Raw genomic sequence first — 483,101 nt, forward strand, 5'->3', positions numbered from 1 at the left:
GGTCTCCATGTTAGATATTAGTAATTTATTTTGTACAGGCAGTTGGGGAACACACAGCTATTTCCTCGTTGGAAAAACATCCAGGGAAAGTTTTGTGAGTCATAAGGAGAGTCCAGGTCATGAGACAAGGATATTCTGAAGTCATAGGTTCACGGGAAATCTCTTGCTCATGATTGGACAGACAAGCCTCAACGAGCTTGGCCATAATGAGACGGAGTGGGGATGAGGAAGTCTACAGATTCTTCGGAAAGACGTGATCCTGGTTAATCTTTAACATTATTTACGATGGCTATGGCATTAACAACTGTACGATTGATTGTTGACGAATGGAGCAGTGATGTAATTTACTTGCTAATACTTATAGATAACATACAACTCTTGTGCTAGTGTACTGATCTACTACATGCACTTGGTCTTCTACATCTCATGACAACTCTCCGTATTTTATGGCCTGGTTTCAAGGCATAGACCTGTAGTGTGTGTGGAAGCGAAGGTGCCTCTAAAACAAAGTATCAGTGTTAGTGCTTTAAGAGGCACAATGTCATTGTGGTATACCATGTGATGATGGTGGGAGCCGGCAATTTGTGTTGACACATAAAAACACTGAAGGGCAATATAACTTATATATGCATTGTAATTGTCAGGCCCCGCGGTGTAGGGGGCAATGCGTCCGGCTGTCACCCGGCGGCCACGGGTTCTATTCCCGGCCGGGCCAGGGATTTTTAATTATAATGATTAATACTTCTTTTTGTTCTAGGATTGTTGAATGTACATAGGGAGTCTTCCAGTAGTTGTAAATATTTATTGAGTGTGTTGTTATTTTATATTTTTTGTGTATTGACGAAATAGTAATGTACAGATTATGGTAAGGTCAGAATATAGATTGTTGTTTTAAATTCGTGGAGAAGTTATTGAAGAACCTAGGAGCAGTTCCTACCTGATTTATCGTTTTCAGAGGGGTAGATAAGGCCCGAAGCAGATGTACCAGTACGTAGCTTTATCGGAGAGAGAATGAGCATGGTCTAACAAAATTCGAGAGATTCGTTTAGGTGAACCTGGCGCCCAAATTCCTGACATTTCAGTTAATTATTTAATTTATTTTATTTTACATTATTAATTTACGTTTATTTTGGATTACAAATGGCGCCCAGCGTGCGGCAATCGTTATTACTGGTTATTATTATACGAGGGCTGTAAATAAAGTAGCGACAACACAGTCCAGACACTCGCAGGAGTTCGAGCATGCACAAATAGGATATGGGAGTGATCAGCTGACGCTGTTGTCGATGTGTAGCATGCATTTGACGGCCATCCAGTTGGGAGTGTTGTTGCTGTGCGGCGTTGAAGTGAAAAGTGTCAATTTAACCGCTCTAAAGCTTGTTTTCGAAAGGTGATCGACGTTCGTCGATTAAAATCGAGGTTGCCCGTGGCAAAAATGCATCAGAATGTTATCGAGGATTATGTGAAATCTGTGACGAGAATGTATTACCGTATAGGACGGTTCGCGCAATGAGACTGCGGATTTGCCGTCCTTTCCTCAAGATCAGATTGATATCGTGAGGAGTCGCGTTTCCGTAGACCATCGATGAACTGTCCGGGAATATTCCGTAGAAGTTGGTCTCAGTCATCAAACGGTGTGGCACATACTGATGGAACCAGGTTTGTTCTCTGTACAAAATGGACCTTCGAGCTGTGTTTGCCTGCGTCCATCTCCATATTGGCAGTGTAATACATGCGTGCATCAGCCACTGACATTACTTCAAAGCCATATTTCGCTGGCTTCCTCTGCATGAACCGCCTGAAACTACAGCGCCGGCGGAAGCTCACCAATATTTCGTTCTACAATAGTCCAAGAAGAGCCTTCACTTCTTCTACATTCGTCTCTTTGACGTCCCTTAGGCGACTGTAAGTCGTCCCTATGTCCTATAGCTGCACATTTGTGAATTTTACGATACATTTTAATGTTTTATCAGGGAAGAACAACTTCCAGGGGCCCATAATAGTATTGGCAACTTTCCTTGCATTTTTTACCCCTTATGGATGTAGAACAATATTCCACTTTTTCCGCCCCCTGTCTCTTGCTGGAGCATGAATTTTACAAATAGTAGTCTTGTTGTCACGTCCTATATGCGGTGGCACCGGATTTAAATTAAAATCAGTGTCGTCTTTATCTGCCGAAACTTCACTCGCACTATCATGGCTGCTTTCTCGTGGAGCTTCGTTATATATAATTCGTCTCATGACTCATATTTACATGAGATAAATCATCATCAGTATTTGGAAAGGTAACATCACCATCTGATGAATCCTGAATCCACCTGTGTATAACACATGCTTGAACATTCATTTTTTTCCTATTTGCTTTACGTCGCACCGACATAGATAGGTCTTATGGTGACGATGGGATAGGAAAGGCCTAGGATTGGGAAGGAAGCGGCAGTGACCTTAATTGAAGTACAGCCCCAGCATTTGCCTGGTGTGAAAATAGGAAACCACGGAAAACGAACTTCAGGGCTGCCGACAGTGGGGTTCGAACCCACTATTTCTCGGACGCAAGCTCACAGCTGCGCGCCCCTAACCGCACGGCCAACTCGCCCGGTAAACAATCATAATATTGACAAGTAAATCAACTAAATTTTCAGTTTTAACCAACAGCAGAGCTCGCCGCAATGTAACGTGGTTGGTCGTGGGTGAGCGCTGCGCTCACGTCAGAGACGAATATTGCATATGACAGTCTGCAGGTAATTGATTCACACTAGGTATCTAACAATGTGGGTTTATTACTTCATAACACTGTACAGGGTAGTTAGGTTTATAGCCCAAGAACTGTTGATTCCAATGATATTTGAAAACGAAGGTGAGCGTGGCGTTCATCTCGCGACTAACCGCTCATTAAGTATTCCACAATGCTTCTACTTCTGCTAAGTAGTCCACGTTTATCATGACACTGCCTTTCCCTCTAAAAGTAAATAAGAATTGCATCATACCCAGTTAAGTAGTCCACATTGATCCCACGCTCATCACACCGCCTTTATCTCAAAAAATAAAGAAGAACATCATATCCAGCAAATTCACATTGATAACCACATGGTCCCTATCTTCTTCTTCTGGTTCTACCACTTTTTCCCTTACCTGTGGGGTCGCGGGTGCGAACTCTGTCGCACATGTGGATTTGGCCGTGCTTTACGGCCGGATGCCCTTCCTGACGCCAACCCTATATGGAGGGGTGTGATCACTATTGCGTGTTTCTGTGTGGTTGGTAGTGTAGCGTGTTGTGTGAATATGAATAGGAAAGCGTTGGGACAAACACAAACACCCAGTCCCCGGACCAGAAGAATTAATCCGAGGCGATTAAAATTCCCGATCCGACTGGGAATCGAACCCGGGACCCTGTGAACCGAAGGGCTCAACGCTGACCATTCAGCCAATGAGTCGGACACATGGCCCATACCTCTAAAAGAACATAGAAACTACATCAAATTTATTTAACCCATGTTCAAACCCACATTGTCTGTACTTCTAAAAGTACATAAGAATTACATCATACGCAGTTAGTTGATTAAATACATATAGTTACGTATTCCACGTTAATCACCACGGTGCCCCTGCCTCTAAAAGTACGTATGTTTTGTTACTAATGGTTTAACGTCGCATTATCACATCTAATGTTTTCGGTGACGCAATAATAGAGTGTGTTCTATCAACTTCACCTGCTCGCTTTTGCCGTTTGGGATTCGGCATCTCCTCACCGCGCCGAGCCACCAACCCAGCTTCTGGGCCTATTGTTCGGTATTACCAAGACTCTAAACCGCTCCAAGTACTTCATGCTCACTTAAAATAATTTCTGCACCAACCAAACACAAAATAATGTGTCTGCTTTCATCGTCAATTTGCTACAACCATGTCTACCTCACGTGACCTCTACGTCACCTGGCCTCTCATTGGGCAATTTTGGCGTAACGCGGGCAATTCTCCCATATTTTAGTACAACCCCTCTTCGAAATCCGTAGAAATACAGAGGCAGATGATTTCTCGCTGCATGGCTTAGTAACAGGCTAGTTCCACTCTAGCCGCAGCAGTGCCCAGGACTGATTCCCCCAATAACTGGACTGGATTGGAATGGGATTCTGACTTGTGCACGATACCTGTTCCTAACTACTGACCTGGACTTTTCCAGTCCACATCCTTGCATGTGCTATCTGAAATTTGTCGTGGTTTCCCATTTTCACACCAGGCAAATGCTGGGGCTGTACCTTAAGTAAGGCCACGGCCGCTTAATTCCCACTCCTAGCCCTTTCCTGTCCCATCGTCGCAATAAGACCTATCTATGTCGGTGCGAGGTAAAGCAACTTGCAAAAAAATTATATTTGTCAGGTTTTACATGTAGGCATTTTTATATTTCTGCCTATGTGGTTTTGTTCTGACATTTATTACCCGATTACACCGCTATGGTAACTCATCACCTCATCTTGCCTGGTGGCATGCTGAGCATGGAGACAGGAAGATATTTCCTTCGGCATCACTTACTCCAAACCCTGCCCGCTGTCTCTGTCTCTTCTTAGAATTAACAGCATGTCGGAAGCGATGTAGATTATGCTGATCGCCACGCGGGAGGAGCGGACTACGCGGACTTCGCGAAGAGAAACAACCTAAGTTGCCGTCCATTATCGTATTGTGATTAACGAGGAGAGAACCATGTCTCGGTCGTACTCAAGGTTAATATATAACAGATTGCCCAGAACAGGGATTTCTGCGTTCGCAGGGCTTCGGTTACGCTCGGTTATGATGTCAGCAAGTTATCCACCGCCAAGGTTAGTAACCTTGACCGCCAGTCTCGCTAAAAGTATGTGCAGTAACACTGTATGTGGGTAGTGTGTGAGTTTCCTTAATACATGCAAGTGAGTTGCAGTTGTTATTTTATACTTTCCTGGTGCTTTATATGACTAGCCCTTGTGGTGAATAGCCGCTTTCTTATGCCAGTGTTATTTTGTGTTTGACTTCAATTGATTTGTCTCGGGTTGCATATAAACATGCCTGGTACGAGGTGTACAGTTACAGTGTGCAACAACAGCTGGTTGAAAACCAGGAAAGATCCCTCCAAAAGTCGTATCAAATACTTCAATTTCCCGAAAGATGAGGAACTAAGGAAGAAGTGTATCCAAAGATGTAGGCGTGATGGAAAGTGGAACGCAGATTCATGCCGGGCGTGCTCCGAACATTTTTCTGATAGCAATTTTGAAAGGGATCTAAAGGGTGAATTGTTAGGGCTTCCCCCAAACGTGTGCTTAACAAAGACGCTGTTCCCTCTAGAAGTTTGGGTGTTTTGCGTAGCATAGGACAAGTGTCACATGATCGATTAAGAAGGAAGGAAAGGAGGAATGGGAAAATGGCTGACGAATTGTCTGTGGTAATACTATGGCCCTGATTGAAGAAACTGGAAGATTGAAAAAATAGATGATGAATAAAAAACTAACGATGTCCTTAAACTGAAATTACAGACAGTGGAAAGCAAATTACATCAAAGCCGCGTATCTATAAGTAATTTGCGTAAGGAGTTAATTAAATGTAGGAAGTTAAAAAAAATCTCTTCAGAGCATCCATACAAAACTGGCGAACGGTTTGAAAGGGATTTTTACTGAAAATCAAATAAAGATACTCACAAACCAGCAAAAACGCGTTAATTGATCTGATGAAGACATATCGGCGGCTTTAAGGTATCTAGAGAAGAAAACATACATTTATATGAAACAAAAACAGTATTACCTTCTGCCTGGACTTTCTACGCTGGAAAAATGGGCTTCAAAAATTGACATGCGAAACGGAAGTGGAATCCTGGAAGATATTTTACGTTCGATGGAGATTGCTTCTGTTTCGTATAAAGACCACGAGAAATTTGCAGTCCTCAAGTTTGACGAAATGCGCGTTAAAGGTGATTTCGAATATGGCCCCCTGAAGGATGAAATTATAGGCCCCAGTTCACAATTGCAAGCTGTGATGGTGAGAGGACTATTCAGAAATTGGAAGCAAGTAATTTACGCCGATTTCGATTAAAAGGTGACAACAGACATACTAGACAATTTAGTTTCTCGTCTTTCGGAAATAGGGTACAATGTAATAGCATGTGTCTGTGACATGGGCGCAGCAAATCAAGGTTTGAGGAAAGCATGGAATCAATGAAACAAAAACATGGTTTCTGAACTCACGGACGTCAGAAAAAGTGTACTTCTTTGCAGATAATCCTCACCTGTTGAAATTAATTAGGAACTGCTCTCTCGACACCGGCTTCGTATTTTCTGTTCCTAAAGTTGTCTCAAAGGAAACTGTGTAAGCTCTGGTTAATAATGACAGCCACGAAATTAAAGCATGCCAAAAAATCGATGTCAGTCACCTAAACTGTAGCGGCACAGAAAGGATTAGCACAAGAAAAGCTGCAGAATTAATGTCACACAGTGTAGCTACAGCGTTATATCATTTAAAATTAGGAGATGATGCAACTGCTCCTGAAAGCACGAGTGAATTCATTGAAACTGTAATAACTGGTACGATCTCATGAATTCCTACAGTCCAGCAAATTCTCAAGTCCCTAGTAAAAATGCGTATGGTCTTCAGTTAAAACAACAAGATGAAATTTTAGCTAAAATGTGTGGCCTTATCAACAGTATGACCTGCAAAGAGAAAAAAGTTAAGCAAGTGTTCTAAAAAGCTATCCTTGTGACTATCTCCTCCTTGAAATATCTGATCTCAGAAGTTCAGAATCTAGGAATGAAGTACATTTTAACCCACCGACTGAACCAAGATTCACTCGAAATTTGTTTTCCCAGATCCGTTCTCGAGGAGGATTATACGACCACCCACAGCGCTAAACGCTCTTTATCGTCTTCGGATGATTATTCTCAAAAATAATGCCGGTAAAATAGAGAAACACAAGAACACGCGAACAGAAACCTCTGATGAATATCACTCATCACAAATGCTGAAGAAGTGCGGAATAACGTGTCGTGAGGTAGAATATTCTCCTGCTGAAAGCTATTTTGCAAAAGGTAAATATGATACTGTTCCAAAATTTGCCGGTGAAACTGACACTGAAATTGAGGTCGACGGTTTGAATTACACTGCAGGTTGGATGGCTAAAAATCACGAAAAGATTCATCCACAGTTAGGTTCCCAAACAGACATAGGAGGAACATACGTCAGTACGTATCGTTCGGGGTCCTGGGTTCGAAATCTGCATTACGGTGGTCTTTCATAGCCGACAGCTGAGTGATCACAAACTGTACGAGATATGGAGAAACGTTTATGTCATTATCGCGGACTTACAGTCCGAAGAGGGTTGGAAGTAATACAGAACCTACGTGCTAGTGATCCTAATTTAAGTAGTGATTTGGTAGCCACATTTGTGAAAATGAGGACATATGCTCGTATAAAATGCTTAAACAAACGTGAGGAAAAAGTGGAAGCAAACACGTCAACGTTATGGAGATGAAAGTCAAGAAGGTAAAGATAGTGAAGAAACTTACTAGTTAAGGTAAGATTCACTTTATCATAATAGAACTGTTTGTTCGACCTTTTGTTCACTTGCTTGTTTATTGGTCATATCTAATGTTCAGTTTTGTTTAATTCAGAGTACTTTATTGGATTTCAGTAGCGTAGTGTGGCCATTAAAATCCTATTAGCGATAACCGCGGTCCTGTAACACGATTAGCTCTTGTATTGTACATTATTGTGTTCGTAATCTACTATTTACGCCGGCCCCGCGGTGTAGGGGTAGCATGCTTGCCTCTTACCCGGAGGCCCCGGGTTCGATTCCCGGCCAGGTCAGGGATTTTTACCTGGACCTGAGAGCTGGTTCGAGGTCCACTCAGCCTACGTGATTGCAATTGAGGAGCTATCTGACGATGAGATGGCGGCCCCGGTCAAGAAAGTCAAGAATAACGGACGAAATGATTCGTCGTGCTGACCACACGACACCTCATAATCTGCAGGCCTTCGAACAGAGCAGCGGTCGCTTGGTGGGCCAAGGCCCTTCGAGGCCGTTGCGCCATGGGGGGATCTACTATTTACAAAATCAGTTTGAGCAGGTATAGGGGGCACACGAGCTAATAATTGTTTGGTTAAAACATATCGCAGTCACTCAATTCCCTTGGAAAGCGCTCCCGCGATCAAAGAGCAGGTATCTGTGTGACGTCACGCAAGAATAGCCAATGACCGCAAGCCAGCTGTTGTGGATAATCTGTTATATACTAACCTTTGGTCGTGCTGTTCTTCACTATCCAAGTCAGGTGAGCAGGGGTCTCTATTATTAATGGCATAATCCATTTATAAAACTTTAGCTCTTGGAGTCACCATAAATGTTGGATCTAGCGGGTGTTCTCGATACCTAAAATTCTATGATAGACTTATCCTGTTATAGTATCTTAAGCATTTGTACGGTTGAACCAAGCAGCGCAAGAGTTTCGTGTAGGAAAACAGATCTGAAGAACATTGCCTCGCTTCTAGAAATATGTAGAAAAGAACGTCCTAAAAGTTTCCTTCTATGATGGTCTTAAGTGCTCAATGTATAGGAATTAGTGAGCAGACCTGTCAGTGGAAATAATCTTGCCCCTTTAAATTTAATTCACGGCTGGTTTGGAATCTGCCTTCTCCGGCTTCGTGTTTGTAAACAAGATCTACCACTGCTAATGTGTGGCTTTATTGACTCGCTCCTTATTTCAAACTAGGACCAACTAGCCCACTTCGGTTATGGGGTTTGTCATTATCTGAACTTTACATGCTCTTCAAACATAACAATGCTGTTCTAGAAAGGTTCACTCTCATCCATTTTCGAGGCCACTGCCAAATTCCTTGCCGTTGGATTAAATCCTAGTTTTCTTTAAATTCAAAGATTTGTTAGATTAAAATTTTAATTCTGGTGAGATGTATTTTAATCCTCCCTTCTTTGCATGTTGTGAGGGAGTTATACCGTTTTCCTTTCATACTCGGGCAGTAGAGATTGCTAAAAATTGTAAAATTCAATCTATACTCTAGTCATTGACCCATTTAATTCTATGACAATTTTGTCCCTAGGTGTTAAACAGCTGTGTGTTCATATCTTATATTTTGAATAGGGTAATTAGTTTATCTTTGATATGCTCAAACATAATTTCCTACTGCTATTAATCATTCAAGATAGTTGAAGATAGCAGCTATTCAACTACTCCTTCTCTTAAACGCCACTCCAGACTTCTTAAAAGCTTCTCCTTGAAATACCTATGGCCTAGAAATATTAAGCTTTACTTAGGTAAATTTAGGGTAAATGGAGGTATATTCCACAGTAGATACAGGTAAGTTCGTGATAAATCGTTGAATAAGTATCATGGGTCCGCTAGAGTGATGAAAATCAATGCAGGTAGCTAGGGTCATCTGTTCAGAACTCAGGGAACTAGTAGTAATGTTGATATGCTTACTCTGTGCTAAGGAATTCCATAATACTTCTTCAAAGATTTTTCACGGATTTACCTTTATCACGAATATACCTTCCTTTACCCTATCTGGTCTCTCTATAACTTAATTATTGTTTCGCTGAACTATTTATATTCTGTGTTGGCACAATGCGGTGCGCATCCTGCTTTCTTGGGTGAAGGTCTGGGATACCAAGAATAATTTCGTATATTCCTCCTTACCCTGAATATTCCAACTATACAGCCCTGACAAAATTTCATCCCACAAAAAATGCAAACAGACTACGTCATTGTATGTAGAAACGATTTTAATATGTACCTAATATAATTTAATTATTATTTGACAAATACGAATTCTTTGCACGCAAATACTGGTTATTATTTCAGTCTATTGTTTCGCACTCCACGTTCTGTGTTCTTTTCTTCAAGGAAAATAACACTTCATGGTATGTGGGACTTTAAGGCTGCAACATCTGAAGAACAAAAAAGAGAGAATTTCGCCGTTAGGCACTCGAATTCTTTATCGGATTAGAGGTAATAAGAAAAATGTGCACTTAAAATACATGACAGACTACACAGGCTTGCCTCACTCCGCGTTACAGTACATGGCTGTGACCATTCGTAGATTCTCACAGGAAAAAGAACGACGTTTGTCGACCAGCACGTTTTTGTACTTTGTAAAGCTCCTTTCAACGTTCACGGATGCTATTGGAGCATACTTGAAGTGCACTAAATCACTGGATGTATGTTCTTCTTCAATGCCAATAATGCTGAAATCTTCACCCGCCAAAATCCGAGAGATGGAGCACAAAACATTAACACCCGAATACTTGTGAAGATCACGTTTCAGTTTGTCCGACACTGCCACACCAGAATTGCCACGAATGCATCTTAATTCGTCTGTGGCTGTTCTGACTAAATTGACCATTTCTTGTACAGCCACGCCTCTCTCCTGAAGACGTGTAATAATTGACTGCAAGGAACTCAAATTTGCTTTGATGCACGCTAGTTTTCCCTCCATTTGCGTATCCGAAAACAATTCTTGAGCCACCTGAATGCCCTTGGCATCTTGTACATGCTTCACTGTCTGAAAGTGGTCACAATAGTAAATACATGCGTCGATCTACGTACCCCACCGTGTGATGCAAAGCTGCGGTGGTAATGAAATGTCGGGTGCTTGGGATCTGAAAAGTTCCCTGCGTGATGGAGCCTTAGTAAATACCTTCTTAGTTAGGGACACAAGCTTGTAAACTTCAGGGAAATTTGATATGACTTCTTCGGCCACTCTGTGAAAAGCGTGAGCTAGGCAGGTTACATGTACCATTTTTTAGTAAAATTCTTTGATTGCATTGGCAACTTTAACTACGTTAGGCGCTGCATCAGTCACAAAGAGCAGAAAATCATCATACCTTACACCCTCAGGTCATAGTAGTCCCATCGATTTATCAAAGAGGCGACAATATTGTAGAATGGTTCACAGATTGCAAAACTTCGGTCGTGAGCAAAAATATTTTTCCAGGCCTATCTACTTCTAACGTACCCATGCCAACATAGGCAAAGTAACAGCCCTCTAAATCACTTGTTTCATGGATTGAAACGAATGTTTTGTTTCCGCAGACTTCTTCTCTGACATTCCTTATTGTGTCATCATAGCATTGGGATACATAGGCTAGTTCTTTCTCAGAGTAGACTCATCCGGAATTACACGGCCCGTATACCTGCCTAAGAAATCTCTCAGTTTAATATTGTTCAATTTCCTGAGTGGAATGTGCGAAGAAACGAAAGCTTCACCCAATTCTTTACAAAACACAGGGGAAGTACCGCCATCGGAGGATGACTCTGAGAGTAACAGTTGAGAAACTTTTCGTTTACTACTATTTTGGACTCCACGCATGTGCTTCTCTTGACCGATATATTGCTTAACGGTAAATCTCCTATCTCCTGCCAATGTCACTTCACATATAATGCAGAAAAACATTTCACCATCGGAGGAAAAAGTATCCTCGCCGAATTCCGAAATTATTTGTTTGAAATGAATAGCCCTAGGTGGCTTTAACTTCGGCATTTCAAATCAATCAATCAATCAATACTGATCTGCATTTAGGGCAGTCTCCCAGGTGGCAGATTCCCTATCTGTTGCTTTCCTGGCCTTTTCCTAAATGATTTCAAAGAAATTGGAAATTTATTGAACGTCTCCCTTGGTAAGTTATTCCAATCCCTAACTCCCCTTCCTATAAATGAATATTTGCCCCAGTTTGTCCTCTTGAATTCCAACTTTATCTTCATATTGTGATCTTTCCTACTTTTATAAACGCCATTGAAACTTATTCGTCTACTAATGTCATTCCACGCCAACTCTCCGCTGACAGCTCGGAACATACCACTTAGTCGAGCAGCTCTTGTACACTCGAAAAGCAATCGCGGCCGATAATACAAATCCACTTAGCAAACGTATGATTGCACTGAGGTACTTAACCAGACTGGCATTACTGGGCCTACAGTTACCTGCTGTCTGTCTTCCTACCCCCTCGATTTCAACATCGCTTCCGGATTAGCTGCAAGCACAAGCGTGTCTCCTGGAATATGGATATTCCAAGAAATAAGGGTTAAACAAAGTTGTGAAGATTCTCATGTCTTCGTATTTATCAACACTATCAGTTCCTTTAATATCCAGTACCATACGCGAAAAATACATCATAAACATTAAGAATGTGAGAGAATGACTGAAAACGTATAAAATATTCTAACTAAATCCAAACCTAGGTTCAGCATGTGTCCTGTTGCCTAGTAGGCACTGGGCCCTCCATGGGCACCGATAACTTGTTCCATGCGTTATGGCATCGATGCGTATAAGGAGTGAATGGCGTCCTGGGGTACAGGCATTCATGCTGCATTCATCTCGTTCCACAGTTCATCTTTGGTGGTTGGCATTTGGGTTACAGTACCGCACCCGTCGTTTCACCATATCCCACACATTTTCGATTGGCGACAAGTCCGGTGATCGGGCGGGCCAGGGCAACAATTTGACATCCTGTGACAACAAGCAACATGTGGTCGCGCATTGTCCTGCTGAAATATGGCATCTGGGGTGCCGTGCAGAAAAGGTATGGCTACGGGTCGCAGGATGTCATTCACGTAGGTCAAACTGATCACAGTGCCCTGGACATGGGCCAACTGTGATTTGTGGTTGTACCCAATAGCACCCCACATCATAAGGCTTTGAGATGACGCTGTATGTCTTGTGCGAATGCAGTCAATGTGATGCCTCTCGCCCTCTCTGCGGCGAACCAAAATGCGGCCATCATTTTCAAACAAACAGAACCTGGAATCGTCCGAAAACACTATATGCTGCCATTCCTGTCCCCAGTGACACCGTTCCATACTCCATTGCAGTTTAGCATGTTTATGCACATTTGTCAAAGGTATGCAGAGAAGTGGATGACGCGCCGGTAACCCAGACCATAATAAACGGCAACGGACTGTAACTCCTGATAGTGTACGATGTGTTACACTGCTCCACTGTTGCGCCAGAACCGAGGAGGACGCAGATCTCTCCTGCAATAACATACGGATGAGGTGTCGATCTTCTCGGGGGGTGGTCTGGATGGTGCGACCAGACCCATCTCGTCGTGTTCTACGGCCTCCTGTGAGCCATTCTGTACACACCCGTTACAATGCCGACACACTTCGTCCCACACGAGCAGCAATTCCCGGATGGATGCATCACGTTCTCTCGTGTCAACAATGCGCCCTCTTTCAAACTCACTCATTTGACGGTACGGTTCTAGCATACGCCTGCGAGGCATCCCGCACGTCTGCTCAAGTAACACTTATCCATTACCTTCAGTTTATGGTAGTAACAAGGGCCACAGGCACATTTTACCAGTCGGAGGTGGTGCGTCGAGATATCGATGTGGACCTCGAACCTGAGGGCCGACATGGTCTAAATGCTAATCATTTCTCTAGAACGTACTAATAGACATGTCCTGTGAATATTAACTTCCTATGTCTAGTCCTCCAAGGTGTTCTGGTTTTTATGAACATGAGTGTACTTAGAAAAATGACGAAAAAATGACTTAATAAATATGCATTTCTGTAATACGGGGGGCATGAACAGGATTTTTATATAAGTTAGCAATGTCTGTGGTAAACCATTTAAAAGATGACATGCCATCAGAATTCGGGCCCTTTTAATAACTTGCTAAGATTACTTTCTTTGCTTATCATTGTGATGCTTCTATAACCATTCTCATCCTGACTTAACACATGTCGTTGATTACTATTCATAAATCCCCTCCTAGCCGCTAGGGTTTCTTTACAAGATCTAAGCTAGTGAAGTTCTTCCCTATTTTGACCTCAAAGAAGGCATTTTACCGTATCCTTTTCCTTAATCCACCCTTTATTTTTATAAATGCCTATCGCCCACAAGATGAAACCTCGTGTTTCTCCTTTATTTACATTCAGAATAGTTATGTTTACACCTTGACTTATCCTACTGAGTACTGAAAGGGTTGCTCTGGTGCTGCACTCGGACACCAACCACTATCTTTGAATATCCCTAAGTCGTATAATAATTTGTTTACTCAGCGATACCTCAACCCTCTCGATGTCCATCTCCCAATCATTTCCGAATCACAATATCGCTAGTATACTTTTCACTTTAGTTAACCAGCACTCTCCCTGAATATTGTCCCTCTGATGATTCGCCGTCTGCAGAGGCTGTCCAACCTCTCTTCTTTCAATCTTAACCAATATTTCAAAATTCTGTTAAGAATATTAACTTGAATACTTGAATTCTTTCTCCACAATTTGGTAATCCCATTATAATTTTACAGAACTTACTACCTAATTCAGCATCTCACACACTTTCTCAAACCCCCATAGTTCAGCTTCGTACAACATTAGACTACCTTCTCACCACAGCTTACAGAACATTTTTTGTATCTTATAGTCTATACTAGCTGATGTATGTGTGCTTCGCTATGGAATTCTATACTGTATACAGAATTCTAGGTTAAGTAGTGTACAAGTTGTGAGTAAGATTATATTAAATTGCACAGCTCTTAACGTTACCCCAGAAACGCAACGAGAAATTCACCATACGTCGTTTCCCGTGTGGAGACCGGGTTATGGAATTTTCATCCTAATGGCAGGCCCTCTTGCCTACTATCGGTTACAATCAATTTGGCGAGTTTTCATTATGATGGCAGGCCCACTTGCCTACTGCCAGTCATTCGAGTTGGGCGATGTTCATTATAATGGCAGACACTCACTCTCCACCTGCCTATTTACATCCTCAGCCTGTCTTTGTGGTTTTCCCAACCGAAATCAACATAGGTCATTACAATGAAGTCGGTAGGAATGTCGCGATTAAAAGCAAAGGTGTCATATGAAATACTCGATCAAGTGAAAAACCGCACCTTTTCTCACTTTTAACGAACAGTACTACGCTGCCGACCTAACAGTCCAAAGTTCCCGAACTGGAATGACCAGGCCGCAGACAGCCGTGAACACTCCCTTGCCATTATTCCTTTAAGTATGCACACTGCTCATTCCAGTCAGCGCCTCAGAATAGGGACCCAACAGCTGGAATACTGTGATGAACCAGTGTGTTACGTACCAGTAGAATCAGAAAATTTATGAAACAGAGGAATGACATGCTAAAAAAGAAAGTATGTCTAACTCCCCGGCAACTTCGCGCCAGTATTCAGGCAGGCTGTTACACTCCATACAGAGCAGTAATCCCATCTATCGGAGATGAGTAGCAACAGAAGAGACAAAGCATATAAAAAAAGCAATGGACAATGTAATGTTATTCTTGATCAGTTTCATGCGCTTTAGACATTGTAGGCCTCCACCGAGTTTTATTCCGACTCGGCGATGTTAGGGCACCTAATGTAAAGGGAGGCCTTTCTTTCATGACTCCCTCCTGTCTTATTCTTCAAGCGATCGTTCTTTTACGATCTCCCTTGGTCAACTCTTGTTCTTTTCTGACCATGACAATTTTACGAATGAAAGCCTCTGGAATCTTTCATTTCACGCCCTTCGTAGCCTTTGTCTCCCTTAGGCCGATACTTTCATTTGTCGAAGTGTCGGCCCCTTTCCATTTTTCTCTCTGATTAGTGATTGTAGTTGTACTTCCTCTTAAAACATTAATCATCCCAGACACCACTATTATCATAGACGGTACGGTAAAATTGAATAAGACATAACTGATCGGGAATTGAATTCTTTATAACTTTTGTTATATAGTACTTGTTGATAGGATAAATAACATAGGTATTTAAAAATTAAATTTCAGCTTCCTTCCCCTAAACTACCATTTCATCCAGAGTGAATGCAAATATTTACAGCCTTGACTGCAGTTCCTGATTCTCCAACTTTACACACCAATTTTAATTCAATTCTGTTTATCCATTTTCTCGTGGCTCTGCGTTGATATCGACTTAGCAACAAAAATTGAAATTCATGAATATCTCTGTTATCATAGCCGGTACGGTAAAAATGTGTAAGACATAAATGACTGAAAAAGTGATTCTGAATAACTTCACATACACTAAATATATATAACATACAGTAAAGTACCATTTCACTTAGCGTGAATAAAACTATTTATAGCCTAGATTGTAGTGGTTCATTCCCCGACTTTACATACATATTTTCATAAAATTCCCTTCACCCATTTCTCTCGTGATGCCCGTACATACATACATACATACATACATACATACATACATACATACATTCATACATACATACATACATACAGAGATGACGGAAAATTAAAAAGTGCATTTCCTTGTTATTGCAGACACGACCGATACAGAATTACCATTCTTTTTAATTCCTGAGCAATCTACAGAAAAAAACTCTTATTTTTTATATAGGTCTGGAGATTTGGACATTTATTTTCATGAATTGTAATTACTGATAATGCTGCAAGACCTTCCCATTTTGCTTATTTTATCTGGTGAATTGATTCCCATTATTTCCTATATATATTCCCAAGTATCTTAATCTATTAGTGTCCTCTTTTTTACACCCATTATTCGATATTCGCTCGTTTACTGCCCTTTTTCGTAAATCAAACTTTTGTCTTGGAAATGTTAATTTTTAATACCCATACTTTAGAAAATTCTTTCACAGTATTGATACTCTTTTGCATGCCTCCGGACGTTAACGTCATTAGCAGGATATCGTCTGCAAAAATTAGGCCTAGTGTTTACTAAAACTGGACTCCCCCACATATCTTCTCCATGCCGAATTCATATTTCAATGATGCCCCAATTTAGATTCCATTTGGCCACATACTGCCCTGTCACCCAGCCTAATACTACACTGCACCCGTCCATAGATGGCGTCAGTAGCTTTCATCATCTTGTTTTAGACACCCCTAACAGGCGTAATTTCCCGACCAATGTCCCCCTGATGACTGTGTCAAAGACCTTTACAAAATCCACAGCAGTTACACATAATTTTCCTCACTTTAGTTAACTAGTACTCTCCCAGAATATTGTCCCTCTGATGTTGATATGTCGTCTGCAGAAGCTGGCCAACCTCTCTTTTTTCAATCTTAACCAACATTTCAAAATTGTGTTACGAATATTAACTTGAATATATGAAAATACTCTCCAAAGTTAGGTTACCTAATTACAATATATTTATCTATATTCTTTTTACAATTGTGTTGCCAGCTACTGTTTTCCTGCCTTTCCAGAAACCACTTTGATATCTCGAGATGATGGAAAATTCTTCCGCCCATATCATTAGTATACTGGCCAAACTTCCTGTGTACAATTTTCAAGGGATTCCAGTAATTTTATGTCTCGGGAATTATTTGGATTATTTCTTTCACCACATTATTTGTAAATTAGACATAGTAGAACCATCTGCCATGTCTTAGGAAATTTCGAAGTCTCAAATAACTTACTGAATAATCTGACTAATATTTCCAGCGTTTGTTGACTTTGTAACTGTTTCTTTGCAAAACTCGTTTATTATTCCCATTAGTCCCCCCAGCTTTCCTACATTTCGCCTTTCCTACCATCTCTAAATCCTTATGTTCTAATGTTTCTTGATCTAAGCAGGGAATACGTATCACCAGACCCCTCGAGATATTCGTAAACGTTCCATTGTTTATCCAAGTATCCTGTCCCCGTAACAATTTGTGAAAATTTGTTGGTAACTTTAACATATTCTCTATCCTCCCTACTCATTAAATCTATTCCATATGTTATCATTATGCTCTTTTGAAATACATACATACTGAACCATACTGTTCATGATGAGTGTGGCGATATTTAACGCAATTATTATGTTGCGCAATAGGAAGTTATGGTAATTGGCGCGAAGCCAGGTTGGACGCAGGACGCAGGTGCGGTCCACTACTACGGGCGTGGCATTGTATGTGTGAGACAGAAGATGTGTCACAGCAGGACGGGTATTGTTGGGAGATCAGAAGAATGCACGTGTCCGGTGAGGAACGGGGCGAAGGGGTTTTCACCAGCAGCGCTAGTGACGCAATGGTTACTATAGCAACTCCGCTACTACCCAGACGACTTTATATTGTCTTCTACTGGCAGCTCTTCGCTCTTGTCAGTTGTAATCCAGCAAACTGCGAAGTGTGAGTCAATGTTTTTGTGTAGCAGATAAGAGCAGATAAGAGCCGATCTGTCTGGGCAGAACAGGAAGTTCGTGCTTGCAGTCCACATTCTTCACTCTTGCATTCTTCTCATCTCTACACAGTATATGTGGATCTTGTTTGGGGAAGAACCATGTCACCTTAACAAAACTTCAAGTGGCAAGAAACAGGCTTGTCACTTCGCAAGAATCGAGTGATATCTAATCTCCTTGAAGGCTCTTAGAGGAGAAAAAAGGATGAAAATGATCCTCAAAATGTTGGGAACATTATGATGTGTCTCATGCCAGTAATATGTAACGAATTCGATAATTCTGTATCAGCGCGCACCACCGTAGGAATCTGTCAAGCATCTGCATACCAATCTGAAGTGTGTATCCTGGTTAGTCCCCTAGCGTGGCTTGGCTAGATGCCCCCTATAAGTAATGGCTGATTTGGAAGGAGGTATCCCATTCTGCAGCAAAATTTACTCCTGTGCGTGTCGTGAGTACGTCCGTCGGTTTAATAATTGCCCCATAAATTTTGCTTAGGACAAAGACTGTGCTTACTTTAGTGCGGTTGCGCTAATACTTATTCAGCGGATTAGTGATTTACAAACTTTTCAGTAACTGTTCAATGATTGCATTCGCGAATGTCTAATTATCCGACCGGAGACGTACGCATAGACTTCATCACAGAAGCGGTACAGGCAACCACGTAAATAGAAAATAATGTGCGGAATAAGTGGAGGTATAAACTAAAGCAATTTGCGTTATTCCCACTAGACTTACGTCTGTGAATCAGTTAAGCATGAGATAATGACAATTTTGTTCGACCGATTAGGCTGCTGTGTTCAGATCATAGATAAAGATAGCCCACACACGCATTCGTGCGCGGTTAAGCAGTCGATGGAGAGCGATGATTTTTAACTTCGCAGATCGCCAGTAACTGATTTATGCCTGTGAAATTGAATAGAAGTGCCGGTAGTGACGTGCTGTTAAATAATTAGGCATTTAATTCCAGTGGACACCTGTACCGAGTTTCAAGAGCTGATACGCACGAGACCTTCCGACCGAAACCTCAAGAAGACGACCTCACGATGAAGCCATCCATGGAGACTGGACAAAGAGGATCGACCCAGGACGACAGCTTCATGATGATGGGCTAAGAAGGAATAGCCATGTCCCGAAGGCTGAAGCGGTGTGGTCATCTGCAATGACCTAAGTGAACAAGTGTTTGGCACGTGTTAGGGGTAGTAATGTTTTCGCAGATAGCTGTTTTTTTTTAATTTTGTAGGTAAGATTTAGTTAAAGCCCTTGTGACAAGTGTGTAATATAGTTAAGACGCTAGTTAAGCCCTTCAGGCTGCTGTTTAATATAGTCATGATGTTAAGTAAGCCCATCAGGCAACCAGTTGTTATAATCATGAGATAAAGGAAGCCCTTATGGCGAGTAAGTAATTTCCATAGGACAATTGCATGGGGAATTGTATAGTTAGTTATAATTTACGGGAAATGTGGGAGCTAGGTGTAACATAGGATTGTCTCCTGTGAAATATTCCAGTTTATTCTTTATGCATGTTAACATAATCTGTTGTAAGGTAAATGTCTTCAAAAGGAAAGTTCTGATACTCTAAGACGGTGTCCGGGAAGGTAGTGACATGTTAGTTAAATTTATGTCAGGATCTGCATGATTTACTTGCATTATTTTCAGTGATTTGGGTTAGGTTGTGTATAACCTGTTGCAACGTCGGAACAGTAAGGTTATCTAAATTTCCGACACAATTCATTATACCATCCCTTGCCCTTGACATTATTTTTATTCTGATTTCTTTTCACGTGAGCTATGATCATAAAATCTTTCTCTGCAAATTCTACTGCTAGGTCCACATTATTACTTATTAACGCTACCGCTATTCCATTCGTAATTATTTTAAATTGTTCGCCTCTTAAATATCTCTTTTTTATTTGTTCATTATTCTCTTTTTTCTTATAATATTTACCTCTGCCTGCTCCTCCCATACAGCCAAAACTTAATACAGTAAGTACCGGGGAATGACATGATTCGGCCCACTCTTTCATCACTATTTATTTACCATTTATAGAACAGCTGTTATACAAATAAAATAATTCTTTTAATTGAAATGTTTTATACTTTCACCATTCAGTACTTAGTTATACAGGGTTATTCACCTAAGATGTTACACGGAAGGAACTTCTAAACCATTAAATATATCGGCATTCTGTTTTCATATTCGAAAATGGTACCCAGGGGCTTGCAAAATAATGTGCTACATTTTCTCATGCGGTGATATTGATACTAACTCCATATTTTTAAATATAACGGCACAGATTTATACAGCTGGTCCCACCTTTTGTACCCGCAATCATTCTCGATACTTTCAGGTCTGTTACTTCTAACTTATGAATAAGATATCTTGAGTCCACCCATCTTTCCCTCCCGTAAAGCAAAGTTGGTTTGAAAACATACTGATATAAAGATAGTTTCGTCCGGGAGCTGACTTCCTTCTTATAGAATACTGTTGATTGCAATTGCGAGCTCCCTGCAATAGCTATACTGCACCTTGATTCAAACTCACTTACTACATTATCATCCACCGAGCTCGATAGCTGCAGTCGCTTAAGTGCGGCCAGTATCCAGTAACCGGGAGATAGTGGGTTCGAGCCCCACTGTCGGCAGCACTGAAGATGGTTTTCCGTGGTTTTCCATTTTCACACCAGGCAAATGTCGGGGCTGTACCTTAATTAAGGCCACGGCCGCTTCCTTCCAATTGCTAGGCCTTTCCTATCCCATCGTCGCCGAAAGACATATCTGTGTCGGTGCGACGTAAAGCAAATAGCAACATTATCATCCTGACATAACCAATCCAATCTTAGAAGTCTGCATGTGAATTATTTCCTTTCTTTTCTGACGTGTTATTGGATGTCTGAGTGTTGGCATCATTGTGTATGTTTATTTGTGTTGTTCATGCTTGTCAGATTGTCCTATGCTTGTCGTTTAGAAAGTGATGTAACGCGCAAGTTACTAGGGGTCGAGAGTTCATTACTCCTCTGTGTTTGTGGAAGCGCGTCCACAGTAGACTCTGTGTTTTGATGGGTGTAATTAGTCCTGTGTTTATGTACAGTTGTAGATACTGCCCGTATGTAAGGGAACTTTCTAGTGTTAATTATTGATCTCCGAAGCGTTACTAGTCCTAACACTACAATTCATTTATTTTATGCCAGGATGTTGTACACCCAGGGCTTGTTTACGTTTAGCTTAAATTTCAAATGATGAAGTAACATCTCAAAGAATCAGCATTTGTTAATCACGAAGAATTGATGTTTTATTTAAATATAACGATGCCTGAGTGTTTTGTTTATGTTATTGCCACTTCACGGCAATTATCGCACTTGTTTTTAGTGCAGTGTATTATGTTATACAGTGATTTTAACATCTTTTTACTGTGCTTTCGTTCATTAAATAGATTGATTTTAAGTTATTCCTCATTTACGCAAATACAACGCAAATTCCTGTCCGTTTAGATCTATAAGATCCTTTTAGTTATTTAATGGAGGCCACCGAAACATCCCCGCGTTCTCCCGCTGCTATGCGGTGCATTCTGGACAGGAATAATAGGTAAGTTATCGAACCCCCCATATTTATTCGACTCATACATTAACTTACGCCCTTATAGGGTATAATACGTATATACATCATTATAGATCGTTATGCCCTTCAGCGTTCAGTCTGCAAGCCTCTGTAAATTTACTAAACGTCGCAAAAATCCTCTACTTGCAACAAGTGTTGTGGCCTCATTTAGTTTTATACTATCTTTGAATCGTTAGAAACTGAGTCCAACCACCGTCGTCTTGGTCTCCCTCTACTTCTCTACCTCTCTCTCCATAACAGAGTCCGTTATTCTACTAAGTAACCTTTCTTCCTCCATTCGCTTCACATGACCCACCACCGAAGCCGGTTAATGCTTACAGCTTCATCCATCGAGTTCATTCCTAACTTAGCCTGTATTTTCTCATTCCGAGTACCCTCCTACCATTGGTTTAAAAGTTCAACTGCGTGCAAGTTCAAATATGTAAGTATTTTCAAAATCGGACAGTTACTTTTTGAGATACCAACAAGAACAGCATGCGCGGTTTTGCATACCGCATCAGACAGCGTGAAGTCGGGCAAGGACATACTGACGCGCAAGCAGGTTCTTGAGTGTGCTTCCAGCCACAGAATGGATACCAGGAATGTAAGCATATCGTACAAAGTGTGTATGACAGGCGAACTCATGAGAGGACAGAGAGGTGTGATGTTTTTAAAAGGAATAAAATAATTACTTTGACTTCGAAGGAACATAACGAAAGCTGTAATTGTCGCCGGTTTGATAGTACAGAATATACTACTGTATGAATTGAGAAACAAAGATAATACAGGACACCGGAAGAGCTCCTTCTAGAAAAGAAAATTAATAATTTCCTAATAATCTCCCTTCCCCGTTGTGTGTTCACTAGTCATACAATAACGTTACACACCCAGGGTATGTTACGGTACATCACACTATGTGTACGATAGTTTACAGTGCATGCCTGGTATCCGTTCTGTAGCTGGAATCAATGCCAGGAAACAGCTTGCGCGCCAATACGTCCTTGGCCGACCGTACGCTGTCTGATGCGGCAGGCAAAAGCCCAACTGCGTTCTTATTGATATCTTAAAAAGTAACTGTCCGATTTTGAAAATACTTAGATATTTAAAAGTGTACGCAGTTGAACTTTTAGGCCAGCTGTATGCATTCCTGCCGTTCCATTTAAGAATATGGAGTTAGTATCAATATATCGGTTATTAATCACCCCGTGAGGATAAGTAGCATGTTATTTTACAAAACCTTGGGTACCATTTACGAACATTAAAACGGAATGCCGATATATTTAATGGTTTAGAAGTTATTTCCGTGTAATATTTTTTTTTTTGCTAGTTGCTTTACGTCGCACCGACACAGATAGGTCTTATGGCGACGATGGGACAGGAAAGGGCTACGAGTGGGAAGGAAGCGGCCGTGGCCTTAATTAAGGTACAGCCCCAGCATTTGCCTGGTGTGAAAATGGGAAACCACGGAAAACCATTTTCAGGGCTGCCGACAGTGGGGTCCGAACCTACTATCTCCCGAATACTGGTGTAATATCTTAGGTGAATGACCCTGTATATAAATACATACCGGTATATTAGAACATGTTTCAGTCTGTGAGACCTTGTTCAGCTAATGAAATAATACGTTTATTTAATCTCTTGTGCATACAACCAAATCAATTGCACTAACCCTGTGCTTCGTAATATATGTCAGCTGTTTATCCTCATATACCTATTCCGTTCTTTATCCTGACTGCTTCTGCTTCCTCTCATTATCTCTATTCTCTCTTTGTGCTGGTATTGACACCCCGATTCGTGAATTCCAATCTCCCATCATAATAATTCCTTCTTCAATTAAGACCTCAAAACGAAATGATTGTATATCGTGACACTTATGGATGATTATATAGGAAGCCCATGCATATCATTGTCTGTCCTCTACCACTCAGCTTAAGTTTTATCCAAACTACATCCTCCATACCATGTGATAACTCTTCAGAGTGACTACTAATCTCCACCTTTATTGAAAGTAACTCCAGAGTTTCTGCCTCGTGACCTCTTTCTTTTCATTGCACTCATACCCCTTCCACGATAGCGTTCTACATTCGGGTAACAATGTTTATAAAAAGGAAAATAACTCACAATTATCAACAAGCTCGGCCACTTCATCATTCTTCAGATTACTTAATAAAGCTTCTATGTTTAAAAAGCCAACCCTCCATTCTAGTTATTTCGCTATCCTCCTACCTGTCACATTTCCAGTTTTACTCTCCGTTTGGACTATATTTCCTTGAGGAGAGCGATATAGCTCACCTACCATATTTCCTTCCCGTTAGTTTCCCTTTGCATCTACAGAATCTCCTTTCTTGGTCCAAATGTCCTTCACATCCATCCTTGTTTTTCTCTCGATTCTCTATTTTATTCCTGCTCCTTACCGCTGCCAGCCTGCTTGCGCATCTTGTCTTTCCGGCTTGTGCCGGTGTCACTGCACGGTCACCCCGAGCCAATGTCTCCAGCTATGCTGATAAGTAACTTTTTCGTTTTTTTAAACCATTGCGCGTGATGATCAACCCCATATCTCTTATGAAGGCTGGCTTCACTCCGGTGGAATCGAAGAAAATTATTTACTTTCCCTCTTCAGGCTCCATCTCTCTATTGATCCATACCTCCGTCCAATTTAAATTTTTTTTTTTTTTGCTAGTTGCTTTACGTCTCACCGACACAGATAGGTCTTATGGCGACGATGGGATAGGGAAGGGCTAGGAGTGGGAAGGAAGTGGCCGTGGCCTTAATTAAGGTACAGCCCCAGCATTTGCCTGGTGTGAAAATGGGAAACCACGGAAAACCATTTTCAGGGCTGCCGACAGTGGGGTTAGAACCTACTATCTCCCGAATACTGGATACTGGCCGCACTTAAGCGACTGCAGCTATCGAGCTCGGTAATTTAAATTCTTGGCATTAAGTAGAATCTGTTTAGCTTTCATATCAGATACCACTTGTAACTTTATAGGCCTATTTCCTTGATTTCTTTGTACTTTTTGTACATCATCCACATCAGATACACTACAGTTCACTCTCACACCTGCCGCTATCACATCTAACACAGATGTTAATAACATTAGTTTATTGTCGCCTCTCTTCTCCTTAATTCCATGTATGATGAGGCATAGGCCTGTACAATGTCCTGCTACTGTGGTTTTACGGGCCTGTCTTTCCACCTCTCGTGGGCGCTGTTCCAACACAAGTCCATCTCCTTTTGGTATTTTTATTTTGCTAGTTGCTTTACGTCGCACCGACGCAGATAGGTCTTATGGCGACGACGGGACAGGAAAGGCCTAGGAATGGGAAGGAAGCAGCCGTGGCCTTAGTTAAGGTACAGCCCCATCATTTGCCTGGTGTGAAAATGGGAAACCACGGTAAACCATCTTCAGGGCTGCCGACAGTGGAGTTCGAACTTGGTATTCTTTTAGGTCTTCTCTAATCCCTACCACTTCACCTTTCAGACTGTTTTTCAGATCCTGGATATTCTTATTTTGATCCATAATCAACTTCCTTGTCATTTCGGCTTAGTCTCCTCCTTTACCACATCCTCATCCTCATTTTTTCACTTTCTTCCCTACTCATGGACTCGGGATTAATCTCCACTCCTCCCCCACACGAATAGCACCGCGATCGCAAATTCTAACAACACCATTTCAAGAAAATGAATATTAATTTTCATCCCACTTGCCTGATATTTTAAGGGGTTATTCCATGGGCCGATCCGGTCTAGAAAGCCAAGAATAACGGCCGAGAGGATTCGTCGTGCTGACCACACGACACCTCATAATCTGCAGGCCTTCGGGCTGAGCAGCGGTCGCTTGGTAGGCCAAGGCCCTTCATGGGCTGTAGTGCCATGGGGTTTGGTTTGGTTTGGTTTGGTTTGGTTTGGTTTGGTTTGGTTTGGTTTGGTTTGGTTTGGTTTGGTTTGGTTTATTCCATGGGCCGATGATCGCCCTGTAGAGATCAAGCGTTATTCCTAATTTGCTTATACAGGGTTATTCACCTAACATGTTACACGCAAATAACTTCTAAACCATTAAAGATATCGGCATTCTGTTTTCATATTCGTAAATGGTACGCAGGGTCTTGTAAAATAACGTGCTACTTAGTCTCATGGGGTGATTAACAACCGAGATATTGATACTAACTCCATATTTTTAAATGGAACGGCACAAAATTATACAGCTGATTTAAAAGTTCATCTGCGTACAAGTTCAAATATGTATTTTCAAAATCGGACAATTACTTTTTGAGACATAAATAAGAACAGCATGCGCTGTTTTGCATGCCGCATCTGACGGCGTGAAGTCGGGCAAGGACATATTGAGGCGCAAGCTGCTTCCTGGCCTTGATTCCAGCCACAGAACGGATACCAGGCATGTACTGTAAACATAATGTGATGTACCGTAACATACCCTGGGTGTGCAACGTTATTGTATGACTGGCGAACACACAACGGGGAAGGGAGATTAAAGTTGTATTGTTTTGTTTTGACATGTAATAGGCTGCGCTTAGTTTAGCGTTTTTTCTGACGGATGGGAATGGGAAGGATTTGGAAAGGAAGTCGGCCGTGGCCTATCACAAAGGTACCTATCCGGTATTTGCCTGGTGTTGAACATGGAACACCATGAAAATCAATGTCAGGTTGGGTGAGGCAGGACTCGAATCTACGCTCTCCCGAATGCACACTACTACAGTCGCGCTGGAGCTCTGCGGAGATTAATGTGTGTAAAGTAAATCATAAATAATATTGTTGCTGCCATCTCACTACGATCAGTTCTGAACATTTACTTTCCTAGAAGGAGCTCTTCCGGTGTTTTGTGTTATGTTTATTTCTCAACTCATAGAGTAGTATGAACTATGTACTAAAACCAGTGACAATTGTAGCTTTCGTTATGTTCCTCTCAAGGCAAAGTACTTATTTTACTCGTTTTAAACACATCAACCCTTTCTGTCCTGTCATGTGTTCGCCTGTCATACACACTTTGCAAACCCGTCACATGTGTACGAGGTGCTTACATGTCTGGTACCCATTCTGTGGCTGAACTCACTCCCAGGAAACAGCTTGCGCCTCAATATGCCCTTGCCCGACTTCACGCCGTCTGATGCGGCATGCAAAACAGCGCATGCTGATCTTATTTATATTTCAAAAAGTAATTGTCCGATTTTGAAAAATACTTACATATTTGAACTTGTACGCAGATGAACTTTTAAATCAGCTGTATAAATTTGTGCCGTTCGATTTAAAAATATGGAGTTAGTATCAATATCTCGGTTGTTAATCACCCCATGAGACTAATTAGCACGTTATTTTACAAGACCCTGCGTACCATTTACGAATATGAAAACCGAATGCTGATATCTTTAATGGTTTAGAAGTTATTTGCGTGTAACATGTTAGGTGAATAACCCTGTATACACACACACACACACACACACACACACAAACAAACATGTACGCTTCGCTTGCAAGGTCCCAATCGACTGAATATAGGAAACCACGGAATACAATCTTCAGGGCTGCCGATAGTGGGGTTCGAACCCACTATCTGCAGAATAGCAACGTAACCCAAACCGCGCAGCTACTACTAGTACTACTACTACTGCTACTACTACTACTAATAGGCTTTACATACTGGAATTTTGCTCTGAAAATGTATTTTTTCACGTGCCAGTATTAGTATGTCCACCAACAAGCGTGGCATGTATTTTCTTCACTTCTTACTAGTAGCTTAACATTGCACTAATAATGGTGAGTTTCCGCCGACGCTATGGTAGAAAAAGTTATATCAGGGAATTTAAGGCCAGTGATATTTATTAATTTGCAAAGAAAAAGCCAAGCTATTTCCATTCAGGCCATGAAGGCCCTTGTAGTGACAAGAAAAAAGCGTTAATTATCCGCAACAACAGCACTGACGAGGGATGTGTCTAAACTGGTGAATCGCGGATCTTGCTGGAATTGCGCACATGCATTGGGCGAACTCAGTTGGGTGGAACCGTGAACAAAATTCGTTCCGAAATTAAGTTTCCCCCGCACTAAAAGGCGCGTGCTGGATTGGTTGCGCCAGAGGTCATTTCCCTAGAGTACAGTGCTACCCCGTACTCCGACGTTCCATCCCTAGATGAGAGGCGACAGACGCAGCAAACGCTATTATTCGTATACGGCAACAGTCCTGTGTTTCGAAAGATGAATGCCAAAATTGGAAAACTTATTTTTGTCTGGAGGAAGAATATGGAATATGTTTTGAAATACCTCTCATTATTCAAGAACAGTATGCTTATTGATATTTACAGGTAGCCTAACCAGCTGCGTGACAATGGCCATAATCCGATTGCCACTGATAACTCACGCAGGATTTTTTGTTTTGTTTTGCTAGTGGCTTTACGTCGCACCGACACATATAGGTCATATGGCGACGATGCGAGAGGAAAGGGATAGAAGTTGAAAGGAAGCGGCCGTGGTCTTAATTAAGGTACAGCCCCAGCATTTGCCTGGTGTGAAAATGGGAAACCACGGAAAACTATTTGTAGGGTTGCCGACAGTGGTATTCGAACCCACTATCTCCCGGATGCAAGCTCACAGCTGCGCGCCCCTAACCGCACGGTTAACTCGCCCGGTACGCAGGAACTTGGCAGATTAATATGTAGATATGGAATATAAACGAAAGGCTGTTGAGTATTGGAAAAGGCGCCCGATTTCCTTTTCCTTTTCAAATGTTAAATATAAGTTCTATAACACTAGCCTGCAAAATAAAACTTTTTTGTGCGGTAAAAACGAAACTAGGTGGGTTTTATGAATTTCTTAACGCAGAATTCGAGAAAAAAATTAGTTTTGGCGAATCACGTCTGGTTTGGTGGCAATTTTACAAAATATTATTTTGTTCTTACGTAAAATTGTTGATACTTAGTATTGATTAAATTTGATGTATTAATGTAAATTTCAGCTTGCAAAACGTAATCATACTTCTCATGCTTTGAATACACATAAATGCTGCTTTGTAAGCAAGTAGATAGTATGTATTATATTTTTAATGTATATTGAAATTCGTGAAACTGAAGCATAAAGCGCCTATTTAGTTTCGACTGTACAGTTGCTTTTAAATTAATATAACCGTACCTTGAATAAAAATTACATGGTTAAACATACATACTTTTGTTACTTACATTATGTGCAGGTTAGATAAACACATCCGTCTTTTCCCGTTTTCCGTGGAATTTACGGGTTTTTGAAGTTCTTGAATGATCTCTAGAAGGGTCGTCTCGTGCAATCGACCAACAGTAATCGGCCATCATATTCACATCCCAACGTCCCTGATAGCGTCGTTCTGCATCTTTGAGATCCTGGTGAAACATTTCACCTTGTTCTTCACTGACAGCTCCTAAATTTAGAGGGAAATAATCCAGATGCGAAGCTAAGAAATGAAGCTTAAGGCTCATATTACAACCGAGTTCCTTAAACTTTACCAACATTTTCCTTACAATTTCTTTGTATTGAGGGTTCTTAATGTTGCCAAGGAATTTAGTCACTACATCTTTAAATGCGTCCCATGCCTCTTTCTCAATTTTGGTCATCGTGTCTGTGAAAATGTTATCCTTCATCTGTTAACGAATCTGTGGTCCATGTGGTTGATTTTTGCATCTAATAATGAGGGACATTTAGTGGATAAATATTGGAAGCATAGGCTACTTTTATCTAATGCCTCGACATACAGTTTCATCAATCCAAATTTGATGTGCAAGGGTGGAAGTAAAATTTTTTCACGGTCACTAAGACTTACATTCAAGAAATTTTTGTATTCTGGTTGTAGTTGTTTCCTTTCTGTCCAATTCACTGTATCCAATGTTTATCCCGTGCCCTGCTATCCCATTCGCATAAGAAACAGGGAAATTTTGTATAGCCTTTTCGTTGTCCCAGCAACAATCCAATGATCTTCAAATCACCGCAAATTTGACATCCATGCTCATGATATTTAATTTTTCAAGCACCAACTTTAAGGTCTCGAATGTTTCAGACATTTTTGTGGAGTGTGCAAGTGGATGGATGCCAGAACATTTGTATTATGAAGCAAAACAGCCTTTAAACTTATTTTGGAAGAGTCAATAAAAACATGCCAGTTACTAGGATCACACTCTTTCTCTCCCAATCGACGTAGAAGATTTGACACATCCGTACAAAATACAAGTTCATCTTCTTGAGTATAATACTTTCGGACTGTTATCTTTGAAAGTAAACTGCTTTATCAGTCCATCATAAACATTGCATATGGGCTGGGACTTTTAACACGTCTGATTATTCAAGTGGTCTAAGATGAAAGACAAACTCTCAACTGTCTTCTCTTCAATCCTACATACCTCGCGGTCTATTGCGTATCTGGGGGAGTTTGTTATGAATTTACCAGGAAATTCCCAACTACAAAATGAAAATTTAGGCAGCAATAAACCTATAATAAAATGCAAACAATAACAAATCAAATCACATAATTGTATTCTAAAAAATGTTGCGCTAGAACATCTCTCAATATTACATCTTACGAATTCATGCAGATACAAAAAAACCGAATTGCGTCAAAATTAGACGTGATAGGAAAAAAAATAGCATCATTTTCGGAATCAGGGCAGCGATTTCCATAAGAATAACATATTTTCTACTTTACCGCAAAATCATGTTGGCTAGTGTAATTTAAAATGTAAGAAGGATTTGTATTTGTGGGCAGAGCAAGTGAAAAGTGGAGGCTCCCACCGTGACAAATTTTGGAAAATAACATGTGCCATAAAAACCCAATTTGACGTTACCATTCAAAATAATGAAGTAATGCATGACGTGACAATCAAAGAGTGGGCTATGCGCAGGACGAAAAACGAACAGCACTTTAATTATCGCTATAACAGCATTTCGCGGGAATTAACAAGTGTGACGACGTCAAAGAAAGCCCATTAAAAAATAGACATCATGTCAGCAGCAGAGATATTCGTAGGAGAAAGTTACAACTCTTTGGATCCTCTCGGCCCGGGAAATGTATGTAATAGCGACCAAGGCGGATTCAATTTGAAGATGTGTTCTGGTAGGGCACTAGCTATAAAGGGGGCAAAGTGCAATCGGTGGAGATCACAATGCAGAGTTATACAACAATGCCAAAAGTGACAGCAGCTGGCAACTGCTAGGACCTTTCATTCAAAACTTCAAAACTTTGAAAGAACCTAAAGGTATGTTTGGTAAAATGATGAAAGGAATGGTGTTTTCACATGAATATATATACGTTGTTCCGAAAAAATGGAATCCGCAGAATTGAAAGAATGGTTTCATAACGTATTCGTACAGCAAGTATCGTCCGGCAATGCTATGCCCATTCTGGATTGCTTTCCCGGACATAAATCCCTCGAATTTTTTTTACAATTAGCTTTACGTCGCACAGACACCGACAGGTCTTATGGCGACGATGGGGGAAGAAAGGGCCAGGAGTGGGACGGAAGCGGCCGTGGCTTTAATTAAGGTACAGCCCCAGCATTTGCCTGGTGTGAGAATGGAAAACCACGGAAAACCATCTTCAGGGCTGCCGACAGTGTGGTACGAACCCACTACCCGAATACAAGCTCAGAGCTGCGCGCTCCTAACCACACGGCCTACTCGCTCGGTCTCTCAAAAGTGAAGAGCCCATACAATTGATGATGATTCCTCCTGGGGCCACAGCCTATCCTCAACCATTGAATGTATACGGACTGTTTTTCTTGCACTCGGCCGTGTGGGTGGTGTAAAACCAGTCTGTGTTTTCAACACAGTATCACAAGCATCACTGTTTTAAAAGCTATGTGGAGTAGCTTGGTCACTTGTGCGACTATTGGTTCTGTTTAGTCTGTGTTGAAACGATATTTGTGCGTGATACCTTACATTACACGATTCAAAAATAAAATAATGCCTGAAATATACTATCTTAAAGATGCGAGATAAATGCCCCATGCCCCAGCCCAGCTTGTGAGCGTGAGTTCAGGAGGACAGTAATTTGGAACGTTTCTCAAACCTGAGAACGCCGGAGTTTTCAATTTTCGATTTTTTGCTAGTTGCATTTCGTCGCACCGACACAGATAGGTCTTATGGCGACGATGGGATAGGAAAGAGCAAGCAGTGGGAAGGAAGCGGCCGTGGCCTTAATTAATTTCCCTGGTGTGAAAATGGGAAACCACGGAAAGCCATTTTCAGGGCTGCCGACAGTCGGATTCGAACCCACCATCTCCCGGATGCAAGCTCACAGCTGTGCACCCCTAACCGCACGGCCAAGTCACCCAGATTTTAACATTTTTATTTAATATTCCCAGAATTTACACCTTAGAGAAGATTTAAAAATCATTTTTCTAAAAAATGGATGATTGATTTCTAAATGAGGGCCTTGTACCTTACGGTACCGCATGGCGCTTGACATAGCTTTTGAGTGAAATATAAAATTTATTACCTCGTAAAGATACCATGAAATTTAATGCGTAACACTGTTACAGAATATCACTTACATATTACTTAGCAATAAACAACAGAACAAACGCTGTTTATATGTTCATTTGTGACATACCTTTGGGAATTCCAAAAATTAACATTAGCTCAGGCGTCACATGTCTTTAGAAAATAGGAATAATACTACTAGGCTATTGACTTCAGTTTTTTTATTTAGTCACCTATGCCCACTTTTCACTAGTTTTGGAATGGCAAAAAGTAGTTTACACAGATGTCCACACCAAACTCGACGCATTCTGTGCGAACGGGGTTCCGCATCCGGCGGCCGCACAGCGCCGGCGTTGGAGCGATAGAGTAACGTAGGCCACTGAATCTCAAGGTTTCAGATACTCTAAAAAGAAAATAAGTGAGAACAACTGTATACATTTCTTTTCAAAACACCACCCAAATATGTGTATATCGTAATAAATACTTTGCACCTACCTTATTCGGATGGTGACACTTGCACATAGCCACTTAGAAGTAAAATGGCGACGAATATTTTAATTTCTTCTGAGTTACTTCAGGACTTTAATGGACTGTTGCGGGTCAGACGCCATCCAGGTAGCTGGTGGACGAGGTGATAATTTCGTTCTCTTCGCGGGCCGTGAATCATCATCGGACATGGCTTCTCTACTCCTGTGCGGAATTTGCTGCTTCAACACTACTTCAGCTGGTGCTCGGAGTTGACGTCCCGTAAGGTTATCTGCGGGACCCCTTCATTGTCCTGAGCCGAATCATCATCAGACAATACAATACATTCCGGCGGTTCAATGTATGTGGCAGCAGCATGAGTAGCCTCTTCTTCAATAACATGTAGAACCTCCTCAAGCATCAAGCCACTCAAATTAAGTTCACACATCATTAGACGCAATACACCGCGCTCTCCATGTGTGCTACGACGTGGATTTTTTTGTAAAATCTACAATTATACAATTTAATGACACATAAAATCATTATTGTTTCTTTAGAATCACCCTTAGAAGTAAGGAAGAGAAAAGGAGCAGGAAGGTATGGTAAGGGCCGTGCGGTACCATACTGTACCAATGAAATAATTACCGGGCGAGTTGGCCGTGCGCGTAGAGGCCTGTCCTGATTCAGGGTTGCGCCCTAACCTATACGTTTCTATTTGTACTTAGACCCTTCTGTAGGTTACTTCAGTTTATGCGCAACCATTTGTTATTTCAATTCGTGGACTGATACTTCAAGATAATAAAGCACGTGATACAAAATTGTATTGTGAAAATGTATATCTATATAAATAAAATTGTAAGGGGTCCGCTGTTTGTTTGTCTGTTTGTCTGTTTGTCTGTTCCACCATCACGTCGAAACGGCTAGATAGATCTCAACCAAACTTCATATTTAGAGTATACTCATCCCGGAGAAGGTTTCGATATGCATATCATTTTAAAATATTTGAATACACGGGGGGTTTATAGGAAAACCAGAATGGTTTTTCCACCATCACCACGAAACGGTTGGAGAGATCTCAACCAAACTTAATATTTAGAGTATACTCATCCCGGGGAAGGTATCGACATGCATATCATTTTAAAATATTTGAATACACGGAGGGTTTATAGGAAAACCAGAATGGTTCTTCCACCATCACTTCGAAACGGCTGGATAGATCTCAACCAAACTTCATATTTAGAGTATACGCATACTGGGGAAGGTTTCAATTTGCATATTATTTTAAAATCTTTGAATAGACGGGGGTTTATAGGAACTGGTTTTCCTCCATTTTCTCTTATACTATTGATTTTCTGTAAACTTCGTTTACCGTACGTGAAACGTCTCTTCATTATAAACAACTTTCGTTATGTTCATAATTTACCTTACTCTTCACATGACGGAGAAATTTACAGTTTTCCGCTGGCATCATGCTCTGCATTGAGTGACCGACAGACCGACAACGAACCTACAGGTTACCATGGCAACGTCTCTGACTGCATGCCAGCAGGGAAGTAACGTATTGACATTTTCCTCATTATCCTTTAACATTCGTGGTTGTTCCTTGGGTAGAAGGCAAGAGAGGCGTCAATCGGCCTATCCGAGGGATATTGGCGGAATATCGTTGGATGTTATAACCGCCCTCGAATAGATTAAGTAATAACACCATCTGTCATCTTATTATTTGTTTACCTAGGAATCAGTGGACCTAAATTTCTCCTCTGTTACCGCTTTATTACACTGACTGACAGAGCAAATGCAACACCAAGAAGGAGTGGTCAGAACTTTATGCCAATTGCAGGGTAAACTGACGTCACTGAGGTATGCTCATGATGTGAAATGCTCCGCTGTGCTGCGCACGTAGCGAACGATAAATGGGACACGGCGTTGGCGAATGGCCCACTTCGTACCGTGATTTCTCAGCCGACAGTCATTGTAGAACGTGTTGTCGTGTGCCACAGGACACGTGTATAGCTAAGAATGCCAGGCCGCCGTCAACGGAGGCATTTCCAGCAGACAGACGACTTTACGAGGGGTATGGTGATCGGGCTGAGAAGGGCAGGTCTGCTTCGTCAAATCGCAGCCGGTACCCATAGGGATGTGTCCACGGTGCAGCGCCTGTGGCGAAGATGGTTGGCGCAGGGACATGTGGCACGTGCGAGGGGTCCAGGCGCAGCCCGAGTGACGTCAGCACGCGAGGATCGGCGCATCCGCCGCCAAGCGGTGGCAGCCCCGCACGCCACGTCAATCGCCATTCTTCAGCATGTGCAAGACACCCTGGCTGTTCCAATATCGACCAGAACAATTTCCCGTCGAATGGTTGAAGGAGGCCTGCACTCCCGGCGTCCGCTCAGAAGACTACCATTGACTCCACAGCATAGACGTGCACGCCTGCCATGGTGCCGGGCTAGAGCGACTTGGATGAGGGAATGGCGGAACGTCGTGTTCTCCGATGAGTCACGCTTCTGTTCTGTCAGTGATAGTCACCGCAGACGAGTGTGGCGTCGGCGTGGAGAAAGGTCAAATCCAGCAGTAAGTGTGGAGCGCCCTACCGCTAGACAACGCGGCATCATGGTTTGGGGCGCTATTGCGTATGATTCCACGTCACCTCTAGTGCGTATTCAAGGCACGTTAAATGCCCACCGCTACGTGCAGCATGTGCTGCGGCCGGTGGCACTCCCGTACCTTCAGGGGCTGCCCAATGCTCTGTTTCAGCAGGATAATGCCCGCCCACACACTGCTCGTATCTCCCAACAGGCTCTACGAGGTGTACAGATGCTTCCGTGGCCAGCGTACTCTCCGGATCTCTCACCAATCGAACACGTGTGGGATCTCATTGGACGCCGTTTGCAAACTCTGCCCCAGCCTCGTACGGACGACCAACTGTGGCAAATGGTTGACAGAGAATGGAGAACCATCCCTCAGGACACCATCCGCACTCTTATTGACTCTGTACCTCGACGTGTTTCTGCGTGCATCGCCGCTCGCGGTGGTCCTACATCCTACTGAGTCGATGCCGTGCGCATTGTGTAACCTGCATATCGGTTTGAAATAAACATCAATTATTCGTCCGTGCCGTCTCTGTTTTTTCCCCAACTTTCATCCCTTTCGAACCACTCCTTCTTGGTGTTGCATTTGCTCTGTCAGTCAGTGTATATCCATAACTCACACTAGCATAATTTATTGAGGGGCATTTGATTTTCCTATACATTCACTTGGCATTTACATATTTGTCGTTATCCGGGTGTCCTCAGTTATAATCCATTTTCTATTACTTTCAACTTTCTTAACTGTATTATTTTCTTCCTTAATTACGCCGTATGTACGCGAGTGCTACAAACTACTGGATGTATTTCCACCAAGACTCATATTTAGAATATACACCTGTCCTTGATAGGTTTTAGGGCAAATATTGTTTCTAAATCCCTGAACTGTCTTGAGGTTTATACGAAACCGAAACAGTGATTTTGCACTTCCACAAAATATACACAACCAAAGTTAATTTAAATCTACCTGCCTTGGTAGAAATTAATTTCTAAACCTTTTTTCTCATGTGCATCATTTCGATACAAGGATTAATAACGGAGATATCATTAACGGACCGTTTTTCTGTACAAGTCCCATCGGACTTAACTCACGAGCGGGTGCGTGTAAAGCGTATTCCTTACAACTTGAAAACTACTGAAGACATTCAAACCAAAATTTATATTTAGCATCCACCTGTCCAAAGGTAGGTTTTAAACGTAAATAAGATTTCATGTTCCGGGATGGACTGGCGGTCTATAGGGAACCGAAATGGTGATTTTACTCTTCCACAATATATACAGAACAAGACCAACCTGACTGGAAATCGACCAAACGTGATGGAATTCCACCTCTAAACCTTTTTTCATCTGCATTTTTTCGTCAGGAGGATTAATAAGGGAGATATCATGAATGGTCAGTTTTGCAGGTTAAGTCCAGCGGACATAGCCCAAAAGGTGTTTTACATGGAGCAGATTCCTTATCAATATAAATCAAATCGTAACGACTGTGTGCCTCTACACTGACTATTTTGGCGAAATTTTCGTACAGCTTTCCGTTTAAGGGGTAATAATGACCATCTGCATAATTTTTGGTTTAGTTTCCTGAAAGTCCTAATTTTTACCCGCCTCGCCCAAAATCCACATTGCGGCATAATTTGCCAGAAAAAGAAGATAATTGAAATTATACGTTTTAGCCTGTAACGAACGGAAAACATCCAAGATCATTAAATTTTTCACTTTTTATCCCCGAAGAATATCGAAATATGCAGGCAATTTTTATGATGGTGCAGACCTTCGGAAATTCCTATCACATAACAGATTGCACAATCTCCGTTCAATTTGGAATGATCTACAACCTTGGGCTTATGAGTTTTTGCCGTATCTGTATATACAGTATTTTACGTTTGATTTTTCTCTATTAATCGATGTTAAGTCAATTTGGAATTTTCACAGCATAATTCATACTTTCGATTACTCATATGAAATACCGAATCATGAAACTCTTCACGAAAATTGGCCTACCCAGTAGCCATATGTGAGCCAAATGCTATGTATGTAGCTGTCACATAATTATCCGAAAAGTAATGTAATGTGAGATAATCTTACAAAAACGTTACCCTGTTCCACGTTTCTAACTCAATCTGACCCAGGAATAGATGACATATCATAGGACCAGCCATTTAGGCCACTAAATCCGGCGTGTCTTATGGTATAATCCTTTGTCGATATGACGTACGTTTAGTAGCAGTTAATCTGTAAATGAAAGTCTTCAATATTGTAAACACGCATATACTTTCGTATGTCGATCTATATATATTCACTGATGTCGATTTTTAGCGATCGAGAAAGGGTGGGTCTGCTATTGTAATCAGTACTCCCCACACGCACATTGACTGGCAGTATGAAAGGGTTCCTTCTCCAACTCCTGTGTAACTGTCATTAGTAAGGAAGGCCTACAATAGTAATGAATAGTTCCCTTCTCGATTTGACTTGCAAAAGGCAAGTGAGCATGCTGTTTTGTTTATAACTCCCCTACACGATTGTGTTTGGCAGTAGGCAAGGGTGCCCGCCATTATAAAGAAATGTCCTCATCAAAAATGTGACTGGCATTAGGCATAGTGGCCTGCTATTTTGATGGAAACTCACCAACTTGGTGTGACTGGCAGTAAGGTAGCTGGAAGTAGGAAAATGGACCTGGCATTATAATGATAACTGCACAATTCAACTTCGAGTGATAGTAGGGTAATTGCCTGCCATTATAATAAAAACTCCTCAACTGTAATCTGTCTGGAAGTAGGAAAGGGGGCTGCCATTTTAACGATACTCACCAAATCGATTCTGTCCGTGTAGTAGGCAATGGGGCCTGCAATTATAATGTAAACTTCCCAACTCGATTGTGAATGGCAGTAGACAAGTGAGCCTGCCGTTATATCACAAATACATAACAAACTTTTTACATTGGAAACAACGTACGGGGACCTCCCCATGCTCTTTCTCGGATAACGCTAAGAGACATGCAATTTTAAAAGAATCTTATATACTGCATGTACACTATTTACGTCGATATTCGAATACAATGTAGAATACCGTAGCGAAGCACGGGTACATTCGCTAGTACAGAATAAAGCAACTTACCTTAGACGGGCAGTCATTTCTATTCCTCTCAACACGATCTCAAATTCCAAGCAGTTATCGCCACAAACAGTCACATTAAACGCTCTGTTGATTTCAGGCATTGTAGGGAGTACCTCTTTGAAAATTTAAAGTGGAGTTGGCAGATTTATGGCGCGAGTGATGATCAGTATGAGAAAATCTGAAGTAAGGCACTCTGGTGCTATAAGGTACCGCACGCCGCCGTTTCCGGGTTAGCCGCCAACCAGGCGCGTGGCAGACTACCCGCTTGACCATCGCGCTCAGTCCGAAATATGATACTCCACTCTACAATTTTCAATCTTAAGAATACTATTCCGCCTCTGTGGTGTAATGGTTAGTATGATTAGCTGCCCCCCCCCCTAGCCCGGGTTCGATTCTCGGCTCTGCCACGAAATTTGAAAAGTGGTACGAAGGCTGGAACGGGGTCCACTCAGCCTCGGGAGGTCAACTGTGTAGAGGGGGGTTCATTTCCCACTTCAGCCATCCTCGAAGTGGTTTTGCGTGATTTCCCACTTCTCCTCCAGGCAAATGCCGGGATGGTACCTAACTTAAGCCACGGCCGCTTCCTTCCCCCTTCCTTGTCTATCCGTTCCGATCTTCCCATCCCCCACAAGGCCCTGTTCAGCATAGCAGATGAGGTCACCTTAGCGAGGTACTAGTCCTCTTCCCCAGTTGTATCACCCGACCCAAAGTCTCACGCTCCAGGACACTGCCCTTGATATGCTAGAGGTGGGAGCCCTCGCTCAGCCCGAGGGAAAAACAAACCCTGGAAAGTAAACGGATTAAGAATGAAAAAGAATGTAATATTATTTTGCATCTTGACAGGCGTTAATAATAATGGTGTATGGCCTATGGCCTGGTACCCGTCTATTTCTAAGATGATTTCTAATGTTGAAATCATAAATAAATATCCAGCCCCCGAGCCAAATGAATAAACGAATTAAGGTTAAAATCCCCGACGTGGCCAGGAATCAAACCCGGGACCCCTTGGACAGAAGGCCAGCATGCTAACCATTTAGCCATGGAGATGGGCTTGACAGGTGTTAATGTGATTAGAAATATATCGTCCGTGAGCATCAGATCCAGAATATCTATCTTTTTTAAATGGCTTCACGTCGCATCGACACAGATAGGCCTTATGGCGACGATGGGATAGGAAAGGGCTAGGAGTGGGAAGGAAGCGGCCGTGGCCTTGATTAAGGCACAACTCCAGCATTTGCCTGGTGTGAAAATGGGGAACTATGGACAACCATCTTCAGGGCTGCCGACAGTGAGGTACGAACCTATTATCTACCGAGTGGAAGCTCACAGTTGCGCGCCCCTAACCGCACTGCCAACTCACGCGGTACCCAGAATATCATGGTTCTCGAGGCATGAAGCAGCTCCTTTCTCAAAGCCTTCCGATTTGAAGATATAATTCATAAACCATAAAAATAATATTAGTGACAGTTCACAACCCTGCTTGAGACCCAGTTTTGAAAATATCTCCTCCACTACCACCCGGGCTTTAATTTTGATAGAACAATTGTATTGCGATTATATATTTTAAATTTTAATTGCTCTTATCACCTGCTTTGATATTCAGACGACAGTCCGCCTGCTTATCGAAACAAAAGCTTTCTCCAAATCGATTACGGTGATGTGTAGTTTGCCTCTTCTCTTCTTCGTGTATTTATCCGTTATTGTACTATCACCTGCCCTCATTCCATTTTTGAATCCTGATTAGAGTGTCGACAGGACCGAGCACCACTCAGCTCAGTTCATTAGTCCTTTTGCCAATATTGCTGTATATATTTTACTTAGTGAATCTGGCGACATTAGATAAGGATAATGGGATATTGTCAATAGCCATAGCTAAGGTATTCTGGAAAATTTATATTATTGCACTTTGACCCCCAGTTACAATGTTACTTGCTTGTTCATATCCCCTGAAGTTTGAGACTGGCTATAGGATGGCCAATTAGACTAACTGATTCAAATGGTTGCGCATAAACTGAAGTAACCTACAGAAGGGTCTAAGTACAAATAGAAACGTGTAGGTTAGGGCGCAACCCTGAATCAGGAGAGGCCTTGGACTGTCTGGAACAAAACAATGGACATTTGTATCCAAAATGGTCTACATTCCTAAACAATGTAGAACCGACGTGATAGCCGTGTTGCTCATAAAAACTGTTCGAGCTGTCACCCACCACATTTAAAGTAGGATGTAGCTATCGCATGGCGGTGCACTCTTCCAAACACACGACTTCACTGCGTACACAAACGTTTGTCACTTCTTTGATGGTCACTTCTGAACTGTTTAGGAATGAAGAGCATTTTCGGAAAATAAAATGTCCATTACATCGTTCCTGACATTCCCAGGCTTGCCCTGAAGCAGATTTCGTCCTAGACCATGCGTTCCTATCCGAAAGTTGTAATTCGATCCTTGTACGGGCCACCCCAGATTCTGGGCAGCCTTTCGAATCACTCTGTATAAATATCATATGTGTAACACACGTATTACATGGGAAGGGAAAAATTTCCGAGGATTATATCATTTTGTCTCACCAGTAAAACCTTTCTTTGAAGAGTGGTATCCATAACAACATTTTCTGAAAGGTGGCCAAGGTCTTTGCATTGTCTAGAACGTAGACGCCACGATCAAGGGCAAGACGTGGAACTATATTCAAAATTCTTCCTAATATCCTCATCACTATTTTTTGTCCCAGTCAAGAATAATAAAAAACCCTCATCTACATCAGTTCCCAAGGATATGCAAATGCAGTGAATAAAAAACAGCCATGTTAGCATCAGATAAAGATAGGACTCTAAATAAATCCGAACAAAAAATTCCTACCAGACCATTTCTTAAACCAAAAGCAATTTTATGTTTATAAAAACTTGTTAGTTTTTTGTGGCTCCCCTTATCTCGAAATTGAAATTAATCAAATCTCCGACTAACTCCCTTTCCTCTCGCTCACTTTCACTGCATTTTAATGACATGGCCCATCCATTCTCCCGTCCTAATGCGAGGTCATCTAATAGAGGGAAATTCCAGATTTGAATCAAGCTAATCAGGAACACGAGGGAATTAAAAGAGAACATTTTTCGAAGGAAACCATTTCCAGCCCCTTTCGTCGAGCACTTCACGAGCCTGCAGTATAGTTATGAAGGTACGATTTGCGTCTATTTGGGTGAAACTGTGCAGCATTTCGTTTAAGAATAGATCTATGTAGACTGTTTTGGAGCATATTGATAGATACAAATCCATCGTTTTCCTGAAGGTAACTTTAGCCGAAAAGGGGTGGATCCAGTAGTGACTTCTGAAAGAAATTAATAGGTCTACCTACAGTATTTTGACCGCCACATTCCTAGCAGTAAAACCTCATTGTACAAAGAATGGATTTTGTCATGAAGAGGAATAACAAAAATACTGTTCTAGCTCCTCGTTCAGTAATTAAAGTATTATTTAAATTTTAGCGATATAAATTTCTGAACGTTCACAGCTTACATAGCGTTGCAACACTATATATGCAGTGAACTCTACGCAGTACTGCCAAATTATAACTGAAACATCTTCAAGGACATATTTACACGTAAATTACGAATTAATTCCCTTGTTCCACTTTATAGTTTAGAAATACTGTATAATTCTTCACATAAAACGCAGCGTATGCCTTTAACCGCTTGTCGGAGTACGGCCACCTTGTTCAGAGCCCAACGGCGAGTATGGAGTTCGTTGTCCGGCAACGCGTCCGCCTGTCACCCGGTGGCCCCGGGTTCGATTCCCGGACGGGTCTGGGCTTTTTAATTGTAATGATTAATATCCCCGGTCTGGGGACTGGGTGTTTGTGACGTCCTCAATCTTCCTTTCCTCACACACAACATTCCACACTATCGTCATTCCAATTACACGCAGATTCATACAATATGGTGCCAGTAGGGGCAAAAGGTCCACATGTGTCGATGCCCCGAACAAATAACATTTTTAAAAGAATGGAGTTTGTCAATTGAAGAAGTAACTAGTGTAAATCAACCAACTGGAGAGTGGAAAAGCTACAGAGCTCAAATGTTCTGAATTACAATTAACAATGAGTAAATGCTCACATACAGATTAGCCAATATGTTCATGCTTAACAATAAAACCACCAACAATACAAAGTAAGTAAGTAAGTAAGTAAGTAATTCGTCTTTATTCGTGGCGATGTTAGGGCTCAAGGCCCTCTCTTACACTTAACCACAATATTTAAAACAATTAACATACATGTAATATTTAAATACAACCATTTTTTAAAATAATATAGTACTAATAGAAAATGTGGAGATTGTAATAAAAACGATTATAGAATGTACAACGTGGCAATCTAAATGTACACGATAATAAATATAAACTAACACTAGTGATAATAAGAGACGGAAACACAGTACAAACCTATAACTAGCAAATATATTTCTAATTTTTATGAAAATATGCTCATTCACGCACTCATTCACACTTCACACATCGAAAAGTCAGCTAGAAGTATTCAGAAAATGATTTCGGCAATCCATCTTAAATCTTCTACGAGAACGCAAATCCCTAATGGCACCAGGTAGGGTATTCCACAGCCTCGCGGCAGTGACTACAGAGGAGCGGTTGTAGGTCCTGGAGTGACTGAGAGATATTGTTAAACAGGAGCCACGTCGTGTATCGTGGTTATGATAGGAGGAGAGGTAATTAAATTTTAATGAGATAATCCGGTACACCTGTGTTTAGAACTCCATGCAGAAGGGACAACATGTGGAGACTGCGACGCTCATGAACACGAAGCCATGACAACTCCCTGTAATAAGGTGAAATGTGAGAACCATATCGCAGCTTAAATATGAATCGAATACAGGTGTTTAAACTCCGTTCAAGCATCTTGTTACTGTCTTGAGATATGTCCGTAAGTACAGTGTCGCAGTAGTCTAGAATCGGTAGGATTAGGGATTTTACCAGTTGTATTTTAAGATGTTTTGGAAATATAGTAGAGTAGCATTTGAGGGGAAAAAGGGATTTCTGCACTTTACGGCATGTATTTGTCACTTGTTCAGTCCAATTTACTGTCTCAGTCATTATAACGCCTAAGTTTCTTACTGACGTACGATTGGGCACGACAATATTATTTAAAATAATTGGGGGTTCATGTCTACTATTTAACAAGTTAAGGTTTCTTTTGGTACCAAATATAATAGCCTGAGTTTTGTTAGGATTTATTAAAAAGCTGTTATTTTTCGCATAGTCATTCAGTCGTCGTAAGTCAAAACTTATTATATTTCCTGGTATTTTCCCAATTATTTGAAGTCGGTATTTGAGTGTATTTGACTCGGTTTTACGACCGCGTACCCATCCTAACTCCAACGCTATGTGCAGGGATGTATTCATCATTGCGTGTTTCTGTGGTGGTTGGTAGTGTTGCGTAATGTATACAGATGAAAAGAAATGTATCAATACTGTAGTCAATACGAACACAAACACTTGGCCTCCGAAACAGAGGAATTAACCATACGAATTTACAATCGCCGGCCCGGCCGTAAATCGAGCCTAGGGCCCTCTAAACCGAAGTAAAGAAACCGAACACATATAAAACGAAACTATTTGGGAATATTCCAAGATTCCTGCAAAGTATCAGTAGAGTAAGCCACCGTTGCACAAGAAACCAAACCGAGCGAGTTGGCCGTGCGGTTAGGGGCGCGCAGCTAGGAGCTTGCATTCGGAAGATAGTGGGTTCGAACCCTACTGTCGGCAGTCCTGAAGATCGTTTTCCACGGTTCCCCTTTTTCACACCCGACAAGTACTGGGGCTGTTCCTAAATTAAGTGAGTGAGTGAGTGAGTCTTGATTGTGTCAGTTGCGAGTGAACGTAAGTAGCACGAAACGGTCGCGAGACCGTGGTGAATCATTCAACGGGAGTGAGTTCGTCAGACGGCCACACGGAGTTCAAAAGGGCTTACTACTGTGTACTTTTCCGGAACGACATTGCGCTGAGAAATGCCGCGTGGAGAAGAGGATATCGACGCGCTGGTGTTCGTGTGTGTGTGTGTCTTACGACCATGAGTAAAAACTATTTTTTTTCTAGTGGCTTTATGTCGCACTGACACAGATAGATCTTATGGTGAGAATGATGTCAGATTGTGCTTTTATGTCGCCTGTGGCATTGTCCGCCGTCGCATCAGGCTTCTTTTTAATCCCGCTTACGTAGCCACACGCATCATTCTTGATAACGACCGCTTGCATCTGAATTTCCCATGTATCGTAGTTTTCCTTGTTCAATACTTCGAATTTCACGCCGGCGGCACTCATTTCTCAGAGTGCGATGAAACTTCGATCAAAGAAACAATCTTAACCTCGAGACTTGCCTGATTTGCGTGCGCGACAACTTTACTTTCGGTGCGCCGTATTTTATAAATATCCTGTATATTTTATAAATATTCACTGTCCTCTCGTTAACTGTGGCAAGTTATTGCGCAATAAATAACACGATTCAGTTTATCTTTTATAAATGTATATTCAGCAACCAAGTAAGTTAGATACAGTTTATGGAATAATGCAAAGAACTGAATGTCAATATAAAACAAAAGGAAACTTAAAAACGAACATCATTGTGTACTGTCTGCCCTTTGGAGACGTCGTTCGGAAATCACCCACGGAATCACTGGCAGAGTTTAATCGATCTGTACATTTCCTACAGAACCATAAATACATATTTCGAAGAAATGTTTTACGTGTGGAGTTATCAAAATGGATAAAAATTGAACTGAAAAAAGTAGAACTTGCTTCAAAAATTCATTTTCTGAATAAATGTCCTATTGCCGGTACTGAATATTTTTCATTTCTTTACAACTTGCTTTACGTCGCAACGACACAGATAGGTCTTACGGCAACGATGGGTTAGGAAAGGGCTATGAATGGGAAGGAAGCGACCGTTGCTTAAATTAAGGCACAGCCCCAGCATTTTCCTGGTGTGAAAACGAGAAACCACGAACAACCATCTTCAGGGCTACCGACAGAGTGGTTCGAACCCAGTATCTCCCGAATGCAAGCTGATATTTATGTGACCCAAAACGCGCAGCCACTTAATCGGTTTAACAGTCTCCACTGGGAAATTTAGTTCTCTGTCGGAACGCCCGCATTCTAATCTTATTTCTTGATATAAAATCATCTGCCACCTTCTCCAGATTTAACACCGTAGCAGGCTCGTTATGTATAGCCCACATAGAAGACTCAATGAATGAATTTAATCTCTACTGTCCTGTTGCTGTACGGAAATGAGCATTTTAACGCCTGAGAAAGACCACTCAGCTGTTGACCTTATCATGGGAGTTGTCGCTATTAAAAAAATACGAACAGTTTTGAAAGCAAATCCGTAAGATGACTGTGAAGCAGAGGACGATCAGAGTCTATACTTATCTTCATTAGAATGTTGTAAAAGTTTGTCTTTGTTTTCATTACTTACAAGTAGGAATTTCTCGACTTCAATCAAGAATATATAAGATGCTGTGTCAAATCGGAAAGCCGAACAACGTTATCTATGATTGCAAAGAATAGACACCTGAACATTTGTTGAACTGAAACAAATTGCTCTGCTAAATTATCTTCAGAATCTTCATGCTTGTTTGGGGATCTTTTCATTCTACGCAGAGTGTGTGAATTAACTTCTGCAACTCTGACGGCCGTTCACAGACCTCGACACGTACAAATACCTTTCTTTTTACACTGCTCGAAATAAATTCTCGATAGATATTAAAACATGGTACTTAATTGTGAGACCCGCATAACAGAAAGTTACTACCATTCGTAAATAAATGGGCTGAACATGCATTTTTCGAATACCTCCACTACAGGCCGCGTTACATTAACTCGAACTTACGAAAATTATATTTTCCTATAACCACTTTTGACTGTACATGGATAACATGTTAACTGCACTAATTATTTTTACGGAAGCTGTAGGGTTTCCAGTTAGCCGTTAGTCAATCATTCCTTAACCAACGTTGCATAGGAGGTACTCCCACCCTCCTCATAAACCCATTAACGTGACCTAACTGGACCCTCTGAGTATAACCCCATCAGAGTAACTCAACCCATCCCGCAGCAGACCTCACAGAAGCAAATTTTCGACTCGGGGCTCCGAAAACTGTCGAACTCCACGTTGAAGAGTAAGGAGGAAAATTATTTTTCTGGAGGGGGGTGGCGACAGAAATTGCCTTGCCACCCTCCCCCCCCCCCGCACCCAAAGTAAGCGTCACTGTTCGATACACCATTAACGTAAAAGAGGAGTACATAAAGCACGACACGGTCAGATCTGCGATTCACCTAGCAATTACGACGGAGAACAGACGTAAGGTAAAGCATGGAAATACTGCATTTTATATGAAACAAAATAGGAACAATTACTGGCCATTTTGTGTCCGAACTACAAATTCAGACTTAATAATTATTGTACAGTGAAGTGAAATGTTACAAATAGAGGGATCATGCAATGAATTTTTGCACCCGCGTTTAGTCCGAAGTTAACTAAAACGTTAAGTAATAAAACTTAACAGGCGAACAGGGTTAGAGAGAGAACACGAAATACGACCCCTAGTCTAGTGATGGGCAACGCTCTCGCTCGAGACCGAATCTCCTGTACTGCGATCTGTGCAAAGTCCCAATAACTACGAGTGTAAACATGATAGTATACCATGAGGAGTTATTGCGTGAAATAACGTTTCACGCAGTTCCACCTAGATTATATGGACTTCCTAAGATCCATAAAAAAGATGTTCTCCTCAGACCTATTGTTAGTGCGATAGATTCTCCTACGTACGCTCTGGCTAAATACCTAAGCAAATTGCTTTAGCCACATATAAGGCGTACTGAATCATACGCCAGGGCTCTCGGTATTTCGTCAACAAGCTGTGAACCATAACCCTTCAACCTAATGCACTTTTGGTGAGTTTCGATGTGGAGTCCTTGTTCACTAAAGTGCCGATTGACTCGTTCATGTCTCTCATTGAACACCTGTTCCCTGAGGACATTACTAAGCTATTTTACCACTGCATGACTTCCAGCTATTTCTTGTGGAGTGGGAATATTTACGAACAGACGGACGGAGTGGCTAATTTCTTCATGGAGCATTTTGAGGAGGAGGCTATTGCTTCGGCGCCCGTCAAACCTATGATATGGTGCATGAATGTTGATGATACATTTGTGGTCTGGACAGAAGGCCCTGAGAAACTCCATATATTTCTAAACCACCTAAATCAGCAACATCCTTCAATTAAATTTACTATGGAGGTGGAGTCGGACGGATGCCTTCCTTTCTTGGATGTTCTAGTAAGAAAGAAACTGGACGGCTCCTTAGGACATACCATCTATCGTAAACCTACCCACACAAATCGCTATCTTCATGCAGATTCTCACCATAATCCAGCACAAAAACAAGGCATTCTCACGACACTCACCAAGAGGACGAGACGAATTTGAGAGCCATCAAATATGCAGGTGGAGATGGACACACTCAAAGTCACGTTCAAGGGCAATGGTTACAGCGATTTGCAGATTCATAGAGCCCTGCATCCCAGAGAAACAACCAAACAAAGCTCACAGAAGGAAGAAGTGAAGGAAACTGCCTACCTGCCTTACATTCACAACACCACAGATCGAATTGCCAAGGTCCTCCGCAAACACAACATAAAAACCGTGTTTGGCACCGCCACTAAAATTGCTCACAGTTCGGGTAAAACCAAGGACAAATTCTCCCGACTTTTACATCCTGGGGTATATGAAATTCCCTGTACTTGCGGTAAGGTATCCATTGGCCAAACATGCCGGTCCATTGGTACTCGTATCAAGGAACATGAACGTAATATTCGTCTCAACCAGCCAGAAATATCAGCGAAAGCTGAGCACGCTCTATCATCAGGTCAGGTCGTCATGTTCCAAGATGCTCGAGCTCTTACCCACACTAGACACTACAGGTCCAGCATTATACGGGAAGCTGTGGAAATACGTAGAAATCCAAACAATTTAAACAGGGACACTGGTTATCAATTAAGTAATACCTGGTTGCCAGCCATTAAGGATTTACGTTGGTAGTTCCCTTCCCTGTCCCTTCACTATTGTTATTTCGTTTCAGTGTTTTCCGAATTCGTACGTTCCTCATCACCAGATGTTTCATTCCAGGCTTGTGTCAGAGTCATACTTTCATATGTGCGTACACCTGTTATGTTATGTGACCCTCTCAGGCTGATTCTGATGGTTTCATCAGCTTCCGCTTCGAACGCTAGCGCTGTGCCAGGTCCGGGAAGCCATCTGGTGACGAATGAACGTACCAATTCCAACTTTATTATAACGTCTAAATTCAAACCTCATTGTTTGAGAATCCTATCTCGTGGACAGTCGGGGTTTTCTTCTGATGACGCAGAGCAAAGTTCTCTGCGAAAAGTAAAGAATATCACCTTATTTTCTTGACACGGCATAAGCCCAAAAGCTTATGCTATGTCTAATTGCTTTGTTACATATTGAACCACCATTACACATGAGTGGAACGTGTAATCTTACGTACCCCAGATTGCTCCAATTCTTTTGACATGGGTGATCGGCAAAGCTATCGAGATCGATTTTCCCGTGCTGCGAGCTGTGCGAAGTCCCAGTAACTACGAGTGTAAACTTGATAGTATATCATCACCAGTTCTCATATGGAAACGTGTGTGCGGATACATTTTGTCAAAAGCCTAGGAAAGCACTACATGTTGAACTGTAAGTAGTGATGGGCAATGCTCTCGCTCGATCGAGACTGACGTCACAGATCTTGAGAGAATCTCGAGACCGATTCTCCTGTGCCGCGATCTGTGCGACGTCTCAGTAACTACGAGCCTAAGCATGGCAGCATATCATAATCAGTTATTGCTTGAAATAAGGTTCTCATATGGAAACGTGTGTGCCAATAAATTTTGTCAAAAGCCTGCAAAATTACTGCATGTTCAATTATGAAAACCGTAATACCATTAACGAAAGTGAAAACAGAATTTCAGTATCTTAAACTTTTCATGACTTATTTGAGGTGGGCTTCTTAACTAACCAACCCTGCATAAATGAAATGGCGTATGGCTTTTAGTGCCGGGAGTGTCCGAGGACATGTTCAGCTCGCCAGGTGCAGGTCTTTTGATTTGACTCCCGTAGGCGACCTACGTGTCATGATGAGGATGAAATGATGATGAAGACGACACATACACCCATCCCCCGTGCCAGCGAAATTAACCAATGATGGTTAAAATTCCCAACCCTGCCGGGAATCGAACCCGGGACCCCTGTGACCAAAGGCCAGCATGCTAACCATTTAGCCATGGAGCCGAACAATCCTGCATAATTTGTGAATGATTGTAGATAAGGATTTACACCTACTTGGATACTAGAGGCGTGCATTATTCGAATGTGAGACGGGGCAAGATGCGCCTCTGCATATGCAACCACCATTACGCCATGAGTGGAACGTGTAATCTAAAATGCCCGAGTTTGCACCAATTCTTTCAACAGGGGTGATGGGCAATGCCCTGGAGACCGATTCTCCTGTGCTTCAATCTATGCGATGTCCCAGTAACTACGAGTGTAAGCTTGATAGTATACCATAAGCATACTTTGCGTGAAAGAACGTTTTCATATGGAAACGTGTGAGCCGATAAATTCTGTCAGAAGCCTGCAAAGGTAATGCACATTCAACTATGAACCCCTTAATACCATTAACGAAAGTGAAAACAGAATATCAGTATTTTAAACTGTTCACGGCTTATTTTAGGGGGAAATCTTGGCTGAATAACTCTCTATGATTTGTGAATAACTATAGATAGGATATAGCTGTACATCGTTATCAGACCCCACATTCAATATCATATGACCACTGCTTGAGTTTACATGTGACGTGTCGGGTCATCGTAATTTTAATATAAATACTCGCTCATTTCCCTCTCCAGAAACAATATCCCTTTGGCGCCAGCCTTCAAACTTATGGCTTGAAGACAATAATTAATAATAATAATAATAATAATAATAATAATAATAATAATAATAATAATGTTGATGGTTGTTGTTTAAAGGGGCCTAACATCGAGTTCATCGGCCCCTAAAATGAAATGAAAAAGGTCAAAATCATCCACTGACCAAAATAAAAGAATGTCATAAAGAATGAATGGATGGACATGAACAAACAAAATGAACCAAAAAAAAAAAGAAACAGTCGATCCGACTCAAAAAAGAACATAAATAATAGTGTTACTGACCAAGGGACCACTTGTAAAGCACAATCCTGAATCGAGGATGTTGGATGTCTAAAGGGGTCCAAAATCCAGGTCAAAGGCCCCTCAGAATGGTACTTATCGCTAGTAAAGTAGAACCATGGTATTTGTCATGTTGGGGTACTAATCAAAAGTAGCGAAGACTCACGGTGTTCCACACATGATGGTACTACTCACAAGTATTGTACGTCGTACAGGTAACGCAGACCTATGATGTTTCTCACAAACTGGCACCACTCATGGCCAACGCAAACCGATGAGGGTCCTCACCTACGTGTACTTGTCACGGGTGCCGGTATTCCTGTGGTGTTCCTCACATAGTGGGTTCTAATAACAGGCAACGCAGACCCACGGTGTCGCTCATATGGTGGTACAACTCACAGGCAACGCCCAGACCCGCGGTGTTGCTCACATGCGTACGACTCACGGGTACTGAAAGCCCACAGGGAAATACTCTCTGCTAATACTAATCACAAACCTATTTCGTACCTAATATAGTGGTACTACTCGCAAGCAAAGGAGACCCATGCTGTTCTCCGCGTCATGGTACTAATCAAAAGTAGTTCCATGGTTCTAAGACAATCATCCCTTGGTCGCCCCTTTTAGTCGCCTCTCACGACAGGCAGGGGATACCGTGGGTGTATTTTTCGTCTGCGAAGAAGAAAGAAGGGATCCGTCACTTCCAAACATGAAGTAACGGACGAAAAAAGGCAAGCGCCACGAAGGGCGTGAAAATGAAAGACTCCCTAGGCCTCGAATGCTCTAATACCGTCGGGGTCGGAAAAGAACAACAGTTGACCGAAGGAGGTAGGACAGGATAGACGAAAGTGAGGAGCCTGGCACAAGTAAGTGGAAGCAATGTTAAGACTCAGCTAAGGGCCCCGTGGTCGCCCATCCACACTTCCAACTTGAGCCCCCCTTGGGCCCCTTTTAGTCGCCTCTTACGACAGGCAGGGGATACCGCGGGTGTATTCTACATGTGCGTCCCCCACCCGCAGGGGGTAATAATAATAATAATAATAATAATAATAATAATAATAATAATAATAATAATAATAATAATAATAATAATAATAATCATAGGTAATGAGACTCTGAATACTCCCAGAGGTGTGGTGACAGAACACTAACCATTAAGTACACACTAACTAGGAAATTAAGGATTATTAATAAGAATGTATGAAAGTACCAATTGAAATAAATATTTATTAGGGTGATAAACGTGACGGTGTATTTACGAAAACTGAACTTACGGAAATAAAAGAAAAATTGAATGAAGTAAAGTTTAATAATAATAATGTTGTTTGCTTTACGTCCCACTAACTACTTTTACGGTTTTCGGAGACGCCGAGGTGCCCCTGGGAGCCGGAGGCGACGGCCGAATCCCCCACTTTATCTACTCAGGTGTACATCGTTATCACACCCCACAGTCAATATAATATGATCACTGCTTCTGGTTACATATATTTTGGTGACGAAGAAAATAATTCCTTACAATGTTATAGAGTATTCGCGTCATAACTAGGTACTTCGGTATATGACGGTGCAATGTGTAATAGCGTCTAATTGTACTCGACAACTTTAAGACGATATCCGAAACACAACGTAAGTCGTGGATATCGGTTATTTTGAAGACATGCCACATTGCATAGCCCGTTGTGTTGTTTGTTCAAAAGAAGTCAAATACTTCTGGGATAATCTGTCACTTAAAGACACATATTAATGAAGGGAAATCGTCACAGAACACCTCCGCCCCGTCTACATCACAGGAAGCTACCCTGTCGACAATAATAGCGAGGTATCCAGGTAGGTGTACATCCTACAGTTATTAACAAATTATATAGGGTTATTCAGCCAAGATGTCCACCTGTAATAACCCGTGAACCGTTTAAAATACTGACATTTTGTTTTCACTTTCGTTAATGGTATTAACGGGCTCATACTTCAACCTGCAGTACTTTCCTAGGCTTTTGACAAAACTTACCGGCACACACGTTTCCTTGAGAACTGATGACATTCTGTCAAGCCTACGCTCGTAGTTACCGGGACGTCCCACAGATCGCAGCACAGGAGAATCGGTCTCGAGAGCGTTGTCCATAACCCCTGCCGAAGGAATTGGAGCAAACCCGGGCATTTTAGATTAAACATTCCACTCATGATCGGCGATGGTGGTTGCACATGCAGCAAAGCACATCTTGCTCCGTCTCGAGTTCGAATAATGCACGCCTCTAATATCCAGGTCGGTGTACCAACAGTAGCCATCAGTTTCTGTACTTAGCCTACTCATTCGCGTGCTTCATCTCCTCTCCGATCTCCGTAGTGCGCAAATCACTCATCCCAATCTTTTTTCTCGGCCGGGTGGCCCACATCTCTAATCGCAGCCCCGCCGAGCTCAAAAAAGCACAAATAGGCAGACGCCTAGTTGGCAGTCGCCTCCCCAATACCATGCCCTATATACTCCTCCCCTGGGTAGATCTCTCTATCCCAGAGGTAGAAATACAGCAAGCACTAAAAACACAGTATGTCCAAGTGGTAAAATCCTATCGAGTAATAGATGGCCGAACGAAGAGACCTTCAGAGCACATCTTGCTACAAGTCATGACCGACCAAGAAGTGCAACGCCTAATACTGCAAGGAGTTAACATCAGGAACTACAACTACGTGGTAATAACACCGCCGCAGAACATCCTAGACCAACTTCAAGCCAAACCTGAATTAATCCCCATCCTCCATGAGCCTCCAATAAAGACAAAACCATTGCCACTCTCCCTCCCTATCACAACCACTACCACAACCATCATAACCACTACCAGCACCCACGCCACAACCATAACAACCACCAGCACACCCTGCCACTCCTTCCCGGTCATGACATCAACCCTCCCCCCACCTCCCATCTACTAACCCCCCAGTCCACAGCAAACAACGTCCGACATAACTCTGCAGGACTATACCGCTGACCAGGTTACACCATCCGAACAAGAGTACTACACCGACCGAGCAGCCACCATCCTCCATGTCCATCTACAGCTGTGTACTGCGAGGCATCAACCCGGACATCCCTACAAGAGCCATCATTCAGGAACTCCGCACTGCAGGCATCCCAGTGAAGAAGGCCATAAGGATCCGAAACATCCACGGCCCTACCTATATGGTCCGCCTGCAATTACCATCGGAACGAGATGTACAACAACTCATCAACAACGGAGCACAAATCTACGGAGAACATCACCGAGTGGAACCCTCCTTTTCACCACCCCCATCCACCCGCCAACCATCAGCCACTATGCATCCCCGCCCCCGGCCACCCCCTACACAAATTCCACCATATCATCAAGCTCTCCCACCTCTCCCCCACTCTAGCCCCTACCAGCCGCCCATACCCTCACTGGATCTCCTCCACTACCTCATCCTGTCTCTTCACAACTGTACCACCACTCTCCACCTCCTAACCTCACACCTGCTCCCTACCATGGTCATCCCACCTTACCCACAGTCAAACCTAATCCCAAATCACATATACTAAAATTGTAACGCCTAGTATAACACCAAAATTGTAAACCACATGAAAATCGCCATTGTATCTATGTATAACCATTGTATCTCTAAATGTAAATATGTAACACCATTGTATCTTACCTAATAAAAAGCACAAGAGCAGATGCTGCACACTTAGCCAAGAGGCCAAACTCCTTCACATCTCCAAATCCAAAAGCTACTTCCCTCTTAACTACAAACCCCATCAAATCCCCAAACCCCGCCAAATCTCCTGGCCAGAGAGAAGGCGTAACCTTCTAGGTGGCCCGCCCCTCCCCTTCGGGGAGGGGAATGAAAACATCCCCCTTGGTCCTTGGTACTTACCGCATCGCCTCTCCATCATCCGAGAAACGATCTACACCGTTTTTATTACGGCTAGGGGACTCCACAACTCTACTACCGTGCCCTAGCCGTCCCAATAAAACAGAATCAGGCCAGGCACCAAGCAGGAAGCCGGCCCCCCCATCATGCCAAACATCATCTTAACCGGTGTAGATCTCTCCTTCAGCGATGCAGCTCTACTGGCCTACCTCAAGAACGAAGGAGTTCCAGCAATTAATCTTTCAAGAATCCAAGTTGACTTCACCCCTACTGACAGAGTGCTAATCAAGCTAGCCACAGAACGGGCAGTACACGCAGCCATCAGATATGGCATATATATCTACGGCAAACCCCACCTTGCAGAGCCATGCCCACCGTACATGGCAAACGATCTCGGACCGGACCCGGGAACCCAGCCACCCCAGTCACCTCGAACTCCAACGAAGATACCTCCACCACCCTACACCCCCCCACCATACCTCCCACCACACCAACCGTCAACCCATCCTTTCACCACCCCAGTAACTACCATCACCACCACCCTTGCTACTACCCCCGCCCGAACCGCTCCCCTTACTCCTGTAACTACAACAACCATGGCCCATTCCACTCCCATCATGATGTCTCCCACCACATCAACCCTCCCCAGCCCTACCCGGCCACCAACAACAGAAGAAGAAGTCCACAACAGTGCAATGGAAACAGAACGACCACCACCACCAGCTCCCGAGTCCGAGTCCGGGCCTCACCGAACTACCCAGTCACCATCACCACCAACTCAAGAAAGCACCAGCAGCTGCGTCATCCGAGGCATCAATCCAGCCATCCCACCGGAGCTCATCCTGCAGGAAATCAGAAACACAGGACTCCAACCAAAGAAAGTCACCAGAATCCAGAATGCAGCCGGGCCGACCTACATGGTGCGACTACATCTCCAGCTTCCCGAAGAGACAGAGCGCCTCATCCAACACGGAATTCAGCTCTTCGGGAAGCAACACCGTGTGGAACCATCTCGCTCCCCACCCAAAACCCAAAACCGCCCAAACCCACCTCGCAACCAACCCCGTCCTCAACACCATCTCCCGAATCCACACCATAATACAAACCTCCTCCACCTTCTACTCACGTCCCTAGCAAATATCACCGCATTTTATCAACAAATCCTTCCCATCCTACTCACTAGTAAGTAAGAAAACTAATGTATAACCTTTGTATTCTATTGTAATCACATGTAACCATTGTAAGAAATTCTTAATAAAAAGCACAAGGGCACATGCTGCACACTTAGCCAAGAGGTCAAACTCCCCATTTCACTAAAACCTAACGCTCCCCCCTTCTAACTTCAAACCATTCCAAATCCCCGAACCCCGCCAAATCTCCTGGCCAGAGAGAAGGCGTTACCTTCTAGGTGGCCCGCCCCTCCCCTTCGGGGAGGGGAATGAAAACATCCCCCTTGGTCCTTGGTACTTACCGCTATGCCACTTTTTACTACGGCTAGGGAACACTCCAGTCTCCAATTCGTACCCTAGCCGTGACAACAAAGCATAATCAGGCCAAGACACCAAACTGGAAGTCGGCCTCCCTCCAACATGCCCAACTGCATAATTCCTGGCGTAGATCGCTCCTTCACCGACGCTACCTTATTCGGGTACCTCAAAAACAAAGGAGTACCAGTATTAAACCTAAGCCGAATACTGGTGGATTTTGCACCCACCGACCGAGTCCTGATCCAACTTGCCACAGAAGAAGCTGTCCAAAATGCCATAAGATGGGGCATCTACATTAATGGAAGACCGCACTACGCAGAACCATGCCCAGCCTACATGGAAAATGACTTCGCACCGAACCCGGGAGCCCAGCCACCCCAACAAATCCAACCTCCATCACCACGGCCACCACCTCCATACACCCCTCCACGTCATCCATTGACCTATCCACACACCACTACAACTACCACTATCACCACCACCATTGCTACCTCTCCCCTCCACCCCACCATTCATAACTTCCACAGTGATGACACACTCCTCACCCATAATGATGTCCCCTCAACCCACCAAGCAGCCTAATCCAGTAAACCTACAGCCCGAAGAAGAAGACGCCACCAGCGTCACCATGGAAACTAGAAGAGAAACACCACCACCAGCTCCCGAGTCCAACGAAGCAACTCTGCCGACACCACCACCAGCGTCTCAGTCCAACGCCAGTTGCGTTATTAGAGGAGTCAACCCAGCCACCCCCCAGGAAATCATCACACAGGAACTACAGCGATCGGGACTCAACCTAAAGAAAGCAGCCAGGATCCACAACACGGCCGGGCCCACCTATATGGTGCGGCTCCTTCTCCATCAACCCGAAGATGCACAAAGACTAATACAGCAAGGGATCTAGCTCTTTGGAAAACAACACCGGGTGGAACCCTCTCGCTCTAACCCTCAACCACCCACCCGCCCTAACCCTAACCCACCCCGGAACCAACCCCGCCTCCCCCACCATCTCAGCCCACCTACTAACTCTAACCTTCTCGTCCTACTACTCACTTCCCTCGTCAACATCACCTCCTTCTACCAACAAACCATTCACCTTCTCCTATCCAACAACACCACTCTTAATTAAAATCTGTGTAACTTGTAAATCTGTACTGTAATCATCCAAAATATGTAAACCATTGTAACTAATGTAATAAGAACCAATAAAAAGCACGAGAGCAGATGCTGCACCCTTAGCCAAGAGGCCAATCCCCCACATCACTAAATTAAAAGCACCCCCCCTCTCTCATCTAACCTATTAAATCCCCAAACCCCGCTGAATCTCCTGGCCAGAGAGAAGGCGTTACCTTCTAGGTGGCCCGCCCCTCCCCTTCGGGGAGGGGAATGAAAACACCCCCCTTGGTCCTTGGTCCTTGCATACAATGCCAGAATAATTATGTTATACTGCGTCAAAGTAGACCTCGTTAGAAATGAAAGAAGCGAACGCCCTAGTTGCTTGTTGTCACGTATTTATAGAACGGAGAAGGTCCATGGTCGGCTATTCGCATACTCGGCAAAAACAACATTCAGCTCCGTCTATCTGTAGGCCTACGACACGCTGCTCGCCACACATTGCGGAAACAACGCTCTTGAGATCTTTCGAAATTCCTCGCGAGAAATAGTGTCTGCGCTAGCCTCGAGAACTCGTCTCAAACTGCCCATTACTACCTTAATCCCTAAACTGGCTGCGAAGCGCAGCGGTAACGTTCTCGGAAGCAGTGACCAAGGTGGTGGGATCGGATCCAGGCGCAGTTAGTTGGCTATTGAGGGTGCTTAAATGCGAGAGACACGTGTCAGTAGATTTAATCATACGTTAAAGACACCCTTCAGAGCAAACTTCCAGCACCCCAACATCTCTAAAGCTGCAGTAGTTACACGGGACGTTTTACCCATAGGCCTACCTGTAACATTATCATCCTAGTCCCTAGTTCGTGATTTGTCTTTTACTTTACTTACTGAAAGCGAGACAATGGTATTAGCCGTATGAAAGTAATGTTTTAACAGGTCTATTTTGTTATGAATGTAAGTTTAGTATTTTGAGTCACCTGCTATATATATGTGTGTGTACAAATAGCTTACAGAGATCATTTACGGCTATTTGAAAGTTATTTATTGAGTTTATTTACCAATTCTTTCCTTCTTCTAACATCTTATTGTACGAAGTTAGCTGAAAATCAAGACGTTTCACAAATATGTATTAATGAGGTACATATTACAAGACCTTCAAACAGCAAACAAAACACGTGCAAACTGTCCGAAAGAGAGATCGATAGCTATTCTAATATGAGGTGTACTGGCAACATAGCTATGAAGGTTTGCATTAGGGCAGTGGAAACTTCCGTTATAAAGCCCATTACCCTCATAAAATCACCCCCTGCCAGGTGAGCAACACGTGAAATGGGCCGGGAGTTCGATCGTATGCTGCCGTCTTTAATGCAACGTTGTTTGTTTTTACATCCCAATATCTGCTTTTACTGTTTTTGGAGGTGATAAATTTCTTAGAAAGCTCTTTCTATCCCACAATTCATCTGCTACTTGCCAAATTAACTGACCTGCTCGTCCATCATGGGCCACAGAGAAATCACACAAGCAAACATTGCAGAACACATGGTACACACTAACACATGAAGCAAGTAGGCATGTCCATTCCTTGTGTAAACGTATTAATATTTTGTAACACTGGCACTGCTGTCTTCTTAGAGATAGGTGCAATTTGACAATTGCTCTGCTTCATTTGACAGAAACAATCGCTTCTTTTAGAATCAACAACTACTTAAAATAATTAGAATTGTAACTCAGTGAAGTACCACCCACTACTATGCAACCAATGATGCACACTAAAGAAGAGCGGAGTCGAGCTCCTTCATTCACAATGTACCGTATTTCATAACACTCACGGGTAGCAAAAGGAGGAAGTGACGACCAAACACACATAGATGCCAACGCACAAGCACTGAAATGAAGAGGGTTGAGCAGTAATGCTCGAAAGGATTGAATATTTATCTATTTATTTAATATTTGAAGACATTTATTTTCGTGATAATGCTGCTTTTATGTGATAATTTCCCCTTTGACCGTAATGCCATGATAGTGAGGTAAAATACATAATAGTTGGGACCTCTGAATCAAGGAATGAAGGTATTAACCACATAGATAGTAAAGGAGGAGGTAACAATTCATAAGGAATAATGTTATGTGGTGAAAAAAAACAGACTTTCGATGAATGTTGTTTATTTAGTACTATTACCATTCCCTAAATTTTAGCATTTTACTTTACTGTCTGCTTGGTGTGGGATCGGTTTCAAGTTCTGCCGAAATTCAAAACATAATATGAGGGTCTAAGACTGGTGCAATAAAACTAACAAACATAAAAGATATGGAGAGGAAGTGGGCCAAAAATTGTGAACAATTACCAAGGTATTCATTATAATGACAGAAAGATAAAAAATATAGTGTTTAAAATTTTACAAATTCTTTGAGTATTTTATTTCATTTTTGGTTCATTTTCACTACACTGTTATATCATCATCAACAACTCAAAACAACTACCACATCTGAGATAAAGATCTTGTTATGTAGTATTAGTAGTAGTGTACAGGATGGTATTTTCAAGATGCAGCAAACTGTAAAATAAAGTTACAAGCTAAAAGCAGTTAAAGCACATTTATTAAAAAGATTTGCTTCACACATATCAACAAGGCATTACTGAAATGTGGTTCAGAGTATACAGTGTGTTTTACAGTGAATTAAAAAAAATACATTTATACACTGTTTTTACCTGAGTTACAATTATCACAGCATAAAACTGTATGTATTTTATGAAAAGATGTCCAACTGATCCTGTCATTTTAATACATCAATTTTCTGAAATAATTATTTTTCCACCGACGATACTGTTCAGCTGGAATTGGACAATTTAAAAAAAGTAAATAATCAGGATCCTCTGAGTATCTCTCAAATGGTGTGAGCAAAACACTTATCTGCAATAAGCCATAACCAGATATCATACATAACAGTGATGAAAAAATAACTACAACAAAAACTAATTTCATTAAGAAATTCTGAACAAACTTAATACCAGTAATCTTTATCACTGGACATGAATGGCTAAAAGAAAGAAAATTTTGCTACTGTTATTTACAATTTTAGCAGCTGGATGGATGCCTTTACAACAGTTTTTATTATAGTCCTGAAAGGCTATGGGGAAGTACACTGATCATGTTCAAATTTTTAACAAAAGCAAGGGCAAGGGTTTTGGTGCAATAAAAATAGACACAACTTGTAGCTTGGAAAGGAGGCATATTATATTTTTGAATTCAATGGAAAAGAAACTGTACACCCTTAACACACATTGTAAGATCACACTATATATAAACATATAACAACGAACACCTTCATACACGATGTTTCATAGTGCGTTCTTCATTCACCATGATGCATTAAAGGAATAAACTGGCTGGGATGGCTGAATGCTTCTTCAAGATTTAAACTGTAACACTAACTCCAACAATCAATGGAATTACACGTGAGACAACATTTCAAGATACACTTCTCTGAGTATGATATACAATACAATATTTTCTAATCATAAATGCTGCTGCAAAATCATCACTAATTAATTAAAGCCCAGATCTTTTCAGTAATAATGGAAGTCATACTGAATCTTTCAATAAACAAATCTACCAATACATGTAAGAACTCTATCACCAAACCGGTACAATTATATCCATTGATTAATTTCATTGTTTTACATCTAGCATAAATGAGTACAGGTTTAAACACTTTTGTCATGAAACTTGCCATTGATGTAGTTTTTTATTTATTTTATATGTGCAGAACTGTTATACAGTATCTGATCTATTTAAACCTGCTTTTAATATACTGCCTTAGTCTGTCTGCTATCTATATTATATTACTTCCAATACATTTCAGATCTTTTGAAAACAACTTCATATACGGTAAACTAATACCATTAAGCTGGAATCCAAATTCCAAACTTTCCAACAGCAAATTAACTGAAAGCCTTAGTCAGAGAACAGCATTAATGCTAATGCAGACATTGGTAATTCCATGCAATGCAAGCCATCCCATACACAAAATATGTAATCAATTTCTAGCACCAACTGATGACTAGTTCTTCACACTCAGGTTAAATTCTGGAACTACTTTTGTGCTTATCATTCCATCACTTACGGTGTACAATCAAGCGCTGCTTGCCATACCATACAAGATCATTAAAAATGATGCAATCAATATTTAATATCCGCCAGTTAGTTCTTTGTATAAAGAACTCTTTTGTACTTTCCTTTCAATATATCATAAATTATCAGTGTTGCATGCTATGCCACAATAGAAAATTAAAATATAGTTATTTAATATACGTTCAGGAGTAGCCAACTAGCTCTTAACACTTAAAAGGCAAAGATTTAGGGCTAATTTGTAGATTTCTTAACCAGCTGTATAAAAAAATATCGAGCAACTGCAAGCATAGCATTTGCTAATTTAACTCTAAGATTCAATAGCAAAAATTAATCTGGAATGTTGCAAATCAGGATGTAAACTTCACTAATATTTCTAAGTTTCTTACTTCCCCAGTATTTCTAAACAGTTTCCTAGATTTTTCTCTGGTAACATTGCAATATCCTCCCTATGGTAAATTAATAAAAAACTGTTTTAGGTATTACAGGCTGAGAAGTAAGTTGTAACATAAATCAACTGTTCAAAGCTGACATTCATTACACAGTGACAATCAATGAACTGCTTAGGAAAACAAATTATTGCATAATTTCTTTAATTAAGTCAATCTAAGAAGCTCTGTAAGCATTATCAATATAAGATAATGCAAAACTTTCACAAATGAAATACCACCCAATTTGGTTCAAGAACTTGAGTCACAGAAAACCAAAGCAATCAATCTCACATTATTGTGTTAATTTTAAAGATAGTGAATAGGCTTGAATTTCAAATTCATAATTGGACAAGACACACAGTAAAATTCTTTAACATTTTTTCACAAGTCCTTTTAAATCGGTTGATCGAACTGATTAAATTTAACAGCAGGGTGAAGGAAACTTCACTAGTCTATGAATCATATTTTTCGCTCTCCAGCATGTAAGGATTTGGTTGCCCTTCAAGAATGATCACTTCAAAGCATGGACTCAATAGCACAGATGAGTTTTACCTGTACTTACGGAGATGTATATGGTGCAATATTTAACTGAAAGGAATTGTTCCGGTTTCTGCAACTGCAGACCCTTTTATACGTAATAAGGAAATATGAATTCCAAGGATGCATACAGGAGGAGACCAACTGAAATAACCTTTTCCCATCCCACTGCCCCTGAGTACTGTATGTTAACGTCTCCAATAGACAGTTTTGTCTTCAAAATTAAGCATTTTCTTCATCAGTATTTGTCTCCACTAAGTGGTTAGCAAGAGGCCTGGACACAGCACTTTCCAGGAAATCTCTCTATTTAAAATAACATGTCTTGACTGACTGATTCATCATCGTCGAGCAAAAACTACTGGACATAAAGAAATGAAATGTTGAGGATACATTTATATTACAATGTAGGTGCTCGCTAAGGGACGATTTTTTGATATCCCATCGCTAAGGGGGTGAAAAGGGTGGCTGAATTTTTAAAATTAGTGTATCTATATCTCAAAAACTTACCGGTTTAAAGACGTGAAAATTGCTGTTTGGAATCTTCTTTAAAAATAAGGAAACACGTATTTTTTTGTTTTTGGAAAATTCTCTTAAGAGGGGTGAAAAAGTGAAAAAGGGGTTGATACCTTTTATCAGGATACGTATATCTCAAAAACTGAATATGTTACAGACATGAAAATTGGAACTTGGAATCACCTTTAAAAATAAAGAAATGCATATTTTTTGTTTTTTGAAAATCTACTTAAGAGGGGTAAACAGGAGTGACAAATGAGGTGAATTAGATACAACATATCTAAAAAAAAGTAACATGTTGCAGACGTTAAAACTGGTATTTGGAATCTCCTGTAAAAGTAAAGGAACACCCATAATTTGTTTTCTAAAAATCCACTTAGGGGGAAATGTTAAAGGGGGTGAATTTTTAAAGTGAGCATATTTACAGTATATCTCAAAAACTTAACATATTGCAGACGTGAAAATTGGTATTTTTAATCTCTTTTAAAAATAAAGTAATACGTATTTTTTGCTTTTGGAAAAACACTTATGGGGTAAAAATGAATGGAAAAAGGGTTTGAATTATTTTTATTAGGATACTGGTATCTCCAAAACAACTGAAGATATTACAGATGTGATAACTGATATTTGGAATCTCCTGTAAAAAATAAAGAAAACAAATTTTTTGTTTTCGGAAAATTCACTTAAGGGTGTTGTAACAAGGACTCAAAAAGGCATTGAAATCTTTTTATGAGGATATTTATATCTCAAAACTGAAGATGTTACAGACATGAACATTTGTATTTGGAATCTTCTTTAAAAATAAAGAAACGTGTATTCTTTTGTTTTCAGAAAATCAAATTAAGGGGTGGGGGAAAAATTAATTGAAAAATTAGTTGAATTATTTGTTTGAGGATACTTATATCTCAAAAATGAAGGATGTTACGGACAAGAAATTTGGTATTTGGAATCTCCTTTGTTAAAAATAAAGACACACGTATTTTGTGGTGGAATCAACTTCAGGGGCTGTAAAAGGGGTTGAATTCTCTCTTTTTTTTTTTTTGCATATACAAATAAGAAGTGGACTTAAAACAATACACCTTTAAGGGGGTTTTGACGAGGGCGGGACGAGGAATGGTACAAAAATATGCATTTATATAAAACTGTTTTAATTATGAAGTTAAAATTTCAAATGATATCCTAGGTGTTAAATAACAGAAGGTTTGAAACAAATTCAACTGCTCAGAGAGTTAAATAGGGGTTACAATCCGAAAACAAATACAGTATATTCATTCCTTCCTCCAAAACAGTTTAACGTACGAAGACAAAATTCCAAATAGCGGAGTATATTTTAAATCCTCAGTGTGAAATAGGATATATTTTTTAACGTTCCACCCCTGAAGAGTTAATCATCCCTCCAAAACCGTTACACGTACTAAGTTGTAATTTTACGAAAGTCCTAGATATAAAATGTCGTATATTTCAAAATATTTCTCCTCTAAGGGGGTTAGATAATGGTTGAATCTCAAAAACTCAATATTATTCATTCTTCCGAACCCGTTTCAGACACACTTTTTTTTATGAAGAGTGGTCTTCTATATCCTAGATGTTGATAAATATTTAAATCATTCACCCCTTAAAGTATTCATTCCTCCATTAGGGCCTACTGTTCGATGTACAAAATCAAAATTTCACAGGTTGGTCACTTTTACATCGTAGATGTTAAATAAGATAGGGTTTAAAACATTCAAATTCTTCCGTATGGGGTTAAAATGAGGGTCAGATCAGAAAATAAATAAGCATTCCCCCAAAACGCTTTGCGTATGAACTAAGGGCATATTTTAGAGGTTGAGCTGATAGTGGGCTCTCCAAATTGTAAAACGTAAAATACGTAATAACTTACAGTTTAAAACCGTAGCGAAGCACGGGTATTTTCCTAGTTAGAACATGTAAGCTTGTCATAGAGGACGGGTCTGACCTGATTCTGTTTCTTGGAAAGGGGATATGGATGGGCAGGCGTGGATGGAACAAAGAAAGCTAGGCCTAAAACTTTCTCTGTTTACAATGTACAATTCACTGTGAACAAAGAAATTCAAAACTGACGTAGACCAGTTCACTTTCAAATATTGTGTGGAACTGTTGGTTGCTCAGGAGGGTTTTGAATAGTTGCATGAGAAACTTGGCAAGAGTTTTCAGTTTATATTAAATTAATATGGAATAGTGACCGATTGAAAAACAGTGTTTTGGGAGAGATGTGGTAATCATTCATTAATTTTCATTCAGAAGCACAGGCACCGAGCTTGACGGCTGCAGTCGCTTAAGTGCGGCCAGTATCCAGTATTTGGGAGATAGTTGGTTCGAACCCCACTGTCGGCAGCCCTGAAGATGGTTTTCCGTGGTTTCCCATTTTCACACCAATCAAATGCTGGGGTTGTACCTTAATTAAAGCCACGGCCGCTTCCTTCCCAGTCCTAGCCCTTTCCTGCCCCATCGTCGCCGTAAGACCCATCTGTGTTGGTGCGACGTAAAGCCAATAGAAAAAAAAAGCACAGGCAGTCACCAATATCATCTGAATCATGTTCATCCTTTCCACAGTGGATCTACATCTAATGATGTTGCTAATCCTAGTACATTTTGGTAAATGCTGGAACACCAATAGTGAAACCTGTATCCTCTATAAAAGAAACAGAATTAACTAATAAATTTGTGAAGTGGACTGCATAAGATAGTACGTCAATCAAAATAGTCTCAGATAGTGTTCACAAGATGGTTTTACGGGAAGCTTTTGGTTCGAACACTTACAATCTCCCTTGCAAAGATAGAATTACAATAAGTATTGTTATGTTGTATGATGTTGAAAAGTTGTCCGGGTCCATGGCTAAATGGTTAGGGTGCTGGCCTTTGGTCACAGGGGTCCCAGGTTCGATTCCTGGCAGGGTCAAGAATGTTAACCATCATTGGTTAATTCCTCTGGCACGGGGGCTGGGTCTATGTGTCATCTTCCTCATCATCATTTCATCCTCACCATGACGCACAGGTCGCCTAAGGGTGTCAAATCGAAAGACCTGCACCTGGCGAGCCGAACATGTCCTCGGACACTCCCAACACTAAAAGCCATACGCCATTTCTTTTTTTTTTCATGTTGAAAAGTTGAAATGATTACACGAACTGAAACACAGTGAATTTGTTAGCCTTACGGCCGATTTGTGGACTTCAATACTGAACATAGCTATGATGTACTTCATAAGTGGAAACTGGAAAATAATTTGTACTGACAATGCTAGAAACATTCTTGGAGTTGAGAAAACAAACTACAATAATTTTTGCTGCGCTGTCCACACTCTTTAAAACTATCACTAACTACAGCTATTTAGGATGCATCTGTGGACAGTTTACTTGCATTATGTAGGATAACAATGGGCCATTTTAGACACAGCCCTTATCTAGAGAACCAACTTGAAAGAAAATTAGAACTGGGCTTTGAGCCATGGAAATTGAAACAGGACATAGTAACTATTGGAATAGCATATATTCAATGAGTGTCTTAAAAGCTAGAAGAGTTATAGATGTATTATTGACCAACTCTTCCAAAATCAAACCATTAACTACAATTGAACCAGAAAATGTATACTCTTTTCTAAGCCATACGTAAAAATATAAGACCTTCTTGGAGGTAGTAAATATGTGACAGCAAATGTTGTATTGCCCCTCACGAAGGTGTCACCACCTGACAAAGGCAAATTACATTTTGCCAGGTGTTTTGGAGGCTTGCGTGTTCAAATGATCCTTAAGAGCTGTGCCGGCGGGAGCATATGCTCCTGGTAGGGCCACCCAAGCCAGACAGGTCTAAGACGATGATCCGGACTGACGTTAACACCCTCCTCCAGTAAAAAAAAAAAACTAAAAAAACAAAAACAAAACACACACTAAAGTTACGAAAATCCAAAGAGCAGAAGCCGGATGGATTAACAGACGACAATATGGCATGTATCCTGGACAACGAATGGTAAATACGAAATTGAAAACTTATCTCTGAATTGGTATCTGGAATGTTCAATCTCTATATAGCCCAGGATCCCTTAAGAAGTTATTAGACCAGCATGGGAACCTCAACAAGAGTATCATCGCCTTCCAAGAAATTCGATGGATAGGGAGTGGTGTACTGGAAAAGAAAGAGGGTACCATGATCTATAGTTGTGATGATAACAAACATGAGTTTGGTACAGGCTTTCTTGTTCATAAAGATCTGAAACACTTGGTGATTAACTTCAAGCCTATAATAAACCCAAGGCTGTCAGCAATTAGAATTAAAGGAAGCTTCTTTAATTACAGGATAATTAATGGACATGCACTAACAGAAGAATCTAGTGAAAACCTGAAAGATGAGTTCTATGATGCCCTTAAAAAAAAGGTTATGATAAATGCCCAAGGAATGATATCAAGATTGTACTGGGTGATTTTAACAAACAACTTGGAAGAGAAGCCATGTTCCAGCCCGTAATTGGAGCTCATAGTAAGCATGAATCTACTAAGGGCAATGGAAGTCACCTGATGGCAGAACTATCAATCAAATTGATCATGTACTGATAGACCAGAGGCATAAATCAAACTTGATAGATGTACAAACTCTTTGTGGACCTAATGTGGATTCAGATAATTTTTTTGTGATGGCTAAGATAAGAGCGAGGATATCAAATTCCCAAAAAGAAAGACAAATTAGGAGAGAAAGGTACAATACTGCAGCCTTAAAATCAACAGCAACTTGCGAATTGTACTGCCAGAAAGTTTCTCAAGCCTTAGAACAAGGACAAGGAACAATAAAAGACAGCAAGAACATACAACAGAGATGGTTAACTATGAAAACAGCTGTAGACAAATCAGCTAAGGATGTACTAGGGATGTAAAGACAATTTAAAAGACCTACAAGGTTTGATGAAGATTGTAAAAGAGTTACTGAAGATAATAGTGTTACTTGCTTTATGTCTCACCAACTACATTTTACGGTTTTCAGAGAAGCCGAGGTGACAGAAATTAGTCCCACAGGAGTTCATTTACGTGCCAGTGAATCTACCAACATGAGGCTGACGTATTTGAGCACCTTCAAATACCACTGGACTGGACCAGGATCAAACCTGCCAAGTTGGGGCCAGAACTCCAGCACCTCAACCATCTGAGCCACTCAGCCCGGCAGTTACTGAAGCGAAGAACATTGCGTACCTAAAACATTACAGATGTACTGCACAAGAAGTTTGCTGGAGGATTACCGAGAGAAAAGGAGGATTGAAAAGATGATACATCGCCGAAAGAAAAGGGAATGCACTAAGCTTGAAGTGGAACATATGGAACTGTATAAGAAGCAGAATGAAACCAGGAAGTTCCATACAAAAGTGACAATTTACTCTAATAACTAGCCTGTTCAGAGAAGGAGAAGGAAACATAATAAGCATAAGAGTAAACAGATACTGGAAAGTTGGTGAGGCACTTTAGTGATTTACTGAACCGAGAACTAGAACAAGCAGATGATGCTCCCGATGAGTGTGAACAATGATTGCACCATGGAAAGTCACTGGATAGGCCAGTGATAAGAGTATGTTAGAGAAGCATTAAGGAAGCTGAAGAATAATAAGGCCCCTGGCATCGATAGCATCCCAGCAGAATTGCTAAAATGCGGAGGAGCAACATTAGAGTAGTCCTTGTTTGATCTTATTACTCTCATGTGGGAAAAGGAGAGGATACCTGACAAGTGGAATGAGGGAATAATATGTCCCATACTAAAGAAAGGCAACTGAATGGAGTGCAGAAACTATCGTTCAATCACCCTTTTAAATCTGGGGTACAAGGTGCTATCATTTTTTATCGGTTACTCCCACAGGTGGATAGATATATTGGAGCATATCAAAGTGGATTCCAAAGGGGAAAGTCAACGAGAGATCAGATAATCAACTTACGTCAAATTTTGGAGAAGACTGTCGAATACAGAATTGGAACCTATAACCTCTTCATTAACTTCAAGGCTGCATATGATAGCATAAATAGAGACCAGCTGTACCATGCTCTACAGGAGATGGGGATAAATGGAAAGCTGTTGAGAATGGTAAAAATGATGTCAGATGTAAGAAGCTGCATTTGAGTTACAGGAAATTATTCGGACCCTCTGGAAATAAAAAATGGGTTACATCATGGAGATGCATTGGCATGCTTATTATTTAACACAGCACTTGAGAAGGGGATCAGGGATGCATGCGTACAGACCAGAGGCACCATCTTCTACAAGTCTGTGCAGATCTTGGCATATGCAGATGACTTATGACATTGTAGCATGAACAATACCAGTACTTTGAGAAGCCTTCACAGTTTTAAACCAAGCAAGCAGGAAGATGGGCCTAATGATAAATGAAGACAAAACAAAATATATGGCCTTTGGGAAAGCCTATCAACCCTATATGTCGACGACTTTCAGTGTGGATGGATATATATTTGAAAGAGAGTTTCAAGAATCTTTGTTCCACAGTAACTTGCTTTAATGATGTCTCAACTAAAATTAAGATCGGGCTGGTCTCAGCAAATCAGCCATATTTTGCCTTGAGCAACTTATTCCGTCAAGACTCCTTAGCCACCTTACAAAACTTGCTATTTAAACCCTTGTTAAACCAGTCCTCACTAATTCCTCAGAAACATGGCCTCTGATGGAAACCAATACCGCAAGGCTGCTTGATCTATTTGACAGAAATGTTCCAAGGAGGATAATCATTGATCTGTGTATGATAAAGAAAGATGGAGAACAAGGTACAATGCAGAATTGTACACTATATACACTGATGCTCCAGTAACAAAAACCATACTATTAGGAAGGATAAGATGGGCAAGGCCATGTGGCAAGAATGGAGGAGTCTGAGGTCACAAAGAAGATTCTCTTTGGAAACCCACGAGGACAAAGAGGATGAGGTAGACCTCGAACAAGATGGTTGGATGGAGTGGAAGAAGATCTACGGGAGCTGCGATGCAGAAATTGGAGGAGGGCAGCACGTGACCATGATGGATGGCAAAAGCTCGTTGGAAAGGCCAAGGTTCAACCTGGACTGTAGTGCCACAGAAAAAGAAATGTATTGCCAGCAGTAAAACAGTTAAGAATGTCTTTAAATTCTTCTGACATTGATCCTGAGTATGTAACCAGGTTTCAGAGGTCTCTTGTAGAAGATCTGATGGGGAGAGTAAATGAGGAGTAAATGAGGAGTAATTTAAAAATCTATAAGGAAGCTAAAGCCCTTGCTCTAGATTTAAATATCTGAGATGCATATTAAAACAATATATAGAATCTGTGTGGAAAATAATTTCTGACCATGTGTCAAGAAGAGGAATTTCACTTTTGATTGAGAGTGCGAGTGATGAAGATGGAACAGATCTGGCTCACTACACGACAGAACTTCAACACCGTCCAGCTTCCACATCTTGCAGTGACAGAAAAGAAGTTTCTTTGCACACCAGCTAGGCGAGTTTCCTGCAAATGAGTTTTTAGTGATTTTGGAAATAGTGTCAGTAAGAAGAGCAGCCCAGAGTTCCAAAAATCCAAATGTCCTAATGAGTTTGAAGTCATGGTCAACTGCCACTTGTGATTTAGTATGACATTCAAATATTATGATAAATAATAATAATAATAATAATAATAATAATAATAATAATAATAATAATAATAATAATAATAATAATAATAATAATAATAATATTTAAAAGTGTGGTTTTGTTAACAGTCTACCAAATTAAAAGCAAATATGGTTGGTTATTTTATTACCTTTACTACATAGGGCAGGTTCAATTAAACTTATATTTTGTTGTTTGTACATCAAAGCATAAACATTTTTAAAACCTTTAGATTTATGCTTTCATGGCCTGTATTAATAGACATGATCATCTTTTGGGATATTGCCATGTCAAAGAAAACAAAGAGAGATTGTTTTCTTTGACACAGCAATATCCCAAAAGATTATGGCATTATTCCAAGATTATCATGTCTATTTTAAGAATAGATTAAAATTCAATTAATCAACAGCCCTAAAAATAATACCAACTGCCATTTAAGTTCCCTCTTAAGAGAAAAGGAAAGTTCAGGTAGCAAGCCCATGATAAAAGGACAAGTGCGAATAACATATGACCTAGTTGGAATTTTACAATTGATTACATTGAACTAAAAGATGCAACCAACTTCACCCTTGACCTGAGACTACCTGATAAATGATGGCATCTGAGATTTTGGTCTTGAGGGAGAGGAAAATTTTCAATTTATTCAATTTGGAACATTCCTTTACAGCTCACTTGTGGGCCCTTCTTCCACTTAAATCATTTCCATACCCAACATACAGTATACATATATACTATTTAGAGAGTCCTACTAGAAACCATTCTATAAAGTTCCATCAAAACTACTTCAGTATGGTGTTACAAAACAAGCATGACACAAAATCAGCATTTACACAATGACTATCAAGATGAAAGCTGACTAAATGCTGCTCTTCCACAAAAATATTTGGACACACAAATAATACTACACTTCTACATCTACACAATTATGCAAATACAAGAATTCTAAAATTACAGTAAGTAAAAATATAAAAAGAGGACATAAACAATGCAATTTCTTATGTCTATCATAATTCATACTTGGAAGAGATAAAATAACTTCACTGGTTATAAAGCACCGAACATACAAAGTTTGAGTTACTTGAGCCAAATATTCTGATCTGAAATTGCTCCACCAGACTTAAGAAGGAAAATGTTTTCAAATGTGGTAACTCACATAGTTTACAGAACTCAGAGCCAACAATAATTCCTCTTATTACAAGATTACTGCAGCAAAACTCACGTAACCCAAAACAACACAATTTTGATGAAATTATTGCAATATGAAGTTTTTAAAGAAAATGGTTGGCTCACTATATCAAAATCACAGCCTTTATCAAAATAATAATAATATGACATATAAGTTTTTGAACTAATGCCAGTTGTAAAGAAACACAGGACTGCTGATTGTAAAGTGGTTCTGGAGCATGAAAGTGAACTATACTTATAGGAGCAAAGTAAAATTACTCATTTGGCTATTGTTCACAATCTAAGACTAGAAAGAAAAAAAAGGGAAAAAAACTACTAGAACTTCTGAGCAGACAATTCTCTGATTTTAACTTTCTCAAAATCATTTTACAAAAGATAAAAATGACAGAAAGAAAAAAAAATGCATCACATCCACAAAAATCAGAATCAGTTTCTTTCATACATATGGTAACACATAAAGGTGGACAAATCAGGTACCTTGGTGTTAATTTTATTTATAAAACTAGCTGATGTATCTGTGCTTCGCTACGGAATTCTACATTGTATACAGAATTCTAGGCTAGGTAGTGTACATGTTGTGAGCAAGATTGCATTAAATTGCATAGCTCTTTACGTTACCCTAGAAACGTGACAGGGTAGTCACCAAACGTCTTTTCTCACATGAAGACTGGGTTAGGGAATTTTCATTGTAATGGTAGGCCCGCTTGCCTACCATCAGTCACAATCAGGTTGGGGAGTTTCATTATGTCAGACACTTCACTCTCCACCTGCCTTTTTACATCCTCAGAAAGACCGTCTTAGTGCTTTTCCCACCTGAAATGAACACAGGTCATTACAATGACATCAGTAGGAATGATGCAATTAAAAGCAATGCTTTCATATAAAATACTCGATCAAATAAAAAACCACACATTTTCTCTATTTCAACAAACAGTACTATGCTGCCGATCTAACAGTCCAAAGTTCCAGAGCTGGAATGACCAAGCCGCAGACAGCCGTGATCCGTGAACACTCTTAGACTTTTTTGGCGGGGGGTTAATAGTGGAGAGTCCCAGGGCAAAAACTATACCCTTTTACTCATTTGTTTCCTAGGAGTATCCGATGAGTGGGAAAATCTCAATTCACTACACTGGCATTGGAAAAATCTATCTGACTTGGAGTCAAATTTTTCCTCTAAGCCGGAGGAGAAACCCCCTCTTCACTGCTAATCCATATATATAAAATAACATGTCCTGACTGACTGACTGACTGATTCATCATCACCAAGCCAAAACTACTGGACATAAAGGAATGAAATTTTGGAGATACATTTATATTAAGGTGTAGGTGCTCACTAAGGGAGGATTTTTGGATATTCCGTATCTAAGGGGGTGACAAGGGGGGGAGGGTGAACTTTTAAAATGAGTATATATCTCAAAAACTCAAAAAGTTTACAGACGTAAAAATTGGTATTTGGAATCTCCTTTAAAAATAAACACGTATTTAATGGTTTTCGGAAAATCTCATTAGGGGGGATGAAAAAAAGGCGGAAAAGGTGTTGAACACCTATTATGAAGAGACTTATATCTCAAAAACTGAAGATATTACAGACATGAAAATTGGTACTTGGAATCTCCTTCGAAAATAAAGAAACACCTATTTGTGTGTTTTTGGGATAATCCGATGAATAGGGGGTGAACAGGAGTGACAAATGAGGTGAAATTTTAAAAAGACTATGTCTGCAAATGTCGACTGAATATAAAAACTGGGCTAAGTGCCAAAATGTAAGTTCTGAGATAAACAGAAAAAACATTGTCATTTTCACAGTTTTATATTTTTTTTTCCAAAAAGGCGTAAAAAGATCATAAGCACTTACATTATAAACACTCATGAAAGCTTACTGTTACCTAAGGAATATTATTCTTGTAATTACCTCTTTTGTCTGAACATTTTATGAAATGAGGTATGTGCCAACCCCTGTTGCATTAAAACCAGGCTAAGTGCCGTTAAAGTATCACAATAATGAAAGCCAAAAATTTATAAGAGCAGAGTTAGCAAACAACGGGTATGGATAACATTTCGATAAAGAAAGGAGAAAATATCTTTTAAAGTGAATTTTATTCATAAAACAAAAAAAACTAACTACTAAAGTCATAATAATAGTTGGCCCTAAGTAAAAAGTAGTGTTCTTGAAAACTTTGTTGTAGAAAAAAATTAATAATTTGAAAACAATGTAGTGTACAGTACTTTTCTTTAGACTATAATAATTGTTATACAAATATTAAAAGTTTTAATAGCCGGGCGGAGTGGCTCAGATGGTTAAGGCGCTGGCCTTCTGACCCCAACTTGGCAGGTTCGATCCTGGCTCAGTCCGGTGGTATTTGAAGGTGCTCAAATACGTCAGCCTCGTGTCGGTAGATTTACTGGCACGTAAAAGAACTCCTGCGGGACTAAATTCCGGCACCTCGGCGTCTCCGAAAACCATGAAAGAGTAGTTAGTGGGACATAAAACAAATAACATTATTTTTAAAGTTTTAATACATAAGCAGTGTTCTTCAAACCATGGCTACTGTGTTAGTTCAGTGTAAAAAGGTTTGTTTTCTTCCTTTAGGTACGGAATCATCTTTTTCAGATTTTCCTTGTTCTCAGGCTTCAATCTTGATGTCATTCCCAACCGTGGCAGTTCAAAGCTTTTTATAGTTTCATTCATTACCCCTTTTTTAAACATGTTTGTTTTTTCCCTAAGTTCAAAATCACTGAACATTTTTTTTTTTTTTTTTTTTTTTTTTGTGTATATGGTTCCTGGATTTTTCTTGGTGACTTTGACCCAAACAACCTTAGAAATTTCTAAAGCTGTCGAAGTAAGGCAACTTTTACCTGCTGCACTGAAGTCATAAAAGTCTTCTTCATCCATCATAGTTGTTATAAATGGTATTTTTGTGCAAGCTGTACAGAGAAGTCTGACAACATCCACGGGAACCTCACATTTCTCAACTCTTTTTCTTTTTTCTACGAGGCCAAAGTCGCGGTCGCAGCTTAATTAGGAATGGCCTGGGACAACATACTTATGCTGAACATCTTCATCAACATAGTTGTTAGAAACCAAATATATCCAAAGAGAAAATAGCATCTTCTTCTTATTTTGGCCTCCACAGTTGTCACTCCATACGATCAGTTTTTTCTTGTTTGTTATGTTACTTTTAATGCTTCTGAATATGCCATTGGCGATTTCATTGCCTCCCCGGCCACTCAAACCCTCATGCCAAACAAACATAAATCCCTGATTGTTGTCAGCCATGTGCAAACCCAGATTAAAACAAGACAATTGTCGTAAGTAACACATTTGGCAGTGGATTAGTGTTGGTAAAGAAGACACTTGCTGCAAGTCAACTGAAATTGTACAGCTATCACTTACGGAAGCAGCTGATTCTTTGTGATCTAGTTTCATCATTTCTCTGGCTCGCTCTGCTTCCCTGTGGTGAATTTCCAGTGAGGTTCAGTGTACGAGTTCGTTGTTCCTCTGGTCATTTTGTATTTTGTTTTGCAACAAATCGCAAGTATTACAGGCGTCTTTTCTCGGTTTCCAAAATCTTAGGTTTGGAAAGTATTTTCTCACTGTTTCTAAGTAAAACCAGTACTGAACTGTATTATCATGATGAAGTTCTCTAAAAGCTGTATGCAGCTTATTATAGTTCAAATCTTCACTTAAAAACAAATTTGAACTCCTAGCCCTGGTATAGCGGCTTTCCTCTTTCGGTAAACTTTCAATATGATCAATTATTAGCTTTACATCGTGAGCAGTGAATTTCCTTTCTTTAGTTTTGTTACCCCTACGTTCAATATAGGTAACGTCACCCCGCTTTTTTGCTGCAACTAGGGTTTCGACTCTTCGCTTTGTGATAACATGAACTTCAAGGGATGTTCTTTTACACACCTGTGCATGTTTCCCTTTGCCATCAGGAAGTGAAAAGTAAACAGTGCCTGCCAGCAACTTTCTTCTGAAGCTGTGAACGAACCATGCTGCCTACGTTTAACATCACTAACACCTAAGAGTCCCATTAAATATGAATTTTGATTCACATGGTCAGCCAGGCTGTAAAACTGGTTAAATATATAGATCTTTTGTTCGTAACTAATGTTCTTACATTCATAATGGCATCAGCATACAACCTAAAAGTAAAAGTAAGCCAACAAGGCATTAGAGGCATTACTATTATTGCCAAAAATAACCTGTTTGCTATGTTACTGTGCATAGTACAACTGAAAAACTAAAGCCCTGAAATAATCTTAGGCCTATTCACACATTCTTGGAATAAAGACAGCCTATAAGGTTAACATTAGCATTCTAGGCCTACCTGTTCTTTTGCAGGAACAGTTGGTTTGTTATTTCCCTCATAACTTTTCCCCTCCAACCTCCGCTTCTTCTTCACTTTTACGGCATTTTTTAGGTGCATCCAATATTAAAACACCGCAACACACTTAAAACACTGAACTTGCGCCAAAAAGCAGCACACAATAACCTGCAAGACGTCCAAGTTACTACAAAACCAGTCACATGGCGCTTGGCACATAGCCCGGATTTTGATACATGGCAGGTGGCACTTAGACCCGGGCGAATTCTTGTGGCTAAAGTTTGAACTACTTGCAGACTGAATATCACATAGCCCGGTTTTTACTGCACAGGCATAGGCACATAGCCCGGTTTTTATATTCGGCTGACAAATTATCTCAGACACGTAACATATTGCAGATTTAAATACTGGTATTTGGAATTTCTTGTAAAATTAAAGGAACATAAATATTTTTTTTCTGAAAATCCACTCAAGGGGAACTGAAAAAGGGGAAAACTTAACATGTTGCAGACGTGAAAATTGGTATTTGGAATCTCCTTTAAAAATAAGGAAGCACGTATTCTTTGGTTTTCAGATAAAACCCTTAACAGGGGGAGGGGGTGAAGGAATTGAAAAATTAGTTGAATTATTTGTATGAGAATGTATGTATATATACCAAAAAATCTAAGGATGTTACAAACGTGAAAACTGGTATTTGGAATCTCCTTTAAAAACAAAGGAGCACACATTGGAGGGGGGGGGGGGGGGGGTTGAATCAACTTGGTATGGGGGGGATGAAAACGGATATGAATTCCATTTGCGAGGATACATATATCTCAAAAACTGAAGATGTTACAGTCATGATAATTGGTATTTGGAAGCTCTTTTAAAGAAACAAGTACTGTTTGTTTATAGACAATTCACTTCAGTGAGGAGTGTGAAAGGAAGTAAAAACAATAAATTCTTTTTCTGGAGAAACTTATGTCTTTAAAACTGAAGGTTATAGACATGGAAATTGGTATTTGGAATCTCCTTTAAAATTAAACACATGCATTTTTAGGTGGGGGGAAACCAACTTAAGGGGCAGAGGTGGAGTGAAAAAGGAGTTGAATTCTTTTCATGAGGATACTTATATCTCAAAAACTGAAGATGTTACAGGCATAAAAATTTGTATTTTGGAATTTCTTTCAAAGTAAAGAAACAAGTAATCTTTTGTCTTTGGAAAATCCACTTAAGGGGGGTGAATTAATTGAAAAATTAATTGAATTCTTTTAAAGATGATACTTATATCTCAAAAACCGAAGACATTACAGACGTGAAAATTAGTATATAATCCCCTTTTAAAATAAAGAAACACGCATTTTCTGGGGGAAATCAACTTGGGGCGAGGGCGGTGAAAAAAAAAAAGGAGTTTAATTCCTTGTTATGAGGATACATATACCGGTATCTCAAAACTGAAGATGTTACAGTCGTGAAAATTGGCATTTGGAAGCTCCTTTATAAATAAAAAACAAGTATTTTTGGTTTTTGGAAAATTCACTTAAGTGGGAAGGGTAAAAGGAAGAGAAAAATTTTAATTCTTTTTGTGGAGAAACTTATTTCTCAAAAACTTAAGGTTACACATGTAAAAATTTTTATTTGAAATCTCCTTTAAAAATAAACTCGCATTTTTGGAGGGGGGGGGGGGAATCGACTTAACAGGCTGGGGTGTAAAAAAAGTTGAATTATTTTTATGAGGATACTTATATCTCAAAAACTGAAGATTTAACAGAGGTGGAAATTAGTATTTGGAATCTCCTTTAAAAATGAAGAAACACGCATTTGTTTCTTTTCTTTTAAAAAAATCGACGTAAGGGATGTGGGGTTGAAAATAAGTAAATAAGGAGTTGAAATATGTTTTTGAGGTTACTTTACCTTCAAAATTGAAGCTGTTAGAGACGTGAAAGTTGGTATTTTGAATTCACTTTTAAAATAAAGAAACACGTATTTTTTGTTTTCGGAAAGTCCACTTAGGCGGGGGAGGGGTGGAAAGAAAAGAAGAAGCTGAATTATTCTTACGAGTATACATTTATCTCAAAAACTGAAGGTGTTACAGACGTACAGGCATAAAAACTGGTGTTTGGAATCTCCTTTAAAAATAATAAAACACAAAGTTTTTTTGTTTTCGGAAAATCCAGTTAAGTTTAAAATGACTACCTGTATAACTACATTATATGTAAAAAACTTCTCATGTTAGAGACAAGAAACTTGGTGTTTGGAAATTCCTTTAAAAATACAAGAACATGTCCCTTTTTGTTTTCGGGGGGGGGGGGTGAAAAGAAGCTAAAAATAGTTGTGAATTATTTTTTATGAAATACTTATATCTTAAAAACTGAAGATGTTACAGATGTGAAAATAAGTATTTGGAATCTCCTTTAAAAATAAAGAAACATGTATTTTTGTTTTTGGAAAATACACTTAAAGGGAGGTGGGAGTGGTGGAAGGACTGATCAAGGGGTTGAAATTTTTTATGGGGATACTTATGTATATCTAAAAAACTGAAGATGTCACATATGTGGGAATAAGTATTTGGAATCTCCTTTAAAAGTAAAGAAACATGTATTTATGTTTTCGACTTGAGAGAAGACTGTTTCTCACATATACAGTTCTATGTCACATGGTCGTCTTAGCCCCAAACGGTAATACCACAAACATGGTTTAAAAAGAATGTCTGGGGTAAATGAAACTCAATTTTTGGGCAAGTTTTTATACTTTAGGACTATTCAGATGAAATGTCGTGCCGGGATATCCCAGGACGGGTTCGGCTCGCCAGGTGCAGGTCTTTCTATTTGACGCCTGTAGGCGACGTGCACGTCATGATGAGGATGAAATGATGAAGACAACACATACACCCAGCCCCCGTGCCATTGAAATTAACCAATTAAGGTTAAAATCCCCGACCCGGCTGGGAATCGAACCCGGGAACCTCTGCACCGAAGGCCAGTACGCTGACCGTTCAGCCAATGAGTCGGACACTATTCAGATAATGTCTTAGTACAATGCCGAGGAACAATTACTTTGATCAAATTATGAAATCCATGCGAGCGAAGCCGCGGGTAATTGCTAGTTTGGAATAAAATGAATGTAGAATTTAAAAGGTGAAGAGGAAGCAGCTTTTCTTAAGAAACATCTCTTTTCAGGGTTGAATTTTGAGTTATTTAATGAATTGTGGAGCTATAATTTGGAATAGGCCTAAACTGTAATTCTAGACCAGGTCGTACTACTACTACTACTACTACTACTACTACTACTACTACTACTACTACTACTACTACTACTACTAAGTGAGCTTCTGCCTTCAGTGTGCACTCTGCTCATTCAAAACAGCACGTCAGAATAGGGATCACATAGCTGGAATACTATGATGAACCAGTGTGTCATGTACCAGCAGTATCAGAAAAGGTATGAACCAGAGGAATGGCATGCTAAAGAAGAAAGTTTTCTAACTCCCCAGCTATTTCCCGCCAATATTCAGTCAGGATGTTATACTCGGTACGCAGCAGTAATCCCATCTATCGGAGTTGAATGGCAGCATAAGAGACAAAGAACATCACAACAAACAATGGTCAATGTAATGTTATTGCTGATCAATGTCATGCACTTTCGATATTATAGGCCTTCACGTTTAGTTTCCTTCCGACTCTGAAATACCACTGTTATCATAGTCGGAACGGTAAAACTGAATAGAACATAAATGATCGGAAATCGTATTCTCTACGACGTTCGTTATGTAGTACATTTCGATAGGACGAATAACATAGGTATTTAAACATTAATAACTTTAGTTATGTAGTATTTATTGATAGAACCACTAATAATATAAATATTTGAGAAATAAATCTTAGGCCTTCTCCTAAACTACCATGTCGCTCATCGTGAATAAAATGATTTATAGCCTAGATTGTAGTGGCTCATCCCCTGATTTTACATACCGATTTTCATTAAATTCTCTTCAGCCGTTTTCTCACGGTGCGTGTACATGCGTACATACATACATACATACATACATACAAACAGAAATTACGGAAATGTAGAAAGTGCATTTCCTTGATACTGTGGACTTGACTGATACAGAAATACCATTCTTTTCAAATTCTGAGCAATGTACAGACAAAACTCTTATTATATATATACTGTAGATGTTTGATGAGGCAACTGTGATAAGCCAAAATGAAAATATTAAAACATTGTGCAGCTCTCCACTGCTGAAGCTCCATAAAGTGTTATTAATCACTACTACTAGGTATGGACTAGTTTCACAGTCTATACCACTGATGATAGAAATTGACCCCAAGAACAGTGGATGAGCCATTAAAGAGCAGCACAGAAGGAAGCAATCAGAATGTTTCACACTTAAAAAAAGTACAATATGTGTCTCTGCAAAGCTACTCGCCTTCCATTCAACATGATTGATTATTTTCACCGTGTTGGTCCGTATTGACTTATATTCAAATTTTTGTAAAATATTTTCACCACCTTGTCAATACTTATACATTTTATTTTATTTAATTACCGTACATGTACATGTTTCGAGAGCCACAGCTCTTTTCCTCAGCGGTGCCAAACATTAATTGATCCTTGGACTATGGTACAATGGTATAATATAACAAGTATATATGAATTTTGAAAATTGTTACAACAATTTCTCTTAGTTTCACCTTTCCTATTTACTATGTCATTTGTTGCAGATTTTACTAGAAATTTCCTAACCAATGTAATCTATTAAATTAATCTCTATATGTTAATTTATGTCCTTATTTACATCTGAAAGAATAATTATTTCTTCTTGTCTAAATTTAACATTTACTTGTCATTTAGTGGAAATCCTTAAATAAATCAATTTGTAAAATAATAGATAAAATCTATAAATAGCCTTTATCCTAAAATCGTAAAATCATAAATAATAAATATCAATTCGTAAAATAATAAATAACATCTATAAAATTAGTTATCCTTTAAAATGGTTCTGCTCTCTTCTTTCTTCTTAAAGTCTGCTATGATTTTCTAGACCTCTCATATCAGAATATCTTCTTTTAATCTTATCCAATTCTTCATTCCATCTAATTTATCCAAAAATTAAAATGATGTGATATTGGTCTGAACCCAAACAATATGTCCTTCTTCCTTCCTTGGATAAATTAGATGGAATGAAGAATTGGATGAGATTAAGAGAAGATATTCTGATATGAGAGGTCTAGAAAATCACAGCAGACTTTAAGAAGAAAGAAGAGAGCAGAAACATTTTAAAGGATAACTAATTTTGTAGATGTTATTTATTATTTTACGAATTGATATTTATTATTTATGATTTTACGATTTTAGGATAAAGGCTATTTATAGATGTTATCTATTATTTTACAAATTGATTTATTTAAGGATTTCCACTAAATGACAAGTAAATGTTAAATTTAGACAAGAAGAAATAATTATTCTTTCAGATGTAAATAAGGACATAAATTAACATATAGAGATTAATTTAATAGATTACATTAGTTAGGAAATTTCCAGTAAAATCTGCAACAAATGACATAGTAAATAGGAAAGGTGAAACTAAGAGAAATTGTAACAATTTTCAAAATTCATATATACTTCTTATATTATACCATTGTACCATAGTCCAAGGATCAATTAATGTTTGGCACCGCTGAAGAAGAGAGTGGTGGCTCTCGAAACATGTACATGTACGGTAATAAAATAAAATAAAATGTGTAAGTATTGACAAGGCGATGAAAATATTTTACAAAAATTTCCATTCAACATTTCAAAATCTATAACCATTTCTTGCATAAATGACATCTGCTTTCATTTAATAAGAGATCTTTGGAATAAGAAACAGGTAATTACAAAAAACTAACCATCTCTGAGAAAGACAACCACCCTCGAATAATGGGCAGGCAAGGAAAGAAACATCACTTAGAACAACCCTTTCACATTCCAACATCACACAGTTTAGGAAGAGAGACTATGAATTGTCTATCTTCCATTGGATTGTTCAGTAGAGCTAAAATCACTGTCCTTCAGACACATAAAACTGCAATGATAGATATAATTTTCCATTCCAAGAAGGATATGCAGCAAATTGATGAAGTCAACATTGATAGAGAAGCAGCTACGAACTGTGCATCCCATATCGAAATAAAGCACTGAACTATCCACCCAGAAAAGGGGTCACTTGTTCTGTAGACACAGGATGGAGAGCTAAGTAAGGAAATTCCAATAACAGCAAGCTTTTCATATCTAAACGTCCAGTAGGCAACATTCAATATTCTTGTTAGAAATTCACAAACTGTGAACCAGTATCATTCTTCTGAACTATATAATGTTTACACAAACAACATTAATAACTGGTAGGTCAATTTTCATAAATTTTATTTTTTTTCCTTTATGGAAAGCCATTCAATTTCAGAACTAGATGATTAATACAGATATTCATTGTAAATCATATGCCAAAAAATAGTCTTCATATCAAAAGTAGCACATGGAGCACATACAATTAACAGAGGTGTTTTGGTTAGTCTGGTTGGTTGGTGGTGAAATCTCATCATCTCATTAAGCAAGGAAGTATCTAAACATCACCTTCACCCGCTCTGATTAACAAATGACTAACGAACACAATAACAGGATGATTATATTGTCTTAATACTATCCCTATTTCAACTTTTTAAATATGATCCTGTTACATCCATTATCAGTTTGATGTATTTCTTGCAGTTAAAGGAAAGTACTCGTGACAACCTGTTAGACGAAAACTCAGAAAAGAGGCTCAAATGAACACCGGTATCCAAAATAATCATTGGTCCTTCTTACTCAGATACAGTCTGACTGAACGGTTCTATTTAATATTAAGAATTTCATTTTTTGTCTGTATTGACTTGAGATTTACAATGCTTATAAAGTTAAAGGTTTCCACCTATTCAATACATTAATATAATAATTCAATTAAAACATCACATGTTTATTTAAAATATCATGGTATACATTATGGGACCGGTTTTGGCATCCATCAATGCCATCATCAGCCATTGAGATATTGATTGCAAGGTATATTAGAAAAATTAAAATAAAAAATATTATACTATTAGTGCAGTGTAAAATGTATGCTTAGCTTACTATACTAACAACAAGTCTTAAGTCATTATATGTACATTAAAATGTGGCTAAGTGACAAAGACCAATTATTCTGTAAAAAATAATATGTCTTAAAAAACACAATATTATCTTGTGCGTCCAAAATTATTGGGGGTGATTAAAAATGTCTATAATTTGGCCTAGCAAAATACAAGGATGTCCATATAAAACTGATTGTTAGTTCTTCAAAACATCTGTCATGTTGATACACAATTTCTAGAATGTTGTTCTTTGGTTCCTCATAGTATATAACTGTAAAGTTGATATCATATACAAGTTTTTACTTTCCTTTTGAAAATTTTCCAAAACAGTCTGTGTTTGACTATTGTGAGAAGTATCTGGTTTTTGATATATTATATTTTATTTTAGCTTGAACACTGCTTTGTAATATTGTTCAAAGTAAGTTGGCTGAGGCCGAGGCTTATGGCTGAGATCTTGAATATTATTTCAATGCCAGGTGGAATTGGGCAGATTAAACCTGATCTCGAACCAGCACGGACCTCTAGCTCGATGTGAGTGCGTGTAGTTTCTCATTCACACTACACGCATTCACTTCGAGCTAGAGGTCCGTGCTGGTTCGAGATCAGGTTTAATCTGCCCAATTCCACCTGGCATTGAAATAATATTCAAGATATCAGCCATAAGCCTCGGCCTCAGCCAATCATTAACTTACTTTGAACAATATTACAAAGCAGTGTTCAAGCTAAAATAAAATATAATATATCAAAAACCAGATACTTCTCACAATAATCAAACACAGACTGTTTGGAAAATTTTCAAAAGGAAAGTAAAAACTTGTATATGATATCAACTTTACAGTTATATACTATGAGGAACCAAAGAACAACATTCTAGAAATTGTGTATCAACATGACAGATGTTTTGAAGAACTAACAATCAGTTTTATATGGACATCCTTGTATTTTGCTAGGCCAAATTATAGACATTTTTAATACCCCCCAATAATTTTGGACGCACAAGATAATATTGTGTTTTTTAAGACATATTATTTTTTACAGAATAATTGGTCTTTGTCACTTAGCCACATTTTAATGTACATATAATGACTTAAGACTTGTTGTTAGTATAATAAGCTAAGCATACATTATACAATGCACTAATAGTATTATATTTTTTATTTTTATTTTTCTAATATACCTTGTAATCAATATCTCAATGGCTGATGATGGCACGATGGATGCTGAAACCGGTCCCATAATGTATACCATGAAATTTTAAATAAACATGTGATGATTTAATTGAATTATTATATTAATGTATTGAATAGGTGGAAAACTTTAACTTTATAAGCATTGTAAATTAACAGTTCTAGTCATTTAAGTAATGTTGAAGCAAGCTCACAAAATGACATTTGTAATTATTTTTCCAATATATGTACCTAACCAATCATCAAAGCCCAAAGAGTATATTTTTCTAAGAAGGGAGAATGTCTATTGAAAATTTTAGCAAATTTTGCTACAATACTCCAATATTTTCTCACTAATATTTACCTTCAATTCCTTGACATGCCTGGACATGCACGTGAGGGTATACAACGTAATTAATTACATACACTAATTTACAAGCATAAACAGTATTCAGGACTTTGGTCCCGAGTATTGAAGAGGATCAAATTAGAAGCCAATTGAAAAACAATGCAACCATCCCATTATTATAAACAAAAGATAAATACACTAATTAAATACCCTCATTGTACTACTATACTTAATGTTAATTGGAATATTTCCTACAGGATGAAAGCAATCAACTCTATACTTCACAAAATGACATTTGCAATTATTTTTCCAATATATATGCTAAACCAATCATCAAAGCTCAAAAGGTATATTTTTCTAAGGAGGGAGAATTTCTGTTGAAAATGTTAGCAAATTTTGCTACAACACTCCAATATTTTCTCACTAACATTTTCCTTCAATTCCTTGACACACCTGGACATGCATGTGAGGGTATACAATGTAATTAATTACATACACTAATTTACAAGCATAAACAGTATTCAGGACTTTGGTCCCGAGTAGTGAAGAGGTTCAAATTAGAAGTCAATTGAAAAACAATGCAACCATCCCATTATTATAAACAAACAAGAAATACACTAATTAAATACCTTCATTGTACTACTACACTTAATGTTAAATGGAATACTCCCTACGGGATGAAAGCAATCAACTCGATTCTGATAATGCATTTAAGCTTGGCAATACAACTGCTACTAATGAAGTAATAGAAAAAATACAAAATCATAATGGATAATTTAGACGCCTCAGTTCAACAGTGCGATAACTTAAAAAATGTCATTTTTTAGGTATTTATATGGATGGATAGCATTTTATACAATCTTTTCAGATCTGTAATATGTTAAGTCAATTTCCTCAATTTGTGGACACCATAGCAGATGACATGTTGTAGAAATTAAATAAAACATGACAATGTACAGTTCAATAGTGCTACATCTTTGATATCGCTGTACTGAATTAAAACTTCCACACTGTCGTAAGCTTAACAAGACAATAACTCAAGATATCATGGTATTGAATTTAGGTTTGTTCCAATATTGTGATAACACTGGCTGATTGTCACTATTTTCCACTATATTTCAGTGTTTATTATCAGTCAAGTGCTTGTTCTGTGTTCACTGAAAACTCATTTACACAAAGTAATAAAATGGACAGCTACAGGAGAAGTTCTAAATTAATGCAGATGGCCTTAAAAAGTGCCAGAGATCTTCAGGCACACATTTCACTTTGGAAGGTGGTGACGTGTAACTAGTGTCTTGTTCCACCGTTTGGTAGCAGCACATGCACAGGGGCCAATGAATGCACTCGCCATAGCCATTTTATAACAACACTGTCAGCATAGGAGCAGACAACATGGAAAGCAACCATCAGGGACAACGCTATATGACTTTGTTCCTAGTGGCAGTCTGTGAAGAACATGCAGAGTCACGGAAAACAGTTTACAACTGGATGGAAAGTTGGAAAACAGGGCGCACGTAGGTGGACAAGGGAACCAGTTCTGGAAGGAATGTGACAGTGTCAACACCAGCCAACATTGCCTGGGTCGATCAGGCCATCCGAGCAAACAAATGCATCACATTTACGGAAATGGAGGCAGCCACAGGAATTAGCCGAAACACCCTCCAGCGGATCGTGCACGGCCACTTACAGCTGGGGAAGGTGTCATCCACGTGGGTTGGGTGCCTAGACTCTTGTCTGCAGACAAAAAGCAGAGGCGTGTGGACGTGTGCAGAGAACTTTTGCAACACCATGATCATCATCAGATTTTTCTCCGGGTACCCTGGTTTTCTCTGTCATCTTTCATTCCAGCAACACTCTCCAATATCATTTCATTTCATCTGTCAGTCACTAATCATTGCCCCAGAGTACCACAGGCTTCGGCAGCCGGCACAATTCCTATCCTCGCTGCTAGATGGGGGCTTCATTCATTCCATTCCTGACATGGTCAAATGACTGGAAACAGGTTGTGGATTTTCATTTCATTTAATCTAACATCACTTTATTTGCATTGTGTCTATGGCTTAAAATTAGTCAGTTCAATCGTCCACAAATACGTAATAGTTGCTCACACACAAAATGAAGGCAACAGTATGCATGACACTATTAAAAAAAAAAAAAAAAAAAGAATGCTTAAGAGTGACCCAATCACTATGCCTTCACAGTGCACTAGCATAATTCGTTCAGCTAAGAAAACTGTTCATTCCTCTATTGTAAAAGAAATGACATCTGATGACATTTTTTATTTTAAAAACTTGCACAGGAAACAGGAAAACATTTTGGCATTAATGTACACAATGAAAAAGTGACATGGTCAAATATGAAATGCATTAAAGTTACACAGGAAGATCCCAATTTTGTGCTATATAAAACTTCTTATGGCGATGAAGAATTCAAAATGTTCTGCGTAAGACATACGAGAGGTTGAAATGAAAAACGTCACTATAATATGCATTTACGAGACCACAAACAATTTCTGAGGCCAAGGAAATGGGCTGGATTGCCTTATGTGAAACTGGTGTTGTCCCTAAATCTCACTGGGCATTTTACCAAGGTCTCCTTGAAGCCGTATTGGAAAATGATCGCTGGCAAGATGATGTTACAGGCAAGGATAGCGAATGTTGAGCATTAAAGTAAATTCATGGACTCATTTCAGTTCAATACGATGCTAACTAATAAAATAAACAGACAACTCCAAATTGTTATTTAAGTGAACAACACTTTTTTTTGCTAGTGGCTTTACGTCGCACTGACACAGACAGGTCTGATGATGATGCTTGTTGTTTTAAGGGGCCTAACATCGAAGGTCATCGGCCCACAGACAGGTCTTATGGCGACGATGGGACAGGAAAGGCCTAGGAATGGGAAGGAAGCTGCTGTTGCCTTATTTAAGGTACAGCCCCAGCATTTGCCTGGTGTGAAACTGGGAAACCAAGGAAAACCATCTTCAGGGCTGTCGAGAGTGGGGTTCGAACCCACTATCTCCCGGATGCGAGCTCACAGCTGCGCGCTCCTAACCGCACGGCCAATTCGCCCGGTGAACAACACTTCAGTTCAATAAGATGATGATACAAAGAAAAAAATAGACAATTACAAGGTTATTGTGTTTTAAGTAAATTTTGAACACTTGTAATAATATTGTACACAAAATACCTTTCGTAAAATAAATCTACACCAAATTTCTTCCAAAATTGTATTTATTATGCTTTGTTTGAATTTTTAATCCCTTCTCCTATAAAACTTAATTTTCTTAGTTGTAGCACTATTGAACTGAGCAGTTGATTTGTTTTATTCTTAAAAAATTAAGAACCACAGATATTTATGAGCCGAAAGATTAAAGAATTAGCTGAACTGTGAACAGAAAATCTCATATTTAGCAGGTGTATGCCAGTTTGTACAAATCTTAAAATTACTATGAATTAATTCTTATTGATACTGGGGATTATCCTTGAGAAATTTCTTCAATTTTGAAGGGTAGTCTGTCATCACACCTGTTGCTCCGAGCTCAAAAGCTTTTTTAAATTCATCTTCATAATTCAATACCCACAGGTAAGTCTGTAAAGAAATACATGAAGAACATATGTATCAAGATTATTGATGAAGGACAGATCATATATTACAATTTTTGAACAGGTTAAAAAATCAAGAAGCATGATTATAAGAACATACGCATTTGTTACAGCAACAGTTAATAAATTTCTGCAACATTCACTGTTAACAAATAATAGTTTGAGAGTTCTATAATGTTTTGCAATTTTTACTTCACTAATGTAGACATCCTATTCACATGTATGATGATTTCTTATTAACCTGTAAGGACAAGCGTATGGGTAAAAATTACCCAAGCGATATAGAAATGTATATTTCAATTATTTCCAATGTGCTCTTCAGCCTAGTCCCTCAGTACCTATCGAGTGAACACATCCAAATGTTAAGACCTTGAATCAGCTGCACAGCTTTGATAGGTCTGCTCAGTGTGAGGGAAACATCAACTGAGTAAATTTCACCCGTGCGTGCGCTCGTAAGTTTCAGAATGTCATTCTTGTTTATTATTAACTACTTTGCTTTTATGAATGAACAGTGTAGTAATTATTATTATACAAGTGTACTTTATAGTATGTGTGCATTTCTTCAGCAAGTTTATGGAAAATTTTAGTGAATTTCAAGAAATGAAGATGTATCACTCTATGACGCAGAACAAAATTATAAACCTGTTGCTCCCAAGGAAGACAGCGGTATAGCGGCTAGTGATGACTGAGAATTTGACAATGTCGAAGAAAGTGATCAGGCACATTCGTAATATGTTTATTTCCTCTAGAGAAGTTAGTAATTGATAACTGTATCCTATTTCAAATATTCAAGTCATCTATGAAGTAAACAATCTCAACTCAACTCTGAACCTACATTCAATCAAAATTGCTTGAAAATGCTGTCCTTGGATCTTACAAAGGAACATTTGGCACCGGGAAGTAAAATACTGACTCCACCAACAAATCTCCGAAGTCTTGTTCAGTGGCTTTCTGGAAAATCTGAGGAAAGGAAAAGTACAGTCTTCAGAAAGCATCAAGCAGGAAGATGCAAAAACTGTGGAAGTAAAACGGACAGAAAAATCACAATGTGTTGCGTAATATGCGAAGTTTGCCAGCAACACGTGAAGCCAGTGTGTGGATAATAAGTGGAATAAGTGAATGAGCAACAGGAAGTAATGGACCAGTAGTGAAGTGTAATCAAGTTTGATCTCTGAACACCCTCTACAATCCCTACCCTCTCCTCTTCCCTCTATAACAAATGGGTGTTTATCTATCATATGTAACTTTTTTAATACAGAAAATGTGTGTTTAATATGAACAATGTAATATGAACAACTCAGTGATGCCAGTGTATGTGTAAGCGTTATGAGAATATTTCAATATCCATTCTTATTATCACAAGTTACATATTGCCATAATTACTCCAAAACTTTACAACTGATCTAATACATAAAAGTATCATCATTTACATGGTTTCCAATAATTATAATTTAGAATAAAGAAGGAAGTTTGCTTGTTGGTAATTTTAACCCATCGCGCATCCTTACATCTCGAAACAGAACGTGCGTCCTGCCGGGTTAAACAAAACTGAGTTTAAAGGGATTAATTTTTTCAAACAGAATTGTGCTGATAGAAATGACTCAGCCTTGATCTACCTAGACATTGGATTTCTATGCTCTGAGACAGGCTGAGTTGCTCAGACAGTACAGCGCATGCCTTCTGAGCCCAACTGAAGAGGTTTGATGCTGGCTTAGTCCGGAGGTATTTGAAGGTGCTCAAATACATCAGCCTCGTGTTTGCAGATTTACCAGCATGTTAAGGAACTGCTACTGGACAAAATTCTGGTACCTCGGCATCTCCGAAAACCGTAAAAGTAGTTAGTGGGATGTAAAATGAATAACACTAGTATATCTCTGTTCTGAAAACTACCTAAATATACAAGCAAATATGTGGTAAAAATTGTTAAATAGTACTTGTTAAATAGTACTTATTTCTATATAATTTAATGCATGTTATGGCATTCTAACATGAAATACATCTATTATATTTAAATAATTCACCCACAACCATATATTTACACACAAATCATGATCAAATAAAGAGAAAAAAGCAGCAAGCACATTCTGCTTACAGTTGTAGCTATGAAGTTAGCACGAGGTACCTAATGCTCAATTTACAAAATACTTTTATTTTTCAATGTTCACAGTTAAGACCTGCGTGTAATTTCACAGGCAAAAATAAGCCATACACTCTGTAGCTGGTTCAGAAATATGCATATATATATTCGCAGACAGCATCCATATTTAGCAGAAACAGACTTGTGTTCACACTGTTTTCACTCACGCCACATGACTAAGCCACTCCTATTCTTCCTGTCCGTAATTCACCTTGCAGTAAATTATGAGCACCTTTTCCAGGTTTTCTGGTGGGAATCTATGACGTTTGTCTGTTAGAATTAACTTGAACACAGAGAATGACCTCTCTATATCTACAAACGTGACAGGGCAGTATTTGTATTCAGGAGCAAATTTAGGCATTGCATATTCCAGCAGATTCTTCACTATCAACATCGATACCTGCTTATAGCTATCATAAATTTGTAGCGTGGATTTCTTTTCAGAATGTCAAACAGTGTTGTTCTAAAATGGTGTTCAATGTTTCTAGGAACACACTTGAATTAATGTTTCACTCTCTCCAATATTACAGAGAATCACTAAGCCACAAGCCACAGGTTTCTAGCTTCATTCCAGTATGATTTTGGAGTGTGCAGTAGGGTTCCCAGATTGTACCTTTTTTTTTGTATTCTTACCTTTTTTCAAAAAAAAAAAAAAAAAAAAAATGCATATTTTCAAATGTTTGGTATGGTTTTTCTCTGCGAAACAACATATTTTTTGAAAAATCACTCGTGTCTATAGTTGGAAGCACGACATATGTTTAGCCTGATTTTGTATTATTGGTATCTATCTAGTAGACTGTGGTATTGCCATGTCTCCTTTTCATTCTGCACGTTTACTGGTCTCGCTGCGGCTTGTGTTGTTGTGTTACCATAAAGTACTCTGACATAAGTGCTAATGATCCATCTACAGTGTCAAAAAAGAGAGAAGAAAATTCAGTATAACCAGATACATATTTAGAGAAATGGGAGCAGATTTTAGTCTGGGTTCTTCGTTATCACAAAGATAAAAAATGGGCGTATTGTAATCTATGCAACAGAGATTTTAGCCTAGCTCATGGCTGTCAAAACAACGTGAATCAACATGCTGTATCCAAAGGGCATAAGTTAAAAGACAAAGTAGCTTCCTCCACAGGCAACATAAAGTCTCATTTCCCTAAGAGTAATCTGTAATCGGAGATAATGTCACCGCATCAGAGTTGACAATAGTGTATCACAGCGTGAAACATCATCAAAGCTGTGCAAGTCTGGACTGGGGCAACAAATTGCTAGGTACTATTTCTTGTAACTCAAGAACTGTGAAGATAGTGGCATTTATAAGTAAAAAAGATGAATGTTTGGTTAAAAATGTGTTGGCTCCCACGAGTGTCGATGACTTCCTACAAGTACTGAAGGACCCAAAGTAAACCAGTTTTTTCTTCTGTGTTGCAATGGATGCTTCAAATATACTGAACTAGAAAATGCTCCCAGTTTGTGTTCAGTATTTTGATCGAAATAAAAGCATTGAGCATAAAGTATTAAATTTCATGGAACAAGCTGATGAATCAGCTAATTATATATTCCAGCTTCTTAATGAGAATTTGCTGCCTAATTCTCTTGATATGAAGCATCTGTTTTGATACTGCGCTGACAGCACAAATGTCAACTATGGAAGAATGCATTCTGTTTATGAGTTACTTAAAGCAGAGAATACCAACACAGAGAAAGCAAACTGTTCAAATCATGTTAGACAATTCCACGAAATATGTAATTGATAGGCTAGATATTGATATAGAAAATATTGTGCTAAAAGTTTACGGTCATTTTTCAGCTCAAGCAAAGAGAAGGGAGGAATTAAAGAATTTTTCTTAATTTGTTGATTTAGAGTGGCCAGAGATAATCAGACATGTACCAATGAAATGGCTCTCTCTAGGACCTGCTCTAGAAAGGCGGAATAACACCTGGAGTGCTGTATGTAGCTATTTTCAGAGCATTCCTAATTGGCCTAGAAACCTGCAGAATTCTTTTGGTGATGTGAATGAAGATTCAGATAAGACAATAGTAGCCCAGTGCTACCAGAAATGTTTAGTGAATTTGAGCATCATTTTGGACAACGCATCAAAATCTCTTGAAAAAAATAAAAGCAATATCAGTACAGACTCGTGGTCCTTAGTGAAACAAATACGGAACAATTCATTTTAGAGGAAAAGAAGAAGAAAAACACAACTGGAACAACGGCCGCGACAACTTTGACAACGAAAGGATGGAGAACAACGCTACCGAAGGAGCCGCCAAATGGAGCGAGGAATACAACCTAGATGAGGAAGCTCTTGCTGATCAGCGACAGTCACAGACGGGATTGTAATGGAATTCTTCGTTCCAAATTAGGCCCAGGTAATGAAGTGCAAAGTATTATTAAACTGAATGCACCTTTAGGGAAATTGTGAAAAACACTGAACGTAAGACTTAAGAAAGAAAGAAAGAAAGAAAGAAAGAAAGAAAGAAAGAAAGAAAGATGTGCTAGTGGTAATGGGGGAAACAAATGATGTAGGCCTGAATGAAAATGTAATTACTGAGGAATTGGACCATACCATAAGTCATTTGCTAAAATTCACACACACAACCAATGTAATTTTGCATGCTATACTACACAGACATGATATGCCTAACTTAAATCCTGTTGTTGAGAGAGCTAACAAACATATGCTAGGATTAGTTAATGCATCTAAAACTGTAAACAATGAAAGAACAGCAATTAATTTTTTAAAGTGAGAGGTTATCTATGCATCATCATGCATCATCTTACAAGGCATGGTCTTCACATGAACAGGCATGGGAAAAATCAGGTGTGTGACAGGTTACGAAAGTTGATCGAGAATTTGAATATGCCGCTTGAGAGAATAATAATCAGAAAGGAGGGAAACCAAAGCTGCTAGATCAATGGGTGATCAAATTTAGAGATAACCCCACAGGTAACTTTTTTGAAAAAAGTAAAAACATCCAAGGATGTAGGTAAATATTTATCAATTAGCAACTCAAGGAAATGCATCATACAGCCCCAGCCCATAAGTAAAATAACAGTAAAGGAACATAGTTTAAATTCTCCTGATGACCATTTGGATAATAAAGAAAATTCCAGTATGGCAGAAGTATGGGGTGAAGCTGATTCCTGCCTGTGGTGCCCCTGCTAAGGTAGTTGGAATTAAATTTCTATTACCGAACTGAACGTCAGCACTCCAGAAGCATTTGCGAGCTCAAGATTCGATGAAATAAATGGTTCTTCTCATAACCAACTTTGATAGTTATTTTGGTGAATATCGAAGGCATTTAAATGTCTAAAGAACAACTACTACACGAATTATGCCATGAACAGAAGTTTTATGTCCTTTGTACACAAGGAATCCAAAGAGATACTCAGCAGAGACGACCATGTATACCTGGTATGCAGTTAGCGGTAGAAATTCCACATGCTACATATGGAAGTGCTATTTTTGTCAAACCAGAAATCCAAGTCAAGAGTGCCCATTGTACCCACAACAACAACAACAACAACAACATTGAGACCATAATCTTGGAGCTTAGGAATTGTGTGATCACCTCAGTTTACAAACCGCCTTCAGAGAAAATCTCTTTTGTTCCTCCTAACAACTTTGATTGAAGGAAAACATATGTAGTAATAGGAGATTTAAACAGCCACAGTCATGCTCGGGAATACACACATGATGAAAATGGTGAAGCTGTTCTATCATGGGCCGAAACCAACTCCCCCCCCCCTCATTCATGATAGTAAACTACCTTCTTCCTTCAATAGTGGAAGGTTGCAACGAGCGTACAACCCTGATCTCCTCTTTGTAAGTGAAAACGTAGCAGAGCAATTCAACAAATTAGCGTGTTCTCCTATCTGCAGCACACAGCACAGACCGATAATGTGCCTACTTTTTCCCATCATAAGACCCCAAGAAACTGGTTTTAGAAGAAGGTATACCTTCAAGAAGGCAGACTGGCTGAAATTCTCTGAAATGTTGGATGGAAAAGTTCAAATAATCACGCCTGTACCTGATAGTTACGATCAATTTGTTGAGCTTGTGACAATCTGTTCTCGAGCATGCATTTCAAGAGGTTCCAGGGCGGCCTATCTTCATGGCATGACTTCAGAAACAGTTACACTGCTCGAGGAGTATTATTCACGATATGATGAAAATCCATTCAGTGAGGAAACATCCCACACAGCTAGATCCATTCTCTCCTCAATCCCTGAGGTAAAGAAGAAATAGTGGGGGAAAATTGATGGCAAAACGTGACATGAGCAGGAGCAGCCAAACGGCTTGGAGACTTCTAAGATGACTGAATAATGACTCTTCACAGGCAAATATATATGCGAATGTTCGAGCTGATCAACTTGCCTGTCAACTGCTAGAAAATGGGAAACCACCTTCTACAACCTAGTCCGGTAGGAAAAAATTTGAGAGACAACCCAACGAAGAAACTTTTACATTGCTACGCCTTTTTACTCAGGCTGAGTTAGATCTCGCCCTGAGTAAATGTCAAAATGGGAAGGCTGCACGCCTTGATGATATAAGAGTTGAGCAGATTAAGAACTTTGGGCCGATAACTAAGTGTTGATTGCTAGATCTGATGAACAACTGTGTTCAGTCTTGTTTTTTGCTATTTGCTTTACGTCGCACCGACACAGATAGGTCTTCAAAGAACCACCTTTCCAATACACAAAATCCTTATATTTAGGATGAAACCATTTCATCACAAATTGGACATGTTTCACTCAACTTTGTGAGCATCATCAGCAATAGTTAACAGTTAATAGTTAGACACTCATATTCCCCCCCCCCCCCCCCAATTTTTTCTTTTTCAGGATACATCCGATCAATTCCATATAATAGATCAGTAATTCTCCGTTAGAACAATTTCAACACATTACTGCACAAAATAACGGCTGAAATTATAACGCAAGGAGTCCCATAAAGGCTAATTTACGCCGATCTAGACAACATTTTATCACCAGTGAACTTCGTTTTTCAACCATCGTGTGCGATTTTAGCGTTTCTCATCATCTTTATTTTTAAAAAACAGCAATATAGTTTATAATAAGAACTCACCCTGATATGAAAAACTGAATTTATCAAACAGTTTAATGCAATCGAGCGTAGATATATCGGACAACTATTTTTAAGAACATCTAATTACCATATACTATTTTTAACTTCTAAGCCATCCATTCCGTTTACACTTTAAACAATTTTAATGAAAAAAAAATTTTGTTTTTGTTTTAATAGATATAAATAATCTTATTGATTATTTTAAAGTGTTAAATTTATATATTTTTATCAATGTATATTAGACATTCTTTTGTGATATACACCAGGATCAGGGCCCTGACCCACTAATAATTTATGTTAACTACTGCTGGTGATGCTCACAAAGTTGAGTGAAACATGTCCAATTTGTGATTAAATGGTTTCATCCTAAATATAAGGATTTTGTGTATTGGAAAGGTGGTTCTTTAATTAACTCCAATACGGTTGAAAAGAAAAATGAGATTTATAAATTGTAACAGATAGGTCTTACGGCGACGATGGGATAGGGAAGGCCTAGGAGTGGGAAGGAAGCGGCCGTGGCCTTAATTAAGGTACAGCCCCAGCATTTGTCTGGTGTAAAAATGGGAAACCAAGGAAAACCATCTTCAGGGATGTCGACAGTGGGACTCGAACCCACTACCTCCCGGATGCAAGCTCACAGCTGCGCGACTCTAACCGCATGGCCAACTCGCCCGGTATGTCCAGTCTTGTAAGATTGCTAAACTCTGGAGGAAAGCTAAAGTTATGGCTATTCGTAAACCAGGAAACGATAAGGATGAACCTAGAAGTTACTGTCCTAGCTCTCTCCTCTGTCAATTGTGTAAAGTTCTTGAAAGGTTCATTCTAAACAGAATAACGGAGAAGCAAGGGGCAGTCTAAGTACCACAACAGGCTGGATTCAGATCACGGAAGAGTTGCACGTCTCAGGTGTTGAAACTAACACAGCACATAGAATAAAATTAATTCATTGAAATGTCCATAGTATGGGCACAGAGTTCACCAGAATGGATCCCTCGAATTTTAATAGAGCACGAAAGGAAAGAGATTACAGGGGCTGTATTTATAGATCTAACAGCGGCTTATGATACAGTAAATCACAGTCTACTTCTTATGAGACTTTATAATGCTACCAATGATTATCAACTAACTTGCTTCATACGGAATATCCTTGAAAATAGAAGATTCTTTGTTGAATTTCAAGGACAAAGAAGCAGATGGACGTCACAGAGGAACGGATTACCCCAGGGTAGCGTGCTTGCTCCAGCACCGTTCAACGTTTATACTAACGATCAACCATTACCTGAGGGAATGCAGAGTTTCATCTGTGCAGATGATTGTGCCATACTTGCCCAAGCTCATTATTTTGGAAATGTTGAACAGACACTTACTAAGGCATTGACAGAACTGTCTGACTATTATAGGGAGAACCACTTGAGACTTGAGACTCAGACTTGCGCTTTCCACCTTAAAAACAGACAGGCAGCAAGAACCCTTAATATTAACCGTGAAAGAATTACACTAGAACACTGAACAACGCCAAAATATCTAGGAATCACCCTCGATCGTGCTCTTAACTTACAGGAGGCATTGCCTGAATACCAAACAAAAAGTGGCAGCCAGAAACAAAATTATAAGGAAATTAATAGGCACAACATGGGGAGCTAACCCTAACACTGTAAGAACACGTTCCCTTGCACTCTGTTACTCTGCCGGGGAATATGCAAGTCCAGTGTGGTCTTGATCTAATCATGCCAAATTAGTAGATGTTGCTCTTAACGATACTTGTCAGATCATCACCAGGTGCTTAAGGCCAACTCTGCTTGACAAGCTTTATTGCCTTGCTGGTATTGCACCTCCTGACATCCGTAGAGAGGTAGCGGCAAAACATGAAATGTACAAGTTGCAAACTTCTCAAGCACATCCTTTACATGGATATCAACCAGAAACGCCATGACTAAATTCAAGGAACAGCGTGAAACTATTTTTCTGAATACCAATAATAAAAAATCTGAATAAATAAAATTACACAAAAACTGAATAAAATAATAGAAACACTGTAAAATGAATTAATAAAATTAATTTATTGAAATGTCCATAGTATGGGGACAGAGTTCACCAGAATGGATCCCTCGAATTTTAATAGAGCATGATAATTCCTTTTCTCCCATGGCATGTACATAAAAGCTGTGTACTGGTACATCTGCTTTAGGCCTTACCTAACTTTCTGAAAATTACTAAATAGGTAGAAACTGCACCTAGGTTCATCAATAACTCCACTGATTCTAAAATAACTAACTATATTCTCAATAAAATCTTCCTTGCACCTCATCAACACACCAAAATATACATACAATACACACACAAAATTTTACTGGAAGACTTCATATTTACAACGAAAGCGAGGACTAAGCCACCATTTGCAGTTAGTCCGATGACCAATGCACATATATGTAGATGAGTACCCTTCACTGTCTCTGTACAAACACCACTTGCAGATTCTCATAATTGGCACTTATTATATCACACAGATACTGTACCTAATAATACTGTGTTCATTAACTCTAACACTTGTTTTAAAGATATATTCACTTGAGCAACACATGCTGGTTGTTCCTTAACATACACTATGGAAAGTTTGATATAGCTTTCACCAATATATAATACCCAGCTGCCACAAGTGATACAATATCAAGTGCCTAAGCACTCCACAGTTTGTAGGTCAGTCACGTTCCACAAACATAACAAGACTACGTTCCACAAATGTTTTGCTATTTTATTTTATTTTTTTTGCTATTTGCTTAACGTCGCACCGACACCGATATGTCTTATGGCGACGATGGGATAGGAAAGGCCTAGGAAGTGGTGGGAAGCGGCCGTGGCCTTAATTAAGGTACAGCCCCGGCATTTGCCTGGTGTGAAAATGGGAAACCACGGAAAACCATCTTCAGGGCTGCCGACAGTGGGGCTCGAACCCCCTATCTCCCGATTACTGGATATTGGCCGCACTTAAGCGACTGCAGCTATCGAGCTCGGTCCACAAATGTTTGAAGTCCAGTCCAGCCCAGTCCAGTATAGTGAAGCAGTGTAACTCCAGTACTGTATCAGAAGTTGTAAGTGTTCCAGTGTCCTTGTCATATCATCACATGCCTAAATAGATATAAGTTTTCTCCTTCCTCTTACATGATCCATCTAGATTCATCCTGGCCGGCCAATCATGAGTAGATCCTCTAGTCATGACCATGCCCTGAATCTCTTCCTAGCCCCAAGACAATAACACCATCAACGGACACTAGGGTGTTTCACATGATCCATCGGAACATTTCGACTACAATAACAAGTCCACCTCATCAGACTTTGGGATAAACACACGAGATACGAATTACCTGAGTTATGATAGCAATGATTTTCCCATCAGTTTGTACAAAACAAATTACTTATACCACATATGGAGACCTCCCAGCTTACAAATATTAATGACAAACTATACAACTGAAATAATAATACTAATACTAATAATAATAATAATAAATCTAATACTGACAATAATATCTCTCTCACTTCTAAATACAGTGCGAGGGTGTGATAGACAACGGCCAGGGTAGCCAGATGGAGAAGATGACGCCCGAAGAATGTGTGATGGAGTTCAGACGCATGGTCCGAAACCTCTGCAGCCGAGTGCCACCAGCGCTGGAGAGAAACGTGGAGACAGAGACGCCGGCACCTGAGCCGAAGCTGTACAGGGACGGGTGCGACTCCCCCTAACGGCTTTTTCTTCTCCGAGGGCTACACGGACCCGGAGTGCGAGGTGCTGCTAGTCTACTACAGGCTGGGGCGCCCTGTATCTTCTGAATGGAGCCTAGTTCTGGACAGAATACGGTGCCCTCGCCACGGAGGCAGGATCATCTCGACAACCATGTCCGTCATGAGCTTCCTATCATGAGGCCTTATCATAAGGCATCACGACCAAGAGCGGATGCGCGACGCAGAGAAGGAGCTCTCTACTATGTTCCAGGTCATCCGTCCACCAGGGAGCGACGGCGTGCCAGGGACAAACGCCGGCGCCCTCAGGAAGAGGGCCGAGACGGAGACCAGGGAGGCTATCACCTAGACGCCGAGGAGGCTACGGCATGGGGCGGTTAACACCGACCTAATCCAGGCCACCCAGCCAGAGACCAACGAAGTCACCACCCAGGTGGTGCGCGCAGTCCCACAGAGCCGCGAGTGTGCGACCCAGGCCGAGCGGTTCGGCTCTGCCAGAGGGATGCATACTGAGGTCCCGAGGGCGCCAGCAGTGATGTGGTCAAAGTGGACACAGACCAAGGCCTACCAGGAAGGGCCTATCACACAGGCGCAGTCCCGGAAGGCGCCGCGGACAGCGGACGGCAGCACAGCAGTGGAGAATGACGCTCCCTGGCGCTCGGAGGCTGCTATCCAGGCCCAGCCTGCCAGCATGTCTGTCGAGCTGCAGACATCGATGTGCGCCCCACAGGACAGGGAACGCAGTCGGATGTCAGCACAGACCGACGCCACTGCCGCCAGCCAGGAAGAGGAAGAAGACGGCGATGCAGCAGGGCCACCCACTACCCCGGGGTCACCAGGCCGGGAGGAGGGCCACCAGGACGAGGCCTCATCCCCTGCCGACAGGAAACCCCCGAAAAGAAGACGACGCTGCACCTGGACCAGGAGAAAGAAGACGACGTAGGCCCGCCAGGAACGGGCTACCCAGCCGCAACCCAGGACTGCAGTCGACCGAGGAGCCAATCAGGAGAGGACCGCAGTGGGTAGCGGCAATCAGGTGAGACCGAAATGTCCCCTTCAGCAGCTCTTGCAGTGTGTTCGCTATTTGAAGTGGGGCCACAGTCAGGAGAGGTGTGGGCTCTTAGTGAGGTGCAACCGTTGTGGGGGGGTGATCACCACTACACGGACTGCGCAGCACGTAAAGAGGCGCCAGTGTGGGCCAACTAGTGATGGGTCGTTCATGAACGAACTGACTCTTTTGAACGACTCATTGGAGAGAGCTAGCTCTTGAGAGTTGACTCTTGTAAGAGCTAGCTCCCTCCTTGCTCCTTGAGAGCTAGTCGTTTAATTACGAGTCGACTCTTGTATGAGCCAACTCCCTCCTTGCTCCCTGAGAGCTAGCACGAGCCGACTCTTATCAAATGCGACTCCAAGAAAGAGCTAGCTCGTCACATCGACTCTCGTTCATTTCTAGCCAATATCATGCTACAGATAATCATGTGACATACAGAAGCCGCTTTCATTTTTATAGCCTGCCCAGTCTACAGTCTAGCCTCTTCCCGCATTCAGTCAGTCAGTGCTCTGAGTGCAGTGGTTGAGGTCTGTCTGCTAGGTACGTTTTTGTGCCATAGTTCTGGCAACTTGCAACCTAACGAAACAATGAAATGAAATAAACATGTTATTGAGCAATACTTACCTGTTCACATCCTGTATGCACTCAATCTATGAAGGATGTAGGGCCTAGTATAGATCCAGTAGGTTGGGAGCAAATAAACGACACGATGTTCGGGTTAACTAACCTCAACTAAGAACGAACAGTCACTATCCAGAATACTGAATATACCACTCGGCAAGTAGAAACGGCGTAGTTTTATTGTCTGAAATAATTAAGAAATACTCTGGCCAATCCTCACCTGTTTCTTAAATGGGGTCGTAGTTATGAATTAACATACTGCCAAAATCTTTCAGTTTTACGGTACAGTGGATAAAATAATATACCGTAGTTTTAAATCGAATTAAGGCAAATATAAAATAACACTAGTTTTGGCTTTAAAATATAGGCTAAATAACTCATACCAAAGTGTATACCGCAGTACATTTTCAAATAATTAGTTATTAACGTGTAAGGAGTCCGACTCCTTAGCTGGATAGCCAGCATTGAGGCCTTCGCTGCAGAGGGTCCCGAATTCGATTCTCGGCCAAGTCGGGAATTTAATTCTTCTGGCTCGGGAACTGGGTGTTTGTGTTTGTCCCAACACTTTCCTCTTCATATTCAGACAGCACACCACAATACCAACCACCACAGAAACACGCAATATTAATTACATCCCTCCGCACAAGGTTAGCGTCAGGAAGGGCATCCGACCGTAAAACAGGGCCAGCCAGGCTGAGTGACTCAAACGGTTGAGGTGCTGGCCTACTGACACCAACTTGGCAGGTTCGATTCTGGCTGTCCCGTGGTATTTGAAGGTGCTCAAATACGTCAGCCTCGTGTCGGTAGATTTACTGTCACGTAAAAGAACCACTGCGCGGCTAAATTCCGGCACCTCGGAGTCTCCGAAAACCATAAATGTAGTTGGTGGAACGTAAAGCCAATGATATTTTTATTTATTATAAAACAGGGCCAAATCCACATTTGCGGAACAGTTCGCACCCGCGAACCCACAAGTGTGGGAAAAGTGGTCGAAGGAGAAGAAGTAGGTAGTGTAAGGAATGCCAATATATCGAACATATACGTCTCATACGGTTCAATCGTTCTTGAAAAAAAAAAATAGAAGAGAGTGTGACCATACTGTACACGAAAAAAAAAAAAAAAAACAGGCAAAATGCTATGCGTACTGTAGTATACTTGGTTATATGTACATTTGTGCTGATAGTAGTTTCCATTATTTTCGTTAAAGATCGCATTTTATCAGTTATGTTTCCTACGCTGCATTAATGCATGAAAGAATCTGTTGTTCCAACGCGGAGTGTCAAGTGAGAAACTTATTGTAGCTCCAGTCGAAAGAGGATATTTTGATGACATCTTTTGAGTGAAATGTAAACTACGTGAACAGGAATAGAGATTCTTCTTATGCTTATCTAGACTGCCGGGGTCGAACGGAAGTATTGCCAATATCTCGAACATACGTCCCATACGGTGCATTCAATCTTGAAAGATTAGATGTCATCAATCAACACTGTGTATTTGTGATACGTTTCTTCGTTACTGTGTATAAAACTTTATCATTGGATTAATTGCGAATGTTGCCAGCAGTGTACATTTGTTTTATTCCGAGAGTACCATGCCAAACTGGGCATTGTGTTGCCATCTGTTGTGTGAAAGGTGAACTATCTCGCACCATCTCACTCCTTCAAATAAAAACGGGAGTCATGATTAATCTAGAAAATGTAAAATCACACTATTTTGGGCTTTTATGAATAAATAACTCATGGCTTAGTATATACTATAGTAACTTATATTCCATTACATTTTTAAACAATTATTTATTAACGTGAAAGTGTTGCCAATATCATGAACATACGTCTCATCACGGTGCATTCAGTCTTGAAAAGCATCATTTTAAGAAGAAAGGAACATAGGCAAAGTAATATTAGATGTTATCCACTAATACTGCATATTTGTTAAACATTTCTTCGTTATTGTATATAAAGCTTTATCGTTAGATTAATTGCCAATGTTGCCAGGAGTGCATAAATTAGTTTTTAATTTTTTTTATTTCAAGAGTAGCAAATACAGTAGAGATTGTATTTGAGAGTAGCTTTCTAAACTGGACATTACCGTTAATACAGTATTAATTAATTAATTAATTGATTAGCCATCTGTTGTGGGAAATATAAACTATTTGCGCTGTATCGTTCGTTCCCGGAAGTCATACAGGGCCACCGGAAGTCATGAAGAGCGACCGGAAGTCATAAAGAGCCATCTGCCCTAAACCGGATGAACGAATGAATGAACGACCCTGGAGCGGAGAACGGCCTCTGACTTCCTCGGCTCGCTCCTACCTTCCCGCTCCCAAGAGTCGACTCTTTTGAACGACTCTCAGTTAGGAGCGGGAGCGAATGAGCTAGCTCCCTCAAAAGAGCTAGTTCGACCCATCACTAGGGAAAACTGCATGGGGGGGCCACCCAGCCTCTCATCGCAGTTGCCCTGTGTTCTGGGCCATGGTGGGGGCAGAGGAAGGAGGCCCGGAGTTATGACCCACCCTGGCAGGCTTGGCCTCATTCTCCGGGATCGGAAACTGGGTACGGGGGACCCCAAGGAGGTGGCGCTGTGCGGCGGACCCTAGTGGTACTTGACGCATGGCTCCGCAACCGGCAAGGCCCGCGCTAGTCACGGCAGTGCCTAGAGAGACTGATCCCCTAACAACTGGAATGGCGAGACTAAGGTTCATGGGTGGTGCATGATACCTCTTCTCAACTAACACATACACCTGGACCTATCCAGAAACCACATCCTTGCAAGTGCTATCAAAATTTGTCAGGTTTTATATGTAGGGCTCTTTCTCTTTCTGCCTATGTGGTTTTCCCCTGACCCTTCAATACCACGCCTCAACACCACCTTACCAACACAAACTCTTGCCGTGGTAGCAAGTCTAACTCAGAAACCGGCAGATACTCCTTGTATCACTTCCCACCTGTTATCTCTTTCTTCTTAGTATTAATAGCATGTCGGAGGCAATGTAGATTTAGTCGATTGCCACGCGGGGGGGGGGGGAGCGGGCTTCGGGGGCCCCCCGAAAAAAAAGGTAGTAAAGCAGTATCTTCGTGTCGTCCCAGCCGTCTAGTGCGCGGACCAGCTGTGGGACATTGATTCTACATTGTTACTCTGCCCGGCAAAACACCGATGTTCTACGCGTAAAGTATGAATACTCAGTAAATTTTCTAAGTCCAAGGTGTGAACCTCGAATTCTTAATTTCAAGTGTGAGGAGAGGTGTTTAAAATATTACAAATCATTTATAGTGATTGACTAACATTTAACTGTGACAGGAGTGTGATAGGTTTTATCTCGTAAAAGTAACACTCATTCTACGAACAAATATAAGCGAAGTGACTCGTGAGAACGCAATTCTTTTTTTGAAAGACTGTGCTTCATAAGAAAACTTAGTTGTTCTCTTAAAGACTGTGCATTTAAATTATTTCGTTTGAATAACGCTCCGAATGTGCACTTACAAAACTGTGCTTTATTTTCTGAACAACTGCGCCTCATCATATATGAATTGATAGTGTTTCAGTATTGGAACTTCGCCTCTTGTGTTAGACTTTGCCTTAACTTATCTTCATGACTGTGCTCAGCAAAAAACTTTGTTTATTTCTGTAGGAACTGTGCCCTTTCAGATTGTGTTTCCGTACGGGAACTTAATTTCTTTTCGTATTTCTAAAGACTGTGCTAAATGAAAGAAATGAGTTAATTTCGAATCACTTTTCTAAATAAAAGAACTGTGTTAATTTTGAATGACTATTCACAATGAAAGAACTATTAATTTTACGAGATTGTGCTTTGAAAGACTGTGTGCTTTAGGAAACTTCGAAAGACAGTGTATCGAAAAAGGAATTTACTTTCTTTCATTTGATCTTGTATTAGCGAACGTTCTCGTTTCGCCAACAGTGCTGTAGTGTGTTAATGGGACTGTACTTCATTACGACGCTTGTCATACTTTCAAGTGTTCTATAAAACTACGTCCCAATGACATTCTTGGATTTTCATTAGACTGTGCTTAAAAAAGAAAAAAAACAGTGTTAAATTGATTGCATTAACCTTAGTGATAGAGAAGGTTACGAACTGTGTTTTTTATATTACTCCATTAATTTCTATTTTCCGACGAATTAATCGGACAGCATTTCACTTTTGAACTATCTTTATTTACCTTTTGTCGTAGATTGTAAGACTGTTTTAATCTCTTCAATAAAAGCATCGTTTGAAACTTATTTATGTGTGCGAAAGTTTACGAACAGTGGAATTCGTAACTCGTATGAAGAGTGTTACGCAATTATCTCCAGTGCAGTACTGTAAGGAAGTATCGTTCAGATTTAATTGACAATCTGTTCGGTGTTACACACTTCTTTACTCCATGGGGACGGCGTCCTCCTTTTCTAACCTGGACCCTGTAAATTCAGCTGTTCCTCTATAACAAGGTGATATGATTTGCTCGTTTCTTTTGAATAAACAAGAGTTCTAAACTTTATGAACTTATTGTACTACCCTCTCTCTGACGTTTTCTAAACATGGACCGTACACGCCCTGGCGTCAAACCCACACTCTCCACTGAATTAAGTACAGGTGTCATCGATACGATTACAATATATTAGGAATCAAAAGGGAAAAGGAATCCAAATTCCCATAATAGTGGGAGAAGGGGGTGAATAGTTTTTAACAGATAATGAGAAAGCAAATCTATTTAGTAGGGAATTCATAGATTCAGTAGAAGATTGCCAGGAGTTGGAAACCAAAACAGAAGATACAGAAGGATGATGATGATATTTAAAGGGGCCTAACATCGAAGGTCATCGGCCCAGATAGAGACGGAGAGAGACATAAGGAAACAAGAAGCTTCTCATTCACAAATGAGGATATTTTCAGAGGAATCCAACTGCTTCAGCAAGGAAAAGCATCAGGGAGTGATCAAATTACTGGAGAGGTATTAAAGATAATGGGGAGGTAACTAGTGGCTTATTTAAAATTTCTCTTTGACTATATCATAAATAATAGTGTAATACCAAAGGGATAGAAGGAATCTATAATAATACCAATTTATATAGGAAACGGTGATAAAAGGAAATCTGGAAACTACAGACCAGTCAGCCTGACCAGTATAGTTTGTAAAATACTGGAGAGTTTAATACCAAAATATGTTAGAGGGGTATGTGAAGATAAAAATTGGTTCATGAGGAGCCAGTATGGATTTAGAAATAAATATTCTTGTGAGGCACAACTGGTGGGTTTTCAGCAGGACATATCAGATCAGTTGGATTCAGGAGGCCAGTTGGATTGCATAGCCATAGACCTTTCCAAGGCATTTGACAGAATGGAACATGGAATATTATTAAACAAACTGGAGGGAATAGGACTGGATATAAGGGTTATATGTTGGATAAGAACATTTCTAAATTCAAGAGTTCAAAAAGTCAAAGTAGGAAATCATGTATCACTGGAAGAGAAAGTTTGGAAGGGAATTACACAGGGTAGTAAAATCGGCCCTTTACTATTCTTAATATATGCAAATGTTTTAAGGAACAATATAACATCAGAAATAAGACTGTACGCAGATGATATAATTGTTTATAGGGAAATAAATAACAGAGGATTGTACAGAATTACAAAGGGACCTTGACAGTATCCAACAATGGGTTGAAGAGAATAATATGAAGATTAATGGAGGCAAATCAATTGTCACAACATTTACAAACAGGAGCTTAAAAACTGAATTTAAATATACTTTGGATGAGGTAATTTTCGCAAAAGATGGCAAGTGCAAATACTCAGGTGTGAGATTTGAAAGTAATTTGCACTGAAAGGGTCATGTTGATGACATTGTTGGGAAAGCATACAGATTGTTACATGTCATAATGAGGCTATTTAAAGGATGCAACAAAGAATTAAAAGAGAAAAGTTACTTAAGTATGGTTTGTCCATTATTGGAATATGAAAACAGTGTTTGGGATCCTCAACAGGAATACCTAATAAAAGAAATAGATGGCGTGCAGAGGAAAGCAGCAAGATTTGTAACAGAAGATTTCAAGAGAAACAGTAGTGTATCAGAAATGTTACAGAAACTTGGGTGGGAAGCTTTAAGTAAGAGAAGGGAGAAAACTAGACCTATAGGATTAGATAGAGCCTATACAAGAGATGAAGCATGGGGAGATATCTGTGAGAGGCTTCAGTTAGAAAAGAATTATATCGGCAGGGCTGACCACAAGTATAAAATTAGATGGGATTTTAGCAAATATGACTGGGGTAAATTTTCATTCAATGGGAAGGGCGTGAAGGAGTAGAACAGTTTACCTGGGGAAATGTTTTGTCCTTTTCAAAATCTGTTCAGATATTCAAGAAAAGAATAAATGGCAACAGAGAAAAGAAATGTTAGAGGGCATTCGACCTGTGTAGGTTATTGTAATAAAGAATTTTTGCGAATAAATTAATTCCATCCCCTTGTCTATGGAGACTGGACAGCTGAAGAAGGGGACTGCCTGTAGGGGTGAAGTACAGTAGGGACTTCGAGGGCCCTGGGACTGCTACAGTAGCTGTTAAGGCCCTTCAGGAACTCTGAAAAGCAGTGGCAAAATGGGTTTTGGTTAGGTACCAAAATGGGTTTAAAAAAAGCAATGTACCTTTAAATCTTATAAGCAATATTGTATAGTATTTTTTGACGTGATTCCACACACTGTATATGAGTAAATTATGTGTGTTAAGTACAGAAGATATAAGTAGAATTTTGTAAATAATATAAATTTATTAAGAATGAGCTGTGTGTTTAAAAAAAAAAATGTTGATGTAAATTGTATTAGTACTTTATTTTACGAAAAAAGTCTTCTTTTCTTTTTAACTTAAAATGTAGTTGTTGAGAATAATGTATTTTTATGTACCATTTGCCACCGAGTATTTTGATTTGATTTGAAGAAAATCGAGGAAGACTTTATGTTGTGCTATGAAAACATTCTGAAGTATTTAGACAAAACTTTTGATTTCAGTGATGCAAAGAAGTACAGCCAGCTAAGTACATTTTGCTTGGCCAAAAACATTCCAGTATATTGATTTTGAAGTTGCTGTGAGTCTCTTCTCTTTGTAAAACTGTTTTTTCACAGATGAACTCTATGAAGAATTGCTACATAGTTAGGTTCACAGTGAGAAAGAAATCAGTGTAGCTGAGAAGTGGATTGAGTTTTTCTCACAGGTAAATGTACCAAAATTCCAAAATATTGGAAAGGTACTTGGCTCTTTATTAAACATACTGGCTCGAATACCTATATTGAAAGATATAACCACATTTTTGTACACGATCTTTAATGAAGTTTAAGTGGTCAGATGTAAGAAACAAGTATTCTGTAGACTTGATAAAAGCTGAACCTCAAGCAATTCTCAACTCTAGTATGTCATGCAGAGAATTTTTCCTGGAAAGCCAAAACAACACTAAATTACTTGCAACTGTATTGTAACTTGGTGTCGATAACTTGATGAAATGAAAACAGAGTTGATTAATAATGGATACATACAACCGTAACACTTATATGTTCTGATAATTACTGACTATTCACAACTAAAGAATTCCAAGACTTGGTCGATCTCACAGAGATTCCCACAGATCAGAGTTATAATAGTTCTCCCACACTTATTACTGATTTACACACACTAAAAAACAATAGAAATGAACAATAATAGAATCTCTTTCTAATGTTTAAATACAACATAATCAAGAAAATACACTGGAGCAAGTCTTTCTCTAGTAGAATGTCAATGGGTCCATGCTGGCTCGTGGACTATTACATCTGCTGCATCTGGGGAAAGTAATCGAGTCTCCCAAGTTTGATATAGATGTTGATTCCCATAGGGAATCTGAAATATTTGTCCTGAATGAGCAAATTTATAATACCAATATAAATGGTCCGTTATTGGACATTATAAATTTTCCAGCTAGCTCATTCTTGGTTGCCAGCGTTTCGCCCTCGTGTGCTAGGGTGGGCTCGTCAGTTGGTACCTAGCACACCTACCAATACGCTGGCTAGTGCATACCGTGGAGGCCACTGCGTAGGCTAACTGGAGCCACCGGCAGTGCCAATGCACTAAGAGACTTTGTCTCATCACTAAAAATTGATGCCTGCATGGCCATCAGATGATATAGATGTTGATTCCCATAGGGAATCTGAAATATTTGTCCTGAATGAGCAAATTTATAATACCAATATAAATGGTCCATTATTGGACATTATAAATTTTCCAGCTAGCTCATTCTTGGTTGCCAGCGTTTCGCCCTCGTGTGCTAGGGTGGGCTCGTCAGTTGGTACCTAGCACACCTACCAATACGCTGGCTAGTGCATACCGTGGAGGCCACTGCGTAGGCTAACTGGAGCCACCGGCAGTGCCAATGCACTAAGAGACTTTGTCTCATCACTAAAAATTGATGCCTGCATGGCCATCAGATGATATAGATGTTGATTCCCATAGGGAATCTGAAATATTTGTCCTGAATGAGCAAATTTATAATACCAATATAAATGGTCCGTTATTGGACATTATAAATTTTCCAGCTAGCTCATTCTTGGTTGCCAGCGTTTCGCCCTCGTGTGCTAGGGTGGGCTCGTCAGTTGGTACCTAGCACACCTACCAATACGCTGGCTAGTGCATACCGTGGAGGCCACTGCGTAGGCTAACTGGAGCCACCGGCAGTGCCAATGCACTAAGAGACTTTGTCTCATCACTAAAAATTGATGCCTGCATGGCCATCAGATGATATAGATGTTGATTCCCATAGGGAATCTGAAATATTTGTCCTGAATGAGCAAATTTATAATACCAATATAAATGGTCCGTTATTGGACATTATAAATTTTCCAGCTAGCTCATTCTTGGTTGCCAGCGTTTCGCCCTCGTGTGCTAGGGTGGGCTCGTCAGTTGGTACCTAGCACACCTACCAATACGCTGGCTAGTGCATACCGTGGAGGCCACTGCGTAGGCTAACTGGAGCCACCGGCAGTGCCAATGCACTAAGAGACTTTGTCTCATCACTAAAAATTGATGCCTGCATGGCCATCAGATGATATAGATGTTGATTCCCATAGGGAATCTGAAATATTTGTCCTGAATGAGCAAATTTATAATACCAATATAAATGGTCCGTTATTGGACATTATAAATTTTCCAGCTAGCTCATTCTTGGTTGCCAGCGTTTCGCCCTCGTGTGCTAGGGTGGGCTCGTCAGTTGGTACATCTATATCATCTGATGGCCATGCAGGCATCAATTTTTAGTGATGAGACAAAGTCTCTTAGTGCATTGGCACTGCCGGTGGCTCCAGTTAGCCTACGCAGTGGCCTCCACGGTATGCACTAGCCAGCGTATTGGTAGGTGTGCTAGGTACCAACTGACGAGCCCACCCTAGCACACGAGGGCGAAACGCTGGCAACCAAGAATGAGCTAGCTGGAAAATTTATAATGTCCAATAACGGACCATTTATATTGGTATTATAAATTTGCTCATTCAGGACAAATATTTCAGATTCCCTATGGGAATCAACATCTATATCATCTGATGGCCATGCAGGCATCAATTTTTAGTGATGAGACAAAGTCTCTTAGTGCATTGGCACTGCCGGTGGCTCCAGTTAGCCTACGCAGTGGCCTCCACGGTATGCACTAGCCAGCGTATTGGTAGGTGTGCTAGGTACCAACTGACGAGCCCACCCTAGCACACGAGGGCGAAACGCTGGCAACCAAGAATGAGCTAGCTGGAAAATTTATAATGTCCAATAACGGACCATTTATATTGGTATTATAAATTTGCTCATTCAGGACAAATATTTCAGATTCCCTATGGGAATCAACATCTATATCATCTGATGGCCATGCAGGCATCAATTTTTAGTGATGAGACAAAGTCTCTTAGTGCATTGGCACTGCCGGTGGCTCCAGTTAGCCTACGCAGTGGCCTCCACGGTATGCACTAGCCAGCGTATTGGTAGGTGTGCTAGGTACCAACTGACGAGCCCACCCTAGCACACGAGGGCGAAACGCTGGCAACCAAGAATGAGCTAGCTGGAAAATTTATAATGTCCAATAACGGACCATTTATATTGGTATTATAAATTTGCTCATTCAGGACAAATATTTCAGATTCCCTATGGGAATCAACATCTATATCATCTGATGGCCATGCAGGCATCAATTTTTAGTGATGAGACAAAGTCTCTTAGTGCATTGGCACTGCCGGTGGCTCCAGTTAGCCTACGCAGTGGCCTCCACGGTATGCACTAGCCAGCGTATTGGTAGGTGTGCTAGGTACCAACTGACGAGCCCACCCTAGCACACGAGGGCGAAACGCTGGCAACCAAGAATGAGCTAGCTGGAAAATTTATAATGTCCAATAACGGACCATTTATATTGGTCTCCCAAGTTTACCGAATCGGGTTTTTGGTGGTCTACATGGTTCCTCGTTTCAGGTGCAACTGATACAGATTTCTTTGGTGGAATAGCAGTTAGTCTGAGTTGGTTGATGTGGCGTTTGAAAACATAACCATCGTTGAGTTCAATCAAATAACGAAGATGACAAAAATTTTTCATTATTGTTCCAAGTTTCCACTGTTCTTTATTGTTTGCATATTAATGGGCTTGCACACAATCTCCCACGTTTCACAGTTGTGCTGATTGATTGGGAACAGTGGTTGGTTTGAATTTCATTGGCATCTATGCATCCAGTTAAATACGAATTCTTCTATGCAGGTACAGTTCTGCTGGAGATTTCACACAATTTAACGGCGTAGCTCAATTTAATTTCCTAACCACCTAATCAATAAGATATTTTTTATTTTCTTTACTAGGACTAGTTTCGACTGATGTAAACGGACATCTTCAGCCATTCGAAGCAAAATAGTCTAATTAAAACTAAATGTCTTAATACAAACATCAAATAGAACTGACTTTTAAAAAGCTATGATCACAATCATGGTTGCAAAAAAATATACATAAGCGCACAATTAAAATATTCAGTATGGTCCATACACAAGGATTTTTTTAATCTTGAACACTTGTTAATTAAAAATGACATTAATCTATTGTTGTCCATTGATGCTCATAAAAAGAGTAAATTGTGAACATGCGTATAAAGAGGTGAGGACGTTACACTCCTCGTGAACACCAAAACTGTTATGTTAAAATTGATGATGATGATTATGATTGTTGTTTAAAGGGGCCTAACAGCTAGGTCATCGGCCCCTGTGTTAAAATTATCACAGTGTTGAGCTTGAATAATGAATTTCAAGTACAAAATCCACTGAAAACACAAATATGCTATGTGCTGCACGTGTGATGGAAGTACATGGATCAATCTTTTTATTATTATTATTATTTTTTTTGCAATTGGCTTTACGTCGCACCAACAAAGATAGGTCTTATGGTGACAAAGGGATAGAAAAGGCCTAGGATTGGGAAAGAAGCGGCCGTGGCCTTAATTAAGGTACGGCCCCAGCATTTACCTGGTGTGAAAATGGGGAAACCACGGAAAAAAATCTTCAGGGCTGCCGACAGTGGGGTTCGAACCCACTATCTCTCGGATGCAACTCACAGCTGCGCAGCCATAACTGGATGGCCACTTGCCCAGTCAATCTTTTTAAAAACACAATATTGCCACATTAAACCGAGGGATATCGTGATGTTTAAGAAATTAAGTCAAGTCCGTTCGTAAGGGTGATGTGAGGGATATCCCTCGAGGTTCCAGTAGTACACCTTGTGCAGATGATAGTGCTGTGTCAACACTAAGAAATGAAATTCATTGCTTACGTGTTGCTCAATATCGAAAGAGAATTTCTCAAACTTTCTTCTGATTTGGCATAGATTCTTTGGTCATTGCTGTCAATCTCTTCTTGAATGTTTGAATATTCCTTCCGGCCAACCCATTTGATGCTGGGTGTCCTTGAGCAATAACTTTCAGAAATATTCCGGCGTCCTTACAAAACTGTTGAAATTCGTCGCGAGTGAAACTGGTAGCATTGTCTGAAACCATTACTTCAGGAAACCTATGCCAAGAGAAAACATAATGAAGAAATTAAATTGTTGATGTTGAAGATGGAGATGATTTGGTCAATTCTATCTCAGCCCATTTTGATTTTGCATCCATGATGACTAGAAAGAAACAACCTTAAAAAAGTCCTGTATTATCTATGTGAATTTCCTGCCAGTTGTTCTCTGGTTCATCCCATGGGTGCAACAGAGGTTTTGGTGGATTATTCCTTATTTTAGCACATGCCAGACAGGAACAAATCAATGTCTCACTGTCCTTATCAATGTTTTCCCAATAGCCATATCGGCGAGCAATGTTACATTTTCGATATTCTGATGTGTGGAAAATTCTAAATTCCTATGGAGGGAATTAGATGTGTGTCGTGGAGTTCGCCTAGTATGGATGATTTCAGAATCGATGGAGCTGCAATCCTATCTCCACTGAACAAAATTCCGTTGTCAGTATTGCTGTTTTCTTGAAGATCTTTCAAAAAGGTTGAAAAGCTAGAATCCTTCCATGTCTCGTTCTGGACTGAATCGAATGTGATAACTTGATTACAGATTATATAAACTGATTCCTTGCATAAAAGATGAACTTCTTCTTTAATAAACCCATCAATGCATTGAGTCGTTTCATTGTCTAATGATGATGTTGATAAACAGTCGACATTTCAATTCTCAAAGCCTTTTTTGTAGATCACCTTGTAGTCGAGTCCTGATAGGAAAGCTGTATAGCGCTGTAATCTGGCTCAAGACATCTGCAGCATTTTCACATTTTGATGAAAAATCCTAAATAATGGTTGATTGTGAGTTACAAGTATAAATTGTCTTCCAAATAGATATTGATAAAAATGATCAAATCTGAACACAATTGGAATTCAAGAGGACTAATTGGGGCAAATATTCATTTATAGGAAGGGGAGTTAGGGATTGGAATAACTTACCAAGGGAGATGTTCAATAAATTTCCAATTTATTTGCAATCATTTAAGAAAAGGCTAGGAAGACAACAGATAGGGAATCTGCCACCTGGGCGACTACCCTAAATGCAGATCAGTAGTGCTTGATTGATTGATTGATGTATCAATTTTTAAGGCTTCCCAGTCGTGCTGTGAGTAATTCTGTTCAGGCTGTGTCAATGCTCGAGATGCAAACGCGATCGGATGTTCCTCGCCATTGATGATGTGCGACAATAGCACCAATACCGGTAAGACCCTCATAGTATGTCAATATAGGTTATATGCGATACTAGCAAGATACCCGTGCTTCGCTACAGTATTATACTGAAATTATATTATTGAATGCTTATTGTTTTAGATATATAATCAGCCGAAATTCGCGATCCGACTCGTTTCCTGCGAGAATCTGCCAAAATTCGCGATCCGACTCGTTTTCTAATAGATTACGGCAAGTTTCCTCCCAGTTTTTAATCTTTCTTTCCAGCAATTGCTTTCGTACCTCCCGGGCTAGGTCCAGGTATTCCACCCGGTCAATTGGGTCACTGAACCCGCCGCCGGACTGCATTCTTAGTCATTACCCGTCCAGGACCTGTTCCAGCGCGGTCCGCACATTTGACGACGGTCCAGAACATTATTATTGTTCTTATTATTATTATTATTATTATTATTATTATTATTATTATTATTATTATTATTATCATCATCATCATCAGATGTTCTGGACCCCACAGCAAGATGCAAGACCGCTACTTGGCGGTAAATTACATTTGCTGCCATTGTCCATGTCGACAATGCGACCAGCACCATTGTCGCGCGTAGGCAAGTGTGCGGGATTTCTGACGATACGAATGACATACTTCCGTGCATTATTGACCTTATTATAGAGGTGAACAATTTGACGGTCAATCTCATTCCTATAGTTTATTTCAAATGTGTTTAAATTTTTATTTATATGCCAGGAGAATCTACTGTAATCTAAGAACGTTCTCAGAAGGAAAAGATGGCTGTTGAAATCGAACCCAGGAAATATTAAAAATGATCGGTTTATGATCAGAATAAGTACATCGACAACACACAGCCTGTTTCCAGTCATTCGACAGGGTCAGGAATGGAATGAATAAAGCCCCATCTAGCGGCGACAACAGGAATTGTGCCGCCTACCGCCGAAGCACTCCTCTGGGGCAACGATCGATGAATGACAAATGAAATGAAATATTGGACAGTGTTGCTGGAATGAATGATGACAGGGAAAACTGGAGAATCTGGAGAAAAACCTGTCCCGCCTCCATTTTGTCCAGCACGAATGTCACATGGAGTGACCAGGATTTGAACCATGGAACCCAGCTGTGAGAGGCCGGTGCGCTGCTGCCTGAGCAACGGAGGGTACTTATAAGTACATTATGAACAGTGAAATCAATTGGTCTCGCCTCCTTTTACACCCCACCGCTGTTAAGTTTATTTACTTCCCCCCCCCACCAAAAAATTAAAAGAAGAAGTGTTTCTTTATGTTTAAAGGAGATTCCAAACACCAATGTTCACGTCTATTACCTTCAGTTTTGAGATATAAGTGTCCCCATAAAAATAATTCACTTTCTTTCATTTCCTTTCACCCCCCCCCCCCAAGTGAATTTTCCGGCAAAAAATACTTGTTTCTTTAATAGTAAAGGATCTTCTAAATACCAATTATCATGACTCTAACTTCTTCAGTTTTTTATTTATGTATCCTCATGAAAGGAATTCAACTCCTATTCACTCCTCCCCCCCCCCCAAGATGGTTTCCCCCGCCAAACGTGTTTTTCTTTGTTTTTAAAGGAGATCCAAATACCAATTTTCACGTCTGTAACAACTTAAGTTTCTATTAGATGTATGTCTTCTCATACAATTAAGTCAATTTTTCAATTCTTTCACCCCCCCCCCCCCCTCATTGGATTTTCCGAGAATACGTGTTTCTTTACTTTAAAAGCAAATTCCATATATCAAATTTCACGTCTGTAACATCTTCATTTTTGAGATATCAGAAGCCTAATTAAAATAATTAAACACCATTTTCAGTCACTTTTACCCCCCCCCCCTCCACCTAAGTGGTCTTTCCGAGAACTAAAAATACACGTTTTTTATTTTTAATAGAGATAAAAAATACCATTTTTCACTTCTGTAACATGTTGAGTTTTTTTTTGATATACTGTAGAAATTCTCATTTTAAAATTTCACCCCTCTTTACTTCCCCTTAAGTGGAGTTCCCAAAATCAAATCACCTATGTTTCTTTACATTTACAGGAGATTCCAAATACCCACTTTTTACGTCTGTAACATTTTATGTTTCTCAGATATTCTGTAGATATAGTCTTTCAAAAAATTCACCCCAATTTGTCACTCCTGTTTAACCGCCATTAATTGGATTTTCCAAAAACAAAAAAATACGTGTTTCTTTATTTTTAAAGGAGATGATGTATACAAATTTTCAGTTCTGTAATATCTTCAGTTTCTGAGATATATGTATCCTCATTAAAGGCATTCAACCCATTATTCACACTTTTACACCCCTCCTATTGGTATTTACAGGAAAAAAAAAAATGCACTCCTTTAATTTTAAAGGAGATTCTAAATACCAATTTTTACATCTGTAAACTTTTAAAGTTTTAAGATGTAGACACACTCATTTTAAAAATTCACCCCCCTTTTCACCCCCCATAATTTGGACTTTCCAAAAATGAAAAATACCTGTTTCTTTATTTTTAAAGGAGATTCTAAATACCAATTTTGACAACTATAAACTTTAAAAGTTTTGAGATATAGATACACTCATTTTAAAATTTCACCCCCCTTTTCACCCCCTTAGCGACGGAATATCCAAATATCCTCTCTTAGCGAGCACCTACATCTTAATATGAATATATCCCCAAAATTTCATTTCTTTATGTCCAGTAGTTTTGGCTTCGACGATGATGAATCGGTCAGTCAGGACAAGTTATTTTATATATATAGATGGACAGTTCGCAGTTCACACAGTTCATGCATTTTCAGCAAGAATTTTTGGAACAGTTATTAAAACTACAGTCCGAAGATAATCAAAATGATCCAGAACAAAATGTACCATTGGTTAACACAGCTCTTTTATCAAATTTTGAAACACTGAACCTGGCAAAAGAGTAATTTCATAACTGTTATATCTGTTTGAAAATTATATTGAAATGAAAAATATCAATGAAAACAAAGAATATTGTGCAAAGTTGCTTCCTACTTCAATTGGTGCTAAATATTTCCCACGATTTCAGCTTTGTCAACACCGAAATGACCTAAAGAGAACACATACAATGAAGTCGTATCACTTCTCGAAAGGCATTTGGCTCCAAAGAAGAACATACTTGTAGCCCAGCATAAATTTTTATCAAGATATCAAACTGATCAACAATTTATAGCCAAATTTACTGCTGCGCTCAGAACAGACATTGCAGATTGTGAATTCATTTCACCATGAGAATGTGAAAAATCTATTGCGGACATTTTCCTTCGAGTTCAACTTATTCATGGAATTAGAAACAATTCAATTAGAGAACAATTCCTGTAATTCAAAGAAAAAGACTTTAATAATCCTCTATCCAAGGCTATTGTTCTTGAAACTTCGAAGATAGACTCACATCATCTCAAAAATATCAGTGATACAATCTAACCAGGTTCATACTTTTGTAGGTAATAACGGCTAATGATGATGTACAGAAAAAATTTGCATAACTAATACATCCACATTTAACTGCATTTTTTAAAATCTTCCTTATTTTTTAAATCATCTTTCCCCCCCCAAAAAATCTGGCAACCCTAGCGTGCAGTGTCAACTGTCAAATCCCTTTGAACTGTTTCATCACAGAACGCATCTTTGGCCTGCTGAATAGCAGTAACATCACTGGTATCGAACCCTTCTATCATTCCATTTGCTCTATTGAAATGCTGACAGTGGAAGTGTGTGGTTTCAATCAAATTTCCCCACTGTGTAAAGACTGGTTCAGGAGGTAGAGGCATGTCTGGTATGCGCTCGTTGTAAGTCTCTACCCCAAGAGGTGCTTCCAGGAACAGTTTCTTACTGACAACAGGAGTGGTGGTGATTGTTTGCTTTTACGAAGAAATACAACTAGGTAATCATCCAACTATGTTTGTATTTATTTTTCCACACTAAGAAGGCCTTGCACAGCACATGATAAATTAATCAAATCAGGGTAAAATAACTTTAGCGATGCGGCAGTTTTCAGCATGTAGCCAGCAGCATCTGTTAGAACAGTGATGACCAGGTTTCAGATAATTATGCACTTAAAAATGCCACAGATTCATGCAAATACTGTATGCTCTAAAAAATGTTGAAATATGCATTGAAAACTACCAAATCTGATATAAATTAACTCTTCACACCAGACTGGCATGTAACTCTCCTCAGAATTCTTCAACCAGTGAATTCTGAATTATAGCACTTGTGTCCAAGTGCCCTTTCTTAAGGGTAGATTCTTGAGGGACAGTTCGATGGAAGTATTTTTCCAAAAGGCCATGAAAATGAGGGTTGTTCAATTTATTCCATGGAATGTTTGATACAAACATGGTGTGGCACAGATCAGCTGTAAACTCGTCCCATTCTTGTTACTGGTACCCACTCGCTTAGCATGTATGAAAGCTCTGGTATTAGAGTGCTGCGTGGGAGACACTTTTTGCCTTGCATGGGACCTGTTTTGACAAAAAAAAGACTTTATCCTCTGCATTAGCTTCAGTCCAGTATTTTAGAAGGGTACTTCTACTGCTCTTTTCCTTTGGCATTGTTTGTGCATAAAAATTACTTTGCTGGATTGAGTGGCTCATACGGTTGAGGCGCTGACCTTCTGACCCCAATCTGGCAAGTTCAATCCCGGCTCAGTCTGGTGGTATTTGAAGGAGCTCAAATACGTCAGCCACATGTTGGCGAATTTACTGACACATAAAAGAACTCCTGCAAGACTAAATTCTGGCAAATCTGCATCTCCAAAAACCGTAAAAGTAGTTAGTGGGACGTAAAGCCAATAACATTATTAATACAAAATTTAGTTTTGAGAAAGCACTAAGCTGTACTGTCGTTCAACAATCTTAAGTATACAAACTATTTGCACAGACTTGTTTAACGCATTACTACCAGTTTTCCTTGAATGCACTACTTACTAAATGAAGAGCAGCTGCTAAATGAAGAGAAGCTGAGAACTAGAATATATCTGCCAAACAGAAAACTAACAGCTAATTTAAAGCCTCTTCGTATCTCATAAGGCTTTCCTATGGCCCATTAGGACACGCTTCTTCAATGAAGCAATAAATATCTCCCTCTGGGGTATTAGTATGGAAACTTCAAAACTATTATCACAGCATTAGTGTTCAGCAAATAATTTCATTGTGTATGCACTGCCACCCTTCTAAGAAAGGTTCACATTCAGTTTCCTCTTCAAAATTCCATGATTAAGCAAAGTGTTTCTGTTTTGCACAATTTTGTTTCATATATAATAAATTTCATATTGATCTGTATTGACAGCTAATTCAAAATTAATGGGGTAGGAGTACATCCAACTATTCAACACATATAGAAATGATGCAACTATGTTTTTACCACTGAACATTCATTGGGATTAGTTTCGACCTTGATTGTGAGGTCATCTTCAGCCATAATTGGTAAAATATAAAGTACAATATACAGGGTGAACTTTAATAAAACCGACAAACTGCAGGGACTTATTCCTGACTGGAAAGGGACGGAAAAATGCCCTATGAACATGTGTCCGGAAATGCATCTTTGCGACGGTAGATGGCACTGACGAATGAAATTTTCTCTGCCTACTTGCAGTGTGTTTCTTCTGTTGCAGATAGTGTGATTGAAGCAGCATACTGTCGGAAGCAGAATGGTCTGGTATTCATGTTGGGAACAAGCCGAGATGTTTGTGTATGTCCAAGCCAATGGAAACGGTCGAGAGGCAGCACGGCTATACCAAAACAAGTACCCTCATAGACACCAACCACATCACACAATGTTTCAAGCCCTTTTTGGGTGTTTGTGTGATCATGGGTCCTTTCAGACAGACAAACGTGCAGAGAGGCGGTGGACTGTGCGTACACCAGATCTGGAGGAACAGGTTCTACAGAACATTGAGACGAACCCTAGTACAAGCTCCAGGCAAGTGGCCCGCCAACATGGTGCAAGCCAAACTACGATTATGTGTACCCTGCATGACAACCACTATTATCCCTATCACCTGCAACAAGTGCAAGGATTATTAGCAGCAGATTTCCCTCTACAGGAAGGATTTTGTTGATGGTTTTTGCACCAGGCCATCACAGTTATGGGATTTCTGCCGTCAGTCCTCTTTACCGATGAAGCAACCTTTACTAGAATTGGCATCGTCAATCTGCATAATCTTCATCTGTGGGCTACAGAAAATCCCCGGGGAATGGTTGAAGCGTCTCACCAGCATCGGTTCAGTATCAATGTTTGGGCAGGGATTCTTGACAACCACATACTTGGACCAGTTATTATTCCACAACACCTCAACAGAGGAACATACCTGGACTTCCTGCAGAATACTCTGCCTGGATTGCTTGAGAATGTGCTTTGGTAATAAGACAGGTTATGTGGTTTCTGCATGGTGGAGCACCACCCCACTTCCGCATTACAGTTCGCCAACACCTCAACAACATCCTCCCCAGGCGCTGGATAGGATGTGGATGGCCTGTTGCATGACCTCCTAGATCACCGGACCTAAACCCCTGGATTTTTACCTTCGGTGACATCTGAAAAGCGTTGTGTATGCTGAACCAGTTCCTGATGTGCAGACCCTTCAACAGTGTGTTCACGACGCCTGTGATGCTATTCAGCGAGAGGCCAGAACGTGCCAAAGAGTGAGGCAATCCATGATACGACGTCTGAACGCGTGCACTGCAGCCCATGGAGACCACTTTGAACATCTGCTGTGACGTGGATGTATTTCAGCTATGTTCTGTCTTCCGGGACTATTTGTTGTCGTTGCATGCACACCGTCCATTTTCGGACACATGTTCGTAGGACATTTTTTCCTCCATTTCCAGTCAGGAATCAGTCCTTGCAGTTTGTCAGTTTTCACCCATCATATTTTTAGATGTATTATGCTTTACTGCTTACATCATTTCTATATGTGTATCGAATAGGTGGACCTACTCATACCCCATTAATTGACTATTTTGTTTTATGTCGCACCAAAACAGAAAGGTCTTATGGCAACGATGGGATAGGAAAGGACTAGGAGTGGGAAGGAAGCGACCGTGGTCTTAGGGTACACACCAAGCGAGTTAGCCATGCATGACACAGATGTGAAAATATTTTGTGATATAGGATTATTTTATAGCTATGAATTTAACCCTACAAGTGGCAATGCATATTCTGTAGTGCCAAGCGTTAATGCTGAAATTCTAGTGATTTAGAAAATATTTTATAAAATGGGTAAATATTATCAGAAATCAACAATATATGCACCATTCTGATCACAAAAGAGTATTATTATTGGCGTCAAATCGAAATGTCTGCACACGGTAGCTGAGGCCATATGATTATTATTATTATTTTTATTATTGGCGTATGGCAACAAGTTAGATACATATATATAAGTACATAATATTAATTTACATATATACACAGACAAGAAACATGTTTTTTGGGGGCAACATTTAGTTATAGCAGAATGTCCAGTTGGGTGATCCACTGTATGGCTTCCTCTGTTGTTTCCAGAAAGTCATTTGGGCTACCTGTGTAGGAACGTCGTATACATTCAATTACACTATGGGGGATCGTCTGCCGAGAGGAACCACAGTTGTACTCTGATGATGAAATATATTTCCACTTATAAAGGGCATCCCTGCATCATCGATGATTTGTTCTCACTCGATTCAGAGTGGTCCAAAGATTACCCGGTAGATGATGTCCACCAGGAAGATGTTCACCAGAAAAGATGTTATGTAAGGAACTGTCTGTGGCAACATTCCAGCGACTTCTCCATTCTTCTAAAGGGTGACAATTCCCATCAGCCAATGTGACAGCATCACGCAAAGATGGATGACGTGACTTGAACCTTGCTATCTTGAGAGCAGGAATATCATCCAAAACAGGCAGTTAAGGGTTCACTTCTATCTTCTTGTACTCTCGAGGGCATTTGATCTTCTTAAATCAGGCGGCATTATACCTGACAGAATTGGGAGCCAATAAAGGGGTGTGGACTGGATAGTACCAGATATTACGCGCATGCTAGCATTCAGTTTAGTATCAATGAGTCGTGTACATGGGTTATTCAGCTAAACTGGTGCACAGTACTCAGCACAGGAGAAAACCAGTCCCAAAGCAGAAAATCATTAAGTCTTGCTGAGGAACCCCAACTTGAGCAACACAATTTCTGAAGGACATTATTAAGTGTTTTGAGCTTTTTTGGACAGATTCATAAGATGTTTGTAAGAGTGTGCGATCAAGTGTAATGCCCAAATATTTTGGATACCAGCTGTACCAGACAAAAATGTATGTGAAGTTTAATACCAGCTTGGTGATTTCTGTTTTGTTAGGGTTAGGATTCAGTCACCATTTCTTAAAGTACATTTCAAGTGAAATCAGGTCTCTTTGTAGCACTTCTTCTGTCACATTAAGGTCTCAATGATGAGTGGCTAGTGTTATATCATCAGCATAATGGAAGTTTTGTGATGATGTTTCTGGGAGATTGAAGATATACAAATTGAACAGTAGGGGAGACAGTACCGATCCTTGATGTCATCCAATTTTGAGCTTCCTTTCTCTACTCATACTGTTTCCCATACACACTCGAAATCTTCTGTCACTGAGCATATTATTTATAACCTGCATGATGGTCCTACAGGGTACAATTCAGAGAAGATTGTAAATTAATCCTTCCCTCCAGACTGTGTCAAATGCTGCTGTAAGATCAATGAATGCGGCTGAGGTCTTGAGTTGTTTCTGGAAACCTGCTTCAATGTGGGGTGTCAGTGAAAGCACTTGATCACAGTAGCTGCAATTTGGCCTGAATCCAGCTTGATCAACTGGAATATGCTGAAAAATAGTTGTGCTGATTATGTTGTAGATTCGCCACTCGAAAAGCTTATAACAGCATCTAAGAAGGGCAATTGGTCTATTACTGCTCAGGTCATTGGCAGGCTTACCTGGTTTCAAGACGGAATTCACTTTCATTTGTTTTTCATTCTGCTGGGAGTTGTCCATTCTGTAGAAGGTCAGTATAAAACCTTGCCAGCCAATTTCTTGCATTCTTCCCAAAATGAAAAAGAAATTCTTGATGAATGCCATTAAAATCTGGAGCTTTATTTGGTTTAACATCTTTGAGAGAAGCATTGATGTTTTGCACTGTAAATGGTTATGAATAGCTTGATGTGGGTGGTGTTCTTGATTTGAGTTTGGACCTGGCGTTGTATGTATTTGGTGTGTTTCTTATCTGATGGAGTTTGGGAAGTTGTGACGATGTGAGATGCTACTTCACGCAGAGTAACTCCAGACTGTTGCTTCACCAAAGGTGTGTTTCCTCCAAGTTTTCTGAGGAGCCCCCAAGCTCTTCTACTGGAACGAGTTAGGTCGATATTCTTTTACTGTTTCAATCCACCATTCTCACCGGGTAGTATCCATGCTGGAAAGAAGTTCATCACTTCATCACCACAATGCAGATATTCGTTATAGAGTGCATCAGTCTCAACATTCCAACCAGGGATGTTTTCTTTTCTATGGTATCTAGGCATCCTCTTATTAGCTGCCATCATAACTGCACCTACGAAACGCTTGTAATTGTTGTACTTGGGAGCAATCCACCGAATGCATTTATCCAATTCAGTGGTGAATGTTGACAAATTCGCTTTTCTGAAGACACACAAAAATGAAAATATTAGAACTAAGTATCCTTTATACAAAGCAAATATTTTGTTGGTTTGGATTTTTGTTATCTTGAAAACCGGGTGAGTTGGCCGTGCGGTTAGGACCGTGCAGCTGTGAGCTTGCATCCAGGAGATAGTGGGTTCGAATCCCACTGTCGGCAGCCCTGAAGATGGTTTTCTGTGGTTTCCCATCATCACACCAGGCAAATGCTGGGGCTGTACCTTAAATAGGGCCACGGCGGCTTCCTTCCCACTTCTGGGCCTTTCCTATCCCATCATCGCCATAAGATCTGTGTCAGTGCAACTTAAAGACAACTGCAAAAAAATGTTATTTTGAATACAGAAAACGAAATTGCACAAAAAATGTCATCATAACAAAAAAAAAAAGAATCAATGAAATATACAAAATGTTCTGTCATACAATGCTGAAATAACCCTGAAGGTTTCAAGAAAATCTGTACATAATTAACACTCCTAGAACACTTATGTCACAACAGGGGAAAAAGAAAACATTCCCTTTTTTCTTGCAGCTTATTCTGATTCTACTTCCTCTTCCTGGGCTTTCTTTCTTTTGTGTCCCCTTGCTCTGAAGAAGTGCTCTGATCCCAGCATGTATCATGGACTCCCACATTACATCCTGGACACCAATGTCTGGGATTGCTCTTGCTTTTCTGCTGTTGTCGCACATACAGCGCACTTCCTCACTGGTCTGCATTGTCATCTGACAAATTATCCAACTTCCTCCAGCCTCACCTGGATTTTCAATGTTCTCAGCATCAATTTCACTAAAGTCATATCAAGAGCTTGTAAAATATCCAAGTCCGTTAGCAATGTTTCTGATTTTGATACTGCCATGTTTGTTTACCACTACTAGATACGAGATTTGTATGGACATGAAACTTCAACAAATACTACAAAAAATGACAGTAGTGGTGATAAGTGTGAACTAGACACATTCAAGTTGTTGTTGTTGTTGTTGTACGAATATTTCACCAACAGACAGCATAACAGTCAAGAAAACACACATTTACTGAGGATCTCAAAAAACGATCATGGCACAACAGGAAGGTGCAGGAGCCTCTTTTAGCGATCCTTGGCACTTCTTAGGTTAATAACCTTAAGAAAAAAGTGCCCTATACGACATAAAAAAATGATGTAAGAAAGAGTAGCAGTAGCAGTAATACAGAAGCCCAAGTGGCATGAAAACTGAATACTAAGTTTAAGATATATAGGAATGAATGATGAATAGAGGTGTAGGATGTGTAATGGTGCAAAAAATCAGCGATATGGAACTTCACCAACAAGTTAGCGGATGTGCACTAAGAAAGTAAGACTCAGGTTCTTCAGTATCAGACTAAATAATACACAGGATTAAAACAGATGACAAGCTGCCCCATAATGTTTAAAAATAGTATTAGGATACCTCAGAAGAAATACAGAATGGGAGGTCCAACAGAAGGGATGAGTGTTAACTAGTACAGATGAATACAATGCCAGACTAAGATTGAGGTTCACCTTCACTAAGTATTCCTCCACAAGCATGGAATTGCTGAAATGTTACATGTTTTAATGTGTGAGAGATTGGACTCATTCCAGAAAGAAAAAAAAAAAAAAAAAAGAAAAAAAAAAAAAGAAAAAAAAAATACAAGCTGAAAGAGATTCAAAGAATAAAGTATACCAATTCTTAAATCATGTTCTGTAATGCAAGAGATAAGGATTATTAATCAGGACATGATATATACAGTACATTATCTGGTACTTGAGAGAAATGTATATTAACATGCTAGAGGGACAGATTTTTCCTGAAAATTCTTTACATTTGAACACAAGAAAAATTGAGTAGTCCCACATGCAAGAAAGGGAAAAAACAAAGAAAATCCAGAACATTCATCAACGTGTTACCATGCACGAGAAGAGATATGACAGAAGAAAAATGTCAGCAAACTTACATGAATGCCACGCTTAGTTAAATGTTCGAACAAACATTTCTTCATTAGCAATGCATCCATGGTGCGCACCAATACAGTGTGCAGAGGAAGGTATGCAGCACTAGGATTATTCCTCCTCCTGGAAAATTATTTCATAACTATGTATATAAGGAAAGCATCTTCTCCTCAATAACATTAACAAATGCATCACATGCATGAACTAGAGGACATTTTCATAATTTTGAGGGACTATGTACAGTAATGACATGGGCTGATACAAAAATTCAAGTGATACATACAAATTCAAATGAAAACACAGAGAAGTTCTGTATCTGAAGTTAAATTTTTATGCCAAATATATTACATGAACACGAGGAAAATCCCCCAAACAATTACAGAAGGAACATAAGCTAATATGTCAAAATTACGAGAAACAGCTCCAATAGTCCAGTGCAATATTGAACAAAATGGCGACAAGAAGCAATGTGAGCACCATGACACGGCAATGCTGGTAAGGTTCTCAATAGAATTATACAGTAGTGACTTCCATTTCTCTTGCAGAACAATTCAGAACTCTACAAGAACTGTTTGTTGAGCAACTTGCCAGTCTAGAGCAGGGACAGGCATTGGTAGCACATGCACAGTGCACAACCGGTAACTTGGTGTGGTGAATTATGCAGCAAAAATCTTGGCATGCTGCAAGGTTTACTCTTACTTTCTCTAAGGAATATTAAAACGTTCTTGGCATCCTGGGTACAGTAGAGCACCAAGACTCATAGGTGCTGCTAAATTTGAACTTATTATGAATATTCAAATGTGCTTTTGAAATATAATTTGGAGCTGACCTATATGTTAGGTCCCTTAAAACAATAATCATCCTTATTTTGAGTTTTGAAACATCAAACTACCACCACTCTCAAGACCATCTCATAGTGATAGAAATTTGCATTTTGACATTTAAATGCTTCACAATTCATTCAAATATAACGAGGGAGAACATTATGAATCCCTCATTATCTTGGAAGAGCAAGGTTCATATTTTATCCTAATTCAATGCTTAGTCAGAAAACACTCATGCAAAAAAAAATTTCTTTAAAAACAATGTGAAGTTATGGTAAAAATAACAGACTTTATTTGAAGCCAAGGCTTAAACCATGAACAGTTTGAATAGTTCCTTAAGACATAAAACAAATAGCAAAACACAAATTTTCTTAGAGACCTTCAGATAGAATATGTGAAGATTGTCTTTCTGGGAAGTCTGATGGATCAACCAAGGGTTGATGAAATGAATCTTCCAAGTTGTTACAGGAAATCAAACCTCACAAGTAAATGAAGACCAAATTTGTTCCTAACTTTAATAAATGAAGTGGCTTTCTCACTTGGCACTTTTAAGAGACCTGATGATGATGAACATCATTCATATCCATCCATTTCCCTCATCCAGTTCCCACCAGGTTGGGATGTTTGTGGCACCTTTTCTTCTTCCTCTTTTCAACCACTACTGTTGCTCCTTAACTGTGTTCCAATCCAGGTTTCTTCTAAACTACTCTTGGTCGTTTTCAACCAACTTAGTATGGGTCTCCCTCCTTTTAAATCTCTCTCCATCACCTGCTTCGACATCCTTCCCTCTTCCTTAGAGGATGGTTTCCTAGCTTTACTTCCTCTCTAAACAATAATTACCACCACCAGCACCATTTCCCTCTTCCATCCTCTTAACATGTCCAAACCATTAAGTTTTCCCCTCCATTCTGTCTTAAAGCTTTTCCACTGCGATTTCCTTCCCGACATTCTCGCTTCTTACTCTATCCTTCCTTGTCTTTCCTATCATATTTCTTAAATATTTCATTTCAGTGGCCTTGATTTTATTCTCCTGTCTTTTTGTCAGTGTCTAGGTCTTTACTGCATATGTCACCATTGGGCAGTAGTATATATTAAACACCTCTTTACACTTCATTGGAACTTCATTCCTCCACACCAGTTTCTCAGTTCTCAGTTCGCTTTGGAAGTACTTGAAACTCTCTGCAATTTCAAGGTTCTGCCCTTTAGTTTTACAATTTCCTTCCGTTTCTCCTCTAGTCAACACCACTGTCTTACTCTCTTCCACACTGATTTTCATTCAATAATTTTTAATCATCTCACTCAACATGTCAAGTTGCCTTTGTACTTCCCCTTTGTTTGCTCTCCACAACACATCATCTGCTAACAGCATAATCTTCAGCTCCCTGTCCCCATACTTTATCTTTGTCACCTTCACAATTTCATCCATGACCAATATAAATAGCAGTAGTGACAGCACATTTCCTTGTAGTCCAGTTTTATTCCAAAATCACACAGTCCTCCATACATGCATCTACAAATTAACCATATAGGTTTACAGTTGGCACATATTGACAAGCTCATATAATAACAGAAGGTGTTGTTGTTGGTCTGCCCAGTCAATATTTAATATCCTTCAGTAATTCAATATTTAATTTTCGTACATGTTTGAAAATGGCCATTCTCTTCCTCAGCGAATAAAAACATCACAAGTAAAATTTCTCATATTCTAGGACAATCAAACTTAATTACATGAATACTGACATTAAAACCTGAAACATTTCACGTATGACATTAAAAAGTTATCTTGTAAAGTAAAAGTTTATATAGCTGATGATGATGATGCTTGTCCTTTAAAGGGGCCTAAGTGAGAAAAAATGTAATGACAAATTAAAAGTCCAAAATCCTCCACTGACCAGAATTCAAACATGAGGACAAAGTAAATGAATGGATGGATATAAATTTAGAACAATCAGTGGATCCAACCCACAATGCCTCACATTCACAAAAACTGACGTAATAGAATAGTATTACTGACCAAGGGACTGCTTCTATAGCACAATACTGAATCGATGATGCTTGTAGTCTAAAAGAGTCCAAAATCCAAGTCATCGGCCCCTTATAATGGTACTGATCACTAAGAAAGTAGAACCATGATTTTTGTCATTTTGCAGTACTAATCAAAAGTAGCGTACATTCGCGGATTCCACACATTATGGTACTACCCACAGGTAATGAAATTTGCACATGTAATACAGACCTATAGGGTTTTGCACATTGTGGCGCCATTTACAGGCAATGCAAAACTATGGTGTTCATCACATACGTGTACTAATCACAGGGACTCGCACTATCCCGTGGTGTTCCTCATATAGTGGGTACGAATCATAGGCAGGCCAGAACCATGGTGTCGCTCACCCATGGTGTCACTCCTAAAGTGGTACTAATTACAGGTACTGTAAAAGCTGGCAACGCACTCTGTTGCTACTAATCACAAACCTATTTTGTACCTCAGATCAAAAATTAGATGGATGGCTTTTCCGGCGTTTGCTCTATTAACCAGCGTTTCGTCTTAGGTCTGACACTAGACTCTTCAGAGTGGGATGTGTCAGACCCTACCCACTGATGCTGGGGTGTATGCATAATGGTACTATGAGCAAGTAAAAGCACCCATGGTGTTCCCCACGTGGTGGTACTAATCACTAGTAGTTTCATGGTTCTAATACAATCATCCCTTGGTCACCCCCTTTAGTCACCTCTTACAACAGGCAGGGGATACCGTGAGTGTATTCTTCGTCTGTATCCCACACTCACAGGGGGTTGTGTGTTTGGTCCGCAAGAGGTATTTTATTTCCCTCAAGTCTGCCGACAAGCCGGTTAGGACACCCCATTCCGCCACCTGGGATGCACCATGTGGGAGTATCACCTCTCCCCCTGCTATGCCAGTAAAGTAGGTTCATGGAGTTTATATAGCTATACACTGAAAGTTCATATTAAAACACTGGGCGAGTTGGCCTTGCAGTTAGGAGCGCGCAGCTGTGAGCTCGCATCCGGGGGATAGCGGGTTCGAACCCCCTTGTCGGCAGCCCTGAAGATGGTTCTCCGTGGTTTCCCATCTTCACACCAGGCAAATGCTGGGGCTGTACCTTAATTAAAGCCACGGCCGCTTCCTTCCCATTCCTAGGCCTTTCCTCTCCCATCGTCGTCATGTGTTAGTCTCCCTGCATGTGTCTGGACACTGCTGCAACATGTTTTGTACATTGCTTGCACATATTCCATCATTTGTTTTCCAAATAATTTCTGTTGCATTACTTTCCATACCTCTGCTCAAGGTCAGAGGTGCTCGGTTGGGCACCCACTGAGGCTTGCCTAGTGCAGCCGGACTGGTCTGATGTAAGTGTGGGGATGTTACGTAGTAAGCATAAGTCACAGTAAAGTGAGAGAGTGAACACACTTGGCAGGGAAGAGAAGCAGTCATGTTCGACTGTGATGACGAAGCTCTCCTCCACTACTCAGTGAAATGTTGATTGGGTTACAGTATTTTAAAAAATCGCAAGTAAACCGACCTTTTCAAGATATTCCGATTTACACTTTGTTGGATATAAAGTCAGTTTTATTTTCCTATATTTATGCATTCAAATAAAACTGAATCATTCAAATCTTTGTTACAGTTTATGAAGATACGGGATTTAAGTGTACAAGCCACGATTTACAATTCCTTGGATGGGAATGACAGTATTTCCCTTAAGAAAAGTAAAAGTTCTGTTATTCATTCATCTAAACATAATATATTTACATAATTCAACAAGTTTACTGTTGCACAGTTCTGAAGTGTTATGTGATTTTCCCTGTTCACTGAATTTCTGAATATAGTATTTAAAATTTATCAGGCATCCGATGATAATAGCTAGCCTCTAAATGGCGAGTGAGTTTCATTACAACTGAGGACACAGATATTTACTATCTAAGATTACAATACAATGACAATGTAAATGCATCTACCAAATATATATTGTACCCGCTCAAAGCCTGAGTCACAACCAGCATTTATCTCAGGGGGTGTTACGGTCCGAATCTATCGCGATTAATAAACAATAAAAACGTTTATGAAGATATAAGATCTCCAATTAAATGTATGGGCGCCATCCAATTAGTACTACAGGGTTGAACAGGACACTCCAATCATTAACTTTAAGGCTCATCATAAAAACACCAAAAAAATATATTAAATCAGATCGAAGGGAAAAATATGAAGGCTCCGTCCTAGGAATGGGGACGGATATTTAATCGGTCACCAAGGGTTTACTATTCTACAAGAACAAGAACCTGGAACTGTTTCCTTGCAAATGCTAAAGGAGCATTTTATTTAAGTAAACAAAATAATTTTTTTACACACAACCAAAATCTGTTGATCCTTAATTTGCAGGGATTGGCAAATTATTCCTGAAATTTTTACACAATAATTGACACTTTTGACCACCCCTCCATTTGGATGGTGGAACCATTGATATCTGAAGGTATCAGATTTACCCTCGTTAACACAATGACCATTGATGGTCATGGACCAATTACCTGTTGGGCAAGTGGGCGCGATCACATGACCCCTGTCATCGCCTCCACTTTTATTGAGATGAGACCAACCCGGGACACTACAAACTCTTTCCGGGTTCCTAACCAAGATATGCTAATCGTTAACTGAAGGAACCAACAAAGGGACTCTAACCTAATGGTCCAGATGTAGGGATTTGCCTTCATATTACAAATATTAACTTAACTTATTATTTACAACAACTTGAGATTATTATGTTATTTCGCAGGCTGACTTCCCTAGTATCATTCATCATCATCATCATCATCATCATCCGAAATAATAAAACAATAAAAAATAAAACATTTTAAGTTATTATTATTACTATTATTATCATCATCAACATTATTATTAATAGTGGAGATCATGATTATCGTAACCCGTAATCATCCTCGCTCTAATATTTCAACTTCTCGCTCTTATTATTATCATCTGAAATAACAAAGGAGGTTCTTCTTCTTCTTCTGATTCTTCAAATATTATTATTATTATTATTATTATTATTATTATTATTATTATTATTATTATTATTATTAAAGTAGTTTTAAAATATCAATATTTTCATTTCAACTCCCACCATCATTGTTATGTTCATAAATAAAACAATAAATTCTTGTTCTTCTGATACATCACATTTTATTATTATTATTATTATATTATTATTATTATTATTATTTCGAAAATTTTATTTTTATTTCCCAGCTTTAGGATTTAGTCACATATGTTATCTTCCCAAAGGAATCACCCAGATCCGAATTCACATTGGTCGGGCTATAATAACTGTTTTCGAGCCCGCAACCTTATTTTCATACTGTCGTTAATTCATGGAGACCCTGTCCTCCTAAGACAAATCTCAAATCCCATAACACTTCGCAGTTGGGCAAATACCTCCAATCTCTGCAAGTGCTAAATTATTCCTTCCTTCTCATTTTGAAGTCCATTTATCCCACTGGACTCTTCAAACATTTAATTCATTCATTAATCTTCGGTGCGTGGACTCCTGCCACTCATGACACCGAATTGGCATATTACATCGACGTAGGCATCGAGATTTATCTATTTCATCATCAAACACAGTACGGCTCAATTCTCACCTCATGCCGGATTTTCGTCCCGCATGACTTCCGATCTCAAAAATGGGCTCAAACCACTCTGGGCTTTCAACATATCATGGCCATCCTATACACGTGCCTCTATCACTTCTAAACAAATATTTATGATTATTATGGAGTCCAAATCGTTAAATCAACAATTAAGGTTAAAATCAAATTTATTGCCCGAATCGAAATATTCACGCCACATGTTATCTCCACATTGAAATTACTTTAACTTGCAATCATTCCATTAACTTAGGCCCGTGCCATTATTCACAAAGCATTGCAATAAACACGCATTTACACATTACCCATGTTCATTTATCACTCCGATACTTCTACTGATTATTATGTTTCTGTCCACTGGCGAAACTTCGCTGCACGAATAATCATCGATATTTACAGACAAGTCAATGGACTTCATTCCGTCCCACAAGAACAAAAATCACTCGGCAACCCTCTACCTCTGGATAATCTTACATGCCTTAATATCTATAAAGTTTCCGATAACGGAAAACACATTTTGAGCACTTCTAAAATGAATATTAATCTTATCTTTACGTGAAACGTGCTCCGTATAATTTCAAACAGTTCAAGCACTTGAATAAACAAATCAACCCTACTCTACTCTATTATATAATCAAAATTATGATGAGTGCTTGATCTAATTATGTACATTTGAATTTGTCCCTTTGTCTATCTATCTCTGAATTTATACGAGCTGGAAACAGCTCGTTTCACAATCAAGTTACTATAATGAAGGAATATGATTTCCTCCCGCCAACGATAGCAATCTACAAATTTATATTAAGGGGTACTCATCTCAGCCTTGTAGTTTGCTAAACTGGACGAGGAGCACAGGCCTCGTCCAGCTTAGCCCTGCATCCTACTGGTTTTCATGCCAGCTTGAAGAGGTAATCCAATGCACTTTTCAGATTTACACATATTAATTTTCAAGTTTTAAAATTTTAACATTTTAACAAATTTACACACAATAATATTGAACTAAAACTTTACATGTCTGGCCCTTTTATCTAGCCCACTTAATATAAATATACATTCTTCGTTCCTTTCCCGGACACTAGGAACATGGGATACCTCGGGATCCCCTTTACAACGGCCCGGACGCGCACTCGATTTCCCGTCACGTGTCGCGCAGCCGACCAGGTATCAGTTGATGATTGACTGTTTACTGGGTGAAATACGTCAAACACCCGTGATCGTTCTCACGCCACGTACTTCCTAATTTCCTTTTGTAGAATCTCACACTCGTATCCATAGGTTTTAATTTAATGATTTCTGTAAATATTGGAATTCTTCTTGCTAATAGACTGTTCAAGACTGTAATATGAACTACTATACGTCACGAATCACTGTGCTACATAACATTCTAACACTTCGAACACTACCCCACGAGTAAATACACACATGCTCCCTGGCGTAGTAACGGCACGGACAATATTCACAAGTAAGTTACGCACCCCTGGCGTGGTAACAGCTCGAACACATTATCAGAAGTAAAAAGTCCGTCTCCACGACCCTATATTTATATTAGTTTCCCCTCTCTTCCGAGTTCACGAGAGGTCATCTAACGACGAGCAGCTTCGATATCCTCATACGACTATTTGCGCCTTTGCCAGTGGCTTAAATATGGGATCCAATGATGTAATTATGTTCTCAAAGGCTCTATGCCAATTCTCAACTAATATCGTTCGCTGGTAATTGATATAATTGCGAATTTAGCTCTTGTATCCCGGCCTGGGATTTCGCGCTCTTTTGCAGCGTCTCTTGCCTGCAGCCAATCAACGGATAGCGTCCATGAATTCTCAGAATTACGCCAATCAATCTCCCTCAGTTAATAACTTTTAATGACTTTTATTATATGGTTAGGCTTTTAAATTTCTCCTTATCCCGAATTTATAACTCACTTCCTTGTATAAATTTAATCCGTGGAGTTAAGGTTGCTAGTGCTTCTTACAATACGAAGTTGGCGTACCTGCTACCGGTCTATGAATTTTACGATTGGTCCAAGCTCTCGCGGGACAGAGAGGTTTCATATTTTTTTCTTCAAGTGCCAACGTTGCGTTCAGCTCCTGCTAGTAACTTGGAGCTCCTTTGACATCTTTTTTAGGAATTTTGCGCACGGCTCTTGCAGGGCTGTCACTGCAAATTTCGCTCGCGGCGATGAATCTTTCCACTGACTTGTCAACAAGTCTCGCCTCTCTCTTTCCCCTTCGTCACCATTTCTGAGAATTCTAATTCTGCTGGCCCTTGTATGTCTTAATCTTAGTGGAGACAACAGTCTGTGGCAGGTTGCACAATACCATCTCGGTCTGGCCTGCACTTACAAATATGTAAAGTTAGATATTCTTGCTTCTGAAACTGAAATATATATTCCTCAATAATTAATTACAATTGAATGACACCTATCACACCCCCACCAGGGCACAATATACAGGATGCCTTCAAATAAATAATCTAACTGATGTTATTCCTGGTAAGCATGATTGGATTGTTGGTGAGTTTATCAGATAATTTAAACCCAAGCAACCACAAGCCACAGCTTATCCACCTTAACCCCATATTATATTAGGAATATTTCTAAAGCACCTCTTAAATTAAATAATAATGGAAATTGTAATTAATTGGGTACAGTTCCAAATTATTTGAGGTTTTAACTCTTTATTGTATTTGGTCAAAATACGTAAACTGCAATGAACAGAAATAACCTATTTCTTAGAACGTAAATTGAAAATGTTGTGGATTATTTTATTTTCACCGGAAATAAAACAAAATAAAAATTAATACTTAAATGAACGTTGACAGTCCTTCACTTCTTCTGCACTTCCTGTCACATCCCGTCTCTCTTTCCAGGAAGGGTCAGAAAGCTCAGGAACAGGTTTTCCCTTTATATTCATGAATATCTTTCTCTCTTCAATCAGCGGCATGAATTGCCTAAGAATTCTTCACTTCAAAATTTAATTCATCATTTGTTTCTTCGTCATAAGACACCGATTATCAGGGATAATATTTTTAGAAGAATGCAACCGAATGAAACAGTTTAAGTGATCAACTGACAAAAGCGACCTGTGTCTGTTTTTACACATTTTCAGGGCAGAGAAAATATTGTGTTCGCACAACTACGTAGAATCGAGATGTTCATTATCCTAGCTGCTCGCCATTGTAGCCGTTGAAATCTGTTTTGCTGCACAAATGAATAGAAATCAAATATATTAAGGGCCATTCTTCACTTCTCGCAAAGAAAGCTATCACACTGGAGTTTGATTAACACCAATTGGATATCGGAGGGTGCTGTGTCAGTTGAAAATGGCGAAGCAAATATCTGGAAAAGCGATTGAAGGTGAACTATTTCATGAAATCTTTTATTAAATGCGTCAAATAATTTGATCAAAGACTGCATGAAAATCTGCCAGTGATTATCACCAATGTCAGTTGCAACAAAACTTAAATTGGGGAAATGAATGGCATTGTGATCTTGAAATTGTTTTCCCTACAATTCGAGTTTCAACTTGAAAGACTGCACTTTCACAAACATTGTAATAATTAGCTGATCTCTACCCTGTAATGATGTATTAACATCACCCAGATGGCTGGTAATACCTGTAAGAAAGGCTATGTCCACGATCCAGGCAGGATCAGAAAGTTCCGGAACATGAATATCGTATCCATGAATATCTTTATCTCTTCAATCAGCTGAATGAATCGTGTATGAGTCTTACCCCTACTTAGCCACCTAACATGACAAAAATAAGGAATATCCTGATATTTTGTTTCCAGTGAGTTCAGAAATTCACGGAACTGCCTATGAGCGAGACCAGCATGCCTTAAAATATTCACTACATTAACCACGACATTTATAATACGGTCAAATTTTAGTGTCTTGGCACAAAGTGCCTCTTTGTGAATAACCCAGTGTAAGACAGAAGTTCATATCCTGAAGGTAATTTTGACTTTAAATATGCCAAGAATCCAGTTTTATTGCTTACCACTGCAGGAGTGCTGTTGGTGGCTACCGACACCAATGTATTCCATGGTAATTCCATCTTTTGCATAGCTTCCTCAACACTACGGGAAATGTCCTCCCAATAAGTAGTACCCTTCATGGCACCTAGATTCAATAGCTCTTCCATAACTTGAAGAGCTTTGTCCACCCCTCGAATAAATATTGCAAGATGTGCTGTGTCAACAACGTCAGTACTTCTGTCAAGACATGTGGATTAAGCAATAAATTTCTTAGCTTTTAATGCATAGTTGCTATTCAATATATTCTCCAAGTTGTTCTATGCATTGAGCAATAGTTGTTCAAGGATATAAATTTCATTATTGGTTCCATATTGAATTAAGATTACATATAATTTACAAAGTTTATTCCACCTACTCAATGCTGTACAATAATTGCAATGTCTGTAAATACATTACAATATGTTATCAAGGGTCTAGTTTCAACCCTATGTGGGTCATCATCAGCCTAACTAAGAAACACTTATGGATTTGCCGATGTCCTAAAACAAAATGACATTGTGGAAATAAAAATTTAAAAGAGTGAATTGTGTATGTGATGCGATAATGTACATATAAAATGGTGGAGTGATGAAATGCTGATAGGTAAAATAATGTTATGCTGATCAATGACAAGTAAAATTTTCAGGTTTTACATCAATTACAATTAGACTGTAAGAATAATATCACACGATTTTTTTACAATGATTATTAAAATATGCCCTTGTTTAGCGAATACTCTAAAATTGCATTTTAAAAGTATAAAATGCCGGTTGAATGCTAAGTCCAGATACTTCTATTGAGTTCTATATTTCAAGTGCATCTTCAGGTAGAGGATTGAATGTTGAACATTGGCGCAGAGGGTGTCTGTCTTGCTTAAGGTCCAATATTTCTGATACAGAAATAAAATGTAGATAAAAACCATACAACATTCTTATAATATAATGGAATCTTGCTGTGGTATGAGGAAAATTCCCAATCCAAGTTGGAACCGATAGAACTTTGCACGCAATGTGAACGACCTGACCGGTAGAGTGCAAATCCATAAGTGTATCTTAGTTAGGCTGATGATGACCCACATAGGGTCGAAACTAGTCCCTTGATAACACATTGTAATGTATTTACAGACATTGCAATTATTGTACAGTATTGAGTGGGTGGAATAAACTTTTGTAAATTATAGGAGCAATATATGAGCAGAATCTGTGAAATTTTTATTTTGTACATACGTTTAAAACATAAATATTTTTTTTGGAAAATCCACTCAAGGGGAACTGAAAGAGGGGGGGAATATTTAAAACTACCATATCTACAGTGTGTTTCAAAAACTCTCCTGGATGCAAGCTCACAGCCTGCGTGCCCCTAACCGCATGGCCAACTCGCCCGATGGAGCATAATATTAAACGCTCGCTCAAACACAAGATTTATGATTTACAGGCCAAAGCCCTGCATTTATTAAAACTTGAATAATAGCAAAGGATACACATACAACCAATAAAATGTAAACACAGGTTCATTGTACTTTTGACTACATACGACTATGAAGTACAGTTTTTTTGTAGGGATCATGGAAAAGGAACTTACAACACTGTAAAACTGATAATTCGGGAACAAGTTGAAACCATCAACAATTTGGCTAAACATAACAAAAATTAAATATGTATAATTATAATCTTACAAACACTCCTAAACCAAACCACAACCCCAATGGGCCTTCGCCAACCAAGTGGCCGCTACTCAGCCCAAAGGCCAAGCCCAAGCCAAACAATTGACCCCAAGTAGTTTTTAATTCTCTAATCTAATAAAATAAAGTATATTAGATACAAAAGCGCCCACCATGATAACGAAATCCCTTCCTTTTTTCTAATCTTCCATTGTAATTTGGTCACCAGTATACTGTTCGTAGTCAGTTTCTGGATATCTTGTACGGTGTAAACTAGGCCTGCTTTTCAAAGGTTATGTTGAACTCAAGATATGGTTCGAATGCAAGTATCGATTCTCAAAAGTTCTCAAATGCATTATATTCACTTCTGCCCGTCACTAATCTCAATCAAATTTGAAAGAGAAAAAATATCATCAAAACTACAGAAATTATGGTTATTCGCGACCTTGAGCTCAGCTGGAAAGCGCGCTCGCTGCACAAGTCAGTAGGAGTGGAAAATAATACATACTTTTTAAATGTAACGTTGTGCAAATAAAACGACTGCGGTTTTTATGACATTGTAACACAAATGTAGGATGTTAAAAGGTTTGTTTTTTTCCACCTATTCAATACATATAAATTTTATAATTAGGAATTTATTGTAGATTCCACTTGAGACATGTTTCGCCCTTCATTGAGGGCATCATCAGTCAAAATATCACCTCAAGGTAAAAAATCAGGTAACTGGTTAGTAGTAGACATGTACAAATTAATACATATTATTAACAACATATAAAAATTAAGTATGGGAAGAAATTTGCACAAAAGTCATGGTTGAACATGTAGGTTTAGATGAAAAGTCAGCACCAATGCCTAAAAATAACAAAGTAGAGTTCTGCAGTGGTGCTCTGGAGAAACAGTTGACGCAATCATATGAAAATAAAAAGTTTAAAAAATATTTACAATAAAACAATTAAGGGAGAAAAGGTGTAGTGTTTGGCATCAATGTTAGTAACCAAAAATTGATGTCAAAGGTTGGTAACTATACAGTATTTACATAGTTCAATTGAACAGTTGAGATAAAGTTTTTTAAAAATATTTACATTTAACATTCAGCGTAAATGTTTGTAATAAAAACATGTTAATGATTGGTAACTATATAGTAATTACATTATCTAATTGAAAGTTGAGAATTTACAATTATATACATATTTACACAAGAGCAGCTGGTGCGCAAGGATAAAAAATTTTAGTACCAAGTGCGTCCTGATGTTTTAGAGGTTGGAAGAAAGAATTAGCATTGACATTTCAGAAATATGTAGAGCAGATTATTTTAGTTAAAAATCACCGGGGGTAGGGGAAATTTTTATAGCCAAATGAGGTTTTATAGGCATCAAGCTGAAAGTTTTCCAGTTGAAGCGCCGAGATCGGGACGGAGACTGGTCAGTGTGGCTGGAGATTCATGGGTAATTCGTGCGTTTGAACGACAACACTGGTGACAGTTAAAGTGGGTAATTGCTAATTAGGAAAAATGTTGTGGGTTGAAACTTCTGCTTATTCTTTTAGTTGACTTCTGTAGCATCGATTGTGATGTGGAGACATCGGTGTGAAATGCCGGTGAGACAAAATGATATTGTTCCGTGGAATAAAATAAGGCGGACTACGGGATGAAGTTGTTGGTCTTTACTGGTCTGGTGAGATAGAATAGAGTTGCTTGTGTTGTGGACTGCTGTGGAGAGATTATAAAGTATACGGCAACTGCAGAGTCAGAGCGTTAAAGCTGAGGTGAGGCATCTTCTTATTCTGACTGCGAAGAGGAGCCGTAGTGGCCCGCCATGTTTGTGCCGATGTGCACTGGGTTCCGGTGAGTTGTTGAAAGTTGTATTGTAAGAAGTGGAAGTTATCTGTAATTGAGACGTTAATAGTATTAGTTGGTGTGTAAGAAAGGTTTATGGTAAGTAATGAAGAGTGAATGTTATGTTACGTACCTGATGTGTCGCTGAGAGGTGATTGTTGATGAGTATTGGTGGACTAAGAAGGAGGCTCAGTCGGTAATACGCACATGCGGTTAGCAATGGCGGCGGGAGGAGTGGATAGCTTTGGGGGGGAGGGGCATGGGCGGAGTCATGCGCAAAGGTGAGCTGTCAGAATGGAGGAAGGTAGAGTGGAGGGGCGAGCTAGTTGTGTATTGGGAGTGCAGGTTGATGTAGTGTTGGTTTATAAAAAGAGGGGGGGGGGGGGGGGATAAGGAACCGAAAGTTACGCGGATAATATTGATGCCTTTAGTTAATGTGATGAATGTTATTTGCTTGTGTTGGGTGTTGTATTGTTTTTGAAGGTCGAGTGGTTCTTATTTCTCGTGTTGTATCGGTGGGGTCGTGGTGGAGGGGGGGGTGCTTGGGTGGGAGGACGTGTGGGCTTGCTGTCGTTGTGTGTGGGGGAATTGGTCGGAAAGGGGGAGGTGGGGGGTAGGGGGGTAATTGTCGACGTGCTGGGTGAGTTAGTTAATGTGGTATTGAAGATTTTAGACAAGTTGTTGCCTTGAAAATTTATTTTTTGTAGTAAGGTGGGAATTTGTTCATAAAGGGGGTTTTTTTAAATCTATTATCTCGTTGAGGTTTTTATCCTTGTTGAAGTGTTGGTCTAGATAGATGTATAGGTTCTCAAACTCAGTCATTAGTTTGCCCTTCTCGACTTTTTTTAGGATTGTTAAGTCTTGTTCTATTGTGGTGAAGTGGTGGCCAGTGTCCCTCATGTGGGTGCTCATTGCGGAAAATTTATTATGTTTTTGGGCATTGTAGTGTTCTAAATAACGGGTTTGGAAGCTTCGGCCAGTTTGTCCGATGTACGAGGAGTTGCATTGTGAACAGGTGAGTCTGTAAATACCTGAGCCCGCGTAGAGGTTTCTTCTTGGGTTGACAGAGTTCTGGTTGAAAAATATGTTCTGGTTCGTGTTCTGCGTTTTGAAAGCAATGTTGACTTCGTGCTTTTTTAGGGGGTTGGCTATCTGGTGGATAACTGGATTAGTGTATGTGAAAGTTGCGTATTTGTGTTTATTGGGTTTTATTGGGGAAAGATTTGTTGTTAATTTTAGTTTTACTTTGTTGATGATCTTGTTGATCATGTTGGTGTTGAAGCCATGGTTCAACAACAAGATTTACCATCAAAATGGCTTAGCTATGGGAGACCCTATTTCTGGCATTCTAGCGAACATCTTTATGGACAACTTAGAACACAATAAAATTATAAACTCCATCGATGGTATTAATCTTTGGCTCCGCTATGTCGACGACACACTAGTAATCATCGATAAACAGTGCAACAACAGCGACAACATCCTCACATTCCTAAACACTTTAGACAACAACATAAAATTCACAAAAGAAGATGAGGACAACGGCTCCATCAATTTTTTAGACATCAACATCACACGAATGGACAACGCTTTTGAGTTTCAAATACACAGAAAACCCTCCTTCACCCCACTAACAATAAACAATAATTCCTTACACCCAAACTCCCATAAACAAGCCCCTTACTACAGTTTAATATACAGAGCTTTAAAAATCCCCCTTTCACCTACCAATCTGAAAAAAGAACTTGATTACATAACAGATATTGCCAAGTTCAATGGCTTCAACACCAACATGATCAACAAGATCATCAACAAAGTAAAACTAAAATTAACAACAAATCTTTCCCCAATAAAACCCAATAAACACAAATACGCAACTTTCACATACACTAATCCAGTTATCCACCAGATAGCCAACCCCCTAAAAAAGCACGAAGTCAACATTGCTTTCAAAACGCAGAACACGAACCAGAACATATTTTTCAACCAGAACTCTGTCAACCCAAGAAGAAACCTCTACGCGGGCTCAGGTATTTACAGACTCACCTGTTCACAATGCAACTCCTCGTACATCGGACAAACTGGCCGAAGCTTCCAAACCCGTTATTTAGAACACTACAATGCCCAAAAACATAATAAATTTTCCGCAATGAGCACCCACATGAGGGACACTGGCCACCACTTCACCACAATAGAACAAGACTTAACAATCCTAAAAAAAGTCGAGAAGGGCAAACTAATGACTGAGTTTGAGAACCTATACATCTATCTAGACCAACACTTCAACAAGGATAAAAACCTCAATGAGATAATAGATTTAAAAAACCCCCTTTATGAACAAATTCCCACCTTACTACAAAAAATAAATTTTCAAGGCAACAACTTGTCTAAAATCTTCAATACCACATTAACTAACTCACCCAGCACGTCGACAATTACCCCCCTACCCCCCACCTCCCCCTTTCCGACCAATTCCCCCACACACAACGACAGCAAGCCCACACGTCCTCCCACCCAAGCACCCCCCCCTCCACCACGACCCCACCGATACAACACGAGAAATAAGAACCACTCGACCTTCAAAAACAATACAACACCCAACACAAGCAAATAACATTCATCACATTAACTAAAGGCATCAATATTATCCGCGTAACTTTCGGTTCCTTATCCCCCCCCCCCCCCTCTTTTTATAAACCAACACTACATCAACCTGCACTCCCAATACACAACTAGCTCGCCCCTCCACTCTACCTTCCTCCATTCTGACAGCTCACCTTTGCGCATGACTCCGCCCATGCCCCTCCCCCCCAAAGCTATCCACTCCTCCCGCCGCCATTGCTAACCGCATGTGCGTATTACCGACTGAGCCTCCTTCTTAGTCCACCAATACTCATCAACAATCACCTCTCAGCGACACATCAGGTACGTAACATAACATTCACTCTTCATTACTTACCATAAACCTTTCTTACACACCAACTAATACTATTAACGTCTCAATTACAGATAACTTCCACTTCTTACAATACAACTTTCAACAACTCACCGGAACCCAGTGCACATCGGCACAAACATGGCGGGCCACTACGGCTCCTCTTCGCAGTCAGAATAAGAAGATGCCTCACCTCAGCTTTAACGCTCTGACTCTGCAGTTGCCGTATACTTTATAATCTCTCCACAGCAGTCCACAACACAAGCAACTCTATTCTATCTCACCAGACCAGTAAAGACCAACAACTTCATCCCGTAGTCCGCCTTATTTTATTCCACGGAACAATATCATTTTGTCTCACCGGCATTTCACACCGATGTCTCCACATCACAATCGATGCTACAGAAGTCAACTAAAAGAATAAGCAGAAGTTTCAACCCACAACATTTTTCCTAATTAGCAATTACCCACTTTAACTGTCACCAGTGTTGTCGTTCAAACGCACGAATTACCCATGAATCTCCAGCCACACTGACCAGTCTCCGTCCCGATCTCGGCGCTTCAACTGGAAAACTTTCAGCTTGATGCCTATAAAACCTCATTTGGCTATAAAAATTTCCCCTACCCCCGGTGATTTTTAACTAAAATAATCTGCTCTACATATTTCTGAAATGTCAATGCTAATTCTTTCTTCCAACCTCTAAAACATCAGGACGCACTTGGTACTAAAATTTTTTATCCTTGCGCACCAGCTGCTCTTGTGTAAATATGTATATAATTGTAAATTCTCAACTTTCAATTAGATAATGTAATTACTATATAGTTACCAATCATTAACATGTTTTTATTACAAACATTTACGCTGAATGTTAAATGTAAATATTTTTAAAAAACTTTATCTCAACTGTTCAATTGAACTATGTAAATACTGTATAGTTACCAACCTTTGACATCAATTTTTGGTTACTAACATTGATGCCAAACACTACACCTTTTCTCCCTTAATTGTTTTATTGTAAATATTTTTTAAACTTTTTATTTTCATATGATTGCGTCAACTGTTTCTCCAGAGCACCACTGCAGAACTCTACTTTGTTATTTTTAGGCATTGGTGCTGACTTTTCATCTAAACCTACATGTTCAACCATGACTTTTGTGCAAATTTCTTCCCATACTTAATTTTTATATGTTGTTAATAATATGTATTAATTTGTACATGTCTACTACTAACCAGTTACCTGATTTTTTACCTTGAGGTGATATTTTGACTGATGATGCCCTCAATGAAGGGCGAAACATGTCTCAAGTGGAATCTACAATAAATTCCTAATTATAAAATTTATATGTATTGAATAGGTGGAAAAAAACAAACCTTTTAACATCCTACATTCAGTATCTTCAATACGGATAACAATGATTTTTATCACTTGTAACACAAAAACGTAAAATTCCCGGCCTTATATTAGGACCAAAACAGTAATAGGCAATTCCAAGACCTCCCATGCCTTTAAGTATGTAAGGTGCAACATCTGTTCTGGTCTCGATAATATAATCGTATACAATAATATTAAAATACTAGCATGACGAATAGAAATTTCCATTCGTCCTGATACTAGATTTGTGTTAAGAAGGAAAATTTTCGATTTCTGCCTGAATGCCTACTGCCCCGAGGGAAGTGCCGGAAACCTGTTCGGCGATAAAAAAAAACAACAACAACATTAACTCTGGACATTATGTAGACGTTTTACAAGTACGAACGTTTGATGAAACTCATTCCGCCTTCAAGTGGAGCTAAATGGTAATTCTAAATTCCCATGGAGGGAATTAGATATTTTTCCACCAATAGAGCATATCAAAAATCAGATCAAAAATTAGATGTATGGCTTTTCAGGCGTTTGCTCTATTAACCAGCATTTCGTCTTAGCTAAGCCATACATCTAATTTTTGATCTGATTTTTGATATGCTCTATTGGTGGAAAAATATCCAATTCCCTCCATGGGAATTTAGAATTACCATTTGAAATTGCTAGGCGGGCATTAATTCCATTGTGGAGTTTTATCTCCCGTATGCAGTTATCAGACTGTGCCACATAAGAGGCTTCTGATAAGTTCACCTGCATACACCCCAGCATAAGTGGGTAGGGTCTGACACATCCCACTCTGACGAGTCTAGTGTCAGGCCTAAGACGAAATGCTGGTTAATAGAGCAAACCCCTGAAAAGCCATACATCTAATTTTTGATCTGATTCAAGTGGAGCTGTCGAAATGCGCTCTATCTCCTTCCAATTGTTGTGACCACTCTCTGCTTTATGATTTCCGAAGATTCTCTAAACAATACCACCCGAATACGATGATTAGACGGTCCCTTATGTACATTCACCGCTGATTTCCAGTAGTACTTGCTCTAAGGTTGCAATAATGGGACGTTAATGCCAAGATGCAAAGGTATGCCGTAGTCATCCTTTCGTGAGATATAGTTTCTGGAGAGAAGAAAGTTTCGAGGATTTAGCGTTGATGGAACTGAAAATTCTGGACGGTTGATCTGGGAAATAGTTTCTTCGAGGAACGGATAATGCAGGAATTTCACAATGTGATTTAACTAGAATGCTCGCGGGACTACGTAATTTGACGGAATAATCCGGGAAAGCGTAGTTTCCAGGGACGGATAATCGAGGTTTGACTGTAATTCATTCTCAACTCTTCTATCAAGGGTTCTGCTGCTATAACAGGTAAGGGCGAACTGCGTTCAGCACGTCGACCATCCACTATCGGTAGTGAAAGTCTCTTGTTTGTGGATATATATCGATGGTCCTGTGCAGTAAAAAATACCATATTTCTCTAAATCCAAGATGACCCTGAATGCAAGACAAACCCCCACTTTCCTTCAAAAACTTAAATCAGGCTTAAAAAGTGCTTTGTGAAATCATATGAATGCCTTTCTTGTACAGTACACATTTTTGGACTATCTGTCTTCACTCCAATACCCAACACTGGCTTTTGTTATACCATATTTTCTTGTGGTTATTCTTTATTTCCGTTCTCATTCAGACCCAAGCCCACCAGAACATGTAATTGTTTCATAGTCAAAGTATAACTACCAGATGACAGATCCTATTTGCTTGTCTCCCTTCCAAACTTACTCATTCATAATTTTATCTTATGAAATGCTTGAGATATATTGGTTACTCGAATGACACACTCATGCTCCTTCCTGAAATAGCAAGACAGTAAAATACTCGAAAAAAAAAAACAGTAAGGATGTCTTTATTCACATGTTTGATGTGTAACTAAATCTACTGTATTTGAAACAATGAATACTACAAATTTTTTAAAAAAATCTGCATGTTGTGAGAATCTACAGGAGATTTTCGGATTATGATAGAGCACTTAGATACAAAGACAGACATCTAAGTTTGCACTACACAGAACAGTCTTGCGTTTACTTCCTGCTAATGCTATAGGTTATATTACACTATAATTTTAAATGAAATTTCTGCAATGGTACTTTCAGTACTACAGTTTTATTCTTTTTGTGGTTTCTGGATACCAATAAAAGAACACTGTGCCCTAAGAAACAGAACACTTTATGTGGTGTCCCCAGCATTTATAAGCTTATGCTTCAAGGCAAGCAATTAAAAACTGGTTCGTTTTAAATACTAGAATGCTTTATCTGGTGTACAATTTGTGTCTAATATATCCTTTCTGTGTAGTAAGTAGGTATTTGCTTGTAAAAAATTAATTTTAAAATGTTTGGCAATGACGCTTTACTGATTATTTTAGTAGCCAGTATATGCAACAGTATCTTGCAACAGGGAGTTACAGTGATCAGTGTATGGAGTTGTATTGCTCGAGTTGAATAACAAAATGAAACACTTTATTACACAAGATTAGTTCTATCATTCTTAAAGAGAACTAGTAAAATGAAGGTATATGGCAATCATCATATATTCTCGCTAAATGGAAATAATTATAGGCTTCTTCATAACAACTGTTAACTTATTTCTTAACACAAGGAAAGGTTATGAAAGTTAAATTTATTTTCCATTAGTAACATTCATATATTCTTGATAATAATTGTATTAATTCTACCCTCATTAAATATTATTCTTCCTGTTCTTGATGGTGAATGATTATAGGAATATAACTTTGTGATTAGTTATTGATCTAATGAATAAATGGCTTATACAACACGAATACACTATGAATACACCACAAAATATTAAAAGTGATGAAAGTATGAATAAAAGCTCACCTTAAATAAATGGATGGAAGGAAGATCTCTAAGTGTGTTTCTTTTAAAGGGAAGAATGGTAGCAACCCTGTGTATAGAAGTATTAAGAGATGAACCACTCTCTTCATTGAAAATAGAAGGTTCACTTGTGGGTTCTGTAAGACAAAGACATCATAAATTAATTTATACTACGAATCTCATCATCAAGACCAAAGTACAATAATACAGAATTTGCCTTCAAAGTGTGCTGTAACACAGATGGCCTGGATGGTATATACATGGTGTGTCAAATCTCAATGTTAAAACTTCAGTAACAGATCATTCACGTAAAGAAAAAAAAAAAAAGATAAGTATGATAAAATGGGTCGGGTCTGGAAATGCATAATTACAGAGCTATAAGGACTTTCAGTAATTTTAGTGCAAATCAACACTCTTAACACTGACACACTGTTAAGCTGAACACATCTGTAATGCTTGCTGGAACACACTGTTCACATACGAGATGAAATGTTCGATGTGACCTCCTCCTGCCTGAATACAGGTCTCCACTCATCTTCGCATTGAGCTCCAAACATGATAAAAAAAGGTCTGGTGTAATGCGTAGTCTGACAGGCAGCCACAATTTGTGCACGGGGAATTGGTTCACCATATTCTAAATGGTATATCACACACGTAAGTTAGCTAATGTGTATAGAACATCTGTGATGTCGTCTGGATTATGGAAATATTTAAATATCATCCCTGCCCAATGTTTTTAATTTTTAAGGTTTTGTGTCATTGTGTCATTTTGAGGTACATGTTTCACTGACAGATACTAACTTCTAGGTCATCTTTCCTCCATTTTGTCCTTTGCGCAGTAATTTTCACATTTCAATACAACTGCAGCTTTGTATAAAACTATGCAAATTGATTAAACATTTAGTTGGGACAATGAGAAAGTATCGACACCCCATATCACTTTCGTGGAAAACCCACATTCCTGAAGTGATGAGATACTAGAGCTAATCTGGGCAACTGAGGAAGTGAAAATCAAGAGGTAGGTCTTAGTGATGAACCAGGTGTATGGTACATATTAATAAAACTAGTATTTCAGTGGAGTTGTGGAAATATGTAAGGACAGATATACAGAAACATGTGCTTTATGGAGGAAGTGCATTGTAGTGCCCATTATTGAACTGCGTGCCGCGGGCCTTCGTCTGGAGTCAACGCGGTTGAGTGCAGTGCTGGATAGTGATGTTACGCCAACTTACAGTATAAATTGGCGTGCAGGATGAGCTGCAAGCATTGTCGTATGCTGACCTGTCTACACCATACTCCAGCCACATAGGGTACCTCTATTGAAAATGTGGTCCGGACCGGTGGACTAACGCAGGTCGAGAGGTTTCACCTCTGCACACGCAATCAGCTATTCCCTTCCTACCTCTCACTTGTCTTCCTTGCTTTCAGCATACTCATTATTCATTCTATTGTACAGAAGGACTTCATTACTTACTCTCAATTTAATGGGCTTTAAGATACGACTTCCCTTAATATTTGTGTTCTGGCAATGAGAATATTATTGTGACTTAAAGCACACACAGGAATGACAACAGCCATTCCCACTAATCAGCACTTTGTAAATAATATGTACATAGTTAATTTTCATGGTCACCAGCAAGAACGATCTTTATTCCAGTACAATTAAAGTGAATGAATATTTGTAAATTGGTGATTCAATAAAATTAAGTTCGTGTTTGTACAAGTGTTTGCTTTTGTACACAACAGAGAGAATGCATGTTATCTTTATTTGTGTCTTGTTGTGCTGAGAATGCCAAAGTAAAACCATCTACAGCTGCACAACAATGTGCAGGCAGACAACCAATGGTATTTTACCTTTGAAAACCTGCACATGGTGACTGTCACCTATTGCTATGCAGAATGAGGTAAGTACAGAGCACAACAGCTGCACAGTGCAAAGTGTTCTTATACAAGAGCCAATAATAATCTTTTATTCCAGACATTTTCTCCTATGGAATGCTCCTGTTACGAGTGTGCAGGTATTCAATGATTTTTACTAGAAGAAATATACAAAAAAACTAAAGAACTGGGAATATAATATCATTTTTTTCACAATTTTGCTTTATGTTGCACTGACACAAATAGGTCTTATGATGACAATGTGACAGAAAAGGGCTAGGAGTGGGTAGAAAACGGCCATGGCCTTGGTTAAGGTACACCTAGTGATGGGCAATGCTCTCACTCAAGACTCTTGAGACTGACGTCACAGATTTTGAGATTCGCGTGAGAATTACGTGAAATAACAGTCATGTGGAAACGTGTGTGCCGATAATTTTTGTCGAAAGCCTGAGAAAGTACTGCAAGTCCAATCTAAGAGCCCCTTAATACCATCAACAAAAGTGAAAACAGAATGTCATTATCTTGAACGGTTCACGGGGTATTTGAGGTGAATATCTTAGCTGAATAACCCTGTATAATTTGTTAACCACTTTTTTTTTTTTTTTTTTGCTAGGGGCTTTACGTCGCACCGACACAGATAGGTCTTATGGCGACGATGGGATAGGAAAGGCCTAGGAGTTGGAAGGAAGCGGCCGTGGCCTTAATTAAGGTACAGCCCCAGCATTTGCCTGGTGTGAAAATGGGAAACCACGGAAAACCATTTTCAGGGCTGCCGATAGTGGGATTCGAACCTACTATCTCCCGGATGCAAGCTCACAGCCGCGCGCCTCTACGCGCACGGCCAACTCGCCCGGTGTTAACCACTTTGGATAGGATGAACACCTATCTGGATACCTCGCAATTGTTGTCAACAGGGTAGCTTCTTGTGATACAGACCGGGCCGGAGATGTTCTCTGTGACGATTCCCCTTCAATGATAATGCGTTTTTAAGTGCCGGATCATCCCAGAAGTATTTCTGCTGATGAATTTTACTTCTTTTGAACAAACACAGCGAACTGTGCTATGTGGCATCTCTTCAAAATAATTCCACGTCCATGACTTGCGTTGCGGTTCGGACATATTCTTAAAGTTGTCGCGTACAATAAGACACAATTTTTTGTTTTTTTTGTTAGTTGCTTTATGTCGCTCCGACACAGATTGGTCTTATGGTGACTATGGGACAGGAAAGGGCTAGGAGTGGGAAGGAAGCGGCCGTGACCTTAATTGAGGTACAGCCCCAGCATTTGCCTGGTATGAAAATGGGAAACCACGGAAAACCATCTTCAGGGCTGCCGATAGTGGGGTTCGAACCTACTATCTCCCGAATACTGGATACTGGCCGCACTTAAGCGACTGCAGCTATCGAGCTCGGTAAGACACAATTACAGGTGACACCGTCATATACCGAAGTACCTAATTATGACGCAGATACTCTATAACATTGCAAGAGTTCCCCCCCCCGCCGTTTGTCAGCATAATGTCAGTAAACACAAGTACTGGTCAAATGGATATTAAATGTGGGGTCTGATAAATTATGAGTGATAATGCAGCCATCAGTTTCTGAGCTTAGCTACTCATTTGTGAACTTACGACTGCATACAATGCCAGAATGCGTATCCTTTGTAGTTGTTATACTGAATTAATAACAGACCTCGGTAGAAATGAACGGCCTAGTTGCTTGTTGATACATTTTTAAGGAATGGAGAAGGCCCATGGTTGGCTATTCGCATACTCGGTACAAGCATTCAGCTCCGCCTACCTGTATGTCTGCAACACGCCGCTCGCCACACAATGTGGGAACAATGCTCTCGAGGTCTCTCAACGTTTAATGTGAGAAACAGGTGCTTGCAATAGTCGCAAGAAATATCGAGACCCCGTCTCAGACTGCCCATCAGTAGGTACAGTCCCAGCATTTTCCTCTATAAAAATGGGACACCACGGAACGCCATCTTCAGGGCTGCTGAAAGTAGGATTCGAACCCACTATCTCCCGAGTGCAAAATCACAGGTTGCACGACCCTAACTGCATGGCCAACTCACCCAGTTGTTGTTTTTATTGTTATTCGGGTTCTTTTAGTATTGTATGAAAATTACAGTCCTCAGTATACGAATAATTTCCTTCAATTTTTGGCACTTGTTATGTCATAAAATTTGGCTTTACTCATCACCAAAAGCAGTCAAATACACAATGACAGACTATGTCCCCCAAAGGTAAAAGTCCACGGGCTTAAAAGTCAGAACATAATAGCTGAGAAAAGGCTGGATAACTCTGCAGTTATGCATATCTGGGCCCTTTTCTTTTTGCTACTCTCTACATGAGGAATCCATTCCTTAAGTTTCAGCACTGAATTGTCCGACTCGTTGGCTGAATGGTCAGCGTACTGGCCTTCGGTTCAGAGGGTCCCGGGTTCGATTCCTGGCCGGGTCGGGGATTTTAACCTTCATTGGTTAATTCCAATGGCCTGAGGGCTGGGTGTTTGTTCTTTCCCCAACATCCCTGCAACTCACACACCACACATAACACTATCCTCCACCACAATAACATGCAGTTACCTACACATGGCAGATGCCGCCCACCCTCATCGGAGGGTCTGTCTTACAAGGGCTGCTCTCAGCTAGAAATAGCCACACGAAATTATTATTACCACTAAATTTTGACAAATCCTGTACAAGGGTTGTTCAACTGAAACATACAATGGTGTCCAGAAACTAACACTACAGTATATGTACTTAACCACACATACTGTATCAAAATGACGACAGTTTGAGAGTCCACAGATAATCACCCCCGTGATTCAGGCACCTCAACGAACAAGTTTCTCTATACCTTTCACAATGAAGGACACTGGCTGCTGGTTGAAGCACTCTACTACAGCATTAGGAACCACTTGATTGGTGGTGAAACACAAAATCTCCAGGGCTATCTTCAGAAGACCAAAGACGTAACTATCGCAAGGGGAGAGGACTGCAAGGAAGTGATTCATAACACCCCAGTGAAAACAGCAACGACTGTCCATAATTGCATTTGGCGGCATGTTGATGTGCATTACTGTGGAGCATAAGCACACTTCATGATGGTTTTCTCAGTCAAAAGCGGCAGACCGTGCAGTTTATGAGTGCGCTTCGATGTGCTTTTGTTTGAATACAGATGTAAACCAAAGCACGTGAAGTTAACATTCATTCAAATTTTTTGTCTTGAGCGTGAAGTGAACTTTCTCTTGCTCTATAGACCAACAGGGGAAAAAAAAAAAAAAAAAAAAAAAAAACGAGAAGAAAACGCGTGGTTTAAATTTCTCTTATTTTGGAAATTATTTCCAAGTATATACCAAGTGTTCTCCCTAGGACCTTCTTAATAGGCACAGCGCCCTGCCATTTTTACAGACAGCCTGGCTAACATAACCTACATATGTGTTAGTTTCATAACATTAATACATATTTGAGTCAAAAGGTGTTCCAAATTAAAGGGTAACTACTGAAAACTGCTTATTTAAATGCTAAATCATTATCGACAGCATAATTGCATCAATTAGACCTAAATACAAGTTCACTATCACGTAGTATCATATGCGAGCAGTGTCCAGATTAGCATGCGAGCATTAGATTCCGCATAGCACTCTACAACAACCGCGGTAAGTCCCGGTGTTACACGATGAACGAGCAACAAAACATGGAAGTTCAAAATACTGTACTCGCATGTCTTGTTCGTGATAACACTAAACCAGTTCAATTTTGCAGTTAATGTTTATCTGTCTGATATTACTGTTAATGCTCCGAGGGGAATAAACTGAAATTTGATCATAATAACTTTTTACGTAGTATTTACCGCTTGGCTGCTCATTCCTGCCACCCGGCTGGTGAAAATTTCTGGGGAGAACACTGAATTACCTGTTATAAAAAGTAAGCAATCTAATGGATCCGTGCTCAAAGCTAAAGGTGACGCTTGGCAGAAAATTTGTAGTAAATTCAATCTACATACTGATGTTAGCAGTGACGTATGCTAGGATCACGACGTGGGCTACCACTCGTGTTAGGTTACACCCCCCACCCCCGCCTTTTCAACAATTGGTTTAGTGAATGTCTTAAGCTTTTTTAGCCACTAGAGTAGCCTGCTGTGTTGTCAAGGCAGTTTCACAAGCTACTGCCCAGGCTTCTTCCACTACTAATACTCAACGCCTGATCAGTGGAAATTGTAGCATAGTGTTTAGCAAATTAAAGCCTGGTTTTGTGGCTAAATGGATAGAATGCTTGCCTTTAGTCCGATGGCCCCGTTTCAATTCTTAGGATCAACCTCCTCGTACTCTTAATTCCCCTGATTTGGGGACTGGGTGTTTATGATGTCCTTGTCATTCATTTCATCCTCAATGGGTCACCACCAAGCCTTTCCAGACGCTATGCACTATTATTATTATTATTATTATTATTATTATTATTATTTTATTTTTTGCCATTTGCTTTACGTCGTACCGACACAGATATGTCTTATGGCGACAATGGGATGGGAAAGGCCACCATTTTCAGGGCTGACGACAGTGGGGTTCGAACCCACTATCTCCCGATTACTGGATACTGGCCCCACTTAAGCGACTGCAGTTATCGAGCTCAGTATTATTATTATTATTATTATTATTATTATTATTATTATTATTATTATCATCTTCATCATCATGAAATTAAATTGTAGAATTTTACAGCATTACCTGCGGTTGTACACGTCGTTCACTAGTTTATTAGCTTCCTCAAAAGATCGGTGGTGGTGTCCGACCCATGATCACGAATTTGATTCCAAACAACAAAAGAGAAAACGAACCCTAAAAGATTGCATTTCATTTTAGTAGGTGTACCTATAACAAGAAAATTATATTACTCCTATAACAGCAGCCCTTGTGTCTTCCTACAAGGATATAGAAGTAGACGGGAGTGAAATACCAGCACTCTGTTATCTACATAATTAAGTCAGCAGAAGTATGAGGTCAGGAAGTATATACAATGTGGAAGGCATAATTGTTTGGAATTGAACCCGTGATCATAGGTCAGACACCATCACTGATCTACCGAGGAAGGTAATAAACCAGTGAATGACGGGTACAACCGCTGGTTTACATTTTGATTTAATAATAATAATAATAATAATAATAATAATAATAATAATAATAATAATAATAATAATAATAATAATAATAATGTCTTCTGGAAAGGTTTGGTGGTGACTTAAGAAGGATGAGATGAACTGTGAAGACATCATAAACACCCAGTCCCCAAACCAGGGAAATTAAGAGTACGAGGAGGATGATTTTGGGGAAGATGTGGGGTAGGCTTACCATTTTAAACCATCAGCAATTTATCTGCTTACTTCAATTGCAAGAATGGTTTATCCAGTACCTGTTTTATACGGTTCAGCCTTTTTACAAAAGTAAACCCACATGATCAGTCACACTGTACTTCAAATAGGCTAAACTAAAATTGTTCTGAGAACAGTAATACCACTGAAAATCACAAATAATTTTCTCAACTATAAACAATCAGTAAGATGTCTTGTTCATGCAACAGCAAACACGTGACACTGCAGTACATGGGACAATCATCTCTGTTTGGAGTCTTCCGGAGAACTTCGACTCAATGAGCTCTCTCCCTCCTTTGCAGTGGCAGGGTGAGTGGTGAACTGACGGACCAAAGCCTTGCCCACCTATCCCTTCGGTCCCCGCACCTGTCGTTCATTCAACAGCGAGCCGCACGAGGTGAGGCAAGGGGAGAGGGATGCAGTGCCTGGACTGTGATATCCGTCTCCGATGCCTTGCACTCGGAAATACGAGCAACGTTTTTTCTCATTGCTTTCGGGTTTTGTAAATAGAACAATGTGTCAGATGCTTACGTCATAATGTGATTTAGATTTCCATCTTTCTCATTTGAAGTTTGGGCTTCAGCAATAGCCTTGGTAGCCCTCAGTATACGCTACTGGACGTTAGTCAACGTACGCCCAAGCAACTGAAACAACTGTATCAAAATCATCTCTTCCATTTGAAACTCGTTCTGGATCTAGTGCACCTGCCATATTTTGAGCTAACAGAGAATTTAACTGCTTGAACCTAACTGAGAGTTTAACAGATTGTTAGTCTTAACCAATGTTGATTAAATGCTAATTTGGTTAAGTTCACTGTTAAATTATTATAACAGACACTTAAATGTCAACTGAGGTTGAATAAACCGGGCCTAAGTGTCGTAAAGGTGAAACACCCACAATTGCTAGGATCTACACTCAGACAATATTTTCTGCCTCTAGCTGAGAAAATCTCATGGATCTAAACATGAATTGTCCGCCCCTGAGGAAGATCAACTAGCCGAAGTATCTTGTGACTCTTCTTTGAGGACCCTACAACTCAATGTCTCTGACTGATTTCTGGATCCGTGCATGTCCATTATACCCTGCAACTTCTAGAAAGGCAACACTGTGTTTAAAGCCTTTCATGACAACATACGAGGGCAAATAAAAAATTAGTTACACTAGCTCACCGCGAGAGCATGTTGTGTGTCGTGATCGTGGCCAATGCGGAGCAAGCTGCAGTAACTGCTGACATGTCCGATAGGAAGGTTGGTGTGGTATCCCATAATATTGTGTGTGCAGAGTGGGCTAGGCTCAATGGCACATCAACTGGATGTTCACTCTAAATTGGAAGTGCGTGCAGTGATCAGATTTCTATGGGCCGAATGGCTCAATTGCACGGACATTCATCATGAAATCACTGCTGGATATGGTGAGCGTGCAATTTCTCAACCAGATATTGTAAAGTGGTGTAAGCAATTTGAAGCTGAACGCACTGACCTCGCGGACGAATATTGTGAAGGCAGGCCCACAAAGTCCAGTACCACTGCAAATGTTGACCGTGTGGATGGGATCATTAGAGAGAATCGGTGCATTACACTGCAGGAAATTGCCATTTTGTATGGGAGTGTGTTCTCCATTGTTCACCAGCACCTTGGATTTTGCAAACTGTGTCAAAGATGGGTTCCACGTCTGTTCACAAATGTTCACAAGGGACGTTTCCAATCGTCACTGGCATTTTTGCAACGGTGTTCTGTGGAGGGCAACAAGTTTCTGCTGTGAATCCTCACAGGGGATGAAATGTGGGTCCACCACTTCACCCCTGGAGCAAAGAGAACATCGATGAAATGAGTGCACACCATATTACCACCACGAAAGAAGGCCAAGGTCCAAACTTCAGCAGGAAAGGTTATGGCGAGAGTGTTCTTTGACATGGATTGTGTGGTGCACATGGAATTTATGCCAAAAGGCATGAAAATCAACATGGCTTCTTATTGTCAAACATTGAACCAGTTGCGTAAGGCAATTAAAGAAAAGACGTGGGGAAAAGTGAGCACTGGTGTGATTTTGTTGCATGATAATGCAACCCCTCACACGGCCTGCCAAACGTCCGAACTGCTGCAGCGATTCAAGTGGGAGGTATGGCAACATCCTCCATACAGTCCAGATTTAGCGCTATGTGATTATCATATGTTCAGTAAGCTGAAAAAATATCTCGGTGGACAACAATTCCAAAACGATGAGGTGGTGAAAACAGCTCTCTCCGGGCAGTTACATACCACTGGAGGTGATTTTTACGCATCCAGAATCAAAAAGTTAGTTGACCGTTCCGATAAATGTTTACAATCACTCGGGAACTATGTGGAAAAGGAAACTTGCATTGTATGTTGTCAAAGCTGTGTTGCCTTATGTGTAGGTGGTTTCATAAATGGCCATAACTTGGAAGTATAACTTACTTTGTGATTCGCCCTCGTGCCTCTGTGAGTACTTTTTCTGTTTTCACACAAATGAAAACAAAGTACTGAAACACAGCTAATGTAGCTGATCTTCAGCTTCCATTGACTACGCTTGAACCAGACCTAACAATACTTGGTCTCCCATTGAACTAACAACTGTACCAGGTGAATTTTCTCAAGTAAGTTTCCAGATTGAAAATGTTGTAATTACTAGCAAAGTGTCACATTGTTGTATCACCAATCAACACTGATCTGCATTTAGGACAGTTGCCCAGGGGGCAGACTCCCTGTCTGTTGCTTATCTTGTGTCTCTTCTTAAACAATTGCAAAGAAATTGGAAATTTATTGATCATCTCCCTTGGTATATTATTCCAATCCCTAACTCCCCTTCCGATGATCAAATATTTGCCCCGATTTGTCCTTTTGAATTCCAATTTTATCTTCATATTGTGATCTTTCCTACATTTAAACACACCACTCACACTTATTCGTTTACAAAAGCCATTCCACGCCGTCTCTCCACTGACAGCTCAGAACATACCGCTTAGTCGAGCAGCTCTTCTGCTTTCTTTCAAGTCTTCCCAGCCCAAACTTTGCAACATTTTCATAATACTACTCTTTTGTCAGAAATTACACAGAAAAAACTGAGCTGCTTTTCTTTGGATTCTTTCCAGTTCTCGAATCAGATAATCCTGGTAAGATGCATATTTATATTGTATGTTTATGTAAATGAAGCTAAATATCTTTAAAATTTAAAGAGGTAAGTATTAGGCCTACAATGTTAGAATAAAATTAAACATGGTAACATTACAAAATTATGTTGTCTGTTTACTGAATTAAGTTTTATGTTCTGTGGCTGGGGGTCCTTGGACATGCATGCAATATGCTGAGGGTGCCTCAGGCACAAAGATTGGGAAACCCTGCAGTACACTTCCCTGCCAGAGACATGTTTCCATAACTTTTTTTTTAAACCATCTACCCTTACTCCAATCTTCTGTAACTTTTTTGTTCCATATCCCCAAAGTACTCCCACTGGGTCCACTGCCTTTATCATCTCCGTAGCCACTTGATCTACTCCACGTACTTTTGCTACACTTCACTTTCCGTACAGCTTCTTCTATTTCTAGCATGGATATGTCTTTTACTTCTTTTTAAAAAATATATTTCTTCATATTCACTTCTGTGAAGCGACTTACAGTATATCGTAAACCCAAAATATTGCATCAACTTGGGCCCTACAGTGCAGAATCTGAAATGGTTGGCTGTACAAAGCCACATTTCTCTCCAATTTTTTTTTTTTTTTTTTTTTTAGTGGGGCTACTTTTATAAGTTAAAATATTCAACAGACCACCTTACCTCTTGCCCAGTTTGAAAACAATTTTATCATACTTTTATCACTTTTTCAAATTAAGTGTTCATCAGTTAATATAACAACATTTTAAAAACTATTACACTTTCCTTCATTTTTTATTAGATTAATATGAGTTTATTTAAATAATTGAACGGTATCAATTTATTTCTAGAATAGAATTTGCATCATCTCTACCTTAACTGAAAAAATAATTATATAAACATGTTTGGTACTTACATTAATGAAATCGATGAGCCTGGCAATCCTTACGCAATTGTTAAATATATGGGTGCATGCTGGTGAGCTAAAGTCTGAGACCAGCACCTAGGTAGAGTTTATTTCTGTACTTCATTTTTATTTCAGTGGTGAAGAAAACCCTTTCTCATATAGATATGTAGAAGAAAACTGAATTATATATATTTTTTAATTCTTAGATGGTTCACTGTACCCCCTTTTCACTAGCAATGATGTCCAGAAATTAACTATTGCCTTCTGCTTCAAATTTTATTTTAAGTCCAGTGTCATTAAGAGTTCACTTAATTGTTCTCTTTCATTCAATGAAAGTTTGCTATTTTCAATATCACAGTGGAAAGAATTTCAAATCCATGGAGAGTAATCATATATACTAAATGGAAAATAATGTTCAGTTGGTGACTTCAGAGTTTCAAGATGAGTACATACCTCATTGCATAATTCTTTTTTTAACGCTAGTCATTTTCCACTAAAGAAGGCTCTAGAGTTGGAAATGGTGAACATTTTCTATGTTATACACAACTGACGCAAAAACTAAGTTTCCTTCCAAACCCTTTTATGAGCACTGAGGAAAGTCAATAAATTATCTTGAAAACAAATTCATTAACTTTAGTTTTGAGAAGATGTCTGAAAGATATGCCAATGTACTTAGCCACAACTCAGTAATAAGGAGTGGAACATACAAATAATAGGACTTCCTGTCTTAATTCAAAGAGTCTTGTGAGCATCTTACCTTGAGAGAGCCAGCGAAATTAAAAATGTAACAGAAGCTACGGTTATCACAAATTATTGAAAATGGTCTGCTATTCAGAGACCTTACCTTCATAACGTAAATACTGCTTTCTAACATGGTGTTCCATTTAGATGACATACCTCTGGCCTCCAAGGCTTCCCTGTGAATGAAACAGTGAGTCCAAGTAATATAGGGAACAACGTCTTTGACTTTAGCTATAATGCACTTTGCCTATCTGTGAGCGTAAGAACACCATCTGAACAAAATCCCACACATCTTTTCAAATTAATTTCACACTCCTGTATGTACTCATTAAGAATTTTGAAAGTATGTTCTCCAGTTGAACGAGTTGGCAAAGTCTTGGGAAATAACACATCCTTATTAACCGTTTGAAAGATCTGTAGTACGTCTCTCTGAAGTGAATAAAACAAGCTTACTTTCTACTAATAAGTTCAGATTTAAATTATTAACCAGGTCATTAATTCGATGAGTAACTGCACCATATAATAAGTTGTATTAAATCAATATTCTTTGATATTCTTTCAGAAAACATTGTTTTAACTATATCTTTCGCAGCTCAAATTATTAAGGTAGTGGTCTTTGCGATACAAAGACTATTAACATATGAAGTTTCTAAGGCCTTTTTAGTTATCAAACCTACATAAGATTTTTACTGCACATAGATGAAAATAATCTACAAATTTACTTTTCATGCTTGTTTCATTTCTAAGTGGTGTTTCATTTTGCAGGTTTTGTACAGTCATTTGAAAGTACTTTGTAACACACAACATATGAGGGTTTGGTTCACCATCATCACACCAGGTGAATCGAAATTCCAAGTAACAGTTGTAGTTTGGAAAATATATTTTTCTTTATCTTTGAACAGCCAACACTAGATATTTTTAAGCCGTGCTGAGTGGGTCAGACGGTTAAGGCGCTGGCCTTCTAACCACAACTTGGCAGGTTTGATCCTGGCTCAGTCTGGTGGTATTTGAAGGTGCTCAAATACGACAGCCTTGTGTTGGTAGATTTACTAGCACGTAAAAGAACTCCTGCGGGACTAAATTCTGGCACCTCGGCGTCTCAGAAGACTGTAAAAGTAGTTAGTGGGACGTAAAGCAAATAACATTATTATTAAGATATTTTTAACAGCATTAACTCTGCTTACAGCAATAGCAGATTCACTCACAACTTCTACACTATTAGCACTGCCTACATGCCTACATCTCTTTTCAGTTTTGACTCAGTTAATTTATAACAGTTAGGTTCTTCAGTCTGCCTAAACTAATTTTGAATAAATATACATAGAAATTACCTGAAAAAGAAAACATATGGTAAGAGAATTATACCTGAAAAAGAAATAACAGTTATAAATTACATGAAGTGTGTCACGATCACGGCCCTTTCTTTTTAACGTTCCGGTTCGTAGGTAGTTTTCCATTATGTATAATTTGCACTATTTAATACAGGTCACTGTCAAATACAGGCTAATGGCCATCACATAAGAATTTCTAACAACTGAAAGCTATTGAGCCGAGAAGAGAGAACAATAAAATTTAATTTTGAAACTGTGTACAACACGTTTCCACGCAATAAAAATATTTTCTACGGCAATCCCTTTTCTATGTCGGTGAGTCGAGAAGAGAGAGAACAACAAAAATTAAATTGTGCCCAACACATACTTGTAAGAAACTGTTGCAACAGTAATTCCCTTCCTTTGTAGGTGACAGTAAAGTAAGCAGTGTCATAAATTTCATAAAATGTAAATACTGAAAGAGTAAGAGACAGATGCAAGTTGCATGGAAATTTGTAACTATATAAAGCTATAAACAGTGTTGAACATAGTTTTTATTGAACACAACTTTTGCAATGGAAATTCCATTACTTTGTAGTTCTCAACTATGCAGTTATTTTTTCCCTTTTTTCTCAAACGAGTGCTCGGTTTTACCGAATACATGTTCAATCTCAGAGACCTCGAGGACCGCTTGTGGTCCACGGACCATTGTTTGAGAAACATTGTTGTAGGGAAAAGACAGGAGGGGAAACAGATCACAGGGGAGAAACCTTTTAATAATCCAGATACAAGAACTGGATACAAGAAAAATCTATGTCATCATTAGCAAGTAGACTCTTCCAGTACCCAATTCCATGAAAACCCCTAAACTAACAAAACCATTTGTACAACCTGGAGTATACACCAGATTCACTGAACTGGATGAAATTGAACGTATTTTCATTAGTCGTATTCAGGACCATCACAACTTACTTTATTTTGACAAACACACACCATTACATTTAATGAGCCATAACTTGTAATTGACTGTAATTCTTAACACCAGTTTACATACAATCTACATTACTGGTGCACCACACACAAATATTGTATGAGATAACTTCAAGAAGTGGGCTGCAATTTGGGGACACCCAATATATGTACTCATGATACTGACAATATACAGTATCATTAATTACCATTTTATAGTTGCAACACAGTAGGGGCAAATGTGGTTCATCTCTGTTTCATTCTATCATTCCACACCTCCCCCTCTAACATTATGCTCCAATCCAGGTTCCATTGTCTTATGCTGTCAAATAAGAATGCTGTTTCGGACTAAGTCCATCCGTCTCAGCCTCAGTCGTCCTTGGCCGCTTTTCCTTTTAATCTGCCTTTCCATAACTGGCATTCTTTCAACGCTCATCCTTTAAACGTGTCCAAAATAGCTAAGCCTATCTCTATATTATCACTAAAGTTTTCCACTTTCCTCATTCTTCACTTTGTCTCTTCTTGTTTTCTGCACCATACTTCTCAAGAAATTTGTTTCCGACAACCGTATTGAGCTCTCATCTCTCTTTGTCATCGACCAAGTCTCTGCTCTATATGTTATGCTTAGGGCCCAGATTCATATGCACTGAAAACTCAAAAAATATGCATGCACATATGCACTAAAAATGTTGATAATATGCACTAAAATTAAACAAAATACACTTACCAAACTCATTATTTAATTTTAACTCTGTGTTAAATTGATAAATATGTTTCATTCATTGAAAAATTAGGTATGGCAGTAGTTTATTGACAATTTTTCAATGTTTTCAGGGGTCAATGACTTACTGTTGTCGGACAGAATTAATTTATATGCTGAAAATTAAATTACCATTTTACGTCGATGGACATAACTGGGCAATACTTGTACACTGGCACTGACTGCTCGGAACATTCTCCTGGCAAAGACTGCCCGATTCCACTTATTTAGTAGCTTATCATTTCCAGTCCTGGGTTTGAGTCCAACAATGCACTGAGTTTCCATTTAACTTTTTCTCCAGTTTCACCAGAGACAATATTTAAAGAATCGATGGTATTTTGAAATAACTGAAGGGATTCGTGTAGGGGCGCAGAGCGAGTTTCTAGGCCCTTAATCGCCTTCGAAAGTGACAAATAATGCACATGGATAGAACTGATGTCTTTATACACAGTCTCAGATTCAAATGCACACTTTGCTTCACAGACATACGCAGTATGATCATCAATACTGAGCCATACCCTAGATGCTCCAATTATATATTTAATAATTTTTTCAACGTGGACAGCATTCTGATATTTCAAATGCAGAGAGCTGAAGGCGAGGCCGGAAGTCAGTTGGAGTGAAGAGAGGGGGCGAGACTCGCCAGTACTTTTCCACTTGCTGCGAGATGCTTGTTGTTTAAAGGGGCCTAACAACTACGTCATCGCCCCCCTAATGGTACGAAATGAGACAAAATGCAATGACAAAACCCCAAGGTAAATACATAAAACTACAATTTACACGTTTAGCGAAACAAGGAAAGGGGAATGCCTCGAAAGCAAACAGGCAAGCCCTGCTGAAAGCTAAGGCATCTGAAATAATTGAGTGGCGAGTCTGGGTGAGGTTAGGGCAAACTCCTAAATGAAAAGGCAAGCGAACATTAAAAGCAATTTAAAGTGGAACAGAAATCAAGAGTGCTTATCCCAAAATGGCCCATCCCGGTAGCGAGGCGTCGCTGACGACGTCAAAACTTCGGACAGTCAAGAGATAGAAGACCGACAGACAGACCACGAAATGCTGCCTCGCTCTCTTTAAAAGCGAACCCTGGCCTTGGAGTAGCCAATCAGAACGCAGAAGCCTGCCTATCGCCACCCAGATTCACCAATCACAACTCCTACTTCAGTCGCAATGTTGAAATAACTTTCTCAAAAACGCATGATCGCAAATCTTCCATTGCCAGAACAGTCAGAACATACTTTCTAGAATACCTAACTAATAAAGGCCAACACACCCTGTTACAAAATTCATGTCACCTTTCTGGACAGTTCCAGTAAATATAGAAATGAAATCTAATTTTTACAAATACCATATGTTACCAAAATATTTACACTGTACAGGTTAGTTCGTTACATGGGATACAAATAAAACATTCTATCACCACACTTCAGATCATACAGTAAGTACTACTTAACAAGGTTTACAAATAAAATATTCTATAAACATTTTCCACTTCCAATATATATTTATACCAGTGTCAAGTTTAAATGCAGAGCTGTTGATCTAGGCTAAGCTGCTGATTGGCTTTAGTTTCAAACAGTTGGGGATTCCCCGAAGCCAGCGTACTTGGTGTTGGTTACTTAAGCTCACTGCGAGGTGAAAGTTTCCCCATTCTTCCGTTGATCTTGGTGCGAGTTGTACGTGACGCGGTTCAGTTGCTACGCGGAATGATTTTTCCTTTGTGTGGACTTGTGTGTAAGAAACAGTGTAACTTTGTATAATTGATACCGTGATTTGCCTTAAACTAAATGCATTCCTTTGCCAAGTGTGGGATGGCATTAATTACACGCAGTAACTGTGTAATCTGATAAACACTCGCATGTGATAGTAACAAGCTTGACTAATGCTTATTATTATTATTATTATTACTATTATTATTATCATCTGTCGGTACGCGAATGCGGGAGATAAGCTGCACGAGTGCATTCCGTACGAATTTGTGCCAAGGACTAGTGTCGAACCCATAAGATGCTCTGTATCTTAAAATGTACGATTTGCTAATACATATTTTGTGCAAGGGCTAAGTTAAGTGTAGCCTGTGTTTGGTTCAATGCTGTGCAATCGAGCAGGCTAAGCGGTAAAGAGTGAACTCACATACTACATATCTTGCAGATATCTACAGGAAGGAGACCCAGAAGATGGCAATGCCAGAAGCTGAAGCTAGGACCTATCTGCATGTGATACCTGTGATAATGATGGCTTAAGGAGGCGTGATGCAGCGGAGATGCGACCCGCTGGTTGGTGCCATGTAAGCTGCTGAAAGTTAAGTGCAATGATGTCTTATTATGCATGATTCTTGGTATACATAAAATGCTAATGAGGAATATTATATTTCAATTAAATGTAAATTCAGCCAGATTGGCACTTGGTTATTTTGAATTTTGATGGAATGTAAATATGGACAGGGTTGGAATGCATGTTTAATTTTCTATATATAATTAGCTAGATGGGATACAAGGGAACTGTACGATTATGGTATATTTTTCTGTGTGTGTTGTGTTGTGTTGTGCAATGTAACTTATTCTTTGTGCTACAAGTGATAGGTTTTTCTATCTGTGATCATCAAATAACTTACAAGCAATACGCTTAATGAGTTGATATAAATTTATTTTCAAAATTAGATAGTTTCAGTAAGGATGTTATTTCTGCATGTGTATTTTCAGTGTTTACAAGATGTTCAGTGTTACATGCATGCCGCTGATTTAATTCAGGTTCACTGAAATGGATTGGAGGCTGGTTTGAGGAAAGGGCGAATAGCGAATCAAACCTATGGATGTGAATTAAAGAGCTCGTGCTGTTGCAAGTTTGATAAAGCTGTTTTATGTTTGAATGGAAGGGCTCGTGCCGTTGCACACTTGATAAAGCTGATTTATATATGAAAGGCCAGAGAGAGTCCTATATTTAAGGGGGATTGATATTTATTGGAAAGCGAATGAAGCCTAAGCCGTGAATGATAAGCTAGGCTAGTGAGAATATTGTGTATTAGAGAGAGATACTTGTCTCCTCGCTGTGTTTAAAGGAAGTCCTGTAGAGGCTGATGAATGATGAGCTCCCGAGCGAGCAATGCAGTCAGCTGAGATACCGTTAGCCCTGTGAAAGTGAAAGTATGTATCCACAGTAAGACCTGCCCCCAAACAGCAAACCAAGTCTAGTGGATTGATCCGCATATGTTGTTTACAGCTGATAGGCTAGCACGTGGCGTGAGAAGGAGACGATTTTTTTGCGACATGATCATATGCAGCTGAATGATACGGGAAAGTTTGCCATTGCCTACATTATTTTTATTTTTTGCGATTTCATGTTAATGTTTTATTTTCAGGAGTGTTATTTATGCTGTGTGTTGTTATATACTTTGTCTTCTTGTTTAATTTGGGGATACAGCCCTATGCTGTTTGATGATTGTGGTTTTCCAGTTCTGTCTGGATCCTTTGCTGTGAGCCGCAACTCACAAGTAGATTATGTGTCTTTTGGATGGGATAGTAGCCAACCTTGTACCAATGTGTATTATATGTTTTGTGAATGTAATAACAGATGTAAATATAGGGTACTCAGTATTTCACTAGTATTTTCGTATATCATGAATTCATATTTGAACATTTCTTAATCACGGTCATTAAGCCACTTGACATCCCACTTAACAGAAGCACTTACACAAACACCTTATGAATTCGCAAACTTAGTGTTGAGTCTCCATATATATCTATATGTTAATAATGTGTAATTTATATTGGGTCGATGCCCAAGTTTGTGTTCATTTGTGTAATTTTATTTCCATTTCATTTTCTTTTGAGATTGCGTGTCACATTACTGGAGCCGTATTCAGGCTAATTTAATTTGTTTTGTTGATATATGTTAGTAGGGTTCAGTTATTTTTCGGATAATAAATCCATCTTACCTTTTAACTGTATTTCTCATTCAACAAACCTCCATCATTCCTGTAATTATATTTAGTTGTATGTGTGGATCTCGACTTATATTTTACCCTGTGGCAGCCTAACCCACTCTCTACCCACTTGAGCTTAGTCAGAGTTTTAAGACAGGAAATGGAGCGATCGTCCTAGGTGATTTGACACCTACGGTACGGTGCAATACTTTTAACTACAACTTTCACTTGATTAAGGTTCTCCTGGTAGAACGATACTACGGGAAACCAAGTTCCTCATCTTGTGAGAACAAGTTCATGCATAAGAGAAACCTGAGGCAGATGAGTTTTGTACAACCCTACACGAGCCAGTGCTTTCAGAAATAGATTTTTCTCATTAGAAATTATTTTCTTGACAGATGGAAAGTGGATACGTATCTCTTCTGCTATTTGATGCTATCCATATGCTAAACATGTAACATGGATGAGATTTGGAAAAGAATACTGGAAGAGACTGACCAGTGTTCAACATATACAATGCTGCATCTGTGACTGAAGGGTACACGTTGTAGCAATCACCCTCCGATTCACTACACCACAGAAGCCGCAGGGAATCATTAACAAATCTTGCAACAATAGTGTGGTTGGTTTATTCTAGCACATTGCATGAAAGTAAATGAGGTTTGTCGTGTTCTTCTGGACATAATTTACCCTCTATGAAGTTTGTAATGTATTGACCATACGGATTGGCTGTTTCATCAAGACACAGTTTCCTCCTATGCCAGATCGTATCGAATCCATGAAAGAAACGTGCAGTGGAAGTAAATAGTTCTTCCAAAGTGTAAATTCATCTGGTTTCCTTTGATTATCACAATACCTTTCAAGAAAACAGCGTAGATGTGGATTATTAAATTTATGCAGTGGAATGTTGCTGCATACAAACATTTTACAAATATCAGCAGAAAATGTGTAAACTTCACACCACATTTTCACGTCGGTTAAAAGTAGCCGATACGTATTCTTACTCCGTTCTTTTGATCTGATGTGTGTTGTTTTCGAATGCTGTTCAATTTGAAATATTTTATCACATTTTACACTCTTGTCGCACACTTGACAGTACATTTCACCACGTCCACTTGTATAGTCGCTATTGCCTGATATCCATTGTTTAATTACAAAGGATCTAGAGCTCTTAACATTAGGCATTTTTACAGTTTAATCTGGTAAAACACTGCAACAGACGAAGAGTAAGTTAACAGAAGAACACACTTGTTTAAGCAAACCTTGGGAGGCTACTGTAAAGAAAAAGGAATGTCAGAAAGAAGGAAATAGCTGTTGTGAAAAGCGTCGTTATCCATCTACCGGTTTGTTTTGAGACACTGAAAGCACTTTCTTTGATCAGGAAAGGCTTCTTGTGTTGTCAAGGGATGTACAACATATCTTATAGAGTTAATTCGATTTTTCATTTTGTTCAGAAATCTTTGATAATCAATCAAACATAAGAGAAAAATATATCTGTATAGGCCTATGCACTTACATTTAAAACATGCACTAACCTTCAAAATATGTATTTGCATACGCATTTTTTAAAAATCTGGGCCCTAGTTACGGTATGCACAAGGGTACATGGTTTCTTTAAATTTCATTGGCACATCTCTTTTTCATAAAAGGTTACAAACACTGATAGAATGAACACTGTAAATGTGAATAGTGTAGTCCCAAAAGTATATAAAATTTAAATTACCCAAATATTTCCTCCAAGGATTCAAATTACACAATATTCACCAGTGATAAAAAGACATTTCAATGGAAATGGAGCCAAGTTCAATTTTTGAACTGACAACTTTCTAATTGGTCAAATCCAGTTGTATTAGGGTTCCGTTTCACCATATTGTCTATAATATGCAAATAAATCTGGGTAGACTAGTGGCATAATAAACTTGGAAACGTCACAACCTTACCATGGTTCCTATGGAACAAACTCTCTAATACTCTAAAATTTACCACCAGATTTACTGAAGGGACGAAGTGTTAACACTGTAATGAATGCAAATCTGATGGTAATTTGTCTGTACTAATGTAACTTATACACAGTAATAATTTTTAACCATTTTAGAAGTTATTTGCTTATCATTTTGTAATTATAACAACAATGTTATTCTATCCATTACTTGACAGGGGAAGAAAACCTTGAGAAGAAACATGAACATGCGCATCCAGCTTTCAGTAAACCAGCCACCAATTAACCAAGACATACTGAGACTCCTGGTGCAGCACATATACAGGGAGGTCGGAAACAACATGAACCGGGTATTTGAGCAATAGAGGGTTGGTCACTCTGATAAATAATTTGAAAAAAATGATATCACACACTGTTGTCACTTTATCAGCTGCTGAAGTAAGCCAACCAAATCACTTCATAGGCAAATTCAAATGGGCTTTGTGAGGTGGTGCTAAATCAGCACGTGGCTTAAGATCAGCTTGAGACCACCATTCGAAGGAGGCCTATGTTGCAATGTGAGTCCGAGTCCAGTGTGTGCATACCACATGGCTGCTGTTTAACGAACATTTCTACACATGTCCAATTGCCTAGCAGTTGCCGATGCCGAGAAATCAGTATCAAATACAAACACAGTGCGAGTTTCAGCCGGTGTCACTGTAGCATACTTGATATGACATGGTCCTGTCAGCTGGGAGGTTCAAGTTCAAATCCCTCCTTAGGCAAAGATTTTCTTGGATTGGTGCTCTCAAGTCAGTCTCAGATTTAGCAACACCGCCTCGCAAAGCCTATTTGAATTCGCCCGTGAAATAAACTGATTGGCTTCAGCAGCTGATTAAATAACAAAGGCTGAAGATATCAAATTTTTTTCCTAATTATTTATCAGTATGGCCAATCCTCTAACGTTCACATACCCGGTTCACATTGTTTCTGACTGACCTTTAAATATTACACAAGATTTCCCCACAAATAAACACGTACTACTAACAGAGCAACCAAAAGTTCATACTAATTACAAGATGCAAATAAGCTCACCACTTTGTAGCACTTCTTGGTTACAGAATCACTGAAATTGCCCCATACTGTATACTCTTCACGCCGGTACTGAACAATCAATTCACAAACTTTCTGGATGAGGATGTCACTATCAACTTTTATGTCTATGTTAATAGGAACTTGTGGGAAGTTATGGAACACTTCTTGGAGCAAAACAAATCTACGTTCTTCCTCTCGACCAGAACCAATGAATGTATAATCTGAAATGAATAAGAATGGAGGTCATAAATGGAGAAGAATGTTTTACAGAATTACACAGTACTCACTATTCATGGAAGATAATCCCTGAAAGAGACACTAGAAAAACCCTCAAATTTCATTTCAGAATCTTTTAAGAGACACTGACAACATAGCAGTAGGTGCTCAGTTTCCAACAATCAAAAAGCAGTATTTCCCCCATGAAATGCTAGATTAATTATAAGACAAACTCTACCAAATAACACAGTTTTTGATAAGCATCATCCCAATGATGTAGTGATGAATGAACATTTGGTGATCATGGTAATTCAAGCTAGGAAGGATTAGATGAGGAAGTAAAAGGGAAGTTTTAAAAGGCATCGAGTGATGTTGAATTGTGAGGTACTAATGGACAATGTTCATACAAGGAAAGGAAACAGAATGGAAGTGAATGGAAACGTACTCACAAAGTGTGGAGAACATGAATAGGAGTTGTTAACTGGATTTCTGTGAAAGTAAAGGAATAGCCAATTCAAACTAGTTCAACAACCTATACTCTATTCATTGCTACATCTGGGATGATATAAGTCAAAACTGACTGAATTTGGAAAATCTGAAAGGAATTCAGGGCATTTATCAAGGATGCTGATCAATATTTTAAGCTCAGTAGAACTCCCCAATGAACAAAAGATGAGAGACAGATCTTACAGGAGTTCAGAAAGCACTTTGATTCCTGCCTTAACCGTAATGATAGTGACAACCCACCGGGTTCCTCCAATTCCTGGAAGCAATAATATAGCAGAAATTGACCAGACTGGAAGTTGAAACAGCAATGAATAGAAAGAGTAACAAATCCATTCGGTGGATGAATACAGTGTCGACATGATCAGAGCTCTTGGAGAACCCAGCTCAATGGATATACAGAGTTCTGAACAAGATCTGGGAAGATAATGAAATACCCATTCCATTGTTCAAAAAAGGTGATCGCTGGTAGCGTTCCTTCTCCTTAATGGGTTAAATATGTAAGATTCCATCCTGGCAAACAAAAATCAGTAAATTTATTGAACCTAAACTTGAGGAAGAGCAACATGTGTACATTGACCAGGTATATTTACCATACATCTCATTTTTGCAACAAAGATGCTCTTTGAAAAGTGCTGTAAGAGAAATAGCACACTATTCTATTTTTACTGCTATTATTTCCTTCTCATTTTAACGTTGCACCAACATAGACAGATCTTATAAGGATGATGGTATAAGAAAGTTCTAGGACTGGAAAGGAAGCAATCGTGGACTTAAGGTACAGCCCCAGCATTTGTTTGGTGCGAGAATGGGAAAACAAGGTAAACTACCTTCGGGGCTACGGACAGTTAGATTCAAACCCACTCTCTCCTGAATGCAAGTAGACAGCTATGTGACCCACTTTGCGTAGACATTCGCTCGGTAATACAACAATAATAGCTGTATTCCTGGACAAAGAAAAGGTATACGACCACATACAATGTAGTTATATATGGATATGTTTAAGATGTCAGGAAGTGCTAGAAGAAAAACCTTGAACAAGACCTATATATTGAACTATATTGAAAAACCAAAAGCTGGGTGCAAATCTGGGAAGAGTGACCTGGTTGGTTTAAAACAAAAAGTGGAGTCCAGCAGGAAGTTGTCTGCTCCCAGTTCTCTTAGTTACTGTGTTATAAATGAAGTAATTAAAGCGGACATGATACGTGCTATTGGGCCTATGCTGTGTCAAGAAAACGAGGGGAAACTGTCTGGCTCCATGGCTAAATGGTTAGTGTGCAGGCCGTTGGTCACAGGGGTCCCGGGTTCGATTCTCGGCAGGGTCGGGAATTTTTACCATGATTGGTTAATTTTGCTGGCACAGGGGCTGGGTGTATGTGCCGTCTTCAACATTATTTTCATCCTCATCACGACGCGCAGATCGCCTACAGGGTCAAATCAAAAGACCTGCACCTGGCGAGCCAAACATGTCCTTGGACACTCCCAGCACTTTAGCCATGTGCCATTTCATTTCAAGGGGAAACTCTTTACGTTTCGCAGAGAACTTTGCTCCATCCCTTCAGAAAAAAATCTCGACTGTTCACGACGAAGTCCTCTACACTAATGAGGGCTTGAATTTAAGAATGCTCTACCATTGGAGAACTGTAGTGATATGCTTGATCATGCTGGCATAGCACTCCAAGTGGGAGCTGACGATAACATTAAGCTCCAATTGAGATGTTCTATCACACTGTGTGTGCTTGAGAAGTATCAGAGAGGACGTGAGACGAATCAGGGATGAATGTAGTAGAAGAAAATAGAAACTAATAAAATAAATGCACCGAGCTCGATAGCTGCAGTCGCTTAAGTGCGGCTAGTATCCAGTATTAGGGAGATAGTAGGTTCGAACCCCACTGTCGGCAGCCCTGAAAATGGTTTTCCGTGGTTTCCCATTTTCGCACCAGGCAAATGCTGGGGCTGTACCTTAATTAAGGCCACGGCCGCTTCCTTTCCACTCCTAGCCATTTCCTGTACCTATCTGTGTTGGTGTGACGTAAAGCAACTAAAGATAAAAATTTCATTGTTCTGTATTGAAAGTATTAACGTTAAAAATTAAATAATTGAAAAAGAGATTCAACCTATTCAATACATAAGAGAAAGAAATGTAGTGATTACATTCTTATTTAATAGTAATTAGAAATGGGACCGGTAATCATATTTAATAGTAATTAGAAATGGGACCGGTAATCACTACATTTCTTTCTCTTATGTATTGAATAGGTTGAACCTCTTTTTCAATTATTTAATTTTTAACGTAAAGCAACTAGCAAAAAAAAAAAAAAAAAAAAAAAAAAAAAAAAAAAAAAAAAATGCAATGAAGGACACCAGGATAAAATAGAACAGAACTGAAGAATGGGAAGAAAGTATGTGGAGAAAACTAGTGGATGATAATGATGCGAGACATTGTGGGAGGGGCAGGGGATCATAACCAGTGTACACAAATTATGGAAGTATGACACTATAACACGTAACAGAGCTTGGAATGAACCAACTGGTGATAACAAACGTACAAATTTGGAAGACATCGAAACGAAATAACAATATAGAAAGGACAGGGAAGAGAACTACCTATGTAAATCCTTAATGGCTGGCAACCACCTATGATTTGGTGGAGGTATGTGGACGACACATTTGTGGCATGGACAGAAGGTCCTGAGAAATGTAATGTATTTTTCACTTGAACCAGCAACATCCATCAATTAAATTCACTATGAAGATGGAGTCGGACGGATGCCTTCCTTTCTTGGATGTTCTAGTAAGAAAGAAACCGACAGCTCCTTACGACTTACCATCTATCGTAACCCGACTCATGCAAATCGCTACCTCCATGCGGATTCTCACCACGATCAGGCACAAAAAAAAAAAAAGAGGGCACTCTCACAACACTCACCACGAGAGTGTCACGAATTTGTGAGCCATCAAATATCCAGGAGGAGATGGACACAGTGAATGTCACGTTCAAGGGTAATGGTTACAACGATGTACGGATTCATAGAACCCTGCATCTCACAGGGACAACTAAGCAAAGCTCACAAAAAGAAGAAATTAAGGGAACTGCCTACCTGCCTTACATTCACAACACCACAGACAGAATTGGCAAGCATAATATAAAAACAGTGTGTAGGTAGTTCTCTTCCCTCTCCTTTCCATATTGTTATTTCATTTCGGTGTTTTCCAAATTTGTACGTTCATTATTACCAGTTGGTTCATTCCAAGTTGTGTTATGTCATACTTTCATAACGTGTGTACACCGGTTATGCCCCCATCCATCATCATCCTCCTCCTCTGGTTTTCTCCACATACTTTTATTTATTTTATTTATTTATTCTGAGTATTGTCCCAATGATCTATTAGCTTGAGGCAGAGGCCGCACTTTACAATTTTGGCTTTACTTTTCTTTTTTCAATTTGTTTTATGTTGCACGGACACAGATAGGTCCTATGGCGATGATGGGATAGGAAAGGCTTAGGAGTGGGAAGGAAGCGGCCATGGCCTTAAGGTACAGCCCCAGCATTTGCCTGGTGTCAAAACTGGAAACCACGGAAAACCATCTTCAGGGCTGCTGACAGTGGGACTCAAACCCACTATCTCCCAGATGCAAGCTCACAGCTGTGTGCCCCTAACCGTACGGCCAACTCGCCCGGTATTTTGGCTTTACTGTTCATGGAAACAAAAAAATTTAATATTATTAATATAATATATGTTGATCACAACACTGTTGGCAGTACACTGGAGAAAATTAATAATTATATTTAACTGTGGCAATAATAATGAATACTTTTCTACATATTTCTGTAAAAATTATCTAAAGACAGACTTCTTAAATAGTGAAATTTGTTTAATACTCCATAACCGAATTTGCAATCTGTTATAAGATGCTGCGGCAGAAAATGCTGTGCTTTTTATTCCATACCTTGAAGAGAATACATGGCCAGTGTATATCTGATCTATTGACTTAGTTTGATAGTTATGAATGTCTTTCCTGTACCTAATGTCAGTGTTTATGGAGATCATACTATTTTTTAATTTGTACATGAGTAGTGCTTCAGAGTATGTCTTATGCTTCCTGACAGGTAAGATGTTTGTGACCCTGTATATCTCAATGGAACATTTCATAAAGTTGTATTTATAAATTAATCCTATGGCCCTTTCTTGAAGTATTTCAAGTACTTTGAAGTATTTCTCTAATGCACGAATCCCTAATTACATTCATGTAAAGTAAATGCGAGTGAATAAGAAATAAATGTTTCTAAGATGCTGTGATGTTAATCGTATGTTCTGTAATCTTTTCAACACTCCTATAACAGCAGTGATCTTAGCTTCTACATGGGATACATGTTCTTTCCAGCATAAAGTTGTGTTCAGAATAAGAACTTACTATTTAAATTAACCAACTCTCTTTATAATTTCAGTGTTAAATTTTACTCTGTTTAAAGAGGTTGTTACGTAAGATGGTCTGAGAAAAAACGTACATTTGGTTTTGAAAGTGCTTAACCTAATCTCTTTGTACTTTATCCATTATTTGTTCTTCAGTGTCATCTTCATAAAAAAGGAAACTATCATCTGTAAATAACAGAAATTTACCATATAGTACCAGTTTTCCTGTATCATTTATAAATATCAGGAAGAGTACATATTGTTTTCTTGCTATTAAATAACTTTCGAACCATCTATGTGCAGTTCCTCATATTCCTGTTGCTGTTAACTTATTCAACGAGAGTGGATGATTAACTGTATCAATGAAAAAGTTACACGATTTTAGGTAATCCATTATTTTTACTTTTACTACTGATTGGAGTAATTTTGCAAAGGAAGAAGAGATACACACTGGTCTGTAATTTCCAATTTAAAAATTGGTATAGTTCTAGTGATTTTATATTTGTCTGGTACTACTCTATTTTCTAATGACAATTCTAGGGACAATTAATGATAATAATCAAAAAGACATTGTTGATTCTATTGTCTTTAACATTATCTTTGTACTTGAAGTATTTTATAATATCTACAATTTCAGTTTCTGTAGCCAGTTTAAGGAACATTGACTGACAAGGTGAATTCTCAAGAAATGGAATTTCTTTTGGGGGCAGGAGATTTTCCACTGCTTCTCTGCACCACTTTCATACAATACTGATTTATATTATCACATATATCCCTTTTAGAAGTATGAGTAATATTTCCCACTTTCAATTCAGAGATCTCTTGAATGTCAGTAGATTTTCCAAGAATGTCCCTAACCGTAGGCCACAATTGCCTATAACTGTTTCCCTTTCCAATTTTATGACATTAATATGTTGGTTTTTTTAAGTTCTCTCTTCATTTTGATTACTTATCTATTACATGCTTTATATTGTTCTATTATTTCAGCTAACGGATTTTTATATTTTGTTTTTGCATATAAATTATTTTTTCATTTATATGCTTAAGAAATGCAGAAGTTGCCCAAGATTTAAGGGAGACTTGTCTTGTTGGAGTTTGTGTGATGTTCAAGTTTGAATGTTTTATTGCACTGCTAACAAACTGGCACAGGCTGTCATAGGCTTCATTTATGTCAGTTGTTAAAATATGTTTAAGGGTTATACGTGAAGTAATGATTGATACTGGCATAATTTAATTTTCTACTTTTCTGTGAGTTTATCTCTCCCACTGAGTGTGATATTTTACTAGAATTATTAATCATATCTACTATTCGGATACTGTGATTGCTTAAATCATTAATAATATTGTAAACACCATAGCTATGAGAAGCGATATTTGTGAATATGTGATCAATTAATGTTGAAGATGAAGGTGTAATTCTTGTAGGCAAGATCTTATTAGATTTCAAAGTTGTAACATTTTAACATCTGAAGATAAGTTTTATAATGTCCACCTTCAAGACAATTGATGCTGTCATCACCTATAATAATAGTATCTCTCTTTATTTTCCCTTCTAGTACACAATCTAGGTCATTCATGAATTCTATTACGTTACTTTTTGTTGGGTTATAGTATCCAATTACAGTAAAATTTTGATCATGTTTCGTTAAGTCTAACTGAAGAATACTATGGTATTTGTTCACTGCTTTACTGTTTTTAACTGATAATGTTACAGCCATGTACATTAACACACACCCCTCCTCTTCCCTGTCTTGATACGTGTGATAACCTAAACCCCGAAATATTAAAAGAATCTACCTCAATACGTTCTAACCAAAACTCAGTGATGACTACTATATCTGGGAAGCATACCTGACCTATTACTAGTTTTACCTCATCAAACTCATTTCTAATAGTACGTACATTAATGTATAAGCACTTCAGTACCTCATTAGAATCATGTCCCCGAGATATTCGCTCTCTTTGGTAGTTTTGTATGTTGTCATAGCCTACTTCCTTCATGCTTAATTTATCAATAACAACTGTTTTTTTTTTTTTTTTTTTTTGCTAGTGGTTTTACGACACAGTTAGGTCTTATGGCGACGATGGGATAGGAAAGGGCTAGGAGTTAGACGGAAGCGGCCGTGGCCTTAATTAAGGTACAGCCCCAGCATTTGCCTGGTGTGAAAATGGGAAACCACGGAAAACCATCTTCAGGGCTGCTGACAGTGGGATTCGAACCCACTGTCTCCTGGATGCAAGCTCACAGCTGCACACTCCGAACACTGGTGTATTTAAACCATGTTAATTTTAGAAGCACTTCGCAAAATACATTAGCAGTATTTCCGTTTCAGTTCATTTAGTTTGCATTCATTCCCTATGTGCAAGGTTGGACCATCTCTCACCTCACAGATATATATTTTACAATGTTCTCCCCAGAAATTTTTGTCAGCCGGGTGGCAGGAATAAGTAGCTGGGTGGGGGAATACTACTTCAAAAATGAATGATAAAATTTCAATCTATTCCCCTTAGGCATCAACAATAATATCAGAGAGGCAAACATGAACTGCAAAATTCAACTATTTCACTGTTATCACGAATAAGACAAAATAAGATATTTCTTTTTCTATCATTACAAAATTGAAATTTACTTTTAGCATGGCACTCTATATATGTTGATTCTTCTTTTCTCATTTGAAGCCCACTTGTCTGCAGCTCTTCCATAATTGAATTCTGTTGAATCTGGTCTCTCTACTGAAATCAAACAGGTTTTAACTCTCTTCAAAGCCAAAAATCCCTTCCAAATTCAGCTGTGCTCACAGGTATGGACAGTACAATAGCAGCTAGTCTTGCTAAATTAGGAAAAGATTCCTTAACCTCACATGTTGTTGCTAACTTCATCATTATTGGTTTAGGTCTTAACCTGACGTAGGACTCTCCTTGGAACATTTTTATTGCAACAGACCATTTCAGTAAAGCACTATTGTAATTTATGACTGGAGGGCTTCCCATTTTAGAGTAGAAATCAAGAATCAACTCAGAAGCTTAATTCTGATCTTGACTTTTTGAATTAAACAATTTTGAAAAGCAGAAAATGATGAGCATATCTGGAAATCTGTGTTCTAGATGTTGGATAACAGTATCTATGTACTTGTCATAAATTGTTGTCTTGCAGGTCACAACATCGACATCTGAATAAGTGATGTGGAAGTCTGACCACCTGCAAGATGGTGATTGAGACTTTCAAAATGATTTCCTGGAGTGTCTTTGAATTGTAAGACGCTGAGTTTTTCTGCTTCTAAGATTGGCTCAATTCCTGTCAAGTCAATATCTTGCATTTGCCAAGCTCTAGCCAATGTGCACAGAAGAGGTAAGTGTATCTGAAAGAATCATAATTTCAGCTAAGAAATTGTATGTCTTCATGCACTTGTTTAAGCCTTCAGCTGCAATATCAATCCTTTCAGTGGACTCTCAAGTGCAGCAACAACACTCACCATAGATCTTCTTAGAGACGGTACAGCAAAGTCATGAGACAACCATCTAGTTTCACTGGCCTTTTTTAGTTTAATATGAGGGCTGTCCATGATATTCTGGATTTCAGTTAAACCAGCCATCCTGACTGAGGAATTTTGAAAAAAAGAAAAAGTGTTGTCTTATAATATCATTAAACTTTACCAAATAAGGCACTTCAGCTGCTGCCTGGGCACTAGTACGTGCCAATCTGTGATTTATGCAGTGACAGTTTACCATGAGTCCATTTGTTTTTTCTCTTAGCAGTGTTGCAACTCTCTTTTGCTTACCAATCATGACAGCTGCCCCATCAGATCCTAAACCTACCAAATTACAAGTTTTTAACCCTAAATTTTCAATAGTTTCAATTAATTTATTTGTATGGTGTCATCTTTACCATCAATGATATTGTAGGTTGACACAAAACTAACATTAACCTCTTTTTTTAAGTTGGTTAACATTTTATGTATACAATAAGTTGCTTCAGTATGGAAGTATCTGTAGTTTCATCACACAGAACACTGAAATAATCTGCTGAATGTATGTTCTTTAATACTTCACATCGAATTTCTGAAGCTATAACAACAAGTCACTCCTGCATTATTCTTTCTAAAGTGTAGTTAGCATTATCACAGATATTAAGGTTTCAAGTATGTACAACCCACAGTCTCGCAGTGTTTGAGCAATTTTCCGTATAATTTAGCGTGTGGTAGTTCATTTTTTGCCAACAAATACATTGCTTTTAGGGCTCCGAGAAAAGCATCCATCTGTAAATTGTTTAAAACAGAAACTGATTTTTCTATTTGCCCAAATCCAGGTTCTTCACATGCATGTCTTTCACTTAAGTTTGAACAAGAATCGGTATACAGCTTGCTTTGTTCATGGTCAACTAGTTTCCTTTCGAAGTCTTGCACACAGTATAGTCACCCAAGTCCCCAAGTCACTTCCTTCTTTGTCGGTTTCTTCAATGAACATTTTATACATGTGAAACGTAACATACCATTTTCTTTCACAACTAACCAGGTAAATCGTTTCATTGCTGATACCCGATAAGCGGTGTTTAGAACAATGTTTCACTTGTGATTTTTCATTTTGAATAATTTCCACTTCACCAGATGAGCCGGCCTCAGAAATGCCTTTTTCGGAAATCTCATCTGATGTTGAATTATTACTTTTACCAGGTTCTTTTTCTTAAAGAAACCTAGAAGAGTAGATGTTTGACTAGACTTCCTGCTCATTTTGAGAACACAAAATTTGGCGTCAAGAACACAAAGAAATGAAACAGGCAGTTAATTTAGATCATTCCCGCCTGAAACTGAAAGTAAAACCAATATTCGTGATGAATTAGAAAGTAAAGCACAAGTAGAAAACACTTACGTTAACAACAGTTAACATGTAATTAAATCAGAACTATAAATCAACTGAAGTTCAATCTTAGTAGTAGTAAATGTTAAAGAAACTAAAAGAACACCAAACAAACTGATTTGCAATACCAACATACAGTAGTTGGTCCGTTATTGGACATTATACATTTTCCAGCTTCAAAAACAACTATGTTGGTGACACTGAACACTAATACATACTCTATCAATTCCTGTGTTTCATATTCGATTGTAGATCGATATTTTACGTCAAAATGGCTGCCGTAGCAAATTAGTAATACCAAATATTCGGTAAAACATTGTAATGAGCTAGTGATCGAGTGGAGTTAAGAAAGTCTGTCTCAAGTTGAGTCCTATGCCTGGAAATGGACACTGCTCCGGTATAGAGTCCATGGGAATACGCGTCGGTATTTCTGACCATTCGTAAAATTACTTGTAACAACAAAACTAGCAGGAATGAAATCGTGATATAACGAAGGAAGTGTGTTTAAAATGGTGCTTAATGACTCCAAGACAATGATATGGTTCAATATCTCTGAAGTACAGTACATATATTTCAAATCAAGAACAAAATAATGAACACAACCCCAAACTCAGTTAACTCTTAATTTACGATAATCTCATTAAACATTAGTGTGGTATTCACCTTGCCACTTCATGAAAATAAGTACTGAAGAACTGAATGTCAGTAATTTCTCTGTAGCTGCTAGTGATGTTGTCTGACTGAGTGGCTTAGACGATTGAGGAGCTGGCCTTCTGACCCCAGCTTGGCAGGTTCGATCCTGACTCAGTCCGGTAGTATTTGAAGGTAGATTTACTGGCATGTAAAAGGACTCCTGCGGGACATAATTCCGAGACCTAGGCGTCTCCGAAAACCGTCCAAAGTAGTTAGTGGGACGTAAAGACAACATTATTACTAGTATAACATTCAATCAATCAATCAATACTGATCTGCATTTAGGGCAGTCGCCCAGATGGCAGATTCCCTATCTATTGTTTTCCTAGCATTTTCCTAAATGATTTCAAAGAAATTGGAAATTTATTGAACATCTCCCTTGGTAAGTTATTCCGATCCCTAACTCCCCTTCCTTGTTAATGACTTCACCAAGTTGACTGGGAGGATGCCGGTACCAAGCATCACACCGGGATGCATGCCTTAATAATGCTGCTGCAACAGACAGTTTTGTAAATGTATTTCTATATTGAGAGAATGTATTTAGAATTTTGTGTCTTAGGATGCTACTATATATCACAATCACTATCTCGTTCTTATAATGATCTCTAATGATCCTGGCCAATATTGTACGGTGTATTTCTTCCATTTGTATTGCATGGAATTTGTTATAATCATTATTAATTCTATTAACAGAGAATTTTGAACTCTTAGTGTTCTTCTGCTCGTTCATAATCGCGTATCATCGGGCTTGCCACTCTGTTGCTGTGGAGTGCTGTGAGGATTTGTGACATCATACGGAATTGAGCCGAGTGCTCGCATGCGATTTCACGCTGATCCAAAAGACGCTCACGCACACCACTACGTGACAGTTAAACAAAACACTTAAACTCCAATGTAATAATGCTGAGAATAATGAATATTTATAATTTAAATAAACTGTTGCACAGTATTTATATTTTAATATAAAACAACCGATGACTCAAATGTGTGTTCATATTACGTAACTAGCACATATGTAGGTAATGTTAGCTGGGCGGTCTGCAGAAACAGCCGGGTGGTGCACCCATTAAAAAGGTCCTAGGGAGAACACTGTTTTACAGTCTCTGGTCCACGTTGCAAAGATATTACCCTTCTGCCTTAGGTTCCTGCATTTCTTTGCAATTATGTAATTGTAGAGTTATAAATGATCATTGATATAGATTCTCTGTGGAGATCACTGATAACCAAGCTCTACGGTGTTCCGTGTTCTTTTCTGTATTCTAGCCTGCACTATTTCTTCTTTTTTCCACCTGTTTATAAATCCTACAATAATCTTTGTTTGGACCCCTTAGATGGTAGTCGGTGTGCAATATCAATATTGCTATCCTGCGAATTCACACCCAACACAGCAGCCATTTTGACTACTACATCATAGACATTTTCTTCTGTTGATTCAGGTGCTCCAGAAATTAATACATTATTTTTTTCTGGTATACTGCTTAATGTCTTCAGTATCATCTAGCACATCTCTAACTTTATTACTCACTCCTTTCAAAGCTCCTCAGATTTTACTTCAACTACTTTGGTTACATGCCAAAATTCTTCATACTGTTCATTCATAAATTCAGCTGCCTCTTTTACTCTCCGCATTTCTTCCACCTGCACTTGTTTCATCTCTTTGAAATGTATTTGTACATTTTCCATGACTTCTGACAGCAAGGTAGTGAGGTTAATAGCTGGCTGACAATCAACCCATCTACATTCCACTTTAGGTTCTCATCCTTCGAGTATTTTTGTTAATCACCATTCTACACTTTCATACACTCACAGTGAAACCACCATTTGCAATCACCATTGCAACGAAGACCTTTATCAGTTGTTCTCACCTTTTATCCACACACTGCACATGGAGACACATACATACAATCCATAATTTTTCTTTTCCCCGTTCTTCAGCTTAGTTCTATTCTGTCCTGGTGACTATCATTGCATTTATTTTATTTTATTAGTTTCTATTTTCTTCTACTGCATTCATCCCCAATTTGTCTGATGTCCTCTCTGATACTTCTAAAGCACACACGGTGTGATAGAACATCTTAATTGGAGCTTAATGTTGTGTTCAGCTCCTGCTTGGAGCTCTGTGCCACCACACAACAAGCCACCTGGTGACAAACGAGCGTACCACTACAGTTCTCCAATGGTAAACATTCTTAAATTCAAAACCTCATTATTGTAGAAGACTTCCTTGTGAACAGTTGAGATTTTCTTCTGAATACTGAGAAAAGTTCTCTGCGTAATGTAGAGAGTTCCCCCCTGTCTTCTTGACATGGCACAAACCCAAAAGCCCATATGTCTACAACTACGGGCCGTGAAAGCATCAATGTTAACGCAATTAAAGCAGTTAAAAGGAAGGACCAAGCAACAAATGCCTTAGTAATTGCCAAAGACAATGATATGGGGGAAACAAAAGCAGCGGCATAAGCCAAACTAGACCCTTGGTAAGAAGATTTTAAAGAATGGGACTGATCATCAGCAGAACTAAAACAGCTGGCTTGTGATTAGTAGGAATCATGAAACAGCCCATTTGAGAGTTGGAAGCAATGAAATAGATACTATCAATAACTTTAAATACTTAGGTAGCTTCATTTCCTCAGACAATACCATAAAACAAAAACTGGCAATAGAATGCACGCAGCTTCCTAATTCTACCACTCTGTTCATCAAATGCTTTGGGATGAAATATTTCCACTGCCTTCCACAATTACCCTGTACAAAACATACCTTGTACACTCGAGATCTTTTGTATCTCATGGCCAGAAATATTCATTTCAGGCAAGAAATCAGTACAGCCCTCGAAAAAACACACACACACACACACACACACACGTCACATCCACTAGATACTTAACACATGCAAACATCTGAAGAGTGAGGGGAGATAGAGGGAGCGAAGTAAGGGATATCTAGCATGAACAAAACACATGCATAGAGGAAGGTACTCTCTTCTCCGCCTGCCCGCACATCCCCCTGGCTTGACAATGAAGAGAGAGGGGAATGAGGGGAGGAACCACACAGCTCCTTGAAGGCAACAGACATACTGTGTATGTCAACTCAGTGAGGGTCAAATTCTCCAGTTTCTTCGTAATTCTAGTATATGAAGGCTGGCTGAAATGTTACTGGTCTCGACCGTGACTCCATTATCAAATTCATCATGCTCAACCATTTTAAGAAATAATGACCCTTATTTTCGTCAATATAGGCCCTATTTAATTAAACTACTTCAATACTTTTAAGGGACCATCAACAGAAGAATTAATATACTCTGCACTAAAATATGCATGGATATCAAATTTGAACCCAAGAAACAAAGATGGAAGTAGTTAACTGTTTCATTTAAAGACATAAGGCCTACTCTTTTACTGAAATATTATACCATTCTTTTTTAACATAATTATGGAAATGGGAGAAAAATTAAATAGCACAAATGACATAAAAATAAAAGACACAGACAATGCTTCCATTTAAAGACTTGTAAATGAATATTCTTTACAATCGAAAGAAATATAAGTGAGTTGTAATAAAGAAAAGTAAAATATTTTCATATGGCTGAATGGTTAGCGTGCTGGCCTTTGGTCACAGGGGTCCCGGGCTCGATTCCTGACAGGGTAGGGAATTTTAACCATCACTGGTTAATTTCTCTGGCACGAGGGCTAGGTGTTTGTGTCATCTTTATCATCATTTCATCCTCATCACGACGCGCAAGGTCACCTATGGGAGTCAAATCGAAAGACCTGCACTTGGCGAGCCGAACATGTCCTCGGACATTCCTGGCACTAAAAGCCATATGCCATTTCAGTATCATAATAACCTGTCATGAAACAAACAAAAGAAGTGCATTTTGTAAGAAAGTGGTCGTCGTCGTCACCACCACCACCACCACCACCACCACCACTGGCACGACAGCCCTTTGTGGGCCTTGGCCTTCTGAAGAAGTTTTCCCCAGTCTTTCCTGTTAAGTGCAGAGCCCCTCCAATTCTTGATTCCAATTATTTTTACATAGTCTCTCACCCCTTCTTCCCACCTTAACTTTGGTCTTCCAAATTTCCTGATTTCCTCTGGCACTGCGTTAAATATCTTCATCATTCTGTCATTATCACACAGAACATCCTGCCCACTCCAACCTACTGATCTTTACGGCCCGGTTTCATCAGCAGGGTTAAATATACTCTAACCCGAGGTTTGTTAACCTAGGGTTCATATTTTAACTTATTCTTACGAGTCAGGCATTTCACCAAGGTATTTCAGCAGAGGGTTAGCTAACACCGTATTAACACTCGCCGGAAACAACCGACTTATCAATGAAGGAGGCAGTGGCTAAAAATCGAAAATTAATGAACACACTTTTTGCATCATTCTTTTGTTTATTTTTTGCGTGATATTTCGTTTTCTTCCTAATTTCTATGGTAGATATTCTTCTGTGATCGTGAAAGAACTGATTGCGGTGATCGAAAAATGGAAGAAATTTGGAAGAGAAATAGGGGCACGAATTTTTCTGCTATTAATTTAATTAGCCACCCAGTACCAAAGCATTATAGAATGCAAGAAGACTGACGGTGTAAAATTAAAAAAAAAAAAAAAAAAAAAAAAAAAAAAAAAAAACAAGGAGGATACAGGGAAAACATAATGGTCAGGCCATCTTGCAACAATATCACGAATTTGGAGGTTAGAATCACTGATTATAATCAATTGACAGAAAAATAACCCTTGTTGTCTCCGACCATTATAGTGTATTCTAACCTCTCGCGAATTTCATCGACGACTTTACTGAAGACGGTTTATTACAGTCTATATCTCTTCAGAAATTGTTCCTCAGATAGATTTTGAAAGTCTTTCCTTTTTACCATAGCCCTATTTCTGTCAGGAACACCATTCAACAATTCTAAATAAAGCAACTCTGCATCAAACGCATGATTTACGACGACCATTTTGCTTTTAACCTCAAGTTTAACAGTTTAACCCAGGTGAAATTAGGGGTTAACTTAACTCCTGTTTTAACCTAGAGGTAAAATTAACCCTCCTTGATGAAACAGAATGAATAGTCAAATTCAGAGTTAAAAATTGTATAACTCAGGGTTAAGGCTTAACCCACATTGGTGAAACAGGCCTTATGCAGTTAACAATGTTTGGTTCATTATATGAATTATACAACTCATGATTATATCTTCTTCTCCAGAGACTGTTTTCTTCCACTGGTCCAAATATTTGCATCAAAATCCTTCTTTCGAATATACCGAGCTGCCTTCCATCATATTTTTAGAGTGTCCAGGTCTCAGCACCATATATTAATACAGGCTTTACTAAAACTTTATACAGTAAGACTTAAGTTTTCCTGAACAGCACCTTAGACTTCAGATGTTCTCTGAGGCCATGATAGCACTTGTTAGCAGACAGTATACGTTTTTGGATTTCAGAACTAACAATGTTCTTGGAATTAACTTCTGATCCAAGGCAGGTAAAGCTACGCACATCAAACTTATACGAGCCAATTTCTATTAATGTTAGATCCACTAGGGTAGTCTTTCTTGGTTATGGGTGTGTACTTAGTTTTTCCTTCATTAATCTATAAATTAATCTTTCTTGCTGCTTTTTTGAGGCTTGTGAAAGCTTTTCTCAATGCTCTTGGTGTTCTTGCGATTAAATCAATCATCTGCATATGCCAGAATTTAAACTGATTTATATAAGATGGTTCCCCTTGTGTTGACACTCGCATCTCTAACAACTTTCTCCAAAGCTATATTGAACAAAAGGCATGATAATGAATCTCTTTTCCTAACTCCGTTCCTGGTCGTTACAGCACTTGATAACATATTCTGGATCTTAATTTGATTCGGAGTGTTTTCCATAGTGACTTTCACAAGGGTGATCAATTTCCTACAGATCTCAAACTCTTCCATTGCTACACAGAGATTATTTCTATCAATGCTGTCATAGGCTGATCGGAAGTCAATGAAGAGATGGTGTGTATCAATTCCAAATTCTTTACATTTTTCAAGTATCTGCCAGATTGTGAAGATCCGATCAATAGTAGATCTTCCTTGGCAAAGTCCGCAATGTTAGTCACCAACCGCATTTTCCACGTAAGGCACCAATCTGCTAAAGAGAATATAGGAAAATATTTTATAAGCAATGGATAACAGGGAGATACTCTACAGTTAGAAGACATCATGATATCACCTTTCTTATGTATCAGACAGAAGATGCCTATGTTCCATTCATCAGGGATTATTTCAGCTACCCATATCTTGGCCACTAGTTTGTGAAAGTGTTTAACAAATTCTTTTCCAGCACTTTTCACAGACTCTGATTGTATTAAATCCATTCACAGGGCTTTGTTATTCTTTAAGTTCTTAATGGTAAGCTCAACTTCCTCAGTAGTAGGTATCGGTACTTCTATCTCTGATTTTCTTGTATTTACAGGAGGAAGGTTTCTTGGTCATCAGCTGGACTTTCATTCAACAGTTCATCAAAATATTGGGCCCATCTTTCTAGCATTGCTTCCTCCCCACCAAACCCCCTCCCCCAGCCCCCCAATGGTGCAACAGCCCCGAAGGGCCATTGCCTACCAAGCGACCGCTGCTCAGCCCAAAGGGCTGCAGATTATGAGGTGTCGTCTGGTCAGCACGACGGATCCTCTCAGCCGTTATTCTTTGCTTTTTAGACCGGGGCCGCTATCCCACTGTCAGATAGCTTCTCATTCTAATCACGTAGGCTGAGTGGACCTCGAACAAGCCCTCAGATGCAGGTAAAAATTCCTGACCTGGCCAGGAATCAAACCCGAGGCCTCCGGGTAAGAGGCAGGCATGCTACCCCTACACCGCAGGGCAGTATTGCTTCTTCACTGCCCAATATTATGGCAACTTTATCTCTAACAAATTTGTTCTAGGCTAGAAATCCTTACAACTTTTATTTAACTTCTAATAGAAAGCTCTCATATCATTCATCCCTTTCAACAGTTCCATTTCTTCCAATTATTTCCTCTCACACTGTCTCCTTTTCTTCTCTTGGAAGTTCTACACTCTTCCACTGCATTTCGAGTGTCGTTCCTCTGTTGCATCTTTTTTGTATGCTTCATTTTTTAAGGTTGTTGCTTGTGCACACTCTTCATCAAACCAATTGTTGTGCCAAACTTTCTCTTCCCTTCCTAAAACCTAATTTTCAGTTTTTAAGTGTGTCTTTCTTCCAAATTTCATCAATACTCTCACTATTAGGCAAATCGGTCAGGACCTCATTAAGCAAGTTAGCATATCTCAAAGCAGTTTTGGGCTCCTTCAGCTGAGCACTGTTGAACTTTCTTGCATTGGATCCATGTACCTTTCTTGCATTACATATTCAGCTTCTAATAGTTGCTACCACAAGGTAGTGGTCAGAGTCAATATTGGCCCCTCTATAACTTTTAACATCCATCAAGTTAGAGAAGTGTCTTGCATCTATTAGGAGGTGAATTTGGTTAAAAGTACTTCTATCTGGAGACAGATTCCATTATCATTATCATAAGAAATATCATGCAAGCTGCATTTTCCAATACAAGGTCTCTATTCATCTTCCTTTCCTATCTTCGCATTAAAATCCCCAAAGATTGTTTTACAATCTGTTCTAGGGCACTAATCATAAATTTCACCTAATTCGTCATAACATGAATTTTTATCTTTGTAGCTCTTTTCTTCAGTTGAAGTATATGCACAGGTAAGACTGTAATTGAAATAATCCCCCTAATTCTAAGTCTGCACAATCTATGTGAACTTGCCAGAAAATCCATGATAAGATGTTTTACCTGCTTATTGACAATAAAACCAGTACCAAACATGTGATCCTTTGTGAGGCATCTGTAGAATACCATGCGATTCTTTCTCTGTATCACTCCTTCACCAATCCATCTCACTTCTTGAAAAGCAGTAATATCTACTCGATACTCATCCAGCTGATCAAGCAACTTCATTAGGTTTCCAGCTTGGTAAGGAATTAAAACATTCCACGAACCAACTCTCAAGTCCTTTACAAGTTTACGAGATCATTGTAAAAAGGTCAGGCCGGCTATTTCCTCTTCAGATTTCATAACGAGAGTTTTTTTTACAGATTGGGTTGTCAGCCCAACGCCAACCCCCAGCAATTCTGGAGGGCCGATGTTTTCTTTCGAGGTTGTCTCCCTTACCTGGTGGGTCCCCATTTTAAAGTGTTGGGAACTCGCTTTTTTGCCCTTACATGGCTTAGCCGTGTACACGCAGTATACCAGTTGTCCAGGGGCCACGGCGTGGACATGCATGTATCGGACTTGGTAGGGATAAATGGCATTTCCCGTGTTTTATTAGTACACTTCTACCAGCCAGAAGTGAACCCACAGGATGACATACTACCCCTTCATAAGAAAGTAAATAAATAAAATGACCCCTTCCTGTGCTCAAAAATAATGGCATTTTTATAAAATGATAAGTAGAATATAATAATAAACAATGTACTAGTTTTCCATAAACCAAGCTTGATAGCTGCAGTCGCTTAAGTGCGGCCAGTATCCAGTATTCGGGAGATAGTAGGTTCGAAGCGCACTGTTGGCAGCCCTGAAAATGGTTTTCCGTGGTTTCTTATTTTCACACCAGGCAAATGCTGGGGCTGTACCTTAATTAAGGCCACAGCCGCTTCCTTCCCACTCCTAGCCCTTCCCTGTCCCATCGTCGCCATAAGACCTATCTGTGTCGGTGCAACATAAAGCAACTAGCAAAAAATTTCCACAAAACAATTTTATAGCCACTCAAATAATTGAATGAAACTATTCAGGGGAAAATGGAAACTGAATGGTTCTTCATTACTTGATTAATACGACGAGCACCAATTGTCAATGTCCAAAATTTCTTTGAGTCCATGAGGAATGGAGACCAGAGAACTACAGATGCGAGGGCGTCCCCTGATGCTCTCCCAGACTTCAAAGACATGATTCTTGAGAGCTTCAGTTGTGCGTTCTTGTTGCGACTCCCACTCTCTAGCCATCAATGCCCCTATATGTTCTAAGGATTGAGATTAGGTGACTTAGCGCGCCAGTTCAATGCAAACACTTCCGGGTGTCAAAGAACCACGTTCTGGTGATGTGTGATGTATGCACGCTACTGTTATCAAGGACTAGATGGATGGCAGGCACATCCTCCGTGGGGTAGAGAACTCCGATATTAGGAAGCATACACTCTTCTAGAATCTAAGTATATTCTTTGGAATCCATCCTAGATGAGACTTCCAATAACTCTCGTAATCCATTGTTGGTCATCCACCCCCCATCACCAGGACCCAAAAGCCAACGCTGACTCTTCCATTCTGTGCTTTAGTAACAAAATGTTGAGGAGAGTAGCGCGTCTTGTTGGGTCGCCACAGTGATAGCCTGCCATTGGCATCTAATGAGAAAACCTCATCGCACCATATAACGGACTTCCAGAAGTCTTATGGCGCTGGAAGATACTGGAGGCAGAAAGCCACGCGTGATCATCCTCAGGGATAAGATTTAAGGACCCCCTTTCTGGCAGGTCTTCGGTGATGGATGCCAGTAGCTTGAAGACGGTGGCGGACTGTTAATGCACTCAATGGCAGGCCTAAGTTTCTTTCTTTTTTTCTTTTTTTTTGCTAGTTGCTTCAAGTCGCACTGACACAGATACGTCTTATGGCGACGATGGGACAAGGAAGGGCTAGGAGTGGGAAGGAAGCGGCCGTGGCCTTAATTAAGGTACAACCCCAGCATTTGCCTGGCGTGAAAATGGGGAACCATGGAAAACCATTTTCAGGGCTGCCGATAGTGGGGTTCGAACCTACTATCACCCGAATACTGGATACTGCCCGCACTTATGTGACTGCAGCTATCGAGCTCGGTGCCTAAGTTTCTAGTGAGCACTGTAGTTGGAAGGAAAGGATTTTAGTTTCTGGCTTCTAATATAGCTCTCTTGCTCCCTAGTTGTCTTCTTAGGCTGCCACAATTTTTTGCAAGTTTTGATCCCCTCCGTGCCGTCTTCCTGGTACCTTCTTATCAAAAACTGAACTGTGTCTTCTGAGTGACCGATCGCTTCAGCAATATTTGACACTGGACGACCACATTAGCACATACCTACAATGCGGCCCCTCATCACCTCCGATGTGTAAGGCATGGTGGATGATGTGTAGGAAGTGGTAGGTGTAACGCATGTATAATCCAGTCACTTGAAGGAGAAGGGAGTGTTATTTCAAACTTCCATTCGTTGTGGAGTTATGACTTGTTCATGCACTTTTCATATGGTTGTCTGTGTCTGTGTTTTCCCATACTCCTTTTCCTTGGGCACAGACTGTGAAGAGAGAGATGGCAGTAAGACGGTAGAGTAAAAGCACTGAACATATATGTCACCAAATACTGAAACATTTTACCCTCTGCATGCAACTCTGTTATTTTAGCAGTTTGGAAACTCTGAATGACACGAGATATCCGTATTCATGAGACTGACCATGATCAGTAGTGGAATGGGTAGAGGTGATGTGTGCTATTCTATACTGTCAAAAATACATTACATGTTCAGAAGTGATTCACAGGGGAAAACATCAAATCAAATCAAAATCAAAATCTCTTTATTTGCAAATGAGGTGTCTACCTCGGTGGCAAATGGAACACCGAAATACATCATTGTCAAGCACTAAATATTAAATTAACAAGAGAAGAAAATTTTCCTATAATACAATATTATACAATTTACGCTAACAATTTTTTCTATTAAACACACAGCTCATCCTTAATAAATTTATATTGTTACAAAATTCTACTTATAATATCTCCTGTACTACTTACAAATACAGTCAACTGATATACAGTATGTGGAATTACTTCAAATGATACTATACAACTGGTATAAGATTAAACTTTACATTGCATTAATTTACTTTTTTTTTTTTTCTCTTTTTTTACCCATTCTGGAACCTAAGTAGCATAACGACCTGCTGTGTCTTAACCAGAGCCCCTTTTGCCACCACTTTTGAGAGTTCCTGAAGGGCCTTCACAGCTACCGTAGCGGTCCCAGGTCCCTCGAAGTCCCCACTGTACTTCACCCCTACAGGCAGTCCCCTACTTTGGCTATCCAAACTCCTTACACCAGGGGATGGAGTTAATTTATTCACACACATTTTTTTTTTAAATTTACAGTAACTTGCACTGGTCGAATGCCCTCTAACACTTCATTTATTTTCTCTGTTGCTGTTTATTCTCTTCTTGAATATCTGTACAGATTTTGGAAAAGGATCAAACACTACCCCTGGTAAACTGTTCCACTCCTTCACACCCTTACCAATGAATGAAAATTTTCCCCAATCGCTTCTGCTAAAATTCCTTCTAATTTTATATTTGTGGTCAGTCCTGCCAAAATTGTTTTCCAACTGAAGCCTCTCACGGATATCTCCCCTGCTTCTCTTGTATAGGCTCTATATAATCCTATAAGTCTAGTTTTCTCCCTTCTGTTACTTAAAGTTTTCCACCCAAGTTCCTTTAACAACTTAATATTATTATAAAATTATATTAAAATAAAATAACTTATAACATTATTCAACTGATGGCTGACATCCCAGGAGTTCATATATTAATAGTTGTGGTAATAAAATTAACGGCACCTAAAATTGAAGAGTAATAGTTATGTTCTTGAAATTCAAAGAATTTGGAGGTGTTTTAGTCTTTTAGTTTATTTTCACAAACTGCCATGTGGTTTAAAAATATTCTTTCTTATTATGACAATTTTTTCCACCCTTATAAAGCTGTTGAACTTTAAGTCTCGAGTTTATTTCTCATAATAATAATAAATTTTATCCTAAACAACCAAAGTAAAAATAACTTGGCAAATTATAATTATGAACATCAGAGACGCAAGGGTGTTTGACAAACCGTTCCTATGGAGTTATTGTCAGCGCTGATCAAACACTTAAATGCCATATGTATTGGGGCGGGATTACCTTGTGCACACTTCTTCACAATTAAATTACAGTTAATTGTTTTGCTTGATTAGGAAAAACTAGTACAGCCAGAATGTTTAACCATATAAACATCTTAACCAGTTCCCGAGAAAATGGAGCTGGGAGTGACCTCTGAATGCATAACATCGCAAGTCACACCACCTGGAAGAAGATCACGTGTGAGGTTGCCTTGCTTGCTACTTCATCTTCAGAGCTGGGAAAAATCTACGCCCAAATGTTACCCGTTTCCCTTTCCAACTGGAATTCTTGTGACCACAAGTATACCAATCTTGACTTCTGGACTGGAACCAACAACATTGACCAGACCAGCCAACAGTTATCTCAAAACTAAAATGACGTAGAGACTGTCACAGGCAAAAGACTTAGTTGAAGACCTTGCGATGTTTGGGAGAAAAAAATTTTCAAAGAAATTGAGAAAAGATGTGTGAATTGTCATGATATAATGAACCAACAACAGTGGATGGACAGAACAAACTGGAAGAGGCTTGTCTGAAATTACATCTAACTTGCTAGAGGAGAAAACTTCAGGAATAATAATAATAGTAGTAGTATTGGTTTAACATCCCACTGACTACTTTTGTGGTTTTCAGAGACACTGATGTACTGGACTTTTGTCCCACAGGATTTCTTTCATATGCCAGTAAATCTACTGACCTGAGGCTAGTGTATCTTCAAATACCACTGGACTGAGCCAGGACTGAACCCACCAACTTGAGCTCAGGAGGTCAGCAGTCTACTGCCTGAGCTACTCACCCTGACAGGACAAAGTAAAGTTTTACTAGAAATTATTTTCCACACCCACAAACACATTTCCAGGGATTTTTTAAATGAATAATTACATCCCTATCATTCAGATTCCACAATAAACTGAAGGTCCCATGGCTAAGATATCAACAGTCATATGAAACTCCAAGCAGGTTTTTATGGAATTTTATGCAAAGAGAGATTCTTAAATATCGTACTACTGTCTTTTCCATTGCTATCTGTGCTGAATTTCTACATAAATTATTGCTCTATACTTCTGTTCTGTGAAGGACGTATGGTATGTCATGGGAATTTCATGAAATCTCACTTTCAGGTCTTATCAAACTGCTAAATCCTGTTTGCTGCTTCAATGAAACTAATGGCTGGACATGGATGAGAGAATATTTATATCTTATAGATTTTTTTGAGAAATCCACCCCTTTTCAATACCAGGCTATGTATTCACTTATAAAAAACACAATTATGTCAAGTAGGACATGTTTTTTCTCTTAATCTGGAGACATCTTCAGCTACTTATAAAGTCAGCACAAATTCAAAAAACATAGAAAGAAGAATAAAATTAGACAACACAAGAAGATCCACTTACAGTCTTAAAAGCATAACATTGTAATGTTATGGGTTACCTCACCTAAAAAGTCTTTAAAAACATGATTCCTGATGTTGAACAATCAAGTATGCCTAATGGGACAGATTTGATATTATCATAAACTTTAAGTGCAACTAATTGTATATTTGGAAACTTTGTCTCCATAAAACATATGGGTAAAATATGTTTAAATGTAGCACCAGAAATGGTCTTGATCAAGTGAAGGGGTTAGATTTGTATGTGTAGCTGGTTGGACAAGGGGAACTCCTCTCAAAAATTTCAGTGAAGAAAGTTCCTAAAGAACCGAACTGGTAGAAAGAAGGTTTGAAGTACTTGTAAGAGATGTGGAATGTCGAATAACTTTTACTGCATAGAGGAGTACTGTACAGAAAAATTTCTGAATCTGTTTATATTGTTTATATTTGAAAAGTTTTAATGTGTAAAATATGGTTATATTTAGGTGTAATTAAGAGAATGAGATATACAAAAGGAGCACCATTTTATAGTAAATAATTCTATACGTTTGCTATAAAATAGTTTTTGTCAGTGAAAGTTAGTAAAGTAGTTTGTTAGCCAACGGGATCCCAAAAACTAGTAGCCATAATAAGGGTATCTACAGTCATATTAAAGGTATTTTACACATTCAAAAAATCAAAAATACTATACATCTATTCCAACAATATTCAGAAGCACATACACAACGCAGAACACTACTCAGGATGTAAACACATATCTCGCTACAGCTCCAAATTGAAAAAAATTATACAATAATTTATACAACAATTGTACACCACAACTTGTACTATTACTGTAAAATGGCCTCCTCAAGTAATTAATTAATAAATAAATCAATAAATAGATAAATAAAATAAATAAATAAATAAATAAATAAATAAATAAATAAATAAATAAATAAAACTCAGTCACTTGGGTTAAGCTTTTAACGACACAACTGTCAGACCTCCAGAAATATACTAGTTTATGATAACACCCCTGGTGAATTCCACCATTACAGCCTGGCCACCAGTATACAGGCTGCTTCCTTCTCCCAAGCAGACAACACACAAGTGATTGTTATTCTGTGGCAATTTTTCTACGGCATTCTATTCCGGTTCAGTGCTCAAATACGCCAGCCTCGTGTCGGCAGATTTACTGACTCATAAAAGAACTTCTATGAGACACAATTCTGGCACCTCAGTGTCTCCGAAAACCATTCAGAAAGCAGTTAGTGGGACATAAAGTGAATAATATTATTATATCTTGTATTGATGAAATATCAGTGTTCTTCATGTACAGGATGTATTCATCAAATAATATCATACGAGCTGCTTTTACACTTCAGCTTCTCATACATTCTCATTCTATTTTCTATTCCAAAAACTATTACACAAGTCTTACTTTCCATTTTCGACCCCATAACTGCATTCCTAAATTCACTGAACAATCTAAAGGAGAATAAGACATTCATCTCCCATGAAAGAGAGATATTTACAAATAATAATAATAATAATAATAATAATAATAATAATAATGGCTTTACATCTCGCTAACTACTTTTACGGTTTTGGAAATGCTGAGGTGCCAGAATTTAGTCCCACAGGAGTTCTTTTATGTGCCAGTAAATCTGCAGACACAAGGCTGACATATTTGAGCTCCTTCAAATATCACTGGACTGAGCGAGGGTCAAACCTACCAAGTTGAGGTTAGAAGGCCAATGCCTCAACCGTCTGAGCCACTCAGCCCGTCGAGGATAGCTACTTACTGACACTGAATATATGACATGATTTAGTCAAAGACCTCGTGTGAGGACATGAGATGTAACTCACATTTACATGAATGGTTAAGAAATGTTAGCCATATAATATGAGGTGCTGCGTAATGTGAAAAATCTACAAGTACCATCATAACTATATAGTACATTACGATTTTCATTTCTGTGTTGATGTATAACTCTATTATATCATAACTATATGTCGATACTCATTCACTGTTGTAATTCTGTGGAGTCGCGGGTGTGGTATATAATTGTATTTATAGTTTTATGTTTGTCATCCACACCCTCCATACAGATACTGTACTTGTAGAATAGTGGGTTTTTCAACACTTCATTTCTCTTTCGGCTCCTTATAACAATGTCCCCAGTGTCACACCCAGCTGTGAGGCAATAAACTGGCTATCGTGTTTTATTCTATTTATAAGTAACCAGCAGAATGTCATGTTGCCTAATTAAACAGCTTGCCTAGGTTTAAGTTTTGTACGTAAAACAATCTGAGACAACCCCTCTGACATTTTATTTACTGTTCCAGTGAGGTATGTATCTCTTTCAAGCAGTTTGCTAGCCTACAGGATCCCATAAAATTGTCAGCCATATTAAAGATATTTACACATTCACATACTCAAAACTATTACAAAAATACTTAGAGGCACAAAACACAACACGGAACACTACTCAAGACAATGTCAACAGAAACTTGCTAGCCACTGACACCAAATTCATCTCACCAGCCAGCAAATTCAGTCCACCAGAAGAACCAGGAAATGTTTGAATACTGCTCATACGAGTGCATATCAACACTTCAGGCTCATATCATAAGGCAAACTAGCAACTACCATTGTGGAAAAAAGTATAGACACCCAAGTTAATTTGTTAATAAAAAGTTTATCCTTTGTTGCACATAGAAAAAACCTACACCAACATTTACCTTATTTTATTCTATGTTTAATTATGTGCAGTAGAAAGTTTTATCATACCCAATTAAAATTTTCACACAGGTTGAACAAAATGCACTCACTTTGAAAATTTGTAACTTTGTACTGATGTAATTGTTACCAAACTTTAATACGTCTTAAAGTAAGTTATTGTTAATCTGTATACCAAGTTTTTATTTCATCCGATATTTGTGAAAAAGGTTGTACATTTTATGGAACAAAATCTTCTCCTTACTGGGTGATCATAGCTGTAAAAAATTCAGCTTGTTATGAAGCTCATGAGAATGTCAGGTTGAAATTAAAACTGCTTTTTGCCTGCATGCAATTGTTGATATTATATTGATTTATACTTAATTGGGTGGTTGTGTGGAAAGAAAGCAGCCTACCGGCTGGCGAGAACAATCCAATTGGCCCAGGAAACCCTAGCGACGTTACCGGGTTGAACATCAATTGGGTGTTCCCTGCAATAGAGTAAGTGGATGTTTGTTGTTTCGTCAGTTGTTTGAAGCCTTTATTGGACTAACGCTCAATACCGTACATCAATGACAGATTTACGTAGTTCCAGCTTATGAGAAGGACCTAGTTGTTTTGTTAGTAACTGATGCATCAGTGCACTTTGCAGAATTACTTGGAAACTTACTTTCCTTAGAAGTAGAAAAGAAGTCATGGTTTCTTCAAAATGTCCTGTTTCTACGTGAAGGAGAATCACAGGCAAAATGAAAGATACTGTGAGAATCTTCACTGCTTGTTTCTGAAAAGAATGTAAAGGTTGTGTGTTATACAGTACTTCATCGTTGGCATTTCCTGGGCAGGAAAAGTTTAAGCCCCTACAGTGTGTACCAAAAAATAGTTTACTCTTTGTCATTCTCTGTAGCTGAACGGTAAGTGTGTTGGTTTTCAGATTCAAGGGTCCCGGGTTTGATTATTGGCCAGGTTATTGAAATTTATCTTCACTCGGGGCTACGTGATAGGGCTTATTCGAAGCGTATCCTCTCTTCAAGATATCAATAGTAATGGCGAGATGCGTTCAACTTCTGAAAAGTTTTGTATTTAAAGTTCCAGGTGATAGGGGAAAATACCACTCTTCTTCATCTAGCATGTTATTCCCTTATTCCACATTTTCACCCCACAACACAACACATTCATTGCGAAGTAGCTCTACATGGCTCAGAGCTGATACAGAGCCAAGATACGTAGAATACAAGGTAGAGATCACGGGAGAGATTCGCAGTAGCAAAGCAAAGCTGTGACGTCACGCAGGACCCTCGTGATTAAGCTGCCCTGAATGAAGTAGAGATAGTTTCCTGTGCATGCAGAAACTACGAGTTAATAATACAAGATAGTAACTTATCTGTGGTGTATAAGAAACCGTGTGTATTTATTTTACGAGAAAATGTAAAAAGCCATAATAGTGTACACTTTTCAGAATGGTTTGTTGTGCCATTGCAGGCTGCACAAATCATAGCAGGCACACGAAGGAATGAAACACACACTTTCATGTACGGTATTCACTAAAGCCACTGACCTAAATAAATGGTGGCAGTAAGAAGTAATCAAGACATTAATGAAAGCTATCTTTCTCAGCTTCAAGGGTTCAGAAGATTTTATGACCATCATCTTCTGACAGCTGTGACGCAAAGGGTGAAATCATTGCTTCTCAGTCTCAATGCTTCCGAGGTGATAAGAAATTCCAACAGTTCTCCGGAAGATTATGAATCATTTTGTCCAAATATGTTATATGCTACTTATGAAGTCAATCAAAACTCTGATATCGTGTGCGAGTCTAAGGCCAGCGCTGAACCCACAACATCCTATTCTTTACCGGAGGATGAGCAAGGGTTTGTTAAAGCCCTTCAAGAGCTAGTGGAACAGCTCGAGGACAGTCGCAAAACCAAGGATCGTGATGAGCTGCTTGAAGACTTCACTGGCTATATGGCTTTTAGGGTAAAGAAGACGAACCTCGATATAGAAAGCGATTATGGAGAGAAAACGGGTCAACCTGCAAGGGGTGGAAATTAGATTTCAAAGATGTTTAGAGACAGTTCTATGCAGCCTACAGAGAGATGATACACCACGGTAGTGCAGATGGAAAAAGAGTTCAAATTTTACTAAGGGAAAGAACTGAAAGAGGGTTCTATCATCATCACAAACCTTACAGATATCCTGAAGAAGGAATTCCCCAAAATTTATGAGTTTGCAAGTTGCTTCATGATGAGCCGTTCTTTTATTCAGAAACGCTGCTTGATTCACACTGTATTTGATCTCTTATTATTATTATTATTATTATTATTATTATTATTATTATTATTATTATTACTCTAATGTAATAGTGAAGTGGAATGCCTTTTTTGAGGTGATGTTAAAATATCAATGAAATTCTCTTATCTCTAACTTGTGGCTAAAACAGAATAGCTTGTGTATTACCTCATACAGAAGACAAGGCACTGAGGGTTCTCGATGACGTCAATGATGGCCAAGCATGGTGGGGAGACCCGCACATGATCCCTACCTCTTACTCTAACTACCTTGATAGGGAGCAGTGAGAGTTCAGCTGGCGCAGCAAATAGGGCAAATGGGCAACACTGCTCGGCAGATATGCTGCTTTCTTCTCCCAAAAACCACTCAAATATAAATCAATATAAAATCAACAACTGCATGCAGGCAAAAAGCAGTTTTAATTTTAGCCTGACTTTCTCATGAGCTTCATAAGCCGATTTTTTTTACAGCTATGATCACCCAGTAATAACAAAATGTTTCACAAAATTTACAGCAACCTTTTTCACTAATATCAGATTAAATAAAAACTTGGTATACCGATCAACAATAAGTTACTTTAAGACGTATTACAGTTTGGTAAGTAATGATAGATCAATACTTTTAAAGTTATGAATTTTCAAAGTGACCAATCCATTGGAAATGGAAAAAAATACCGGCACTTTTTTGTTCAACCTGCGTTAAAATTTTAACTGGGTAAGATAAAAATTTCTACTTCACATAATTAAATGTAGAATAAAATAAGCTAAATTTTGGTGTAGCTTGTTTCTATATGGGACAAAGGACAGACTTTCTATTAAAGTATCAACTATGGTGTCTATACTTTTTTCCACAACAGTAAATCTAGCTGGCTCAGCTGAAGCATATGCATGGCCAGCCAGAGAGTACGTAGCGATTAGCACAAGAAAGCAGGATTATGAGGATATTTTGATAGAGGTTCTGTTAGTAAAAAATATTCCTCAATAATGGCTGAACATGTCCCTTTGGATTGTCAATTGATGATGATGATGTTGTTTAAAGGGGCCTAACATCTAGGTCATGGTACGAAATGAGACGGAATGTAATGACAATTTTAAAATCCAAAAATCATCCACTGACCAGAATTCAAAACATGATGATGAAGAATGAATGGATGAATATGAATTTAAAATAAACAGCAGATTCAACTTTCAATACTGAAAGTTTAAAATAATTCCAAAATCGGTCCACTGACTACAATTCAAAAAGCCTACAAACAATGATTATGAACTGAAAATAATCAGCGGATCCGACCTGCAATGCCCCAGCTTCCTAGAAACTATCTTAAAACAATAGTATTACTGGCCAAGGGACTGCTTCCAAAGCACAATCCTGAATTGATGATGCTTGTTGTCTAAAGGGATCCAAAATCTAGGTCAACGTCTTTCATAATGGTACTTATCACTAGTAAAGTAAAACCATGGTATTTTTCATGTTGCAGTACTAATCAAAAGTAGCGCAGACTCACGGTGTTCCACACATTATGGTACTACTTTCAAGTATTGTACGTTGCAAGATAATGCAGACTTATGGTGTTTCTCGCATAATGGCGCCACTCATAGGCAATGCAAACCCATGGTGTTCCTCACATACGTGTACTAATCACAGGAACTCGTACTATCCCGTGGTATTTCTCATAAAATAGTTAATCACAGGCAACGTAAGCCCGTAGTGTTCCGCATATGTGAACTACTCTGCTGCTACTAATCACGAACCTATTGTATACTTAACATATTGGTACTACTCGCAAGTAAAGGCGACCCATGATGTTTCCCGCATGATGGTACTAATCACAAGCAGTTTCATGGTTCTAATTCAATCATCCCTTGGCCGTCCCTTTTAGTCACCTCTTAGGAGAGGCAGGGGATACTGTGGGTGTATTCTTCATCTGCATCCCCAACCCACAGGGGGTAGAGAGAGAGAGAGAGAGAGAGAGAGAGAGAAAAAGAAAAAAAAAAAAAAAAAGGGATCAGTCACTTCGAAAAATGAAGTAACGGACGAAGAAAGGCAAGAGCCACAAAGAGCATGAAAATGAAAGACTCCCTAGGCCTCAAATGCTCTAATACCATAGGAGTTAGAAAAGATCAATAGTTGACCAAGGGAGGTCGGACAGCATAGATAAAAGTGAGGAGCCTGGCTCAAGTAATTTGAAGCAATGCCAGGACTCAGCTAAGGGCCCCGTAGTCACAACCCACACCCTCATGTTGAGAGCCCCTGGGGACCCTTTCAGTCGCCTCTTATGACAGGCAGGGGATACCGTGGTTGTATTCTTCAACTGTCCCCCCACCCACAGGGGATGACAAGTAATTAGCACCTTTCAATGAATATTACTTTGACTATTGTGATAAAATAATGAGCATGACAAACACCTGACTCAAGGCACGTGATAACAGGCATTTGCTAGTTCAAGGTTAACACATATATTTATTTATTAATTTATTTTTGACAATTTGCTTTACATCGTACCAACACAGATAGGTCATATGGTGATGATAGGATAGGAAATGGCTGGAAATAGGAAGGAAGCGACCATGGCCCTAATTAAGGTACAGCCCTGGCATTTGCCTGGTGTGAAAGTGGCAAATCACGAAAAACCATCTTCAGGGCTACCAACAGTGGGATTCGAACCCACTATCTCCTGAATGCAAGCTGACAGCTATGTGACCTAAACCACATAACCACTTGCTTGATCACACACACGTATTTCAGCATTCAGTCTGCAAATCTCCTGCGACTTAAATAGGCCCCTTCACAATCCTCTATTTGCACCTAGTTCTGTGGTTTCCTTTAGTTCCACACCTCTTCCATTTAAATTATTAAAAATTTAGTTTAACCATTGGTCTTCCTCTACTTCTCTTACCCTCTATGCATGAGCCCACTATTTTCCTATCCTCCTCCATCTCACATGACCCTACCGCTAAAGCCAGTTTATCCAAACAGCTCAATCCATCAAGTTTATTCGTAATATAGCTTTTATCTTATCAGTCTGAGTACCATCCTGCCATTGTCCCACCTTTTTCTACCAGCAATCAATCTCACTCCTTTCATGCTTGTTATTTGAAAAAGAAGACAGTGCCCCCAGCTTTCACTTCCATCCAGCAAAATCTGTCTGAACTCACTTCTTTCTAAAAGAATATAGTGCTGGTTGATAATGTGAGCACACAGCATTAGCTTCGCTGCACTTGATTAAATTTCACTTAATATAATATCAAACTGGGAGAATACACATCTTCACTACCTGAAATGATCCACCACTTTGTTACATATTCCCTATCTATGATTCAATCCTTTCAGGCTTCTTCCCCAATTACATCACTTCAGTCTTGGAAATGCTAATTTTCATAACACACTCGCTGCACCTCTTTTCATGCACCAAAATATTAGACTGCAGGCTTTCAGCAAAGGCTACCATTGACCAAATCATCACAGGCCAAATGCTTACTATATCTCCATCCAACTATATCCTTCACTGCCATTTTATACTGGATTTTCTGCATAAAACCAGACAGCTCGCACGCGGCTTCTCCCTCACCCACGGCACCATCTGGCTGTCTGGCTCGCTTCCCGTTATTCACTTCCCACATTGTAGTTAGAAGTCCACATTCATTTGTGAAGATGGGAAGACAGTTATCTTTAGAGAAACATATTTTTGTTTGTAAACGTTATTATAAATATGAACTGGGTCACCACATTTGTGCAGAGTTCATCAGGGGGTTCCCGGACAACTGCCTCCTTCCAGAACTTCAATTCATGATCTTGTGAATAAGTTGAGACTGCTGGTTCAGTGCTAAGCAAGAAACAACCACAAAAATGTACAGTGTTAACAGAAGGAAAATTAAGACGAAATTGGTGCAAAACTTTGTTTGCCACAAAAGATCACTACCAAAATTAGCAATACAAGTGACTTCTGCATATATAGCAACTAAACTATTAAAACTCAGACCTTTAAAATGCACATATGCTCATTATTTGAAACCAGCTGATCCTGTAGTACATGTGCTTTATTGCGAGTAGTTTGTCAGCAGTAATGGAAGGTTTAATCGACCCTCAACTTGTGTGCTTTATAGACGAGGCATGGTTCCATCTAAATGCGCCTATCAACACTCAGAACAAATAATATTGGTGTTCTGAAAATTCATATTGTAAAGAGGAAATTCCTCTTTGTCATAGGAAAATCGGAGTTTGATGTGCAATTAGAGCAACACGCATAAATAGTCAGCTTTTTACAAGGATACAGTGAATGGAGAGCGGTACCAAAAAGCCCTTATCACCCAATCTTTCAATCAGATAACAGAAGAAGAAAAATCAATTTCTTGGTTCTAACAAGATTCCGCAACTACTCAAATACCAGAGGAGTCCATGGGTACAAATATGGGATTGTTTGAAGATAAGAGAGATTATTGCTGGTTTATGGCTCTCCTGCTCCCCAGATGTAACAGCCTGTGATTTTTATTCGTGAGGTACCCTGAAGAATAAAGTGTATGAAACAAATCCATACCTATCGGAGGAAATTAAGGAATGCTTACAAATTGCAATAAGAAACATACCAGTGCCCAAGCGAAAGAGTGACAATCAAAATATGTGTACCCGGTATAATGCCTGTTTTACAACATTTCCAGCATTTGGTATGACATACGAGTTTAATTTAGTTTCTTACACTGTATATGCAGATTTACAGATTTAACCACCTTAAGTGAACATTCATTTTCCATTCGTTGATTTTTTTTAAACTTCAGATAATTTTTTGTAACGAAGAAAATGTTCAAATATTGTGAATGGTTCAGGATTATCCTTAAAGTTAGCCTGAATCCCACTATTGCTGGTAAAATTGAATTTGTTGCATGGCCCACAAAATGTAACCCAGTCAGTCTGAACGTTTTCAATTTCTTCACATTCGTTGGGTTTTTTTACGTCGTACCAACACAGATAGGTCTTATGGTAACAATTGGAGAGGAAAGGCCTAGGAATGGGAAGGAAGCGGCTGTGGCCTGAATTAAGGTACAGCCCCAGCATTTGCCTGGTGTGAAAATAGGAAACCACAGAAATCCATATTCAGGGCTGCCGACAGTGGAATTCGGACCCACTATCTCCTGGATGCAAGCTCACAGCTGCGCGCTCCTAACCGCACGGCCAACTCGGCCAATCACGTTCGTGCCTGTTGTCTTGGAATTCATCATTCGATTCGGAAGAATAATTGTCACTTTCGTCTTCACTTTCTTCGGAAAGCAAGAGACTTCGCTCAATATCACTGTTTGCTAAATTACTTTGTTTACACTTGGACGTTTTAGCACGGAAGCCATACTGCTTTGACTGCTGACCATAAGGAAAACGTTTGCACTGCTACAAGAATTCTACACGGAATACTACATTCCACGGAAATAAAAGGTAATACTTTGTTGCAAAATAAGGCCAATAAATGTCAAAAGTATCTATATACTTCCGACGCTTATAAGCGGTTGACACAATCTGCAATGAACACAAATGCAAAATAACACGCAACTTGCAAATAATTACCTTGATGCTTAAAAGCGGTTGATGCTGAGAAGGGGTTAAGAAACAAAGACGGACTAGAGGCAAGCTGTAGAAAAGTGGGCTGCAGGTGTTGGGAAGCCAGCCTGGTGGCCGGCCTTGGCTTAGTCATGTACAAACGATCAGGTTTTTATACAGGAAACCCAGTATCTTCTAGGAAGAGATCCATGTATATTATGCACAACAAAGGTGAAAGATAACAGTGCTGTCAAACCCTGGTAACACATTGAATCAAGACCTCATTCTACCATCTATCATCACTGTGGCATGATTGTCAATATAAATACCTTTGATTGCCTGTAATGGCTTAACCCTAACCTCACAGTGTGATTAACACCTTTTGCCTTGGTATTCTGTCATGTAACTTCTCTAGATTTGCAAAACAATCATAACTGTCCCTTCCTCTCATAGCATTTTTTTGTTTATTTGACACAAACTGAAAATCAGGTCCTGGTCTGAAACCATACTGGTTTTCATCCAAATTATTCTCCACCATCGAACACGCCCTCCTTGATATAGATGTTGATTCCCATAGGGAATCTGAAATATTTGTCCCAGCTGGAAGATTTATAATGTCCAATAATGGACCATTTATATTGGCGTTATAAATTTACTCATTCGGGACAAATATTTCAGATTCCCTATGGGAATCAACATCTATATCATCTGATGGCCAAGCAGGCATCAATTTTTGGTAGTGAGACAAAGTCTCTTAGTGCATTGGCACTGCCAGTGGCTCCAAGTAGCCTACGCAGTGGCCTCCACGGTGTGTGCTAGCCAGCGTATTGGTAGGTGTGCTAGGTACCAACTGACGAGCCCATCCTAGCACACGAGGGCGAAGCGCTGGCAACCGGGAATGAGTTGGCTGGAAGATTTATAATGTCAATAACGGACCATTTATATTGGTGTCACGCCCTCCTTCCCAAAATAACTGAATACATTGCCAGGTATACTGATCAATGAAACAGTGTAGTTTTAATCCTATCTGTTCCCTTGCCCATATATAGGAGCAATTATTGCTTTCATTAATCACAAGGTACTCTACACACCTCCCATGTTAATCCCATTACACTGTGAAGCCATTTCATCCCTGCCTTCCTACTATATTTTACCATTTCAGGTCTAATTTCACCTATTCCCACTGCTTTATGACAATGTAGTATATTTGCCATCCTTTTCACTTCATCGTGCATAATTCCACCGCCATTGTTATTCTCCTCCCAATGAACTCCACTGTTCAGAACTTCAGCAGAAAGATTTCCTTTTACATTGAGAATATATTCAAAATAATCCTCCCACCTTTTCAGTGATTCCCTAGAATCAACAATGAGTTCACCTGACGTACCCAAAACACTATTAATTTCCCTTCCCTTTCTAAGATTCTTCATTGTTTAACTTGGACCTCTTAAATTTATTCAAAGTTCTCTATATAAATTTGAGTTCAATAAAATTTTGCTTTTATGGTTTAGGTCCAAATGAATGAGTGTATGCAATAACTTATTTTATTTCTTACATCTCGGAAGAAATGGAAATAGTCCTTAATTAAACAATATCTTTTTGTAAATAATTATGTATAAACATAATTCATATTTTGCTTCATTTATCTGGTTTGTTAGTAAAAGTAAAATAGGCTAGAACAGCAAGCGAGATGGACATTTCAAAACTGTAAAGATAAATAAAAATAACGTGGCTTAGCTAGGAGTAACAATTAGGTTGCCTACATCCAGGTTTGGAGAAGACACCTGGCGTTGGTGTTGGGGTGTTGGTGTGTTTGTGATATTATTATTATTATTATTATTATTATTATTATTATTATTATTATTATTATTGGAGAATGATGGAGTCTGTTAAGGAAGTTAAAGGGAAGCAGAGGGAGATCAAGACGACGATGATTAGACTCAGTTTCTAACGATTTAAAGATAAGAGGTATAGAACTAAATGAAGCTACACCACTAGTTGCAAAGAGAGAATTGTGGCAACATTTAGTAAATTCACAGAGGCTTGCAGACTGAACGCTGAAAGGCATAACGGTCTATAATGATAATATATGTATTTATTATTATTATTATTATTATTAGTGACAGATGCTAAGGGTTTGTGTATGTAGTCTAATACCACATTTTTAGCATTAATAGTGACTCTTCTTAATGTAAAATCTCCACCTCCCAAGACATGTGCTGTCATCAAATTCTTTGAACACTCTTCCGGCATAAACCCTACAAAATGTAATAGATAATTGTATGATGATGATAATGGTAGTTTTAAGGGGCCTAACATCTAGGTAATCAGCCCCTGATGGTACAAAATGGGATAATGATTTAAAAATTTTTAAAAAAATTAGCACCTGCTAATGTATGTTCCTCACATTTAATATCCCATCAGACTTAACTTGAATTATTATCAAAATATAATGTGATTCCCATGCAGATAGTAACTCAGTGGATTCCCACAAGAAACATCATAATTATTTATCAGTTTAGTAGTTTCCAAACAAAAAGTGTACCTGCAAGAAACGTATGAAATATCATGCGCTCTTTTTTTTTTTTTTTTTTTTTAGTGACTGCACACAAGTTTAAAAGAACTAGAGGGTCTCACCCACAAATCCTTACCTTTCATTTTTAAAATATTAAAAATTTTGAATAAAATGTGATAAAACTCAATAAGGCAGTGAATTCAACTTTAACTCGCCAATTTCATAAATAATTAACAGGTAGAATCAATTTTAAAAATATCCCTAGTTGATAAAAACTAGTTATATAATGAAAGTATAACTCAAGTTAAAGGAGTTATTAAAAATAATTTACAGCAAAAGATAAAATAGTTAAAAATATCTATTTAAAACATGATGATGCTTGTTGTTTAAAGGGGCCTAAAATCTAAGGTCATTGGCCCCTAATGGTACGAGATGGACGACATGATTTGATCATTAAAATTTTAAAATGTAACCACTGACTAGAGTTTAAAATAAATGATGACGAAAAATGATTATAAGATTAAAACAATTACTGGATCTAATTCGCAACGCCTTATTTTCTAATAAAATTATAAAAAATACAGGTGACAATGGAACAAGGCATTACCTGGAAGTACATACAGTATATATAATTCAAGTCAGAAATTAAAATAACACATTAAAATACGCAAACACAAAGTAAAATAGAGTCAATGGGATAAAAGTGCAGTTAACACAAATGCACTAAGACAAAGGATATTATTACACACAATAAAAGACCACTATCCCTCATAAAACGGATGATGAGGTCTGCTGACTGCTCGTCATCTCGCAAGATGAGGGAGATGGCACTAGGGAATTTTAGCCTACGGCGCAAATCGACCAGGTCTACACACTCCGTAAGGATGTGTGCCACGGTAAAATGATCGCCGCAAGTACACACCGGAGGGGGTTCTTTTTTTGTAAATAGGAGTGCGTTACTACACCGTGGCCAATCCAAAGAGGACATAATACCACTGCTTCCCTCCGAGAAGCCCGAAGGGAAGTCCTCCATATCTTCGTTGTACCCTTTATCACTCTCAGCTTGTTTGGAAGTGAAGTCGCCTGCCACTCTATCTCCCAGTGGGACTTAAGCAAACGTCTCAGCTGAGATCGAGTATCACTTGCTGGAACCTTATAAGGCAACGGGGGCAGTTAACTGCCTCCTTAGCAGCCATGCAGCCTTATCTGCTAACTCGTTTCCCTCTACACTCGTGTGGCTTGGGAGCCACATAAACGTGATTCTGGTGTCAGCATCCGAATACCCGGCCAGCAGGTCCTGGATCCGCTGCACCAGAGGGTGCCAAGGTAAACAGAAATCAATAGATTGTAGCGAGCTCAAGGAGTCGGTACACAGAAGAATGCGTCGGTGCTAATCGGACAGTGCATACCGCAGAGCTTCACAGATAGCATTGAGCTCTGCTGTGTACACATTACAGGTTTCCGGGAGAGCAAAAAGAAACCTATCATTGTCGACAACGAACTCACAGCCCACCTTCGTATCTGTTCTCGAACCATCCATGTAAACAACGGCTGAACCTGGATACTGGCCAACAACGGACAGGAAGAGCCTCCGATAAATCGAAGCATCCGTGTTTTCATTCGGGACAGTGTGCAGATTCAGGATTATTTCAGGTCATCGTATTATCTACGGAGGTACCACACTTGGTTGTCTGACAAGCAAGAAACCAAAGGTACATCAAACAATCTGTGACTGCTATCCAAGCATATTCCAACCGGCCGTGTTGCTCGAGGTTAAGCAGCGTACAGCCGGCGGTTTAAATTGTGGAATACGCAAGGGTGAAGTGGCATCTGTCGCAAATTTGCAGCATAGGACAGAAGCATTTGCTGACGCCTCAGGTGTAGAGGCGGCACACCAGATTCAGCGAGCAGGCTAGCAATGTGGCTTGTACGAAAAGCTCCCGTCGCCAACCTAATCCCGCTGTGATGAATGCTATTCAGTTTCATACGGATCCTTTGCCTTACTGACCCATATGCTGCACTGCCGTAATCTAACCTGGATAAAATATGTGCCCTATAAAATCGTAAGAGCACCGTGCGATCAGCCCCCCAATTAGTGCCGCTAGAAACTTCAAGATATTTAACTTCTTGCTGCATTGCACTTTTAACTGCCGCACATGTGGCTCCCACGATAATTTGTTATCGAAAAGGAGCCCAAGAAATCTGTGTCAACTACCAGAAGAGCGACATTTCCTAAATAAAGCTCAGGATGCGAATGAAGAGTGCACTACTGGCAAAAGTGTACAACGGAGGTCTTGGCGGTTGAAAACTGGAAGCCACGTTCTAATGTCCATTATTCCACTCTCCTAATAGCTTGCTGTAATTGTCGCTCTGCGACTGCCATATTACGTGAGCTATAATGCAGAGCACAATCGTCCACATATAGCGACGGTATAACTGCTGAACCAGGAGCAGCGACAATACCGTTTATGGCAATCGCGAACAGAGTGACACTAATAACCAATCCCTGTGGAACTCCATTTTCCTGAATGTGGTATTGCGAATAAGCCCTCCCCTACTCGGACACGGAATAGACGGAGGGACAAAAGATTTGCAATAAATACCAGCAAGTTACCTCAGAATCTCCATTGATGCAGGGCTGAAAGGATACTATATCGCCATGTGGTGTCATAAGCCTTTCCTAAGCCAAAGAAAACAGCGTACCAGGCATACTAGGTGGTCAGTGGTCGAGCGAGCAGCTCGAAAATCACATTGGTACTAGGACAAAAGTCCTCATTTCTCCAGACACCACACAAGTCGGCGATTTACCATCCTCTCAAATAGCTTACACAAACAGTAAGATAAAAAGGTCTATAGCTTCCTGCATACTTGAGATTTTTGCCAGACTTGAGGATAGGAATGACTATGCCCTCTCGCCACTGAGACCAAAACTCACCCTCTATCCAGATTCGGTTGAACACATGAAGGAGACACTCCCCACTAAGGTGTTTCAACATCTGGTTATGGGCATTGTCTGGTCCAGGAGATGTGTCCTTGCAAAGCACCAAGGCGATGCTGAGTTCCCACTCTGTAAAGGGCATGTTATAGTCCTCTGAAGCCTGAGTGGCAAAACTAAGGTGATGACGTTCTGCCTCCCGCTTCAGATCAAGGAAATCACGATGGTAATTCCCGGAACGAGACACATCCACGAAATGACGGGCTAGATGGTTAGCTACTGAGAGTGGTTCAGTGACGATACTAACTGCAATGGAAATTCCCGGTACAGAGAATGATCCTTGGATACCCCAAATACATCAAAGTTTAGTCCACACTTCAGATGGTGGAGTATGTAACGTCATAGACGACACGTATCTCTCCCACAAAGCTTTCTTACTTTGGTGAATAAGAACTCACGCCTTAGCGCGGAGTCTTTTAAATGTTACCAAGTTGGCCCTTTCCTGCGAACCATATGACCTTACCATGGTGGGGAGGCTTGCGTATCCAAATGAAGCAGATAGCCCAGCCGCAGGTGCAAAGATATCGGATGGGTATCTGTTGAGAGACCAGACTAAGGAATGGTTAATCGAAATGGGGGTAGCAGCAAGTTGCAAGGGCAGCAGTCTAGATGATTGACTGATATGGCCTTGTCATAATACTCAACATGGCTTAGATGTGTTGATACTGCTACACGGCTGAAAGCAATGGGAAACTACAGCCATGACTATATCCCGAGGACATGCAGATCTATCTGTATGAATGATGTACTGATGATGGCTTCCTCCCGGGTAAAATATTCCGGAGGTAAACTAATCCCCCATTCGGATCTCCGGGTGGGGACTACACGCGATGGGGCGATTATCAGAAAGATGGATACTGACATTCTGTGAGTCGGAGCGTGGAATGTTAGAAGTTTGAATCGTTGTGGTAGAGTACAGAATCTGAAAAGGGAGATGGATAGACTAAATTTAGATGTAGTTGGTATAAGCGAAGTACGTTGGCAGGAAGAACAAGATTTTTGGTCAGGTGACTACCGAATTATCAACACAAAATCAAACAGAGGAAATGCAGGAGTTGGTTTAATAATGAATAAGAAAATAGGGCAGCGGGTAAGCTACTACGACCAGCATAGTGAAAGAATTATCGTCGTCAAGATAGACACCAAACCCATGCCCACCACAATAGTGCAGGTCTACATGCCTACTAGCTCAGCGGATAAGGAAGAAATCGAAAGAACATATGAAGAGACAGAAGATTTAATACAATATGTAAAAGGTGACGAGAATCTAATTGTGATGGGAGACTGGAATGCAGTGGTACGCCAAGGAAGAGAAGGTAATACAGTAGGAGAATTCGGATTGGGACAAAGGAACGAAAGAGGAAGTCGGCTGGTTGAATTCTGCTCTGATCATAATTTAGTCCTTGCCAATACATGGTTCAAACACCACAAAAGACGGCTTTATACGTAGACGAGACCTGGAGACACTGGAAGGTATCAAATAGACTTCATTATGATTAGGCAGAGATTCAGAATCCAGGTGTTGGATTGCAAAACTTTCCCAGGAGCAGACGTGGACTCCGACCACAACTTGTTGGTCATGAAATGCCATCTGAAGCTGAAAAAAATTGAAGAAAGGAAAGAATGCAAAAAGATGGGATATAGACAAGTTGAAAGAAAAGAGCGTGAGGGATTCTTTCAAGGAACATGTTGCAAAAGGACTAAATGAAAAGGCTTAAGGAAACACAATAGAGGAAGAGTGGATAGTCATGAAAAATGAAGTCAGCAGGGCGGCTGAAGAATTGTTAGGGAAAAAGAAACGATCAACTAAGAATCAGTGGATAACTCAGGAGATACCAGACCTGATTGATGAATGACGAAAATACAAGAATGCCAGAAATGAAGAGGGCAGAAAAAGAATACAGGCGATTAAAGAATGAAGTGCATAGAAAGTGCAAGGTAGCTAAGGAAGACTGGCTGAAGGAGAAGTGCAAGGATGTCTAAGGTTGTATGGTCCTAAGACAGGTAGATGCTGCATACAGGAAAATCAAGGAAACCTTTGGAGAAAGGAAATCTAGGTGTATGAATATTAAGAGCTCAGATGGAAAGCCACTTCTACGGAAAGAAGACAAAGCAGAAAGATGGCAGGAACATATCCAACAGTTGTATCAAGGTGAAGATGTAGATAATTTGGTTCTGGAACAAGAAGAGGGTGTTTATGCTGATGAAATGGGAGACCCAATTTTGAGGTCAGAGTTTGACAGAGCTGTGAGCAACGTAAATAGGAACAAGGCACCTGGAATTGATGAGATTCCCTCTGAATTACTGACTGCCTTAGGAGAAACCAGCATGGCAAGGCTATTTCATTTAGTGTGTAAGATGTATGAGACAGGAGAAGTCCCATCCGATTTTCGGCAGAATGTTGTTGTACCTATTGCCAAGAAAGCCGGTGCTGACAGGTGTGAAAACTATCGCACCATTAGTTTACTATCTCATGCCTGCAAAATTTTAACACGTATTATTTACAGAAGAATGGAAAAACAAGTTGAAGCTGAGTTGGGAGAAGATCAATTTGGCTTCAGAAGAAATGTAGGAACACGTGAAGCAATCCTGACTTTAACGTCTGTTCTTAGATGATCGAATCAAGAAGGACAAGCCCACGTACATGCCATTCGTAGATATAGAAAAGGCATTCGATAATGTTGATTGGACCAAGCTATTTCAGATTCTGAAGGCGATTGGGATCAGATACCGAGAACGAAGAATTATCTACAATCTGTATAAAAATCAGTCTGCTGTGATAAGAATTGAGGGCTTTGAAAAAGAAGCAGAAATCCAGAAAGGAGTGAGGCAAGGCTGCAGTTTGTCCCCCCTCCTTTTCAATGTTTACATAGAACAGGCCGTAAAGGAAATCAGAGAGGAATTTGGAAAGGGAATCACAGTCCAAGGAGAGGAAATCAAAACCTTGAGATTTGCCGATGATGATGTTATTTTATCTGAGACTGCAGAAGATCTTGAGAAGCTGCTCAATGGTATGGACAAAGTCTTGGGTAAGGAGTACAAGATGAAAATAAATGAGTCCAAAACAAAAGTAATGGAGTGCAGTCGAAATAAGGCAGGTGATGCAGGAAATATTAAATTAGGAAATGAAGTCTTAAGGGAAGTAGATGCATATTGTTACTTGGGTAGTAAAATAACTAACGAGGAGGACATAAAATGCAGATTAGCGATTAGCACAAGCAAGGAAGAGCTTTCTTAAGAAAAGAAATTTGCTCACTTCAAACACTGATATAGGAATTAGAAAGATGTTTTTGAAGACTTTCGTGTGGAGCGTGGCATTGTATGGAAGTGAAACATGGACAATAACTAGCTCAGAAAGAAAGAGAATAGAAGCTTTTGAAATGTGGTGTTACAGAAGAATGCTGAATGTGAGATGCATAGATCGAATCACAAATGAAGAGATACTGAGTCGAATTGGTGAGAGGAAATCGATTTGGCTAAATTTGACGAGAAGAAGAGATAGAATGATAGGACACATTTTAAGACATCCAGGACTTGTTCAGTTTTTTTTGAAGGAAGTGTAGGTGGTAAAAACAGTAGGGGTAGACCATGGTATGAATATGACAAGCAGATTAGAGCAGATGTAGGATGCAGTAGTTATGTAGAAATGAAAAGGTTAGCACAGGATAGTGTGGCACGGGAAGCTGCATCAAACCAGTCTATGGACTGATGACTCAAACAACACCAAGTTGGCCACAGTAGGCTGCCTACCACAGCATTTATGAGCGCGACTGCGTTCTTTGATAGCTGCTGCAATTTCTCCGTTCCACCAAGGAACGGGTTTTCAGCGAGGAGTCCCTGAAAAGAAGGGTATAAACTCCTCAGCAGTAGCAAGAATAAATTGTGTTATGCAAGTTATTTCCTCGCCAACGGTCCGCCTGGTATCGTCGTTAAAGATGGCTAGTGATGTGTACTTTGGCCAATCAGCATGTTTAAGAATCCATCGAGGAGGAGCCTCGACGGATTTTTGTTTCTACAAAGTAAGAATAAAGGGGAAAATGGTCACTGTCACAGAGATCATCGAGTGTATTCCACCGAAACAGCGGAACCAATGTTCGGCTGCATAGACTTAAGTCTATGCAAGAGAATGCGCCATAACGTACACTGAAATGTATTCGAAATACATAAATCCAGCTCTGTTACTAATGTTTCCAACTCCCTTTCCCTGCGGAAAGGCGCTTCAGAGCCCTATATGGGGTGATGGGTGCTAAAATCTCCCAATAAGAGGAAGGGAGGTGGAAGCCGATCTATAAGATCGGTGACATAATTTATGTTAAGAGGCTGGCCTGGTGGAAAATAAACATTACACACTGTTGCTATGAGAGGCAGCGGTACCCGCACCGCAACTGCTTCCAGAGGGGTTCTTAGAGGGACCCTTTCATTGTAAGTATCAGAAAAAACAAATACCCACGCCACTGGATGGCCGGTGACCATAATATCTTTCTGTCGAGTATAGTCTGAAATTTCTCAAGACTGTATGATGACCTGGTCTGAGGTTTTCTCCTGAATACAGACTATACATGCAGCGAACTCACTAATGAGCTGACGCAACTCAGCAAGATGACTGTCATAACTGTTACAATTCCACTGTAACAGTGACAGTGTGGACTAAAAGCGAGAGTGTTAGGTTACGAGCGACAAGATGCTCTCAATGTAACAGACAAGAAAAATGTTCCACCGATCAATACATTTATTGTGAATGAATTATTGCACTAGCACTGGTTTTGACCTATCTTGGCCATCATCAGCTAGCACACAAATTTACAGTCATATGACAAAATTACAAAGATGTTACGTAAGAGCATCCGGATGTCTAATGAAAAATGGAAGTAAAATATATTGCAGTATGTTGCGTTAAAATATCTCTGATTAAAAGTGGTGATGGTTAGAATAAACTAAAACCAATTGATTGAGCATGGACATGAGTACATAAACACATTAAAATATATATGCCACATCATAAGACACTAAAAAATAGCACATTAAAACATGGTATATTTTAAAAATGTCTATTAAAATTTGAGTTCATGTTGCATTGCATTCATTCTGCAATCCTCTTGTAGTTCTTGTGTTGATTAAGTTGTATAGGTGAATATCGAGAATGTTCTATGGTTGATATACTTTGTATTGGTATGTTATAAGAACTCTTGTCATTAAAATTTGAAAAATGAGTACTGTGCAATTCAACTGTTGATGTAGTCAGGTAAGATTTATGTATACAGCAAGATAGGGTTTAATTTTAGAGCAGTTGGTGGTGACACTTCTCTCGTCTATGCACGTTATATGGTTGTTATCTGTAAAGAAAAGCTAATAGGAGTATAGCGTATGTATGAAGAAATGCCTAGATGTATGTGTGAAATGAAAAAAGTACTTACTGTTGTTGCTGTGGAGGTTGTGTACCAATATGTTTGGAGATTTGTTGTGTTCTGCTACGAGTACGTCTGGGGCTCATGTAAGCTGTGTGGAGGGATGTTGGTGGAGGGGATGGAAGAGTGGCTATTGTGAAGGTAGGGGCGGGGTTAGGTTTGTGATTCGTCGGTTTGTTATGATGTGTGTTTACTAATTTGAGATAGTCATTTTTTATTGCAGGAATGACTTTGTCAAAGATGATACTGGTTTTCTCTGTAATGTCGTTAATGTTATGATTGGGGTTAGCGTATTGATCCAAAGAAATATAAAAATCTTCGGTTATGTTGAGCAGGGGGCCCTTAGAGTTTATGTTTAATATCATCATGTCATTATTGATGTCTGTGAAGTTGTGCTTAGATTCTTCTACATGTTGGCCTATTGATGAGAAATGGTTGTGCTTTACTGCATTTATATGTTCATTATAACGGACGGTGAAGTTTCTACCTGTACGTCCAATGTAGCTTGTGTCACAGTTGATACATTTGATACGGTAGGCACCTGAATGGTTGTATTTATTACTATTATTATTATTATTATTATTATTATTATTATTATTATTATTATTATTATTATTGTACCGGGTGGTACACCTCCACGCCGCTAATTCAAACCTTGTGCCAGTTGAAACTCCCCTACTTGGAAATTTTGAAGTTTCTGAACTGTGTTGTTTTTGACGTATTTTTGTTTTGCTTGTAGTAAGAAGTGTGAACATTCTCTTCTAGAGGACACTACTGAAGAACTACAACGGTGCACCCTAGTGCGAAGTGAAAGAACTGTTTTTTTGGAGAAAATTTAATTTCAAAAGTTTGTTCTTTGCTAAATTTCTTTCAGTCATTGTTTAAGTTGGCAATATTAACCCTTTCTTTCCCCTTGTTTTGAATTTAGCCAATCCCGAATTTCTTTAATTAATTTTCCACCAATAATGTGTTTCTTCTTCATCTTGTGTAGGGGTTTTCTTTATCCACCAATAAAATGTTTGTGGGCGGGTGTTTTCCTTCCTGAAACGCCTCGAACTTTCTGCGAGAGTATATAAACTGCTGATTTTAGGGTCTCTGCGCCACTTCAGTAACATCTTTCAGTGTGTAAAGTACATAGCAGGGGGCGGGAAGCGCCTCTTCCTTCGGGCAGCAGTTCAACAACAAGGTAATGGCCGATTAATAACCTTTTTTCTTGCTAGCTCAGCAGTTAAACTCTCGGGGCGGGTCCGAAGCTTTTCTACCATGTAACTTTCCCTAAAATGTAAAGAATCTTTGTATTTATTCTATCTTTTAAGCTTCATATTGGGATAGAGAGTGCTTAACCCTCTTGAGCTCCCTCTCATATTGCATTGAGGTGAACTTATTTTCACAACCGTTTCTTCCTTAACGTAATGTAAATTGTTTCCTTCTAAAGTCACCTCTTTAGTATGGGATTAGCCCTTGCATTAACGGCCTAGTGCCAAGTAGGTTTTAAACAAAGTGTATTAGGAGCGCAAGTTCGCCTCCTCTCAAATTGGTATTTTAGAGGCCATGTAATTAAATTTTCTCACTTAATAGGCCTCAGTAGGTTGGGTATCTTTACCCCTGTGTTTATGTCCTTATTGGACAACTTGAAGGTGGAGTTTGGTGTGGCCTTTGATAGGCTTAACCTTTGAGAGCAGATCGCTCTTTTGAAGTTTGTTTCTGCGCGCCTCGAGGAGGCATTATGATGTAATTGGGAGCAAGTCCTCCTGGGTTTGATGGGGGTCTTCGGCCCCTTTGTTGAATTCTGTATATCATAAAGTTGGGCTAATTGCTCAAGAATTGTGCGTCTGGCTCTCGGAGCCCCAAATCCTGTAATTGTACATTCTCGATTAGTGGTTTTGCTACTCTGTACCTGCCATTATTGTTATTTCTTGTTTTTTGCTAAGAAAATATAACCTTGTTAAATTTTAAATTCACTTTAATTTCGTAGCCTGAGACCTGTTCACCCCCCCCGCACCTTCTTTTACCTCTAACTACCACGGAAAACTCCGTAACAATTATTATTGACTGTTTTGGTGTTGTGTATAGTGTTGGTGCTGTTGTGTGTGGTTTTGAATGCTATTTTCAGGTGGTGCTTCTTAAAGATATTAGTTATAGTATATATATTGGTGTTGTTGAAGGTAAATAGGACATAATATTTTTTTCGGTTTGGCTGTTTTGATTAATTTAGTTTTAGGTTGGGATTTTATTTTGTGGATGATTTTGTTGACCATTTCTTTGCTGTATCCATTGTATTTGGCTATGTCGTGGATTAATTTTAATTCATTATTTCGATCTTCTATTGTCATTGGGATATTGAAAGCTCTATGTATCATACTATAATAGGCTGCTCTTTTATGTGTGTTAGGATGAACGGAGTCATTTTTTATGGTATTTAAAGTGTGTGTGGGTTTCCTATAGATCTTGTAAGATAAGTGAGTGTCATGCCTGGTTATTGTTAAGTCCAAGTAATTTAAGGTACGGTTATTTTCTGTTTCTTTAGTGAATTTAATTTGGGGGTCTAAATTGTTAAGTTTGTCTAGTATAGTATCTGCATCAGTGAATCTATTATCTATAATTACGAAGATATCGTTGACAAATCTACACCAAAAATATATATTATCTATTTTATTAATTGACGTGTGTTCTAGGTGGTCGATATATATTTCTGCTAATATTCCGGAAGCAGGATGTCCCATAGGTAATCCTTGTTGCTGATATATGGTATAATGAAATTTGAAGTAGTTATTGTTTAAGGCGAATTTAAGCAGAATCACGAATTCTTCTATTTCTAAGGTGCTCAAGTTACTATGGTTTTTTTAGGTTAGATTCAATTATTTTGACTGTTTGTTTAATAGGAATGTTAGGGTGCATGTTTGTTATATCAAATGAAATAAGGGTATGATGTTTTTCGATCTTTAGTTCTTTGGTTCTGTTGCAAAAATCTATTGAGTTTTGTATTGTTTTGTTTGCTAAAAATGAATAATGCTTTTTCAAAAATTTCTGAATGAATTGTGATAACTTATAGGTTGGACTGGCTTTGTCGTTCATCCTAACACACATAAAAGAGCAGCCTATTATAGTATGATACATAGAGCTTTCAATATCCCAATGACAAGATCGAAATAATGAATTAAAATTAATCCACGACATAGCCAAATACAATGGATACAGCAAAGAAATGGTCAACAAAATCATCCACAAAATAAAATCCCAACCTAAAACTAAATTAATCAAAACAGCCAAACCGAAAAAATATTATGTCCTATTTACCTTCAACAACACCAATATATATATACATACTATAACTAATATCTTTAAGAAGCACCACCTGAAAACAGCATTCAAAACCACACACAACAGCACCAACACTATACACAACACCAAAACAGTCAATAATAATAATAATAATAATAATAATAATAATAATAATAATAATAATAATAATAATAATAATAATAATAATAATAATAATACAACCATTCAGGTGCCTACCATATCAAATGTATCAACTGTGACACAAGCTACATTGGACGTACAGGTAGAAACTTCACCGTCCGTTATAATGAACATATAAATGCAGTAAAGCACAACCATTTCTCATCAATAGGCCAACATGTAGAAGAATCTAAACACAACTTCACAGACATCAATAATGACATGATGATATTAAACATAAACTCTAAGGGCCCCCTGCTCAACATAACCGAAGATTTCTATATTTCTTTGGATCAATACGCTAACCCCAATCATAACATTAACGACATTACAGAGAAAACCAGTATCATCTTTGAAAAAGTCATTCCTGCAATAAAAAATGACTATCCCTACCTTCACAATAGCCACTCTTCCATCCCCTCCACCAACATCCCTCCACACAGCTCACATGAGCCCCAGACATACTCGCAGCAAAACACAACAAATCTCCAAACATATTGGTACACAACCTCCACAGCAACAACAGTAAGTACTTTTTTCATTTCACACATACATCCAGGCATTCCTTCATACATACGCTATACTCATATTAGCTTTTCTTTACAGATAACAACCATATAACGTGCATAGACGAGAGAAGTGTCACCACCAACTGCTCTAAAATTAAACCCTATCTTGCTGTATATATAAATCTTACCTGACTACATCAACAGTTGAATTGCACAGTACTCAATTTTCAAATTTTAATGACAAGAGTTCTTATAACATACCAATACAAAGTATATCAGCCATAGAACATTCTCGATATTCACCTATACAACTTAATCAACACAAGAACTACAAGAGGATTGAAGAATGAATGCAACGCAACATGAACTCAAATTTTAATAGACATTTTAAAAATATACCATGTTTTAATGTGCTATTTTTGTAGTGTCTTATGATGTGGCATATATATTTTAATGTGTTTATGTACTCATGTCCATGCTCAATCAATAGGTTTTAGTTTATTCTAACCATCACCACTTTTAATCAGAGATATTTTAACGCAACATACTGCAATATATTTTACTTCCATTTTTCATTAGACATCCGGATGCTCTTACGTAATATCTTTGTAATTTTGTCCTATGACTGTAAATTTGTGTGCTAGCTGATGATGGCCAAGATAGGTCGAAACCGGTACTAGTGCAATAATTCATTCACAATAAATGTATTGATCGGTGGAACATTTTTCTTGTCTATTACATTGAATCCAATTAATACGGAATATGAAACTTATAAATAATAAGATGCTCTTAAACCTAAACACTGTCATCTACATCTACAGATGTAGATGAAAGCTCGACGTCTATCCCATCATCGACAGATGGTGGGACTGACCCCAGAACTTCGGCACTTTCCGGGGGCGGATGTCTCCCTAAGAGGGAAGTGCTCAGGTTTTGGAGCAGCTGTACCTGCTGGCGCAGACTCATAACCTCCAGTTGGAGGGCATGATTTCCCGTTCACCGGAGAAGTGCGGGAGCGCTCGGTAAGGGCATTCATCTTCTCCGCCTCCTTTTCATGTTTAGATGGACTGGGAGATAGTTTCCCAGCCTTGGTCGACGATGCCGCCTACGCCGGCTTGGGCACGGCTTTCGCCGACCTCTGACGGAGTGGGAGACTTCGACCTCCCCCCTGCTGCGCCTGCTTAGGAGTCCCAGCCAGCACAGACTTCTTTGTGGTCGAAGGTGGGGTAATGAAAATGAAATGGCGTATGGCTTTTAGTGCCGGGAGTGTCCAAGGACATGTTCGGCTCGCCAGGTGCAGGTCTTTTGATTTCACTCCCGTAGGCGACCTGCGCGTCATGATGAGGATGAAATGATGATGAAGACGACACATACACCCAGCCCCCGTGCCAGCGAAATTAACTAATCATGGTTAAAATTCCCGACCCTGCCGGGAATCGAACCCGGGATCCTTGTGGCCAAAGGCCAGCATGCTAACCCTTTAGCCATGGAGCCAGACGAAGGTGGGGTGGTCCCCCCCTGAGCTTTAACCCTTTGCGGCATTGCTCGCAGGAGCAACAGCCACCTTGGGCGCAGCGCTTGCAACAGGTTTAGACAATATGAACAATGAACCTGGAAGATTCCGTTCTATCTTCGTATAGTCTAACGTCTTGTCGGGTGCATTCAAAGCATTGAACTTACGGCGCGTTGCCTGGTAGGAGAGACCGAATAGACTTAACCAGCTTGAAGTCACTCCCATCAGTTCTGGTAGCAACCAGAAACCTAGAGAAGCTGGATCCCATTCCTTCAAACTGCTCTTGTTCCCAGGGGGTTGAACCCCTCAAGGAATTGCAAGTTAAAGACTTCGGTGTGGGACCACCTTGGGCAGGTCAAAGAAGTTTCTAAGCCATGCCCGAAATCATCCTCCCCGAATGCCATCCACTCCGATAAGGGGTCTTGGTAGCCGAACCAAGCAGCCAAGGCAATACTCACCTGGCCGTAGCCGGTATTGCCCGGAGTCCGATGTTGGATGATGCCTAATACGGGATGACTGAGGCAATGAGCACTAGGACTCCCTTCCTCCAGTCACCCGCAATAGCATGTACAGAGCACTAAATATAGAGAAAAATAAATAAACAATAATAATATGTCCTTCTGGCAATCGGCTGTGTGGGGACCTGTGTTGTCAGGTGGATACCACTGCAAGGGTACAACGACGCTTCCACCCGCCGATCCCTGGGTGGTCACAAGCGGGCATTCAGGCGTAATCGCACATGTAGAGGCCCATCTCCGAGCAGCATGCACAACAAGAATTTTGAATTGGTCCTGCAACTAGCCCTCAAAAAACAAAAAATAAAGAGGGGACCATGGCCACATGACCCTTTTAGTCGGCTTCTACGACAAGCAAGGATTACCTGTGAATATATTCAGCCCCTCCCATCCACAGGGGGTCCAACACATTACACCAAACTGCAATCCATCTCCGCGCCTAGGTCGCCCCTTTTAGTTGCCTCTTACGACAGGCAGGGGATACCGTGGGTGTATTCGTCAGCGTCCCCCACCCACAGGGGGTTATTATAAAACATTCAGTTAAAAATGATGAAACAAACCACTATCCTTCATAAAATGGATATCAAGGGCTACAGACGGCTTGTCATCTTGTAGAATAAGGGAGAAGATGCTACATAATTTTAGATTACAACCAAGATTGTCCAGATCAATGCACTCCATCAGAACCTGTACTACAATCAGATGTGCATCACAAGTATACATAGGGTGGTCTTCTCTCTTCAGTAAGCGAGAGTGCATATCTACACAATGTTTGATCCATAAATGGCATTATACTTCCAATTCTTTCCAGAAACCCTAAAAAGAAGCTATCCATACTTTAGTTGCCCCCTTTATTGTTGCTCTCAGCCTATTGGAGAGACGAATGGCCTACCGCTCTTCCTCCCAATGAGACATTAATACATGTCTCAGTAGAGACTGTGCATCATTTACTGGCTCCTTGTAGGGCAACGGGAGCATGTGACCGCCTCCCTTGCAGCCTTATCTGAAAGCTTGTTTCTCACAACACCCATATGGCTAGGAACCCTCATAACAGAAACTCTGGTGATAACATCACACAACGTAGCTAGCAGGTCATATATACGCTATGCCAGTGGCTGCTGTGAGAAACATTCATCAATCTACTGCAACGAGCTACGAGTCAGTACACAACAAGAAGTATTGGTGTTTGTCAGACTGCACATACAGCAGAGCTCCCATGTACAAACTGCATAGCTTTACATAATTCTCCCACCATGCACTCCATCTGGCATAGGCCAATTCATACTTCATGAATAATTACAGTATTATCCAACTGTTAGTTCCTATGTAAGTACTGTCTGAAGACTGAATTTTTGGACACACAATGCAACAAAAGGTCTAATTTGTTAATGACTGTCTTTAAGTGATACTAAGGAACAAGAACCAAATTCTGATGCAAGTGTAACAGACAAAGAATATTGTTTCCAAGTTATATTAAACACTTGGGTAAATAATGCAAATATTATTATTATTATTATTATTATTATTATTATTATTATTATTATGACTTGTAAGGTATGGCTATGAAGTGTTTGCATCAATTAATTATTTTTTTTAAACGTAGTTATGTCCGGACTTTATTTGGTATAAATCACGATCATATTATTTGTGAGGTTATCTCATGAAACATCTTCTGTATATTAATATGAGTTTATTTAATGTAAGACACGTATATTACCTGTATATATGATGTATAATCCAATGTAACATTATGCAACACACTGTAATAAGTCCAGAACATTGCTGTGTGCAACCAGACATATGTAGAATGTTCCTTATATTGTAATTAGGTTATTGGAAACTCTCGAATTTATGAGAAAATATGTTGGGTCATATTCTTCTAGAAGCCTGGCCAGGCAATATATATGAAGAGGCAGTCTTGATGGTAGAGTGGAGTTGTTTTAATGAGACTTGTGTGGAAGTCATGGTAGCTGAGTGAAGTCAAGTATGTGAATTGGTTTTGTTGGGTTGGTAGTTGACATGCAAAACTGCTGTAGTCTCTCCTATCTTTATTTGTCGTAGTAGTGTTTTGTTTTATGATGGCAGTTTATTAGTTTGCATGTGAATATGTGCAATTAATTTGTAAATAAACTAGTGTACACAACTGACAGCATTTTGTGTGCATCTCTGTGACTAAATCAATTCTTACTTTGCATTCCTATCAATTAGGAAGAATAATATTCAATTGTTTATTGGAAAGAATACAAAAATCAAGCAATCTTCAATTATTTCTTGGTGACCACAATCATGTTAAAAAGTAGCAAATCCAATCTTGATATGTCACAGCTTAGTGAAGATGGATCTACTGATTCTACAGTCATGGTAAGTGTACTGTATAAGAAGAATATTAATTTTATGAAATAAATAACTTGCATTCTAATGATCATCATAATAAAATAGACCTATAAAAATGAAGCAGCATAATTTAAGAAGTCAGATTGTTAAAAAAAAAAAAAACTATCTGTTTTAGGTCGCAGCGACACAGAAAGGTCTTATGGCGACAATGGGATAGGAAAGGCTTAGGAGTAGGAAGAAAGCGGTCATGGCCTTAAGGTACAGACCCAGCATTTGCCTGGTGTGAAAATGGGAAACCACGGAAAACCATCTTCAGGGCTGCCAACAGTGGGGCTCGAACCCATTTATCCCCCAGATATGCAAGCTCACAGCTGCGTGCCCCTAACTGCACGGTGAACTCGCCCAGTAAGTAAGTTAGAAAAGTAAGTAAATAAATAAAGTTAGTAGGCAAAGAAACATTTTCTGAAATATTGTTTATTTAATAATAATAATAATAATAATAATAATAATAATAATAATAATAATAATAATAATAATAATAATAATAATGATAACAATAATGTTATTGGCTTTATGCCCCACTAACTACCTTTACAGTTTTCAGACACGCAGAGGTGCTGGAAATTTGGGGGGTTCTTTTACATGCCAGTAAATCTACCGATGCGAGGCTGACGTATTTGAGCACCTTAAAATACCACCAGGCTGAGCCAGGATTGAACCTGTCAAGTTGCGGTCTCAACCATCTGAGCCACTCAGCCCAGCATACTGTTTATTTAAGGGAATTAAATCACTGATACCTATGATGCAAATGTTACAATGGTATGTGTTGCTCAATAAAATAACATTTCTGCCTTAAGTGCAGCAGTACTTGTGCTGCTCTGCTTCCACTGTGTCTCCATTCCCTCCATTGACGGACTATTTCTCCAGTCTCCATGCTGCACTCTTCCTTCATTTGAGTTTCCTTGATCTGTGCTCTTGAGAGGCATGCAAACTTCTATGTTTTCTTCCACAAAGAAGTTATGCAAAGCACAGGTGTCTTGAACAATAGTTTAAACTTTGTCCACTGAAGGGTTCATTTTACTCAAAGGAACTCTGAATACATTAGCCATAATTTCAAAGGCATTATCACAACACACCTTGCCCTGCTCAACCTTTAATTGAAAATTTTATGCTCCATTGTCAATCCACTGTTGGAAAAGGTTTTCATTATGTTTGTGGACAGTGGCAAAGCCTCATTAGCCAGGAAGGTAACTAGGTGGAGGTATGTTCAGCTTTCCATCATGCACTACTGAATATAAATCACTTTTCTGAACCCCCCACCAATCACTTACATGATCATTAGTTCCAATATCCACATAAATGAATTTTATAGCTTGCATCAACAACTGCTAGTAAAATAATGCTCTTTGTGCCTTTGTAATTGCAGTAGTGTGATCCACTTGATTGTGGAGCTGCAAATTGAATATGTTTCCCATCAATCCCTCCTACGCAGTTTGGGAAGTTCCACTTTTCTTCAAATTCTTGTGCAATATTTTTCCATTTCTCATTTGTGCCTGGTATCTGAAATGAAAATTCATTTCTGACAGGATTTTGAAGGAGGCTTCATGATGACTATGGATGATATAGCATCAGATGATGATGGGATACTGGTAGGCCTAGTTCAGGAGGCTGACAGACAACCTGCTTCTAGTACAAACAGTGTGATGAATCAGCCTCCACAGAAAGAAGGTAAAAAAAACATTACATACCAGTAAAATGGAGTTACTGAGTTTAACTTAAAATATTATTTTGTAAGCAGCAGGATTTCACTAATGATATTTTTATAATATGACAGGTTTTCCATTTTTTCAGATACATCAACCAGAAAAAGAAAAAGGGTTTCACCCAAGGACCAAGTGCTGGCAAGTGCTAGTCAGGTATTAGCATCTATGTCAGCTTCAGCTACAGATTCAGAGAAACCATTTGCAAATTATGTTGATAGTAAACTCCGTCAAATAAACAAACTCATAACAAAAGAAAAAATACAGAGCCTACTTATAAAGGCTCTAATTATTGAAGAAATGGAGTAAAAATATATGCCATGCAATAATCACTTCCCTGGTTATGCAGCAATATTTTAATTAATAAATATACAGTCCTACCTGCAAATAGTCTTCCTTTAATGCCCTGTATAATTACCCTACATGTTTCAGGAATTATATGAGCCACGGCCCCAAAAGGTATTCTTGTAGCATACAAGAGGTTTGGATACGATTCACCAGTGGCAAGAAATCACAGTCTCATTGTAGCTGGAATAGCTTGTCTCATATTTTTATCTTGTCTTTCTATACTTGGTCCAAGAAAATGCAGCAATTTTTCAAAGTTCCCTTCACGCTTAAATTCCTGTATGATTCAATGTCCTCTAACCTCACTTCATTCTGGACTAAAGATAACAATCCCTTTCTATTATCCCTTGTAGCTACACAAGGTCTGGTCCACCACCTTCTAGTTCTCCTCTTCCTACGTTTTTTTAAAATTTAATAAATGAACATGCAACTATTGTAACTAAAGCTGCAAATTCTTTACAGTGTACTGATGGCATTCATTTATTCACTGACAATAGAACCTACTATGTCTGACACCCAAAATGCAAAACTTTCCATTACTCAAGATCTGTTTCCACAGAGGTCACGCCAAACAAATTTAACTCTGAGATTTTGTCAACAGACGGCAGAACGGTCACTTGTTTGAGTTTGAAGCAATGTTTTACAGTATACAACACAACATATTTTATAGAAGAATTTAGGAAATTTTTTTCAAATATTTTGTCAAATAATTTGAACAAAAATGTTACCGCGAGCACAAGGCATAACCATCGTCACCTTCATCTCCCTCTACTTCTCTTACACTCCAGGGTCAGCCAATTACTCTCCTAAGTAACCTATCTTCCTCCATTCATGTCATATGAGCCTACAACTGAAGGCAGTTTTCACAAATTATGTTACAATAAAATATATTTTAACCATAACAGGTAATATGCACAGTTCTACCTGCTGTATGAAGACTGAAATCTTCTCGCTATATAAAAATGGGGTCAATATGTCATCAGCTTTATAACAACAGGTAGGGCTATATACATATATACACTGACTGACAGAGCAAATGCAACACCAAGGAGGAGTGGTCAGAACTTTATGCCAATTGCAGGGTAGACTGACGTCACTGAGGTATGCTCATGATGTGAAATGCGCCGCTGTGCTGCGCACGTAGCGAACGATAAATGGGACACGGCGTTGGCGAATGGCCCACTTCGTACCGTGATTTCTCAGCCGACAGTCATTGTAGAACGTGTTGTCGTGTGCCACAGGACACGTGTACAGCTAAGAATGCCAGGCCGCCGTCAACGGAGGCATTTCCAGCAGACAGACGACTTTACGAGGGGTATGGTGATCGGGCTGAGAAGGGCAGGTTGGTCGCTTCGTCAAATCGCAACCGATACCCATAGGGATGTGTCCACAGTGCAGCGCCTGTGGTGAAGATGGTTGGCGCAGGGACATGTGGCACGTGCGAGGGGTCCAGGCGCAGCCCGAGTGACGTCAGCACGCGAGGATCGGCGCATCCGCCGCCAAGCGGTGGCAGCCCCGCACGCCACGTCAACCGCCATTCTTCAGCATGTGCAAGACACCCTGGCTGTTCCAATATCGACCAGAACAATTTCCCGTCGATTGGTTGAAGGAGGCCTGCACTCCCGGCGTCCGCTCAGAAGACTACCATTGACTCCACAGCATAGACGTGCACGCCTGGCATGGTGCCGGGCTAGAGCGACTTGGATGAGGGAATGGCGGAACGTCGTGTTCTCCGATGAGTCACGCTTCCGTTCTGTCAGTGATAGTCACCGCAGACGAGTGTGGCGTCGGCGTGGAGAAAGGTCAAATCCGGCAGTAACTGTGGAGCGCCCTACCGCTAGACAACGTGGCATCATGGTTTGGGGCGCTATTGCGTATGATTCCACGTCACCTCTAGTGCGTATTCAAGGCACGTTAAATGCCCACCGCTACGTGCAGCATGTGCTGCGGCCGGTGGCACTCCCGTACCTTCAGGGGCTGTCCAATGCTCTGTTTCAGCAGGATAATGCCCGCCCACACACTGCTCGCATCTCCCAACAGGCTCTACGAGGTGTACAGATGCTTCCGTGGCCAGCGTACTCTCCGGATCTCTCACCAATCGAACACGTGTGGGATCTCATTGGACGCCGTTTGCAAACTCTGCCCCAGCCTCGTACGGATGACCAACTGTGGCAAATGGTTGACAGAGAACGGAGAACCATCCCCCAGGACACCATCCGCACTCTTATTGACTCTGTACCTCGACGTGTTTCTGCGTGCATCGCCGCTCGCGGTGGTCCTACATCCTACTGAGTCGATGCCGTGCGCATTGTGTAACCTGCATATCGGTTTGAAATAAACATCAATTCTTCGTCCGTGCCGTCTCTGTTTTCCCCCAACTTTCATCCCTTTCGAACCAATCCTTCTTGGTGTTGCATTTGCTCTGTCAGTCAGTGTATATTACAGTACATGATAAATTGAGACTTCAGGGCATGTCTTACATGGAATGCCTACTTTAATGTGTGCATGATAAAATTTTAAAATTTAGAATAATGATCAGGTTTAATCAGCATACTTCTCTTTTTGGAGGATATTCTTCTCACCGAACAAAAAATTAGTCACCCTAGTGCACAGGCACAGATTGAGAGATTGATGTTTCAAGCGGGCAGTGTACGTCAACATGGGTAAATGTAAGGACGTGACAGAGTGGAAAAAAGGGGCAATCATGTTTGGCCGTGCCCATGGCCATACAATGCCTGAAGTAGTTGGATTTGTTGGTGTTTCGCACCAACTGTTCAAAGTGTCTACAAGCAGTGGTGTACTACGTGTGGCCAAGAAACATTTCAGAATTGTGGTCGGAAAAAGATCCTGACTGAGAGGGACCGGAGACGCGTTTCACAGTTTGTGAATCAAAATTGCTTCCAAACCTGACAGGAATTGCTGCAGTCAGTGAATAAGGTTCATCCCAACCTGTTAGCGAGAGAACATTGCGACGGGAACTGCATGCAATGAACATTTGGAGTCTGTCATTTTGTAAGAGGCCATTGCTCACATAGGCACATAAAGCTGCGCGTCTTCGAAGGGGCTAGAAATCATCAAATGTGGACAGTAACTGACTGGCGGAGCGTAATGTGGTCTGACAAATCAAGTTTTTGGCTGCATTTCAATGATGCACGTCATCAAGTGCATGGAAGCCCAAGTAAAGAATTTCATCCTGGACGTGTGCGAGATCAGCTTCAAGCCGCAGGTGTGTTTGTGATGTTTTGGGGGTGTTTTTCATATCATGGATTGGGCCCCCTCACTAAGGTGACCACTAACAAGGACCAGCACGTTTATTTAAACATTCTGGATGATCAGGTGTTGCCTTTCAGTCATCTGCATGAGTATGCTATTGATATCCGGATTTTTCAAGATGACAACAGCAAAGTTAATCGGGCTGGATGCATATGTGACTGGTTTTATGAACACTGCCCAGCCCTATTTCATTTCGATTGGCCTGCAAAAATCACCTGGCTTGAACCCCACTGAAAATCTGTGGGACATGTTGGAACAGCGGGTAAAATGCCGACATCAACATCCCCGGTGGAATTGCGCGATCAAATCCTCAGCGAGTGGCTTAACCCTCTGGACTCACTTCCTAACCGACTCCAAGCGATTATATAGTCCAGAGGCGGAGTTACACGGTATTAATTGACTCTTGTAATGATTTCTCCAGGGGTGACTAATTTTTTGTCCAGTGAATTGGTATCTTACATATTTATGGCGATCGATGTAGTTATTGTAGAGGAATACACGACAGGGATGTAACCAACATGATTCTAAACTCACGAATACCCAAAATTTTTCTTTAAATGCCAAATATTATTAGTAATATTGTACATGCTACAAAAGAAAACTTTCGATAATCTGGTGTCCAGAAAGAAACGCAGCAGTCTAATATTTCCAAGTAATAAATCTGTACATATTTCAGTCTTCATGTCATTATCAACATTGGCAAAATGTATGAATTACAAATACCACAAGAAGCCAATATTAAACACTACAACAACAAAAAACTTGTATTTTACATCGTGAAGACAAAATTACTCTTACAGAAGACACACGTGGTGTTATTGATATGGTGCACTAACTCCTATCACCGGGAAAATACCATGCTTTCTTTTGCAATGAAGGTGCCCAACCTTGGATGATTATTAGTATTATTATTATTATTATTATTATTATTATTATTATTATTATTAGCTTTTATATATTTCCCCACAAGGGGTATGAAAATTCTTAATCATCTCATATTCATCCTCTAATGTTTGTGAATAGTAACATTTCAAAAAGTAATTAACATGTTATCTACACTTTACATAAATAGTGCTACCTTATTCAGAAAATGGTTCAACACTCTCCAACGCCAAATCCTGGGAAGCTTTATTTATTTTACAATTTGCTTTTATATCACACCGACACAGATACACCTTATGGCGAGAATGGGATAGGGAAGAGTTAGGAGTGGGAAGGAATTAACTGTAGCCTTAATTAAGGTGTGAAAATGGGAAACCACAGAAAATATTTCTTCAGGGCTGCCGACAGTGAGGTACGAACCCACGATCTCCTGAATACAAGCTGATAGCTACATGACCCAAGCCATGCGGCCACTTTCTCAGTCTTGGGAAGCCTGTTCACTGCTGTCATCAAAACTGTTGTTTAGCTTAATGATTAGAGGTTCAATGGCAGTCTGCTTTCCAGTGTCTACAGTAATTCCACCACTGCTCATAGGTGACATTCACATGCATTATTTATTTAATTTTCCATTTCCTTCAACTTAAAATTAACGTTATGATATCCAATATGCCATTTACCTGACTCTAAACCATTTCAACGAGGTTCAGTTCAAAATGGTATCGAGGCAACCAAACAACAAGTGCTCAATGTCATTTTGAACAGAGTCCACCGAACTGATGCTGAACTAATCTCGCACCAAATTTATGACACTCAGTAGCTCTCTTTTGAGTTAAAATCTGGAAAGGGGTATGTTTTGTAGTCAGTCATTCCTTAATAAAGTATCTTCCTTAGAAGTGGCCATGTTTCCATTTTCCTATGGTGATAGGATGCATTGTTGATAACAATATAACAATGATGGTTTCCTGGTTCAGTGTTGGCTAATACGTGATCACTGCACCGCTTTTCGAATCCAATTATATTTCATTGTGGTAATCAGCAAAACATTTTTTCTGCTAAGAAACAACCTTTCGATCTCTTAATAAAAGCATCTTACCACTGGTATGCAACAATATAAATCGTAGTGCCTGAGAAGCAGGCCACTGAAGACCAGTGGATAGTCCACCTTCATTCCCCAACTGAGCAGATATATCCAGCTTAACCATATGACCCATGGTCTCATATACGTGAGGAAAGTTACAGTACTCATGCTTAAGTGAGGACTGCCTACTGAAATGCCATTCTAGTTGAGTCAGTCTTGATGCGGCATGATTGAAGGAGTTTCCAAGAACCTCAGGTTTCTGCTTGAGGGTAAGCGAACTATAAATCTACCTGTAGCATCCCTAGTTGTATTCTCTCTAATGTGCCTTTCAGTGGCTCTTTCTTCTTTTTTCATGAATGGGGATGTCAGCTCTTGTATTTCCCAGAACTGCTAGAGCTGGGTGTCTAACCTGTCCTCTGACTTCAAGAAACATGTGGTTAGAGTAAGACATTTTTCTTCCCTATGATAAGACATTTCTCTTGTCCAGCAATATTCCATCCTACTTCAGTCTCTTGAAGAATAGGATAATCTGGTGATCGAGTTCTACGTCCAGGTTTCAGTAAAGAGAAGAAATGTTCTGCGACTATTAACAATTCAATGTTCCCTTGGCTGGAAGAACTTGGGGTCAGCAAGCTTGAAGTCAGTGGGCATGTTACCTGTGATACGTGAAAAGACAGAGCAAGGCATACTAACAGTGAAGTAACTTACAGTTTTCCATCAAAATGTGGAATGTTAGTAGCCAGCAAGTTTAAACTCATGATGCTGCTGACCTGGGTTCTACCCAAATCTACTGTGTGACATAATGCCTCTTCACGGTTCACTATTATTTTACTCATTTCACCCTTTCCTTTGTAGTATTTAGTTTCAAATTTGGCACGCGCCTGATCATGTGCTTGATCCTTTTCAACGTCTCCTAATTCTTATTAGACTGCGCGTCATCAAACTTCGATATTAATGTACTCAAGTCTTCCTACCATAGTTTAATTTAATTCAAATTCTGATGTTGTTGAGTGATGAAATTCTCAACTAAGGTTTCCGAGCAAGTAAGCTGCAATTTAAACCGCGACCTAGGCTTGAGAAGCTTTTGCCTCATTGAGGATCCCATGATGGAGGGATAACATTAAGACAAGGAGATAAGGAGAGCCTTAAAATGAATAGTACTGACCTGCCTTCTCAGCTTTTTTTTTTACCTCTAGCAATGGAACATCAAACCCGGCAATGGCCGATGATGTTATTAAAGTGGACTTCCAAGTATTTCCATGCGACTGTTGAAACTAGACGTCCTTATTTACACGCAACGCTGCTTTCACAATGTTTGATGGTAACTCATTAACTTGCTTAAATGAAACATTTATTGCACCTTACGACACTTATATAACACAAATTAATTACACAATATTGGCCACTGTGGGCAGATGCACAAGAGAGTAATAAGTCATGTCGTCCCTCATCTCATCTTGCTGAGAGCCACCCAAGCCTACAGTCTCTTCTCTCCTCCACCCAACTTCTGGGTGGATGACCTCCAAATGACTACACTGAAGGGTGCTGCCATCTCTGCCCTTCATGCAGTAGCGAACAACTAGGTAGGACTAGTGAAGGCTAGGCCAGAACATATAAATTGTTTTATTTTCCAGAAATATGAATGTTGCCACACTATATAACAATTTCTTTCAATCATTATACCTTCTAGTAATTTGTTCCTATGACAAAATATTTTAACAACATGAACTTTCTTAACTGTGTCCACATATGATAGACTGAGTCATTGTGACTTAAAACTTTAAAGATAAGTCATTATTTTTAGCGTTGCAAAGAATATCATGCATTTCTTATTATTTTTAGGCTGAAGATGTCTCACAAGCAAGAGACGAAACATGTCCCTTTTTTTAAATAAAATAAAAAGGAATAATACTGTACAGTATTGTAATGGTGGAGTTACTCAATTATTAAGATCTTCTATCTCATTACACCTTTATTTCCTCAGTTTTTGAATTAAAAACCCACTTCTTTCATCAAATGATGAATTTGGCAAATATTTATCATCGCTTATTTTCTTTATTACAGCCCAAATTTAGCAGGAACATTTTGAAACAGAAATACAAGAAATCTGTGCCATGTGACACTACATAAAAAAATCATTATATCACTTCCCAACTGATTTTGCACTTATGTCATTTGTCTTCTTTTTCACAGTGTGGTGATTAGCCTTTTATTACCTTCTTTTCATAATCTTAGCACTGATCCATGTACCAACTCACCATCACATTAAATCCCAGATGAACTGATGTATCCCTGGAGTATTGCATATGTATGTATCAATGGCAATAGAGGGCATTTTGACCATTTCATGTAAGAAAGAGTTTTGTGTGGTATGCTGGTACATTCTGTTTCTTTGTGTTTCCCATAACTAATATGTTACATAGAGTGCAAAATGAATTCTAATAGGAAATAAACTGCTTCTGGTTCTATGCCATACAACATTTTCTTTTTCCATGTGTGAGGATTGTGTCCTGAAAGTTTGGCCTTAGTTTATTGTCACATGCTGTATGGGCCTTATTGGGTTCTCTTGGTCTCCGAGTTCCTGTATGCTTAGAAAAGTTGTGAAGAGCCAATATCAATACTTCAATACTAATGCAAACTGTCAGGTAGAGTGCTAGTGTATTTATGATCACATCTGTACTATAATCAGATTCAAGTAATTACAGTTTATGATATACTGCTTAACACTTTCAAAACTATGCCTGTACGGGATACAGGCGCACTGCTTTCCTGGTTGTGGACAGCACCCATATACCATGCGACGTGATTTTTGCACATGTTTATAGGCAGCTGCACATATCCCATACGGTTCCCGTCCCTCCTTGGAAGTAGTATTATATCTAGTGTCCACTGGAATGCAGCAGTTATTGGGAAGTTCAAGCAGATCTGTCGCGCTGTCAGTTGTGTTACTATACAAACATGTCCTCACGCTGGCTCAAAGACAGTGATATCTTGGATATTTTATTGGGAGAAGCTGGTTAAGAAATAGATGACAGTGATGAATACTCTGCTTACGAACCAAATAACATATCATGTTATAATTCGGGCAAGATTTTTGTTTGTTACGTCACTTCCAAGCACAAGTTCTTTCAGCTGCATTATTTTAGTCCAAATACAACCAACAGAAATACTCCACCTCTCCAGAAATTTGGGCTTACTTTTTCGTTTAGATGAAGAGACGCAGGCTGATGATTCACGTGTATCGCGAAAAGAAAGTACACTAAGATCATAAAAACCAGAACACCTTGAAAGACTAGAGATAGAAAGTTCATATTCATAGGACATGTGCATTAGTATGTTCTGAAGAAATTATCATCATTTCAAGCATGTCGGGCCTCAGATTCAAGTTCCACATCGGTATCTTGGCGCACCACCACCGACTGGTAAAATGTGCCAGCGGCTCTCATTGTCGCTATATACCGAAGGTAATGGATCAGTGTGACTTGAGCAGATGTGCAGGCTGGCTTGCAGACGTATGCGAGAATCATACCATCAAATGAGTGAGTTTCAAAGAGGGCGCATTATTGGCATGAGAAAACATGATGCATCCATCCGGGAAATTGCTGCTTTTGTGGGACGAATGTGTTGGCAGTGCAACGGGTGAGTACAGAATGGTTCACAGAAGGCCACAGAACACGACGAGATGGGTCTGGTCGCACCACCCAGACCACCCCCCGAGAAGATAGACACCTCATCCGAATGGCATTACAGGACAAATCTGCGTCCTCCTCGGTTCTCATGCAACAGTGGAATAGTGCAACACATCATACACTATCAGCAGTGACAGTTCGTTACTGTTTATTACGGTCTGGGTTACTGGCACGTCTTCCACCTCTCCGCCAACCTTTCACTAATGTGCATAAATATGCTAGACTGCAATGGTGCATGGAACAACGTCACTGGGGACAGGAATGGCAGCAGATCATGTTTTTGGACGAATCCAGGTTCTGCTTGTTTGAAAATGATGGCCGCATTTTGGTTCGCTGCAGACAAGGGGAGAGGCATCACACTGACTGCATTTGCACAAGACATACAGCACCAACTCAAGGCCTTATGGTGTACGGTGCTATTGGGTACGACCACAAATCACAGTTGGTGTGTGTCCAGGGCACTGTGACCAGTTTGACCTATGTGAATGACATCCTGCGACCCGTAGCCATACCCTTTCTGCACGACATCCCAGGTGGCATATTTCAGCAGGACAATGAGCGACCACATCTTGCTGGGTGATCATGTACATTTTTGATGTCCCAGGATGTCAGACTGTTGCCCTGGCCTGCATTTATGGCACTTGTCCACCTTCCCCTCTCCTTCCACTATTCGTCTTCCACCATTCTGTCCCAGTCGAGGTTTCTTCTTACTGAGCTCCTCTTTACTGAACTGATCCACTATGTTCTAGTCTCCCTCTCACTCTACTTTCTTCATACTTCATCTCTATCGTCTGTTTTGGTATTCTCTTCTCCTCCATCCTTTTTATATGACCAAACCATTTTAGTTCACCCCTATCAATTCTCTTATTTAGGTTTTACATTCCGACCTCCTTTCTCACATCTCCGTTTCTGAATCTCTCTTTCCTATCAAACTTCTTAGGTATTTCATTTTGCTGGCTTGAATTCGGCTCTATTTTGCTTTATAAAGCAAAAACTGGCCAGCAAAATTTTCTATTTCACAAATAATAAAAAAAATTCCTTCACACTTGCTTGGAAATGCTTCTTTTAAATGAACACACTTAAATATACTTATAAACTCTAAGTACCAAAACTACCTATGACAAAGCATAACTAAAATTTCTTTCATGACAATTTCTTTAATATTCTGATATAATTTGGTTCTCAGAATGAAAAAGATGTTAAAAAATCCATTTCAAAGAGAACTTATAACTGATTATTTAACAAATGTATACAACAGTTACCTATTTTTTGAGGTAATCACCATGTTCTCCATAAAATTTCCTAAAAAGTGCATATTCTATTTTTGTTTTGCCAAATTTGAAAATTGATTTATTTGGCAATTTATTCTCTCAAGGAAAGCAGTGGCCATAAAACTTCTCATGCCTGTATAATGTGAAAACTCCAATAGAAGAATCCACTGATACTGGAGAGAACCTAGTACTCAGAAATACGTATATTTATGCTCATTATTTTACACCACAGTAACACCTTTCTTACCGTTCTTTAGAGACACACAGAGATGCAGGAGTTCTTTCACATGCTGGTCAATCTACCTACATAAGGATAGGATATTTGAGCACCTTTAAATACCACTGGACTAAGCCGAGATCAAAGCCACCAACTTGGGCTAAGAAAGCCAGCACTCTACTGTCTGAACTACTCAGCCCAGCACTCTGAAAAATATTTAAATAATGAATTAAGATAATAATATACAGTCTACAAACACCAGAGCTTTCATGTTGTAGAAGGTTCAGTCATGAGCATGCAGCATGAATTTCTAATTAACTGGATTAAAGGTTAAGAATCAAGAGATAACTAAGGTCTGTAAGTAAGCTGTCATGTCGGCATTTGCTTGAATGTGAAGTGGAAACTACTTATAGGATGTCCATGAGATGGATTCCAACCCACTCCTACTCACACTAGTACTGCATTTCAACTTTCATAGCAGGATTAAAGCCTCCAGAACAAAACTAGGGATCAAAAATCCAATGGGGACCGCAATGTAAATCTATATATATAAAAGTAACTTGTCCTGACTGACTGACTGATTCATCATTGCCAAGCCAAAACTAATGGACATAAAGAAATGAAAATTTGTGGATACATTTATATTACAATGTAGGTGCTCACTGAGAAAGGCATTTTGGATATTCCGACGCTAAGGGGGTGAAAAGGGGTGTGAATTTTTAAAATAAGTGTATCTTTATCTCAAAACTTTAAAAGTCTACAGATCTAAAAATTGGTATTTAGAATCTCTTCTAAAAATAAAGAAACACGTATTTTTTTGTTTTCAGAAAATCCCATTAGGAGGGGTGAAAAACACGTTGAATGCCTTTAATGAGGATACTTATATCTCAGAAACTGAAGACATTAAAAACCTGAAAATTTGTATTTGAGATCTCCTTTAAAAATAAAGAAACACGTACTTAATTGTTTTTGGAAAATCCAATTAATGGGGGGTGAAAAGGGGAGTGAATTTTTAAAATGAGTGCACCTATATCTCCAAACTTTGAATGTTTACAGATGTAAAAATTGGTATTTAGAATCTCCTTTAAAAATAAAGAAAATATATTTTTGTTTTCGGAAAACCCAACAGGAGGGGTGAAAAGGGTGAAAAAAGGGTTGAATGCCTCTAATGAAGATACTTATATCTCCGAAACTGAAGATATTACACACCTGAAAATTGGTATTTCGGATCTCATTTAAAAAAACAAAGAAACACGTATTTTTTTGTTTTCAGAAAATCCAATCAATGGGGGTTGAATGAGAACGACAAATTGGGGTTAATTTTTAGAAAGATTATAACTACAGTGTACCTCAGAAACGTAAAATGTTACAGACGTAAAAATTGCTATTTGGAATCTCCTGTAAAGCTAAAGAAATATAGGTGATTTGTTTTTGGAAACTTCACTTAAGGGGAAAAAAAGGGGCTGAAATTTTAAAATGATAATTTCTACAGTGTATCTCAAACACGTAATATATTACAGAAGTGAAAAATGGTATTTTTATCTCTATTACAAATAAAGAAACACGTATTTTATATTTTTGGAAAAACTCCTTGGGTGGGGGTGTAAGATTGAATGAAAAAGGCGTTGAATTCTTTTAATTAGGATACTGATATCTCAAAAACTGAAGATTTTACAGACGTGAAATTTGGTATTGGAAATCATCTTTAAAATAAAGAAATATGTAGTTTTTGTTTTCGGAAATCCACTTAAAAGGAGGAGGGGGAGGGAATTTGAAAAATTAGTTTAAATATTTGTATGAAGATACAATTATCTCAAAAACGGAAGATTTTTCAGACGTGAACATTGGTATTTGGAATCTGCTTTAAAAGTAAAGAAACAGGTATTCTCGGAAAATCCAATGAAGGGGGGCAGAGGAGAAAAATTTGAAAAATTAATTGAATTAATTGTATGTGGATACGTACATCTAATAAAAGCTAAAGATGTTACAGACATGAAAACTGGTCTCCTTTAAAAAACAAAGAAAAGCGCGTTTATGGGGGGAAATCATCTTGGGAGGCGGGGGTGCAAAGGAATCGAATTCCTTTTAAGAGGACACATATCTCAAAAACTGAAGATGTTAGAGTCGTGATAATTGGTATTTAGAAGATCCTTTACTATTAAAGAAACAAGTATTTTTTGCCGGAAAATTCACTTGGGGTGGAGGAGAGTGCGAAAGGAGGTGAAACAAGTGAATTATTTGTATGGGGATACTCATATCTCAAAACTGAAGGTAACAGGCGTGAACATTGGTATTTGGAATCTCCTTTAAACATAAAGAAAACCGGGCGAGTTGGCCGTGCGCGAAGAAGCGCGCGGCTGTGAGCTTGCATCCGGGAGATAGTAGGTTCGAATCCCACTATCGGCAGCCCTGAAAATGGTTTTCCGTGGTTTCCCATTTTCACACCAGGCAAATGCTGGGGCTGTACCTTAATTAAGGCCACGGCCGCTTCCTTCCAACTCCTAGGCCTTTCCTATCCCATCGTCGCCATAAGACCTACCTGTGTCGGTGCGACGTAAAGCCCCTAGCAAAAAAAAAAAACAAACATAAAGAAACACGCCTTCTTTATTCTTGGAGGGGGCGGGGGGGGTGAGGGGCAAATCAAATTTAGGTCGGTGGGGTGAAAAAGTACTTGAGACCAATTGATTTTACTGTTCATAATGTACTTATTCTGATCATAAACCGATCATTTTCAATCTTTCCTGGGTTCGTTTCCAAGAGCCATCTTTTCCTTTGGAGAACTTAAAGTTAGATTACAGTAGATTCTCCTAGCATATAAATAAAAATGTAAACACATTTGAAATAAATTATATAAGAATGATATTGTCCGTGCAATTGTTCACATCTATAGTAAGGTCAATAATGCACGGAAGTATATCATTCGTATCGCCAGAAATGCCGCGCACTTGCCTACGCGCTGCAATGGTGCTGGTCACATTGTCAGTAATGACGATGGCAGCAGATGTAATTTACGGCCAAGTAGCGGTCTTGCATCTTGCTGTGGAGTCCAGAACATCAATAATAATAATAATAATAATAATAATAATAATAATAATAATAATAATAATAACAACCCACTATCCCCAGAATACTGGCCGGGTAATGACTACGAATGCAGTCTGGCCGCGAGTTCGGTACTGCCAAGGCACCCAAGACGACACAACGCTGGATATCCCCAAGGATTTGATCCATATTAAAAATGCTTACAGGAAAGGATGGCAAACATTTAGGGACTCAACTGACCGTGTGGAATACCGGGATCAGGCGCGGGAAGTACGAAATCGATTGCTGGAAATAAAGATTGGAAAATGGGAGGAAGTTTGCCGTAATCTCTCAGAAAACTAGTCAGATAGCAAATTTTGGCGGATTATATATAAAACTTTAAGCAATTAATTATAAATTTCAGTATAATACCGTAGCGAAGCACGGGTATCTTGCTAGTATATATATAAAAGAACTTGTCCCGACTGATTGACTGATTGATCATCGCCGAGCCGAAACTACTGGACATAAAGAAATGAAATTTTTGGGGATAAATTCATATTAAGATGTAGGTGCTCACTAAGAGAGGATTTTTGGATATTCCATCGCTAAGGGGGTGAAATTTTAAAATGAGTGTATCTATATCTCAAAACTTTGAAAGTTTACAGATGTAAAAATTGGTATTTCGAATCTTCATTAAAAATAAAGAAACACGTATTTTTTTTTGTTTTCAGAAAATCCCAATAGGAAGGGTGAAAATGGGTGAAAAAGGGGTTGAATGTCTTTAATGAGGATACTTATATCTCAGAAACTGAAGATATTACAGACCTGAAAATTGGTATTTGGCATCTCCTGTAAAAATAAAGAAACACGTAATTTTTTTTTTTGAAAATCTAATTAATGGGGTTTAAACAGGAGTTGCAAATTGGGGTGAATTTTTAGAAAAACAATATCTACAGTATATCTCAGAAACGTAAAATGTTACACACATAAAAATTGGTATTTGGAATCTCCTGTAAAAGTAAAGAAACATAGGTGATTTGTTTTTGGAAACTCCACTTAAGTGGAACTAAAAAGGGGGTGAAATTTTAAAATGAGCATTTCTACAGTACTGTATATTTCAAAACCTTAGCATGTTACCGAAGTGAAAAATAGTATTTTTTTTATCTCTATTGAAAATAAAGACACACGTACTTTTTGTTTTGTGAAAAACCATTGGGGTGAAGGGGTAAAAGTGACAAAATTGGGTTGAATTCTTTTAATTAGGATAATGATATCTCAAAAGCTGGAGATGTTACAGACGTGAAATTTAGTATTTGGAATTGCCTTTAAAAAAAGGAATACATATTTTTTGTTTTTGGAAATCCACCTAAAGGGAGGAGAGAAATTGAAAATTTAGTTGAATTATTTGTATGTGGATACTATTATCTCAAAAACAAAAGATTTTGCAGACGTGAAAATTGCTATTTGGAATCTGCTTTAAAATTAAACAAACACTTATTCTCGGAAAATCTAATGAAAGAGGGGGGGGGGGGGGAATTGAAAAATTAATTGAATTAATTCTATGAGGATGACATAAAAATTGATATTTGGATCTCCTTTAAAAACAAAGCGTTTTTGGGCGAAATCATTTTTGGGGGACGGGGGTGAAAAGGAGTTGAATTCCTTTTATGTGGACACATATCTCAAAAACTGAAGATGTTAGAGTCATGATAATTGGTATTTAGAAGATCCTTTACTATTAAAGAAACAAGTATTTTTAATGGGAAATTAACTTGGGGGGGGGGGGGAGGGAGTGTGAAAGGAAGTGAAAAAAGTGAATTCTTTTTATGAGGATACTTTTATCTCAGAACTGAATGTAACAGACGTGAACATTGGTATTTGGAATCTCCTTTAAGCATAAGGAAACTTGCCTTCTTTTCTGGGGGGCAGGTAAATCAACTTAACGACAGTGGGGTGAAAAAAGAGTTGAGACCGATTGATTTTACTGTTCATAATGTACTTATTCTGATCATAAACTGATCATTTTTAATCTTTCCTGGGTTCGTTTTCAAGAACCATCTTTTCCTTTGGAGTACATAAAGTTAGATTACAGTAGATTCTCCCGGCATATAAATAAAAAAAACACATTTGAAATAAACGATATGAATGATATTGACCACGCAATTGTTCACCTCTATAATAAGGTCAATAATTCACGGAAGTATATCATTCGCGTCGCCAGAAATCTCGCGCACTTGCCTACGCGCAACGATGGCACTGGTTACATTGTCAGCAACGACAATGGCAGGGGATATAATTTACTGCCAAGTAGCGGTCTTGCATCTTGCTATGGGTTCCAGATGATCAATAATAATAATAATAATAATAATAATAATAATAATAATGTTCTGGACCGTCATCAAAATGTGCAGATCACGCTGGAAACGGGTCCTGGCTGAGTAATGACTATGACTGCAGTCCGGCTGCGAGTTCAGTACGCCAGGGCACCCAAGATGACACCACGCCGGGTCTCCTCAAGTATTTGATCCGTATTAAAATGCTTATAGGAAAAGATGGCAAAGATTTAGGGACCCAACTGGCCGGGTGGAATACCTGGACCTAGCCCGGGAAGTACGAAATCGATCGCTGGAAGGAAAGATTGAAAAATGGGAGGAACTTTGCCGTAATCTCTCAGAAAACGAGTCAGATCACGAATTTTGGCGGATTCTCTCAGAAAACGAGTTAGATCGCGAGATTCGGCGGATTATATATAAAACGTAAAGCATTCAATTATAAATTTCATTAGAATACTGTAACAAAGCACGTGTATCTCGCTAGTTATATATATACTGTATATGTGTATACTCGTTGGCTGAATGGTCAGCGTACTGACCTTCGGTTCAGAGGGTCCCGGGTTCGATTCCCGGCCGGGTCGGGGATTTTAATCGCTTCTGATTAATTCTTCTGGCTCGGGGACTGGGTGTTTGTGTCCGTCCCAACACTCTCCTCTTCATATTCACACAACACACTACACTACCAACCACCACAGAAACACGCAATAGTGATTACATCCCTCCATATAGGGTTGGCGTCAGGAAGGGCATCCGGCCGTAAAACAGGGCCAAATCCACATGTGCGACACAGATCGCACCCGCGACCCCACAGGTGTGGGAAAAGCGGTAGGAAAAAGAAAAGAAAGATATGTACAGTGTATAAAATTGCCTTTCTGTCTGTACGTCTTGAATATTAACCTGATACTTAGTTCTTATCATGGAATTTTGAGATCAGTCAAAATGAAAGAGGGCAGAGAAGAAGGCCTGAAGATGATAACTAAATGTGCTAATATCTCCATCTCAGAGTCATTCTAAAATAGATAACTGGCAATAACAGTAAATGACTCCATATACATAATAAATTTACCACATTTTCTAAAATTTAACACAATTTTTCACGAAAAAATTGAAGTAAAGAATGACAAAAAAAAATATTTAACAAATTAGGTAATGGCATTGTAATCTGAATCTTCTCCCCCACTCATTTTGTAACCATGGACGTCTATTTCTTCGTCTTCATCATCTTTCATAAGGTACAAAAAATTATCCTCGTTTCGATCAAGAGCATTACTGATGCCATACTTAAGAAATGATTTAATGACAATTTGTTCATTTGTAACTACGATGCCTTCATCCGCTCTCACACCTGTGTGGTAGGCCATTTCAGAGCCCCTTTCTGTGTCACCTGATGAACAATGGTATCCATCATCTACTTGTTCCATTCTTCTCTCATGTACACTTTATACTTTTGTTTAATGAAAAATCAAGTCCTTCTAGGATAACACTAGATTAAGCATTGCACTGCTGAATTTTTGCTTGATGTAGTCCAAGTGCGATTGAAACTAATCAAGCACAAGAAGACCTTTCTTCTTTAATAGCACACCTTTCCTATTTCTTCACACTTCATCAATCTGTACTTTCATGCCATTTTCACCCATCCATGCACATGCTCAAGCATACCTGTCAGTACCTTAAGCTGTGCCTTTCACTTGAAGATTATCATTGGCAGTGGCTCAGTACCATCAGCAAAACATGCATGTACTATGGTGTAGTATGTTTTTTCATGTCTACTCTTCTTCACTTTAATGCTTTTTTTCTTCCACCTTTCACAGCAACAGTGCTATCTGAGGGCATAATCAAATTACAATTTGCTTTACATCGCACCAACACAGATTTGATAGTGATGATGGGAAGTTAAAGGGCTAGGCGCAGGGAGGAAATGACCACAGCCTTAACCATTACACCGCTACGCCCGAGATATCTTGGACGCGGTAGTACGTCACCTCCTTGCTGTGCCCAAGATATCTCGTCGGTAACTATAGCTAAATTTATGAAAAGGAAATGGATACCTTTGGAGTTTCCTTTGTTTTTCAAACATGAGTGGCAACAAGCTACATCTTCTAGCAGCATAGTGGATGATCAGTCAAAACGGATACTGCATTTTAACGCTATCTGCGGTCAAATATCTGAAATAATGCACTCAGCTCAGTGCACAACCTAGGTTGGCAGTCCCGCAAAGCACCCGTGTCCAGGGTTTGTAAAAATGCCTCCGAGTAGCGGGTGGCGCGTTCTTTCCGAGTTCGAACTTATAGAAGCTGTGAATACTCTTGAATCTGAAGATGAGCACTCAGATATCAGTGATTTGAGTAGTGATTATAGTCTTAGTGACAGTGATGACAGTGATAGCGCTGAGCTGCAAGTACCAGCTCCACAAACCAGGAAAAGAATTCGTTCCAAACAGGATTGATTTCAATGGCGCACGGGTAACATGTTTCGTCCTGTAATAGACACAGTTTTGACGACATTTCATCGGGCATATCACTTGGTGTGATTCATGATGAACCAGCAGCTTTAGACGTATTTCAGTGCTGCTTTTCACGAGAAATTATGGAGCATGTAGCAGTTGAAACAAATATTTTGTATCTGTTAGGCATACAATGCCACCTAGTTCAAGGCTACAGAAATGGAGGGAAACCACACCTGAAGAACTGTACGTCTTTTTTTGCCGTGACAATGCTTATGGAAAGAATTAAGAAACTTACAATTCTTGAATATTGGTCAACTGATCCTCTAATAATGACCCTGCAGTTCTTGGATTTCATATCTAGAGACAGGTACCTCTTATTATTGAGGTTTTTACATTCAACCAGTGGTTAAGCGAGCTAGCATCCACTGTTACCACTGGTAACAGTTTGAAAATATACACTGAAGAAAATGGAAAATGCAACACCCAGAAGGGATGGTGCTACATTGCTGCAATTGCACATGCAGGACGAGTGTTCAGTTGTGATTCGATGATTACACTTTCAGGTCCCTCTGACCGCAAGTTTGGACAACAATCAATACAGGATATGCCCACCACGAGCTGCAATACATTGATGAATTCATCGAGGCATGGAGTCAATAAGGCCCTGGATCGCTTCCTGAGAAATTGTGGCCCATGCTTGCTGCACTGCATGGGTCTGTTGTTCCAGAGTTGTGGGTGGCTGAGGACGGTTGGCCAGTTGTCGACCCATCATGTCCCACAGATGCTCAATAGGACTGAGGTCCAGGGATCTGGTAGGCCATTCTAAGATTGTGATATCGTGGAGAGCTGCTTTGGAGATGCGTGCAGTGTGAACCCGGGCACTGTCCTGATAGGGACAAGCATTGGATTAAGTACCCAATTAACGTACTGTCGAGCAGTCATAGTGCCCTCAACAAGCATTAATTGTGATTTCACATTAAAGCCAATAGCTCCCCAGACCATAATGCTTGGTGTTGGCCCTGTGTGCCTCTCGACAATAAGATCCGGGCGGCCCCTCTCCCCGGTACATCGGCGCACACGATTCCGGCAATCACTGCAGGCAAGACAGAAGCGCGATTCATCACTAAAGATGACCCTATGCCATTCGTCGACCCATGTAGATCTTTCTTGACACTAGGCCCGCCTTACACGTCATTGTTGTGGGGTCAATGGAACACCTTCTGCAGGGACACGGGCTCTTAAGCCAGGTGCACGCAGGCGATTACCAACTGTTTGTTGTGTAACGTGGGGTGCCACAGCTGCTCGAATTTGCGCTGTTGTTGCATGGGGTTCCATCCGGGCCATCCGAATGATGTGGCGATCCTCTCTCACAGTTGTCTGTCACGCTGGGCCTGTGCCATGTCTACGAGTGTGGGTACCTTCATATCACCACTGCTGCCACACACGTTGTACCGTAGATGCCTGTCGGCCAACACGTGCAGCGACAGTCCTTAGTGATAATCCAGCCTCACACAGCCCAATTATCCGAGCCCTCTCAAACCGCGACAGTTGTTGATAGTGTGCTCTTCTCTGTCGAAGCATGTTTGACGGGGAACACTTCACTGCACAGACTGCAAGTCAACTACGCTACACCAGAGTCCCTGTACTGGAGTCGATTTCTCCGCGACCAATCACGCGAGGAGACCTGTAGCAACAATCTAATGGGTCTGAAACTTTGATCATTTACATACCTACATGGCATCATTCCATATCTTCATAATCAACACAAACGACCAATGTCTTCATGGTGTTGCAATTTCCATTTTCTTAAGTGTAAAATTTGAATATTTTTTAATATTAATATTTTTGTTTCTTTGCCTGGACGTGTCGCAAGAACTCTATCGCAGCAGTTTGCCATGGTCAAAGCTCAGCGAGAGGCTGTTACCACTCCATGCAGTGGTTATGCTTCGAATGTCTTCTAACAGCTAGGCGAGTATTACTGCGCCTGCACCAAGCAAGGCCTCTTTCCCCTCGACACTGAAACGTATCCTACTACGTTCTCCAGTTGTGTTACCCCAGTGGAAAGTGGAAACAAAAGCTTATAATGTCGGTGCTCACTGTTCCGTCCGTTCGTTCCGCCGTGCTCAACAGTACATTGTTATACTATTGTGTTATTCTTTTATATTATAATACGATGTGATTTCTCTTGTTAAAGTGTGAATTTATATTTAATTTATGTTAGGTAAGGATAGCCTATAGGACTGCACAACGTATTAAACATTAAAATGACTGCTGTCGCTTCCACCTCAAAGAAAAGTAAAACATAATTGAAAAAAATAGACCCACGCTTTCTCTTAAAAATGTATTCAAGGAATCGAAAAGAACAGTACGATATTTTCATGACTCATGGTACATAAATCCCAACTGGTTATGTGGTTGTGCAAAAATTAATAAACTGTACTGATAGCCATGTATTCTATTTTCTTAAATAACACTTGGAATAAAGACGGTGTGGACAATTTACAGAGTTGCAGAGTTTTAAAGAGACGCCATGAGGTGTCTCAAGCACACATCAATGCTGTTGTCGATATCATTCAGTTTGGAAGGTCCAGAATACAGTTCTGTTTGAGTACATCTTACAGGAAGAAAATTGACGAGCATAATAATCTAGTAAAAAATAACAGATATATTGTCAGCACTTTAATAGATACTGTGTGTTTTCTTTCAAACAAGGATTACCTTTAAGGGGTCATCGAAAAACTGAAGAATCCAATAACAGAGGTAATTACAGGGAGTTATTAGCATAAATTCCTAAGAAACATGACATATTTAGGCACCAATTAGAAACATCTACAGTTTTCTCACGACTTTCATCTGATATACGAAATGATATTATTGACGCCATAGCTACTTTTATGACCAGCGAAATTAAAGATGAGGTTAAGAAAGCAAACTTTATTTCAATTATTTTGGATGAAAGTACAGACGTACCTAACAGAGCACAACTCTCGACTGTATTTAGATGTGTTAATCCTGAAGGCAAAATTCAAAAGAGATTTTTGAGATTCAGTGATGTAAGCAGTGATCGTTCTGCTGTTTCTCTCTCTAATCGTCTCTTTGGAGTGTTACAAGAATTTCAGTGTGGTGAAAAGTTAGTAACAGAAACATTTGATAGCGCAGGAGTGATGACAGCACAATGGGTTGCAGAAGTTAGTCAGGGATAAATATGACCAGACTATATTTGTTCTCTGCTATGGTCATACGCTCAACTTAGTATTACTAACAGCTGCCTCTGTGGATCCGTGGTAGAGTGTCGGCCTCCGAATCCCCAGATAGCGGGTTCAAACCCGGCAGAGGTAGTCGGATTTTTGAAGGGCGGAAAAAAGTCCATTCGACACTCCATGTCGTACGATGTCGGCATGTAAAAGATCTCTGGTGATACATTTGGTATTTACCCGACAAAATTAATTAAATCTCAGCCATAGACGCCCAAGAGAGATCCGGTTTACTCTGTCTGCCATCTAGTAGACCTAGAGTAAAACGGAACGTCGAAATTGACGAGCAGGCAGCCAGATGGCGTCAAATTGAAATGTCTGCACACGGTAGCTGAGGCCATACGATTATTATTATTATTATTATTATTACTAACCACATCAAGGAATGCAAAGTATTCTTTCGGACCTTGTCCGGATTAGCAGGGCTTTTTCATCATCCCCTAAAAGGGCCGCTGCTCTTGACAAATAATAAATAATAATAAAAATTAAATAATATAAATAATAAAGTAATACAGAGACGATTACCAACAGTAGCGCCTACCCGATGGATATATGCTGTTTAGCTCGTTGAAGTTGTGTCCTCTCTCTATACAGATCTCCTTGAATTCTTCAGAGAAATGAAATATAATGCAGGCGAATGGGACAGTGGAATGAGAATTCAAGCTAAGGTTACTATATCAACCTGCAAGACTTTGATTTCTATTTTTGTTGCCATAAGACCAGTCTGTGTCGGTGCGACGTTAAGCAAATAGCTAGAAATAGCTAGATTTCTATTTCATATTAAATTTATTTTCTGAAGTGCTTCCTCAATCTGATGTTCTGTATCAGATCCTTCAGAAGAAAATACGTGATATTGCCTTCTTCTCCTAACAGATCCAACAATTTAAAGTGTTTTTGCAGACAACCAGAAATAATTTTGAAACTATGTGGTCAAAGTTGCAAGACAATGAAGGGAAGCAAGATTACCCTCAAAAGCACCAGAGAATTGATTTTATAGGAACTAGGAAAACATTGTATCTCCTATTGTATTTGGAAATAATTGACATCATATCCGTGCAACTATCAGACAGATTTTCTGATATTAACATGCTGGAGTTCCTTCAGTTAATTGATAGTGACCAGTTTAACAATTTTGCAAAGGAGTTCCCGAACAGTGCTTATCAGTCATTTGTGAAGACCTATGGACGAAATTTTGACTGCATGAAACTTAAAAGTGAACTGTCTGTCCTCTACACGCAGCCGGACCTTGTGAAAAATAATGCATATGACCTCCACCAATATTTGCACACCAAAGCACATCCAGGAGCAATGAAATTGATTGACCTCATTCTCACCATCCCGGCAACTAGCACTTCTGCTGAAAGAAGCTTCTCAGCCTTAAAGAGGATACACACCTTCCAAAGAAATTCACAAGTACAGGAGAGGCTCTCTGCACTTTCTTTGATTGCGATTGAGAAGAAATTTCTGAGCGACTTAATGAATAGGCCTAATTTCTACGATGCTGTGATAGATATTTTTGATGCCACAACATGCCGTGTATCGGCCTGAAAAACAAATAGGAAATACTGAGGTAAGCCTTGAAGCTCCGTTAGAAATTAATTTTAAACTTTATGTTTATGAGTGTATGAGTAGCCTGCCATACGTTTTTCATGATGTAAACTATTTTCAATAAGTGCATGATCGAGACTGCTAGTTTCTATACTGGGTGAGTTGGCCGTGCAGTTACGGGCGCGTGGCTGTGAGCTTGCACCCGGGAGATAGTGGGTTTGAGCCCCACTGTCAGCAGCTGTGAAGATGGTTTTCCGTAGTTTACCATTTTCACACTAGGCAAATGCTGGGGCTGTACCTTAATTAAGGCCATGGCCGCTTCCTTCCCGTTCCTAAGCCTTTCCTATCCCCTCACCGCCATAAGACCTATCTGTGTCGGTCCGACGTAAAACAAATTGTTGCTAGTTTCTATGATGTTGATGCTCACTAGTGTTCAATGTATTATGTGCCATTTCATCATTTTCAAATGATGTTATCTTATATATAATACATGATATAGATGGCCATCAGATGATATAGATGTTGATTCCCATGGGAATTCCCATGGCCAGGCAGGCATCAATTTTTGGTAATGAGACATAGTCTCTCAAAGTGCAATGGCACTGCCGATGGCTCCAAGTAGCCTATGCTGTGGCCTCCACGGTATGCACAAGCCATGCGTCCTGATGATGATGCTTGTTGTTTAAAGGGGCCTAACATCTAGGTCATCGACCCCTAATGGTACGAAATGAGACGAAATAGAATGACCAAATTCCAAAATCCTCCACTGACCAGAATTCAAAACGTGAGGACAAAAAGTGGATGGATATGAATTTAAAACAATCAGTGGATCCGACATGCAATGTCTTGCATTCACAGAAACTGACGTGAAATAATAGTATTACTGACCAAGGGTCTGCACCTATAGCATATTACTGAATCGATGATGCTTTTAGTCCAAAGAGGTCCAAAATCCAAGTCATCGGCTCCTCATAATGGTGCTTATCGCTAGGAAAGTAGAACCATGGTATTTGTCATACTGCGGTACTAATCAAAGTAGCGCAGACTCACGGTATTCCACACATTATGATACTACTCACAGGTAATTAAATTCGCACACGTAATACAGACCAATGGGGTTTCACACATTGCGGCACCATTTACAGGCAATGTAAACCTATGGTGTTCATCACGTAAGGGACTCGCACTATCCCTTGGTGTTCCTCATATAGTGGGTACTAATCATAGGCAAGCCAGAACCATGGTGTTGCTCATCCCATGGTATTGCTCATATAGTGCTACCAATCACAGGTACTATAAAAGCCGGCAATGTACTCTTTTGCTACTAATCACAAACCTATTTGGTACCGAACATAGTGGTACTACGCACAAGTAAAAGCGACCCATGTGTTCCCCGCATGGTGGTACTCATCACAAGTAGTTTCATGGTTCTAATACAATCATCCCTTGGTCGCCCCTTTTAGTTGCCTCTTGCGACAGGCAGGGGATACTGTGGGTGTATTCCTCGTCTGAGTCCCCCACCCATAGGGGGTTGTATGTTTGGTCCACGGGAAGTATTTTATTTCCCTCAAGTCCGTCGGCAAGCTGGTTAGAACCCCCCTTTCCACCACCTGGAACACGCCACGTGGCAGTATCACCTCTCCCCCTGCTACGCCAGCGTAGTAGGTTCGTGGCCATGTGTCTTGGTGGGTGAGCTATTTACCAACTGAAGAGCCCAACTTAGCACACTGGGGCGAAACTCTGGCAACCAGAAATGAGTTAGCTGGAAAATTTATAACGTCCAATAACGGACCATTTATATTGGTATTATAAGTCATGCGAAGGTCATGTGTGCTGTTATGTTATCTGGCTCAATAAAGTTCTTGGAATATCAAAAGGAGTACTCAAGACAAAAATCTTGGAAGAAAAAGACAGCGCACAAGGCTTTGGGGAAGAAAAAAGAAAAAGAAAGCACAGCATATCTGTACCTTCATTGGCACTCCATTTTTAGGCATATTTTAAGGGTAAAAAAAATGGGCAATCATATACATATATAGTACACTGGAAAATAGGGTCAATACTCCAATTGACAGAACATCAAGATTTGTTTGCAATGTTTCACAGATGTTCAATGTGACTCCCTCTCGTCACTCAACAGATATTTACCTGTACGAAAGTTCATCCCAGATGTGCATGAGCATTTCCACATCTACCCGAACAAACGTATTAATCCGTTGATGAAGCTTGTGAAGAGCTGCTGTGAGTGGACGGATGTACAAGTTATCTTTAATGTAACCTCACAGACAAAAGTGCAGCAATGTTAATTTTTTATTTTTTAAACAAAAGAGCTAGGAGTGGGAAGGAAGTGACTGTGGCCTTAATTAAGGTACAGCCTCAGCATTTGCCTGGTGTCAAAATGTGAAACCACAGAAAACAGTCTTCTGGGCTGCTAATAGTGGGATTCGAACTCACTATCTCCTGAATGCAAGCTGATAGTTACATGACCCAAACCACACTGGGGCGAAACACTAGTAATTTCACGATTGAAAAAGCCTAAAGACTTAAAGAGCCGAAGTGTTTTTAACATTTGCAATCGATGAAAGCCAGGAGATCGTGGTGGCCAAGCTATGTTCCCACCCTGTGCCAGTCAAAGAAGAATGGTGTAGGATAGGTTAACACTGACCTTGTGGTGGTATCGGGAAAAACGTTTTCTCCCCATATCCTCTTCCAGTAGCAGAGGTGCCAACCTCTGAAATGGATTATCAGTAATCCCCATCCGCCCTAGAGAAAAATTTCGAGTCAAGTCCAAAGCATGCTCCTCCCTTCTCAATAATGACCACTCTTTTGCCCTTCCCTTTAGCAATCTCTTTTAAATATATCATATTACACATTTGTACACAACCTATTAGTTCTGTGATAAAACATTCCATGCAGCTTGTTTCTCACGCTTTTCAGTGTAGTTCTTCTTGAAGCATCCTTCCCACAGTGATGGCATTTTCATCTTCTGAACCATAAGCGATTGCAGTGCAGATGTGCTTAATGTAGGCCTCACTTATTTCTCAATCTTTCTGTCAACTGTCAGATACACTTAACACAGCAAATACATTATTGAAGGACTTATAGTGGAGAACAGCAGCCCCTGAGATCCTTCATTCACAATGAATTTTACAGCGCTTATGGGTAGCAAAAGGAAGTCACGATCGAATAAGTATCGTTGCCAACTCATAAGCACTGAAACGAGGATGATTTAGGAGAAATGTTCACTCCTTTCGAGCCTTTTTCTTTCTTTTCTTTTTTTAGGTAAAAAATTATTTTTTTCTGAACATGTCAGCTTTTCCGTAATAATTTACCCTTTGACCGTAACTCCGTAATTATGAGGTGAAATCCGTAATAATTACGGACAATCCGCAATGGTTGGCACCTCTGTGGTAGGGGCATCAGAGTTTTGCAATATACCTAGATATGTGGTGCCATTTACAGTTGGAAAAAAATTGTCCACATACCTTCACAGAACTTAATGCACAAAAGATATTTAGTTCTGGTTAGTCCCATCCATGTTCCAGGCAGTCCCACTAGTTTCTGAATGCCCCACATCTTCACAATGTGGTGGTTAACCATACCATTAAGGTGGAAATTTGCCTCATCACTGAACACAATATAAAAACAATCATCTTCCATCCTGTTCATCATGTCCACATAGATATTGTATTGTTTCTGCTAATTATAATCTATCAGTTTCATGTCCGTATTGATACTTGGTGGAAAGTACCCATTCTTTGTGATTGTTTCTGCTTGTCATTAGCACTCAATGCCTTACCCAGTTACAATTTGTATCTGTTCCACTGCAGTCATCATAAAATTCTCCATACCATAGGCTGTGAAAAGGCCAGCTTCAAATTTCTTCTAGGTGTAGACTTCTTTGGATTTTATGCGTATATTGCTCACACAACTTCCACAACATAGTCCGTTACACAAGAGCGTCCAAGTTCTTTCTCTCGGCGTCCCACACAATGTTTTCCAGAAATTGATCATATCATGCTTTGATAGTTTTCACGAGTGGCAGAGCTTTCCAATACTGTGCACTTTGTGTGGTAATTTGTGATTTCGTTTCTTGATACCACACACAACATTGCACATGCTCTGCTTAATACCTCCATGAGGACTGCATCATATTTCCAGTCAGATGGACGAGGAGAGTACACGGAGTGAAGTCTGTCAGCTGGCTTAACACCTGATGATATGGTGTAAGGTTTGACAAACATCTGAAGAAATTTCAGTGAGTATTTTGAAATTACTCACCGATACTTTCAGCTGACTAATTTAGTATAACCCTGAGTTTTGTTGTCAAATGTCCAAAATTGGACAAGTACCCACTACTGAAAGACATTTAACACTTGCAGAGAATTTAATGTCAAGAAAAGTTGTGTGGTCATCAGATGGAAAACTTACTAGGCACTTGAAAGATATCATGAGCTAACTACTGCAGCCATCATGAATACTAGTAGATACAAACATATTATAATAGACTATTTCTGTTGCAATCTGACTTGAATGCTTCCAGTACAGAATGCTCAAAGAATGGTGGACAAAAATGTAATCACACGCATGTTATGTGATTGACCCATGAATGACACGAATTACAGCTAGTAGCCTAAAATGAAAATGAATACAAATAAGGTGTCTTGGCAAATGTCATCTAGGATGTTTCCTGCAGACCCCATACAGCTCTTTGGATGCTAGGGGATTCGTGAAGAGTGAGCAACCAGAATCAAACCTTGAACAGAGAACACCATCAAATTCAGAGTGGTTAATATCATGGCACTAAAGAGATCAAAGAAGTGGTGGAATTAATGAGTGAGAAAGATATAACAATAGTTTGGTTAAGCAAGACAAAGGGAAGAGGATAAACAAGGAAGAACACAGGTTAATTTACCACAGAGAATAGGAGGGCAGGAATGAGGTAGGCATGATTTAAAGAAAGGATAGGCAAGGAAAAGTGTAATTGATTCCGTATGTAAATGACAGCAGAGTACAATGAACAAAAGCAGACACCAGCTAATTGAATCCATTTGGCAAGGAAGGATACCAGCAGAGAGAAATATCCTGGTTAAAACATTGGTCATTAAAAACCACAGACCTATTCCAACCTACAGTCAGCAAGTAAGACACAGCTACAATGGTTACCAACATCAGAAATGGATAGGGAGGAGGAGGAGGAGGAGGAGGAGGAGGAGGAGGAGGAGGAGGAGGAGGAGGAGGAGAAACTGGAAATGACAGGATTATACTGACAATTCGGTCAGAGAAATACTGTATATTTTTTTTTTTGTATGTATGGTTTTATACCTCACTAACTACTTTTTGGAAGACAAGGTGCCGAATTTTGTCCCGCACAAGTTCATTTATGAGCCAATAAATTTATCAACACGAGCCTGGCATATGCAAGAACCTTCAAGTGCCATCGGATTGAAATGGAATTGACCCTGCTCACTTGGGCTCAGAAGGCCAACGCTCCACCAATCCACTCAGACTAGTACACACAGTCTAGGGAGAACCTTAAGCAATATCAGCACTAATGCAAGCAACTATAGCACCTCAACGTTACACAATAAACCCTGGTAATCATTTCCATGTACCTGGCTTATGAGCCAGTGTGTCTACAGCATGTGTTACACATCATCAATGTGGAAGTCTGGCTGGACAGTATGTTAACAGGGCACTCAATTCTGTGGTAGTATTTCTGATGAAGAATCTTGAAAAATGGAATGCTCACACTGAGCGCATTTCCAGGGAAATCACAACTTTATTATGAACTTACAGGTCCCTAGACTTGAGACCTATCGCACATGTGTGTGACATGACTGAACAACTTTCCCCAGCCAACTCAAATGTTGAACAATGGACACTTGCCTTGTAGCAAGCTTGGGCTGCAATTCCACAGCAAGTGTTCCAGGAACCCATTACTCCATGTTGAGTCTCAAAGAATTTAGAAATAAATTGCACCTCCAGGTGATCACATTCTTTACTAAGTTTAGTCCAAATGTGAAGAATGAGGAATCAGAAATTATCGCATACTGTCCAATTCCCATCCTGCATACTCAGTTGCAGCCCCACTCCTTTATGGTGTTGCGATTTCTACTTTGTGTAGTATATATACCTAGATACAATCTAGCAGGGAAACTAAGGGTTGAAACTTAGTTCCACTGATTGGCTAAAAGCTTACATGATACAACTTGATTTTCAACAACTTTCTTTACCCTCTCATTGTAAGTAAGAGCTATATTTTATATAAAAAGAGTTCACTATCAACCAGATTATTTGCCCAAAACTCCCATTTGCAATTAGCCTTACCAATATACATACAGAGCATAGTAAAATAAGCAATTAATAAAGAATTGATACAAGCACCATTAAGTGCGAGAGTCTGACTGCATTCATGTTTGAAGGATGCTCAAAACAATGAGGTTGCTGCTTTAATGCGCATGGAAGAGCACATGCAAGAATAGGTGATGTAGCAGTTAAGGATTTTCAACAATATTTTACATATATGGAACAGGAAGAGGTTAAATGATCCATCTAGTGGTTATAGTTTAATGCTACATATCTGGAAAATGACAAAGAAAATCTAATAATACAGGTCAATTTTTTCACTTGGCTGAAGTAAAACTGAGATTCCAAATGTTGTATGATCCTGCTGTCAACAGCCATGCCTACAAGTTACTCACGTGAAAGCAAACCACCTGTCCTTTATATTCCTGAGTATAATTCTGACATCCAACAGCGCTATGCTATGCGTTAGCACACTGAATGCACGCCATGTACTCCATGTGACAGCAGTCAGCTGCCCATCCCTGAAATAAATCCCTCCACACCATGAAATGTATAATCTAATGAACTATACAATAAAACAGAGCAAGTAATACATAATTTGAGTTGTATATGAACTCTTTGCAAAATATTAGATCACTATCGAGCACACTTTTGCTGAGAAACATTCGGTGATGTGGAAGGAGCCAACCATGACTGTAATGCATAAAAGCAATCAAGGTAACTTACTGCCACCCAAATACACCAAAATGAGTAACAAAAAATATATTATATTGGACATCAGACAACCCAGTACTGGTAACAAGATAATTCCCAACCTTGAATTTCACATTTGTAGAACTACCCCCAGGAACGTATAAAAAGGAATATTATTTACATTATACACAGCATAACTTGGGTGCATAAAGCAAATCTGTCCACATGATGTAAAGGGAATTCAAAAACATTTTAAAATAAACATAAGATGAGCCCTTGAACAACCTCTGGTTATCAGTATTATCATAAAAGCCAAGAGAAATTGGTGTAGATCATCTGAGAGACAACTGTAGGCTGTATGTATTTAAAATTCAAGAAATATCCATTGATTTAGGATATTAATTATGTTTAATGGAAGAAAGAAGTATCAAGTAGCTATCAGATTGCATTTGGGAGAGAGTGGGGTTTGAGCTCACTTTTGGCAGCCCTGAAATAGCTTTCCGTGGTTTCCCATTTTCACACCAGGAAAATCCTGAGGCTGTAGCTTAATTAAGGCCAAGGTCACTTCCTTCCCACTACTAGCCCCTTTCTACCCCTTGTCGCTTTAAGACCTATCCATGTCTGTGCAATGTAAAGCAAAATAAAAATATATAAATCATTTCAATTTTCCTACAAGTAATTTTTGTAGTCACTGAAAATTATAAGTAACATTACGTTCTTATTTTGAATGAACTTTTATAATTTATATTTTTACATACATACATACATACACCTACCAAGTGTACCAATGATATTTTCTAATTTTAGTTCAAGATGAATGTTAGACATGATGCAAGTAGGTACAGTAGACCATGAAGCCCAGGTAATACAACTTTGAGGGAAACAAATAAAAGCCAAAATAAGGAGACATGGTTATAACTTTTGTATATTTAGAGGAACATTTAAAAAAAAAAACCCACCTTGCCTAACTAATATTTTGAAGATTAACACTTTCCACCACACTGCCAGAGGTGCCAACCTTTGAAGTGGATTATCAATAATCGCCCTTCGTCCTCAAGAAAAATTTCGAGTCAAGTCCAAAGCATGCTCCTTCCTTCTTGATAATTACACCCCTTTTGCCCTTCCCTCTAGCAATCTGTCCGAAAGTATATCATATTACACAACAACATTTGCATGCAACTTGTTAGTTCTGTGATAAAGCATTCCTTGTAGTCTGTTTCTCACGCAGCAACTGTTTTTAAGTGTACCTTTTCTTGAAGCAACCTTCGACATTTTCTGAACCATAGGCGATTCCAGTGCAGATGTGCTTAATGTAGGCCTCACTTCTTTCTCAATCTTTCTGTCAACTGTCAGACACACTTAACACAGCAAATACAACATTACTGAAGGATTTGTAGTGGAGAAGAGCAGCACCTGAGCTCCTTCATTCACAATGAATTTCACAATGCTTATGGGTAGCAAAAGGAAGTCACGATCGAATAAGTATTGTTGCCAACTCACAGGCATTGACAAAGACAATTTAGGAGAAAGGCTCGAAAGGACTGAACATTTTTCCTTTCCTCTTTTTCGGTAGAAAATTATTTTTCGTGATAAGGTCAGCTTTTCCGTAATAATTTCCCCTTTGACCATAATTCCATAATTGCCAGGTGAAATCCGTAATAATTACGGACAATCTGTAATAACTGGCACCTATGCACAGCTCATTTTAGTTGTGTTTGGTATGAAGATACTGGAAGATGTTTTTTGGGCTATATTCAGGTTTTTCCTGAAGCATTTTGAAATGAATTACTACCATATGCTTCTATTTATGTTAATTTGTGGTGTGGGTTACTGTAGTCACATCCTAGTTCATGAACCATGGGCAACGTCCGAGTAGCCTGGTAAGTGGTCCCGAGAGTCGGAATACCAGTTACTATGGAATGGGACTGGGCATCTCAAAACACATTCTGAGTCATGCCCCTCCTTGTGCTCATGTGGCTATTACTATACAATCCACCAATGGTCCCCCTAACCCATTAGAGGAGAGATCCTCACTGGGACTGTGTGTAAGAAGGGTAGCATCCTGCTTCACAGAATTTTCACTGAGCATGCTCAGAATGTTGTAAGCAAGCCTTTCAACAGGCAAGGTATTCCTTGGAAACAACTTGGCAAATGAAAGAGAATTCAATGAAGAGCTATCAATATTAATGGGGCTTATGGAAGAAAGTGGAACTAGCTAAGTCAGCAAAGAGGATGTGTCTGAATGCGTTAGAAGTTAATGATACTTGGATAGGAGGAGATAACGATGAAAAGATAGGAGATTATAAAGTGTTCTTGATGGGTGTTAAAAAGAGAAGGGCAGTGTGGCATAGGACTGTTCATCAGGAATACTACTGCACACAGTGTGGTTTCTGCGAGGCATGTAAATGAACAAATGATGTGGGTAAATTTGGCTGTTGGAGGAATTAGGACGAGAATTGTCTCTGTCTATTCACCCTGTGAGGGTGCAGATAAGGAGGAAGTTGACTAGTTTTATGAAGCTATGAGTGACGTCATGGTCAGGATCAACAGCGAGGATAGGATAGTGTTAACCCGTTGGAACCTGAATAATTTTTCCACCTGCAGGAACAGAAAACTATTTATTTTTGAGAATTAAGCAGTAACTTGGTTTATTGAGAATTATTAAAAAACTTACACATTTTTAGAAAGCTGCTCTCATCACACATCCATGCCTAAATGTTCAGTAACTGTTTTCCCGTCTTCAATAGTGAATCACCGTGTGATACTTTTTGAAACAACTCCGGAGGGATAAATTTACTGTAAAATGGCCCCATACTTTATCCTGAATGCGAGTGAGTGGACTTGTCCTCGCTGTATTGGAAATGTTCGAACAACTTCGTGCTGAAGATCTACTCGTAAAGCATCCCCTTCAACAGTCCTCATTTATATAGTTCATACTGTTATCATCACTATAATCACTTTCACTAAAACTATCAATATCACTATTATGACCTTTGTAAGAATGATCGCTGTCTCCCGATGAAAAATAGACATTATTATCACTTTGCAGCCACTTCACGATATCGTCACCAACAGCCATATTTGTTTACTACAAGTGCACGCAGATGGCATTTTGTCATTTTATACAGATTTCTATGAACTCAGTAGGGTGAATTTTATTTAGAAGATTCCCTGAACATCAAGGAGTAACCTGCATGTGCTACAACATCCATCTCTTGAACTACTAGCGTTTATAAGTTGCTTCCGGATGTCGGCTTTCACTCCAAACTCGCGGTATATGGAACAGTTCCATAAGTTAAAAACTTTTTATTACCACCTATTCAATACAAAAATAATGCACTCAATTATTTATAAAATATTCATGAGGTACATTGGTTAATAGGACATGTTTCATTCGTCTTTGCGAACATCATCAGCTATAAATATACAAAGCTTAAGGTCAGGGCCCTGAGTTTATTTAAATGGTTAAAAATGTCGTTATGTTAAAAGAATGGTAAAGTTGTGATAAAAGTGGTTGTATACTATTAAAATTAGATTGTAACATATTATACAGATTAGCATTAAAAAAAAATTCATAAAGTACAATGAATATTAATAATCTGAAAAGTAAAAGCAATCATAAAGGTTGTTAAAATAGAAAAGATGTAATAGTAGACAATAAAAAGAACTTCGATGTTTGAAGCGTGGATTAATTGTAGAGTTGTTGGGTATAAACATGAAGTTTGAAATCTGAAAAGAAAGAAAAAAGGGAAGAGTGAAGTAATATTTTACGAAAATAAAAAGGGGATGGAAATTGTAAAAAGGAGAAAGCTTACCCGTTAGACCGGTGAAAATATTTACTAGCGATGACAGCATGAATAGGACAAGGCAGGCCACTTGTTATTGCCTCTAGTGAATTGTGTTGAATTGAAACAGATAGTATTGTAGGCACTAAAATACGTCCATATGTGACGCGTGGATAATGTTGAAAGCATGAACTTGATAATTATTTTTAAATCTGAAAAGAAGGCAAAAAAGGGGAATTGAGGCCATGTCATGACAAAAATTAAAATTGTGTAATGGATCAAATTATTCTGTATTTACTTAAACTAGATAAATGCAACGGTATATAATTACAGAGTTGTAATTCTGTATTTTTTTTGTGCGCTGGCTTATCTGCTCTCTTTGGCAGAGAACTTTCTCTTCTGCCTTTCTTGAAAATTTCACTTGTTTCGGAATATTGTTTCTGTATGTGGTTCTGTCTTTATAGTGCCCTGCGTATTGCCAGATGATGATGATAATAATAAATTTCATGTCCCACTAACTACTATTATGGTTTTCAGAATACTACAGTGTTGGAATTGTCATGCAGTTCTTTAACATGCTAGTGAATATACCAACAACAGGCTACGTCTGAGAACCTTCAAATACCAATGGACTGAGCCAGAAACTGAACCTGCCAACTTGGGCTCAAAAGACGTGTTCTTCCATCCAAACCACTCAGACTGGCAATAAGAAAACTACAGCTGACCTTGGTGTTTCAATCAGTTAGTAGTTAGCCTTCCGTTCTCTTAGTCCTAATTCCTGCAACCATCAAGCCTATTCACATGATTAGTTAGTTCATTTAATGCATGTCTAAGAGAGACTATGTCGCATGCTACAGTTTTCCCAATGATCAGTCCCAAACCACACCATACCCTTCCCCTTTTACCACCTATAGAGAGCACCTTACAATTTCCCACCATTTCCTTGTTCTCTCACCATACACGAATATTGTTAATAGAATCCCATCAACATTTATTTCACCAAGTAGTTTCAACCAAGTCCCTGACCTATTAAATGGAAGTAAGGTTCCATCAACCCCATGCATACAAGGCTTGCTGAAAACACTGTTAGTGTAAACGGTACATTTCTGTGAAGCAGTGTGCTCGCCTTACACATACCATAGTCCCAGGGAGATTCTTTCCTCTAACGGTTTAGGAACCCCTTGTGGATTAATTAGTACTAGCTGTCTGAGATAAAACAAACCACAAATCATGGTATGTCCAAGATGCCCACTCCTATTCCAATGTAATCGGTATCACAACTCACAGGACCACTTACTAGCCCTCTAAGATGGTTCCAAAAATGGGAGATGACTACAGGAATGCACATGACAAAATCCGGATATCCTATTCGTAAGCCAGAGGTAACATATGAAATTAGTGAGAATGACTGCAGATAAAAGATGTGAGAACACTTGCAAGAGTGCACTCATAATGAGGAGAAAAAGGCTACATTAGGAATGGACTCAATGGAAAAAGCTGGGAGTACAAACTGGCTTTGGTAATGGAGTCATGTGAGGCAAATGGAGGAGGATGGGTTACCTAAGAGAGTAATGGACTCGGCCATACAATGCACAAGAAGCTGAGGGAAACACAGGTGACAACAGTTAAATTCAGTTTTTAATGATTTCAAGGTAAACTTTCAAGGTACTGTAAACAGATGGTTGTGGAGACACTTCATTCATTCATTCATTCATTCATTCATTCATTCATTCATAGAGATTTGTAGACTTAACACAGAGACATATTCATACACTACCATCTCCAAAAATGGACTTCGGGTTTTTCATGTATTCCTAGTCATTTACCACCTATATTCATCTTCACTTTCTTGATCCCTCCCCTTTCCTTTCGTTCTCCTTATTCTACATATCCCACAGAGATTCATGACCTGTCGTCCCACAATTAATGTTTATGCCTACCTTCCTGATAAAGGTAGCTGGGAAGCAGGGATGAGTTTCTTGACGGCTGAGAAGAAATGGATGCAGAAGTGGGATTGATGAGGAGAGAACCTATCAAGAAGATGGGAAGACTGTCCTTGTCCTGTAGTGCAGTCAATATATATTTATCTAGTGTCTCCTCTTTATTTGCTGCTTTTTCCCCCACACTGATTTTTTTTTTTTTTTTTTTTGTTTGCTGTGGTTTAATGTCGCACTTACATAGGTTTTCATCAACGAGACAGGAATGGGCCAGGACCAGGAAAGTGACTGTAAACTTAACCCTCTAATGCCCAAATTATTTTGTTGTGTTTTAAAAAATTTTCTCTGCCATATACTAAGTAAATATGTTGTAAACTACACATAAATGCAGTTTTTATTGAATTTTCATTTTTGATTTTCAAAAATTAGGTTTGTGACTTCCAGGTCACACTGGGCAGTAATGTTCTGATATGTGAAAATTGACTAATTTATAAAATAACAGTCTCATAAAATATTCAAGATGCTTACCTTTGGTTTCTATATTTTTTATGCATATAATTTGTTAGTAATAACACAAAACATAATTGTAAAACTAGCTATCCGCCATGTGCCTGGGAAATGCTCCCAACCATACATTTGGCGCTTCCTGGTGGCTTATGCGTATAACTATTAAACTATAAACAGTTGAAAATCACACAGCCATACTGTAACTTGAAAGTTACACTGGGAAGTAGTGGCTCAATTGCATTCTAACAGTAGAAAATGTGTACAGAATGATGTGTGACTTCAAAGTCACATTGGGCAGTAGAGGGTTAATTAAGGTTCAGCACCAAACCATTTGCCTGCTGTGAAAATGGGAAACCAAGAAAATCATCTTTAGTGCTGCCACCAGTAGGGCTCAAAACCATCATCTCCCAAATGTAAAATACAGTTATATGGCCCATACCACATAACCAACTTCTTCAGTAGAATCTTTTCATTTCTAGAAGTTGTAAAATGAGAGGACAAAATGGTAGATGCTTTGAAGAACAAAGATTTTTTTTCTTTAAACCCACAAAATGTGTTGCATTTCCACTTTCTGGACATACTACTACCACCACCACCAGCACCCCCAGCATGTTTCATCGTTTCAACTGACGGCTCCTTGGCTGAATGATTTGTGTAGGGGCCTTCTGTTCAAAGGACCCTGGGTTCAATTTCTGGCCAGGTCAGGGATTTTAATCTTAAATTAATAATTCCCTTATCTCAGGGTGGTACTACTACTCCTAGGGCAGACTGAAAAGTAACACACAATTTTCTTCTCCCCTGGTACTGAAGCTGGAATGTTGAAATTTCACGATGATATTTTATTTTCACGTGCAGCTCTAGCGAGAGAAGCCTGAACTACAAAACAAACATTGTGTGCATGTTACTGTCGTCCTCATGTGAAGAGCAGCGAAGTGTAGTTCAATATTTGTGGGCTAAAGGGCATACCCTGAGTGAAATTCGCAGGGACATGCACGGCATGTATGGCGACGGCTATCTGGACCGTAGCAATGTCTCCAGGTAGTGTGCATTCTTCCAAGAGGGCCAAGTGAACATTAGTGATTCGCCACACTTCTGAGTGGCCTCTAACAGCTTCAACTCTGCAGAATGTCTGCACCATTGAGGCAGCAATTTTCAACGACCAGTATGTGCGCCTGTGAACCTTATCACAGATGTTGCAACATTTCCTATGGTGCGGTGTACAACATTGTTTATGACAAGCTGAAATTCTATAAAGTTAGTAGTCGCTGGGTGCCTAAGAAACCGACAGACAACCACAAGGGCCAGAGAATGATGACAAGCCTGGCTCACCTAGCGTGTTACGCCGCAGAAGGGCATGACTTTCTGAAAGGAAATCATCAGTTGTGATGAGTCGTGGGCATACCACTACACGCCCAAAACCAAGCAGGCCTCTATGGAGTGGAATCATGCTGGTTCCCCAGTACGAAAAAAATTCAAATTGACTCAATCTGCTAGGAAAGTGCTTGTGGTGACAGTGTTCTAGGACATGTTTGGTGTGTTATTGGTGCACTTTGCTGAACACTGGACCACTGTGAATGCTGTAACCTACATTAAAACTTTGGTTAAGTTGCATCGTGCCCTTTGTGACAAACGCAGCAATATTAAGGCTGACTGTGTCAAACATCTTCATGACAATGCCTGTCCCCATGTTGCTGCTCCTGTTCGTGAGACACTGCCAAATTTGGGTGGGAGGCGCTCCAGCGTCCACCATACAGTCCGGACCTGGTACCATCAGACTTTCATCTGTTTGGTCCCGTGAAGAAATTCCTGGCCGGCCAACACTTTGAGACAGATGCGGAAGTGAAATCAGCAGTCCGCAGATGGCTATACTCCAACAAAACAGACTTCTATGAACAAGGCATATTGAAACTGTACCATGATGGGAGAAATGTGTTGAGAAACTTGGCGACTATGTAGAAAAGTAGGTCAAAGATGTAAGTTCATTTGTGATTTATTTGATTTTGGTACTTATTAAACTTTCTAGGAAAAAATGTATGGCAAGTTACTTTCCGATCTGCCCTCGTACCACCACCACAACCACCATTACCACATTTGACCCTTTCAACTACTGATGGTAAGGAAACTAGTCCTGAAAGGAAGTATGCTTACATGTGAACCAATTGTGCCAAGATTCAATCCCATAATGCAGAGATAAGGAGGCTGAATGGCTGATCAAACAAACTACACAGTTGACTATCACACTGTTATAATTTTATTTATTTATTTATTCAAAATATAACACATTATTCCATCACAAAATTTATAAAAGTTAACACTCTATATCAAAGGGAGACATGATATTATCAACTGTTATTGCCACTTCCAGTTTCCTGGGTATGGTGTACAAGTGTTCGCCTTCTCCTCCTGTCTTCATATATCTTCTGTTCCAAGACATCTTCCCATCTGTGATCCCCCCCCTCCTCCTCCACATCTGATCTTGCCATCTCTATGCAGCGTTTCCTTGGACAGTAAGGTCCAAGTATTTTCTGGCAAGTCTTTTGCTGTTCATTCTCATAATATGCCCAAATCACTGAAGTCTGCATTTCTTGTCTCAAGTTCATCTCCCAACGAAACCAATGTACAATCATTCTAATATATTTACACTTTCCTACAATCTATTCATGGATGCAACTTCTTTTAATCCTTCCACTGGCACAGGGTGAAGCAAAATGCAGTTTTCACACATGCCACAGCCTCATTTATTGCTGTGATAGCATGGAAATTGCAGAGGTATGGTTAGTACTGAGTAATGACACTAAGGTGCTGTTAAAGGTGTTACCCACAGGATCAATCAATCACTACTGATCTGCATTTACGGCAGTCGCCCAGGTAGCAGGAGGTGCTTTCCTTTGGATTTTTTCCAGTTCTTTTTTTTCTTTTCTTTCTTTTTTCCAGTTATTTTTCCAGTAATCCTAGTGAGGGTCCTATACACTGGAACCATACTCTCTTTGGGATCTTACCAGAGACTTGTATGCCCTCTCCTTTACATTCTTACTACACCCCTAAACACTCTCATAACCATGTGCAGAGATCTGTACCCTTTATTTACAATACCATTTACGTGATTATCCCAATGAAGATCTTTCCTTATATTAACACCTAGGTACTTACAGTGATCCCCAGAAGGAACTTTCACTCCATCAACGCAGTAATTAAAACTGAGAGGACTTTTCCTATTTGTGAAACTCACAACCTGACTTTTAACCACGTTTATCATCATACCATTGCCTACTATTCATCTCACAACATTATCAAGGTTATTTTGCAGTTGCTCACAATCTTGTAACTTATTTATTACTCAATACAGAATAACATCATCCACAAAAAGGCTTATCTCTGATTCCACTTCTTTACTCATATTTATATATAAGAAAACAAAGGTCCAATAATACTGCCTTGAGGAATTCTGCTCTTAATATTATTACAGGGTCAGATAAAGCTTTGCCTACTCTAATTCTCTGACATCAATTTTCTAGAAATATAGCAAGCCATTCAGTCACTTTTGTCTAGTCGAATTGCACTCACTTTTGCCAGTAGTCTCCCACGATCCATCCAATCAAAAGCCTTAGACAGGTCAATCGCGATGCTGTTCATTTGACCTCCTGAATCCAAGATATCTTCTATATCCTGTTTGAGTCCTACAAGTTGAGCTTCAGTGGAACAACCTTTCCTAAGCCCAAACTGCCTTCTATTGAACCAGTTATTAATTTTGCCAAAATGTCTAACATAATCAGAAAGAATGCTTTCCCAAAGCTTACATAATGCATGCCAAACTGACTGGCCTGTAATTTTCAGCTTAATGTCTATCATCCATTCTTTTATACACAGGGGCTACTACAGCAACTCTCCATTCACCTGGTATAGCTCCTTCATGCAAACCTTAATCAAAACTACTTCAGAGATGGTACTATATCCCAACCCACTGTCTTTAGTGAAAATGAAAATCCACAGCCTGTTTCCAGTCATTCGACCGGGTCAGGACTGGAATGAACCTACTTTATAAACATCATCTTTCAGTTAGAGATTATTCTTGTTCAAGTTAACACCATATCGTCTAATCGTGGAGTTGTGTCATAAGGTATGAAAGAATGTGAAATTGAAGATATGTTAGTTCGTGGAGATAGTGAGCTTTCTAGTTTTGGTTCAGAATTGTATTCTGATGAATGTAGTAGTGATAATCATTCCGAAAATCATGAGCGTGAAAAAATATTGCGTAAAGATCGAGGGACAGGGCTACAAAGAAATGTTACTAGTGATATCTGGAGTCACAATATTTGTTCTGATGAACTGAAAATACAGGAAAACGATGCTGGTCCAAATCAAGATTTACTTTCCGGGAGTTAAGAAAAAGATTTATTTTAGAATTATTTTTGGGATCAAAATTTTATAAGCTAGTAGCAGAGCAGACGAATATTCATGCCGAATATTTACAAAGAAAAACTAGCACTGCTGATACTACCTGGCAACACTAACGCTGATGAAATAAGGGCAAATGTAGGAGTTCTAATTTATATGGGATTGGTTGTATAAACTGAAATAGACGATTACTTCCTGGGAGACTTTTGCGTGTGCCTGTTAGTAAGGCAGGCAATGACACTGAAACGGGTTAGGAAACTTGAGTAGCCATGTAAACAGGCCAACACCACAAGATGAACATTACGGCATTCTGTTCAAAGCATTCCAGCTCTGCAACTTACCGAAAAATTCGGAATTTTGTACGCACCTGGCTGGGAACTCACAGTAGATGAAGCTATAATAGGTTTCAAGGGAAGATTTATCTTGAAAGAGTACCTCCCAGGGAAACCCACGAAATGGGGTATCAAAGAATCTGGTATTGCTGACAGTGGGAATGGCTACCTTCTGAAATGTGAGATTTACAAGGAGAAGAAAGAAACACGGTACCAGAATTTATAATTAGGAGAGCAGGTAGTTTTACACCTGACAGTCATACTGGGGAAAGTGGCATCACGTTTACTTTGATAACTTTTTTTAGTTCTGCAAAACTGATGAAATTATTGCTAACCCATAACACCTATAGTTGTGCAATGAGGGTAAATAGAAAAGGTTGACCTGATCAGTTTAGGAAACCTGCACAGTTGAAACTCAAGCAGGGAGAATGTAGGAAAATGCAAAATGAGGGTGTAACAGCAACAGTCTGGAAAGATAAATGTACTGTTCTTACGCTGTCAACAATTCAGATTCTGTGAATAATGGTAAAGTGAAATGAAAAACTAGTAAAGGAAATGAGGAATTAGAAATTGCGTGTCCTCGTGCTGTCATAAATTACAGAAAACATATGGGTGGCGTGGACATCAGTGATCAGACAAGAGAATCCTACAGGTTTGAGCGATCGTCCAAAAATGGTAAAAATTTATTATTCATTTTGTGATCAATGTGTGCGTTGTGAACAGTTTCATTCTTTATAATATCAGTAACCGACCAACTCTCACAGTTCATGGAAACAGACAGCTCAACTTCCGGCGCAACTTGGAGCAACAACTGATCGAGAACTTCACGTCCCGCAAACGTACGGGCAGGAAAAGAAGTTTACGCATTGACTGTCCATCCCCTAAATTATTTCATTCTCTTGTGAAGATACCTGGTCGTGCCAAAGTGTGTGCTTTGTGTTTCATCATCATCATAAATGTCCAACTCCAGTCGCCCGGGTGCGGTTAACAAGCTTCCTCCACTCCTTTCTGTCCTTCCACTTTTCCTGCTCCATTGTTGTTGCATTGTCGGATGCGCTTGTGAATGGTCGGCTGTCGAGAGAGCTCATGCATTATTGTAGTGATAAAGCAGTTAAAATCTATTGAAATTGTTTAGTTTTGTGTGTGTGTGTGATCCATTTAGTGCTATTTATACAATGGTGTTTAGTGCTTGTTGGTAGAAATTGGGAGTAGTGATATTTATTTTATATGAAGTAATTCAGTTGGTGCTCAGTAGATTATGTTATCTAGGTTAAGTAGACTACCTAGGTGTACCTTGTTTCGAATTTAAGTTTAGGAAATACTTTAGGTTATAATATTAACTTTAAAAAAATATTTTAAAATATTTGTAGGTTCGCTGATAAAACACTTACAAAGGCAGATTATCATAAGGAGTTGTAACTTCCCCTGCAACTTTTCCGTATTTCGTATAGATATCCGTTCAAACTATCACGAAGGTAATAATGTATTAAATTACAGTAAATAACACCATACACCTGTAAACTTTGATTTAAAAAGAAGTTGAAGAGAATACACAACAATTTCACTGGATAATTATGCTACTTAACAGTTTTTGGATTGTTGACAATTGCTGCTCCATCCCGATGAGTTCAAAGAGTAGCCTTCATGCACCTGGTAGCTGTGTAAACAATTACAAAATAGCTCATTACTTTATTCCGATAATTTGTAGTCTAAGTTCCTGGCATATTTTGTACATGCACCTTCTGAGAGTAAAAGTTAATAATCAAATTCCTATATCCCAGTAATATTGCAGTCAAGCCCCACGGCTTAGTTTTGACAGAAATTATTGTAGACAACCTCTTATTTTTCAGCATTTAACCCATTCCAGTCTGGGTCTTAATATCCCTAACAAACGTTCTGGACTGGGAATTTTTAAGGATATTTAAAACATTATATCACTGTACCTGGAGATATTTACATGATCCTTTTTTCTTTGTGCTTGTTTGAGCGTCTAGTTTTGAAAAACGCTGTTTGTATTATGTCAACTATCACTTGAAATTTTTGAGTTGTTTATATATTATACCACGTTTTGCGAATGGAAAAAAGGTCTGACGAATAACTAAGCAAGTACAGTTTACTGAAATACTGTTGCATTTACCCTATTTTGCTAATATACAATGTGCATTGCAATTAAAAAACAACAACAATATTGGGTATGACATAAAAATAATAATTTATATACTGGGTACGATATAAAAATAATAATTTTTCAACAATAATAGTAATAATTACAACAATGAAAACGGGAGTTCTTATGAAATTTTATTTTAATTTAACAATTTTGTCAAAAGTTACTCAAATGTAAAAAAATTGTTCCATTTACCACAAAAGACTCCTGAGAAAGAGAAAATACAGTCTTCTATCAGACAACTTTACTAATATATAGACAATCTTACGTATTCACGCAAATTTGAAATACGCGGTGTACCATGACGCTATCCCTGAAATATTAGTCAGATCGCATTAAATACAATGGCCGGCGGTGGCATCAAACAGAGTAAATAAGCATATAAGGTCATAGAAATCCAGATTAGCAGAGTAGCATAATACATAAAAACATTGGTGATTGTTAAGACGGACAAAAAACTGAACAACTACTTTTTCGGCAATCCAAGTGTTCACACCTAACTCAGCACAGATAATAAAAATATCTTATAATAGCAGAAAGAAGAGGAAATACGGATCTGGAAACAAATTAAGAAGCAGAATTAGCCAAAATTTGCGATATCCAGTAGCAGAGAAGAAGTAAGAACACGCTTTCCGACGAAAGATACAACTGGGAGAAGAGTAGAACATTTTACGCCTACGCAATCGCCTCACGGAGAAGCGAAAAAGCAAAATTAAAGATCAACTATAAAATATCCTGTAGAAAGGAAATAAATCTATACTGTCGTTAGTTAATTACGAAGCTAGTTGAGAAGATAATCATATAAAAGAAATTATTCGCCAGATTAAATTATAAAGGGGTAATATTTATTATCAATTGAAAGATTGGTATAGAGAAGATTTATTTAAGATGTATTGTCTGAACCAAATCATCTATTGTATTTGCATGAACGAGCCAAGAGTCATGGAGAAGTTCTAACTGCACGGGGGAAATGGATTACTCGGAGCCGCCTGACCTAACCTAGGATGAGCCGAGAGCCCAGATGACACCAACAGCTGAGCCGCTGCCAGTCCCGAGATTCGCTGGCAGTAATGATGCAGTCTAGTCCATCCCAACGCCGCTGAGGAAATGAGATAAGTTCGTTGTTATTTTAAGATATTTATGTAGTTTAGTAGAGTTAATTATGTTTCTTTTGAAAGTGTGAAATAACAGCTTATAAATCTCATATTTATCCCGTATTGGCTCAACACAACTAATGTTAAGTTAGAAGTAGGTTCCCACCTTCAAATACTTATCAATTTCTATATAATGGTTTTATTAATTACATAATATAAACCAGCTTAATCTCTAGGACATGTTTCGTTCCGATTATGGAACATCTTCAGCTAAAAAGATTTGACAAAATGGCACGAAAATTAAAACACATATGATAGTTATGATGATAAAATAAAATGTTCATTCATGTTGGTTAAAAATTTCAACAAGGCAGTGTCCAAGTGACGAAGTAAAATCGGCGATAAGGTTGTTCTTTATGTTGGGGACGTGTATATTTGTTAATCTTAAAGATAAAATTAGAGATATACAAGATTTTCTTAACGTATAGTTATCGGGGGAGCTCTTGATAAAACAACCGTAATTGAAGTTGAGTTGTGGTTGGACTATCAAAATGAGTCGGAAACGAGAATAGAATGCGTAAAAAGGAGGCTAGTTTAAGGAGAAAACCTTGTGAAAATGTATATTCGTGAGAATAAAGGGTAATGGAGTTGATTACCTTATAGTCGATCGTGTCGTATTTGACGTCCTCCCTTACGCCGTATCGTTAACTGACTGAGTTCTGTATACGTATGTGAGGCACTTGCGGTGGGCGGGGAATATCGGAAGGAGGGGTTGGTGAAGTGAGGAAAGCGGGTGAAATGTTGTGTAGGGTGGAGCTAACTGAGGAGTGGCGCTGTGATAGGCTAGGGGAAACGGAAGGAAAAGTAGGGGGAATATTGTGTAGGGTGGAGCTAAACGGAAGGAGGTGTGTTGGTTGCTTTTTGGGATCCTTTTTGATCGTTTTTTCTAGATGAGTCTAATTTGGTAGCCTCTTCTAGTAATATATTGAAATTTTCCGTGATTTCGTTAATATTCTGGCTGGGATATCGTTTCTGCTCATTCTCAATATAGATATTTTCAAGAATATCCATTAATTTGCCTTTAACGTTCGTAGAATGGTCAAGTCCCTTTCTATCGATGTAACACTGTGTTTATATTCGGTCATATGAAGACTCATGACCGAGTATTCCTATGTTTTTCAGCAATAATATGTTCTGGATATCATACTAAGAAATTACGGCCTGTTTGTCCGATATAAGAATTGACACAATTTGAGCATTTAACCGTATACATACCCGAATTTAAATATTTGTTATTACTTGCAATGCATTGATGATTGAAAATTAACGTTGATTGTTGTTATTGGTGCGAAAAGCAATTTTAAAATCGAGTTTCTTAAAAATATTAGTAATCTGGTAAATAATCCCGTTATTATAAGTAAAAGTGGCGAAGTTTTTCTTTTTACGTTCTTTTACTAGCTGCGTTTGAGGTTTATTCTTCATTTTATTCATTAATCTATCTATGTAGTGTTTTGTGTATCCATTGCTTATCGCTATTTTGTAAATGAGATTAATTTCTTTTTGGAGATAGTTTTTGGACGAGGGAATGTTAAATGCTCTATTTAACATGCTTAAAAAGGAACTCCTTTTATGTGCCTCGGGATGGTACGAATCTTTTCGTATGGTACTTCTAGTTTGAGTTGGTTTTCTAAAGATTGTAAAAGACAACTTTTCTTCTTTCATTTCGACTGTTAAATCAAGGAAATTTCGTTTTTTATTGTTCTCGGTTTCTAACGTAAATTTTATGAAAGGGTCTAAACTGTTGATTTGGTCTAATAAATTAGTGCTACTATTGATTTGTTCATCTATAATTGCAAAGATGTCATCGACAAACCTTAGCCAGATAATGATACCTTCTTCGTCATTTAAAATTTGATGTTTTTTTGAGTGATCCATGTATATTTCAGCAAGGATACCTGACGCTGGAGATCCCATAGGGAGACCACTTTGTTGATATACTGTGTTACTGAAGGAAAAGTAATTATTGTTAAGTGTAAATTCTAGGAGTAACATAAAATCTTCTATTTCATGGTTACTAAGTTTCCTGTGTGTCCACAACTCAACTTCAACTACGGTTGTTTTATCAAGAGTTCCCCCCGATAACTATACGTTAAGAAAATCTTGTATATCTCTAATTTTATCTTCAAGATTAACAAATATACACGTCCCCAACATAAAGAAGAACCTTATCGTCGATTTTACTTCGTCACTTGGACACTGCCTTGAAATTTTTAACCAACATGAATGAACATTTTATTTTATCATCATAACTACCATACGTGTTTTAATTTTCGTGCCATTTTGTCAAATCTTTTGGCTATTGTATTATCATAACTAACAATGTGTTTTAATAGTCTTGCCATTTTGTCAAATCTTTTACCTGATGATGTTCCATAATCGGAACGAAACATGTCCTAGAGATTAAGCTGGTTTATATTATGTAATTAATAAAACCATTATATAGAAATTGATAAGTATTGGAAGGTGGGAACCTACTTATAACTTAACCTTAGTAGTGTGAAATAATCTACGTTCCTGTTGTGTTCAACGAAATCAACTCCTATGACATGCCTAGCTCCCACGATTAACATATGTGGTAGTCCATGTATAATGAATTAAAAAGTGACCGTAGTATAAGGAGTAATACAGCTCAAATAGGATCATACTTACCCAAGAATATATCAGAAAGGTTATTGTCTTACAGAATAGGGATCCCATCACAATTCCAACGTACTCAAGATGAAATATGAGTTAATATAGTGGATTGTAGTCACCCGGTAATCTCAATACTGTAAATAAGTGATGTTATACTAGCTTACAATGATGGTTAATTACCTTGTACGCAGCTGTAATATTCATGATGAACCAAATCAGAGTTGAGAGCTACGAAATGACTTAGGCTAGTGGCATACTAGAGAGAATATGAGATGTAATGTGAGATATCTTAGGTTATTGAAAGTTTTAATGCATCTTAACGGTACACAGGCAGTAAATGAGGTAGATGTGACAAACTTTCGTTTGTTAATGTTATGCATATATTGATAGTATGACATGGAGGTATAATATTGAAATTAAATATATCCGATTTTAGCAGCGTAATTTGGGCTGCACGTTACAAGGAACTTGTCCCATTTCCCGAAGCATAAATAATCAAGTCAATGACGATATCCCGATTCAGATTAGATTGATAATTAAGAATGAATGTTAGTTGAAATCCAGTTCAGGAAGATTGTATATTTGAAGTTATATAATGTATAAGGCACTTATGTTGGATCATGTATGACTAGAAGTCACTGAAAATATCATAAGAAATATTTCTATTTTCAAGTAAGAAATGTGTTTAAAAGGGTAGGCTATGCTCATACATTACTTATGAGATGTAAGAAAAGTTTAATTCTAATAACCATACGCTGAAGATGACAGTAAAAAAAAATTTCTTTCGTTCTTGGATTAATGTAGGATCAGCTGATCAGCAATACGTACTTGTAGGATAACCATTTGGAAATATCGTCATTATTTTCTCTTCTGGTTTTAATGTTTACGCATTTCTATACATATTTATTTGTTAATAAATAATATTAGTTTAAGAAAATCTCACGTGAGATTTTTCTTAAAGTAATAATAATCGCATGGCCTCAGCTACCGTGTGCAGACATTTCGATTCGACGCCATCTGGCTGTCTGCTCGTCAATTTCGACGTTTCGTTGTACTCTAGGCCCACTAGATGGCAGACAGAGTAAACCGGATCTCTCTTAGGCGTCTATGGCTGAGATTTAATGAATTTTGTCGGGTAAACACCAAATGTATCACCAGAGATCTTTTACATGCCGACATCGTACGGCATGGAGTGGCGAATGGACTTGTTTCCGCCCTTCAAAAATCCGACTACCTCTGCCGGGTTTGAACCCGCTATCTTGGGATCCGGAGGCCGACACACTACCACGGATCCACAGAGGCACCTTTTCTTAAAGTATCATAGTAGAATAAGGTATTGTAGCCAAGATTAAAATAGTAGAATAAGGTATTGTAGCCAAGATTTTCAATGACTAAATGCCATCACAGATGAATCGGATGGTGATACCCATCGAGGAGGTTAAAAAGAAAGGTAATAAACAAAGCGCGAGGTTGAAAATGAGTAGCCGTGTCAACGCATCGAAGTTCTCTTCGGATCCCACGATAAAAAATATTAAATTACATCGCAACTGCAAGAACCCCCGAGAAGCTGCTTGGGAAATTCTTTTACGTAGACCTACCTGGACGAAGGAAGGGCGTAGCGGGAACATGGGCTAGGCCGTAAAACGAACTCCAATCATAATGAAATGTAAGAAGTTTTTTCGAATTCGTATGTCAATAATATGTTCAATTGCGCATAAACTTATAACATATCATAAAATATCGATAATATCACTTTCGTCAAGCACATGTTTGCCGCGAGAAGCCAGTCTTAGAGCTCAATGAGTGATGGGTCGCGTGATACAAAGCTGCCGATGCATTCTGAGCAAGCGATGCAGTACGTGCCTCATGATGCTATCTCGATGCCGTATAGTGACGTCAGGCACATGAGTCCTTTGTCTCGAGGCAGTGCTGGGAAACGAATCGAGAGCTCTCGATGCATTTCGAGCAAGTGATGCAGTCCATGACTCGTAGCGGTAATCTTATTTCGAGGTTTGAATCGGGACATCATTCGCATGTTATCCCTCGACTATACTACGCCTGCTGATCAACTAATAACGTCTCCGAAAATCTTAATAAGTAGTTAGTGGGACGTAAAACAAATAACATCATTATAACAATTAATGACGATACGCCCACTTCTTTTTAATCTACTCGCGGTCAACTTACTACCTGTACTTCCTGTATTTTACCTATGCATTGTCCGCTTCCACGGCGAAATGGTTAGCGTGCTGGCGTTTGGTCTAAAGGCTTCCGGGTTCAATTCTCAGCTAGGTAAGTCATTTTATTCTTCATTGATTAGTTCCTATGGTTCGGGGGCTGGGTATGTGAAATAAATAGTAATGAATTGTGAGACATATTTTTAACATATTATTGAAACCATTTCTTTTACGACGCATCGAGTTGTAACAGAAAGTAAAATATACCGGTAATGGCATAAAGATACTGGTGTATGTGTGCATGTATCTGAAAAGGGACTCGTTCTCGGGTTAAGTCTCATTCTGGACTATCGATACTTTTATATAAGTATGGTAACAAATTGATCGTTTCCATGAAAAGGATCATTCAAGACCAGCCACAATATTATCCGATCTGAAGGCACATAGACAGGATGAAGCCGAACTCCGTCGACAAACTTTCGGAAACTGTTGAGGGAAACCTTCTGTGTATATTGGTAGAAGGTACCCGTGGTCTCCGGTGGCTCGTTATAGAGTAGAACCGGAAATTAAATTATGATTTATTCGGTTTTATTACCGCAAACCACATTATTTCTGTGGAAATATCTTCACAACAGAGAAAAAGCCTGCAATATTCAAGAACCAAAACGTACAACATAAAACCCAGAGTAGCAAAGCCTGTAATATGTAATAACCAAAACGTACAACACAAAACACAGTAATGCGATAACACTCTGTAGAAACACGTACACTTTTATCACAGTGTGTTCAATATTTTCTGACAGTATACTGTTTTAAAGATAACAATTCCATGTCGTTGACTTCCACCAGGTTAAAGAACTCCTCTCTTTCTTTCTTTCTTAATCTGTTACTCTCCAGGATTGGCTTTTCCCTCGGACTCAGCGAGGGATCCCACCTCTACCGCCTCAAGGGCAGAGTCCCGGAGCTTCAGACTCTGGGTCGGGGGATACAAGTGGGGAGGATGACCAGTGCCTCGCCCAGGCGGCCTCACCTGCTATGCTGAACAGGGGCCTTGCGGGGGATGGGAAGATTGGAAGGGATAGAGAAGGAAGAGGGAAGTAAGCGGCCGTGGCCTTAAGTTAGGCACCATCCACACATTTGCCTGGAGGAGAAGTGGGAAACCACGGAAAACCACTTCCAGGATGGCTGAGGTGGGAATCGAACCCACCTCTACTCAGTTGACCTCCCGAGGCTGAGTGGACCCGGTTCCAGCCCTCGTACCACTTTTCAAATTTCGTGGCAGAGCCGGGAATCGAACACGGGCCTCCGAGAGTGGCAGCTAATCACACTAACCACTACACCACAGAGGCGGACTAAAGAACTCCTGCGGGACAAAATTCCCACACCCCGGCGTCTGTCAAGAACTAGCATTTAGGACGGACGTAAAACAAATAACATTATTATGAGTACTATTTTCAGTGCAATACAGATACAAAGCTAACTGATCTGATAATATGGCCACGAGGTAATGGAGTTTGTTTACATTATGATTGGTGTATATTGCATGTGTTCAAGTGGAAGAGATTGGTTATTTTGTATGTTCAGTAACGTTACAATTACTTCTATTAGCGATTTGGTTGTTTCTGCACGAACAGGCGTGTATTTGGTAGCCGAAACTCCGATTGCAAAACAAAAACAAACAAAAATATTTGAAGAGAAGATTCGAACCACCACAAAACGTAGCGCAGGATAATTCCCAACGATGCTATTCAGCCAAGTGAGCCATACTAACAGCTAGAGTTCAATGTTTGCTAATCATTTCTGTTTCTATCATATTCGTCCTGGCTGCGGTCCAATTGGAGCGTGCCTCGAGATAATGACGTAAGGCTCGAGTATCTCAAACGAGAGTTATGCCCATCCAAGACCAACTACAATATCTCAGACCTTAACCGACCTATCGAAACTGTCCATAATGGCGGCAGCTGGAGTGCTAGCATGCGTTTGTTTTGATTTGTGTAAGCCGTGTTTTTACCAAGTATTTACGGAAATTTGAATATATTAATCGTACATTATATTTATTTATGGTCTTAAGGAGGTTATAGATCCTCTTTCAGTGCCGTAAGAAGCTGTTTGTTCTCAAAGAGCTTATTTATTCCAAAAATATCGGTGGTGATTAGGTTAAAGTTGATTCTTGTGTTCTTCCCTGAAATTATTTTCTTCATTTTTAGTTACCTATGCAATACGGTTATAGTTTATGTGCTGTGTGCCTGGATGTAGGTAAGAGCTTCAATGTTTCCGTTTCCAAAAGACCTAGTATTTAGGCAAAATTGGGTTAAGAGCATTCGTAAGGAAAACTTCGAACCGAAGCATGGGACTAATAATGCTGTGTGCATTAATCGTTTTATCATTTTTGAAATCAAATGTATTGTTAGGGGATATATTGTACACCTATAGAAGGTGGTGATCTAATTCGAGAGCCGCGCAAACTTCCGAATTTAAAACTAAAGATGCCTATCCTATCATTTGCCCTATCAGCCAACGTGCCTTACTACAAAGAAAATTAAATCAGTCCCAGGAAGATCCGGAAAATCATGACCAAGATTTATGATTTAAACTAAATTAATCTTAAACGGTGGTGCAAGGATGATGTAATTAATTTTCAACGTTTTACAATGAAGATGCGTAAACTAAACCTAACCCCATTTCACGTGAGTGAACATGAGGATTATGTTCTTTCTTATATAAAATACAATTATGCTGTCAATTCTGGTGAGTTTTAAGGCGACGAGTACTTTAGATTGTCAAGTGTATCATACAAATATCGCTTGTACCTACTGAACAATACAGGTGGATTTTGGAGGGTTGTAATTTTGTTGGAGACATTTGTTTGCGTGTCTTACATAATGGGCTGTGGTTAATGGGGGTGTTACATAGTATTTCATGTAAGGTTAATAATGTTCTTTGCTGACATCGTATTTGCTGACCGGAGATTCATATGTGAAATATTTTTATACTCTGTGTCTGTTTCAACCTGACGTTGATACAATAATTCTTCCTTCGTTATTTTCCCCTCTGAAATTTCATTTAGACTTACAAAATGCGATAACGCTACTTTTGCTGTTTAATTATTCACATTTTGAGCTAATGAGTTGCATTTCATGACGTTCGACTTGTGATATTTTCTTTAGCTGACTCGGAATAAACCTCTCATATCGCACACCGATGTCCGCCATGTTTTTTCTGGATCACGGTCTGATGTAATTATACTTGGTCTTGGCCCATCCCTACGTAGACCTCGAAGATGCATGGAGAGTGGTGACGTCAGTCTCGAGTATCTTGAACGAGAGTTTGCCCACCACTAGTGACAACATGTACTGATGCATCTTGATCGAGAATATCGTAAATTCTCTGACTTGGACATATAATACTGCCATCTGCTTAAATACTCTCGTAACTAATACACGAAGAAACACGATGTAACCGCCAGAGTGCGTGCATAGCTCGTTCTCGATTTTTAGTGAATTGTCAAATCTTACTACGGGCTATGCCCGCAGCGCGGCCTGAGCGTAATTTCGGTCGGCAGCTCGCAGTTAGACCGGAAAGAGTTAAGGACAGTATTATTATCCGTCCCACGTAGTAGGGGAGATAATAGTAACCCACCATCAGTAAAAATCATATAACCACATTTCAGTTGAGAATTGTAGCGTAGATACGGTACATTTAGATAGTACTATATCTTGCCTGCTATATTCGTGTGTATCTATTAGAGCATAGTACTAATAATAATCTGTCTAGGCATTTAGCTTTGTTGGTAATCTTTGAAGAGTTCTTGCAGATTTCAAACTTGCAATTTTCTGTTTGTGCTTAGTACTGACATACGGTACCGGTATTGTAATTAGAATACGTCTTGAACGTAGTTTAAAATTATTGTAGTGTACTGTACAGTAGTATACGAATAATATCATATTAGAAATTAGCGTGCTCATTTAATTATTGTAAAATATTTGTGTAGTATACTAGAGGTATTCGTACAAACTCTCTTACTAGAATTCTGTTGTTGTAATTAGGATAGGCTTAACTGCAGTTTAGAATTGTACAATTCTTGTGTACCGGTATTCCTTTCGGTATTCAGTAATTAACAGCAGTTTTTATCCTGCTAGGGTGTTGTAGGATAAAAATAAAGTATGACTAAGTAGTATTGTATTGTAGTAGTATATTAATTGCCTTATTCAGTGATCTTTGAGTACTATCCTAGAAAATATTTCTTTCCGTTAATTTTTTTTGCACATAAGTTATTTTATTTTTATTTTCATTTTTTCTGTAAAGAATGACTAAGGAGTGCAAGTGTAAGAACTGTGGGTGTGGCCAGGCATTGAGGGGTACGAGGGAGGAGTTGGTGAGTTTAAGGGAGATAATTAGGATTCTCACAGAAGACAGGAAGGAAGGTAGGCCTCCTTCAAACAATGTACAGGTTACAGTAGGTGTAAAAGGGGGATGGGAAGGAAAGAGGGGAATTGTAGAAGACAGGTGGTCTAATGTTCTAAGGGGAAGGAGACTGCAGACTAAGGGCTCTATTCAGGTTCAGAATTCAGGACAGGTGTTGGTGAGAAATCGGTACGAGTCACTCCAGGAAGAACAACAGGGGGAAGATGAGGAACAGGGAACTGTTGCTGAGAGGCAGATGTTGAGGAAAGCAGAAAAGGATACTGACTGCAGGGTGACTGGGGATTTAAATGAGACTATGGAGTGGGTATGTGGGAAACTGGGAGTGAGATTTCTAGGTCCTAATGGGTGGGTAGGAGATAAGGATTTGCGCTCAGATGGCCTTCACTTAAACCACATTGGTACGTACAAGTTAGGAAATTTGTTTGGAAGGGTAATAGGGAGGTACACTCAGGGAAACGGGGTGGTCTAGGGAGCAGTGATAAGGGTACAGAGATCTGGAAGTCAAGTAGGGATGACATAAAAATGTTAGTGTTGAACTGTAGAAGTATTGCATTTTGCAAGTTGCTTTACGCGTACCGACACAGATAGGTCTTATGGCGACGATGGGACTGGAAACGGCTAGGAATGGGAAGGAAGCGACCGTGGCCTTAATTAAGGTACAGCCCCAGCATTTGCCTGGTGTAAAAAAGGGAAACCACGGAAAACCATCTTCAGGGCTGCCGACAGTGGGGTTTGAACCCACTATCTCCCGAATACTGGATATTGGCCGCACTTAAGCGACAGAAGTATTGTAAAGAAAGAAATAGATTTAAGTAATTTAATAGATATATACTTACCAAATATTGTAATAGGAGTTGAATCATGGCTGAGAAATTATATAATGGATGCAGAAATTCTCTCATGGAACTGGAGTGTGTATCATAGAGATAGGATAGGAATGGTGGGAGGGGGAGTATTAATTCTGGTGAAAGAAGAATTTGTAAGCCACGAAAAAGTTAAAGATGACAAACAAGAAATTCTAGGTTAAGGCTGATGTCTTTGCAGTGTACTGAACAGACCAGGAAAGGGTAGCGCTGACACGGATTCAGAATTATTTGATAAGATGATCAGCTATGTGGGAAACAACATGGAAAGGATTGTGATTGTAGCAGGAGATCTGAATTTACCAAATGTCAATTGGGAAGGAAATGCGAACAACAGGAAGCATGACCAATAAATGGCAAATAAGCTAATATGGGCAGGACAGCTGATTCAAAAAATGATGGAACCAACTAGAGGGAAAAATATCCTGGACGTGGTGCTGGTAAAACCAGATGAGCTCTATAGAGAAACCGAAGTAATAGATGTTAATTGTCTTCATGAAACGGTTTTCGTCGTAGTTAAAAATAAATGTGATAGAAAGGAAGGTCTCAAAAGTAGGACTATTAGACAGTACCACATCGCTGATAAAGCAGGCATGAGGCAGTTTTATAAAAGTAATTATGATCAGAGGAAAACGGTAAATAAAAATGTAAACAGACTCTGGGATCGGTTTAAAGCAATTGTTGAGGAATGTGAAAACAGGTTTGTACCTTTAAAGGTGGTAAGGAATGGTAAAGATCCACCTTATTATAATAGAGAAATAAAGAGACTAAGAATGAGGTGCAGATTGGAAAGAAATAGATTTACAAATGGCTGTGGAAGTACAGTAAGGAGATATTGAAGGACCTTACTAGGAAGTTGAATCTAGCAAAGAAGGCAACTAAGAATAACATGATGGCTAACATACTTGGCAGTCATACAGATTTTAGTGAAAAATGGAAGGGTATGTATAGGTACTTTAAGGCAGAAACATGTTCCAAGAATAACACTGCAGGAATCATTAATTAACAAGGTGAGTGTGTATGCGAGGATCTTCAAAAGGCAGAAGTATTCAGTCAGAAGTATGTAAAGATTGTTGGTTACAAGGATAATGTCCAGATAGAGGAGGTGACTAATGCTATAGAAGTATTAAAATGTACATAAGTTACAAGATTGTGAGCAACTGCAACATGACCTCGATAATATTGTGAGATGGACAGTACACAACGGTATGATGATAAACGGGGTTAAAAGTCAGGTTGCGAGTTTCACAGATAGGAAAAGTCCTCTCGGTTATAATTACTGCGTTGATGGGGTGAAAGTTCCTTTTGGGGATCACTGTAAGTATCTAGGTGTTAATACACGGAACGATCTTCATTGGGGTAATCACATAAATAGGATTGTAAATAAAGGGTACAGATCTCTGCACATGGTTATGAGGGTGTTTAAGAGTTGTAGTAAGGATGTAAAAGAGAGGGCATATAAGTTTCTGGCAAGACCCCATCTAGAGTATGGTTCCAGTGTATGGGACCCTGACCAGGACTACTTGATTCAAGAACTGGAAAAAATCCAAATAAAAGCAGCCCGATTTGTTCTGGGTGATTTCCGACAAAAGAGTAGAGTTACAAAAATGTTGCAAAGTTTGGGCTGGGAAGAATTGGGAGAAAGAAGATGAGCTGCTCGACTAAGTGGTATGTCAATTTAAGATTATTAAAATTTTATTAGTCAACCTATTCAATACAAATGATATTTGCAAAGTTAGGACTTACATCCTATTAATCTAAGGTCTAAAGGGACATGTTTCGCCCTTTAAAAGGGCATCATCAGCCTTTTTACACTCATGCTAAAGGTAAAAGTCAGGATCCTGATTGTCGATATAAGAAAAAGTATATACAATGAGAATAAAAATTAGAACGAATATTATACAATATGTGCAATCATGAGTTCTTAAATGACAATTGACAATTAAAAATCATTTTAAATGTTTGCGAAGAAATAAGAGTTGGTATGGTAATTACATCAGCAATCTTAAAATGATCTTATAAAACTGTACAAACTAGGTCTTGACCAAATAAATAATAAGAAACTCTATGGCTAAAGTTGCCGTATCAAGGTTCGTGAAATTCGGCTGGAAGTTTGTAACATGTAAGTGGTATGTATCAATAAGTTTACACAAGGAGTAATTTAAATACCACCTATCCAATACAATTTATTCCACTATTGTGTGGTCAAATGCAATTGGAAATGACCAGAATTATAAATGTACATGTTTCGCCCACTTTTTATTGGGCATAATCAGCTACGTTCAATCTTGAAACACATATTGGTCTGAGATTGAATGTGGCTGATTATGCCCAATAAAAAGTGGGCGAAACATGTACATTTATAATTCTGGTAATTTTTAAGTGCATTTGACCACACAATAGTAGAATAAATTGTACTGAATAGGTGGTATTTAAATTATTCCTTGTGTAAACTTAGTGATATAGCTATTTTCAATATGGAATAATGACGAGAATAATGAATTGTAAGTGGTATATTCCGAGCTGTCAGTGGAGAGATGACGTGGAATGACATCAGTAGACGAATAAGTTTGAGTGGCGCCTTTAAAAGTAGGCAAGATCACAATATGAAGATGAAGCTGGAATTCAAGAGGACAAATTGGGGTAAATGTTCATTTATAGGAAGGGGAGTTAGGGATTGGAATAACCTACCAATGGAGATGTGCAATAAATTTCCCAATTTCTTTCAAATCATTTAAGAAATGGCTTAGAAAACAACAGATAGGGAATCTGCTACCTGGGTGACTCCCCTAAATGCAGATCATTATTGACTGATTGATCACATCCAATCCAGCTTCTCTAATGTCCTTCCAAATCTGATCCATCCACCTTCTTCTCGGTCTTCCAACTGGTCTCTTTCCCTTAACTTCTCTTTTCAATTCCCTCCTTGCTACCCATTCCTTTCCCATTCTTTTTACATGTCCGAACCATTTCAGTCTTGCTTTCTATATGTTCGTTGAAGGTTAGGTCAAATGTTCCACCTTTACAATACGAAGATTCTTTATTAAACTAAATATTTACATGATTTTTAATTATATCGGGACATGTTTCGTCTACCTTGTAGACATCATCAGCCATAAAAACTTTTGAGAAAAAGCTACAAGGACAAGGACAAAGTAACACATTAAAATAATTCGGATAACCGAATATCATTTAGAATGGTGAAGAATTCAGAACTGTTTTGAGCACAGCACTTAAGAATACCGTTGACATTAAAATTAAAATTGTCCACATGGGATGATTCAGTAAAAACTTTGCGTTAAAATTCTTCCTTTTTGTGTGATGTGTTAATATATAATATTCTGTTATGTCGTGAAGGCTTGATAATGAATTGCATAATGTTCATTCCAATAGGATAATAACGATGTATAAGAAATCCAGCGAGCAGATGTTAAAGCCGTCTTATTGGTATAGTGTTGACATTTCTTGTTGAGAAGTTAGGTGGAAAATTTGAACGTGATAACGTAATGTGGAATGTGCAGTAGAGGGCCCTAGAACAAGAATGATAGCTGTTGTTAGTGTTAAAATAGGCAAGTTTTTGTGTCTTGAGATGTAAAGTAATGAAATATGAAAAATAAGAAGTGCAGCACATCTGATTACTTACGTTCTCGCCTGTCTGACAGCGACTAGTTCAGTATGGAAGCCTGTGGTTGACTGAGAGCGAACTATGGAGGTCGTGTGTGAAGGGAGCCGGCATGAGGGGAAATTAGGGGAAGGTTAGGATCAGTAGGCGGGAAGCCGTCACATGGAAGCTTGTTAGTGGGTTTGTCAAAGTAAGAACTATTGAGCAATGCCTCAAAAATTCCGTTCGCAGTTTCGGAAATTTCATTCAAATTGTGAAAGGGATTGCATTTATGATCTATATTAATATAGATGTTTTCTAAAACATTGAGTAAAGTGCTTTTATTATGAAAATAAAGAATTTTTAAGTCCTGTTCTATGGAAGTGAAGGAATGATTGGACTCTGTCATGTGAGTGCTCATGGCGGAGTACCTTCTATGTTTAGCGGCGTTGATATGTTCCTTATATCTAACTGAAAAGCCTCTTCCGGTTTGCCCAATGTAGCTCGCGGAACATTGGTTACACTTTAACTTATAAACGCCTGATCTATTATATTTATTCATAGTGTTGTTAATTTTATGTTGGTTGTAAAAGAGATTAGTATTATTGTTGACTGTTTTAAAAGCAATGTTGATCTTATGTTTCTTGAGGGTGTTGGTGATATCATAAATCTTACTATTTGTATAAGTGAAAGTGGCGTATTTGTCTGTTTTTCTTTTTGTTTCTCTAAGCAAAGTTGAACTGGATTTGTTAGTAACTTTATTGATTATTCTGTCAATGAAATGCCTGCTAAAACCATTTTTACTCGCTATTAAGCGGATAAATTCAAGTTCTTTTTTACGATTAACATTTGATAAAGGGACGTGAAAAGCTCTGCGGATTGAACTATAAAATGTTGCTCTTTTTTGAGATTCCGGATGCGTAGAGTCTTGTCGAATAGTATTAATAGTTTGGGTGGGCTTCCTAAATATGGTATAAGAGAATTTGTTGGAGCTATTGTTAATAGTGACATCTAAGAAGTTTAATGAATTATTGACTTCCGCTTCGGAAGTAAACTTGATCCATGGATCGACTGCATTCAACTGTTCAAGAACGATATCGCCGTTGGAGACGTTGTGATCTATTAAAGTAAATGTATCATCAACAAAGCGTGTCCAGAATACGATTCCTTTGATTTTGTTAAGAATTTTGGAATTTTCCAAGTGGTCTAAATAAATTTCTGCCATTATTCCTGAAGCAGGGGAGCCCATAGGAAGACTATCTTGCTTATAAATTTTCCCATTAAAAGTGAAATAGTTGTTGGAAGTTACAAATTCTAAAATATTTAAAAATTCTTCTATTTCTTGTATGCTTAATTTTCTGTGTTTTAGAAAATTGTCTTTGATGATCTTTAAAGTTTTCTTGACCGGTATATTGGAATACATGTTTTTAATGTCAAATGAGTACATTTTTTGTTGCGGCTGTAATTCTAGGATTTTTGTCAAATTACAAAATTCTATAGAATTCTTGATGGAATTGGGATTTTCAAATTTGTAGTATTTCTTCAAGAAGTTATGAATAAATTTGGAAGTTTTGTAAGTTGGGCTGTTCCTGTAGTTAACTATGGGTTTTATGGGAATATCTATTTTGTGGACTTTAGGCAATGCTTTAGCTGTGGGGATCCTGGGATTCATATTAATGAGTTTTTGAGAATCATGTTCAGTAAGAATAAAGGACGTTTGTTTCAATAATTGTTTAAAGTTTTTTTGAATATTGTTAGTAGGATCTTTTTTATCAGTTTAAAAGAGTTATCAGAAAAGAAGGTTTCAGTTTTTTGCACGTAAGTTTCTTTGTTCATAATAACTGTGGCATTGCCTTTGTCCGCTTTCATGACTATTAGATCATTTTCGTTAATCTTCTTTTTTAAAGAGTCTATGGCTTTTTGGGAAATAAAGGAGCTGTAGATTTGCTGACTTTAATTAAATTAGAGATTTTTTTGCGAATATTCTCTTCAGAAATTCGCTCTTACGAAGATAGAGAATGTAATTGTCAAAAAACAGGCCACTTTAGACAACAAATTCAACACACTTTTGCGTAATAATAGTCACAATAAAAACTTCCTTCCATACAATAGGCACATCAACGAGTCCGACTCGGGAGACGTGAAGTTCCATGACCCGGTTATAAATCTTTCTGATACCCAACTTAGCGCTTCGGATATCGAAATTTTAGAGAAGGGCCCTAAATTCAATTGGCCTACTGCCTTTAAATTGAAAGATGCCATTACTATCACTGCTGAAACTGAAAACGCCATACAAAAACTACCAATTGACAGCCAAACAGAAATTAGACTTAATATTCGCAAAAAAATCTCTAATTTAATTAAAGTCAGCAAATCTACAGCTCCTTTATTTCCCAAAAAAAGCCATAGACTCTTTAAAAAAGAAGATTAACGAAAATGATCTAATAGTCACGAAAGCGGACAAAGGCAATGCCACAGTTATTATGAACAAAGAAACTTACGTGCAAAAAACTGAAACCTTCTTTTCTGATAACTCTTTCAAACTGATAAAAAAGATCCTACTAACAATATTCAAAAAACTTAAAACAATTATTGAAACAAACGTCCTTTATTCTTACTGAACATGATTCTCAAAAACTCATTAATATGAATCCCAGGATCCCCACAGCTAAAGCATTGCCTAAAGTCTACAAAATAGATATTCCCATAAGACCCATAGTTAACTACAGGAACAGCCCGACTTACAAAACTTCCAAATTTATTCATAACTTCTTGAAGAAATACTACAAATTTGAAAATCCCAATTCCATCAAGAATTCTATAGAATTTTGTAATTTGACAAAAAACCTAGAATTACAGCCGCAACAAAAAATGTACTCATTTGACATTAAAAACATGTATTCCAATATACCGGTCAAGAAAACTTTAAAGATCATCAAGGACAATTTTCTAAAACACAGAAAATTAAGCATACAAGAAATAGAAGAATTTTTAAATATTTTAGAATTTGTAACTTCCAACAACTATTTCACTTTTAATGGGAAAATTTATAAGCAAGATAGTCTTCCTATGGGCTCCCCGGCTTCAGGAATAATGGCAGAAATTTATTTAGACCAATTGGAAAATTCCAAAATTCTTAACAAAATCAAAGGAATCGTATTCTGGACACGCTTTGTTGATGATACATTTACTTTAATAGATCACAATGTCTCCAACGGCGATATCGTTCTTGAACAGTTGAATGCAGTCGATCCATGGATCAAGTTTACTTCCGAAGCGGAAGTCAATAATTCATTAAACTTCTTAGATGTCACTATTAACAATAGCTCCAACAAATTCTCTTATACCATATTTAGGAAGCCCACCCAAACTATTAATACTATTCGACAAGACTCAACGCATCCGGAATCTCAAAAAAGAGCAACATTTTATAGTTTAATCCACAGAGCTTTTCACGTCCCTTTATCAAATGTTAATCGTAAAAAAGAACTTGAATTTATCCGCTTAATAGCGAGTAAAAATGGTTTTAGCAGGCATTTCATTGACAGGATAATCAATAAAGTTACTAACAAATCCAGTTCAACTTTGCTTAGAGAAAGAAAAAGAAAAACAGACAAATACGCCACTTTCACTTATACAAATAGTAAGATTTATGATATCACCAACACCCTCAAGAAACATAAGATCAACATTGCTTTTAAAACAGTCAACAATAACACTAATCTCTTTTACAACCAACATAAAATTAACAACACTATGAATAAATATAATAGGTCAGGCGTTTATAAGTTAAAGTGTAACCAATGTTCCGCGAGCTACATTGGGCAAACCGGAAGAGGCTTTTCAGTTAGATATCAGGAACATATCAACGCCGCTAAACATAGAAGGTACTCCGCCATGAGCACTCACATGACAGAGTCCAATCATTCCTTCACTTCCATAGAACAGGACTTAAAAATTCTTTATTTTCATAATAAAAGCACTTTACTCAATGTTTTAGAAAACATCTATATTAATATAGATCATAAATGCAATCCCTTTCACAATTTGAATGAAATTTCCGAAACTGCGAACGGAATTTTTAAGGCATTGCTCAATAGTTCTTACTTTGACAAACCCACTAACAAGCTTCCATGTGACGGCTTCCCGCCTACTGATCCTAACCTTCCCCTAATTTCCCCTCATGCCGGCTCCCTTCACACACGACCTCCATAGTTCGCTCTCAGTCAACCACAGGCTTCCATACTGAACTAGTCGCTGTCAGACAGGCGAGAACGTAAGTAATCAGATGTGCTGCACTTCTTATTTTTCATATTTCATTACTTTACATCTCAAGACACAAAAACTTGCCTATTTTAACACTAACAACAGCTATCATTCTTGTTCTAGGGCCCTCTACTGCACATTCCACATTACGTTATCACGTTCAAATTTTCCACCTAACTTCTCAACAAGAAATGTCAACACTATACCAATAAGACGGCTTTAACATCTGCTCGCTGGATTTCTTATACATCGTTATTATCCTATTGGAATGAACATTATGCAATTCATTATCAAGCCTTCACGACATAACAGAATATTATATATTAACACATCACACAAAAAGGAAGAATTTTAACGCAAAGTTTTTACTGAATCATCCCATGTGGACAATTTTAATTTTAATGTCAACGGTATTCTTAAGTGCTGTGCTCAAAACAGTTCTGAATTCTTCACCATTCTAAATGATATTCGGTTATCCGAATTATTTTAATGTGTTACTTTGTCCTTGTCCTTGTAGCTTTTTCTCAAAAGTTTTTATGGCTGATGATGTCTACAAGGTAGACGAAACATGTACCGATATAATTAAAAATCATGTAAATATTTAGTTTAATAAAGAATCTTGGTATTGTAAAGGTGGAACATTTGACCTAACCTTCAACGTATATTCACGACAATACGGGCTTTATAATGAAGTTTATTTTATGTAATTCTATATGTTCTGTACTAACGGTTCTATATTTAGCTCTTCTCTGATTTTAATATTTTGGATTATATCTCTTCTTGTGTTTATAACCAATGTTGTTAAAATTTCATTTCTATTGCTTGGATAGAAATGTCTCATATTAGTTACCAGCATTTCTAATCTGTATGTTACAATTGGTATGAAATACTGTTTATAAAATGTTAATTTTTTTCTCTTGGGTACTTTGTCATCCCATTCTAGCTCTCTGACTTGACGATAAAATGTTGTACCTTTACTTTTTTCTATTTGCTTTACGTCGCACCGACGCAGGTAGGTCTTACGGTGATGATGGGATAGGAAATGCGGAGGAAGTGGAAGGAAGCTGCCGTGGCCTTAATTAAGGTACAGCCCCGGCATTTGCCTGGTGTGAAAATGGGAAACCATGGAAAACCATCTTCAGGGCTGCCGACAGTGGGGCTCGAACCCACTATCTCCCGATTACTGGATACTGGCCGCACTTAAGCGACTGCAGCTATCGAGCTCGGAGTATACCTTTACTTAGTCTGTTATTAATTTCAGGGTTGATTTCATTACTTCCATTTATAATGCTACCCAAATATGTAAACTGTTCTACATTCTCTAACCGTTCTCCGTCTATGTTCACTTGGCTTCTCTTTCTCTCTTTCTCACAGTGCATGACTACAGTTTTCATTTAGTAATTACCATTCAAAACTCCTTCAGATTTTCATTCTAAATGTCCAGTCTCCTTTGTACTTCTTTGCTCCCATTCCCCATATCACCACATCATCTGCAAATACCAAAGCATTCACTTCATCACTACTGACACTGTTTTACACATTTTATGATTTCATCCTTCAATATAATAAACAATAATGGCAAGAGTGCACTTTCTTGCTTGAGACCATTTTTGTATAAAATGTTTCAGAGTACAGTGCTTTTACTTTCATAATACAATATTTTTATCTTGTTAATTAATGATTTTTGTACATTTCTTTTCCATAGGCATTCCCATACATGTTTTCTCTTAACTGTATCATAAGCTTTTTCCAAATCCAATAATACGAAGATGATTTCCTTGTTCTTTTCCAGGTATTTTTCCATTATTGTTCGCACTGTAAATATAAGTCTATTGTTGATCTATTCGGTCTAAAGCCGAAATATGGATATTAAAGATTAGGGTGAGCACACAATTATATGCACAAATCATTTAGCAATGAAATGCAAAAGAAATTACATTTATATGTTTGTTTGACTTCTAGTTATTTTCTTTTAAAGGGTAGTATTTATGTTGCTGTGCCTATTGGGATTTAAAGGACTGTCAGAAAATACGGTAATTACGGCCAGGCATCCGCCTTTAAATGGGAAACAGCAAAGGGTTAATGATTTCTGGAAAGTCCTTCTTGGAACCTGTTTCGCCTTAAAGTACCTATACATACATTTCCGTTTTTCACTAAAATTTATATGACTGCCAATTATGCTTGCCGCCATGTTTTTTTTGCTAGTGGCTTTACGTCGCACTGACACAGATAGGTCTTATTGCGACGATGGGATGGGAAAGGACTAGGAGTTGGAAGGAAGCGGCCGTGGCCTTAATTAAGGTACAGCCCTAGCATTTGCCTGGTGTGAAAATGGGAAACCACGGAAAACCATCTTCAGGGCTGGTGACAGTAGGATTTGAACCCAATATCTCCCGGATGCAAGCTCACAGCCGCGCACCCCTAACCGCATGGCCAACTCGCCCGGTCATGTTATCCATAGCTGACTTCCTTGCTAGAATCAATTTCCTAGTAAGTTCCTTCAATTTCCCCTTACTCCCACAGCCATTTCTACCTATTTCTTTCGCCAGGCTGAGTGGCTCAGATGGTTGAGGCGCTAGCCTTCTGACCCCAACTTGGCAGGTTCGATCCTGGCTCAGTCCGGTGGTATTTGAAAGTGCTCAAATACGTCAGTCTCGTGTTGGTTGATTTACTGGCACGTAAAAGAACTCCTGCGGGACTAAATTCCGGCACCTCGGCATCTCCAAAAACCGTAGTTAGTGGGACGTAAAGCAAATAACATTATTAACTATTTCTTTCAAAGTCTGCACCTCCTCCTTAGTCTCCCTATTTCTCTGTTATAATAAAGAGTGTGTTTACCATTCCTTACCACATTTAAAGGTACAAACTTGTTTTCACATTCCTCAGCAATTGCTTTAAACCCATCCTGGAGTCTGTTTACATTTCTATTTACCGTTTTCTATCGATCACAGTTACTTTTTAAAAACTCCCTCGTGCCTGCTTTATCAGCCATATGGTACTGCCTAATAGTCCTACTTTTAAGACCTTCCTTTCTATCACATTTATTTTTAACTACGACAAATACAGCTTCGTGATCACTAATACCATGTATTACTTCAGTTTCTCTATAGAGCTCATCTGGTTTTACCAGCCCCACGTCAAGAAGATTCTTCCCTCTAGTTGGTTCCATCACTTTCTGAATCAGCTGTCCTCCTCATATTAACTTATTTTCCGTTTGTTGGTCATGCTTCCTGTTGTTCGCATTACCTTCCCAATTTACATGTGGTAAATTGAAATCCCCCGCTGCAAACACATTCCTTTCCACGTCGTTTCCCACATAGCTGATTATCTTATCAAATCATTCTGAATCAGCATCAGTGCTACCCTTTCCCGGTCTGTACACTCCAAAGACATCAAGTTGCCTATTATCTTTAGAAACGAGCCTTACACCTAGGTTCAACTCTACACCAAGTGTATGTACTGCTAAAGAATTGAAAGTAACTGCAATCTACCTCTTTTTCTTGCCCAGTTCTCCTCATAATACTGTTTTGGATTTCTTGGGTTTTCCCACTGCAGAAGACATATGGTAGTGCTGTTTGAAGATCTATCCAGTTTCCAGGTGGATGAGTTAACATGCATTTCTACTTGACAATACAGAACACTAGGAAAAAACAATTTATTTTTTATATCCTAGGGTGACAACACAGTAGCTGATTCCTTACACTTGGTGACGCAAACACACCAGACCCAAGTACGGAAGAATCAGAGTGGAGATTTGTATACTTCTTATACCTCATTCCATAATGCTGAGCTCTGAAGGCCAGTGCTCTACTGTCTGAGCTACTCAGCCTGGCACAATAAAATCAAATAAAATGAGATGTAAAGTCTAACTACTGTCGCGGCCACCAGATTAGGCGGGTCAGAGGAATTACGCTGTTGCCAAGGTTATGTAGCAACTGGCGAACAAATGTCTAACTGAACACATAATTTCGGAGCGTGAGGCAAGTTGTTCTCTCTCAAGCTCCTGATGTTACTTCATATAATGTTTCAAAACAAATTATACTACAAGCTTCAGAAAAGACTGCTGATTTCAATGGTGTAACTATTTTCCATATAAACCACTTCAAATAACCATTAAAAATAAAATCCTGAACGAGTAAATTTAAATCCGTAGAATCATGTATTGAAAATTTCAGTAAGTGGCCAAGTTTTTATTTCCTCAGCCAATAAAATTTTGTCTGCGGGAAAAAGGTAAAAAACTGACTGACTTTATTTTTTATCTGAAACATATTTCCATGAGTTGTGTAGTTTTCCTGGAAAATGGCCTGGAAAGCGATCATGTAAATGTCGCTGGCTGAGGCAGTTCGGGACGCGCGCACCAGCACAGGCTGCAGGACGCCTTAAATACTTTCGGATTACATATTAATCCGTACCAGTTTTATTACATTATAACTTTAAATATTTGAATACTGTATATTGTACCGAGCAATATGGAAAAAGAACTACTTTAAAGAATAGGTTAACATAAATTTACAATGAATTAAGAATCGGTTTCTAGCTTCAAGGCAGTCTAAGATTTCTTAGTCACAGTCATCACACATCTCACTATCTGTCGAGTCGTCATTTACACTGATGAGGAATGGCTCCATTCTTTCGTCCCTTACTATTTCCTTGGCCCAATCGTCTGTTTGAAGATTTTCTGCGCGATTGAAGTACATTTCCCGATCTGCAGCAGTCACACGGTCGATGGCTTCTGATGTGAATTTTTCTACGTCCTTTATTTTAAATGTCTTGGTCCTCTCTGCCACTTCTCTCTTGACTTGAGCCCAAATCAATTCACATTCACTATCCATTTTAACTGCACTTACGATGCGAGCTCAACAGCTCCACGATTCGGGTAAGGTGGCCTGGAGCGGATGGGCTTCAGCTAGACAGCACTGCACGATTAGCGTTGCCAATTCGTGCTCGGAGGTAAGCAACTCTCGACCATCTGTCGCTTTGCCGTTCCCATATCTGACGACAGTGCAGTTTTCCTCGCTCGCCTAATGTGGTGGCCGCGGCAAGAGAGTCATTTTTAACAGTAAAATAAACTGCATCTGTGGACCTGGCAATTCTGCAATAACAGAATATTCCTTCATTTACACAAACTAAAAGGAATATATAATATCATGTAACAAATACACAAGGACTAACCTACGCACAATAATTTTCAATTCACAAATGCCATCACGTATATACTTCGATATTATATTGGATAATGAAGCAGTGCACTTTTGTGTACAATATGTCACGTATCATGCTACTAGATAGGCACTGCCTGTAACCATAAGAAAAATGAAACAAACTGACACTTTTTTTTTGCTATTGCTTTATGTCGCACCGACACAGATAGGTCTTATGGCGACGATGAGATAGGAATGGCCTAGGAGTTGGAAGGAAGCGGCCGTGGCCTTAATTAAGGTACAGCCCCAGCATTTGCCTGGTGTGAACATGGGAAACCACGGAAAACCATCTTCAGAACTGACAAATTAAGAAGGATGCTCCAGAGAAGCTCATCTAGACACCAATGTCAGTACATGTGCAACCAATTTACATAACTCAAATGTCCCTGCAACCAAGATGGCTCCAACAGTCTTGGGGACCCCAGTCATCATACATTACACTAGCCTGCAAAGAATTTTTTTTTTTTTGTGCAGTACAAACTAAAGTAGGTGGGTTTTATTAAGTTTGTCACGTTTTAACCGAAGATGAATTTTGTTTTGCCACATCACGTCTGGTTTAATGGCAATTGCACAAAACATTTTGTTGTTAAGTAAAATTTTTGATACAGGTGGCGTGCACCAACCAAGAGTAAGTTCTACTTCCGTAGTAAAGTACTCTTGGGGTGGCGTGCACCAACCAAGAGTAAGTTCTAATTCCGTAGTAAAGTACTCTTGAAGTCATCATTCGGCGACTTCCATACGAGAGTAAATTACTTCCGAAGTATTTTAGTCCTCTCAGATACTCCTGGAGTAAATTACTACAAGAGTAAAATGTTGAAGAGCACCATCTTGTAGTATATTACTAAAGAAGTAAATAACGTACGAATATAGGTTAGAATTTACTCTCACATCGTGCATGGAGTAAGCTAAGTTTAGACTTGTTGACTAATGATAATATCGTGCCGTGTATGAGAGGAAACACGTTTCAAACGTGTTTATGGATTACTTAGATTATATTGACGATCTCGACGCAGTAAACGATGGGAAATGTAATAGTGCGTAGGCCTACAGTGCGTGAAAGGCGATAGCCGTGTAATGTGAACACGGCGAGTTTCAGGAACGTTTTTGGTCTTAGGAAGGAATCCTTTACTTTCCTTCTAAATCTACTTGGAGATCACTTACAGCTGAATTCTTGTCTTAATTTTGTTGTATCTGTAAAATTACAGTTGCTGTGTGCCCTACGAGTGTTTCGTACCGGAACATTTCAGTACCGGTACGGTACAGTTGCCGGTGATCTAATTAACGTTTACCGCACAACTGCTAGCCGTATCTTTCATCGCGTGGTTAAAGCACTAGTTGAGGCTAAGAGGGAGGTACGCCTGCAAATGATGATGATCGTTCGGAAAATAAAAGGATATTCTTCACGTTGGCAGGTTTCCACACGTCGTGGGTGCAATTGACTGTGACTGCGCGCATATTCCCATTTATTGCCCTCTCGGTGACAACGGTGAACTTTTCAGAAATCGGAAGAGGTTTTTTTTGTTGTTTTTTTTTCAATTTGCTTAACGTCGCACCGGCACAGATAGGTCTTATGGTAACGATAGGGTAGGAAAGGCCTAGGGATTGGGAAGCGACCGTGGCCTTAAGGTAGGGCCTACAGATCCAGCATTTGCCTGGTGCGAAAATGGGAAAATTTCGCTGTGGATGTAGGCCATCTGTATGAAGAAACCGCCATCAGTTTTAATTTTTCCCGCGTGTCCATGACTTTCTGCTTTGCTTTGAAGTCCTTCTACAGAATCTTAACTTGCTTTTCACTGCGTTTTCCGTCACTCGAAGCATTGAATTCTTTCGCCACGACTTTCCATGAATTTCCTTTCTTATCCAGCATCTTCATGTCGTGTTTCTTACACCTTATATCCTTTGCATAGATCGTCATTATCTCTATTAACAAGCATTTATCTTTTTCGCTTACGTTTTTCCCCCGTTTCCTATCGCACATAACCTTATCTATTTGGATTTCTTTAAAGAAGATGCACGAACACAGCACTACTCCGCGAGTAACGAACGCTACTTCTGTAGTAGTAACTAAAAGAGTAAATTGTACTTCAACTCTCCGACGTTACTTCCGGAGTAAATAACTCCCGTAGTAATTTACTTCTGTAGTATGGACTTCTTTAGTAAACGCTACTTCCGTAGTAATTTACTCCAAGATGGTGCACGCCACCCTTGAAGTCAGCATTCGGCGACTTCCATACGAGAGTAAATTACTTCCGAAGTATTTTAGTCCTTTCAGATACTCCTGGACTAAATTACTACAAGAGTAAAATGTTGAAGAGCACCATATTGTAGTATATTACTAAAGAAGTAAATAACGTACGAATGTAGGTTAGAATTTACTCTCACGTCGTGCATGGAGTAAGCTAAGTTTAGACTTGTTGACTAATGATAATATCGTGCCGTGTATGAGAGGAAACACGTTTCAAACGCGTTTATGGATTACTTAGATTATATTGACGATCTCGACGCAGTAAACGATGGGAAATGTAATAGTGAGTAGGCCTACAGTTCGTGAAAGGCGATAGCCGTGTAATGTGAACACGGCGAGTTTCAGGAACGTTTTTGGTTTTAGGAAGGAATCCTTTACTTCCCTTCTAAATCTACTTGGAGATCACTTACAGCTGAATTCTTGTCTTAATTTTGTTGTATCTGTAAAATTACAGTTGCTGTGTGCCCTACGAGTGTTTCGTACCGGAACATTTCAGTACCGGTACGGTACAGTTGCCGGTGATCTAATTAACGTTTACCGCACAACTGCTAGCCGTATCTTTCATCGCGTGGTTAAAGCACTAGTTGAGGCTAAGAGGGAGGTACGCCTGCAAATGATGATGATCGTTCGGAAAATAAAAGGATATTCTTCACGTTGGCAGGTTTCCACACGTCGTGGGTGCAATTGACTGTGACTGCGCGCATATTCCCATTTATTGCCCTCTCGGTGACAACGGTGAACTTTTCAGAAATCGGAAGAGGTTTTTTTTGTTGTTTTTTTTTCAATTTGCTTAACGTCGCACCGGCACAGATAGGTCTTATGGTAACGATAGGGTAGGAAAGGCCTAGGGATTGGGAAGCGACCGTGGCCTTAAGGTAGGGCCTACAGATCCAGCATTTGCCTGGTGCGAAAATGGGAAAATTTCGCTGTGGATGTAGGCCATCTGTATGAAGAAACCGCCATCAGTTTTAATTTTTCCCGCGTGTCCATGACTTTCTGCTTTGCTTTGAAGTCCTTCTACAGAATCTTAACTTGCTTTTCACTGCGTTTTCCGTCACTCGAAGCATTGAATTCTTTCGCCACGACTTTCCATGAATTTCCTTTCTTATCCAGCATCTTTATGTTGTGTTTCTTACACCTTATATCCTTTGCATAGATCGTCATTATCTCTATTAACAAGCATTTATCTTTTTCGCTTACGTTTTTCCCCCGTTTCCTATCGCACATAACCTTATCTATTTGGATTTCTTTAAAGAAGATACACGAACACAGCACTACTCCGCGAGTAACGAACGCTACTTCTGTAGTAGTACCGGTAACTAAAAGAGTAAATTGTACTTCAACTCTCCGACGTTACTTCCGGAGTAAATAACTCCCGTAGTAATTTACTTCTGTAGTATGGACTTCTTTAGTAAACGCTACTTCCGTAGTAATTTACTCCAAGATGGTGCACGCCACCCTTGAATGAACGCCGCATACAGAGTAGATAGATAAAACATACAAACTAAATAAGTTAGCAAGCAAAGTAAATGATATATAAATTGAAAGTTACTGTCATATTTTTCCGTTTTCCGTAGAATTTCTTACAAAATTTTGTTGATATCCTCTTAGTCAATACTATAATATTTTACGTCCAATTATGACGAAATTTTACACAGACATAGACATGTTTCGACCCAGCATTGGGTCATCCTCAGTAAGACATAGTAGGATGCAATGAATTTAAAAACATACGACACCCAAAATGAAATATCAGTGACAAGTTTTTTCCTTGAAAACAAGATGAAAATTAAAAACTGTGAGATGGTAATAATCGTTGAAACAGTCTTGAGCTGGAGGTCTTTTTGTTTCAAAGTTTTTGTTGTCCCTTGGTTTAGTTCAACTAGTATCCGTAAACTGTTGGCTTAGCTGTTATCTTCAGTCATGGGCTGATATACATAAGCATTATTGAAGTTGAACCGTCTGATTTTTAGTCTGTAAAATGGATAATAAAAAACAAATTGAAAAATGGTGACTAATAGGAAAACATTTAAGTTATGAAGAATGAAAATTAACTTAACGCTACGTGGCCTGCTTGTATCACCCGTGTTCTCTGACTATGGAGTCCAGATCTCGATTGACTTGCTCCCGTAGTCAAGAGGCAAGGCATTGCTAGGAGAAGGTGGAGTGGGGAAATGGGGCGGGGCTTGCAGGAGAGTGGGAGTATGCGGGATGATGGGGGCAGTGACAAACAATGTAATACCGTACTTTCTCCCGTAATTAATGCACTTCTTCTAAAGAAAACTTCGGATGAGTGAATTATTCGAGGAATTTGGAAATTAAAAAAATTATTTACAATTCATTTACATTTAAAAGATACATCGAATATAATTTACACACAATTGGTCCAACTCATTTTTGGTTATGGTCTTTTGGGCGTCAAATTGTGGCAAGAGATTTTTTCTTAAACGTCAATACCATTAATAGCTGTGTGTTTCAATATTTCCAATCTCGCGCTTGTAGAATACCTTTTCTAGAACGGTTTTATTCGAAGGATCTAATTTCAGAGATTGTAGGGTTGCCTTATATTAAGATATTAAGTTTTTTTAAATATGTTTTCTCTACATGCTCAACAGTGTGTTATTCATTGCGATTAGTGTACACGTGGGTTTGATGTACCAACACTGGAAAATATTCTACCCATTATGTACTGGCAATACAACCTGTGAACTAATAAAAGTACAATTAATTTAAGTCCATAATAATGACATACCGGCAAGAAAGAAAACTGTCCAACACGAGAAGGGCTGGGCATCGAAGGAGGGACCCTGCTAGATTTCCCCAAACCGTTCGTACCCAATATTGTACGAGTGATGTTTCCATCTCTTTTTCTTCGATTCGAATGTGTATTCCTTGCGGAAATTTTACTTTAGGCACTGTTTTCCATTTTAATGTTATTTGCTTTACGTCCCACTAACTACTTTTACGGTTTTCGGAGACGCCGAGGTGCCGGAATTTCGTTTTCCGTTTTAGAACTGAGTAAGGTGCAGGTTTTCTGCCATCCAGGGCCGAATTAAGTGGGGGGCTAAAGGGGCTGCAGCCCAGGGCCCCGCGTGCCAAGGGGCCCCGGCCCTTGGCCGAACCTAAAATTGTATAAAAAAGGGCTGCTTGTCCACCTCCGTGCATGTATATGAATATTTACGCTTGCAAAATATCGAACACGCACTCTTCCTTATCAGCTGTCCACGTTAGTATTTCATCACCGGGCGAGTTGGCCGTGCGGTCAGGGGCACGCGCCTGTGAGCTTGTATCAGGGAAATAGTAGGTTCGAATCCCACTGTCGGCAGCGGCAGCCCTGAACATGGTTTTCCATGGTTTCCCATTTTCACACCAGGCAAATGCTGGGGCTGTACCTTAATTAAGGCCACGGCCGCTTCCTTCCAACTCCTAGGCCATTCCTCTCCCATTGTCGACATAAGACCTACCTGTGTCGGTGCGACGCAAAGCAACTAGCAAAAAAAGAAAAGTATTTCATCACTACTAGAATCAGTTACGGTCCGGAGACACGAATCCCCGCTACTTACGCACTGTAATTATGGTAAAGGTTATTGTTGATGAAAATTTAAATCTGGCAGCTTGCGAGTACGGGCAGAGGGAGAAGAGTGGAAGAAGTCTAGGAAGTGCGCGGTAGGGGACAGGAGAAGCACGGTGGAATGCGCATTCTATACTATATCTTTGCATCAGGGAGAGAACTTCCAGTTCACCTCTGATTATTGAACCATTCATAAGTTACAACTGTAATGTTCTTGTAAAATGGATAGAAAATATCCTAGTGGTGCCAAAGAACGTAAATTAAAATATTTTAAAGATTTTAAATTCATGCAATGCCAATAAGATTATGGGAATGAGATCACAGTAAGTTATGTTTTGTATGTCGATTTGATAGTGATGATGAGACAACTGTAAAATATGTTTTGGCGTTATGAAATATTAACATGAAAAATAGAGAAAAATTGTAGTCTATTTCAAGACTTCCCTATTCATCAATTTAAGTGGAAGTAGTTCTATAAAGACTTCAGTATGCTAGTCTTACGTGATGTTACTAAGAAGGGGCCCCACATTTTTAAATAGCCCAGGGCCCCCAAACACCTTAATCCGGCACTGCTGCGATCACCTGTTACAGCAAGCATTGCAGTATATCGTTGATTTTGCTTCCGGGAGTGCATACGATAACACTATGTCCCTTTCTTATGGATTGTTCGATTTCGTTCCATATGGAAACTGATTGGCGTCTGTCCTGAGGTCATATTCGGGAGAGAAAATATTCCTTCACTTTACGCATCTCAACGACAAAGTGATGAAAATCAATTACTTTTTGGTTGAAATCATTCGGCATTTTTTGGCATACCGGTAATGTTGTTGTTCATCGAAGAGAAGGTCCATTTCTCTTCATAAAATTAATCATACAGCCTTGGCTAATCTTCAAATCTGAGACGCTGATTCCATGTGCAGCAGCTATTTCTTGTCCTTTAAAATACAGGATTTTGTGAGAAACGTCATACCCAACATTGCGTAACTAAATCATATATTTAAGCAGACCCTCCTCTACTTTCAGAAACTGGCCGCTTTTTGGTCTGCCAAATGCTCTGCGAGACTTGTTGGTCGCTTGAAGTGCACTTCTCTGTTGCCGCGGTTGCGCACGTTGCATTTGGATACTGAATACTTGCGGCCCGCTGCCCTATGCCCGTATGTTCCGGCGTAACTGGTCACCGCGAGTTTATATGATGCAGCATTACCTTACTCGAATTCTTGCTCTCTGTGGACTAAGTTTTTTGATCAAAGAAAACGCATGTCCCGTACCCAAAACACTCGTAAAATATGTTGCTGGAATAGAGTGTTAATAGTCAGTTCTGCGCTGATACTCTCACCAGGGGCGTATTCTCCTTGGATGCAAGGCATTCACTGCATGCGTTATGATAACACAAAGAACTGTCTGGTGTACGATTTTAGGTTGTTTTAAGTCAAATATTAACGATTTCATCTCTCAGAAGTTCAAAAGGTCCGCGCAACTGTACTAGTTCCGTTGCTTGACTACGTGTGGTGCTGGTGTAGTCTCGCCGTCTACTCCTCCCTAGGAAGAAAGAGACAGCATGGCGGAGTTAAGGATGCAAGGCATTCAATCTTAAAATTGCATTCGGTGGCAGACGTAGTTCTGAAACCCTCCGAACGATGTCGCTGCAATTGAAACTTGGTCAGAATTTGTCACCCCATACCCGTGCTACCCTCTGCCATCTGTTAGCAACTTGGAGAAAGTCGACATGTTTACAGCGAACGGGACCCACAGATTATCCCCCAGCGAGAACCCAACGTGACGAAACTGACCAATGCCACTGAGGTGACTTTCCTCCAGTGCTTCAGTTGTGGCTAACTAGTGAGTTAATTCATTGTGTGTTTTGCTGATTAGTGAGTTCATTCTGTGTGTGCTGTTCCTGTGCTATTCGTCGTTTTCGGTCTTTTATTATATTATGCGCTTATTGTGGTATTAACGATGGACGAGTCTAAAACGGATATAATTGTAAATCAGTTTACTGGCCGTTCGTTTGATGAAAAGATTCAAATAGTTCAAGCCGGGAGACCTCTACCTTCCCTCGTATATTTCTTCTTTACCGGGCGAGTTGGCCGTGCGTGTAGAGGCGCGCGGCTGTGAGCTTGCATCCGAGAGTTAGTAGGTTCGAATTCCACTATCGGCAGCCCTGAAGATGGTTTTCCGTGGTTTCCCTTAATTAAGGCCACGGCCGCTTCCTTCCAACTCCTAGGCCTTTCCTATCCCATCGTCGCCATAAGACCTATCTGTGATTCTTCTTCTTCTTCTTCTTCTTCTTAATCTGCTTACCCTCCAGGGTTGGCTTTTCGGACTCAGCGAGGGATCCCACCTGTACCGCCTCAAGGGCAGTGTCCTGGAGCTTCAGACTCTGCGTCGGGGACAAAACTGGGGGAGGATGACCATTACCTCGCCCAGGCGGCCTCACCTGCTATGCTGAACAGGGGCCTTGCGGGGGATGGGAATATTGGAAGGGATAGACAAGGAAGAGGGAAGGAAGCGGCCTGGAGAAGTGGGAAACCACGGAAAACCACTTCCAGAATGGCTGAGGTGGGAATCGAACCCACCTCTACTCAGTTGACCTCCCGAGGCTGAGTGAACCCCGTTCCAGCCCTCGTACCACTTTTCAAATTTCGTGGCAGAGCCGGGAATCGAACCCGGACCTCCGGGGGTGGCAGCTAATCACACTAACCACTACACCACAGAGGCGGACTCTCGTAAATTTAAAAATAGAAAACAAGAATTGTGTATGCACGTTCAATCCAGGAACTTACAGTAAAACTGTTTGGCTCGAGTTCACTTACATGTAATTAGGGTGAGTAGAATTGAAATTTACTTAATACATTGTGTTAACTGCATGGTTACTAGTTGCATGCCTCAGTGGAGATTCCAGGATACGCCACTGACTCTCACTGAATTAGTGCAGTGGTATTTCCTACCGGCTTTTAACAACACGCTCCCCTGTATTTTGAATGCCCGGTTTTTCAATAGGAAAGCTGCTAGCTGAGTAATTAATATATTTATTTCGTAACGCATCCGGAGCTGAGTGATGGATGCGTCAAATACGTGAACATTTCTTTTTCTCCACTTTGGGCCCAAAAATACTAGGATACGTAAATTATGCAAGGGCATTAATTATGTGAGAAAATACGGCATTTGTGAAATCTTCTGTTCCTGTTGTTTACTACAAATAATCGGAATGAAAGTTTCCCATATTACGTTTTTTTTTTTCTTTTTCATTTATCTCATTTAAGTTGAGGGCTGGGTTCTTCTATTGATCCATACTAACGTAAAAATTCTCTAAGATGTTGAGTATTGGACCTTTTTGTTCACATAGAATTTTTCAATTTTGATCTATTGTGGTATGATTATGGTCTTTGTGATGGTTACTCGTGGCAGAGAAACTATTACATTTTAAAGCACTGCGGCGTTCTGTATATCTTATGAGGAAGTTCCTACCAGTTTGTCCGACATGACTTGACCCAAATCCCTGGCATTCCAGTTCATATATCCCAGAATTTATTGCTACTATTTACTGTGCGAGAGTTAAATATTATTACTTCTTTCATTAGTGTTGCTGGTTTTGAAAGCAATTTTTAGGTTCTATTTTTTTTTTTTAGGACGCTAGTGATTATATGTATATTATTATTACTAAATGTGAGTGTGGCCTATTTTTCTTTAGTTTTTGACCCTTTCGTCAAAGTAGTCGTGGGCTTGTTTGTATGTTTACTGATTAGCTTATTTATAAACTTTGTGCTTAATCCGTTGTTGAAAGCTATTTCGCGGATGGTCCTGATTTATTTTTTTCAAATTTTTCTTTGAGAGCGGAATTTTTAAAGCTCTTTCTAACAAGCTATTGCAGGTAGCTTTTTATGAGCTTCAGGATGTACTGAACATTGATTAATGGTGTTAGCAGTGTAAGTTGGTTTCCGGTAAATATTATATGTCAGGTGATTATTCCTATGGCGTGATAATGTTATGTCTAAATAATTAAGCGAGTTATTGTTCTCCATTTCCGTAGCAAATTTTATGGCTTTGATCGTATCTATGATCTGTGTGTGTTCTAAGTGGTCCATATACACATATTCGCCAAATACTTGAGGACAGCGCTCCCATAGGTAAACCTGTCAGCTGGTAGATTTTATTCTCAAAAAACAAAATAATTATTACTTAAAGTGAATTTAGTAAGCCTATAAACTCATCTGTTTCACCAATGCTTAATTTACTGAATTTGGTTAAATTACTCCATATCAAATTTATAATGGTTTTAACGGGGATATTACCTTACATGTTGACGACATCAAATGAAAGGATTGTGTAATGGTACGGTACCAGAACACTACAGGAACGGCGCTACTGCATTTTTGAGATCCTGGTGAAATCCTCACCTTGCTCTTCACTACATGTGATGAACATCATCTTTTGGTACATACTGACTAGTAGTTCTAGTTAAAAATAGGATTTAATCCACCTTTTCAAGACACAATCTTAAACTTTAAAATGAATACATAGTTATCTGCAATGTTCGACCCTCTGGGCCATCATGAGTGCGTACAAATTTTTGGAACATTAAAATATACCAGACGAGTTAGCAGTGCGGTTAGAGGCACGCGGCTGTGAGCTTGCATCCACGAGATAGTGGGTTCGGATCCCACTGTCGGCAGTTCTGAAGATGGTTTTCCGTGGTTTCCCATTTTCACACCAGGCAAATGCTGGGGCTGTACCTTAATTAAGGCCATGGCCGCTTCCTTCCAACTCCTAGGCATTTCCTATCCCATCGTCGCCAGAAGACCTATCTGTGTCGGTGCGGCGTAAAGCCACTAGAAAAAAAACCAAAAAAACATTAAAATATAAAAACACATGTGTGAGAAAGTCTCCTTAGAAAATTATATTTCTCACACAAGTGTTTTTATATTTTAATGTTCCAAAAATGTGTATGTATTGATGATCGCCCAAGGAGTCTAAACATTTCTACATTTTAGATAATTATGTATTAATTTTAAAGTTTGTTAACATTGTGTATTGAAGAAGGTGGATTAAATCCTATTTTTAACTTGCTCTTCACTTATGGCTCCTAAATTTGGAGGGTAAGTCCAGATGTGACGCTAGGAATTTTTTTTTTTTTTTTTTTGTTTGTTTGCAAACTGCTTTACGTCGCACCGACAGATGGGTCTTATAGCAACAATGGCATAGGAAAGGGCTAGGAGTAGGAAGGAAGCATCCAGCATTTGCCTGGCGCAAAAAGCTAAAACATTAAGTTTTCGGCTCATACTAGAACAGAGTTGGTTAAATTTGTCCAACATGTTTCTTACAATATCTTTGTATGGAGGATCCTTGATGTTGCCAAGGAATTTTGTCACTACTTCCTTGAATGTGTTCGATGCATCCTCCTCGATTTTGGTCATCGTTTCTGTAAAAGTTTTGTCCATAATCAGTTTACGAAGCTGTGGTCCATCAAATATGCCTCCTTTGATTTTTGCATCTGATAATGTGGAAAATTTCGTGAATAAATATTTGAAGCATGAACTATTTTTGTTCAATGCCTTAACATACCGTTTCATGGTTCCCAATTTCATGTGCAATTGTGGAAGTTTTTTTTTTTTTTTTTTTTTTTTTTCCGGCCAACAAGACTTACATGCAAGACATTTTTGGATCCTTGTTAAAGCTGCTCCCTTTCAGGCCATTGTACAGTATTCCAATGTTTATTCCGTTCCCTGCTATCCCATTCCTATAAGAAAAAGGGACCGGGCGAATTGGCCGTGCGCGTAGAGGCGCGGCTGTGAGCTTGCATCCGGGAGATCGTGGGTTCGAGCCCCACGGTCGGCAGCCCTGAAGATGGTTTTCCGTGGTTTCTCCATTTTCACACCAGGCAAATGCTGGGGCTGTACCTTAATTAAGGCCACGGCCGCTTCCTTCCAACTCCTAGGCCTTTGCTGTCCCATCGTCGCCATAAGACCTATCTGTGTCGGTGCGACGTAAAGCAACTAGCAAAAAAAAAAAAAGAAACAGGGAATTTTTGTGCAGCCTTTTTGTTGTCCCAGCAGCAAACCAATGACCTTCGAATCACCACGAATTTACCATTCATGATCGTGATATTTAATTCTTTCAAGCACCAACTTTAATGTCTTGTATGTTTTGAACAGCTTTGTGGAGTGTGCAAGTGTTATGGAAGCCAGAACATTGCTGTTGTGAAGCATAACAGCCGTAAGACTTCCTTTGAAAGAGTCGATAAAAAGTCACCGGTGGCTAGGATCATATTCTCTCTCTCCCAATTGATGCAGAAGATTTTCAACATCCATACAAAATACAACCTGATCTTGTGTATAATATTTTTGAAATTCTTTCTCATATCGTACAGTATCAGAACCTGCGAATCTAGTAGTAACAGCAGTAGCTCCTATTGACTTGTTGGCTTTCGAAAGACAAGAAATTTGGCTCACACAAGGAGAGCTAGGAAGAAGACAGGCAAAGGCTTTGGCTCTTAGTTACAGAATGCAATGATGGCAAACGATGTACCAGGAAAATATAACTCCGGGTGCCAACATATTCTTTTCACGTAGTCTTGAGCCATGTAATTCACTCTTTTCTTTGGTTACCTCTAAATTGCTTATCAAATCATTCAAACTGGACTGTGTAAATTTGTTGGTGTGTCATATTGATGTGGGTCAAAATCCTTTTATTCTGTGTCTGATTGGAAGGAACTTTTTTCAGTTTCATAATTCAAGTTAACAGGTGGAATAGGTGCTGGTAAGTCAGGTCCACAAGTAACGGGCCAAATAGCTGACAAGAGGTTTGGATATTTAATTTTGTATTTGTTTTTCTTATTGTAACCGAAGATGTTGGTCATACAAAAATAACAGTGGTCATAATAATTGGTCTGCCCTCGCCACTGCATGGGTATGGCAAATGGTACTGCATTTTGTTTGCCCTCATATCAGTAATGAAGTCAGTCGACACAGGTATTGCATGCAATATAAGGTGCAATAGGTTTGTCTTGATCTCCAACTTTCAATTGGAAGTAAGAAAAATCCACCTTGGAATTGAACACAAAAATTCCACATATGTAGCAAAACTTTTGAAGACTGTTTACACTGCCTTCTTTGCATCCCTTATACACTAGCCATGATGGCCTTGAAATACTAATATAGAAGTTTCATGTTTAACGAACGACTGAAACACAGTTTCTATATTCACATTAACACACACACGCATGGGTACAAATTAATGTAAAGGACGCATTAAACGTGTACTTGTTGGGATGTGTCTCATCTACAACTGAAAAAGGAATGACAGAACAACAAACACTAAATAAGGACTGGGGTTTAAAATACTTCTGTTTATACAAGTGGTCTGATATAGCAACTCTATTCTGTCATATTGCAATTCAACTTCCCCTGCACTTTTAATATTGTATATCTCAATTTCTAGAAAACAGAACCCAGAACTTCAGCCCTCACGTCTCGATCGGCCATCTTCACACACGGGGATAATCATGTTTCTCTCCCTTCTTGTACAATATACTATTATTCCAAAGTGAGTTGCACGAGAACATCTCTCATCATTACATCTTATGAATGCAGATACTACAAAATAGAATTGCATCAAAACTAGACATAACAAAAAAAAAAATTGACATTTTCGGGCTCAAGGTATCGATTACCATAAATTTAAGAAATAGTTTCTATTTTACTGCAAAATTATGTTGGCTAGTGTTATATGCCACTGGATGGGGCTTCAGATCTGTCAGACCATGCAATTTTTGCAGTGTGCCAACATTCCCACGTTAGAAGATCTTGCATACAGGCAACTTCTCAAGGACAATTACAGCTGGTTCTGACAAAACAACAAGTCTTACAATGTGCCAACATTGTGGCAGAACTTGTTATACTTGAACTGGTCTCTTTAGCCATATAAGAACCCATAATTTCCAACATTGACTCATTTGGAAGATAATTATATTCACCAGCAAGTGAAAGTCTAGGATGATTCAGAAACAACTACACAACTAGTTCTGGATAAAATGCTGATCATAAAAGTTATGAGAGAGAATCCCTAGTCTGCATTTTTAGACAAGTAGTAAATGCAAGAATTTGAAACAAAAACCATTTTTCAAAGTGCTAAGGTGACTGCAAACAGTCCCCTTTCTATGCTGATGTTACTGTTTTTGACATAACTGAGTGGAAATATTTACTTAAGAAAGACTAGTAATTTTATTTTCCCCTTCCACTTGAACATAGTTCTTGTTGTTGTTGTAAGGAACTTATTACAGTGCTCTGTATTCCAAGCTTAGGACTTTATGGTAAACTATTGTTAAAAAAATATCATTGAATATGGATATAATTTAGGAAAAATGCATTGAACTGTTGCACAATAGACATCTGACACTACACCACAAGGCGTAGAGAAGTAATTTAACTTCTAAGTCAACAGCCCGTGACTAATCATATAAAACTAAGAGAATACATGAAATAATTACAACATCACTATATAGCTTAAGAGGAATTAGGACTATAGAAAATCTGCACAACTTTGTAATCTTCAGGACACACATATCTAGCAAGATGTTCGAAAACTGCAGTAGGTAATAACTCTCAATTTTCAGTTCCACAACTTACAAACAAGCATTTGCTTTACTAAAATTCTGCAGCCTTTGCCCAGGTTCCGTGAAGTTCGCCATCACTCTGATCAACATTCGGTGTTCAGTAGATAATGTGTATGGCACATTTTAGTATTTCTGATTAACTGAGCAGCTTTATTTCTTTGAATTGTATTTGCTTTGAATGATTTGTTAGTTTTATGTTTATTTGAAGTACCTGAAAGCAAAGCAATGTTCAACCACAAGGTCTTCGATTTCTGCACTTAGCCAATCAGCTCATTTACATTTTACTCGGACCACTTGCACTGGAGCATGTCTGTTACAATTCCTAGTCTGAGCAAATTTAGTGACTCGACTTTGTCTTCTACTGAATTTTTTATTCATAAATTATTTTTGTCTCAATAAATACCATAACAGGATGTAAATGGATGAGAGAAGAAAGAGAGGATCTGAAGGAAATAGGCCTTACAACAGAAGACACCACAAATAAGATAAAATTGAATACAAAACTGAAAAATACAAACCTCCGCTTTACCCTAACATGAAACAAACCAACAACACACACAATTTCAACCGAGGAAAGGGCACGAAGATCGGAGTGTCTGAAGAAGTACTGGGAGGACCGCAAAACCCGAACAATCCCTTCAAAGGGACCTGAACGATGGACTGACTGAAGTGATCCTATGGCTTAAAAAGGAGGAGAAGAAATACATTGCTACGAATCACTTATAGCGTCAAATTTAAATGCTTCAATATTGATGTTCCTTAGTTTACTAAAGGAAATTAATTTAGGTTTACACTTATGGCAACGTGGAAATTATGTCATGCCTTGCAACACCTGATACAAGGAGCTATCCAAGCTGTGCGACCTTACGGGAATGGTTTGTAATCATTAAATCCAACAAAGATTGTGAATTGCAAGGGTAGATTAAGTTTGAAGCATGTCACAAAGTTGTTTGCACTCCCTGATACCCTGAAGAAAATTGCAACTGAAATCCTCTCTTATATGTACATACTCGCTTATGTTCTTACGGAAAAAGTTTGCTAATTTAGTAAGAAAGGTACTTGAGGTGGACAGTACATTAAAGCAACCAAACACTATCAGACAGATTTTGATTTCTAGAAACATGCATTCAGAACCAGGTTCTTTACAGTCATCAGAAATTGCAAAAAAAATTCTACTTTGCAAATCATCTCCAACATAAGATGTTACACGCCACCAGTTCATGAAACACTGTACTTTCTAAACAATTAAGTCTACCAAACTATCTGAAAGTGTATGCTGTAACTAAGATTCACTAACAAGGAGAAGATAAACTTTTACTACAGACAGGATACTACTTACTTCCCTGTAATGACATATGAGAGACTGAAAATGAATGGGAAGAACACAAACAGTTGTTTTTTTTCGCTAGGGGCTTTACGTCGCACCGACACAGATAGGTCTTATGGCGACGATGGGATAGGAAAGGCCTAGGAGTTGGAAGGAAGCGGCCGTGGCCTTAATTAAGGTACAGCCCCAGCATTTGCCTGGTGTGAAAATGGGAAACCACGGAAAACCATCTTCAGGGCTGCCGATAGTGGGATTCGAACCTACTATCTCCCGGATGCAAGCTCACAGCCGTGCGCCTCTACGCGCACGGCCAACTCGCCCGGTACAAACAGTTGTAGGGTACATGGATAAAGCTTGTTGGAGTGAGGCAACTGTGGAAGTATTTAGGGGTTCATGAGATTTATAACAGATGTGGTAAGGTGAGAGGTAGTTTCGAACACATTGCAAAGGTCAGCACCCAATACTTCTAGTAATTCACGTGAGAAACTTGACGTCGGGCTCATCATTCGGCACAGAGTAACTTACTCATTCGCAAGTAGTAAAAAAATTATTATTATTATTTTGTAGAGAATGATTACAAATACACTGAAAACTATAATTAATGTACTGATTAATGGTCTATAGGCTAGTAAGTACTATACTAGAACTATGCTTAAAACAAATAGCTATACTCTGCACGGCTTTACTTCTAAATCGATGCTTCGTAAAACAAATGAGCATCACCTTACCTCTGTTGCCAGCGTGCTACTGCCATGAGAAAACCTGATGCAATACACCCGCAGTAAACAGCTCTCGTAAAATGTGATACTACGGGCCTACTCAGAAAAGTTAATGAATAGGGATTGGAAACAAATTCGCAAAAACTTCACTTACTAACAATATCCAACACTAAAAAGAGAATACATTATTAAGAATAAAGGAGAATGAGGAAATGACACATCACTCACCACTTATGGCTGAAAAAGGAAGGAGGTTATGGCCCACAAAGGGAACACTCCACTGATCTTAGAGTCACTATCTTTCCACTTGTCTTTCCCGAACTACACTGAGACATGCTAAACACGCACAAACTAAGGATACTAACCAATACACGGATGTAAATAAAACTACAGCAATTTTTATACACTGAACTATTAAACCTGTATTGTACTCACTTATATTATGCTAAACTGTAAACTATGCTATACTGTACTAGATAGATAATGACTAATATGAAAACAATTACTGAAGAAAAATGCAAAAGATCGCGAACCATACTAAATACCATACACGTTAACCACAAGGTGAAGGTAAATATTCGAGTTGGAAACTAGGTTTCGAGATCACACTCTGTCGATATAAATCAATATGAATGGCAGCTTGGGACTGGTTGGATGTCTATGTTTCAGTGCATAATCACCAGACAGCCAAATTCGGCCAAAATATCAATTTATAAGTAAAGCAGTGCAGAGTATAGCTACTACTAGCAAAGAAAATAGTTAAGTGAGAATTACCAAGGTTAATAAAAAATTAGCTTAAAAATACCTATAGCTAATATACAGGGTCTCTCTTATAAACCCAGACCGAGCGTACACTGTTTGTATTCTGCGCTTCAGCAGCTGCCTCAGCCCAACTTATATCGCGTGCGGCCGCCCTTATTTAAGTGTGTATACAATCTTATATGAAATCTTACCTTCTAAAAATGCTGGAAGTGTCATCGTTCAAAATGAGGGACTTCATAAACACCATTAGGATTTTCTGCACACCAATAGCCTCATCCGAAAAGAACACAAGCTGTGGATCGAATAAACGATCATTCAATGATGCAAGATACCACTTACAATATCTCACTCTTGTGGCTGGATCAGCAGGTTTTAAACTATCGGCCCATGTAAACCTGTACAGTTTGATTAGTAACAGCTTTGTAGTTCTGTGTGCAAAAGAAACCGAAAACCCTACTTGTGTGCTAATTTTGTGATTTATACGATGACTGCTCAAGATTCACACCAATGTCATCTAGCTTTTCCTCTGTTAAAACTGTTGTGTGCACACATATTTTTTATTAAGCACTGAGCCAGTAGTTTCAAATTTATTTACAATTACGTGAATCTGCGCTCATGAAGGTGGCACTTCAGCAGGAAATTTTTTAACAAATGCATCGCTCACCTGTCGAGCCGACTCGTACTTAAAAATAACTTTTACATATGAAAATATGGTGTTGCAATGATAACTGTATCACCATGTTAACAGCCGAGATTCAGACTGGCTAAAGATGCTAGGTCGAACACATACACACTCCTTGCAAGTTCAAGGACTGCATGCGCACCTCCCATACAGCTGCTTAGGTCTCAGAGAGTATAAATGCCGCTGGACGGTCTGGGATTATAAGAGAGACATTGCATATATAGTGAAATACGAACTAGAATTTAAAAAATAAACCAATGAAGAAAAATATGGAGAAACTTATCGAAGTGCAATTTCTAGGTTATAACTACATACTGAAAGAGATATTATACACCCAAATTTGTGATCACCTGCAGCCATGTCTCTTCTAAAACAGCGAGTACCCTAGTGCTTGTGTTAGATTGAAATTCAATTTACCAGCTGGTATTAATTTGCTGTATAATGTATTGCAAAGAATTAAGGTAATTGTACCAGTGGTACTCTGCTCCTATTTCCTCTCAGACCAGTCATTACTATTAGGACGGATGTAATAAAGAATGCTGCTCAGATGAGAAATGTACTGAGTAGCAGTGTTATGGTTTCAAAGAAAATTAGTTTAAGGCTACGGCCAGCCAACAGTTGAATTACACCTCTGCATGTTTTAGGAAGTGAGACATATTACTGTATTACAATAGAAAATAGTACATTGTAAAGTTTCTGGCACTGTACACTTGATAATACTTAATTCTATAGTTGTAAGGTAGAACTTAAGAGTTTACTATCTTTACAACTATGTCCTTGAACAATCCAAACATTCTTGATGATGATGATGCCTGTTGTTCGGCCCCTAATGGTACGAAATGAGATGAAATGTAACGACAAATTAAAAGTCCAAAATCCTCCACTGACCAGAATTCGAAACAAATAGTGGATCCGACCCGTAATGCCTCACATTCACAAAAACCGACATAAAACAGTAGAATTACTGACCCAGGGACTGCTTCTATAGCACAATACTGAATCGATGATGCTTGTAGTCTAAAGGAGTCCAAAATCCAAGTCATCGGCCCCTCATAATGGTACTCATCGCTAGGAAAGTAGAACCATGGTATTCGTCATGTTGCAGTACTAATCAACAGTAGCATAGACTCGCGATATTCTACATATTATGGTACTACTCACAGGTAATGAAATTTGCACAGGTAATACACACCTATGGTGTTTCGCACATTGTGGCGCCATTTACAGGCAACGCAAACCTATGGTGTTCATCACATACGTGTACTAACCACAGGGACTTGCACTGTCCCATTGTGTTCCTCATATAGTGGGTATTAATCAAAGGCAAGCCAGAACCATAGTGTCACTCCTAAAGTGGTACTAATCACAGGTACTGTAAAAGCCGGCAACGCACTCTGTTGCTACTAATCACAAACCTATTTTGTACCTAACATAGTGGTACTACGCGCAGGTAAAACCGACCCATGGTGTTCCCCGCGTGGTGGTACTAATCACAAGTAGTTTCATGGTTCTAATACAATCATCCCTTGGTCGCTTCTTACGACAGGCAGGGGACCGTGGGTGTATTCCTCGTCTGAATCCCCCACCCACAGGGCGATGTGTGCTTGGTCCGCGAGAGGTATTTTATTTTCATCAAGTCCACCGGCAAGCTGGTTAGGACTCCCCTATCTGCCACCTGGGATGCGCCACGTGGGAGTATCGCCTCTCCCCCTGGCAGTAGGTTCGTGGCCAAACATTCCTAATACCGAACCTGTTTATTATAGACTTCAGTATGTCAACTACTGCAGCAGTCAAATCTTCCCTGATACAGTATTAACACCACTACCCGTCAACCTCTATTTCATTCTAAACACTCCTTCATGCTTCCTGTAATCGACAAATTTCATGATCATGCAGCATTTCATTCCAGCTTCCCTGCTCCCTATATGGCGAGATCTGTCAAGGTCCTGCACAGAAACTTCCATGGCTAGTTTTTTTTTGTTGTTTAAAAGGGTGTAACATCTATGAAGCAGTATGGACAGGACGGTTGCGGTCGCCGTGACATCTTCCTGTGACCTTTGTCTTCTGCAGTGTAATGGCAGTAAGGGGCATCTTTGAAAAGTTGTTTTCTAGCTGTGTACTTATAAAAATCACTGTGATAAAGACGTGTAACCATATATTTCCTTACTTTATATAACAAAATTGGTCTAAATTATGTACGGTAATAAAATTTTATAACAGTCATGTTTGGAACACTTGACTGTACAAAATATACTGCTTATACCTTTGTTTTAATTAGGGCACATATTTTGTGTGAGGGACAAGATCAGGATAAATGGGATATAACTAATGTTACGTTCTCTGTACCAATAGAGTATTTAATAAAATTCATTTAAATTGGCAAACTGTACAGAAAAACATTAATGTAGGCTATATGTACAGTATTTAATAACATTCATTAAAATAAGAACACTATACAGAAACACGCCTATGTAAGCTAGATGTACAGTATTTTATATCATTCATTAAAATAAGAACTTTGTACAGAAACACGCCTATGTAAGCTAGATGTACAGTATTTTTATATCATTAATTGAAATAAATAAATAAATAAATAAATAAATAAATAAATAAATAAATAAATAAATAAATAAATAAATAAATAGTGTATGGCCTCAGGAGATGCCTGATGCAGGTCTTTTGATGCCTGATAAGCAGACCTGTGTGTCTGTGAGAATGGAGTCCCTACGTAACATGAATTCTAATGCTCAAATCATCGGAATTAACCTATGAAAGTTAAAATCCCAAACCCAATCGGGAATTGAACCCGGGACCCCTTGGACCAAAGGACCATTTAACCATGGAACTGGACATTCACTGAAATCAGCACACTGCACAGAAACACATCAATTTAAGCTGGATGTACAGTGTTTAATAACATTCATTGAAATAATCACACTGTGCAGAGAAATACCCCCTGTGGGTGGGGGCGGTAGAGTAACACTCACGGTATCTCCTGCCAGTCGTAAGAGGCCACAAAAAGGGGAGACAGTGGCTCTTAACTTGGGAGCCAGGGTTTGCGACCACGGATCCCTTAGCCGAATCCTGGCAATGCTTCCACTCACTTGTGCCAGGCTCCTCACTTTCATCTATCGTATCTGACCTCCCTCGGTCAAGTCTACGAACCCGGATTGTATTATGTACGCGAAGCCTAGTATGTCTTTCATTTTCACGCCTTTCTTGTCCCTTGTCACTCTTTGGTCAATACCTTCATTTTTTGAAGTATCTGTTACCCTTCCATTTTTCCCTCTGATTAGTGTTAATAGAGGATAATTGCCCAGTTTTACTCTCTCGTAAAACAATAATCACAACCACCACCTGTGCAGAGAAATGACAATGTAGGCTATACGTACAGTATTGAATAACACTAATTGAAATCAGTATAATGTACTGGAAAAGTCAATGTAGTCTATATGTACAGTACTTAACCCTTTGCAGTCCAATTTTCTTTCATGTTCTAACAGTCTGGTCCAAATTAATTTTGCACATTTTTACCTAGTCAGATTAAACTCAGAACTTTTATTAGTAACTATAATTATATTATTATTATGATGATTATAAATATGAGTCTAGTGAGTTATTTACAGCTTTACACAAAAGTCTAACATCTCTAGCACGTCATTTGCAGAGGTGGTGGGTCCACATTTGACATGGATATCACTACCGTGTTGGCAACGTGTATCTGAGTACTGTCCAGGAAATTGAACTGATGCAGGGACTAATGCCCACCGAAGCCCTGAGGATACGCCACTGTCATTTATACCTTGTAATCTTTGCGCGTATGGTATCTCTTGCAGCACTGGCCAACATGCAAACCCCGTTTCCTATCACATGTCTCACAGATGAAGGTAGTTTCTCTTTTTCTACCGGGGACATTTCGCTTTGAGCACACCATGCTTTCCTTCAGGATGTTTAATTAATATGTGGAATCTGATGATGATGCTAGTTGTTTAAAGGGGTCAAACATCTAAGGTCATCGGCCCCTATGTGGAATTTGCCATTCAGTCGTTCTTTGTCAGCTGTTGAAGGTTGCCCTCTGGAATTTCTGCTGCCTTCACGATGACTCACCAACCATTTCCATTACAAGATGTCGTTGGAACTTCATGTGACTCATGGACATCATGTTTCGCATCTTGGAACATTCCACATACAGTATGTAGGCATTGATAATGCAGATCTCCACGCCCAAGAAAAACAACCGTCTTCAGCATTTCAGAGAAAACAGTAGGTGGATGCTAAATGGTCAACAGTGTCCATACCACCCATGTGTTTTGTACAAAGGGCACTAGGAAAGTTTTGCAATATGCAAAAATGGTTGGCTGGACACTCCTGTTATGGTGAGGGATGAAGAGAGGGGTGGAAACCGGTCTAGAAGGCAGCAAGGCTCGACCTTCACATCAGTTGTTACCAAGCAGAGGGACTGAAAGCAAGTTAAGATGCCAGTGTGGTCTAAAGGTAAATATCGCACAATTATCCGCTACAATTATGCTCGTGGATTAACTGTTGTCCAGTGCCTGGAGGAAATGACTCCTGTGCTGGGGAAAGACTGTCCACATCGGACAACAATTTTCCGCTGGTACAAAGAGTTCCAGAGGGAAAAGTTTGGGGTTGAAGATGATCCTCATTCTGGGCGACTGTCTGAATCAGTAACTGAGGAAAACATTGAAGCTGTGAAGAAAATGTTGCAGCAAGAGTGGCGGTTGACATATCAGCAGGTAGAAGAGACCCTCCACACCCCTGCACCAGCTATTCATTCAATTCTACACGACCATCTCCATGTTAGAAAGGTTTGTTCCCTTTGGGTGCCCCATTCATTTTCAGAGGAGCAAAGGGCACATCGAGAAAAATGGTGCCAAAAATTGTTAAAACAGTTTGAAAAAGGGACTTCGCATAACGTCAATAGCATTGTTACAGGTGATGAAACTTGGCTTTATTATTACAATGTCCCAACAAAATCCCAGAACAAGGTGTGGCTGTTTGAAGACAAGGGTACTCCTGTGACTGTGCGAAAGTCAAGGTCAGCGAAAGAAAGGATGATTGCAGTATTTTTCACTAAATAGGGCATCCTGACTCGGGTTGTGCTAGAAACACAAGGGACAGTTGCTGCGAAGTGGTACAGTGAGATTTGTCTGCCTCAGGTCATCCAGGCTTTCAAGCAGCTCCGTGCAAGGTCATGGCTCAACACTTGGCTCTTGCATCACGACAATGCTCCAACACATTGTGTTAATGTAACAATGGATTTCCTTGCCAGATCAGGGTTGACTGTGCTCGATTACCTTACATACAGTCCTGATCTTGCCATGTAAGTAAGTAAGTAAGTAATTCGTATTTATTCGTGGCGAAGTTAGGGCTCAAGGCCCTCTCTTACACTTAACCACAATATTTAAAATGATTAACGTACATATAATATTTATATACAACAGATCTTTTAAAATAATATGGTACTAATAGAAAATTTGGAGATTGTAATAAAAAACTATTATAGAATGTACAACACTACAATCTAAGTGTACATGATAATAAATATAAAACTAACACTAGTGATAATAAGAGACATGTGACTTCGGTACTCTTCCCAGAAGTGAAGATGAAGCTGAAAGGGCGGTATATTGCATCCGATGAGGAGCTTCTGGCAGCGTGGGATCAAGAGTGTGAAAATGAAACCGAAGAAAAGTGGCAGAGTTGGTTCATTGACTGGTTTTGACGTATGGAGAAGTGTATTGAGTGTGGTGGAAATTATTTTGAAAAAGTCTAAAGCATTCACTCACATTGCAAAACTTTCCTAGTGCCCTTTGTATAGTAGACTATAACGCTGGGCTTTTCCAAAACTTCTTCCCTTTGGTTTTCCTTCATTTTCTTCCTGACAGTTTCTGATGATGTGCTCATGTGCTGAGCATAGTCACAATATGTTTCTCATGCCTGACCAAAATGATCGCATTCTCATTATTAAGGTATGCCACCTTCTCACCTCACTTCAGCTTTGACTTCATTTGTGAAGAAACATCTTTCCTGTTAGGCATTAGTGTTCCAGTGAGGTGACAGTTTATACTAAGAAGTTCGGTGGCCAATGTTGGGCTAGTGTAAAAGCGGTCTGTGAAAATGTGGTAACCAGTTACATTAGGCCACACTTCTCTCAGGTTCATGTAGAGATGAAGCACAATTCTAGAGATAAAGGGAAGGTCAGGTTTGATAAGGCTTTCAGTTGTCATTTTTCTGTGGTAAGACACAAAGGATACAATGTATCCACAAAGACAGTCCGCCAAAACATACACACGGAGCCCCCACAGTTGGTTTCTTGGGGTTGTAGTTTATAAAGGATATACTTCCCTTGTAACCAACAACAGATTCGTCAACTGACAAGTTTGGCCTGAAATATTCCCTACATTTACTGTCAAAAATTTTAGGAAATTACTGACTTTCTGAGTTCTGGTTCTAAGGCTGGTACCTTGATACTCACGAGAGAACATCGGAAATGGTTAAGTTGATATAGCTGTTGATTCCCATAGGGAACCTGAAATATTTGTCCCGAAGGAGTAAATTTATAATACAAATATAAATGGTCCATTATTGGACATTATAAATTTTCGAGCTAACTCCAAGGTATGGACTAGCCATGTATCTTGGTGGGTGTGCTACGTACCAACTGATGAGCCCAGCGTAGCACACGGGGGTGGAACGCTCGCAGCCAGGAATGAGTTAGCCGGAAAATTTATAATGTCCAATAAGGGACCATTTATATTGGTATTATAATGGTTAAGTCTCCAATCGCGATGAAACTTGGAAAACACATTGCAGTACACGTAAAAAGGACGTCAGCATCAATTTTGGGTGCCGACATTCATTAGGGTGTTAACTAAGGGGCCTAAAAGTTGCAACATTTCAAGTTCCGTGCGAACAGAGATGAATACCTGCTGGCCAAAGCTAAGCCTGCCTCCTGCCACACCTCTGCACCTCCTCTATTACCCCATCCTTCTGGTTCCCCGCCGCACGTTTCCCTTCACCCCACACCTGCCCGTCTGCTTAGCTCCTGAACGGGACCGGTGCTACACTTTGCGTACTCTATCAGCCTTCCTCATAGCTCTCCTTTGTAATTCTCACATTGTATTTGTCAGTTTACTTTTTCTGAAATGTTTATGAAAACATTTGCAACGATTCCTTAAGCGTAATGTCATTGAGCGTGTCTAAAATCATCCAGTGCTGAAAAATAAAACCTAAAATTCCACATGCAGTGCAAAAGACCACACTTCAATCTACATTATTACGGCCTATGTCTCACAGTGTGACATCACCTCGTGAATGTCAAAACCTATCTGAAAACAGTTGACTGCTTAACACTCAACCTCAATCATGTCAAAAAGCTGCAGCTCCTGAAAGTTCAGCAGACCTTCTTCACCGTGACTTCCGTGATTTGCTTGAAGATGAAAAATAAATTTGACATGCTCAAGGACATTATTCTTAAGGAATCATCACAAACGTTTTCATAAACATTTAAGAAAAAGTAAACTGACAAATACAATATGGGAATTACAAAGGAGAACTATGAGAAGTGTAGCACTGGTCCCCTTCTACAGCTAGGCAGACAGGCAAGCGACGGGAGAGGGGAAACGTGCTGTGGAACCAGAAGAAGGGGCGAGGGGAGGAGGTGCAGAGATGTATCAAGAGGCAGGCTTAGCATTGGCCCGCAGGTATTCATTTCTGTTCGCGCGGAACTTGAAATGTCACAACTTTTAGGCCCCTTAGTTAATGCCCTAATGAATGTCGGCATCCAAAATCGATGTTGACATCTTTATTACGTGTACCTCGATTTGTTTTCCAAGTTTTATCGCGATTGAAGACTTAACATTGCCGATGTTCCCTAGTCAGTGTTTTCTATATGAAGCATCCAAAATATTTGTAAAAAACGTTTCCTAGTTAAAAATACACTGAAGAAAGGCACAAGACAAACAAATTCTTCAGACCAGTATTCTTTCATATCTGGCAAATGAACAATTCCCATACTGATAATTAGGCCTAAGAATGTCCACATTTCTTGTTCAATTACATCCACCCAGTCATGCCAAATACAGTAATTAGACAAGTTTTCCTTACCAATTTCCTCTCTTGCATAAGAATTAGTTTCCATAATAATTTTCCTCATCAGTGCAGGAGTGAAAAATAACATAAAAACTAAAGTGGAGTAATGCAGCTAGGACGAACCTGCGGTCCTCTAGTTTTGTGACCTGATGATAACAGTCTAGGAGGCTCGTTATCATGAAATGTTACATTCCAGAAAACACTACTGTCGTTTGCATTCCTATCTGTATATGCAGAATTATGTTCAGCATCACTGTTACTCAAATTATCAACACTGACCTGAGAAGCATCATCATTGCCGTGTGCTGTATCCCCTCCTCCATCCCGGCCCATTACCTTCGCACGTCTTCTTGCTTTTGTAGCAGTCACTGAAACATCCGCTTCTGAATCTTCAGAAACGGCATATGATAGTCTGGGATCATTCCGTGCTTTTTTACGCACAGGTCCAGTCGCTAAAATTTCACTTGCAATGCCGGAGTTCACTACACCGTCATCTTCACTTGACACTTCTCTAAACTCTTCATCTAATTCAAATAAATAATCATCATCACTGCTGTCTAAATAAATGTGCATACGTATTTCTTCTTCATTCATATTTGCCGTTTTTATATCGCAAATTCAACAGAGACAATTCGCTTTCACAGATAAACACGCCTAGTACAACATGTGTGAAGCACTTCTCAATGATAACACAGCTGACAGGCCGCAGGTAACCATGATGATACACGGCTACGTATATCTCGTATTATTTCCATAGAGATAACAGAACGGCTTCCCTTGTGCACAAAAATTTGCTCTAGAAACTCCAGGGATATTAATCGACCTCAATCAGGTCAAAGAACTTCATTGAATAACTTCTCAAAAAGAACGAAACAATGTCGAGGTGACCTCGACGTTGGACCAGTAACAATAAACCATGATGTCGAGGTCACCTCGACGTTTGACCCGAAAAGGTTAATAACATTCACGGAAATCAACACATCAATTGAAAATCACCACACTGTACAGGAAAATGTCAATGTAGTCTATATGTACAGTAATAACAGTCCATACCAGGCAAATTTACAAAACCAAAAATCAGGTGGTTTTAATATGAAAAAAAGGAAAAATCAGGAGAAATCAGGAGATACAATGGGTCAAAACTGCTTATTCTACATGTCTTGCACAATACAGTACTATGATATATTTGTAACACTTATTGTCTCAAAGCCTGACTGTTGCTATACGAGGCTACAAGGCTAAAAATTACACATCTCTATTCCCTCACAGGAAGTATGTGAGTGAGATGATCAGTCTCTGACAAACCTTCCAAAAATAGTATGAAGTCATACTCCACTTGTGTGAATCAATCATGCACTTAAATGCCATTACTTAGCAAATGCATAGATTAATATACTGCATCAAGCGCCCGCGCGATTATACAAAGCGCAATGCTATTTTTATCAAATAACTAGCTGATGCACCTGTGCTTCGCTACGGAATTCTCAGAAAGACCGTCCTTATTGTTTCCCAACAGAAGTCAACATATGTCATTACAATGACATCAGTATGAATGTCATGATTAAAAGCAATGCTGCCATATGAAATATTCAATAAAATGAAAAACAGCAAATTTTCTCACTTAACGAAAAGTACTACGGTGTCAATCTAACAGTACAAAGTTCCAGAGCTAGAATGACCAGGCCACAGACAGCCGCAAACACTCCTGTGTAATTATTCCATTAAAGTGTGCACACTGCTCATTACAATCACTGCCTCAGAGTAGGGATCGAATAGCTGGAATACTATGATGATCCAGAGTGCTACGTTCCAGTAGTATCAGAAAATTTATGAACCAGAGGAATGGCATGCTAAAGAAGAGAGAGATCTAACTCCCCAGCTGCTTTCCGCCAATATTCAGGCAGGCTGTTATACTCTACATGCAGCAGTAATCTCATCTATCGGAGATAAATGGCAGCAGAATACACAAAGCACATCACAACAAACAATGTTACTGTTGATCAATTTTATGAGCTTTCTATATTGCAGGCCTTCACACTTAGTTTTCTTCCGACTCTGTGATATTAGAGCATCGAATGTAAAGTGAGTCGTCCTTTCTTTCACGACTCCCTCTTGTGTTGTTATTCAAGCGATCGTTCCTTCATGACCTTTTCTCATTCTTATAATAATGTTCACAATATAATCACCACCAATATTATTATAGTCAGTACGGTAACACTGAATAAGACATAAATAAACGGAACTTGTATTCTCTATAACTTTTGTTATATAATACTTTTTTATATGACCAATAAGATAGGTACTTAAAAATTAAATTTTTGACTCCTTCCCCTGGAATACCATTTTGAACAGGGTGAATAAAATTACTTATAGCGTAGAATGTAGTTCCTTATTCCCCGACTTTACATACCGATTTTCATTAAATTCTGTTAACCCATTTTCTCGTACCTCGGCGCTGATATGGACTCAGCAACAAAAATCCAAATTCATGAATATCTCTTATCATAGCCGGTACGGTAAAAATGTGTAAGACATAAACAATAGGAAATAAGTTATGTAGTATTTATTGATAGGGCCTATAATAACAAATATTTGAAAATTAAATTTTAGGCCTTCTCCTAAACTACCATTTCATTCAGCGTTAATAAAATTATTTATGGCCTAGATTGTAGCGACATATTCCCCGACCGATTTTCATTAAATTCTCTTCAGCCGTTTTCTCGTGATGAGCGTACATACATACATGACAGACAGAGACAGACAGACAGACAGACAGACAGACAGACAGACAGACAGACAGACAGACAGACAGACAGACAGACAGACAGACAGACAGACAGACAGACAGACAGAAATTACGGAAAATTAAAACTTGTATTTCGCCTTCTTACTGCGGTCACGACCGGTATGGAAATATCATTCTTTTAAAATTCCGAGCAATGTACAGACAAAACTCTTATTTCATTTATCATCATCATCATCATCATCATCATCATCATCATCATCATCAATGTCCCACTCCAGTCGCCCGGGTGTGGTTAACAAGCCTCCTCCACTCCTTTCTGTCCTTCTACTTTTCCTGCTCCATTACATCAGCCACATCCAATCCAGCTTTACTAAAGTCCTTCCAAGTCTGACCCATCCACCTTCTTCCCGGTCTTCCAACTGGTCTCTTTTCCTTAACTTCTCTTTCCAACTCCCTTCTTGCTACCCATTCCTTTCCCATTCTTTTTACATGTCCGAACCATCTTAGTCTTGCTTTCTGTATGTTCTGTACTAACGGTTGTATTTTTAGCTCTTCTTTGATTTTTATATTTTGAATTCTATCTCTTGTCTTTTTAATCGATGTTCTTAAATATTTCATCTCAACTACTTGGATCCTACTACCTTGTCTCTCATTAGTTACCATCGTTCCTAGTCCGTATGTTACAACTGGTATGAAATACTGTTTATATATATATAATTCGCTGGGGCCATCAAGGACCACATTAAGTCTTGTTGCATTTGACACTGAACTTGGCCTTCTTTAGAGCCCAAATTTCCTCATTCTTTGTGAGTGGGCCTGCTTACGCTCCTCTGTCCAAGGGGCACCGTGTCTTCTCTTCGGTTGCTCGTCTCGGTTTAGCCCGTTCGTCAATATTTTCTTGCGGAAGATATCTCTGTTAAAGGCGTCTTCAGCTGAGATATGTAGCATTTGCAGGTCTTCTTTGGTATTTCTAAACCAGGGAATTGTGGTTTTGGGGTTTGAATCAAAAAAGTGAAAGATTTCTTTAGTTAACTTTCTTCTGTCCATTCTTTTCAGATGACCGTAAAATCGTGCCCGTCTTTTTCTGACTGTGTCGGTAATTTTCTCTATTTTTCTGTAGACTTCCTTGTTGGATCCCTTTTGATGGATTCCATTTCTGTACTTTGATCCCAAGATTCCTCTCACAATTTTGCGTTCTCTTTTCTCCAGTTCTTCAAGGAGTCCTTTGTTGGCATTTAGAGACAGGGTTTCGGCTGCATATAGAACTACTGGCTTCAGAACTGTTTCATAGTGACGTATCTTGGTGTTTTGGGAAAGGCATTTTTTGGTGTAGATTGTGCGGGATGTTTGGTAGGCTATTTCCAGTTTGCGTACTCGCTCCTGAAGTGCTTCTTTGTCCAGTCCATTTTTCATGATGATCTCACCCAGGTATTTGAATTTGTCTACTTGGGTGATGTCCCCGTATTTTGTATGGAGTTTTGGTGGAGCCTCTTTGATGTTAGTCATTACTTCTGTTTTCTCAAATGATATCTGCAAACCAGTTTGTTCGGCAATTTCCTTTAAAATTTCAACTTGAGCTCTAGCGGTTTCTATGTCGGTTGAGAGAACAGCAATATCATCGGCAAATGCTAAGCAGTCTGTTGCGATCCCCTTGGATTTGGTTCCTATTCTCAATGGACTGTAGTTGGTTTCCTGTAATCTCACCCGCCAGGTTCTGATGATCTTTTCAAGAACACAGTTGAAGAGTATCGGGGATAGCCCATCACCTTGTCGGACTCCTGTTTTGATGCCAAAGGAATGCGAGAGACATCCGTGGAACTTCACCTTGGATTTTGTATCGGTCAGGGTGGCTCTAATTAATGCCAGCAGTTTCAAATCAACTCCAAATTCATTTAAGATGTTTAGCAGGACTTCCCGGTCAATGGAGTCGTACGCTTTCTTAAAGTCCACAAAGACAGACACATACTGCTTGGACCTTAGTGTACAATATCTGATGATCGTTTTGAGATTTTGGATCTGTTCAGCTGTTGAGCGACCTTTTCTGAATCCTCCTTGGTATTCACCTATTTGATGTTCGACTTGTGCTTCCAAACGCTCCAGGATGGCAAGTGATAGAATTTTGTAAGTCACGGGTAGCAAAGATATTCCCCTGTAGTTGTTGATGTTCTTCATGCTGCCTTTTTTGTGTAATGGATGGATCAAAGCTATTTTCCAATCTTCGGGTAGGGTCTCCTTGTTCCAAATTTCTTCTATTTGCTTTTGCAAGATATCAAGTGATTCTTCTGGGGCATATTTCCATAGTTCTGCTGCTACTGAGACTTCCCCCGGCGCTTTGTTATTTTTGAGACGGGCAATGTGGCGCTTGATTTCATCTCTGTCGGGTGGTCTGGAATCTGGGTATCTGAGTCAGGGTTCCTTGGTCTCAATGGCGCTTTGCGGTTTAGAGCAATTACGTAAATTCTTGAAGTAATCTGCCAGAATGCTGCAATTTTCTTCATTTGACGTCGCCAGTGTGCCGTCCGTTCGCTCAAAGCATAGAGATGGTGGTTTATAGCCAGTGAGTTTGCGTTTGAAGGCTCTGTAATACTCTCTGCTTTCATTCTTCCTAAAGTTTTGTTCTATCTTTTCAATGAGAGATTTTTCGTATTTACGTTTCTCAGTTCTGAACACCCTAGCTGCTTGGGCACGTTGGGTTTTGTAGGTTTCCCAATCATTTTCTGATTTCGTAGAGTTGTACTGTTTCCACGCATTGAGTCTTTCTTGGAGGACTGATTCGCAGGTACTATTCCACCAGGCATGCTTTTTGCTTCTCTTGATTTCTGCAACGTCTTTGGCGGCCTCAACAAGGAAACGTTTGGCGTTGTTAAAGTCACAGTCATTTGGTCTAGCCTTCTCCTGGAACTCCTCGACCCTTTGCCGAAGTTTATCACTGTTGAAGCGTGTGATCTGTTTGGTTGTCTTCCTTGTGTTTGCGGGAATTGGTTTGAATTTGATAAGAGACATATAATGATCTGGGGCCACAATGATGCCTTTCTTTACCTTGACATTCATAATCTCAGGGCTGTTTCTCCTGGAGATCGCAACATGATCAATTTGGAACTCTCCGAGAGCTTGGACGGGAGAACGCCAAGTCATTTGCTTTCTGGGTAGATGGCAAAAGTGGGTCGACATGACCTGCAGGTTGTGATATTCACAAATGGTCACCAGTCTTTTGCCATTGGGATTGGTTCTTTTGTGAGCAGGGTAATTTCCTATAATTTTCTTGTACTTCTGTTCACGACCTAGTTGGGCATTGAAGTCACCCAAAAGAAGCTTGACATGGTGTTTGGGGATTTTGTTCAATTTTTCATCCAGTAGGTCCAGAAATTATCAACTTCGTCTGATTCAGACTTGTTCTTATCGTTTGTAGGAGCATGTGCGTTAACTAGGGCGTAGGTTTTGTTCGCGCATTTAATTGTGAGTATAGACAATCTGTCATTCACAGGTTCGAAATTTGCAACCGATTTAAAGATCTTGGTTCTAACAGCAAACGCGGTTCCAAGCATCACAGCTCCATTGAGGATTCCTCTTTGCGCTTTGCTCTTGAAAAATTGGTAGCCTTCAGATTAAAAAATCTCTTCATCTGGGTACCGCATTTCCTGTAGGGCCACTATGGATATCTGATTTTCGTTAAGAGCTTTGGTGAGGGTTTTCAGCTTGCCAGTTTGTGTAAGTGAATTTATGTTGAAAGTTGCTAGAAAGGTTTTAGATTTTGGCCTGAGTTTTTGACTCTTCGGGGTACACCGAGACGCTCCGACTCGTCCCCCAGAATCCGAACGAGACTCGTGCACCGTGGCGTTCACGACAAGGGATTTATCCGAAGATTTACCCCCTGGGGTATGTTTCTTGAAATGTTGTGCCATCATGCTTTTTGACTTGACTTTGATTTGGACGGGTACCCATCCTTTTACAACTAGGGTTGTTAGCCCTAGAGGTTGCCTCAAGATGTTTTCTGGCTTCTGGTCATTTACCAGTCTTCGCCGTTACCCTGGCAAGGGACCAGTTTTTTTTTCACGGTGGTATTTTATTTCCCTACTACCCTCCGACTCTGCTGGCGGCAGAGCCAGCGAGCTTCCCCAATTCCAATGGGGCACGCCCGATAGAGGTAACCGGTAAATCCCCACACGGGAATACTGTTTATATAATGTTAATTTCGAACTCTTGGGTACTTAGTCATCCGATGAAAGCTCTCCGACTTGATGATAAAATGTTGTACCCTTACTTCGCCTATTATTAATTTCAGGGTTGATTTCATTACTTCCATTAATAATGCTACCCAGATATGTAAACTGTTCTACTTTCTCTAACCGTTCTCCGTCTATGTTCACTAGGCTTCTCTTTCCACAGTTTTCTTTTTACTAATTACAATTCCAAACACCTTCAGATTTTCATTCCAAATGTCCAGTCTCCTTTGTACTGTACTTCCTTTTCTCCCTTTCCCCAAATCACCACATCATCTGCAAATACCAAAGCATTCACTTCATCACTACTGATACTCTGTTTTTACACGTTTTATGATTTCATCCATCAATATAATCAACAATAATGGTGACAGTGCAATTCCTTGCTTGAGACCTCTTTTTTTTATAAAATGTTTGAGTCACCACTCCCCACTTGTACACTGCTTTTATTCTCATGATACAACATTTTTATCTTGTTAATTAAGGATTTTGGTAAATTTCTTTTCAGAAGGCATTCCCATACATGTTTTCTCTTAACTGTATCATAAGCTTTTACCAAATCCAAAAATATGAATATGATTTCCTTGTTCCTTTCTGGATGTTTTTCCATGATCATTTGCACTGTAAAAATCAAGTCTATTGTTGACCTATTTGGTCTAAAGTCACATTGATCTTCCTCTAACTGTGTTTCTATTATATCCCTCAGTCTTTTGCTGTGACGTTCTCCATTATTTTTAGCCCATGTGATAATAGGGTTATACCTCTATAACTTTCACATTTCTTTCTATTTCCTTTTTTTGAACAGTGGTAAAATGCTTCCTTGTTGCCAATCTTCAGGTATCCTTTCATCCTTCTATACGGTATAGAGGGCTCTGTATAGCCACTGTAGTCCAATGCTTCCTGCTGCCTTAATCATATCAGCATTGAATTTGTCTCTTCCACTCGCTTAACCATTGATCACTGCTTCACTGCCCTTTCAAGTTCCAACCATGTTATCGGGTTCTCTTCTTTTTCTCCATCTATTATTACCATTTCCTTTTCTCCTCCTACTTCCGAGCAGTCATCCTCATTATAAAGATTTTCAAATACTTTGCCATCACTTTCAGAAGACCCTTTTCATCATGTACTATGGATCCATCTTCCCTCTCTAATGCCTTGATTTTTTCTTGATTTATTCTTTTCAATTTTATTACTCTGTATAACAGTTTCTGATTTCCTTGACTATCTTGCTCAATTTTGTGGTAAACTCTCCCCAACATTTCTCCTTTTCTTACTTGATACTCCTCTTTATTTGTAGCTTACAATCTTTTGTATTCCACATGTAACCTTTCTACCTTATTCTCATCCCTCTGATTCGTTTTTGCTTTTCTTTATCCATTTCTTTCCTCACCTTGTTCCTTTAATTCATTTCTTTTTTTTATTTTGTCTGTCCACCACCGTGTCTTTTTTCCCTTAAACTTTGCTTTTGTTTTCTCACATACTTCAATTGTTGCTTCCACAAATGTCTGTCTTAAACTGTCCCACTCTTCTTCTCCACTTCGTGTTTCTGTGTTAGGCAACTTCCTTTTTATACTAACAGTGACTACTATTCTTTTATCCTCCTCCTCCAATTCCCAAATCCTGATCTTTGGTTTCTTCTTCAATACAATTTTAGGGATTTTCACTTGTTTTAAATACACAATCAATAATCTATGATCACCTTCCATACTTTCACTGGGAATTATTTTCGTATTCATGACGTATCTTTCCCATTCTCGGTCTGTTATTATAAAATTATTTTATTTATATTGAGATAAATTGAAATTAGACAGAATCGTCTCCAAATGGCTCCTAAAATCTCTAGAAAAGTCACTAGTCGTTATCATTGAAATTCTGTCACTTAATTACTAAAAAAGACTCCCATATCTAGCCACTAATCTCTAGAATCAACTAGACTGATTATTCTCACTTATGAAAATCGATATACGTGTCGCGATATACAGGTTTCAATAAACACCGCACATCCGCACACATTTCTCGCATTAATAAAGGTCGATATTTAGTTTGAAAGCGGCCAACGAGCAAAGAATTTCCGGCCAATGGTGTAAAAAATCGGAAATGGTGGGATTTGAAAACAAATGTTTGAAGTTCACCAAAAAGTACGTTAAGTCTGGAGAAATAATAGAATGATTGGAAGGCAGGAAAAATTATAGAAAATCAAGAGTCTCCCACCTAAATCGGGAAAGTTGGCAGGTACGTAACACTCTTCGAAATCACTCAACGTAGTCTATATGTACAGTATTTAATAGCATTAATTGAAATCACCAAACTGTACAGGAAGTTATCAATGTAGTCTATGACAAGTGAGTGGAAGCAATGCCAGGACTCTGCTCAAGGGTCCGTGGTCGCCAACCCAGGCTCCCAAGAGCCACTGGTTCCCCTTTCAGTGGCCCCTTACGACAGGCAGGAGATTCCGTGGGTGTTTTTCTACCACACCCACCCACAGGGGGTATTTTTCTGCACAGTGTGATTATTGCAATGAATGTTATCTAACACTGTACATCCTGGTTAAATTGACGCATTTCTGTGCAGTGTGCTGATTTCAATTAATGTCCGGCTCCACGGTTAAATGGTTACTGTGCTGGCCTTTGGTCCAGGGGTCCTGGGTTCAATTCCTGGTCGGGTTGGGGATTTTAACCTTCATTGGTTAATTCTGATGGTTCGGGGTCTGGGTGTGTGTGCCGTCTTTAGCATTACAATTCATGATAGGTAGAGGCTCCATTCTCACACACGCGCAGGTCGCCTATTAGACGTCAAATCGAAAGACCTGCACCAGACATCTCCCGAGGCCATACGCCATTTATTTTTTATTTCAATTTAACAGTATTATACACTGTACATCTAGTTTACATAGACGTGTTTCTGTACAGTGTTCTTATTTTAATGAATGTTATTATTTACAGTACATATAGCCCACATTGACGTTTTTGTGTACAGTTTGCCAATTTCAATTAAAGTTTATTAAATACTCTATTGGTACAGAGAAAGTAACATTAGTTATATCCTGTTTATCCTGATCTCCTCCCCTCGCACAAAATGTGTGCCCTAATTAAAACAAAGGTATAAACAATATATATTTGTACAATTAAGTGTTCTGAACACTATTTTTATTGATTACTGCCGGGCTGAGTGGCTCAGGCGGTTAAGGCGCTGGCCTTCTGACCCCAACTTGGCAGGTTCGATCCTGGCTCAGTCCGATGGTATTTGAAGATGCTCAAATACGTCAGCCTCGTGTCAGTAGATTTACTGGCACGTAAAAGAACTCCTGCAGGACTAAATTCCGGCAGCTCGGCGTCTCCGAAAACCGTAAAAGAGTAGTTAGTGGGACGTAAGACAAATATTATTATTATTATTATTATTATTATTATTACTGTACACGATTTAAACCAATTTTGTCGTATAAAGTAATGAAATGTGTGATTACACATCTTTATCATGGCGAGTTTATAAGTACATGGCTAGAAAACAGCTGTTCAAAGACACGCCCTTCACCGCCATTACACACCAGAAGACGTAAAAGTTCACTGCATGATGTCGCGGCGATCGCAGGTGTTCTGTCCACACAGCTTTGTTTTAACATCTAGGTCATCAGCCTTTTTCCTAAAGAGACTGATAGCTATTTCATCAGTGTTCTCTGCTAACAATTCAGGAATACCGAGCATACATACGAATACTCCCTCTCCCTTGATACTGTTCAAGAGTGTCAGTTTATCTGTATTTCATCACAAAGGGTTCTGCACCATGCAACATTTTATACACCACATATGTAGTAGCTTAACTTCGATGACAATCACTTAGATGTGCATTAATACACTCTTTTCCACCCTTCATACTTTTGTACATATTTTGAAGCACATTAGGCTACTGGGCATGCCTCTCTCCCTGTCCGTGGTTTGTCATGATGTAGTCTATTTCTTGCTCTCCGTGGCGCTTTGAACTTCCATTATTGCTGAGCTTGATTTGATCTCTTCCTTCCCATATAAATGAAAGCCAAGATGGTTAACATTCAAAGAATGGTACACAGATGTACAAAACCTTTAAAACTTTGCAGGAACAATCTCTGTAGCAAATCTCTTTACAGTATACAGAGAGTGTTAACAGCTCTTGGACTTAAAATTTCACTCGGTTGCCACTGATATTTCCCTTATATTTGGTTGTATCGGAAAAATGTATATAACAAAAATTGCCATGAGCTTTTTTTTTTTTTTTTGTAAAAAGCCACCGGTAAGAGACATACTTAGAGTTTTATGCTTTAGGCCCCTTCTGAAGCACCCCCACCCCCTGATGAAATTTTTCGAACAACTTATAGCTACGATTATATTCGACTATTTTCTAAACTGACATACCAAATTTCATTAATATCTACCCATCCATCTTCCCATAACAGGCACAGAAATATATTAAACCAAACTCAACATTGGCCATAACTATGACATAAGTATTACTGTCAGAATAAGATATAAAACTGATTGAAATGTTGCACTTAAAACCAATGCCATCACATCACTCAATCAAATGAACTTTCTCACTTTTCAAGGATAGCACTATGCTGGTATTGTAACAATGCCAATTTCCAGAGCTTGAATGACACAACCACAGACAGCAGTGCACATTGCTCTGCAATTTTCCATTAAGTGTGCACGCTCTCCATTTCTATCAATACCTCATAGCAGGGATAGTATGATGGACCAGTGTGACACGTTCAAGTAGGAACCAGAACATGCATGAACCAGAGGAATGGCATGATAAAAAAAGGAAGTTACCTAGCTTTCCGGCCACTTCATACCAATGTTCCATCAATCAATACTGATCTGCACTTAGGGCAGTCACCCAGGTGGCAGACACCCTATCTGTTGTTTTCCTAGCCTTTTCTTCAATGATTTCAAAGAAATTGGAAATTTATCGAACATCTCCCTTGGCAAGTTATTCCAATCCTTAACTCCCCTTCCTATAAACGAATATTTGTCTCAATTTGTCCTCTTGAATTCCAACTTTATCTTCATATTGTGATCTTTCCTAATTTTAAAGACACCACTCAAACTTACTTGTCTACTAATGTCATTCCACGCTATCCCTCCACTGACAGCTCGGAACGCACCACTTATTACATGTGATCAAATTCATTTTTGGGCCCGTATTGGAAGTATTTGTATTAAATGACACTAGTATGTTTTTATTGTTCACCCACCTATTCAATACAACCTTAAAAAATAGGACTTTGTCGTTATCAAAATTGTTAACATAAAATTAATACATTGGATGGTGCATGTTTCGCCTATCAATAGTAGGTATCATCAGCCATATTTTTTACCTTAGGAATAGATAAGGTACCTGATTGGAAATGACTTATGAATACTGTTAAAAACTATGTTTTGTAAAATGGATTAGAGATTGTTAAACAACTATTACAATATAAACTGTAGTATACTATTACTTAATAATATTTGTGTTAATATTTGAGTCTAAAAACATGACAATAATTTGAGGATAATGGCATAGGTGGTTGGTTCTTGATATTAAAAGATATTACAATAAAGATAAAAATCAGAAAGCACATTCCATTTAATTGCCAAATGGCATGTTGTTAAAAACTTGAGGAAAGTTGAGCATTGGTTCTTGAAGTTAATAAGTATTGATTTTCATTTATATGCTTATAAATTTTAAAGAATTTTCATATGGCACGATTCTTTTTGAGATAATATTAGTTGGAATTCTTAAGATTGTATTGTATTGAATAGGTGGGTGAACAATAAAAACAACTAGTGTTATTTGATATGCAACACTTGTCGAGCAGCTAGTCTTCCTTCTCCCAAGTCTTCCCAGCCCAAACTTTGCAACATTTCTGTAACACTACTCTTTTGGCAGAAATCACCCAGAACAAATTGAGCTGCTTTTCTTTGGATTTTTTTTTTTTTTTTTTTTCCAGTCCTTGAATCAAGTAATCCTGGTGAAGGTCCCATACACTGGAACCATACTCTAGTTGGGGTATTATCAGAGACTTATATGCCCTCTCCTTTACATCCTTACTACAACCCATAAAAAATTTCATAACCATGTGCAGAGATCTGTACCCTTTATTTACAATCCCATTTATTGATTACGCCTTTCCTTATATTAACACCTAGGTACTAGACAGGCTGTTATAGTGGGCACGCAGCAGAAAAGCCTTTGTTGGAGATGAGTGGCAGCAGAAGAGACAAAGCACATCACAGCAAACATGTGAACTTAGCTCAGTTACCCTATTATGGGTTCCTGGGCACACAGGTATCAGTGGAAATGAAGAAGCTGACAAACTAGCGAAACAAGGCTCAAAATGTCCTTTCATAGGACCAGAGCCCTTCCTGGGAGTGTCACTCCGAAGTGTAAAACTGGTAATGTCCCAATCAAGACCAACTACAATATCTCAGACCTTAACCGACCTATCGAAACTGTCCATAATGGCGGCAGCTGGAGTGCTAGCATGCGTTTGTTTTGATTTGTGTAAGCCGTGTTGTTACCAAATATTTATGGACATTTGAATATTATCAATTGTACATTATATTTATTTATAGTCTTAAGAAGGTTACAGATCATCTTTCAGTGCCGTAAAAAGCTATTTGTTCTCAAAGAGCTTATTTATTCCCACAATATCGATGGTGAAAAGGTTAATGTTGATTCTCGTGTTCTTCTCTGAAAGTTTTTTCTACATTTTTAGTTACCTATGCAATATGTTTATAGTTTAATGTGCTGTGTGCCTGGATGTAAGTAAGAGCTTCAGTGTTTTCATTTCCAAAAGACCTAGTATTAAGACAAAATTGGGTTAAGAGCATTCGTAAGGAAAACTTTGAACCGAATCATAGGACTAATAATGTTGTGTGGATTAATCATTTTATCATTTTTGAAATCAAATGTATTGTATACCCATAGAAGGTGGTGATCTAATTCGAGTTCCGCGCAAACTTCCGAAGTTTAAACTAATGATGCCTATCCTAGCATTTGCCCTATCAGCCAACGTACCCTACTACAAAGAACATTAAATCAGTCCCAGAAATAATGACTAAAATTTATGATTTAGAGACTAAGTTATTCTTAAACGGTGGTGCAAGAATGATGTAATTAATTTTCAACGTTTTACAATGAACATGCGTAAACTAAACCTAAACCCATTTCCCGTGGAGTGAACATCAGGATTATGATTTTTATATATAAAATACAATTATACCATCAATTTTGGTGAGTTTTAAGCTGACAAGTGCTTTAGATGGTCAAGTGTATCATACAAATATCGCTTGTACCTGATCAACAATACAGGTGGATTTTGGAAGGTTGAAATTTTGTTGGAGAAATTTGTTTGCATGTTTTACATAATGGGCTGTGGTTAATGGTGGTGTTACATAGTATTTTATGTAAGGTTATAAATGTTCTTTGTTGACATCTATATATCGTATTTGCTGACTGGAGATTCATATTTGAAATAATTTTATACTCTGTGTCTGTTTCAACCTGACGTTGATACAATAATTCTCCCTTCATTATTTTCCCCTCTGAAATTTCATTTACACTTACAATACGCTATATTGTTACTTTTGGTCTTTAATTATTCATATTTTGAGTTAGTGAGTTGCATTTCATGACGTTCAAATTGTGATATTTTCCTTAGGGGACTATAATAAACATGTATAACCTTTCCCTCAACCTCTCATATCGCATACCGATGTCCGCCATGTTTATTCTGGATTACGGTCTGATGTAATTGTACTTGGTCTTGTCCCAATGGACAAACCAGTCTCACTTAGACATTTGGAAGAGGTTAACCATAGCAAGGCAGGCACGTGAACATATCAAAGGGCCTAGCCAAAGTTATAAAAAGGCCCTGATAAATTTGAATAGGACCAGAATGCGAATGGTAGTTGGACTGTTGACAGGCCACAATACCTTACAGAGACACCTACACATCATGAAAATCAGTCAGGATCCGATGTGTAGAAGATGCAGTAGGGAGGGCTGACCATGCGGTTTATCACCTTTAGACAATCGCAACGAAACCTACCACCATCACCAGTTAACACAACTGAACAATATTTCCATGTCAGCGATGCTCGGCGCCGACATTCACTAAGCAATAAAAGACTGAATTTTGCGTATCTCTGTTATAGCAAGTACAGCAAAACTGAATAAGACAAATGATTGGAAAATGTATCCTATGTAACATTTGATTTAAAATGTAGATATTTGATAATTAAATGTTAGGCCTTCCCCTAAACTACCATTTCACCCAGCATGAATCATATTATTTACAGCCTAGACTGTAGTGCCTTATTCCCCAACTTTACATATATGTTTTCATTAAATTCTGTTTGGTTATTTTCTTGTGATGCACGTACAGATGACAGGAAATTAAAAATCATATTTCCTTTTTCCCATCGACACGACAGATACAGAAAAACCATTCTTTTCTAAGTCTCAGCAATGTACAAACAAAACTCATTTTATATACATTAAGTGGCAAAATTAATGGATTACTTGAAATTTCAAAGGAAAAAGCATGTTAAATTGTGAAACATTTGTTTTATTATTTACAGCGATTATTTTCATGAACAAAGTATCTAAGTGACTAAGGTAATAATAACAGACAGATAACATTACTTAGATAATTTTTTCATGAAAATAATAATTTTCCCTTTATTTTCACTCGTTGTTTTACGTTGCATGGACACAGATAGGTCTTATGGCGATGATGGGACAGGAATGGGGAAGGAGTGGGGAGGAATCAACCGTGGCCTTAATTAAGGTACAGCCCCAGCATTTGCCTGGTGTGAAAATGGCAAACCACGGAAAACTATCTTCAGGGCTGCCGACAGTGGGGTTCAAACCCACTATATCCCGAATACTGGATACTGGCTACACTTAAGCGACTGCAGCTATAGAGCTCGGTATGAAAATAATCAATGAAAATTATAAAACAAATGTTTCACAATTTAACATATTTTTTCCTTTGAAAATTAAGTGATCCATTAATTATGCTGGTCAGTGTATGTAGATGTAGTATTCAGATTTAATTTATTGAAAGTGAAAACTATTTCTCAGTTGACAGAAAAGAAAAAAAAAATTCTATTTTTCAGTCAGAATAATACACAAAATTATTAACATAGTAGTGGCTGTAAACAGATTTTTGCTTTAAAACACAACACTACATAAAAGGATCATAAAAGCCATTTCTTCTATTGAATGATAAAAGAGTAACTCAAGAAAAGAAGTTATAATTGTTAAATTAGAAAGAAAATAGGCCCACAGAATCTGTGTAAGAGAAATGAGACTGAGAAAGGTGAGAAATCCAATTCTCTTGGCAGAGGACAGGAATCTAAGAACCCATATCCTTGACAAAATACACTTGATAAATAACCTGTCTGTGGTTTGGACATTCACTGCATACAACAGATTTAACGCAACATACGAAATGTTATCTTCAGTTGTATATTCTTAGGATTTCGAAGTTTGGGGAAAAGAAAAGCCATGTACATAAGCAAAAAGAATATTTAATAATTACCAGGATCAAAATCCAGGGGCAACTCAGTTTTCAGCAATGGCAGATCTTTGAAGTTGATTTGGGATATATTACAATCCACTCCAGTACTACGTAGAAGATTGTGATCATGGGAAACGACAACATATCCATCCTTCGTCAGATGACAATCCAACTCCAGCATATCTGTTCCAGCCTCCACAGCCCTGCAAAAAAAAAATTAATGTAACTTCAAAGTAATTTTTAAAATCGTTGGAACATAACAGTTAGTCTCATATTTAGTGCATGTGAAGTTTGTCTTTTGACTTGTGTTGCTATAGTTTCTGTACTAGTAGCGTGTGCATTTATATTTGATTTGGGCTAGGATCAGCAAGAAGCCATGCCTTATAGTTATGAACTATCCCAGCATTCACCTGGAACTGCAGTGATAAAACACTTTAGGGCAAACAAGAATAGCATTTGAAGCCATTTCCCTCCCCAATTTTCTTGATGAGACAGTTCTTAAGAGCAGCCCCAATATAGCAAAAGTAAATTGAATGCTCATTTATCTACTATACTTACATGCCAAAATCTATACGGTCCTTTAGTGAGATATCAACAGATTTTTCACTAACTCCACATGGACTAAAAGGATGAAAACTAAGCATATGTAATTTTGCATAAACAGGACAAATGTGCCAAATGTTGACTGTAAATATTTCTTTTAACTTATCAAAACAAACCTACTTAATACCTATACATGGTTTTGTTTAGTCATTCATAATAAACTCATTCTCGTTAATAATAAGCCAGGCATAGAAAGATTGAAAGGCACAGATAATTGGGTAAAAACAATGACCAGTCAGTGTGGGAAGAGGGAGAAATAGAAGGAAAACACAAAAATACAAGGACAATCTTCACATCTTCAAATAGAATGGTTTTCTCCTCATCAATCTCAGTTCTTCCACATCCAATTCATCTCAGCCCCTCGTTTCTGCTTCCCAGCTTCATCAGGAGGTTAGGATTCAAGACTCAAACAGGCCATCCTGACAGATCTTCAGTCTTGCTATAGGAAGCATAGCGTACATGAAAGCCAGATACACACACCGAAAGGGAAGAGTGAACACAGGTGGTAAAATACTACGAATACAGGATAAGTACAAAAGGAAAAAAGGACCCATTAAGTCAATATAAGTAATGGAAAGGAACAAACAAGTGCAAATTAACAGATAAAAAGTATGAACAAGCTCATTGGGGGCTAAGAAGAAATGGACGTAGAAGACCTGGGACTGATGAAGAGCGAGCCAATCTGTCAGACGACAGTGTGTGAAAGTGTGGAGGTTGTCCTAGTTCTCTTGTATTTTCTTTCTATTTCTCTCTCTTCCCACACCGACATGTCAATGTATTCATCTTATTATTGTACCCGGATGAGATAGGCCCTAGATATCATGATTTCTTGATTATAATATAAATACAGATATATGGGAATGATAAATTACGTACAGTGTCAGTTTTGTGTGGACGGAAGAATTTCAACATAGTCAGACATATCGCGACAGTCCGTCGCCACAGTTAAGCTTGTCATTATGGGGAGAATGTTTCTTGGTCAGAAGCTAAGAGGATTAAATCTAGAGCTTACAACAACAGAAGTAATGACTACACGGAAGTGAAAGAATATTTATTTCTGAACAAGGGCGAGCAAGGTGCATCACCGATACCGAGAATATGACGTACCAGTATTTTCCAACGCCTCGAGGCATTTTGTGTTGTCAGGTTGCAACGAAGAGATTTTAAACTAACCGATGCGGTGTTGACCAATGGAAAAATTTATCAGAGGCTTGCAGATAAACCAACATAAGAGTAACTCAGAGTGAACTCCAGTTAGCTTCTCCGATAACAATAATTAAATTATTCCAACCACAGAATTGAATAGAGGGGATTTTTGTGATATCATTCCCGTGTTGATAAATAGTAATTGTAATAAATTAAAGTAATGAATTCTTGGAAATGACCCACGCTATCTCGCCATTGGTCAAGATGAGCACGCCATCAGGGACGCCGACTTCGCACGCGAAAGGTGGAGGACAGGAATTAAGTGATATTTCCATGATCACCGAACGATATGAGTTCAGAATACGACACATGAATGTGTATCGCAAGTTTAGTAAGTGGGATAAATCAAGAAATCCAAATCCACCTGCATATGCCAATTTAGGATAACCAACCCCCCTCCCCATGAGATGACCAGGGATGACCTCGACGGGAAACCATATCGTCCATAAATAACCAGTAGTGGGACCTCACATCACCCACCCAAGGACGAGCTGACAGCCGTGGTGAAAGGACGTACGTGCCTCTCGCTGCGCTCTCTCTCCCCTTGCCAGGCGCTCAGTACTTCTCAAGTGCTAACCAGGCAGCTGTACTTATTAGTACGACTTCGGAAAAGCATTTGTCTGAGCTGAGCACTTCTCAGTGCTCGCTCTTTCTCTTTCAGAGTTTATTACAGGAGGACCAGGATGGACAACCAGGCGGATTCGATGACGACCCAGGAACGGGCGGTGGCGATCGGGCTCCTACTCCGAGATCTCTTCACCGGCACGACACGACACCGGAGAGCAACACGGAGCCGCAGATGCTGGAACCAGTGCCGGAGCTGCCGCAGGAGGAGCCGGAGATCGAGGTGGAGACGGAGCCGTACAGGAACGGGTGTGAACCCCCTAATGGCTTCTTCTTCTCCGAAGGCTACAACGACCCGGCGCACGAAGCGCTGCTCGTGTACTACAGGCCGGGGCGCCCTGTAACTTCTGAACGGGGCCTCGTCCTGGACAGAATGCGGCGCCCTCACCGAGGAGGCAGGATCATCTCGACAACCATGGCCGTTGAGAGCTTCCTACCAAGATTCCTCATTATACGGCATCACGACCAGGAGCGGATGTGCGACACGGTGAGGGAGCTTTCTTCTCTGTTCCAGGTCATCCGTCTACCAGGGAGGGACGGAGTGCCAGGGATGAACACCGGCGCAGTCAGGGCCACGACGGAGACCATGGAGACGCCGAGGCGGTTAAGGAATAGGGCGGTTAACACCGACCTAGTCCTGGCCATCCAGCCAGCGACCAGCGACGCCACCACGGAGGTGGAGCATGACACCCCCTGGCGCTGCGACTGTGCGACCCAGGCTGAGCGGCTCGGTACTGCGAAGTGGACGCAGACCGCTCCTCCATGGACCACCTCCACGAAGTGGACGCAGACTCAGGCCTACCAGGAAAGATCTGTTACCCGGGCGCAATCCAGGAAAGTGCCCGAGACGACAGACTGCTGCACTTCAGTGGATGAGGACGCCCCCTGGCATTCTGAGGCTGCTGTACAGGCCCAGCCTGCCAGCATGTCTATCGAGCTGCAGACCTCGATGTGCGCCGTACAGGACAGGGAACGCAGTCAAGTGTCAGCACCGACCGACGACGCCGCCACCGCCAGCCAGGAGAAGGAAGAGGACGGCGACGCAGCAGAGCCACCAGCTACCCCGGGGTCACCAGGCCGGGAGGAGTGTCACCAGGACGAGGCCTCTTCCCCTGCCGAGAAGACACGTCCGGGAAGAAGAAGACGACGCCGGACAACGAAGCAGATGGCGGCGACGCCGGCCCACCAGGGAGGGCCGCCCAGCCGCAACGCAAGACTGCTCCCAGGACAGCAGTCAACCGAGGAGCCAATCAGGAGAGGACCTCAGCGTGTAGCGGTAGCGGCAGTCAGGTCAGAGTAAAACGTCCCCCTCAGCAGCTCTTGCAGTGTTTCCGCTGTCTGAGGTGGGGCCACCGTCAAGTAGCTGTGGACTCCAAGTGAAGTGCAACCGCTGTAGTGGTGATCACCACCACACGGCCTGCGCAACACTTAAGGAGGCGCCGGTGTGCGCCAATTGCGCGGGAGGACACCCGCCCTCCCACCGCAGTTGCCCAGTCTACAGGGCCATGGCGCGGGCAGAGAGAAGGGAGGCCCGGCGCCATGACACACCCCCTTCCAGGAGGCCCCCGCCTCGGCGGGCTTGGCCTCATTCTCCGGGATCGGAGACTGGGTACGAGGTACCCCAAGGAGGTGGAGTCGTGCGTCGGGCCCTAGTGGTACTCGACGCATGGCTCCGCAGCCGGCAAGGACCGCGCTAGTCACAGCAGTGCCCAGACGGACTGATCCCCAGGCGATGGAATGGCAAGGAAAAATAGCATGTCGGAGGCCATATAGATTGAGGCGTTGGTCACGCGGGGGGAGCGGGCTTCGCCCCCCCCCCCCCGAAAAAAACCTCACATCACCCAGTTGTTACCAGTCACCAGTTGTGACTAGTCGAGCTTCACATCAACCAGTCGTTTGAAATAATTTGTTACGCTGACACGGTGACTCCGTAATTCAGTACCAGAATACTCATTATAGATTTTGTTAGAGTGAAAGTACGTTAGTAGTCATGAAGGTGAAGACGAACAGTGATAATTATTCAGTATATCGAGTGTAAATTATCAGTATCACTCTATGTGAAATTAATACATTTCTCAACATTTCATGTGTTGGAATTTAAAGGATCGACAGGAACGCCGATAATACTTTTTGAAGGCAGTGTTCAGAGCCTGAAATAAATATTTCATGATAGACGGTGTAACAATTATTGTAGCAGGGAACTGTAGGAGCGAGGTGATCACAAGACGGCATCGTATACTTCAGGAAGTGCGGATTGAAGAACGCGATACGCGCCAGTTCAAATGAAACGACACTTCGTCGTAATGTGTCACGACGTGTGATTCGGTCTCAAGGAAGAATAATTGTGCATATGTAATGGGTCTAGAGGCACCTATAAGTGTTTTTTTCTTCTTGTATAAATTAATGTAAATTCTGTAAGTAAGGTATTAATCATGGATAGTCACCCAGAAGTGTTTTATTGTGTTAAATTTTTAAAGTGCGATATTATGGACGAGTAAATTACCATGGGGCCAGGAGGCTTCTCATCCGCTACGAGACAATGGAATTCTACATAGGAATGAGTACACAAATTTAATATTTGGGGATGTTATCGCGACTAAACGGGGTTCAATGTAGATTAATTATGGTTACTTAACATGGTCCGCCTCCCAAATCCATGATTTTAATTTTTTTGTTAGACGGACGAACTAATTTATATTAACGTAATAATGGGTTAGATTAATTAATTTGAGTATTTGTTTGTTGTATATAATGTAAATATGGGATATATTTCTTTCAACTAATGCATGCTGTTTGTAATACTTTGATTTAAGTTCATTGCAAGTGTTAAATTCCTTTTTGTGCTAACCCATTTATTTGATTTCAATCACTGCGGTGATTATTTGTATTTTAGTTAGGAATATTTTCTACCAGACAGCCAGATTATGAAAGTGCCAGGGTATGTAAAATTTGTGTTGCGTACGGAAGGTCATAAAATTAATAATAATAATAATAATAATAATAATAATAATAATAATAATAATGTTCTATGTGCTTTGGGCGTTCGTAAGTTCTATATAATAATAATGCTCGGTGTGTTTGCAAGAAATAATAATAATAATAATAATAATAATAATAATAATATTAATAATAATAATAATAATAATAATAATGTTTGTGAGTTGGCAAAGTAAACAATAATAATAATAATAATAATAATAATAATAATAATGACAGTGCTTCGTGAGTTAGCTAGTGCAAATAATAATCAATGTGGAGATGACATGTAGCGTTAAAGAATTTAATTCGCGTAGTCAGTTTGATTTTACGTAAATTGTTGATTTCACATTTGGACTTTATTTTAACCATTAAAATTTGTTTAAAAGCGATAAAGGCACGTGAATTAGAATGGTCACGATATGTGGAAATCCCAGAGTGGTTTGAGCCCATATTTAGAGTTGGAAGTCATGAGGGACGAATATCCGGCTTGAAATAAATTGAGCCGTACTGTTTGTAATGATGAAATAGATGAATCTCAAGGCCTAAGATGATATAAAATGCATATTCCGGTGTTATGAGTGGCAGAATCCACGCACCGAGGATTAATTTACGAACTGAATGTTTAAAGAGTTCCAATAAAAGGAAATGGACTTTAAATTGGAAGGAATAGTTTAGCAATCGCCGGCATTGGAGGTATTTGCCCAGTCGCGATGTGCCATAGGTTGTGAGATGTGTCTTGGGAGGACGTGTGTCCCCATATAAATTAACGGCAGTACGAAACTGAAGGTACGGTCCCGAATACAGTGTTGTCCCGACCGACATAAAGCAGATCTTGGTGGTTCATAACGGGATTTAACATATGTGACTAAATTCTAAAGAGTGGAAATTAAAATATCAACTTTCCATTTTAATAATAATAATCCAAGTGAATCTTGTCTTAAATCAATTGCTTAGTGCCAAAGTAGACTGAAATTGTAAAAGCTTAGGCATTAACCATAAATATCGCTAACGGTAGTGTAAAACGTGAAATTAAGATACTATAATAATAATAATAATAATAATAATATAAAGAGGAATAATAATGGGAAGAATTTATTTGATTAATTTGAGAATAATTATGGTGAGATCAATGTAAGATATTAATCCCATGATGAATAAGTGATGCGATAATGATAATCTCCACTGATGGAAATAATAATAATAATAATAATAATAATAATAATAATAATGATAATAATAATAATAATAATAATAATAATAATAATAATAATAATAATAATGAAAAGTTGAAGAAGCAGAAGATGAAGAACTTGCAATAGTATTTTGAGAATAATAATTATGACGGAAAATTAAGAGATTTTTGGACGATGATTCATTGTAACGAAAATAATAATAATAATAATAATAATTTATTAGGAAACTGGTAATAAATTTATGCGGATAAATTACGAGGAAGAACGACCCTTCGTTTGAAACGTCGGCAAGGGTTGGCATATAATCATCCCGGATGACAAATGATAATAATCAAATATAGGATTATAATTGAAATTAATGATAATAATAAATTAATTGATGGTAATCACAGAATATTATAATGATCAGATAAAGAATGATAATTATATCATTTAATAATCATAGGAGGATATGATAGGGACAGTCGTCATGTGTCGAACTGCTCAGAACCAGATGTTGGTTTTTCATGGGGGAGATTGTTAGCGGTAGATACGAAGATAACCCACGGACTGCACATGTCTTCATTGTCAGATCATAGTAATGAACCTTTCCTGTACGTCTTGTCGTATTGACAAGTGTAAATATTGAAAAAGGCTTTGAGTTAATGAACTCTACCTGGCGTGTTTGTGAATCTGTATATAATAGGCTAGAGTTTGTCCGTACTATAAATTCCCGTTTTTTCGAGACGATAACATTTCTACGGTGGGTGTCCGGCTCACCAGAATGTACATACCGGAAGTGTCTCATGTCCAAACGGAACGAGGAGATGACAGTAAATAGTTACTGTCATGCCTTCGTCTCCGAAAGAAGATCTCCAGCGATGAAACGTCCACTCATACGGATGTGAATTCGACCCCCAGTAACGAATTGGGGCGAATTCATCAAATGTTTTACACTACCAGAGTAGTGAGGTAAATCCAAGTAGTATGTCATTTATTTTTCAGGATGGAAGTGTCCCAATGTAATAATTGTCATCATGTGTAGTTTGCAAAATAAGTGAATCAATTGCTCCTCATTGCAATTTCAATAGGAAACAGTTTCCGTATCTTTTTTATTGTAGTTAGTCCAGTATGCCCATGGAATTTAAGTTGTCACTTCCCAGTCCTATTGTGGAGTCAAAAATTTGTATCCATGAATGAGTCGTCCCCCGTTACCTTAATTTGCATGCCCCGTTCATCCCTGTGTTCATTTGATGCGCCGATATATAATTAGATTTTCTTTATTAAATGTATTATTTATCTTTTTCGAACTGATCACCCCTGAGATTAATGCTAGTCTGGGACTCAGGAAGAGAGCGGGTGCATTATGCATATATCTATCTATATAAAATAATTGTCCTGACTGACTGACTGATTCATCATCGCCGAGCCAAAACTACTGGACATAAAGAAATGAAATTTTGGGAATATATTCATGATAGATGTAGGTGCTCGCTAAGAGAGGATTTTTGGATATTCCGTCGTTAAAGGGGTGAAAATGGGGATGAAATTTTAAAATGAGTGTATCTATATCTCAAAACTTTAATAGTTTACAGACGTAAAAATTGGTATTTACAGTAGGGCCCACGAGAGTTGAAGTCTGACGTTTAGCGCCTCCGGCGAGAAAAAGTTGACTAACGCTGCTCGAAAATGGCCTGTTGCTATGACAACGATAACAGAGTTGCAACATTTTAGGACGCTATCACCACGTGGGTTGGCTTGCTCTCAGTCGCTTTTGTGATATTATTCCGAATGTTACTGTGTTAGCTGTGCTAGTTGTTGCTGCTTAATGTGTTTGTTTTCAGAATATTAAGTTAGGTGTTAGTTTATTTCTTTAAGTTTATCAGTGGCTAGTTGTTCAGTTTTCCTAGTTTTGTTCGTCTGTAGATGTTAGCGGTCTTTTAGTGTGACTATAGTGTTAGTGTGAAGTACTCCATTATTCGTTAAGAATCCGTGTGGTTTTATTTGATCGGTTCTTTTGAGTGTTTAACAATGACTTCCAAGTCAAAAGAAACGCCAAAAAATACAACTGGCCGAGGTGTGACTGTTCGAAGCCAGGGAAGAGAGATGATTGTGTCAGTGCGGGATTTATTTGAAAGGGAAGCAGACAGTATTAAGGAAACAGGATCTCCTCTAATTCCTTTCAACAAAGTTCAGGAACGCACTGCCAGAGCCATGGGAATTAGCAAAAGTACTGTTTGGAGGGTCTCAAAGGAGAAATTCACTTCCCCAGAAGAGAAATTAACAACTCCAGGTAAAAATAGGCCTAGGTGCGCGAACATTACGAGCATTGATTCATTCCAGGAGGATGCTATTCGTCGCCATGTGTATGATTATTATATTAGGCGGGAGCATCCCACTGTTAAAAAATTACTGTCCTCTCTGAAACGGAGTAAGTTATTTCGTGGAGAAAGAACGTCTCTGCAGAGATTATTACACAAAATCGGTTTCGAGAACAGACGAATTAATGGAAGGATTCTTTTACTCGAAAGAGGTGACATTGTTTCCAAAAGATGTGAATTTTTAAAGAAAATTCGGGGGGGAAATTTTAGGGATATCGTATGGCTTGACGAAACTTGGGTGAATGCTGGGCACATGAAGTCAAAGGGATGGACTGATGGCACGTTGCAAGGGATTATGGCTGGTGCTACCGGGAAGGGAGGAAGATTTATAATCGTGCATGCCGGGACGTGTGACGGTTTTGTAACCAACGCTCTCCTACTATTTAAATCGAAAAGAACTGGAGATTACCATGAAGAGATGGACCACGATAGGTTTTTAAAGTGGTTCGAACAACAGTTACTGCCATACAAAGTCAAACAGTGTCATTATAATGGACAATGCCCCATATCACACTGCTCAGATAGACAAGGCACCTACAATGTCGTGCAGAAAGGATGAAATGATCGAGTGGCTCGTTAGGCATGGCATTGAAGTAGACCGCACTATGACGAAGGGACTTCTTTTGAGTGTCATTGATAACGTTAAGCCCAGGATTCCTCGGTATTATGTCGATGAACTTGCTAGGAAACATGGCCACGAAGTCATTAGGCTACCACCTTACCACTGCCACTTCAATCCCATAGAACTCATATGGGCTCAAGTAAAAGATTATGTTGCCAGCAACAACAAATCATTCACCATGCCAGAGGTCGCAAGACTTGTCGTTGAAGGCATTGGTCAGGTAACGCGGGCAAACTGGAAGGATGCCGTAGGACATGTAGAAAGGGAAATAGAAAAGGCGCAGAAACGGGAAGGATGTATTGACAGTGGAGTGGACGATTTAATTATTCATTTAGGCAGTTCTTCAAGCTCCAGTGAAAATGAAACGGAATGTGAAAGTGACAGTGACAACGAGCAGGATAGTACAGGAGAGGATATGGATGGGATAGAGCCCCTTCTAGATGACTGATTGCTGTCGGCAGAGCAGTGAGTACTTTTTTTAAAACAAATATTTCAGTTCAGTGTTTTGTATACATTACATGTCTGTACATTTTATTGCTATTTTCTGAGCAATTACGGGGGAAAGTCTAAATGTCTCCTTAATTCCATTATTGTCATTCATATTCCGACTGATTTCTTTTCTCGATGAAGTATCGTTTTCCTATTGTGTTCATTATACCGTAGTTTATTCCTGAATTGTACAGGTACCGTTAACAATCGGCGTTAAATAATAAAAAAAGCTATCAGTATGGGTAGTGTTGTTCTATACTGTAATTACCATGTGCATTTGTTGAGGTTATTGTCAGAAACTGATGTTTTTGTTAGTGATTATGAAATCTTTTATATATATCGATAATGTCGTGTTCTGTCTTAAATGCTGGAATTATTAACACGAGCTTAGGAACCGGTCAAGGATAAATGAATTGCATTAGGCCATGCCTACATGTTTTATTAAACACTCAGCCTGTCTGAAAGGGTGGTAGGCCGCAGATGGAAGTAACTATGACAACGCAGCGTACTTCATAGTTACAGCTTTCGCCGCTCACCTGTCAGACTTCAACTCTCGTGGGCCCTACTGTAGAATCTTCTTTAAAAATAAGGAAACACGTATTTTTTGTTTTCGGAAAATCCCAATTTGAGGGGTGAAAAAGGGTGAAAAAGCGGTTGAATGCCTTTAATCAGGATACCGGTACAAAACTGAAGATATTACAGACCTGAAAATTGGTACTTTTGATCACTTCTAAAAATAAGGATACACGTATTTTTTGTTTTTGGAAAATCCAATTAATGGGAGGGTGAAAAGGGGGTGAATTTTTAAAATGAGTGCTTCTATATCTCAAAACTTTGAAAGTTTACAGATATAAAAATTAGTATTTAGAATCTTCATTAAAATAAAGAAAAACCTATTTTTTGTTTTCGGAAAATCCCAATAGGAGGGGTGAAAAGGGGTGAAAAAAGGGTTGAATGCCTCTAATGAGGATACTTATATCTCAGAAACTGAAGATATTACAGATCTGAAAATTGGTGTTTGGGATCTTCTTTAAAAATAAAGATATACGTATTTTTTGTTTTTGGAAAATCCAATTAATGGGGGGGTGAAAAGGGGATGAATTTTTAAAATGAGAGTATCTATATCTCAAAACCTCCAAAGTTTATAGATGTAAAAATTGGTATTTAGAATCTCCTTTAAAAATAAAGAAACATGTATTTTTCGTTTTTGGAAAATCCCAATAGGAAGGGTGGAAAAGAGTGAAAAAAATGGTTGAATGCCTTTAATGTGGTGGGGTGATTTTTTTAAAGACTATATCTAAAGAATATCTGAGAAACGTAAAATGTTATAGACGTAAAAAGTGGGTATTTGGCATCTCCTGTAAGTGTAAAGAAACATAGGTGATTTGTTTTTGGAAACTCCACTTAAGGGGAACTAAAAAGGGGTGAAATTTTAAAATGAGAATTTCTGCAGTATATCTCAAAAAACGTCACATGTTACAGAAGTGAAAATGGCATTTTTTATCTCTATTAAAAATAAAGAAACGTGTATTTTTACTTTTCGGAAATACCACTTGGGTGGTTGGGGGGGGGGTGTAAAAGTGACTGATAATGGTGCTGAATTAATTAATTAGGCTACCGATATCTCAAAATGAAGATGTTACAGACGTGAAATATGATATTTGGAATCTGTTTTAAAAGTAAAGAAACACGTATTCTCGGAAAATCCAATGAAGGGGGGGGGGAGGTTAAAGAATTGAAAAATTAATTGACTTAATTGTATGAGAATACATACATCTAATAAAAACTAAAGTTGTTACAGACGTGAAAATTGGTATTTGGATCTCCTTTAAAACAAAGAAAAACGCGTTTTGGGGAGGAGCGTGAAATCATCTTGGGGGTGGGAGTGAAAAGGATTTGAATTCCTTTCATGAGGACACATAAATCAAAAACTGAAGAAGTTAGAGTCGTGATAATTGTATTTAGAAGATCCTTTACTATTAAAGAAACAAGTATTTTTTGCCGGAAAATTCACTTGGGGGGAGGGGAGTGTGATAGGAAGTGAAAATAAGTGAATTATTTTTATGGGGATACTTAGGCTATACCTCAAAACTGAAGGTAATAGACGTGAACATTGGTGTTTGGAATCTCTAAACGTAAAGAAACACGCCTTCTTTTAATTTTTTTTGGGGGGGGGGTTAATAAACTTAACGGCGGTGGGGTGTAAATGGAGGTGAGGCCAATTGATTTTACTGTTCATAATGTACTTATAAGGAGCCTCCATTGCTCAGGCGGCAGCGCGTCGGCCCTTCACAGCTGGGTTCCGTGGTTCAAATCCCGTCACTCCATGTGACATTCGTGCTGCACAAAACGGAAGCTGGACAGGTTTTTCTCCGGATACTCCGGTTTTCACTGTCATCATTCATTCCAGCAACACTGTCCAATATTTCATTTAATTTGTCATTCATCTATCATTGCCCCAGAGGAGTGCTTCGGCAGCCGACACAATTCCTATTGTCGCCGATAGATGGGGCTTTATGCATTCCATTCCTGGCCCTGTCTAATGACTGGAAACAGGCTGTAGATTTTCGATGTACTTATTCTGATCATAAACCGATCATTTTTAATCTTTCCTGGGTTCGTTTTCGACAGCCATATTTTCCTTCGGGGAACGTTCTTAGATTACAGTAGATTCTCCTGGCATATAAATAAACATTTAAACACATTTAAAATAAACTATAGGAATGAGATTGACCGTCCAATTGTGCACCTCTATAATAAGGTCAATAATGCATGGAAGTAAGTCAATCGCATCGCCAGTAATCCCGCACACTTGCCTCCGCGCGACAATGGTGCTGGTCACATTGTCAACAATGACAATGGCAGCAGATGTAATTTACTGCCAAGTAGCGGTCTTGCATCTTGCTGTGGGGTCCAGAACATCTATAATAATAATAACAATAATAATAATAATAATAATGTTCTGGACCGTCGTCAAGTCTGTGGCTTGGTTCTAAAAGGGCCAATGTCAAGAATCTTAGTTTTGAGTTATAAGCTTCTGAATATTTTCTGCCATTTTCTGACAAATATTAACAATTTATTTGTTGGCTATTCGTTGCTATCATTATTGTAAATTAACTTAACTAAGGCTTATTTTTAAATACTAAATTTCTAGAATTTTCAAATTCAAAATTAAAGGACTTAAGAGGACATTGGCCCTTTTTAATATCATGAACTCTCTTATTATTTGACATTGGCCCTTTGGACTTCTGGGTCAAATACACTAAATACCAAGAAACAGGTCATTTTAAGATAAATATTTCCGTATATTCATTAATTAAATAATTTTATTCATTCATCAATAATTTAATAACTGATAGCAAATGTTACATCTTCCAGAAATCACATTTTGTCACCATAAAATTTCATAATTTAATTATGAAAACACGGTTTAATCTCGAAATCAGGGGGAGAACTGTTTATTCACATTTCTTAATATAAAAAATATTGCACATACACTACGGCTGATACTGTAAAAGAAGAAACAAAAACATGTATCACTCGTTTCCATCATCATCACCATCCTGATCCTCCCCCTCATAAAATATCAGTTCATCTCTTTCATCTGACTCTGTATTGGCTCTCAGGTGACTGATGAACTGCATGTAGAATGGACGACTGCTTATGTTGATGTATGGAAGGAGATCCTTTAAGTCTTAATTTCTTTTCTGGAATGGGAATGATGGCATCAGAAACAGGTGCGAGTTCTGGCATCGACAAACGTCGAGTTTTCTTTCTGTTCAGATCTATCATCTTGAATGATTCTTCAGAGGAGTAACTATGTTTGTAGGAAACGATTCCTGGTATATCTGAGTGATACTTCATCCACTTTATCTTGTTCCAAACGACAGGATTCCCTTCTGTGTTAATTTTCTTGTACAGATAATGACTTCTCATCAAGTCTATTAAACCTGTAGAAATCCTTTTGCTCCAGCTCTATTGCAGTTATGGGTGGCTTTCGGGGAACCATGCGTATTAATTTGGCCCAGTCTCTTGGCAGTTCCACTTCAACAGTTGTTGTTTTCTTTGTCTTCTCAATGGCTGCGTGAATAGAATCAGCTTCCAAGTGAGTATGTCCAACTTCAAGAAACTTGTGGTTGATTTCCAAACGTCTTCCCTGAATCATAAATTCTTCCACTACTCTCAGAAACATGATTGCAACAAAAATATTTTTATTTTGTCCAGTACACGAATCATTATACAGGTGTACCTCCACAATTTCGTCAGGCAGTTTCAGCAAATAATCATATAGACAAGAAGCTATTTCCTGGCCACCTCTTCCTGCAACTCTTTCATTCCAAATGTAACACACTGGTGAACATTCTTTAAGTCCTTTTACATAGATCGTCAAGTTGAAGGTCCAAAGTTGTCTTTTGTAAAATGCCACACCACAACGTAGAAAAGGTGTGGGTAGACATTTCTGCAAATCAAAGGCCAGGGTTACAACTTTGGAATTCTGCTCAGCTTTCTTTTTATCACTTTCTTTCTGACCATAACCAGCCCAGGCTAAATCCAAATGTTGCTGTCGTTCCATTTCAACCTTACAACGTTGAGCATCATCAGTACAATTGTTGAGTAACACGACGTATTTGTCACATTTTGCACACGTGTCAGTCTTCCGTTTGTGAAAGCTAAGATTAAAACAGGTCACAAAAACTCTTCGATAACATGCTTCACTTCTTGGCTTCACACCTTTGGTTTGGCAGAATTCTGGATAGAGCCGGTACATTGCTGAAATACTCAAGTCTGGAGATAAATATTTCTTAGAAGAATGAGATCGTGAATAATGACTTTCGTAGGAAGGAAACATGTTAATATGTTCCTTTATTAAATCAATGTCATCGGAAGGAACTTTTGGATGATTTGAATGTTTACCACGTCCATCTTCAGAACACACTCCTCCTTCAGAGCTCCGTATTTTCTCCACAATTACTCTTACCTTCTTTTGTGTTAAACAAAATGTATTAAGGAACATATTCTGACATACTTCTAGCTTAGTTGGCAAGGAAGCCATGTAAAGAAAGTACTTTCTGGAATATTTTCGTCTGCTTGCAGTTCCTTCAGGTTTATTCCTTAAACGCTCCACATGTTTCTTTTCCTCATACACATGATTAGCTATGAACTGATTTTGAGCTTCTGGGGACAATTTGTAATATTCCATGAACATTTTTTCTCTCTCATTGTCACTTACTTTTTCTCCGCAATTTTTCCTGCACTTGCACGACGATTTCATAACCTTAGCAGGTATAACTTTTCCTTTCGATGTCACATATTGCTTTCCTTGAGTTTTCAGTTCTTTCCTCTGATTTTTCCCCATAATTTTTGGTTTTGCTTTCTTTTTCTGGACGAATCTTGTGGATCACATTTCTTCCTCCCCCTTCCACTGAACTTTGTTGTTTCATTGTCAGGCTGCTGTTGAATTTGATAAATTTTTTCAGTCAAAGATATTTTAGCTATCATTCGTACAGCTTTATTCCCTCCGTCACTGCTTTCGTCACTACTTTCCCCATCACTTGGAACATACTCATCAGAATCTTCAAATATTATATCTTCATCAGAACTTGAAATCACGTCTGTCAATAATGATGAACATGCATTTCCTTCTCTACTCGTACTGGGATAACCTTGAAGAAAATAACAATGAAATCAATTAATAGGCGTTTCACAATATTTTAGATCGGTATTAAGTAGAGATACCAGTCAATTTATGGGTTTGGGCTGGAAAAATGAGGTATAAAATAACAGTTTATTTTAGGAAACCTTCAAGGCAGAGTGACGAATTATGCGCTAATATTTCAGGTGGAGTTGGTTCCTCATGCTCTTCCTTGTCGCACATTGGGCCATTTGTCGAGTAGGATTCTGATAAACAATGTGTAATATGCCCAAGAAGTTATAAAGTAAATAATGTTATGATAATACGCTAAGAAAAATATCCCTCATGAAAACAGGACACTTTTATTCAATTATTATTAGCGTTATTAATGTATTCGTACCTTCAAAACAAGATGATGACTGAAGTCCTGATTTAACTGGTACATTTTGTTGTCCAGACTCCTCACAGACTACATTTATGACGTCTGACCGATCATGTTTTGGTATATCGTTTGTAGCTTGCTCTAAAGTAAAGAACAAATAATAGTAAGAAACCGGACTACAAATATGTAATCAAAATAAACCTAATTACTGTATCATACGAGAAAAACAAGCTATTTGTGGTTATTATAATGAACAGATTTACTTACCACTAATGTCAAAGCCTGTCTTCTGGCACAGATACCATTATCCGGCCTCTGTGAAACATGAAGTGTGTGCCTACCAAGACTCTACTGTAGATTCCTCATTGACAATGCACTAAAATGTTCCGGGAACTGTTAAAGGAACAACACTTATTATTGTGTATTCCCGCCAGATTTAAGACCAATGTCACAGCACTGTTTCAATTGTTGAAACAATCTGTCAGCAATAAAGGCCAATGTTGACATTGGCCCTTCATGAAACAAATGTAAAATAAGAGAGAGGGCCAATGTCAACATCGGCCCTTTATGCTAATAAGAATCTTGCTACAACACTTTGGGGCTTACATCTTTCAACACCAGTATCCTCTCATCCTATGTGACTCAGACATTGGCCGTTTTAACAATACGGAGAGCACGTGAAACTGTATGGCGTACGTACCCAATAAAACCTGTTTTGATAAATCTTGACATTGGCCCTTTTAGAACCAAGCCACAGAAATGTGCGCACCACGCTGGAAACGGGTCCTGGACAGGTAGTGTCTAAGAATGCAGTCCCACCGCGGGTTCAGTACCGCCAAGGCATCCAAGACGACACCACGCTGGATATCCTGAAGGATTTGATCCATATTTAAAATGCTTATAAGAAAAGATGGCAAAGATTTAGGGACCCAACTGACCGGGTGGAATACCTGGACCTAGCCCGGGAAGTACGAAATCGATTGCTGGAAAGAAAGATTGAAAAAATGGGAGGAAACTTGCCGTAATCTATTAGAAAACGAGTTAGGACGCGAATTTTGGCGGATTCTCGCGGAAAACGAATCAGATCGCGAATTTCGGCGTATTCTATATATAAAACAATAAGCATTCAATTACAAATTTCAGTATAATACCGTAGCGAAGCACGGGTATATTGCTAGTTTCTATATACGACTTGACTTGCACTTGTTCGTAACTTTCTTTTTCTCATTAATAATCAGCTTTCCTGATAGTATTGTGTGTGTGTGTGTGTGTATTGTACCCATCCAAACTGGTCCTTATTACAAGGAAAGTAACAATTTTATTAGGAAGTACAGGTATTCTGAATGACATTTAATATGGCCAGTGGAACAGCTGTGGTAGTGTCCTTGACTGTGAAAATGGGACGAGCAGCATGCACGCGCTGACAAGGTGAGGTTTATTTTTTCTATTAGTCATCAGCATGTGTCAGCCAAGGCTAAAAATCACGTGACATCACCGAGGAAAAAGGAAGATGTGCACAGTTTCATATATTAAATTAAACTTTCTGGAATTCTCCACCACTGTTATTCTGAACCAATGGCCACTCAGATGTAATTATAAACGAATAGGAAGTGAGGTGATATGTACAAAATCTCTATTACTTTAATATTATTCTGATACTCAACTATTATTTTGAGCATATATTCCACAAGAGAGCAAGAACATCAAGTCGACGAGAAGCAGCAAAGAGCGAGTTATGCTCAGCTTGCAGCCACACCGGGGACCGGTGACAGAGTCGAACATTTACGAGACTGAACTCAAGACTATCCAAGGATAAATGTTTACCTGTCGTACTTAAAGTAACCCCACAAGTCTGTGATACCAGAGAAATACTGTATCAACGAATTATAGTGCAGCTTTATCATCCGGTGAAGGGATATGTATAATTCACTACAAAAACTATTGGGTAAAATCTGGTGTACTAAATTTCTAAAATGGGGTGTTAGTTTTCAGCAGCTAATCGAAAACTGCTACATCATCATGCTACTAAATCAATGAGGGACAACTGCAGCTGAACAAATGAAGGAGCCACATCAGCATCGTTCAATGAGGGGAAACAACGGTCATCATGTGCCTAAACGGAAGTTGTGCAGCCACGGCAATGAAACTATGCATCCAGATAAAGGAAAAGGACATCCGACAACATCTAATGAGAGGAAACCAGCCTACATCATCTAGAGAGAGAGAGAGAGAGAGAGAGAGAGAGAGAGAGTTCCATTTTCTTTTTTAACTTTCTCTCATTTCAGTAGGTTACAGTATGATCCTCTTATCTTAGATAATCATCATTTTCATTTCCCCTTGTCCGGCTTCTGCCATATCGGGGTGTTGATGGCATATTTCCACCACTGCCTCTCCTTTCACCACTCCTCTTCAGTAATTGTATTCCAGTATTCTTTCTGGCTTTTGTTCTAACTTAGATTCAAACATTTGTTTTGGTAGCCTCCCCTCCTCCATCCTCATAATATGTCCAAACCACCTCAATTTATTCTTCTCCATCCTATCACTCAGTTTTTATATCCTTATTTCTTTTCTGACATCAACATTTCTTACTTGGTCTCTCCTTGTCCTCCCTACCATACTCCTCAGGAACTTTGTCTCCCTGGCCTGAATTTTACTCTTATTTCTTGCTGTCAAATTCAAGTATCTGATGCACACATTTCCATTTGATATATTTTTTGTGTACTTGTAAAGCCATACGATATATATAATACATCTTGCACATTATCTCTTAACATTTCATAGGAACTTCTCTGTTTCACACCAGGTTCCTTACATTCTGGTAGAACGTATTTCCCACTTGTACCTTTCTGCTGATCTCCTTATCTAACCTTGCATCTTGCATTATTACACTTCCCAAATAACTGAAGTACTCAACCACCTCACGGTTTTGTCCCTTGTTACTAACGATTCCTTTTTCTTCTCTTTCCCTCCTTTCTCCTTCTATTTGTAAGTAGATATTTATGTTAAATTAAACTTAGAATTGAAATCTCTTTCTCTTCTAACTTTACAGTGTTGGTTGAATAGAATATGTGTGCTGTACATCTATCTTAACATTGCAGTGCGAGTTACTGTCTTCAAACTTTACAAGAACATTTGTGGCATATAAAAATAATGATTTTATGATAATGATAGTGCCGGAAATTAATTCCAAACCAAACCCCAAGGCGTAACAGTCCCAAAGGGCCATGGCCTGCCAGACAATCACTGCTCAGCCCGAAGAATCCCCTCAGCCGTTATTCTTGGCTTCCTAGACCGGCCGGGAATTAATTAGTCAATTAAATAATTTTTGTAGTAATTCAATCCAACCACGTGTTGAGATGAGATTGATGGAATAATTTTATTCTTCTGAGATCAATTCAATGTGTTCAACAAGTTCTTCTGATTTCAATCAATCCACAGGAATTAATGATGATGTGTAAATTAAAGGATTGGGAATAGTTTAAGATGACATTTGTTGAGCAAATAAATTGATCGAGTTATGTGACATTTGCTGATAATGCAAAAATGTGCTCGATTCAACTATTGGAAAATACGGTATGGCTTTCGTCCACTTAATTGGTATTTGGAGGAAGCAATTTATGCAGCATTAGGAATGATATTAATGAGCATATGTAGCAATTAGAGCAACCGTTGGCTATAAAAATTAATAATCATTCAATAGAAGGCTCAGCAAGCAATAAAAATTAAATTAACTACAAATCCTGATTTATATGAGTGTAATAACAGCATTGATTTGAAGTAGATATTCTTCTTATTAATTTCTGAGGGAGTTTTGTTGATCTAGAATGTTAAATTCAAGCAAGTGATTTCCTACCCCATTTAGTCACGTATTTTCAAGTAAGAACTTGGGTAGGATGGACGTAATGTAGGGTCAGCTACAAGTTTTGTGGCAATTAAGAATTAAAAAAATCAATGAGATAATTATGCCAGCAGGTTACGTAAAAAAACACAGTTAATAAACAAGTATTTAAATGCATGTGTGTTGTAGTGTACAGATATGCTTGTGGAACGTGTCATATCATGCTATGTGTTATTCATAATGGTATTTCTGAACTTCACACGTTCTGTCTTGGAAGTCTCAGATTCTGCCAAACCTACGACAAATTTAGGAAGTGAATAGGGAATTCTGTGCACTATATTTTTCCAACATAATTTAATATCATTAAGAGAGGATTATCAGATAGTAAGACACAAAATAAAGATCGGATCACTAATTAAAGAATTAATGAATTATTGTGAGAGGATTAATGGAAGATTCCTAAATTAAATAGCAGATTATTGTACATAATAAATAATTGAAGGGACGAAAATGTGGAAATGTGAAGATTGATTCACAAGCTGTGTAAATATTGTACAAATTACTACACAGTTCAAAAAATTAGGGGAACACGTTTTTGAACGTATGCCATGCTCCACAAAACAATACCTCACACCCAGGTACATTACCAACTAAACCTTTATTCTTACCGTTTAAGTATACGAAAGAACATCGATGGATTCACGTTCATTTTCATGCATGCTCGTGGCATGCTCCGTTTAAGTCGACGGAGGTCACGCTGCGGTATCAGGTCCCATTCTTCAATGAGAGCCTGTTCGAGGTCTTGGAGAGTCTGTGGTGGAACAGGACACCCACGAACACTTCTGTCAAGCCTATCCCACACATGCTTGATGGGATCAAGGTCAGGACTCACTGCTGGCCATTCCATCTGTTGAATGTCCAGTTCTCGCAAGACAGCTCAGGTGATGTGCGCTACACGAGCCCTAGCATTTTCGTGCACGAGTACAAATTCAGGGCCAACACTCTATAGAGCAACCAACACATCCTGTAGCAGTATCTGCTCAATGTACCCCGCAGCGGTAAAATTACCACGAACGACTACAAGATCCGTACCGCTATCAATACTGATGCCATCCTACACCATCACAGAATCTTGTCCGAATCGGTCGCCTTCCTGGACAACATATGGCATGTACTGCTCACCACGGCGTCTCCATACATGTTGGCGTCCATCATACTGTGTCAGAAGAAATCTGGACTCATATGTGAACAACACAGGTCTCCATTGATGAAGTTGCCAGCTGATATAGGTAAGGGCAAACACAAGGCGAGCTGCGCGATGTCGCTGCGTTAAACAGGGCACTCGAACAAGACCTCTGGATCGTAAGGACACTTCTCTTAACCTGTTCCTTACTATCTGGTCAGACACCTTGACGCCAATGACCCTCCTGAGGTCTTGTTGCAGTTCTCTGGCAGTTGCTGAACGACGCTGCAACACACAGATGGTCAGATATTGGTCATCTTGTGGGGTTGTCATGCGTCCACGACCTTGTCCAACCCTCCTTGTGAACTGGCCTTTCTCATTGTACAGATTCCACAAGCGCTGAATAACTGATGGAGAGACATTGAGATCCACAGCAACACGACAAAAAGTCCATCCTTCCTGGATCAAAGTGATGGCCCTTGCAACTAGAACCTCGTTATGATGTCTCATGGGATGTGCTGGTTTACGTACAACATGCTCAAATGACCACAGTAGTCTGGGTACCTCACAATGACGCACTGCTATTCACTTTGTTTTAAGGGGTAACTTCACCAGTTTAATGCATGGCTACACCTACAGATGGAGTATAACTTCGATTTGACATACCCTGAGTAGCTAAGTTCTCGAGGTATGCTGTACGACCATTGGAACCCCATCTACCAAATTAACGTTCACATACCAGACATTACAAAACATGTTCCCCTAATTTTTTTGAACTGTGTAGATGGTAGTGATAGGAATATTTCTGACACACATGGTCAGTGAAATGTAATTCAGTCACTGAATTAAGTCAATTTTGAGGGAGATAAATAATTCTCTGAATATTAATACTCAACATGTTTTTGAGGATGTTGAGGATTTTAAAACCACATGATGGAGATTTAAACTAATCTGACTTTGTTAGTGGAATTTGAGTCACGATAGGACAGATGAAATTGTGTTGTGAAAATAATTCCAGTCTTTCCACTAATAGAATTTATTTCTGATTAACTTTCAGTTATACTTGAACGTCAACTCATATGTGAATAACACGTCTCCATTGGCGAAGTTGCCAGCTAATGTGGGTAAGGGCAAACAGAAGGCGAGCTGCGTGATATTGCTGCATTAAACGGGCACTTGAACAGGACGTCTGGATCGTAAGGACACTTCTCTTAACCTGTTCCTTACTATCTGGTCAGACACCTTGACTCCAATGATCCTCCTGAGGTCATGTTGCAGTTCTCTACCAGTTGCTGAACGATGCTGTGTTAGTATCCAGTGAAGAAGAAATCTATAGCTTATCCAAATAATTTAATAAGGTAATAACATCATAAAAGAGATTTCAGATTTGTAAGAACTGCAGTCAACAAATAACTGCAAGAAGGAGGTTTGATTTTTTTTTTGACTTTGTTTGTTTTGTAATTTTTAATTGATTTTGCCACGAGCCTACCGAGCCACAATCCCCTTTTACTTTTTTTAAAAATAAATGCCTCAGTAAAATGAAGTCGGCTTCTCGAACGTACCACACTGAGGTACCTCGTGTTTACTGGCTGAGCAACCCTGGCGAAGGCAGCATCATGCATAAAACTTCTGATATAGAAGAATCACATGTCAAATATATTTCCTAGACTCTTAACCTAATAGTTCCGACACCACAAAAATATTACTCTATTCTATATATTTAATATGGATGTTGAAGATATGCAATCCTAAGACCTGTAGTGTTCTTTTGAAAATATGAGGGTTGGGGAAAAAGGCATTGCAACTATTTTTTTCTTTCAGATAAGTGAGCGGATCACAAACTGCTATTTGTCGTGTGGAAGCTATGCAGATATAGTGTGTATTCACAACAGATGGCCCCGTCACTTGCTTGGAAAGATCTCTTCCTGACCGTTTTTAAAATTTTACTTTAAAAATTCATTTAATTTAATTGGATTCTGTTTAACAGAAGTAGATTGAGCAGTCCCATTACTAGCTATTATCTTAGCATTGTAAATACAGCACATTCATATACAAATTCACACTTCCCTTGGATAATGCAGATGCCTTAATACTGTAAATAACAGTCGGATGAGTGTTGTATTAAAATATGATACTATCACATAGAAATGTGTACACAATTTACAGAATGCTGGAGTTTATTCTAGAAGCATCTTACATTTTTGGGAAAACGCCCTACAACTGTTGAAGGTAATGCATTCCAATCATCAATTCCCCAATTTACAAACAAATATTTACCATATTTTTCTGCAATATACCTTTTACTTCATGCGGATGATCTGTCCTACTTATGCAACAGGGCTTTCCTAGTCGACTGTTCAACTCTCCCCAGGCTGGCTTATTCGTGCAGGCCATTATACATGGCTCATGAGAGTGTTAGTATCCTTATAGTCTCCAGTATCTCCCACTCAAGTTTTTCTATCATACTTGTCACACTACTTCTAGGATTGATATCATTAAGCACAAATCTTCAGCCTTTCGCTATACCATCTCAAGTTCCTTAATGAGTCCTCTTGGGTATGGATTCCATATGGCTGCTCTATATTCCAGGATTGGCCTAATGAGTGATATATAGCCTTGTGCCTTCGCCTGAGAACTGCTGCCCTTTAGCACCCTTATCATGAAGTGTAAGAACTTGTGCACTTTAGAAATGACACTTCCTACGCTGGTGTCCCATTTTAGATCTCTTTCTAAATAATAATAATAATGTTATTTGCTTTACGTCCCACTAACTACTTTTTAAGGTCTTCGGAGACGCCGAGGTGCCGGAATTTAGTCCCGCAGGAGTTCTTTTACGTGCCAGTAAATCTACCGACACGGGGCTGTCGTATTTGAGCACCTTCAAATACCACCGGACTGAGCCAGGATCGAACCTGCCAAGTTGGGGTTAGAAGGCCAGCGCCTTAACCGTCTGAGCCACTCAGCCCGGCAGATCTCTTTCTATGTGGATTCCTAGGTACTTGCAAGAGCGTCCAATCCAAGACAATATTGAAAGTCCCCTTTTCGAGAATTTATTTTCATTCTGTTATTGAGTGCCCACTCATGGAGTATATATAGATCGGCTTATTATCACTGGCATTCTGTATTTTTCTGTGTATTATGCAATAGTCCGCAAACAATCTGCATACACTTCGAATTTTGTTCGGCAGATCGTGGATAAACGCTATAAATAGGAGTGGCCCTATAACATTATCCTGTACTACTCTCAATGTTATAGAAACTTCAAAGTATTTACTTCCCACACTTACCCTCTTAGTGTGGTCTGTCAAAAAATTCTCAGATCCACAGAACCACCTTTCTATCAATGTTTATTTCCACCAATTTTAGGATCAGAATGTCATGTGGTACTACATCAAATGCTTTAGTGAAATCAATTACAATAGCATCAACTTGCAGACCTTTGTCTAATGACTCGCTAATATCTTGCAAGAGCAACATCTGGCTCTCGCAGGAGAAAACTTTACTAAAACCATGTTAACTGCCATTAATCCACAAACTTTTCTCCCATTGTTCCCTTAGATATTCTGAAATGAGTTGTTCCATCTGTTTGAATACAATGGATGTAAGGTTAATGGCATTGTCCATTAGCAGCCTGCTGCCCCCTTTAAAAATCAGGATTACAGTTGCTTTCTTCCAGTCATCTGGAATTTGCATATTTTTGAGACACACAGTAAATATTATTTCCAAATAGCATAGAATAGCTCTATCTCCCAGTTTCATAACCTCCCCGGCATTATTACCAGGCCCTGTTGACTTATTTTTCCATAAGTTCTTAATTCTTTTCTGAATTTTTCTATGGCTAATTTGGAAGAGAGAACAATCAGCATTATCGATAATGCATATCGCCAGGCTATTACGCTCATTAAATACATTCCCATACCAATGATTTAATTCATTAGCTATTACTAGATTGTCAGTAATTACCTCACCTTCTCTGGACATCATCATTGACACATCTTGGATGGCTCCTTTCCTTCTTCTAACAAATTTAGAGATTTTTCCACACATTTTCTCTGGAAGAAAGTATACTTTTAATATATTTATCATGAGCAGCTTTCTTTTCAGAAGCAAGTTTTTTGGACGGTTTGTGATAACTTTTCATATGCTCCGAACTAAATTGTCTTTTGTTGTATGCTTTTCTTACTTTCCTTTTAAGGCTCCTAATTTTCCTATTGTAGTATTCCAGATCTGGGTTTCGTTTTAGTAATTTAAGGGGTGCAAACTGCTCAACAGCCCTATTAATAACGCTAATAAAATTATCACACATTACGTTTATGTGTCTGCCTTTTGATGCCCAGCTGGGAAATATTTGCCATAGAAACTCTTGGAATTTAAAGGTGTCTGCTTTACTATACTGGTATACTTTCTTTTACCTCCTCATTATCTAGTTTAGTATTTAAGGGATACCTAAAATTTAATTCTGCAGCAGAGTAGTCGCTAATTCCTGGTACTGCCATAGAGCTAATATGTAAGTCATCAGGTCTTACAAGATAAACATCTAAAGCATTGTTTCCACTAGTAGGATAGTCTACTACTTGGGTAATTCCACCATCCCTAATTACCTTGTTTACTGTGACCTGACTAGCCACTTCCCATAGCCTCACCAGACCACTTAATGTCCGGGAGATTTAGGTCATCTGCAATTATAAAACTTTTCTGCATGTTGCTGCCTGTCCATGTAATATCGTACAGCCTATTGAGTACAGAGAAGTTGTTACCCCAGGTGCCCCATACATTCCTACTATTTGAATGGGGTTGGCATTACCTTCATCCACGATTTGCACACATAGCATTTCATGATCCTCACCAACCCATTTTAAACAACTACCTCTGCTCTTTCGCACACAGATAAATACTCCACTACCTCTATACTCCGTCCCTTCTATATATAATGAAATCACAATTATTTACTTTGCTACTATTTACGCTCCCTTTCAGCCATGACTCTGTACAGATGACAATATCCACATGGTATGATTCAGTAAGATTTCACCGAGCTTGATAGCTGCAGTCGCTTAAGTGCGGCCAGTATTCAGTATCTGGGAGATAGTGGGTTCGAACCCCACTGTCGGCAGCCCTGAACATGGTTGTCTGTGGTTTCCCATTTTCACACCAGGCAAATGCTGGGACTGTACCGTAATTACGGCCACAGCCGCTTCCTTCCGAGTCCTAGCCCTTTCCTGTCCCATCATTGCCATAAGACCTATCTGTGTTGGTGCGACAAAGCAAATAGCAAAAAAGTAAGATTTCAAAATTCAACGATTTCGTTTTGCACACCTTGCCAATTCACCTGCAGTAGTCTTAGGGTCTTACCTCCAGAGTATATAATCCGTGGCTGCTCATTGCCCGTCGTCAGTTCCAGTTCACAGCCCTCCCCCGACTCCAGTCTTTTTAATCTTTGCCAGCAAGACTTCATGACACTCCCGTGCAGATGTACTAACTTGTAGGAGCCTCGCCTTTCACGTGCAGTCCATCCTGTGAGAAGTCCCAATCTCCTATCCAGCTATCCGCCTCTACATACACCAAGTCCAGTTGCTGACACACCCAGTACATCTGGTCATTCATTCAAGGCCTTCACTCGCCGTAGAAGTACATCCCTCCTTCGCACAACGCCACTAAGTAAGATCTTAGCATTCTTAAACTTTTTCTTCACTCACCAGTTCATACACCTCTCCCATTAAATAGTCTACTGACACCTTTCTTCGAAGATCATTGGTCCCTACATGAAACACTAACACTTTCATATCGTCACTACCTTCTGCTCTTTCAACCAATTTTATAACCATTTCTATAACGTAAAATTAAAACAGATGGTTTGTAGTGTGGGTTCCAGCAGTCACTTCCTAGACTGTGAACAATGAGCAACAGCTAAGTGGTCTTGAGAGTCAGTATACACGGTTGGCAAAATAACAGCTTTTTCAAAAATTGTTTTTGTTCTGAACACTTTCTAAAATTGTTTTAAATTGTGCAACAAAATGCTGTACATCAATACTTTAAGGATCATTTTGACCAGAGATGTATGATAGGTAATAAACCAATGTTTACAATTGAATCAATATCAATCCATCAATCAATCACCACTGATTTTCATTTAGGGCTGTCACCCAGGTGGCAGATTCCCTATCTGTATTTTACCTAGTCTTTTCTTAAATAAATGCAAAGAATTTGGAAATTTATTGGAAATCTCCCTTGGTAAAATATTCCAATCCCTAACTCCTCTTCTTATAAACGAATATTTGCCCCAATTCGTCCTCTTGAATTCCAACCTTATCTTCATATTGTGATCATTCCTACTTTTAACACTCAGCCAGCAGGGATATTTGGTTACCAGGTACGATTTGTTTTCCTCTGCAACATGGGTGGCTGCTAAAGGAAACACAATGCTTGTGTTAGGTTATATTTGAATGTTAGTGTGTTCTATTTCTCTGTGTTCTGTTAATTCCTATGTAGAAAGTGGTTACAACTTAGCTGTATAATCAGCTTATTGCAGTTACAAGTTCAACTGACAGAAGGAAAGATCCAGTATGGTAACAGTTTATAGAACACAATACTTCTAATGGCAAAACAATTAGGGCAAAATGTATATTGTACACGGAGGACACGGTTGGGTTAGTTGCTAGAATTAAAAATATAGAGACAAAATGACCTTATAGGAGCAGAGTCATGCCTGCACAATCTGAGGATGACACTGACCGTGTAGTCATGGAAATGGAATATGAAAATGAAAAACAAATCGAAAGTTCAGTAATATCCACTCACCAGCAGCTTGCACGACAATCTCTTCAATCATATTCCGATTCTACAGGTAAGGAATATTTATACATAATTAAATTAATAAAATTCCAGTGAGACATTTTTTATAGGTAGTGTTCAATAATTTCTTTGTACCTACAAAGAAAAAAAATTCCTAGTACACTTTTGTTCAAATTGTTTGTTTTAAACAGAAATATATTATTTAAATTACAATTATATTATGTTCCTGAAAATATTATATACTGTATATAGGTTTATATCAAGGCCACACTAGATATACAGGCCGTGCTGCTCCCCCATCACCGGAGATGCCACGTCAACAGTGCAGATGGTGCAAGTGAGCGCCTTGCTTCATGCCCTTCAACTGCCTGTCAAGAATCTTTGCTCTTTGCGTGTTGTTCCTTTGATCAAATCGCCCTGTTCTTGATGTAGTTAATCATTTCTAGATCTAGTAATGTGATATATCATTAAATCTGAGTGTCAATTAAACGACAGTAAGTGATTATGCCGTCTACTTGTGTTCCAGGTTGTAAAAGTAACTACGATCCTAGAAATCCTGTCAGTATATTTTAGTTTCCTATAGATCCCACTACATCACAAATATGGCTTAGAGCTATCCACAGGAGTAATTACAAAGTTATTAATTCATCAAAGGTATGCATTAAACATTGGGAAGCAAGGTACATAGTGTGGGAAGATTCGATGACGCGGTCTGATGGTTCTGTGCTAACTGTAAAATGTGAGTGGTTAAAATTAACTCATGATGCCATACTCACAAATTTCAAAAATTTGCCAGCACATCTATCGAAAGTTTTGTCACAAGGCAGAAAAGATCGTGAACAAAGACAGAAGGAAGTAGAAGAACGCATTCAGAATTCCAAGAAATAAGAGAAACTACTCTACAACATTAATGGCTTCTAAGCAATAACAAGGAATTTCGCAGTAGGCATCTGAACTGGAAAATGTATATGCAAAAGTAAACAATAACCAGCTAAGTTTATTTACAATTAGTTTGACGCAAAAACAGCTTCCAAAAATCGGAATATCTCTGATAATTAACCATGATTTTCACTATTGTTAAAGACGATTTAGTGATAAATGATAACTCTTAAGTTTGTAAATGGTCTCAGCTCAAACCATTATGTAGCTTGATATTTCAATAGGGTTAAAGGTTCGGAAATGGGATAAATTAGCAACTTTGAGCAACTTGATAGATGATATTAAGGATGAGACTGATGACAAGAATGTTTGTGACAAATTCAATTTCTACAAGGAATAAATTAACTTATCCTTGTCAAAAAACTATCAGATACACTTCTACAAATTTGATTTGTTTTGCAACATACAAAAGTTAACTATGCCACATCCTCAATATTTGAAGGCATTTACTTCTAAGATAGGCTGTGGAAGCTCTGGAATAGATGTATCTAATGGAAATTATTTAAAGAATAAAGTGTCTGCACTGAACGAACACGAAAGACATTGTAATTTGTTTTGGGATTAAATTTATGTTAGGTCTGAAGTAACATACAAACAGGGCAAGCTTGAAGGTTTAGCTGTACAACCCTCCAATTAACATTCAATAAATGTAGTCACTTCTATATAGACCTTTATGGTATCCTCTTTACTGTCAAACAATAAGTAGGTTTACTTCCGTGCAAAGATTTAACAGGAGATCAGTTATGTGACCTTACTTTACAGGTCTTGAAGGTGTTGACCGAATTTGGCTATAAGGTATTTAGTATTATTTCAGATAACAACCGCATTAACAGGTCAATGTTTACGAACTTATGTGGCGGAACTTTATATTCTAAGTTCATTAATTCCTAAGACAATACTCAAAATATTTTTGTCCTGTTTGGCTTGGTACACATTTTTAAGTTTATTAGAAATAACTGGTTTAGTCAGACTGATAGGAAACAGACATTTTATATCCCAGATTTTACAAATCATAATGCCACTCTTATTGCCAGTGTGTCCAATTTAAAAATACTGCAACAAAGTGAACTACACAGAGCTACACCAATAAAGACAATTATCTATGTAATTAAATTAGCGCCTGCTCTTGATAAAAAAAAAGTATTGTTCCCGACTTCTTCGGAAAGGCAGAATGTGAACTTATGTGCCAGGGTTTTTGATGAAAAAAATGTGGCTGCTCTCAATGTCAGCTAGGCCATGAGTACAATATTGAGAATTCTATTTTTTTCTAAAAATAATTAAATTGTGGAAAATCATGAACAGTTACTGCTGCCCGGTGACATCTGTGGATCATGATAATTATTTATTTTTGAGAAATGTTTTGTTATGGCTAGAGAAATGGAATCACAATGTAGTTCGAAGAGAAGGTGAAAAGTCAAGGAAAAGAAACAGTGAATTCACATCAGATAGTTAGCTTTGACTCATACTGTCAGTACTGTACTAGAAATTGTTAAGTATTTATTAACTGCGTTAAATTTCAAATACGTGTTACTAGGTAAATTGCAGACAGATGATTTGGAGGCTAGGTTCGGACAGTATCGTCACATTAGTGGAGCTTGTTATAATATTTCAGCTACGTAAGTAATCGAATCAGAGAGAACGCTCAAAACAATTAGTATTAAGGTATTTTCTGCTAAACTTTCTGACATAGAAATAAAAGATTTTAGTGTAAATGAAGAAGATATCAACAGTGACGAAAATGTTGACACTTGTGATACGTTAAATTTTGAAGGAGTTATTCATCAACTCAATGTACATATAAGCGAAAATGATATTGTCAGCATTACGTACATAGGAGGCTATCTATGTGTGTCATAAATTAAGTACGTTAAGTGTGAAGGATGTATTTCATTTTTTGTATTGCTTGATAATTTGGTTCTTAGCTCAGATGCTCTTTCCTGTTATTTTAAGGTCAAAGACAGAGGGAGACAAATATCTATCAGATGTGATAGATACTTTAGTTACTGGTTTAAAGGTTTGCAAAGTTATGATTAGTGAAAGGTTTGAATATTTATTCTTAAATTGTAAATGTCAGAGACCAGTACTAGTATCTATGATGTTCAATGTCCTCGATAGTTTGTACTTTGATGTAGCAAGGATATAAGTATGTTTAAAGGAAAATGTACTGTATATTTATATTAGTTTTTGTAATGTTGTACTGAACAATTATGTAGCCTAATGGCAGAGTTAAGATTAATAATGGCATTACCCAATCAATCATACCGTACTCTTAGTTTATATCAATGCAGATAAATTGGGCTAAACTGATAATACTGGATTGGTTTTGTTGCAGATGGTGAAGCAGCTTCCAGTTCATGTTCGCCGATTTCAACACCATCAAGATAAAGAGAAAAATGTATACTGTCTACTTCTCCATCTTCATCTTTTATTCATGGCCCTGGCTCAGGAATACTGCAAGGAAGATGAGATAGCTTTGCAGTACACACATCAGCTAAGGAGAGAAAAATAACTGGATTTGCAGAGAGCTGGCTCGCTTTATTTTTGGCACGAACTCTGCTTTTCGGCATGCTGAACATCCTAAGTTTGTAAAAATGATTCTGCTTCTTCGGCCTCGCTATAAACCACCCAACCAAAAGCAAACTTCACGTGAACTTCGTGATGAAATTTATGCTGAAGAGTTGGCCAATGTAAAGAAAACTCTGGTAGGAAAATCTGTATGCATGGCTTTAGAAGGTTGGAGCACTGTGCTTAACGACTCAGTTCTTTCTGTGTCAATTAGTGATGTAACAGACCACTGTACTCACTTAACCAAAACCATTTACACCAAAAATTACAGCCTCACATCTGATTACCTCTTAATGGTAGTAGAAAAATCTATTAAAAACTGTGAAACATTTTATGGCTGCCACGTTCCAAAGTTTTGTAACTGACAATGCTGGCAATAAGAGGAGGGGGGGGGGGGGGCAAAGGGAGGCATTGGCAAAAAAAAATATATATATATATACTGTACCAGGAAAAGTTGATTTTCAAGAGCATGAGGTCTTTCTAAGGGGTGTCTAGTCCTTAGGAGATGGTACAGAGAGAGAGAGAGAGAGAGAGAGGAGCGCAAGGCGAAATAATAGATATTATATTTTTTCTTTCCTTTATTCAATCTCTGGAAGGTCACCCTATTATATCGCCGAATCATAGATATTTACTAGAAAATAAATCCCAATTTCAACAACAGAATGTTTAAAATAACCAAGTCGATCAAGTAAAATTCAACTGAATAATGTCTTTCTCAATCAGTCATGTCCATCGTAGCTTTCATGGCGTAAATTAATAATAAAGCATGTTGTAAGTAAATAAGAAATCCTGAAGTCTTTCTAATGGCACTTGCGATTTTAGTTTATGCTTTCTACATAAATTAAAGTAAAATCTGTAATTCCTTCTTATAAACACATAAAACTCAAATATGAAACACTTGAAATTAAATCTGATCTTCTGGTATAAAGGTCTCAGTATTGTCCTATATTTTTGGTAACGTATTATGCACGCGACATAAATATCGTAAATTAAGAGTTTATGATACACTTTCATTATGAATGAAACACTCAGTTGAAATCCTAAAGTTCCAATAAGGGAGAAAATACGACATTACAAGAGCACACTGTTATTTGAAAGTCTGACTTTACTTTTGAGTGTCGTAAAGCGTTAATTTCCCAAGTTTATGAAATATTAAATAAGTGAGCTTTTGATGTTCTTTGCCAGTAATGACACTGTTTGTAAAAGTTCTGTTCAAAGTCAGAATTATGTTTTTGAATGAAGAAAAAAACCCACACTGATTTCACCTGACGTACGCCTTCTCGTTGAGCTCGAACAGTTTAATATTGCTCTGCAAGCAGCAATTTGGAACTCGGCTAACAGCTATCACCACGATGTTCCATAGTACCATGTTTCTGGAACTGTCCCTCGTAGTACCAAGTCCACGTTGATCTGCATAAAATCTCCGTCGATCTACGTCGTTCACCGTCGATCTCAGTCTCGAGTCAGGATTTCTCATGTTAATAAAAGAGTGGCTTTAACACGAGAAAGTCCAACTGACCAAGTTGAAATGTGCACCATTTGATCTGCACTGTTAGAACTGATTATGATTGTCTCATAAATAATCACCATTCACTGGATGAGAAATACGTTGGAGCACTGTCTATTATCATAAATTACGATGATTGAAAATAAGAAAACACACTTCCACGCATAGTTTATCTTGACACTTACTGCACACTGCCCGTATTGTCAAGAATAAATTTCATTCGAAGCACAGTTTATCAAGGCTCACTTTCACCACAAAGAAATAAAAAAATAGCTCTCTTTCGTAATATCTCGTAATGTTCCTTCTCACTATCACAGTTCTACAAGTATTCGTGCATGAATTTTTTTAATTTCACAATATCACTGAATTATGAAGTTCATTATACAGTCTATCCACACAGGTTGTTTCAAATGGTACAGTCTGTTACGATGATACGCGAACAGTCTTTCGGCACGAATTGAAGTGTTCTAGGCTCTGATAATACTCAAAACAGTCAACATGTTGCAACCTGCACTCACGATATTCTAAGTAGAATGGTTTAAGATCATTACAATTTATAGTAGCCGTGCTAACTTCGAATTTGTTCAAATCATTCACATGAAAATTGAGATATTTGTCAAGTCCAAATATTGGCAAACTATTACAAGTCTTCTGACTTTGATGTTATACACACGTTAATTTCCTAAGTTTGAACGTCTGGCGAATTGTAAGTCCAACAGTTTATAAGTTACTCACCGGTATTCACAGAAACTAAGTGTCAACTTGCAGTCGAAATTGTATGACGATGTTGCGGCCGGATGAGTACTGATTTCGACTCGTCGCGTGCAGCATGACATGCGAGCCAGCTGTGAAGAATGCGAACTGAATTGCTAAGGTTTGGTCTGCTGCTTATATTCCGTACGACCCAAGGTTGCTTGCCACGTCACTGGGGGTAGTGCGATTTCTTTCTCGCTTATATCTGTTGAATGCCGTGATGGATTTTATTGAAATTAACATAGGTTTACGTTCAGAACATGAGGTACACGATGATGTATGTCTCATTTCTGTGTCTTTATTGGCTAAAAAGTTAGAAATTTTCTTCCAGTACATTCGAGAGAGAGGTGTATAACACGTGGCAGTGACGTCACCTGCAGGTTCATTGCTCGTGACGTGTCCAGCTCGCCACGAGGAACTTTGTACTGTGCTCGCTCAAGATGTCGGGCATACGAACATATATTTCTGCCGTCCCTTTTCCATATATTCCGGCAATTTTAAAATAATGTACCGAGCTGGAACAGTTCCTAGTACAATATATATCGAATAAGCGATAACATTATGGTTGTTCAGCTCACCTGCTTAATCTGTTAGTACACGACTTGGAGGTGGTTGGCATTACAGAACATATTAATCAAATTATTATACACTTTGCATCAGCCAAGTACAAACAAGCTAGTAGAACAGCTCTTGTTCTCGCTATGGATGTACTCTGGAATTATTTATAGTCCTATTTGGATATCTGGCATATTATTATCAAACTCTGCATTGAAAACTGAACTGAATGACTTAAACAAATTCATGAAAGGATTTAACACTGCTATAACTGATGGCCATCTCCTACCCAACCACATGGATCCACACTATCGAGGAAAGAGACTGAGTGAAGAACAATATTATTCTGCTATGGAGTATGTTGAAGCCTTACCACCCAGATGCAATGCCTGACCTAATTAAGTACAAAACAAAAAGTTCACCCTTCAAGGAATACCTGTTTGGTCCTACAATACTAGAAGAAATTAAACCCCTGACATGGTGTTGCACAGGAGTATACCATTCAACACACAACTTCAGGCCTAGCACATCAGCTGCATTATCCAGTTGCTTCATCAGCTGGAATAGAACGACTTTTCTCCACTTTTGGGTTTGTGCATCGCAAAGTCAGGAATACTGAGAAGTCTGCAAAACTAGTGGTTTGTTTTCTGTGAACTCAACTAGAAACACACTGCATAAAGACAAAGTGGCAGCGACATTTGGATTTATAATATTTTTAAAACATCCCTATAGTTTGCGATGAATGTTCTTTAGCAACAAAAACTTAAACAAGGACATCAAAACCATTAAAAAATATCACTCTGTAAACTTTATACTAACATGCAAAACCTTCAGTAGAAGGCAGAGAACACCGCAGTACTCTACCAGGGCCTCTCAAAAGTCCAAAATGTCACGTGTGAAAAATGAGGCGCAGAGGTTCTGTGCAACGTGCATCGGCCCTACTCGGCTTAGTTCGGACCAGCGTTCTGTCTCGGAGCAACTCGGCTAAGCTCGGCTCGGAGGATGAGCACTGCAGGGTAGGCGAGCAAGGGGGAAACGGGCAAAGTGAACGAGGCAAGCGTAGGGAAAGAGAGAGACAGCGCTATTGCTCAAACTCGAGGAGTGGGGGATCTGCACTCTGGTCGACCTAGCGAAGTAGTCTTATGCACCCTGGACCGCACAAAGCACTGGTGCATACACTCTGAGAGGCCCTGCTCTACTATATTAGAAAATGATTCATTAAAAATATGAAAAACGAAAAATTTTCCAAAACATATGAAGGGTGCAGGGAAAGAAAGAGCTAAGTCACATTTTTAAAATTTTGAGTAAATGGCATTTAAACATTGTAACTCTGCTTACCAACTATATTTTCTAAAGTGAATATCAGTTATTGTTATCTCCTACTAGCTATATCATTTTTAAACAATTTTAACTTACATCTGGTGTAAAAACAACATTCTATGTTCGGAAAAATGAACTTTGCTCTCCTAACTACACAACAGAAGGGGAAAGAACGGGGCTATTCATACAGAGGGTATGTGGTAAAAATGGTGCTCCATCCATTATTTGACAATTTTTCAGTTTTATTTAAAGTAATTTACATACTGTATCATAATTATAATAATAATGGAAATGATAGTGAATGTGAACGGACAATCACATCGGCAAGTAAACCAACACATTATTTCTATTTTAATTATTATTTTAAGGAGGAACTTAAAAAACTTTGCTTATTTTACCAACAATTTGTACAGTAGACATTTGTACATTAGTAGAAATTAAGAGTATTGATTCATAGTGAACCGTAGATGTCACTGTTTAACTTCACTCCACTCCTACTCTCTCGGGAGTGCTTGAAAGAATGCTTGGGCCTTTGGTCCACAGAATTTTGCCAGGTGTTGCAAGTCGTCGTACTTTGCCTTAGATATTGGGATGGAACCTGAAACAAAAAGTAATTCGACCATAACTCACTTTGCTCCTCATGTGTAACATTATTTTCCATTGGTGGATACGGGGTTACATAGTAATGTAAATTTAACTTACCAGTAGAGTAGCTATGTCCTGGCAAGAAGAATTGTCCTTTGGGAAGCTGCTTCTGGGTTCTGGAAATCATTTCCTGATCAGTCCACTCCCCCGTGTATGTGCAGTGGAACTTTATTCCTCTGTCATTGTTGTCCAGAACAATCTCGCGAATAGGTCGAGTGGGGAATTTCTTCTTGTAGAACTGAGAGAGGTGCACTGTCCACTTCGCAAAAATGAAATCACTTATGGCAGACGACGTGGCAAACGGTTCTTCCGATGAATGAAGGAGCCGAACTTGAAAAGGTGAGGGGTTTTCTCTGGCTGTGCTGAAGACGTATGCCCAGTCTTCAGGGGTTTCAATACGTGCCTTTTGGTTAACTAGGCCCATGTTGCGGTCACACTCCATGTAACTGTGACCTCGAATAGGGAATGTTACTTTGATTGAATCAAATCTTTTCTCAAAATGAACAAGATAGTGAAGAACTCGAAAGACAGTGTGATTCTTATTTTGTCCTGAGCAAGAGTCACAGAATATTTGAATGTCTCTAATTTTCATGGGCAGATGATTATAAAAATAATCATGCAATAACGAACAAACGTCATCACTGGCTTTCTTTCCTTCAACTTCTGTATAGAGATAAAACTGACTTTCAGCACAGGATAGTCTATGAATATTGAATACATAAAGAGACAGAGGCAGCTGTCTCTTGTAATAAGCATCATTAGCTGGTATGTTACGGATAGGCAGATTTCTACCGTAATCAATACAAATTGCTTCTGTTACGCTTGAACGTTTACAACGTATCCGTGCTTTCCGTTTTCTGGCATAGAACGTGTCAGCCCTTGTAAGATGGACCCTATTTCCAACTGAAAGTCTTCTTATTTCATCAGAAATTTGGGCAGCTCTAGCAAAGTCCCCACAGTTTGCTTTTTCTTTCTCTAAAGCGGCGACCTTTGCTTTGTATTCATCACAGGTAGAACAAGTGTCCGTTCGTGGGTATCCAAAACTAATATTGAATTCATTGTTGAATACTGAACGGTAAATTTCATACGAAAGCTGGATCGTAGGATACTTAGTTTTAAACATACCATACATTCTCTTAATATTGAGATCTTCAGCTAAGTATGCTTTTTTGGTGTCTCGTATACCATAGTGACTGTTTCTTGAGGGAAATGATTTTATATGTTCACGAACAGCATCTAAACGTTCTTCCGGAATCTTCCACGGCCGATTGGAATGCTTTCCTCTCATGTTTTTTGGACTTATACCGGTGATTTTAAGACCTCTTACCAGCCGCTCGACCCTCTTTTTACCAATGCCATGAATTGCAAGGAAAGCTTTACGGCATACATCGTAATCATTCATTACACCGGCACATCCCCTCACTCTGTACTTGTACGTGGCTTGTTTGGCAGTACTTGCTTGACCCTCCAAGTTTCTAGGCCGTCGACGAGCGACTGGTAAAACAGAAATGAGACCGCATAGGTATGAATCTTGGATGTCCCTGCTTAGCATGAGATTAAAATTCCTTAAAATGGTTTTCCTGTTTTCCTCACCTACCACATCAAAACATTTCATCTTACAATTGCAGTTCTGCCCCATTACATGACTACTTAGGTTAAGTTTGGTCCTGACCTCTGACATTCTTCCATGACGTCTCCTTTTCTTAGTTACCCTGTGCTGATCATCCTTATTAATTGAAGAATCTGATAGTTCACTTAAGTCACACATATTGAAGCATTAATGAACACTTTCTTGCTGAATAGTTCACAGAGCACTCCTAGAACAAACTCTTACACATTAACTAACCTCCAAACGGTACAATGGAGGGAAATAATAATTAATATGACAGGGCTGGTAACTTAAAGGTTCAAAACTACTGTTTAAGAGCCCGTTTATTCCCTGACTTACTGGACATGACCCCTTCTTTCCCAGTGCACTGTTTCTTGTTTTTGCTGTATTTGTGGACCTAGCTCCTTCTTTCCAAATCCACCTGAGGTATTGTTTAGGACCGGGAATAAACATCTCATTCACATTAAAAAATTAAAAAATGGACTTAGCCCTTTCTTTCCCTGCACCCTTCATATGTCCTAAAATAATGTTTTAAACCGTTTGGAACATTTGAGTTTAAGACTGATTTTAGTCAATGTGTATTGTCCTAAAAATTTTAAACACGCTGTTTAAAACATTTTGTTTTAAGCTTGCCAAGCCTGTCAGGACACCACTTGCTATGGAGAACAAGACTGGATATTGTACCCATCTGAATTGAGACTGAAATGTGCGGAGACGAGATCAATGTATGACATCACTTTTATTAGGTCAGTGTGAGAGCACATCAGCTGTTATAAAGGATAAATGTGTAACCTTGGACGAGCAGGCTGACAGGTAGACATTTATCAATGGCGCATGGACACTCCAAGTTTAAATCGGCTGTCTTCATTACCAGAACATTGAGGAAAGGAAGTTTTCCTTCATTTTCTGTCTCCATAGTGAACTAAATATTGGTGTTAATACTATTCAGACGCTGTAGAAACAGCTGTAGTTGTTCCTGTCCACGGCTCAAGATCACAAAACTTACAGGCGGCCGATTTCAATTTGGGACACGCAGTGTACCGAAAGCCGACCCACACAGACCGCTATCTTCAGAAGACATCCAACCACCACCCACGACAAAAATACAGAGTGATTATGGCGTTAGGCGAACTTGCTATGAGAATTTGTCAACCTCAGCACTTGAACGAGGAGCTCAGCCACCTCAATATGGCTCCACTCGCTAACGGGTACAGCCAGCACTCCATCCCAGATGTTCACTAACTGGGAAGAAAGAAGAGGAGCGGCCAGCAGCTAAAGACTTTCTGCTGTATACTGGGAACACAACTGACAGAATAGGGAGGCTACTGGAGTCCCATGGGGGTAAAAACCATATATAGGCCAACAATGAAAATTCAGGAACTAGTTAAGTGTGCAAAAGACAAGCGCCATCCTCTCTCCACAGCAGGTGTCTATAAGATCCCGTGCAGCTGTGACCAGGTGTATATGGACACTACAAAATGCAGCACCACTGCACGGCTGAAGGAGCATAACAGACATAGCCAGCTGAGACAAGCAGACAGATCAGTTTTTGAACATTCGATGCTAGTAGGCCATGACATACAGTACAGCGACACCAAACTACTGTCGACTACTCTATCTTATCACGTCTGGCTACAAAGGGAAGCCATTGAAATCCTGAAGCACACCAACAGTTTCAACCGTAAGGAGGAATCCGAACGGGTAAAAAAAACCTGGTTTCCAGTCCCAAACGCCCTAAATCATGAATTACACGATGGCCTGACAGGGCTAGAAAAAGCAACTTCCTATCTCCACCAAGGCAGGTCAATGTACATGGGGCTCCTCAATGCTTCAACCATTGGCCGAAGAACAGCCAATCAGCGACCGCCCCTCCAGCATGGCGGACTAATAGGCGAGCAGCGCACCGTAGCATGCACTATATAATGAGGTGGAATTACAACACCACTTCATTCCACTGTGAGCTTCGCTGCTATCGAAGTAAGTTGGAGTCCTCAATGCTGAACGCAGTCTTTGGGGAAGCGTCGGGACCATCACATGCTCCTGGACCACAGCCTACAAGCCCGGAAAACAGACAGGATTAGTTCAATTTATTCTTTAATTTCAGTATAAACTAACCATGAGTGTAATTGCATCGAAGGGAAGGTGAAGATGTAATCTACAAATTAAAATTTTAGTATTAAAAATTGTAAATTTGTGAGCTTTTAAAGATGAAAACAACTTTTGATAATTCGATGCTACATCAAGAAAAGCTTATTTTGTTTGTATTGTTGATTTAATTGCATCTATGTTAATAAATGTTGGTTTATTTTTGCCATGTGTGTCATTTGCCAGACACCTTCAAATCCCTGTTCTTTTCAATGCCTCTAAAATTATAATTTGCCACACGCGAACGGTTCACAATGGGATTACTCGTGTTTGCCGGCAGAGTCCAGAAAAAACTGGGGCAGTTTCCTGCACATATTCGGAGTAGTGGCTCTCCATATGCTCAGGCAGCTATGACTATGCAATCCACTGTGGTCCCTACACCGTTTCAGATGAAAATTCCCACCAGGACTGTGTATAAGTAAGGATACTGCCCTGATTTACGGATTTCTTTTTTCGGTTCACAATAAAAATGCCTTAAACAACTCTCAGACATCAAGGAGTGATAGAGTCTCATTTCCAGTAGTATTTCCTCTTAAAGCAAACATCATCAGCAGCAGCAGCCACACCACCAACCACCGTCTCTTTTCTATTTGATAGGCCAGAACTCCTTGGAAACAATTTGGCAAACAAAACGATTCCATGACAGGGTGCTATAGATAGAATAAAAATAGAATTGGCTGAGTTGGCGATGAGGATGCATCTGTATGTCTTAGGAATGAACAATATTCGGGTAAGGGGAGATAATGAGGAAGAAGTTTAAAATTATAATGTGTTCTTAGCAAGCGTTAAAAGATGCAATTTTTTTTTGCAAGTTGCTTTACGTCGCACCGACAAGGATAGATCTTATGGCGACGAAGGGACAGGAAAGATCTAGGAATGGGAAGGAAGCAGCCGTGGCCTTAATTAGGGTACAGCCCCAGCATTTTCCTGGTGTGAAAATGGGAAACCCTGGAAAACCATCTTCAGGGCTGCCGACAGTGGGGTTCGAACCCACTATCTCCCGGATGCGAGCTCACACCTGCGCGCTCCTAACCGCACGGCCAACTCGCCCGGTCGTTAAAAGATGAACGGTGGTGGTTGTTGCTGTTGAAAAAAGGAGTGTGGAGTGGGACTGTTCATTAACAAGACCACAGCATGTAACAGTTTCAGGTAAGACACATAACTGAAAGAATGTGGGTAGATTTGGTGGTTGTTGGAATTAGGATTATAGTCTATATCAAATGGGAAGCTGTTTGTTGTGGTAGTTTTTATTAAATAAAAAATTTATTTTAGCATGGTACAAGTCACATTCAATACAATTAAATTTTCCACCGAATACAGCACACTGAATGGGTGGGATAACGTGACAACACAGTGGCCACTTAATTTATTGGACAATTCTAAGAAGCATCTTGATGCCAAAATATTTCCCCATTTGATGCACCACTCCATATTCACATTATGAAGGAGCAGATGAGGATGAAGCAGATTTGTTTTAAGATGCACTATGTGATGTAGGCGCCAGAGTCAACAACCAGGATAGCATTGTTACTGGCTATTTCAATGCAGGAAATGGAAACAGAAGTCAAGGATTTCAGAAGGTACTGGGTAAACATGGGGAAGACACCTGTGGTAGTATGAGATCAGCAGCTGCTAATTTATTCTTAAGTACATATATCCACAGTTTCAAAAATGGAAAGGTAGGAATAAAGGAGAACAATAAAACTTTGATTTCCACCTATTCAATACTTTAAAAGCAATTATAAAATTAGGATCTCATCCTTATTTTATTGCTAAATTATTAAAAACATAGGACATGTTTCGTTCAATTTTTTAACATCTTCAGCTATACACATTTTTAACAAGGTTAAAACCGGTAACATTATTCTAATAACTTGGACTTATTGTTTACTGCTAACAGACTTAATCATAATAACAAAATTTTATGAAAGTAAGTTTGTTGACATCTCCTTTCTACTTCTGCCTGCATTTACATTAGTGCACTCAGCCAGGCCCCAATTTCCCCCTTGTGTGTGCTTCTACAATTGTAGGGGATTAACCTTGGTTACCCTCTTCAATTGAAGATCCTCTTCGTGGTGTGGGGGACTAGTAGCTCCTTTCTTGCGATGCCGAGTGGAGCCCTACTGGGTAACCATTCGGTATACAAGGAGGAGGAAGCTAAAGCACCACCCAACAATAAGGTGTAACGCAACCCGTGCCGATGGGGTGCATGGCACATGGGAGATGTGTCCTGAACGGAGCCTTCGAGATACTTGGCGCCCTCTCGAAGTAAGTAGCCTTACCCGGGTATGCGGGGCTCTGCCTGGGCGGACATATATTTCCCTAGCTCCTCGTGGGACCTAAATGAGTACTGTAGCTACCCATAAACCGGAGAGCTCTTCTGGGGCCTCCGAGAGAAACACCAGTTCAATAACTGATGGGGACTCTTCGCAGATACCCTCGGATAGTACGACCTCGACAGTAAGAGAGCTCACTCTAGAAGTGGGCAATCTACTAGTCCAGAAGAAGAGGAGGAAACAGCGCTCCGGCGCTGAGAAGAGGAGGTATAAAAAGGCTTTAAAGGCCCGGGAGCAGGCCAAAGAGGGCCTAACTCCTGGAGCTGAGAGGCCTTCTACTGCCATGACAGCGACGACCGTGGGCTCTGCTTCTAGGGCACAGAGGACTCCACCCACCAAGACGCCAGTGGGGAAACGACTTCTGTCGGGGGCAACCCCAGAAGAAGATCGGCCGACCCACAAAAATCCCAAGGTGGAGTATGCTAGAATAGCTAAAGCTGGGATCAGGATGGCCATAGTACCTGTAGGATATCCTGACCAGCAGCTAACCGAGAAACAGGTGGAATCTGTGGAGGAGGCTATCACCGATCTGATAGACGGGCTTCCGGAGCAGGGGCCCATTAAGCCTCAGTTCCTGGACTGCTATCTGTCGAGAGGTGCAGCCGTCATTATCGCAGAGAATGATGAGACTGTAGCATGGCTTTCTAGTCTTGTTACAGGTCTACAACCGAGGGAAGGAGCCAGGCTCACAATTGTGGGCATGGATAAACTCCTTTCCTATAAGAGAGTCATGGTCTGGATACCAGGACAACCAAAGGACAATAATGTTCTTTTGGGAAGAATGGCACGCCAGAACCATGGCTTAAATCCCAACAGCTGGAGGGTCTACGACAGCAAGGAGGAGAAGAGAGGTGTCCGACTTGTGGTCAGCATGGACTCCAGAGATGTGGAGAAAGTGGTGGGGAAGAAGATCTTCTGCGGGGTGCATGTTGCTACCTTCACCTTGGTGGAGGGCAAGCGCGACAAGCAGAGGACCAACCCCACCAGAGACAACACTGAGACTAGCAGGGACGAAGAGCGGGAGCCCGGACAGGAACCAAGGCCAGCCAAGCCTCAAGATTCATCGCAGGAGACGGAGCTGCACGTTCCGGAGACCGCATAAGGTTAAGTATTGCATGAAAGTAAGCAATGATTACTTTCATACAAGCAAACATACAATATTGTATAGCGGCCTCCAGGGTACTTATTAGAAGTATCCAGAAAGGCAGGTTTTCGGTCGCTCTGATACAAGAACCCTGGCTTAGACAGGGGCATATCATGGGACTAAGATGTGCAGGCTTCACTCTATTCAGTGGAATAGCAGAGGAAAAGCCTAGAGCATGTATACTAGTTAAGGATCATAACGCTTGGGCTATACCAGGCTTCATTACTAGAGACCTTGTAGCAGTTCTAGTGAGATATGAAGAGGGCGGACAGCCAAGAGATCTAGTTGTCTGTTCTGCATATTTCCCAGGAGACTCTGAATCTCCACCCCCGCCGGAGGAGTTCAAGAGACTGGTGATATATTGTAAGAAACAAGGACTAAACCTCATAGTAGGATGTGACGCCAATGCTCATCACAGCATTTGGAGAAGTAAACACACAAACCGAAGGGGAGAGCATTTCATAGAATTTTTATGTAAAACTGATCTTGAGATCATGAATATAGGTGATACCCCTACCTTCATCAATAACAGGAGTGAGGGGATCATAGACCTTACCCTGGGTTCCATGGGAATCATACAGGAATTTAAAGACTGGAAAGTTTCTTTGGAACCTTCCTTGTCAGACCATAGACACATTGTGTTTCATACAGAGGGCTCCTTAGAGATCCCACCTTATAGAAACCCTAGACGAACCAACTGGACGTCTTTCAGGGAAAACGTGAGGAGGGGACTGGAAGGAGGACCCTCAAATATAATTAAGAACAAAGAGGAGCTGGAGCTCAGTGTGAGCTTTCTCACACATACACTGGTTACCTCTTATGAATTAAACTGCCCAGTTGTTAAGGCAAAAAGAGCAACAGGAAGTTTCAAGTGGAACAGTTATCTTGAACACCTGAGAAGAAACACACGAAGGCTCTGGAATAAATACAGGGAACTTCAAGATCAAGAATGCATAGATTCCTATAAAGAATCACAAAGAAGGTATAAGTCAGAAGTCAAAAAAGCTTCTAGGAAATCTTGGAAACAGTTTTGTGACTCCATTGAAAGTCAACATGAAGTGGCAAGGCTTCACAAGATTCTAACTTTGGATGGAAGGGCAAGGCTGGGCTCACTGGAGTCACCTTTCGTGTGGATACACTTCCACAGAGAGGGAGACCCTGAACTTACTGCTTGATGCCCTCTTTCCAGGTTCAGCAGTCACTAATAGTGAAGTAGAATCAAGCGGATCCTTCAGACCCGATAGAAGTGGCTGGAAGGAAGCCGCAGAGATTGTTACCCCCAGAAGGGTGAAGTGGGCATTAGAATATTTTGCCCCTTACAAAAGTCCAGGAATGGATGGGATCTTCCCGGCGCTTCTTTAGGAAGCGGGTGGGGTCCTTATACCATACCTGGTCAGAATTTTTAGAGCCTGTCTCACTATGCGGTACGTGTACTCCTGGTGGCGTCAGGCGAAGGTAGTATATATACCTAAACCCGGAAGGTCTTCATATACTAGACCTAAGGATTATAGACCCATCAGCCTAACGTCTTTTCTTCTTAAGACCTTGGAAAGACTAGTGGATAGACATATCAGGGAGAAAGTTTTAAGAGACTGTCCCCTGCATCCTCATCAACATGCATATCAACCAGGGAAGTCGGTTGAGACGGCACTACACCAGCTAGTTTCCAGGCTGGAGAGTGCCTTGGATCAGCAACAACTTGCTATGGTTGTATTCCTATATATAGAAGGGGCCTTTAACTACACATCTTTGGGCTCCATAGAACTTAGTCTAGAGAGAAGAGGAATGAGCAGGATGCTCATAAAATGGGTTATGGCCTCGCTGCAGGGCCGTCAAGTTCTGTTTACCCTCAACGCAGTTATGTTGACAACTAATATAGACAGGGGGTGTCCACAGGGAGGAGTATTATCACCAACATTATGGTGTCTGGTAGTGGATGAACTACTTACCAGGTTAAATGTTGGAGGACTTTACGCCCAAGGCTATGCAGATGACATTAGCCTGATGGCGGTGGGAAATTTCCCCAGTACGGTTTCAGAGCTCGTACAGAGCTCCCTACGTAGGGTGGAAAGATGGTGCCACGACACGGACTTGTCAGTTAATCCCGACAAGACGGAGCTCGTGGTATTTACCAGGAGGAGGAGGCTAGACGGACTGTCAGAGCCTTTCCTATTTGGGAAAAAATTAGTTAAGACAACCTCAGTTAAGTACCTAGGGGTAATCCTTGAGGCAGGACTGAGTTGGAAGAAACACATAGACCATAAGGTGGATAAGGCTCGCAAGATTATGTGGGCCTGTCGCAGGGCCGTCGGAAAGACTTGGGGCCTAGGACCTAAGGTGGTCCAGTGGCTCTATATTTCTATTGTACGGCCCACGATCACCTATGCATCTTTAGTCTGGTGGCCAGGTTCGAAGAGTAAAACTGTGACCAAGTTAAACAGTGCCCAAAGACTTGCATGTCTAGGAATAACAGGGGCACTGGATGTGCAATGGAGGCCATCCTAGGTCTTCCCCCCTTACATTTATATGTTAAGGAAATAGCGGGAATGAGTGCCTACCGCCTCTGGTCACTCGGAGGATGGTCCTTCAAGAATCCGAATAGAGGTCATGCCTCTATTCTCACAAGGCTTCACCAGACCTGCCCTGTGACAATGATGATCAGGGACCTGATGAAGCCTAGTTTTAATTTGAACTATAAATTCACAGTGGTGATACCCACAAGGGAGGAGTGGGCCGCGGATGCTGGGGCCCGTCTTAGGTCTGGGGGCTGTACATGGTACACAGATGGCTCGCGGACAGAGACGGGCACAGGCGCCGGGGTCTGGGGGCCTAAGACAAGGCTCTCCCTACCTATGGGTAAATATGCTTCTGTTTTCCAGGCCAAAGTATACGCAATACTGGCCTGTGCTGTATATATATATATAAGGAACATGCCTGGACACAGAAGATGCATCACTATTTGCAGTGATAGCCAGGCAGCATTAAAAGCACTATGTGCAGTTAAAACAACATCAAAAATGGTATGGGAATGCCAAAGGATGTTAGATCAGCTGTGTGAACTTAGCTCAGTTATCCTATCATGGGTCCCTGGGCACACAGGTATCAGTGGAAATGAAGAAGCTGACAAACTAGCGAAACAAGGCTCAAAAGGTCCTTTCATAGGACCAGAGCCCTTCCTGGAAGTGTCACTCCAAAGCGTGAAACTGGCAATATCCCAGTGGACAAACCAGTCTCACTTAGACATTTGGAAGAGGTTAACTATAGCAAGGCAGGCACGTGAACTTATCAAAGGGCCTAGCCAAAGTTATAAAAAGGTCCTGATAAATTTGAATAGGACCAGAATGCGAATGGTAGTTGGACTATTGACAGGCCACAATACCTTACAGAGACACCTACACATCATGAAAATCAGTCAAGATCCGATGTGTAGAAGATGCGGTAGGGAGGAGGAGACCTCCGCGCATGTGTTATGTCAGTGTGAGGCTCTTGCAAGCACTAGACATCGATACCTTGGCTCACATTTCGTAAGCCTGGAAGATATCAGGAATGCCAACATCCGGACACCGGTATCCTTTATAGGAGCACTAGGTCTGGACTAGGCAAACCTGTTCAAGGGACACAAACGGTCTTCACAGACCTACGTGTGGAGCCCTGCGAAGGCAGGGTTCACCCATTCTTTATCTATCAGGCCCCGATTTACAAATGGGCGGACTGGGCATTTTCCCAGGGCGCCAGTTTTTGAGGGGTGGCAGTCGGCGGATCGAGTAGGCTAATTATGGCCTGGGTGAATTACGTCTTAATTACACTCAAATTACTTTTACATTTCACAAATTATTCCAACTGTTTTTTTAGCCTATATAAAACACTTTAAATTATTCTAACTTTAAAACCTGAATTTAATCTATATATTCAAATTTTATGAAAAAAATGTGCCTTATTTCTAAAATACATACAAACTATCAAACTGAACCATCGTCTTTTAAATAAAAATAAAAACGGCCCGATTCTTATTTGGCTGTTACCTTTATTTGGCTTGATAAGTTTAATTATGAGAATTAACCGTATTTGCATATTGTGCTGTTTTAAAACTCAATCTTGAAAACCGTAATATTTAATTAGTAAACAATTATTTTTAGAGGAACAGGAAAATGAGCAGGGGGGGGGGAGGGCTAAATATTGTTTGCCCAGGGCGCTAACTACTTGAAATCGGGGCCTGCACTCAGCTGTTTGACGACTACTTGTGAGCGCTTCGATGAAGTTTCCACTTTCTTATCATCAAAACTTGACTGTCACCATTTGACTGAGTTCTTGCTAACGTTTGTAGAACTGCTGTACACTGGTATCAAGTCCACAAGCAATTCGTGAATTTGAAAAATTGGACGTTAAATATTCAAAGTACGACAAATTTATAACCTATAATCAACAGTGTGCTTCATTTTGTTAATTTACAGATGAAAAGAATGTTAGTCACACCTAAACTCAGCTGTTCTGAGAGTGCACTAAGATTTTATATCCATAAGGTACGTGTGGTACAGCTCATGCCAATAGTAACAAAAAGATTTTAATGTGTATTCCAACAAATAATTTTAAGATATTCAACAACTTTAACAGATTGTAAATGTATTTATATATGTCCAACTTGTGACATTGTATTTCAAATATTAGAACAAGATTTTAAAGTTTCAAACACTATAGTAATATTGTTTTAATACGACGATGTAATATATAATGTTTTATATTCAAAAGAATTTTAATAGTTATGATTAAGTCTGATAGCAGTAAACAATAAGTGCAAGTTATTAGAATAATATTACCGGTTTTAACCTTGTTAAAAATGTGTATAGCTGAAGATATTCAAAAATTGAACGAAACATGTCCTATGTTTTTAATAATTTAGCAATAAAATAAGGATGAGATCCTAATTTTATAATTGCTTTTAAAGTACTGAATAGGTCGAAATCGAAGTTTTATTGTTCTCCTTTAACTGACTTTCAATACGGAAAAATGAGGATTAGTATCCTGCAAGGTAGGAATACCCGATCCATAACGGACTACGGTGTATATCATAACTAAGGCTCAGATAGTTATGTATCTACATGGTTTTCTTTTTCCCCCCTATTAGCAATTTGATATGATCCTTGTGAAATGTTGGTGTTTTATGCTTAACACTGCCTAAAAGCACGATTTTTAAAATACATATATTTAAATACTTTACTTTAAGTACATATTTTCTCATATACTTCATTTTATAAGTACATTTTTTACACGTTTGTGAACATTTAACATTTTTGGGTGTCTACTTCCTGACCATCAAATATATTTTAAATCATGAAAGTTATTTTTTATTTAGATGTGAAGCAATACAAACAAGCAGAGAATGTTCTTTTGAGAGGAGAGCCACAAAACGGTACAAAGATTGTTAAAGGCAATAAAATTACAAGGGAAAAATGTGAAAGCGGAAGCTCTCTTCAGAGGCAGCCTTAATCTCGAGCAAATCTAGAGAAGAGCTGAGACAAAATGTCACTGCTGAATTTAACATACACAGGTTAGCCATTAAGAGTATTGTTTAAATGATGTCCTGCGGAAATCTGAGAGATAGAATTGTGCGAGATCATCTTTACTTTCTATACTTTAGCGGGCCAGCCAAGGCATCCAGCAGTACAGCAGCAATGTTGAGGTACTCTCCCTCATCCCTACTAGAGTGGTTCATCTAGAATCAGATAGCGTTTGCTTTTGGCAATGACAATGTTCGTTGTTTAAAGGGGCCTAACAGCTAGGTCATCGGCCCCTAATGATAAGAGGTGCAACAAAATGAAACTATAATTAAAACTTTAAAATGTAACCACTGACTAGAATCTAAAACTAATGATGAAAAAATGACCATGAATCCAAAACAATCAGTGAGCCCGATTCACAATGCCTTATTTTCTGGGATGATGCTTGTTGTTAAAAAGGGTCCAATATCCAGGTCACCAGCCCCTCATAATAGTACTAATCACTGGTAAAACAGAACTGTGATGTTCCTCCTATAGTAGCACTAATCACGGGAATGGTATTAATCACAGAGTATGTCGCACATAATGGCACTACTCACAAGCAACACTGACCCATGGTGTTCCTCACATAAGGGTATTACTCACAAGCAACGTACACCCATAGAGTTCCTCACATAAGGAAATTACTCACAAGCAACGTAGACCCATGGCGTTCCTCATGTAGTGGTACTAATCACAGGCTGCATATACTCATGGTGCTGCTCGTATAGTGGTACTCATCACAGGCTACATATGCTCATGGTGTTGCTCACATAGTGGTACTGATCAAAGGCAATGTAGACCCACAGTGTATCACACATTATGGCACCACCCACAGGCAACACAGATCCAGGGTGTTCTTCACATAACGGTACTACTCCCATAGTAATCCTCCCCAATGATACTAATCACAGACCCAGCTAGAGGCAGTAGCAGTACGTGTTTCTCTGGTAGTAGTGATTATTGTTCTAAGAAGGAGCACAACCAGGCACATGTAGTAGTACTAACTGCAAGTAAAGTCGACCCATGGTGTTAATCGCTTTATGGTACTAATCACATATTGTCTCATGGTTCCAAAAACATCATTCCTTGGTCGCCGCTTTTATTCGCCTCTCACGACAAGCAGGGGTTACTGTGGGTTTGTGTGTCCCCTACCCACAGGTGGTAAAAAAAAAGATCAAACACTTCAAAAAATGAAGTACTGGACAATGAAAATGAAAGACTTCCTATGCCTCGAATGCTCTAATACCGTCGAGGTCAGAAAAGAACAAGAGTTGACCAAGGGAGATCAGACAGGATAGATGAAAGTGATGAGCCTGGTACAAGTAACTGGAAGCAATGCCGGGACTCAACTAAAGGCCCTGTGTGGTCGCCAACCCACGCTCCTAAGTTGAGAGCCCCTGGGGCCCCTTTTAGTCACCTCTTAAGGGCCCCATACACGCGCAGACTTATTCGGAGGTAAGTCTGCGCAAGCCAGTCTCTTCAGACATGTCTCTGTGTGTATGGCCGAAAAGTCTGCCGACAAAAAGTCTGTTACAAAAATTTAAAATATGCATGAAGTCCGACATTCTGGCGCTGCTTGAATTCAGCCGGAGACTTTGCGACGAAAGCGCTATCACAGAGTTGCGGCAGAAAATTTAAATGTGGTAACCTACTAATATGAGAACTGAATTTTTTGCGCATCTTCTTCGTGCAGAGCGCTAAATTGTGTCCAAAAAGCAACTCATCTTGTATACCGACTATCTAATTAATTTCAATCCGTATACATTCTTCAACCATCCGAAGCGCATAATGTTAAACAGAAAACAGCTGATCGTGGAGTATTCAACTTCCTCGGTAAATAGTCATTTAATCTGAGCGTGTGTGGCCAACTGCATACTTCTGACTTACCTCCCAGGGGCAAGTCTGTGCAGGTAAGTATTCCAGAAGTCTGCGCCTGTATGGGGCCCTTTACAACAGGCAGGGGATATCGTGGGTGTGTTCGTCTGTGCCGCCCCACCACCTACAAGGGGTGTGTTTGCTTTTATTGCACTTGAGACAAGATAGATGGAACAAATTTTAGTCAGTTATTCTGATTGGCGTGAAAACATTGTAATGTGACCTTAGCAATTTCAAGGTATTCTCTACCAAGAGATGACAAAGGCAAAACCTCATGATACATGAAGTTAGATCTATTCATATACTTCATCTCTGAGTTCCGTATTGACACCGGTATAAGCAAATTTATTCCTTAATAGAATATAAGCTTCAGGTTTCACTCTTTAACAATATTAATAGGAGACAAGAGCTTGATATAGCATCAAATAAAAGTGTATATAGTGTAAATAGTATCTTAAAGATAAGTTGATGTGAAGGGATTATACCGCCATCTTGACCCACGACGACTTGGCTATGAACATGGACATTCTCATGGTTTTCGATTTGGACAGTTATTAGTAGGATGTGTACCTGATCTTGTTATATTTTGTCATGTTTGTTATATTTTATTATGAAAGTTTACGTTTGTTAAATAGTCTGTTGACAGTGCAAGTGAAATTTCCTCAGTGTAGCTGTATCTTGTGCTTCGTGAATAAATAAATAAATATATCATTAGACCATCCATATGCAGTCATATAAACTTGGACATGTTTCAGCTCGTACTGGGTCATCTTCAGCTAAAAAAATGCAATGGTTCTTGAAAAGTTGAAAGAACAGAGATAGTTTAAAATTCCATTTTTCAACAAAGCTTCATTGTTGACTAGGCTTCCAGATTTTGGCCTTTAAATTGGCACATTATATTATAGTATTGAGAACATATTAAAATGTTACAAAAATTTAAAATATGCATAAAATGATTAAAAGTTTTTAAAATATTCTCTCATTATAAGATGAATGTTAGAGTGACACCACTACTTGTTGATGGATCACTGTGGATTCAAAAAAATTGAAAGTTTAATGGGTGCCAGAATATATTACATTGTAGAATGTTATTTTTGCTGATATTAGATCTGAGAATCTTATTGTCAATACGGAAGACTGTACATAAGTGTGAAAACTGTAAAACATGAGAACTAGCAAACCACAGCCTTACTGATAGCCACTGTGCTTAATAAAGATAAAAAATATTATTATTACTACACCTTTCAGCATAAAATTTACGACATCGAGCCTCCACACAGAGAGGAAGTGGTAGTTTGTTCAGATCAATGACTAACACACAGCTCTCCTCCCCACTGTTTGAGCATTGTGGTCCAACATGCTACAATGCTTCACTAGGGTACTGCTCATTCACTTCATTCAGCTGTTACCATGACAAGATATCCTTTACATGCCAAGAAATATTGACTGGGCAACATACAACCGTCACTCGCACATATGTACTGGATGGTTCGCATAAAACATGGAGGAAGAGGAGGAGGAAGATAATGATGATAACACGAGAGTCTAAGCCCAACATTTACTGCCAAATTCAGTATACATTTCAACTAAAACCAGTAACAGCTGTTGAATTATAATGCATTCAAGCAAGACAATTTTCACATAAGCAACAGCTCCACTGCTGGCTGGCTTGAGCAGAAATAAAAAATATAGCAAGAACAGGCTGTAGGAGAATCTTTAGTCTGAATCCCTGTTCTGCTTGAATACAGAAAACGAGCAGAATAAAAATGTTTAAAATTACCCTTTAAGTTGGTCCTATATGCTCTGTTGGAGTAAAGGTAAAGAAAATATATATACAGGCGAGTTGGTCATGCCGTTGGGGGCGCGCAGCTGTGAACTTTTATCCGGGAGATAGTGGGTTCAAACCCCACTATCGGCAGCTCTGAAGACGGGTTTTCCACTGTTCCCCCTTTTTCACACCACGCAAATGCTGGGGCTGTTCCTTAATTAAGGCCACAGTCACTTCCTTCCCACTCCTAAGCCTCTCCTATCCCATCGTCGACGTAAGACCTATCTGTGTCGGTGCGATGTAAAGGAAATTGTAAAAAATTTATATATATCCACAAACCCCCTTCCAAACTCAGTCTTCTACTCCTATTGTTGAAATATGACGAGCCTTTTTACCTACAGCAGCGATGGCGAACCTATGCCACGCGTGTCACTAGGTGACACGCGAACAAGATTTCAGTGGCACACCACCTGCATATTAACAATTGTATGTACGTCTTGTACTATAGATTATACATATCTCGTGCATCGTATAGTCATAGGGTTTCAGGTTTAAGAAATAAATACCAAAAATGTAAATTCTAGTTCCATTTTTATCGCTCTCAGCTTATTCGGGACAGGGGTGGCCTGCCACTCCATCTCCCAATGAGACATAACCGAATGTCTCTGCTGAGAGCGAATGTCACTAGCTGGAACCGTGTAAGGCAACAAGGGCAATGTAACAGCCTCCTTGGCAGCCTTATCTGCTAACTTGTTTCGCTCTATTCCCACGTGGCTTAGCCTCATAAACGTAATTCTGGTGCCCGCATCCAAACACCCGGCCAGCAGGTCCTGGATCCGCTGCACCAGAGGGTGTCGAGGGAAATGTGTATTTATAGATTGTAGCCCACTCAAGTTGTCTGTACACAGCAGAAATTGCCGGCGCTCATCAGTGTGTACTGCAGAGCTTCACAGATGGCATAGAGCTCTGTTGTGTACACACTACAAACTTTTGGTAGAGGAAAAAGAAACCTGATATTATTGACAACGAACGCACAGCCTACTCCCGCTTCCACCCTCGAACCATCTGTAAAAACAACGACCGAATCAGGTTACCGGCCAACAACGGACAGGAAAAGTCTCCAATAACATCCCGTTTTCATCCAACTAATTTCTGAAATATAAATTTCACCACAAAGGCTTCTATTTGCACCAAGTGAAGTTTTCAAAACACACTTCCCATTCATTGAGCACCTCCTTGGGAGACACTATCAGTTCTCCTGAAATACCCAACACACACCTCATTTCTCTTTTATTTCCATTTCTAATGTTACAATAATCTGCAAGATTTTCCTAGGAAACTACACTAATATTCCTCTCCTATGCATAATGCTCCTGATCTGGAGCTATTTTTTATATACAGTACTTCCATTTATTGTCCTGAACCTCCTTACCTTTGATGTTTAGGAACAGTTTACTGATTATGACAATACAGTTGCTGAATTTCCTTACCTTGAAGTTTTTCCAGCCTTATCTATCAATACAGTTCTCACTTCCTATACTTAAAATCTAGCAACATTCAGTATGCTGCAAATCATTAAATGGTCAAAATACCAAACCAAACTAAATCCCTAGATTCCTGATGAGCCATGGCCTACCATGCAGCCACTGCTCCAACCGAGGGTCAGCACATTACGAGGTGACACGTGGTCAGTGTGGTGAAGCATCTTAGCCATTATTCTTGGTTTTCTCTAGACCATGGCTACTATCTCACCATCAGACAGTCTCAATTGTTCTCACATACCCTGAGTAGACTCAAACCAGCCCTCGCACCCAGGTAAAGAATCCCTGACCTAGCCAGGAATCGAACTTGGGACCACCTGGTAAGAAGCAGGCACCACTTATAGTGAGATTAAAAAAAATATTCTTGTCATATTTTTCTGAATATAAGGTCTACTATCAATGAGATCCTCACCAATCCAAGTACTGCACAGCTGTCTGGAGCACACTGCACCCTGTTATGAACTGCAAGGCCCATCTGAATGATGCTAAACTCATCAATGTTCATATGACTCACATATTAAATTTGCTACTCCTACAGTGAGAGGGAGCAAGCGAGTGAGCAAGCAAGCAATGATATCACTTAACTACCACTCCCTCTCTACATTAACAGGACGAGTAAGAGTCACTATTTTTCAAAATGCTTACTCATTGACTTATGTTACAACTAGAGCAAGGAATTGTAGGGGCAGGGTCAAAAAGATGCAATAATTTGGTTTTAAAAGGTACAAATTTAAAATGTAAATATTCATTACAAACTGTACCAAAACTAATAATATTACATATTAGGACACAAATTTACTAACCCCAACCCCATGGCACTACAGCCCTGAAGGGACTTGGCCTACGAAGCGACCGCTGCCTGATAACTCCTCAATTCTAATCACGTAGGCTGAGTAGACCTCGAACCAGCCCTCAGATCCAGGTAAAAATCCCTGACCTGGCCAGGAACCGAACCAAGAGCCTCCAGGTAAGACGCAGGCATGCTACCCCCACATAACGCCTAAAAACTGTCCCAAAACACAATGTTGTTGAAGGCCAGAAACATTTCTTTGTTAATCAACAAAGCTGCACCTCCGCTCAGGAAAGGAACATTCCACCTCAGCAGACATAAGTGGTGCATATTTAGTTTGTAGTCTGTAATGTAGATCCGTATTTGCTGTAAAATCCTCAACATCAGTGTTTATGGCTAAGGTATGCTCCAGGTTCTGCTTTCCAGTTCCTCCAGTGCATCCTTCATATCCATCAAAACAGACCATTGTGTGTCTTTCTGAGGACACTGCTCCTTCAGTTTTGTAATGGCAGTTGTCAGGAGAGAGTGACCACGTGGTAAAAGTTCATCTTGCAATTCCTGTTTAGGTGCTAGTTCTTCGTCCTTTGTCACAGCTGAGGAATCATTCGGTTAAATGTCTAAGAAATCACATGTAGCCTTAAGATGGTTAAAGGTAAATGCTGCAGCCTTCAACCCAGTACTCCATCTAGTGAGAACTGAGGAAGGTGGTAGAGGAAGTCCTGGAATTTCAACAGAAATATTGTATCCTAGCAGGAGCATTTTCCAGAATTTTCTTAATGGAAGATACAAATTAATTTGCATATGAATGTATATGCTGGGGTGAGTAGTTCAGATGGTAGAGCACTGACCTGAATCCAACTTGGCAGGTTCAATCCTGGCTCAGTCTGTGGTATTTCAAGGCGCTCAGATACGTCAGCCTCAAGATAGTAAATTTATTGGCACGTAAAAGAACTCCTGCGGGACAAAGTTCTTACACCTCAGCGACTTCAAAACAAAAATGTAGTTAGGAGATTAAACCAATTACATTATTATTATTGCCTCAAAAACTCCATGCAATGTATGTGAAATGCATGTCACATTTTATATTAGAGTAGGCTACGGGTTGGTAATTAGCCAACATGTAAGACCCTTGGTCCGAATGCACTAGCCACACTCATTCACTTTCAATTACTTCAGGCTGCAATAGAACCCATGCACTGTTGAAAGTTTTCATCATACTGGCATTATCTGTTTTGTTCAGAAGGTAAGTAAAAAATATGGGATTTAACTTTCTGTCCTTTTTGCGGTGTTACTAAAATGTTCAAAATTATCTATTCTGCCTATCAGTTTTTTAGGAAAACACCGGATTATCGGCTAGTACTGCCTGATCTGTTTTCATTTTTCTTCATACAGAGGCTGAAGATATGATTTTCATAAAGTGCTCTCATCTGGAACAGACTTCCCGGTTTATTTCTGGAAATATGATTTCATAATAGGGTTGTTAGGCTTTGAAAGTTGAACACCACACGCCCCAAATGTCTTTACAGTATTAGTAATAAATTCACTCTTGTTTCTTGAATCTGAAGGGGTCAGTGCCTCATCAATAAACTAATGTCACAGTCCACCTTCACTAAATTATATTTTCTTATTCTTCACCTATATGCAGGTTGACATGATTACTTTGGTGTTTCTCATCAACTGTTACTTGCAATATCACATACATTCCACCTCAGAACAGACCTATCACTTTGAATATCATCTGCACTAAAATGTTTAACATTATCACGCATTTTCCCAGCGTTCATTTTCTGTTTCGACATACTGAATGCTGGCAACAAAGGAGAATGACAAAGACACTACACACTAGCCAAAGTGTACTCTGGACTGAAAAATTACAACAGTTTAAATTCGTTCCTCACTCCAGCAGTCAACGATCCTGATTGACAAGATTGCCGACTGGTCAATTTGACTTCACCTTCCTCGGTTTCTTCCTGTGGTAAGATGAAGCGCAAATTGATTTGCTGACCTTTTGTCTAATGGGAGTTCACTTAGCATAAACGAATTCAAAAGCTTTCGCCTAACATGACTGCGCTGAAGCAAAGGTAATATGATACAACTCTAAACACCGTAAATTCTAACAAAAGACATGCAGAAAATGGGAGACTTTTCCATTTATAAAAAAGGCAATGGGAGAAAAGTTTATTAAGCCACAGGCATTCGGTCTCCTTTGTTTAATTTGTATGGAATTAAAATGCAGCAAAGGAGCAAAAGCATCAGTTGGGGAGTGTGCTAAAAGCTGCTGACACTGAGGAAAGGTGCAACCAAAACACAGTTAAGATTGTTTATTTCATGTTTTCCATGTAAGATAAGACAATTTGAATATTTTAATGACAAAAAATTATTACGGTGAAGCACCTAAAATTCCTAGCTTTAGTTATAACAAAATATCTTAAACTGTCAGTTTTTACCCACCATGATTATGCTAGTTTAACAACAACAACAACAATAATAATAATAATAATAATAATAATAATAATAATAATAATAATAATAATAATGTTGCTCTGGGGCATGACAGCTGATTGGCATGATTACAGATTCTCACCAACGTTGCCACAGTTTGAAACCTGCCCAATGCATTTATTTATCTATCTATTCAGGATAAATAAAATTAGAAAATACCTGGGGAAAGAAATAAACATTTAGCAATAAATTATACTTGAAAACTCGTTTAATTAAAAACAGAATGACATACATCATTTTTGAAAGACCATCAGATTCTAAAAAAACCAATTAATCATTACCATATTTCATTTTTAAATTTATTATATTTTTCATGAATCGATGAATATTATGAACTAGTGTACAATATTTGTTAAATTCTTTGTACACCTTACTAATAAAATCAGTGGCAAATATACTGAGCATGCAAAGCATGCACTGCATGTTTTACGATAACCTAGGTATAATATACATTTTACGTCATAATTGTTCCCATAATTTTATAATTATATCCAGTGTGTTCAGGTTAGGCTGCAAGCAAGTATGCATAAGTCAGTTTGACTGGAAGTATGCAGCTGACCACGGAAGTAGCTCTGACAGCCCAGGGGCACCTTCCTAGTTATGACTCTCAGAAACCATCTATGATAAAAGTGATGAGAGGGGGTAGGGAAACACGCATTTTATTTTACTCTTAAAAGCTCCAACCCTGTCTGCATGCAGTGGACAGACTCACAAGCCAACATTATTCTTCATTTGAGAACCAATACTTATTCCTCTCTTATCACAATCTTACAGTACAGTCTTCAGTGTGTTCTTGTTGGTTGCTATGTGAAAAATTCAGTAGTTTTATGTAGCATTGAGACAAGTCCAACTGGTGGCCATGATTGTTAAGAATGTATGGTCTGACACCACGGTTAGCCAGTTCGAGTCCCACTGGTCGAAAAAATGTTCACCATCAGAATGTCGACCGGCAGGATAGGAGAGAAGGTGGTATACAATTTCTAATCACTAGATTTCATTCCAAAAACCTGGATTTAATCCGGTTGTAAAAAAACCACGCTACAAAGATTCATCTCACTTCATACCCGACCCGGTAAAGAAACTGGACAAGGGTTCAACATACATGTAGCATTGTGATAATAGATTACTGCAACAAAATGTGTAAGTGTGACATTGTCAATTAAATGGAAACCTTGAGGAAAATCAAATTATACTTATTCTTGGGATAGACCAGTGCCTAAATTAGCACATCTGATATGCAGAAATAAGAAGGGTTCAAATGTCATTTCAATACAGAGCAGTATGAAGAACATGTGCGGTTAACTGTGTATGATAATAATAATAATATAATGTTATTTGTTTTACGTCCCACTAACTACTATTTTAAAGTCTTCGGAGACGCCGAGGTGCTGGAATTTATTCCCGCAGGAGTTCTTTTACGTGCCAGTAAATCTACCGACACGGGGCTGTCGTATTTGAGCACCTTCAAATACCACCGGACTGAGCCAGGATCGAACCTGCCAAGTTGGGGTTAGAAGGCCAGCGCCTTAACCGTCTGAGCCACTCAGCCCGGCAACTGTGTATGAAAAACTATCATCTTCCACTCTGAAGTGTATCAAAACCTATGCACTAAACCATTTGAAACCATTTGCCTGACCTTTGTGTTATATACATTGAGAATGATATGTTAAAAGCCATGAGGAGAAACCTGCCTTCAGTCTTCTATAGTGCAATAGAACTGTGCATGCCTTCGATTTACCTCACGCTTCGTCCCAGTTAATAATTGTTGAAATGTTTGAATTTACCTTTTGATGGCCGGAATATGCATTTACTGGCGACTTTCTGCTATGTCATGCTCCACTGGCATCAGCTTTCCCGGAACTGCACTTTTCGATTTTTATGGCACTAGTAGTATCATTTTCATACTTGAAATAGTGTTAGAAATGATTTAAGGGGTGTTTAATGAGCATTAGTGAATTAATAAGTTATACCATTCAATGGAGTTTGAATTGTTGTTCTTTACAGATATGTAATTTCATTTAGTCGAGCAAACAGAGGGGAATTTTTAGGTGTGTCTGATCATTGAGGTTATTCATGTTGGATTTTTTTGTGATGTGTATATCTATTGCCTCCTTTATATTTAATGATTTTCTACTTTTTGGATGTGTATTATTTTAAAATCTATGTTGATGTCTGAAGTGGTGGGCATTGTCATGTGTGTGTTAACATAAGGCCAAGTGTCTTGTGTCTAACTGAGTTTTTGTGTTCATTGTATCTGGTGTGGAACATTTTGATACACAGAGCAATAACCATATCAATGAACAGAACAGTTTTAACAAAATCACAATGTTCTATCGATGAACAATATGGCCTCTAAGTCTGTAGCTCAGATAAGTGTTTAGTAGTCCTTTCCACACAGTGATCTTGAGCAGTTTTGCCAGTTTACTCCGGCGATCTTTTGAATGTTCTTATCCCAACGATCTGATGGCCTTTCTCTTGGTCTCTGTCTCGAGGGCTCCATTCAAGAACAACTTTGATACATCTGCCCTGCCCACTGCCATTTCAAGGTGGACACACTGTTGATGATCTCACTAACCTTTTGTAAACTGCTTTTATATCATCAGCCATCTTTCTCTCATTTCTTGAAAATCCAAGCAAAGACCTTTCCATGCCTCCTTAGGCTATTCTTATTTTCAGTTTGATAAATTAATTCACAGTCCAGGTCTCACAGCCATAGGTCATTACAGGGAGAATATACTAGTCATGAACTTGTTAATACAGATTTACTGACCGAGCTCGATAGCTGCAGTCGCTTAAGTGTGGCCAGTATCCAGTAATCGGGAGATAGTGGGTTTGAGCCCCACTGTCGGCAGCCCTGAAGATGGTTTTCCGTGGTTTCCCATTTTCACACCAGGCAAATGCTGGGGCTGTACCTTAATTAAGGCCACAGCCACTTCCTTCCAATTCCTAGGCCTTTCCTATCCCATCGTCGCTGTAAGACCTATCGATGTCGGTGCGACGTAAAGCAAATAGCAAAACAGATTTACTGGTATGTTGGACTTGGAAGATGGTGGAATCTCTCCCAAGTGCCTCCCATCCTAATTTAATTCTTCTGAAGATTTCGAGTCTTACATCTCCTGTCATATCAACCAACTGACCAAGGTAAATGTATTCACTGATATTTTCAAGAATTTTAACATCCTATGATCATGTTTCCTGTAGTAATCCATTTATTCTGCATGATTTTCTTCTTGGACAGGTTCATTTTTAAGCCTACTTGTTGACAGATTAGGACAAGAACACTTACTTTTTGATCTGAGTTTTCATCATTAGCCAGAAACACAATGTCATCTACAAACCTCAAATGGTTTTGCCTTTTTCCTTTAATTCTGATTCCTCAAGCCTTCCATTGAATTTTTAATGATGTTATTTGCTTTACGTCCCACTAACTACTTTTACGGTTTTCGGAGACGCCGAGGTGCCAGAATTTAGTCCTGCAGGAGTTCTTTAACATGCCAGTAAATCTACCGACACGAGGCTGGCGTATTTGAGCACCTTAAATACCACCACACTGAGCCAGGATCAAACCTTCCACTTTGGAGTCAGAAGGCCAGTGCCTCAACCATCTGAGCCACTCAGCCCAGCCATTGAATTTTTGATGATGCCATTTCTAAAACTGAACAGAAAAGCTTTGGTAAGATGGGATCACTTCATTTTAAACCTTGCTCAATGGGAAAATAATTTACTGTTTCACCAACACTAACAAAGGCTGAAGAGTTTCGTATATTCCCCTAAGTAAGTTGATGTAAGCTGATTCTGCTCCATGTACAGCTAATGCCTGTAGGAAGGATAGAATCAAATGCCTCTTTGAAGTCAACAAATGCTAAACAGAGGGGCATATGGTATTCATTCGTTCAACAAATTGCTTCTCGAAGAGCAAGTGTATGGTCAATGGTGCTAAAACTGCTGCAAAATCATGCCTGTTCAATAGGTTGAGCCGAGATGAGCAGATTCTATTCGTCAGGACCCTGGTAAAGACTTTGTACAGGAGTAGCTAATAGGCTGATAGGATGGTAATTCTATTATCATCGATCCTTGCTCTTTACGTAACAGAATGATTTTGTTTTGTTTCAAGATTTAGGATCGATGCTCGTTATAGAAAGAAAGTGAAGATTTTAGCAAACTAGTTTATAGTTACTTCACCCCCAATTTCAGAATACCAACTGATAGCGCATCGTTTCCAGCGGCTGCACCCTTAATTTGTACCAAGTACTTTTAGATCTCTCTCTCTCTCCATCCCTTCAGTCGAGTACAGCTCTCAGTCATACTATGCAGCGTTCACCCTAGAACATTTTTAATGCCATTTTTACAGACCATCCAGCTAACTTAACCTAGAGAAGTGCTAGTTACATAATATTAATACATATTTGAGTCACTGGGTGCTTCAAATTAAAATGAAAAGTACTGTAAAACTGTTTGTTTATAGGATAAATCTTCATTACTGACAGCATAATTGCATCAATTACATGGGAGTTTAAATGTTTGGCTTGACTATCACGTAGTATTGTAAGCGAACAGTGTCTGGGTTAGCATGGAATCGCCCGTGAGCATTCAATTCAGCACGACATCACAAACCTGTATGGCACTCCACAGCAACCGAGTGGTTAAGCCACAATGTTACGCGATTATGAACAAGCAGTTGAACCCTAGAAGTTCAAAATACTTACATCCCTTCCGTAATAACAATAAAATTGTTCAATTTTGCAGTTAATGTTTACATGTCTGATATTACTGTTAATGCCCTGAGGGGAATAAACTGAAATTTTATATTAATTTTTTACATAGTATTCCCCACCCGACTACTCATTCCTATCACCCAGTTGATGAAAATTTCTGGGGAGAACACTGCTATAGATCATGTGTCTCCATTTGGCTTTATTCTGGGCAGCTTCTTTAGAGCAAATTTTATTCATTAGGGGCTGCCAACTGGACAGTGGGTTCGAACCATGATGTCAGCAGCCCTGAAGATGATTTTCTGTAGTTCCCCATTCTTACACCAGAGAAACACTGGAGCTGTACCTTAATTAATGCCACGGTTGATTCCTTCTCAGTCGTAGTTCTGTCCAAACCCATCAACACCGTAAGACCTACCTGTTACTGCAAAGTAACACAAATAGTAAAAATCAATTTTATAATAATGAGCACAGCAGATCAAATACACAAAGCAATTTGAAAATTTAGTTCTATTAATTACTCGAGCTATTTTTAAATTTGATTTTTTTTTTTTTTTTTTTACATTCCAAACCTCTATTCAAATTACAAATAATAGTTGCAATGAATGCCTTTGCTGGCGAGACCTAGTGTTTACAGTGCACTATGTCTTCTGATATAGGCTGGAGCAATTTTGTTACTTTCATTGACCTGTCTCAGTCTTATCCTTGGCTTTGAAAATATGAAAGTGACCGAGATATGAGCGATGCTAATAATGCCATTCCTTATACAGCAAGTCCCTGCTATGAATGGTGTGAAAATGTTGCTCATAGGGTTGGTTGATGCATGAATTTCAGTGGGCTTGGCAGACTGATATGTAATAGCAACTTCTGGCTCAGTAAGAAAAGCAACGGGAAACTACCTCACTCCTCATTTCCCTAGTACGCCTCTTCAGTGATGCCTAGGCCATCTATGACAGCTGATGGCAGAGCTGCTGTGGATCCAACCAGCCTTAGGGCTGAGGACTCAACAAACAAACATACTATCTGCACACTTTTTAGCGATAGATTTGTGTACGGGTTTGAGGCGTAAGGAGGGAGCACTTCCAGTTCCGTTAGCACTGTCAACTGAATGGAAATGAAATCTGAATTGAATCTTATTCCTAGAGTGAATTCTATAGTTTGGCTTTGCTGTGTAAATAACAACAGTACTAGTACGTAAAATGTCCGCCAGATGTCGCACAGCGATTCATAGTTTGTGTTTAAAAGATTGCCAGTACGCATCTCGAAGATTGCCGAGGTCGACCGCTTCAGCACTAGGGTGTAAATCTATCGCTAGAAAGTGCGCAGATAGTACGTACATACATACATACATACATACATACACACGTCCAACTCGTTGGCTGAATCGTTAGCGTACTGATCTTCGGTTCAGAGGGTCCCGGGTTTGATTCCCGGCCAGGTCGGGGATTTTAACCTTCATTGGTTACTTCCAGTGGCCCGGGGGCTGGGTGTTTGTGCTGTCCCCAACATCCCTGCAACTCACACACCACACATAACACTATCCTCCACCACAATAACACGCAGTTACCTACACATGGCAGATGCCGCTCACCCTCATTGGAGGGTCTGCACTCGGCTAGAAATAGCCACACGAAATTATTATTACATACACACATACATACATACATACAGTTGCAGTGAATGTTATAACTGCAATGACAGTCCAAATAAAAATAATACGGAAAAATATAGGGAGAACAATTTGAAATTAGTGGCTGAAAAGTTGTTTCAGAATTGGTTAGTTCATTGGATTGAATATATGAGGAAATTTAATGGCATTTCCAGTTTCTTTCCCATGCTGAGGAGTCAAGGTTGGTAGAAAACCTGTGCAGACTGAGACAAAAACTTACTGCAATGGTGAATACAAACATTTTTGTCAACCTAACTACAAGAGTCTACTTTTACAAACAGGTCTCCTCCATATGTAAACAAACATCAGACCACCTGGACCTCTGGGGAGTAAACTGTTGCATATAAATGATTATTCAAGCAGCTGATTTGCATGCTGAATTAAAATAATTGAAATATATGAAGTTTTTTTTATTTTTACAATTTTTGTGACCTTGATTATGGTATTGCCCCAGCATTTGCCCGATACAAAAATGCGAAACTACGGAAAATCATCTTCAGGGCCGCCAACAGTGCGTTCCGAACATGAATACAAGGTCATCACATTCAAATTTATTAGGAAAAGCTCAGGCTCCTACCAACGGAACGTAAAATGGTGTTAAAATATACAGGAAGGAGAAGCAGAAAAGCCCCTGCAGCACGAATTGAATGGCAGGTATCTGAATAACTCTTAGGAACACCTTGAAAATAAACAGAGGCCTACTACATTTTACATAATTTCTCAAAGTACACTTTTAGGTAGTGTGAAGAACATATCTTATTAAGAGCTGACAAAAGATAATGTTTTACCTTCTTACATTACAGGTGGTTTTGATGAGAAAAATCTTCACTCTGATTTTGGTCCAACTTATTTCAGCAAATGTCTCCCACAAAAACTTAGGCCCTACCTTCAATCAGTTAATGCACATTCTAACCTAGGCCTACGTTACTTAATTTTTTTTTTTTTTTTTTTACAAATGATTCGGTTTATACAGTACAGCATCAACGTCATCAGTCCTGAATACATCCTATCATCATGTTTAGAAAAATCCCACATTACCATATGAAGCAACATTCACCAGTACAGGACCTTTCAAGATCCTTGTAAGCCTTGAATTCTTTTGAACAGCCTGGTATGTCATCATGAACAAAAAGACAGAAGGGGATTTATTAATTTCAATCCCACCCAAACTGCTACTACGCAATAAAAAAGGCCCATTACGATATAAATGCATTAGTTCACAAACATACAGCAGCAACGAAAACTGAAAACAAGATGATAGAAATGCTGGTTTGTACAATTGTACACTTTGCCCTGTACTTACCTTCTGAATGCAACAATCGTGTTCTCGTAATTTTCGCCTGCTCCTGCAAAATAAAGCAGAAAATTATTTCAAAAATCATTACGATCAGGTGAAATCTGATCCTCTGCTACGACAAATACGAATCAATCAGAAAAAAATAAAAATAAAACGGGACGAGCAGTAGCAGAAGGTACGCACAGGTGGGAAAAGTTAAGTATACACATAAACTTAACAAGAGGAAGGGGGTACGAATATTATTAATATTCCTACAGAAGTCATGTTTCCAGCCAAATGAAAGAAATTAATGATGGCATTTACTACAAATCGCCCCGAAAATGCAAGTAGGCCTATTCAAAATATCCTCACCTCCTCTATGACTTATATGCCGACATTTAAACTTGATACGCTTTCTGGCGTGAATTATATTAGGGAATTTAAAGAGTAATAACGACGCAATCACATATCCGCCCACCAACGTCCCAAACACAATCATCAAGGTAAATGTCATTATTTCACAACACTCAACAAAGCGCCGATCCAAACCCAACTAACAGCGCGAAAGCACTATCTGCGCACTTTTTAGCGATAGATTTACACCCTAGTGCTGAATCGGTCGACTTCAGTTATCTTCGAGATTCGTATTGGCAACCTTTGAAACACAAACCAAGAAACGCTTATGATCGCTGTGCGACATCTGGCGTACACCTTACGTACTCGTACTATTGTTGTTTACACAGCAAAGCCAAACTATAGAATTCATGCTAGGAACACGTTTCGCATCGAGAAGTGTTCTATAGTATTATATATTGTGTGTGTGACACAGTTGTTGGCGTAAGATAATAAGGGTTTAGAAAATTCATAACGATCGATCATATTATCGATTCAATTCAGATTTCATTTCCATTCCATTGGCAGTATTACCGAAACCGGCAGTGCTCCTTCCTTACTCCTCAATCCCGGTACAAAAATCTATCACTAAAAAGTGCGCGTACGAAGAATATCACAATCGGCGCATGAGCAGGATACGATGGGTCAAAGAATTATTACATATTCGTCCTCCTCATTTCTCACACATTATACCAATTAACCAATTTAATCATTGTCATGTGATAATTCTTCTTCTTGATAGTAATGGACTTTTTTACTGTCGTCCAGCCACTATACGTATAAAAAAGATCACACGCCAGATAGAGTCTAAAAATCATAGGATAAGTGCATTTTGCACATATTATAGAGGGTTGAAAAACTAATGTCGTTGAAAGCAGTCTAAGGGTTCACTGTTCACATACAACCAAAACTTGCACTGGATTCAAAGTTGGAAGCTAGAACAGAACGTCTAATGATAGGTATAAACTTGTGGAGAGAACAAAATATATTGAGCACCAGTAAATATGATCGAGCTGCGGAAATGTCATGTAAATTCTCGTATGGAACGTAATAATTTGATGTAGGTGAGAAGGGGGGAAATAAGGGAGTGTGACGCAGAAAAAAAGCACAGGGACTCAAAGGTACTAAATTTCACGCCGAAGTGGCCCGTCTTGGCGACTTTTCTACTACTCATAAACAACACCGGGCTTACAATTGGGATAGACAAACACTTAGGAAAAATGTAGTAGGGAGAAAGGAAAAAGTTAAAGCTAATAGGAGTATTAATTGAAGGAGTATGGAGGAGTTGAGGTATATACCAGAAATTTTAGTTCAGAGATGAGAGTACTAACCTAAAAACAGTAATGCGCAATGCTCTGATTTAGTTAGTGAAAGACGAATGTACCGGAATTACGTATAATAATATATGAAGCACGAGGAACGGGAGTAACAAAAGACTGTAGCTGTGAATAGTAGCGAGACAAACAGTCGCAACTAAAGTGAAGTATAACGGGAGCCAAAAGAAAACTAAGATCAAATGAAAATAAGTGAATAAATGTATATACCAGTGAAATATGTAATTAAATGACCATAAGCGTGGAATGATTATAGGATCAATTGAGCATCGTCAATAAATTGATTAAGGACTGCAATGATATCAGATGAGAGATCAATTAATAGACAAGTAAGACTTGTAGGAAAGGGAATTTTCATTAGTGTCAGGCTAGCGAGTAGCTTACGCTGGGGTGCAGAATAGACAGGACATTGAAAAAATAGATGGTTACTATCCCCTTCTAATTCACCACATACACAGTTAGGCTGATTAACTAAATGAAAACGAAACTTGTATTGCGGCGTAAGGGAATGATTGAAACGTAATCTAATAATGTTAGTGATATGTCGACGTGTGTATGTACCCCTGGCAAACCAGGGTTTTGTGGTAATTTGTGGTTGGAGTTGATAATAATACGTGCCTCTATAACGCGCAGATTGATTCCAGTCATCTTGCCAGGAGCTGTAGGCAGTGTCCTTAAGACTGGGATAGAAATCAAGAGGGGGTATAGCTACTGTGAGAGGGGGCGTTGGGAGTCGACTAGCTTCTTTAGCAGCAGTGTCCGCTAGATCATTACCAAGAATATTGGAATGTCCCGGTATCCATACGAGTGTAATATATATGCCATTTTTTTTCAAGTTGATAAAGTAGGGATTTGACAGTATATATATATAAATTTAAGGACGGAGTAACGGATGATAATGCCTGTAATACACTTTTAGCGTCGCTATAACTAGTAGCTTTTGGCAAGGAATGTTGTTGTATGTAAATTAATGCCTGTTGGATGGCAAATAGCTCTGCAGAAAAGATGGAGAAAGTAGTCGGAAGATGAAAACGTTCAATTGTGCTGGAATCTCTAATAACAAAAGCAGCACCGACTACACCGATAACAGAGGGAGATATGCGCATTTTTTGACATGGGGAAGGAGCAATCAGCGATAGCTGACGATCCTGTTAATAAATATTTATGAGAAAAAATTATTGTGGGTGTGTAGTGTAAGCTTGCAAATGGAGTAGAATACATGGGTACGGAAGGAGTCCTGAGAATCGAAGTGCAGGATCTGTTTATAATGATATATGCAGTATATATAGCTGGAACGCGTCCCGATCTAGGCGGACATTGTTGATAGTAGTCATGTAGTAGCTGTAACTTTGGAATTAAAGGGGAAGATGAGAAAGCAAGCCTTTTAATAAGATATTTCTGTGCGAGTAATAAAGGCCTTATCACAAGTGGGACTTCACTCGTTTCCACTAATAATGCATTGATTGGAGTAGTCTTAAGTGCTCCAATACAAAGGCGCAAAGCTTGAAATTGAAGGGTATTGAGTGGAATAAGCGAGGTAACTGAAGCGATGTCTATCATATGAGCTGAATAATCAAAAATGGAGCGTATAGATGCTTTGTGTAAGGAATGAGCAGTATTTGGGTTGGCGCCCCAGTTACGACGAACTACAGTTTTAAGAATTTTGATAAATCCATCAACTTTTGAACGTATCAATGTAATATGTCGTTGTCAGGTGAGTTTTTGATCAAATATTATGCCGAGGTATTTGTGATGAGTAGTAAGAGGGATACTATATCCCTCAAAAGTAAAGGGAGAGTGATCATAAGAACGTTTATGAGTAAATATCATTGCCGCACATTTTTCGATGGATAGTTGAAGGCTATTATCTTGAAACCATATATGCACGTGACTCATGACCTGCCTCATCAGCTGTCGTGCAATATCAATGTTGTCTTGCGATGTGTAAAGAACTATATCATCTGCATAAATAAGTACTCGGGCATATTGTGAAATGAGATGTTCCAATTCACTGATATAAAGGGCAAATAAAATTCCGCTAAATATATCACCCTGAGGCAAACCATTACAAGCAGATCGGCTAGGTACATGATGATACGATGATTTAATATTTAATGAGCGATATGTATATAATTTTTGCAGGATAACAATAAAGGCGGGAGGTATGCCTTTCGCAGCTAATTTTTCCCAAAGACGGTGGAGTAAAACCGAGTCATATGCACTTTTGATATCTAAAAATATAGAAAGAGTACTTTGCTTTCGATGTTTGGCTAGGAGCAGGTCAATAGTAAAAATATTTATAGGATCTTGGGTGCTTTTTCCTTTAAGGAAGGCATATTGATATTTAGGTATTAACTGATAATACTCAATAGTCCATAATAGCCTTTGTAATAATACTTTTAAGAATGTCTTACGAATACAAGATCCAAGTACAATACCACGATAATTGTTTGGGTCTGTTGGGGATTTGTGTGGTTTGAGGATCGGTATCAGAAAAAATTCAGTCCAATGCGGTGGAATATGCGTAATCAGTAAAATATCATTATAAGAATTTAGAAGTGCATTTTGTGCTCGCAAGGGTAAGAGTCAGAGCATAGTGTATGAAATATAGTCCGGACCTGGGGTGGATTTAGAGGCGGAATGAAGGACAGCTGATATTTCACTTAATTGAATGGATTGTAGAAGAGTGGAGTACTGTGAGTGAACATTATATGAGGGTATCACATAGTCAGGGGTCAGAGAATGCAGAAACTTATTGATGATATCACGTGGGATGATTCGATGTACTTGATGTTGAGAGACACGTGACAACATACGAATAGCGTTCCATAAATGCAGAGCTAACATATGGGAATTGAGAGAGGAGATGAACGACTTCCACGCAGCACGTCTTTTCTGATTAAACATAAGTTTAGTTTTGGAAATATGATTCTTCAAACGTAAATAATTATCTCGCGTTAGAGAACGACGATATGTGCGGAATAAAGCCTTGCGGGTTAATATTAATTGGTGACATTCCTTATCCCACCAATGGATATATTGGAACGGGCGAGGGGTAGAAGAGGCGAATGGTTTGGGAGGATGATAGATATCAAGATACTGATGAAGAAGTGACACAAGGGAAGAGTACGTGTTGATGCGCTCGGAGCTATGACGTAGATGATATTGCAGATAAGATATATATGTCTGTTCATCAAATGATCGTATGGAGCGTACATTGCTAGATGACAATGAAGTGGGCTGGGCTTGTAGGGGTCTACCAACCCCATACGTAACCCATATAGGATAATGGTCGCTGGTGTAGGTATAGGTGTAGGTATCTGAGAGTCTCGACCACGTAATTATAGGGGTCAAGATTGAGCGACAGAATGTTAAATCAACCGCACTAGGTGGGGATCCAGGTACAGTGAGGCGAGTGGGGAAGCCATCATTAAGAAGAGTTAGGTCATGCTGCTGTGACGCTGTGAGGAGATATGCGCCTCGTGGGGTATCACTAGTGCCACCCCATGCTGTATGGTGCAGATTGAAGTCCACGAAGATGATAATATGTGATAAATTATGAAATTGTTGGAAAAAGCGAGACCAACGCGAACTCGAAATATAAATATCAGGGGGCAATAAAAGTTAATAAGGTGTATTTGCCGACAAGAAATGGCGACAATAAAAGTATGTGGAATGTAATACTGTATAGGTAATGATTGATATGAGATCGTAGGATGAATAAGAAATGCCGCCCCTCCACACCCCGGGCCATCATGCCGTACAAGATCGTATCCTGGTAATATAAAATTTGTTTGTTCGGAAAACCATGTTTCCTGTAAAGCAATAACATGTGCATGAGTTTCATTAATAATTAACTGAATATCACTCTTCTTATGATGGACACTCCTAGCATTCATTTGGACGATATTGATCATATAAAGAAAAAATATCACTTATCCGGTCACGTAATTGGTAAATAACATGCTGTATAGAAGGGTGACCGCCTACCGCTTGCAGTAGTAGGATAAGAATTTTATGGATGTCCTGTTGTAGGTCGTCCTTTTGGCGATAAACGGGACGTTGTGGCTGGTCAGAAGATGGAAGAGGGGAAATTACATTTGCTAAAGGAGCCGGGAATTGCGGCTGTGAAAGGGGTGAGGGGGAGCATTAATGTTCATAGGCACATTAAGTGAATTAGGGGTATCCCGAAGGATAGCCATGTGTGCAGCTCGATCATACCCCTGAGCGGGTTGCGGTCTGGGTGATTGAGTAATAATCTGAGTAAACTTTTGTTTTCTCGGATTTGAAATAGGAGGAGGGGAATGTTCAGCAGCAAGGGGGGGGGCTAATTGTTGGGGGTTTTGCGCAGGGCAGTAGCTAGGTGGTGAAATCTTGGACTTGGCCTCAAGAAAATATACATGCTCGGTGCTCATTATTTTCTTAATAAGCTGTTGTTGTTTGTGCTCAGGGCATGACTCACGTCCTGTGGGATGGTCCCCATTACAATGAGCACATTTGGTATACTGCTCCGTACACTTATCCGTAGCATGCGACAAGGTGGATTTGCCGTATCGGAACGTTTGCGAACGACACTGTCGGACTGTATGGCCGTATCGCTGGCATTTTTTACAAATTATGGCATTAAAGATAAACGGTTCCACCTCCAGAAAGACACTATATAGAGATACATATCGTGGCAACTGCTGGGATCGAAAAACTACTTTTACTGATCCAGTAGGAAGGTATTCGATAGCCTCATTAGCAACAGCATTACGTTTTAATCCCTGGACAGATTTAACAATGTAGTCAGATTTGAGATGTTTGAGGATAGATTCCTCAGTGAAAATTTTATCAACCCCTCTTATGATACCAACACGAAATACGCTTGTGCTTGGTACATACACTGACTGACAGAGCAAATGCAACACCAAGAAGGAGTGGTCAGAACTTTATGCCAATTGCAGGGTAGACTGACGTCACTGAGGTATGCTCATGATGTGAATTGCGCCGCTGTGCTGCGCACGTAGCGAACGATAAATGGGACACGGCGTTGGCGAATGGCCCACTTCGTACCGTGATTTCTCAGCCGACAGTCATTGTAGAACGTGTTGTCGTGTGCCACAGGACACGTGTATAGCTAAGAATGCCAGGCCGCCTTCAACGGAGGCATTTCCAGCAGACAGACTACTTTACGAGGGGTATGGTGATCGGGCTGAGAAGGGCAGGTTGGTCGCTTCGTCAAATCGCAGCCGATACCCATAGGGATGTGTCCACGGTGCAGCGCCTGTGGGGAAGATGGTTGGCGCAGGGACATGTGGCACGTGCGAGGGGTCCAGGCGCAGCCCGAGTGACGTCAGCACGCGAGGATCGGCGCATCCGCCGCCAAGCGGTGGCAGCCCCGCACGCCACGTCAACCGCCATTCTTCAGCATGTGCAAGACACCCTGGCTGTTCCAATATCGACCAGAACAATTTCCCGTCGATTGGTTGAAGGAGGCCTGCACTCCCGGCGTCCGCTCAGAAGACTACCATTGACTCCACAGCATAGACGTGCACGCCTGGCATGGTGCCGGGCTAGAGCGACTTGGATGAGGGAATGGCGGAACGTCGTGTTCTCCGATGAGTCACGCTTCTGTTCTGTCAGTGATAGTCACCGCAGACGAGTGTGGCGTCGGCGTGGAGAAAGGTCAAATCCGGCAGTAACTGTGGAGCGCCCCACCGCTAGACAACGCGGCATCATGGTTTGGGGCGCTATTGCGTATGATTCCACGTCACCTCTAGTGCGTATTCAAGGCACGTTAAATGCCCACCGCTACGTGCAGCATGTGCTGCGGCCGGTGGCACTCCCGTACATTCAGGGGCTGCCCAATGCTCTGTTTCAGCAGGATAATGCCCGCCCACACACTGCTCGCATCTCCCAACAGGTTCTACGAGGTGTACAGATGCTTCCGTGGCCAGCGTACTCTCCGGATCTCTCACCAATCGAACACGTGTGGGATCTCATTGGACGCCGTTTGCAAACTCTGCCCCAGCCTCGTACGGACGACCAACTGTGGCAAATGGTTGACAGAGAATGGAGAACCATCCCTCAGGGCACCATCCGCACTCTTATTGACTCTGTACCTCGACGTGTTTCTGCGTGCATCGCCGCTCGCGGTGGTCCTACATCCTACTGAGTCGATGCCGTGCGCATTGTGTAACCTGCATATCAGTTTGAAATAAACATCAATTATTCGTCCGTGCCGTCTCTGTTTTTTCCCCAACTTTCATCCCTTTCGAACCACTCCTTCTTGGTGCTGCATTTGCTCTGTCAGTCAGTGTATATGCCCGTGCACAAATAGATTCTAATAACGGGTGACTCAAAAATTTATTTGCTTGGGTAGCATGCTCAAGTAACACCTGAAGACGATTTCTGTCCTTACGTATTGTGCCCTTTTAAAGGCACCCAATGCGGTGGTCTCCTTTCTTGATATGTGCGCCGGCTCCTCCTGAAAATAATGACATTTAAAAATAACTACCGCCTCACGTAGACTCTTCTTCCTCAGGGGTGGTGCGTCCTTGGATCCCTCAGGTTGATGGGCCACACGTCGATCAGGGGGTGAGGAAATGAAAGATGGGGTAAACACTATTAAATGACGGTACCCAAAGAGTGAATTAAAATTGAAATAAGTAAAATGGTTTATTTAACAAAATTTTCAAAGTGTAAAATGAAAGTAAAATGGTTTAAAATAAAACAATGTGAAGTGAAATTAAAATTTAAAACAATTAAAAGATCTGCATTACAATAAGTTAATTATCTGCCTTAATAAATTTCGACTGAAGGTCGATTATATTTAAGTATTCTGGAGTACATCGAACCACTGTCTCCATAACGATGACGTGACCACATTCAAACACTGGTCGGAAATACAGCCTCATTTGAATAAATGATTTACAATACCTTGGAAAATGTCCTCTCAAAATAAATTCAATAATTAATTAATTAATTTGTTAATTCATCAAATTAACATTGACTTTAAGGTGTCTATCAAATATTTACCTCATATTCAAATTTGGTTGGGGAAACACCCAACTCTCAAATAATAGTAGAATACACTAACCAGGTGTAACAATAAAAGAAAAGAAAGAGAGAATAACAAAACAAAACGACCATGAACATGGTACTTTATCCGTTATATAATCTTTGCCACATATTTAAACTACTCGTGGCTGAAAACAAGAAAATTTATTGAACTGAACATGTAAGTGCTTTCACCACTCATTTAGTCTGTTAAACCTTATTTACTTAACTGTGATAGTCTGGACGCTTAAAATACTTAAATTAATTAGGCCAAGTGCCTCAAGTTTACATCTCAAATGAAAGCGATCCCTTTACATCGTTAACTTTACCTAGTTTGCCGCTACCTGCATTTTTATTGTCAATGCATATTTGTGTGGCACCAACTCTAGATGGAGGCAGATCCCATCGTATTTATGTGACTCATTTGCGAAATTTGTGATACAACTGCTTATTAAAGATCGCTTCATTTGCCTAACTGAAATGTAGTGGATTTCTAATGCTTGGTGATTACTGACTGTCTTTTGGTATGAGCATACCACTACTATGGTTTTGACTATGAACTAATCGATGATCTCTTACCTTAACACATGAAATCTTATTTACATAAATGAATATGTCAATGGAGAAACACTGCTCCCAAGAAATACTGAAATTAAAATAACTTGACTACACATATTTTTTTACATAAATCAAATACAAACACTATTCACGTAACAGATTCTAAAATAATACGGTGACAAAATATATACAAAGAAAGGATATCATAATAAAAATCTAGATCCTAAAAATCGCTGCTTAATAAAATTTAAAATAAAAATACGCAATATCGAAGTATAAAATATTACCCTGATTTAAGTAGAAAAATTATGTGAATTTGATGGCAATCTTCTAACCTCAGACTAAAATGTCTGGACATGACACTATTCAATCTTTACGGGCAATAATTATTGCTATTACATGTCATCAATGATTATACTTGACTGTCGTAACACACATTGATCGCTCGCTCTGTGCACAATTTACCTCGGACTCTTAATTGCATATTTTCGGAGCATTTATTTTCCCTGAAAACTATTTGAAACAATACAGGCTTTCCGCCTACAACCATAACACATGTCGTCGCATATTTAACACTCTCGGTTAAATTATTCATCTCTCAATTCTATTTATTCATCAATATTCTCGACGTAGTAACTCATAATACGGCCTCGCTCGTATCCGGCGGGCGAAATAACTGTGTCGTTCACACATCCATTTTTACGACATTATTCATGACATGGCCCAAATATCACATTTTCCATTTCTCAGCGCAGAACATCAGGGATATTACTATTACTTTGCTCGTTATTTTGATCATCCACCGTTTCACATATTATGAAATATCAGAGCTAACTTATCAATGGCTTCCTGTCACTAATTAATTAACTGAAATAACGAGATTGCCTATCAAAAAACACGGCTATCGAAATGTGTAACCACGTTACATAAAGAAATTAACATTTGCGTATCAACCAGATCGTCGCTAAGTACAAAGTATGAGAGCTACCGGAAATAGTCATCTGACTAATGATTACATAACATGAAATAATAAACTGAATGCGCCAGCAGCAAAAGTAAACATTTAAACTAACATGGCGGCATCTACAAAATCAAAACTTCAACAAAAATATAACGCTCCTTACCATATTATTATTATTATCATCACTTTAAAAATCTGCACTACACCGTATGTAAATTTCTTAGTAAAATAGGATTCTCATATGTCAAAATGACTTACTTCAAAATGATCCAGAAATAATATGAAAAACATTAACTTAAAGAAACTGCGCAAATAACACTCGCTAACACTTATTTATATTTATTATTATTATTATTATTATTATCATTATTATTATTATTATTATTATTATTATTATTATCCTAATTTCACAATTACAATTATTGTGACACTGTGGCATTTATATTCGGAATCGAAAAATATAATTGTCGTAGTCTCACGTTTAACTAAAAAATGAAAATGATATCAAACTACAATTAATACCATCCGATCCGTGAATTATTTACAATCCTATCTAAACTTCTAAACTACATTTTTTTGATCATCGATTGGCCATAGTCCTACCTATTTACATATTTACATTCTGCTCATTTACCTTATTTGTGCTGGAGGCAGGTCAGATCATCCTCCGGACTCCGTCATGATGAATTTAGCACTTCATCTTCAACTGATGGGGTTATCCAAGAGGTCACACACGCAAACTTGATGCATTTTTACAATAGCGTTGCACACGTCCATATTTATATTAGCACTCGCATTTTTAACACTCCTACGAAGAATATTCAATGACAATGCATTGAGCACCTGACGCGAAGTTGAAAGTCTGGACCCCGCTACCTGCCTGTCCTCCTGCTGTCGCCTCTTTCACCACTCTCAGTTTGTTTGTGTAAAGGATTGTTGGTTATTCACCTTCTCTGGCCATAACACTGGACTCAAGGTCTTAGTGCGGCAGCATTCCACTTGTGAAAACAAAGTTTTTCTCCCTGTAACTGGCTTGACTAATTCTGCTCCCAAATATCTCACTTGCAATAATAGTTCTATGGGAGTGTGGAAAAATTTAAATGTAATGTTCCCGATGGTGTGGAGAATTTTATAATAATCGTCCTCCAAAATATGACTTTTCCACGAAATATACAAGCTACACGTGAACTAGGGAAAATGTTATGCAGCTACGTGTTACGACGAGATTCATTGTTCATCTCGGTCCTAGCACTTTAAGTTCATTCAAGGCAAGTGTTGAGAATATAATTACCATTATCATTTGTTAATTTAATTGCCTGATTATCTCTGCATAAACTAAAGTTGAATAAAAGTTTGTCAAAGTGTTCATTTTGGGCTAAGATATTACTCACACAAATAAATACATTACTCACTCGGATGCCAACTACTGTATAAGACACTGAAGATTCTTACAAGACTGCGAATTCTCACAGGACTGCGATTCACCACAAGACTGAGAATTCTGACGAGACTGAAGATCACCACACTGGTGTCGTCGTTTTTGTACACAGTCCTCCCCCACTTCCAAAATAGTTCTGTGGAAGGGATGTGGCGTAATAATCCTGCACTTGGGACCGATTTATCATATGTCCGTAGGTTAGAATTTTAGGAAATGTGCTCTAAACATTCCTAATTTTGGTCCGGTTTACGTGTTACATTGCGTTATGAGAAACGATCACAGGTTAATTTATACGACGGCGCGCGCAACTGGCTCTATTTTCTACAAGAGTATGGCGCCTTCCCGCCATGATTGTTCATTTCCTGGGCGATACCACTCTTCCATGTAAAATTCTAAATTTCTTATTTAACCACTGATTAACCACACTTTTGCACTGATAAATCCTCAAATATTGCTTGGAAGTCAGGACACAATATTTCACAGCTACTTCGGGCACCAAATCGCGAAATACTAGCTGTAGATTCCCGCTATGACAAGACATTAAAATTTGCAATTTTGTGATTGGCTGAGACGTTCGCGCTCTTAGTAGTTTGGATTCTTCCATTTTCTGCCAAGGGATGACGGGCATTATTCGTTTCTCACTCGCTCATCTGGGCAGGGCGCATTCCGACGTACGGATTCACGTGGAAACTGGATAGAAATTTTCCACTTCTCGTCGGCATCATAAAACATAATTGGACGCACTACTCAGGCTAGCTACTTCCTGTTCGTGCCTTACGACGTATTCTGTGGATATATTTTCAGTCTGAACTGCGCCTGACTGTTGCTTTGTGAGACTGCAAGCTTTTCCCATCCTACTGCAGTATTCCCATATGCGAATTATTAAACATTTAATTTATACATTCATTATGCACATTCGCTTATGGGTGCAGTATGATGGATTTTACTGGTAAATTTCGATCATAAAATAAACGACCTAAGGTCATAGGATGCAGCTCTCCAACATTTTTGTCCGTTACAGATTCTACTAGAACAATGTAAGGACCAGAATGTTCTCGAGTGTATTCGTCCGAACTAAGCGGAGATGTTGACTTTGGAGTATTCTGAGTGGTTTGTTTGTTAGGTAGTGGATCTTGAGAACATTGATTATTAGATTGACTATTTAGAAAAATATCGTCCATTTCCACCTCAATCTCCTTTTCAACTGGTAACTTGGAGATATCCAGAAGGGACCTCCCATCACTGGCGGCAGCCATCACACGCTAACTTCACAAGACACAAAGAACGAACAAACTCCTCACGACCATCAAGTAAATACCGTGCACACTGTACAACCGAACGGATTCGAAGCACAGCGTGATGTGATAATTCACTGTGCGAGTTGTATTTCCCGGGTATCTTTTTTACCCCTTCCTAAATGTTTTATTAAAGAAAAATATATTATGTAAGAGGAAACAACAGAACACATATGCATTTCGATCTACCTAATATCGGTAGTTAAGAAAATATAACAATTCCCGCTCCGAACGCACTGTGTTATATCCGATATTTATTTATTTATTTATTTATTTATTTATTTATTTATTTATTTATTATATATGACGCTAACGGAGTTGTACTACATTTACAAATGCATTATATAGTTGATATTACAATAAAACAATTTGGAAAAATAATAAAATATAAACAATATAAAATAATTACTTAAATAATGTACCAATGATATTAACGTATACATTTTAAATCCAACTGGTCAGTACGCTCACAAAACTAAAAATGAATACATAAACCTTAAGTGCAAGTGGTTTCATTTCATACATCAACTCTGCAACAAGGATAATCCCAAAATCTAGAACATGTATAGATCACATACATGTTAAATCGCGTAGAAATAACAATTTTGAGTCATATGTTCTACATACTAGTATCACAGGCCACAGTCCTATTTTTCTCATACAAATACATTCTCAGAAATATCATATACCACAAATGGAAGGAAAAATACCGAACAACACCAGAATAAATTATGAAGCTTTAAATAAAACCTTAAAAAACGAAAATTGGAAATCTGTCCTGAATGAACATGATATCTACAAAGCGACCGGTAGTTTTATTGGGTCATTAACTCAACATTTCTCTGAAAAACTCTACTACCACAAGACCTGTAGGATCAAAATTCAGATAGGTAACACCATGGATCACAACCGGAATCCTATCTTCCATTAGAATAAGGGACAAATTACACCAGACAATTGTAAGTAGTATAATGGGAGAGTTCGGGCGCCTCCTCCTCCTCCCGCCTCCTCCGCCGCCTCCTCCGCCGCCGCCCGCGGGAAATTTGAATTTTGGCGGGAAATTTGAATTTTGGCGCGAGATTTGAATTTGTAAACAAAGCCACGTGCTTTTTGACAGCTGTCATCGACAACAACGCAACGCTAACCTCACTGCTGCCATCTTGACGGGCCTAAACCTCACTAGTGCCAACTTAACCTAACTAGCATGAGGTAAACAAAGCCACGTGTTTTTTGACAGCCACGTGCTTTTTGACAGACAACAACGCATCGCTAACCTCAGTACTGCCATCTTGACGGGCCTAAACCTCAGTAGTGCCAACTTAACCTAACTAGCGCGAGGTAAACAAAGCCACGTGTTTTTTGACAGCCACGTGCTTTTTGACAGATTTGTAAACAAAGCCACGTGCTTTTTGACAGACAACAACGCATCGCTAACCTCAGTACTGCCATCTTGACGGACCTAAACCTTAGTGGTACCAACTTAACCTAACTAGCGCGAGGTAAACAAAGCCACGTGCTTTTTGACAGCCACGTGTTTTTTGACAGCCACGTGCTTTTTTGACAGCTGTCATCCGCCATCTTTGAGCACGGTGCTGCCCTCTTTCGTCACCTATCATCGGCAGTGCTGCCATCTTGACGGGTCTAAACCTTAGTGCTACCAACTTAACCTCACTAGCGTGAGATAAACAAAGCCACGTGCAGCTGTCATCCGCCATCTTTGAGCATCGTGCTGCCCTCTTTAGCTACTTACCTTTGAAATGTGGTACGTTATCCGCCATCTTGCATCCGAAACCTCAGTGCTGCGCTCTATGTAGTGGCGGCAAATTCCATGTGCTCTTGTTTGGAAACAAAGCCACGTGCAGCTGTCATCCACCATCTTTAATCACCGTGCTGCCCTCTTTAGCTACTTACCTTTGACAGTTGTCATCCGCCATCTTGCATCGCCAACCTCAGTGCCGCACTCTATGTAGTGGCGGCAAATTCCACGTGCTCTTGTTTGGAAACAAATTCACGTGCTATTTTTCTGACAGCTGTCATCCGCCATCTTTGAGCACCGTGCTGCCCTCTTTAGCTACTTACCTTTGAAATGTGGTACGTCACAGCTGTCATCCGCCATCTTTAATCCAGAGAGAACAGTGCTGCAATCTATGTGGTGGCGGCAAATTCCACGTGCTTTACAAATCAACATGCTTTTTTGACAGCTGTCAACCGCCATCTTTAATCACCGTGCTGCCATCTATGTGGTGGCGGTAAATTCCACATGCTTTACAAACCTATATGCTTTTCTGACAGCTGTCATCCGCCATCTTTAATCCAGAGAGAACAGTGCTGCCCTCTATGTGGTGGCGGCAAATTCCACGTGCTCTTGTTTGGAAACAAAGCCATGTGCAGCTATCATCCGCCATCTTTGAGCACCGTGCTGCGAGCAATTTCGTCAGTTGTCATCCGCCATCTTTAATCTACAGAACACCGTGCTGCCCTCTTTATGGCTACTACCTTAAGCACGTAGTAGCGGGCAATTTGAAAAGTTCTGTTAGCTATCATCCGCCATCTTTAATCACCGTGCTGCCATCTTTAGCTAGATACCTTTGAAATGTGGCGGCGGATAATTTGAAAAATGCTTTTTGACAGCAGCTATCTTTGAGCACCGTGCTACCCTCTATGTGGTGGCGGCAAATTCTACATGCTTTACAAACCCACGCGCTTTTTTTTTTGACAGCCATCTTTAAGCAACAGAGTACAGTGCTGCCCTCTTTGTTGTGGCGGCAAATTCCACGTGCTCTTGTTTGGAAACAAAGCCACATGCTCTTTTGACAGCTGTCACCCGCCATCTTTAACCAACAGAGCACTATGCTGCGGGCAATTTCGTTAGCTGTCATCCGACATCTTTAATAAACAGAGCACCGTGCTGCCCTCATGCGGGGTAATTTCGTTAGCTGCCATCCGCCATCTTTAAACACCGTGCTGCCCTCTTTATGACTACTACCTTAAGCACGTAGTAGCGGGCAATTTCGTTAGCTGTCATCCGCTATCTTTGAGCACCGTGCTGCTCTCTGTAGTAGCGGGTAATTTGAAAAGTTCTGTTAGCTGTCATCCGCCATCTTTGAGCACCGTGCTGCCATCTATGTGGTGGCGGCAAATTCCACATGCTTTACAAACTCACGCGCAGCTGTCATCCACCATCTTACATCGCAAACCTCAGTGCTACACTCTATGTGGTAGCGGATAATTTTAAAAAGAAAAATTCTGCAGCAGCCATCTCTCGACGCTAATTGCACAAGATGGTAGCTATACATGACTCCTTAAAGGTGCTCATGCAAGATGATCGCTATACATAGACGCCCTTGGGATGCTTGCGCAAGATGGCGGTTATACAAGGCTCCTTATGAGGGATGCTTGCGCGAGATGGTGGTTGCTCTTATGAGGCGGCTCAAGGATCCATGGCTAGAGACGCCCTAAGGATGCTTGCGCAAGATGGCGGATGCAAGATGGCGGCTATACATAGCTCCTTATGAGACAGCCAGTACAACATGTGATCAGAACATTGATTGATGTGTTCAGAACACTGTACTCGATACAACATGTGATTAAAACATTGTGTGGTGTGTTCAGAACACTAATCGAACGCTGTATTAGGGGATACCTTTGTTTAGATTGAAACATAACAAGACTAGAATTGAACACTGCACATTGATTGATGTGTTCAGAACACAAAATAAGTAGAATCGAACACTGTACTCGATGTCGTTAACTTCAACATGTGATTAAAACATTGGCTGGTGTGTTCAGAACACTACGTAAGTAGAATCGAACGCTGTATTAGGGGATACCTTTGTTTAGATTGAAACATAACAAGACTAGAATTGAACACTGCACTCGATGTCGGAAGATCAGATTGAAACATAACAAGACTAGAATTGAACACTGTACATTGATTGATGTGTTCAGAACACAAAATAAGTAGAATCTAACACTGTACTCGATGTCGTTAACTTCAACATGTGATTAAAACATTGTCTGGTGTGTTCAGAACACTACATAAGTAGAATCGAACGCTGTATTAGGGGATACCTTTGCTCTAAGAAGATCAGATTGAAACATAACAAGACTAGAACTGAACACTGCACTCGATGTCGTTACATGTGATCAGAACAATGATTGATGTGTTCAGATCACTAAACAAGTAGAACCGAACACTGTACAACATGTTAGGGGGATACCTTTGTTTAGATTGAAACATAACAAGACTAGAATTGAACACTGCACTCGATGTCGTTACATGTGATCAGAACAATGATTGATGTGTTCAGATCACGAAACAAGTAGAACCGAACACTGTACAACATGTTAGGGGATACCTTTGTTTAGATTGAAACTAACAAGACTAGAATCGAACACTGCACTCGATGTCGTTACATGTGACCCGATACAACATGTTAGGGGATACCTTTATCCTAAGAACCGAACACTGTACAACATGTTAGGGGATACCTTTGTTTAGATTGAAACTAACAAGACTAGAATCGAACACTGCACTCGATGTCGTTACATGTGATCCGATACAACATGTTAGGGGATACCTTTGTTTAGATTGAAACATAGCAAGCCTAGAATCGAACATTGTTTGATGTGTTCAGTACAACTTCAATGATTAACATACACACTGTGCACATATCGCATAGCTAAAAACACACTGTGCACATATCGCATACCTAACACTTCAAATGATTTGCTTAGTACGAAAATAAAAATAAAAAATCTATACCGCGTAGCTAACTCGTTCACCACACTGCTAAGACGCTTAGTAATTGTGAATACACTCATACGAAAATCAAGAAAGCACACTGCGTAGCCAACTCGCTCGGCACGAAAAAATCTATACCGCGTAGCTAACTCGTTCATCACACTGCTAAGACGCTTAGTAATTGTGAATACACTCATACGAAAATCAAGAAAGCACACTGCGTAGCCAACTCGCTCGGCTCACTCGCTTAGTATTTGCAACACACACGGATAAGAATGTTCCGAGATACTTACATGTTTTTTAAGGGAGGGTGAAAGATCATAAATTATATGTACACACATGTTGTCTCCTCCAAGTTGTAAGATGAAATAGACGCAGTACTGCGAGTTTCCGCTCTAGCTGGCGAACGGAAGTAGCATGATATCTCAGCAAAAAATAAAAATACGCGTGAGCTTGCAAGTCAGACACAATGATGGATACCGCGATTCAAATCCTGGTAACGTATGCCGTCGGGAAGGGCATCCGGCTAGATCATGTAATGATGATCGCACAGGTCCCACGCCTAGCATTTACAGCTTCCAGTTCGAACCCGCTATCATCCGAAGTAGCGAGAATGATTGAAGAGTGTTTTAGTGTGATTCATTTGTTGGATGGAGGCGTTAAGCTGCCTTCTTCGGTAGGAGTAGACTATGTCGGGATATCGATTTAAAATCCTAGTCAGGAAGGGCAGCCGGTCGTAAAACTATGGTGTGAGGCGGGGTGTGCAAAAAAGCTAGCAATAAGTAAGGGCTGTTGATGGGGACGTTAAACCTTGTGCAGACTCCTTCGAAAATTATTTTTTGAGTACAAGTGTGTTGATGCTGATTCATTTGTCGGATGGAGGCAATAAGCCTTGTGCAGGCTTCTTCAGTGGAGTAGGCTATGTATCGGTACCGGGATATCTAGTTATAAAACCCGCTACAACAAATTTATCGCGTATACTGCGATTTAAAATCCTGGTCAGGAAGGGCAGCCGGTCGTATAAAACTATGGTGTGAGGCGGGGTGTGCAAAAAAGCCAGCATTAAGTAAGGGCTGTTGATAGGAGGCGTTAAACCATGTGCAAGCTCCTTCACCAGGAGAAGCCTACATGCCGGTACCGTGCAGGTTCTTTCGATAGGAGTAGGCACTGTGTGTGTTTTAACCTCTCCGTACAATCATGATAGTTTACGTTAGGAACTTACATAGGCTAAATGCTACACATTCCGTGTAAGAGGTTAGATACTGCCAGTTTTGCGTCAGGAAGGGCAACTCAACAAATTCTTGCGATTTAAAATCCTAGTCAGGAAGGGCAGCCGGTCGTAAAACTATGGTGTGAGGCGGGGTGTGAAAAAAAGCCAGCATTAAGTAAGGGCTGTTGATAGGAGGCGTTAAACCATGTGCATGCTCCTTCACCAGGAGAAGCCTACATGCCGGTACCGTGCAGGTTCTTTCGATAGGAGTAGGCACTGTGTGTGTTTTAACCTCTCCGTACAATCATGATATTTTACGTTAGGAACTTACATAGGCTAAATGCTACACATTCCGTGTAAGAGGTTAGATACTGCCAGTTTTGCGTCAGGAAGGGCAACTCAACAAATTCTTGCGATTTAAAATCCTAGTCAGGAAGGGCAGCCGGTCGTAAAACTATGGTGTGAGGCGGGGTGTGCAAAAAAGCCAGCATTAAGTAAGGGCTGTTGATAGGAGGCGTTAAACCATGTGCAAGCTCCTTCACCAGGAGAAGCCTACATGCCGGTACCGTGCAGGTTCTTTCGATAGGAGTAGGCACTGTGTGTGTTTTAACCTCTCCGTACAATCATGATAGTTTACGTTAGGAACTTACATAGGCTAAATGCTACACATTCCGTGTAAGAGGTTAGATACTGCCAGTTTTGTGTCAGGAAGGGCAACTCAACAAATTCTTGCGATTTAAAATCCTAGTCAGGAAGGGCAGCCGGTCGTATAAAACTATGGTGTGAGGCGGGGTGTGCAAAAAAGCCAGCATTAAGTAAGGGCTGTTGATAGGAGGCGTTAAACCATGTGCAAGCTCCTTCACCAGGAGAAGCCTACATGCCGGTACCGTGCAGGTTCTTTCGATAGGAGTAGGCACTGTGTGTGTTTTAACCTCTCCGTACAATCATGATAGTTTACGTTAGGAACTTACATAGGCTAAATGCTACACATTCCGTAGCAGAGCCGGGAATCGAACTCGGACCTCCGAGGGTAGCAGCTAACTACTACACTACAGAGGAGGACTATTTCAGAATATTTTACAACCTTAATTAGTACTGTGTTTTAAGAGCTTGAATGGTACTCAGCTAAGAAGACGTTCGCGAGTTACAAGCCGCTTATCAGTGTCCTCGTTCAAGGCCGAGCCGGAAGATACGTGTACAATTTCAGCTAACACACGCATTCCGCTGCTCGCTCTGCGCTGATACGACTTCATGGACAGTAGAACAAACCTATAGCCTACAGTATGCATGCCTCTCACCCGGTAGTCTCGGGTTCGATTCTCTTGGGAATAAAAATGTGTTTAAATCGCAAGAATTTGTTGAGTTGTCCTTTGCACACTCTTGCCTTCGCGATGCGTGTTCGATAATTGTTTTCAACTAGTTGCCCTTCCTGACGTCAAAGAACTCGGATTAAGAATCTGACGAGAATCGGGGGTTTTACAGCTAGATTTTAAATCACGAACTATTGTTTTACTGCTGGATGCCCTTCCTGACTAAGATTTTAAATCGCAAGAATTTGTTTTAAGACTCAAGTCTTGTTATGTTTCTTTTCGTAATCTGCAAGTCTAAACAAGCATATCGCTGCACACTCTTGCCTTCGCGATGCGTGTTCGATAATTGTTTTCAACCGGTTGCCCTTCCTGACGTCAAAGAACTCGGATTAAGAATCTGTCGAGAATCGGGGGTTTTACTGCTAGATTTTAAATCACGAACTATTGTTTTACTGCTGGATGCCCTTCCTGACTAAGATTTTAAATCGCAAGAATTTGTTTTAAGACTCAAGTCTTGTTATGTTTCTTTTCGTAATCTGCAAGTCTAAACAAGCATATCGCTGCACACTCTTGCCTTCGCGATGCGTGTTCGATAATTGTTTTCAACTAGTTGCCCTTCCTGACGTCAAAGAACTCGGATTAAGAATCTGTCGAGATTCGGGGGTTTTACTGCTAGATTTTAAATCACGAACTATTGTTTTACTGCTGGATGCCCTTCCTGACTAAGATTTTAAATCGCAAGAATTTGTTTTAAGACTCAAGTCTTGTTATGTTTCTTTTCGTAATCTGCAAGTCTAAACAAGCATATCGCTGCACACTCTTGCCTTCGCGATGCGTGTTCGATAATTGTTTTCAACTAGTTGCCCTTCCTGACGTCAAAGAACTCGGATTAAGAATCTGTCGAGAATCGAGGATTTACAGCTAGATGCTCGCCGGATACCCTTCCCGACGGCATAAGTTACCAGGATTTGAATCGCGGTATCCATCATTGTGTCTGACTTGCAAGCTCACGCGTATTTTTATTTTTTGCTGAGATATCATGCTACTTCCGTTCGCCAGCTAGAGCGGAAACTCGCAGTACTGCGTCTATTTCATCTTACAACTTGGAGGAGACAACATGTGTGTACATATAATTTATGATCTTTCACCCTCCCTTAAAAAACATGTAAGTATCTCGGAACATTCTTATCCGTGTGTGTTGCAAATACTAAGCGAGTGAGCCGAGCGAGTTGGCTACGCAGTGTGCTTTCTTGATTTTCGTATGAGTGTATTCACAATTACTAAGCGTCTTAGCAGTGTGATGAACGAGTTAGCTACGCGGTATAGATTTTTTCGTGCCGAGCGAGTTGGCTACGCAGTGTGCTTTCTTGATTTTCGTATGAGTGTATTCACAATTACTAAGCGTCTTAGCAGTGTGATGAACGAGTTAGCTACGCGGTATAGATTTTTTATTTTTATTTTCGTACTAAGCAAATCATTTGAAGTGTTAGGTATGCGATATGTGCACAGTGTGTTTTTAGCTATGCGATATGTGCACAGTGTGTATGTTAATCATTGAAGTTGTACTGAACACATCAAACAATGTTCGATTCTAGGCTTGCTATGTTTCAATCTAAACAAAGGTATCCCCTAACATGTTGTATCGGATCACATGTAACGACATCGAGTGCAGTGTTCGATTCTAGTCTTGTTAGTTTCAATCTAAACAAAGGTATCCCCTAACATGTTGTACAGTGTTCGGTTCTTAGGATAAAGGTATCCCCTAACATGTTGTATCGGGTCACATGTAACGACATCGAGTGCAGTGTTCGATTCTAGTCTTGTTAGTTTCAATCTAAACAAAGGTATCCCCTAACATGTTGTACAGTGTTCGGTTCTACTTGTTTCGTGATCTGAACACATCAATCATTGTTCTGATCACATGTAACGACATCGAGTGCAGTGTTCAATTCTAGTCTTGTTATGTTTCAATCTAAACAAAGGTATCCCCCTAACATGTTGTACAGTGTTCGGTTCTACTTGTTTAGTGATCTGAACACATCAATCATTGTTCTGATCACATGTAACGACATCGAGTGCAGTGTTCAATTCTAGTCTTGTTATGTTTCAATCTGATCTTCTTAGAGCAAAGGTATCCCCTAATACAGCGTTCGATTCTACTTATGTAGTGTTCTGAACACACCAGACAATGTTTTAATCACATGTTGAAGTTAACGACATCGAGTACAGTGTTAGATTCTACTTATTTTGTGTTCTGAACACATCAATCAATGTACAGTGTTCAATTCTAGTCTTGTTATGTTTCAATCTGATCTTCCGACATCGAGTGCAGTGTTCAATTCTAGTCTTGTTATGTTTCAATCTAAACAAAGGTATCCCCTAATACAGCGTTCGATTCTACTTATGTAGTGTTCTGAACACACCAGCCAATGTTTTAATCACATGTTGAAGTTAACGACATCGAGTACAGTGTTCGATTCTACTTATTTTGTGTTCTGAACACATCAATCAATGTGCAGTGTTCAATTCTAGTCTTGTTATGTTTCAATCTAAACAAAGGTATCCCCTAATACAGCGTTCGATTAGTGTTCTGAACACACCACACAATGTTTTAATCACATGTTGTATCGAGTACAGTGTTCTGAACACATCAATCAATGTTCTGATCACATGTTGTACTGGCTGTCTCATAAGGAGCTATGTATAGCCGCCATCTTGCATCCGCCATCTTGCGCAAGCATCCTTAGGGCGTCTCTAGCCATGGATCCTTGAGCCGCCTCATAAGAGCAACCGCCATCTCGCGCAAGCATCCCTCATAAGGAGCCTTGTATAACCGCCATCTTGCGCAAGCATCCCAAGGGCGTCTATGTATAGCGATCATCTTGCATGAGCACCTTTAAGGAGTCATGTATAGCTACCATCTTGTGCAATTAGCGTCGAGAGATGGCTGCTGCAGAATTTTTCTTTTTAAAATTATCCGCTACCACATAGAGTGTAGCACTGAGGTTTGCGATGTAAGATGGTGGATGACAGCTGCGCGTGAGTTTGTAAAGCATGTGGAATTTGCCGCCACCACATAGATGGCAGCACGGTGCTCAAAGATGGCGGATGACAGCTAACAGAACTTTTCAAATTACCCGCTACTACAGAGAGCAGCACGGTGCTCAAAGATGTCGGATGACAGCTAACGAAATTGCCCGCTACTACGTGCTTAAGGTAGTAGTCATAAAGAGGGCAGCACGGTGTTTAAAGATGGCGGATGGCAGCTAACGAAATTACCCCGCATGAGGGCAGCACGGTGCTCTGTTGATTAAAGATGTCGGATGACAGCTAACGAAATTGCCCGCAGCATAGTGCTCTGTTGGTTAAAGATGGCGGGTGACAGCTGTCAAAAGAGCATGTGGCTTTGTTTCCAAACAAGAGCACGTGGAATTTGCCGCCACAACAAAGAGGGCAGCACTGTACTCTGTTGCTTAAAGATGGCTGTCAAAAAAAAAGCGCGTGGGTTTGTAAAGCATGTAGAATTTGCCGCCACCACATAGAGGGTAGCACGGTGCTCAAAGATAGCTGCTGTCAAAAAGCATTTTTCACATTATCCGCCGCCACATTTCAAAGGTATCTAGCTAAAGATGGCAGCACGGTGATTAAAGATGGCGGATGATAGCTAACAGAACTTTTCAAATTGCCCGCTACTACGTGCTTAAGGTAGTAGCCATAAAGAGGGCAGCACGGTGTTCTGTAGATTAAAGATGGCGGATGACAACTGACGAAATTGCTCGCAGCACGGTGCTCAAAGATGGCGGATGACAGCTGCACATGGCTTTGTTTCCAAACAAGAGCACGTGGAATTTGCCGCCACCACATAGAGGGCAGTACTGTTCTCTCTGGATTAAAGATGGCGGATGACAGCTGTCAGAAAAGCATATAGGTTTGTAAAGCATGTGGAATTTACCGCCACCACATAGATGGCAGCACGGTGATTAAAGATGGCGGTTGACAGCTGTCAAAAAGGCATGTTGATTTGTAAAGCACGTGGAATTTGCCGCCACCACATAGATTGCAGCACTGTTCTCTCTGGATTAAAGATGGCGGATGACAGCTGTGACGTACCACATTTCAAAGGTAAGTAGCTAAAGAGGGCAGCACGGTGCTCAAAGATGGCGGATGACAGCTGTCAGAAAAATAGCACGTGAATTTGTTTCCAAACAAGAGCACGTGGAATTTGCCGCCACTACATAGAGTGCGGCACTGAGGTTGGCGATGCAAGATGGCGGATGACAACTGTCAAAGGTAAGTAGCTAAAGAGGGCAGCACGGTGATTAAAGATGGTGGATGACAGCTGCACGTGGCTTTGTTTCCAAACAAGAGCACATGGAATTTGCCGCCACTACATAGAGCGCAGCACTGAGGTTTCGGATGCAAGATGGCGGATAACGTACCACATTTCAAAGGTAAGTAGCTAAAGAGGGCAGCACGATGCTCAAAGATGGCGGATGACAGCTGCACGTGGCTTTGTTTATCTCACGCTAGTGAGGTTAAGTTGGTAGCACTAAGGTTTAGACCCGTCAAGATGGCAGCACTGCCGATGATAGGTGACGAAAGAGGGCAGCACCGTGCTCAAAGATGGCGGATGACAGCTGTCAAGAAAGCACGTGGCTGTCAAAAAACACGTGGCTGTCAAAAAGCACGTGGCTTTGTTTACCTCGCGCTAGTTAGGTTAAGTTGGTACCACTAAGGTTTAGGTCCGTCAAGATGGCAGTACTGAGGTTAGCGATGCGTTGTTGTCTGTCAAAAAGCACGTGGCTTTGTTTACAAATCTGTCAAAAAGCACGTGGCTGTCAAAAAACACGTGGCTTTGTTTACCTCGCGCTAGTTAGGTTAAGTCGGCACTACTGAGGTTTAGGCCCGTCAAGATGGCAGTACTGAGGTTAGCGATGCGTTGTTGTCTGTCAAAAAGCACGTGGCTGTCAAAAAACACGTGGCTTTGTTTACCTCATGCTAGTTAGGTTAAGTTGGCACTAGTGAGGTTTAGGCCCGTCAAGATGGCAGCAGTGAGGTTAGCGTTGCGTTGTTGTCGATGACAGCTGTCAAAAAGCACGTGGCTTTGTTTACAAATTCAAATCTCGCGCCAAAATTCAAATTTCCCGCCAAAATTCAAATTTCCCGCGGGCGGCGGCGGCGGAGGAGGCGGCGGAGGAGGCGGGAGGAGGAGGAGGCGCCCGAACTCTCCCATTATACTACTATTGTAAAACAAAAGATGAGGACCTCAAATAATGACGAGATCACAAACACTATTAAGAAACATTAAACATACCGAAACTGGACAAACAGGCTCATTAAAGTAGCAAAAGAGAAGTTTTTTTCAAATAAAATTATGTCAAGCTTAAAAAAATTCTAAAATCCTGTGGAAAAACATAAATGATATAACATGTAGAAAGGAGAAAATAAATTCAGCTATAGACAGCATATATCTTACAAACTCACAAAAACAACCCAACCAACTACCATTGCAGACAAATTTGTAGATTATTTCAGTGGTATAGGTTTAGAAATTGCTGACAAAATAATGAATACCAGCAAAGAACCTAATGACACATGTACATATGACATTCATGCAATACCTCAACCACAATCAATCTTTTTCCTTCCCATAACAGAAACAGAAATAATGAATTTCATAGCAGATCTAGAAGATAACTCAGCCAACGGCTATGACAATATCTCAAGTAAAACAATTAAAACAATTATTTCACATATTCTACAGCCTCTGCATTATATTTTTAATCTAACACTAATAAAAGAACATTTTCCACACCCATTCAAAATTGCTATCATAGTCCCAATCCATAAATCAGGCGATAAGAGAGAGGTAAACAATTATCGCCCAAGTTCTCTCACAACCCACCTTTCTAAATTACTAGAGAATTGCATTAAAACCAGATTACCGGTACTTAATTACCTGAATAAGTAAAACATATTGTCTCTAAATCAGTTTGGCTTTAGACCAAAAGTTAGCGCTCAAGATACAATATTCTCTTTAACTGATTATTTGTATAAAACCATTGATAGCTCCAAAAGGACTTTCTATATTTTTGTATTTAACAAAGGCATTTGATACCGTATACCACAATATACTCCTTAGAAAACTTGAAAAAGTAGGCATTCGTGGAATTCCTCAAAATCTAATTAAAAGCTTTCTTTCTAACAGAATACAAAAGGCAAGATCAAGGATACCGTAATAAAAGTGCTCGATTAAAAATAGGTGTACCCCAAGAAACAGCGTTAGGACCAATTATTTTTCTGTTATATACCAATGATCTGTGTGAGCTAAACTGTAATGCGAAAATTAACTCATATGCTGATGACACGGTAGTCACAGTCACGGATGAAACTTGGGAGGACACCTTCAACAGATCTCAAGAAACCATAGTCATCATTCAGAAATGGCTAAACTACCACCTACTTACTTTAAATAAATATAAAAACAAAATTCCTCTGCTTCTCACATAATAAAACAATCCAAATCTCAGACAACCTAACACTAAGACTCTACACACCGACTTGCAAAAATACTGAAAACTGCAACTTTTATAGTTTACAGAAATCAATAAATGTGTCATACCTTGGGATAATTATAGATAGTTATCTGAAATAGAATTTTCATGCATCTAATTTGATCAAATACTTCAGAAATTTATTTATATATTTTACAGAATTAGAAATGTTATTTCAACAAAAGCCTTGAAGTCTGTATACTTTGCCTTAGTTAAATCGCAACTGCAATATGGAATGAACAGTTCGGGTGGAATACTTGATTCTCACTTGGCTCAGGTAAATACATGCCAGAAATACACTGACTGACAGAGCAAATGCAACACCAAGAAGGAGTGGTTCGAAAGAGATGAAAGTTGGGAAAAAAACAGAGACGGCACGGACGAATAATTGATGTTTATTTCAAACCGATATGCAGGTTACACAATGCGCACGGCATGGACTCAGTAGGATGTAGGACCACCGCGAGCGGCGATGCACGCTGAAACACGTCGAGGTACAGAGTCAATAAGAGTGCGGATGGTGTCCTGAGGGATGGTTCTCCATTCTCTGTCAACCATTTGCCACAGTTGGTCGTCCGTACGAGGCTGGGGCAGAGTTTGCAAACGGCGTCCAATGAGATCCCACACGTGTTCGATTGGTGAGAGATCCGGAGAGTACGCTGGCCACGGAAGCATCTGTACACCTCGTAGAGCCTGTTAGGAGATGCGAGCAGTGTGTGGGCGGGCATTATCCTGCTGAAACAGAGCATTGGACAGCCCCTGAAGGTACGGGAGTGCCACCGGCCGCAGCACATGCTGCACGTAGCGGTGGGCATTTAACGTGCCTTGAATACGCACTAGAGGTGACGTGGAATCATACGCAATAGCGCCCCAAACCATGATGCCGCGTTGTCTAGCGATAGGGCGCTCCACAGTTACTGCCGGATTTGACCTTTCTCCACGCCGACGCCACACTCGTCTGCGGTGACTATCACTGACAGAACAGAAGCGTGACTCATCGGAGAACACGACGTTCCGCCATTCCCTCATCCAAGTCGCTCTAGCCCGACACCATGCCAGGCGTGCACGTCTATGCTGTGGAGTCAATGGTAGTCTTCTGAGCGGACGCCGGGAGTGCAGGCCTCCTTCAACCAATCGACGGGAAAGGGAAATTGTTCTGGTCGATATTGGAACAGCCAGGGTGTCTTGCACATGCTGAAGAATGGCGGTTGACGTGGCGTGCGGGGCTGCCACCGCTTGGCGGCGGATGCGCCGATCCTCGCGTGCTGACGTCACTCGGGCTGCGCCTGGACCCCTCGCACGTGCCACATGTCCCTGCGCCAACCATCTTCGCCACAGGCGCTGCACCGTGGACACATCCCTATGGGTATCGGCTGCGATTTGACGAAGCGACCAACCTGCCCTTCTCAGCCCGATCACCATACCCCTCGTAAAGTCGTCTGTCTGCTGGAAATGCCTCCGTTGACGGCGGCCTGGCATTCTTAGCTATACACGTGTCCTGTGGCACACGACAACACGTTCTACAATGACTGTCGGCTGAGAAATCACGGTACGAAGTGGGCCATTCGCCAACGCCGTGTCCCATTTATCGTTCGCTACGTGCGCAGCACAGCGGCGCATTTCACATCATGAGCATACCTCAGTGACGTCAGTCTACCCTGCAATTGGCATAAAGTTCTGACCACTCCTTCTTGGTGTTGCATTTGCTCTGTCAGTCAGTGTACATAACTTACTGAAAGTAGAGCACAAAAAGTCACTGATGTTTCCAACGTATGAACGGTTCCAGTAAAGCATGGAACTTAACATACGGCAGATATGTGTGCAGTAAATGTACCTATACATGCATAAAAATTTAAAGCTCTTCTGCAAAGAACACAAGTCAAACATTTGCACTAGGCTGCAAGACAGAACTGGAATAAGTATACCACACCGGAACACTTTACTTGGTCAAAGAAATCTAAGTTGTCTAGGGCCACGGATATACAATGTATTACCTGTGGACGTGATCAGTGGCAACCAGAATATCCTGAAGAAAAGGCTATTTACATGGCTCATTATCAATTATTACAAAGTAGATCCATTATAATATTTGAATCAACTAGCAAACTATTCCTCTCTACTAAGAAACGAACCTTCTCCTTAACTCATGTTTCTCATTTCCACCTTCCTGTTTATTACACCAAATGCAGAAAAACAGTTCATAAAATTACTGTAGTTCAATACCGGTATCATCAAAATGATAATGGAGTAAATGATATTCACTAGATGTCATGATGTACATAATGTAACTGTTGTATTTTTGAAGCCCACTCACAAGTGCACCTTGTGTGGGATTCACACTCTCTTTTACTACCTCTATATGTATACATACTGGGTATGTAAGGTATTGATCGTGTGTAAAATAAAATGTGTAAAATAAAAAAGATACTCTTGAAAATCACTGTGATGGCTCTGAATGAGTTTTCATAGTTAATTCGAATTTATTTTTAAACTAAACAACGCCAAATACGATAGCTGATATGCATAAAAGTGAAGTATTTACTAGGAGTTACTGCTCGCTAGTGGAAGAGGGGAAACACTCAACTGATAAACGGTATGCATAACATCTCGCTGCGCTGCACGAGTCTTTACGCAATGTTCCTAGCTAGTTTCAACTGACGCTCGCTGACGCATAGCTTCCGGAAACTGAGGTTCCATGAGGTAGGTTACAACAGCGGGTTACGTTTTCCAGAATATTTTAAGAGTTAAAGTAGTCAGTTACTCAAAGGATATATCAGTAACGTACGAAATTGAACGTGAGGACAGAAAGAGAAATTGGCAACAACTAGGTATAGGAAGACTTCGATTTAAGAAACGAATAGACGACACAGAACGAATTATTTTACCCATACTTTATGAACAAGATCAGAGAAGAAATAGGGAAAGAGCTCCAAGCTCCACTTCGAAAGTATTTTGAAAGACGGGGTGTAATTGGCAAGGGGAAAGGTGAACTTCTGCAGCCTGATCTTGTTGATATGTCACTATTTTCGAAACTTAATAGTGGATATAAATACATTTTGACTGTAATTGATGTTTATTCAAAGTAGGTTTTTGCATGTGGTGTTCCACTCAAAACTAAAACAGGAAAAGTAGTAGTAGAAAATCTAGAAATCATTTATTCGAAATGTAAACGCTTTCCGAAACATCGTCAAACTGACAGAGGAAAATAATTTTATAATAAGATTTTTAAACAGTGGATTTAAAAAGAAAAATTAAGTACTATTCGACAGGGAGCATCTTGAAGGCAAGCGTAGTAGAAACCTTCAATCGAACACTGAAGCTGTGAATGTGGCAAAAATTAGCTGCACGTGGTTCTTACCACTGGCTTCGTATGGTAGGAAAACTATTAGAAGAATAGAATAATCGAAAACATCGTACGATTTTATAAAACATATAGAAGTTACAAATGATCCTCAACAACTTGCAAATGTGTACAAATTACTAGAAATTAAGAAAAAGGTGTCTTCTGATCCACCAAAATTTAAAGTAGATGTTATGGTACGAATTAGTAAAATTAAGCGATATTTCACAAAGGGCTATAATACAAATTGGAGTAATGACTTATTTATAAAAGTAAAAGAAACAATACCGGGAACATACCTGCTTCAGGACTGTCAAAATAAACATATATACTGAGAGTTCTATGAACAAGAACTGAAGAAGACAAAACATCCTAGAGTAAACCTTATTGACAAAACTTTACTCAGAAGAGGCAACCAAGTATCATTATCCTGGCTGAGTTACGACTCCACTCATAATTCATGGATCCCGAAAGAATATGTATTCTAAAAGAATCGGCGGTTAGTACACTAGTATAATATTAATCATGTGTACTTCTACTCTATTGTCTACCAGTTTTACCTGCTCATAGTGATCTCTCTCTATTGTTGCAGAATTCTCTTTCATGAAACACTTGTGTTTCTTTTATTAGTGTCGACTTCCCGTTTTACCTCAATCAAGAAAATATTAACGTCTCAACCACACATAATTAATTTAAAACAACATGTAACATATATAAAAATTAATAAATTGTATGAAGCTTTAAGTCTCATTTTCTATTTCCCCTGATAAACGATCACTACCACGTAGTAGCAGCGATTGGGGGGGGGGGGGGAGCTTTCTGGAGAAAACATAAAAATGTTATTCCATTTCAAACGGCTGAAACTAGGAATTACAGGAATTATTTGAACAAGCAATTTGTTCAAGCCTTGTTGTATTATCAGCTAATTATTTATTTAATTTTCTTTAATTATTAACAAAATTACTAGCGTAAATATGCAAAAATGTCGACGCCGCTAGTAGCCGATTTGTATAACGCCATAGCGAATAGTGGACACTTTGCATGTGCTGTGAGGAAGGGTGGCAGGGGTATATATTTTCTTTGCCAAGATCATGGACTCTGATGTATGATTCACCCGCCTGCCGCGTGCAAACCTCAGCCTGGCAGTCTCTTTAGTGTCTGTTCGTTTCTTAGTGTGTAGTCAAATACTAAATGATTTTAATTGTATAATCACGCCGTACTTCTATTTAATTGTAATACACGTGTATTATTGTTCTTTGGTGAAAGTTTTATTGTATAGTATTGAATCAGAATCTCAAAAGAATTACTATTACCGTACTTTAGCTGGTGAAATAAGAACCTTTACCTCTCTGTGAAAATTTGCTCAAAGAGCATAACAAATTTACCATTTTGCAGTTTTTGTTTTCATTTTTGATGTATATGCCCCACCTGCCCTCCCCCCCCCCACTATATCCAAAAACCCAAGGTAATTTCTGATGTCTGTACATTTGTTTTGACCCCCCACTTTTATTCCCCAATTGCCCCTACTGCTACTGCGCGAATTGGCCGTGTAGCTATGGGCGCATAGCTATGAGCTTGCATCCGGGAGAGATAGTAGGTTCGAACTCCGCTGTCAGCAGCCCTAAAGATGGTCTTCCATGGTTTTCTATTTTCACACCAGACAAATAGCGTAGGCTGTCCATTAATTTTGGCCAAAACCACTTCCTTCCTACTCCTGGACCTATACCATCGTCGCTATAAGACCTATCTGTGTTGGTGCGACGTAAAACATTTTTAAATCATTGCTGAAATAAAGAATTAACCTTATATTTCCTTATCCTGGATTAGTTTGCCCTAAAATATAAGTAAAAAAAACTCGTTTACACTTACCTGTAAGGGCGGAAATAAATGTATTCCTTCTTTTCCTTCTACTATCCCTATGTCGAAAGAAAAATTAATGTAGTATTAAACAACCTCTTCGTTCCATATCCCAGAATATATGTTGAAATAAATAAATTTAAAATCCTTACTTACACTCACCATGCAACTCTAATTTTCTTTCATGTTCCACTCATTCTTCCCTTCCTTCTAAAATCGTAATGGTCTCCCCTAGTTTAATTAATATTCAACTACAAAAAACGTAATTGAATTTTGTAAAAGAAAGATGGGGAAGTATGGACCATTTCTTTCTGTAATTATGTAAGAGTGATAACTAACGAAGAGACTTAGTCTTAAGTGGATCCTGCGTCATGACATTATTTGACCTCATTGTTTTTGGAAACGAAAGTGTATTGACCTAATCCATTACACACGTGTTACTGTTGAGTCCCGTCCCCGCCACAGTTACATTAAAGCTCGTTGAAATCGGTTGCACGCACGGTTTGGCCTCTCCTTGTGAGGAAGACGTCCTATCTTTGACCTGCTTCTACAGTTACCGCAAGGTAGATAGAGTATATTAGGTAAGCCATTCCCGCTCACAGCGCTCTCATTGGTTGATCGCGCGTGACGTAGCCGGGAGGGCTAGAAGCGCGCGCCTGCATTGCCTGCATGCAGCATAAACCTCGATAATTAGGTAAAATAAGTTCAATTTCTTATAAATAATCAAAAGGTTTGCATTATTATAATAAAGTGGTACTTTACACACCACCTGCAATCAGTGATATAATACTGTTGATAGAAAAATAGAAGAAACTCTGAGTAATTACATCTTAAAAGCCGACTGTAAGAACAATACATACATAGAAACACTGGAATAGTTATTGGTTTAATTGTATTTAAAACTCACTTTTTGATGACTTAGGAAGTTGTTGAAGAAGCTGAAGCTGCGCACAGTCGACTCTTTTTCGCTGAATACTTCTTCATAGCATCTATATAATGTTTTTTGTTGAGGTGACGTATTCTAATAAAAGTCCTAGTTCTGACGTATAGTGATATAATATTCTCGTCTAGTTCTGGGAATTTTGATTTAATTATAGAAATCAAAGTCTGCATTACTCTTTCACATTTAGAGATATAAATCCCGTGAAAACTGCCAAACAGTACCTCAAACTGGATAACTTTTTGATACCATTCTTCGGTTGGACGAGTAAGGCCTCCTTTTGAAATGATTGATAACCAGTCGTGAGGCACTTCCTGTGGCAAGGCAAACATTTCACCTTTATCACCCAAGCTGTCATCAACAGAGCGACATTTGAATGCCAAGTAGCCTGCAAGGTATTTAATTGCATCCTGGTTTACGTCTTCAGTTTCGAAGTCCTGGCTCAAGTCTTCCATCCTTAACAACTCTAACGTTTCTTCCTGTTCATCTACGGGTACAGTTGTTAACGGCCCCTCAAAAACATCTATACATAGTTCATTGCTTACGAAGCTCAAGAAATCTTCTTCATTATGAGCATCAGGATGAAAAATACCCGTATCACACGGCGATGAATTATTTTCGGCTTCCACTGACACACTACAGGAGAGAGGGATTTCATTACTCCCTGTGAGTAATAGAAGTCGAATTCTGTTACGAACTTCAAAAGGGGACGGATTGCTATAAAAAACTCCTAGGCCACGGACACGTGAAAAAAAATTCTCCAAACAGTCTTGGTTTAATCTGGCAGTTAACATATAAGACATATTTTCATGTTTCATGTCTTCAAAAAGCCCTAAGAGAGAATTTATAGATATTATGAACCCCTTCTGAAACGGAAGTAAAGTTTTCCGTTTACCAAATCTCACCTGTGTAATCACCTCCAGAAAGCGCTTCAGAGTATTTTCCTGACTCCTTAAGTTTAAGCCGTACCCACTCCTAAGGGGAGTCTTTTCATCCTTAGGCGCCCTGGAGTTCAACACGTCGAAGGTGTCATTGACTAGCTCGATGAAGTTGCTTTCAGCGTCCTTGTTTAAAGTATACCGCACTGCCAGAGCTGTGCGCCTGGAAAATAACTGCGCAGCCATTCTCACATTTTGACGGGATCTGCCTGTTACACTCAGATGAGCCTCATTAATATGATGTGTAGTTGATAGATCCCCTGTTTGAGTTTGTAATAGGTGTTCTATTGTCTTCTGAAATTCTGAACCATCAGCTAACGTCAAACATTCATCTAAAAAGTGGTTTCTCAATAATTTCAAGAGGTGGGGTACATCACAGAACACCCACACCTTCCTTTTATCGTCCACTGGATTGGTAAAAAAGCTCTTGTCCTTGTGTACATTTAATTCCTTCCACACTTTGGCATTTTTGCCCCCCATGTCACAAGTTACTGCGACAGTATGAATGTCACAAGCCTCAAGTTTACAAATTATGTTTCTTAACAACTCTGACGTCATTGTCACGTCGAAATCATAAAAAATGGGTTGCTTCCATGCAGCAAAGAGCCCTCGAACCATCGCTACCTGGACGTTGCTGTGAGGTCCTAGTATGCGGTCATCAGATGAATCGTATGAAATGCGTCCGTCTATATTCATTTCATCAAATGTCAAAACCGCGATCTTTTCAGACTCCTTGTAATTTACTGCTCTGGCTTTCAACAGATATAGCACCTCTGTTAAAATTCCGGACCTACATTTAAAGCGCCGAATCCATTTTTGTAAGGTTGACCGACATGGTAAAGGAATGTTCCGGTTCCTCAAATAATCATATGCTTTTCTGGAAAGCGATCTCAAAGACAAAGCATTTGCTATGTCCTCCGAGGACCATTTCACTCGTTTATTGCCTACCAAGAGACATCGAATCTGACCTGGCGTAAAACATTTCGACAGAATCTTAACTACTTCCTCTCTGTGTGCACTCTTCTTTACTTTCGGCAGAGACGGTTGTTGTCGTCTTTTTGAGACTAGATACCTAGATCCCTTGAGCTTCTTTAGAGCAGCCTCCCTTCGTCTTAAAATCGCGTTTTCCTTTTCCAAAATCTCCACCTGCTTACGGAGTTTTAAGATCTCCTCATTTTGAAGCGATTCAGTGCTAGTCGCCTGGTCAACTTTCCTTTTCTTTGGTGACAAAGTCTCTAATGTTGATCGCGCCCGCTTCTTCACGCTCCTGACTTCATGACGCAAATCTCTATCACTGGAAATCTGTAAAATGAAGATAAACCTTTATGAGCGATCACGTTTTAAACATTTATAAAATCTAAACTACGATCGTTAAGTAAAATAAGCCTTAACTACTTAACGTTCGAAGTATATGAAGAGTTATAAGTTAATATAGGCCTACTGTCGTAACTCGGTGTTCTCACATAAAACGTTCTGCTGGTAAACAACAGAACAATGAAAAAAAATTCGAAAAATTGCTCCAGTACCAGGAATCGAACCCAAGCCTTCTAAACGTAAGTCAGCTACCCTAGCCGGTATACAATACCGTAGTACGACAGAATAAGTTTATTCATTCTTCCACGTAGCTGGTCAAATTTATTACGATTTATTAAATATTGTATTTATTAATTATTAAATATTGTATGAAAATTAGTACACAAACCTGCTCTGCTGTTTGGCTGGGAACGGTGCTAGTGGTTGAACACGAAGCTTTATCGCCATGCCAATTTGCAATGTACAGAGACGGAACAGCATCTGCCCGCAAGATTTTTCTCTGTGGTAATCCCAGTAGTTCATTTCTCAAATCTCGTTCATAATCCTCTTGACGAAAATGTATGGAACATACCCTGGCATTATCAGGATTAAATTTGTCACTTCGCTTACAGCGCAACACCCACACTCGCCTAATCTCCTCACGTTTTGGAAATCTGTGGTACAAGACACCACTTGTTTTCGATCCCCAATTAGTACATTGTGCCATCGCACAATTAACTTTATAGTTAGAAACCTTACTCATCTTTAACACAACAATCAACACAATTCGGAAAATCTTACAAGACTGCGTACCGTACCGCAGAATAGACCTATACTGAAAGCGATTTCCTTATCGTTTACCGCAACAGCTGCTGACAGGAGACCTCCACGTGACGTCAGCATGAGGCGATGCTACGCTGGAAGCAAAGCGCGGGAGTCGGGAATGAGCCCCCCTGCAGTTACCGTACACAGGATCCAGACCAAGTTGGACTTTTGATCGGGCTTCTGATTGGCTGAGAGCGTGTGACGTAAAATCGCTGGAATTTGAAATGTGGGTGTGGTGGTGGGGGAGCTCTTTGAGGTGTTGGACAGTGTCAGCGCCGCGCAAGGTCTACAACCACAGGTCAGGACACGAATATTACTTATGGAACTGCCATTTTGGGACTATGTCTGGGCTTTCCCCACAGCATTTCCATGTTGCATATAGGCGAGTTTCGGATTTAAAAATTGGATTTAAGAATACAAAAGCTGTTAAAATTAGTTTTTTGCCTCTGATTACATATAATTAACAGTTTTCCTATAACATGCGAATTGTGAAATAATGTTAAGATATATGTTTTGTCGTCTGTGAGAACTCGGTTTTCATATACTGTGAACAGCTGCAATGGCATTAAAAACAGATAATATGACAAAATTATGATAATAAATGTATCAGCCGGTAGGCCTAATTCAGGGTACCTAGGCATGAGCAAAGTAACGTACTGATCAAAGAAGTGTGACGGATAAAAATTAACTAATGACATACACTACAGATTAATGTCTCACACAACATTATTAATATAAATATTACAGCCAGCAATTTAGGCTACATTCCTAGTAACAGGAATTCATGCATACATTAGCAAACTCTCATCGTAGTGTAACGGTTATTGTTATTAGGTGCCACCCTCGGGGCCAGGTTCGATTCTCGGTACTGCAGGAAATTCAAGAATGGCATGAGGGCTGGGAAATTTAAAAATGTCAGGAGAGTCGAAATGGTACGTCAAGCTGACATCAATTGCGCGCGTGCCTGAAAAAGAGCCGCACCACCTTCGGATGAGGAGACGAGCTTACTCTTATAATAGAGTGATTTACATTTTATTACAAGTTGGTTTAAATCGCACCGGCACAGATAAATCTTATGGTGACGATGGGATAGGAAAGGGTTAGAAATGGGAAGGAGGTGATAGTTGGCCTTAATTAAGGTACAGCCCCAGCATTTGCCTGGTGTGAAAATGGGAAACCACGGAAAACGATCTTCAGGGCTGCCGATAGTGGAATTCGAACCTACTATCTCCCGGATGCAAGCTCACAGCCGCGCGCCTCTACGCGCACGGCCATCTCGCCCGGTCATCCGTTCTCTATAGTTCAAACCGACATTCCTCAAAATTAAGCTGCAGGGAAAGATTATTATCAAGATATTGTGAGTAAAAATAGTTTGCTAGACAAGCTTTTGCAAAAGCGAATATATTGAACTTGGTGATAATTTATTTTTATCTATCAAATATTATACTAACCTCACACAGCCGCGGATGTTCTGTGGACTGCCACTTATCACATCGGCAATTCTGCAAACATCCCCTCTCCCCATCCCTATTATTACAATTCTGGAATCTAAATAACCTAGTACCTTTATATGACTGACTTTTACGATTTGGAGCGACACAATAACATGACAACTTAATCTCACGGAACTGGCTAACACGCAGTGGAGATCTTTATTCCCAATACGGGTGCTGCCGCAAAGAATTTTGGAAGCGTGACCATACCTGTGTATATAGACCAACGAGCTAGAATAACATAGAGAGGCGGAAGCGCTGCCTGGGTGAACCTAATAGAACGAACGTCCGCCATGTTTCCTGCTGTCACACAAGCAAGGGGGCATGGCCTTTAAATGACGAAAAGTGTAGAAAATGCGCATTTTAGAATCGCTGGGGGAGAATTAAAGTCCGTTGCCGAAAGCTTGAAGCATGAAAGCGAATACCGCCACTTCAACGTATTCCGGCACGAGGCCAACATCACGATCAGTTGATTGTAGGGTAGTTCGAAATCATCGCACAGTGACATACGAATAGACCTCGAAATCGGAACAAGAGCGTTACCCTGCTTGGCTGTTGTGGTTAAGCGTAAATTAGAATAAAAACGATGGACATAAATATTTATGAAAGGAAACCTTAAAATCATAGGGACCTATAATATGTTACAACCTCATTCTGTTAATATTTTTAAAATTATTGCATCCTCTTGAGTACTGTGTTCCTTTCTTAATCTGTTTACCCTCCCGGGTTGGTTTTTTCCACGGACTCAGCGACGGATCCCACCTCTACCACCTCAAGGACAGTGTTCTGGAGCGTGAGACATTGGGTCGGGGGATACAACTGTGAGGGAGGGCTGCACCTGCTATGCTGAACAGGGGCCTTGTGGCCTTAAGTTAGGTAGCATCCCGGCATTTGCCTGGAGGAGAAGTGGGAAACCACGGAAAATCACTTCGAGGATGGCTGAGGTGGGAGTCGAACCCACTTCTACTCAGTTGACCTCCCCAGGCTGATAGAATCCCGTTACAGCCATCGTGCCCCTTTTCAAATTTCGTGGCGGAGCTGGGAATCGAACCCGGGCTTCCAGGGGTGGCAGCTGCTCACGCTAACCAGTGCACCACAGAGGCGGCCCAAGAATACTTTACCACAATAATCGTTTAGTGTAATTATTTATTATAATATAGGGGGGATATCATGTTTCTCCCATTACCATATCATACTGGGATTACTAGCTTGAAAGTTGTCCATTATGAAGTGTGGCGTAGTTTTAAAAACCAAGGCAACAGACATCTACAATAAAGGCTGTATACGTTTCAAAAATAGCAGTAAAATGCTGTATTTATCATACTTGGTGTACGTTTGAACGAAATAAGTGATTGTTTGTGGTTACGTTTTCTTGGTGGTGGGCGTTCCATTTCCTTTATTTGTAAATGTGAATGAACATTAAATAGGGCTGGAAATGTACAGTACACAGCATAAGCAATTGAATTGAGTGGGATACCATTTATCTCTTTTCGCCCTCACAACGCATTGTTCAGTTAATTCCCTGTTCTTTAAACGAAATCTGAAACAAAATTCGACAAATAATTACCGTGGCTATCCGTACTTTCGCTAAGTAAACAATAAAATGGATTTAATTACAAACAGAAATTACAAAAAGGAATCTCGGCTATCATTCAGTAATACTTACTTAAAGTACGATATATCCTTGGTTTTATTACTCCGATTAGTACAACCATACGCTGAGCTTACGGCTGGCATTCTTGAAAGCGAGAATCTACCTTTTCACTTCTTAAAACTTAGGGAATTAAATTGGCAAGCACGATCTCCCTGTCACCTCAACATATGCTCTCGCGCCAATTCGCTTTGTTTTGACAACCCTTAACATGGCTGCCCCTTATCAACTTGCTTCAAGCAGGGAGCGCTGATGTCAGGTATACAGCCCCTCTATGTTATTCTAGCTCGTTGATATAGACCTTGGCGCCACGCGGAGGCATGTGGTGGGCTCTGGTGGTTGATTTTGGAACGAGACGGCTCGTGTGCAGGTTGGCCAACATGATGGAGGACTTGTTAAGTTGTACAGACCGCAGTTCGTTCTACAAGAGTGCAATGGGCAATGATAAGGGGTTTCGAATTAACTCTATGCTTAATATTATTATATGAATAAGATGTACGAATATTATTTTAGTATATTCAGCAGTAGGTTTACATTTTAGAAGAGTGACACTCCAGTGAAGCTGTTTTAGCTGCATTCTTCTGGTCGAACTGGAAATTGTAGGCTATTTATTTTACGTCGCACTGACACAGATAGGTCTTATGGGGACGATGGATAGGAAAGGCCTAGGGACGGGAAGGAAGCGGCCGTGGCCTTAATTAATGGGAAACCACGGAAAACCATCTTCAGAGCTGACGACAGTGTGGTTCGAACCCACTATCTCCAGGATGCAAGCTCACAGCTGCGCGGTCCTAACCGCACGGCCGAAGTGGATATGACTGGTGGTTGGCGGGCTGTCAGAGATCTTTCAAATTTTTCAGTGCCAGGTGGAGGCTTGTGTGTAAGCTCTGGTAGTTGTTTTGAAACTAGGCGACTCGTGTGCACGTTAGCCAACTTGAAGAAGTGTTAAACTGTAGAGGCCAGAGTTTGATGTCTCTTACACGCTCAGCGAGCCGAACTTTCGGACTCCCAGGTGTCAGGAGAAGACAGCAATAGTATCTTTTGGATTTAGTTTACACTTTTCTCGATAGATAGAGAAACTAAGCTTATCTGTTTGGAACAAATGAAGTTATCGAACCGCGTATGTTTACCGCATGGCGAGCTGAAGTGTGCTGCTTGCGAGTACAGTCTCCTTTAAGCTTCAAAATAGGTGCTTTCCTTCGTTTTATTGTTTCCATTTTAATAGTAGTTTATTGTTTGTTATATTTTGTTTATATTCAACATTTATCGGTGTTCTCAAGTGAATTTTAGTTTAACATTTCGTGTTATTAGATTTCCGTGCCACGAATAGGCCTAATTATTTTAAATGGCTTGTCCAAGTTCTAGGCTAAATAATTCCGATGTTTTGGATTATTTAGATGCTTTAGACGATGCCAGTGACTTTATATCCGAGAGTAATTCGGATTTTAGTCCGACTCACTGGCTGAATGGTCAGCGTTGAGGCCTTCGGTTCAGAGGTCTGGGTTTGATTCGCGGCCAGGTCGAGGATTTTAATCGCCTTTGATTAATTCTTCTGACCCGGGGACTGGGTGTTTGTGTTTGTCCCAACACTTTCCTCTTCATATTCAGACAACACACTACACTACAAACCACCACAGAAACACGCGATAGTGATTACATCCCTCCATTTAGGGTTGTGACAGCAAGGGCATCCGGCCATAAAACAGAGCCAAATCCACATGTGCGACCCCAAAAGTGTGTGAAAAACTGTAGATAAGAAAGAAGAAGAGTGATTCGGATTTTACAGTTAGTGATGATAGGAAAATGTTTTCCAAATCACAAATGCTGACTCTAACTCATGACTAAATAAGAATACAAAAAACAAAATTATATCATGTTATACAGAATTAAATGCTCTTATTTTCAGAATGACTGAACAACAATATCCCTAAAGAACAGATTACTTTTTGTATTTGGAAAGCGATTTTTATTTTTTGTAATATATGTTCTAATTTTCCGATTTTTGTATTGAAATATGCCGTAAATTATTTTGGGATATTTTTTCCTAAAACTATATTGAATAGTTTACTGTTATGATTTTTTCAATATTGTACCTGGGGATTTCTTTTCAGGGCAATTTTTTACATTTTAAAACGCATAATCGTGAAAAATGGTCTGAGTGTTTTGGGCTTGACTGGTGAAAAATGCCTGAGAGCAAAAGGGATAAGTGTGAAATGGGAAATGATATACCGTAGGTTTCAGTTTAAATCTAGGCATAATATAAGGATAGGTACGTGATGTATGAATATCATTATTGCTTATTTATCAGGATGTTACAAATTTTAGAGGAGTGACCCTCCTGTGAAGTTGTTTTACCAGCATTCTAGTGTCCGAGATGGGAATGACTGGCGGTTGGTGGGCTGTCAGTGGAGTTTGACCGTTGCCAACGCCACGCGGAGGCGTGTGATGGGCCCTAGTGTTTGATTTACAAACTAGACGACTCGAGTGCAGGTTAGCCAGCATAATGGACTATGTGTCAAACCAAGAGCAACTACATCCTCTCAAAGCTTAATGCAGAATCCAACATGGCGGAAGCATTTCGCCACTGTCTGCTGTGAGACGCAGCTGGACATTAATTACGTACTAATATAATTAACGCCGATAACATTCATAATCTTCGTAAAGGAGAATTAGTACATGAAATAGATATCATTTTTCTACAGTTAGAAAACACGACACGGTTTAAAATAATATACCAAAATCGAAGCAAGTATTCGAACAACTTACATAACCCAGCACTAGTACATCTGACAATGAAAAAAATGTAAGTAATTAATAATAATTTGTAAAACAACAACGTGCAACACATTACAAAAACACGAAACATCCATACCAGTGAAATTACACACCGTACTCAGTAAATAAGGTATTCTGCAACCAAGGCTACTTAAATATGAACATGACTCACTAACATATCCCTACAACCCGTGCACTTGTTCATGACAAAATTTAACAAACATTTGATGCTAAAACAAAACAACGCACAAACAACAAATTACAAGAACAGCACCCAAAGCACTGAAATGACAAACTCAGTAAAAAAATCAGTAACTAATCTACTTTGAATATTGCACATGACTCACTAACATAACCCTACAGCCAGTACACTTGAAAATGGAATATTTAAGCTAACAGTCGTTGGTAAACAACGTCAATGCACAACATATTACAAGAAAACCACAAATTATCCAGGACAGTGAAATACCAGTGTCAAAAATTACACATTCACCTGCTTAGCCCTACTTGAAATATACATTTAAAGGTGTATTTGTAAGAAAATCAAGTTATTTTCGACCACACTACTCAAGATTGTAGACATAAGTGTACCGGTAACTAAGCCGACACGTTAGCTTTTGAAGAGGATCATTTACTGTTAAGTTTCAACTCTTTGCGTCCCTCTACTTTTTTCCTTGGTGTTTCATTTGCAGCAGCACAGAGCACAGGTACTTCTCTTGAAGTATTTAGATGCAAGTTTCTGTACAAGTTCCTTTGAGACGTTACTCTCCCCATGAGCTTTACTAAAATTATTGACAAAAACATTTGTTAACACCTTCATTTAATTTTTAATCATTGTTTTTAACTTCACACCGCACTGACACTCAAAATCAATGTTACATACACTATTCTGAATTAACTTAAATCGTAATACCACCAGTCCTTTTCTTTGATTCTGTAACTTCAGAAATTCTGGTTCGTAACTGTCACTAATGAACACCTGGAAAAGTCTGAACACGTTACAACACAAGTACATGATCATCGATGATGGACACTTCAAACCACCTGAGTTCAATATATTAAAATACACCATTTCCCTGTCACTATCCATAAGTAATTCATTTCCAGCCTTGCAACATTTTAATGAAGACATCAAATATTTAACATGATATTTCAATTAATTGCAAACTGGTATAACTGACAATGCAGACCAAATTCCGCAGTGTTTCAAGGGGAACTGTGATGTGAACTACTTCACTTCTTCTAATGCAGGGTCTAACGCATCTTCGTTATCAATTCCAACATGGCTACTGTTATAAACATTACGGGCAAAATTTTCAAAGAAAATTCACCAAGTTTCTCAGACCTCAATTTGAATACACCTTATATTTTGAGCTTTTATTCAGACTCAAGAATCTGTTCCACAGGAAAATTATAAGTCCAACCACTCAATCTGCTGTACGCAAAAAAATTTCCCTCTAAAGTAGGTGAAGAAAAGGGATTCTGGACCATAGGGATTCTAGACCACGGGGATTCTGGACCAGCGCAGCCTCTGCGCAAGCCCGCCCCCCCCCCCCTGCGGGCGCCTCTCACTTGCCAGAGCGCGTGTGGAATGTTAACTACACATACCCGGAGGTGTTTATGTAAGAGGTAATTATTTCTCTAAAGGTTACTGGTGTGGGCGAGGGGACGTGACCATGGGGCAATGACTGGATTTGTTTTAAAAGGTCACTTGCTGGAGTGCCTCTCACTGGCTAAGGGGGTCAGCCACATGTGGAATGATAACTACACACTTAGAGGTCTTTATGTAAGAGGTAATTATTTCTTGAAGGTTACTGTTGTTGGGCAAGGTACAGTGACTATGTGGCAACTAGATTTGCTTTAAAAGGTCACTTGCTGGCGAAAGGTGAACAGGATGTTAGTTTATGTAAAAATGAACCACCTCTCCTCCTCTCCAAACTGTGGGTGAGGGGAAAACACTAAGGAGTGGTGCAGTGGAGCTGTTGCTAGGCAAGATCTGCTTTGCAGCTTGTTGAAAGTTATGTCTATCACGAAAGGTGAACAGGATGTATATGGCAGGTTGTAATTTTGAGTGAAGGTGAACCGGCGACAAGTCCAGCCCACTGGTGAGGAGTGAAGGTGGTGGCAGGGAGTATTTAAGGAGCAGAGCACGACATGAAAACTATCATCTAGTTGGAAGAGAACTTCTCTACTACTACTACAACTACTACTACTACTTTTCTTTCCTCTTCAGTAAGTGTGAGTTAATTTAGTTTATTAATTGTAAAAGACATACCAGCTTCAACACAATGGATATGCTAATGAAATTAAATAAGATAGCGAAGGCACCCCAATTTCATAATAGAAAACTAAGCGAGTTGCAAATTAACCATCCATTTAAGGTTAAAGAGCTGAGAGCGGTAGAAACACGTTTCGGAAGGAAAATAATAGCTGATATAGAAGGGGAAGATGAGGAGAACGTGAGTGTTTTCCTGCCGGTGCAATTCGCGAAACTTTCTGCAGAAGAAAAGGAAATAAATTTATTAAAAAACAACTTGAAAATGATGTACAAAGGCATGGAGAGGGGCTACCATCAAGTGTGCTTCCTACAGTAGAATGCCGACAGTTACGACACTTATTTTAACTAAGTAAGTATGCAGATGGTCTTTTCGTTCTTATATGTAACTTCTTTTCACCGTATTTGTATAATTGTTTTGTTAATTGAAAATAGTATGTGCTGCTTCTTTTCAGGTCCGTGGTGTTGCTATGATGAAGTGGAAGAAAGTGGAGATTAAACCGGGATCCGAAAATCAAGCATATCCAAGCATACAAAGTCGACGCTTGCAAGTACATCGAGAGGAGGAAGTCGTCGCCAGTGCACAGCCTGTTCAAGATGAAGCGGGACAACTGAGCGCACAACAACAACAAGAACTGAGTGGTAAGTGTATTGAACTATAAAACAGAGGGTGTGCACTCTTTAATTTTACAGTATATGTGACGAACCTGAGTAAAGCATATGAAGGCCAGCAAGAGGTGACAGCAGCTGTAGTGCGATTTCTCTTGACTGAATTTTCAAGTAATGAACATTTTTTACTATTTGTTGGGTATAACACATTCGAAGAAATTTACAAGATTGAAGTTTCCTTTTCTTCACAAGAATCGAATAACATTTCTTATTACCGGAATACATTGTTAGGGAAGCTTCAGGACGAGTTTCCAAGGGAAGCTGTTCACTGTTCACTAGATGTAGTAGGGAGTGATCTAGCTCGATGGTTATACTGTGTGATGACGGATTGTACATTGATAAGTCGTTGCTACAGCAACTGCTGGACTTGTCTTGAGAACGTAGAAAAATTTAGCACCAGAACGTAATTTTTGGCCACTTTTTTAGCCTTGGAGTTTCCTTCGAGCAAACGTAGAAAATTAGACATTAATTTACAGACAGATGAAAGTGAGGGAAGAATGCAAGCTCATTTTGATAGAGCGTTTGAACGCATTCGTGAGTTTATGAGGGAGGTAATTTTTTTGCTAGGGGCTTTACGTCGCACCGACACAGATAGGTCTTATGGCGACGATGGGATAGGAAAGGCTTTGGAGTTGGAAGGAAGCGGCTGTGGCCTTAATTAAGGTACAGCCCCAGCATTTGCCTGATGTGAAAATGAGAAACCACGGAAAACCATCTTCAGGGCTGCTGATAGTGGGATTCGAACCTACTATCACCCGGATGCAAGCTCACAGCCGCGCGCCTCGACGCGCACGGCCAACTCGCCCGGTGAGGGAGGTAAATGGATCAATACTAATTTCATATCAGTTCGAACCTAGCGAGGAGCGAGGAGAAGAAGCTCAGTTCGAGCTGATTGTAAATCTTAACGAGCTAGAGGAAATGCGTAATCGGATGTTAGAAATGTATTTACACGCTCGCACTGTTAGTGGGCTAACTTTTCAGATAGAAGATCTGTCTGCTTTCCAGTGTAAGCAAATCGAGGAAGCTTTTCGGAGCAGAGTGTACACACTAGCGGTGGTAAATGTTAAAAAATGTACTTCCCGATGAGTTCCTAGATAAATCTTACGTGTGGTTTAATAAATATGTGAAGAAAGCACTTAACGCACAAGCATTAAAAGTAAATACCGTTCTCTGCACACCACATGTTCTTCACGATAAATTCGATAACAAATTTTTTCATTCAACGAATGCTGAAATTACCGAAGGTACTAATTTAAGAGAATGGTACAACGAGCATGTAACTAAACCGATTCTGAAAACATTAACAGAGTTCGAGGCTCGTGATTCGGGTTGGTCTCTGCTACGAATTCGCGAATTGCGGATAAACATTAATAAAAATGTCGGTTTTCACGTGGGTAAGTCGCCAACTAGTCTAACGTTGCCCACAGCAGTTAGAAACAAGAAAGCAGTTATTAATCTGCAGAACACACGGGATGCTTGCTTTGCGTGGAGTGTAGTTGCTGGCTTAGTTCCAGCTAAACATCATGTGGGTCGCATTTCTTCTTATCCACATTATAATTTAATTCTAAATTTAAAAGACATACCAATCCCGATGGAAGTGAGATACATGAGAAAATTTGAAGAACAAAATGAAATCTCCGTGAATGTATTCGGAGCGCAGTATGACGAGAACAACTGGGTGTGCATAGGACAGAAAGATGACAAAAAAGAGTTTACTCATGTACCTTTGTACGTTTCACATAAAACGTGTGAAAAGAAAGTAGATCTTCTAATGCTTCAGATTGGCGACAGTGAGAAGTATCACTTCTGTTTAATTAAGAATCTTTCACGTCTTGTGCGCTCATCTCTTACGAAGAGCTGGAATAGAATTTATATTTGCAGATGGTGTTTGTCTTACTTCCAAAATGACGAAAAATTAGCTTTGCACAGTAATGACTGTATACAATTTCCGGTGGGCAAAAGTATAATGCCTTCGGATAGGGAACGCTAGTGTACTTTGCAGAGTATAAGGTTAAAGAGACAGTGACTTTTATTGTGTATGCCGACACAGAATGCATACTGAAATCTGTGTCTACTTGTTTTCCAAATGATAACACGTCGCATTCAACTCCAGTTCACGAACATGTGCCATACAGCGTAGCATATTATTTACACTGTAGTTTTGACAGAGATTTGTTCTCTTTCAAACTCTATCGAGGTAGTGATTGTGTTAAATGGTTCGTAGATGAGATGTATAACTTAGTGGACACGCTTGCGCCCTATTATTTTGAAACGAAACCGATGTCACCATTGACTGTTGAACAAGAAAATAAATTTATCTCGTCTACATTATGTCACACATGTGAGAAGGAATTCGCAGATAATGAAATTAAATTTCGCGATCATTGTCACTTAACGGGTGTCTACAGGGGATCAGCACATCAATCGTGTAACTTACAGTATCGTAAAATTTCTACCTTGCCGGTAGCATTCCATAATTTGACAGCCTATGATGGACATTTTATAATTAGAGAACTGCATAGGAAGGGAGGGGATGTTGTGACAAATCTCAAAGCGTACATTAATATATTACCAGTGAACATGGAGGGATACAAAGGATATTCAAACTTCATACGTTATAACGAAAGGCAATGTGTTGAACTAAGATTTATAGACACTTATTTCATTCCTTTTTCGCTGGACAAAATGGCACTATTACTTAGTGAGGAGTCAAAGCTTGTAACGAGACGGTATTTCGCCGATGATTTACAGTTTAAACTTGCTTCTCGGAAAGGGATATTTCCATACGAATATTTCACTAGTATGGAGGTGTTAGACGAAACTAGTTTACCGCCAAAGAGTTCATTCTTTAGCTCTTTAAGGGGTGAAACTGTGTCGCAAGAAAACTACGCATTTGCTCACCTTATTTGGAATAAGTTTAGCTGTAAATAGTTGGGTGAATATTCTGATCTTTACTTGAAAATCGATACTTTACTCTTGGCCGATGTATTTCAAAACTTTAGATTGAGTGGAAAAGAGACATATTGTATTGATGCCGCTCATTTCTACACGGTACCATCTATGGCATGGAGTGCTATGAAAAAAATAATAGCTGATCAGCTAGAATTACTTCAAGATGTTGACATGCTGCAGTTTTTGAACGCTCCATACGCGGTGGTAATGTGCAATGCGTTACGCGGCATGCAGTAGCAAATAACAAGCACATGTTAACATACGATGAGTACAAACCGGAATCATACATAATGTACTTTGACGTGAACAATTTGTATGGATTCGCTATGCAACAGTTTCTTCCAACGGGAGGCTTTCAATGGGTAAAGAACGTCGAGAATTTAGACATTATGAATGTAGGAGATTTTTGGGTTTATGGTAGAGGCTGATTTAATCTATCCCCCAGAACTTCATGATAAACATGCCGATTATCCATTGTGCCCTGAAAAATCTACGAAACGAATGAGCACTCTTTACAACAAGGAACGGTATGTTTTTCATTATAGGCTATTAAAACAGTGTGTAGTATTAGATTTGAAAGTTGCTCGCATTTTCAGAGCGATTCAGTTTAATCAGAGCGCATGGTTAAAATGATACATTGGTTTGAACACAGAGAAACGAAAGTTAGCAATAAATGAGTTCGAGAAAAGTTTCTATAAATTAATGAATAACGCAATTTTTGGTCGTTCATTAATGAACATAAGGAAGCTGCGCGACGTCAGATGTTTCACACAGTGGGAGGGTCGTTGTGGTGCACGTACGTTGATCTCAAGAGCAAACTTCAAACGTCGTATTATAGTGGACGATCAGTGTATGATTATCGAAATGAAGAAACTTCAATTTCTTCACAAGCAAACGGTTTACCTCGGTGCTACATTTTTAGATTTGTCAAAAATGAAAATGAATGATTTTCACTACAACGTTATTTTGAGAAACACTGATTTTCAGCTTTAGCCACGGTCGAGCGCGGACGTATTGCGTGGAGGGTCCCGGGAGTGGGAGTAGGGAGAGAGAGTGTGGAGTTGTAACGACAATGATTGGTTTTGAACAGTACAGAGCAACTATAGGAAGATGGCAGGGGAGAAAGAAGAAAGAAGAAGCGAAATCAGGTGGGTGTAAAAGGGAAATGGAGAATAAAGGAGAATTATTGCTTGCAGCGGCGGTGGTTATGATGTTGCTATGGATTGGGGGTCGGGCTGAACCCAGGTCCGACATCTAGTAGAAATGAGGAATGGCCAGACTTTGAAGAATCCAGAAGCCTTGTAAAAGAAGTGGTTGAAGAAGCCTGCCCCTTTGAGCAACTGAAAAATTTGATTCAAGAACAAACCAGGGAGTTCGAGAAAATGAAGGCATGGCTACGGGAAAGGACTGGCGATATAACATATCAAGTGAGGAGTAATGCCGAAGAAGTGGCAACACTGAAAAAGAAAATAGGACGTTTAGAAGAGGAGACGCAGAAACTGAAAGCAGAAGTGGAAGCTAACACTTTAAATCGCAGGAAGAAGTGCCTATTTATATATGGTGTGCCGGAGGAGCGGAGAGAAGACAGAGTGATTACAACCTATAAAGTAGTGGACTTAATACAGGGGAAAATGAAAGTTCATTTTAGTGAAGTGGACATAGACGATGTGCAATGAGTGGGAAGAATTAGGGGCAACATGCCTATCAAAGTTCAACTGTTTTCTACGCTGATGGCTGATGCTGTGATAGGCAATGCGGGTAATGTGCAGAGGAAAAAAATATGGATTAAGAGAGACGTGGGAGGAGAGGCGATTAGAAATGAAAAATACTTAGAAAGCACAGGATTCTAGCTATAAATCAGGGGCTGAGAGCAACTATCACAGGTCAAGAACTAGTGGTGTCAGGCAGTAACTGGAAGATAATCTGGACTGTCAATAGTTTGATGGATTTAGAAAGGAAGATAAAACAAGATGAAGAAAAAGAGAAAAGTGCTGCGATCATTGGGGAAGATAGACAAAATACCAAAAGTAACAGTGTACTGTGTGATCAGAAGCAGGGAGAGGTACCAAGTGAAAATGTGACCAGAAACAGTGAAGAGGAAAGGCAGGAAAGTCAAGGCAGTATAGTAGGGGAAGCGCAGGGGAAAAGGCAAGGCCAGAGGCAACCTGGGGGAGTCTTGAGCTGAGTAGGAGCAGAGGGAGGAGCAGAAGCTTAAGGGACCTGAAGGGAGCTGAAGTTGGTGGCAAAGGAAGTCAACAGAGTGAAGATAGCGATGAAACGGCGGCCAAGAGTGGTGGTAAAGAAGCAGAAAGGAACAAGGTGGAAATGAAGGGGGATGTGATTACTCGAACTAAAATACATTAGAGTATTAAATAGTAATGACAGAAATTGTAATTGGATGTATAAAGTGTAGTTGGCGAAGGGATATTTATTGATGAAATATGTGAGTGTTGAGAGGGAGTAGAGTTAGGATGGTGGAGATTGAAATGTGGTGATGGAGATGTATAATGCGTAGTTGGTGGATGGTTAGTTGTTGATGAAATGCGTGAATGTGGAGAGGGAACAGAGTTATGATTGTAGAGATTGAAATGTGGTGATGGAGAAGTGGTGGTAGAAGGTTGTAGTAATTGGATATATAATGAGAAGTTGATGGAGGGTTATATATTGGAATGTGGAACTGGAGAAGTAATTAAGAAGTGGTGGTGTGTTTATTGTTGTATTAAATTATTAAAGAGGGAAGTTAAGGTGTTGGCTGAGAGGTGATGATAGAGGTAAATAACGAAGTGTGTGTGGTATGATGAAATGGGGTGTTAGAGAAGTAGGGTGAGGTGGTGGTGTATGTATTGTGTATTATGTAAATTTATTTGTGGTGGAATTGAGGAGATGGAGGGATGTGTGGTGTATTCATTGCTGCAAGGTGGAGGTGGAGAAAAGATAGTAATTAAGTCTGTGTGAGATGTCGAAATGCGGTACTGGAGTAGTACAGAAGAGTGGTGGTGTATTTATTGTTGTAATAAATTATTAAAGAGTGAAGTTAAAGTATTGGCTGAGAGGTGATGGTAGAGGTAAATAATGAAGTGTGTATCTTTTAACTATATGGTATTTTAGAGAAGTAGTACATAGGGGTCTATACGTATTTGTGAGAGTTGGGAAATTGTGGTTTTGTGGACGAGATGGGAAATTTAATGTTGAGTATGGATTGGTATTTGAATTAGATCAAGCATGGTTAAGCAAGGATAAAGCAAGGATGAAGTTGCAACAGGAGAGAGAAAAAATGAAAACACAGACACGGAGGGTGAGGTAAGGTTGTCTGGGCTCAGCAATCCGGAGTAGGTCAAGCAGAAGAACAATGGTGGTGATGGAATGTGCCGTGTCGACAAGGACAGTCAGGTAGAAGGTGTAGTCTTGCTCCGGGATTGCATATGTGGTATTGTATGTTTATTTTCAAGTATGCGCTGGCCTTTCTTTGTGTCTTTTGTTTCTTCTTTCTAGGGCTAACGGTCCCTAGAGGGAATTGACCGTGGGCCATTTGTTTTGTTTATATGACGTTCATTATGTAAAGGTGGTCGTAATGGTTAGGACTGGGTATTTTTGAAGTGATTATTTAAGGCTGAATTTTATGCTGGAAGGTGGTGAAGGATAAGTATAGAGATATGATGGTGCAAATGGCAAGGAAAGAGGGACAAGGTTGAGGTGGACTCACCCGTAAGAAGTCGGGGTGGGGAAGGGCCCAAGACATATATACCTAGACGGGACATGACATAAAAACACTGAGGATGACTACTGGGTGACCCTATCAGAGGGAGTCACATATCCGGAGTATCCGCCAGACTTCATGGCATGTCCAAGGGGTACGTTTAGAAATGGAATGGTGAGAGGGAAAACATTGTCATCTGGTTGGATCTTGGGGCCTTCAGGAGGTCTCCACGGGCAGGGCCGGTCGAGTCATCATCGGAAGGGCGGCCTTCTTCTCACCAGGGGTGATGACTCGGCCGGACAGTAGGTTTTTATGTGGTGTTCTTTTCATTTTGTCTTTGTCTATAATCTGTGGTGTTCTTTTCTTTCTTTGTACGTATATTAACTATGTCTGCTTGTTTTAAAGTTAGTAGAAGTTCGTGTGTGTGGCTAAAGTTGAACGCTGTTATTTTTCTCATTCAACGGATCAATTTGGTATTTGTTTACTGTGATCTAGAGAAAAATAATAATAAAGCATAAAGAATAAAAAAAGAATAAAGAAAACACTGATTCAAACTCACAACTACTATACACTGACACCGACAGTTTGATATACAATTTTTCATTTGATATATACGAGTTTGTGAAGGAAAATTCAGTTTTGTGTGACACAGGAAATTATGATGAAAATAATCCTTTCCAAATTGAAAGAAAAAATTCAGGTGAAATAGGTTTAATGAAGGATGAAAACGGTGGACGTATTGTTGAAGAAGTTGTAGGTTTGCGACCAAAGATGTATGCTATTAAGATGTGTGAAGAAGAGAAACCAACATGTAAAGCTAAGGGTGTCAAAAATGTTGTTGATCACCTTACAATTGATCAGTATAGACGTTGTCTGTATGAAGGTGAGCGAGTGACCAAACTACAAGTGTGCATCACTTCCACTTCTCATTCTGTGTTCACGATTCGTCAATATAAACTAGCACTCACAGCTAATGATGACAAAAGGTACATCACAGACAACAAAATTAATACGTTACCATTTGGACATTACAGTCTTGCGGAGAAAAGTATAACCAATGTATAGCTATTTTGCATAGTAGGTTTGCATTTTTTGTGAGCACCTCCTCCACTTCCTCATCGGTTTACCATTCCGTATGTAAAAATAGTGTAATTTAACCTGTAGGTGATTATTAAGTAATAGGAGGAGAAGGTCTTGTTTCTTCTGTGTTTACTTTAATCATTTTATTTTAGAAACTTTTGTTTCTTCTGTATTTGATTAGAAAAAATTGTGATCTTATAGAATTTCAAAATAGATAAACATTTCACTCGCTGATCCTTTATTCAATGTATTGTACTCTATTTATACTTTCTCTTTTAAAGTGCACTGTATACTATTGTACTGTAAGTCAACTTTCATTATATATACACTGACTGACAGAGCAAATGCAACACCAAGAAGGAGTGGTTCGAAAGGGATGAAAGTTGGGGAAAAAACAGAGACGGCACGGACGAATAATTGATGTTTATTTCGAACCGATATGTAGGTTACACAATGCGCACGGCATCGACTCAGTAGGATGTAGGACCACCGCGAGCGGCGATGCACGCACAAACACGTCGAGGTACAGAGTCAATAAGAGTGCGGATGGTGTCCTGAGGGATGGTTCTCCATTCTCTGTCAACCATTTGCCACAGTTGGTCGTCCGTACGAGTCTGAGGCAGAGTTTGCAAACGGCGTCCAATGAGATCCCACACGTGTTCGATTGGTGAGAGATCCGGAGAGTACGCTGGCCACGGAAGCATCTGTACACCTCGTAGAGCCTGTTGGGAGATGCGAGCAGTGTGTGGGCGGGCATTATCCTGCTGAAACAGAGCATTGGGCAGCCCCTGAAGGTACGGGAGTGCCACCGGCCGCAGCACATGCTGCACGTAGCGGTGGGCATTTAACGTGCCTTGAATACGCACTAGAGGTGACGTGGAATCATACGCAATAGCGCCCCAAACCATGATGCCGCGTTGTCTAGCGATAGGGCGCTCCACAGTTACTGCCGGATTTGACCTTTCTCCACGCCGACGCCACACTCGTCTGCGGTGACTATCACTGACAGAACAGAAGCGTGACTCATCGGAGAACACGACGTTCCGCCATTCCCTCATCCAAGTCGCTCTAGCCCGACACCATGCCAGGCGTGCACGTCTATGCTGTGGAGTCAATGGTAGTCTTCTGAGCGGACGCCGGGAGTGCAGGCCTCCTTCAACCAATCGACGGGAAATTGTTCTGGTCGATATTGGAACAGCCAGGGTGTCTTGCACATGCTGAAGAATGGCGGTTGACGTGGCGTGCGGGGCTGCCACCGCTTGGCGGCGGATGCGCCGATCCTCGCGTGCTGACGTCACTCGGGCTGCGCCTGGACCCCTCGCACGTGCCACATGTCCCTGCGCCAACCATCTTCGCCACAGGCGCTGCACCGTGGACACATCCCTATGGGTATCGGCTGCGATTTGACGAAGCGACCAACCTGCCCTTCTCAGCCCGATCACCATACCCCTCGTAAAGTCGTCTGTCTGCTGGAAATGCCTCCGTTGACGGCGGCCTGGCATTCTTAGCTATACACGTGTCCTGTGGCACACGACAACACGTTCTACAATGACTGTCGGCTGAGAAATCACGGTACGAAGTGGGCCATTCGCCAACGCCGTGTCCCATTTATCGTTCGCTACGTGCGCAGCACAGCGGCGCATTTCACATCATGAGCATACCTCAGTGACGTCAGTCTACCCTGCAATTGGCATAAAGTTCTGACCACTCCTTCTTGGTGTTGCATTTGCTCTGTCAGTCAGTGTATATATATATATATATATATTAATGTGCATTTTAAAACTTTATTCAATCTTTTTCTTTTTCGAAAACATAAAATCCAAACTAGATGATAAAAAAGTTGTTAAAAAGTTTTTTCTTTCAAAAATCCTGCGCTGCCTCTCCTTTTATTCCTTGTACTCTAACTAAAGTAGTAGTAGGAGAATTAAAAAGACATATTTCTTTTTACATTCAAGTTTATTGCATGAGAAACTACAGTGTTTTTTGATATAAAATTTTGTTTGAATCTTTGACTGCCACCATGAGGAGAGACCAGCAGAGACTGAATCTTTGACTGTTACCGCGAGGAGAGACCTGCAGAGGAAAAAGAAAGAAAAATTAGTTGATAGGAGAATAAAATAGAAAAAGGAAGCAAGAAAAAGGAAACTAATATTTATTCTTTCGTCACCTTAATAATTGTTGAATTAGTAACTGATATCAAGCTCGCACGATGTTGTTGTTGGTGTCACCATGAGGAGAGACCTGCAGAGGAGAAAAAATAAATTAGTTGGTAGCAGAATAAAACCGAAAAAGCAAGCAAGAAAAAAAAGGATACCATTATATCTATTTTTTCTTCACCTTAATAATTGTTGAATTAGTAGCTGAAAATCAAGTTCGGACGTTGTTGTCGTTGTTAGCTCCTGAACCTTGACAAGCATGGTGTAAGTTCGCCTTAAGATGATCTGGTAGATACTGCCAGAGCGCACTTCACTGATGTTGTTTGTAAATAGAGAATATGTTTTCAGGGAAGTGTATCCACTCAAATTTATTGAATCTGCTCACACCTTCCTTCTTAAATTTGTTTATTACTGAAAACACTATTCTCATCACACCATCTGATGATTTTAACCAACTATGAACTGCGTGAACGTTGAACATGGCGCAGCTGCCTGAATGTCTTGCAACATGTGGTAAATGACGCGGGCAGTCAACAGGGAAACACTCGTTACGCATTGTTCTTAAATCGGGTACACCTTTTACAGTGTTCAAGTCAATTATGCATGTACGAGGATACTCTCGCAGTGCTAATAGACGTAATTCATTAACACAGTTGCACACAAGCAGATATTGGTATTGTTGATCACTGAGAAGATTGAAGAACGACGTAAGCGTGAAATCTAAATTAGGTACACTCATTCTAATAGAGTTGTAGATAACACTTGTGTATACGAATCTATTTTACAACAGGCTATCTCGCAACCTCCAGTAGGTAACTTCTGAATGTCAACTATCACTGCTCTGAGTTTTGCACTCATTGTGTGCTCGATAACGAAGAACTGAAGCAGAGAATCCTCTCTCTCTCTCTCTCTCTCTCTCTCTCTCGTTTATATACACCATTAGGAGAAAAGGAAGAAAAACTCGCGCAAGATTATTGGAAAAAATACTTCATTCGTTAGAATTTTATAATTTATTATGCGATCATGAATAATAATGTAGTGCAGAGTAGTGTTGGCTGGAATAGGTTCGTTTGTTTCAGTTTCAACGCGAACATCTACAGAAGAAGATTTTATCGATTCTAGATGTTCCATGCAATTAATAACAACAATAGGACAATGCGATTGAAATTCACTTCGTGATATATTCGGTTCGAAACGATTATCATCAAGCTGATGGTACGCATTACGAAACTTGATGAACATATCATACAATTCACTGCAGTCGCCATTGCTAAAATTAGCTACAGCCTTTTCATAGGGATACAAGTTTGAATTTAAGAATACGGCAACGGATCGAATATTACAGTGATCGAACAGAGAAGAAGAAGCATTAATTTTCTTTCGATCGGTTTGGAAAGCAAGCATGAAAACTCTCGGTTTTCTATTTGTGACGTAGTCATAACAGTCCAATTAATTTTCGTTGAATTTGGAATAGTAGGTAACTCGTGATAAATCCACGATCGAAATGCTACAGGAATAGAAGGATTTCTTTGGATCAACTTTATACGTTCAACTTCTTCCTCGTAGGACAGTATTAGAGTTGGTAGATTTATATACATTTTGCGTACTTTGACCTTAGCTGTATCATCCGCGTTGGCTGAAAACAGTGCACATTTGTCATCTCTAGAACGAATAAAGATAAATTCAAGTTTACAGTTTATAAATGGTTTCCTGTAGTCTTCAAATAAACCGCAAAGAACACGCAGTGGGGTGATTGTATGGAACAGCTTTGTAGTTGCGTGGGCAATATTAGCTTCGTTTGGTGGTGTGGAAATTGAAGGAAAATAACCGGCATTTTGCAACGCTAGCATTTCATTTTTAGAATAAGAGGCGAAAGTTTTTATAGCACTAGTCGCACCTACACGCCGAGTTTTTCAATCTCCTTCCCATTCAGTTCAATACGAATTTCATCGAAGAGATTTGCTGCAAAGTTTTGATCGGGAGCGGCTGTAGCTGAAGGTGTATTATCTGCGCTTGATCTAACTATTTCACCTTCGATGTGAACATCGGCTTCATAGGGTAAAAAGACATGTTCTTGGTTGTGTACAGGAACTCGAATTTCATCGTTGTTTTCATATTTCGTGCCCACATGTGGATGATAGCTCCTTACTTCCCGCCTGGCTACTCTGTTGTCAAATATAACTTTGTCCGTTAGGTTGAACATAATTCTTCTTGATGTTACCGTGATTGTACACGAAAAGAGAATAAAGTAGTTTTTGGTGGAGAAATAGAATTTATATGCTTTACCTTATAGTAGTCGGTAGCATTGTAAAAATATCTTTCCGTGTTCTTTCAATTTCCTTCGCATTTAATTTAATACGAATTTCATCGGAAAGATTTGCTGCGGAAGTTTGATAGGGAAGGGTTGAAGTTGAAGCTGCATTATCTGTGTTTGATTTAACAATACCACCTTCTATGTGAACATCGGCTTCAGATGGTACAGAAACTCGAATTTCATCGTTGTTTTCATATTTCGTGCTTGCATTTGAACGATAGTTTCTTACCTCCTGCCTGGCTACTCCGTTATCAAATACAACTTTGTCTGTTACGTTAAACATATTTCTTGTTGATGTTACCTTGATTACACACGAACAGAGACTAAAGTAGTTTCCGTAGGAGAAATAGAACTTATAGTATTCGGTAGCCTAGCGATTGCAAAAAGTCTTTATTGTTTGCGGTTAATCTATTCTTGTAGCGTACACGATGAGATTTTTTTAGCTTGACTATATTTTACTACTCTGGATGTTTCCTCTTTTAATCCTCGGTTTGTGACTGGTTGTAGTAAATTACTACCATGATGTTGTTGTTCAACTGTTCCTTACTCGAATGATATTACATAAGTGTACGCTTTATGTTATATACGATTACTGTATTTTCACTGGACGAATAATTAACTCTACTGTTACATCCTCATTTTGTAAGTCGATTGGGTTTTCAAACTGATCTTCGAGTACGACGGATATATGTTGAATAACACTAACGTTTACCGGTAAGAAGCTTATAGTTGACGGTTGAACTACAATAGGATAGCCTGCTGGAACAAGCGTTTCAAAATTGTATAACGAATGGGTTTGTTTACCGTTGAGGTAGGAATCGGAACCTAAGACGAGATTACAACATACGCGAATCGAGTTTACGTTATTAATTTTAATAATATCCCCTGAAATATGTAATTTATTAGCTTCATATTTTTGACGTGAAAATCCTAACAAATCTGCAATTGCGTCGGAAACATCAAAGTCTACGTCTAGGTTTGATGACATTTTACAGCGAAGATAGGTCTTTTCATAGGAATAGTAATACGTTTACTATCTCTCTCTAGAGGGTCATTTACCTCTTCGAGAATAGGGAAGTTGTTAATTATTGCTTCTTGAACTAGAGCTCCTATTTCTGAAAAAGTGTAACTACCTTCAGGTAATGCGATTACAGTTGTTTTGTCTCCCTTCATTTTAATACCAATCTGGTTATTTGTGCTATTAACGCTCACGTTAGCTATTTCATTCAGCTGTGATTCATGGTTAGCATATTTCTCATATACATTTAACTGATAACCCAAGCTACTACCAACACTGTTCGGTACATTGAAATCAATGTCAAACGGAGAATGCATAGTAGGTTCGTTGTTCCTAGTTGAGATAAAAAACTATATTTTGGAGTGTACTCTTGCAGAAATAGTTTCACATTTTTAATAGTTAGCAAAACTTTCTATTTTTGCAACGAGACCTTCGAATTCATAAATACCTTCTGCTACACTCAAAATGATTCTTTTACCATTCAAATATTTAGCAAACTTATTATTTTTACTAGTGACATTTCGTAAACTACTAGATGTAAATAGTGCGGCAAGTCCTATATCATAGAAAGAAGCTCTATTCAAATAAATCGGGATTTCTAATACTACATCAATCTTCGAGCCTCTACCCTCGAGTGTAATCCGTCTTTCATAAAGCATCGTGCACACTGAACACAAATACTAATGTCGTGCTTTATTTTATACAGTATAAAAATAGTAAACACAGATGACCACAAATTGATGATTGATAAGAATGAAAATTATACCGAATGTAACAGTTTGTTGAATATTATAATACCTCTTTAGGGGGACGTAAATTACCAAAACTATCGAAGTAGTACACATACACAGCTCGTTTACTGAACGCAACCAGGTGCGAACCAGATTTACTTATCGGATCTAAATTAAATATAGAACTCTCATTTTTACGAGAAATTTTCGGTAACGTACCTCGCATAAACACACCTCTGAAGTAGGGAATTTTAAAACGAAATGCGTAACGATATAGGTCTATGTTTGTTAATGCTCTATTTGGCAGACCTTCCATTGTCTTTTGTATGGTGGAGGATTTAAGTAAATGCCCTTTGTTTCGAGTAGAAAGCCCTTTCCCACGCATCGCTTCTAGCATTCTATTGTGTCACTTCATTTCTTTTAATTCTTCCTGTTCGGCTTTCGCCTTGTTTACAGCCGATGCTATGCCCGCAGCTCCACTTGCTAGACCGCCCAAGCCCGACAAGGCTGCAAATATCGGAAGGAGTGGAAGAAAACCACCTTTTTTACGGCATGCGGTCTGTTTTTCGGTTTTACACGTTATCTTCGATGTTTTGATTTTCTTCTTCGTCTACCCCACCTACTTTAGATTTCGCTTTCATAATACCCGTAACTGCCAGTGCTGCTGCTCTTTCTACCAATGATGCGTCCTGAGAGTTTACACGAGACCAAGCCTTAGAGGCTAAGATTTCATCTGCTTCTTTCCTTCTGTTCTGACCTTTGTATGTAGCATAAGCGATATCGTGTTCTTTACATGCCTTATCTAATAGATTTATTCCTTAATCACCACGCTTAAGTCGTTTTTGTAACTTTGTCCCAGGTCAACAGAATTCATAAACCGGTATGTGCAATTCTACTGGTAAATTATCAATAGCTTTATTAAGAACTTTGCCTATTATTCCTCCTTTCCCTACTCTTTTACATGGAGCTGCAACAACGTTGCGCCTTCGACGCAGCATACTCAAATAAGAGCTCCTGCTAGCAAGTGTGTTATTATATAACGAAATATATTTTTACACGATGTGCAACTGTTGAATACTAAAATGTATTTAAGTTCAATTTTTTTAGAAGGTAGGTAAGATATATAAATAAGAGAGATATTTTTCTGCTCACCTCATTTTACTGCATCATGGCGTACATTCCTCGTCCGTTAAATTTAAAATCTGAGGTAGATCGGATAATGACTTTCGCTAGTTGGCGTGTACCGTGGATAGACCCCGTAAGTTTAGCTAAATTTGGATTTTACTACACGGGATACCTAGACGCAGTTAAATGTATTTTTTGCGGAATCGAATTATTTTCGTGGGAAAAAATGACGATCCGTTAACAGAACACAGAAAATGGTCACATTCGTTTCGGTGTATGAGGGGTTGTGAAGTTGGCAACATATTATTAGATCACTATAACACGACAGCTGTTCCAGCACTTCTTAACACTAGGTGTAGTGTGATGCACGAACCATTTTGGAACTACATAAGTAAAACAGAAGGTAAAAAATTCGTATTTATTTAGTAATCAACAATAACTTTGATAAAAAATCCACCGTACGTGTTGCTCCTGTGCACTCGATCGTTGAAAATTATCATCAAAAGAGAGTGATGGTAAAGGCAATAAAACAATCGTAATCTTTACCTGTGACGAATCTGAACAACACAAAACGTTCAGTAAGAAAGAAAAATAAACGTAGTAAACTGTTGCCGGACACAATACGCGGTATCATATGCGGTCCATCGAATGCAGGGAAGGCTAATGTTATGATTAATATGTTATTGCAACCGAACGGGTTACGATTTGAGAATGTGTATGTTTACTCAAAATCATTGTTGCAGAAGAAATATATTGAACTAGAGAAGCTTTTAAAATCTATTAAAGAAATATAATGTGAGTTTTACTCTGATCGTGAGCAAGTAATACCGCCAGAAAAAGCTGTAAGAAATTCCGTTCTTCTGTTTGACGATGTAGCAAGCAACAAACAGCAGCACATGAAAGACTACTTTATTAGAGGTCGACACCATATCGTGGATGTCTTTTACTTATGTCAGACCTATTCCCGCATTCCCAAACATCTTATTAGAAACAACGCTAATTTCATTATTCTGTTTAAACAAGATACAAGAAATCTTCGTCATGTTTATGATGATCACGTAAACACCGATATGAGTTACAACCAGTTCACTGATTTATGTTATCGTTGTTGGTCGCAGTCGAAATTCAGCTTTCTCGTTATCGATAAGGATAGCGAAATAAGCAAAGGTCGATATCGAAATGGATTCGATATATTTCATGAGATATAAATACCACAGTGTATGAATTAACGAACTCATTTTCGAATTGATGAGTAGAGAAAGAACATCACGATGGCATCAAACAACAGAACTAGTAACGTGTATGTAACGCGACCATCATAACGACATGATATTGCTACTAAATCATATGTGAATGAAAAAATGTTAGTTAATACAAATTACGTAACATCAACATCTGACTGAAACTTAAGTATTTATGGTAAACGGTTAAAGAACGTCGGCAATCTAATAAACATGGAAGATGCTTGTAATAAAAAATTATGTGCTAAAAACCTTTAAGGGCAATATTAATAAATAAGAAATACAACGTGACATTTTAGATCTTAAAAATGAAATACATGACACATGTGTACTCGAAGAGGATACAGTTGATTTTAAGAACAAAAGGCTGAAAAGAATAGCTCCAGCGATGAATGGAAATGAAACAGTTTCGCGTGACACAATGCGTACGCACACTAAAAATGTGCAGAGAAATTTGGAGAAACGAGTTAACGACGTTTCAGCACGCATATATGTTGACTCCTTTATACGTGATATTGTGGAAGATCACCTTCCTTTGACTGATAATAACCTCAACATGAACAACAAGACAATATCGGGTGTAGCAGATCCTGAAGAGGAACAAGATGCAATATCGCTTTTATTTTTGAAAAAGCATACAAAAGCTAGACTACTACAGCTGAATGACGATGGATAGATATGCAAAATAAACGAGTAACAAACATCGGCAAACCTATTCATTTGACGGATGCGATTAATAATGCATTCCTGGAAAAACATTCAGCAGCACGAGAAGAACTCGAAAAACTGAAGAATGAAATTAGCAATCAACAGAAATTAAATGTTGATGTGGGTGGCACGTTGAGTATGGAAAATAAGCGAATTACTAACGTACACAATCCGTTAAATGAGAAAGATGTTGCGAATAAAATCTTTGTAGAACAGTATGCAGCTGCGCGGAGAGAAGCTGACGAGTTAAAACTTGTCATACCTAAACTTCAGAAAAAATATCTACCAGTAGAATCTAACGGAGAATTAAATATGAAGAACAAACGAATTATAAATGTTGATTCACCTATCCACGAGCAAGATGTTGTTAACAAACAGTATTTAGAAACGTTTGCTACTGCAAAAGAAGAGTTTGAAGTGATGAAAAAGGAACTGCACAATAAACCAAGGAAAGCTCTTTTTCAAATTAACAGTCTACCATCAAATCAGTCACCAATATACACTGACTGACAGAGAAAATGCAACACCAAGAAGGAGTGGTCAGAACTTTATGCCAATTGCAGGGTAGACTGACGTCACTGAGGTATGCTCATGATGTGAAATGCGCCGCTGTGCTGCGCACGTAGCGAACGATAAATGGGACACGGCGTTGGCGAATGGCCCACCTCGTACCGTGATTTCTCAGCCGACAGTCATTGTAGAACGTGTTGTCGTGTGCCACAGGACACGTGTATAGCTAAGAATGCCAGACCGCCGTCAACGGAGGCATTTCCAGCAGACAGACGACTTTACGAGGGGTATGGTGATCGGGCTGAGAAGGGCAGGTTGGTCGCTTCGTCAAATCGCAGCCGATACCCATAGGGATGTGTCCACGGTGCAGCGCCTGTGGCGAAGATGGTTGGCGCAGGGACATGTGGCACGTGCGAGGGGTCCAGGCGCAGCCCGAGTGAAGTCAGCACGCGAGGATCGGCGCATCCGCCGCCAAGCGGTGGCAGCCCCGCACGCCACGTCAACCGCCATTCTTCAGCATGTGCAAGACACCCTGGCTGTTCCAATATCGACCAGAACAATTTCCCGTCGATTGGTTGAAGGAGGCCTGCACTCCCGGCGTCCGCTCAGAAGACTACCATTGACTCCACAGCATAGACGTGCACGCCTGGCATGGTGCCGGGCTAGAGCGACTTGGATGAGGGAATGGCGGAACGTCGTGTTCTCCGATGAGTCACGCTTCTGTTCTGTCAGTGATAGTCACCGCAGACGAGTGTGGCGTCGGCGTGGAGAAAGGTCAAATCCGGCAGTAACTGTGGAGCGCCCTACCGCTAGACAACGCGGCATCATGGTTTGGGGCTCTATTGCGTATGATTCCACGTCACCTCTAGTGCGTATTCAAGGCACGTTAAATGCCCACCGCTACGTGCAGCATGTGCTGCGGCCGGTGGCACTCCCGTACCTTCAGGGGCTGCCCAATGCTCTGTTTCAGCAGGATAATGCCCGCCCACACACTGCTCGCATCTCCCAACAGGCTCTACGAGGTGTACAGATGCTTCCGTGGCCAGCGTACTCTCCGGATCTCTCACCAATCGAACACGTGTGGGATCTCATTGGACGCCGTTTGCAAACTCTGCCTCAGACTCGTACGGACGACCAACTGTGGCAAATGGTTGACAGAGAATGGAGAACCATCCCTCAGGACACCATCCGCACTCTTATTGACTCTGTACCTCGACGTGTTTGTGCGTGCATCGCCGCTCGCGGTGGTCCTACATCCTACTGAGTCGATGCCGTGCGCATTGTGTAACCTACATATCGGTTCGAAATAAACATCAATTATTCGTCCGTGCCGTCTCTGTTTTTTCCCCAACTTTCATCCCTTTCGAACCACTCCTCCTTGGTGTTGCATTGTCACTGTCAGTCAGTGTATATGCTACAAAAGTGTCGACTTATGTATAACCTTCCCTACACGGGCACACTAACACCGTTAACATTTTCACGTTGTTCTCAGGTATATGTGATGATTAATCACGAGAACAATCCAATCGAATTAGAAGTAGGTGTATCAATTGCTGTAAAGGAAGGTGATGAAATTCAATTCCGCCAAAAAATCCAGAACAATGGAATACTAACCATCTTCCGCTCCATATACTCTTTGAATATACTATATATGAGTAAAACAATAGACGTTACACTTTAGTTTAAAAAATGCAGGCGCACATAATGGAAAAATGTCGTGTAAGGAATAAACTAGCAAAATTAAGAAAAGATGTAAAAGAAAATTTAACCCTGTTAAAGCAGATATGGCTTTAAACCAACTAAAGTTAGAAGAAACATTTAAACCAATAACTGAACCATTAAATAAACTGCAGCAGCTAACAGTTAACTCGAATGGATTAAATGCAAAGAAAAATCAAAATTAAATTTTTATATATGTGATGAAGAAGAATCAGAAGAAGAAGAAGCTCTCGACAGAAAGGTTACGACTCTGCTGCAAAATTATCTTAACCCACAATTAAGACACAAACTTGATAGAATATTTGGGGTTCGAATAGTTCATTGAGAACACTATTTAGGGAGTAAAAATGTATTGTTTCGCGATAACAATCTCATAATTGACAATTTTAATTATCCTTTAACTGGAGGTCTCCTTTAATTACTATTTCAGAAAGATCCACACGCACAGTTGTATTATGATAAGGATCTGTCAGCTTACAGTCATATATTAAATTACACTAACGTGCATAGGAAACAGTATGACGCTGGCAAGCAAATGAGAGGCACAAAATCGCTCAAATTTCAAAAAAATATCAAGCCATTAGTAGAAGATGCAAAAGTGAAAAAAGGAAGGAGCACACCTAAATTCGTAAGTGTACACAAATACAAGCATACAGGAAGAGGATCAAAAGTAGCTAAGGGGAAAAATGAACAAAGAAATAAGATCGAATTAGTTCATTGGAATGATCCAAACAATCTAGTGGAGAGACTGAAAAAGTTAATAGCATCTAGAAGTGCAGGTCATTCGTCGCACGATAACGAAATCTTGTCAATCGAAGAAGAACTTCGAAAATCGAGGTTTATCGAATAAATGAACACTGCGCGGTATGACGAACTTCCGTTCGCAAATATTCTCTAGATTCTCTAAGGATATTTCAGTAATCTATGAAATTGAATGTGAAGACAGAAGAAGCAACTGGCAACAACTGGCTATAGATCGACTTCCATTCAAGAAACGAATAGACGACACAGAACGAATTCTTTTACCCATACTTTATGAACAAAATGTAGAAGATATAGCGAAAGAACTCCACGCTCCAGTGCGAAAGAATTTTGAAAGACGGAGCATTATTAGCTGGGCAAGGCATGAATTGCATCAGGCTGATCTTGTTGATATGTCTCTGTTTTCGAAAGTTAATAGTGGATATAAATACACGTTAACTGTAATTGATGTTTATTCAAAGTATGCATGGGCAGTTCCACTTAAAACAAAAACAGGAAACGAAGTAGTGGAAAATATGGAACGTATCAATTCAAAATGTAAACACTATCCAAAACATCTTCAAACTGACAGGGGAAAAGAATTTTATAATAAGATTTTTTATCTATGGATTACAAAAAGAAAAATTAAACACTATTCGACAGGGATCAGCTTGAAGGCAAGCGTAGTTGAACGCTTCAATCGAACACTGAAGCAGTGGATGTGGAGAAAATTCTCGGAATTTGGATCATACCACTGGCTTCGTATGCTACCAAAACGGTTAGATGAATATAATAATCGAAAACATCGTACGATTGGTATGAAACCTGTAGACGTCACAAATGATCCACAATAACTTTAATTGTGCACAAATTACGAGAAATGAAGAAAAAGAAGTCTCCTTATCCACCAAAATTTAAAGTAGGTGATACAGTACGAATAAGTAATGTTAAGCGATATTTTACAAAGGGCTATACTCTTAATAGGAGTAATGAATTATTTACTGTAAGAAAAGTAAAAGAACCGAGAACTTACTTGCTTCACGACTATCAAAATAAACAAATATATGGAGCGTTCTATGAACAAGAACTGCGGAAGACAAAACATCGTAAAATATACCTCACTGATAAAATTTTACGCAGAAAGAACAACACAGTATTAGTCTCTTGGCTAGATTTCGACTCCACGCATAATTCATGGATTCCGAAGGAATATGTATTCTAGAAAATCAATAGTAAGTAGGCTAGTATAATATATATAAATACATTTTTAATTTTTTACTCTAATGTCTAATAAATTTACCATCTTATATTGACCTCTCTCTATTGTTGCAGACTTCCCTTGCTCAAGAAACAGTGCTGTTTGATTTGATGATGACAACTTTGGACATTACCTCAAGCAAGAAGATATTTTCGCCTCAACTATGCATAATTTATTCAAAACATTTATGTAACATGTATCTTAAGAAATTATATTAAACAAAATTTAACTAAAGATAACCTTATATTTTTCTCCTAAAATTACACTCCCTTCCTTCCTTCTTTCTTTCCTAAGAAAAATGAAACATATATATATATATAGCTACGGTTCTTTTCTTCCTACTCCTTTACGTATCTGTGTTAGTGCGACGTAAAACAATTCTCTTCGATTAGTTTGTCTTCCTAAGAGCAGAAAAAAGAAAGCAAGAAAATAAAAGATATTCTTACTCACCTATAACGGTTCGAATAAATTGAATTTTCCTCCTCCTCCAGGCTCTCCCACTTCTTCTTCCAATATATCGAAAGAAAAAGTTAATGTAATATTAAATCTTTCCCGATCTTACAATAGACGATTTCTTGAAATTAAAAAAGTTGAAACCCACCAATTATATCTTCGTCACTTCTATAAGGGTCTATCAATTCCCCCAGCTTTATTATAATGCTGCTGCAGGAAAAGTAACAGAATCCGTGGAGAAAGAATAGTGGGAAGTGCGGACTCTCGCGCTGAGAAATAACCTGAGAGTACAGATTAACGAAGAGTAGAAACTCTTCGTTGGTCAAATCTCTCATTCTCTTTGGAACCGCGTGTTCAAACGCGCCCTCCAATTCCCTAATATTATTTAACTCACACTGCTCCTTTATTCTGATAACTTCCTGCAGCGCTACGAGTTTTCCAAAAAGACTTCTTTGCACAGCTGACATATTGCAAAGCTTTTCGAAACTTTGACGTACTTATGGCAAGCGAATCGCACTATAAATACCAGTTCTAACGGCGACATGTAATTTGAAAAATTAGTTTTAAAAAACCTGCTTGGGTTCAACATCTGCTAGTAACCTGCGTGGCGTGCCTCACTTCAGTTTACGCATCCTTCTTAGTAGCCTTAGGGGGTGAAACCGTGGTCAAAGCACGGCCATGACCGCCAATGACCGCGAAAGAGCTAGGTCTTTAACCGGTTTAGGCGAAAGCTGCTTGCAGGAAACATCCGGTTTGATATTCACTACGAAGCGACGTTCTGCTTAAAACGTATATGCACGAAATACTATTTTTGCACACAATAAAGTCGTGTCTGGTAATATGATTTGAGATTATCTTACATCTGGCATTAAAATTGTTTATAAAACAAGCGAATCCGGTCACCTTTTTGTGAGAGAAAGCCGGGAATAAAGAATATGGAATAGGGTCATCATTCTGGTACTACAGGATGGGACGTGGAAGAGGAATAAGGAAACTAAATATGGAGACCTAAATAGACCATTATCTGCTTTGTATAGCAGCTAATGGTCGGCTACTTTCCTCCGAGCACGAATAGTTTTGAAATTCAGTTCCTCAAGCACTTTGATAGTGCTTAAGTTGCGACAGGCAGGGACCCTGGCTCTAAGGATAGCTCAGAAAAAGGATTGTACACGGTCAAGGTGGCTGAGATTTGAGAAAGCGGAAATGGGCCGGACCGGAGGTGCGTATTCAACAATCGCTAGGATACATCAAACGTAGAATGCTCTGAGGGCATTTACATCTGTGATGTCAGAAAACCTGTAGAGTAAACCAAGCATCGGTATAGCACTTGAGGTGAACCTGTTTATATGCGGAACAAACGACCATTTACTGTCAAAATGCACTCCTAAGTCTTTTCGATTGTCAACAATTGCGGTCGGTTGGCTCAGTAGGTGATCTTCCTGTAGAACGGTTGATTTACGAAGTGTGAACGAAATGTTGGAACACTTGGCGGGATGAGGTTGAAGACGCCATGTAGTACACTGACCTGACAGTGAATCAAGTACACTTTGCAATTACAATCATCTGCAAAGGGAAGGATTTCCCTTGAATGGTGGGAAACAGTACCGATGAGGTCATCAATGAACAGGACAAAAAGAAGGGGTCATAGGACACTGCCCTGCGGGACACCAGAGAGTTCGGCGGTGGGAGAAGAACTGCATCCATCAAGGACTACGCGCTGTAGTCTTTCACCCAGAAAGATATTAATGAGAGCTAGGAGTCTCCCATGCAAGCTAAACCGTTCAGAAAATTTGTGTGCAAGAATCGTGTGATCCTCGGTATCAAAGGCCTTCGCAAAGTCCATATAGCATACATCAGGTTGAGAGCCCGCGTGGATGGCAGACATGGCATAAGGGAGGAAGATAGCCAAGTTAGTTACGCCGGAGCTTCCTGGGAGGAAACCATGTTGCTGGGGAATATGTATGGAATTGTAAACGCAAGCAACCGCTCATGGATGATCCTTTCACAAATGATTGATAAAGCAGGTAATATAGAGACCGGGCGATAATTTGCGATACCCGAACTCTTTCCACGTTTAAGAACGGGTGTGATATAAGCAAGTTTCCACAAGCTCAGAAAGTAGCCGACTTAATTAACTTTTGTGGCCCTTTTAAGGCAGAACCTCCGATGAGTGTTGGCGGCATCTGCCGTGTGTAGGTAACTGCGTGTTATTGTGGTGGATGATAGTGTTATGTATGGTGCGTGAGTTGCAGGGATGTTGGGACAGCAAAAATACCCAGTCCCCGAGCCAAGAAAATTAACCATTTAAGGTTAAAATCGCTAACCAGGCCGGGAATGGAACCCGGGGCCCTCTGAACCGAAGAGTACTGCGCTGACCATTCTGTCAAAGAGCCGGAGTAGCTGACTGAGAGGCACCGATTGAATATCACGCTAATAGGGTATGAAAGAGGTACGCTTTTTTGCTATTATCTTTACGTCGCACCGACACAGATAGGTCTTATGGCGAAGATAGGATAGGAAAGGCCTAGGAGTAGGAAGGAAGCGGCCGTGGCATTTACTAAGGAACAGCCCCAGCATTTGCCTGGTGTGAAAATGGGGAAACCACGGAAAAAATCTTCTGGGCTGCCGACAGTGAGATTCGAACCCACTATCCCCCGAATGCAAGCTCACAGCAACGCGCCTCTAACCGCACAGCCAACTCGCCCGGTGAAAAAGGTACCGTACGGCTGTATTCTTAAGGAAGATAGGACTGGGACCATCAGTACCAATGGGTTTATTTTCTGACACAAACGAAAGCAGGGTGAACACTTCAGATGCTTACTGAGGCTATAGGAAGTACCAGGTTTGATTTTAGGAAAATCAGCATGCTGAACAGGTTTAACAAATTTAGAGGTAAAATATTCTTTTAATTATTTAGGTCTATCTGCTCCACTGGCTACAGAATGGTCCCAGGTTACTACTTCCGGAATTCGTTTTTTTGTCTATTGTATTATTTTTGTGACCAGAACCTTGTACTGTTGTGTGTTACTTCAAGGCAGGTTCCGTGAATATATTCTCCCCCACAACAATTTCACTTTCATTGCACCAGCAACAACAAGCGCCGCTATGTTCTCAGCAACTGTAGTATAGATGACACTACATGCTGTATAGCTTTACAAGGCACAATTTCATCGACTGCACATCTCAGTTTAGGTCTGTTTTCACGTTTACTAGCATGGTAAACAAGATCATGCCTTTGCAAGCATCATCTATCATATTAATACCAGGACCACCGCATACCAAGCGAACATCCAGTCGAGTGCCAGGACCACAATATCCGTTGTTAGGAAGATGAAGCTCAAAATAATGAAGATCAAATGCTTCATTGACAAGCCCATACCCAGCATGCTTCCTCACCGCACGTTACCCCTCGCAACTATGATGAATGTTCATAAGCGAAGTCAACTCGTTAGTTTCAGGTTCATGGTACAATTTAGTTTGACACGTACGACGCTGTCTCAATTAAGTTCTTTTACACTTACTTGTTGATGATGTAAACTACAAGTTTGAAGCTCCGACAGAAAATTATCGTGCATTCACTCAGGAGGCACTTCCTCCCAAATCATCTTTACTGCATTTGAAGCTACATTCACTAAAATGCTGTTGGTAATGCCTTCAACTCTTCTGCAGTAAAAGAGATTATTTTCTTATTGCAGACATAAAACATTAAGATTGCCTTTTAAACAGCATTACACTTACAAGGAACCATCACGAGTGCTCTGTCGTGAACGGCCAATGGTACTGAATGCGTTCGAAGCCCCATCTATCGTCTACCCCACGTGTGCAATATTGGCTGCTAATGGCAAGAGGGCGCGGAACTATAGGTATCCAACAGTGAATAGAGTATGAGTCTTTGGGACGCAGTTAATCAGCACATTCGACACGTATATTACAACAGTGCTATACTGCTAGTAGTATTGATATAAACCAGTGCAAAGGCAACCATAAACAAAGCAAACGTTGCCTTATTTCTACAGCAGCAGTTGCGGACGTTGAAATTCCGTGAGAAAGGAACGTAAGATATTTCGCATGAGTGAGAAGGAAGTGGTAGATGACGTACTAGCGCATTTGAAAGATGAGCCGGTGGAATGTGTAGTGTCGTATACTCTCGACTATGCGACACTGCGCATGCGGATTGCATTGATGATGATACGGGTGAAAGTGACATAGAAATAGATGTCCAGGCATATAGTTCGTCGGCCATGTCGGAGCCACAATTTCCGGCTCCAGTGAAGCGTAGTAAAGAAACATGATTGTCCAGCAAGCGGATACCAGACGTAATTACGTACATGAATGACCACCGACAACAGAGTAAAAGGAAATTACTAACGGATTTTAAATAAGTTCGCAGCAATATGACCGTGTGGTGCATAAGAAAAACTATGGTACTTCAAGAGAGGACAAGGTTAACCTGTGTTTCTTGTGCGATAAAAAGGCGCTCGAGACAAGTTTCACGATGTGCATGATAATGACCTTGCACCGTACGCGATGCTCATCAAATTGCGCAGGATATAGGTTACAGTGACTTCAAAGGGTGCAGTGGATGATTGCACATTTTCGAACAGAGCTACAGCATTGGACGACACCAAATAAAGTGATTCCAATCAAAGCGGCAACTTGACGATGCATAGCAAACTGCAGAATCGGCTCGAATAATTGTACAGGGGATATAAACAAACTTATCACACCGTTTAGTGAGGAATTTGTTTCCAGAGCCGACCAATCCGGATTTGATGAGGAAATGCATACGAAAGGCACCCTGGCAGTTAGAGGTACCAAGAGAGTTCTAGTACAGGCAACGAATATCTATGCCCTAACGCATTCGTACACAATTATGCCTACTGCTAGTCTGGATGGCAAATTGGCTGGGAAGTCATATATTGTGCTGCGAGAAGTTGTTGTTGCTGTCTGCCTCCAACGGTTCCATCGCGTGTCAGGGACCCAGCAAGGGCAGTAGGGAACGTTTAGGTCATATCAAGCAAGAGTGGGTAAATGGGCTTACCAGAACTACATCTACGGTATGAACACTGCTTTTGGCCTATAGCCGGTGAAAATAACTTGCTGTTGCATGACTCCGTGTCTTACTATAAACATCATACTCTGCCGGGCTGAGTGGCTCAGACGGTTAAGGCGCTGGCCTTCTGACCCCAACCTGGCAGTTCGATCCTCGCTCAGTCCGGTGGTATTTGAAAGTGCTCAAATACGACAGCCCCGTGTCGGTAGATTTACTGGCACGTAAAAGAACTCCTGCGGGACTAAATTCCGGCACCTCGGCGTCTCCGAAGACCTTAAAAAGTAGTTAGTGGGACGTAAAACAAATAACATTATTATTAACATCATACTCTGTTAGAAAAACATCCCTCCTCGAACGCGTGTGACATTGCTACTCATAGTACCTGGAACCACGGGACAAATTCAACCTCTGGATGACTCTTTTCTTCGTGTCTACAAAACATACTAACGTGCCGTCTGCAGCTACGCCATAAAGGATAGCTAGTTTCTTTAGAGTGGTTCGCATTCGGTTGCAAGTCATCACTTTCCATCCGTTATCGACACCACGTAATATCAATGTGATTATCTATGCATTCTGTAAGAGTGGCTTCCTATCTGATCATAATTGTAAACGATTTAAATCTCCCTATGCGTTCGCGTTTGATCCGTCTGGCGCTAACTTTTGTGATCACTGTGGTGCGTCATTTTTCATTCGTTGTTGATGGTGAAGTCAAAGGTTTGTTTTGAACACTTTGTGAACGTCGGTGGAATGCATTTTTTGAAGTGTAACACATACATTCCATAAAAGGTTGATCTCTGTCCCTCCCGGACACTCATTTGCTGTCGCCCTCTTATGCACGTGGTGTGTCACTAGCAGCTAATATTGTTTTCTATCCCAATTGTTGCTACAGCACTTTCAAATGCCCCTTACTAGACGTCGCATTTGCGACCTCGCATTCGTGAGGGTTCCTTTTTAGTATCAGACATTCGTGAGGGTTCCTTTTTAGTATCACACAAGAATGATATGATGCGTTTACTAATGTTTCTTTCTGCCTAATGAGATTTTAACACTACAATTTCCATATGTTCTCACTTCCCGGCGTGCAATGCACTACAACGAATCAACGAGCGTACATACATGGCGTAAATGTGGTTCCATTGTTTCTACACTATGCTCTTCCAGGAGAGTTTGAAATGATGGACATCCGAATTCATAAAGATCCATAACTTTGCATGTTGATGGAAGGTATTCACGCAACCAATCCTTCTTTAGAAAACTTTTTTACAAACACTAGAACTGCTCCTGACAAATAAGCGTTCATGTCATAGCAAGAAGTCGATACGTTAGTAAAACATTTATTTTCCTCCAGAACTATACAGACTTTATTTTACTAGATCCTACTAGAAGAAAATATAACAAAATAAAAAAATTAAAGGTATAAATGCAAGATGTCTTCCTTCTGTAGGGGTGTGTCAGGGGGGTGTTTCCTCCTACCCTCTCCACGGATAACCTGCAACATAGGGCATCTACTATTTTTCCATCCTTACAGTCATTAATCTGTATGTGACCATCTTGTACTTACTCAGGCAGTTGTGGTGCGGCCGATCATGGAACTCCCTCACTCTTTTCGGATAGCCAGAAGCTCCCTGGAGACCCCTATCTACTCGCCCTTCGCCCCCTCCACACTTCCTCAACTCTCTCCCCGGATAACCATTAGTGAGGGGCTCTGATATTCTCACTGGCCGTTATTCCATACCTCCGTCCTCCCACCCATCCTCTAAGCATTGCTGATTAAATCTCTCCTCCACCCACCCAACTTCTCCACCAGATACGCCGAATATTACAATGCTCAAAGACACAAAAAATTCTCCGCAATGGCCAACCACATGAGGGACACAGGACATAAATTCACTACAATAGAACAAGACCTTCATATTCTCAAAATAGTCGATAAAAGTAAACTTATGAGAGAATACGAACATTTATTCATTTTCCTCGGCCAACATTTCAATAAAGTTAAGAACCTAAATGACATTATTGATTTAAAAAAGCCCCTTATATGAACAGATTTTAATTCTATTACAAAATTCAATTCCCCTCAAGTAATCAGTAAGTACTAATTGTAAGTGTAAATACAGAGTCCGACGATTGGGTATTTCATTTCATTCATATATAGTTACATGCATTTGAGACCATTAGAAGTCACAACAGCAGTTAAGAACAGTTGTCAATACACTTAATTCATAACGTACAAGCTACCTTCACCTCGTCAAATGGTACGTATACACGATATCCGCTAAACTTTTTAGAACATCTTCTCGCACAATTAATACCAGGTTTCTGGTTTACTTTTACAGATTCAACTGTCAATAAACTCATATTCTTGACAACTTTTAACATCGCTTCAAATGGAGATGGTCCACAGAGGACCAATTTTAACACTGTTCTTCAACCTTTAATCTACAACTTTTTATATTCTCATCAATGTGTTCTACATTTCTACCATATGCCTATGACTTTCGTCTTTTGTCTCCTAGAAATGAATATAGTAATTTCCTGACCAACTTTCAACATTATTTTCTCAATTTCACTTTTTGAATAAATATGACTGATCGTCATTCTCGTCTGAGTCTAATTGTAACCGCCAATCGGTCAACTTAATTTTATAGCAATCTTACTACTTGTTCATCACAGTCTGTTGCTTTGTCCATTTTACTTGTAATAGTAACCTTTTAATGTCAATAATTTTAATACTTTCACCTTTGTAATTCTTCACATTATAACCATTTTTAAACCAAGATTGTTATTTCTAATGTTAACTTTAGTTTAAGTCTCTTCAACACTTTTTAAATCAATTTCATGTTATTACATGTTTTTCAAGTGCTTATTTTTATTCCGAGGTTAAGACAATGGCTGACGATGGGTCCGTACCAGGCGAAACATGTACCATTTTTAGTTAATAGATCAATGTAAATCATCCAAGACAATGACTTAATGTATTGATTAGGTGGTTAATTTAATAAATAACTTACTGTTATTATTCTAATAAAATATCATCAATACGGATCAAAAATGATATTTATTACATGTAATACTAATGCCAACCAGGCAATGACAAAATCTAACAAGTATTTGAACCTGAGAATTAAAATAGGCAATATATCTAGAGATATTAATTTTCTTAAAGATTGCTTGAAATTAGAGTTGGTACCTAAGTTTCTTAAATCTTTACAAAGAAAAGTTCATCCCTATTCAAAATATTATGCCACTCAAAAGAAAGTAAACAGCATATGGTTGAAAAGTGAGATTAAGCTATTATTCAAGAAAAAAATCTTTAATAAATTTACTCGTATATAGGGCTCATTTGACCATTTCTCAAAAATTATCTCCACTTGAATGGAGTTCATTTTTAAGGTACACTGACCTTAAATTATCATACATATTAGATAGGAAACAGAAAACCCTAAACCATAAATTGTTTTGTTTACAAGAAAACAAACGCAAAACATCTGACCAAAATACAAACAACAAAGTGTCCCCTTCCCATCTGACTAACATTCCTACCACAATTAACCTATCTAATACAGCATTCTCTAACCAAGAGATGAATCTATTTGATAAAGGTATCAAACATAATTGGCCTAATCACAAAAAGCAGAGGACATTATCACTACCATCGCTGAAACCGAAACTAATATCAATAAACAAATCCCGATTGATAAACAAAATGACGTACGTTATGAAGTAAAAAAGAAGCTCCCAACATTGTTTGATGAAATAACTTCTAACAATAACTACAACGTCTCGAAACTAATTCTAAACCTGATATCCAAAATCCATAATAACAACGTTGTAATTACAAAAGCAGACAAGGGCAACACCATAGTAATAATGAACAAACAAACAAACAAACAAACAAACGAAACCTCTACCTTAATTAACAAAGATCCAACAAACAAAATACAGGGTAACTTAAAGAACCTTCTCAATAATTCTACTTTCATTCTAAATGATCAAGATTATCAGAAATTGACTGTAATGGACCCAAAATTACCTACAGTCAGATCATTGCCCAAAATTCACAAAAAGGAGGTCCCCATTCGACCCGTAAATAATAGTATGAACAGTGCTACTTATAAAACTTCTCAATTCTTACAAAAATTTCTGAAAAAAACATTTCAAATTTCACAACTCCAACCCCATAAAGAACTTGATTGAACTTTTCAATTCCCTAAATAAATTCAGTCTGCAACCAAACCACGTTTTACGTTCTTTCGACATCACCAACATGTATACAAACATCCCTGTCAATAATACTATTAACATCATAAAAACAGTCTGTTGAAACATAGCACATTGTGTAAAATCGAAATTGATGAATGGTTAGAATTACTTAGTTTCGTTTTAGACAACAACTACTTCACCTTCAATAAGAAAATTTACAACAGAAAGGTTTGGCGATGAGAGACCCGTTATCTGGTATATTAGCCGATATATACTTAGATAATCTCGAACACAGTAAGATCATTAATAACATCAATGGACTCTGTCTTTGGCATCGCTATGTCGATGATACCATAGCAATCATAGATAAACGAAACAACAACAGCGATAACATACTATCATTTCTTAACAATTTGGATAATAACATTAAATTCACTAAAGAAGATGAGATCAGTAGCTCTGTGAATTTCCTAGACATCAAAATCACACGAGTATCAAACAAGTTCGACTTCCAAATATACAGAAAACCCACCTTTTCTCCAACAAACATAAAAAATGATTCATTACATCCCAACTCACATAAAAAACTTAATTTTATTGCAATCTTACTGCCTGTTCATCACAGCCTGTTTCTTTATCCATTTTACTTGTAATAGTAACCTTTTAATGTCAATAATCTTTCACCTTTGTAATTCTTCACATTGTAAAAATAAATTAAAACTGTTATTTTTAATGTTAATTTTAGTTTAAGTCTCTTCAAGACTTTTTAAAATCAATTTCTTCTTATTATATGTTTTTCAAGGGCTTATTTTTATTCAGAGGTTAAGACAATGGCTGATGATGCCTTCATACCAGGCGAAACATGTACCATTTTTAGTTAATAGATCAATGTAAATCATCCAAAACAATGATTTAATGTATTGATTAGGTGGTTAATTTAATAGATAACTTACTGTTATTATTCTAATCAAATATCATCAATACGGATCAAAAATTATATTTATTACATGTAATACAATGACCAGAGTCAATTCCATGAGCTACATGCTTATAACCCATGCCAACAGATTCAAATAGTATATTTCCGAACGGAAATTTCAATTTACATGTTTATCCAATAATTTTTCGACTGCTAGGGGCTTAAATGTAACCAATGTATTTCTTATGGTACTAGGCGTTCTGATACGAGCCCATGTATAGCCGAGCCTATGCATAGCCGTCATCTTGCGCAATCGCCAATAGCCGTCATCTTTCTCCATACGAGCACATACATAGCCGCCATCTTTTGCAATCGCCCATAGCCGTCATCTTTCTCCATAAGAGCCCGTGTATATCCGCCATCTTGTGCAATGGCCCATGGTCGTCATCTGTCACCATAAGAGCCTGTGTATAGCCGCGATCTTGCGCAATCGCCCTAGGCCGTCTCATAAGAGCCTGTGTATAGCCGCCATCTCTCACAGTAGGCCCCTCAGCTAGCTTTTCCCATAAGAGCTTGTGTATAGCCGCCATCTTGCCCAAGCGCCGCTAAGCCATCTATGTATAGCCGCCATCTTGCGCAAGCGCACCTAGGCCGTCTCATAAGAGACTATGTATAGCCGCCATCTTGCGCAAGCGCCCCTAGGCCTCGCATAAGAGCCCATGCATAGCCGCCATCTTGCGCAAGCGCCCTTTGGCCGTCTTTGCATAGCCGTCATCTTGCGGAGCGGCCCTTAAGCCCTCTCATAAGAGGCTATGTATAGCCGCCATCGCGCAAGTGCCCTTAGGCCGTCTCATAAGAACCTATATATAGCCGCCATCTTGCGCAGTAAGCCCCTATGCCGTCTCATAAGAGCAGCCGCCATCTTGCCCAAGGGCCCCTAGGCCGTCCCATAAGAACCTATGTATAGGTGCCATCTTGCGCAAGCGCCCATAGGCCATCTCATAATAGCCTATGTATAGCCGCAATCTTGCGCAAGCTCCCCTAAGCCGACTCATAAGAAGCTGTCTATAGCCGCCATCCTGTGCAATTGATGTCGGGAAGGACATCCTGCCGTAAAACTATGGTCATGTGTAGTTAAACTCCTCCATGTGTGCTTACTTATGTGAATCCCCATTGCCCTACTACTCAAAACACCGTCGGGAGAATCATCATTGTCCTACTACTCAAGATAGCGTTGGGAAGGGCATCTCGCCGTAAAACTACGTCCTGAAAGGTTAAGGGCCTCCAGGATAACGACTGTCCACTTCGAAAAGGGCATCTAGCCGTAAAACTAAGATTAGGCCCCTCCATGAGATTAGACTTGCTCTCTTAGGCGTCGGGAAGGGTAACTAGCCGTTATAGTGTAATTTGGCCCACAAGATAGCGACTGTGAGGTTAGGCTCACTCTCTTATGCAAAATCCGAAAATCGACATTGCTCACCTACTATACTAGGTGTCAATAACCTTGCATTGGAACCCGCATAGCTACACTACTAGGTGCTGACGCAGCAAAAAAAATGGCTGACTCAGTGGATTCAAGAACCCTGTTGTCCTACTACTGATCAGTACCATTGAATTCAATTACATACAGTCTGAATATTGCGCTCTTGTTCTTAGAACTTTCGAGGAGTTTGCAGGATTGTTCCACTAACATCCAGTGCCGGTGATATATTATGTTTCATTATTTGAGGTTTATCGTCATCATTTTCTCTGCGTAATTCTTTGACTGGGTCGTTCTTGATACCATTTGGTACGGTACTTGGAAGAAGATCGTTAATTATTATTATTATTATTATTATTATTATTATTATTATTATTATTATTATTGTACATTTAAAACACTAGGCTCAACTTTGATACAATGATTTTGAGGGAACGGTTGAACCGATTGATATCGTAAAGCATTCTGACGAAAGCTCTTGGCCTGTAGATTTGCAGTGTGTCCTTAAAAGCATAAAAGTTTCTTGCCGTATATTTATAAATTATTAAAGAAAAATGTAGCATTCTCATTGGTCATTACGCTTGCCAGTACTTCCAGGCCTGCTGAACCGTGAGAGCGCTGAGCAGGTGGCACGATAGGGGAGGTTGGAAGGGGTAGGCACGCATGCGCATGCCGAGTGGATTACTCCTCACTCAGTGCTCATAGCAGTTCTCTTCACTCATCTCATCATACATCATTCAAAGACGCACGTATAGGGTGGGAGACCCTAGCTCTTTCTTCAGTAAGGAGGAAACGTTTTCCATGCAGTTATGACTGTGCAGCATTCACGAGATCGTAATGTGTTCTTTAAAAATAATTTTGTTTTTGGGTAAATGTTCCTAGTTATCTGTATACACAATAGTTAAGTAGAGTAGCAGTAGTGATGATGAATTTAGGGTAGCAAGCAAACTGTACTTGATTTCAAGTTCTGACAGAAGGTTTAATTTCGTGTGGCTATTTCTAGCCGAGTGCAGCCCTTGTAAGGCAGACCCTCCGATGAGGGTGGGCGGCATCTGCCATGTGTAGGTAACTGCGTGTTATTGTGGTGGAGGATAGTGTTGTGTGTGGTGTGTGAGTTGCAGGGATGTTGGGGACAGCACAAACACCCAGCCCCCGGGCCATTGGAATTAACCAACGAAGGTTAAAATCCCCGACCCGGCCGGGAATCGAACCCGGGACCCTCTGAACCGAAGGCCAGTACGCTGACCATTCAGCCAACGAGTCGGACCTGACAGAAGGTACAGCGCACATACAATTAATAGACTAAAAGAAGACAGAAATTCGGTGAATTCCACCATTTATACCAGGAAGTGAAGAAAGGCCCATTAGAAATTCCACGACTATTTAAGAATGTCAATGAGGGCATTTCAATTTCGGACTCATTGGCTGAATGGCCAGCGTTGAGACCTTTGTTTCAGAGGGTCTCGGGTTCGATTCTAGGCAGGATCGAGGATTTTAATCGCGTGTGATTAATTCTTCTGGCTCGCGGACTGGTTGTTTGTGCTTTTTCTAACACTCTCCTCTTCCTATTCAGAGATCACACCACATTACCAACCACCACAGAAACACACAATAGTGATTACATCCCGTCACATAGGGTTGGTGTCAGGAAGGACATCCAGCCGCAAAGCAGGGTCAAATCCAGATGTGCGGCACAGTTTGCACCCGCGATCCCACAGGTGTGGGAAAAAGTGGCAGAATAAGAACAAGAATAACAATGCAGACATGTCAATATTTGCTAAAAGGAATTGAAGGCAATATGAAACCACGGAAGTACAGAAACTATCATGCCAACCGTATTTCTATTGAAGAAAAACTGGTCATTACGGTAACGTACGCAGTAGTAATGTAATATTAATCTCCATTTCAATAAAATAATCCGTACTTTATCGAAATATTACATTTGTAGAGTATAATGATAATATTAAACATGTCGCCTATTACTTTAATATTGATATTTTATCTTCAGCGAACATAGGCCGATAATATTATGAGTAGGCGGTCTTAGCTTTGAGCTAACCAAACACAGAACTGCACTCAAGAAGCGCTAATCTATAAACCCCATGGTGCAACAACCCCGAAGGGCCATGGCCTACCAAGTGACCGCTGCTCAGCCCGAAGGCCTGCAGATTATGGGGTGTCGTGTAGTCAACACAATGGATCCTCTTGGCCGTTATTCTTGGCTTCCTAGACCGGGGCCGCCATCTCACCGTCAGATAGCTCCTCAATTGTAATCTCGTAGGCTGAGTGGACCTCGACTCAAGAAGCACATCGCTCCAAAATCAAACCGATTTGATTCTTAAGGGAGGAATGGACAGAAGAGGGATGAGTGAAGTGCCTGGATGAACGCCAATATTGAAATACTGCATATGGGTTTGTTTTGCATCTCTCAGCTTCCTGTTGAAGAGAAACAAGTGATGAGCGCAGAGTGAGGAATAATCCGCTCGGCATATTCGGACTCTTGCAGATCAGCTGTACTTCGTGGACATTCGGGGACTATTAAGTCCCTGTTTTGCTCCTCAGCAGTTGAACAGTGCACATTACATTTAAAATTCCTCTAAATTTAAACGTGAATTCATTGTCTGAATTAAAATTAAATTGCAAAGCAGTTGACGATATACCGACTCAATATGGAGTAAAGCCTCAATGGCAAATAGTCATCCATTAATGTGTGTGAATCGTCTTCTAAAATATAACATAGGTAATGACATTCCATTCCTTCTGGTTCAAAAATTATTGACCTTGGGGTAGTTTCCTTAAGGTTTTGTCTGTTTTGGCACATGCTTATCGCCAAACGGTTATTTTGCTATAATTGTATTAAATAGTAGACCCTTCTTCAAAACACGCCGCTTACATAATAATATGCGCCCAAAACTACATAAAAATGGAATTCACTGATTTTTTGCAACCGGACGAGTTGGCCGGGCGGTCAGATGCTTGGGGCTGTACCCTAATTAAGGCCATGGCTGCTTCCTTCCAACTCCTAGGCCTTTCCTATCCCATCGTCGCCATAAGACCTATCTGTATCGGTGCGACGTAAAGCAACTAGCAAAAAAACAGATTTTTTTGCAAGAAATCGCTAACGGTGACTGCCCCTCTGTAGATGGTGGCGGATCAAATATTATTGAACTACCAGCCAGAATTTTAGCACATGATGATATCGTGATTGAAATTTATAGCAAAACGTTCACTTCTGCGAAAGATGACATCATTTTTTTTAAGGTTGCCATTCTGAATTAATTTGAAAGTCATTGGACTTATACCCGCTAGTTCAAAACCATACTCTTGCGCCAACAGATTAATACATTTTCCTGCATAATTCTAAAAATTGGAGCCAAAGTTATGCTCCTTAGAAATCGGAACGTTTTCCAACGGCTCCTAAACGGAACCAGATTAGGGCCTAATTCTAAAACGTGTGTACGAAAACTGTTTAGATTTGGAAACTATAAGTGTAGATAAAGCTGGACAGAGAGCTCTAATTCTTCGAATTGACTTAGCAACATCCGATTAAACACTTTCATCTTCTTTCAAGAGGCATCAATTTCCAATTCGCTTGGCATTTCGTATCACGATCAATAAACCTCAAGGGACGTGATGTTCTCTGTTTACCTCAGTCAGTTTTCAGCCATGGCCAGTTAAATGTTGCAATGTCAAGAGAGCGATGTTTCAAAGTTGCAATAGTGCCAAGAGGTAATTGTATAGGGAATGCACCGAGCAATTGGCTGCGTGGTTTGGGTCACGTAGCTATCAACTTGTATTCGGCAGACAGTGGGTTTAAACCCCACTGTAGGCAGCATGGATTTTATCCGGTAAAGTAGTTTTCATACTCAACCTACCGTGTTAATAAGGCCACGGTCGCTTCCTTCGCACTTCTAGCCATTTACTATCCCATCGTTGCAGTAAAACCTATAACTTATCTGTCAGTGTGGCGTGAAGAAAATTGCAAAAAAAAGAAATTAAATACAAAGAATGTCGTATATAAGGAAATCCTTCAATACAAAGGGCACAAGGAAAATTTTGCAATGTGAATGAACGCTTTAGACTTTTTCAGAATAATTTCCACCACACTCATTACACTCTCCAAACGTCGAAACCAGTCACTGAACCAACTCTGCCACTTTTCTTCGGTTACATTTTCACACTCTTGATCCCATGCTGCCAGAAGCTCCTCGTCGGATGCAAAACGCAGCCCTTTCAGCTTCATCTTCACTTCTGGGAAGAGTGCGAAGTCACACGGGGCAAGATCAGGACTGTATGGAGGGTGATCAAACGCAGTCAACCCTGATCTGACAAAAAAATCCATTGTTACATTAGCACGATGTGCTGGAGCATTGCCATGATGCAAGAGCCAAGTGTTGAGCCGTGACCTTGGACGGAACTGCTTGAGAGACTGGATGACCTGAGGCAGACAAGTCTCACTGTACCACTTCGCAGTAACTGTCCTTTGTGTTTCTAGCACAACCCGAGTCAGGATGCCCCGTTTAGTGAAGAATACTGCAATCATCCTTTTCTTCACTGAACTCGATTCGCACAGTCACAGGAGTACCCTTATCTTCAAACAGCCACACCTTGTTCTGGGATTTTGTTGCGACATGGTAATAATAAAGCCAAGTTTCGTCACCTGTAACGATGCTATTGACGTTAAGCGAAGTCCCATTTTCAAAGTGTTTTATAATTTTTCAGCACCATTTCACTCGATGTGCCCTTTGTTCCTCTGAAAGTGAATGAGGCACCCAAAGGAAACAAACCTTTCTAACATGGAGATGGTCGTATAAAATTGAATGAATAGCTGGTGCGGGGATGTGGAGGGTCTCTTCTACCTGCCGATATGTCAACCGCCTCTCTTACTGCAACATTTTCCTCACAGCTTCAATGTTTTCCTCAGTCACGGATTCAGATGGGCGCCCAGAACGAGGATCGTCTTCAACCCCAAAATTTCCCCCCTGGAACTCTTTGTACCAGCGGAAAATTGTTGTCCGATGTGGACAGTCTTTCCCCAGCACAGGAGTTATTTCCTCCAAGCACTGATCAACGGTTAATCCACGAGCAAAATTGTAGCAGATAATTGCGCGATATTCACCTTTAGACCACACTGACATCTTAAATTCTTTCAATCCCACTGCTTGATAACTGGTTTGTAGGTCGCGCCTTGCTGTCTTCTAGACCGATTTTCACCCCTCTTTTCA

General features: G+C 39.5%; 1 protein-coding gene across 3 annotated transcripts; it reads right to left on the bottom strand.

The window, feature by feature from the left end:
* Positions 1-84,118: 84,118 nt before the first annotated feature.
* LOC136864532 (lysophospholipase D GDPD1) lies at positions 84,119-400,212 on the bottom strand. Of its 3 annotated transcripts, XM_068226316.1 has the most exons (8): positions 399,997-400,212; positions 399,652-399,694; positions 334,555-334,736; positions 168,671-168,891; positions 146,694-146,827; positions 142,369-142,371; positions 125,513-125,630; positions 84,119-88,043 (listed from the first exon to the last, which is right to left on the bottom strand). In XM_068226316.1, the coding sequence occupies exons 1-8, from the start codon at positions 400,136-400,138 to the stop codon at positions 87,915-87,917; spliced, it is 972 nt and encodes a 323-aa protein (XP_068082417.1). In that variant the 5' UTR covers positions 400,139-400,212; the 3' UTR covers positions 84,119-87,914. The 3 variants fall into 3 exon arrangements, with proteins under 3 accessions (XP_068082417.1, XP_068082416.1, XP_068082415.1); XM_068226315.1 differs by lacking the exons at positions 84,119-88,043; positions 125,513-125,630; positions 142,369-142,371; ... (1 more) ...; positions 168,671-168,891; positions 334,555-334,736 and adding exons at positions 366,522-370,673; positions 370,778-374,381 and having other exon boundaries at positions 399,997-400,091; XM_068226314.1 differs by lacking the exons at positions 84,119-88,043; positions 125,513-125,630; positions 142,369-142,371; ... (1 more) ...; positions 168,671-168,891; positions 334,555-334,736 and adding an exon at positions 366,522-374,381 and having other exon boundaries at positions 399,997-400,091.
* Positions 400,213-483,101: the final 82,889 nt, after the last annotated feature.

Source organism: Anabrus simplex, chromosome 2, assembly GCF_040414725.1.
Source record: "Anabrus simplex isolate iqAnaSimp1 chromosome 2, ASM4041472v1, whole genome shotgun sequence".
Lineage (NCBI taxonomy): Eukaryota > Metazoa > Arthropoda > Insecta > Orthoptera > Tettigoniidae > Anabrus > Anabrus simplex.

Excerpts from the sequence above, each read along its gene's own strand:
- LOC136864532 (XM_068226314.1), bottom strand. The coding sequence starts at position 372,488 with ATGTGTGACTTAAGTGAACTATCAGATTCTTCAATTAATAAGGATGAT.